This window comes from Amblyomma mixtum, chromosome 7 (assembly GCF_055824585.1).
Source record: "Amblyomma mixtum isolate Tamu chromosome 7, ASM5582458v1, whole genome shotgun sequence".
Classification (NCBI taxonomy): domain Eukaryota; kingdom Metazoa; phylum Arthropoda; class Arachnida; order Ixodida; family Ixodidae; genus Amblyomma; species Amblyomma mixtum.
The window spans coordinates 111,841,847-112,381,752 of record NC_143018.1 but is presented as its reverse complement, the minus strand read 5'-3'; the positions used below and the strand labels follow the sequence as shown (position 1 = coordinate 112,381,752).

General features: G+C 47.8%; 3 protein-coding genes, 1 long non-coding RNA gene and 1 pseudogene across 16 annotated transcripts; 2 read left to right on the top strand and 3 right to left on the bottom strand.

The window, feature by feature from the left end:
- Positions 1–121,157: 121,157 nt before the first annotated feature.
- On the bottom strand, positions 121,158–161,498 carry LOC149337232 (uncharacterized). Its single transcript, XM_089554360.1, has 12 exons — positions 161,161–161,498; positions 159,571–159,667; positions 154,858–155,184; positions 143,208–143,418; positions 140,476–140,649; positions 139,922–140,118; positions 136,532–137,020; positions 133,897–134,046; positions 131,363–131,581; positions 129,990–130,105; positions 128,120–128,383; positions 121,158–123,561 (listed from the first exon to the last, which is right to left on the bottom strand). Exons 1-12 carry the CDS (start codon positions 161,496–161,498, stop codon positions 123,351–123,353), a joined length of 2,793 nt encoding a protein of 930 aa, XP_089410486.1. The 3' UTR covers positions 121,158–123,350.
- Positions 161,499–173,049: 11,551 nt separating this feature from the next.
- Positions 173,050–249,834, bottom strand: LOC149337230 (uncharacterized; annotated as a pseudogene). Its single transcript, XR_016284388.1, has 24 exons — positions 249,488–249,834; positions 236,381–236,710; positions 235,007–235,175; positions 234,292–234,629; positions 231,794–231,981; positions 230,178–230,422; positions 228,825–228,875; positions 226,878–227,099; positions 225,793–225,995; positions 222,503–222,769; positions 221,427–221,519; positions 218,820–219,096; positions 211,876–211,995; positions 206,176–206,520; positions 200,613–200,892; positions 199,582–199,782; positions 198,493–198,634; positions 194,452–194,708; positions 193,105–193,554; positions 192,473–192,673; positions 186,139–186,265; positions 182,100–182,276; positions 181,315–181,415; positions 173,050–176,758 (listed from the first exon to the last, which is right to left on the bottom strand). The product of XR_016284388.1 is annotated as an uncharacterized LOC149337230 (transcript).
- Positions 247,589–248,829, top strand: LOC149337231 (uncharacterized). The gene is made up of 2 exons (XR_016284389.1): positions 247,589–248,388; positions 248,572–248,829. It is a non-coding gene; the product is annotated as an uncharacterized LOC149337231 (long non-coding RNA).
- Positions 249,835–251,222: 1,388 nt separating the features above from the next.
- Positions 251,223–397,570, top strand: Cadps (calcium-dependent secretion activator 1). Of its 12 annotated transcripts, none has more exons than XM_089553387.1 (31): positions 251,223–251,852; positions 251,956–252,490; positions 277,144–277,566; positions 278,347–278,427; positions 280,979–281,148; positions 288,781–288,882; positions 292,273–292,363; positions 292,920–293,360; positions 296,853–296,961; positions 298,142–298,333; positions 300,207–300,343; positions 303,823–304,010; positions 308,219–308,257; positions 314,010–314,060; positions 321,692–321,793; positions 324,167–324,230; positions 327,636–327,759; positions 328,406–328,417; positions 331,020–331,129; positions 362,541–362,697; positions 363,960–364,101; positions 368,321–368,338; positions 369,229–369,267; positions 372,702–372,857; positions 373,426–373,576; positions 376,563–376,637; positions 379,728–379,811; positions 379,878–380,003; positions 380,821–380,925; positions 385,623–385,768; positions 391,940–397,570. In XM_089553387.1, exons 2-31 carry the CDS (start codon positions 252,056–252,058, stop codon positions 392,136–392,138), a joined length of 4,269 nt encoding a protein of 1,422 aa, XP_089409513.1. In that variant the 5' UTR covers positions 251,223–251,852; positions 251,956–252,055; the 3' UTR covers positions 392,139–397,570. The 12 variants fall into 12 exon arrangements, with proteins under 12 accessions (XP_089409513.1, XP_089409523.1, XP_089409522.1 ...); XM_089553397.1 differs by adding an exon at positions 387,818–387,863 and having other exon boundaries at positions 251,223–252,490; positions 391,940–392,096; XM_089553388.1 differs by having other exon boundaries at positions 251,229–251,386.
- A 12,700-nt stretch (positions 397,571–410,270) lies between these two features.
- On the bottom strand, positions 410,271–459,030 carry LOC149337228 (F-box/LRR-repeat protein 12-like). The gene is made up of 4 exons (XM_089553386.1): positions 458,718–459,030; positions 418,908–419,316; positions 414,795–415,016; positions 410,271–413,152 (listed from the first exon to the last, which is right to left on the bottom strand). Exons 1-4 carry the CDS (start codon positions 458,909–458,911, stop codon positions 412,793–412,795), a joined length of 1,185 nt encoding a protein of 394 aa, XP_089409512.1. The 5' UTR covers positions 458,912–459,030; the 3' UTR covers positions 410,271–412,792.
- Between the last annotated feature and the right edge of the window lie 80,876 nt (positions 459,031–539,906).

Below are 539,906 nucleotides of genomic sequence, written 5' to 3'. Positions count from 1 at the left end.
ACATTTCTGCAGCGCCATGAAGGCATATTTGCAGGGGGGGAATACTTACATAAACAATCAATCGTACAGCATGTGCCAACTTTTTGTACAGTTTTGGAAGGAATGGATGACAGATGATGAAAAAGAGCGTCAATAGATCATTCACATCAGTCGATTGGTCGGGAAAGGACAAGAAGAGGAAAAGCAGGAAAACAGCAGGTGAACATGTGTGTACATCACAGTTCCGACAACAGTGCTCGGAACTTTGCCTCGGATTGGCATTCATTAATACTATGAGGCAGCTTATTCCATTCATTGATGGCGTGCGGAAAGAAAGAGTGTTTGAACACGTTAGTACGGCATTTTATTTCAGGTATTTTCCAGTCGTGCTCGCGCCTTCGGGATGCAAAATGAGGGGGCAGCGAATAAGTTTCGGGGTTAATAGCAGTTTTCTTGAAATAAATGCGGGGAAGGAATTTTAATTTTATTCGTAAACGGCGCTCCTCAAGAGAGCCCCAGTTCAGCTCCTGCTTAATACTGTTGCTTCGATAATTAAAACAATATTTATTAGTAACAAACCGCGCTGCACGATTCTGAACCCGTTCCAGCATATCACAATAGGTTCCGACGCGAGGGTCCCAGACTGCGCAGGCGTACTCCATAATTGGTCTGATGTTAGTGAAGTATAAAAGTTCCTTAACCTTCTGAGGAGCGTTCCGAAAATTCTTTTTTAAAAAAATTATCGTTCTAGATGCGTTTGCCGATATACAGTATGCTTTCTCCATATCAGGTCAGCCGAGAAATGAACCCCGAGATATTTAAAATCCGTTATTTTAGATAAAAGCTGGTTGTTTAGAACATAGTTGTTAGAACATGGTTGTTATGTCACTAAAAAACAGCAAAGCCCTTGATATTGATAACCTCCAAATTAAGCCTATCAAGTGTGTTATAGAATACCTAACACCAGTACTAACGTATATATTCAATCTTTCTCTTGAATCCGGGGAATTTCCAAATGCGATGAAAAAGTCCCGGGTGTCTGTTGTATACAAAGGAGGGGATAAAAACGTGCCAAAAAATTACCGCCCAATATCTATAATACCTACATTTGGAAAAGGGTTTGAAAAGATATTATATGACCGCTTTAACAAATTCTTTGAAAAGTTCCACCTAATTTCTAATGCACAGTTTGGCTTCAGAAAAGGACGCTCTACTGAATTAGCATTATTAGAACTTAAGGAATACATAGTGAAAAATTTTGAAAAGAAACTAATAACTGTCAGCCTTTTCATCGACTTCAGTAAAGCTTTCGATTCTCTGGACCATGATATTCTAACTCATAAGCTTTCAGCTTACGGTATCAGGGGTAAGCCTTTATCCTTATTACAGTCCTACTTAGCAAACAGGCAGCAATGCGTATATCTTGCCAACCATCAATCGTCCTTTTTACCAATCATCAGAGGTGTACCGCAGGGTAGCGTGCTGGGCCCTTTATTATTCAATGTGTATATCAACAGTATCGTAAACATTGATAAGACCTTAAAATTCATTATATATGCTGATGATTGCACAGTACTATTCTCTGGTGTAGATGTAACTAAACTAATGATCAAATGTAACCAATTGCTTGATACCCTTCAGAAGTGGTGTGGTGCTAATATACTCAAAATCAATCCTACAAAATCAAAAGTGATGGTATTTCGACCAAAAAACAAGGCTATCAGGTTTGAAGGTGTTATTACCTGTGCTGGTGAGAAAATTGAAATCGTTCATGAACACACCATACTTGGGGTAACATTTTCTTCTAACCTTACTTGGGATTCACACGTTCAAAAGTTAACTAATAGTCTCTCGTCAGTGACAGGCGCAATCTGCCGCTGCCGCACTTTTCTTCCTTGTAAAATAAAACTCCAGATATATAATGCGCTATTTGCCTCACGCATCAATTACTGTTCCTTAGTTTGGCTCACTACTACTAAAACAAACATAGAAAAAATTTCACTGCTCCAAAAGAAAGCCATTCGTCATATTGCGAATCTTGATTACTTAGGTCATACTCGACAAGCTCTCCAGGCGCATAATGTTGTAAGGATTCAAAATATGTACGAATTGCGAATTATGTTGTCATACTATTTCCCTTCCAGCTTTAGATCAATGGTAGAAGGTACCACACTGCTAAAAGAAAATAGCCATCCAGTAAACACACGCAACACAGACAAATGGCTAGTACCCTTTTTTCGAACAGACTACAGGCTACAGACACTAGAATACAATCTTCCCACAATTCTCAACAAATACAAAGACACGAATAAATCTACCAAAGCTGCACTACGTCATTATTTTGTAATGATGTAACCTGATGTTCTTTCTCTTAGCTGAAAATTTCTCTCCAATTTTCCTCAGTTTGTTTAACAAATTTCTCGTTTAAAGCGTTAATAAAGTGTGTAAGATTTGCTGTCATTTATTGAGTTGATTGTAGGCATATTTCCTTGCAGTTAGTGTTATTTGCCAAATTTATATTTTTCGTGTCCTCTTAATATAACTATATGTTCACTGCCTTTATTTGAATCCATGATACTCTTTTGTTTCCTTGTTGTAACAACTATTTGCTTCTCTATGTATATGAATATTCTTTCAATGTGTGCTGTTATGCCTTGTAACGGCTGGCTGGGGCCTCGTCAAGCTGTTTACGCACAGCTTTTAGCCCCAGTCAGCCGACCAGAACCTTCTGGAAAAATAAATTGAAATTGAAATTGAATTGAAATAGTCAGACAAAACAGGAGTACGCCTGAGCGTAAAAGAAATATAGGAACATTTTGCAGCATTCGCCATGTCCCATTTCTCGCACCAGCGCTGAATGCGGTCCAGATTTTGTTTTAGATTATTTGTGTCACATGAAGCTTTAATCGAACGATATAGCACACAGTCATCTGCGTACGGGCGCACCTGACAGGTCACATTTTCCACGATGTCACTGACATAGATTAAAAACAGTAGAGCCCCAATACCGATCCCTGCGGAACACCAGAGGTGACAGAAGCAGTATTTAAAAGCTGGCCGTTGATACGCGTTGCTTACGCCATTCAAGATGGGTTTTAATCCATTGAAGCACTTCTCTTGTTAAGCCAAGACACGATAGCTTGTGAAGTAGCAGGAGGTGGGGAACTGTGTGGAATGTCTTTCTGAAATCTAAAAATACGCAATCAATCTGCTCGTGGCGGTCGAAGGCAGAGCAGAGGTCATGATTGAATTCAGCTAGTTGAGTTACGCAAGAACGGCCAGCCCTAAAACCGTGCTCTGTGCCGGTGAAAAATTTATTGCATTCAAGATGCTTTGTCACAGAACTGTAAATGATGTGCTCTAATACTCTACAGCGTATATGCATGTAAGGGAGATGGGCCTGTAATTAGCAACATTATTCCTGGAAACACCTTTATGAATCGGCACTACGTTCGCTACTTTCCACTCGTCAGACAGAGAGCTTGTTTCAATTGACTTATTGAACAAAATAACCAAGTAGACAGCAATCATATCTGGACAGGCGCGCAGGACACACGAGGAAAGACCGTCTGGTCCGCCTGCAGAGCCAGCTTTAATATTCCGAAGAAGTTTAACGACACTGCTGTAAGTAACAACCAGGTCAGGCATAAGAGTGGTTAGGCCCTCGGAAACAGGGGGGAGGTGACCTGAGTAAGGCTGAGTAAAAGCAGATTGGAAATAAGTGTTGAATGATCAGGCCTTTCTGTAATCGTTATCTACCATACCACCATTACCGTCTACCAAGTTCGGGATTCCTGAGGTTCTCTTCCCTGAGATTTTAAGAATTTCCACATTTCCTTAGAATTTGTAGCTTAGTTCCCAAGGGATAAAAATAGTTATTCTTGGCGATCTTGTTCTTAATTTTTATTTCTTTACCAAGAGGCTTTAACGATCGAGTCATAAACATTACGATCCTTTTTTATTTTGTATCTGCTTAGGAGGCGGTGTTTGGTTTGGTTTGGTTTTTTGGGGTTTAACGTCCCGAAGCAACTCAGGCTATGAGGGACGCCGTAGTGAAGTGCTCCGGAAATTTAGGAGGCGGTGTCTTTTGTTAATAAGTAGTCTGGTGTCTCGAGTTACTTATGGCCTGTCAGCTCGACGTTTACGAGACATGCATTTACTAGGGATGTGTCGGTCAATTATTTTTTGAAGTATGTTCCTAAACATTATCCACAGCCCATTGCAGCCTAAACTTTGCCTGGCCGCAGCGAATACAGGCGGGAAGGATTCAAGCTCAGTGCAGATGGAAGTGTAGTCGCCCTTTTCATAGAAATAAACCCTTCTGGATTCCGTATGAGCTACCCTAGAATTAACAGGCGCAAGATTTGCAACAACGCAGTCGTGGTCACTTACGCCGGGATCGCGTACAACGTCCGTAATGATGGATGGTCTGTTAGTAAAAATTAATTCGAGTAAAAAAGCATTCTTACTTCCTTGTCTTGCTGGCTCCGTAACAAATTGGTACAGGTCATTAGCTAGTACAAGTTCAGAAAAGCCTGCCGACAAGGCACTGGAATCAGTTACAGTGCATTTATTATGGACCCACTGGACATTGGGCATATTAAAATCGCCACCTATGATAAAATCTTGGCTTAGTGAAGATAGAAAATTCGGCAGAAATTTAAAAACGCCAGGATTTGTACACGCGGGGGAGCGGTAAAACGAACCAACAGCTAAATGACGACCATTATCCAACTGAACGTTACACCAAACGGATTCACCGCATTCCAGGGGAGAAGGTAACGCAGAAGACCGTAGGCAAGCATCGACAAGCAGAAACACGTCCCCCCCCCCCCCCCCCCCCCCCTCTGGGAAAACTTCAGTATTTAGAATAGAGTCATGAAGCCACGATTCTGTACCTATAACAATATGTGGCCTAACGGTGGAAACCAGAGCTGCAAAGTCATCTTGTTTATTTTTTATACTTCGGCAGTTTACGACAAGAACGGTCAAGGCCATATCCACACTCTAAACTATCCCGCCGGTCTCTGCGAGACATGGTCCGCCTAGTCCTATATCTTGTTTCTAGCTAGCTTTTAGAGTCAATAGCTTGGTTGTGCTCGCGGTCAAAGAAAAAACATTTTCCATCCATTGTCAGCCTGTCATACCGTAGTTTAAAAGGCTTTGCTGAGTCACGGGCATATTGGAAAAGTTTAGAGCGCGCATGCCTCACTGCAGAAGTGAAATCCTCACGAATAGCAAACGCCGTTTCCTTTAGCCTAGGGGCGCATGGTAGTACTCGCTCCTCATCTTTGCATTTCGAGAATCTAACCGCAATCGGACGTGATCTACCAGTTTGATACTGTCCCAGTCGATGTGCGTGCTCAGTGCGACTTGGTAAAACAAACTCACCCAGATTGGACTAAAAAAAAGACCGAGCCTTTTCATCTGATTGGTGTGGTTTATTGGTGTTTAACGTCCCAAAGCGACTCAGGCTATGAGGGACGCCGTAGTGAAGTTTTCCGGAAATTTCGACCTCCTGGGATTCTTTAACGTGCACTGACATCGCACAGTACACGGGCCTCTAGAATTTCGCCTCTATCGAAATTCAGCCGCCGCGGCCGGGATCGAACCCGCGTCTTCCAGGTCAGCAGCCGAGCACCGTAACCACTGAGCCACCACGGTGGGTTTATTCTTCTGATTCGACCCAGCCCCCATCCACAGAATCAGGCAAGCAAAAAATAACCAAATTATTTCGGTGTAATTGTTTATTGCCATCCTGTAATGACGACCTCATCTGAGCAACCTCACGGGCCAGATAGTGAACTGTACCAGATTTGGAAGGCTGCTGATCAGGCCAATTTTTCACTCAGTGAGTGTTCTAGCATGTCAACTCGGCCCGCTAGTTCATTCAGTGACGCTGCCATCGTACTATGCTCTTCTTGCACAGCCCTTAGTTCACGAAGGGATTGCGTCTCAACATTTTCTAACCGTGTCAAAATTTCGTGAATGCCATTGATAGCGGTTTGCGGTGTGATCCTGCTATCAGGGCCGGGGTTTAGCTCAACATCTCCGCAATGAACAACCGGGCCGTATGTTTAAAAGGAAACCGAGTGCAAATACAGAAACGTTGCTGAACAGACAATATACACTCAAGCACAGCGTCGGGGCACAACACCGCAATGAGGAACGGATTAGACGTGCGATACGTCTCAGCGAAGGTTAAGTAACTAACCTGTACAAAGAAGGGGGTTGAGCACATGTCGGAAGCGATGTCGTGGTGTGTATGTGTACAGCCTCCACCCTTGATGATGATGATGATGATGTCCTCAGGCTGAATGGCACATACCCACGGCGGGGGATTGCTGCGCATTCCGGAATTCTTCTTCTTCTTCTTCTCCACATTAAAATGGCACATACCCACGCAGGGTGATTAGCCAAGGTACGGTAGTGAATGCCAAGGAGGTATATGTGCGGTGAAAAAAAACTAAGTAGAATAGTAGAATTATTGAAATTAGAAAATATGCAGGAATTGTTGCATCTTCTTCTTCTTCTCCACATGAAAATGGCACATACCCACGCGGGGGGATTGGCCAAAATACGGTGGTGAATGCCAAGGAGGTATATGTGCGGGAAAAAAAAAACTAAGTAGAATAGTAGTAGAATGATTGAAATTGAAAAATATGCATGAATTGTTAAAATTCTTCAATAAATAAACAAATTAGATATACCAGGAAAAAAATGAAATATGCTTTTTGGACATGCGGTGGAAATTTATACGGATTTAACAGGGTGAGCGACCAGTTGCAATGATGTAATCATGAAGGTAGCCGCCAATAGTGCTTAACGAGAATCCCGTGGCGCTCGCACCAAACGAGAGCAGAACGGGTAGAGACAAAGGGAGACCTAACCTCGAAAGAGGGACGTCCAAGTACTGTTTTCTCTGAAATACGAACCGCCGGCAGGAGAGGAGAAAATGGTCAATTGTTTCAACTTCTCCGCATGTGTTACAAAGGTTTATAGTAGCGAACCCGCATCTACATAAGTACAAGTTGAGGTGGGGAATTCTGCATCGCAAACGCGTCATGGACACTTCACACCGCCACACGGTATTCAGCAACGGATCACCCAAGCTGGCTGATATATGTTGGAACCGCTGGAAACGGGAGGTCTCCAACAGAATGGGGTGAGGTACGGGATATATTGCAGGGTCAGTGAGAGCTGACCTTCCCAGTAAATCAGCCACCTCGTTGAAATAGATACCCGAATGACCAGGTACCCAGACAAAGCGGACCTCCCTTATTGTGCGCGGAGCAAAAAATCTAAGGGAACGCATCAATAGAGAGGTGCCGGAAGTTTGGAGAGAGATTAAAGTGAAAGGCAGTCTGCAAGGATAAGTACCCGTGCTACATGCGTCGGAATTTTAAGAAGAGCCAAACCAAAAGCCAAAAACTCTGCAAAGAATACAGGAGTGTAATCCGGGATACGAACGGAATAGCTGAAAGTCAGATCCTGTGAATATATCCCAATCACCGCCTTCTCACAGCTCCCGGAAGCATCAGTGGCGAGAACAGCATGATGAGGAAAAGGCTGTAAGTGTTCAGCAAGAAGACTATTTAGGATATTTGCTTGCATGTGTTTTGCATGGGACGGAAAGATATGGTCGCAATAGAAGACGGGATCAGCCTGCGTGTCAGCAACTCGTTGCAAGGAGGTCAGATCGACCTGAAGCGGGGCCAACATAATCTGCGTGAACCTAACTTGCGGAAGCTGATGACGTGGCCAATGAGTAGAGAAAAACAGGTAGAAACAGATAGAAAAATGGGAGTATTAACACCGGGGGCCGGGTCAAAGGACCTGAGGAAAGTACACACCGTGAGTAGTTGGAAGCGGGAATATAGATCGGGAATACGGGCTTCCAGATAAAGGAGAGCATTGGAAGCCGATCTTGGGGGCCCTAGGCATAGCCGTAGGGCACGCCTTTCCAGTAAAGCTAAGGGCTGCAGCTCATAGTTTGCGCTACCAGAGAACAAGACGCAACCGAATTCCAGTATTGGTCTCATATAAGCCTTATAGAGAAACAGTAAGGTGTCGCGACGCATGCCAAAATTTTTATTGTCTACCCGTGTCAGCCGGCCTAGAGCCCGTTCGCCTTTAATAACATTATTTTTCACATGCTGGCGCCATTCCAAACTTGGGTCGTAAGTAACACCTAGGTATTTAACCGTCTCCACCTGCGGAATTCGGGTGGAACGGTAGAGTAGCGAGATGTACAAAGGGGTGTGGAGGAAATACCAGCACGCCACACTTGCTGACATTAAGTGATAAATTAATTTGGTCCAACCAATCTTCAAGAGAAGTCAGGTGTGCCTGCAAAGACTGGTAAAGAGCATGAATATTCTTTTCTGAGAAGAAAAAGCTATATCATTCTGCGTATACAAAAACTGTAATGTCGGGATGAATAGGGATGTCCCGAACCAATACGTTAAAAAGCAGCGGTGACAAAACAGATCTTTGCGGTACACCTCTGGATTGGACATAGGCATTAGAACAGAAAGATCCGTCTGTACAGAAGAACAATCTGTCTTTTAAAAATTCACAAATCCAGGCATAAATGTAGTGGTAATGCATCTTCACCCGACCTCTTTCTTTTCTTCTTTCACTCTCACCTTCTTCAATGACAGCACACGCACGCTTCTGTATCTCGCCGCCATCGAAATGCGGCCTCCGTGTCCGCGGTATCGAACCCGCGGCCTTGGAATCAGCAGCCGAGCGCCACAGCCACTGAGCAATCGTAAGGGATCCTATTTATTTAGTACCTGCTGTCTGAGAGAAAGAATGCCTCCGGAAGGAAATGTTGCACAACGTGGTTGGGTCGTTGCGCCTATACGTTTCACATATTTTGTGTACATGACACAAATAAAGGGAATCTATTATCACTCGGTGCTTTATCAATTAGAGCAGTGCTAACAGTTCCACTAAAACCTTACGAAAGGAGGAGACTCTATTGAATTCAATGTTTTGATACAATCTGGCGTACAATGTTTTAGAATTGCGGAAAGAAGATTAAAAAGCATCATTCGGTTTGTTCCTAGAGACCAGACTTCCTTCAATTTTGTTGTCGCGTAGGCGGACAACTTTCGGCGGGTAGATTTATGCATTAGCACATCTCATGTTGTCTTAGAAAAAAAAAGTATGAAGGGTTGCAAAAAAACTAAAGCTCAGTAATAGTAGAAACATTTATTTCGGAAGAAAAGACTTAGGGCATAGGGCGTGGGCATATATTTGGAGCTTCAGTGGTCGGTGTTCCCTATTCCAAGACCCCGTAGGCCTCCGCCGCCGCCTTGGCCCTCGTACCAGCTTAACCAAGTCCCGAATCGGTTCGGAGCGGTTCTTTTGAAACGTTCCGGTTCAGGTTCAGCTCCATGATGTCGAAAACAAAATATGGGTTCGGTTCGGTTCCGGCTCCGAACAAAAATACATGTTTGGTTCCGGCATCGGGTTCAGTTTCGGTTCCAGTTCGACACTCCTGTTGGAACTTCTTAACAGACGACTAGAAGACCAGTAAGGACCTGGCCAGGCAGAAGACTGACGTTAGTCGGGCCGCATACGCCACGGATCAACACCACACGAACCTTCAGATCGTGAGTGCGGTCGTGCGGTGACCCAAGGGGCATGCGTCCTCGAATTCTCTTGCAGAATAAAGTTTTTACCACCACTAAGATCGGAGGCGTGTGCTAGTGTGTACTCGCAGATGTACAGAAAATCCCAGCGATGGAAAGAAAAATAAGGCGACCCCATCAAGCGGCCGTATGACGGACATAGCAAGCCGAGAACCGCCACATCAGGCAATGCTATACATGTCGTTCGTCTATATACGGATGTTTCAGCGAAAACTGTCAAAAATTTTCAGAAATAGGCTTTTTAGGGTAAAATTATGACTTTTGCGGCATGGTATTGCCAGGCCTGGCGGACGCCAGAAAGCCGGTGAATCATCTTAACTAGTAAGCTTTCTAATTTCTTATAATTAACTTTTTAACTATTAGAGTTAAGGCGCCTGGTTTGCAATTAGAGATCTGTAGCCGGGCATTAGTAATAGCCGTATCAGTTTTTAGAATTTCGAAAACGCGATTACCTTTGGCGCCGGGGCTCGACAAAATTTGGCCTTTTCGACTAGTTACGTGCACTGGAGGGGTTGCTTTTCCAACATCCTTTCAAAAGCGCATGTATTTCCGCACCACGCAGCCAAGCTTTGTCGAGCCACAGCGGCGAGGGTAATTGCGTTTTCGAGATTCTGAAAACTGATATGGCTACTACAAACGACCACAAACGACTTCTACAAACGACCGGCTACAAATCTCTAACTGACACTAGGCGCGTAGCGCTACTAGTTACAAAGTTAATTATTAAAAATTGTCTAACTAGCTTACTACCAAATACGATTCACCGGTTTCTGGTGCCCGTTAACACTGCTAATGCTGTTGGGAATGAGGACTCCCCAGGGATCTATGAACGTAAAGTAGAGAATGACCTCCTTCAATACTTTTACCTCAAAAAGTCTATTTCTAAAAAAATTTAGAAAGTGTTCGCTGAAACACCCGGTATACCCGCCACTGGCCGACCTACACTTGACGCCAGTTTTCCCTACATTCGTACCAAATTTGTGACAAACTTTTGTCACACAGCGTTCTTGGTGGTGTCGTACAATTTCTCGTTGCATTAGGTTACGTCTGCTAGTCAAGTTGGAGGCTAGCTTGTGACAGGGATTCGAACGCAAGACATAAGCACCTTGAATTGTGCGCCTTCTCAGACTCTCTTCCTATTCCCTTAAGGCGCGGTTGAGGTGTCTAGCGATATATATGAGACATTTACTTGCAGCGTGGCCTCCTCCTTATGGAATCTGTCGAGACATCAAATACATGAATATTAACTGCATTGCCATTGCCAGTGCCATTGTGTATTCTATGCTGTAAACGAATTCCCGAACGATACGCACTGTCAATACAAGTAAAATAGTATTTTTATGTCCCAAGAATGTGGCAGGAATAACTGTGCACCGACATCGCACATACGAGCGCCCTTTGCGTTCCGCCTCCATCGAAGCACGGCCGCCACTTTCGGGTGCAAACCCGCTACACCAGAAACAGTCCTGCTATGCACGGTACATGAACCGAAGCGTCCTCAACCAAAAAATTTCATTTTCCGGCACACAGCATTGTAGAGTGTACTAGTTTACGCTGCAATGCGCTGTAATGATAACAATAATTTTATAAGCTATCTCGTGTCCGTGAACTCAGTTACTTTGCACTCCCCTGATTCCTTCAGTTTATCGTTCCAAACACAGCAAAAAACTTGCAAAACTTTCAACTTTAAAATTTAAGCTTTGAATTGCTCCTTGAAATGTATGCCTTCCCAGACTACCCTATAACCCTAAGGTGCAGTTGAGGTGTCCACCGAGATGTAAAGCAGTCATTGCACATTTCCTTTCCTCGAAAAACAGTTTTCGTATCCAAATTGTGGCGCAACCGTTCGCCGTAACGCGTTCTCGAGTACCGGGTTCGAGCCCGCCCGCGTCGGCTGCGTTTTGATGGAGTTGAAACTTGAAACCCAAAAAATCCGACCACGGCGGCCGCGTTTCGATGAGGGCGAAACGCAAAAAGGCGCCCGTCTGCTGTGTGTTAAGTGCCTGCTAAGGATCCCCAGGTGGTAGAAATAATTCCGCACCCTTATATTACGCCACCTCTTCATTTCTTCTCTCACTCCATCCTTTCTCCCTTCCGTTACGACGTAGTTCGGGTGTCCACCAAGATGTGAGATATCGCGCCATTTCCTTCCTCAGAAGCCAATTTTCAGTTCTCAATTTCCATGTGCTGTGCGATGTTAGTGCAATCATCAAATTACAACATTCTACAAACTCAGCCGCATTACACTGCCACCATCCCACAGTACCTTGTCGCCCTCATCCAGCGCCACATGGCGACAAATACAGACAGGCTGTTTTATTCCCCCCCACCGTCTCTCATGCTTTCACCCCACCTTTCCTCCTGATTGTACCACCTGTGGCGTGCCCAGATCCACACTTTTCCACTACCTTTGGGAATGTCCTTCCCCAAAGGCAGTACCCCAATCCCCAATCCAACTCATTCTTCCTGGGAGGCTGCTTTACGGACCGCTCAGCCCGCCGGCCAGAAATGGCTGGTGGATCGGGCTTTACGTGAAGCGCAAGCCCGTGGACTCCTGGACCAGTAGGGGACCAGCCTTGAAGATTTTTTTTTTTTGTGTAATAAAGTTGTTTCCATCCATCCATGTTAGTGCACGTTAAAGATACCCAGGTGGTCGAAATTATTCTGGAGCCCTCCACTGTGGCATCTTTCTTCTTTCACTCCCGCCTTCCTCCCTTCCCTTACGGCGCGGTTGAGATGCCCACCGAGCGAGTTACAGCGCCATTCCCTTTCCTCAAAAAATTATGAAAACACTGGAAATTCTAAAGTGCGCTTGGCGAAAGCCTTGTGGTCAACCAACCGCTGCTTTCCCGAACCGCTTGGCGCGTGGCGGGCTTCCCGCATGTGCGGTTTTTATTGTCTTTGGTGACTGCGGACTCTATTTTGGTTGTAGTGTTTTAGAGCGAGCTCTTTGGCGCCCGTTCGCGGCGTCGCCGTCGTTCGGCGTTCATTGCGTTCATTGGCGTTCGTGTTGACGTTTTACACTTCGATCATTTTAAGGAAAGGAAGCGCTCATAACTGGCTCCCTGGGTCAGTGGACGCCTGAATCGCGCTTTTGCGTTGTTGTTGCGGCTGCAAGAGCCGTTGCCTAGCAACCATCGCCGTGTACACCCGAACCGCACCGTACAGGAAGGGAGGCGGTGGGAGTGAGAGGAGGAAGACAAAGAGGGCCCGCAGTGAAGAAAATGAAAATTGTACTTGAGAAAAGGAGATTAGGCAGTAACTGTCTCGCATCTTTCTTTCTTTCTTTCTTTCTTTCTTTCTTTCTTTCTTTCTTTCTTTCTTTCTTTCTTTCTTTCTTTCTTTCTTTCTTTCTTTCTTTCTTTCTTTCTTTCTTTCTGTCTTTCTTTCTTTCTCTCTTTCTTTCTTTCTTTCTTTCTTTCTTTCTTTCTTTCTTTCTTTCTTTCTTTCTTTCTTTCTTTCCTTCTTTCTTTCTTTCTTTCTTTCTTTCTTCCTTTCCTTCTTTCCTTCTTTCTTTCTTTCTTTCTTTCTTTCCTTCTTTCCTTCCTTCTTTCTTTCTTTCTTTCTTTCTTTCTTTCTTTCTTTCTTCAAGACATTCCGTTACAGAAATGCCTTGGGGGACGCGACAAAAGGCAATAGACATGCCTGACAGGGCCGCGCCCCCTTGGCTGCGGCGGAAACAACATAACATAAGCACAATAATTACAAAGCAAAAGAAACATCAGCCCCGCCGCGGTGGCTCAGTGGTTACGGCGCTCGGCTGCTGACCCGAAATACGCGGGTTCGATCCCGGCCGCGGCGGCTTAATTTCGATGAAGGCGAAATTCTAGAGGCCCGTGTGCTGTGCGATGTCAGTGCACGTTAAAGGACCCCAGGTGGTCCAAAATTTTCGGAGCTCTTCACTGCGGCGTCCCATATAGCCTGAGTCGCTTCGGGACGTAAAACCCCAATAAACCAATAAAAAGAAACATCAATACTGCATGATATGAAAGGGCATGAAAAACGCAAAAATACAGGTGCATAAAAACAATAAGTTGGATCAGTAGTGTGGTGTTATGAAAAACAGTGATCTATGTGCGCACGTCTTCAATCATCACAATGAAGGTAAAGATCCGGAGTGAAAGCGAATAAAGTTATCAGCACAGCATGGTCTCTAAGAAAAAGTCTCTAAGTGTTCTTCTCAGTCGTTGCACCTTGGTGGCCGTAAACAGTATCTCAGCTAATTCAGGATGCGCATTGAGGAAATCCGAAATCAAATAACTCAGTTTTTGATCGCCGTATGTTGTACGCGAACGGGGCCTTGGTATTAAGTTTTGTCGTAGATAATAAGGATTAGGTTATGCATGATATTTCGTTTGAAATGTTATATCTGTTTGGTGAAGACGCGGAATTTCCAGGGCCAGTTTGTGTTTATGAAGTGTATGAATGGGCATTATTTTATTACGTTTAAAATGAGGTGCAGTGTCCTCCGAAAGATCTAAATTGCCTATTGCTCTCACTGGTCGCTTTTGCAAAGAGAAAAGACAATCCAAATTTGTCTTAGTCGTTGTAGCCCATACTAGGAAACAGTAACAGAAACGTGAATGTAAAAGCGCATAGTAGATTTGCCTTTTTACAGCAGACGGAACATGGTATCTTATCTTGTTTAAAATTCCCACGGCTCGCCCAAGGTCCCTACGCAGTGCGTCAACGTGAGGCGTCCATGAAAGGTTCTCCTGGAATATTACCCCCAAAAATCTAACTGTAGTCGATTGTTCGATAGTAATGTTATGAAATTTTAAGTGCAAGTTCGTGGGCGGATGGGTTCCCCTCGGTCTAAACAGTATATATTTAGTTTTGCTTGTGTTTAATTGGAGTCTGTTCGAAAGAAGTCATAAGTTCAGTCCAGTTAACCATTCGTTGGCCTGATGAAACACGTCCACAACGTCAGCGCCCGAGAAAAACTCATTCGTGTCATCTGCATATAAAATTAGCTTAGTGTTATTTATTATGTTTACAATGTCGCTAATATATAGTAAAAATAATGTGGGACCAAGTAATGACCCTTGAGGTACGTCCTGTTTTACAAGACTGCTGTCGGATTTTGCGCCATTTATACATGTGAACTGGGCTCTAGATGTTAAGTAGCTTTTTATTAAAGACAATGCGTTGCCACGAAATTCACACAATGGCAACTTCCTTAAAAGCACGTCGTGTTGGACACAGTCGGAAGCCTTTCTAAAGTCCAGAATTTCCTTTCAATGTTTTCGGGTATATGTTCTTTTACTTCAAGAAGGGCCATTTCGGATGACTTATTTTTTCTAAAGCCAAATTGTTCACTTGGTATTATATTATTTACACTCAGAAAGCTTACTAGTCTTTTATGTATAATATTTTCCACTACCTTCGCAAAGATAGGGAGCACAGAGATTGGTCTGTAATTGTTCATATCGTTAGTGGAACCGCCCTTGTGTATAACAGCCACAAGAGCTAACTTCATTGCGTCTGGGAACACTGCGGTGGAAAGAATAAGGTTCAGAATATGTGTAAGGGGACTATTAACTATTTCTGCCACGGCATTTAGTGGACCGGGTTTAATATCGTCAGCTCCAGAGGCACAATGGTTCTTTAAACCCAAAATGACGTCCAGTATTTCATATTCATCAGTTGGGGACATAAATTTTGTCACAATGTGCTTTGACGAATTCCTCGCATGGTATCGCATCGCAGTCATTTGCGGAAGCACCCACGTTAATAAAATGTTCGTTGAACAGGTTTGCAACCTGTTCGTCACTCATAGATTCGCTGTGATAAGAAACCCGCTTTGGGGAGTTTGATTTACACGTGATGTCTCTGACCGCTTGCAATACCAGACGAGGATTTGCTGGTTGTGTTGGGTTTATTGGCGCATAAGCGGCTAAGGCTATCATGCGCCAAGAACAAGGTATGAAAAAATTGGCTTGAGCAGAGTTTGAAAACAAAGTGGATAAAAACGGTGGTGTAAAGGGCCTAAAAGTTATTTTTACTACCTAGCTGATGAAAGACAACAATTTTAAAAATGTCTGATAGCAGAAACTTTTAAAGGTTGGGTTACCTCCGCAAACATCCTTGGCTCGGCAAGGATTTCGAGGCTCCCAACAACTCAGATAAAGACCTCAGCCTCCTTCTCATGATTGAGAAAGTGGCTGAGGTGTATAATTGTATGTAGTGAAGCACAGGGTGAGTAGATTAGAGTTTATGAAGAATACTGGCTTCCCTTAAAAAGCTAAAAACACAGGGTATACTGACAAGTGCATCTTCGCCTAAAATCAATGCTGGATGAAAAGGAATGTGTTCTTTGTAAAAGGCAGTAAAATGTTTTTTCCTTAGTGATTAAAGTTCCGTACATGAGAATAATATGTGGTTTACTGTTAGTTCATCTCCGCACTTTTCACAAACAGGTTTGGTTTGTCTTCTTTTGTAAGTAGGAAGTTGTGTGTGAGATGTGTGTGTCCAATACGGAGACGGCATAAAATAACTTCGATGAATCGTTTTTTGGTGTGAGCACGATTTCCATTCGCCTAGGATGGGTTTAACTAAATGTAGCTTATTATTTCTTTCAATATTCCAGTGCGACTGCCATTTATTTCTTAGCTTACACTGTACCAACTTTATACCATATTTGTAGGGAATGTTCACTTTCTTTATTTCTTTGTTCCGAGCTTTTACAGCGCATTCATCCGCTTTCTCATTGCCAGTGATTCCAATGCGGCTGGGAACCCAGCAAAATTTTGTCTTGTCCCTGTATTTTGTTATGTTGTGTATGATATCACCGATTATTGGTGTGACTGCATTTCTATGGTGAAGTGCGGTTAGTATGCTAAGAGAATCAGTGTAAATGATACTGTTCTGAATGTTGTCATTTATTATTTTCTCTACCGCCACCGAGACTGCGTTACACTCGGCGGTGAAAATGGATGCACGCTCAGGTAGCCGTACTGTTTTTTCCCAATTATTCCGAACCACAGCGCTTCCGACGTAGTGTGCTGATTTTGATCCATCCGTATAAAATGCTTCGTATTCTCCGTATTTTTCATTTAGTGCTAAATATTCTTGTAATATCTGCTCATGCGGTGTATGTTTTTTTCCGAAATTGTGTTAATGTGAAGTCGCACACAGATGGTAGGCAGTACCAAGGCGGGAGTAGATCAGGTTTGCGGGCAATATTAGGCAATGTGTCCATTATGTCTACTTCTTGGACTTTCTCTTCAAAGCGGAGAATAAGTGGCCTGATTGCGAGAGGTTTGTTGTTAAATAGTGTTCGAGATGGTCACTTTGTAACGAGTGGGTAACAGATGTGTTTAGGCTGGGAACGTATCTTTAAAATGTATGAGCATGTGAGCATTGTTCTTCTGTCTGCAAGTGGTGGTTCATTGGTTTCTACGTACAGGCTTTTTATGGGTGATGTCCTGTAAGCACCAGTTGGAAGACGCAAACCCAAATTGTGCGCAGGGTCCAGTCGCTTCAAGTACGACGGCCTTGCTGATCCATACACTATGCAACCATAATCTAAAACGCAACGTACTACAGAACGATAAATGTGTCGAAGGCATACCCGATCAGAACCCCAGTGTTTGCGTGAAAGGACTTTCAGTATGTTCAGTGATAGCGACGCTTTCTTTTTCAGTGCGTTTATGTGAGGCAGGAAAGTAAGTTTTTTTGTCGAAGGTGATGCCTAGAAAGTGATGTTCTTTTTTTAAAGGCAGTTTGGTTTGGTTTAGGTGTAATGTGGGATCTGTGTGCAAGCCTCGTTTGAGTAAAAAAAGTAAGGCCACTGTTTTCTGTGGTGAGAACTGGAAACCATTCTTGTCTGCCCATGTTGCCAGTTTGTTGATTGTAAGCTGTACTTGTCGTTCGAATGTAGATATATTGGAAGATGTGCACGCGATCTGAAGATCGTCAACATAGATTGAATACATAATGGACCTTGGGATTACTTTCTTAATTGAATTCATTTTTACAACGAAGAGAGTTGTGCTTAAAATGCACTCTTGAGGCACTCCATTTTCCTGAATAAAATTCCTCGAAAGGGTTGAGCCTAGGCGGACATTAAATGAATGGTTAGACAAAAAGTCTTTAATGGAGTTCAGCATTCTGCCACGGATGCCGAGCTCAGCTAGGTCTTGAAGAATCCCGAACCTCCAGGTAGTATCATATGCTTTCTCTAAATCAAAAAAGACGCTTGTTGTTTGTGTATAAAAGCTTCTATGACAGTATTTTCAAGGCGGACTAGGTGATCTATAGTGGAACATCCCTTTTTAAATCCACACTGATGGATATCAAGAAGTTCACAGGATTGAAGAACAAAGGTTAATCTTATATTAAGGACACTTTCAAAAGATTTGGCGAGACAACTGGTTAAGGCTATGGGTCTATAACTGCTAGGATAGGTTGGGGGCTTACTCGGTTTAAGAAACGGTACAATAATAGCTTTCTTCCAGGCTTCCGGTATTTTCCCAGATATCCAAACTGTGGTAAAGAATCTTACAAGTGCGTCCACGGCTGGCTCGGAAAGATGGGCAAGCATTTCATAATGTATTTCGTCGGGTCCTGGAGCAGTTTTTTACCGGCAGATAGTACTCTATTGATTTCTTGGAGGGTAATTAGGCTATTGTATTTTTCATTTGCACCTCCACTTGTTGGGAGCCTCTGTTTTTCAGCTGTGTTTTTGTAGTTTAAAAAGAACTGCGTATAGTGTGATGAACTTGAAACGGCAGCGAAATGTTCCCCCAATATGTCTGCCTGTTCCTCTATGTTTGTTTGTGTGCCAGGTGTTGTTAAAAAGGAATTGTGAATGGTGAAAAGCTGCCGTTCAATTTTCGAACCTGCTTCCACACTTTTTAAATGGGTTTTGACTCTTGATGGATGAAACATAATTCTCCTGCAATATTAGAAAACTTGTTCACATAGTATGATCTCCTTGCTTTTTTAATATCAGCATTCAATTTATTTCTCGCTTTCTTAAATACGCGGAGATCGCCTTCACTTCGTGTGTCTAAAAACTTTTGAAAAAGGATGTTGCGGTTTTTTATTCTGTTATACAGGTCGTGCGAGATCCAGGGCTGTGTTGCTCTCTTGTGTCTCTTAAGAGTTTTAAAAGCGAAGGATTCATTGTATGCAGATATAAAAAAAACATCAAGAATGCCTTATAAGCGTTATTAGAATCCTTTTCCTTTGTAACGCTATCCCAGTCCTGTTGCATAATGAGTTCTTTAAGCTTTAACATGTTTCTTTCCGATTAATCTCTAATCAATATTTTTTTCTCTAGAAAAGAGCGTTTTTGCTTCGAAGGTATCATACAGTAAATGGGTAAATGATCAGTAAGATCGCATATAATTGTACCTGATTTAACTTCATCGGGGCAGAAGCTTGTAATGCACAGGTCAAGTATAGTTTCAGAATTTGAAGTGACACGAGTAGGATCACTAATCACATTTATCTCGGTGGACATCTCTCGGTGGACACCCGTCATCCGTTTGCAGAGGAAGGGAGGAAGTGGGTGTGGAAAAAGGAACGCAAAGAGGGCCCCGTAGTGAAGAAAATGAATTTGAGGAAAGGAAATTACGGAGGAGGTTGCGCCGCTGCGCGGAGGAGAGGCCGCAGAGGACAGGCTACAGCGCACAGACGGACACCGCGAGCATGAGCCATTAAAGGCTTTCGCCTTAAAAAGCCACTAATACAGTGTTCTGGGTGGTGTCATACCCACGCGCGTATGTGTGTGTGGGAGGGGGGGGGGTTATCGGAAGATGTCAATGTACCCAGGGACAGTAATGCTTTCGCATGCCTTCACGTAAGCAGTCTTAAGTGTAACAAAATAAAAATTGTTTTTTTGAGGAAAGACAATGGCATAGTAACTGTCTCACGTTTCTCGGTGGAAGCGATAAAGGAGGGAGTGAAAGAAGAATGGCAGGAAGAGGTGGCGTGGTGAAGGGCTCCGGAATAATTTCGACCACCTTGAGATTTAATGTGCACTGACATCGCACAATGAAAAAAATTGAAAATTGGTTTTGGGGAAAGGAGAGAGAGAGAGAGATAGAGAGAGATAGAGAGAGAGAGAGAGAGAAAAGGTCATTACGCCATAAATAAATTGGTAAATTGGTTTTTGAGGAATAAGGAAATGGTGCAGTATCTCTCTCACATATCTCGGTGGACACCTGAACCACTCCATAAGGGAAGAGAGGAAGGTGGGAGTGAACGAAGACAAAGAAAGAGGTGCCGTAGTGGAGGTCTCCAGAATAATTTCGACTACCTGGGGATCTTTAACAAGCACTGGCATCGCAGAGCACACGGGCGCCTTTTGAATTCTGCCTCCATCGAAATGCAGCCGCCGCGGTCGGGTTCGAACCCGGGTACTCCGGCTCGGCAGCGGAGCGCCTTAACCACTGAGCCATACTGTCTCGCATATCTCGGTGGAAACATGAACCGCGCCGTAAGGGAAGGGAGGAAGGTGGGAGTGAAAGAAGAAAAGAAGAGGTGTGGTAGTGGAGGTCTCTCGAATAATTTCGACCACCTGGGGATCTTTAACGCGCACTGACATCGCACAGAACACGGGCGCCTTTTGCGTTCGGCCCCCATCGAAAAAGGGCAGCCGCGATCTGTCAGAGGTACAGACCATGAGAATACTGGGGTTGTATTTACAAACAAATGGAAAGAATACTGACACACTCACTAAGCTAAAACGCATGGTAGAAGCGACGGCGCGATTAATCCGCCGCATAGCTAACCGCAGACAAGGGGTGAGGGAAAGAGATTTATGCCGCCTAGTGCAGGCCTTTGCGCTAAGCAGGACACTCTATGCCACCCCTTATCTCAAATTTTCGAAAGCAGAAAAGGACAAATTGGATAGCATGATACAGCAGGCTTATAAAGCTGCGTTAGGACTCCCACTAAATGCCTCAACCGAAAGGCTTATGAGGTTAGGAATACATAACACCTACAATGAACTGAAAGAAGCCCGGTGCTCGGCTGCTGTCCCGAAATACGCGGGTTCGATCCCGGCCGCGGCGGCCAGAATTTCTTTGGAGGAGAAATTCTAGAGGCCCGTGTACTGTGCGATGTCAGTGCACGTTAAAGAACCCCAGGTGGTCGAAATTTCCGGAGCCCTCCACTACGGCGTCTCTCATAGCCTTAGTCGCTTTGGGACGTTAAACCCCAGAAACCAAACCAAACCAAACCGAAAGAAGCCCATTTAATGGCTCAAACAGCGCGATTAGCCAATTCCAGAACTGGCAGGAGTATTCTTACCAGGCTCGGAATTAACTTTCAACCTACGAATAACGATGCTAAAGTAGACTTACCCCGCGACTATAGGACGGCCCTACTAATCAAACCACTCCCCAAAAACATGCACCCCTTACACCATGAGGGCAGAAGACAAGCACGAGCCAAAGCCTTACATAAGAAATACAGACAGTGCGCTGATACACACAGTGCGCTGCAACACTTTATGCAGATGCGGCAGAATACAAAAATACCAATGCCTTTGCAGTTGTGGTTGTGAACGAGAATGGTGACCACATCGTCTCGGCGACAATCTAAACGAAATCCTCTGAAACGGCAGAAGAGGCGGCTATAGCCCTCGCCCTAGCACATACCCAAGGGAGCATCATCCTCAGCGATTCCAAAATGGGTATCAATAATTTCGCTAAAGGGCGAATTACAAACACCTCCTTAACGCAACCAAATTCTCACCAAATTATTCCGAATTGATATGGGTCCCAGCCCATTCGGGGAATCCGGGGAACGAGGCAGCCCACAATAAAGCCCGAGGTTTCGTCGACCGGGCAGTGGATGAGTCTGGCTCTCTGAATTTCACGAAGGACTCAATGACCACATATCATGATCTCACCAATCATTTTAAATTAGAGAGGAGAATTTTCCCCCCTCCAGACAAAAGACTTACCAAAGAACAAGAGGTTACGTGGCGTCGTCTACAGACGAGATCGATACGCACCCCATCACTCCTCGCGCACATTTATCCAGATCTTTACAACCCAAACTGCAAACACTGTGGCCAACGTGCTACCTACGATCACATCCTGTGGGACTGCAAAATAGAGCCACCTCCGGGTGATCTAGTTACAGCTCCTTCTCTCGAGCGGTGGGAGACCGTGCTGGCTAGCTGTGACCCCAGAACGCAAGTTTTGGCGGTGGAGTGGGCTGACAAAGTCGTCGAGGGCTATGTACTCTCGACCACTTAACGCGACCTCTTGCCAAGCTCTTCCCGGCGAATAAAATGTTTTACAATCAACAATCAGCCGCGGTCGAGTTCGAAACCGGGTACTCCGGCTCCGTAGACGAGTGCCTTAACCACTGAGCCATACTGCCCCACATATCTCGGTGGAAACATGAACCGCGCCGTAAGGGAAGGGAGGAAGGTGGGAGTGAAAGAAGAAAAGAAGAGGTGCGGTAGTGGAGGTCTCTGGAAGAATTTCGACCACCTGGGGATCTTTAACGTGCACTGACATCGAACAGCACACGGGTGCCGTTTGCGTAGTGCCTCCATCAAAACGGGGCAGCCGCGGTCGGGTTCGAAACCGGGTACTCCGGCTCCGTAGACGAGCGCCTTAACCACTGAGCCATACTGTCTCACATACCTCGGTGGAAAGCTGAACCACGCCGTAAGGGAAGGGAGGTAGGTGGGAGTGAAAGAAAAAGAAAAAGGAAGAGGTTCTGTAGTGGACATCTCTGGAATCATTTCGACTACCTGGGGATCTTTAACGTGCACTGACATCGCACAGCACTCGGGCGCCTTTTGCATTCTGCCTCCATCGAAACGGGGGCGCCGCGGTCGGGTTCGAACCCGGGTACTCCGGCTCGGTAGACGAGTGCCTGAACCACTGAGCGACCGCAGCGGGTGATGCACGTTCAGGATTCTTGCACATCAATTTTAGTTATGATGTAGTTATTCTATCGTACTGTTATGAGAATATTGAAGGTAATGAACCATTCTTCCGCTGTGTAGCAAAGCCTTTCTTTCGACGTGTGTACATTCCTCGTATCGACTGTTAGACTGCCAGAGAAAACCCATGGAAACGTTTTTGACGAGAGCAAAAACGGTAATAGCAAAAAAAAATGCAAAAATGCAGGAGATATGTGTATGTATTGATTGTTGTAGCTGATTGTACGATATCTGACAATATTGCGTTCATAGACCATTTCTAGTTGAAAAATTCGTGTGTCGTAATTCATGGGTTTAATAACTCCATTAGTATAACGGCATCTCGAAGTCATTCTACTACTTAGCGATCTCATCGGTTTGATTATCACTTGGGCAGCAGTATGAAGCTCAATGGAAGCCATTCTAAGCTTTGTTAGACGTATTTTGTCCTTCCAAAAAGTCGTTCAAATCCTGCATTTCGGTGCTTTCTCCATCAGTATCTTTGTCTTACTGGATAAAGAACGTCGTTCATCGGCAACGTTGTTCATTTATTGAAATACATTTCGATAATTCATACCATCGCATAAGCAATTGCTTTCATTATTTCATCATATATCAGAGCGTCTCTGTTATCAACGTTTAAATTTCCGGTTTCTGTTTTCTTTCAAAACCTTCTGTGCGGCCACTAGCCGCGGGAAATTGTGAGGGATGACGTTCTGGACTTTGCAGATGGTCTTATTGTAGACTTCGTAGGCGAGGTCGAAGAAGGCCCAGCCCACCCGCCTGAACACCTTGTCGTCCAGGGGCATCACGAAACGCCGCATCTGCAGGCAGAAGAAGAAAAGCAGGTGTGTAAGCAGAGAGCCATGTAAGTGCCGTCTTTTGTTCACCAACAAGGTCAAAGACTGCGTGCTCGCAGAAGGTTTTCTTTTTACAGCGAGACCAGTAAAAGAAAAAAAGAATGGGAGGAGAAACTTAAGCTCCGCCTTAAGCGTATGACGCGATAGCGTATGGGTTAATTCCCATATATGCAGAAGGTCATTCTTTACTTGACATTCATAGATCCCTGGGAGCCCTCATACCCCTCCTGACGCAGTGGTACAGCTGTGAAGCGATGCGCCACTGCCCTGCTAGGCAGATGCTTCCAGCGATGGGCCCTGTACAGCCCAGGTTGCACTGCCCGAGCGACCACTCATTAATTTAATGGCCACCTGCCTCGGTGGACAGGTTGTGGTGACGCCGCAAGGTCACGCGATCAAGGTGGCCCATCTGCCTCCTAGGTTGCTCTCTGGGGACGGCCGCCGCGGTGGTTCAGAGGTTATGGTGCTCGGCTGCTGACCCGAAGGACGCGGGTTCGATCGCAGCCGCGAGATCGCATTTCGATGGAGGCGAAATGCTAGAGGCCCGTGTACTGTGCGATGTCAGTGCACGTTAAAGAACCCCAGGTGGTCGACATTTCCTGAGTCCTCCACTGCGGCTTCCCTGAGTTGCTTTGGGACGTTAAACCCCATAAACCAAACCAAACATCGCCATGCCTCCGACGGTTCGGACACTGCGAAGAAGAACAGGTGTTGAGGCGCGGTTAACGAGGTAGAGCAGAACGTTGGGCCAGTTTTTGTAGCGACATATTCGGGAAAACTTTGCGCAGATTAACACAAGACTGGAGGGAGAAACACGCACACACTTTGCGCTCATGCGTGTGTGTGTTTCTCCCTCCAGTCTTGTGTTAATCTGCGCAATTTTTTCTTGAATGTGTGGTTAACGAGCGGAAGCTCCCCGGCGCACGTGTCTGGTTGAGCAGTTCCGCTCAGGTGACCAACTCGACCATTCAGAACACAGATTCTCTGTCGGAGCGCTGGCACCATAGCCAGATAGTTATTCCCCGAGCAACAGACAAGTTTCCGTCGTCATCGCTGCACCACTGACTCCATTTCAGATGTTTCATCCTTAAAGCGGGCTAAAGCAACTGGTCATGTCGCTATTCTGGCAGTGCTTGATATTAAATCAGCATTCGACAACCTTCCTCACACATCCATACTCATAGCCCTTGACCAACTTTGAATAGAAGGAAGCCTTCTGCTCTTTGTCGAGTCATTCCTGTAAGAGCGCCAAGTGAGAGTCAGAGTTGGAAATGTTCTGAGCTCACCGAGACCACTCAGCAATGGAGTACCCCAAGGCTCTGTCTTAAGGCCCTTCCTTTTTAACCTCGCCCTGGCGGGACTCATAAGAAGAATCCCGAGAGACACTCCTTTCCCAGTTTGCTGCACAATCTACGCAGACGACCTTGCCTTGTGGATTCGCGGCCCTCCTAGACGACTTGTCTCCATCCGCAAAGCCCTACATAGAGCCCTCACCGCCGTCGAGAACTATATCAACCCAATCAGACTCGACTTGCCCCCATCAAAATCAGAAGCTCTCCAGATACATTCAAAAGGTCTACGGGCAAAGGTCACCACCCTGGAACTTTCAAGAACTCCACTGCCATGGCAGGAGGTTAATACTATAGCGCCCGGCGACGCTATAAAGCGCAGGCGCTGAGATCGGCGTTACCAGCCCGCGTTAGAGGAAAATAAAGATGGACAGCGCGTGCTCGGAGCGCACGCCCGGCACGGGCTGTTCGGAACTAGAAGCCTGCCACGCTGGTAATCTTCCTCTGGTGCTCCGCTGCGACACCGCAAATCTTCAACAGTGGTGACTCCGGCCTAAGACATGACCGACCCCAGCAACCTACCACCCTCAGGCGACCTTCTGCCTGACGCTACCCTGCGCCCACGGGACGCCGCAGCTCTCCAGCTCCGCCTACCAACATTCTGGCCCAAGTGTCCGCAGATCTGGTTCGCCCAAGTGGAAGCCATCTTCCATCTGCACCACGTCACCTCGGAGGCATCTCGGTTTCGTCATTTACTTTCCAACCTGCCTCCTGAGTTGGCTCAAGAGGTAGCGGACATCATCGCTGGACCCTTGGGCGATGCCCCGTACCAGCGACTAAAGCAAGGCCTTCTGGACCGCACCACGGCGTCCGAGAGTGCGCGCCTCTAGCAGCTGCGCACCTACAAAGAGCTTGGAGACCGCCGCCCCTCCCAGCTGCTCAATAGCATGCGGCAGCTCCTGGGCGAAAGCAACGCAGACTCGAACGGCGCACTGTTGAGGCAGCTCTTCCTGCAACGCTTGCCGCAGTCCACCCGCCTCGTCTTAGCTGCTGCGGGCGACTTGACCCTTGACCGCCTCGCCCAGCTCGCTGATCGAGTCCACGACGCGACTTCTCCTTCCGTCGCCGCCCTCTCTTCTCCACCGGAGACCGCCGTCATTTCACGGTTAGAGGCCCGGATCGATCAGCTGGCCGCTTCTATCGATGCCCTTCGGACCATCGTTTATAGATCCTTTTCACTTCCGCATCTCCTCGCCGCGCCAACAGGGAGCATGCGGCCCGCCACCGCGGCGCTGCTATTGAAATTCGCGCGAAGGAATTGCGTCGTCTGCTACAGACGCGTACCGTTCCGCTGTTGTCCCGCACGGTGTTTAACCGAAAACATTGCTCATGCTTCGTGGCGTCATTATCTGCGCTTCGTAAGTTTAAATAGTTAAACTACGTGTGCGTAGACGCGACCAGTGTGTTAGAAAAAGATGGGCATCGGTGATTACGTTTCGCCTTTTGCAGAATGGTCGCTTTCGTGCGTCTGCAGAATGCGGCATTTCCATCGCATTGCGCTTGAACGGTGACCTTACCCCTCTGTATCAATCCCATTGTTCGCGAGTAATTTTTACTCTTGCTTTCCAAATGCGAAACTGAGCAAGACAAGATTTAATAATAATTGAAGTTGCAAAGCCTGAACGTCTGCCTCGATTTTCTTAAAGATTAGAAGAACCCTCCAGACTAGTCTCGAGAGGTTCGATAAAGCAACTTCTTAGTTTTCAAGGCACATATAGAGAGCTGCCCGATAGATATCATGCTGACATTTTTCTGCTGCCTCTCGTAAATACTGATAGAATAAAAAATATCACACACACGTCTTTACTTATGGAATAAAAAAATCACACACACGTCTTTAGTGGAGTTTAATTAGCATATTATAGTTTATTAAAACTCCTCACACACTCTACCTAGATTTGTTGAAAACGCTTTCTTCAGTTTTTCACAGAGTTGGCTAATTTCTTTCTTCTTTTGCTCCCGAGCTGCAGCGGCACGAATGAGCCTCTTCCTCAAAACAGGCGCTGCAAGGCACACCTTTTTCCCGAGTTTCAGTCCAGTTCTTCTTTTGAGGTCCTTCGTCATTTTCGCACACTTTATACAGACTCCTTTTTCTGCCTTAGTCAGAACTCTGCACTGCTTGTGGTATACAGTTCCTCCCCTGCTAGAGGTGCAACCATGACAGGCTTGCATAGTTTGTACAACCTGCACAATTGCCTTTACGTCTTCTAACGAAGCGATTGCCAAATCCATGAGCAGCGTCGGCACCAGTTTTCCGCGGGCAGATACAACATAACTCATGTCTTCGCGAACTACGACACTCTTGAGTACTGTATATAAATCTGCCTCCAATCCTGCCTTGTAAAAAAAGAATCTGTGATCGGTGCCCATTTTCATCTTCAAGAGCTGCCGATTTCCACTGACGAGGTAACCCCAAAGAAGCGCTCTTCTCCACCAGCTCATTAACATGCAAGCAGCTGACTTGCACGGGCTCTGGTTGCTCTCGCTCTATATCTTCTGCAGCGTGGCTCTGCGTTGCCACTGCGTTTCTTGAGACGGTTGCTCTCTTTTTCGGAGATTTTCGCCGTTTACGATTTGAGGAGAAGTACAGCGGGAGATTAGGAAATATGGTAGGAATTGCATCACTCCTTAGAGACCATACACCGCGCTCGACTTCAATCACTTCTTCGTTGACTACATGCTTAAATGACCTCACAATGTCCCCTTCTTGGAAGTGGGCGTCGCGCAGTTTGCATGTTTTCCTCGACACCGCGTCTGCACGGGATATCACTCTCGACCATTTCGCAAGGAGAATTGGATCGGTCGGCGGAGAAAAGAAGTGCCTCTTCTCCGTGTTGCGCCGGTACCCGCTGGTACATCCCGGCACGAAATACGTTGGCATTTGGTTGCCAGTCCTAGCCATTCTAAAGAAGATAAATGACGCACACCACCTACCCTCTGACAGCGAAAAAATCCAAAACCTGGCGTTCGAGAACATTCGGCAGCCCACGCTACTTGCAGGTTGGGTTCACACCATGAGCGTCCGCACCCAACCGCACACCGAAAGATGCTAAAGCGTAGTGCACAAACACTCAACTCATAACGACAGGATCACTTGATAACAAGAAAACGCGACGCAAATGGGCACGACTACCGGAGCGTCAGCCAACGTTGCTACTCCGCAGCGTGGCTAGCTAGCTTCGAGCGTGGCGCGAACTTCGACTGCAGCGCCATCTCAGTGGTTGGGCGCAAATCGCGGCCGCTTCGGGAGGAGCAGTTTCGAAACTAAAAAAGCTTTATAAACGGTGCTTCGGACGTCCTCTCATGCCCCACACGGTTTATCCTCAACACCTCGCCGCCGTTCGTCTTTGCCGAGTGGCCCACACTCGTCCAGTCCTTGCAGTCCGCGTCTATGCTGGTATCACCGAACTTTCCAGCACCACGCTCACCACTGCACTCCACCATGCAACTGGTCGGGAAATGCGCCGCGAGATCACTGACGGCGGCGTGTGACCTCGTTCTTCAACCTGGCCGCCTTTTCGTCGTCATGGATAGCATTTTTGGCCTGCGTTTCCTCGTCGACCCTGGCGCCGAAGTCAGCGTACTGCCGTCCTCCAAGGCAGAACGTGCTTCCAAGTCACATGGACCTATTCTCCGTGCGGCCAACTCAAGCTCCATCGCAACGTATGGTCTCCGATCCCTCACTCTGGACATTGGCCTGCGGCGCACGTTTCGATGGGTCTTCATCGTCGCCGATGTACATCAACCCATCCTCGGTTCCGACTTACTGACGCATTTTCATCTGGACGTCAGCATGCGTCATCATCGTCTCCTCGACAGCAAGACCCGGCTTTCCATCACTGGAGTTATATCGGCTGTCGCTTCCACTGGCATCCGAACTCTGCTTCCGTCATGCCCGTACGCCCAAGTCCTCGCAGACTTTCTCGAGGTCACGAGGCCTTGTAATCTCCATCAGCCACCCAAGCACGGTATAACCCACCACATTGTCACGCGTGGTCCACCCGTCGCAGCTCGACCGCACCGCCTCTTCGGTGAGCGTCTGGTTATTGCAAAACGGGAATTCGATCACATGCTCCAGTTGGGTATTATTCGCCCTTCATCCAGCACTTGGGCCTCACCACTCCATCTGGTGCCCAAGAAAGACCCGGGTGACTGGCGTCCGTGCGGCGACTACCGGGCTCTCAACGCTCACACGGTCCACGACAGCTATCCCCTTCCACACATCCAAGACTTCACTGGACATCTGGACGGCGCAAAATCTTCAGTAAAGTGGACCTTGTCAAAGCGTACCACCAAATCCCTGTTGAGCCGGCCGATATTCCGAAGACGGCCACCGCTACACCCTTCGAACTGTTTGAGTACGTGCGCATGCCTTTTGGGCTACGCAACGCAGCTCAAACTTTCGAAAGATTCATTGCTGAAGCGATACGGGGACTCCCGGCGGTATTTGCCTACATCGACGACATCCTCGTCGCGAATCGTACTCCACAGGACCACGAGCGTCACCTCCGGGAACTCTTTCAACGCCTCCAAGAGTTTGGCTTAGTCGTCAATGCCCAGAAATGTGTTTTCGGCTCTTCTGAGCTCGAGTTCTTGGGCCACCACATCTCGGCGCTGGGAATTCATTCATTGCCTTCTCACCTCCAGGCTGTTAAGGACTTCCCAGCAACCACTACCCTACGCAAGCTCCATGAGTTCCTGGGCCCAGTGAATTTTTCACGGCGCTTTATCCCACACTGCGCAGAGCTTCTTCACCCCCTGACCGACCTTCTCCGCACCACCAAGTCCTCATCCTCCGCGATTTCCTGGTCTCCCGATGCTCAGGACGCTTTGACGGCTGCAAAACAAGCCCTCGCCGATTCAGTCGTCCTCATACACCCTAGGACTTCCGCGCCCACTCGCATCATGGTGGATGCTTCCAGCGTGGCCATTGGCGCGATTCTCGAGCAGAAGATTGACTCCGAGTGGCACCCACTGGGTTTCTTCTCTCGGAAGCTAGACTCGCTACAGCGTATTTGGCCGTGAGCTGCTTGCCATCTACTCCACCATCCAGCACTACCGCCACTTCTTGGAGGGCTAGCCATTTTACGTTCTCACGGACCGTAAGCCTCTGGTGTATGTGTTCCGTACGAACTCTTCGAAGTACGTCGCCCATGAATTTCGTCAGCTGGCCTACATATCGGAGTTCACAACCGATATTTGACATATCAAAGGCACCGACAACGAGGCAGCTGATGCACTTTCACGCATTTCCAACATCGGCGTGTATTCACCTGCTGTGGACTGGCCGTCCCTGGCCCGGGCACAGCTTGAAGACCCTGAGCAGCACGCCCTGCGTGACCACCCCCGAGCACTCCGTTTGTGCCCGGATCGCTCTTGTGCGACATATCATCGGCTCTACCATGACCGTTCATCCCGGAAGCCTTTCGTCGTGCCATTTTCTGCCATTTTCTATTCCCTTCACGACATCTGCCATCCTAGCATTCGAGCCACGCAGCGCCTCGTTACCCAGCGGTACGTCTGGCCGAACATTAACACCGACGTTCGCCAGTGGGCCCGCTCGTGCCTTGCTTGCCAGTCCGCCGAAGTGGCACGCCATACCAAGACTCCCCCTCAGTCTTTCCCGCCGCCTGGATCGCGCTTTGACCATATTGATCTTAACCTGGTTGGACCGCTTCCCCTCTCTCAGGGCTACAAGTATATTCTGACGATGGTCGACCGCTTCACCCGTTGGCCCGAAGCCGTGCCAATTCCGGACATTACTGCGGAAACAGTTGCCAGAGCCTTCGTTTCGACGTGGGTTTCCCGCTTCGGCTGCCCCGGCATTGTTACCACGGATCGCGGCCGCCAGTTCGAATGCGCCCTTTTCTCCTCGCTCACCCAGCTACTCGGCACTAAACACTGCCGCATCACATCATACCATCCCTAGCTGTGCCAACGGCATGGTCGAGCGGCTCCATCGCCAGCTCAAGTCTGCCCTCACTGCGCGCCTGGATCGCGAGCACTGGGTAGACCACCTCCCTATGGCGCTCCTAGGCCTACGTGCCGTCCTGCGTCGTGACATTGGCAGTTCGGCGGCTGAACTCGTCTTCGGTACTTTCCTGCGGCTTCCAGGAGACTTGTTCGTACCTTCGGCTCCCTCGTCCCAACCCCTGCATTACCTTCAACGCCTACAGGACTGTCTCCAGCATCTGCGCCCAGTGCCGCCTCGCTCATCTGCCCATCAAGTCGTTGTGCACCCAGACCTTGCTTCCTCGACGCACGTTTCCTCGACGCACGCGAGCTTCCCTGAGATGGTGCCGGCCCACCTGCAGACCTGCTTGCCGCCGTGGCTACTCCATCTCTGCCCCGTCGGCGCGTACATTTCGCTGTTCCGTCTAGGCGGGGGGCCATATAGCGCCCGGCGACGCTATAAAGCGCAGGCGCTGAGATCAGCGTCACCAGCCCGCGATAGAGGAAAATAAAGATGGACAGCGCGTGCTCGGAGCGCACGCCCGGCACGGGCTGTTCGGAACTAGAAGCCTGCCACGCTGGTAACCTTGCTCTGGTGCTCCGCTGCGACCCCGCAAATCTTCAACAATACCGTGGCTTAATCACTGACTACAAACTCAGCTGGATTCCTGTTAAACAGGCGCTCCTTTCAAAAGTAACACGTGCAGGTAAACCTGTCTACAAACTCCTCGCACAAGGAAATGGCTGCAGCCCAAACTTTGTTGTGAAACTCTTTGAGGCAGCGGCAACCTCAGTTCTACTTTATGCCCTGCCACTTGTAAATCTTCGACCCTTCAGACTACAACGTCTTGAAACCATTCGAAGAAACTTTATCAGACAATACCTAGGATTCCCAATGATCTCACAAATCCCTGCCACACTTGCAGAGGCCGGAGTTTGGCCGCTCTCCCTCGTTCTCTTTCGACATGGCCTACATGTCATCGATCGCCTGCATCGTGCTCCCGATAAAATGGCCCTCCTCTCAAGGCTCAGATCTAATCAGTCTTCAAGAGCAGGGAAGCTCTGCACAATATACAGTGATATCCCTCATCAGTTCCCTCTTCGCCTCCTACCCGGCATACCTTGACCATCTACACTCATCTCGAAGGGGTCACTAAAAGACTTTCTCCTACTGCACATATCAAGCAGGCAACTTGTGCTCTAACTTAAGGATAAACTCCTTGTCTTCACAGATGGTTCTGTTCTCCCTACTACTGGGGAAGCCACTGCAGCATGCCTAACCCATCACTAGCCCTTTCGCGCACCTGTCGCAAGGACTTTCAAACCAGCTCTACCACAGCAGAAATGGCAGTCCTGCACCTTGCAGCCGATATACTCGAATACTTGCCCCCTACAACTCCCACCGCTATACTCCGAGATTCTAAAACAGCACTACTAAGCCTAACCAGGCTTAAGACCCCCCCAATGACAGTTGCTGTTTTGAGCACATGCTCCTAGCTCCAGAGAACCAGGCTCTTCAACTCTCTCTTCATTGGATTCCATCACATATGGGCATCCCAGGGAATGAAGAAGTCGACACTTAAGCGAAGACTTCCCATAAAGGAGACCCTCCCATATCACAACAAGTATTTCCCTGAGACTACTCTCGCCACATTACAAGGAAACCCCCATCACCCATCATCCAGATAAAAAGATCTCAACTAACTCTTCATTTAAGACCCTTTCCACACATGATCTCACCAGGCGCGAACGATCGCTACTACTAAGACTAAGGGTCGGTTGCTGCTGGACTGCGTACAGAAGATACTGCCGAGGCCTAGCCCCTCCCCTAACTGCTCATCCTGCGGTGAAATAGAAACTATTGGACACATCCGTATGGCCTGCCCTGCCTATGCCATAGAGAGATCTGCTCTCCTGCGCACACATCACAAATTAGGTCTCCCTACTGACACAGAAACTGAAGTACTACAGCCAAACAAGCAGCGACTTCAGGCCCTGCACAGCCTTATTGAATTCCTAAATACCACGGGCCTGTCCACAGTGCTTTAGGCCGTATACAGCCTTCATTCTTGCCACAGTTCAACTGCCACGAATTCTCATCCTTCCCTCCCTACCCCTTCTCCCAATCCCTTCCCCCGGTTGCTGTGCACTGTTCCCCTAGAGAGTAGCTAAAGAGGGTGTTCCCATGAAGGGTAGCCATAGTGGGTAGCCCATTAGGGCGTCTCACAGGTGACTGCCCGGTTGGGCGTCTGACAGGCTTGTTTTGGCGTTTTTGCTCGAGCCTAGCTCAACCGGTCTGTTTTGGTGTATGAAGGTCTCGAAGATCTCGCGCGCACGCTGGTTAGGATATTTCTTTATAATGGTGGTGGAGGCGATAAAACTTTATTGATCAAAAGAATTCGTCGTTATAATGCGCGTTTAATTGAAAGGGAAGCGCAGTCATCATAACCACCACAGTGAATAGCAAGATTAGTAACTATTGTCGCTTTGAATGAAATGGCGTGATTGATCAGAAAGTCGTTATTGCACTTTCCGGTTTGTCGCAAGTACGGCTTGCTGCAAGAGAGCGGTACTTCGTAAAAAAACATTTCTATATCATTCTGCAAAACAGTACCAATATTTCCTGCCACGCTTTATGCCTTGAGCCTCGTCAGCGTCAACAAGCTTCCTCGACCATTCTGAAAATCAGTACCAATATTTCCTGCCACGCTGTACGCCTTGAGCCGCGTCAGCGTGAAGAAGTTTATAGTGTGCGCGAGTCCAACATTCAGTTCTTGAATCCAGGCCCGACCGAGAAATATCGCGCGCGAAAGCCATGCTCTAAATTCAACACACTGTGGCGAATGAACTCCATCAGTGACAAGGCAGCCCGAGAGTTTTCCCTGCCATCGCGCTGTTGGCTGAGGCGCCCGTAAGATGTGATTCCTTGACGGGGTCTCCGACGCATTAAGAGGAGCGGTACTTTCGGCGCTCCTTCAACGCCCTCCTTCGGAACCAGGTGGCATAAAGCAGAGAACAGACCACTTACTGTCTTGAGACAGGTTGCATTTTCACAAGTTGTGCAGCTTTGTTGAGTTTGTGACGATGCTTAAGGTTCAAGATGGCTATGAACACGGCGATTGAAGGGAATAATTTTAAAATAATCAAATAGCTTCAGTACTCCTATACCGGTTACCATTATTTCTTACGCCTGTCGAGTCTCTCAGACACTTAGGAAAGGCAGCATCTAGCTAACCGTGGGTGTGTTTACTGTATTTTACAGACAAAGTATGCAAAATTATTCTTTGGTCCAAGTAAAAAATACTCTTCCGGTCGACAGTGTTATCCTAAGTTTCTGATACGTTTCTCTCTTCTTGCATAATATGGCTGTGATCTCTCCATGTCTTGGTGCACAGTGGCAGCAATACTTCTCGCTTAAAGTGAAGACGTAATTACAATAGCGCCATGCAGTTCCTACGTATACCTTACTTTCCACAAATACCCATTGTTTCAGACCTGTTATGAACCTGTAACTCCCTTCTTTAATTCAATCTAGCTTGGCTGCTCTGAACTCTTCCATTGAAGCCTAGTTTCAAAGTACCAGAAAAAAACAGCCGATTCTTCAAATGTAGAAAGCTTTAACGGCATATCCATAGTGCAGTTATTCTGGCAACGTGACTCTGTACCCTTGAAGCCTTGAGATTCTTGAAAAGAAACTGGTGACAAGTCTGCCGGACTTTTTCTGACTCTTCTGACATTCGTTACGCTGCAAAAAACGTGCTAATTGCGGATTCATTTAGAGCTGAACATGGAAAAGAGCCCAGAAGCTAGTCAAGATCATAAGAGCATTTTTTTTCTCGGGCACCATCTGCCTTGATTAACTTGATTAGATTAAATAAGAATTGACCAACACTGATGACAATGTCGAGATTATTATGGATTCCGTGATCTCCAACTGTAAATGGACGGTGCTGGGGTATATCTTCAAAAATCCACGTAGTAAAGTGGTCTGACCGCAGTTTGCTTGTGGAAACGGCCTCTGGAGGCGGTATTCGATCGTATTTAATTCCTTGAACTTGCCTATTTTATGTTGTAGTAGTAGTAGCAGTAGTAGTAGTAATAGTAGTAGTAGTAGATGTTGTAGTAGTAGTAGTCATTGAGGACAAAATTTAAAAATTGTCCCTGGCGAATAGGCTAGATGCGGTTTGCCACCTGGAGAGGCCATCTAGCGTTAACAGAAGTGGAAACGACTTACAGAATTTGATTGGGAACACTTTTAATACAATACATCCCGACTTGTAACACAATACATCGAAATCATGACAGCGAAATTGTGGATGCAATACATATTGAACCTGTATGTATAGCATATGTTTGTAACAACACACAAAACAGGAAAATACCTGCTTATGCACATCATAAACGAAAGAAGTCAATCAGATGATAAATAAATGGGAATATACCTTTAAATTCATTTTACAAATTCAATGTATTATTTGTTTTTGCGCAAAATAAAATAGAATAAATATGAGATAAGAAAGTTCCACCTATGCCTCCATAAGGCACATATGTTTCAATTTTTTTCTTGATAATGTGTTGTGATGGACTGGGCGATAGTATTTCAGCAATGGAATGATATTGATTCAGTAGGCTTGGTATCTGTGTGCATAACCTGTGACCTGATAGCTGGTACGTGACCTGGGCATTGCTATTGCGCCTTTGCTAAGTTCATATGGGACTGATCTGTTAAGGTATTTAACATCAAATATTGACCGGTTCAACATATATTGATGCATTATTTCGAGAGATAGTATATATTTTATTAGATTACTATAGTATCCAGTATACCATAAGTCTTGAAATGGGGCGAGCAATTTTTCGTTTTCGGAATGGTTCCAATAACACGTAGTCAGCGGTTTTGGAGACACTGCAGATAAGCCAGGTTTTTTTTGCGTTGCACATGACTGTACAAGGATGCAGTATATTAGGTGTGAATAGAAGAGAGCGCAATATATATTTTTACACACATGGGCAAGCAGTATCTTAGCCTATATAATATGCCAACAACGGGGGAGAGTTGAATTTGGAGATCATCTATGCATGTACTTTTCCCATGTAAGCTTTCATGGAAAAGAGCACCCAGAATGCTGGTTTGCACAACCTGGTTGATAACGTTATTGCGGGATGTTAAATTGAAGTCAGTTTTTCTTTTGCTGCCTTTGGGTTTGAAGATCAGGTATTTTGTTTCATTTCAGTATAGGTCTAACTTAATAACCATGAGCGTAAATGGTCAAGCCATTCGTGTGCTTCTCTAAAAACAGAGTTTTCATCCCAATACGAAAAGAAAATGCGAGTATCATCTGCATATAATATGATTTCAGTGCAGCCTGGGATGTGCACAATGTCGTTTATATACAGTAAAAGTAATGTTGGGTCTGGAATAGATCATTATGGATCTCCGTATTTAGTAAGATCTTGGTTAGATTTGGTAGCATTTATTTTTTATATTGTTCCCGGCAAGTTAAATAATGTAACCTCTTGTTGCCAAAGGAAGTAGCCTCTACATGGTTAAAACATGCTAATAAACATATATAGACCGGTTTGAATTTTTCCTAAGTGTTTCATTAAAGGCGTTATTAACGAGTTTCCCTTATTAACGAGTTTCCTGTACACTTTCGTGATTGGCGTTAAATGCGGCCCGGAACCACATTCCCGTCCTTCGCCTGTATATCGAAGGCTTCTCAGCCGTCGCCGCTATAAAGTCGGGCCCTGCGACAGGGGTGACGCCTTTCTGACATCCTTTGACGGAAGGCTGGAGAGAATGTCGGAAACTCGTCTGCCCTTGTCACAGGATCGAAGGGCCTCATGTGTTAGGGAGCCTATACTCCGTTTCATACATAGCAGGCAACGCTGCCAAAGCTAGCGCGCCTGTTCGTGCAGGCTAAATCCGCACGCAAAAAAGGAGTTCGCCATACAACCTTAAGCGAACACAAGCGTATTTCGTATAGTCGGATACAACTTAAGTCTGCAGTGAAGCTCCGCCCACATTCAGCCTCTGCGCGCAGAATTCCTACACGACGAAAAAGTAGGCCACTGCTTAAACATTTCTTGTTACCTAAACAAGAAGCTTATCACAATAAAAAAATTATGAGCTCTAGAATTTTGATACGTGGATTGTTTGATATAGTCAGACATTAAAAGCCTGACTTCGTTTACTGTTGCGATTAGCCAGCGGAGTAATACAGGACGCCGGGGACCGCGGCCCAGTGTTAGCAACTGCTGTTTTTTTAAGTTGTATCCTACTATAGCGACAAATCTTAAGTGCCGTGACTGGCACCTCCTGGACTTCGTTTTACCTCTTGCCACATTTTCGTCCTGCGACTCGTCGAGATTTCGAGAAGAAAAAAGTACACGTGGCGGTATGATACGTGGTTGGTAAGGGCGAATCGCTCCTACTGAATTCGCGCCCAAAAAGTAGTTCACTCTCCGTGAAAATTATGTCCAGAGAGCCCGCACACTGAGCGCCTCACAGCTTCGACCGTAATTTTCAATGCTACCACATCTTTTTGTACCACTCTTTGTATTCGTCCAAACAATGACGGGAGTTTCGAGAAGAACGAATGATACGTGGCGGAGTAATATGGTTTCGCGGACGCACTACTTCAGCAACTTACGCAGCGTTGCCTGCTCTGTATGAAACGGAGCCTACATGTCGCCTGGCCGTGAGAGGGCGCGCCATGTAGGCTCCATGCAAGTGTGTTCAAACTGCACTCGCCTTTTTCTCCACCGTCGCCGCCGTCTCGAAAGTGAACAGCATGCTGCCGTTGAAGCCCACGGCGGTCATGCTATCGCCGTGCTCCCGCTCGCCGGGCAGCTTCTCGAGGCAGTAGGCGGTGAAGAATTGCGCTTTGCGCTTCGCGCAGGGCTCCCCGAACTTCACGGGGCTCGTGACTTTCTTCTTCATCTCGTATGTCATCAGAGCCAGCGTTGAGGAGAGCGCCACTTCGAGCTGCTTCTCCCCCTTCAGGCCGAACTCCAGGAACTTGAATATATGCTCCTGCGCGCAGCATTGACGCGTGCATCAAGCTGCCTTGTAAAGGCTTAACACATGCTGGTACTTTTTCAGGCCCATAGGCTGAATGGAAAAGCAAGCTCGAAGTATTGACAGGGCGTATTGTTATGAAGACAGCTAAACACCTGAGGTTTTGAAAAAAAAATGATGTGGGCAACTATGCTATTCTAACGATGCGTAAATGCAAGTGTAACGGGCTCACTGGGTCAATGGACACCTTAATCGCGCTGTGACGGGCGGTGGCGTCCACCTACAAATCGAGCCACTTGCGCGCCTTTCCTTTTCTCAAACCCGGTGGTGGTGGTGAAGCTTTATTTCCAGCGGATATAGAGGAGCGACCCGAAGCCGCCCCCCGCTTAAACGACGGCCGCTATCCCTTGGGCAGCGGCGGCGTCTTCAGCCAGCTGGGGAAGCTTGATCTGTGTCCGCAGGTCGGGGCTGAGCATTAGAGCCTCCCAATGATCAGAGTCGGTAATGGATTGACTCGCGGGTAGGGACTGCGGGCAGTTCCAGATCATATGATTTAGATCAGTTTTGCTATCACAATTTTTGCATTTGTCTGAGTAGAATCCTTCCGAATAGAAGCGACAGAATTGGGGATTTGGATAGGTGTTAGTGTAATGTTTGGACTCCGTTGATTTTGAAAAAAGGAAAAGCGGATAACTAGCTCTTTGAGTCAGTGGACACCTCAATCGCACTTCTAGGTGCATGGCGGTGGGGACGTTGGCCGCATATTACTCCAGGAAGAGTGATGACGTCATCTGCATGCCATGTTTCGGCCACGAGTTTCTGACGACGGCGGGGTTTTCGCACGAGCCAAGTAATTCCCTCGCAAGAACTACTATATCGCGTTACCTATACACACGTAATGCTGCCTACATAGAACAGAAAAAGAAACCTTGTCTTGGACTTGAAGGCTTCTAGCCTTAAATTATTAAAGAGGAAGCGTTTTTCAAGCTTGTTTGTGACACAACACTGCGTTCTTTATCACGTTCAAAACAAAGATCGCCACGAAGTATTCTCGATGGTCCTTGATATTGTCGCCTCCTTAAAAAAGTTAATCAAGATTTTCTTGATGACTTAGCTTCCTCGTCCTTTCTCAGTTGTTTCGCGCTAAAAGTATTCATTTTACACACACCTGATTTGCTATATTGGGAATATTGGGTGAGCTCACTACGATTGTCTTGCATACTTCTCCTCGACCGTAAATGTGACATTCGATGTATTTGCTTTGTTATTTAGCAAGCTGCTGACCGCTGCCGACGGTTATTTTGGCAATTAACTATTGGGCAAAAGGTGCGAGACCTATCTATTCTGGATAGGCGCGTTCAAAGCACCAGCATTTATGACTCTGCGAAAGATGGCGGGTGAGATAATGGGCCTATTATAGACAGAGTCCTGCTTGATAACGTGGCGTTATTCACGGCAAATCAACCGAAACTGGATGTCATCGAAAATAGCGAAACTTGTATTGGAGTATTTGAGGACTTTTCGAAGGCTTCCGACCGCCTAAATCGTGCTGTTTTATTGCAGAAACTGAACTTCTACCGAGTGCGCGTAACGGCCATACACCGCACAAAAGTCTTAACATAAGCTTCATTTCCAGAAAGTCAAGTTTGGCGTCATCCGTCATCACTTCAGCAATTTCTATCGGTGCTACACTAAATGGAATAGTTGCAAGTGATGAAAAGTTGATATGTGTTATTTACGCAGATGTCAGAAGTTATTTTTTCTAAACATCTCATTTCAAGTACACTTCCAGTTATATGTAAATGTTTATGTGTATATGTTACTTGTGTATGTTATATGTAACTGCTCTGATATATTTAAAAAACTGAAGCAATTCTTTTTCATGCAAGGCAATCAACGCCTAGCCAGAATTTTGACATAAATAATGAAAACACCAACATAGAATTCAAAAATACGATTACAACACTACGAAAATTTCCGGCAATCATAGGAGTTGGGACGCTCGAGTTGAATCTGCTGTCGCTCGCTCCCAACGTGTGTTTGCATTCTTGCTCAATTCCGCTATTTCTCTGTTTCAATCAAATTAAAGATGTGCAAAACCGTGTTTTTGTCTCATTTAAAGAAGTTTATTAGGTAGGTGTACTAAAGCAGAAAGAAATACACGGCAATTCTGCGTGTTAAAAAAAAAAAAAGCTGTCCGTTCCCAAGCCAGCGTTAATTACCATGCCTTGATCGATCATCTATTTTCACACTAGCAGATACAACTTTCACGAATATTATATACTAGAAATCTCTGCAATATGATAATCGGGGGTTTCGAGACCTAACTTGCCTCACACGAACTATTCCGACTTATATCCTCTGAGTTACAGAAAAATGGTTTATTTCTTCTTGCTACACTAAGGAAATGAGATGCTGAGCTTCAAAATGCCCCACTCCCCGAATAATCTACTGTCTACGAATACTGGTAACGGAAAAAGCAGTTTGCGAGTGATTCTCTCCGCTATACCCCACGAAGCGTTGAAGCAAGTGTGCGACATTGTTTCAATGTATTTTTGTGGGCATGAATAAAATACGCTGTATGTATATATATGTGTGTGTAGAAGTGTTGAATGAAGTCATGCTAGATCTACTGATATCTGCAATTAATGCAACATGCTGTGTCCTAGTTCCTATTGTATGCCTTGTAAATGGGGCCCGGCGGCTCTTGAATTGATTTCCTATCCCTTTTCACCCGGACTAGTCCGGCATACAATCGGACCTATTCAGGTGTATTGAATACCGGCACAAAGACAGACAGGGCCGAAACTTTAAAAAAGCAAATTTCAATTTAAAGCTGTTTCCGGCCAGAGGATGCTGGAGAAATCGCCACAATTTTTGGGGCCTAGAAACCACAGTTTTAGCGGTGGATGATCCGTTAATTATCAGTAGTTCCATTAACCTAAGTAAATTTTTAAACGATAACACTGAGAGGAGAGTCAAGTCTTTGTCATTAGACATTGAAGATTTGCATTGTAACACAAATTCGAGGAGATTAGATCAACTCTAATTTTTTTTAAAGAAGTACTACTACTCCGTGTAGAAGACGCGATTGGCCATCACCGCTGCTGGCCCAAATGAGACATCGCTGAGGAGTCTGAGTAGAGAGATTTTGCCTTATCTTTTTGGACCTCTTGCTGCAAACTACTAAAATTTTGGTCGCCAGCACATGCGAGACTAAACAGAGGTCAACAGAATGTAACAGAATTGCAAAAATATTTTCAACGTATCTAAAGATCTTGCACTCGTGGGCATACACTATAGTTCCCCTAAAACGACCACACACATGGGCTCACGTTTGTGCACTCGTGAATGATTTGGAATGCACGCTGTGCTAGCCTTATACCGAGTGTTTCAGCGAACACTTTCAAAAATTTTCAAAAATAGGTTTTTTGGGATAAATATATGACTTTTGCGGCATATTATTACCAGTGCTGGCGGACACCAGAAAACCGGTGAATCATCCTAAGTGGAGTGCTGGTTAACTAATATGGAGTAATTAAAATTTTAACTATTAGAGTTCGGCGCCTAGTTGCATTTAGAGATATGTACCTGGTCGTTAGTAATAGTCATATCAGTTTTTTATAATTTTGAAAACGCGATTAGTAATAGTCATATCAGTTTTTTAGAATTTTGAAAACGCGATTACCTTTGCGCCGTGGCTCTGCAAAATTTGTCTTTTTCGACTAGTTACGGGCACTGGAGGGGTTGCTTTGGCGGCACGCTTTCGAGCGCATGTATTTTGGCACGATGCAGCCAAACTTTGTCGAACCATAGCGGCGAGAGCAATCGCGTTTTCGAAATTTTAAGAACAGATTACTAACGACCGGCTACAATTCTATAATTGCAACTAGGCGCCTAACTATAATAGTTAAAAATTTAATTATTGAAAAGTAGTTAACCAGCTTACTACTCAGGACGATTCATCGGTTTTATTGTGTCCGCCAACACTTGTATAATGATATGCCGCAGAAGCGGTATTTTTATCCCAAAAAGCCTATTGTTGAACATTTTTTAAAGTGTTCGCTGAAACACCCGGTATATATTGGCAGTGCTCTGGGGCGCTACCACGGATTGTTTACTTTGCGAGGGAGGAGTCTGTACTTTTTAAAGGCGTTTTTAGGCTTCGCTTGCGCATAGTGAACTTGGATACTTGTTGAGGCTCGCAAGTGGGCGAGTTAGAAAATTCCACTAATGTCAGAGCTGCTTTTCTCAAAAGTACGGAAGGATGAGCGCAGGTAAAAGGAGATCTGCGCTTAAGTAAGGCGGCTTAGTTGCATCTGTTTACCCTCTGTTTGACCACTGCTCTCTCTAGTCTAGCAGCAGGACGGCGGCCTAGCTTACCAGGGCGGGTTTCTTCGGGTCCTTGTAGCCCTTTGGCGACCACGAACTGACCGGTAGGGAAGTGCACGACTTGTTGAAGTCCACCACGTTGTGAGTCACGATTATGAGCAGGGTTATTCTGGGCATGAACAACACAACGAAAAGAATTCTGAAGCTGGGCCCCTTAAAAGCCAGTGCTCAAGGATGCCGTACTCGGAGCAGTCTCCCTCAAACTGCTGAAGAAAGTGCACTCCCTGTTTTTCATGCTTATTCTTGTATGTTTTCAATCTTTTCCTTTCCTTTTTGTCCTGCGATTACAGCCGCTCATGTGTAAAAGAACGGCGTAACATATAGGGAATAAAGAGTCGCCGCGGTGGCTCAGTGGTTATGGTGCTCGGCTGCTGATTCAAAAGACGCGGGTTCGATCCCGGCCACGACGATTGAATTTCTTTGGAGGAGAAATTCTAGAGACCCGTGTACTGTGCGATGTCCGTGCACGTTAAAGAACCCCAGTTGGTCGAAATTTCTGGAACCCTTCACTATGGCGTCTCTTATAGCCTGAGTCGCTTTGGAGACGTTAAAGCCCCATAAACTAAACCAAACCAACCATATAGGGGATAAAGTCAGTTGAGAGTCTGCGCTCGCAGTGTGTCTTTGTATCTCTTTGCCACGTGTGATTATGCGCTGTTTATTTCTTTATAATGGATCGCTACCAACTCGACCAATTCGATGTGATTCCTTAATGCATTCCGTCCATTTTTTAAATTGTGATTTGCTGCCTTTGTGACAAGCTGCCAGCCTAATGGGTTCTTAGGCGCGCAAAGAATGCGTGGGATCAAGCATACATGCAGGTGTGTCTGTGTGTTCTCTCTTCTTGGTCTCGTCTACTGTGCTGTTTTTAAAAAGCTCCGGTTAAAAAGCCCCGGCGGTTTTAAAAAGCCCCACATCATCTTCGTCACAGAAACGAAGGTATGCGTCAGGTTGATGGAGAAGCTTCTGAGAGCCTGTAGTTATTTTTATCTGTTTCGGCAGAAACGTACTGGTTCAGATGCGTACTGAGCGCGCGGAAGCTGCCAAGATATACCGGAGCTGCAGTGGGACTCATCATCATCATCACCCAGCCTGCCTACGCCCACTGCAGGGCAAAGGCCTCTCCCATGTCTCTCCAATTAACCCTGCCCTTCGCCAGTTGCGGCCACTGCATCCCCGCAAATTTCTTAATCTCATCCACCCACCTAATATTCTGCCGACCCCTGCTACGCTTCCCTTCTCTTGGAATCCCCTCCGCTACCCTTAAGGACCAGTGGTTATCTTGCCTTCGCATTACAGGCTCTGCCCAAGCCCATTTCTTCCTCTTGATTTCGATCACCATGGCCTATTCTGTTATGTCACAGCGAGTGGGCACACTTCGCACATTTGATGCGTAATACACCTGTAAATGCAGCAGATGAACGCGCTTGAAGTAGCCCATTTGTAGGCTACGGCGAGGATGTGGGGAGGAAAGAGCAATATTATATAATATTGCTACTGGGAGGGTGCATGAAAGATGGCAGTAGGCGGCTAAACTGCAACGCGGTTTCTGGCAGGCCATCCCTGTGATGAGGGATGCCAACATTCACAATGCTGCGGGGTGGACGGAAAATGCACACTGAAGCTCTACAGCGGACTGGCTTCGCTCAGGACCTAATGCAAACCCAATCAGTACCTTTTAACGCATACAAAGAAAATGCTAATTTGCATTATGCAAGGTGTACGCCCCAAAGAAGCGCAGATACAACGAATAATTCTGGTCAATAGCGGCAGTCGGTCTCTGCTGTGGCATTGGTAGCATGGGGTGGTGCTGGTGGTGAAGACATTTATTCAGAACGGACAGGAGGTGTTTGGATCAGCCCGTAAGGGACCGATCCTTACAAACACTAGGTGGAGGTCCCTAGTTTGGGACCCCAGTGGCGGTAGCCGCCGCCCGGGCGCGCCCGACTAAGGCTTGTTGGGCCTGTAAGTCGTGGCAGCCGAGCAGGATCGCCTCCCAGTCCTCCCGGGTAGGGTTGGGGATGGGGGGAATGGCCGGGTTGGAGGGGCAGGCCCACACCATGTGATAGGTGTCCCAAGACACCGCACTACAGTGCGGGCAGTTGCCGCTAAACGAGGGATCGAAATGTTTTAGGGCTGCCGGGCACAGCAATGTATTGGTGAAGAGGCGGAGAAGGAGCCGCTCATCCGCCTTCTTGAGGCCTTTACATGGGCTAGGGTAAAGGCAATGGCTATCTTGATAGTAGGTTGCGATATTTTTGAACGTATAGACCGGATTAAAATCGGGTTCCTGATCAGGTGGGGAGGATAAAACAGCCCGGTGAGAGAGCGCGCGGGAAGCTGCGTCTGCTGCCTCGTTTCCTGCCAGCCCCTGATGAGCAGGGGCCCATATGAGGTAACGGTGTGCGGGGTCCGTATCCCGTATGCAATTTTGGTAAATTCGATAGGCTAGGAAGGGAGTGCAGCCTTGTTCGACGTTCCGACAGGCCCCTCGCGAGTCGCTGATTATGTATTTTGAATTGGAATGTGAGGCCGCGAGAGCAATCGCGACCTCTTCTGCTTGTGTTGCACTGCGGGCTCTGAAAGTGAGGCCGTTAACTGTGTTGCTGTTGAGAACTACCGCGGCCGTGTACCATCCCCCGTGGTGAGGGCCGGAGGCGTCCACGTAGTATACACCTGTTTTGTTACCATAATATCGGGCTAGCACTTCCGCTCGTGCCAGGCGCCGACCATTATGGTTTTCATGTGACATGTTTGCTGGAAGAGGCCGCACGTGGAGGGCACGTCTCCACAGTTCCGGGATGTGAAACCTGTCTTCCATTGGAGGGGTGTGTTGGATATGGAGTCGAGCAAGAAGGCGGCGACCCGACTCCGTTAGCGACAAGCGCGTGTACTGGTTTGTAAGGTGCGCCTCCCGGAGCTCCCGGAAAGTATTCACGACCCCAAGGGCCATAAGCCGGTTGTTTGAAGTAATGATGGGGAGGTCAAGGGCACGTTTAACAATTTTGCGAAGGATTACCTCAAGGGCGTCCTCCTCTTGTTTCCGTAGGTGGAGATAAGGAGTCGAATAGAGAATTCGACTAGTTACGAAGGCGTTTGCCAGCCGCAAGGCATCCTTACTTCGTAACCCTCCGCGTTTGTTGCAAACCCGGCGGACCATGCGGCCCACCTGGTCCCCCACCTTACGGAGTTTGGCCAATGTAGTGTCTGGCCGCCTGTGTTTGTGGATGTAGAGTCCGAGTACCCGTATCTCATCACTTTCGCGTATGGGACCACTCTCAAGAGAAAGAGATATTTTAGTTGTGCACTTCTGTTAGGGGCGGAGGTGCACAAATTCCTATTTTTGAGGGGAACATTGAAGACCGCAGCGGCGGGCGTAGCGGCCTACTATCGTCGCCGCTGTTTAAAGGCTGGTTTCAATGTCTCCTGTGCTGCCCTGCGTGGCCCACAGAGTGATGTCATCGGCGTACAGGGCGTGCTGCACGCCGGCGACACCACTCAGCTGGGCCGGCAGGCGCATCATCCATGGCCAGATTGAAGAGCAGCGGGGAAAGTACCGCACCTTGAGGGGTTCCCCGCGTGCCGAGTAGGTAAGGACCATGCTCTCTATCTAGAATTCGAATGTAGGATTGACGATCCATTAAAAATTGGCTTATGCATCGGAATGTGTTGAGGCCACAGTCGGTGTGACTTAGGTTAGTGAGTATGATCTCATGTGTTACATTGTCAAATGCCCCTTTAAGATCCAAGGCGAGTGCTACCCGGTCATTGTGGGGGCATTCGAGGGGGTCAAGGACTTCCCGATTCAGTTGCAGGAGGACATCCTGTGCGGATCTGTGTGGGCGGAATCTGAACATGCATGGTGCTCGCAAAGACATATTTGTGTTCAAGATATGTAGATAACCAATCCCGCACGATCGTCTCCATTAGTTTGCCCACACATGAGGTGAGAGAGATGGGGCGGAGGTTATCTGTGTCAATTGGTTTGCCAGCTTTAGGAATAAAAGTGACCAAAGCCGTTTTCCATTCGATTGGCAGGGGGGTGTCCCCGCGCCAAATCGCATTGACGTATTCCAGGAGGGACTGGTATGCCAAGTCGGGCAGGTTCGCCAAAAGCTTCACGGTGACCTTATCCCGTCCTGGCGCAGTGCCACGTTTCATTTCGGCGAGAGCCGCCCACAGATCATGGAGCTGGAAAGGTTGATCCAGCTCCGTGTTCTCTCTGCCTGCATAAGAGTACGCAGATCCACGGTTGTCTTGGGCTGTACACAGATACTGGCCCTGAAGTTTCTGTGCCAGTTGAGTCGTGTTGCCAGGAAAAGCGTGCATGGCTCGCTGCAAATGTTTTTGTGTTTCGGGTCGTGTTTGGGTTGGGTCGATTAGGGCTCGAAAGAGACGCCACATGTTTCGGCTGGACATTTGTCGCGCGGCCGTGTTGCATCTATCTACCCGGTTGGAGTCGGCGAGTTGGGCCGCGTACTCTGCCGCTTTCTGGGTAAGCTCGGCAATTCGAGCTTTAAGCTTTCTATTGTGTTTCTGGCGTCGCCAACGGCGGACGAGGCTGCGACGGGCTTCCCAGAGGTGTAGAAGGTGGTTATCCACGTCCGTGACCGCCTCTGAGAGCTGGATGTGTGTTTCGTGCGAGGAAAGGTGTGCCAGCAGCTGTTGGGACCATGCTGTGTAGCCTTGCGCGGAAATGGGTGCATTATGAAGTGAGTTAAAATTTTGCCTGAATTTCGTCCAATCTGTATAGGGGCTTGTGTTCTGGGACGCTTGAGGGGGCGTGTGCGTAGTGTAGTGTTAATGATGCATGGGTTGACAAGGGCGTCCCAGACGAAGAAATAGTTTTGAAAAATTACGGCGCACAACTTTCAGGCTTTCATCTGGAAGAAAAAAATTGGCACTGGCTTAGCTCTGCTATGCTAGCATATACGTAGCGTGAGGTGAGGGCGAGGTTTCCACATCTCGGTGGACACTTGAACCAGAGGGAAGGCGCATAACTGCCCTCTTGGAACAGTGGACACCTCAACATTGCTTTAAGCTAAGTGGCGGTAGTGACAAATGTGCGTTGCATGCGTTGGCATTGACAACGTTGTGCCACCAACGTGGCGCTGCAGCTATAGGCCGACGGCGTTCATTGTGTTCATCGGTTGGTTGGTTGGTAAACATTTATTAAAACAGTCAAGGGGCCGAAGGCCCAGATCTAGGGGTCGGCCAAGACTCCTTGGAATCTGGCAGCCTCTAGAGCGAGACCGATGAGCGTTCGTTGGTCGTCTAGGGTAGAGCTGCGTAGACGAGCCTCCCAGGTATGTTGTGTGGGTGTTGGCATGTGTTGTCGTGGACAAGTCCAGACCATATGAAGGAGGTCTGCTGGGATATTGCAGTGTTTACACACCGGCATATGCCGTTCAGGAAATATATTATGGAATCTTTTGGGATTGGGGAAAGTGTCCGTCTGGAGTTGGCGCCATGTGACGGCCTCTGTCTTTGTAAGTTCTTGGTGCGGACCTGGATAGAGTTGGCGAGAAAGACGATAGTGCTGGAGCAGATCGCGTGAGGTGATTATGGTGTCCTTCCTGACCAAGGCGGGCATGTTGGGGGCGGGGTGATAAGCTGCTCGGAAAGTGAGCCCTCGAGCTAGCTCATGTGCTCCCTCATTACCCTTCAGACCCATGTGGGCTGGAGCCCATATCAGTAGGGTCAGGTGTTTAGGAGCATTTGATACGAGTACGCGAAACGCTTCGACTGAAATACGGCCATGAGTAAAATTAAGAATGGCGCGCTACGAGTCACTTATGACTACTCTAGCTTTAGAAGTGGACAGCGCGAGAGCAATAGCTACTTCCTCCGCTGTAGCGATATGTGAAGTGCGTACGGAGCAGGAGGCATGAAGAGTCATGTTCTCATCTGTGGCAACCGCTGTTGCAGCAGTCCGAGTAGGATGGTCTGCCGCGTCTGTGTAAAGCACGTCAAGTCGGCCAGCATATCGCTGCTGGAGTGACGCGGCCCGAGCTTCTCTGCGATCTTGATGATGAGTTGGATGCATGTTGCGGGGGAGAGGGAGAGTCTTGATGTTGGCCCTGATGGCAGGTGGGAGATTGACCACCGAGGATGGTGGACGGAAGGGAGCGATGCGAAGTCGTTCGAGGATAGAGCGGCGTGCGGAAGTTAGGGAGAGGCGTTGGCGCTGGGCCAGGAGGGCCGCCTCAATGAGCTCGTCAACCGTGTTGGAGACACCAAGGGCGAGGAGCTTGTCGTTGGGAGTAGAGAGAGGAAGACCAAGGGCTGTTTTGATGCCGCTGCGGATAAGGCAATCCAGGCGGTGCTTCTCCGTGAGCGTGAGACGTAAATATGGAGCAGTGCAAGCAATACGACTTACTACAAATGCTTGAAAGAGACGAAGGAGATTCGCCTCCTTCATGCCTGCCCGCTTGTTGGAAACGCGCCGTATGAGACGGGCTGTCTGCTGTGTGTATCGATGCAAGCGTTGTATTGTGTTGGTGTTGGCTCCGTTGGCTTGGAGGTGGAGGCCGAGAATTCGGATGGTGTCGACCGTAGGCACGGGAAGGTTGTTAACAGTGAGGCGGATATTTGGAGATGTGGGGGGTTTCCGGGTGCCGGGATAACGCACAAAGAAGAGCTCAGATTTTGCTGCTGAGCACTTAAGTCCTTTGTGCGATAAGTAGTCTTCAACTGTGTTGATCGCAGCCTGGAGAGTCTCTTCAATGTGTCCGTCACTGCCGCCAGTCATCCAGAGGGTGACGTCATCCGCGTAAATGCTATGATGAAGGCCCTCGTGGTGGGCGAGTCGAGCCGGAAGGCCCATCATAGTGATGTTGAAAAGCAGCGGAGACAGGACGGAGCCTTGCGGCGTGCTCTTGTTGCCCAGGGAGATATCCTCGAGGGAGTGTGGACCGGCAACGAGCGTGGCAGTGCGATCCGTAAGGAAAGCACGGATATAGTTGTACAGAGTTTCGCCCACCTGCAGATTCTGGAGGTTTGACAGGATAGCAGTGTGTTGAACGTTGTCGAAAGCTTTAGCGACGTCGAGGCCCAGGCTGACCTGAGTGTCTCGAGTCTTGTGGTCCAGAAGTTCATGCTTGAGCTGGAGCATAACATCACACGTGGATAGATGGGGCCGAAAGCCGACCATGCTTGGCGGGAAGAGATCACGATCCTCTATGTATGTCGAGAGCCGCGCCAATATAACGTGCTCCATGGTCTTACCTACGCAGGACGTGAGTGAGATCGGACGGAGGTTGTCGAGGCTTGGGGGCTTACCTGGCTTGGGGATAAGAATGATTTTTGCATGTTTCCATTCCTTTGGGGGAACGCCGGATTCCCAGCATTGCTGCATGTAGGCTGTGAGTGCATGAATAGAGCGGTCGTCGAGGTTACGGAGAATCTTGTTATTGATGCGGTCTGGGCCGGCTGCCGAGCCCGGACGTAACTTAGCTAGTGCAGCCCGGACCTCTGCCACTGTGATCGGGGCGCTGAGGGAAGGGTTGGCGGGACCCGCATAGTCTGAGAGCAGAGTACGGGGCTGCGGATTGATGTATTTGTCCCTCAGCTGGGCGAGTAACTCATCTGGAGAGCCTGGAAACTGATGTAGGAGGCGTTCCAATTGTTGGGCGTTCTCTGAACGAGTGCTAGAGGGGTCTATGAGGTGACGCAGGAAGCGCCACGCATCTGCTCTTGAAATGTTGCCAGCTAGTTCGTCACATAAAGCATTCCAATTTTGGCGATCCAGGGTGAGGGCGTAGCGTTCAATCTCTCTGTTCAGCGCAGCTAGTGTTTACGTGCATAACGGTCAAGCTTATCACTGCGCGTTTGGAAAGTGAGCTGCTGCTTGCGACGCCAGAGGGCGAGCAGGTGTGAGTCGTAGGGGGTAAGAGGATCTTCCGGGTAGACTGATTCCGTGGCGGCTTGTACGTCTTGAAATAGCTCAGAGGTCCAGAGACCAATATCGTCAATCTTGTGAGGCGGGGAGCGGCACTCTCGGAAGCGATGCCAGTTAGTGAAGAGTTGGGGGCGAGCAGGGCGACCTGCCGGGCCCCCTACGATAACGAGCTCTAGTAGATCGTGATCACTGCCCAGATTTACGTGCGTGTTTGTCCAGGAGGCATCAAGGCCTTCGCTGATGATGGAAAGATCTGGAGTAGTGTCACGCTGAATGCTGTTGCCGTGACGAGTAGGAAACGAAGGATCATTAAGAATGATGAGACGGTTATCATGGATAGCTTGCCACAGTGTCTTGCCCTTGAGCGTATCTGTCTGGTAGCCCCAGGCCGTGTGGTGAGCGTTAAAGTCCCCGACGATGACAATGGGACTGGAACCGGCCAAGCGTGAGACTTCCGCAATGAGAGAATGAAAAGCAGGACGCCTCGCCCGGGGGGAGCTGTACACGTTCAAGAGGAAGAGGCTATGGCCTCGTTTGCGACGGGGTAGAATTTCCAATAGAAGATGATCGATATTGGAGATGTTAGTGTCGTGACTGAGAGCGGTTACATTTCTTTTGACAAAGGTGACCACGTTGGATGAAGAGAGAGAGTTGTGAAAAGTACGATATCCCGCTAGCTTGGAGGTGGACCCCGCCTCTTGGAGGGCAATTATTTCTGGGCGATCTCGGTGTTGCAAAAGTGTTGTGTCCCCTTATTGCTTTTGTGTGTGTGCGCCCCCGCACCCTCCTCCTAACGACCACCCGCATCCTCCTCCTAACGACCACTCGCATCCTCCTCCTAACGACTACTTGCCCCTCGTCGCACGCTGTCGCCGGATGCCCCCCCACGGTGCGCCCCCGCACCCTCCTCCTGTTCTGGGAAGCCACTCCCTCCCGTGGACGCTTCTCCGCTCCCTCCTTTCTTCGGGCGGCCAGTTCGGCTCCTGCCTCGGTCGACGCTGGTCGCACCCTCATCGGCTTTAAATAAACGAAGTCTTAAAGTACCGTGTGCGTCTTTCGCTGCATTCAACACAGCGACCGGACACGACAGTGGCGACGAGAAAGTGGATTCGACCCGCGCTACGCAACGCTATTGACAAGCCATGGCTACGCGAGGGTTTCCCAATCAGATACCAGAATTCAACGGCTCATCGTGGTCATCGTGGGTTGGACGCCTTCAGTTCTACTTTGAAGCTAACAACATCACAGACCCAGCCTTGAAGAGGGCCAACCTGCTGACGCTGTGCGGGGAGCAGACCTACGATACTGTCTGCGCCCTTATTCAGCCAAGCACACCAGCGGCAGTGTCTTACGACGACATCGTAAAAGCGCTGCAAAAGCACTACGACCCAAGGCCATCCGAGGTCTACAGCCGGGCTCGCTTCCAACGACGAGATCAACTGGGAGGAGAAACTGTGAGCGCCTACGTAGCCGCGCTCAAGAAGCTCGCTGCCGACTGCAATTTTGGAACGCTGTCGACAACAGCTACCGGGCAGGAGGGAGACGCAGCTTCTTCTGCTAACACCACCATGCTTCCCTTGGACGTGATGTTACGCGACAGATTTGTGTGCGGACTGAGTGACGAGTCACTGCAGCAGCGCCTGTTCGCTGAGAAGGACCTCACATTCAGCAAAGCTTACGACATCGCCGTTCGAGCGGAGAGCGCCGGTCACCAGCAGAGAGGGATTCGCCGGAACACCGAGCCGGTACACCAGACAAGCAACCAGGTGCGCAAGCCTTCTGTTGTTGTAAAATCGGTCAAAAAGGCACAACGCTGCTGGCGGTGTGACGACCAACACAACCCCCAGGGATGTCGATTCCAGTCAGCCACGTGTAATTTTTGCCACAAGCGAGGGCATATCGAAAGAGCATGCATTACGAAACGGAGACTTGCCAAGATAAAGTCACCTTCCCAGCCTAATCACAGCGTCAACGCCTCAGAGAATACGCCGCTATCTGATCTCCATGGAACAACATCAGCAACACCATCTGTGTTGTACGACCTGAACACCATGAATCTCGGCACGCGACCGAAGATTTTTACAGAAGTAAGCGTACATCACCAGCTGATTAAGTTCGAGGTGGACTCCGGCGCAGCCTGTACTCTGATCAGTGAGGACACGTTCCGAACTTCATGGCCATCTGACGCACCCGCCCTGCAACAAGACGACACGCACCTGCGAACGTGGTCAGGACAGAATCTGCCACTATTGGGCTCTGCCAACGTCCAGGTTAACTACAACGGCCAGACCCATACGCTACCTCTGTTGTTGTGAAGGGCACAGGATCAAGCCTTCTAGGGAGAAATTGGTTTTCTCCACTAGGCGCGATGATATGCGGCATACACCAGACGCCGAGCCAGAACATGGTTGAGCAACTGCAAGAGAAATACGAAAGAGTATTCTCGGAAGAGATTCCAGGAAACGAAGGGCCCCCGTTCACACTGGAGTTGTTGGACAACGCGCAACCCAAATTTCTGAAGGCCAGGCCGGTGCCGTTTGCTCTCCGAGATTCAGTTGAAAAAGAGTTGGATAAACTGGAGCAGCAAGGTGTCATCGAGCCGACGCAGCATTCAGAATGGGCCACACCACTTGTCGTAGTTCGCAAGAAGAACGGAACCATACGCCTCTGCGGAGACTACCGGAGCACCGTCAATCTTGCGACTAAAGCGTCCTCTTACCCGCTACCGACACCTGAAGAAGTATTCAGTGTACTACGTGGCGCAAGAGTCTTCAGCACATTGGACCTCACCCAGGCGTATCAGCAGCTGAAGGTGAGCGAGTCAACTGCTGAATTATTGGCAATTAACACACTGAAAGGCTTGTACAAAGTCAAGCGACTGCCTTTTGGCGTAGCTGCAGCCCCGGCCATATTTCAAAAATTCATGGAGACAGTGCTTCAGGGCATCCCAGGAGTTTGTGTCTACCTTGACGATGTCATCATCAGTGGCACTTCCACTGAAGAGCATGCAGTGCGCCTAGAGCTCGTTCTCGAAAGGCTAGCAAACGCTAATTTGTGCATAAGCAAATCGAAGTGCTGTTTTGCGGTGCCAGAGGTGCAATTTCTGGGACACCGAATTGATGCGGAAGGCATTCACCCTACCGAGGACAAAGTGCGAGCGATCACAGAAGCACGAGCTCCAACAAACAAGCAGGAGCTACAGGCTTTTCTCGGACTCTTGACGTTCTACGACCGGTTCTTGGAACAAAGAGCTACCGTGGCCAACGACTTATACCAACTCCTTCGGAAAGATGTGACATGGACATGGTCGCCACGCCATCAGCAGTCATTCGATGCCCTGAAAGACCTGATTCGAAGATGTACAGTCCTCCGCCACTACGACGAAAGGAAGCCTCTGCTTTTGGCTTGCGACGCATCACCGTACGGAGTCGGCGCGGTTCTATCGCAAACTGACGAGCAAGGAAGGGAAGCTCCCATCGCCTTCGCCTCACGTACGTTGTCGCAAGCAGAACGCAACTACGCGCAACTTGACAAAGAAGGGCTAGCCATCGTCTACGCGGCGACACATTTTCACCAGTACATTGCCGGCCGGAAGGTGACCTTTATAACCGATCACCGACCGCTATTGGGCATTCTGGGACCACAAAGGCCTATGCCACCAACTTTGTCTCCGCGAATGACACGTTGGTGCATCAAACTCTCAGCGTACGACTACGCTCTGGTCTACCGCAATGGGAGTAAACATCAAAACGCCGATGCGCTAAGCCGTCTGCCACTAGACGCAACTGTTGACGAACCATTTCCACCAGGAGACGTTCTGATGTTCGAAGCACTGCCAGAACCTCCGCTTACAGCAGGCACAGTTGCAGCATCTACGCAGAAGTGCGCAGCTCTCCGGCTAGTTTACACAGCTGTTCAACAAGGCAACGTGCATAAACTCAAAGGGGACAACTTCGACGCTTACCGCAGGCGAGCTACAGAGTTGAGCACCCATCGCGGCTGCATCATATTTGGGTCCCGAGTTGTGATGCCGAGAGAACTACGCGCACAAGCTATGTCTCTCATCCACGCCGGACATCGGGGCATCGTTGCAATGAAAAAGTGTGCCAGAAGCTACATGTGGTGGCCTGGCATTGACAACGACATCGAAACAGTGGTGCGAGAATGCAAGCCTTGCCAGAGCAGCCGGAGCGCCCCGCCGAAAGCTCCTGTCCCAGAATGGGAAAAGCCAGACACACCATGGCACACACTGCACATTGATTTTGCAGGACCAATTGAGGGCTGCACTTTCCTTGTGGTCGTAGATGCCTACACAAAGTGGCTTGAGATAAGGCAAATGGGACAGACGACTTCGGCAGCAGTCATTGACAACCTCCGATCACTATTTGCAACGTTCGGCCTGCCGCGCAAGGTAGTGTCGGACAACGGAACACCGTTTGTGTCTGCGGAGATCCTCAAGTTTTATCGCGACAACGGGATCTCATCAGTTACATCGGCCCCCTACCACCCAGCGACAAACGGACAAGCCGAGCGCTACGTAGCCGAGCTAAAACGCGCCCTTGAAAGAGATCAGACAGGCTCGCTGCAGCGCCGCCTTGCGCGCTTTCTCTTCAAGCAGCACACGACGGTTCAGAGCACAACAGGCGAGACCCCCTCGAAAATGATGTTCGAGCGTGAAATGCGAACCCAGCTCACAGCCATCCTCCCCGAGCCAAAGGCAGAGACGTTCCGGGAAGAAAAAGCAATTCCGCGCTGCGGCACGCTTAATGAGGGGCAGCGCGTCCTCGCCCGACAGTTTCTGAAAAAGCCACGCTGGGAGGAAGCTACAATTGTCAGACGCATAGGCCTGCGCTCTTGGCTCGTCAACATACATGGCACAGTAGCACGCCGACATCTCAACCAGCTGCGTAGATTTACGACGCCGTCTGAGAGCTGTCCGCCAGCGGAGAGAACACGTGCACCATCTTCCCACATAGCCTGGCACCTCTTCCCGGAAGAAGAGACTTCGCCCAGGACAGACCTAGGAGACACAGCGAACAACAGCCAGCCTACAAGTGTTTCTCCCCCGAGCGCACAAAGCCAGCGCGCCTCCACGCGTGAGCGCCGACCCCCTGCACGATACCAGGCAACTTTCTAAGGGGGAAGGAAGTGTTGTGTCCCCTTATTGCTTTTGTGTGTGTGCGCCCCCGCACCCTCCTCCTAACGACCACCCGCATCCTCCTCCTAACGACCACTCGCATCCTCCTCCTAACGACTACTTGCCCCTCGTCGCACGCTGTCGCCGGATGCCCCCCCACGGTGCGCCCCCGCACCCTCCTCCTGTTCTGGGAAGCCACTCCCTCCCGTGGACGCTTCTCCGCTCCCTCCTTTCTTCGGGCGGCCAGTTCGGCTCCTTGTCGGTCGACGCTGGTCGCACCCTCATCGGCTTTAAATAAACGAAGTCTTAAAGTACCGTGTGCGTCTTTCGCTGCATTCAACACAGCGACCGGACACGACAAAAAGCTGTTGGAGGAGAGCTCGTTTACGGATGAACGCCCGACAGTTCCACTGCCAGAGGGTGAGACGGGTGGAAGTGTTATTGCGAGCCATGTTGGTTTAAGCGTTGCTCTAAGAGCTGTATGCGCGTTTCGACCTGCATGAAGCGGGCACCATGAGCTTCTTGTGTACGTGTCAACCTATCCATGGCCTCTGTGAGACCCTGAAGCTGCGAGAGGACTTGGGTAGAGAACTGCTGAAAAGTGTTATTGAAAGTGTCTTCAATGTTAGCCATGCGTCTGTAGTGGCGCCTGTCTAATGAAGGCGCGATTGTGCATGTTTTGCGTTTGGGTGGAGAAGGCTCTTGCATTGAACCATCCTCCTCCTCGTCGGGTGCAGTGGAAGGAAGCGGGAGTGTGGGTTGGGTAGCTGGTGCGTTGGTAGTTGTCTGTGCGGCCTGTAATGCTGATTTAAGATGTGAAATTTGTAGTGCTTGCTGTTGTATGAGAGCTTTAAGTTCAGCTATCTCACGTGAGGGAGGTGGTGGTTGTTGTGAGGGTGGTTGAGAGGCTCGATCTACCCAGCCTACCTTACTCGCCGTCTTCTTGTTCAGGGTGTCACTGCCGGGAGCCCTGGAGTGGGATGGTCGGGATCTGGACCTGGAGGGTGACTCCACGCGCCTCGTCCGGCTCCCGGCACGTCCTCGATCTTGGGAATGGCGGGAGGGCAGCCGAGGGAAGGAGCTGGATCTGCTCTTGGAGCTGCCCCGGGACTGTTTCAGATCCTGGTGCAGGTCGAGGCGGCTCTTGCGTTGCGTCCCTTGTTTAGCTTCCTCCTCGGACTTGCGAATATCCTCCCAGCGGCGTTTGTTCACAATGTATGGAGTACTTCACTTCACTTCACTTCACTTTATTACCTTAAAGGCCCCCAGGATTGGGGGTATTACATAAGGGGGTGTGCGTCCCCGCAGAGGCGGCACCGAAGTTCACATGCGTGGCCTGCAGCGGGTTTCAGCGTCCCGCACGTTCTGCAGCGTTGATTTGGTGTGTTGGCGCACACATCGGCCCGATGTACGAGCTCACCGCGTGCGCGGTAAACTTCGTAGCGTTTCTTGTAAAGATAGCACCGAAAGGGTACGCCATAGTAGTAGATCCATCTTGGGACGCGTTCGTCTTGGAAAGTGAGTAGAATAGACGCTGTCTTGCCCATTCTACGAAGTTGGAATATTGGAGGGTTGCGTGGGTCGTCAAAGTTTGCGTGGAGGTCGGCTGTTGTATACTCGAGGTCGATACCGCGCACCACTCCTCTCCCGCAGGTTTCCGGAGCCGCCGCGTACGCAGAGACTTGGTACATCTTGTTGTTGATGTTGAGAGTCTTGATACTCAGGAAGTGATGCGCACGTTCCTTACTTGCTGTGCTGACGATGATCGTGTTCTGTTTGTCGTTAACAAGGAGTTGGTCGAGGCCTTTGCCGTCGGTGTCGCGAAGTCCGGCTGCTGCCTTTACCGCGACAAAAAGCCGGGGAGCTGAGAAATTACCCGCAGCAAGACCATCACGGGGCCGAATAATGATCTTGAAATAGTCGCGCGGAAGTCGTGGTTGGTTAGAGCCGACAGACTGCTTTGCTAGGCGTCGGCCGTTGCGGAGACAGCTCTTACGTTGCGGTGAGTCATCGCCGCCAGCCGTTCACGTCGACGCCGGCAGCTGTAGAGCCGCCAGCTGCGTTCGCGTTGGAAGTCCAGGCAAGATCTTGCTTGCGCTTCTTGTCGATCTTGGTTATCCAGTCGGTTTGGCTTTGAAATTCTTCTGGGGTGATATCCGTACCTTCTACCACGTCCATGGCACGAACGGAGAGCAGGCCCTGTGCTATGAGGAACCTACAGAGAATTTCGTTTTTATGTGCGGGAATTAAAAAAATTCCTGTGAGCAAACTACTGGCCTAATCGAGAGCAAACTTCGCTCACGGGGTAGCATATTATGGTCTACGTTATTTGAGATGTAATTAAACGTCGGTACTTGCCTGCATTTCCTGAAATTAAGAAGAAACTGCTGTCAACTGCGAGTAAAGCTGTGGCAGACGAGAGCTATACGCGAGCCGAGCAGCTGGTTTGACAGGGCGCGCCCTCTGCCGGAAGACGAGGCAAACGACGTCCCGGCTCGTCTGCTCGTCGAATGTCGCCTTCCGGCAGATGGCGCGCCCTGTCAAACCAGCTGCTCGGCTCGCGTATAGCTCTCGTCTGCGACAGCTTTACTCGCAGTTGACAGCAGTTTCTTCTTAATTTCAGGAAATGCAGGCAAGCACCGATGTTTAATTACATCTCAAATAACGTAGACCATAATATGCTACCCCGTGAGCGAAGTTTGCTCTCGATTAGGCCAGTAGTTTGCTCACAGGAATTTTTTAAATTCCCGCACATAAAAACGGAATTCTCTGTATAGTCCGTGCCGGTGGCGGCGGCGGCCGCCTCGGCTGAGGTTAGGCTTAGCGAGACGGGCGGGCGAGGCTAGATGAAAAGCGCCGAGAAAGTAGAAAATACCTCAGTTCTTGCCTTGAAAGTGGTTTCGATCGATGTTGGAGCACTTGCGATGACAGTTGTGATGAGTGAAAGGTTGATCCAAGCGAAATTTTCGGTCAGCCAACGTACTTTGACAGGAGCCCATGTGAGCCACGTCTGTCTTGACTGAACGCCGCGTTCTCTCTGTGTTCATCGGCGTTGGCGGTGTCAACGTTTTACACTCCAATCATTTTAAGGAAAGGAAGGTAGGCGCACGCGGCGAGGCAGGCCAGCTGTGCGTAGTGACGTCACTTGCTCCTCGCGCATGCGCAGCACGGCTCTCCAAGAGCCACGCGAAACTGCTCAACCTCGGCCAGTGCAGCTCACGCTACAAAATAAAAGATTGTCGATTTGCGTACTTAGTCAAAATGCGAATTAGGTGCGAGAGCACTTCGCTTCTGGTGTTCAAATACAGTGTTCCCGGATGGCAGTTATTCGGGTAGCGATAATGGGTTAAGGTCTATAAACGCGGAACTGGTCATTCTCTCCATTCATAGATTCATGGAGGTCTTCCTACCACTCCTGGCGCAGCGGTGCAGCGGTCAAGTTAAGATGCGCCATTGCTCTGCTGTGGCATGGCTGCCATCGGTGGGGCTTGGGTTGGGTTGTAGCCCAGGTTGCTCTTCCCGAGCAGTATAAACGTAGACAAACGTTTGAAACGCTTTACTTGATGTTTCCACCATGGAACGGCTTTCGTCAGAATGTCCGCACGAAAAAATGGAGTGCAAATAACATGATGGAAGGAGTGGAGAAATTATATATATATATATATATATATATATATATATATATATATATATATATATATATATATAAGCCATGCCACAGTAGAGCAATGGCGCATCTCTTAACTTAACCGCTGCACCACTGCGCCAGGAGTGGTAGGAAGAACATACGAGGTCTGTTAGAAAAGTATCCGACCTTTGGCCGAAGAAAAAAATCTGGCATAACTGGAGCGTTGCAAACCTAGTCACCTTCAAAGTAGTCTCCTTGGGATTTCACACACTTATCCCAGTGGTGTTGCCATTGTTGGAAGTATTCCGAAAAGGCTCCTTTCGGAAAGGAGTTTAGCTAAGCTGTCGTTGCAGCCATAATGCCCTCTCTTGTCTGAAATCGCGCTCTTTTCAATGGCCTCTTGGTTTTGGGAAACAGCCATAAGTCGCAGGGGGCAATATCAGGAGAGTAAGGGGTCTGTTGAACTACAGGAGTCTAGTTTCTCGTCTAAAAAACTTGAATCAAGTGCGAGGAATGAGCAGGAGCATTGTCGTGATGGATGCGCCACTTTCCTGTTGACCTCAACTCCGGTTTCTTGCGCCGCACAGCATCACGTAGGCGACAGAGGACATCCCTGTAGTACTCTTTGGTCATTGTTTGACCCTGTGGGGTGCGTACTCGCGGTGTGCCTCACAGAGGGAGTCAAAGAAAGCAGTCAGCATCACTTTCACATTGCTGCGCACTTGGCGGGCCTTCTTTGGTCTTGTTGACGTGGAATGCTTCCACTGTGACGACTGGTATTTGGTTTCCGAGCCGTACCCGTTCACGCAAGGCTCGTCGCCAGTGATTATGGTGTTGATGAAGTCGGGGTCACTGTTTGTGGAATCCAACATGTCCTGTGAGACTTCAACACCAAGCTGCTTTTGCTCCACCGTCAGCAGCTTCGGCACGAATTTCGCCGCAGCTCTCTCCATGGCCAAACCTTCTGTGATAATGGAATGTGCAGAAAAATTGCTCATGTCCACCTCTTCCGCAATTTCTCAGATAGTCACACGACGGTCCCGCATCACCACAGCGTTCACTTCGGCAATGACCTGGTCATTTCGGCATGTTGATGGCCGATCGGAGCATGGCTCGCTCTCCACCAATGTGCGGCCATATTTAAACCAATTGTACCACTGCTTAACCTGTGTGCTGCTCATAGCATCGTCACCGAAAGTCGTCTAAATATTCCGAATGGTTTCCACTTGGCTGTCACCCAGTTTATGGCAAAATTTGATGCAGTAGCGCTGCTCCTGTCACTCCGCCATTTTCCTTACAATAAAAAACCGACGAGAGCACTGCGCACAGCCTCACTCAAACGCTGTGTCCCAGCGACTGACGCTATTGGCAGGCGGGAAAAAATTCGTGCATGCGCACGAAGGTTCAAGGTCGGCTGATGCAAGCGCGCTTGTTTCATATCCATCAGGTGTTCGCAAAAAAAAAAATAAAGTCGGAAGTCGGATACTTTTCTAACAGACCTCGTATATATATGTTCTGCGCACTCCATTTTTCGGTGCGGCTACCACTCCCCTTCTTCCTATGCATGTTTGTTTATTTTTACTTGCATGTTTTTGACTTCTTTCTAGTTATTTATGCACTCTCTCGCTCACCTGTTCTGTGTCCAAACCCTATAAAAGGGGGAACACCAGCGAAGAAAAATCGCTCAAAAAAGGTCGGTCCGCCGATTGAAACGTCGAGTCAAATAAGAATGTTCCCTTTGACGAAGCATATACTTCGCTATATACTCTTTTAAGTGTTTGGTTTGGTTTATGAGGGTTTAACGTCGCAAAGCAACTCAAGCTATGAGATACGTAGTAGTGAAGGGCTCCGGAAATTTCGACCACCTGGGGTTCTGTACCGTGCACTGATATCGCACAGTACACGTGCCCCTAGAATTTCACCTCCATCGAAATTCTACCGCTGCGGCCGGGATCTACCCTGCGTCTTTCGGGTCAGCACCCAAGCGCCGTAACCACTGAGCCACCGCGGTAGCTAAGGCTATAAAGGGACGCCTTAGTGGAGGGCTAAGGAAATTTCGACCACCTGGGGTTCTTTAACGTGCACCAACATCGCACAGTACACGGGCCTTTAAAGTCGTTCCTTTAAAGAAAGAGCACTTCATTGGTAGCGCGTATCTACCCCATTTTCTTGACGGCCTGAAAGAGTTCCTTTCCCAGTTTTTGCGAGGAGGCGAGGCTGCTTCCAGTGTCCATCAGCTTGAGGCCCAAGAAGAGCTTCCCATTTCCAAGTGTCTTCAAGTACGCTGCCAAAGCCTGCGCAGAACCACAGCGATAAGTTACTCGTTGATGTCAGCAACAGTTCTTAAATAAGTGACAGGATGAGCAGCGCGTGCCTAGACCAGCCCAGTGGAAAGGACAACAAGCGATACATTAGATTGTTTGTTCCTCGCACCCTGTTCCTTCCCTGCGCACTTCTTTCTGCGATACCAAGCGTGTACAGCTCGGACTTGCTGTGCGTGAATATGATAACAGAAGGTGAGTGGCGGCCCACAAAGTATGGGTCTAAACTATACAGTAAGGACAGCGGACGCGGTATATCATCGCGATCAAAATGTCACGGGACGTATGTTTTGGAAACAACTTTAATTATAGCAGGTCTACCTCGTAAACATGTGGCGTGTATTGCTACCAGCGTATACAGAGCATACATGTCCTCTCATACAGTGGCATGTTTCTGAGGGGAGGGTATTACATGACTGTGCCTAAATATTTTTATAGCCGCAGCATCGAGTCCCGTAAAGTCTTTATCGCTATAGTGCGTAATAAGGCATACTACTATGCTACTATAAAACAGACACCTGGTGCAGACCGAGACGCTCCAGGCTTCGTCAAGCTTCGCCCCCTCGAGTAGTACCTTCCACTCACAGACCGGCACCACCTTATTATGTCATTTGCTTGGTTGAGGAGTTTCCGCATGGCATGTGAGGACATAGATTATACTTGGATTAAAAAAAAAGAAACAAGAAAAATGTGTCCCAGCCACAGTGACTACATCTGTAACCGTAACAAGCCACCGTAAACCCGAAGCCGTGCAGAAGCACGGATCATAATGAGCTTGCGCGTTCTGGCTACCGTGGCGGTTCAGCGGCTATCCTATCGCGGCAGCCATCATGCAGACTACGGTGGCTGGTGACTATCGGGCACCTTCTGGATTTCGGCTCCCGTCACTATTTTCTCCTTTCCAATCCGAAACTTTGTTTTTATGAAGCGTTTATATTTCACGGTCCATTCCGTGACTGAAGGAGTGAGCTATCTGTCGTAAGCAACAAATACACACGCGCTTATCATAATCAGGCGAAGCAGTTCGGACATGTAGGGTAAGAGCGTGGGCTAGTTGGTGATCCATTACATATGAATACCAGCGCAAACCAGCAGGACACACGACGAAGAACGAGGACACACAAGCGCTTACTTCCCACTGACGTTTAATGGGTGAAAATTGTGCTTAAATACTGATTTCAAACAACAAAAAGAAAATAACTTTGCTTGTCACTTCTTCAAGAAGAGCAACTCCGCATCTCACAAGGCTATTGAAGGCGCTCCGACACAATTATCTTGCAGCCCGGCTATCTCAGCAGCCTCCTTGATCTCCCGCACTCTCTGATCCGAGTGCCTGCTGATTACTAAACAGCTGGCTAAGTCCGGAGTGCACTGCTCTTCTTTCCTTGTAGTTCGCTGTTTGATTATGCATTTTCGCCGGTGCAGCGCCAGATTGCCTGTAGCTGCCTCGAATGTCCTGTACCGATGTTCTTTCAGCCACTCATTCAGGCAACGACCCGTCTTGCCGACGTAAACCTTTCCGCATGAAAGGGGAATGGAGTACACCACACAGTCGACGAAGGGGTTCTGATGTGCCGTGTTACTCTGCCGACGCTCGCCATCTCTCTTGTTAACGTGCGCACAGAGTGCCTAATTTCATAGGGGCCGAAAAGACTTGTGTCTACGTTCTTCTTCGTGTGTCTTGCTGGTTTGCGCTGGTATTTATGTTCGGACATGAAGGCGACTAGAATGAAAAGTTTAGTTCAACTTGCCTTAGCGAGGCAAATGTATATGTGTGTTGCATCCCTGTTGCAAATTTCGCTTTCTTTTTCTTTTATTTAGATCTCGGCCCGATCCAGCTTTTAAAAATAAAATTGTATTTACACTTTTTTTTCTTACGATCCAATTATTGTACTTCACGCGGTTACTTTTTTTTTACGGCAATAGGCTACTGGAATCCTCCCCTTCTTCAGGCTCAACATGTTACGAAGGCGTGTCCATAAGCGCGGCGGTGTGAGATTATGCGCGAAAGTGAACATAACAGGCCACTCCCTCCTCGGCGAGGCCGTCCTCTACCCAGGAACTTCATGCAATGAGAGCCCTGTATAACTCAGCATCAGCTGTGTATCAGCTGTATCTTACCGTTACTCACCAATGGGGCAGAAACGTGGAGGCTAACAAAGAGGGTTCAGCTTAACTTAAGGACAACGCAGCGAGCTAGGGCAAGAAAAATGACAGGTGTAACCTTAAGAGATCGGAAGCGGGTGGAGTGGATGAGGGAACAAACGCGGGTTAACGACATCCTAGTTGAAATCAAGAGGAAGAAATGGGCTTGACCAGGGCATGCAATGCGAAGGCAACATAACCTCTGGTCCTTAAGGGCAACGCAGTGGATTCCAAGAGAAGGTAAGCGTAGCAGGGGGCGGCAGAAAGTTAGGTTGGCGAATGAGATAAAGAAGTTTGCGGGTATACGGTGGCCGCAACTGGCGAAGGACAGGGTTAACTGGAGAGACATGGGAGAAGCCTTTGTCCTGCCGTCGGAGTAGTCAGGCTAATGATGATGATGATGATGTAAACTTTAATGCGGTTCATCCTATTTAGGAACGCTAGGAGCAACGGTTTTTGGGGGCTTCTGTACGCAGCGGCATGAACTAGTTCTTGCGCTGTTCGGCAGGGCGCGTTCAGAGCGGTCGCTGCCCAACTGACGTCACGGAATATCATAGAGATGCTAAAATAAAAAGTAAATGAATAATGATGTTATCTCGGAAGATAGGGCGACAGGTCACTGACAGGCAGAATACGGCAGGTAGCCAGCGCGATACACTTCAACGTAATCACTTTCATGCGCCACCTGAGAACACCAGGTGGCAATACTCCCCCTCCCCAAAAAACAAGAATATAAAAGCAGGGCTAGAACACGAGCGATAGAATGGAAAGAAAAAGATCAGCACAAGAAGAGACAAATGAACAAGGGAGGTGGGTGAAGATGTCTCAAGCGACAACTAGACGAACACAGAGGGCACTGCACATTACCGCGTGAAGTACGATTTCATGCGAACTACGTGCACGACCTCAGAGCGGGGTGGGCGACGCTGAGGCTGCACAGTCCCGTCTTGAAGAACTTCGTAGGTAACTTATGGGACACGGCGCAAAACTCTGTAAGGTCCAGAGTAACGGCACATCAGTTTTTCAGACAAGCCTGGGCGGCGTACCGGGGTCCACACCCAAACTTGGTCCCCGGGATGGTATTCGACGTGCCGTTGACGGCGGTTGTAGCGGCGCGCATCCGTGCCCTGGTGCCGCTTAATGTTAAAACTGAAATACAAGTCGCAGACAACTCCAAGAAAACCACTCTCGTCCTCCATGCTCTCATCGGCTAACCCGACGGGTGTTTGAGAGAGTGCGTTGGCGTCTTCGCGCGTCTTGCCCGATTTATGCACAATAGTGTAGTCGAATTCTTGGAGGCGGAGGCCCCATCGGGCTAGGCGCCCCAATGGGTCGCGAAGATTGGCCAGCCAGCACAAAGAATGGTGGTCCGTAACCACTTTGAACGGGCGGCCGTAGAGGTAAGGACGAAATTTCATGGTTGCCCACACAACCGCGAGGTATTCCTTTTGTGTAATCGAATAGTTGGTTTCAGGGCTAGAGAGCATGCGGCTTGCGTACGCGATGGCACTTTCCACGCCACCTTGGTCTTAGACAAGTACAGCGCCGAGGCCGATGTTGCTAGCGTCGGCGTGGACTTCGGTGTTAGCCTCTTCATCGAAGTGCGCAAGAAGAGGGGTTGTTAGCAATCGTCTATGCAGCTCGGCAAAAGCCTCCTGTTGCTAGGTGACCCACATGAACTGTGTATCATCGCGCGTAAGGTGATACATGGGTGCGGAAATCTTTGAAAAGTCGGCGATGAAGCGGCGGTTGTACGCGCACAGACCCAAAAAGCGTTGCACACATTTCTTGGTTGTACTAAAGGGAAAATCGGCGACAGCAGCAGCTTTCTCGGGTTACGGCTTAAAGCCATCGGCACTTACAAGATGACCGAGAAACTTTTTACTCTTTTTACCCAAAGTGTCAATTCTCGGGCTTGAGAATTAAGTCAGCCGACCGGAGGGCATCTAATACTGCCCTTAGGCGCTCAAGGTGTTAGGAAAAGGTTTCAAAAATACGACAACATCATCGAGATAAACCGAACAAGTTTGCCATTTGAGTCCAGCGAGAACGGTATCCATCATGCACTGGAAAGTTGCCGGCGCTGAACATAGCCCAAAACGCTACACTTTAATTCGTACAGTCCGTCGGGGGTAACGAAAGCCGTTTTTTCGCGGTCCCGCTCGTCGACCTCTATCTGCCAGTACCCGCTCTTTAAGTCAATTGAGGAGAAGTACTGGGCGCGGCGAAGTCTGTCGAGGGAGTCGTCGATACGAGTCAGCGGGTAGACATCGTTTAGTGATGTTGCTTAGGTTTCGGTCACCAGCACGACAGATGACGACCAGAGGCTGTTGGAAGGTTGAATGATTCCATCTCAAAGCATCTCCTGCACTGCTGCTTCACGCTCCTTCGGTGAGATACGGTACGGCTGCTAGTGGATAGGGCGGGAATCGTCGGGCGTAATGATGCGGTGCTTCAGAAGAGCCGTTTGCCGGACTTTAGACGAAGAAGCGAAACAGGTAGCGTATTCGAGTAGGAGGGCACGTAGTTCTCGCTGTTGAGTCACCGAAAGGTCTAGACTGATGCCAAGAGCGCCAAAGGACGGGCGCACAGGTCCATAGCTTCGAACGCGAAACATAAAAAAATATCCGCTAAAGGGTCGGTGAATGCGATGGCAGTAGCACGAAAAAGATGCTGGGGCTCGTTAGTGAAGTTAGTCACCAGGCGGTCAGATCAGCCGTCACGGAGATGGATGAGGATTAACGCTGAGCCGATGCCGTGGGTGAGCAAAAAGGATAGGTTGCCTTCTGCGACCACGGTCCCTTCACGTAGTACGTCGCAATGAACACTCACAAAAACACTGGCGCGTGGCGAAATCCAAACGTTCTCAGCGGAAATTCGAAGGCGGGGTGGCGTCGATGATCCTCGGTGTAAACGCCAGCTTTTTTGGTCGAAAATGTGACAGCGCGCTTTCGAAGGTCGATAATAGCTACATACTCCTGGAGAAAATCAACGCCAAGGAAAAATTCAGGGCAGCAGTCGGGTAGAATTAGGCCGCCGACAACAAATGTGGAGCTGCGAACTTGGACTCTTGCCGTGCACACGCCTAAGCGGTGTTACGACATGTCCGCCAGCCGGGCGAATCTGCGTGCCAGACCATGGCGTCATGATCTTTTCAAGAAGCGCCGCTAGCTTTTTGCTTAAAATCGAGAAATCAGCGCCAGTGTCCACCAATGCGCTATAGCCGTCGAGAGGCACGGGTGTATCCAGCGAGAACCATCTCCGAGTTCAGGAACTGCAGTTGTTGCCTTTAAGTCGCGGTCGGCCGCTGTTCGCGTTGTCGGGTGGTCTTGTTCGCATCGATAGCCAGCGGCCTCGCCCCAGGAGGTCGCTGCTGTCTTTAGTTTTCGCGGGAATGGGGGGGGGGGGGCGGTTGGGGCTTGGCGACCGTCTCTGCGCCATCCAGGAGGAGCTTTGGGGATGTGGCGGACGTCAGCGCGGAGATGGAGATCGGAACTGCCGCTGGGCAATTGTCGCCATGCGCTGCTGGGCCACGTAGTCCTCGATCTCCCGGGGTCGTTGACCTAATGGTGGGCAGGGCATGTCGACGGGAAACCCCTGCAGCCCAAGCTGTCGATATGGGCACTGGCGCTACAGATGACCAGGTTCCCCGCAGTGAAACCACAGACGCCGCCGATTTGGGGCATGCTGCAGGTCTGTCCTCCGCTGGGGTGTTCGTCGATGGTCGATGTATGTGTCGGGGTTTTGCGGAAAACAGGGAGCCTTGACTTTGACGGAGGAAATGGCGCGAAAAAGGCGCAGCATGTCGCAAGGCTTCAGCATACGCTGGCCGACTGTACTACGTGGGAAAAGGCGGCGGGTGAACGGACGATAACGAAGGCCTAAATGCTTGAACCTCTTCGCGGACGAGGCTGGCGAGAGAGCCGGGCGTTGGCTTGGCAGCACCGAAAAGCGTCTGGCGCTCTTCGCACACAGCGGAGCGGATCAGGTCGCGGAGAAGATCAGGGTGAGCCCCGAAGGCAGGAAGCGGCTCTGTAAGTGAAGCGGCGAGTACCGGCCTGTCGTAGGTGGTAGACCGCCGCAGGAGCACCTTCTCCATCGTGACCGCTTCCGTAAGGAACGCAGCAACAGTCCCTGGTGGACTGCGCACGAGGCCAGCGAACAGCTGCTCTTTAAAGCCGCGCATGAGATGGCGCACCTTTTTCTCTTCGGGCATGGCCGGGTCAGCTCGTCGGAAGAGCCGGGTTACGTCCTCCACGTACATGGTTACAGTCTCATTCGGCATCTGAATACGAGACTGCAAAGCCCGTTCAGCCGTTCTCGACAATCCGTGCTGGTGTAGGTCTCCAGCAGGCGTCGACTCAACGCGCGCAATTATGTGAAGGTGTCTTCTCGGTTCTCGTACCATGTATGTGCACCATCCTCCAGATTAAAGAAGACGTTTCGAAGCTTGGCGGCGTCCTCCCACTAGTTGAACGAGGCGACCCGTTCAAATTCGACAAGCCAGTCTTCGACGTCTTCGAGCTGACTGCCGTGGAATGGTTTCGGCAAGTCGTGGATTCTGTAAGGTGTTGTAGGCCGCAGCTTGCATGACAGGTCGATGGGTGGGTGCCCTGGCAGACTCGAAAATCCCGTGCTTGGGAGGTAGGCTTTGGTTTCTCCGGCTAGCACGGTGCACAGGGGTGTCGACTAGCGAAGAACTGGAGCCCTGAGTATCCGGAGGGGTATGAGACATATGCAGAGATCTTTACCCAGCGCCTACACAAAAATACTTGTATGTCCCGGAAGATAGGGCGACAGGTCACTGACAGGCTGAATACGGCAGCTAGCCAGCGCGGTACTCTTCAACGTCGTCACTTTCATGCGCCACCTGAGAACACCAGATGGCAGTATACTGACTATCGCAAACAGCTGCCGAAGAATGCCGTGTTACACAGGTGTAGTAACCATCGGCGAGTTTTTTTTAAAGGGCTTTCTGTGATATCCAACTAGTGTTGTTAAAGGTGATACGTAACCCTTGACCTATATTTTCCACAACACGAAAGCGTCACAGAGATTGCACGTTCTGTTGGGGGATTTTTGTACGAGGTGCCAACGCTGCTTTTGTTTCGATGAGCGCACTTAGGCCTCCGTAATTTCGGTTGCATTTTAAAGCCTTCTTCGAAATTTTCTTGCGACGCATTGACCAATGAGGAGGAACTGTGTCCAAATATGGCAGCGGACAAAAAAGAATGACATTTCAGCTTATCGAATTTAGGTTTTTTTTTTACCGTACCAGAACTAAATATTGGTGGCACGAAAAAGTCGAACTTTTTACACAATAGCAACAAATGTTGACCATCATATTAGCCGCAATTTATTCCCACATCAAAATTGTTAAGAAGTATATTTTGCGCTGCGCAAGAGCATCGGCTGTTTATATTGTCACGACCAGAGGAGCCGCGAAGGTAGGCGTCGGAAAGAGAGAGAGGAAACTTTTATTGAAAATGAGGAAGGTTGCTCGAGCAACTTGGGTGGCACCCCTAGTCCAAGGCGCCACTGGCTTTCGCTGACTGACGGACTTGCTGAACCAACTTAAGTTGCTGATCCAGGGTCTCGCTGGTCAGGGCCACCTCCCACTGCTCATATGTCGGGTTGGATACAGTTAAGTGTTTTGGTTTCGTAGTGCATTCCCACGATATGTGGTAGAGCGTAGGGCAAGCTCCACACCAAGGGCATGTATTCTGATATTGAGTGGGGCTAATCTTGTGTAGGATGAACAAGTTAGGGAAAGTGTTGGTCTGAATTTTCCTCCAGTCTATGGCTGCGGAGGAGTCTAGTTTTATGTGAGGGGGTGGGTATTTTTTTCGCCGGAAAGAACCCAAGACTGGGAGCCTTCTTTTAATTATAGAGCCAGCTTCCACGACACCGAACAGAACAAGCGCGCCGCGAGAGTCCACCGCCGCTTCGTCGTCTTCTATTCAGCGCGGAGGCCGCGCGGCGCGTTAGGCGCGTGCACTTACACCGTGGGCGCGTGGCATTATTCCCCCCCCCCCCCCCCCCCCCCCCGAGAAAGCAAACATCGTCTCGATGTGGAATGGGAAATGTACAGTGAGAGGAGGAGGAGCAAGAACAAGAACAGGGGTGAGGTGAACTATACAATGTGCGCTAGATGAGATGCGGCGAGAGTGAAGTCCACACGTGGGGTAAGGGGAAAAAGGTAAGAAACAGCGTGAACACAGCGCTAAGTCACGCGAAAAGTACGGCTTTAAGCGCACCACATGCACGATTTCAGGCCGTTGACGCTGAGGGCCGACGATCACAGTTCCATGGGGGACAACCTCGTAGTTGACGCTGTTCAGGCGGCGCAGGAATCTGTACGGGCCAAAATACCTATTTATAAGCTTTTCGCACAATCCCTTGCGGCGCACGGGTGTCCACACCCACACGTGGTCGCCCGGCTCGTAGTGCACGTCCCTGTGCCGAAGGTTATAGTGTCGGGCATCGGCGGATTGCTGGTCCTTGATATGTTCGATGAGCAGACGCAGCTCGGCGTCGGCACGCTGTCTGGAAACGAGCTCAGACGTGCTGACCGCTCCAAGAAAGCTATCATCATCGGTGGTGCCTTCTGGGGGAGGTTCGACAGGAGCGCGTGACAAGCTGTCAGCGTCGGTGTGCTTCAGGGCCTGACTTGTAGGTGACGGTGAAAACGAATTCCTGCAGGCGTAATGCCCAACGTGGTAGGCGGCCGCAAGGGTCCTTTAAATTTTTCAGCCAGCACAGCGAGTGGTGGGCGGTGACGATACAGTGCGCGGCTGGCGTAGGCAATTACTTTGTCGACACCGTTTTGCCGCTGTACTAGAACGGCGCCAAGACCGACGTTGCTCGCATCCGTGTGCACCTCCGTGTCGGCATCTTCGTCGAAATGTGCCAGGATGGGCGGCGATTGGAGTCGGCGTCGTAACTCGTCGAAGGCCGTCTGCTGTTCGTTGCCCCAGGAAAATGACGTGTCATCACGGGTGAGGAGCGTCAGAGGGTTGGCGAGCTGGGCGAAGTTTTTAATGAAGCGGCGATAGTAGGAGCACAGGCCCAGAAAACGTCGGACTGCTTTTTTGTGGGCGGGAACCGGAAAGGCAGCAACGGCAGCAAGCTTCTCTGGGTCAGCGCGGATTCCGTCAGCACTAATGACGTGCCCGAGGAACTTCAGTTCGGTGAACCCAAAGAGGCATTTTTCTGGTTTGAGGGAGAGGTTGGCGGATCGAACGCCTTCGAGGACAGTCCTGAGGCGGTGTAGATGTTCCGTGAACGTTGCGGAAAAAATGATGACATCATCAAGATAAACAAGACAGGTCTGCCACTTCAAACCTGTGAGAACGGAGTCCATCATTCTTTGGAACGTGGCAGGAGCACAGCATGGCCCGAATGGGAGGACGCGAAATTCATACAGCCCGTCCGGTGTGATGAAGGCGGTTTTCTCACGGTCCCTCTCATCAACTTATATCTGCCAATAACCACTTCTGAGGTCGACCGAAGAGAAGTACTTGGCTTGGCGAAGTCGGTCGAGGGAGTCGTCGATACGCGGGAGCGGGTACACGTCTTTCTTGGTAACACTGTTAAGCTTCCTGTAGTCGACGCAGAAACGTAGTGTCCCGTCTTTCTTTTTCACGAGGACGACAGGAGACGACCACGGACTGCTTGACGGTAGGATGACGCCGTATGTGAGCATCTCTTCGACCTATGTTTGAATAGCAGCTCGCTCGCGAGGGGACACACGATAGGGCTGCTGATGGATGGGTCGGGCTCCTTCATGCGTGATAATGCGGAGTTAAACTATCGACGTTTGGCGCACTTTAGACGACGACGTGAAACATGCACCAAACTCCCGCAAGAGGTCCTGGAGTTGCCTCTTTTCAGTGGGTGGAAGGCCTGGATTTATGTCTACGTTGGTGACCGCTTCGTCGTCAGCACCAGGTGTGTTCCCCTCACAAGCAAAGCATTGGGCCACTTCCTGCACATGGTCGACGTAAGCGATGGCTGTGCCACGAAACAGATATCGATGCTCATTGCAGAAGTTGGTGACAAGGACCTCTGTACAACCGTCATGAAGGGATCCAAGGCCCCGTGCCACCGCAACCCCCTTAGTGAGTACGAGGGAGGCATTAGGCTCGACAACCCGGAGTCCCCTATGTGGCTCGTCGCAGGTAACTCTAGCGAGAATGCTGGCACGTGGTGGCACCGTAACGTTACCGTCGGCGACTCGCAGGGCGGACCGAGAACCCTGGTGCGCAGGTTCTTCTGTGGCCATTGCGGTAGAAAACGTCACCAAGCGGTTCGGGTGGTCTATGATAGCGCCGTGCTCGCGAAGAAAGTCGATGCCAAGGATGACATCGCGAGAAAATTCGCGGAGAACGAGAAAAGTGGCAACGAATGTGCAGCCTCGAACCGTAACCCGGGCCGCACACATACCGAGTGGTGCGACAAGATGTCCGCCTGCCGTACGTATGTCGGGACCGTCCCAGGGTGTCGCAAGCCGTCCGCTAAGGATAGAGTAATCTGCGCCCGTATCGACCAGCGCGCTGATCTCCTTTGTGTCGACGAGAACAGGGATATATCCAAGGAGACCCTGCCTTCAGCGCGGCCCGTCGATGGCTGTTGTGGATGACTCAGTCGGTGCGGCGGCGGAGGCTGATCGGCGACTGGGGTTGCGTTGTCGGAGCGATTCATGCGGCGCGTTGGGGGAAACTCTTCGGCGATGCGGCGTTCGGCGTCGGGGCGATTGGGTCGGTGCGGCGGCGGAAGCGGGTCGGCGATTGGGGTTGCGGCATCGCGGCGATACGAAAGACGCGGCGGGGAAAACTGTGCAGCGATGCGGCGTGCGACGTCGAGGCGATTCAGTTGCTGCGGCGGTGGAAGCTTTGCGTCGGAACGGCGTTCGGCGGCCTCGCCTCCAAAGGCCGCCGGAGCTAGTTTTCCGGACGAGGGCTCGAGGAACCACGTTGTCCTGAGGCGAAACGGGACGCAGAGGGCGAAGACCGGCGTGGAGAGGGCGATCGCGACTCGCGGCGCGGAGGAGACGGTGAACTACGCTGGCGGGTGACATACTCAGCGATGTCTTGAGGGCGCTCTCCAGGGCGTGGACGGGGGCTGCCGACAGAAAATCCTCGTAGTCCCATTGCGCGATAGGGGCACCGCCGGTAGAGATGGCCGGCCTCACCACAGTGGTAGCAGAGCGGTCGTTGATCCGGAGTGCGCCAGAGGTCAGTCTTCCGCGGTGCCTGACGCCGATCCGCCCAGTAAGGAGTCGGCTGAGCAGAGTGCACCGCGACCAATGGTGCGGTGTAAGGCGAAGGCCCAGGAGGTGGGGCCGCGCTGCGCACGACGTCCGCGTACGTGACCGGCTGGACAGGAGTCGGGTACGGCGCGGGATCGTATGGGGTCGGTTGCGGCGCCGGCACAACTGCAGCGTCTTGTGCCCTGAGTGCCTGCCAGACTTCCTCGCGGATGACGCTGGTGACGGAATTGACGCGAGGGGCAAAGGTTGCTTGAAGGTGTTGCAGCTCCTCGCGGACAAAGGAACGGATGAGTTCGCGAAGGGAGTGCGGATTCGTCCTGGGATCATGGTCGAACCGGTCCAACGTTGACAGAGTCGACGTTTGACGCAGTTGCCGGTCGTACTGATGGGATCTCTGCTGCAGCAATTTCTCCATGTGCACGGCGTCGGTCAGAAACTCCGCGAGGTGTGTTGGGCGGGTTCCGCACGAGGCCGGAAAAGAGCTGGTCTTTTACGCCGCGCATCAGGTGCCGCAGCTTTTTATCTTCAGGCGTGGCCGGATCGGCGCGATGGCAAATACGCTTCACATCCTCGACGTACATGGCAACACCCTCGTTGGGGAGCTGAATTCTAGAGGACAGGGTACGCTTTGCGCTCTCCCGGCGGTCGCTGTTGGCGTACGTACTCAGGAGCTGACGTCGAAAGTCCGACCACGTAGAGAAAGTAGTTTCATGGTTTTCGAACCACGTGCGTGCAGAGTCTTAAAGACTGGAGTACACGTTACGCAGCTTCGTAGCGTCGTCCCAGCAGTTAAAGGTTGCGACCCGTTCGTAGTGAGCCAACCAGTCTTCGGCATCTTCAAACAGGTCACCGTGAAAGGGCTTAGGCGTGCGTGGGGTCTGAAGGGTGAGATAGGTGGGGCTGGCTGCAGGGACAGTCGTAGGCAGGGCGGGCAATGGCGTCGCCATGAGTGGAGTGGTACTTGAAGGCGGGCTGACAATAGGGAGGGCCTCGGGGGACAGGCCTCGGATCCTCCGGCTGGCACGATCGACAGGGGTGGTCACAAGAGGCGGGCGCGTCGAGTCGTCCTCAGGAATAGGGAGCATCGGTCGCACCTCCACCAGTGTCACGATCAGAGGAGCCGTGAAGGTAGGCGTCGGGAAGAACCTAAGACTGGGAGCCTTCTTTTAATTATAGAGCCAGCTTCCACGACACCGAACAGAACAAGTGCGTCGCGAGAGTTCACCGCCGCTTCGTCGTCGTCTTCGATTCAGCGCGGAGGCCGCGCGGCGCGTTAGGCGCGTGGCAATATTACGGAATGAGGCATCAATTTTAGGAATACTTTTCAACAATGACGGATAGAGATAGCGGAACGAATAAAGTTTATTTCATGTTTCTTCCTCAAAGCATAGGGAGATGAAAGAAAAAGCCCCTGAACAACAGCCTGACAAGCTCCCACCCATCTTGTTTACATAGTATATATAGTAAACATTATGTATGCAGATCTCCACACACATACCAGGAAGATGTCAATGAACGTCTATGTTTCCCTACTTTTGTAGCAGCTGTTCGACTTTGTGTTCTATGCTGGTAGCTTTATGTCACTGTAACAACCCATGATGTTCGCCCAAAGTTGTTCAGTTCTCATAATCTGAGCAGGCCGGCTTGGCCGCTGGAAAATTCCACTGTCCTTTTCTTCATCCAATTTTGGCATGCGTAGAATAGTGCTTTGGGTCGTAAATCTGCTGAAACACATATGCAAATACCTGATTCTTGCGTGCCTATGAAAGTATAACATTTTCAATAATTCCCCGATAAAAGTTTTCGCTCATGGCAACTTGAATTCAGTCAAAGAGACAAACTCCACGAGCAGAGAACCAGTACAGTGGTGAGCAGCCTTGTCTAGAGCGCTTGAGCAGTGCGCACTTGGTAACAAAAACCGAAATTAGAGAGCAGCCCCTCATTACAGGCCAAAGTTTTCGTGCCTGCTTTGTTTACGAGGCTATCTGGCGCTACTTCCGTGCAAGCGTTGCAGCTGGACCCTAGAGGCTGCCACAAAATCTGGATTTGTTTGCAAGGAAGTGCACCGCCCGAGCGCTCTAGACAAGGCTGCTCACCACTGTACGTTCCCGCCTCTGTGGTTTAACATGCGAAGTTGATAACGAGGTGCATATAAATTGCATTTGAGGCTACGTATAAAAGGAACCCCATCGTTCCTGCGCGAAAAAAACTTCAGCTCTTCGAATGAAGCTGCACTTTTCAAACCGTCACTTATCTTCACGAGTTTTTTTTTTTTACATACATCCTCCTGGAAACCAAATTCTTTTCAAAGATGTGGGGGTTTTGAGCTGGGCTCCTGCCGTTGATGTCAGCGCCTTGCACCTGGCGTCTCAGAGTCGATGGAGCCGCTATAGAGCCTTATAACAGGGCCAAATGTTCGGGAATGTCGGTAACAGACGAATTTTTTTTAGGTTCGCACGAACAATGTCTTTGTGTTTGGCGCATGATAGTCATAGTTGCTTATGCGCCATAAAACCCCATATAACTAACTAACGAACAATGTCTTTCTCGACAACTTGGTTCGTAGTTCTGGCGTATCTCCTGATACGATCGAAGAACTATACCTCCACTGAACCTAATCTCTTCAAAACTTGTAAAGGCGTAGACTGAGCTACTCTGAAATCTAGTGGAAGCTGATGGTGTTTCATTCCCCAGTTGGGACCACGGAAGATTGCCATCGAGCAGAGCAGTCTTGATGACGTTATGTTAACTTCACACTGCATCCACTGCTTATCAAAATGTGTAGTAATACACGCAGAATATGCCACTTGAAAACGACGGACAGTTATTAATAATTTAGAACAGACGTAAAATGAATGCAATGAGAAGACCCTATGAAAGGAAAGAGATGAAAAACGAACTGAAGGCAAACATTAACGCCTTCAACAACTCATGGCGAAAGATGATGGCATTTTTGCATGCTAATATACTCAAAATACCTAAGTAATCTTTTATATTTTTGATATTCAGAATTTTTACAAAAATTTTAAATATCAAAGATGATTGTTCGTCTTGAGAAAAACAGCGCTTGCCGACAAAAGACCAGAACGAGAAGGACACACAACTGCGCTGACTAACAACTTTTTCCGCAGTTGTGTGTCCTTCTGGTTCTGGTCCTTTGTCTGCAAGCACTGTTTTTCTCAAGATGTACCCCAACCAACTCGCCCAGCAACACACCTTGCTGATTGTTCACTTGTGTATATCAAGTTCAGGATTATTAGACATCAGTTTTAATTGTGAGGCACGTGTGGAATATTGTAAGGTACTGTTATGGAAATATTGATGGCAATGGTCCATTCTTCCGATGCGTATGCAAAATCTTTCTTTTAAAGTTTGTACATACATCGCTCGCATCAGGTAGTTAAAGTTGCCATAGAAAACCAATAGGGAACGTTTCTTACGATATCAAGAACATTATTAGCTAAAAAAATGCGACCTCGCCGAGGGGAGATCTAGAGAAATATTGATTTCTAGTGAGAAATCTTGTGATATATTATAAAAAAAATTGTTCATGGACTACTTCCCGTTGAAAAATGTGCTCGTCCAGAATTTCTGGGTACAGAGAGCCGTACATGCTGCTTTGTTACGTTGTCCCTGATAACTCGACGGTTAAAGGGCAACTGCAACACTTTTTTTTTTTAATTTGACGATAGTCATGGATTCAAGGCTGTAGGTAAAGCATGCCAAGTGTTTTTGCACTAGCATTTAAAATAGTGACATAATCGACGATTGAATTTTGCACTTATCCTCAATGCACCCGAGGAGTGCAGGGAAACTCAGCGCGACGTCACGGAAGGAATGATTCCAAATAACCGCTGTCGTCCGCCACACCTTGCCCTGACTCGTTAAGCCTGGCCCGCATGGAGCGTTTTTCCGGGCGATTCGTCGGCGTCGACGGCACCGGAGCGTTTTTTTGCCGCCGGTGAGGACTTTTTCGCCAAATCGTCGGGTTCTGTCGAAACAGAAAAAAACGTCGACGCCGCGCCGACGCCGGGAGAGGGCAGCAACAGAGGTCCAATGAGAGCCGGAGCGGGCGTCACGTGACTCTGGACGGGGCCACGCCGGCCGAGAGAGACGCGCTCGCGAGCTCTCTCTGACCACGGCCGCTCGATGCGCGGCCGTACTCTGGCAATGTAGCTTGACCACCAAAACTGCGTCGTGCTTCCCGGAAAGACGGGCATTTAGCGCTCCGAGGGTACCGAGTTCTAGTTCACTATAGTACCGAGGCTTGGGCTTGGGGTTTCTCGGCCAAAACGGCCGAGGAGCGTGTTGTCTTTCGGAGGAGTCGCTTTTAGCTGGCCGCGCCGCGTAAACGGTAGCGCCATCTAGTGACAAGACGCCAAAGCACATCAACGCTGTGTTGAAGAAATTTTTTATCCGTAATTACTGATAACTACGATGGGTGCATTGCGAGCCTTTTTTCGTTCCAAGAAGAAAAACTGCTAATAGATGAAAATGTAGCAAGTGACTAAAAGCTAGACAACTGCTTCACCAGGTGTCGTTCTTGCGAGATAAACACACTGTATTTAGTTAGGCCTAGGAGCTTGAAAATCGCCAAATTATCTGAAAAACAAGGGCTAGTGATCGCTTATACCTCTACGCGTGGGCGAGCTGTGCGAAGTAAAAGCGAACCGCTACCAATTGAGCGAGCTATCGCGTCGAAGAATACAGCGGTGACATGTATTTATTCCGAAGTGGGCGAGCAGGGCGCAGCCATCTTGTCAACGTATCCCATAACGCGCCCGTAGCGCGCGCCGCTCGGCTGCTGATCATGCGGGAGTGAATTCGTCGACGCCGGCGCGGGCGTTGGGCGCGCGACGCGATATCGCGGGTAAAAAACGCTCCATGCGGGCCAGGCTTTAGACGCTGCCAAACAACTCTCGGCAGGGTTCGTCTTCGGTGGCGTTGATTTTTTTTCCTTCAAAGCAGGCGTTTGTGCGTTGGAAATGTACCGATACCTTCGATGACGTCTTCATGCCCCCCCCCTCCCCCCCCCCCCCCCCAACTTGGAGCTGTGCGCTGCGGAGAAGCTTGAAGGGCGTCCGGATTTTAATCGGCGATTACTTCACTATTTCACGTGCTAGCCCAAAAGGACTTCGCATGCTTTACCTGCAAGTTTCACACATTCGACCCTCTTAAGCTCGTTGACTTCTAAAACATATGCAGTTTCCCTTTAAGCGGTTATCAAATTTAGCTTCATTAGCCAGCATTTGAGCAGACTTTCATGCGTGGCACTGCACACAGTCGATGTCAACATCGTAATTAGAAAAAAGTACATAGTAACTTGCCTGAAAAACAGCGGATAGCTTGGGCGCATTCTTCATGGTGGCGACGGTTCGCTCCAGCCCCATGATCCCGAGCACCTTGACGTCCTTGACGTAGCTCCACTTCGTTGCGAAGACATAGTCATCGGCCATTTTTTTGGCACTATAATTGGACGTCGTCAGGTCTCTGTCCAGTCGTTTCGGTGAGTAGCTCACACCGTAAGTCATTGGCCTCTGTTTCTGCTGGTTTGTGGCAACCTGGGAAGGACACAGCTGGCTGACGAACATATCTGCTGCGGAAGCCACAGATAATACGAGTAACGGCAAGCAAATGGGAGAATGGAGACAAAGCTCATTTAGGAAATATAAATTGAGAAAACTGGTGTGGCAGCTGAAACGAGCAAAGTGCCGTCCGATTTGAGGGATTCCATGTTGAGAGGCACCGACATTTAGTTCCCAAATGTGATTCTTTATTTCCCTTTCAGGCCATAACATATTATTGCCTACGAGGAAAGATCCTCTATGCATCCTCTCCTGCAATGCATCCAGCAAGGGGAGCAGTTCACAAAAAGAACACTAACCACATGATTGGAACAAACCGCCAAAAACGCTTGTAGGCAGCACTGTTGAAGTAATGCGAATTCGTACACAATATATTCGGAAATTAAACAAACATTTGTACACAAATTCTTGTTCACAAGCGTTCATATGACCGTACAAGGTAGTAGGAAGTACACCTGTCATTTATAATATGCCATACATACTGCTAGGGATGGTCAAATGTTTAGGGGAATCCCCCAAGGTGTAGTAGATTTGTAATATGGGGGTAATTACTCATTGACGTCCACCCAAGCGCAGCCATACGGCTACAAAGGAAAGCCATACAGCTTTCTGAGAAAGCTGAGAAGTTTCGAGAAAGCTGTACAGCTTTCCTTTGTAGCCGTATGGCTGCACTTGGGCGGATGTCAATGAGTAATTACTCCCTTATTACAAATCTACTCCACCCTGGGGGATTACCCTAAACATTTGGCCAACACTGTGTTCCCACTTCGAGTTATTGATCAATTCGCTCTCGCCCTACCATAAGCTTGCCGTCCCGATTAGCTCAATTGGTAGAGCGACTGCTCCGGTGAAGCGGTGGTACCGGGTTCGAACCCCGGATCAGGACGAGTTTTTCATTAACTGCGAAGTTTCTGAGAAAGCTGTATAGCTTTCCTTTGTAGCCGTATGGCTGCGCTCAGGTGGATGTCAATGAGTAATTACTCCCTTAATAACTGTTAGGGAGCACGCGGGCCCCTGAGAAGATGAGCACAGGGTAACCCTCGACAGTCAGCGTTTTTTCAGCCGTCCAGAACTCGCGCTGGTACGATGACATCATCCTTGCGGCGCTGTGCAACCTCGTCGTAGTTACATATTTCCCGCATTAGCGTGGCGACATCGTTTCAGGCGAGCAAAATTGGCTAAACTAGGCAACGGCCCTGTTATTAAGCAATCGGCGTTAGCCGGCGGCTGCTTCTCGCTTACGCTTTCTACTTGGTCGCTACAGCGCGGCCCTCCTAGCACGAACCTCACCAGAGACAGAAGTTCAAGGTTAGCGCTCGACGCGTTGTCGCTGGTGCTGCTTTCGCTGCTGCGAGGCCTTTATCACGCGTCGTTCCTATATCTGGCTGTTGCGCCATCCGCGCGCTGTAGCTTTTCGGTTAGTTATTTTGTTTCCTGGCCAGCCCGCAGAGGGAATCTTGGATGAGCTCCCTCTCACCAATCGCTTCCCTTGCGAGCTGCAGCCTCTCGGCCGGAGATACACAGAGCCGATTAGACCGGCTCACTTGGCAGATAGCCTTCGCGGCTCTGGTAGTGAGAATCGAGTGGCATCCCCTATAAAACTGGTCTATAGACAGTCTATAGACTTCTTACTGACTCTATTGACATCCTATAGATATTGCTTTTTGTCTATTCGTAGTCTATTCGTAGACAAAAGTCCACTAAAAGTGTATAGCCATAAATCTATAGATTGTCTATAGACTGTCTATGGCATTTGTATTTCCAATAGACTGTTCTCTAGGATTTGTGTAAAGACAGTCTATAGACTTTATAGACAGAAGTCTATAGACGCTCTATAGACTGTCTAAAACTTTTTTTTGTAAGGGATCACTGCGCATGGATGTTTTCACAGCTAGCCCAGCAGCCTGAGATTCATATCTTTCTACCTTTCACTACACAACATTCATTGATTTTCTCCCCTTTCTAGTCTTCTTTCACCCTTGACCGCGCTTCCCGTTTTCTTATTTCTCTCTCCTTTTTTCTCTCCTGGCAAGCGTTTTTTATTATCTCTTCTGTCAGTCTTTTTGCCAGCAAAAGCTTCCCTCCATTTTCTACCCCTACTTTTCGCACAGCTGCCCCACCAGTTATGAATCTTTCTCTTCTGGCCGGACAGGTTTCTAAACAGTCAGCGCTCTGGACCCGTCACCGGACGGGTCAACAGTAGTATATCAGGCGCTAATAATACGTTAAAATTTTCGATTTTTTTTCTGAGAATTTACCGGAAACATTACCGCTTTTTGAAATATTTAATTGGGAAATTTCTGTCCGGACCTCATATATACTGACAGGGAATCAAGTCTTTGATGGTGTTAATTATATTTCTTTTCATTCACTCCTGTCCAAAAAAAAACTACAGATGAGCACATTTTATGAATTAAAAATTAGTCATGTTAGCAAGAGAAACACAACATACGCGCATCACGACTACCATAGGATACGGAAGAGTCCGCCTTACAGCTGATATTTTCTAGCGCTCATTTTGCGTGTATGGCTTGAGGTGGATCTGCGGGAGACTTTTCACATTTAAGTGCATCTTGTTGCTTGCGTCTACTGTGCAGGGCCGCCATTTCTTGTTGCAAATACGTATGAACGATCTGGACATAGTAAAAGCCATCATGATTCTACCTCCTTCAAGGTAGCTCTGCGGAATGTCTGAAACTCTTTAACTGGTTCTTATAGGTTACGAGAGCTATTTGACGCCCATGATTTCTAGTGAAGCATGGATCGCCTTTGACACTGTTATTTGTGCTTCTCAGGGATGTGACCGAACAAGGCGGTCTTGACAGCTTGTGTTTTGTGGGAGATACATGATTGATGATTGGTTATCAGGAAATGAAAGGTGCGGCAACTGTCTCACTTCTGGGTGGGCACATGAACCGCGCCGAGAGGGAAGGGAGGAAGGTGGGAATGAAAGAGAAAAGAGGGAGTGAGGTGTCGTAGTGAAGGGCTTCGCAATAATTTCTATCACCTGGGAATCTTTACTGTGCATTGACATCGCACAGTACGCGCACGCCTTTTGCGTTTCCGCTCCACCGAAACGCGGCCATCACGGTAAGGTGCGAACCCGGGTACTCCAGCTCTGTGCCCGAGCACACTAACCACTAAGCCACCGCGGCAGATGGAGATATTTATTCCTAGAACTGACTGAGTGAGTGAGTGAGTGAGTGAGTGAGTGAGTGAGTGAGTGAGTGAGTGAGTGAGTGAATGAGCGAGTGAGTGAGTGAGTGAGTGAGTGAGTGAGGTTCACTTTATTTCACAAATGTGCATACAATCTTTAGAATGAGCCACAGGCCAAAAGCTAAAGAAAATAGCTTGAAAATGCCTGTGGCTCATCTAAGAGCCATTACAAAATAATAAATAAAATAAACACATGCATACAACGGTGGCAGGTCGCATATGAGCACACTATAGAAAGAAATTATAATATTTACGGTTGAGCGGATTGCTACACAGAGAAGTAGTTTTGAAACTAGAAAAAACATTACATCTGAACAAATGCATTTGAAAGTTATTCACTGCTGGGTTGATGACAAATGGGAAAAGGACACCGATACATACACAAACTACAATATATCAATATATCCCGTTGTGGAGAGGAGCACCATGTGTTGCTCCATGATTCCCCCCCACCCACACTTTAATATATAAGGCGAACTTTTCAGAGTGGCGGGACTGGAAGGAAGTGTTCCGTACCTTGAGGAAGGTTTTGAATGCCTCTTGTCCTGTGCTAGATTCGAGCGTCCCGTTGTTCGAAATTTCGACGTGCGTGTAGACAGTGATGTCGCACAGGCCTTCCTTGACGGGGTACATGGTAGCGTCGTGTCCAGCGCGGCCGATTGTGCACACCAGGTAGCCGTAGCCGGTGGAAGCTGCGCGAGCACCCGAGGTACACTCTAAGCTGTGGTCAGCAAACGACAGTGGCGCTAGGGTAGTCGTTCAGTGACTGGCAAAACAAAAGAAACCTCAAGCCAACGCGGCCCATAGGCTGTGCTAAACCCAAACCCTGTACGCTATGTGTGTTAATAAGTGCGCCCCGGCTGTGTTCGGAACAGGTTCCGGTTTCTCGTAAGGGCACTTGTCTTCTAAAAGTAGGTTCCGGCATTTCCCCGGTGCTAAAAAACGCTTGTGAATGAGTACGTTACAAAACCGCCGAGAAAGTGTAAGGCAACGTGTTGTGGACCCGTTTTAGACAGAAACAGTGAAAAATCGAGCGCATACAGTGACGAGGACCACAAAGCCGACTGGAAGGGCGCTCGGCTTGTACCTACTTTCAAACACTTGACCCAAACGTCAGTACTAACTTGGTGTTCACGCATGCGTGCGGGATCCTACTGATTTCTTCTGAGCATCTATACACATAGGCAATGTTTTATGAAAGGGAATATAAGTGAAACTTGAACACAGCATAGGACAGATATATGCAGCCTAATTCTGAGTTTGTAAATATAGGAAAATGTCCTATTCATCCAATCTTACGCAATGTGGCCTGGATAAAAAAATTTTTTTCGTCCATGTCACTTTCTGTAATCATTCGAAGGCGGATCTCCGTGAATGGTCGCAGTCGAGCAGTGTATCGCAAAAATAGCAATACTGGCAGGGTCAAGAAAGTTTAGCTGCAACCTAGCGCTTCAGGCAAGTTTGGTGAATTTCAACGTTCCGTGGCATATTAAAACATACAGAACATATGGCCGCCAACCACATGAAAATATACTCCCACATTTGCTACATCCTCTTCGTTTCAATAAAATTGCCCTAAGGACGACCTCGTACAAAAAATAAATGTTAGGCTATTTTCTACTGACTGAGACTCCACTGCCTTTGTAAAGCAAATTAGCTTTAATCTGGTCTTGCTTGCTGCATGTATATAATTTTAGTTTTGTTACGGAATGTACCTGTCATGAACCGGTGTAATATTGTACATACAAATAAATTCTAATATATCTGACCAATTGCTAGCTGTGCCGTAAAAATTGGCGGCTGCGTGGCCATCGCTGAGTCAAGCGATCCAAGAAACAGCTATTACTATGGGCACCCTGCTATTATATACGTACATTGAGTTGGTGAAGTGACACGTATAAATGGCCCGGTAACTATACTGCATGGTTATAGACCGATAACGCCAAAGGAAGATGATACTCTCAGGAATTCTCAGAAGTTCTCGTGATGGATCCAACCGGAAAAGTTAACTCATAGCGTAAAAGGGAGTTGAAGACAGAACCTTAAATGGATGCGGGCGGAAGTCACAAATTTTGTCGGGTTGTGCACTAGACCACTGTCTGTTACTTTGGCCTTCAAAGCCATCGATTTCGCCCTGTTTTCAGAAGTTGTGCCTCAAATACAAAGTGCGATATTTATCTCGGCATGGTGAATGGTGAGCGGGTACGTGCAGACATCTGTTATTCCTAAAAGCTGAAATGCATATTTCTGTCCGGCGATATGAGTCCATTGCGATATGAGCGCGACCGGTGTCGGCTATTCGGAGATAGACCTTATGAGAATCATGCAGAGATAGCATTCTCGTATAATGCTCATTTTCAGCAGAGTGACGTGACGTAAAACTTCGGTAAAGAGCGTTGGCTGTTTCTTTTTGCTCTATTTCCTATACAGTGACAGCATACAGGCTTGCTTTCGACGGAATGTGAAATTCTTCTTATCGCCAGTGATCTTCTTTTAGCACGAAGTACTCACGTGTGCGCGTCGTTGTCGTAGTCGTGGTTGTCGTAGTCGTGGTCGTCGTAGTCGTGGTAGTCGTAGTCGTGGTGGTCGTAGTCGTGGTGGTCGTAGTCGTGGTTGTCGTAGTCGTGGTTGTCGTAGTCGTGGTCCTCCTAGTAGTTTTCGTAGTTTTCGTAGTTATCGTTTTTGAGGTCCTAGCGGTTGCCGTCGTGGTCATGTCTGCTGTCGCCGAGGTCGTAGTAGTCGGTGCCATCCCCGTATTGGGCTCCGTTGTTGTCGTCCTGTCTGTTGCTCGGGTTGTGATCTGGGTGGTCACTTCCTCTGCACGCACACGCAAAAGAAGCCAAGATTGAAAAAAGCAATACCTGTCCATAGGGCGAGGCAGATGTCGAAACACCTCCTATTTGGGCTGTTGCAAGCCGGTTTCATTGTGGCTTCCAACGAGCTAGCGCCAACTGCACACAGCAGTCCAGCGAGCAATGGAGGCGCCATGGAGTCTTTATACTCTTTACGCTTCTATATCCTGAATACGAGCAGCCATCAATACCGGAAAATTGTGCATACAAGCCTGCCTAGCACACAGAAAATCATTCTAACTTTATGTTAAGTTTCCTAAACCACACATGGACCTGAAGCGTAGAAGTATTGAAAATGCATTACGACCAGCTCCCTCGAAACCTACAATGCGACTAGATAAGTGCATTAGATGCATTAGATAAGTGCATTAGATACTGTGCAATGCATTAGATAAGTGCTTTGGCCAACTAGTCTTTTTTCGTGAACGAATCTTTCAGCATATTGTTTTCATTTAATAAAAGCAGACGACAGCAAGAATCTTCCTGTCAGCTACATTAACGGTTGTTTCTTTTAAGCGTCAGTTGAATGGAAGGCTACCAGCAGATCCGATCTGAAAAAATCTATTTACAGCGTGCACATAGCTGATAACATGGCTCGAATCGGGGAGGCCGAGACATTTTCGAAACGGTGCAACGCAGCCTGACCAACGTCTAGCGTCGCATAGGGTCTGTGTAAGGCTAGGCTGAGGGCCATCCAGTTGAAAAAAAAAATATCGGCCCACAGAACTGCGCTGATTCACAGCCATAATTCTGTTGCCACGCACAGTTTCAGGTGTGCCTTCCTTGGTGGACAGCCCTAATGAGCGCAGTGTGGCGGCTTTTTGTGCACGCACAGAGAGCAGTCTCGAACATGTTTCGATTGCTTTCATATCCATCACAAACCCAGTTTTTGGGCGGCCCGTGTAGCCATGCGGTGACCCAAGAGGGAAGGCGGCAAAACCAGCGAGAAAGTCACAAAAGGTGGATGCGTTGACTTTTGACTACCCTCTATACGGAGAAGCCGTGATGCGTTGTAGGTTTTTCGCCTGCCATGTTCGCAGCATTGAGAAGGTAAACTAGGTCAATGAACGGTCTCGCTTTGTTGTGATCAGTTTAACAGTGGATGATTTATGCAAGGCGGAAATTATCTGGACTGCAGTGGAACCGCATACTCTAAACATAAATACGCCTATATGGGAGAAAAAAGGGAACGGGAGACAGTATTTAATCCTATAGCCAGCTACATCACTGCGTCTCAGTTCTGCCCAACGCCTGCTCCTGAATCGCGACCGTTGGCCTTCAAATTTCTGCGACGGATCATACGCTGTTCCCTGTAGCACCTAGGACTCATTTAACACTGCTGGAAAGAGACCGTACACGTAAAGAAACGGCCTAATGTTTCACTAGTCTCGAAGAGAAGCATCTTACAAAAATTTCCGTTCCTCGACTCTACGAGCGAAAAACAAAGATGAACAGAACGTTCGCAGAGCGCACGATAGCTCTTAGGCGTGTCACGTTGAAATTTATGCGCTATAGTTTCTCACCACAATATGAAAACTTCCTGGTTTTTCTCAAAGCGAATAATGAGTTGTCCTAAATTAGCACTCGCAGACAATTTCGTACTGCAGGGTTGCGCGCGCAACCCTGAAATAGAGGATATCGTATCTGCAACCTGCGTAAATGCGACGTAATGCCTGCACCTGTGCTGCCACCTGTTCGTGAGAGCAGGGATTTCTTTCTTGTGAAGAACAAAAGTGTATCGAATATTCACGTACGACGACATAGCTCTTCTTTTTAGAGCAAGATCACTTCTAGCTGGCATTTCTAACTAATGAGTGAGGAACTAACACTGGAAGCGACGTTGGTACAACGTGTTGGGCTCACTAGTCGCTCGTAGTCAGCAAGACTTGAATCCTTGCCAATATGCGACAATCAAGACGTAAAACACACACACACACACACACACACACACACACACACACACACACACACACACACACACACACACACACACACACACACACACACACACACACACACACACACACACACACACACACACACACACACACACACACACACACACACACACACACACACACACACACACACACACACACGCACAAAGCATTTCATGACCTTATTTCACCACAGCAAAGCCACAACTATTAGCTTTTCTGCACGCTACCGTTTTACCACGTATCCTTGCTAAATTTAACCAAACTTTTAGAAAAAGCTAGACTGCCCTAGCCCAGTCAAGTAGGGTTGGTCATTGTTATTTATTATTGATTTGAACCTCATGCGTTTCCATGAGGGATGGGTGTTCAACAGTGGTTTGCAATGATTGTTGCTCCGTTGCGGCCGCTGTAGTGTTCAGTCACCTCGCTTTATCATAAGAGTAGACCTGCGATAGTACCCAGTTTTTAGGCTTTAAATAGCACGAACTGCAATAAAAAATGAAATTTTTTTTTGTAGTACGCTGCATTCGTAAAATATATGGACCCTAGGAAAAGTGCACAGTGGCGACCAGCAGAGCTTTTGAGGTGCTGAGTGTTTTAATGAATTAGAGACGTACCCTAAGGCACCATTTTCTTTTGCACAACCCTCACCGCTTTTTCTGAATTTACACGCATCGGTGATGGCGGAGGGGAGCGTCGGCAGCGTCTTCTCTGAAACCCGCAACAACTTCTACTATTGGCTATTGTTTCGTGAGCAACCTCCGTGCGATGAGTGAAATTTTCTGCATACCCAGAACCGGAGCCACATCGGATCGGCGGCCCTCCGCTCCACGCGCGATGTCACCGTGTAGTGTGCCACCGCGCATTATCGCTTCATGCGGCTAGCGATTAAGACCGCCAAGTCCAGCTGTTGTTTCTCACTTTGTTCACGGCTGAGCTATGAATGTTTGTCGTGAAGCCAAATTTGAAATTCAGAACAAGGAATGTCACTTAGTGCTTTGAAGAGTCAATATAGGGTGGATTGTACAGAGGGACTATTTGTTTATATATTGCACCTCAAAGGCCCACGAGGGAGCATTACATGAGAGGGTGGCTATGGTATGAGAGGTTTAACGTCTCAAGGCTATATATACACAAAGCCTATGAGAGGTGCCGTAGTGGAGGGCTCGAAATTAACCAACCCCCGTGGCTTGCTCCGTGATTTGTCGGGCGTTGTGTGATTTCGGCAGACGTACGCTTCTGACCCATTATCTTGACAGCTTTGGAGCCAAGGAATTCTCGCATGAAATGCTTGCTTGTTTCAGTAGTACGGCGCAACATGCCTTTCTACTTCCGTAATTCTATCACTTTGGCTTCTCAGCCCTCTAACTTACAAGGGCAGAATAATTCGTATTCTGCCACTCGTTTCGTTGTTTTCATTTCCTGTTAAATATGCTCTCCACGTGTTAACCGACTTTCCACCAGCTCTTAGAATCATTGCCAGTGCAAGTTCATCGGGCACACAATAAATCTATTAGCCCCTTTTACGGTACTGTTCTTTTCCTGACTCCTCGCAACCAACTTTGGCTCAACTTGCTACTGAGTAACCGGGATGAAGCAATGCGACTAACAGTGGCTGTGACAATCAGAATGAAAGGAAACGATAGGTCATTTAGACGTGGTTCAAACATACCAGTTTTGGGCTTGGGCGATGGACCACCGGAACCGCCGCCCGACTTGTACTGGGGTTGGTCTGTATTGTCCGAGTCATCGTCTTGAGGTTCGTCAACTGCGATGTCAGAGGGAGGCATGTCAGCTCATCACCAAGCAGTAGCCCTCAATCTTCTTCTTCCTCTTCTTTATTTCATTTCATTTTCACACAGCAGAGAAAAATGGAGCAGGAGCTAAAGGCTCATAGCCTGACAGAGGCTCCTGCCCCAGGTAGCACAATTCGGCATTTCAGTGGATACTTATTAAAAAGCAAAGATAAACAGAGAACAGCTCTCAATTATATAAACACATTTGAACATATAAATATAAATATTCGAACATATAAAATTGAACATATAAATATGAAATTAGACAACACTTAGTAGTATTTTAAGGGAAAAAAAGAAATCCTAAATGCACCTCTCGGCACTCTACAAAACTCATGCTCTTGCACACACACACACACACACACACACATAGATTACAGACACATAGCACACCGTACTCTGATGACATATATACAGCTTGATTACGCCGAAAATGAATGCAAACAATGTCTTCTTAAAGGAAAGAAATGGGTCTGTAACAAATATGATTTGACATATTTCTTAAACTCTGGTTTCTGGAATTTAATTTCTTGACCTACGAAATTCAGAAAATAAGAAACTTGGAAATTTAAGATCTGTCTGCCATAATTGTTACTAGTGAGCGATCATTCGTGAAGTCCCACAAAAAGTGTCTGCTTTCTGTGCGTGCGATGCTGCGTGTTTCTTACCTCTCTCCACGCATTTGCAGTGTGCAGAAATGTAGCCGGTTAGTGCGTCTAAAGCAGCTGTGCCTCCTTGCTCTTCTTAGCCTCAACATCCAAAACACCGAACATTCGAACTATGTGCATGGCCAGCATAAGCGAACACACGGTAACCTAAGCCCACAAAAAGAACACGACCATCAATCCCTTGCACTAGATTTAAGGATTAGTGTTAATGCGATAGGATTTAGGTTGTCTTGAAAAAGAAACCGGTTCCTCCGTGACAAAACTACCTGATTGGTGGAGAGGGTTGTGACGTCATCAGCACTGCAAAATTTTAAAATGCGGGGGCTAGAATATTCGATATAAAAAAAATACAGCGCGAACAGAGACGACGGAAAAAGGAGAGGTTCACACCACAAGCGCTGGTGTGCACTTATAGTACATGAGTGCCTTTGTATCCGCTATGCACCCCGGTCAATCCCTCGCCGTGGGTATGTGTCATTAAGCCTGAGGACATCATCATCATGGCGTGCTCCTCTTCTTCGTCCGTCGTCCCTGTTCACGCTGTATTTTTCTTTTAAAATGAACGTAAAACAATTAGCCCAACTTTCCATCCAAATATTTGATACATTTCATCGGATTATCATATGGGATTATACTAACCCGATCAACTCCTACACCTTTATTCGCCCTCTAATCAACCTTAGTACACATACTAATCCACATTAATCCATATTATAACCCATAAATCCCCACTAATGCACCTTAACCTTTTTTATGGGGTGGGCCTATTTCCAAATCATGAAGGGTACTTAAGACATATTTCGCACTAGGACAACTTTCAAACGTTATCGCATTTTCTTTAAGAATGTGTTTAGGAAGGCCTCAAAGTTTTTTCTTTCTCCGTCACCACCGTGATTCGTATCCTTTCTATGCCAGTATTTTGCAATCAGGGACATGTGTATTTAGAATATTGCGCAGGTAAATGTAAATCAGTTTAAACATGAGCCTTCCCTCTCACTAAGCAGATCAGAAGCCTCCAGTAACCTGGAACAATGCATTTAAGTATAGCTAATTTTCAAGAACGATAAAAGAATGGAAAGGAAGAACGGAAAGGAAGAAAGAAAGCAAGAAAGGAAAAAGAAAGAGAAAGGAAGAAAGAAAGAAAGAAAGAAAGAAAGAACAAAAGAAAGAAAGAAGGGAAGAAAGAAGGAAAGAAAGAAAGAAGGAAAGAAAGAAAGAAAGAAAGAAAGAAAGAAAGAAAGAAAGAAAGAAAGAAAGAAAGAAAGAAAGAAAGAAAGAGAGAAAGAAAGAAAGAAAGAAAGAAAGAAAGAAAGAAAGAAAGAAAGAAAGAAAGAAAGAAAGAAAGAAAGAAAGAAAGAAAGAAAGAAAGAAAGAAAGAAAGGAAAAAAGAGACTATGCCTACTCTCCGCCTAGCTCCGTTCATGCTTCGTCCTAGCTTTAGTGAATCCTGACTTATCCATGTTGTACTTCCTGTTGACCCTTGCCTTGCGGTCCTTGATTAGTTTTGATGGTATCACCGAGAGAAATCCAAGGTTTTGAAGCGGAGAAAGGCCGGCCGTTGTAGCACACCTTTGGTTTACTACTCTACTGCAACGATAGCATGTGGATGGGCAACAGAGTGGAGCATGGCTCAGAGTCTGAGTGCACTCGGTCCGTCTGTGCGATAATATGCCACGAGGGCGCTCGATTCTCAGAATCTAATGGACGCCAACCAGCTCAAGGCTCGCCTGTGAGAGGAAGCATTCTCGTTTCTGGTTTTAATGCGAAAGCACTACTATAGTCCCATTGCGAGAAAAGCCGGCGGCGTGAGTTTGTGTGCGTGTGTGTGTGCAGATGGTAGAGAAAATCCCAGCGATCGCAAGAAAAAATTCAGGGGGCACTTTGGCTCTCTAAAGTGCTGCAAGGAGAAAGCCTTTCCTGGCGCACTGTTTGGCATTGACTGCGAGACTGTTTGTGCTGCACTAGTGCTTGGTCACCCACGGGCGTCTTGCGCCCCCTGTCGGAGCGGATGACAACTATTTCATTAGTTGTGCGATTCAAAAGGGGGCGTCAGGCATGCATGGGTGACCTCATTACTGCGAATCCGCGCACTCTGACGTCACAACCATTTCGACCAACCGAAAAGCGTGACACCTCTGCTGACAACCTTCTGTCGACAACGATGAGGCATTAAAGGCTTTCGCCTTGAAAATCAGGTGACGCCATCGAGCGGCCGTATTGCCACACACAGCAGGCGTAGCACCGCCACTTCAGAGAGCCTTCTTGTCGGCTGCTGCAGCCTCCTATCACCTATGGTAAAAACATACAGCTAACTTGTTTGCACAGCACGGCGTTTTCTGTCTATACCTTGAGGGGACAAATGCGGAGAGGAAAATTTGTGTCGCGCACACACTCGCTGCACATTGCATGCTCTCTGCCGTGCTGAACCAGCAAGACGCCGTGGCGACTAGCCGTCAGAAAACATTGCTAAAGGTAAATTGCTTCTGTGATCGTAACTCTGTGCTAGTGGTAATCAAGTGCTGTTTTTTATTTCTTTTATGCAGGCTTTGCAAGAATCGTGAGATAGCTCCCTCTGTTAGGCGTTTATTTTTCGCTAAATAAATAAATAAAAGGAACGGGAGATTTCAGAGGTTTATCATGGCCCAAAGAGCACGCGTGCTCACTGACGCCTGTAAAATAACTTACGCGCTAACTCACAAACTCAACGCTGAACCACATCATTGCGGCTATCGAGAGGGGTAAGTGACGCCGAAAAATCACCTCGGTAAATTTAAAATCGTCAGTGTACTGATGCGTCGCTAGCGACTGACCATCCACATAACGACCGGGTTCTTGCTGTTCGACATTGTACAAGAACCTGGTGCAGGGCGCTTTAATAAAGAGTTTCAGAATGCCGAATACGCGTTTCTGTGCAGTGAACACAAGCATTTTGAAGGACACTACTCTGTTTGTCACATCATTCAATCACTGAGGAGGCAATAGTTTAACGTATGTAGGTGCAGCGATAACTGTGGTGATAATAGCGCCATCTGGTTTTCATTCAATAAACCATTTTTCTACAAACCAGTGTTTCTCGTTGCCTTCCGGAACCAGGGTGTTCAAGAGCCATATCCAAAATACTAAAAGATATCTACGGCGACTGCACAGCCGCCTTAGTCCTCCGTAAAGAAACTAATAAAATGCAAATAACGAAGGGTGTTAGGCAAGGAAGCCCAATCTCTCTAGCGCTGTTCACGGCTTGTTCACCGGAGGTATTCAGAGACCTGGATAATTTATAGTGAATACCTCCGTAATCTCCGTTTCGCTCGTGACATTGCTTTGCTAAGTCACTCAGGGCATGAGTTGCAAAGCATAAAATTGAAAATGTAAAGACCTCCAAAATTTGGAAGCTGGCCAACCCCAAAAATTCTTAAGCATCCCAAAAAGTTTGAAACCGGGCCTACCCCCAAAATTAAGGTGTGTATAGTATAACCTCGCATGATAAAATACTGGAAGGTTCTAGAACATTCTAGAAAAGGTATGACACATGCACACGATATAACGGTAATAGAACCGGTTCCAAACAAAATTTTCGACGGAAAATCACATGAAGAACATTAGACACCGATTGTAAACACCACAGCATTGTATCGCGTGTTGCGGAAATAAACGCGCGCCGTAAAATGCTTCTCTCAGCTAAACGGGCGCATTGTTCGAGCTAAAATTTCGCACAGAAATGGCATTTGGCCGGCAGAATTGTTTACCACGTTTGCTTGAGGTCCTTATCTGATTCGAACAGAATAAGTCAGATATTCACATCGTCTACGGCGACGACGAAGGAAATTAAGCCGCTCTGTCAACGATCGCACCAGTGGGGCCATCTCGTTTGTTGGTCGTGAAGATTCAGCAAAGAAGGGGGATTCGGAAGATTTGCAGACGCTCTTTCAACTGGTTTCTTAATGGTCAAAGAAAACTTAGCTTGGCCAAACTAAGTTTTCAGCACGTTAAGTTTTCTGCGACCATTAAAAAAACAGTTGAAAGAGCGTCTTCAAACCTCTCGAACCTCTCTCGCTTTGTTGAATCTTCACGGAAAGCAAACGAGATGGCGCCACCGGTGCGAACGTTGACAGAGCGGCTTAATTTCCTTCGTCGTCGCCGCAGACGATGTGAATATCCGACTTGTTCTGTTCGAATCAGGTAAGTACCTCAAGCAAACGTGGTATAAAACAATTCTGCCGACCAAATTCCATTTCTGTGCGAAATTTTAGCTCGAACAATGCGCCCGTTTAGATGAGAGAAGCATTCTACGGCGCGCGTTTGTTTCCGCAACACGCGATAGACACCGCCTAAATGCTATCCCATTTTCTTCGTTAAGAATGTTGTTAAGAAGGCGTCTAAGGTGTGCTTTTGTAACATCTTTTAAGGCTATTTTCTACAGGCTTACACTTCTTCCATACATGTTTTTCATGAAGTTAAGCGCTTATTCAGTGAAAATTTCGTTTGAACTCTTTGGGCTACCAGGATTGTAGGTTAAATTCTTATCTTGATTATAACTAAGTCAATGGGACTTGAGGCAGTTGTTTTAGGAACGTCGTTCTACCATTAAGGAGCTCCTCATAGGTGTCTGGAAAAAGCAACGGTACGGTTTTAACGTAATTAAACCAAGTAGGACGGGTGAAAGCAATTGAGGCAACACCGCCTCAAAGGCAACCGCACGCAAGAGCAAGGTCAAAGTTAAAGAATGCTGAGGCATCACATTTACTCCGAGTTTTTTAGTTTTGCCAGCGAAGTACTGCGTTTGCTCTAAAAAAATTATCGAAAACCTTCACACTAACGGCAGTTTAGGTTCGCCAGTACATCCAGCACGAAGAGTCTGCACTTACCGGTGCTGAAGGAGTACAATAGGCCCAGCAGTAGCAGCAGCAGCAGACAGCAGATGGCGAGGACGATTAACATTTTTTGCCTGTTCTCCTCGTCTTGGTTCCTGGAAGGAACGAGCACAAAACCTTTTGGTCATAAAAGCTGTCAGCATCCGTTGACCAACCAGCCAATTCTATTCAGCATTATGGGTCATCGCTTTGCTCACTTTTCGGCGAGCGCCCCCGTTTTGACCGCGCGCCTTTGGCGCATCACCCTGAATCCCTACCCTCTAGTTTCTGGTGGCCAACGCACGGTGCTCGCCTTTTCAGGCTTGACGCTCTTGTTACTGCGCCTCACATGTTGTTACAATTCTTAACTAATAAACCTTAATTTAATTTGGTTTCAAAAATAAAGTGAGCACCAGGGGGCTGCCTTTAATTCAGCCACCTCTGCAGCTTGGGAGGGTCGCTTCCTGCTGTTCCTTTTTCGCACAACGCTGCGCCTGCTCTTACAACCTTACGGGCTTAGAGCCGGGCTCCTTTAGCTTCTCTTAGGCCGGACATAAGGGTTTGCGTATAGAGGGTGGTAAGTTTTTCTAACAAAATGTCCCAACCTTCCACCGCCGTGGTGGCTCAGTGCTTATGGTGCTCGGCTGCTGACCCTAAAGACGCGGGTTCGATCCCGGCCGCGGCGGCTAGAATTTATTTGGAGGAGAAATTTTAGAGGCCCGTGTACTGTGCGATGTCAGTCCACGTTAAAGAACCCCAGGTGGTCGAAATTTCCGGAGCCCTTCACTACGGCGTCCCTCATAGCCTGAGTCGCTTTGGGACGTTAAAACCCATTAACCAAACCAACCAAACCTTCCTTCAACAGCTCTGCAGTTACTCGGCCTCACCTACTACTTTTCTCTCCTGCCTTGCTTGCTCGCCGACAGGCTTCCCTAAAGTATTCTTAGAGATACCAAGCTTACAGTCGTTGTCTACAAGATGTCAGATCTACGGCGACTGGTAGACGTCGCTTTTATGTCGTATTGCCCGGGCACCGCACCAATCTACAGGGCGGCTCGCGCAAAACATACCAAGCATTCTAAAAGCATGAACCGCTTCGTTCGAATGAGACCAGATGGGTATTTTTGCATCCATGTTTCGATATTTAAGGGGACTGGGCCAAGGTGCGCATTTTGCTACTTTGAAGGACACTAAGTACAAATTTAGGTTGGCTGTATCGATAGGATGCTACGTTCTTATCGTGAAGTGACTACTGCCACTGAGAACAGCTTTTATTTGCTACAAAAGGCCAAAGACAAAAATACAGGTGGCACCATCGACGGCTGATTTCGCAAGCAAAATGCATGAGTCGACATTGATTGTTGTGCGGATCCCAGAGGCTGCGCTGCAACGCCATTCACATGAAAATGTACCAATTCGTCGTTTTCGGTAAGGAAGCCTCAAGTTCAATTCAGCTGCTGGGAAGATTTAAAAAAATGTAATTTCTTCGGCGATGATTGCTGCTTTCACTGCCTATAGAAAGAGCAAGAAAATCAATTTTACTGAGGGCAGTGACTGGGTGGACTTGTCCTAAGGATCCGTTTAAAATCGCCGAAGTTTTAAACGTGCAATAAATTAGTTGTATATCTAGCTCACATGACATGTGCGCTCCAATTCAGTCTAAGGCTGGTGGGATTGTTCGCTGACAAACAGCTAAACTGTGAAGTGTGCGTTCAGGCTCAAGAAATAATTCAAACAAGAGCGAAATTCTGCACGCCACTTTTTGAGAAATGTGCTGCAAAACCCGTCAGGTACGCTGGATTACCGAATATACTTATTGCAATAAGCTATTCGTCTTGACCTATGTGAACTTGAGGCGGGTTTACTGCTTTAGGTTTTACGGTGTAATTATATCGGTAGAAGGCTACGCTTGGGCGAAATGAGGCATCGTGGTTTTCTGTGGGGTCTAAGGAAATGACTTTAGTGCTGGCGGCAAAGTTCTTCCTTTGTTTTCTCGCTCTGCGCGTAACGGTACGAGTGAACAAGCGGAAAACAGCGATCGAAGACGGCACGCAGAAATATTTGGAGTGAATCGCGCAGCTCGAGTGCCGCCAAGTGAGTTGGTGTCCCTAAAAGAGCCCACCGAAGAAAAAATAAGTGCACGAACGTGAAGGGAAGGAACGGCACGAATTTTTGTGTGATCTAAGCGGCGCATTCTTTTCCACTAGCAAGAATGGCTACTTGCAAAACCTACCAAAGCTTTCTTTGTTGTGACCTACAATCACGCCCAAGAGCGTGTTCGCATACCGGGAGTCGAGCAATACCGGAAATTCATTTGACAGAAATGAATCGCTTAGGAACAGCGGCGACAGTAAAACGGGAAAGGTTACGAAGAAGGCAGGAAATTCAAATAGCGTAGCCCGGCTGTACGCAGAGCCTGGACGTAGAACGGTGAAGAGGAACTGAAGAGCAGGTACCTTAACACAGACAAAGAGGGTTCATCTCCAGCTTACCAAGGAGCAGAGAACACACAGCTAGATGAGGATATCTCGATAGCGGAGGTATGGAGAGCAATGAGTCAACTAAGAACCACGTCGGCAGCGGGGGCAGATGGGGTAACCAACAAAATGCTAAGGAACCTAGATCTAGTCTCGGTCACGGCAGTCACAGATTACCTAAATGAGATATGGAAACGAGGTAGTCTACCTTCACAATGGAAACATGCCAAAGTAATCTTTATTCCAAAACCCGGGAAGAAACTTGAAGTGGGCAACCTCAGGCCGATATCGCTAACGTCCTGCCTGGGGAAGCTGATGGAACATGTCATATTAAACAGACTCCAGGAATACGCAGAGGAAAGGGAGGTATTTATTTGCCCATCGCCTTGGGGCTTATTCTTCAGAGAAAAAACGACCTATCATAGTTAAATTGGCTCACTTCAAAGACAAACAGCATGTACTATCATTGAGCAGCAAATTTAAAAATACTGGCTACAGCGTCTCTGAAGATTATTCCCCCAACACTCGTCTTGCGCGTAAGCACCTCTATGAATATGGTAAACGTAATAAGCTGACTTTTAAAATGCGATATGACAGGCTGATATCCGGTAATAATACATATGTATTCGACCCTACGACTAACAGCGCAATTGAGGCCAAGCCCTAGCAATTACCTCGAACCAATCGCACAGTAAAGCAGTCTGATCGCTCCCAGTTATCTTTCTTGTTCACAAATATCCGTAGTGTAATCCCAAAACGCGACTCATTATGTAACCTGGTTGAATCATGCTCCGCTAATATAGTTTTATTAACCGAAACTTGGCTTACCTCTGCAATTAATGACACGGAGATATTGCCCTCCCTTCCCAATTTTGATATATTTAGAACGGACCGTAGTGACCTGAGGGGTGGAGGAGTTCTCATTGCTACTGATCGCTTATTACGTTACTCTCGTGTGGACATTCTAACCCCGTTAGAAATGATATGGCTTTGCTGTGATGCATCATATCCACGTGTTATAGTTGGTGTATGTTATCGTCCTCCAAACTGCGAGTCTTCATTTAATTCTTCATTTCACGACGCCTTGAGCAGAATAACAACCCTCTATTCCAACACTCCAATTTTATTGTTTGGCGATTTCAATTTCCCTTCTATCATATGGTCTGATCTTGCTTCCACACTTTCGAAGTCTAACCCTGCCAGCGATTTTGTGCACACCTGTCTTACTTTCGGGCTGGATCAGTTAGTGGACCGTCCCACTCGAGTGACTGACCATTCTGCTAACATCCTGGACCTTGTGCTGACGTCGCAACCTGATAGCTTCTCACCCATCACTTATCTAGACGGTCTTAGCGATCACTTGGCCATTCATGCTACATTTTCTTGCCGCTTACAAAATAACAAAAGGATAAAGAAAACGCTTACTCTTTACGACAAAGGTGATTACATAGGTTTCAACCGCGACCTCACTGCTTTTTCTGAAAAATTTACATCTAGTTTTTCGCTCCGCTCTGTTGAAGCTAACTGGTTACTTTTCAAGTCGGAAATGCAACGCCTAATCAGCATATATATTCCCACTATCACCATAACAGAACGCCCAAATTCCCCATGGTATAACAACACACTTAAAAGACTAGGCAACAAAAAGAAGCGACTATTTCGTGCAGCTAAAGGTATAGGCACGGCCCAGGCTTGGAACAAGTATCACACTGTCGCTACTATTTATGACACCGAGGTAGCTCGAACTAAGAATATCTTCTTCTCTACCACCTTACCTAACATGCTGCACGATAATCCCAAGCGCTTCTGGAAAACAATAAGCCCCTCTACTTCTAATGTAATTTCATTGACAGATAATTCTGGAACTTCTATTCCAGAATCAGACGTTCCAAATATCCTAAACCACACTTTTTGCTCCGTATTCACAGAGGAACCTCTTGATAACCCCCCTGAAGCCCCATACCTTCTCCATCCTCCTATGGAAAACATCATCTTCGACCCTTGCGGTATTGCTAAAATCATAGGCACACTAAAGAATTCTTCATCCGCAGGTGTGGACGGCATAAATGCTAAAGTTCTCAAAAACACCAAAGACCTTTGCAGTATCATCTTATCTTTAATTTTTCAGCAGTCGCTTTCTTCGTGCTCATTACCACGCGACTGGCGGATCGGGAAGGTCATTCCAGTCTTCAAAAAAGGTAAACGATCTTCACCACTAAACTATAGGCCAATTTCATTAACCAGTGTTTGTTGTAAAATCATGGAGCACATAATTTATTCGCATACTGCCCGGTTCTTATCATCGAATAACTTCTTTCACCCTAACCAACACGGCTTCCGTAAAGGCCTCTCCTGTGACACCCCATTTGTTCTCTTTCTTCATGATATACATGCATGCCTCGATCGCAAAATTCCCACGGATTCCATATTCCTAGATTTTGAAAAAGCATTTGATAAAGTCCCCCATAGGCGCCTAACACATAAGCTCTCACGCCTAAATCTGCATCCCTCGGTTCTGGATTGGATTCGAGCTTTCTTAACTGGCCGCTATCAATTCGTCCACGCTAATTCACACTCGTCATCCCTCTCTTCTGTCTTGTCTGGCGTTCCCCAGGGCACCGTATTAGGACCACTTCTATTTCTAATCTACATAAATGATTTACCGTCTAACATCAGGTCTAATGTTCGATTATTTGCTGATGATTGTGTTCTCTACCGCCCAATTACTGATCACACTGACATCACCATCCTTCAGGAAGATCTTGTTCGTATCGAGGATTGGTGCCGCACTTGGCTTATGTCACTAAATAGTACTAAAACGTCCCTTCTTTCTTTCCATCGCCGTCGCAACCACCAGGATAATACTTACATTATTAACACTATTCCTATCATATCAGTTGACTCCTACAAGTACCTTGGCATCCACTTAAGTAAAGATTTAACCTGGTCCCATCATATTCATCATGTTACAAATTCAGCAAACCAAGTTCTCGGGTACTTACGGCGTAACTTATCATTAGCTCCCCGTTCCATAAAACTTCTTGCTTACTTAACTTTTATACGCCCTAAACTTGAGTTTGCATGTGCAGCGTATGATCCTTTCAATGCTAACCTTATCACTATGCTCGAATCTGTCCAGAACCGTGCTGTCAGATTTATTTGGTCTGACTGCTCTTATCACACTAGCGTTTCTGCATTAAAATCCCAGCTCAGTCTTCCCACACTAGCCTGCTGTCGCAAAATCGCCCGTCTTTCCTTGTATCACAAATTTTTTCACACCTTTAACCACGATGCACCCCGTATCACACGCGCTCATCGGATATCCCGTAACTCCCACCCAAACGCTGCCTACCCCGAGAAATCTCGTACTGTAACATATCAGCAGTCTTTCTTTCTTAGAACAGCCAACGACTGGAATGACCTTCCATCCGAGGTGGCGACCATCATCAATCCAGTCCTTCTCAAATCCGCCATCGAAGATCATCTGTGTCCAAAATAATAGAATTTTGTCAGCCCACCCCTCATGTAATGTCCTTCTGGACCTTTGAGGAATAATGAATAAATAAATAAACGATGCTAGGCTTCAGGAGCAAGTTGTCCACGCAGGACGTCATGCTCCAGCTCAAAGCAGACATCATAGACCCGCCCAACAAAGGGGGCGCCAAAACTATACTGGGCCTAGACCTACATAAAGCCTTCGATAACGTCAAACACGAGGTCATACTAACTAATCTGGCGGAGATTGCCCCTGGAAAGCGGACCTACGATTACGTAAGGGACTTTCTAACCGGCAGAACCGCAGAAATAAATCTAGGAGACATCCAGTCAGAAACTATTAAGCTGGGAGATAAGGGAACTCCGCAGGGCTCAGTGCTCTCTCCTTTCTTATTCAACCTGGCGTTGAAGAACCTACCGCCGCTATTGAAGACTGTCGAAAGTATAAATCATACGCTATATGCGGATGACATAACAATATGGACGCATACAGGAAACGATGGGGAAATAGAACAAAATCTCCAACACGCGATCGATATTGTCCAGGAATACGCGGAATGGGCAGGACTAAAATGTTCGCCAAGCAAATCCGAACTTCTGGTGATCCGGGGGGCTAGCAAACGCGATACCAACGCAGGAGACATTCACGTACTGGTAAATGAGACTCCGGTAGCCAGAGTTGACAAAATCAGGGTCCTAGGACTTATAATACAGGACAATAGAAAGAACACAGAGACAATAAACAGGCTTAAGTCCACAATTAACATGACAACCAGGCTCATAAGGCGAATAGCTAACAAAAGACGGGGAGTGAGAGAAAGATCTCTGCCGAATGGTTCAGGCTTTCGTGATAAGCAGAATAGTTTACGCCGTTCCCTACCTCAAGCTAGGGCTGGCGGAACAGAACAAAATAGATGGGATCATAAGGCAGGCATATAAAGCAGCACTGGGGCTGCCCCACTGCACTCCTACGAAAAGACTTCTTAAACTGGGGATCTACAACACCACCACGGAACTATGCGAGGCACATATATTTGCGCAATTAAGGAGGCTTGCGACCTCACCCCCGGGGAGAAAGATGCTGAGCAACCTAGGATTACATGATAAAATTCCGGAAAGAAACGCGCAGGCAAAATTACAGACCAAAGTTAGAAAATTACTCACTATTAAACCACTTCCAAAAAACATGCACCCTGCTTTTCACGAAGGCAGGAGGAGAGCCAGAGCAAAGGCCCTTGAAGCCAAGCTCGAAGGCTCGGAACACACAACCTATGTAGACGCGGCGGAATACGAAGGAGGCGACTTCTTTGTGGTCGTGTCCGTGAACGACTCAGGTGAAACATTAACGGCCGGTTCGGTCAAAACAAAAAACTCAGGGACAGCGGAGGAGGCGGCTATCGCCATGGCAATGGCCAGCACCAAAGCAGTCACCATAATTAGCGACTCCAAGGTGGCTATCAACAATTTTGCGCGGGGTATGATCTCCCAGGAGGCAGAACGAATATTAAGACATAAAGACTGGGACCAAAGAGAGGTGGAACTAATATGGGTGCCGGCACACTCGGGGAACAGGGGAAACGAGTTGGCTCACAGTATATAGCTCGAGGTTATGTCAGCCGAGCAGTGAGCCGGGTCGAGTCCCCAAATTTCACGAGAGATGCATTCATATCTTTTCACGAATACACCAATCAGTTTAAACTGGAAAGGAGGATCTATCCGCCACCAGACAAAAAGCTCGACAAAAGCCAGGAGGTAACGTGGCGTCGGCTCCAGACGCGAGCCTTCTTTAGCCCGTCGAGACTAGCACACATGTATCCAACACAATACAACGCTACTTGCAAACAATGCGGCGAGATAGCCGGATATGACCACATTTTATGGAGCTGCAAAAAGGCGCCGCCACCGGCGGCCCTACTACCAGTCCCTTCTCTAGAGCGGTGGGAGGCTATACTGGCCAGCTCAGACCCGTTGACGCAAGTCCGGGCCACTGAGTGGGCTCACAAGGTCGCCAAGAGCCATGGGCTCGAAGCCACCTAGTATAATGCCCACTGGGGCTCAGTGCTGACAATAAACGTTTTCCAATCCAATGTAGTGCGCGGTTGTAAAAATTATGGCAGGTCGTGTGTGTAGAGTGTTCGTATGCGAAAAAGACCATGCTGATCACGTTGGAGGCCATGCAGCCAACTTCGTAAGCATTTTTTTTTTTTCAAAACTGAGCAAAGCCTTTTTTTTTTGGAGGGTCATCTTATTTTACGTTGCGTGATCTCTCATTACGCCGAGAGGCTCGAGGCAAAATGCAACATTACGAATTTTCTAGTGGTATAAATTTTTCTTGTTCCGCTTTAGCGGGCCTTTATATATATTTACTGCCGACCGCGGTGCTTCATGGGATTTGGCCTTCAGCTGCTCAGCCCAAGGACGCGGGATCGAATCCCGGCTAGGGCGGCCGAGAAACGCCCGTGTGCTGTGCTCTGTGAGCGCATGTTAAAGAACTCCAGGCTGTCTAAATTACTCCGGAGCTCTTCACTATAGCGTCTCTCGTGGCATATATGCAGTACCTTCCCAGACGGTTGGAAATAACCCTGTACTAATCTGTTGTTCATATTTGTAAAAAGTAAATGAAAACTTACGTTTCGAAAACAACTTCTGGTGTTTTTCTCACTGTTCCTTGTTTCGCGCTACATCAACTAATTGTAAATAAGCTTTTGAGACTAAAATTAACTGTATTGCCCTCGTGCGTTTCTTCTAGAACGTTGGTTTTACGTTTGCTGTGATCAAGCGAAAATGCCTTTACTGCAGCGGGCACAGGACCAGACACCGTCTTAAATTACCAGATGCGCAAATGCTCTACGGTGATCGTGACTTGAGACCCAGTAAGGCTGAAAGCGCGCTACGCGTAGCTTTTGAAGCATGGAAGACATTCGCGTCTCGACGTATGCGATGGTAAGGTGCGGCCGTGCAGGCCTTAAATCGGTAAATTGGTTTTTGAGGAAAGGAAATGGCGCAGTATCCGTCTCACATATCTCGGCGGACACCCCAACCGTGCCGTAAGGGAAGGGAGGAAGGTGGGAGTGAAAGAAGAAATAGAGAAAGAGGTCTGCAGGCTTTTCCATCTTCGGAACAAAGTTGTCGATGGGGTTGCATCAGGCCGAACTGTGCCCGGCGTAGTGGAGGGTTCTGGGTTAACGTGGACCGTGTGTGAATCTTTAATGTGTATGATACTGTGGAGTGTCACCACATGGCAAAGAATGTCATGTGGTGGAAATTATTCCGGTGTGCTTCGACTACGGCGCCCCTTTTTCCCACCGTGCTTTCAATCTCTCCTCCGTCCCTTCTTCACGGCACTGCTTTAAATGTCTACAGGCAGAAAGCTACTGCCCCTTCAATTTCTCCATAACAAAACCACACAACACCGAATAGGAGTAAGGTTGAGCAGGCACAGAATTAGCCAACTTGTTGCTTGCTCACAGACGAAACCTTTGAAGACACGCGGGAAAACGCTGTAACCGAGATGATCAACTGCCAAAATGGCGCGTTTTTCTGCCTAATTCGCGAACTTTGTTGTAATCGTGGAAACAGAAGAGCGTTTTTATCGCTACCTACTAGATCTGAGGTTTGAACGCGCTGTTCAACTTGCCCAATCAATACAGTAAGTTTAAATCGAAAGTAAAAAAATTTCGTTATATGAGTGGAATAAAAAATAAATGCAAGAAGCCTGTACAGCATCGCACATCTGCCGACGGTATGTAGTTAGCCCGATACTTTTGCGGCGTTCCGCTTGTGCTGAGAAGCTGACTTCATGTACGCAAAACGCGCGGTCTACTAAGCCCCTATCCTTCCTTCTATCGCTCCCCCCTTTCTTTCCTTCTCCCTGTCCTTTTATTCCCGCTAGCCGCAGCTCAGGTGCTTCAGGTTTCGATGGCAGATGCCGCGGCTAGCAACATCTATTCCTTCAATTTAAATTTTTTTTATTACCAATAAATAGCCACTAACAACAACTACACTTTGGTACGCCGTGCCCGCAATTCTCCCAGAGACAGAGACTAACTAGAGAGCTTTGAATGTTTTTGAATTAGGATCTTCTCTTTAGGGCACCACATAACTTCGCGGACGAGAAATATGGCTGCCGCAGCTTAGAAAGCATAGCCGTATCGAAATAATAGATTCGCTCAGGTCCACAAAGTGCGTGGTGCGGCTCAGGCATGTAAGCGTGGAAATCACTACCCCCTGGCTAAATTATCCATCTAACTATCCATCTAAACTATCCATCTCTAAACTGTATAGCTGATCTAACGGCCTCCAGTGCGCGCCGTATATGCCACCCGCCACCGAAGAAATACAATGTCTCTTGCAGTGATTTGGATATTAAAAAAAAAAGAAATGGCCAGAAATTGTCATTATTTCCCAGTCCTGTTTATATCTCGCTTTCTGTCTAACGCCAGGCTACCTTCAATGCTTCAGTTCAAAAGTGCGCATACTCGGTTTGACGTTGCTTCATGCTGTTAACGGTCAGCGCTAACCAAAAGGACGCCTCTTAACGCACTAGCGTTAAGGAGCTCGTGCCGCATAAAATCAGGCGTCGTCGTCGGCATCGTTGACTGTGAGCCAAAAATTCGCGAAAAATCCCCAGAGAAGCAACCTAGGAGACAGGTGAGACACGTAGGTCACGTAGCATTGTGGCCCAATCACAACCTGCTCTCCGGATTGTGAGCAAACTGAGTGCCGTGGCAGGCGGCAGTTGAATCAATGAATGGCCGCTAGAGGTTGCTCGGGAAGAGCAAACTTGGTCGCACAAGCCCCCACCGGTGGCAGCACCTACCATCGCAGGGCAGTGGTGCATCGCTAAACCCTTGCACCACTGGGCCAGAAGCGGTATAAGGACGCCCAAGGATGTCATCATCATGATCCTGACTACGCCCGCTGCTGGGCAAAGTCCTTTCCCATGTCTCTCCAATTAACCCTGTGCTTCACCAGCCGCGGCCACCATATTCCCGCAAATTTCTTAATCTCATCCGCCCACCTAACTTTCTGCCGCCCCCTGCTACGCTTGCCTTCTGTTGGAATCCACTCCGTTACCCTTAAGGACCAGCGGTTATCCTGCCTTCGCATTTCATGCCCTGCCCAAGCCCACTTCTTCCTCTTGATTTCGACTAGGATGTCATTAACTCGCGTTTGTTCCCTCACCCACTCCGCCTACTTCATATCTTTTAACGTTACACCTATCATTTTTCTTTCCATAGCTCGCTCCGTTGTCCTTAACTTAAGCTGAACCCTCTGTGTTAGCCTCCACCTTTTCGCCCCATAGGTGAGTACCGGTGAGATACAGCTGTTGTATACTTTTCTCTTGAGGGATATTGGTAAACTGCCATTAATGATCTGAGAGAACCTGCCATACGCGCTCCACCCCAATCTTATTCTCTTATTCTTCTAGTTATTCCCCAGGGATGTATGAATGTTTAGTAGAGAATGACCAATTCTGCATATATGGGCATTAACCCATTAAATCTATTAACCAATTAAACTCCTAATGCGGAGCTTAAGTGAATTACCCTCCAATTTTTTTAGCAACCTCGAAAACCACGGCATGATGTAATCAAGTGCACCCTCATGAGATGTTTCCAGCTTCCCTTCTTACATATTGCCGCAACGCATTCCTGGCGCCGCCTAGTAGTCGCGCTCAGGAGGCTGGCGCGCGCTCTTCTTCGCCCGTGAGCTCGCTCGCTAGTCGGTTAGCCGGCCAGGCCATTTCCGCTGGCGCTTGGACGTTGTGGCAAATACAAACCTGCCTACCTGCTTCTGTGACAATATAAAGCGTTGTGTATCGCAGAGCGAAGGCCGTTTCGGCTGGTGTTTCTAACGCTTCAGTCGCAAGAGAGCTCGTTCGATACTTGCATGCATTGTACACAATTGTACTTACGGGCGTACTGCCGCTGATGGGAGAGAAAGTGACAGGAAGCATGAAGTTTACGCCGCCGCAACTGTTAATAAGCACAATGGACACACGTGGGACCACTGGTTATAGATAGTGAAGGAGGAGTTGGAGCCTGTTTGCACGAGCGATCTAGAGCTTAATTTCTGTCGTTCCATCAGGTAAGAGAGACTGCGATTAAGAAAGTAGGCAAGTGCGCACTTTATTTCGGCCTCCTGACAGAGCATCGAAGCCAACGGTAGAGCGCCGCACAATACTTCCTGGCTAATAGTTGGTATTCAGAAGCGATAAATGCTCTCGGAGGACCTTGATAGAAACAGTGCTTCTCTACACATGTGCCGCACGTGACATCTGTGGCACGTGACAGCTAGTGAGCTGGCAGTGCGACCAGCACACTAGCTGGCGGCTGACGCTTTTATGGAAACTCTCCATTGCTTAGCAGGGAAGCGACGCAGCGGTCGCATTTCGATGGAAACGAAATGCTAGAGGCCCGTGTTGTGATGTCAGTGCACGGTAGAGAACTCAAGTGGTCGAAATTATCCGGAGCCCTTCACTACGGCGTCCTTCATAGCCTGAGTCGCTTTGGGACTCAGGCTACGAGGGACGCCGTAGTGGAGGGCTCTGCATAATTTCGACCACCTGGGTTCTTTAACGTCCAGCTATGAGTCTATAACTAACCTAAACTAAATTTAGCAGGGAAGCATCAAATATATTTCGGCAATAAAATTCAAGCCGGCGATGTAGTCGGCCACAAAAATTTTCGAAATTCATTTTCTGCTGGCACGACCTAGCGCAGTGAGCTGTTTCCGCGTATCTGTTGCGCACATCTGTCCCACGCGGCAAGAAGTGGTTCTGAAGGCAAGCATTGACGTTTAATACGACTACTTGGCTGGCATGCGCAAGGAAGGAAGCCTATCATGTCGCAGCGCATGAGAATCGACTGATGGGCGAATCGGTTCATGACTGCTCGAAACAGAGCGCCCGGAATGGCACAAAGGAGGAAAGAGAGGGGGTGCTACTGCAACTGCAGTTTTTTGCCCGTGCATTGCCTAATATACATAGCGAGGTGCAGTAAGAAAATACACGTGGTCTTAGCCTTCAGAGCGACAATTTTGAAGGTGATGACATGAGTTTTGAATGGCATTCCTGAAGCACAAGCTGCTGATGACACTAATTTGGATTGGGCGAAGCCATTGGTGAGGAGGGGCTTATTAGCTACCAATACTACTACTACTACTACAACTACTACTACTACTACTAGTACTACTACCACTGCCGTAATACTAATACTAGTACTATCACTACCACTACTACCATTACCACTACTACTAATAATAAACTACCACTACTAATAATAAATAAAGATACTACTACTACTACTACTACCACTACTACTACTACTACTACTACCACCACCACCACCACCACCACCACCACTGCCACCACCACCACCGCCACCACCACCACCACCACTGCCACCACCACCACCACCACCACCGCCGCCGCCACCACCACCACCACCACAACCACCACCACCACTGCCATACTACTAATACTAGTACTTACGCTACCGCTACTACCACTACAACTACTACTACTACTACCAATACTATACTACCAGTACTAACACTACCGCTACCGCTGTCACTGTCACTACAACTAATACTATTACTAACACTACTACTACTGCTATTACCACTAGTCCCACTTCTACGACTGCTATAACTGCTACTACAAATACTACAACTAGAACTACTACAATTACTAAGACTACAACTACTACTACTACTAGAACAACTAATACTACAACTACTACTACTACTACAACCACTACAACTACTCAAAACCCAAGGGAACGGACCTTACAGAGCTGTAATTGAACTCACGTATCTCGACGAGAATGCGCCATGCTGATGACCGCATATCGATTACCTAGCCATGCATTTTCTGTGAACTTTGGCCGTGTTTTGCTTGCAGTACCTTGCTAGACAATAAAGTGCAATAAAATTGCAGTTGCAGTATCACCGCTTCTGTGTCTGGTTCTTTTGCCTTGTGCGCAGTTTTGTGCGCTTTGTTCTAAGAAAACATTTCGCCGTACTCAGGTTTTGGTTTCAGTGCGTCTAAATGCGTGCAGACAGAATTCACTGCTCACTTGGCCCATGAAACATATACAGCTGGGCAAAGCTTCGTAAATCGCGAACTGAACGGACACGAACCCTTCACGTTTCAAAACTAAGCTCATAAACTAAGAAAACCCCAAGAGAAGAACCAAGCGGCCTGCTTTTCGAAAGAAGAATGGTTTTTTTTTCTCAGGCAACGAGAGAAACTAACGTCCATGCTCATGAATTGCCATCACATTAGGATTGACTGTGGTAGTTAATCCCCGTCCTCCTCCACGAATAGTACCAATGAAGCGGGGAAGGGAAACGAACGAAAATAGTGAGAAGAAGTAGGAGTGCCATTTCGTATACTCACCTGCGTCGATGCTCGCTGTTAAGGAAACGATAAATCTTATCAGCTCTCACAGACAGGAATGTTCTTTTTTTTTGGCACGCGGCACACTGAACCTTTCCTCGATCAAGATGTCACGTTGTCTTTCAGTAAATGTTACCAGTGCTGTAGCTTGAAATATCGTTTATCAAGCAGTAGTGCAACAATATCGCCCACTGCATTTGTATACCAGAGAAAGGAGTTTTCTTGGACGAACTTACGTACAAGTGCACCCATGCTTCTTAGGCTACTCAAGGACAGAGTTATTGAAATTAAAGAACTTAGTGCGCACACAGCCAGAAGTGTGTTGAAATAAATCCAGTAAGGATGTTTTTCAACAATAGCGTATCAACTTTTCCTAATAAGGCTCATAGAAGTTTGTCCACACGAGCGAAAACGCATTGTTCTAAATTTACGAAGCATGGATAATAAACAACCTAATCCCCGTTATTATTACACAGACATTCGTATTATGTCGCGAAAGGAGGGTCAACGTGCAAGTCATCAATCAGGTGGCCTACCACGTGTCCACAAAACGAGGAAAGATATTGTGGGCGCCCTTGGAATGGCAAGCACAGCAAAAATTTCCGCGCAACTATTGCAACTCGGTTACTCAAAAGAAAAGACGACACAGGAAGGAAATGCTTTCGGATGTACTTACATTGCTCGATCGTACTGGCTGTTTGAAAAATGACAAATACAGCTGCTGCTGAAAGTGGCACTTCCGACCTTGTCAAGATGAACTTAGCACTACACGATGATAGAAATTAATAAATAGAAGGGGCTTAATTTTTTTACTGACACATGTACTCCGGGGGCAAGCTGTTGCCTCTGTTAACGCAGATGAAACAGCGGAGTATCATATCGAATCCACGAGACCAAATGGCCAGCGTATAGTGAAACACGTTACTACGAGAGTCACGTGTCGTAACAAACTCTCCGAGTCATGCTAAATACGCGCTGCCCCGTTTTAGCTGAGATCAACTTCGTCACGCAGTCGGTAAATGATAGGGACTCTCCCCAGTACGAGAACGAAAGATATGGCTAAAATACCGATATCTCACTTAGAGCACATCTCCTTGCGAGAGGAAAACACAAGGTAGAAGAGTATTGACGTAAACTTACGTGGACATAATTTGTAGAACGCGGAAAGGTCCAGCGAATCTTTGCCAGTTTTGTACGCGGGAATTTGTACGAGTTTTGTACGCTCGAAAATTTTCGCACTTACTGAGACCCTAGGTTACGGTCCCGAATAAAACAGAAAGGGATGTCGACATTTTAAAATTACTATTTTCATTGAGGTCGGAATCAAGATGAACGCATAATGCTAAATTGACTCTGACGAGATATCTTGCCGCCACCACTACACGCTCGTTTTTGCGCCTCTTTTTCGCACCTCGTTTAGCTTTCCTTTCATACAGAGGAATTAACGCTCTGAATTATCGACTGATGCTTGTGTGCAGTCAACTACTGCCGCAGCCTTTGTAAACATTTATTAGTGATTTTCATATCTTTTAAACGCGGTAATACCTATCGTTTTTGTGTTTTTGATTCTGCCCTTCTCTCTGGGCAGTGTGCATACCTTGGCTACTTTCGGCGCATCAGAAGCCGTCATCATCAGCCATTTTTATGCAATTTTTCTGTGCTATAGAATGAATGAATTTTCAGCATGGAACATATAAACATATTCATTGAAGCTACACTGCAGGTAGGGTAGTCGCGCCAGAAGTGAAAAGAAACTGGATGCTCGCGGACAATCCCGAGGACAAAACTGCCATATCTTCAGCAATTTCTGCATGATCAGAACTTACACATTCCGCTCGCAAGCTATACATTTGTCTGGGAAGTAAGTATTGGTTGTGGGCCAAAGAGCAACTTTTAATTCTAAATTATTGTTGCATGCTGACATTTCATTCGCAACTACTGGGAAAATGTTTTTACTTTGAAACGAATCATTTCATACATCGCTTGTTGGATGCATTGCAGGAAAACCCTTCCTTGTACTCACACCAATTTTCAGGCTATCTCCTCGAATCACGGAACAGCGTTCTTTGCACTTCTACAAAACATACCCGTATGACTCAAGAAGTTAGAGTCTGAGGGGCTTTCAGCCACAATGAACCCAGTTGAATACTGGCGTATTATTCTCTTAATTTTTATATGTGCTAAAGAGTCCGAGACTAGCGTTTTCGCTCGCATTACAAGGCACCGCCCGTCGCGTATATTTGCGAATCAGTTCAGAAGCAGGTATTGCATATAATGAGCAGCGGCAAACGAATGCTCTCTTACTTACCCTCAACAAAGGAGGTGCCTTCAAAGTCTGAAAACAGAGGAGACAGGTGTTTTGAGCCGCGCTGGTTGAAGAGATTTCAAAAACACCTTTTCCAGACAGAGCTCAAGCGTTAGAGAATAGGCGTAAGTGAGAGGATAGTATCAGCAGTCGCTATCATTTTTGAATTGGCTGGCGAGATGCAGAGCCGAGGTGATTAATATTCAAGAGCGCTGAATAGCGCTTCAAGGTTGAAGCAGACCTTTTTGGCCTGTTGTCGTCAGCACTTGGCACCTTTTGAGATGCGCTCGGCGTGCATAATTTTCCTTGTTTTCCCACCTATATCAAAAAATCATCCCCGCAATGTTTCCAGTTGATCTCGTAGCGGGATGCGTCAGGACGACCAAACAACAACACGACGATCTCCGGCGCACTCGGCTGTGGCGGTGGCGAACGGAACGACGCTTGGCAGCTGCTCGGTTCGCCTGCAGGAGGCTCACTGCTTCCGCTCGCCAGCGGCGTCTAACTCGAATACCGCACTTTAAATATATGCTTGAGCCCCGTACGGTCTCCCGCATGGCTTCATCACAACCTATACCTGCTTGTTAAGTAATAAGTCTAAAGTTCCTACTATTAAGGGACCGTGAAATGGTATTTTCTGAGGAAAGCGCATGAGCGATCGGTATTCGGTCACTTGCCACCATACCGCAAAGATTTTAAAGCTATAGCTTCATTAGCAGAGTGCGGTGAGGGGCTAGTTGGTACGACATTATGAGAACAAAAGATAACTGCGCAAAAGGACGGGACAAGAGAAAGAGAACCACACGGGACAAACGCTGACATAGGGGTATGTTCACCAAATGTTTAGGGGAATCCCCCAAGGTGGAGTAGATTTGTAATAAGGGAGTAATTACTCATTGACGTCCACCCGAGCGCAGCCATACGGCTACAAAGGAAAACTATACAGCTTTCTCAAAAACTTCGTAGTTAAAGAAAAATTCGTCCTGGTCCGGGGTTCGAACCCGGGACCACCGCTTCACCGGAGCAGTCGCTCTACCAATTGAACTAACCGGGACGGCAAGCTTATGGTAGGGCGAGAGCGAATTGATCAGCAACTCGAACATGTCCCTACGTCTACATGTTCATGTACATGTAGGGACATAGGACATGTAGGGGTATGAGTCATAGGGGTATGTTCTGTATAAGTGCTAAGAACGCTGTTACGTGATTCCAGGAGATAGCCTGTGTTTGTCCCGTGTGGTTCTCTATCTCTTGTCCCGCCCTCTTGCGCAGTTATTTTTTGTCTTCATTAGCACTAGCGATATCGGCGATTAAAATGATGCTTTTCTTTTCTCTCCTCGATTCATACTCGCCGACGTGCCAGAAAGAAAATAAAGAAAACAGGTCAGAACTGCACTCCGCCGCGCCTTATTCCGCCCAAGTGAACCGGGCAGACCATATGAAAAGGCTCGGCCAGAAGGCCCATTCATATCGTCGGGCTAAGAACTCGCAGTGAGGTGTCATCCTGATCGGTTGAGAGGAGCGATCGAAAAATATTGAAAAATGACAAAATACAAGCAGAGCTTTCAAATTGGACTCGAATACTCACAAAGAGCACCTGTGCAGATTTGTTGTACTACAATGTGACTATTAAAATAATTTACGGGTCCCTTTAAGCGTATCACTTCCGCCATTTAATTATGTGTCAAACATCACGACACGGAACGCTAAAACAGAACAATGTGCAGACACGAAGGAGAAGCCTACTCGCAGCTACGTTTTACTCTAAGCAGCATATTATGCGCACAGAGAAAAAAAAAGCACGAAAAGATCATCATGTCCACATCATCGCATGAGCAAGAAACCTAGAAATGCCTAGCGTTGAACACAAAGGCACCTCCGTGAAAGCATTAAGGTTCTTTCGCATGATGCGATTGTAGACTCATCATCCTTGCGCAATTTCCGAAGTTTTGCGACAGAGATTTGGTCGCCCTACCCAAAAATAGGTGCGATCGTTCCGAACGGCCCAGCCGTCAACCAATACGATTTCGAGGGAGACTGGCTGCTCGTAGTTGCGCATCCGTTAACGAACGCAAAAAAAAAACACTAAAATGTTTTATCGAACATAAAAATGCACGACAGCTCAACATAATTACTCACGGTTATAAAATAAACTCTTATTAAGGCATTGGATTTTTGTATTCGCCAAAGCATTTCTTGCCTATGAAAAACCCCTCGCACCACACCGACTAAAATCGTTAGCATGTGAAAAAGATACGCTGCGATTGGCGACGCAACGACAATGCGACTGGGCCTTATTTTTCTTGCGCGTCTCACCATGTGATACAGCCATCACACGATAGGAATGCCTCCGGGATAGCGCGACTATGTTGCTACAACCGAACAACGAACACAAGGTATGACACTATAATTAAACTTGGTCATGGTAGGACAGCTCAGCAAATGACTCTCTGTTCGTGACTTTCGGCAAAGAATAAAAGTCCGGACACTCTTCGTGCTAAGAAATGAAGTTATCAACTGCAGCATTTACGATTGAAGACTGTACCATGCTTAGGTAAGCCTTGTTAAATCCTCCTAATAGTCACGCATCAACTTCGTGGTCATAGTGGTTTTTTTATTATTTATTGTCATATCCTCAGTAAACGCGGTTTACAAATGTTCTCCTCGTGCACTCCGAACGCAAAGTAAGCACAGAGCAAACACTTCCTTTATTTATTTGCCGGCGCGGTGGCTAAGTGGTTATGGCGCTCGGCTGCTGACCCGAAAGAGGCTGGTTCGATCCCGGCCGCGGGGCTCGAATTTAGATGGAGGCGAAATTCTAAAGGCGATGTCAGTGCACGTTAAAGAACCCCAGGTGGTCGAAATTTCCGGAGCCCTTCACTAAGGCGTCCCTCATAGCCTGAGTCGCTTTGGGACCTTAAACCCCCATAAATCAAATCAAATCAAATCAAACTCCTTTATTTACGAAATTCCCTCTCACTGCGCTACCGGATACGATGTTCGCGAGGAGGCTTTTTGTTTTATACATAGCACTTTAGGAAAAACTGCACCGTTCCTGCAGGGCCTTCATTGGAAGGTTTCGTCTATGACTAAGTACAGTGGCAGATGATTCGGCAAAGCCAGGGGCAATTCTCAGGCTACAGTGTCAATGAGGTCAGGCCGGAGGTATTTTTCGTCACCCGTAACAAGCCAATTTCTCAACCCGAGACCGCAAGAGCAAATATAATAGCGGTACTCACCACCCATGGTGATCGTGGCAGTTTCACCGTGTTCTTTCTCTTCTTCTAGCTCAGCTTTGAGCGTGCCACTTTTGCATATCTTCTTCCTTGGTGCCGTTGTTGTTTGCCTGATAAAATGGCACATACCCACTAGGGAGTTGGCCATAACCAGGCGGTGACTACCTGTATCGCAAATTGCAAGCGGGAAACATCGAATGATCTAAAAATTTTGAACAACTCAGTTTCCGTGACACAGGTGGTTGAGTTTGGTAAGGAAGTCTAAGAAGCTTAAATTTATGCGGGGGGGTGATCAAAAGAAAGCAGAAAAAAAACATGTGGGAACAGTAAAAAGGAACGAAACAAAGTGTAAAAGGGGCTTTACGAAAGCTGATGATGACAGGCGTTTTGTTTCTAGGAAAATTTTGAACAGCAGGGCAAACATTCCCATTGGTATGTGATGTGGCTGTGCGCGTCGTCATCGTTGCTGTTGGTGCCTTAGTGACATGGCACATACCCACGATGGGGTATAGGCCAGAGGTCAGTCAGGAGGGCCAAGAGAAGAGGATAAAATGGTGCCAAGGTAATGTTTGCGCTTTTGGTAATAAGTCAGAGATTAATTAACGAGGAAAGAAAAAAAAACGGAGACAAGATCATAGAATTGGAAACATCAAAATTACTGAGAGATGCTTTAAATGCGTAAATTCTGGATACAATTAGCAACAGAATCTGCCGGTTATCGTTATGTAATCGTGGAGGTATTCGAAAAAAAGACGCAATAAAAAACATCTGGAGCTCGCACCGAAGGAGAGAAGAGGCGGGACCGACAAGGTGTGTCTCAACTCAGTAATGGGAATTTCTAGATGCGTCCTTCTCTGATGCGAAAGCCTTCGGCAAGAGTAGAAAATGCTCCGATGTTTCTACTTCTGCACAAGCTTCGCAAAGGATTGTGGGACTGAACTCGCTTCTATATAAGTAAAGGTGGGGATCCTCCACCGCATGAGTCATCGCTACCTCGCACTGCCGGGATTTACACGCACGAGCCTTCCAGTGTACATGAGATGTTGGTAGTCAGCAGTAGAAAGTAAGGGATCGTTGCATGTGGCTTGAAAGGTTAAGAGCTGATTTTGCCAAGAAGTCTGCTACATCAGTTTGAAAAATACCTCAGTGGGTGGAATCCAAAGAAGCACACCTTTTTCACCCATCCAGGAATAAAAGAGGTTAGTGAGCTGCTCAAAGAAGCTTTGCCAACTAAACAGAAAGACAATCTGAGAGGGATATAACCTGGAAAAGCATGGAGGGAATTTTGAAAGCAGCCAGCCCAAGAGCCATAAACTCCGCTAGAAATATGGGTGTGTAATCCGGGACTAGGACCGAAAACATCCAGGACTGAGACTGAAAAAATACCGACCACTGCCTTCTGGCTGGTCCCAGTCGCATCGGTAGCAATCACAGTGTGGTGGTGGGGGAAAGTGCCAAGGTGATCAGGGAGGAGACCAGTTTGTGCCCTGGCAGGCCAGTGCTTCGCATTAGGCGGGAAAATCAAAATTGAAAGTGATATCGACAGGGAATGTTGCTTAACTGACCCTACGTACAAAATTGAGATCATCACCAATGTTCGATAAAAGGGTCTGAGTAAAACCTACTTGAGGGAGGCGGAACCTTGGCCAATGTGCCTCCTCAGTGCGTGATCTTTCATTTTTTTTCACCTTTTTTGCGCACTTTGCCAGCCATCTTATCCCTTTTCTTCGCTCTTGCCTTTTTCTAGTGTAAAGCAGCAGGCCGGAGCACCGTCGATCCGTACATCAATATCTCCGTGGATCAATATTTCCGTAGATCAATATATTCGTAGATCAACATCTCCGCTGCAATTTCTTCGCGGCAGCCAGATGTGACCGACTCAGAGACACCCAGAAGCGATTTCACTGAAAGACCAGCTACTCTTAGCAACTAAGAAGTGCTCATTGTTGAGTGGATGAATATTAAAACTACAACAATATGTCATTCAAGAGAGAGAGAAGCAAAAATTTTATCCAAAAGAAAATATTCCAGGAGCTGTGTGGGTGGTGCCCCTAGTCCAGAGCTCTAGAGGCGGCAGATGACTTGCGGACTAGCTGTATTATCCAGACTTGCTGGTCCATGTCGCTGGTCAGGACCGACTCCCACTGCTCCCGTGTCGGGTATGGCATTTTAATGTTGCATCTGGTTAGTCATTGCATTTCCAAGGTGTATGATAGAGCGTGAGGCTTGCTCTGCACCAAGGACAGTATCTTGAGTATTTTCTGCGATTACTTTTATTTAAAATGTGAAGATTAGGAAATCTGTGGCGCCCAGCAGTCTGTGGCGACCAAGAAGGACATACCCCAAATTTTTCCAAAAAAGCATTTTACAACGTGAAAGAGTTTATGGGCGCAAATTTTTCGTATATTGTAAGGTTTCGCTATAACAATCAATATACCCGCAGATCAACCGTTGGCAGCCTTGAAATTTTTTGCTTAACATTAACGTTTTTGCTATCGTCAGAAACGTTCCCCATTGGTTTTGTATGGCCGTCTTAACTGCTTGATACGAGCGATAGAAACAGTTACAAATTGAAACGCTTACACTTACAGTACCTTACGGTTTTCTAATAATGAAAATTTTTGTTCAAGCTAAGGTGTTCGAGCCTGCCACCGTGCGGTCCTGTGATGGAGTGGGTTGGCGATCCGCCCGTTTTTTGAGAGCTAGGGCCAGATAGGAAACGCTACCTCGTTTCCGTCAAGGCCTTCGTGTTCGTGTCAGGTGTCCCCATATTGTGTGTAAGCATGCAAAAAAAAAAAAAACGCTGACTTAGAACGCGTGTCGCATGGTTGGTGCACATGTTATTGAGCTGCTGAGTGGACTAATAAGGGGCAAGTGGGGAAATAAGGGAAAAAAAGGAGGATGAAGCTAATCTTAACGAAAAACAAATAACGCAGAAAAAGCCTTCGCAAGAAGAAAATATCACCAGAAGGGAGACATGTGGACAGGAGTAAGCGCGTCGAACGCTTTAAACCGGCGTATATCAGAAGACCCCCGCCACGCTTCGAAGTTACGCATTGTCGCTGCCTGCATATTTCGCGAGAGATTGGGTCAACTGGTGCTGGATCAAACCACCCAGATAAAAAGAAGCGGAAAACCGGGTGTGACAAGAAAATAAGGACGACGTCAAAACGATCTAAACACGAAAAAAAACACGGTTATATTTAAAGAACAGAGGTTAAAAATATTTGGTCTTTGGAATCATCATCAGCCAACTTATGGCCACTGGTGGACAAAGGCCTCTCCTAATGCTCTGCAGTTACCCATTCGTGGCACCATGCGCTATCATTGTAATCTAACAAACGAGCAAACTAGCCTAACGCCGCCTACCCACGGGACAGCCCCGCAGAGGTAAATTTTCCCCATTGACGTCCGTTATGAAGTCATTTGGGAGTTTTACAATAGGGAAGCATATCCATTGGGGATTGGGAATAGCGGGGCGCCAGTGCGCATGCACAGGATAACACGAGGGACTCTGCTACTCCCCGTGCTACTCCCCAATTTCCTAACCGATAGGGTCCAACTACTCTAAAATTCCTATTACTTTTGAGTAATAGTAATGACGTGCACTTGCGGCATGTCTTCTGAGGATGCCAATTGAATTTTTTTTTCTCGAAGCGTATAGCGTTGTTTTCAGGAAGTCAGGGATGCCGGCTCCGTTTGAAATCCATGCTCGACAGAATGGGGGGGGGGGGGGATTTCTTGCCAGAAGATTGGAACAGATTTTATAAATCGAGAAATAGAGATGTATGTAGCCGAGCTGCACTGTCCGGCTAAGAAGTGTTGTCTGGCACTGTGACTTTTGCCTTCTCTCCCGCAGTGGAGTGTTCTATAAAGGACACTGCAGCCAATTTTTTGTTGTGGAAACAGCTTCGGATGATAAAGAAGGTAAGTAACTGGCCATAAATATATATATATATATATATATATATATATATATATATATATATATATATATATATATTTTTTTTTTTTTTGAAAAGTAAGGCTGCAATTCTGTGAGCGTACAAAAGCCCGGCATGAAAGAATTCCCAATGTTTTTTGAGCCAAGCATGTTATATTCGCGAAATAGTAGCTTCTAAGCACACAGACAATTTCTTTTTTCAGTTTTTGTCGATGGTAGAGTAGAACATAATGCACGTCTGAAGGGGTTATTCTCTGGTTCATGTCGTTCTTTTTGTCTGTCAAAGTTGCGTGCGTTGTTACTAGGCCATTGAACACTCTGTGAGGTCTTGGCCACGAACTCATAGCTCCCGATGGCACACACCACGTGAGACCATTCTTACGGCGGCACCACGGCTATGTGAATAAGGACAAAACACAGAACAGAACGTATTGCAGAGTTCCTGTTGTGTATGGGGCCGTGTCTACGGCCCGTGCCGTTTGGCTTGGCCTGGCAGCTGACGGGGCAAGGTGGTGAGTAAAAAGGACGGATGCAGAGATATTTATCTGGTGCCCTCCCGTGGTGGCAACCCTCTGTCACCTCCCTGCGGCCATGGCCGGCCCCCGCCGATTGCGCACACCGCATAACGCACGCCGCTCCAGAGCTGCCTGGTGATGCGCACTTCTGGCCGATTTTGGGAAGAGGGAGGCGCAACGCTCTCGAGCAGGCTATACTCGGGAACAACTTTTGTTGGCAATGCAGCGCAGGTTGGGCAAGCAAGTGAACGAGGCGGTCCTTTGTCCCCGTGCCGTGGGGAGGGGACTGCTCAGCCCTAGAGACCCTGTACCGTCTCTCCAAGTTCCCCCTTTCCACCCCTCCGAATCCCTAGCCCGAACAACTAAAAAACTGTCCTCCACGGCACACGGACAAAGGGTCGTCTCCTTCCCTCTTCTGCCTAGCCTCTGCTGCATTGCCAAAGAAGCACCCTGGCTGCTTGGTTACTCGCTCGTGGGGAGGGTAGAAATCGTCTTCTCCCTTCGCCTCCTTGGCGCGCCTCGTCGACGAAGAGAAAACACTGCATTCCGTGATCCATACGAGGTTAGCCTCGTTATTTTCAAGTCCATTCCAGGATGAACAGTCTTCAGGTTAATTTCAAGCCTCCGCACCGGCTTTCATATTTGGGCCTTAAAAGATGAGTACTGATAAGGTATAGCTTAACTTTATTACCTTAACGCGCCTGGTTGGATATTACTGCATAAGAGTAGGACTACAGATAAAATAAGCAGATAATAAACAGACATTTCTTTGCACGTCGGACATATGCTACAAATAGTTCTCATTGTGCGAGCCACTATTACCAGATCGAGAAGCGATGATGAACAGGCGATGGCAGCATTTTCTTTGAGAAGGCCGCTCTAATTCCAACAGGATGTTAGAAGAGAGACAAACTTCTAAGAGGTTAAGATGGTACGTTGAAGAGGCTACGTTTATTTAAGCAGAACGCTTACAATTTAGAGAAAAGCGGAAAATCAGGTACCCCCAGCCAATGGCGCCATTAGGGTGCACGGCACCTAGCGTGTATCCCCCCCCCCCCCCCACACACACACACACGCACTCTCTTCTCTCGTAACCATATCCCATTCCCTGTTTCCCCATGGAGTTCGCTCTGTACCAGACAAGTGCTATTGCAGTGTAGCTGTTGGCATCATCCTGGCGTGACGTCAAGATGTATTTGCAAAAGATGGTTTGGTTTATAGGGTTTAACGTCCCAAAGCGACTCAGGCTATGAGAGACGCCGTAGGGAGGGGCTTCGGAAATTTCGACCACCCGGGGTTTTTGAACGTGCACTGACATCGCACAGTACACAGGCCTCTAGAATTTCTCCTCCAAAGAAATTCAACCGTCGCAGCCGGGATCGAACCCGCGTCTTTCGGGTCAGCAGCCGAGCACCATAATTACTCAGCCACCGCGAGGAAATATGTAAAGTAGAAAACAAAGGGCCAGGCGTTGACGGAGTGTTAGACGGAAACAACACCTAGCCCGAGAATCGCCTATCTTTTTTTTCGCAGGTATCTTCATTACACTAGTCTGAGGTAGCAAAGCTATATTACCGGCGTGAGCTGGAAGCCGAGCACCTGCCCGTTAAGGCCTGAGCGAAACAATGCTATAATGCCGACCCGGCTTTGGTGGTAGACGTCGGAGTATCGAGCGGAGAAAGGTCGGTCACGTCGGCTGCCCTGTGGAGCACTCGCAAAAGTGCCAGTGTACGGAGTGAGGAATATTGTGTAATGCGTCGAAGTGGACACCACTACAGGATAAGTGAACCCGGAAAGGAATGGGCCTCCCGATGTCAACAGTCATAAAGCGAACTCTGATAGGATGCGAAGGGCGGAGTCAAGTTGAAGCAGCAGCTCGGCTTGCGCGATGGCAACTCGTGCCTCTCATGTGGCTCAACCGGTGGTGTTGTGGTGGGATGTACTGAAGACTTCGTTGCAGCTGTGGATGAACGTAAAATAAGCTAAAGCCATGTTCCAGTGTGACCGGCTGAGACGAGACAAGTCTCAGATATAAAAGCATATCATTTAATGTTCGCTTTAGGTGTTTAAGGCTTTGGGATATTTACGGTGTGGTAAGAAAGTGCGTGTGGAACACGAGTTGAGTATACCATCGACGACTTTTGAGACAGAAGCTGCCCCGGTCGGTGAATAATTGTCATGGAACATAATGGTCAAAGATGACGTCTTGCAGAAGAAAATTTGAAAATTTGGAGGAGTGGAGATTTGGGCTTGTTGATTTACGATCATATTGGGAACAGCGCTAACAAAGTACGGAGCGAGAATACAACACCGGCGTCGTGAGCTGAGTACGTGCCTTTTTCTTCGCCGTCTTTTCGCGCGGCAAGTTGAATCTGCTTATCTTGCGAGTATGTTTTTGCAGGCTTGTTGGTGCCTAAGCATTCTGGGTTTTTTGCGCAAAAGACACGACACATAAGAAACGAGGTAGACAGGACAAGCGCTTGTCCTGTCTACCTCGTTTCTTTTGTGTCGTGTCTTTTGCGCGAAAAACCCAGACTGCTTATCTTGTCTGCGGGATCGCGGTATGTATGTAATATATCTGCTAGCGCCTGTGCTGTGTTCTCGCTCCGTAAATAAAATTGGTAAATTTCTTTTTGAGGAAAGGAAATGGCGCAGTATGTGAATCACATATCTGGGCGGACACCTGAACCGCGCCGTAAGGGAAGGGAGGAACGTAGGAGTGAAAGAATAAAGAGAGAAAGAGGTGCCGTATTGGAGGTCTCCGGAATAATTTCGACCACCTGGGGATCTTTAACGTGCTGAAGACATAAAACTACGCAGGAGGCAGGACACAGAAAAGATGCAGACAGGACGAGCGTAGACAGGACGAGCGACTACGCTCGTCCTGTCTGCATCTTTTCTGTGTCCTGTCTCCTGCGTAGTTTTATGTCTTCAGTATATCTTACCAACTAGCCTCTCATCACACACTTCTCTAACGTGCACGGACATCGCACAGCACACGGGCGCCTCTTGTGTTTCGCCTCCATCGAAACGCGGCCGCCGCGGTCGGGTTCGAACCCGGGCACTCCGGCTCGGTAGACGGGCGTCTTACCACTGAGCCACCGCGGCGGGTTCTCGCTCCGTCCTGTGTTAGCGCTGTTCCCAATATGAATGAAAATTTGGTAGGGGAAACGCGGCCAACAGACATTTTGTAGCGTAGCTGGCGGCATAATTAGTTATGGCAATGTTGCTTGAACGAAACACCGGGAAAACCCTGCGAAAGTTGAGACGAGACCAATTTATTTATTTATTTATTTATTCAAGTCACCCCTAAAGGCCATCCAGAAGAGGGTATTACATAGGGGGGGGGGGGGGTACAATGATAAGTAATCGCGATACATTTTAACAAGTAAGTGTAACAAAAAAAAACGTTAATTAAAACTTAAGGCATCACACAAAGAAAAATTGAACACTAACAAAAACAGCAAACAGTTACACATTTCCGTCACAGCGAAGAAGCTCTTGGAATTTTTTATTGTCAGTTTCTGTGGCGATGACTGATGGCAAACTATTCCATTCACTGATAGTACGGGGAATAAATGAATTGGCATAAGACGATGAATGACAGTTTACGCGTTTAACTTTGAAAGAATGATCACGGCGTGGAAAGAGAGCATCAGGTGACTGAAACAAATCACGGCGAAGGGATGGATGGTGATAAAGCTTATGGAAAAGGGTTAAGCGAGCAAGTTTACGGCGATATGACAAATCTTTCAGTTCGGCACGTTTTTTTAATGCTGAAACGCTTGTGAAGGGTGAGTAGTCTGAAAATATGAAACGAACAGCACGGTTTTGCAAGGATTCAATGTTAAGATTCAATGTTACCAATGCGGTAGAAAGGATGGTTTAAGGGGTTTAATGTCCCAAAGTGACTCAGGCTATGAGAGACGCCGTAGTGAAGGGCTCCGGAAATTTCGAACACAGTAGAAAGGTTAGGGGAAATGTGAATATGCTGAAGGTGACTGACAGGCAACATAGGTGGCCTTTTGCTACGCCGACTGAGATTGCAGGAGGCAACACTGCGGTGTGGTAAAAACCGGGACAAAACAGCGGCACATCCAGTCGTATGCGCACGACACGCCATAATGGCAGGCGGTCCTTTCAGGTCAGCTGAACCGAGCCTTTGGGACCATAAGCAGAAACTTAGGCTTGTCAGAGTAGACAATGCGGCGATACATAGTTACATCGCTAGGAACAAGTACGAAATTTGTAGGGAGGCATTCGAGTTCGCAGAAACGAGGGATCCAATGAATGGCTTTACTGAGAGGTCGCGGCTCTGTTAGTCGGCGATGCTGAGAAAGTCGGATATGGATAAGAGGCAAGCGCCCGACGTCGGTCTTGCTCGAGTCAGGCGTCTCCACAGGTTGAGGGTAAAAGGTGTCCGCGTCGTGATGCAGACGCATGGCCTTGTAATGCGGCTGTGGCCGATCGAGTACTCTTGCAGGCACAAAGCCCAACCACCAAGTCAGGCAGTGGGGTCAGGTAACATGTACATATTCGAGGGTCGGTATAATGTTCTACTGTTTCAGATAAGAAGACTTCATCACTCTTGTTGGTGTAGGTAACATGTGCTTTTCATCTGAGGTCAAATACTTAATCGTAACGCCAATGTTGTAAAACTTTCCACTGAGGAAACACAGCGCAGGATTATGGAGTATTGAAACGATAGGAGCGTCCGTTGTCTTGTCATTGTCTTAGTTTTCTTCTCATTTACCCCCATCTGCCACGCTTAACAGCAACACTGCATTTTAGGTAGCGATAAGCTTGGAACAGCTTTCTGGTCTGGACTTTCCATTTTTTGATAGAAAGCATAACGCTAGAAAGCAGTTGTTTTAATTTGTTTATTTTACATAGTGTCATTGATAAAAAATAATCAGAAAAGTCGTCGAGCGTGGACCGGTGCGTATGCCTGACGGAACCGCGTAACGAACAATAATGGAGCTTTGATGACCGACCAAATTATGATCGCTGGCAACGTCCTAGGCCCTTAAACATCAATGTCGTGCCGCGATCGAAATTATTGCCTGTGGGCGCCACTTTCATGAAGTGGAAGCTATGTCATTGAGATGAGTACCACAAAGAAAAGGTAATAGTAAACGTTCAATACCGTCACAGCGCAAGCTGCCTTTCTGCCATAAAGTTTAGGAGCTCCACTTCGACAAACGCCGCGTTCCGACGAGACATATTTCTCTGATATGAATTGGGGATGCGGGGTTTGTACAGCATATCCATATCCTAAACACTTGTGATGCCCTGCGACCGGGATTTACATGCGACAATTGACGCATTCGCGTGGATCCGACTATTACAGATGTTGCTGCGGAAGGCACAAAGCACAGGGGGCCAAAAGCGGGTCACATAAAGGTTCCTTTGGGAGCGAAATTACACTGTGGGAGTAAACAAGTCAAGTCAACATCCCGGAAAACGCAGTCTTCTTATCTTGAGCCTCTTTTCCGTCAAAGGCCGCAGGAAGACCCACTGATATAGGGCTCCTCCGGCCAGGACGGTTCCCGCTTGTGCCTAGACGGCAATGCGGCAACGTTGCGCGGGGTTCATGGGCGACCCCGGGGGGCATCCGAAGACGCGCGCGAAGTCGGGGCTGTTCCTGAGCGGCACGTTGCACATGGCGCGTCCCCGCTCGTCCCCGCACGACAGCCAGCAGTGGAAGGCGAACAGCAGGCCCTCCTCGGAGAACGGGGGAGGAACCTCCAGCGCGGCCGACGCCTGCAGCCTGGGATGCACGCCGTGTTGAACTCGATAAGTTTAGTGCAATGTGACGTTATAAGAAAAGGGGCTGCAGTAATTCAATAAACTATTATTACCTAAACATGAATACAAACCGCAATACCTCGTCACTATATATGTAGTTTTTCTGCCAGCAAATAAATCCTTTAAAGATCCATTATGATGAAGGAGCAAAGGTAAACCTTGGTCACTAAATGCGAATAAGCTTCCTTATTTCGCCAGCCTCCGCAAGGCCATCAAAACACGAATTTATAAATTATATATGTGCCTTTAGGCAGCCATAGGCTACATAAGAATGTTGCCGACTTCCTCAGGTAGTCACTCAATCGGTTCATTCCAGACGCACTGCACGCACTGCTGCATGCACTGCTGAGCTTAATTTCAGCATTTACTCTATGCGTTTACTTTGGGATCCCTATAATGGTGTGTTTCACACTGAATTTATTTGATCGTTCTCCAGGCATTACGGCTGTACACGGCTGGAATCAAGCTGTCATGAATGCAACAGAAAATACTCGACTTTCTCAAAAAGGTGCAACCTATTAAGCAAGGGGCTCTAGCATCATTCGACTGCTGCCTCCGTCTGCCAATAAAGATTACGATGCTTTTCGGGCAGATCTAAGTGTTTCGTTTTCTTCCTTTCAATATGGGCTTGATCTTCATGTTTAGCAAGGACACGGATTATGGGATTATGTGTACTCTCTTTTGTAATTCTAGCACACAGCATAACTAAAGGACATGTTACGAAGCAAATCTCTTCCCGGAATCCTCCTTCATGTGACATCTGCATCACCAGAATGGTGTACCGACCATGCGCGAAACAGAAAACCAATGCACACCACAACTCGTATCAGCCGACCGGGTCACACCAGAGAACATAAGGTCGGATCACACCGGAGCACACCACACCGTGTCACTTGACAACCCGCGCCTGAAATTCAGGTCTGATTGCGGACACCAGAAAGGGTCACAGCAAAAAACACCATAACGAATCACACTAGAATCCGTGTCTGAAAAACTAGTGTGGTTTAAGGGGGATGGTATCTCGCGAGGTATGGGTAAGGACTTTTTGTTTCTCAGCTACTGTTGCAACAAGAAACTTGAACTTGCCTGTATATTTGATCTATAAAATCACGTGAAGCATACTAAATATTGATTATTTTTGCTCTGATTTGATTATTGTTGTTGATATGGAGGTTTAACGTCCCAAAACGACTCAATGGCTAAATGACGAATTAGTAATTAGTAGTAGTTAAAAAGTGGCATTTGGGACTGTGCACTGCGCCTGTATCTTAACTCTTTCCTTACCACGGCACTAGGCGTCGATCGCCGGTGAGTAAGCGCGAATTTTAATAATACCACTGCGCCCTGGACTTGTGGCGCCATCTCGGTGATTGTATACAAAGTAGAGTTTCCGTTTCTGCACGGTTCACATTTTTACTGCGTGGCGGCGATTTTTAAAGGGCGCGCGGGTGCGAAGGTTGACGCGCACTTGAGCGGAGTGATGGCGTCGACATCCAAAACCGCGCGCGCTCGAAAGATCGCAGTTTTGCTCGATCCCGACGACCCGGCAAGTGATCTTTTAGACTCATCGAGCACAGATGACTCGGACATCGATGTCGTGTCGTCGGAGTTCAGCTCAGTTACTCATTTAGAAAGTTTGCAGTGAATTTCATTAATTATTTGTGATTGCTAATTTTTATTACCCATTTTGTTATTACTGTATTTCTTTCGTAATGTGCTTTTGTACTGTGCATTTAACACGCGCGTTTTGGTATATAGTATTGTGCTATAAGTTAATCTTTTCCTTGAAAAAAAAAATTAAGTAGGACCAATCAAGAACTTGAATATTTCACTATGCGTCTTGTAATTTTTCCTAACTCAAAGAGTACTGAGTGTATGGGTATCATTTTACAAAGAAATGTTGCCTATTGATATACCCACAATCTGTATGTTATGGAATTACGGTAAAAAAATTTTTGCCAGAGATATTGCTCCTTACTCAGAAACTTTTTGCATTTTTTTTTGTTCATTAATATTTTTTATGTAAATCAATTTTTTTGTATTTCTTAAAAATAAATACTGCTTGAAAGCACGTTCATTTACCTTAACTTTTATGTACCGCATGGCACTGTACATTTAGTAGCTGTTGCGCAAAGAATTCGTAACTAAACCATACAAAAAACAGCCAATTTCCCCGTGGTAAGGAAAGAGTTAACTAACACTAATTAATCAGTGTACTAGTTAAGTTCAGGTTAACTATCACCAACCATAGATTAACTAGTATCACGAAATGCGCAAGTCGTACTTAACTATCATTAACCTTCATTAATAGCTAGACGTTTCATATACATTGGGTGGAACATTCTAGAGAGTTCCATCACCTGACAGGTGAGTGACAGGACATGATGGATTGCATTATAACAATGGTAAAGACCAATTAGCCTAATTAACCTTTCTAGTCAAACCACATAAATAAATGAAACTGAGTTGGAAATTGGTCGAGTTGTGGAATCGAACCAGGGTCTCCGGAGTGCGAGACGAGCACGCTAACCACTCCGCCATGCCAGCTCGATGGTTTGGAATGAACAAAGGCGCGTCTAGCTAATACGGCTTCTTCGTTCCCTCCCACCTTCCTCCCTCCCCTTACGGCGAGGTTCAGGTGTCCACCGAGATATGCGAGACAGATACATTTCCTTTCCTCAAAGACCAATTTACTGTCGAGCAAGGCGTTCAGCCGAATGGGCGATGGCGTTCTGTGGGCTCCCTGGCAGTGTTGCAAAGCGCTGTCGCGTTCCTCTCTTAGAGGCGAAGCTTAACCTCTTAACCACACATCAGTGACACAAGCAGCAACACCGCGCTTAAGGCTTTCGCCTCACCGCACTTTAGGTCAACAAAGTGCCCCCTGAATTTTTCTAACGAATTATCGCAGCAGAAGATATTTGGTTTGCTTTAGTTTTGTGTATAATGTTTAACGTCCCAATGCCACTCAAGGTCCAAAGGATGCGTAATGCAGGGCTCCGAATAATTTCGACCATGTTGAGTTCTTTAGCGTGCACTGGCACTGCACAGTACACAGGCCTCTAGCATTTCACCTCCATTGAAATGCGAATGCCGTTGCCGAGAAAAAACGCTTTCTTTCGGGTGAACAGCCGAGCATTATAACTACTCAGCCACCTCAGTGGAAGGAAGTTACTTTCCAATCATTACAAATCTTTAGGTATATTACCTGCTAGTATTGATAACTAAACCCAAGGTATCAAAGAACAGTGCACCTGTTTGTAGTCGCATGTTGTGTTGTATTTTTCCGCATACCATTACCAACCTTTTGCTCTCAGACTGGAAACTATGAAAAATAATTCTCGTTCCTAAATCTAGCAACCATACTTCATCTTTTAACTGCAGATTGGACATACTGACTTGGATTTGCTACAAGATACTCGGACATATAATCGCTTCTTCATTATACGATGATTTTGATCCGAATTATATTTTCTTCGTCACTCAGTACGAGCTTAGAAAGGGTTTGTCTTGTGATACTTACTGGGAATAAGAAGTGACCTACATTTGGATATATATAGCAAGCGACAAACTGTGCCTTGATTTTGCCAAAGCTTTTGACAAAGCAACTCAGTGCATGTGGTTAAAAATTACCTGCTATTAGATTTGACTCATGCATCGTCTACTGCATGCGCGTATAATTTTCTAACTATGCGTCCCAAGTTTACTTTAATAACAGATGTTTCGCCAAGGATGCTGCGAATGCGACTGTTTAAGCTAGCACCACGCCTATTGCACTAAAACACGCGTTGTAACCATCCAAGTTGTAAACACACTTGGGCTCAGCCCGCGAGAGCTTTGTCTCCTGATCTCGCAAGCGTGATGGGGGAGCCGCTATGCTAGCTGCTACAACGTCACACAAGAAGATCTGCCGCCGCGGTGGCTCAGTGGTTATGGTGCTCGGCTGCTGACCCAAAAGACGCGGGTTCGATCCCGGCCGCGGCGGCTAGAATTTCTTTGGAGGAGAAATTGCAGAGGACCGTGTACTGTGCGATGTGAGTGCACGTTAAAGAACCGCAGGTGGTCGAAATTTCCGGAGCCCTTCACTACGGCGTCTCTCATAGCCTGAGTTGCTTTGGGACGTTAAACCTCATAAACAAAAAATAAACAAACAAGAAGAAGATCTTTAAGCTCAAGGACGACGCCACCAAACTTTGAGTTGAAGACGACCAGCAAATAAACAACAACGCGCCCCATGTGCCATGACAGCGAGTGACAAAACCGGGGACCGATTCCAAAACTATCGTGCAGGACACGAGCCGCCGACCTTGAAGTGACTATTTTAAATTCGTACTTCCTTTTTCGCCTGATCTGACGCTCCCTGCGGCAGAGGCTATCAGCGGTCCCGCAGTCTCGCAGCTGCGACTGCGAAGCCGAGAGAGTATTGGCGGAAAAGCACGTGTAAACGTAAATGCGGTACTGGTACTGCCATGGTAGCCAGCCAAATGCTATTCCATTCTTCCCCTAGTTCCGTCCGCCTGTACCTGGGAAACGCTTTTTCTCCCGCAATGGCGCGGGTCTCGTGTTGGAAGGCGTCCCAGATGACGTGCACCGCGGCCGAGGCCGCCACCAGGTCGTCGCGATCGTCCGAGTCGCTGTCGTTGGTGCCCGGCACGAGGCAGCGCCAGTTCTGCTCGTACACGGAGTCCGCGTCGGCCCGCCGCTCGGCGTAGTCCAGGTACACCGTGCCGGCCAGCCGGCTGCCCAGACCGCCAAGCAGCACACCGAGCCGGGCGTCCGGGGCGAACCTGAGTCAAGTGGGGGCTTTTCTGCCAAACTGGTTACTCGCCAAGGCTCAGTGGCGGCTAAAAATCTGCGATGACCGCTTGACTGACTGTTTAACGCTATAACTTCAAGAGTCTCGTCGTGCTGAAAATCCGGTGCCGTCATCGTCGGTGCTGTGAGCGAAAAGTCCCTGGGGGAGGACTGGCATGAAAAGAGGTTGAAGACAAACAGTTTGAGTGTTGCTTGCCATCTAAACTACGCAGACAAGAAGATGTTCATCAGTTGCCCTCTTCTGCATTTCTTTTGAGTGAAAAAATAACTCGCCAGCAGACAGCGTTTTTTCTCCTGCCTGAGCCAGTGCGGAGAACGACAATTTTCGCGGTGCCGCTGTGGTATTTGCTCGAGGCCGGCGGCGGCAAAAAACGTAACGCAAATTACGATGCTTGGTTTATTGGTTGGTTTATTGGGGTGTAACGTTCCAAAGCAACTCAGGCTATGAGAGACGCCGTAGTGGAGGGCTCCGGAAATTTCGACCACCTGGGGTTCTTTAACGTGCACTGACATCGCACAGTACACGGGCCTCTAGAATTTCGCCTCCATCGAAATTCAGCAGCCGGGATCGAACCTGCGTATTTCGGGTCAGCAGCCGAGCGCGGTAACCTCAATGCAAATGACGAATGGCAGCAGTAGCAGTGCAAGCAGCTCTTACGCCTGTCTGCCGCACTCACAGTGTAAGTACCCAAGCAGAAAGAAGTGTAATCACGGGTCCATCCATCCCTTACGCAGTTTGTCTTTTTTTGATGTGTGTGCGTGTGTGCGTGTCTGTGTCTGTGTGTGTGTGGGGGGGGGGATTTCAGGCGCAGACTGGGAGTCGAGCTTTGGCATCAGCTGCAAACAAGCAGAATATTGGCTCATGAATATGTAAATATTCATTGCCCTTAGGAAAGAGCTGTAAATTGCATTACCTTTGAATATTTAAGGCTTCGAAACTGCTGTGGCCATATATTACATAAAGATAATTATTTAATTAATTATCGAAGTTCAGCTAATTAGTTGGATAACCCTCTAGCGCTATATCCTTCTCTTGTGTTCGCCAAACCTAACACGCATTCATTGAAGATGGCATCCACAATACTGTCAACGGATTGCTTTAAAAATCACCCTGTATATTGTAATAGCCATTTATTGAAAACAAATTCTGTATATGAGGAGCAATTATTGGACTACAATAAGATACCATATATTTTAAAAACTTCCTTGAAGTAGCCAATTTCACATCAGAACGCGCATGCTCGATCAGGTTTTAGAAAGAAATCAGCAAATGCTCTCAACAAGACCCGACAAAAAATCTCTTACAACAGCGATAGGTATGTCAAAAGGGACACAGCCCGTAGTAATAAAACGAATGGCAGTCACGCAGCGGCAAAGCTTCTCTTCAGCACTAACGAGTTACCTGGTGCAGGCTTACAAGCGGCGGTTCTCATACACAACGTTCATACTATCACCAGTGAACTAACCACGCCTCCTTTAAGGTTGCTTATTTCTGAGGGGTTCTACGCTGACTTAGAGAAATTCGCACACTCAGTCCGACCTGGACTCAAGCGCAGAAGAGTACAAGACTCAGCGTACCAGGGAAAGCTGAGGAGTTGCGGGTTGAGGCGGAATCCGTCGAACACGGTCGCATCCAAGGCCTTGTAGGTGGTCGTCACGTTCTTACGGCTGTACAGGAACGGCGCTAGAGTCATCTGTTCGGGATGAGAGAGGCGTCGCAGTTGGCAGAACCCAGCTCGTTCGGAAGAAGGGGCAGTAAAGAACGAGCAGTTTCAAACGAAAAGTCGTTTATTTATTCCGCCCTGACGTCCTCACAGTAAGAAAGGTAAGAAAGCAGAGTTTCTTTCACATTGAGAAAATATATCTATATTCGCAGTTCGGAAATTAGACATCATCTATCTTTCCCGCTGGTTATTTTGAAGTTTTTAGGATCTTCCGCATTTTTAAGCGTTCCGTTTTATTCTTCACAACTATGAAAGATTTTTCGCCTTTTTCCCATTTCTGTGCAGCAAATCTCGCAGCACTTTCGTCCCTGTGATTGTTCATCTTTCTTTAAGCAACAGCAATTTCAGTACTTAACAACTGCTTAAGATTGCGAGCCATTTTCACTAAAAGCTATCTTAACTTAAGGTTTTTAACCATCGAAATGGGATGTTGAATGTGCAGGCCTTTGCTCTGGAAGAAATGTTTCTGATTCTCCTGATTGCAGACACTGCTCGTTTGTGCTTAGCTTTTATTACAGCAACAGTTGTATATGCCACGTCCCTCGATACGCTCCTGACCGCGGGTGAGAGAAAATAGGTGAGGGTGGAAGCTTAGGGGAGAGGGGACCCTGCAGCGCCGCGCGTTCCACATAACTATCGCAGGGCGGAGGAGGGAAAGCGTGATATAAGCCGGAAAGGGAAGCCGAAGTTGTGCAACCTTCGTTCTAACAAAGATGGCGTTAGCAAACCTCATACGGATGCACAAATTGCTATACAGCGCGCATATATGGCGCTATATGTAGCACAGATCACCCTGAGTTTAGCGCATTTCGGGATGTGGAGAGCCCCTGAGATTTTTTATTCTCAACCTGCCATAACTCCATTTAAAATTGCCATGTGAAAAAACACATAAACGTTAGAAAACAATGAAAATATTAAAATTCTTACGAAGACGGCCTTGTACTGAGACCGAATGGTTAGTTTTTCCGACCAGTCAGATTTTAGGCGCTCAAATTTCTGTATTTCAGTTAACAGACTTGCCTATATCGCCTCCTGGCGCGGACTCAACAAGTGGAGAACTGAAGCTAGTAAGTGGCGGTTATAACTCTGAAAGGAGAAGCTGTACTGCCATTAGAAATCCATGACACACTTCAGTAGAGTGGTGCTATAAAAGCGGCGTGGCATCTTATGCAGAGCAGCGGTGTGCTTGCGATGGGCGCACACAACGCTCTGCCTGTGTGCCTTCACCATGTTCCGAAGTGGCTGCACGGGTAGCACGTCGGGAAAGTCGTCGTAGAGGCGGTGCACGATGACTTCTTTCGACGCGTTCAGGATGTCGAACACCCCTCGCAGTCGGACTGCGTTCGGTGGAGGCAAGGGGCTGCCCACCAAGCGGTGCTCTTTCATCACCCTGCCGAAGGAGTCGGCAACCAGGTCGACCAGCCGCCTGGCGTCTTCTATGGCCGCCTGCAGAGGGGAAGAGAACGGCACTGTGGGGAAGGACAGCAGTGGTTGCTGGTCTAGTTTGGTTTATTGGGGTTTAACGTCTCAAAGCAACTCGGGCTATATGAGGGACGCCGTAGTGGAGGGCTCCGGAAATTTCGACCACCTGGGGGTCATTAACGTGCACTGACATCGCACGGCACACGGGCCTCTAGAATTTCGCCTCCATCGAAACTCGGCCGCCGCGGCCGGGATCGAACCCGCGTCTCTCGGGCCAGTAGCCGAGCGCCGTAACTGCTGAGCCACCACGGCGGGGCAGCAGTGGTTGCATCGCAACCATATGTAATACAGCTGATAACCCCTGTTAACATCGCAGTCCGAAACAAGAGACTAGTTGCTATTTGTCGGATACGGTGCCTATTTGCAAAAGAAGGGCCATTAGCTTGAAGCCTGTCGAAAGCTGGGATTTCTGCTTTGATGATCAATGATGATCAAGATTGATGGTCAATATACGCTAAAGTTTACGGGATGAACAAAAAGGAAAAACACTGAGAGGATATAGCGCGAATTAAGCATATGCACAAAAAACTGGGCCCGTGCTCGCCCTCTTAGTCAAGTCTCCTTCGTTCAGTTATAGCAGGCCTTGCATATAGCCAGCATGTGGAGTTGTTGTTGACGCCGATTTTTTTCTCAATCATCCGGTTGAAATTTGTAGCCCCATTCCTGCTGTCTGTCAGTGAGGATTCGGTTACAAATGTAGAACGCAGATGCTACAAACGTTGCGACAATAGCTGTGATTCTCCTGTGCAAAAAAAAAAAAAAACCTCGTTGAAAACTACCAGATTTGGAGAGCTGGAAGAGCGTGCTGCCCACCAACCTCAGCTACTTTCGAATGCATTCAAGTGCGTCACTTATGCTTTGAAAAATTTGAAAAATGCGCATTTACGATACCGAGCAAATCTCCATTAAATATGTATGCTTAGTAAAATCTATTTTCGGTTCTTTCGGGCTATGTTGACGCTTGCTCGGAAGATAAAGAGGCCTTAATTGCTAAAAAAAAATCGATTAAAACTTCTTCCTCAACTTCAATCAAGTTCATGACGTCTACAACAAAACGGACTCCGAGATCACTGTTATGAAGCGATTGTTAGTGTGGCCTATAGCCTCTGGAATCCGCGGTAAAAAACCCCGCACAGTTTAACTTGCAAATTGACCCGATGATGGCCCTTCAGAGGAATGCCCCGTTGATATTGTGAAGCGAATTGCCCCACTCTGTGTATTAATCGTAAGTGAAATTTAATAGCAGCTGAGTGTAAACGCCTTCAAGTGCCTTCCTTTGTGCCCTCGAGCACGGACCTCTCCGCGGTTAGAAAGCGAAGATGCTACACCCGCGTATTGGAAGCGCAGTGGAAGACCACTCCCGCCTCTCTCCACAAACCTCTCCACTCAATTACAAGCCTTATATTCAAAGTCTGCGTGTACCTGCCAAAAGCCGTCCAACCTTATCCTATTCTTATAATTTATTCCTGGTAAGTTTACTAGACTTTAAGCCTTCCCTCCCCTTCCATTAAGGCCGCCAGCAATTCTTATTGTACCTGCGGCTTTTGTCAAAAATTGAGAGCCCAATGATTTCGCTTTTAGGCCCCGCTCAGTGAATTCAGACCACTGACGATCGTCAGTGGTCTGAATTCTTTGAAGGTGAGAAACACTCGTAGTCCTCGCCCTTCAGAATGTACAGACATGAACGGGTGGTACAGGACCCTCAGAACCCTGCTCAGAATGGCGCACCATCGGCTCTAAGTTTCACGAACGCTGTACACTCGCGTCGCCAATATGGCTCAGTGGCTGATATGTTCTGCTACTCTGCACGAGGCCACGGATGCTATTAGAAGATTGGGCGGCCGGATTTCTATGTAGAAAGAATGCAAAAAAAAAAGGGAAACGATTGTGCTCGGAGATTGCCATGGATACCGAAGAACACCAAGCGTCCGAAACTTAACCGACGTCCTCCACTACCACATCCCTCCTATGTGTTGCAGCCAAGTAGCTTTTGAAGTGCGCAGGTTAATAAAGAATATGGCGATGGGAAAAATTGACACGTGCGAGCAGGATGTGTGAAGCTGTCTGCCGATAATAAAACTGAACTAAGTCTAAAGCGCAGAAAAAAAACCCTCTCTCCCCCTCTCCATCAGATCTGCGGCATTTGCTTCCAGATTTTTTCCGATTATTCGAGCATTATAAGGCCACCTGATAGAGCAAGGTGCACGTCATTAAATATGCATGTATAGTTGTCTATCATGCAGTTAAGAACAGGCATATAATGTAAAGACAGTGCGTACGACCGCGTCGTGCACCAAGAAGTAGTCCAGGGCGAACGCGTAGGCCAGGTAGGCGGCGTTGACGCAGTCCTTGCGCTGCTCTTCGATGGCCGTTGACGCCGACATGTAGAAGCTCTCCAGGAGAGGCCGGTTGGTGTACGGAACCAGGGCCTGCACATCCGCCAGGTTGCATTAGCACGTGGGCGAGGACTAACCTTCGACGGGAGAGTCCTCCCTCGGCTACGCAGTGGAAGTGAAATTCTTGGCATAAACGTGGTATTAGTTCTATCTCTACCGTGACTCTATCCGTAAGAAAATTCTTGTCATGAAACAGCATCATGCGTAGCATCCTCTCGCATCGAAAAAAATCACTTGAATGGCGCTAGATCATGGTGCCAAATTCAGAAAGGTATCATATGGGAGCAGGTGGGTTTCTGTGCGGCTACCAGTTGCATTCTCTTGTCCCTGATGGGACGGTGAAAGCTCTCAAAGCTTTAAAGAGACACTCGAGAGAAAGCGAAGTAGGCCTCCATCGATAGATTACCATGTTCTAATCACAAAAACGATGATTTCAGCACAAATGGGGCTTTTATAAAAATTCAGGGGGGCACTTTGTTCACCTAAAGTGCGGTGAAGCGAAAGCCTTAAGCGCGGTGTTGCTGCTTGTGTCACTGATGCGTTCTTAAGGTGTTAAGCTTCGCATCTAGGAGTGAAACGCGACAATGTCTTGCAACGCTCCCAGGGAGTCCATAGAACGCCATCGCCCGTTCGGTTGTACGCCTTGCTCGTCGGTAAACTTGTTTTTGAGGTAAGGGAATGGATCTCTCTCTCTCTCTCTCTCTCTCTCTCTCTCTCTCTCGCATATCTGGGTGGACACCTAAACCTCGCCGTAACGGGAAGGGAGGAAGATGGGAGTGAACGAAGACACCGTATTCACTAGACGCGCCTTTGTTCATTCCAAACCATCGAGCTGGCATGGCAGAGTGGTTAGCATGCTCGTCTCGCACTCCGGAGACCGGGGTTCGATTCTCAAACTCGACCAATTTCCTATTCGGTTTTATTTATTTATCTGGCCTGACTAGAAGGGTTAATTAGGCTAATTGGACAATTAAGCAATTAGCTATACTTATTGCCACTTACTTGGAGCAACACTATATGATCCCTTTAATTGGTTGCATGGTTAGTAGCCAAAGTACAATTGGCCCTGTTTTAAATTCGCGCACTGTGACGTCACGACTGTTTCGACCAATTGAAAAGCGTGAAATTTCTGTCGACAATTCCTGCTTACAACGATGAGGCATTAAAGGCTTCCGCCTTAATATTCTTTGAGCTGAATATTGCCGTAGCAAGATAAGATTCATACATTGAATAAGTACAAGAACTTCTGCCCTGAAAAGAAAATAGTGTTGATATTAACAGAAAACAAGTTCGAAAACGACAACACTTAACTTTGTGCAACCAAAAGTGTTGTCACGCATAAAGTAACCAGAAAAAAATTCAACACGCAAAGTGACAAACGTGGCAAATAATTGTCCAAACCTAATGAGTAGTCTTGAAGTTCATTCATGGGAGTAAGCACAGAGGTATCATGCGGTAGTTTTGCATGACTGTAAGAAAAATTCCTGCAGACGTTCCTACAACCGAAAATAAGTGCAGTGCAACGTTTACACTTAACGCCATATATTTTCTCTGAGCGGTAATTTATGCATTCTGCCGTTTTATGAATAATTTCGAAAAGTATAGAGGACTGAATAATTTAATTCGGGAAATTTTCTTTAGCAGTCCAGCCTGTTGTGGTGACACATAGTCGAATGATCTCTTAGTCTGTAGCAATATATACAGTGTTTTTTTTAAACCTTTACAGATTTTGTTTTCAAAAGTGTGACAGATACGCAAACGCCATCTGTTGAGCCCGATCGTACATCATGTCGGGCATTATGTACCTCATATGGATAAAAAATTAGACAATTAATTAACCTGAATTCAGTGACACAATTTTTATTTGTTATTTCAGGGAGAAAGAGTATATTTCAAAACTGAAGGCCGTCAAGGCCGAAGGGGAGCCCGGTGCTTAAATTTGCAATGTTTCAATGTTTAAATCTGCAATGTTTAATTTTCTTAGTCGGCAATGCGTTTGGAAATATCGAAGGTCAAAAATCTGCATATGAAAGGTCACTGAGTTGGGTTTCCTGCATTGCGAATTTATAAACAGCGTCTCTCGCACTTTCTACGCATCAAATACTGGAGCAGTTGGTGTATTTGCTATTGCAGAAGAAGTTAACATGATTTATGAGAAAAATCCCACGCACAGCGATGCCATATTATAACTAGGTAACGCGGGAAAGCCAACTCAGCAAGGTTTAAAATGCGCATTTTTGACGTTCGATATTTTGAACCACGTGACTATTAAGAAATTTTAAAACAAGGCTCAACCACAAACGTCACATAAAAATTTCACCCACTGATTTCGTCCGCCTCATTGTGATCAGGGAACGCGCACGGGCCCCGAAGCGCTGTTTTCCATCTTGGCACTGTCAGTGACCGTAACCTTTTTTCGTGCTCTAATGGTTGACCAGACAAATCCACAATAAAAAACTATATTGCTATATCTCCAGCATTCTATTAACCATCCACCTCCATGATGCTTTGCGCTTACTTGAACGGCGAACCATCCGACAAAGTCGGCCATGTTTCCTTCCCCGTACTCCCTGTGCAGGTCGAACAGTGCCCTGAGCCGGTGAGCCTCGCCGAGGAAGACGCTGCCAAAGGAGCGCAGCGATGCGTTCAGGTAATGCCGCGCGTTGGCGTCCCAGCGGGACTCCGGCACCGAGGGCGTGAGCGTCAAGAACGACGCCGGGTCGCCCCACTGCTCGGCGGGTTTCGGATCCCTCCTGCGCATCAGTGCGTCCAGTGAGTTCTTCATCGCGGTGAACATCCCGAACAGGTGCTGCTGGCGCCTCTCGTGGTGGGCCCCTGCAGCGGCGTCCCGGAAGGCATCGTACGTGGCCCGGAAGTGGCTCCTGACGTGCACGGTAGTCACGTGCACGCTGATCTTGTCGTACACTTCGTCGAACCAGCTGTCGTTCGTGAACCAAAGCTTGCGCTGTCCGTCTTCGGTGGTAGCTCGGATGTCCAGGAACACCGCCTGGAAGAACGGGACATATATGGCGGCAGAATCGGTCCCTCTCACGGAGTTGCTTAGAGCCGCTAGTCAGCGTTGAACAGCTGACAATTGGTTGAACACAAAGCATTCCGCGGACGCCATGCACTAAAGAAGGCACACAACTTTATTGTTTTGCATTCTGAGCAGGAAGCCTATTTGTAAACAAGGTAACGCGCTTGCTCACGGTGTTCGGATCCATAGAAAAAAGATCTCCAATAATTCTTGAGGGAAAACCATTCCTCATGAATAACAGAACATGTTTTTAACTGGACAAGTGGAACCCTTCAAGAAGCTTAGAATCGCTCTCTGCTCACGTTTTTATGTAAGCCACCACCACACAATCGCCGACTGCATACAAGAGAGCCGTACGGAGCACTAAATTCAATTAATTTTATTTCTCCTTCTTTGACGTGCATGCATTTATTATTTTCGAAATATCGGATGTATGTATGGTCAGTTTTGGTTTAAACAAGTCTAATGACATGCAGATATCGTCTATATGGTCATGTTTTTAAATGTGACGGGGCGAGCAGAGGATCAACAGACATGTAAGAGACAAATATATACACAAAAGGCACCACTTCCAAATGGTTTTTATTCAGTGCAACCACACGTAATAAAAGCGTGAAGCAGTATCCCAAAGCGCACGAAAATGCAAGTAAGTTAACATGGAAACTCAAGCCTGACTGGTTTGACGCAACGCGAAGAGGACTGTCAGTTTCTTTAATTGTAAAAAAGCCAGAAGGGGAACTTTTGCATGCCTCACCAGTTTTTGTGGTCACTACACGCTGTGTACACACCGCTCTTGTCTGTCACCGCTCTTTGAAGAAGCTGTGGTTCTTCAAGCACGGCCCAATTCATCGCATTTAATTGATGACGCGGAAACCATCGCGTCACTGTTGCGCGCCCGCAGTCTTGCATTTTGGCACGGCCCAGTTTGTCCGAGGTACTAAACTTTCAAACTGCTTCTGCCGAATAGCTGAAACGATGATTTTAATGCATTCGTTTAATCACTTCTGGTTTAGCAGCGATTTCTACGAAATCGACACCAAGCTACGGCCGCACCGCTATCTAGATCGCCAGTTGCGGAACGGCGTAGTTTACTCGGTTGTCCGAGTCTCGCTGCCATACTCAGACGTTGTTGTCAGAGTTTTGCGCAAAAATATATCTTACGGACGATGGTCCTTGGATGTTTGCATGCTAAGTAGGTACCAGTGCCGCTAAGCGCCTTTCTGTGAGTTCTATGGTGCTACCAATGAGAGAACATATGGGAAGGGGATGGTTTGCCCACGGCACTGCAACGCATGCCGGATCATGTCAGCGTAGTTCTCATCAGGCACCCACCCTACATCTCTAAAAAGATGATGTGCTTGGGGCTACAAGTGTCAATGTAATTACGAGGCGCTGTTTGTTATTAAATAGCGCTGAGAAGACATGACTGTAGGGTGCACTTCATGCCGGAAGGATTCTGCTCATGAATGTCTCAGTGGCTGCTGGCATGCGTGTATAATGACACGGGTATCTGTTATTCACGGAGTACGGCAGGAGAGAGAGAATTGTTTCTTTCTAGTCCCATTTGATTTTTCATCGCACTTTAATTGCTTGCCACCTGCTCTCGCTGCCGCTGCCATCAGTGAGACAGACGGCCGGATAGAGGCTGAAGTGAGGCGCGCGTTCGTTTTCAGTCTGTCAAGAACAAAATAGACGCATCCATCATGGTTGTGTCGAGCCTGAGCTCTTTACGAAGGCTTCTAGGTAATTTTTTTTAATTTCAAATTCAAAGAAAATTATCGCAATCCATAACTTTACAGTGAAGAGTTCAAATGAGAAATAAACACGGTAGAAATAGGACGACAGGATACGAAGTGAATGAAATTCTTTAATCATAGGCGTGCAAATGCTTGACAATCTAAGTGCAGCAAAAACGGATATCAGCCAGAAACTAATACAAAAATAAATTCGCAAGGGTAGAAGCTTGGGCGAGTCGGTAACTGTGATTCATGGTATGTGAGGTCGCGCAAAACGAGAAAACGGACAGAGAAAGACGCACACAACACAGGCACCTCTGTTGTGTGCGTCTTTCTCTGTCCCTTGTCCCGTTTTGCGCTACCTCACATACCATGGATCACAAAAATAAAATTTGTTCAAGAAAATGTTATTCAAGAAATTGCTCAAGAAAATGTGCTCAATTTCATATTTCCGTGCAGTGAAGAAAAATATTTTTTAAGAATTGCGACACTGTGATGACGTATTACACGATTGGGAAGATGACTCCATAATCAGGAGCCCTTATATTGAATAAGTCTTCGACCATAAGCCCGATAAAAGTCCGATTGTTTAAATCAACTCCGCGAGGCAGCTTTTGCATGCCTCATCGGTAACCTGAACAGTGTAATGGGCAGCAAAATGATCAGCTCTTATTACTGTGCCTACAACTTTTGCTGCACTTTAGATTTTGTGAGCGCTGGTAGTGTGAATCTGAAAATATCTCAGAAGTAGCACACGATGTAAATCGCCTAAGTTTCGTGTACATTGTTTCTCCGTAGTCCCCAGTAATTAGAGTGGGTTATCTAACACTGGGAGCCACTCTTAGTAGGTACACACTAGGTGCCGGACGCAATTTCTTAGCTAGTTGTTTGTCATTTCTGTTATGGAATTTTCGGGAGTTTATTCTCGGTGTATCGTTTCTTTTATGGAATTTTAGTGAGGTATTTATTCTCACCGAAATAGGCAGCTTTACACTACAAAAATTGAAATAAGGAAATGGAGGAGCTGCTTCTGTATACGTGAAGCTGTGAAGGCCTTAACGCTCCAAAAGCTCCGAACGGCTGGGCTTTTTAACAAAGATTGGTGCGTCTTCTATAGTGCTGAAGCGATGCCTGCCTGGAACACCACCAGTGCCATGTAGAAAAGGGCGTTGATGACGTCAGGCGTGGGGCTTCTCTGCGGCCACGGGAGTCCGGCGGCCGCCAGGACATCTTTCACCTCCTGGACGTTGTCTCGTTCCAAGGGAGACAGGCAAGCTCTGATGCTCATGACGGCCTTATTTTCCGCGCGAGACCCCGCTGGTAGAATGTGTCCTGCAAAATCAAACACGCAGCACCTTAAGCCAAGACCTGTTCACTGCAGCTGTCTAGTCACAGCACAGGGAGCCGGGCGGAGCGCCGAGGCGGTATTACTCAAAGCAGGGCCAAATAGTTGGCACGCGTTTTCAAGGGACCCGATGTCAACATCTGGAGCAAAGGCAGACTGGCATTTGTTTGTCGTCGCTCTGCATTGCAGATAAGCGATCAGTCTGGACCTCCAACTCGGAGTCAGGGACACAACTAGATTGTTCATTCCCCTTGCGCAGGCGAGCGCATAGCTGAGACGTGTTTTCTGTACACGATGCACTTACAGCTGTGAAACACACGCCTCAGACACGAAGCCGTGCTCACCGTTGCCGCTCTGGAGGTCGACAGTCGCAATGCGCGTTGCCACGGCGTCCAGGAAGCGCTCCCAGTTGAGCTCGTACACCGGCCGCTGACCCGTGCGAAGCCAGGTGCCGCACACGTGCTGGTAGAAGTCGTCGCACGGCCGAGCGTCCGCGTCAAGGGTCGACAGCAGCAGACCTGCGCCCGCCGCTATTGACTATACTCACAGGCAGGAACTATAGATTGCGACTCCTGTGCGCAGTTTCTAAGCCGTGTATTTCAGTGGAGATTTGATGAAAGAAGCTTGAAATAAGGATTCAGGCTTACTTCTCTAACGAATAGGCCATCACACGACTATGAAGTTTTGTTCTACCGACAAGAGAAAAAATATACGGGTTATCAATTGAATTGATTCGGAGGAAATACGATAACATTCTTCTTTCACTCGCCGATGTATACCAACTCTGATCCTCTTCCAATTCTGAGTCCATTGCCTTTTACTCACCAATCTGTTCCAGCTCTGATTCTATTAACGCGAGAGCATTAAGGTTCCAATCCAGCAGAAAATCAGGCGTCGTCGTCATCGGTGTTGTGAGCAAGAGAAGCAAGCTAGGTGGGCCACGTAGGTCACGTGACCTCTTGGTTTCATCGCAACCTGCCCACCTGACTATGAGGAAACTGCGCACCGAGGCAGGTGGCAATTAAATTGGTGATTTTGGGTGCGAGAGGTTGCTCCGGAGAAGCAAACTGGATCGCACAAACCCCACCGCTGGGAGCACCTGCCATCGCAGGGGAATGGCGCGTCGCGCAATTAACCGCTGCAACATTGCGCCTGGGGTGGTGTGAGAACTCCCAGGGATCTATGGGTGTAAATATGAGAATACCCAATTCCGCATAAATGGCTAATAGCCCATTACCGCGATCCCGTCATACCTTTAAGGCGGAGCTTAGATGTCTTCTCCGTTTCTTCCAATTCCGACTACGCAAGTACCGTCTCTGTCAAAAGTAACCAGGCTGCATGGTTTGCTTCTGGCTTGTATAGTGGAGCCCTTGTGGCTTTCCTAAAGATCGAAAGGTGTTTGAAGGTAAGAAGACCCCCAGTCCTTACCTGTAACGACCATTTCAGCTTCAGGGAAGCTTTTAAGGGCTCCACTGTACGAGCTAGAAGCAACCCATGCAGCCTGGTTACTTTTGACAGAGATTGTACGTGAGATGTGTCACGCTGATAGACCGCGGCGAGTCCTCATACCGCTGCCGACGCAATGGCCCAGCGGTTAAGCGATGCGCCGCTGCTCCGGCAATGACCATTTCGGCTTCTGAGAACGAGGTTGCTCTTCTTGAGCAATGCAAGAAGGAATACTCCCGGAAGGTTCATTTGTGCACGATAGTTTGTAGACCTGCTGCACGTAGGCCTGCTGTCTTGTGAGGCATTTTCTTCTCAGTCTTTCGTTTTTGCTGGGTCATCCTTCGTCCGGCATCTCCAGCCTCTCTTCTACAAGTAAACAGAACAGTAGATATCAACTGCTCGAAGCTATCAATTACTAGAAACTAGATATTAATTGTTCGGTCTTCTATGGAAGCTTCCAAGGGGGAAGATCGCGTATCGGTACTGGAGGCCAGGTGAGGCATGGTAAACTGATGTAGCGCACTGTGGTGCGTTATAAGGTTACCATGTGTCACTTGGCATTCATTTTTGATACAGGATTTTGCTGTTTTTTTTTGTTTTTCCAACCTTTACTTATCTGTTCCTTAGCGAGCGAAACAGGTGATCATGTGCCTGGGTTCTCCTCTGTAGCCTATGCCTCCACTTCCATGAATAAACAGTTGGCAGACTGCGCCCGTGGTCTTGTGTTCGTTCCTTTGCCTTTTGTCCTCGCGTTTTGCGCAGTTTACTTTCTTCGGTCATGGACCAACTTGCCCGCAAGAATGTTCTCCTAAATTACATTACTTTCATCGCCATTTACCACAATCGATGCCCCATTCATTGTGCCCTTCCTCAGTGCCGTTTAAGACTGCACTGGTACATGAGCACAAAGGCAGCAGTAATAAAGGAAGCTTGTTAGGTGCAAAGTGCTCCCTCGCTAGTAAAACTATTGTGCTCCTTCCTTAACCGCGGCCAACCTCTACTCGTGCCATTGAAAGAGAATTCTTCTAACGCGATAGCATTGGCAGTGCCATGAAGGCGATAACTGCACAGCTTCCGCGGCATCTGTGTGAGACGTCCACCTGCCTACCGTTGCAGGTGGTGGGTAGGGGGATTTGCCTCACTCCACTTGAGACCTACCAGGGTTGGCAATTGCTGGGAGAGAGAGAGATCCGCCTTTTCTCTTGTAGGAAGAGGAGAGAGACCGCCGACTAAGAATGAAAAAGCAAAATGAACAGAAGCGATTACAAATAGACATGGAATAAGAATAGAACCAGGCCAGGAATAGAAACAGAACTCGAATATGATTGGAATTAAAATAGAATCACAAATGAAATAATTTGGAAAGTAAAAGACGGCGAATGAGAATTGGAAACGAATCAGAATTGGAATAGGTAGGCGAGTAAAAAACTTCTAGCGCATTTCATCTCCATCAGTTAAACTAACACTTCTATTTTTTATTTGTAGGATCTAAGGGACATACAGGAAGAACAGTAAAAGAAGACAGTGCCATTTTTGGTCGGTTGAATGTGCCAACATATATGAACCACTTCCTGTCGAAGACTGCATGCAGATTTATCAACAGACCCAGTGAGAAGTCTCTCATACGCACTGCGGTACTTGATGCAAGTCTCGCTGGTGCAGAGTATCGTTGTCGCCGCCTGTGGCCCCCGCTTCACTCCGGTGAAGAGCAGCCAAGCCACGGAGGTCGAGAGCACCACGACAGCCACCACGAGCAGCGATGTGCACAGGTCGGCCCTCACGGAACGGGCCCCGGAAACAGGGGACGTACCAGGCGGCAGGGCACCCGTCGTGGAGACGCTCTGCGCGCCCAGACGAAGCGCGCCGTCATTTTAAGAAGGTTCATTTTTAAGCACAGAGATAAGTTAAAACCCGAGACGGTAAGCCTTCTTTCCGCCTCGATTAGGAAGAACCCTGGAAGCGGCTCCACTTCTGCATACGCAGCTTATTCTTATTTATTTATTTATTTTTCCTCAAAGGTCTCTTTCGGCACATTACATGAGGGGTGGGGATAACACGGCATAAAAATAATGTTATACATTAGTAAAAAATGGACAAAAATTAAGTTGATGAATAGGCTTCCTCGATAGTGGTCTTAAACAGTCGATGATTCATTATAGTGGCCACTTCAGCAGAGAGGTCATTCCAGTCACGGGCAGTCTTTAAGAAAAATGATTGCTGGAATGTGGTGGTATGTGCACGTTCAGGGTAAACAGCGTTCGGGTGGTTATCGCGGGAAATGCTATTCACACGTGGAATTAATCGGTTGGCTTCTGGAAAGTTGTGAAAGAACTTGTGAAATAAGCAGAGACGTGCTGCGTTCCGACGGGTGACTAGCGTAGGTAACTGCAATCGGGATTTGAGACCTGAGATGCTGGTATGATAGGAGTAGTCAGATGAGATGAATCTGGCGGCACTATTCCGAACTGACTCAAAGGTATTAATTAGGTTAGTCTGTCCATTAGGCTCCGTTGCCCATTATTAATTAGGTTCCGTTGCCCAGGCCGTGCATTCAAGCTTGGTAAAGTCCACATATCCGCACTGAATTTCTCCAGAGCTCTTTTTCCCGCATAATTTCAGGACGTAACAAACTTCAAGCAGTTATTTATGGTCGGAAATGTACTGAAAAATTTCGTCTATTTCTTTTGCAGTGTGCCTGATTTCGATCTTTGTGTTTTTGTTCTTTGCAGCCTTTGTATCGCTGACTTAAGCTGGAATCAGTTTCCCCACACAAAAGTTCCTACGTGGCGCGGCACAATCCTAGAAAGATGTAATCTGCGCGCCCCAAACAATAATCGCATCGTGGTGCTGCAGGATTGTATACAGATGTAATCAGTGTGCTGCCAGCAATAATCAATACGTGGCGCTGCAGTACTGTAGATATCCGTATTTAGTGTGCCCCAGCAATAACCCCTACGTGGCGCTGCAGTATTGTAGATATCTGCATTTATGTGCCCCAGCAATAACCCTTATGTGGCGCTGCAAGACTGTAGATAGATGTAATCAGTGTGCTTTCAGCAGTAATTACTAAGTGGTGCTAGATGATTGTTGACAGATGTGATCAGTGCGACCCAACAATAACCCCTATGTGGCGCTGCAGGATTGTAGATAGATTTAATCAGTGTGGTTTAAGCAAAAATCCCTCCATCCAGTTGCAGGATTGTTGATAGATGTATTTCGTGTTCCCGGGCAGTGTTCTGTACTTTCCGCTGCGTGACTGTAGATAAATGTAATCAGTGCGCCCCATCAGTAACCCTTACATGGCGTTGCAGCACTGTAGATATATGTGTGACGACCCCACATAATGCGCAGGTCCACACGGGACGGAGAGGCAAGAAGACACCGTATGGCTCAGTTTAAACAAAATGATGTATTCAATAATTATACATTGTACATCAGAGGCTGGGGCATCCGAGCTTACGTGGCGACGCCTTCATGGGGGCGATGGAGGGGCTCCGGAGTTGCGCTCCGTCGGTGGCTGGCAGAAGCTGCGCGCCGTCGGGCTTCGGCGCTGAAGGACCCTTTTCGTGAACGATGTCGTCCTGAGCCTGCTTTTCGTCCGCACTGGCCAGCTATATGTGCTCCGCCGGCCACGCCCGATCTCCTGTCTTCCAGGCTGGATTGTTTCCTTCTTCCTCCTTTCCACGGCGGCGCCTGCGGCACCCCCGACCTCCCTCGTTGGGATGTCGTTTGTCTCCCGCCAGCAGCTTTCTTCTCTTGTCGGGTTGTCAGCCTCCCCTGCCGACCTGCCTCGTTGGGATGTCGTTTGTCTCCCGTCGGCAGCTTTCTTCTCTTGTCGGGTTGTCAGCCTCTCCTGTGTCCTTGTACGGCCAGGCAGCCTAATTGGGCTGGCTTTCCCTCCCGCCGGCGTCTTTGTACCATTGTACCCCTTCAGTGGCTTTGCCGCCGCTGGGGGCTCCGTCAACGCGGCGCCGTCGAACGCGGACCGTTTAAGGGGAGACAAGGGAGTAGGACGGAACGAGCTGCGTCCTTTGCCGGGGTGCCTCCGGGGTTCAGCACAGGGAAGATTCCGCCGAAGATATGGGCCCTCGTAGCGCACGCTCGGAACGTCACATATGTAATCAGCCTGCTTTCAGCAATAATTTCTATGTGGTGCTACGATTGTGTACAGAAGTAATCGCTATGCTTTAACAATGATTCCTATTTGGTGCCACATGATTCTAGACAGATGTAATCAGTGCGCCCCAACAATAACCCTTTGTGGCGCTGCAGGATTGTAGATAGATAGCTTTATTTGTTGTAGATAGGTATATAGCTTTAGGCAATAATCCCTATGTGGTGGTGCATGACTGTAGACAGATGTAATCAGTGTGCCCCAGCAATTATCCCTATGGGGCGTTGCAAGGTTGTTGATAAATGTAATCAGTGTGCCCCAGGAATGATACCTGCGTTGCGCTGAACGATTGCATACAAATGTAATCATCATCATCATCATCAGCCTGACTACGTCCACTGCAGTGAAAGTACATCTCGCATGTCTCTCCAGTTAACCCTCCCCTTTGCTGCGGCCACCGTATCCCTGCAAATTTCGTACTCATCCGCCCACCTAACTTTCTGCCGTCCCTGCTACGTTTGATTTCTCTTGGAATCCACTCCGTTACCCTTAAGGACCAGCGGTTATCTTGCGTTCGCATGACATGCCCTGCCCAAGCTATCTCTTCCTCTTGGTTTCGACTAGGATGTCATTAACCAAAGTTTGTTCCCTGAGTCTACCGGTACTGAAAATCTCCTTCACCTCCCAGTAGCTCTAGAATGCGATGCGGATGCTCCTAGATCAAAGTTACGGCGGCCGAGCGGTTACAGCATCCACACTGATATATCAACTACAATTTGTGTACATTTTTTTCGCTATCACAGGCCGGAAGAAGATTGAGATGAGCTCTTGTGATTGAAGGCATTGGAGGTGAACTCCAATGATCGTCGCTGCAACCGTACCGCCCAGCGACGAACCGTGCGCATAGTCCACCGGTGATAAAGCCCCTCGGGGCATCCACCGGTAAAAATGTATCTTCCACTAACAGCCCAGATCCCGCAAGTAAAGCTGTACCTTTTCGCACATACCGGTGAGAATTAAAATTGCAGCTCCCACATAGCAGCCCAGCATCATCGAGAATACGAGATGGACGCGCTAACCACTAGCCCACCGCTTCGATGCTATCTTAGTGCATCCGCTCTAATAATCCTCGACCGCTGGCACGAAGTGGCGAAGTGGATGCGGAGCTTGAGTGTAGAATAGCTATTTGAGCATTTGGAGTAGGTGGAGTGTAAATGGTAGGTTCCGAGAGTTCTTAAATGGCAGCTTGCGAATTCTGCTTAAAATAAAAGAATAAGCTATAGCGAACCTTCTGGAGTTTGTTGTTCTTCGTGTATTCAAAAATATAGAGATGGACAGGGCATGCAATGCGATGGGGACATAAATATTCCCTCAGGGTAACGTAGTGAATTATAAGTGACGGTAAACGAAGGCGGTGCTGCTGAACGGTTAACAAGGCCCCAAGTTTTGTTTTTTTGGCGTTCCAGTTGTGCATACCGCTACCCTGCGTGCTTTCGTCCTCTCGCTGAGAATTACCAATCGGTGCGCGGAATTATCATTTCTGACGCCATCCGCCGTTGATGACGAAAGCAGCTGCTTACGCTGGTCACCTTCCAGAAGGGCCGTGGTGGGCTGCTAATGTCGCTGGTGGGAGACCTGGGGTCGAGAGCGTCGCCTTCGGCGTCGCGTCCTCGGTCCTGGGGCGAGCCATGCCAGCCAGCACTCGTCGGCATTCGGCTGCGCAGACGGGAAGCGTTGCGCACTCTGTGCAAAACAACGCCATCCAACGCCTTTTACATCCAGATGCAAATATTCAGTTTCGTGATAACCTTTCGTGTGATAATCTTTCGCGTATATCCAACAAAAAAAAGAGCTCGCATAAGCCATGCGGTTGTATCTAAAAAATGTGGAGCACTAGTAAGCAGTAAAAATAGGTTGTCTTATACCGAACAAAAGCATCGATGCGTGTCACCTTAGCAATCCACCGCGTTACAACTTGAAAGAACTTCGACAGCTGCCGTCGCTGAGTCACCACAGAAAACCCCGCACAAACCGCGAGATCCGACGAGTGGCATATAACGGCAAAAATTAGTTCGAATGGGGACGTGCGATGCTCTGCTCCCACCTTTCTCTTATTTTTGCATTATAGGCGTGAGATTCGCACCCGTTCAGTCAGCAAGCAGTTTCACCAAGATCTGTTAAGATTTCAATCACCTTCCCAATTAATTACGTCATGCAGTTCTTCGTTCTATATCCTGCCATAGAATTAGTGACCTCTCTGAGAAGGCGCACGTAACCTTACATGAATTGAACTGTTCTGAGATGAAACAGTTTCAAACTCGTAGCCGCATTTACTTCACCTTTGATCGGGGAAACTTCCCCTCTGCCTGGCTTATTTGTGCGATAGCTTTACCTTATGCAACGTAGTCTCTTGCCGCCGCACAACTACTCTTAAAGGTTCGTTCAGTATGCAACGGTCACTAGTTAATTTGCCACCTTGAACACTTAGCTCAGTTTCACCTTAATCTGAAACGTCGAACAACTACGGAAATACACCTCTTGGGCGATCTGTTCCAGAAACGTCTTCTTACTTGGAAGGAATGCCGCCTTTTCATTTTGCCTTCTCATTAGACTGCTTTGAGCCGGTGCATGGAACGCACATTGATTTTCTCTCACTACAGGCGTCTAGTTTGGCTTCAAAGGAAGGCATACACCACTTCTACGAACTTCAAGGACATTTCTGAGATTTAGGTTTGCAGTCGTTCCTTGCGCGGTGCTGTACGAAGTTAGCTATAAAGGTTGTAGCGTGTCATCGTGGTCCGGCAGCCGAAGACGACGACTGTCCCAGTACGCCTGCCAAGCACGCGCAGACTGGAATTTCATGGCTGCTTAACTGCAAGGCCGGCGCAGCGCTGTTCCGTCCCAGCCTGGCTGAGCGCGTCCAGCCGAATATATTTGTGGAGCCCTGACGATGACTGGTGCCCACGATTCGTCTCCACAAATTTGGTGACCCGGGCGTGATGCGGTGCCGGCGGAACAAGGCCTCGATTGTGAGGAACCAAAGTTCCGAGTCCGATGACCAGAAGTCGGGGAGCTTGAGGGTGGAGACCGCGGACTCATGAGGTGGCAGCGTGCGAGGCGACGGAGACGGCACAGGAGTGGAGGGATCCATGGCCAGAGCTTACACGATGGAAGTTAGGCGGGGTCTCGAGCTCCGGGCAGTGGTAGGCCTAGCGAAGCGGCTGATGCAAAGCGCAGGGCAGGAGCAGAGAACGAAGACGCGAAGTCCGGAGTTGTTGCGTCGCATGACCGCCCTGGCTGGAGACTTGGCTCCTTCCCACGACAGCGCGCTCCTTCGGGAACTCTTCCTGCAGCGCCCGCCTCCGCAGGTGCGCATGATCCTGAGCGCGTCTTCGTCTCAGACCCTGGAATCCCTGGCTACGCTGGCGGATAAAATCATGGACGTCGGCTTTCCCTCCGTTGCAACTCTTCATCGCCCTCCTGCCCCTGAGCTATCGAGCCCAGCTCCTGACGATTGCTATACCCGTCTCACTTCTACTCATGAGGAGCTAGCCCGGCAGGTGGCGAAGCTTACAGCTGAAGTTGCAGCCCTTCGTGCTCGCCGGCCGCATTCGTCGTCTCCACCCCGCCGTAGCAGCCCCAGTTTTTCTGGCAATCGTTCTCCGCCCCCGACGACCCTTTGCTGGTTCCACCGCCGATACGGCTCTCGCGCACGCCACTGCCGCCAGCCCTGCTCCTTCGCGGGAAACGGTCAGGCCGAACACTGAATGCGACCGGTGTTCTCGGCCCGCGATCCAGTCGCCTTTTCCACGTCACTGACCGTGTAACCACGGTCCGCTACTTCATCGACACTGGTGCCGAGATCTGTTTTCTTCCGCCTACGTTGGCTGAGCGGCGCCGTCCTTTAGACTCTCCTCCTCTGACCGCAGTCAACGGATCCACCATACGGACATACGGCCAGAAGTCGGTAACGCTTGACCTCGGACTCCGCCGTACCTTTCGCTGGGTATTTGTTATCGCGGACGTGCGCACGCCAATCATCGGCGCCGACTTTCTATGGCACTACAGGCTCCTAGTTGACATGCGGCAAAACAGAATACTGGATTCAGAAACAAGCCTAGTCGTCCAAGGCGTCTCTTGCCGCGCTCCACAACTCCGGCTCCTCCAGGCGCACAGCACCGTTTCCGACCCTTGGTCCAGCATCCTTGCTGAGTATCCAGATGTCTTCCGACCACCCTCTCTCCAAGCGCCAGTCGCTCACGACGTGACTCATCATATTGTGACGACTGGGCCTCCCATGTTTGCTCGCGCTCGTCGCACCGGATCGCCTCGCTGTCGCCAAACAGGAATTCGAGCATATGCTAGAACTTGGCTTCATCCGCCCCTCCTCAAGTCCTTGGGCGTCGCCCCTCCACATGGTGCCCAAAAAGACCGGCGACTGGCGGCCGTGCGGCGATTACCGGGCCCTCAACAAGGCCACAGTCCCTGACCGCTATCCGATTCCCCGCATACAAGATTTTACATCGGCTCTACATGGCTGCACAGTCTTCAGCAAAGTCGATCTTGTGAACGCATATCACCAGATTCCTTGGAACTGTCGGATATCCCGAAGACCGCCATTATTACACCTTTTGGCATGTTTGAATATCTGAAGATGCCTTTCGGTCTTCGCAACGCGGCCCAGACCTTTCAGCGTTTCGTTGACCAAGTCCTACGCGGCTTGACGTGCTGCTTTGCCTATCCTGCCGACATTCTCGTCTTCAGCCCTACGGCAGAGGCCCACAAGCTCCACCTGCGTCAAGTGCCCGCAAGACTCTGCCGCTTAGGCCTTGTTGTCAACGGCCCGAAAAGCGAGTTCGGCGTTGCAGAGTTGGACTTTCTCGGCCATCGCACCAACGCCCATGGCATTCGCCCCTTGCCAGCCCGTGTCACCATCAGTCAGTTTCCCCGGCCCACCACCACCCGACAACTGCGCGAATTCCTTGGCCTCGCCAACTATTATCGGCGCTTCATTCCTCGCTGCGCTGCAATACTGCAGCCTCGACACGACCTTCTCTCGGGCCACAGCAAGTCGACCGCTCTTGTTGCTTGGACCGATGCCGCTGACCGCGCATTCAGCGGCATCAAAGCAGCCATTGCCGGCGCAACACGCTCCTGGTTCATCCTAAATGTGACGCGCCCACGTCCGTCATGGTTGACGCATCGGACACTGCTGTCGGCGCGGTCTTGCAACAGTTCGTCGCTGGTGTTTGGCAGCCAATTGCCTTCTTTTCCAAGAAGCTTGCGCCCCCTGAACACCGCTACAGCACCTTCGGCCGTGAGCTGCTAGCAATATATTCAGCCGTGAAGCACTTCCGACATTTTCTCGAGGGACGCAGCTTTCATATCCTCACTGAACACAAACCTCTGACGTCCGCGCTGGCATCCAGCAGTACCTCCTACGCTCCTCGCGAAATCAGGCAGCTCGCCTACATTTCCGAATTTACCTGCGACATTCGTCACATCAGCGGCAAGTCCAACATAGTTGCCGACGCTCTTTCTCGTGCTGAAGTCAATGCGACGGACAATGGACGGCCAATCATCGACTTCACGGCTATGGCTGCTGCTCAACGAGCCGATGCCGAGTTGCAACGGTTTCGCACGCGCGACACCTCTATGGTGTTGGAGGACGTCTTGCTCCCTGACTGCGCCGTTCCCCTCATTTGTGATACATCAACCGGTCGCCCTCGCCCCTACGTGCCTCCACCATACCGACGAACCGTCTTTGATGCCCTCCATTCTTTGGCCCTCCCTGGCATTCGCGCAACACAGTGCCTCGTCACGGCTCGCTATGTCTGGCCTCGCATCAACGTCGACGTTCGCCGCTGGTCGCGCGCGTGCCTGAGCTGTCAGAAAAGCAAAGTGCATCGACACACTGCGACGCCGCTTGGCACGTTCCCGTCCCCGGACGCCCGCTTCAGCCATCTGCATGTCGACATTGTCGGGCCCCTTCCTCCCTGCGGGAACCACCGCTACCTGTTAACCTGCATTGACAGGTTCACGAGATGGCCTGAAGCGATGCCCCTTGTGGAGATAACGGCGGAGTCGATCGCAAGAGCACTCATCGCACTGTGGATAAGCCGCTACGGTGTCTCTCGCACCATTAAGACTGATCGTGGTCGTCAATTTGACTCCACCTTATTTGCCAACCTATCTCGGCTCCTCGGCGTCAATCACATCAAGACGACCTCTTACCACCCGATTTCCAACGGTGTCATTGAGCGTTTTCACCGGCAGTTGAAAGCTTCACTTCTGGCATCCGCTTTTCCTTCGCCATGGATTGAGCGCCTACCCTTCGTCCTGCTTGGTCTCCGCACTGCACTTCGCAGTGACTCTTCTACCTGTGCAGCAGAGCTAACGTTTGGCACTACTCTCCGTGTCCCTGGCGAATTCTTCGAGCCCTCACCACCCACGCCTGCTGACGTCTCAGATTACACCTACCGCCTACGTAGCGCTATGAGCACTGTCGTTCCACCACGTCAGCGCCAGTATTCCCGTCGTGTCCACGTGCCCTCCGACCTTCAGCGGTGCACTCACGTCTTTGTTCGCCACGACGCCGTACGCCCGCCCTTACGGCCACCATACGATGGTCCGTACCAAGTGTTCCGGCGTGCTCCTAAGCACTTTCTCCTGCTCATCAACGGCCGGCAGGACCCAATCTCAGTTGACCGCCTTAAACCTGCTCATCTTGACACCGACGTCATAGCTAACTGTGCCGCTGCATTCCCTCCCGACCGGTGCCAGTCCTCGTCGCGTACGATTTGCGCCAAGCCTATCCGCTTTTCGCCATTCACACCTCGCTCATGGCTTCATCGCTAGAGGGGGGGGCCTGCAGCGTGCCATCGTGGTCCGGCAGCCGAAGACCACGACTGTCCCAGTTCGCCTGCCAAGCACGCGCAGACTGGATTTTCATGGCTGCTTAACTGCAAGGCCGGCGCAGCGCTGTTCCGTCCCAGCCTGGCTGAGCGCGTCCAGCCGAATATATTTGTGGAGACCTGACGATGACTGGTGCCCGCGATTCGTCTCCACAAGGTTATAGGCTTTTCGTACATACAGCGAGCACCTATGTGCTTTTAAACAAATGTTGCATGTGCAAAGGGAAACGAGGTGGTCGCGGGGAATTCACATTCCAGGTTGCGAACAAAATGTAGTTCGAGTAAGAAACCACACAAAGAAAGTAGTAAAAAACAGCAAGAACATGTGCTGTCCATCAAGCCATTTTATGACAAAAATCACCGCGCAATTTCCAAGATACGCAGACCGCAGACTTCCAGGCAATATTGAGTATCCGCGTTTCTGACAACGGATGGGCTATATGTAAAGTGTATGCGAATTCTTAGTTGGCACTTTTGCAGGCATCATCATCACCAACATCAGCCTGACTACACCCACTGCAGGGCAAAGGCCTCTCCCATGTCTCTCAAATTAACCCTGTCCTTCGCCAGTTGCGGCCACCGTATCCCCGAAAATTTCTTAATCTCATCCGCCCACCTAACATTCTCCCGGTCCCTGCTACGCTTGCCTTCTCTTGGAAAGGGCCACTGCCCAGGGTCCGGACATTTTTGAAAAACAAGCCCACTGCATAGATGAGGCATCGAAGATAACCTCTGCAAAATACTAGAGCCATGCGCGCCCCGAAAAGCTGCGAAAATTCAAATCAAAGCCCTTTCGTTCTTTCCTTCCTTCAAAAACGGGCCCGGCCCACTACTCTGAACCCCGTTGACGTCATGGGGGGTTACTTTCGCTGAAGGCACTCCATTGGTGCATCGTTCTGACTGACGGGAGAAGATTGGGCGTAGCCTTGGCGTCGCGTCGTCTGCACAACGCTTTCCGCAGCGCCTTCTGTTCTGCTCATGCCTACAAACCCGCATGAAGGAACAAAAAAAAAACTGCGGAGGGAGCGTGCGGCGACAGCCTTGAACCCTTGCCATAAAAAGTAAAAAATAGTAAAACTGAGGGAGTTGGTTCGCCCCCCCCCCCCCCTCCCCCCGCCGTGATCACCTCACGAGACGCTCTGCGTACGCGCTCCCTTCTCAGATTTTTTTCTTCTATGCAAGCCCCCCAAAACAAGGTTTTAATTACTAGTGCAGCAGAGCCTTTCCCTCGCTCGCCCACTTGACCGCTCCGCCCACACACCGCTTATCTTTCGTGCATCTTGCGTACGCCTTGACTCCAATGAATGACATATGCTTTGGAGCGGAGAAAAGACACAAACACACAGAACACAAACACGCATGGAGAAAAGCAAACGGGCGGTTGCCGGGTCCGCGCTTCGCCGTGTGTTTCGAACACAACCGACTTCCGCCCCTCCGCTCGTGAAACGGTGGGGAGGCCTAAAAGAAAATGAAAAGGTGGCTCGTTAACTGGGAATGGCAAACAGATGTATGAAAGGATGCGCTCGCTAACAAGTCTAGGTGGTCGAGCCGATCGCGCCTCTCGATCGTTCAGTGTGCGGAGAAAATGCAAGAACCAAGAAAAGAATTCTATTGAAGGCGGGGCCATGACGTCGCCCTGTGACGCACTCCACAGACACCACGCCTCCGGCTTACACCGGAGAAGGAAGGGGTGATTTTGCCTTGCCGAGCCTACTCGACGAGGAGCGGGAGAGAAAAATTTCGAGGAGGGAATGGAAGGAGAGGAGGCTCGCTCAAAGTGAGGTAGAGAGTGTCTGCTGGCCGCAGGTGGGCAGGGGCCCTTTAAGGACCAGCGGTTATCTTGTACCCTCAACGAAAGTTTTATAGAGCAGGGTTCCAATGTAAGCTCGATTCCTTGCGGCGCACATCACTTTCGCAGTCACCCTTAAGCGGTGGCATGAAGCACTACAGTCTGTTACAGTTGCAGGCAATCGTAGCGCATGTGTATACCCGCTGTTGAATGTTACTAGAAAGGTATACTAAGGCAAACCTTAATTTCTTCACCGTCTTTGCGCTCAGGCTGATGTAGATATTATGGCTATTAATACCGGAGCTCCAAATTACACAGTGCGCAATTAAAGCTCAAGTGACGCGTCCTTGAGAGCGAAGACGAATGCGTTCGCCAATGTCCCGTTCCATTAAGTTTTCACGGCGGGAGTACGAGTGTCACATAGATCCGCTGCGCCCTGTAAGAGCCCAGCTGCTGTGCTCACCTCGCGAGCCACTCGTACAGCGGCCTCCTTCGGGGCTTGGGAGTAACCTCGTGCGCGGGCTCCTGCTGTTCCCAGCTCACACGGCCAGAGCCGCCGCGCTTCCTGGAAGAGGCGCGGCTGCCACACCCCGGATAGTCTTCCTCCGGCCGTGGAGACATGGAGCCGCCGGTCAACGGGGAAGCGCAGTCCAGGGGGGACATCGTAGGCGACTCCTTCGGGGACTCCGTGGGAGAATCCTTGGACACTGTGGGCGACTCCATCGGCGACACCTGGGGCGAAGTCCACGCAGGATTTCTCGGCGGAGACCTTCTCGGCGGCGTCCGTTTTCTGCGAGGTTTGGGGAACATTTGTGACTGGTACTGACGAAAAAGAGCGGCTGCCAGCATAAACAGAGAAAGAATAGGAAAACAGTATCTCAAGTGGAAAGTCGAATCGGTTTGACAGACCTCCTCATAGCGATAGGTGAAAGAAGTCATCATTAAAGGTGCAGTGAAAAGGAATCTGAACTCGTCTTTTTGCCGAGGGAACACAATCTACACGTTCCGAGCATTATCAGAAACTTCGATTTATATCCCTGTGTGACCGATTTCCCTAATTAAATCGAATTAACGTCCGGCTCCCGCCTTTTCTTTTTTTTTTGAATTCTCTCCGTACGGTGGGCGGAGTCGACCAACGCGTGGAGTGCCTTTCACCCAGCCCCATGGCGGCTTTCCGCTCTGCCATAGGCGAAATAATACGTAGTAATCCGTAGAAGCAAATAGTCCGCGCGTATTTTTATTTCTTCGCGCTTATTTTGCGGCTATATTATCTGCGAATGAAACTGTTTATTCACAGAAACATAAAAACAAAATAAAGCGAAAGCAAAGCCTCCACGGTGCTGGTTGAAAGGCACTCCACGCGTTGGTCGACTCCGCCAACCGTGCGGTGAGAATTCAAACAATAAAGGCGGGAGCCGGACGTTAATTCGATTTATTTAGGGAAATCGGCCACACAGGGCAATAAGTAGAAGTTTCTAAGAATGCTTGGAACGTGTAGATGAAGTTCCCGCGGCAGAAAGACGAGTTCAGATTCCTCTTCAGTGCACCTTTAGGTAGTTCGTGAGATTGTTGTTGTAGTGGTTTTATTTTGCATTGAATATGGAAGGTAAAATAATTTTTTCTACCCCAACATCTGCTATCGCTGCTGGAAGCACCTGAGCTGGGGCAGCGGAAATAAAGGATAGCAGGCAGAGTGTAGGAGTGAAAAGAAAGAGGGGAGGGGATAGTAGAAAGGACAAAGCGAGGAGTACACTGACAACAGATCTATTTACATATATACATGATAAATATAAATATGTACAGGTCGCACGCGCGTGAAGGTTTGTTCGCGAGATCCCCAAGCGCCTTTAGGTAGCAGGAATGGCCAATTATTACTGGAAGTCATTTACGCCAGCAATCACACTGTATGAAGAAAGTCGATGGCAGCAACGTCACTGTGATGTTTTCGCCTCAAGCACTTCGGCAGACATCCTCGCAATCCGTAAAGGCAAACGAGTAGAGTGCACAAAATAAGCGCGTTGCTAATGTACGGCGGCCACTTTGTCGACCCATCTTGGGCCATCAGCGACGTAGGCTTCCTACGAAAAGGGGGCGATTTTGACTGAAACGCTAGGCGTGAACGCTCAACGCTGAATGTTGAGGAGGGCTTGCTACTTTTGGCAATGTTGGAACAGTTATCAAAGCCCAGTGGTGAAACTGATAAAAAAAAACTGTCACAAGGCAGGCACTTCATTACACCAGACTTCTGACACACAAAATGCTGCACAAACTCAGGAAAATTACGCGCATAACATAAAAGTTAACATTAGTTAACATTACAACATTTTCAATCTCGAACACATTGCAGGATGCCCCTCCTCTCTTGACAGAAAAAATAAAGTGCCTTACCTCATTTGGCAGCACATCAACTACTGACGCTATTTAAACTGTCGTCTTTAACGCAAAGTATGAAAAATCTTATGACAGATGTACCTTGTTTTGTGCTTGAGTGCTGCACAACGTAAAAAATACAAAGACACAGGTAGACAACAGTCGACGAGTGTCTGCCAGTGTCTGTGTTCTTTGCGCTGTTCTCCACTAAAGCATGTCAGCCGAATAGATGATCAGCTCTGCAATTCTCAGCGCGTCGCGCGGATGCATCAGTTTTGAACAACAATGCTTAAATTCTTACAAGTGCTGCAGGCAACAATTGGCGACATTTCTTCGAAGCATCAGGGCAGTTCAAGCACAGACGGGTGCAACGGTCCGCTACAAACTGACATAATGCAAAAGGAACGATTCAAGACAAGAGGAGGTGAGGACTCAGCAGACGCAGTGTGGATTTAAAGGTGACTTTCTTCGACCCGTCGATTAGGCCAAGGGTGCCGCGCTTTTTCCTCATGCTTATTTAATTTGCTGGCGTCAGAGTAATGTTTGCATAAACACAGCGCTAGAAGGTAGATAAATATAGTTTTGACAATTAAGCAACTCTTCGGGTCGCGTTACGAGCTCTGCAGCCAAGCCCAGCAACATTGGCCCTTTTGCGAAAAGCATATATTTTTTGCAAGAACACTGACATTTTCTTTAACTGCACGTGGAGAAAAGTTGCACTTAAATGGTTCTCAACAAATATCACCATTTTAACACGAACAGTTCAACTTTAAAAAGTGGGACGCATTTCTTGCCTTTAACTACATGGCTTTCCGCACTCGGTTAGTTCTCACTAACAGCTTCATGAAACGGCCCAAAACATGTTGCACGAAGCACAACTCAGACCGACACTTTTTTCCCCATCTTGGAACACATCGGCATCTGCGCCTGTTTTCAAATTTCACGGGGTTGTGATTTGTCGGCGATTAACCAAAATTCATCCATGTGAAGCACGTTTTGGCGATCTTTTTACTATCCTTTTTCTTGCGGAAGGGGTTCTTGTTGCTGGTGCCTCTGATTGTCTTGCTTTTGATAAGTTGGCGCCCAAGAACAAACTTTATGTAAGATATATGAAAGTTGCCGCTCGAAATTCAGTCGGTAGGCTTAGCGAAATAAACAACTATTTTCTGTAGGGTAAAAAAAAAGTGCTTCCCTTTTTTTACCTGTCTCCTCAAAATTTTTATAACTAGCCCTCATACTGATCTAGGGCAGTTCCTTTATATGAACAAAAAGCAATCAACGTATAAGTTAATTTTATTTTTTTCGAGACCGCATATAGTCAAAAACTTGCAACATCTCCGAGAAAGCGAACGAAATTTCAAGCTCTCGGTTCGCTGCCTCATTAAGGGGACATGGCTGAAACCACATTTGAACAAAATACAGAAAACTTAAAATAGGTGGCAGCACAGCATAAGTGGGACTCCTGCGTCCCATTGCCTCTAACGAGCCCTGTGGCATGGATTACGTAGTGAGACCTGTGTGTCCCACTGCCCAACAGAGGGTTCGATATAGTACGAATTGTTTAGGGAAGAAGCACGTTTCGTACGTCAGCAAAGCCAAGGACAAATATAGTTTTGAGGCATTTTAAATCATTAAAAAAAATAAGCAGCCTGGCCTGCAACACGCAGGTATAATTCCCAATTTAATATAAAAGGTGAAGCACAAGGGCAAATTGTATTTTTTCACCCGAAGGGGGAAAGAAATCAAAAGGGAAAGCTGCTCCAGGAGCCTACAGCCGGAGCAGTGGGCCTGGGGAGACTCCCCTCATCTCCCGTTTGAAAATCGGATAGGGATGGGCCATGAGGGATATAAAAGTTGGTTTTAGGGTTATGGGTTATGGGAGTTGGATATCAATGGGGTCCGCAAGTTCTTGCCACAATCCTTCCGATTCTCCCCGACTCCTTTTCAGGCCTGCCTGGCCAGGCCAGGGAGAACGTCGAGAGTGTCTCAGTTGTGAGGCCCCTATTCACGGTATGCCTGACCACCCACCAAACGAAGTGGGCTTTGACGCCGTAGGCAGAAGAAGCTATCACGGCGGTAGTGACCTAGGGCCCCTCCACGAAGCTTGATTCCACAGCCTGCATTTACCGCAGTCCAGGTGGTCGGTTCTTCCGACTCAGGGGTTTCCGTTCCTACTAGCTACTAACCGCCGAGTGCTTTTGGCGGTTTTTCAGACAGTGAAAGTATGTGTAATGTGATCCTTTCCTCAGGAGCCTTACATTCTTAGCTTAACGGCTCACCAGGACTCGGCCCTTGACCTAAGCCCTCCCACGGAGGCCACCCGTACTTCGACGAACCAACCATGCATTTCTGCTTTTCTCCCCTTGCTTCCTCCTCACCTACAAAGGAGTGAGTGTTCGGGGCAGGGCTGACCGAGCCACATACAAAGAACCTGGTAAAGGGTATGATGACCCGGCCCTACTACGCCGGTGCTCCACAACATGGACGGTGTTCGCGTTCTGATGTACTCCGACCCCCTTCCTCAGCGTCCCGCAACGGCCTTTCACGGCCACGCGGCTGGCATAAGGACACTTCCCCGAGGTGTCGTTTTAGAACCAGGCTACTATAGAACCACCGCGCGGACCTGGTTCCTCTTCAACCTGAAACAGCCGCGTCGGCAGCCGGACGTACCCACCCAAGGGTGAAGGAGGGAAGTCGCATATATTTCAAAACCTTTTCAAACTATTTGTGCCTTCCGTGCCGGATTCTGTGAGTCCAACCTGAGTATGCAACCCAGGCCTGCCTCCGCCCATGCATCAGACCTCACAGCGCAACCGGACCTCTCAGTTCCGTGGGAGTCGCTCCAGCCTTCCTTGGGGCTCGCTGCCCCAGAGGATGGGTCCTGGCCGTATCCATTCCCACCGCTGGCGTTGCACAGGAACAAAGCTTAGCAGCCGAAACCACTCTGGACCGAATCTGGTGGCGGGGGGGAGACCTCGGGAAGACCAAGGACAAAGTAGAGTTCGAGGCATGAAAAATGAATAAGAAAATAAGTCTCTCCCGCACCACTCATATATCGCGGGTATAATGCCAATGTTGATATAAAAGATTTGGCCTGTAGGCAGTTATGATTTTGCCGCCCGGAGGTGGCAAGAAATCAATAAGAAAAGGCTACTATAGCGACCCACAGCCGCGGGAGCGGGCCCGGGGAGACTTCCCTGATCTCCCCAGGGAAGTAGCGGAAATGATGGGCAAAATGGATGGGATGATGGTTGTCACGAAATGGGTAATGGGATTAAGGGTAGGTATGGGGATAGCGAGTTGTTTGCTCTGATCCTTCAGTTATCTCGACTCCGTTGCTGGCCTACCTGGCCAGGACAGGGAGAGCATCGAGATTGCCCAATGGTGCGGCCCGGTCATGGGATGCCCAACTACCCACCAAACGTAACGGGCTCCGACCGCCGGAGACAGGAGAACCTAACTCAGGGTCAGCTACCTGGGGCCCGTCCACGACTTCGAATGTTTTGCGCGGTTTTTCAGACACCCTAAGTATGTGTGATGTGATCCAGCCAGTAGAGGTTAAGGTCGTCAGCCTATCCGCCCACCGGCCCTCGGCACCATGACCCAACCGTCCGTGGGGACCAACCTGTGCTTCCAACCAACCAACCATGCGCTTATTTCTTCCCCTAGCTTGCTCCTCTCCTACGGAGGAGGGAGTGTTCAAGGCCGGGCGACCGGGCCACAAACCAAAAACGTGGCTTAGGATAGGATGGCCCGGGCCTACTCCATCGGTACTCGACAACATCGACGGTGTAGACTGTACGTTTCATGGCTGTACTACACTCTCCTTCCTCGGCATCCCGCAGTAACCATTACAGCCTCGCGGCCGGCTGCGAAGCCGCTTCCCCGAGGAATCGTCGCTTTAGAGCCTGGCCACTGTGAACCGCCGCGTGCAACTGGTTTCTCCGGAACCAGAAACCGGCGCGTCGGTATCCAGGCTTGCACGCCCCCGCGTGCGGAGGGAAGTAGCATGCATTTGAAAACCTTTGGAACTTTGGACATGCCTTTGCTTGCGGTCCCTTGAAATTTGTTCAAGCGGGATTTCACTTCACGCCCAGCTGCTCCAACGCAAGCCGTTATGTGCCCTTGAAGTGCAGTCATTATGCGAGGGCTGACTTAAAGGGAGCGTTGAATGTTTCCGTCTATTGTCTCTTCAGCCCCAGCTCTTACCAAGAACATGCACACGGCGCAGTCTCACGGGATACGCCATTAGAGAGCAGCAAACTGGCAATCCTGAGGATGTTCTCATAGGTGATCGTTTTCTCGTGTTGATTTCGGCTACAAAGTAAACCATGCTGATCTGACCTGAGCCATACTTCAGCTTTACAACCAGCGAAAGAAAAACGCGGATCCTTACCTCCCATGTGGCGGGCGGTTTTTCGGTGACACGTTTCCCCTCGGCGACACCAGTGCGTTAGGTGATGGTGGGCTCCTGGGTGATGCGTGGTGGCTAGACGCCTGGTGCTCCGTTGAGTCGCGACCCCTGGGAGACTCGCTGCCCGACGGCGATTCACTTCCCTGGGCGGGGACGCGAGGCCTCGGTGGAACGTAGCCCTTGGGAGAGATGCGGCCCTTGGGAAGGTGGCCCGGCAGCTGCTCGCTGAGGGAGCCGTGCCGTGTCCCGGAGGAGGGACTCCGAGACGTGGGTGACCGGTGCCTCGTCAGCCTCGGGGACGTCTTGCCTGCGCCGCTCATTCTTTCTCTGCGCTCACAGAATGCGTGGCGACGCGGCGACGGGACTGCTTCTTCTTCTTCAGTGTCGTTTTCCATTCAGTCCTGTTCTGGTCTCGAGAGTATCGGAAGAGGTGGAAGGCATACGTTGTCCAATACTTCATAATCAATGGTTCCGCAAATGGATCGATTACAAATTTATCGCACCAACTTTTAAACGCACAGTCTCTCATGCAAAGTATGGATATGATGAACAGACTGATGAGTATCTATCTAGACCACGGCAAGCTGTTCTATCCCCGTCCGCCAAGAGTGGGTAATCACTATACGGTGACTTTGGTAATGTACAAGGGCGTCCGCAGAATTTTTTGCAGGGGGTGCCCCGTTGGTGCCCCGGGGGGGGGGGGGGGGGGGGGGGGGGGTATGTTCGTAGCAAAAAGGCGCTATTTGCGGAGTAAGTTTATTTATTTATATATAAATAAAAATTAAACAAAATGCACTCATGAAAGAAAAATTACAAACAGCAAAGTAAAGCGCGGCTAGGAGAGGTACATTGGAGTTTATCAACGAAGAAACAACTAAAATTAATAAAAAATGCAAAAAGATGCTATATCACTTCGTGGAGAAGAGTGCTCAGTCTTCCTGCATACGGGTTCTCGACTCACCCGGATTTATGACCAGCACACAGCACAATATGTTCGCAAACACGCAACTACAGTCACTCAGTCAGTCTTCCTTGAACAGCAACTGTAGGCGCCTCGGGTTTTTCTGGGCGAATTGCGTAATTACACGTGTGATAAATTCACTTCTGTGCTTCATTACACGCTCTCGGTGCACACTCATCATACACATTGATTGGAAAAACTGTTGAACGCGTACGTTGAAAACAAAAGATGACTATATATATATACAACGAAAACTTATTTACAAGATAAATGCACGCTCGCAGCTTCATACACCTCGCTCCATCTTGCTTGCGCATCCGCACAGTCGAGCAACCCCACACACACTGCTCGCCGCTCGTCGTTTTCTCGTCCGCTGTCTTGGTTGTTCTCAGCTTCGCTGACAACCGGCCACTAAAAACACCCAAGCACAAACACAGAGGCGCGCACACGTGCGAGGGCTTACTTGCCGCAATATCCCCGAATGCGCACTTTGGGGGTGAAAGGAACGCCGCGCAACTTCCGAGGGGAAGGGACACTCGCCACTCCGGTCGGAAAATTTGTTTTTGTGTTTTTATGGGGTTCAGAGCCCCAAAACGACTCAGGCTATGAGGGATGGAGTAGTACAGAGTTCCGGGTAATGTCGACCACCTGGGTCTCTTTACCATGCACTGACACGCACAGTACATGGGCGCTGTTGTGATTTGAGGCCCAGCCAGAGGTGACAGGCGAGCCAGGCAGGCGCCATCGGGCTGCGTTGACCAAAGGCGCTGGTTTTCGCAGAAGACGCAAAGAACGCTGGTGTGGGGGCGCCTCGGGAGACTGCGTCGCCGTGAACAAAAGCAGCTAATCCCCTTTGCCGGAGATTCTGAAAGCGGCGCTTCTACCGAACTGCGCTACCCGTGGATCGGAGGAGACAGCGAGCGGCGGCGGCGCCAACTCATCGCCCGCTTGCCCCTGAGCAGCCCGACAAAGCGGGGGTGGGCACGGCTGATTTGTCTTTCCCTCCTTAAGAATTCATCGGTGACCGGCGTAACGATAGGCGAAAACAAGATGCCCCGTGCACTGTCTGCCTCCGTGTCGCTATCTCTCTAGAGATCAAAGAAACAGACACCCATCTCAAGGCGGCTCGAAACACATGCTCGCCGGTGCCGCTGTATGTCTGGAACAGGTCGCCCTTCAGTAGAGCTAACGATGGCGTGGTTTGAAAACGGCGGAACGACGCACGCCCGGACGCGGCATTTCGCAGATGTGACCATGCGGGGCTGCTTTTACCCTTTTGACTGAGCGCACCACCGCCCCTGGCGTGCGGCCATCACTCACGGTTCGAGTGAGTGATTTTCCAGGGGGGTGCAACCGCCCCCCCTTGCCCCCCCCTCCGGACGCCCATGGTAATGTATCTGTTTCTGACCTCTCCCAAATTGTAAATCGGTTACCTTCCGCAGCTCCTGGCGCTGACTGTGTCACCTCTCCGACGATTAAGCTCCTAGTTGAGGTTCTCTCTTGATCTTGTAGAGGGGAATTGGGTTCATGATTGTTGTAGGATGCTTGACGTCTTGCAGATTAGAATTTCTCAATCACATTGCTAGAGGACACTTCTGGAGAGGTTAACTTTTTATAACAATTAAAAGCACAAAGGAAGATACACGCAAGGAGAAAACATATTTACACTTGACTGACTCGACGTGACGAAACCAGCCCTCGGTCCTGCTGAAACGCTGGTTTTAAACCCTATGTCCCCGCCCTCGGTGGGGAGAATAACCAATCAGGTAGCTGCACAAACGTCCACCAAATAAATTATTGGGGTCAAGAAAACATCACCAATCAGCAATTTGGAAAGGACAACACAACCAATCAATCATTGGGGAAAGAAGGTAACTCATTGCGACAAACACTGTACACATATGTACACTTTCCACCATCACGATTTTGGAGAATTATGCTTTCCTGCTGCTAGCATCGCGAACACTCTCACTTTCCCAACGTCCGGTTGACCCAAGTTCAAGGAAAGTCACTTCAACCCATCTGTTCAGCATCGTCGCTCCTTATGCCTGCAGCTAGCGTGGCAACATCCTGTTGACCGCGCTTCAAGCTGTCAACGCACGCCGCTGCAGACATGGGACAAAAGCCGCGAACCGGATGCGGCAAAACAAAGTACAGCACCGTGAACTTCACTCTCCTCTTCGAAGGATCCCCCAATGGATCCCCCATTGGAGAACCCCATGGATTTCAAATATATAGTCTTTCAAACGTTGTCCCTGTGCTTAAAGAGCAAGGGAAGAGTTCGTCTTAGGCAACATTAGACCTGTAGCGCCACTGCTTCTGCTCGCGCGATGAAGAGCTTGGCCATCATCAGCCATCATCTTCAGCTCTTCAAGGCTTGCACAAACCGCATTCGTCCATAGAACGGCATCAGCAAAAATAAATGTGGCCGCACCACTCCTGATACCACTGTGCCCCACAGACCAATTTGTTTGACCTCGAATCTTGTGAAACTAATGCAACGTGTGCTGTATGATCGAGTCAAGCCCTTCATCACCGCAAACGGGCTGCAAAATTCCTGTCAGATTGGTTTCATTCCTGGGTGCTCCGTACGGTGTGCGCAAACCGACCATTAGAGAGTCGCGTCCGGTTAGCTCGCCAACGTCGCCAATATGCTGCGCTTGTTACTCTTGACGACAGTAAAGCGTATGCCATCGTAGAACATGGGCTCCTGCTTCGCCGAGTATTGGCCCTGGGCTCGGCAAGTTACTTTGTGGCATGGGTTTCAGCATTCCTAACCGACAGGAAACTTTATTGCTGTCAACGCGGGGTATCTTCAACCGAATTGCATCAATCTAGAGGTGCGCCCCAAGGTACTTCTCTCCACCGTGCTTTTCAACTTCTAAGTATTATTCCGACCTCTCCTGATGTGACTACATGCGTATATGCTGACGATATAGCTTGTCTTTGCTGCTGCTAGTGACTTAAATTCCCTTTACAGGTTGTTAGTCATATTAAAATGCCCTTGGCCGATGGTTAATTGATATCCACTCTTAATCTAAATAGTGTGCGCTGTTAGTTTTCCCGATTTCTGATCAGGTAAATACCTCACTTACTTACTGGCATCACGTGACTGAACAAGTATGTGCTTTGTAAAGTTTCTCGGGATTAGATATGACCTCTCTCTTGGCGGACGCATATGGATCAGGTTGCTGCGAAAGGGGTTCGGGCGGTCGGACTGTTGCTCAGGCTGAGCAACCCCCGCTGTGGTGAGCGTAGACACGCTCTTCTGACGATTTATAAAATGTATATCCGCCCTATCTTAGGATTTGGCTGCGTTAGGTACTCTAGAGCGGCGGCAAACTGCGTCCTCTTTCTGCTCTTAGAGTGAGAAGCACTGCGCGCCTCTGTTTGGGACTCCCTAAATTTGTGGCCACCGATGTTGTGTATCTTGAAGCGAGGGTACATCCTTTGTACCGCCCCGCGCCGCCGTTTCCCACTCTCAGCGGCATGCGCGGTCCCACGCGCCGGTCGCGTACTGCTCTCGTACTGCACGCTGTGCGAGTGGCGTGGTATGTATGCGGTAGCGTGGCACTGGAAATAGGCAGTGCATAGTTGTTTCTCTCGTGGCGATAATATTCTGGCACTTCTGACAGCGTTTATGCACGGTGTAATCGCTCAGACAACACGACAATCGAACAGTTATGACGGAATGCTGTGTTCCTCAGTCGCTGGCTGCACTAAAAAAGGACAGCGGTTATTTGGTCTTCCTTCGGCGTCGTAATTTAGATTACCAGGATGGCCAAATTCCGTAGAATTAAGCAGCATTTGTTGTTCGAACAGAAGTACTGTTCACAAGGCCCCAAGTTTCTCGGGTATGCCACAAGTGCGGAGAATGACGAGTAAAATATAACTATTTTTGTGTAGTTATCACCTGCTTTTCCAATATTCTCTGGGATCTCTTTGTCTTATCACTGCACCATAGGGAGGAAATTCCATGCAGTAATGATGGCAAATTTATCTTCCAAACGATCCGTCGCCACATTGCTCTGGGCTGGACAGCTGAGGACACGTCTAAAACCAAACGGTCATATTTCCTCAGCGGCTTCCCTTGGGTTGTTCCATATCAAAATCACGCAGACGGTTTAGTTTCCCTCTGAACGGTGTTGACTACGCGTAGAAAATAATAAACTGAACAAAATGCAGCGGCGAGGGCATAATACGGCTGCCTCTGCCTTGTAGAATACCCAGATGAAAAACTAATTATTCCCGTGAGGTCGGTTTTATAATGACCGTTAATAAGTTGAAAGAGGAATTTTAGTCGTGATACACGGTTTCTTTGCGTTAGTGGCAGCAGGTAAAGTAGTTCGGTTACTGATGTACTATCGCGCTCAATATGAGTTGCAACGCGCGGTCGATGAGCGACTGTTTGGAGGAGGCACACCACGGAACGAATCCCGGTCGATGACCGCGCGTTGCAACTCAGATTGAGCGCGATAGTACGTCCAAAGCTATTATATATGAAGCGAACTGCTTTTCTTTGCACCATTTCCATCTTGGTGATGTTAGTCTTGGTGAAAGGGTCCCAAATTACACATGCATAGTCTAGTATCGGCATAAGTACACTTACACAAAATCAGAATTACACAAAATCGTTTGACACCACTTCGAATGCCCTACGTCAATTAGTTGCGGCGCAATGAACGTTCAAAGTTTCAAGAAGTCACGGTTTGGGAGACCAAAAGTTGTCGGTGCTGATTCCTGTGATAAGCTACGCTCTGAATGGACTAGTAATCTTATGTTCCGTAACGCGCTGAATCAGTTGATGCCACTCCGAACATTCTACGCCAATTAGATGGTACACAATCTGTGTACCAGCGGTACCACCCACTGGTCCCACTTGAATGACCCTTGTGTTACATACCAACACGACCTTGAGAAATGGTAATATTGGAGAGAACACTCTGGAAAAGGCTCCGACGCTCTGATCGAGAGAAGAAAGGTGGCGGGTAACGGTCGAAACATGCAAAATTGTGGCGAAAGTGGGCAATTTCGCCCATTGAGCAACGCCCCTTTGCTTGATGTGAGCTTCTGTTGTGTGTGTGTGATGCAGATGTCGGAGATCAAGTAAAAAAATTGGCTGCGGCTTAGCTAAGGTTAAGCCTGGATATCTCGAAGCGAAAAGCTGCGGTAATGCTTGTGGTTTAGCTTATGGTTATGCTTTATGAGTAGTAGTAGCAAGATGATCAGCCATAAACATTGCCATTGTCTTTGCTGCGTCGTTTAGCGAGACGTTCTTCTCGTTGTTCGGGTGTCTCGGACGAAGGTTGAGCTTTCAGCCTTTCATTTCTTCGCTCCTTTTCAGACAACTCCCGTGGTAGCAGTTCTGTATCGGTTGTATCACTCTCTTCTCCTTCCATGTTGAATGCGCACGCCTATTCTCTGCCAAGCGGTTATGTAGCCGGCCTCCGCGATAAACACGCGCTTGCGGCGAACGTCAAACGATGACGCATAGCGCGCGGCAGCGTGCGCTTTTTCTGTTGTTGTTGTGACTGAGAGAAGTATGAAAAGGAAATTGCACGGGCCTGCTACTGGCTCGAGCCAAGCTACCACCGCTGCCACGTGCAGATAGAGGAGAGTTAAAAGATCAGAGGAAAGAGAAAAAGGAAAGAAAAGACGCGCGTCGCAGCAACAACTGCATCCGCCGGAGCGGACGCTGCTCAAAAAACAGATAAGCGGCCGAAGCCGCGCTCGCCGATGGGCAAGCGCGCCTTATATACCCCTCCCACGGCCGCTCAATGGAGGCGCACTGCGCATGGCTGCGGCGAAAGGTCAAACGGTGGCGAGAAGCGGCGGCGCACATGCGCAGTAGCCTCCGCCGTGCGTGGCGTCACTCGTGCTCCGACATACGCCGGCTCACGCGAAGCGCGGTGTTGACTAGCGTAGTGAAGCTTTTCGCTTCAAAACTTAGAGATCACTGCGGCACCCACATTGGAGAAATGCGTAAGCATGACCTCACACCAAGACGTCGACGTAACACTTGAACATTATTTATCTCAACTGAGACTCGTGACCAGAAGTCTAGACCCTCAGACCGGAAGTCGATCACTTATCGATACCACAATTGAATAAAGTTCCATCAACTGCCCATCTGAGTTTTCACACTTCGCGCCGCGTTTCGTTTTCAAAATTGGCACCACGCGTTGCTTTTCTCCCACACTTCTGGTCACGTGGCGCCACACCTCAGGCGCTTTCAAATTTGGCGCCACTTTTGCTCTGGCCCCGCCCACTTTTTGGACATTTTTGGCTCTAATTATTTACTTAAATAATCCACCTTAACCATTCTGTCACCCGCACATCCTCTTTCGATGCTCTCTCCGACGATACCATTCTTTTTCCGATATACCAACTAGTTCCTTCGTTATTGGACCGAGATTATCTAGTCCACGCCAAAACCGGCATACAATGCTTACGCATTAAAAGGGACTGCTTTTTGCCCGCATTAGAAAAGGACAGCGGCTCGGGATAGTGTGCGCAGAAAAAAGCAGGAATCGCATGTCGTGGCTGGAAACTAACACACAGATCCAGAGTACGCGAAACGCTTTCATTCAACAACAGTTCTTACTGGGAGCGGAGGTATAACGCACTTGTTAACTTTGCATCTTCATAATCACTGAAATTTTAGCAGCCGTCAAAGGCGACTTCTCGCACTTTATCTCATGGCAAACGAAAAGCTGTCTGAATCGCATTCTTCGGCAAATATGAAAATGCAGCTCGGAATCAATAATTGTGATTATTGCATCCGGGTGTCTTGGTACCTGAGTCAACAGATTGCACTGGGGTATGCCACGCCCCTTGCATGAAAGGTTAGCTGCGAAAGATGAGATACTTGAGCGTAACTCAGATTCAGCGTTGAAACAATCTCTGGAACTACCCTGTCTTAGCAGGAGACAAAATTTGTGGAATTTCATGCGACAGCAGCGGTTTTTTTTCTTCCAAACGGGCCGCCGCTGCATTGCGCTCAATGCAGCCGAACGGGAGAGTGGGACCCAAGATGGCGCCGTCGAGAGTGGTGTCTTCACCCTGAAAGAGGCGCTAGCCACCATGGAGGTAAAAAAACTAGGAGGGAGTGCGCTCAGCCTCTGCAAGCCATCCTCCTCTGACGCCGCTGCCGAGCGTTTCCAGCCTGCCTACCCGCAAACGCTTGTCTGCCGAGGGCCCTTTTGCGCACTGACTCATGGGAAATAAGCCCTCCTCCACAGTTACCAGACTGCCAGCCAGCGGTGCTTTTTAGTGAACGTCCGTGCTCCGAAGTAGCGCAGCGCAGCGCTTTGGCGGAATGCGTACCGAGCTCGAGGTTGTCTGAAGGCTCCGCGTCTCTGTTGATTACACTCTTGAGTTTTTGGGTGCACTGTAGAAAACTGCGGGTAAACTTTTCATCAAAGGGTGCGGCCGCGACCTCGTCACTGTTCAACTGTGGTTCATAAAGAGAATGGAGAGGAATTCCTTTCGTCGTTATACACACATACGGAGCGTTTATTTCAGCGCATGCTATGAGCGGAGAACTCGAGAGTAGGCGAAGAAACGAGCCTCTAAAAAAGGGCGCAGCGGCTTCCAGAGCGCTCACGGTGGACGGACGTGTTGAACGAGCGCTCCGGCGCGCTGCGCAAGATTCTATTTCTCGGGCAGGCGGACTTCGGCCCGCCCATGGGCCCTCCGTTCTCCGCTATTCTCAAGGCACAAGTCGTTCCGAATACGCGCGCGCACATAGGCGGTTCCGACGTGAAATTCAGCAGTGAAGTATTTCTCTCTCTCTCGCTGTCGAGAGAGAGTGCCGGCGGCTTTACGTCTGCCCCTGCGCGGGGTCTCCCGGCCACTGCGCACAATCACTTACAAAAAGAAGTAAACTGTATGTATACATAGCCGCGCGCTCGTAGCGTCCTGTCTCGGACTAATCGCGCGCGCGGCATACTGCACTAGCGGCCGGGGTGGGGCGCCCGGCCGCGTCGGAGGTAGCACCCACGGAGCGTTCGTGTCACGCGTGCACTACCTGGCGAAGAGCGAGCGGGAAGTCAAGCCCGCCTGTTCGATGAACGCCAAGGGCGTCCGCAGAATTTTTTGCAGGGGGTGCCCCGTTGGTGCCCCGGGGGGGGGGGGGGGGGGGGGGGGTATGTTCGTAGCAAAAAGGCGCTATTTGCGGAGTAAGTTTATTTATTTATATATAAATAAAAATTAAACAAAATGCACTCATGAAAGAAAAATTACAAACAGCAAAGTAAAGCGCGGCTAGGAGAGGTACATTGGAGTTTATCAACGAAGAAACAACTAAAATTAATAAAAAATGCAAAAAGATGCTATATCACTTCGTGGAGAAGAGTGCTCAGTCTTCCTGCATACGGGTTCTCGACTCACCCGGATTTATGACCAGCACACAGCACAATATGTTCGCAAACACGCAACTACAGTCACTCAGTCAGTCTTCCTTGAACAGCAACTGTAGGCGCCTCGGGTTTTTCTGGGCGAATTGCGTAATTACACGTGTGATAAATTCACTTCTGTGCTTCATTACACGCTCTCGGTGCACACTCATCATACACATTGATTGGAAAAACTGTTGAACGCGTACGTTGAAAACAAAAGATGACTATATATATATACAACGAAAACTTATTTACAAGATAAATGCACGCTCGCAGCTTCATACACCTCGCTCCATCTTGCTTGCGCATCCGCACAGTCGAGCAACCCCACACACACTGCTCGCCGCTCGTCGTTTTCTCGTCCGCTGTCTTGGTTGTTCTCAGCTTCGCTGACAACCGGCCACTAAAAACACCCAAGCACAAACACAGAGGCGCGCACACGTGCGAGGGCTTACTTGCCGCAATATCCCCGAATGCGCACTTTGGGGGTGAAAGGAACGCCGCGCAACTTCCGAGGGGAAGGGACACTCGCCACTCCGGTCGGAAAATTTGTTTTTGTGTTTTTATGGGGTTCAGAGCCCCAAAACGACTCAGGCTATGAGGGATGGAGTAGTACAGAGTTCCGGGTAATGTCGACCACCTGGGTCTCTTTACCATGCACTGACACGCACAGTACATGGGCGCTGTTGTGATTTGAGGCCCAGCCAGAGGTGACAGGCGAGCCAGGCAGGCGCCATCGGGCTGCGTTGACCAAAGGCGCTGGTTTTCGCAGAAGACGCAAAGAACGCTGGTGTGGGGGCGCCTCGGGAGACTGCGTCGCCGTGAACAAAAGCAGCTAATCCCCTTTGCCGGAGATTCTGAAAGCGGCGCTTCTACCGAACTGCGCTACCCGTGGATCGGAGGAGACAGCGAGCGGCGGCGGCGCCAACTCATCGCCCGCTTGCCCCTGAGCAGCCCGACAAAGCGGGGGTGGGCACGGCTGATTTGTCTTTCCCTCCTTAAGAATTCATCGGTGACCGGCGTAACGATAGGCGAAAACAAGATGCCCCGTGCACTGTCTGCCTCCGTGTCGCTATCTCTCTAGAGATCAAAGAAACAGACACCCATCTCAAGGCGGCTCGAAACACATGCTCGCCGGTGCCGCTGTATGTCTGGAACAGGTCGCCCTTCAGTAGAGCTAACGATGGCGTGGTTTGAAAACGGCGGAACGACGCACGCCCGGACGCGGCATTTCGCAGATGTGACCATGCGGGGCTGCTTTTACCCTTTTGACTGAGCGCACCACCGCCCCTGGCGTGCGGCCATCACTCACGGTTCGAGTGAGTGATTTTCCAGGGGGGTGCAACCGCCCCCCCTTGCCCCCCCCTCCGGACGCCCATGATGAACGCACAGAGGCTCACCACTGTTCTGTCACGGGTATAGAGGCTAGAATATCACGGGTGCGCGCAGTGCCGCGCGGCCACAGGAGCGCTTCGAGACTGTCCGGGATGATTCCCAGCGCCCTGCAGGCCGCGAGAATCTCGCGACGCGGCACTGCAGAAGCGGCACAGCGAAGGAGCATGTGCTCCAAGTGTCTCCACTGCGCCGCAGTCAGCGCACGCGTCGCTCGGGGATGGTGGCCGCTGCGGCGAGCGAGCAGTTTGCGCTCACCACGGAGCCGTCAGTGAACGCAAGCAGATGGTCACGTAGTTGCTCGTACAGCGAGAGAGCGAAACCGAAATCCAGCTAAGAGCTACCACTGCCTTGTCACGTGAGGGCCTATTTCCCATGATGCTTTCCATTATATTTTTTATGACTAGGCTTCAAGATTGTGACGTCATGGTACCTCCTAGTTTTTCTTCCTCCATGCTAGCCACAGAGTTACGCTAGTTACGCTGGCCATAGAGGCACCCTAACGTGCCCCCTCCCATCGACGTGCTAGCTGCGCACGTCGCTGGTAGGGTCAACCTGCTTTTGGAACTAGCCACAACCTATCATTCCCAATCCTTGTAGCAGTCAGTACACTATAAATAGAACAATAGTTCATTAAAATTAACACACAGCTGGCTTCCGCAGCGAAACGCGCCACGCGAGAGTCGCCGCTAGGCTTTACTTAGGTTGGTTTTACCGCATGGCAGCGATGAAAAGTTCGCCTTAGCAGATGACTTCACCAGGTTAGCGCTGTCAGCAGATGCCGCGCAGGCGACCAGCCTCTGCGCGCGTGAAGCGCCTGAACAGACCATTAGGAAAAGCGCCACTTTCAGGGGCACGGCGGGCAGTCCAATATATGGAGCGCAGCGCCAGGCGAGATTTCAGTTCGTTATACAGCGCGATTCTCCTATACTTCGACGCGGGATTTTCATGCGGATAATTTTCACGTTCGATATTACCAATAATTCGAAACATCCAAGATTTCATAAGCACATGGAGCCCACAGAAGCCCGGCAATAACCAGCGCATTGCCAAGGCCTATATATGTCATCGTACCTGGAGTTGCGGATGATGCAGCGCATTAACACCAACAGACTCGACTGAAGAAAGTAGCCTCGTTTATTTACAGCATTGGGCACACGGGGAGAAAAACGAGACACAGTGCAGCGCCTTTGCAGCAACAGCCCCAGGACTAATGTTCAGGCCAGTGAGCAAGTGGACAGAGCATGGGGCATCAGCACCAACGTCAGACTAACTTCCCATCATCAAAGGCTTTCATGTTCCCACTTCAGAAAGGAAATTCATCACACAACACTTAGAACCCCGAATTATGCAATGCGAAGAATAAAATAGCTGACTGCAAAAGTTAACATGGCTCGTGAAAGGTTTCACACAAAAGTGACCTGGACATATCTTGTTCTCAAGACAGTGCCGCTAACATCAATTCAGCTTGCATGGCAAACCGACACAGTAGCAATTTAAGGAAGCAATTTCAAGTTCCTTTAACGGGTTAGGCGAACTGCCAATGCTAATGTTGCATTGTGGGCCTGCCTGTTTTACAACGGTAGAGAGAGTTTTAAAGGGCTTCCAGTTTGGCCAGCATCGCCAACCCCTCCTAAACACTGCAGGGGGCTCCTGCTGCAAATGCACGTGACTGCTCAGAAGACGAACAGGTCTGGAGACAAAAGGTGAGCCCAGGGTATATAAAATAAGTTATCACACACTTCCCCGTCATCAATTTGATGCCCCCCCATATACAAGGTATGACAGATGGTTAAAAAAAAAAACAACAAAAAAACGGAGGGATGAGGGCAAAGATTCTCTCTTGCCCACTGCATCAATAAATCCCGACTGCAGGAAGAGGTTAAAAAACCGGGAACGCAGGGAGACACAACATCAAAAGAAGATGATAAAAGCAGGTAGACAAAGAGCCCAGCATGGCTGACATATCAATCTTTGGACGAGACCAGAGATCCTCGCGTGGATCCCTTCCCATTAGAAGAGAAGTGACGCTGAAGAGATGAGATTGCCATCCATAACGTAGTCACAGAAAATTTGAACTACACAATGTCCTCATAATTACGGCCAGCTTTAGGTAAATGCACTTTTGCTAGATTTTTCTTCCCCTGCAACGAAACAGCCCATGCGAAGAGAAAACAGCTTAGGCATGCCAAAGCAGTACAGTAATGAGCAGACCCACACTAAAAAGCATGACTTAGAAGAAAAGATACAACCCAGCAATAAAAGGCTCTTGGCACAGCATATTCCCTCACTCAAACAATCCTGATTCCCAAGAACAATTTAAAGAGGCCGGTTAGAACAGCACACAGGACAAAAATCCCAGCGAAATCCACCATGGATGACAGCACACTCAAGATGGCTCCACCACGGCGAGAAGCACCCGCTGCTGCACCCCTCTGGTCTCGTCCGATCAGTATGGCTGGCACATCAACTAAAAACACAATCATCCTGTACAAGTTTGTTGCCTGCAGACATGAGGCATTCACCTGGCCCGATGCAACACGACAGCACCACTCTAGCGCTGCCCGCACCAATGGCCGATAGACAGACCCGTCTACCATCTGAGTAACTGTGCTGGCTGTCGTGCCTGCAGGCGTGGGGCTGGAATTCGTATGTACATTATGTACACCGCTAGGCTGACGTCCACAACAGAGAGACAAGAGTAGTGTACAGGACCACCCCAAAGGTGGGCGGGGACTTGGCCAGGCTGCTCGATCCAAGGGGGCTCAAAAGAGCACCCGTGTCTAACTCTTAATAGAAACCAGCAACAAAAAATTGTGGCTACTGAAACTACAAAGCATAAGAGAAGAGCACGGCACCTTTGGCTCTGAAAAAATATTTTGGCATATAATGGGTCTGCACTGAAATTGTAAAAAGCAGCAAATATCAAGTACCAGTCAAAAAGAGGCCGGGGGCGAGCAAAATGCTGCTCCCCTCCTACACAAGAATTCGCACGAGCAAATAACTATTTCGCTCCACCAATGACAGCTTGTCTCTTGAGGTCTGTTCAATCCACCTGCACTACCCCAACCAGTGATTGGCTGTTCTCTGATAAGAACCAGTCAGGCACATTATCGTGCCTAACTCAACGGCATGCTCTCAATGCGCCCGAGAGTCGAGATGAGTCCTAAGCACTCGTTAGAGAGTACAGGTGAACTGAATGAGCTCATGATTCTCCCCACAAAAAAAAAAAAAAAAACCCCAACCTTGCAGCTCGTATATTTCCCGAGACAACTGTCAGCAGCTGATACAACCACATGTAGATGTGGTCAATGTCGCAACGACAGAATCATCCTGAAATGCAGTCTTCCAAGACTTTTTTTTTTTGTTTTTGTCTTTTTCAAACAACAGAAACAAGGAGCCAGTACTCACCAAAAACAAAGGACCCCACCCCATAACAATGTGTGCAATACTTGGATACCCCCACGATCGAGCAACACCGGCAGTCTCGGCAACAGTTTCACAACACAAAGACACGTCAGGAGAGGCTATGTATAGCTATGTACACAATGGATGTGACACCGGAGAGAGATAGAGCGAAAGGGCGACAAGTGAGCAGCCCCTGAAACAACAATTCGCTACGGGTGGCAACACACAGAAGAGAGAGATGAGCCTCGGCACGCCCGGTTCAGAACAATGATCCTGAAAGCGGTGCTCGAGAATGCCGACAGAGTTTACCTGCCTGAGCAAATTTCATCTGTCCGGGGATTCTGTGATTATGGGGAGCCAGTCTTTGGTCACCTCCTGGTGACACCGAGCAAAAATGCTGCCGCAAATGAATGGGGAAAAAAAAAAAAAATGCCAATGTTTACAATCTCTAGTGTGCAGAAAGGACAGAGGAGCCACATGTTCTCAGCACTCCTCCGAGCCGCACAAGACAACGTGGGCCAAACCAACTTGTGACCGGGCATTTCTTTACATGCACCAGTTGCGGCTCACTTGCTGCTGCTCACAGGTGGCGCTCCACCTTTCTGCACGCACCGTCAGAAAACCACAGCCACGTTACGCATAAGATCCAAGGGACGGGAGAACAAGAAGAAGAGAATGACACGCAACACTGCGAAAGCGCACCACAAGAACCGTCACCAGTGGCGACGAATGTCCACCGGATAATTGGAGTGGCCAGTTTTGCTTGACTGTGCGAGAAACACAAGGAGGCAGGATGGGTCCCCCCTGCCGGCTTCAAGGCGAGCGAAGACACGCTGCACTCCCAGAGTCACGATGTGCCAACAACCCAACACTCACCAGCAAGTGTTCCCCACACACGCAGTTCGGGCAAACTGGAGACAACACAGGGAGCTATGGTACAACACGAGAGACTCTGCAGACCACCCCCTCCTGCAGGTCCTTCCTATATACAAAGGTGAAGGAGGGTGCTCGTCAAGGGCGATCGTCCGGGCCACACCTCCCCACATGCACAAAAATGAGCACCGCTCTTTGGAAACCGGGAGAGCCAGACACGCGGCCTGCTGGTCTTGTAAAACACACAGGTCCACAGCTGATGTGGCTGCCAGAGGTTAGCACAGCACCACACACGCCCACACTCGTTCCTTCTTCGAAGATGGCACGCCACAGGGTGGTGGGGATGAGCACAGCCGGCACAACGCAGTCCACCCAAAGTTCAAAGTGGCAAGAGCAACGCTCCAGTCTCGGCCTAGCTGTGGTGGAAGTAGCCCGGTGGCTGCAGGTGCGACGAAGAAGGGGGCAGGACGGGTGCCCCACCTCCCAGGTGTGTGGCTGGCATGAGCGGAGGTCGCAGGGCTGCCAGGGCCGTTCCAAAGGGGGGGACCTGCACAGTAACCAGCCATCAATCATGCAGGAAGCTTGCTCCACCCGTGTGTGGAATACCGGCCAGCTACAAAAGGGTGTACAGTAAAACCTCGTTAATTCGAACTCGGTTTATTCGAAATCCCGCGTAATTCGAAGGTTTTCGGCGGTCCCAACAGTTTCCATGCAAAATTTGCCGGATAATTTGAACAGCCAGCGCGCCCCTCTCCGGATTAGGTTTAAACCATGGCCTCCGTGATTCGTGAAAAGCAAAATGCGTTGCCAGTCTCTGAGGCCAGTATAGTTGAGTTGCCGGAGTGGCAGCCAGGCGGCACTGTAAACCAATTTTCGGTTTCCGGTGGTTTGTTGTGCCTCAGCGATCTGCATAGTCGACTACCAGTCTCGGAGGCTAGCTTTAGTTGACAAAGCAACAACCAGGTGCCGCTAGGTCACAATTTTTCTGGCTCCGTTTCCGTTGTTTGTCTAGCTCGTGGCAGGCGCTGCTCGTAGTGTTTTGATTGTTCGGTGCCGCAATCAAACATGTTCTGTGTTCAGGCGTGTTTATACTCCGACGTAGCGCGCGCTCGCGCGGCACGGCTATGACCGCGGACGTGTCCGGCGGCTTCGGCACACTCTGACCGCACCGTGGAGCATGTCTCTATTTCGCGCCGAGCGCGCCGAAGCCGCCCACCCAGAATGCACTGCGCACTCCTCCCGCGCCACTCCTCCCCTCTACTCCCTTCGCCACTCGCCTCCTCTCCCAGGCGGCGTGTCGAACGAAGAACGTTCTGCACTCGCGTCGGAGCTCCGCTCCAAGCAGTGCCCCCAATCAAAAGGTGGCAGAAGATCGAGAGTACCCCCCCTCCCGTAGCCACAAGTAGCAGTCGCCGATCTGACGTATCCGACCACAACCGGCTCTCGCCCGCGCGCCGAGAACGTCGGAGTATGTACGCACCTCTAACTACCGCGCCAAGCAGTCGTGCATCGATGACTACTTCAAGTGACCGTTTTTCAGGCAAAATAAAGGTGCACAGTGTTGATGCAGCCATGTATCGTACGTTTATTTCTCATTTTTCGTCGATTTTTGATAATTCGAAAACCCGGTTAATTCGATGATTTTTCGCGGTCCGACGGACTTCGAATTAACGAGGTTCTACTGTATATCAAGGAAAAACCTTTAATGGCTCATACTCGCAGCCATGACTCTGTCCATCCATCCTTTACACCTGAAGTGACAGTCGTAACTAGTCATTACTAGTCCCAAGTCATGACTAACTAGTCATTAACCAGTCATAAACTAATTAGTCACGACTAGTTAGCCATTAACCAATCATGACTAGTCAGTCAACTAACGAGTCATTGACCAGCCATGACTAACTAGTCATTAACCAGTCATCAACTATTAGTCATGAACCAATCATGACTAGTTAGTTAAGTGGAAAGGCTTTTGCCTCGTGCACTCTAGACCTTCGAAGTGCCCCCTGAATTTTTTACACCATTTGGCTCAAAGTGATGCACCCATTGGGTAAACTAGGCGTCCTCACTACTGTTCCCACCTCGGCCTTTGAAAGGGAGGCTTGAGAAAGGGAAACTCAAATTATAGACATAACCCGCTTGCTTCCAAATGGAGCTCAGGTCTGCTTGATGACATTAGGGTGTTAAAGCATGCGCACAAACATTTGATTAACAGATCTGTTCGCCAAATTCAAGCACATTTCCTGTGTTATCAATGCAAGTGGTGGTATTACCGTAAAAACCCGCGTATAATACGAACCCGAATATAATACGAGGCTAAGTTTTAGAGACGCGAAATGGGAAAAAAAAGTTTCACCCGCGTATAATACGACTAACACAAGCTCATAGAAGACATTTAAGGCACGGTTATACTCTGACGTAGCGCGCGCGGCACGGCGACGTCACGTCGGCGAAACGCGACCCTCTATACTCCAGCGGCGCCAGATTGCCAGCGTGTTCGGCGGCTTCCGGTGCGGAATACAGCCGGCTGCATTTCGCGCGGGCCGCGCCGAGAGCGCGTCGAAGCCGCCCACCCAGAATGCACCGCGCGCGCCTCCCACGCCACTCCTCCCCTCTACCCCCTTCACTACTCGCCTCCTCTCCCAGCCGGTTTTCGAACGAAGAACGTTCTGCGCATGCGCTGCCTCGCGTCGGAGCGGCTGGACTGTAGAGCTCCGGAACTGCGCCTGGTGTACCGTCGCCGATCTGACATATCCGACCACAACCGGCTCTCGCCCGCGCGCCGAGAACGTCGGAGCACGTGCGTTGTCAACAGGCGCACGGCACACCGCGACCCCCTTGCGCACCCAACGGATCAACGAAGAAACGACATCGTGACGTCGTTTGTCGAGAGTAACAAAGCCAAGCCGTAGCCACGCGCTAATAGCAAAGTCAAGCCGTAGCCACGCCGCAAAAACGAAACCAAAACTTCGAGCAACTTCGAAAATTTTTGTTCGGATCCACAAATAGTGCGAGGCGGAAATTTAGGACACTAATTATGGGAAAAAAACCTCGTATTATACGCGGGTTTTTACGGTATTTGTGGCCTCCCTGTAAAAGCCCTCACTGGTGAGCTCTGGCCAGCACAATTGATAACAGACTCAGAGGCAACTCAGAGGCATTGACAGACTCAGAGGCATTGACATATTGACAATTCAATACATAAAATATAGCAGTATAAAAGCTCCTCCGTAACCTAGAAGCAAGCATGTGGCGCACTTCCTGAAGAGACACTCTGCCAGCCAGAGCACAGTAAAAGCTCATTAATAAAAAAATCCAATAATTCAAACTGTCGGTGTAGACCCAGCTAATGCCCCGTTAGTCTGCAGCATCAGATGATTATTTGGAAGCTATGAGTAACGCATTGGCTAGGTAACTCGCACGGGCTTTCGATGAGAGGACCTGTGCAGGTATGACTGGCACGGCAAGCAATCGTCCAAACAGCCCTGCTGAAACCTGAATTGCGTGCAGCACAGTAGCCCACGCACACCTGGTGTGTGTGTGTGAATGCAGGCGGGAAGAAAAAAAGGACAGCCCCATATCTCCGAGAATAATCGACTGCTTAGATCTGGTTGCATTTTTTTTTTTAAGTATTGCGCAAGCCCGCGGCGATTGCGGCTCTTGTTCGTGCATCTGCCAGGTTCCCAAGAGAGACAAAATCACCACCACCATCAAATCATGGTAGACCAAAGCACAATGATGCCAGCTGGTTTAGGCACGACGCAAAACCTTCTCGCCCCGTACCGTGCCAGTGGCATGACTCAGATCCCAACCTCCTTTCCACAGTTGGGTGCATCTTCCAGTAGCCCCTGCACACCTGCAGACCCTGATGACTTGCAGAAAGTGCACACTGACGTGAAGCAATGACACTGGTGCACACGGACACTCGCCAAGTGCACACTGAAAACCGAAAACCAAACACAGAGGTTTTCTTCAAACCCGGCTGTAGAGCCACTGAGCTTAAGCACGCCACGCAGCGGCCGAAATATATGTGTTCCCGCCGGCGAGCAAGCTTTTTGTCGACGCAGTTGACACGGTCGCGCCGACGAGTGCCCGCGCCGAAAGGCCAGCCGCGTACGCGTTACGTGATTTATGGCGCGCCGGCAGTCTCGTCTCGGTCCCTTTGGAGGATCCCGGCCGCGGGAAACCCTAAACGGCGCTTTCACCCGCACCGCTTTCCGGGGGAGCGCTCCTTTTGTTTTGCTTGTGCGTGTGTGTGCCAACTACGCGTATTCACCGTGAGGGAAACGGCGCCGCTTCTGGGCGACTCGCAGGAAGCCGGGAACACGGACTGTGTTTGGCCGGTGTCAGTGGCGCGCTTTCCGAACGCTGGCATTTAGTTTTCTTTTTCTTTAAGGCAACGGGCGGCTTCGGCGGCGGCATGCCATAGTTCTTGAGCTGCGCGGACAGATATACGCTTCAGCTACGCACATTGCCCGAACTTGCGGCCTAACGGCGGCGCCGAGACGATTTTTCTTTTAGCCGTGTGCTTCTGTTACCGCTGGCTGGCACCGCTTCGAGGAACAGGGCAAACGACGGTTCTGTTCGTGTGTTTGTGTGTATTCCTGTCTCTTTTAGTGCGCGCAGTCCGACTTCCTGAGGGGAAGATACTTGGTTATGGTTTCGTTGCGTTTTGCTTGTGATGTATCTTATATCAGTCACGTGCACTGTGGGCCCGCCTAAATACACGGCCACAGGCAGCTGTTACGTCACGAGAGGGCCGGCCCAATCAGCGATGAGCTGAGGGGTTAAGAGGAGATGTTGGCGGGAATCTGGGGGTTCTCGCCAGGAGCTTTTGACCGGGAGAGCTCTGGCGGCTCCACTCTGTTGTTGCTCTCCCTTTGTTTCGATTATGTCTTCACTGTACCATCATGCTAATCTTATATGTATAAGGTTTTGTTTGTTTCTACAACGGAAATCGTCGTCATCGTCCTTCGTGCAAATGCCGATCACAAGACCGGGCCGTAACGGCAACGAGACGGCCTGACCTCGCTACGCAACAGCAAGGGAGGAGAAGAAAAGGAAAAAAGAAAAGAACCCCAACTCCGGCACTTCCTTGCCTACCTGCAGAGGTGGCACTGGCAGGTACCCGTGCGGGGGTGGCGGGTAGGGCAGCCCCGCCACGTGGGGCGGCATCATGGGCGGCAGGGCACCACTCTCGGCACCTGCACAACGGTACGAAGAGGAAGCATGTCTCACCGCAAACTGAGCAAGAACGTCTTCTTCCTGCTGCCGGCCGCAAAGGACAGCACTGTTTTGGGCAGCTTCTACTGCCTTTAAATCCAACACGGCCACCCGTTTCCACTTTCGAATGCTTTAATATATGCCCCAAGTGCACAAGTAGAGCAGAACCTGAATTATATTCCCAGTTCATAGACTCAAAACTGTGATCAACAATGCCTCACAGAGTTTTATCGTTTTTCTTCAGGTGAGATCGTACGAAGATAATACAGCTTCATCAAATTCTAATCACATGGCATGCTCAGTAGCATCTATGATTATTAGCAGTGTTGTACGAAATCTTTAATTGAACAAAATTCAAGCAAGGATTTCTTTTATTTTTTTTTTTTTTTCCTTGGATGCTCTATGAGCCTGAGAGATTGGTCGCTGATACCAGCAACACCAGATCGCGAGGCAACGGAGAACTGCATAAATGTCGCCGTTGAAACATTCAATGCTGCAAAACCCGAAACAATTCATGGATCAGAGAAATCGTCAGCAGGTCCCATGAATTTTGCTGTGCAGGGTTCGACTGTGTGAACAAAGCGTGGCCGATGCCCCCCTCCCCAAACTTCGAATGTGAACTGCTTCCATGACCAGCTTGTGCGTGCGACCAATCAGCCACTCACCCGGTGGTGGTGGCGGTGGTGGACCAGTGGTGGCCCCTCGCTCCGTGTCGGAGTCGTCGTCGAGCAGGCCAAACTCCCGGCGCAGACGCTGGCTCAGTCGCTCCCGCTGGGGCCACGACTCGTCCTCATCGGGAGCAACGGCAGCGCTACCCCTGCTGGCCGGCAACCCTGGGTCGGCTGCCCCACCCCACAGCACAAGACGTCAATCACAACAGCTGAGCCACTCAAGATCTGAGAGCACACAGTTGTGCCCAAATTCACAGACGCGCCACAGCATGACACTCCACCTCTATCCGCTCTGCCACCGAGGGGAGGAAACAGTTGCTGCTCCACTGAAGGGCCAGATGGGACTGAAGAATGCCACTCGGCATTTCCTCCGTAAAAAAACGCAGTTGGCATAGTCTAAAAACAAATATCTCTCAATATGTGTGGAAACCTAGCGTGTGAAATGGTGTGGTTTGGTTTGGTTTATGGGGGGTTTAACATCCCAAAGTGACTCAGGCTATGAAGGACGCCGCCGTAGTGAAGGGCTCCAAAAATCTTGACCCCCTGGGGTTCTTGTAACGTGCACTGACATCACACAGCACACGGGCCTCTAGAATTTCGCCTCTATCGAAATTCGGCCGCCGCAGCCGGGATCGAACCCGTGTCTTTCAGGACAGCAGCCGAGCGCCGTAACTACTGAGTCACCGCGGTGGCTTCTAGCCTGTGAAATGGCGGCCCTGGAAGAAGGACAGTGTATTAGGTTGAAGCACCTGCTCTATCAAGGTGCTGGGACAAGACATTTTGGGAGTGTGCTATTTCCATCCAAACAGTTGCATTTCCTAAAGAACCACATGGCACGCATGCCAAGACGATTCTGCTAGCTTCCTGAAGACTGTTTCGATGTCTTTTTTTTTTTTTTTACGCGAAGCGATGAGGCAAGACCTTGTGATCTGGCAGTTTCGGACTTCTTCTCAATGCCTACATACAGTTGAACCTCGATATAACGAACCTCGATAGAACGAAGTTCGCGATGCAACAAACCTTTTTTTGTTTCAGTTTCTTGCTTCCATTGAAATGCATGTGTTTTTTCCCTCGATTTAACGAAGTGCTTTCGCGCCGCAGTTTCGATGCAACGAAGTTTTCGGGAGCACAGAAAAACTATTTTGGAAGAACTCCGCCACTTTGTAAAGTAAATTGAAATTTTATTTTGTAAAAATGTTTTTGCAGAGGAAAATGTTTCCCCACTGCGGCGCCCCTGGCGGTGCCGAGCGCACAGATAGTCTAGCCACCCTAGCACAGACGTGTGAATCTGACGTTTCCACGTCTAGAGCAACGTTGTCAATCCAATCCAATCCAAGCCTAAAGCGTCTCGCTGTCGTTGGCACGAGAAGGCACGCTGCGGCAGTCGTTTCTAGCTCTGATCGTGGTGCTCTTTTCTGCAACAATGAGTGGTGCTCCCCGGAAGAGAAAAGTGCTCTCTCTTGATCTTAAAGTGAAGATGATCAAAGAAGTCGCCGCCGGCGAGAAGAAAAAAAAAGTGGCCGACAGGTACGATGTCACGCTTTCGACCCTTTCGACCATATTAAAGGCGAAGGACAGCATAATGTGCGCTGTCAGCGACAGCGGCCTGAGTGGGACAAGGAAGAGGCTGAAAGCGGCTACTTATGGCGACGTGGAGAAAGCCACATTCACGTGGTTCTTGGAAATGCGCGCTAAAAATATGCCTCTGAGTGGCGCAATACTTCAGCAGAAAGCCCTGGACTTCGCAAGTGTGCTTGGATGCGACGAATTTAAGGCTAGCAGCGGGTGGCTGCAACGTTTTAAAGAGCGCCACAATATCGTTGGCAAAGTGATCAGTGGTGAAAGTGCGGAGGCGAATGCCATTGGAGCTGCTGATTGGCTCCGTGACCGTGTTCCAGGCATTCTCGCCCGCTATGACATCGCGGACATTTACACGCCGATGAAACGGCATTATTCTATCGGCTTTTGCCGAAGAGGACCCTGGCTCTAAAAAATGAGCGTTGCCACGGCGGCAAACAGAGTAAGCAACGACTAACCGTGTTGCTATGTGCGAACATGGACGGAACCGATAAACGCAAGCCTCTGGTTATCGGAGTTAGTGGAAAACCGCGTTGTTTCGCTGGAAGATCGATGCCCGTCAAATACGCGAGTAATACAAAGGCGTGGATGACACGAGCCCTGTTCAGCGACTGGGTTAAAGATCTGGATGAGGAAATGGGCCAGCAGAAGAGAAAAATCTGCCTTCTCCTGGACAATTGTTCAGCGCATCATGTTGACGTGGAGCTTGCAAACGTCGAGTTGGAATTTTTTCCCGCAAGTTGCACATCTCTAATCCAGCCACTGGATCAAAGTGTGATAAACAGCGTAAAGTGTGCTTACAAGAAGCGCATGATCGAGAGAATTTTGCTCAACATGCGCTTTAAACGGGACACCAAGATTGACGTGTTTATGGGCATAGAAATGCTATCTGCGTCCTGGCAGTCTACGAGCAAGGAAACTATTGTGAACTGCTTTAGAAAGGCTGGCATAAAAGCTGTGTGCGACTCTTTGGATGCGGCAGACAACGATGAAGCGAGCGAAGGAGAGGAGTTTGCACAGTCAGATTTCGCCGATTCGTGGCAGCAGCTGAGCGACGAAGGCGGCGTTCCCGAGGATGTAAGCCTTACAGACTTCATCACCAGTGATGAATATGCTGTCACAACGGAAGAAATGGACGACACGGCAATAATTGAAAGCGTTCAAGAAAAAAACGTTGTAGAGGACGGTGATGACATCGACCAAGGCACCGAGGAGGCAACGCAAGCGCCTACAGCAACAGAAGTGCTCAATGCCAGAGACATTTTGCGGAGGCATGCCGGCGTGCATGAGCATGAACAAGCATTGGTAGCGGTAGCCACCTACGAACGCCTCATTACGCCGACGCTCATGAGCAAACGTCAGGCAAAAATAACTGACTTCATGACTGCATCATGAAGTGAGTTGATGCAGTCATGAAGTCAGTTGCCTTTTGCAAAGGTTTCAATAAAGGTTCTTCGTTTCTGAACTTGCGTCAATGTCGCCCGGTCGCGGTGGTTACGGCGCTGGACAGCTGATCCAGACGCGGCGGTTGCGTTTCGACGGAGGCGAAATGCAAGGCGCCCGTGTATTGCGTGACGCAACGCAGGTTAAACCGCATGTGGTCGTAATTTTCGGAGCCCTCCGCTATGCCCTGTTCGGTCGACAGTCGCCAAACCACATCCGCTCCTCCATGCCTGCACAAAGCCAGCCCAACCAACTGCGCCATTTTGTGGGGCCTCCTACTTGCACGTCCCATTCCCATCAGCCCCCGCGAGAGCACGTGATGGATCACAGTGTTGCTTGACGCCATTAATGGATTTCCGCGCCGCTCGGTTTCGTTTTCGGTGATGCCGCACGCTTCGTGGCATGTCTTCGCAGCAACACGCGAAGTTCGCTTTAATTTTTCAATGGCGGCATTTATCTCCATCTCTCAGTCAAGATTTCGCGATGCCCGCAATTTGCTGAGAAAACAATGCAAGGTAATGGGTAACAAAATGCACGGCGCCGCGGGGAGCTGCTCGGCTCTACAGAACATTTCAACTGAAGCAATATTTTGAGATTTGTGATTTCAAGGTAACGAAGCTTGATTGAACTACTAATGTCGCTCTATTTGCTTGTCGTTTCTTCTAAAATCGGTTGTAATATCGTCAAGAATGCACGTGAGCGGAATAAAACAAAATAACAATGTTATTTGAATGCACAATTTCATTAGCGGCACTGAAGGACAAAAACCTCGATGCAACGAAGTTCGCGATATAACGAAGTTTTCCCCCGAAACGTACTGCTTCGTTATATCGAGGTTCAACTGTATTTGGGGTGACGTCACTGAACCATTTGTCCTGCGTGTGTCTCTTTCCCGCCTCCTATGCATTGCAGAAAAATCTAAACAAACAAAAAAAAAAACTTAAAGGCACTTGAATTCCTTCACGGAGCGCCCGACCTCTCGCAGTGGCAACCAGGAGAGAGAGAGACTCACCCTTGACCGGGGATGGGCTCTCTGGGGTCACCAGTGGTGTGGGCAGCGCCACCACCGATGGAACTGGCACCGTTGTGGGTGCCCGGGCCGTCTCGCGCATCCGCTGTCTGTACTCAGACAGGCTCACCTGCAAGGGGGGGGCGGGGGGGGTGACCAACCAAAAACACTTCAGACAAGTCCCCACCAAAACCACTAACTACAACGGCCTGTCTTATGGGACAGTGCTTTGCTGGACACACTGAATGACTTCCCAGTTCCCAATCAGCCACTCAACGCCAGCCTTGCAGGCCTCCCACGAAGACTGCAGAAGCCCTGAATGGCGGTTGACATTTTTTCCCTCCCTTCTTGGAACACACACTCCAGTCTCCCGACGGGTCTCACGCACTGATCTTTTAAACACGGAAATGTGGCAACAAGTGCAAGACATGAGGTGCCGCTTCTCCACAGTTGCAGTGCCATGAAAATTTTGCCACTGAGTGGACACCAGTTCTGCACTAGGAAACTAGGTTTGGTTTATTGGGGTTTAACGTCCCAAAGCGACTGAGGCTATGAGAGACGCCGTAGTGGAGGGCTCCGGAAATTTCGACCACCTGGGGTTCTTTAACGTGCACTGACATCGCACAGCACACGGGCCTCTAGAATTTCACCTCCAAAGAAATTCAGCCGCCGCGGCCGGGTTCGAACCCGCGTCTTTCGGGTCAGCAGCCAAGCGCCGTAACCACTGAGCCACTGCAGCGGGGCACACTAGGAAACTAATTAGTCATTAGGAACACTGATGAGAATTGTAGTTGTACACATGCCCTTGAACCTACACGTGCACTGTCTGTCTGCGTAAGCTGGCCACAGTACCGCATCAGATTATAGCTGATGCTAAGGCTCAAATTTATAACCCCTTACACACAGATGTCACTGTCAATGCAACAAATGACTGGGATCACTAATTACAACAGCAATGCAACCAGCACACCACTAATGAACTTTATTCATGTACTATGGCTAAGGACAACGCATGTGCGAATAGTTTTTTTGGATCAAAGTGAATAGCGATTTCCTTAGAATCATTTTGAATATTTCTACCCCATAGAAAATTAGACGACACAAAAAGCATTGTCAAAACTATGTATTTTTTGAACACGCAAGGCCATTACACGAAAAGAAATTTTAAAAATAAGGAGAAAATGCACTGAAGCTGCGTTGACTTTCTGCAAAAATGGCCATTGAGAACTGAGGGAGCTGACCTAGATGCCGTGCCGGAGGAGGTACGCTGAACCGAAACCGCGCGCAGCGAGAGTTCCAGAAACGTCATTCACTCGAGGCGAACACTTCGAGATTTTGAATACCAAACACCTGGATCAAATTGAATATCGCATGCTTTACTACTCAACCGGATATTCGAAATTACCGAATACTTGCACATGCCGACTACGGAGCAGCAACAGCAGGAAGCTGTAAGTGTTGTACATGAATGATAGGGGTGTGCAAATATTCGAAATTTTCGAATATAGGTCGAATATTATATTTTTAGTATTCGTATTCGATTCGAAATCCAAACATTCGTGTTGTTTCGAATATTCGACCCGACGCGAATATTCGTACCCAGCCGAATATTTTATTGCGAGCACCGGCGTTCATTTAGGTCCGCAAGTCCTACCGACAGAGACATAACAATATGGCGGTGCCCAGAGCAATGCGTAACGTTGGGCCATGCAATAGCTGACTGCGCTGGTGAGCTTTTTTGTGGCTATACCTGCGACGCTGGTATAACCAGAGCTGTGCACGAAATACCTCGCAGTACGTGCCAGTTCAGTGCCAAGTGAGAGGGCATTTTTGTGGCTGGAGAAGTCGCTTCAGCTAGAAGGGAACTAGCTACTTCTGCCTGACCATGTGGAGCAGCCGGTTTTCCTTCACGACAACCTTTTATGTTCACCACAGCAACGCGCTTTTGTGCTTATGGCAAGCTAGCCTTAATCAATGCTGTGTACTAGCCAACTTCTCTGATATTTCCACTCTTCTAAGAATAATGTTCGAGACTTTGATGCTTTTTGTGCAGCCAAACACATCTTTTGTGCTCATTTCATCACTGATAGTTGAACTGTGATGTTCTTGGGTGCTCAAATAATGTTTTGTAGTGGTTAAATGCGTCTGTCCTTGATTATTCGATATTCGATTCGATATTCGGAACCCAGTATTCGTATTCGATTCGTATTCGAAAATTTTGATATTCGCACACCCCTAATGAATGAGACACTTCAAAATGAAAAAGCAGAGAACGTGCAACAAACGGCGGCACACAGAGCACACAAAGCACTCGGCTGCACAAGCCCCCCTGCGACCAATACTTTCGGCCGGCCCGCTTTCCCGTTCACTTCACTGACGAAGATGTACCCGCAGTCAGTTGTACATTCACTTCAATGTCAAATTACTGCGTCTATGCGAACAGACAACTTTACACCTTTCACGATAAGCCATACTTAATTCAAATGTGCCGTTGCCGGGTGGCTTCTCTGTAGAGCATGTTAGGCCTATCGATATTGAGCAAGCAGCGCATTACCAATCCACTCTAGTCAGGTGGCGCATCGTTACACAGGTACACTGCCTGCGAACATCGCATGGTCTTTTTTCTTTCTTTCCGGTGCACCAACAGTTGCAAAACATGCTTGAAGAATCAGAGCAACTGGATTCCTGATATGCCGTCAAAAGCATAGCCGCCTGCATTTCTAATGGGCTATAGTCCAGAGCATCGATGTTCATGAGCTCCATCCGTAAGGTGTTCTAGTCGGACTTCTTGAGGCTCCAGAGAGGGTTTTGACAAAAGCGTGGAGCAGTATAACATGACATGCCTGGCATTGCAAGAAACGAACAAGGCAGTCGGCTGTCCAGTCCACGGGCAGTGAACTTCTGTTTGGGCACCAATGGAATCAGAGTGAGTACAGTAAAACCTCGTTAATTCGAACTCGGTTTATTCGAAATCCCACGTAATTCGAAGGTTTTCGGTGGTCCCAACAGTTTCCATGCAAAATTTGCCGGATAATTTGAACAGCCAGCGCGCCCCTATCCGGATAATATGTAGGTTTAAACCGTGGCCTCCGTGATTCGCGAAAAGAAAAATGCGTTGCCAGTCTCTGAGGCCAGTATAGTTGAGTTGCCGGAGTGGCAGCCAGGCGGCACTGTAAATCAATTTTCGGTTTCCGGTGGTTTGTTGTGCCTCAGCGATCTGCAGAGTCAACTACTAGTCTTGGAGGCTAGCTTTAGTTGACAAAGCAACAACCAGGTGCCACTAGGTCACAATTTTTCTGGCTCCGTTTCCGTTTGTCTAGCTCGTAGTGTTTTGATTGTTCGGCGTCGTGATCAAACGTGTTCTGTGTTCAGGCGCGTTTATACTCCGATGTAGCGCGCGCGCGGCACGGCGATGACCGCGAACGTGTCCGGCGGCTTCGGCGCACTCTGACCGCACCGTGGAGCATGCCTCTATTTCGCGCCGAAGCCGCCCACCCAGAATGCACCGCGCACGCCTCCCGCGCCACTCCTCCCCTCTACCCCCTTCGCCACTCGCCTCCTCTCCCAGGCGGCGTGTCGAACAAAGACACCCCCCTCCTGTAGCCACAAGTAGTAGTCGCGTTGGAGCGCCTGGTGTAGCATTGCCGATCTCACGTATCCGACCACAACCGGCTCTCACCCGCACGCCGAGAACGTTGGAGTATATGCGCGCCTCTAACTACCGCGCCAAGCAGTCGTGCATCGATGACTGCTTCAAGTGACCGTTTTTCAGGCAAAATAAAGGTGCAGTGTTGATGCAACCATGTTTCGTACGTTTATTTCTCATTTTTTGTCGATTTTTGATAATTCGAAAACCCGGTTAATTCGATGATTTTTCGCAGTCCGACGGACTTCGAATTAACGAGGTTCTACTGTATATGCGTGACAGCCATGTACCATTTAGCCACTTATCCCTAACTTTTCATGGTCTTGGTGACGGCACTGAGGGGGTGGGGTGAAAACGTGGCAAGAGTCAAAACGAAATGCAGGACGTTTCCACTAGTGGCACCTGAGTTTTGTCCCAATGACAGATGCTTGCCTCTACATTAGCAGCGATTTTAGGACTCGGTGGGGCCCTGAAAATGGTCTGAACGATGGATGATGCATGACATATTGATCGACGAGTGTGCCACTTGGCATAAATATGCGACAGGTTTGCCGAGCGGCTTAAAAAAAATTGGGAGAGCCTGTTCATGCTCGACAATGTGCGGCGCACCATGTGCTGGCCTTTTCCGACTGCGGTGACCATGTACAGTCTTTGTCAAAAGTAACCAGGCTGCATGGTTTGCTTCTAGCTCGTACAGTGGAGCCCTTACAGCTTCCCTGAAGCTGAACTGGTCGTTAAAGGTAAGGACTGCGGGTCTTCTTACCTTCCAATATCTTTTGATCTTTAGGAAAGCCACAAGGGCTACACTATACAAGCTAGAAGCAAACCATGCAGCCTGGTTACTTTTGACAAAGACTGTACCTTTGTCAATGAACGCAACGAGCCAGACCTGCCATGTGACAGCAGCATAACTCACCAGCTCAAGGTATTCTATCGGCGCCCCATCCCCAGTGCATACGTCTCAGTTCGGGTGAATCTGTTCCCTGCCATGGAATAACATTGCGTGGATAGAACCGACTATGGCGTGCATGAGCAGCTGCTTCTGTAATACCCCTGTCACACGGGCACTTTCGATGCTCATTGAACTCGATCTGCATCGATATTTTCGAGCACGCTCAAAACATCCGGTGCCACACAGGCATTTTCAATGCTCCTTGAGAAGTTTCCCTCATGTGTGTTAGGTGGCGCCAAACGTTCCTCCAACAGCCATAACAAGGTGATGTCCGGCAACACTGTGCAGTCGGGGGCAGCGGCAGCCAAATCCGTAGCCAGACGTGCGATGCACCTCTGTGCCTCTGCTTTTGTGCGATGGAACCCGAGGGTCCGCAACGCCTCCGCGATTTCTGCGTAGACTACGGCGTTTCTCTTCTGGTGCCGCAAATTATCTACGCGGCCTAGCCAGCAGTCGATGAGAGCGGCTGTCTCGCGCTCGCTCCACAGTTTGCGCGTCGACGAGTAGGAGGACGCCATCTTTGTTGTTTACACTGACGGCGAAGCTTGGAGCGTGGTGCCGAGATTATATATAAATATGTTTGCATATAAGCAGGCATAGTGCCTGAAAATGTTCTGTCTTGCATTTTAATCAATTACAACAACAACAGTTGTAGTTTTGTTTTGTTAACTAGTCTTTATTTTTATAGCTTCGTGAGAGCGAGAGTGCTTTCGATTGTGCTTGGAACCTCAAGCACTCTTGAGGGGCCGGCATCGAGTCAAGCAGGATCGAGCTCGATTGCGCTTGAAAGTGGCTGTGTGACAACCGTCGATCTGCATTGAGTTCGATGAGCATTGACTCAATCAGGATCGAAAGTGCCCGTGTGACAGGGGTATAAGGTAGAATTTGCGATCCAAGGCACGATGAAGGACGCAGTCGAACACCGACGTTTCATTATCAAGCGCACGTTTATTTCTGGCAACGCAACTTCAATGCGCAGCTAGCCCAACCTACAGTAAACTGAGTTGACTTTGTTGGTGTAAGTGAGGACGTTGACATCGGACAGCCATACACTGATGAAAATAATATCCCTAAAGCAGCTTGTGAGCAGTAACGCTGTCGGTGTGGGGCATGAGACTACTCTGGAGAGCTTGGAAAGTGCCGCAATAGGATCTAGTTTGAATAAACACAGGCGCATAACACGGTTAGACTAAGTGACTGTATTTCTGGCTGTAACATGGGAAGTCCACTTAGTAGGAACCTTGGATACAATGAACGCAATCCACTGAACCATCAGGTTCATTATAAGTGGGCTCAACTGTACATTTATGAACATTTCCACGAATTTGTACTGCATTTCACACCCCTACAAATAACAATGGCCAGCAGTAAAGGGTGCTTGTACATAAGGCAGTACTGCCAACTTTGCAGCAGCCCACACGTGTCATCGTTGAGTGTAGCTCTCGCTGGTTGCCCCACACCTTTCATACGTAGGTGAAGCCAGCTTCCCAGTGCACCAAGTCCATTCTTCTTGAATGTAGTCTGCGCGCACTAAGCTTCGCTTTTGCATCTTCGGTGAGAGTAAGTTAGGAGCTTAATTTTTCCAAGTTCTTTATCAAACGCTCTCTCTGAACGTTAAGAGGACCTTGACGCGTTTGCGAACGAGTCGTCGTCTTTCTTTTCTTTTTTTTCTCCTCTCCGCAAATGCGCAGCTAATCTAGGCATCGCGAGGTTCACCCGCACGAGAGGCAGGCCCCCACCTTGCGCTTTTGCACGCCGCCCCTCATGGCCGCACCGGGAGAGAGGGGAGCCGCCCCCGACGCCGTGGAGGACGAAGAGTCCGACGCGTCCGGACCCTCGGGGCGACCCCAGGGTGGTTCCGGCCGTGCTTCCGCATCCGCATCACCGGTTGCCCCTGATCTCGACGGCCGGCCTTCGGGCTCAGCTGCCGGGTGCCGCAGCTGGAACAGCAGTATGCTCTGAGCGTTTGCCCCGGAGAGGAGCTTCCAGAAGTGCGGGCGCGCTTATGTCGGCTCAACTGCTATGGGGCTTCCGCTGCCCACTTGCACGCTCATGTCACTCTACGCCCCGTGAGAGAGAGAAGACTACGTGGCAAGCATCGGAGGGCACAAGGCAAGGGGTGAGCAGCTCCACCTCTACTCCAAACTGGCAAGTCGGAATCCCAGTGGAATTACCTCAACTGCAAAATGCAACAAACACACACTCCAGAAATGTTAAGGTCATTGTGGTGTGCTTTAATGAGCAGAAATCTCCAAGCGGCTGTACCTTAGTGGATGCTAGAAGCTACAAAACGACACTGGAGACACAGACGAGGCAACGCGGACTTTACAATGCTGCATGACACATACCACCACCAACGCACTGTACCCACCGGTTTTGGGAATGCCGCAGCAGCAGGCTCGCGATGGATGTGGCCCGGTTCAAGGGCCTCCCGTTGCTCCTCTCCAGCTGGCTGCTCGTCCTCGTCTGGCTGGGGTCCTGGCAGGGGCTCGGGCAGGCGGGGCACCGTGCAGGGGGGCCGCCCCTCCAGGGCCAGGGCCAGCCTACCAGCCAGCTCCAGGGGCGAGGGCTGGCCACTGGTCAGGGGGGGCAGCAGCCGGGGGCCCAGGGCAGCGGGCGGGGAGGCCGGGGGCCCATCTTCCCAGTCAACGGACTCCTCGTCATCCAGAGGGGTGGGCGGGTCGTCCATGAGGGATGGGCTGCCCCCTCCCACACCGCCACTCACGTTGCTCGTCTCATCCACCACTGGCGGGGCCTCGGGCATCATGTCAACCGGCGGCTGGAACTCTGGCTGCTGCTGCTGCTGCTGCACGACCTGCAGCTGTAGTTGTGAAGGGCTCGCATCCACCAAGGCACAAGCACAAGGAGCAAAGTGACCAGTGACTTGGGCCAGCACCAACGACATGAGATAATGACTCTAATGTGGTTTTCTAGGTTCCTTAAGGGGGGACACTGGTCTTGAAAATAAAATTTTATTGATTTAGTCATAGTTATGAAATCTTCAGGGCACATGTATTTTTGTGTTCTGATTGTAGATATGTCATTTAATTTCATGTAAAACATTTTCTTGAGCACTTATGCACTTTTTATGCTAGTATTTTGAGGAGAGTTTTGAAGAAAATTTGCTGCAGGAAACTCGCTGAAATGTATGCCATTGGTTTCTCTTGACACCAAGGAATACAATAAGGGTAAAATTATCATCCTGTCTACCATAGAACTGGAGTTATAGGGTACTGAAGCTGCCACTTCAGGAACAGGAATACACACTTTCCTTCTCATTTCTGAAGCGACAACTTCAAAACTCTATAACTCAAGTTCTATGATAGGCAGGAAGACAATTTCACCCTTATTGTATTCCTTGGTGTCAAGAGAACCCAATGGCATACATTTCAGCGAGTTTCCCGCAGCAAATTTTCTTCAAAACTCTCTGCAAAATACTAGCATAAAAAGTGCATAAGTGCTCAAGGAATTGTTTTACATGAAATTAAATGACATATTTAGAATCAGCACACAAAAATACATGTTCCCTGAAGATTTTGTAACTGTGACTTCATTAATAAAAATTTTTTTTTGAAGACCAGTGTCCCCCCTTAAGGGGCTCTGAAAGGGGCCTCCAAAACGTCAATTTCATCCCCTCGGACTTGGCCACTGACTGCAGTCACTTGTTTCCATCATCATGAGGCCTAGCTAGACAACATTTCATCCAACTCTAGACTACCTGTGGTTGTGGTGCCAACATGGCCTGCTCGTCCTCCTCCGCGGTGTTGATGGTGGTGGTGGTGGGAGGGGGGCCCTCCTCTTCCTGCCGCAGGGGAGCCAGCTGCTGGGCCTGGGAGGCCAGCAGCAGCAGCGGAGTCTGGAAGGAGAGCAGCGTGGCAGCCGCCTCCCCGGTCGCTGGGGACAGGGCCCCCGCCGAGTCCAGGGAGCCCCGGGACTCGCGCATCAGCCGCCGCTTCTTCAGGGGCGTCACCAGGTCTGCACAAAACAAGGGGAGCTTTGCTGAGCGACACACAGCCAGCATCGGCGGCGCTACGACAACAGCACAACGTGGCTAAAGTTTTCGACAAAACAAACATGCTCACCACGAAGTCTCCGTCACATGCACACTCATCATCAGTCTGACTACGCCCACTGAAGGGCAAAGGCCTTTCCCATGTCTCTCCCATTAACCCTGTCCTTTGCCAGTTGCGGCCACCGTATCCCCGCAAACTTCTTAATCTCATCCGCCCACCTAACTTTCTGCCGTCCCCTGCTACGTTTGCCTTCTCTTGGAATCCACTCCGTTACCCTTAAGGACCAGCGGTTATCTTTCCGTCGCATTACATGCCCTGCCCAAGCCCATTTCTTCCTCTTGATTTCAACTAGGATATCATTAACCCGCGTTTGTTCCCTCACCCACTCCGCTCTCTTCCGATCTCTTAACGTTACACCTATCATTTTTCTTTCCATAGGTCGCTGTGTTGTCCTTAAGCTGAACCCTCTTTGTTAGCCTCCACGTTTCAGCCCCATATGTGAGTACCGGTAAGATACAGCTGTTGTATACTTTTCTCTTGAGGGATATTGGTAAACTGCCATTCATGATCTGAGAGAACCTGCCATATGCACTCCACCCCATTCTTATTCTTCTAGTTATTTCCCTCTCATGATCCGGATCAGCGGTCACTACCTGCCCTAAATAGACATATTCTCTAACAACTGCCAGCACCGCACCATCAATTGCAAACTGCTGTTCCCTTGCTGGACTGTTGAATATTACCTTGGTTTTCTGCATACCAAAGCATGCCAATGTTCCACACTCATTTCGAACGTCGTTGCTCTCTGAGCTGAATTCCGACGAAAGGGCAGCATCCCCGACTCGCCGTTGTTTGGGTCGTAGTGAAAAAAATCAACTGCAGATGCAGCAGAACTGAGAGATTTGAGACATTTCAGAGCACACACTGCATTTAGTCAGGCGGGCATTCTCGCGCGCAGCTTTACCAATTCCTGTACCTTCAAAGCCCGTTTAAATACAGTAAAAACCCGCGTATAATACGAACCCAAATATAATACGGGGCTAAGTTTTAGAGACGTGAAATGGCAAAAAAAGTTTCACCCGCATATAATACGAGTAACACAAGCTCATAGAAGACATTTATTCAAATCGCATCCCGCACTTCACTTCAATTACTTTGTTCTTCAGTAGCGCTTTCTTCGGACATTTCTTTGTCCGACAAATCATCCCAAATGTACTCATCTTCCGTGCCATCGAGGGCGTTCGAGATGCCGCACTTCTTAAGCCCGCTTCAGCCGCCCGGTTGGCGTCACTGCAGGCTCACCTGAGCGCATCCACTCTGCGTAGCACCGCCTGACTGCGTCCTTGAACGGTTTGTTTACACAACCATCAAACGGTCGTGAAAGCTTTGTGGCGTTCCGCTGCACGCGAAAAGGGCTTCTTTCAGTTGTGGCCATCCACGAATGCTTCCTTCGACGACACCAAACTGCCTCCCGGCCGCACCGTTGCCGATGTTTTCCGCAGCCAAAATCACTTGAAAGTAGCCGAGTACTGTTTTCAAGACCGTGACATCGTGCTCTCTAAAACAACATCCACTTCACGAAGCGTGCCTTACATGCGAGCACGTGCGTTGTCAACAGGCGCACCCAACGGATCAACAAAGAAACAACGTCGTGACGTCGTTTGTCGAGAGTAACGAAGCCAAGCCGTAGCCACGCCGCAAAAACGAAACCAAAACTTCGAGCAACTTCGAAAATTTTTGTTCGGATCCATAAATAGTACGAGGCGGAAATTTAGGACGCTAATTATGGGAAAAAAACCTCGTATTATACGCGGGTTTTTACGGTATTCCCGGTGCGCACGAGACAAACTACACCAAATCCGAAACTACCATATGCACTTGCGTAACAAACCGACTTTTTTCTCACAACAAAGTTGGCATCAATCCACCTTCTTCATAGGACCACTCTGCGCAGCTCCACTGGTTGAAAATGAGACTGCCCGCTCCTACTGCACATGTGAGTTCAGGTTAGTGGAATCGGACATCCTCACACAGCACCTCAGATCTTCCAAGTTAACCAGGCTGGTGTGCACCAGCACTTTGAATTATCCAGTCAAATGTACATTAGAAATTACCGGAGCACAGAAATTATCCTAATTATCCAAGATTTCAAACTATCCGAGTTCGAATTATCGAGGTTTTACTGTATCTCCGTCCGCCTTCCCGCCCGTCCCACTCATCAACAAAAGCCCGCGATCAGACGCATTCCGTGTCGCCGTTATTTAGTATCGTTCACTTTGAAAAGTGTTTGCTGTCTCACGGTCAGGTGCAACGGCACTGGTCAACTGCAGCAAGATATAACTGAACAAGCTGAACACCTGCCCTGAAGATTAGGTGTGTTTTTTAAGTAAGGTATTGCAGAACGTTCACGAGTGTGTAATGCGAATGTTTAAGCCTTAGCTGTGGTGAGGGGTAAGACAACGTTACAGCCAATCTTGGGCTCGCCAAATTGCTTTGGGTCTGAAGGTCCTGCTTCCTTCACAGCATTTCAGTGTCAACGATGTTTTACAGTGTTCTTCTACACTCCTTTCCCATGCCCGAGCGCTCGCCAGCTTTCTTAGCATACAGTGGCACAGCCGGGAGCAAAAGAGTGCGTTGAGCAAGCCACCATCGCCAGCGCTTCTGTCAAGGGTGCACGTTTTGGAGCTCTGCCAAGCTCACAGAGCACACCATCCCCCTAGCAGGAGCTCTCGTCAAAAGATCAATGAACACGATGTGATGTCATTGGCACACAGCATCTTGGTGCCCTGCCAAGGTCTGCACTGAGGAAGGCGTGAAAAACTGAGGAACGCACTATGAAAAGCTAACCGTCTAAAAGAAAAAATTTAATTCTCAACACAAAAAAATTAGGGCGATTGGTGCATTACGCAAGTATACACAGTAGAATTCTCCGACTAGAGGATAGATGGCGCAGCATGCCCGCTAACGATGCCCAATGGGAAGGAGCAGTAGGGAAAGAGCTAAAAGATTTGTCCCCAAAAGAGAGTAGGGAGAAGATTTGTCCCCAAACGAAACAAGCAGGGCGAAGATTTGTCCCAAAACGAGACAAGTAGGGAAATTTGTTCCCAAACGAGACAAGTAGGGAATAGATTTGTCCCCAAACAAGACAGGTAGGGAGATTTGTCCCCAAACTAGACAAGTAGGGAATAGGTTTGTCCCCAAACAAGACAAGCAGGGAGATTTGTCCCCAAATGAGACAAGTAGGGAATAGATTTGTCCCTAAACAAGACAAGTAGGGAGAAGATTTGTCCCCAAACTAGACAAGTAGGGAATAGATTTGTCCCCATACGAGACAAGTAGGGAGATGATTTGTCCCAAAACGAGACAAGGGAGAAGATTTGTCCTCAAACGAGACAAGGAATAGATTTGGTCCCAAACGAGACAAGTAGGAAGATTTGGTCCCAAACGAGACAAGTAGGAAGATTTGGTCCCAAACGAGACAAGTAGGGAGATTTGGTCCCAAACGAGACAAGTAGGGAGAAGATTTGTTCCCAAACAAGACAAGTAGGGAGGAGATTTGTCCCCAAAAAGACAAGTAGGGAGATTTGTCCCCAAACAATACAAGTAGGGAGAAGATTTGTCCCCAAACAATACAAGTAGGGAGATTTGTCCCCAAATGACAAGTAGGGAATAGATCTGTCACTAAACGAGACAAGCAGCGAAAAGATTTGTCCCCAAATGAGACAAGTGGTTCCTGAAGCACCCACCTGTGCCAGGTGGGGGCGAGATAGAGTGGCAGCTGTCCTCGGTTCCCCCCAGCATGGGGCTCGCAGGCAGCTCAGAGGACTCCAGGAGGCCCTCGTCTGGTGCCTCCTCGCTCGACTCGAACATGGCCTGCCGTAGCCAGCGCTGGAACAGAGGGGAGCACAAGGCTCAGCTTCAACTCACACAACACGCAAGGAGCACCACTGCAACAATGCCTGCTTTGAGAACATTTGTGCTGTCGCAAAGTAATGCCTCAACAGCGCACGACAGGAACCATGAGGTTGTCATAGTTTGTGCCGCGTGCAAGTCAAGTTTTCAGGAAACAGATCATACATCACCTCTTCAAGCGAGAACACAACCATACTGACCATCTGCAGGCATTATTGTCAATGAGCAAAACCTTTAATGAGCAAAATCCCTCACTCCTGCGACAGAAAATGACCACGCAGTACACACCTGTGGCCACTAGTGTCATTAGCTATTCCACAACATCTTTGCCTCTTGGCTAAACACTCCTCAGACGTGTGTGATAATTAAAATTGCGCTAGGTGCACACAATCAAGCAGAAAAATACAGTGAAAGCTCGTTAATCCGAAGATCTGCGTAACTTGTACTACCGGCGCAGTCCTGGCCAAAGCCCATTCAAGTCTAAGGCGTTGCACACTCGCTAATTGGGACAATACATCTCACACTGGTTAGCTCAAACGCGGTTTCGGTTTATGGAGGCTTAAAGTCCCAAACCGACTCAAGCTGGGATGCAGTAGTGAAGGGCTCCGGAAATTTCGACCACCTGGGGTTCTTCAACGAGCACTGACATCGCACAGTACACGGACCTCTAGAATTTCGCCTCCATCAAAATTCTAGCCGCCGCGGCCGGGATCGAACCCACGTCTTTCGGGCCAGCAGCCAAACGCCATAACCACTGAGCCACCACACGGCTCCCCAGAAGAAGGGCATGAGCAAATCGCACAGAGATTTTGTGAATGGGCCCTAAAAAAACTCGGCGACAAAGGTCGTAACTTGTGGTTTAACTTCTCAGTCCCTCTTTCAGTCCATTAGTAGAGGAGGATGTCCGAGCCTTGCAAGCTCACCTTCTTGGCGGATCCGCCTGCGTTGGGCACAGCACTGGAGCAGCTGTGGCGGCGCAGGTGGGCGGCCGAGATGCCACCCCCGTCCCGGGGGGTGCAGCGCACGTACACGGGGCACTCCCCGCCCAGGGAGGAGGATGTGGCCGCAGTGCCTCCCCCCTCTTGCTGCTCGGCCTTCTCGTGCAGCCAGCCCTGCATCAGGAACTGCACACCAGCAAGAGGAGGAGGAGGCCCCGTTACACTGAGTCCACAGAGTGTCGGACCCCAAAGAGAAAGGGACCCCTCCATTCCCTTCTCCCACTGATATCCATTCTCAGATGTTGTTTCTCTTCCAAGTGACAGTACCGCTGACCGTAGGAAAATTTTGAGATAAGCGATGTGGAAAGTTAAAACACAGTTAAGCTTGCATGTAATGAACCTCCACACAGTGAATTCCTCAATATCATGAAGTTTCTCAAAACACCGTCACCTCCATTGAAGCCCATGTAATTGAAAGCTCCATGCAATGAAGGGGTTGCGGCGGTTGACCTTGACCTAACAAACTAGCCATGCCAACTGTCTGTTAGCTAGTGCTAAGTTAATAGGGGATATTCAAAATTCCGCAAGTGCGCTTTCCCACATAACTATGTTGCCCCAAACAAGATGGCCGACTTCGCTATAAAGGAACTACCTGGGCTACTGGGCAGGTGCTAAAGGTGTGGACAGAATGTAAGAAACGTATTTTGGAAGAATCAAACAAAAAACCAGCCTTTCTTGCTTTGTTTCAGCTGGAAAGGCATGGTCAGCCATCTTGTTTGGGACAACATTGTTATGCGGGAAAGCGCACTTGCGGAATTTTGAATATCCCCTACTGAATACTGGCGTGACCACACAAAAGTATCATGATGATAAAACATGAAATGACATAAGAGGAACGTCTAGATCGCTTTCCACTCGACCACTCGCACTGCAGTCATTAAGTGTGGGATGCACGGCTCCGCGAAGTGAACAGTTAAAAACTGAAGAACGAGGGTAGAGAGGAGAGAAGCACGCACCCGCTTGGACTTGGGCAGGGCGTAGCCCCTCTGGCAGGCAGCGGCCTCCTGCTGGCAGGGGGAGCCCGGAGAGAGGGCGCCCAGCGGAGGAGGGGAGGGCAGGGCCTCGTAGGAGGAAGGGCAGGGTGGGGACGAGGGCGGTGGCGGGAAAGAGATCCCCTCGGGGCAGCCCACCACGGCCTCCAGGCCGCCCACCGTGGCGGCAGCCGCCAGCAGCAGCTCGGGGCCCCCACTGTTGCTGCGCGTGCGGCGACGGGAGAGGGTGCTGCGGCGTCTCTTCCTGCATCCAACCACAGCAGCGTCAAGTCTCTCCATTCGAACCACTCATTTTCCCACTCCTTGACCCCCCCGCTGGTCTCGCACATTCCCCCTTCAGCAATCTATTCTATATACATACTGTTGGCATCCCTTTTGAGCTCAAAGGCCACACACCACAAGAAAGGGGCCATGGCATTTCGCCCTCCTTGGGCGGCAAGAAAGTGACACCAACAGCTGTCCCACAACCACCAATCATGAGAGTGCCCATTAACTACCGATTTCCATCACAAGAGTGTAGACTTCTTACTTCATTTACCAAATGAACTCGGGTATTTATACCGTATTTACTCGCGTAATGATCGCACCCCCAAATTTTGTTCGCAAAATTCTTTTTTTTTCCCCGCGGAATGATCGCACCCTGAACTTGCCGCTGCAATTTGTCGACGATGTCGAGTCTAGCCGACGATGATCGTACTTGCTATCTGTCTGACAGATGGCACGTGCAGATGACCATCTTGCTCTGTCAGCCTTGCAGCAGCAGCCGCCTGTTGGCAGACCTGCAGTCACACGGGCAGTCTAAACGCGGAAATGCTTAATCGCGGATACCAAACTTATCTGCGGTAATCTCGAATCACGGTTCGCCGTTGTCGCAAGGCTCGCCACCGGTCTGGGTTGCTGTGCAACGAAGTGACGCGGTGATCCGGTTAAACTTTACTGTTCTCGTAAATAATGAGCCCTGGGATACAGGAACGTCAAAAATAAATCCGCCTTGAGGATCGCTGGCCTGTACAGAGTTGCTGGCAGGAGTAATAACTGCAATACAAGCTTGTTTTACGTTCGCAGCGCGAGTGACCCTATCTGCTTGCATGCCAGCTCCGCTGCTAAGCCGTCGCTGAAATCGATCGTATATATTTCTTTTAATACGAAGCAATTAGGTTGTCAGTAAGGCAGCATTATAAGTAGAACATTCATTATAGCGCTGGTCAGTTCAAAAGCGCCGTCCACTGTGGCTTCGATACGAAACAAGTTAGGGCTAAAGACGACTAGGGAGTACAGAGCGCCGTCGTCCGCCACGCTCGCGGGCGACATCATTGCGGTAAGCTTGCGGAATCTGGTGCTGCGAGCGGTCCGAATTTGTCGCCTACTTTAACGTTGCGGCAGGGACCAGGCATTTTTCGGGGTAACGGCGGTAAAATGCGTAACTTGAGTGCCACGGGACGTTGCTGTTATGCTGTAGCTGCGCCATCGGACGAGATTGAAGGCTGCATAAAAGCGCCGTCGCGCAGCACTATACACACTGCCTATTTTGATGCGTTGCTCTTGGAACGTGATTTAGTGCGAAGAAAGTACGTTCTTGAAGCGGGCCAGCTCGCGCGCTCTTCGCACTCTTATCTTACCGGTTAACGACGTAAGCCGAGATCGCCGATCTTCGGTTCGCGATACTGCGCTTGGCGGCGTCGCGGGTAGTGCACCCGAGTTACCCGAGTGAGAAGGGTAGTCTGACCTGCAACTTGTTTGCGTTTTCGGGGCTGAAAATTTTTTTTGTTAAAAATTTACCCCGCATAATGACTGCACCCCTAAATTTGCGTCAATTTTTTGAAAAAAAAGTGCGATCATTATGCGATTAAATACGGTAACTTTTTTTTTTCTCCCGATTACCAAGTCCAAAACAGGAAGCGCAGCCCTTACACGAGATTATGCAGTAGTACTACACTCATCGTCAAGTGGCATTTAAACGGGGAGTGGGACAAAAATATCCCAGTATTACAAACTAGCATTAAACTAAAAATCACGATTCTAGTCATGTCGAGATACCACTGTATATCTGAGAGAGGAACTGGCTCATGGCCCGAAAAAGTTTCTCTTCATAGCTTGGGGGTTTCATAATTCTCGCAGCTTCCTATGCTTATCTGGAAGTTTTGGTACGCAAAACTGTCTAATCTGCGCACTGCTCTAATGCCTAAAGTTGAGTTTGATAAACTATCTCCCTAGACATTAAAACCAGTAATGCGATCTCGGTACTAGCTAAAGAAACCACAAAAGAGACAGGCGATACCATGAAGTTATGTACAGTTAAACCTGGATGTAACGAACCTCTATGTAACGAATTCCTGGATTTAACGAAATTTTTGAATTCCCCAACGCTGCCCCCATTGAAGCCCATGTATTTTCGACCTCGATGTAACGAAGACGTTGCGGCAGTTAACCTTGATGTAACGAACTCGCAAAGCTGATCAGTCATTACTTTTCGCACTTTTAAGGAAAATTCGACCAAATAAATGCACTTTATTAGTGAATATAATTATTGTACGGAGCCAACAGCTACGCGAACGCCTGGGATCACCGCGACTGGCCGCGACCAAGCGAACTTAGCAATGATGATGATAGCGACGGCTAGCGCCGCCCCGTGGCTAACGTAGCAGCCTGTTCAGGCTTTGCTTGTGTAGCGTGGCACCAGGTGGCATTTGTAGCGGCGGTTGATTTCTTTTGTTGCATTTTTTATGTATGGATTTGAGGACAAGCACTTTTATTTTGTGATTTCCATTTGTTTCAATGGCTCAGATACAGTTATGTGTAAGAATTCACTTTAAAAGCAACGCTGATGGCCGGTTCTTTCATTACCAGGGCCACGGCCGGTCTCGAGGGGGGCGCGCACTCTTTAAAGAGCGAGCGCGCCCCCCTCGACACCGGCCGTGCCAGGGCAAAGGAAGGAGAGGGGGAAAGGAGGACGAGACCGACGAGACGACGCGTTGCATTCGCCATTTTGTGTTTGTCCTGCGTCTGCGCTTGTCAGCTGTGCTCTCGTGCTGGTTCGTTGACTTGTTTTGGAGGTGCTAGGCCTGCCGTCGGCGTGTAGTCGTGTGTCTCCGCTTGTAACTGCGTCGTCGGTTGGTCATGATGAGTTCTGCTGCCAGAAAACGAAAAGTTTTGTCTTTCGAAGACAAACTTGCAATTTTAAATGCAGTCGCCGCGGGCGAGAAGAAGAAGGACATTGCCGCCCGTTTCAGCATTCCAGCGAGCACCCTATCAACCATTTTGAGTGCGGAACACAGCATCAGAAACGCAATGGAGTCGGGAACAAGCTCGAAGAAAAAAAGACTGAAGACGTCGACATATGCTGATGTGGAAAAGGCAGTGTTCACGTGGTTTTTGGACACGCGAGCCAGAAATGTGCCCATTAGTGGCGCGATTTTGCAACAGAAGGCAAAGGACTTTGCGTGTATCTTGGGCCATGACGATTTCAAGGCAAGCAACGGGTGGCTGCAGGGTTTCAAGAGCCGACACGGTGTCGTCGGGAGAGTAATCAGCGGCGAATCTGCCTCCGCAGACAGCGATGCTGCTGCTTCATGGGTGGCTGACAAGCTGCCTGGAATACTTAGTCGCTTCGAGGCGGCCGAGGTCTACAATGCCGACGAGACAGCCCTATTTTATCAAATGCTTCCGGGCCGCACGCTAGCACTAAAAGGCGATGACTGCCGCGGCGGAAAGCAGAGCAAGCTCCGCATAACGATTCTGCTGTGCGCCAACCTCGACGGCACAGACAAGCGAGTCCCGCTAGTTGTCGGCAAAAGTGCCCGTCCCAGGTGTTTTAAGGGAACGAAGCGTATGCCCGTCAAGTATGTGGCGAACTCCAAGGCGTGGATGACTCGGCCAATATTTTCAGAGTGGTTAAAGGAATTTAACCAGGACGTCAAGCGGCAAGGCCGTCAAGTTTGCCTACTGCTGGATAATTGCTCGGCGCACCACGTCGAAGGCCTGCAGCTCTCGAACATCGAACTGCACTACTTCCCGGCCAACTGCACGTCCCTAATACAACCCCTTGACAAAGGGGTCATTAAGAGTTTTAAATGCTGTTACCGACGCCGACTAATCCAGAAGATTCTTCTCGACATCCGGCTGGAACGGGAGATGAAGATTGATATTTATCAAGCAGTCGAGATGCTTGCTGCCTCCTGGCAAGAGGTCAGGGCAGAGGTTATTAGGAATTGCTTTTTAAAGGCCGGAATAGCAAAAAACGCACAGGCTGGTGCCGATGACGAGGAAGACGTTTCTACTCCGTCCGATGTGGCCGAAGCGTGGAACGAGCTTCGCACTAACGGTGGTGTACCCGACGACGTTGAACTGGATGACTTTTTGTTTGCCGACAATGCCGCCGTGGCTACAGAGGAAATGACTGATGCAGCACTAGCTGAAAGCGTGCAAGATGATGGTGGTGATGGTGCTTGCGATGCAGATCCGTGCGACGTGCCTACTGCAAAGGAGGTGATGAACGCAATGGACGTTATGCGCCGTTTCGTCGGCTCGCGCGACGATGAAGGAGCTCTACACGATTTAGCTTCTTTGGAGCGGCGTGTTCTGCCTGCACTTGTGCCGAAGAAGCAGGCAGCAATTACGCAATTTTTCAGTGTAAAAAATATTTGAAGGGTGTCTTCACCGGCCGATCCCGGGCCGGCGTTGCATACGTCTCCTCGCCCAACGCCGCCTCTCCTCCTCCCGTTCTCTCAAAGCTGCTTTGGCAGCTTTTTTTTTTCAACGGTCCCTCTCGGGGCCACCAATCGCGCTTCGGCAGAGCATGCGGGCGCGATGCTTCCCGCTGCGTCTGACTCGAGTTCCTCTCTCTACACCAAGTCACCTGGGCGCAGACACATGGTGCAGTCATTTCGCGCCACGCACTTTCACGTGCGCGGCGACGTAAGAACAGTCGTGTCACGTCATAAAAACAATTGTGATAATGAGGTATAAACAGTGTTGTAGGCATAGTGTTGTGGGCTATTTGATATCGTTTCTGCATCATTCGTACGAGCCTTCACGCGAAACCTGCATGTAACGAAAACCTGCATGTAACGAAAAATCGGGAGCTTTTTTCAACTTCGTTATATCCAGGTTTAACTGTATTTGCACAGTAAATACAAAAACAAACAAAGGGCACATAGAGCATGCAACTTCCAACTGATGAAAGGCGGCTTTTCGTTTTTACACGCCAGCCTCAAATCGCGAACAATTTCGGTGCTGCCTTGAAGAAATGTACAATAACAAGCTAACACTGTCGCGGTTTTTGTTGTCATTGTATAACTCCGGTTGGCATTTTTGAGCATGTGCCAATTGCAGTTGCTTAGAACAGCACACGTGTTGTTATGATGTATGGCTTTGTGCACTTTGCCTTGTGGTTTGTCTCAGTGCCCACCCCTATCTGAGTCCAAACTAGGACCCATAGTATGAAATAAATGGCACTGTCACAGAGCAGGCTCAAATGCAGAAAGCCCACGCAAAGAGCCAAGTCTCACAAGCTCTTCCCGATACGCACCCTTTCCGGCTGGCTGCCCGGTGCTGCTGCTGGAGGGACCTGGAGTGTTCCTCCTCCGCTGCTCCCAGCTCGGCAGCCTCCGGAGGGGCGGTTGTGGTGGTGGTGGCGGCGGCCATGGGTGCATCCAGTGGGCCATCGTTGGACCGCTCGTCCAACTCCACCCTGGGCTCGTGTGGGCCCCCCTCGGACTTCAGGGGGCCGGAGGAGAGGGACCCCCGGCCCCCCCCCGTGCTGGCTGCCGCCATGCTGGGCCATGCGCTCCAGTGCCTGCTGCCGCCGCTTCTCCGTACGCTCCATCTTCTCAAAGGCACGCATGATGGCGTCGATCTTGCGCTCCTCCCGGGTCTGCGGGGGGGGGGGGGGGGGGGGGGGGCACACACACACTTACCACTCCGCTGTTCTCGGGCGCCATTTCAGAGGAGCAGTATCTCTAGGACCCTTGGTTTTTCCACTTCCAGAACTTTGTGTACCTAGAACACTACACACAGTACAACTTCGTTAATTCGAAGTCATTGGGACCACGAAAAATATTCAAGCTAACCAGATTTTTGAATACACTACCTTCATTGGACGAAATCCAAAGTAAAAAAAAAAGTTCTTATCACCTAACAGCATATTACTAATCAAGAAGCATGACTAAGGAGTTATAGAGAGAGTAAAGCGCACTTATCGCCGACAGCTCAGTGAGAAGCCTAAGGTGAGAAGCCTTTAGTTGACCCCTGTCAAGGGCACAAGTTAAGTGCACTTACAAGGAGTGCACTTCGGCATCCCGAGTGACACTTTGGGCTACGCGGTGCTAAACGGGAAAGCAAAGTGCACTCGTAGTAAAAAAAAAAAAATGGCATCGGAAAATGAGCGGAATTTTCTAGAGGTTTATAGAAAAGAAAAAGGACTCATAATAATTGATTGCTTAACGTGATAGCGCAAATAAAACGAGTCGCAACAGTTTTTAACAATGAAAAAAATATAGAAATAGAAGAAAAGCCAAGACCAGCCAAGACTATCCAGAATTGTGGCAACAAACAAGATGGCGGTGGGCAGCGATGTTCATATGATCCGATCTGATCACGTTTCCTTGCTTTGTTGCTTCGCTTGTAGCTATAACAAACAATTTTTTTTCTGAAGAGAGTGTTATAGGATGTAAAATAAAGTTGTAAGCACTTTTTATGCACTATACATATTTTGTCTTTGAAGTCGCTGCTGGCGAGAGTACGCACTCGGCCAGCAAAGTGTGGTCCGTGAACGCACTCCTAGCGGAGTGCACTCTTCCGCGAGTGACACTCCACTTGTGAGTGACGCTCTCCGTAAGTACACTTAACTTGCCTGCTTGACAGGGGTATTAGAGAGTGGAAGCACTTTTTGCCCCCGTTTCAGGGCATGAAAGAAAAGGCGCTTTTGAAAAGACTTCACAGCACCTTCGCAGGAACAGTGCTGTTAAGCAGGGAGTCGAGGTGGACCTAGACGATGCTGGAGTCCATTGTGAATGAGGTGGTCGGAATCTCACAGGACGAAAAAACAGTGCAGGCGAGACAGAGGCGTTCTCACAACTCACAAAGTGGCTGGATGTGCCGAGGCGCTTGGCGAGGGCTGCACGAGCCAAACAGGCAATCGACCCCTTATGGGCTTACGAACGGCACGCAACGCCTTTGTTGAAAGAAAAGAAAGCTACGTTCACAGAGAGCAAAAAGCTGTCCCATGCCTGCCACGCACCCATAACATGTTCTGGGGGTTTCTTCAAGGGGGGACACTGGTCTTAGACCTACAGTGGAACCTCGATTATACGACGTTCAGGGGACCGCGCGATACCGTCGTATAATCCGGGTGTCGTATAATCGAAAATCAAGCGTGATATTTTTTAACCTGTGAACTTCATCATCTTTTTTTTTTTTTTTTTTCGGAACACAATTGCAGCACATTTTTGTCGGCAGAGAGCTAGTCTTCAACAAACAAGATAAAATGGCCGTTGAGGCTGCCGTGAGCAGCCGGGCAGCGGCTCGCGCGGTTTTCTTGATAGGTGGAAAGATTAAGGCGCACCGGTTATCGACTGGCTAAAGTGTGCCTACCGTATTTACTCGATTCTAAGCACCCCCCCACCCCCCTCCCCCGGGCTCCTCTTTTCGCGGCGAAATCTCGATGAAACGGGCGCGAGAAAAAATTTAGGAAACATTCAAAAGAAAAATAGCTGCAGACAGTTCTGTGCCGCCATCTGTCTTGTAGTGTGGGAACGCAGCAACACAAAAAGCGCCGTGGACGCCGCTGTCCTCGCTTCGGCGAGCGCGGCCTCGCCCGCTTATCTGTTTTTTCATCAGCGTCCGCCGGCATTTGTTGCTGTGACGACGGACGCGCGTCTTATCTTTTCTCTTTATCTTTCCTCTGATCTTTTAACTGTCCTCTATCTGCACTTGGCAGCGGTGGTGGCTAGGCAGTTTTTTTTTCAGAAATTTTTTTCCGAAAATCGGGGGGGGGGGGGGGGGGGGGGGGGGGGGGGTGCTTAGATGCGGGGGGTGCTTAGAATCGCGAAAATACGGTACATCCCGGCCTGCGTTTGCTGACGACCTTTTTTGACGGATGGTACGAGCCAAACCAAACGTCGTACGAAGCGGGGTTCTTCTAAAATTTGCGTCGTATAACCGAGGTTTTTAATGCATTGTCTCTATGGGGGTTTTGCCGGGACCGCACAAATTCGTCGTAAAATGCGAGTCGTCGCATGACCGGGGGACGTATAATCGAGGTTCCACTGTATTTACCTTATTTTTAGTCCAACAATAATGAAACTCTACCACCTTGCTCAGTTTTTTATACTGATTTCAACAATGAAATTATCTTTCTTATAAATTAGTCGGTTCCCAAGACAGTTAATTTTAATTAGTCATTCATTAGTACCTCGGTGCAAAAAAAACTGCTCAATAAAAAATCATTTTTAATCCATGGCTGCGTAGTATGGTGAGCAAAGAGTGCAATAATCAAAGCAGTTTTCCCGTTTTACCCTTATTAGTAATTTTACAGCACTTGGAATATCAATGTTCAAGGTGTGAATTCAATGCATCGATAAACTTTGCGAAATTATAAATTTTTGAAGTGCGATTGAACAAATCTGCTTTGATTATTGCACACACTGTGCCTTCAGCTTCCCTTAGCAAATAATAGACACCTCTAGCTGTCCTAGATGTTGAGATATTGGCATACTAAGACAGCCGGATGTCCAAAATTTTCATGCCCTTAAACCGTCTGCTCCTGCATAAATTCAGCCCACACGACGATATGAATTTAATATTATGGTCAGAATGCTGATTTCTTGAAGGAAGAAATTGATACAGTTAAAAAATATTAACCGTACATTCCACAAATGTGATTTTTTGGTCATTTTTCGGTCTCAAAGACCAGTGTCCCCCCTCAACATACAGTCAAGCCCACTTATAACAATACTGGTTATAACAATATATCGGATATAACAATGGTCGGTCATGGCACCATCAGCTTTGCCATGTGTTCTATGGTAAAATAAACTGCTTATAGCAATGCTGTCAAGGCACATTATTGGTTATAACAATTAAATCTGGTAGTTGAGTGTCAACCATTATAGAAAAAAAAAACAAGGAAATGCTACAACCACGCCATCAAAACCATGCTTACAACACAAAATCGTGCCCGTGTGGGGCCGACCAATGGACTAAGCTGGCGCAGCAACGCCACGAAAGCAAAAGAGGCAGGCATCATCGCGTCAGGAGAGCTGCTGCATTGCTGCATTGGCTATGCACGCCATGCGTACCCCTAATCTGTTAGTGCAGCGTGCGTGCATGCAGCCAGCGCGGTTTTTCTCTTGTCAGCTGTCATCGCACCCTTGGTTCTGCATGCTTCTTGAATTTCCCATAAGAATAGCTTCCAAAAAGCCGGCTTGATTCCTGTGACGTGGAGGTGTGCAAAGCTCCCGGTGGCGCAGTGATGGCGGTGCTTTGGTCATTGGTGAACATTGTTCCGGTTCCCTGAAGTTCGAATTAACGAGCTTTTACAGGCATTAGAACAATCAAACCCCTCCGGGTATCTACTGTCAATAAATGCTCTGAAGTTTGACGTCTTTTCTTTTTTTCGGCACAACCCTGTTATAACAATTATTGGTTATAACAATGGTATTTCCATGGCACTTGAATATTGTTATAAGTGGGCTTGACTGTATATCGAGGTTTGACTTTATTCAATTTGTACAACAACTATGCTACTCTAAGTATTCAAAGCTCCTAAACATTAAGAAGTTATCATGTTTCCTGTTCACCTCAACTCGAAGCAAAGCAGCTAAGTATTTTCAAACGACATGCGCACTAGTTACAGCACCTCGCATTTGTCACATCAACTAGCTACATTACATGGCACTAGTGGCACATGGCAAACAGACAGGGAACACCAGCCCGCATACAGTAACTCTAGGGAGGACGTGCCAGATGCGAAATCCCAGAAGCATAGGCTGGTTTGGTTTGGTTTAAGGCGTTTAACGTCCCAAAGCGACTAAGGCTATGAAGGACGCCGTAGTGGAGGGCTCCGGAAATTTCGACCACCTGGGGTTCTTTAACGTGCACTGACATCGCACAGTACACGGGCCTCTCGAATTTCTCCTCCAAAGAAATTCTAGCCGCCGCGGCCGGGATCGAACCCGGCGGCTAGAATTTCTTTGGAGGAGAAATCCCAGAAGCATAGGCTATACCATATTCACCTGCATAGTTTATGCACTTTTTGTCTGCACATTAGGACTTCAAACTGCAGCCTATTTGTCAACCCCTTCCTCCAATTCGCACCCCTTGCTAGCCTCCCCAAAAATCTATATAATTGCAAGGCCAGCACCAGCAGCCAGGCGCAAATGGCGATGAACGGCGATAAACCAGCACTCTCGTGTGCGGCCCAGCCGATGTTTGGGCCCAGCTGAGTAGCAGCAAAACTGAACAGCTAACAGTTCGCCAGTTTCGAATTCTGGCACGCATCGGAGGTTGCCGGCAGTTCGCTCTCCCAAATGCATCAGAGAAAGTGACTGCCAGCATGAGAGGGCCAGGTAAACTGTGCACACTCCCAATTCCTGGGGGGGGGGGGAGCTGGTGTGGAGACACTCCCTCGGCCCTCGCACCTTTCATGAAAAAACAGATAAGCGGCCGAAGCCGCGCTCACTTCACCTCCTCCCCGCGCTGCTTTCGAGTGGGTAGCGCGCAGTGCCTGCGCGCCTCGCCTTTGTGTCCTGTCAGCTGACCGAGGATGAAATAACTGAAGTGACAGGCGCTGGCAACGACGATTCGTCGGAAGGTGACGACTGTGAGCAGTTGTCCCAATTGCCGAAGTGCATGGTGAAAGAAGCCTTGTCCGTGCGGGAGGACTTCTGTGAACAAATCCCAGACAGTGCGTGTGCCGCGGAGCACCTGGCAGCTGTTAGAGCTATCGCAGTCGCTCAAATTCGCTCGACAAAGCAGACGACGATAACAGATTTCTTTGCCAAATAAAGGCACGTCCTGTTGCGGCAAACACTGTTTTTTGTTGTTCATTCGATATTTCGACATTCGGATAATTCGACAATTTTTCGCAGTCCCGTCAGTGTCGAATTAACGAGTTTTTACTGTATATTATGCAAGGCACAAATTACGAGAGCAATTAAGGCACTGGCCGGAAGTTTTCAATCCACCAGAACCCTGCTGCCCCCGATCGTGGAGCAAGTCCCCTCCTCACCATCTTGCGCCTGCGGCTGCCGCCGACCGTGGGCTCGGGGGGGTCGCCATCCGGGTCGTCCCCTCCGTTGCCCTGGGTGCCTTCCTGACCCCCGGGGTCGTCCAGCTGGGGGCTCCCGTCCTGCACAGAGGGGGGGGAACCGCTCACTCGTAGTACGTCCAGGTGGACGCAGGCTCCCGCCAGTTCTTTGCTGGCCATGTGTCACTCGCACAGCATTGCACAGGCCAGGGCATTTGCACAGCGAACCCCGGATTATAAGACTCTGAGAGGGACCACGTGAAACCGTTGTATAATCCGTACGTATTATAACCCAAAAACAAAGAATACAGTCGAACCCGGATATATCGAACCCGCATATTTCGAATTATTGGCTATATCGAACACACAGATTACCCCCTTGAAAATACTATGTAAAAGTATAGGACAGTTGCGTTGTATATCGAATTCCATTTTCGCCGGACATTGGATATATCGAACGCCGCGCCGCGCCCCTGGAAGGTGCGCTTTCCCCAAAGACATTCCTGTCCGGTCCTCAGCCGCCTCAGCGGAGAACATTTCCGCAGTCAGCAGGCGCAGGGCCCTTTTTTTTTTTGTTCCCCGTTTTTGCGCCCCACCGGCGCGAGCTTTCCCGCTCCTCCTCTCCTCCTGTCCCGCCGGCGTGTGCTCCGTCAAGGTCATTGGAGATCAGCGAAGAGAGAGCGCCGCGTGGAGACGCGCGGCGACCACGCTTCTTGGGGAAAGAGAGAGAGAGAGAAAACGCTCGCTCGTGGGCACATCGTGGGTCTGGGAAAAAGAGAGCGCTCAGAAAAAAAAAAAAAAAAACGAAGCCCCGAGCGCCGATCTTTCTCCCTGCTCTTTCTTTTCCCTCTGTCGTTCCTTCTCAGCCGCGTTGACTGCCGCTCGCATAGGCTTCGCTCTTATCGCTCCATCTGCGCCTCGCGTGTTTTTTTTTGTGTGTGTGTGCCTGTGTTTCAACGCGCGACGTGAAGCAGGCCAGCCAACTGTTTTGGCAAGGCAGGCCTTGAAGTGGCCGGAGATTAATGTCCGGAAGATTTAGATGACGATGAGTGCTTGGACGACGCGTTTCGCGACTTGTCCAATTTTCTCGGCGCCGTTCCGTCCGAAGTGACTGTTGAGGACTTTAACGCTGACAGCGAAGTTCAAGCGGTAGCTGGCGTTCAAGACGCCGACTCCAGCGACGACGAGGGCAACTGTGTTGTCGAAGAAACGCGTCCGTGCGCAGCCACTGAACTGGCGTCAGCGTTAGCCTGATTCGGCGCTGTTGCGGCGAGATGGAAGGCACTGTGCTCTCGCACCTGGACAGTCTCGAGAAGATCGAGGCCAGTGTTTTGAACTTCGTTTCCCAGGGGAAAAAGCAGCCCAAAATTAGTGATCTTTTTTTCCGCGAAATAAAGCGCTTTCACATTGCGCGCCCATACTATGTGATTTGCGGCTGTTCCAAACGGTAAGCCACAATTTGTTATGATCGGGAGTGCAGTTTTAGCCTATATCTGTATATCGAATTTTCGCTATATCGAACTATTTTCCGATCCCCTTCGAATTCGATATATCCGGGTTCGACTGTACTGGCAGTAGTGTTCAGTCTAGCGAAGAACGGGGTATAGACCCGATGCGTATTGAAACTCCCTTGAACATCGTGCAGATGTTTAGGATGTCTGCAGGACATCCAAGGGAAGTTCAGTGCCCATCAGGGACCGCCTAAATATGCCTGTGGCAATAACCTACCCTGCTCCTAGGAAGGTAGATCAAATAATAAAAATTCGCTGTGGCTTAGCTTGGTTAAGCCCTGTAATTGCGAAAGCAATATCCGTACGTACGCCATGGTACAGCTGGTAGTGTAGGTGGTGCTTGTGGTTAGACTTGTGGTGATGCATCGGTTATATAATCCAAACCAATCCCATGCAATCCAATCTATTGCAATCCATTCCAATCAACTCCAATCTAATCCAATGTAATCTAATCTAATCAAATCTAATGCAATCAAGGTGAAATTAAGGTCAATGGTGGTCACCGCCGCGGCACGGCAACGGCGTGAAAGTGCAAGTAGTATTGCTTTCGCAATAAAAGAAAATGTCGACTCCCGATAATTTGAAGCCGCTTAATTGGAATTTTCGGTTAATTAGAAGAGATGTGGTGGTCCCGACTGTTTTATATGTAATTCTATGGAAATATCGCTCAATAATTCGAAGTTGAAAAGCTTAGAGTATCGTTTAATTAGAAGTTATTTTTCAATCGAGAATCACGACGACCGCCATTTTGATATTATCATGGTTGTCAGCACCGCCGCTTTGAAACGAACAAGATACACCGATGCCATCGTAAGCGCCCGCAGCGCCGCTAAACTCAAAGTGGTGAGATTAGGCTTAGCGCGTGCTGACAAGTCGCGTCGCGACAGCGTCACTAGGCTCATTTCTTTGCTGCGACCAGTCTCTCTCTCGTTCGTTTCGCGGTTGGTTCCACGCCAAGGAGGATCTCGTCGAGTGCAATTTGGACTGTTGTTTTGACTTGGCACGCAGCGGTTCTACCAGTCATGACGACTCGTGGAAATTATCGCACGCTTGACTTGGCGACGAAAGTCGAGATTTTGAGAGAAGTTGAAAAGGGAGGCACCGCCAAGCAAGATATCACTCGGAAGTATGGCATTAAGCCTAACACCCTTTCCAACTTTATCAAGAATAAACGTTCAATCCTGGATGCGTTTGAGCACGACACATTCAAGATGTCGCGGAAACGAATGCGCACAGGTGCCCATCCAGAGCTTGAGAAGGCCCTGCTGGTATGGATTAGGGAAGCGCGAAATAACAAACTTCCTCTCAGCGGTGAGATCGTCGCAGCGAAAGCCCAATCACTCGCAACGATGTTGGGGATTGAAGAGTTCGCCTCGTCTGATGAATGGCTCACACGATTTAAGGATCGCCATGACCTGGTGTTTAAGAGCGTCTGCGGTGAGAGGGCGTCTGTAAACGCGGAAACATGCTCGACCTGGAAAGAGGAGAAGCTCCCCGAGTACTACTTGGCCGAGTACGAACCGGAGAACATATTTAATGCCGACGACTGTGCCGGGGGCAAACGGAGCAAGGAGAGGGTGTCTGTGCTTCTCGCGGCCAATATGATTGGCACAGAAAAATGTCGCCTGCTTGTGGTGGGGAAGGCTGCCAAACCAAGGTGCTTCAAAGGTGTGAAGACACTTCCTGTCGACTACGCGTCGAATAGAAAGGCGTGGATGACCTCAGAGTTATTCAAAGATTGGCTGATGAAGCTGGATCGGAAATTTGCGTCGTCCAACCGGAAAGTGCTCTTTCTTGTGGACCAGTGTAGTGCACACATGAATGTGCCGACCTTGAGCGCTATACGCCTTGCTTTCTTGCCTGCGAATACAACGTCTGTCCTGCAGCCCATGGACCAGGGCATAATAAAAAATGTGAAGGTCCTCTACAGGAAGCACCTGCTTGAGCGCATGATTTTGTGCATGGACAACTCCTCACAGTACGAGGTGAGTTTGCTTAGCGCCATTCACATGCTAGCGCGAGCGTGGGATCGCGTCAGAAAAGAGACGGTTGCGAACTGCTTCAGGGTTTGCGGCTTTGTGGCAGCTGCTTCGGAAGATGCCTCTCCTTGTACTGCATCGGGGGAAGAACAAACAGGCGAGCTCGACGGCGCCGATTTTGGCGCTGCTCTGGGTGACATTCCCTTCGAAGACTTTGTCGCTGCGGACAGTGAAGTCGAAACGTGCGGAGCCCTTACGGACGGCGAAATTCTGCAGATTGTTCGGCCCAGCGAATCTCTTGACGAGAGTGACGTGGACAACGACATCGAAGATGAGCCGCAACCAAGGGCTGCCGATGCAGCTCGGTGTTGTGGAGCGCTTTTTCGCTGCAGAAAGTAACTCGGCGGAAGCATTTAAGCATATCTATAGTCTGCAAAACATGCTCTCTGCTGCACGATTCACTAAGCAGAAGCAGCGAAAGGTTACGGACTATTTCTCGTGAGCTGACGCGATTTCACTGCAAATAAAGAGAATTTTTTTGGTGCCTCCTGCTTAATTGGAAGTTTTTTGGCGCCCCCGTGAACTTTGTATTAACGGGAGTCGACTGTAACAACCAAGCACTTGTTCAGAGGAGGTGTGAGCTGCTTGCAGCACATGGGACACAAGAGCGTGGTGATCACTGTTCGTATGGCCGCTATATCTATAAAATGGCAGCCAGTCAGCACTCCGGGCCCCTGCTCATGTTGGGCGTCGCACGTTCAGAAGAATCGTCGCCGTCATCACAGTCAGAACATCAGAGTCCTCAGCAAAAGCAGTTAAGATTCCTGGTCTTGACGTGGTAGCATTGAGGCTTCGTCTAACGAAGCTGCTACACAACACAAACTTCGTAGCTGGTATTCTTCCAACAAAAAAGTATGCACGACGAAAACAGAGAAGCAGAGTGACTAGATTCAGCGCCGAATGCAATCAAACGTAGTCTGACAAAGCAAGCCCTAAAATGGAGCGAAGACATTTGAAAACATCATGTGCTTTGCGGCAATCACAGCTCAAGTTTTGGTTTGCTAGCCAATCAGGGCTCGCCGTCTTCAGATTTTTGCATTTGCTTCTTCGCCTCACTCCGCTCTCGATGGAAGCGCATGCGCTCGCTGGAAAGAGGAAGAAACGACGCTTCCTACAAGGGTACACGCTCCACACGCGTGCTTTTAAAATGGCAATTGCAGCCCTTTTGCCTCAGCCTGGAACAGCGTACAGGTGCTGCCAATCTTTCAATAAACAAGAATTTCTTCGCTTCTAGAGCACGCCAGTGAAAAATATTCAGCCGAGAGGTTCTTTATTAGTCCAGGCATTAAAAACAAGAATACTTCAAAAGCTGCTCACGGAGCCGGCTACTCTGTCTGAAAGGTTTGCACCGGTTTGTCCGCACTCACACTGGCCGCATTTGTTTTTCCAGTCCCGGACCACTTGCTGACAGGTCTCGGCTTCCGCTCTGACAGGAAACAGCGTCATGGTCACATGACCTAATTGCCATAGGCTGCTTGCGAACTCGCCGCCAGAGCCGGGCTCCCCCTCGGTTACCGTAACAGGAAGCTGTCATCTGCTAGCAGACGACGCAAGCTACGGCCACCACGACGCCGAAGCAACGCCGTGCGCTCGATCATGATACTGAGTCGATTTGAAGACCGCACTGTCAGTTTAGCGTAGGTACATTACAGAACTCAGCTTCGGAGGTATGCTCGCCGCTACTGCTTGCGGCGAAGTTCGCACAAAGTAGCCCAACTTGTTGTGGATAGGCAAATAGACGAAAGCGTCCGCGAAAATGTTGACAGCAAGTGCTACAGCTGCTCCAGTATACGAGTGGTTCACCTGCGATGCTTTCAGGTAAGCGCGCAGACAGCATGTCGCAAAACAAGCAAACAAGAACCTCTTGACGCCACAAGCAAACAATACCGTATTTACTCGCGTAATAGGCGCACTCGCATAATAGGCGCGCCCCTAGTTAGGGCGCGAAAAATCAGATTTTTTTATTTCCGCGCATAATAGGCGCACCCCGAACTTGGCACTGTGATCAATACTGTATTTATACGATTGCAAGACGACGCCTCGCCACCCCCCGCTTCCCAATCTTTATTTTAACAAAGTTTTTGCTGAACTGACTACTAGTCTTCACTAGTGCTGCTGCCGTCGCAGCTGCTGCGGACCCACAGCACGTACAACGACATCGCGTAGAACAGCCGCACACAGTTTTCAGGGATGCTCACTTTAAACGTCTGTTTGGAAAGCTTCATCTCCAGCCGGAAATCTTCCCGACTTAGGCCCACGAAAACTTCGGCGCTTTGCGTCGCGTACGAAAATTTAGGGATGCCACAGTCGCACCTGCCGCACTTCTCGGCCACGTCGTATTTTCCGACCTGCCGCACGCTTGCCGTGTTCGAGAGCAAACTCCCAGCCGTGTAGCTGTTAAGGTGCTTGCCCGTGGAGCTAAAACAGCAACGCTCCGCGGCAAAGCCATAAACCACGATGAACAATCGCGCTTAATCCCGGCACATGACAGCAACAACAACAAAAAAAAAAAAACGAGCTGGAGATGCTGATGGAGATATAGATAGCGAAAGCTCGCGGCGGAGGAAAATGATGATAATGATGATGAGCATGGCCTTGTCTGGAAGCTCCTGTGCACATGTGTGGCCACCGCGATCAAGTGCCCGTTGCGCGCAGCCGGAGCCGATCGCGGAGGCCTCGGCGCGTGCATTCCGAAGGCTATTCCCGCGTGTGTCGTGGAAAGTTTCGGTGTGGCCCTTACACGGATCATTTTTTTAACATTTTCTTCGCGAGAACGGGGTGCGGCCGTACACGAGTGGGTTTACGCGGTGTGTTCAATTTTGCGAGTAGAAAAATTTCCGGAAATTTTACCCCGCGTAATAGGCGCACCCCGAACTTTGAGCCGGATTTTCTGGAAAAAAAGTGCGCCTATTATGTGAGTAAATACGGTACGCGCTCGCTCCGAACGCGCGTCCGTGTGCGGTGGATTTCAAGAAAATAAACGAAGATGCAAGAACAAAAAGTCTCCTGATGGCTCAGAGAGCAGCTACGGAACTCATGTGAAGGTTTAACGCATGATATCGTCCTCCAGGAACACGAAGAGTACGCAGAATGCACACGGAGTCTAACACAATATGGCTGCCAGCGCGGCGATCAGCTGTCGTCTGCTGCCTTTCCGCAGCCCCAAGCAGCCCGCGGACTGCCATTGGCGAAAAACGAACGCGTTGCTATGGCGATGCAGGCAGGTGGGCGGAGCTTTCGGGCTGCCCGAGAAAAACAAATAACAGACTCGAGTCCGCAAGTAGTCCCGGACAGTCCGGGACTGAAAAACAAATGCAGCCAGTGTTTGCAAACCTGGGACATGTTTGTGCTCTTAATGGGGACGTGCCCTCCTCACCTGCTGCTCGTTGGAGGAGGTGGTGGTGGCGTCCGCCACGCCGCACACCACTGCCAGTGCCTGGCTGTCCTTGGTGTTGTCCAGGGAAGGGCCACTGCTGGTCCCCTCCTCTTCCTCCTCTTCCCCCTCCACCTCCTCCGCTGCTGGGGCCGGGGGTTCCTCCTTCACCACCTCCACCTTGGCAGGGGCCACCACCACCACCGGCTCCGACGGGGCCTCCGTGCCGTGGCTGCCACTGCTGCTGCTCATGCGGCGGCCACGGCGCTTGCGCTCCGGCCTGCATACCACACACACCGGACATCACATGACACGACATGACATCCCCCCAAGTGGGAATGTGTCCCTCCCCACTCGGCGTCACAACGGAGCTTGTGTGCCCCTCAAAAAGCTGTGTAGGACCATGGCCAAGCTGGTGTACCTCAGGCACTACAACTGTACAACCACTCACGGAACAAAGGGCAAACACAACGGCACTCTGTTACCCTGTACTCTGTTATCAGTATGCTGTTATCGGCACTCATTTACCACTCCATTAAAGGCACTGTGTTACACCTCTGTACTCTGTTATCAGTATGCTGCTACCACTCCGTTAAAGGTGCTGTATTACCTCTGCACTCTGTCATCAGTATGCTGTTATCGGCACTCTGTTACCACTCCGTTAAAGGCACTGTGTTACACCTCTGTACTCTGTTATCAGTATGCTGCTACCACTCCGTTAAAGGTGCTGTATTACCTCTGCACTCTGTCATCAGTATGCTGTTATCGGCACTCTGTTACCACTCCGTTAAAGGCACTGTGCTACCTCTGTACTCTGTTATCAGTATGCTGCTACCACTCCGTTAAAGGTGCTGTATTACCTCTGCACTCTGTCATCAGTATGCTGTTATCGGCACTCTGTTACCACTCCGTTAAAGGCACTGTGTAACCTCTGTACTCTGTTATCAGTATGCTGCTACCACTCCGTTAAAGGTGCTGTATTACCTCTGCACTCTGTCATCAGTATGCTGTTATCGGCACTCTGTTACCACTCCGTTAAAGGCACTGTGCTACCTCTGTACTCTGTTATCAGTATGCTGCTACCACTCCGTTAAAGGTGCTGTATTACCTCTGCACTCTGTCATCAGTATGCTGTTATCGGCACTCTGTTACCACTCCGTTAAAGGCACTGTGTAACCTCTGTACTCTGTTATCAGTATGCTGCTACCACTCCGTTAAAGGTGCTGTATTACCTCTGCACTCTGTCATCAGTATGCTGTTATCGGCACTCTGTTACCACTCCGTTAAAGGCACTGTGTTACACCTCTGTACTCTGTTATCAGTATGCTGCTACCACTCCGTTAAAGGTGCTGTATTACCTCTGCACTCTGTCATCAGTATGCTGTTATCGGCACTCTGTTACCACTCCGTTAAAGGCACTGTGCTACCTCTGTACTCTGTTATCAGTATGCTGCTACCACTCCGTTAAAGGTGCTGTATTACCTCTGCACTCTGTCATCAGTATGCTGTTATCGGCACTCTGTTACCACTCCGTTAAAGGCACTGTGTTACACCTCTGTACTCTGTTATCAGTATGCTGCTACCACTCCGTTAAAGGTGCTGTATTACCTCTGCACTCTGTCATCAGTATGCTGTTATCGGCACTCTGTTACCACTCCGTTAAAGGCACTGTGCTACCTCTGTACTCTGTTATCAGTATGCTGCTACCACTCCGTTAAAGGTGCTGTATTACCTCTGCACTCTGTCATCAGTATGCTGTTATCGGCACTCTGTTACCACTCCGTTAAAGGCACTGTGTAACCTCTGTACTCTGTTATCAGTATGCTGCTACCACTCCGTTAAAGGTGCTGTATTACCTCTGCACTCTGTCATCAGTATGCTGTTATCGGCACTCTGTTACCACTCCGTTAAAGGCACTGTGCTACCTCTGTACTCTGTTATCAGTATGCTGCTACCACTCCGTTAAAGGTGCTGTATTACCTCTGCACTCTGTCATCAGTATGCTGTTATCGGCACTCTGTTACCACTCCGTTAAAGGCACTGTGCTACCTCTGTACTCTGTTATCAGTATGCTGCTACCACTCCGTTAAAGGTGCTGTATTACCTCTGCACTCTGTCATCAGTATGCTGTTATCGGCACTCTGTTACCACTCCGTTAAAGGCACTGTGCTACCTCTGTACTCTGTTATCAGTATGCTGCTACCACTCCGTTAAAGGTGCTGTATTACCTCTGCACTCTGTCATCAGTATGCTGTTATCGGCACTCTGTTACCACTCCGTTAAAGGCACTGTGTAACCTCTGTTATCGATTCTCCCATTGCCCCGACGTAAAATTAAGCCATATTTAATGATAAAATTATCAGCAAAATAGCGGACACGACAGAACTCTGGCCGCCTTGAAGATGTTTACTATCAAAATTTAGCTCGATAAAAAATTAAGCACTTCGAAGCGAATGACGTGAAAACATTGCAAACAGACTGGCATGGTGAGATCTGTGAGAGAGTGTTGCGTACGGCCTTGGCCAGTATGCAATGCGCAGTATGCTATCCTTCAAGCCTTTGCAGAATGGTGCACGGAGGGAGGAGGCGAAAAGAAAGAGCGAGACTCACGGCGTGTTGGACGACGGAGTGCCGCTTGCCTTCCGTCCTTTCCGGTTGAGTCGACAATCCTCCTGGCCACACACACAGGTGACACGATGGATGCTGCGCAACACAGAGAGAGAAAAGAAACTGAAGCAAGCACACCGAGGTCTACAATCACACCATCAGCAAGACTTCCTTCCCATGGGGCCAACATATTGAATCCGCTAGTCTGGCTGGGCCAAAACTTGGGAAGGGGGTGTCAGCAGACTTTTGAGATGCCTGTGGTCAAGACCATGAACTCTGTTAAAGCAGATATAAAGAGGTGTGTGCATATCAAATTTTTGATTGAGAAACAAATAACAAAAATTTGTTGTGAATTAAATACTTTTGAATAGTTTTGAATACATGTTATCCTGGATATATCAATCTCAAAGGAGATGTCTACAAGTTCGACTATTGAGGATTTGATGTAACACGACAACAGATTACCTTATCTGTAAACTGACAACATGTAATATGGTGTACCCACAGAAGTGGTGCGCTTTCCACAATGGGAAGTGCTTCAGAACCATCCACTGCCTCTTATAACAGATCTACTCCCGTAACCAGTACACCATTAACAAATCAGTCTCACAAAAAAATTAACAGTTTATTTCCACGGTGCCCACAGCAGCTTCGCGAGCAAAACAGGCCTCGCGAGAGCCACTGCAAGCATTCGGTCATCAAAGTTGGCTTCACCGCATGACAACCAGTGCCCTGAACGCCAGCTTCCCTGCCTGCCCAACAGCGGTGTTGCGCTGAAAAGTGGTGCCACCATCTGCTAACCTAAGTGGCCATGGAGACTAATCAGGTTTTGAAACTGTGTTTCACAACTGGTCTAATCAAAGAGCTCCGATGACCCCAAACTGCAAGATGACCCGGAAATGAGTGCAGAACATGGATAATTCCCACAATCAAGATAGCACGGAAACGACGTGCTGAACATGGATAATTCCCACAATCAAGTTAAAAACTGCGCAAAGTGGTCTGCTCAAAAGGCTAACGTGGCTCCAGAATGGCCGAGAGCAACCATGCCTTGAGAGGGGGACCCCTCCAGTCCTCACCAGTGGCGGTAGTCGAAGTCGAAGGGGATGGTGAGCTCCTGGCCGGGCCCGATGTCCCGGGAGGCCACCAGGTAGAGCCGCAGCATGCCCCCCTGCAGAGTGTGCTGCACCCGTGCTGTTGGCCGGCACGAGCGGCGCACAAACCGGGCCTCGTTGCCGTAGGCACGGGCGTCAACGCACACCCAGCTGCCCTCCTCATCCTTGGGGAGGGCATCCCCCTCATCCGCGCAGCACAGGCCCTTGTAGAAGAACACAAACGGGTAGAGCCTGCACAGGGACGCCAGCACTCAGTTCCAGCACTTAATTCAGAGGCACGAAATGCCAGCACTTAATTCACACTGCATAGAAAGGGAACCAGCGAAAATAGACGCAAGACAAGAACAAAGAGGGCACACACCACAACGCTGGACTTACAACTAATTTGTTGCGATGAAGAATTGCTCATTTTAAAAGAATTTCCTGCCTGCGCACACACCCTACAGACAATACACTTCGCGCACCACATGCTGACATGGCTAATATAACGATAAAAACTTGCACTCCTTTTCGGTGATAATCACAGACGGCTCACTGACGCATTTCTGCTTATTCTTTCTGATCATGAATGGCTCCAATAGTAGCCATTATAGTAGCCATGTCACCATGTGGTGCGCGAAGTGCATTGTCTGTAGGGTGTGTGCGCAGGCAGAAAATTCTTTTAAAATGAGCAATTCTTCATCGCAACAAATCAGTTGTAAGTCCAGCGTTGTGGTGTGTGCCTTCTTTTGTTCTTGTCTTGCGTCTCTTTTTGCTGGTTCCCTTTCTATGCAGTGTGAACCAACTAGCCCAGCAGTTTGCACTCCTGAATTAATTCACACTCTTCTACTGCCACTGCCACCTCATGCACCAATTCAATGTCGCTGCTTTGGCACAAGCTTTAGAGATCTCCTTTCTTCCTGAGACACCACTCCCACAACTACTACTGTAAAATTCGCAGTCACGACCACGATTGCTACTGGACAAGACTGCTGCCCATGAACCCCATGCCTCCGCACTGAGCATACTGAAATCTGCGTACTGAAATCCGTACAGTTAAACAATGTCAGTAAGTTTAATAAAAGAAGAAAGCACATTACCGAGGAAAACGTACGATCAAAACGGCCTAAATTTCAGAAATGCAACTTTTGATTGAGGTACAAAGATATTAGGAGTGAAATGGTTCTAGCTCCCTTTGTCAGCGAAGCGCAGGTGACCCAGGTGCCAGAATGGAGAACGCTGAGCCAAACCTAGATGAACTTCGGTGATGCTTTCAGTCTGCCTGGTGCTACATAAGCCTCATAAGCAATGAGGGAAGCCACCATAGCAGTTCACCGTCACAGCGGTTGTGCTTTCTGTGCTACACTCCATGGACCAGGCACATCTGTAGTTGCAATTCTCAAATGCTTCCCCTCCTAGCACCAAAGCCCTGCAGAGAAGCCACTTTGGCGGGTGACTGCCACTGCATTCCAGCTTGCGTCGCAAGCCCCCACCTTCAACCCATTTATATGTTTCCACATGTGCAACTCGTTGCTGAACATACAGTGAAACCTCATTAAACCGTAGTTGGCCAGAACACGGAAAAAGTACGTACTAAATGGTAGTACCGCTTAACAGGAGTAGCATAAAATCGCCCACTTACCTGCCAAAAAACAAAACCAGAGATCAGTAGTAGTTGAAAGAAGGAAAAAAAAAAACATGCAGCCTTTATTTGCGCACTGAAAAAGTCGGCAATCTTCGTTTGACGCTGCGGTGTTCTGGCAGCGACAACAGCAGCCTCAAACTCATTTAGGCCGTGAGCCAGCTTCTCAGCCAGTCCCCTTTTTTCAGCGAACAGCCGCATAACGTTTACGGCGCCCGCAGCCTCTGCCACTGTTGGGCCTGAATCACCCTCACTTTCCACGAATCACCCTCACTTTCCACGTCATCCTATCACTGTCTGACTGTCTGGAGCGCAGGGTGCGCGCTACCCGCTCGAAAGTAGCGTGGGGAGGAGGTGAAGCGAGCGCGGCTTTGGCCGCTTATCTGTTCTTTCAGCCAGCCTCGGCTTCACGGGGCTTCACGGTTGTTGCTGCGACACCACACGCGTCTTATCTTTTCTCTTTATCTTTCCTCTGATCTTTTAACTCTCCTCTATCTGCACTAGGCAGCGGTGGTGGCTCGGCTGAGCCAGTAGGTAGGGTGCAATTTCCTTTCACCCTTCTCTCAGTCGCAACAAAACAGCAACAAGCAGCGCACGACTGCTGCGACACAGCAAAGCACAAAAAAAAAAAGCCGCCTGCTGCTTCGGCCCGCCGCTAACCTCGCTTCTCTCGCCCTTTCTCACGCTGCTGATGACGATGACCATACGGATCGCCTATGAGCAGTACAGTAGCGCCGCTCGTGGCAGTATTTTTTTCTTTTTGCTCTCGGCGCACCGGCTTTGCGGGCTGCGGAGTGAAGTCGAATTAACCGACGCACGACCAAATTTGTTCGAATTAACGAGAGTTTCACCCCATAGACTCTTATGTATAATTGTAGGGACCTCGCGTGCGCGTCGAGTTATCCAATTTTCCGAATTAACGGGGGTCGAATTAACGAGCTTTCACTTACCACGGTGGTAGTTTATGGCCTCCGCGATCGGCTCCGGCTCGCCGTCGCGGAGGCCACGGGTAGTTATTGCTGCCGCGGCAAAAAAACCCCCAAAGATGGCGCTAGTTGTATGATTACCAACTTTGGCGCCAATTTGTCATTAGCTGTGTGGCTTGCCGTCCCGTCGGCGGTATTTAGGGAAGATTGTTGCGCCGCTAGCCGAACCGTCCTTTGGGTCGGTGCTACCGGCGTGAATTCGTCACGCGCGAGTGCGTTGAAAAGTGAAAATGGTACGTGCTAACCGATACGACCGCGATAAGCTGGTACGGTTTATGCGGATGCAAAATGCAATATGTTCAATGGGTGCTCAGTTGGGGACTTGACTTTACTACTTTTAAAACGAAAGTACTGTTTAAGCGGGTACGTTTTAACGAGGTTTTACTGTACTATATAAGACTAGAATTTCCAGAAATTATAAACGTAGTAGCTGGGAAATCTCATGAGCCAGGAACGTATCAACGAGGTTTCACTGTAAAAACGAGAATGATGATGATGTGGGCACTCCATGAGTTTGCTGCATGAAAAGGGGCAGCGGACCCACCAGGCTGCTTGCTCAGCTTTTCTTTTTTTCTGCAGGCCTCCCCATGTCTCTAACAGGCAAGTAAACTTCTAGTTTCCTCAACCTGGGGAAGAAGAAGGCGCACCTCTTCTGGAAGACCGGGTTCTGCAGGCGGAACTGTCCGGCCGACAGGAACTTGCCCCGCACCTCCAGCAGGGGCTGGTGGGCGGCCACCGCACGGGTGGCGACCAGGCGGCGCCCACCCCGGCCACCACCCCCCTTGGGGCACTCCTCCAGCCGCCAGGCACCCTCCCAGCCAGGCCGCAACACCTCCCGCAGCAGCTCCTCCTGCCAAGGGGGTCCACAGCCAGTTGCACTACTACTACACCGATGCTACACACACACACAAGCGTCACGTTTATAAACAAAGGTGGCGCTGTAGGCGGCAGTGACATGGGGTGCAGGCAAAAACGCAGCTTGCCCACACTGCGCCAAGCGATGCTGCCTTTGAGTATGCAAACACTTTGAAGAGTACCCGTCGCTTGTTGCTAAACATGCTCATTGCTGCCCTTTTGATTGTACAAATTACCAGGAGGTTTTCAATTAACAGCGTTCGAAGTATCGAGGTTTTACTCTAATCCCAGAGCACAACTTTGGCAGCGTGGCGATACAGCCAGGAAACTTTCTTTATGAGGCTCACAGCTCTCGAATTCTCCACCTCCCGCCCTAGGGTACTCAAAGAAGCCACTGCCTCTGTCCTCTTCATGTTCTGTCCTCGCAAGGAATGGCTGCTCGTATTTAAATGCACCATGTTTTACTTTCATGCTTGGGTCCTATACACGAAGGCAGTAAAAGAGATGGCATCACGGCAGGTGACTGCCAATGCATTCCAGCCGGTTCGGTCCGCTTGTATGTTTACACAACTGCAGCTGGTTGTGAAACGTAATGTACAACAAGGCTTTGTCGAAAATATTAACACAGCTGCCACGAAATCTAGTTATCCGGAAACGAATAAACTGGGAACAAACTAATGCAACTCTGTGGGACAATTTTACTGCCTGCGATTTCGACTGACCGAACCGAGAACGCATCAACGAGCTTGTACTCTGAGAAATTTTCTGTGTAGTAGGCACATTCCCCGAAAGGCCAGCATATCTAGAAAAAAAAAAAGGCTTAACTCGTGCTGGCGTGGTAGGAGAACGCAAGGGCCCAGCAGGTAGCAGCACTCACATGTGACCCCTGGGGTGGCAGGGTGGAGGCCAGTAGCTGCACCTCGGGGCTGTACTGGTTGGTGGGGGCACGCTCGTAGCTCAGGGGGCCCTCGGGACCCACCCAGGTGGGGCCACCCCCTCGCCAGGGGTCCCCCACGGCCGACTCCTCCACCTCATCGGCCAACTCTGTGGTCAGCCGCCGGCCCCCACCTCCTCCTCGGCTCGGTGGCACCCTCTTCACCTGCACACCACCACATGGCCCACACCTTTGAGACACCAACGACCAACCGTCGTAGAAAGCTGGCACTAGACTAACATGGGTGTTGTCTGGCAGTAACTTGTTTATTTTTTCAGGTCTCAAAAAAAAAAAAGTGGACAGAGCTGCTTCGGTTTGGTGAAAACGAAAAGCGGGCAGGTGCCCTTTCAAACGGGATCAAACCAGGAGCACTATGGTGGCTGGCTTTGAGACACAACAGCATGCAAAATGAGCATTTTTAAGAGCATTAGCTCTTACTCAACAATTTTTCGAGATGTCGTGGGGTCTGCTACCACCCTGAGATCACAGCGCCATCTGTGGCAGCAACTAGAAAATAGCACATTTCACATTGAGACTTGTAGCGCCATCTACAATAGCATTGTAGAAACAATCATATCAATTCTAGTAAACCAAACAGCTAACGCTCGTTACTTCAACGTCTTCCAGACGGTGGCGCCTTTTTTTGATGCAGTCTGGTGAGTTATTATCTCGCAATAGCTCAACTAGTTAGCAACATCTTTAAAAAAAAAAAAAAGTGGACAATTGTCAGCTTGCAGCAGCTTTCAAAAATGAAAAACAAAAGAAAAAAAAGAACAGCAATCATCACAAAAAGTGCAGAACAGACTTTTGTTTTTAACACTTTCAGCTTTCAGCAGTACTGCGGCATTTGCTACAGTCTTACGAGAGACCAGACAATAAGAAAATTGACCTACCAGCTGCACTGTACACATCTTGTAATACAATGACGATTTTCTCTGCCTTCGAGTAAAATGCATCAGACAATTACTTGTTACTTGATGGGCCTGCAAAGTAGCCACTCCTTAAAGGGACCATGCAAAGAATTAAAAGCCGCTTGTAAATGTTAGGAGTGATGCTCAGAAGCATTGACACCAAGTATGAGTCTTCGGAACTGAGCCAGCACTTTATTATGAATTTTTAAAAACCGTGTTTTTTAAATTTCGCGGGCCGTTTGAAAGTGTCTTCGTAGGGAGCCATTTTGGAACCAAAATCGGGAAAACAGATGTCACTAGTCCCATGACGTCGGCAGGCCACCACACACTGTCATTCGCTCGAGCCGCGGCAGCTACGACGTCACGGGCACACTTTCGGTAGCGGTGAAAATCGTCTGCTCGAGCCGCCGCGCCCCCCCCTCGGGCAAGCGCGATCCAGGGCATTGCCTTCGCGCATGTTTTCAATTTACCTCTGCCGCCTTTTTCTGTCACGAGTTCGAGAGCCGAGAAAGCGCAGAGATCGGAGAGACGCTGCCGACGCACGCTGCTCCTCGGGAGTGCGACAACCGGAAGTCGTAAACCGAACGTCAGCGAATGACGTATTCATGGGCGGTGCCCAGTCCCGGAGCTGTTTTCTTTATTTTTTTATGGTGCCCTGCGCGTATGTGTTGAGGGGGAGAGGAGGAGCGTGATTTTTAATCGTCTATAACTTCGTTGTTATTGATGCTAGCTCAAAAATTCTTGCGCTGGGATGATGAGTGATGGATTGCCTATCTTTACGTAATCTCGATAAATTTATTTCATAGTCCCTTTAAGCATCTGCATCTCTCACGAAAGTCTCCCATAGCTCAGCATCTTTTCAGCAACTCGCCAGCCCAGCTCATACAGCCTCATGAAAACGCAATTCTCCCGTATAGAGTTGTTCACGCCAATGGACTACTGCGTGAGTGAGTCTCGTGCACATGAGAAATGCGCTCACCATGCCTTTTAACTTGACCTTCTTCCGCTCAATCTTCTCCTTCATGGATCTCTGCAACAAGGAGAAGAGAGGGAAGCAGACGCTTGGCATGGCTACAACAGGACAAAAGATGCCAGAACTAAGACGTTGCAAGTAATGATCAGATTTAAAAACTGCGAGAAGCGTTTCATGGCATAAAATATGGTGCTGGAAAAATGGGTAACGAAGGCATAGAAGAGAAAAAAAAAAGGGGGGGCAGGGGATGATCCAGAAGAGAGCAGTGCCCAGAAAGTTCGATTTAGCTAGAATGCTGCAGGCAGCGCAAATATGTGGTTGCAAATGACAAATGTGGAAAACCGTAAATGCACTGAATTCCAGTATGTTAGCACGAAGCATAATAGGCTTGTCATACAATAGAAGGCACTGGTCTAAAAAGTACAGTACCACCTCAACAATACACTTTCAGTTGATAGACTCAAAAGCGAGCACAACAAAGTCCTAGCGAGTTGCACCGTTTTTTGTTAACACAGAACCCTGCTGTCATACTTCTCACGGAACCACAAAAGGAATACGTTCCAGCTGGGAAATGTAGCAGCTGAATACAGCACATGAAAAAATTGTATATATAGCCTCGTAACGACGGATCCGGTTTCAATGGATATAACATGCCAACCTGCCACATTTGGTTAGTTTTCCCATTTCCGTCACTGAGTTAATTTCATTTACTACAAATTCGGTTACAATGCAAATTGAAGTAGAATGGACCAAATTACCGTATTTGCCCGAATGTAACGCAACCACGATTGTAGCACGAGGGTAGACTTTGTGGGCGTGAAGAGAAAAAAAAACAAACAAAAGAACAGGAATTTAAGGTGAGGAACAATGCCGCCGTGCGCGGAAACATGAGTAAAGTTTACAAACAAAAGTACAATTCACATCTGCACCACATCCACAGAGATGTGAAACAAATACTGAGCCGTTTCCTCACCTCAATGTGTTGCTTTCAAATGAACGAGCTTTCACTGAAGAGGCAAAAAAAATAAAAATATGTATAGTTATCTATGGAAACAGATTTGGGACCAAACTTTACTATACCCGAGTTTTCACTATCTAAAAGTTTACTACAGCAGGGCTCTACTGTAGCTGGTTTCAGAGTGCAAAGCTTCGAGAAAGTAAAATTCTGCACATCCAATGAATGAGATTGCAGAGTGGCCTGTCAGTACTAACACAAGCAAAAGAAGTAAGACGAGCCCAGTTCATTAGCAATAGGGCAGCTGCCATCAGGGCACTGAGTCCCTGTGAGCGGGACTGGGGTAATATCTTCAGGGGCAGCGTACTGCCACCTGGCGGACAGGGCTGGGAGACTTTGTGTACCTTTGGGTTTGTCTGCAGCTTGCGTGAGGGCGGAGGGCCGTCAGGTGAGGACTCGGAACGCCGCCGCTTCCGCCGCACCACTCGTGAGGAGGCCCCGCGTTTGGTGGGGCTGCCGTCGGTGGGCTCGGTGGTGCAATTGCCCCCTTTGCTGCGGCTGTGCGGAGTGGTGCTTGCCTTGTCGTCAGCAGTGGCTGGGGCCGAGCCACCGTCTACTTCCTGGGCCGATTCCAGCCGGCTCAGCAGCCCTGTGCGAGGGAAGCATTCACCCGGGCTCAAGCAGCACCCTCAAGCAGCACAAGTGCAGAGCTGTCGACAGTGCTGGCGTTGCACACGTGAGGGCGACGCGATCGCTTTAATGAACTCAATGCCGGGACCCCAGTCTTGCCGTCCTCAAGCTGATTCCACCGCACCATTCTGTGCAGATTGCAGAGCGGAAACAAGCTATGCGCTTCATTCGACCCCGTGGTCAGATAACAACTAAGTCTGCAGTGAAGTTCCAGCCACATTTATGGCTACACCACACATTTTTCTTCCTTGCCACGAAAATAATCTGCAGCAAAAAGAAAAGTTGTGCTAGTTACCTGAAAGAGAAACTAATTATAGGACGAAGTTATACATGCAAGAAACAAGCCTATGGCTTGTTTCAAAAGAGCGAAACACAAAAATGGTGGTTTTGTTTACTACTGCAATTCTTTAGTTGTGCCTACAGGAGCCAGTGGGTCATGGCCCATTTTTGCCCAGTGTGTGTTTGTTTCATGCCCTACTACAGTAAAAGCTTAATTGGGAAATCCAGACAATTCAAACTGCCATTAATATGGACGCTACAGGCCTCTCACTGATCAATTTGAACGAGCTCCCGAAGGGCGGCCACCTCCCAGTGTGGCAAGGGATCGTCCAACTAGCCCAATTCAAAAGTTCCATGTTGCAGAGCTGCTTGCACCCTTCTGACATCTGACATGCCTGTGCCCACCACTCATTTATGTTTCGCGTTTCTAAGCTTTGCGCCAGCCTGCAGGGACGGCAGCTCAAGCGGCCAGCAACAGCCTGCCAACCTAACCCAGGTGACCAACATTTCAGACGCCGATCGGCGCATCGCTAGTGTGTCCCCCCCCCCCCCCCCCCCCCAACGCCTTTTCTGTTTCTTTCGCTTGTTTCAGCATGGCTGTATTCTTCCATAGCACAGAAACTGTGCCCTTGTCACGTGCCACTTCTGATGGTTGTGACGCTAGTGACGTGGTAGCAGTGCAGCTCCACCCTGACAAACTGTAAGGGATGTGAGAGGCCCTCATGATTTCAACGCAGTTCTGGTTCAATGCTTACAACAGTACGCATGCAACAAAGCCCTGATGGGAACGTAAAGAATGGTAATTGCCATGCTGTTCTCATCTCAAAATCGGGCAACTATTACCCATTATTTTCATCAACTAAATTTACCATGGCTAAATTTACCATCATAGCAGCCTTTGCCAGGTTTTTCAGGGCCATTCGAAAATTCGAACTTTTGGATAATTTGGACGTCTCTTCCGGCCCTTTGAAATTCCAGTTAACGAGCTTTCACGGTGCGGGCAGAAGGGGGGGAATCGTGCACAGCCCACACCCCGAAGCCCTCTACTCACGGGCCATCTGGTGGCGCTTGCGCGTCTGCAGGGAGCGGGCGCGCTGACGGTCCACCCGGCGGGGGCAGCAGCGCTCACACAGGTACGTCTCGGGGATGCGGCTGCGGTCCAGGCCCATGCAGTCCACGTGCTGCCACACCAGGCACCGGTCACAGCAGATCATGTACTCATCATCCTGGTTGAAGCCACTGCACGGTCCCCCACGGTTGTCAGCCCACCTTCTCAGGCGTAGCCCCTTCCCTGGCCATTCAGCTAGACTGGCCACACCAGCGGCTATGTACTCACTCGCCTGCTAGGCAGGAGCAAAGCCAAGCAGCAGCTGAGCCTGACCACACTGAAACACAGCTGCATCTGTGGCAACTAGCGTAAAAACCAGAATATAGGTCGGACCGGAATATAGGTCGGACCGGGAATATAGGGCAACCCCCCCAACTAACCAATTCTAAAAATGAGAAAAATCTTTTTGAACGGCAAAAGCGCCGAGAGACACCCTTACCTTGAAACAAATGCGACTCAACCGGCTGCACAATGGTGACAGTATTCATTTTCATTTAGATGCTGCTCGTATGATAAGGTGCTGACAAACACAAGAGGCAATGGTCACGCGATACTGTTAAAGAATTGGCCGGGTGTGCAGTACAGAGAAGGGCACTAAGTGAGCAAGCGTTACTTCAAGTCATGAGTCCGAACTTGAGTTGGACGACAACTGCTTCTCGCTGCCCATGTCCCATAGAGCGTCATCCTCTGTGCCGTCTAGCGCAGTGCTTATGCTGCATTTTCTAAAAGACTTGCGCACCATCTCTGCGGGGAGAGATTTCCACGCTGATAACACCCAGCCACAAACCGAAATAACTTTGTACAACGGAAATGCAAATTGGCGGTGCCACATCGCCGTACCGCACTGCTGCTGATGACAATGGTGATGGAGGCTGTTGAGTTTAGCCACCCATTGTTGCAAGACTTCCGTAGTTTTTCCGCCAATGACCGGTAATAAGATGGGGGTCAACTTTGTGCATGTTTTTTTGAAAAAAAGTCCGACCTATACTCCGGTTTTTACAGTAGCTGCTGGCTTGCTAAGTGAAAGTTCTGAATACGGGCTAGCATTAAAAGCACACTGCTTTAATCAAACAGGAGTAACGTGGAACTGCTTGACAGTGAAGCCTTCAGTGCCTTGCGAGCACAGGTGCCCAGCAAGGGTGTGAGAAGAGCAGAGTATTGGGACAAGCAAGAACACTTCTGACGCATGCAAACTGCACAATGTTCCTAACACTACACACCTAGAGATCAATGGCCTTCTACCAGCAGTGAACATGACATGGCCGATGACGACCATACAAACACAGGCTCAAAAACCCTCCACGAGTCTGTACAAAAATGTACCAACAAAAGAACGCATATGTGTACATAAATGTGTGGCATCATTTCGTAACCAAACGAAAGTGTTTCACAACAACGAGAAATACGTCATTAGATCACAGTTCTGGGGTGCTGCTGGTTTTCCAACACACAAAACCCTGCGTGGCAACAACAAGTGCCCCAAACAGCCCTTCAGTGGCCAACTTCCTTTGCTGCACACCAGAAAACTCTTTGGTGCTTGATGCAGTCAGGGAGAAAGAAAAAAATTATTTCCAGCGCCTAGTCTGCCCTTGAGCCACATTTCTACCACTCCTCAGTAGTGATGCAAAACTCGATAGTTGAGTCACTATCGATAGTACTATCAATGGTACTATCGATAGCCGTGTCGATACTACTTGTTATATATAGTGCTATCGATTCTATAAAATCAACCACGTGTACCCACTGCATCCTAAACTTCGTTTCCCGGATGTGTGGTATGGAGGTGATGGTATGAGTAACTGACAGGACTCGCCCGTTTTTGCAGCCTACGTGTCACCGAGCTCTGCAGACGTTCCCTACGTAAAGTTGCTGGATAAAATGTTAGCAGGTGAATGTCCTAGTTGTGAAGCATGTGTGTGAAAACCAATTCTGCAGCGGTTGCGTCAGCAAACCAGCACAACCTGTGCTGTTTGTTGTTTCATCGGCCGCAGTTCCACGTATTTTTCCAAACTGTCCCACGGCACTTAAAGAACCCCGGCTGGTCGAAATTTACCCAGAGACCTCCAATCAGGTATCGTAAATGTTTTGGTTACATCGCTGGCCAACAAATGTATAATGTCAATATTGGTGCTATCAATAGTCTTACCATTGACAGTTTCACTATCGATAGTCGTGCTATCGATAGCGGTACTATTGGCAGTAGTACTATCGATAGCAACACTATCGATAGTAATACTATCGATAGCAACATTATCGATAGTAATACTATCGATAGTAGACTATTGATAATACTATCGATAGTTTAAAAAAAACTATAGCCAATTTTCTGATAGTTTTGCATTACTACTCCTCAGGCAGTAGGTAACGAACACGCTGGCAGTATGACCACTGAAAACATAGGCGAGACGTAATAAGCTTCCACAAGGTGGCCGAGCACTGACCAGATGCAGCGAGTGACGCTCTCCTCGGCCGGGAGTGCCCCCTCATCGTGGTGGGCTGCCGGCTCGGGGGGCGAGGGCCCCTTACGGTGGTGAGGGGTGGCCTCGGGGGGTGAGGGGAGGGGCCCACCCCCATTGGTCAGCGGGGGGCTGCCAACGGCCACCTCCAGCAGGGACGGGGGGGAGCCCAGGGTGCCGTTGAGGCGCGGGGTGCCCCCTCCTCCTCCTCCTCCAGCAGCAGAGCCCCCCCCACTGGCAACCACAACCGGCGAGCGGGGAGGGGGTGGTGGCGGGGGACTCTGCGGGGGTGTTGCGGGCGGTGGAGCACCATAGTTGTGGTCCTGCACACAGCCAGCAAGGCAAGCAGAGAGGAGCCAGTGAATAATAACAGGGTCCGATGTGCTGCACAAAACACTCCCGTGGAGGCACAGGTTCATTTGACATCACCGAAAAAATTCCCAGGAAATAAGCCAGCTGCACTTGAGGCACATAAGACCATGAAAGCACATCCTGAAGAGCACAGGAAACTGCGTGATTTGGTTGGGATTCATAGCAGGATATCTTCTTTAAAAGCTGTAAACTTTTCTAGTTTCCCTCGCTGCTTTCTTAAGTCAATACATTACTTCACGATGACTCAATTCCCTTCTAAAGTGTGTGCACTGTCATATTTGCATTCAACCAGCCGGCTCTGCAGTGCAAAGCAGGCCCCTGCACACACCTGGTAGGGCAGGCCAAAGCAGTTGGCGTAGCCATGGTGGTGCGAGCCACTGCGGTGGGAGCTCTTGGTGGGAGCCGGGGCGGGGGCCACCGGAGGGGGAGGCGAAGCCACTGCCTCCACAGACGATGCCTCCTCCTCGGCACCCATGGACACCGGACCGTCGTCCACCCTGCAAAAATCCCGCCAGCGCATCAGAGGCCCGGCTATTCACAGCAGACTACTCACAGCCGAGGCTCTCTGTGATGCTGAATGCGCAGTGCTACAAATGCACTGTAGCACTGTAGTATGTAGTGTGCAATGCACCGCAGTGCAAGGTGCAACTGTAGTGATTGAGACTGTATACAGAGGTAAACTTGCCAGCAGTACCTTCCTCTTAGAACCTTTGATCAAAACTGCTATTAAGCCTAACTTGTTATTAAGCCTGTTTTTAAGGTTCATGACTAGTCCCCAGTTGACTGAGAGACAGCATGAGGCCTTACAGAATCACCCAGAGGGCTAAACTCCTGCAGCCAAATTAATGTCTACGAGGGTGCACCCACCACTTCACAGCAGAGAGCTGCAAGTCTCAAAGCTAACAAGGACTTCTAGGCAGCTATAATGCAAGATGCTGCGAAGTACTCTTTACCAGGAGAGTAAGAATCCAGCCAAGATTGCAGAGCCGTGCATAATATGCCTCTGCAATGCGTGAGCTGCGCGCATCGCACACTTCGACAGGCAAACAATATGGCACTCATTAACTCAAATGTCATTCCAGATCGAATAACTAAGAGCTAACGGTGCTTTCCTGGGGCAATTGGTTCATTCTATGAAACGTGTCTCTTGAGCAAAAAAGGTGAGGACAAACAAATGAAGGGACAGAACAAAACATGCCAGTTGCAAGCTGTGCATTATGCACCGTCTTTCGTGCCCCTTAATTTGCCCGCATCTGTTTTGTGCAGCAGAAGCAACATTAGAAAAGCAAGATGCCCGGTGATGCATCCAACTGGAGGCACAGCTGAACCAGAAGAGGAGGAGGCACCCCATGAGGGTGCCAGCCAGAGTACACCAAGCTCCCGATCATGGCACAATGTGCCTCTAACTCGTGTCATATGCTCCAGTTGCTAATGCAGTGCTGCAGGTCACAGTAACTGCATGTGCAAGCGGATAGCTTAGTGGAACGTCAAGGCCAGCCCACAAACTCTGCTCCTCACATTAGGTACTGTACAAGGCTAACTGCTGCTGGCTTTGCGTGCCAGAGGAGGTGGCAGCAGAGGCTACGTAGCCAACAACTAGACTATCTACTGGCAAGCTGCAACACATGGTAACTAGTGCTCCCAAGCTGTAGAGAATCACGGCAATGGGGGGAACAGGATGACGGAAGGGAGCGCCACTCACCCGGCAAGAGTGTCGAGCAAGAAGTCTGCGCCCGGCACGGATGGGGCAGGGGGGGGAGGAGGAGGCCCCCCCAGGCCCCCCAAGCGCCGGGGGGTCTGCGTCAGGGCCAGGCTCATGCCGCCCTCCGCGGCACCTGGCCGGAGCTCCCCCGCAGCCACTGTGCTGTCGCTGCTGCTCGGGGACTCCGACACGCCTGCTGCTGCTGCTGCTCGTCCGGACGGTGGCACCACTGGGGCAGCCGCAACACGGGCCCAGCGGGCAGCCACGGGGGCTGCGCGCAGGCCGCCATCTCTCTGCTGCTGTCGCCCACCTCCTCCTCCTGCCCACTACCTGCAAGACCAACAACACCCGCTGGAACAGTGCACAACGTAAGCCTCACACCCCAGCCACCTAGACTGGGTACATAGCAGGGGTCTCCCCACCCATCCCAACAGCCGCACACCTAAGCGACATTCATTACTCTGGCCATTCCAAGTAAACAGCAGTTACGAAGCAGTCAGTGAACAGCTGCTGGAGGGAGTAAGGCGACCAGTCTATTCCAGCTTTCAGAGTGCAGGTGTCATTAAGGAAAGAGCTCAGAGACAGCAAGTGCTCTTGCTTTCTGCAGGAGCATCAGCCTGAGCCATTGCGACGGAAAAACACGGCACCACAGGGCCAAAGAGGAGGGGAGAACGGGACCAGCACAGTGGTTAGACAAGTAGGTGTGCTGACCGACAAGCCACAAAGAGTAGTTTTGCAGCGCCAAAACGGCGATGCTGTTCACCCAGCGGTCGCCTGCGGCTCGCCCGCTACTTGCATCCGGCCTTCCGGTAACCTCAACTTGGGCTGAAAATATCTACTGCGCTGATTATTACTAGACAAGCAACTGAAACAGATGCGGACTCTTTTGGCAGCAAAATGGTAAGTGTACGAGACAAGAGCTAATAACAGGCCCCATGATTTAAAAACCAGCGAGGAGTAGAGCTAAACTATCGTTGCTTTTGTGCCACGAGACCCACGTCAGCTGACTCAGTGCCACGTCTAAGCACTGGGTGGTTCCCAGAATCGCGTGAGCTTCTAATGTACTCTGACACATGCTGCCACGGGCACTACGGTTTTTCAAAACTGCACACAATCAATCTAGGCAGCTCTACACGGAAGACAGTTCTAAAACAGCATGATAAATGAACCACGCTCAGTAGCAGACATCATCATAGTCTATACACCTAGCCACCTCTGGTGACCCCGAGCACTCCCTATGTTTGTAAAAACAGTGATGATCTCTACAGCTATCCAACTGTGGGCAGCTATAGCTACCCAGCCATAGCTGACCAGAGTCCATGGTAAGAGCGAGGCTGCTACATTACTACATGTGAACAGATAAAGCAATGCAGGAAGCTGCATTAAAAATAAAGGTTATGCCACGTTGACACCTGGATGGACATCACTGTACTGATGGGACTCTGGATCAGTTGCCATCATCCAAAATAACTCGCCAACACAGTTGCTCGCAAGATTTGCTTCACTGCAAGTCATAAATGAGCTGCATGCAGGCAAAATACTGTACACAAGCGCGAGTATGTGTGCCATATTATACAGTCATCAGACTTTGTTGTGTATGCGTGCATGTGTGAGTGCATGCATGTGAGTGTCAAGCTTTATGGGACCTACAACGTTACATTTCATTTCATTACTCTTCACTTACCAAGTGCTATTTTCTTGTCAAAGTAATCACTCACTATGTGTGCCAACAGAAACTGACAGCAAAGCTCTCATTCAACTAGACAAAACTGGCATCAGATTTTGTGGCTGTGGTTGCACTGTCACTGTTACTGTGGTTGCTGCAAATGTAGTGACCACGGAAAGACCCACTTTAAGCCACTAGAACTATAAACAAATACAAACGACAAGTGCATCAAGCTTTCTAAGGCTTAGCACCCAATCACAAGCAGGCTTCCAACCTTTCCACAGCCCATGAAACGAGTTCAAAAAGGTCAGCTCATGCAAGCTAGCAGATACTGCTTCGCGAAAGCCATGCAGTCCCAATCAGCTTTCTTCATACAAGCAAATGAGCTGCTTTTGCAAGGTTTCCAGCACGAGCCTCAAAACGAAGCCACAGCAGTAGACATGGCACTGCTCTTGTCTTGTTCAAGAGATCTAAACCGAAACATTTAGAAGAAGCGGCAGGACCAGCACTGTACGTAGCCCCCCTGAAACATGACACAGCTGCGAGCGACTTGTCGACTGCAATACCATTGTGCTTTATGCGTAAATATGTCGCAGTAGCACACAGCGCAACAATGCCTGCCAGCAAAATGTAATCCATCCTGAAGGAAACAGAAAAGGCGAGACTACGAGGCTGCCGCAAAGGCCAACAAAACGTGCTGCGCCGTAGGCACCACAAGCTGCATGGAACGAAATGAAATTCAGGATGAGGCACAAAACAATGTGCACGATAAGGATCAGCTAAAAGTTATTGATTGATTGATTGATTGAATCCAAACTTTATTTTACAAATGTGCTTACAGTCTTTATAATGAGCCACAGGCCAAAAGCTAAAGAAAATAGCTTGAAAATGCCTGTGGCTCATCTAAGAGCCATTACAAAATAGTAAATAAAATAAACACATACATACAACGGTGGCAGGTCGCATATGAGCACACTATAGAAAGAATTTCTAATATTTACGATTGAACGGATGGCTACACAGAGATGTAGTTTGAAACTAGAAAAAACAATTAAAACTGAACAAATGCATTTGAAAGTTATACACTGCTGGGTTGATGACAAAGGGGAAAAGGACACCAATACATACACAAAACTACAATATATCAAAAGAAAGTTATGGAATATTATTTACAAAGTACAATTTTAAATCATTTGGTTGGAGGTTATACATGCTAAACTGGTTAGATTCGTAGCTGTTTAGAACATTAGGTATAAGGATGTACGGTAGACTCCCTTTAAGATCAACTTGAAGGGACCAGAAAATTTGTTCATCTGATAAGAAGTTAGTCTTAACAGAAGTGCCCCTAAAAAAAAAAATGTGGGCATACTGTGCATGTCCAAATATACATGTTACATGAAAATAATGAATAAAACAGCCTTGTAGAGAGAGGATAACTACTAACAGAGCATTTACTGCAGTATGCATGAAGTGAGCTGAAGACAGAGCGCGTGAAACAAGCTCATGTTCTGCTTGAAAATGGCATTGGTCTAGTTTTAATTTTTCATGTTTCTCTTTTTTTTTTCTCCCTGTAAGCAACAGTGGCTGCTATTTATATGTATTTTTTCTGGTTTTTTTGCTTTGCATCCTGCTCTGAGCACTTCGAAGGTGCCCGGCTGGTTATCTGTGCATGTGTCTCTTATCTCGCTCCTCACGTAGCACAGCTGTTACCAGCTCCACAAGAAAGCACGCCATGCGTCTTTCCGTATGCCGCAACTATATCTGCCCAACAACACACCGCGATAACTAGGGCCCAGAAATTTAGGCATTTGCCTAAACATGCCTATAAATGCCTAAACAGGGGTATTTTTGCACTTGCCTGCCTTTTTGCCGTTTTTTAGGAAATACTACCTATTTAACCGCATTTTTCGCCTATAAATGCCTAAATCTGTCACTTTGGTCCTTGGTGCCGTTTTTCAATTTTGAGACATCTGTCTATATATGGTGAAAGGCGCGCGCCGATGCACACACAGAAGGCGCGGGTCTCGCCAAACGTTTTTCTCGAATTGTAACTTGAACGCAGTGTAACAAACTGTTTATCTCGAAGTGTAGCAAGAGACGAGTTTGGAAAGAGACCTGACATACATTAGTGCAAACTTCTCAAAATTGACGGAAAGGATGACAAAGTTGGAAAAGGCTGGACTCTCAATAGATGAATAGTTGAAGGTATACTGGCAGAAGTACCAGCAGCACTTCGGGAACTGGAAGGAAAGGATGCTACTACTTCTACGAAGATGCAGCAATTGGCAGAAAAAAATGGATGCCTAGAAACAATTTCCCAAATCAGAGACTTTCTACGCGGAGACGATACGGCCACATCACCTGAAGGCCTAAGACTTTATCAACTCTCATGTTTTAGGTTCGCGCCACTAACTTCATGTGATGTCCAAAGTAGCCTTTTAAAGTACAAAGCTATGCTTAGCGAAAACCGAAGGAGCTTCAAGTTCGAAAGCCTGAGAATGCGCTTTATTGCTTCAGTTGAGGACTGCATACGCTCCGTACTTGACTTACAAATCTTGTACATATGAATAAAGAGTGTTATTCAAAGCGCCTATTTTTGTTTTATAGCGCCTATTTCGATATTTTTTAGAGCCTAGATGCCTGCCTATTTCGAGGTTCTATAGTGCCTAAATTTCCGGGCTTTAGCGATAACACATGCTGTGACACTGCGACAGTTGAAAACGTAGTCCCGGAGTTTTTAAAAACCCAAGTCGAACAGTGAGTGCACCTTGCTCATGTGCGCCTTTTAGACTGAGGGAGGCAATGTGCGTCAAGTAATGCCCGCACACGATGCCCAGATCTGACCGTGTTAGATCTCCGAACCAGCGCAGGTACGATAATGCCCTGCCTTTTCCGCACTGCCAAGAAAGCTCCCCCACCCACAAGAAGGCGCAAACATAAGATGGCTTCCCCACAGTTTTGCGCAAAGAAGCTTGGAAGCCATCTTCTGGGGGTGCACTTCATAGTGTAACAGAGTGGAAAACTAGGAAAAACGAAGAACCAGACAGCACTTTGACTGAGCCAAGGGGATGCCTCGAGAGTGCCGTTACGCAAGGGGGGGGGGGGGTCACTGTGGTACACGGTCACTGCGAAAGTTCACGTTAACCACAGGACAAGCATAACAGTTAGTCTTAAGCAGTTTGTTTGTTTTGCTTTTCTTAAGCAGAATTTTACGACGCCAGCAGACGGTATCCAAGCTGGCCGGCCGGCCAGCAGGCTCGGTCTACTTCACGTTCGCACCACAAAAGACAAAAAGCCATGCTATCAGAAAGGTTGCCTGCTATATTTGAGCAATGACAGCATGCCTGCATAAGAGCCGAGCTTTCAGCAATGAAGACATCTGCGAGAGCACTGGGCGAGGAACTGCACTACTTCCCGGCTGCCCTGGTCATCACTAAGCCCAGCATGTTTCGCATCAATGCCACAGCTGAGGGTGCTTCGGGACTAACCAGCGCCGTAATAAAGGAACCTATCTAGTCACACCTTTACTTCGAACCTGCCCCATAATAATGTAAAATTATGCTCGATTTCCACGACGCCTTCAGCAGCGGATCTAGCAGGCGCCAGGCGAGCCACACCAAGCAGCAGCACCAAGCGGCTATAGGATTAAGTTTGCCTGTATTGTAGTTATCGCTTCAACTAGCACCTGGGTACTGGCCAACGATCCTCAGAAATGATACACTTTTGACACTCATCTATCCCAGGGCTTCTTAGGAACATAAAGAAACAATAGTATAGTGGAAACGAGTTTGTGTTTGGTGGCCAATCTAGCGAAGACCTGGGTTGGCAGACCGGTTTTGTCGGCATCTCGGGCGTCAAAGCCTGTCACACTGCGAAGACATCTGGCCACCGATTGCATTGGTGTTGTTGTCGGCCTAGTGTGACAGCTTGGTCTGCCGACTGGTCAGCCGATTATCGGAGTCGTCATCGGGTCTGCGTCGGTGTCGTGTCGGGCTAGTGTGACAGGCCCTTGGGCAACCTGGCCAGGTCTGCCTGTCTGTCTCCCTCTCTCTGTGCATGCGTGTGTTCACAATCCAGGCCGCAGATATAACAAACGCTCACTAATTGTGAATGAGTGAGATGCTACCGCCAAAATATGCATTCAGGGCAATGACAATTCGCCTCGGGTGCAATGAACAATTGTGGTCGTACAACTCAGAGCAAACGAGGTGGCACAGGAGATTGAAGAAGTCTGACTTCCAAAAAGCACAGAGATCAAAGAGAGCCTCTCAGCCCAGCGACGACAACACGCCAGCCAAGAAAAGCAATAAAAAGGCTTTTAAACGACACACCAATGGCCTAAGTCAATCACTGCCTGCACATGGGCCGGCTGGGCAAAGCGTACCAGGACCGTGGTGGGGGCAGGACAGTGACAGCGTCGAAAGTGAAGCTACTGCACGTGGTCATGGATCAGATAGCAGCGTGACTTGTGAATGTCTCGTTGGACACACTGGCCATGTGGTATGCGTCGCCCGCCCATTCCGCTCCACCTTTTGTGCCGCTACGACGTGGCTAACACGTACCACGTGAAGGCAGCGCCAGATAGCAGACAGTGGAGCTGATGCATTTCGGGTGCATGAGCGCTGCGCCCCTTTACAAGGGCTGAGGAACCAAAAATGACACATGCAGATTTGTCACAACGCGTTGTTTGTACACAGTTGGCCGGATGTTGCCTCAGAGGACAATGTTGGTGCGGACGACAACACTGCAGAGCAATCTGATCAATGAGGCAGACCCTCCACCAGTTGTCGTGGACAGTTAAACCACGTTTGGTAGGTTGGTTTATGGGTTCAACGCCCCAAAGCAATTTGGGCTATGAGGGACACTGTAGTGAGGGTTCCGGATAATTTCGACCGCTCGCGGTTCTTCAGCGTGCACGAACATCGAACAGCGCATGGGCCTCTAGCATTTCGCCTCCATCGAAATGTGGCCGGCATTGAACCCGGGTCTTCCAGGTCAGCAGCCGAGCACTATAACGACTAAGCCACTGCGGTGGCACAACGCGCGTAGTTATACCCCGGCCCTACAGCAGATTGTGAGCAGTAAGGGTATTGGCGAGGAGAACATGAAAGCCGTGGACAGCCTCGAAAGTGCCATTTTAAGAAATACATGAGCGTGGCGCAATATTTATGAATAGACTCCACTTCTGCAGGGCTTGGTGTTTTTGGCAGTAATACTGGGAGCCCACTTACTACGAACATCGATAAAACGAACGCAGTCAGCGTGACCATACACACACAAACACACCTGACAAGTTGCGATGACTTCACAAGGTCATGTGACCCGGGTGGCAGGTAAAACGACAAACAGGGAAAAACAATGGCCTCACAGTGCTAGCACAATTAATTCAAATTTGGCCTAACTAAGCAAATCGACCATCACTTCTGTAATGCTGCAAAGTGGTCCCACATGATCGCTACAGTTAGTTCGTTATATTGGGTTTGATGGTGCAAAAGCAACTAGGGCTATGAAGCGCCAAAAACAGGGTTAGAGTTTTTGTTCCAAGGTGCAGCTTTTTACACTTATCAAGTTTGTTTAAAACACTGGCTTCTTTGAATGAGAAAAACAAGCATGCTAGAGAAGCAATGGTAAACAGCTGTTCATATGCACATACGGTGTGGATTCAAGAAAGGAAAACTACTCTACTTTCAATCTCTTATCACTTTTATTAAGCTGCAGCAATTGCCAGTTTCATTGTATTTTTATCCGGATAAATCGGAAAAGATGAGGATGGTTGAACTACAGAAAAAGCACTGTGCGCAACAGGGAATAATAAAAAAAACAAACAAAGGAAACAGCAATGGGTCCGTGTTTCAAAATTCCTTTGCTCAAGTTTTACTTGCAGAAACTATTCCCTATTCCCATACAGCTGCTGAAATAAGGCTCGCTTCAAGTTCTGAAAAGCACATGTCCCAAGCCATACAGATTCTAACTCCATGGACAGCTTCGATGGAGGCGAAACGCACAGGGCGCCCGTGTGCTGTGCGATGTGCATGGCAGATTAGTGATTGCCATGTTACCAACCGCGGCTTTCGCTCAAACTTTTCGCACACGCTTTAATCTGTCTGAGATTTCTCTTCACTTCCTCGCAACAAGAGCATAGTCACTCACTGCCCACAAAGCACCATACTTGGTGCTGTGCAAAACAACCTGAGACTTAAAGCGGCCTTTTGAGGCTGAAACACTCGCGAGTACACCTCAATATGCTGAAGAAATGTCACGACATCCTTCAAGCTTCAAAGCTCGGAGTTTCGACTTCTTTACACGTATGCCTGCTTGCCGAGACAAGTATTCCTGCTGTACTTATGTCAGCAGATTTTGTCTTTTTTTTTTAGAGCTGTGCGACCTTTTTTTTGGAAGAGTATAATGGCCTTGCCCAACTCTAGCTTGCAGATTACAACAGCATCAGTTGAGCCCCTGACGTATATTTGTATGCCTTGCTAAAAAAAAAATGGAAAGAAAATACGCAGACGCGTGTGCAGAACACTGGCTGTAAGTGCTGCAGAAACACAACAATTGTGCTCATGACTAGTAACCGATGAGCGTGCCATTCCTCTGTTTTTTTTTTGTTTTTTTTTAACATGGCAGCTTGTACAGAAGCCCCTGTAGTCTACTAAAGCTATCTTCTTTGCCTATTAATTTTCCAAGCTAACTGCTGGCAACCTAAAGGGGAACTGTATCGGTTTCACCGTTAATGGTGTGTTTGTAGCAGCCGATAATTTTCTCAGGCTCAACGTACATGCCTTCAACGTCTCTCGACTTATTTGGGAGCGTGAAAAAATGCTGCCGAGCAGAACGTGCATCTTTTGAAGCATAGCCCACTAAGAATCTCAAAGCATTACACGTCGGCATGTCCAAAACCTTCACTGCCAGCTCACAACGTTCTTCTGCTAGTGCACACTACATTGACATGCAGTACTGTCCATTCAAGGAACAGTTCTGTGCAAAGACAACTGAAAACTAAACCAGCAATGCGCTGCATAGTATGCCCACAATATTTTGGTACACCTCAACGGGATGCAAACGCCACCTGTTAGACGGCAACAGAATAGGACCCCTTCGTGGAACCAGTTAGCAGAATGAAGCCTATCTAGAAACACTGTTGGCAATCCATTGCTTCTTGCGCACTTAAAAGCCGCATACTAAAGAAACTGCATTCCCCAGCAGATCGTATGTGTCAGCTAGGTCTCAGCATTTCACAAGCACACACTGCAATACAGTGGTGTGCATCCTGCTGGCTGCGCCAAACAGGGACTCAGAAAGCTACCTTTCTTTGAATTACATTCTGGCCTGCTACCCACACTCTAATGTGTATCCACTGCATCTTCCTTGATACTCATCATTACCCCTACCTTACACGGTGATAAGAGTTACAGGTCACACACAACATAATAAACGCCCTCAAAAATAAAAGACTGAACAGCCACCGCCATAGCTCAGGGGGTAGATAGAGCATCGTACGCAACATATGGAGGTCGTGGCTTAAGTAGTGGAGTAAATCGTGGTGCAAAGTATGCAGCGCAAATGATGGTTTGGTTTGTAGGATTTTAACGACCCAAAGAGACTCAGGCTATGAGGGACGCCGTAGTGAAGGGCTCCGGAAATTTCGACCACCTGGGGTTCTTTAACGTGAGCTGACATCGGGCCTCTAGAATTTCGCCTTCATCGAAATTCACCCGCCGCGGTCGGGATCGAAGCAGCGCAAATGAGTAGCTATTTATATCAAAAATTGAAATAACGCTTGCAGATTCATCAGACTAAGCCCTCATGCTATTCCAGAGAATGCAGAAGAAAAAAAAAAGTGGGAATCTCACCAATATCTCTTCTGTAGTCACGTAAATGTGCATTGCACAATGACAAAGCCTCAAAAACCACTGCCCTGCACATTGCCTTGACCCGCCTGCTGAACAGGAATTCGTGATCACATCCAGACTGCAGCAAGCAGCACGAAGCGGGAGTTCCATCTTTTGCCTTCAAAAATGACTTTCATATGCACTGCAGCCCTCAGCAATGTGCTTCATCACAGCCACATTCCTTCTTAGTCCATTCTAATTCTCAGGTTACTTTAAGCGGACATGGACATGAACACGGATGAGTCCCCCACAGCTATTTTGCACTTTTATTGAATCACAGCTGAGCTGAACTATGGCTTAAGCACTTGTGATCACTACTTCACTGGCAAGGCCACTTAGCATCGCCACTGCACAGGTCCTCTGCTGACAATATTTCGTCCTGTGGAACCGGAAGTACCAATGAAGCACCAGTGAGAACAAAACGTTACACCTGCTTCACTGTAAACGCACGATGCTCGACAAACGCTTTCCAGCTCGTAACACACACTGAGTGCGTCTCTGCCGAAACCGCTCACCAGTGCCTCAGGTCACATTGACGAGGCGATTCGAGTTTCGTGCGGCTTGGAAACAACGGATCGCAGAGAAAGCGAGGGTGGACGTGTGCCACACTCGAACAGAGTTCTTTTATTCCAGTCACCGCCATTCCCAGGATTTGCGCACCGCAAAGTACGGTGGAAGGGTGAGGGTCCACACTGAGAAGCGAATCCACGCACACCCTTTCAATCGCGGCCGCCGGGGGACAGCGGTCGGCGACAACTGGAGCTGACGGTCCCCCCCACCTCCGCAACCTTTCGCTCCTCCTCCCGAATCCGCCGCAGAAGGTGCTCCCGGGCCACGCACTGCGAACGCCACCGATCAACAGGGCAGACATGCCGCCGCCCCACGTGACGGAAGAGGGGCTGGAGAGAATACGCCGCCGCCAAGACGCGTCCCCGCGTTATTATCGTCAAAGGAGCGGCGCCGAAATCAAATCAAAGAAAAAAGAAGACTCCCCGCCAACCCCACAACCTCCTTCCCGTTTTCACAGCCACCTCCTCTCAATACCAGACAAGCGCGGGGCACGACGGGATATTATCCGGGGCTCCGCAGCTTTCCTCCTCGCCCCCTCTCAGCAACATCATGGAGAGAGGGACAAAAACGAAACCAACAGCGCGCCCCAGGGAGCGGTGGAAAGAAAAGCGCTCGCCGCGTTAAATAAAAAATATATACAAAGGCGTAGAGACAGAAGGCGAGACCGAAAAATACGAAGTGAGGCACGCGGCGCCTAAGCAGCGAGACAACAAATAAAACAGGAGTGGAAAGGCCGCCTCTTGGAGCGCGTCCAAAACGCGCCGCCACAGTCCGCAGCAGCAGGGAGGGGTGCGCCGCTCACAGCATAAAACAGGCGGAGGAAAGAGGAGAGGGAAGCGACAATGGAGGAGAGAAATAAAAAAAAGAAGCGAAATAGCGAACCAACCACTGCGTTGGACTGCGCGCGCAAGCTGCCGCTGCCGCCGCCGCCGGCCGGAGCCACTTTCTCCGCCTGCATCCGCGGCAAATGGGTCGCGCTCACGGCCGCACCGGAGGGGGGGACGGCAACGCGGCCCGCCGACTGCCGTCCACCCCTCCGGCCTCCACGGCAAGGGGGGAATATGGCCGCTCGATTGCGAAACGGCGCATCTCTCGATCGCCCGTGGGCAATGCGCGGGTCGTACAGGAAAGCTTCTTAATGCGCTACCCACGCGAAGTAACAGCGCCGAACGCGGTGGTCAACGGGTTCATGCGCTGCTACCTGCCATGGGGCGCTTTGATCCTGCGAGCCGTCGCCGAATTCTTCCAACTATGCGGGAAAGCGGCGCCCGATATTTTGCGTGTCATAACTAGTCGCAGCGCAGTTTGACTTCACAGGCGCGAAACAAGACATATCCGCTCACGTACAGGTCGACATAAACGAAACAAGGCGCCATGGCGGCGCAGTCTGCTCATTGCTTTCGTCTGCTACGTTGCGCCCGGAGCGCCGCCATGTTGGGACAATCGCACCCACCGGCCCCGAACCTACAAGGCACGACACGGGCCAAAAGGTCTCGTCTTTCTCCATGTTATTACCAGCAGACACCGCTGACACATTAGTCAAATATGGGTGCGCGAATGCAGAGCGCACTGAAAAGACAGCGCCCAGCAAGTGGAAACACCAACAGTAGTCGTGGCATGGGAGAGATGGCGCCACAGGCTACGAAATTCCCACGCTAGGGTTAGGAGATGCGGAGTGTTTCTCCTCGGCTTGGCACCAGTTCGACTCTTCCGGAGAGAAGTGGGCGCACCGACTCGTTCCCTAGGACTCCCGCTGGACGTCAAATATGGCGCCACCCTGACAGAGTCCCAGATGCGAGAGGAGGGGGAAAGAAAGCGCGGAGGCGTACACAGCGTCTCAAGCGACAGTCTCGTCCATTATACGGCAACGGAGGAAACAGGTACCGTGGACACTAGTCGAAAAAACTGCAATCGTGCGACGAAAGCATACTCGACAGAAAGATCAGCGCTCCATTCTCGCACAGACAGCTGTAACGTCACTAGGGCGCTAAAGAGCGACGCAGGAGAGGGGAAAGCGAGAAATAAAGCGAGTATCTCGGACACAACAACTTCTCTGTTTACAGTGCGCTCGAGACACACACACGGCGCGATAACGGGACCGCGACCACGGAGAGCTCGAGAGGGACGCCTCCATGCGACGGCGGCACAATGGCCGTCCACCAGTGGAACGGCGGTGGGACCGATGGCCATCCGAAACTGCAACAAGGCAACTGCGCTTGCGGCAATCCGGGATTCTCCGAAGATGGAGCAAGCGCTTCTGTTTTCCTCTGCCGTGCGAGACGATGCGGGACATATCTACGCAAAACCCAAGGCACACGCTGCACCCAAATACTTTTCTCACAGGTTGCCTTCACTGCACATACGGAGTGGCTGGACTAGCGAAACTTTTTAGCCCTTTTAGGTTCAGAAAGGCGCATTCGTGGAAACATGGTGCAAACAGGGCAGTAATGCCAACGAATGCTGCCTTCCCAGCAGGCAAATTTCTCGAGATGCTAGGTGAACACAGCAAACATTTAAAGCTCGGCGAATTTGCCAGGGCACAAAGCGAGGGAACGTCTCGAGTGCGAGACTCCGGGAGTCGGTCGGTCCCCTAGGCCTAAGACATCCCTCTCGATCCTTGGCTCGCGCAGCCATCGCACACAGGGTCAGCGTGATCGCAAAACGCGTTCAGGCGCCCGACGGCCGTCGTAATCGGCCTCTCTATGTAACAGCGGCATAAACCGTTCCGGTGACAGCAAAACTCGAGCAATTGTGGGACTCCATCTTTCCCTTGCGTAGTCGCTACGACGAGCGAGGCGCGCTCTCCCCAGAGCTGCGCGATCACAAAACAGGTGCGAAAACACGGTGCTGGCGCCTGTTTCTATCGTTCGTCAACACTTTCTCTCGGCATTACTGCCGAACTGACAGGGCAAGGGTGCCTGTCGCTCCGAGCGGACGTCAAAGCTCGGAGCACAGGCACGGGCGCCCGAATTCACCCACCTGTGCTTAGATGGCCCACAGTCCGGGGTCAGTGCATGCCTTGTGCACGAGTTTTCGGGGGAAAATGCTACTTTCTCCCAGTCAATCTGTTCCGAAGATCGCAGGCACTTGGCTACATCGTAGTCACAAGCGGTGAGGTTGCTCTCGCTCGCCTATCGAGCTTTCAGGACGAGCCAAATCACCGAGACGATCTTGAAAGCTCTTCTTCAGACGCAGAATTATGATGGAGTTCTTCGTAAACACCGCTCGGACGAAACCGCCAGCGCTGTTGGCACTGGGGACGCACACATTCAAATATTCGTACGAGACAAATGGCGGCCATTCAGTGTTTGACTGCGCGGGGCTCTCTTATCTAGCAGCAAGGACGCTGCGCCTCCTAATACCGAAATCTGTACTTTTACTACACTTCTAAAAAATTCATATTTTAGCTTCTTATTCACTAGAGTAAAAATTTAGAGCATAATGCTTACTAAGGTAATTAAAATAGTTTTTCTTTTAGGAAACGAAAGTGATGTTTGTTTTTTACATTTGTTGCAACTCAGTTTCGTTTTCACAACGGCGCCAAATGTTTATTTCACGCATGTGGTACTACTACAATAGTGTCAACAAGTTAATATTTCAGACCACATCATTTGATAATTTTCAAGAATGAGTCTATGTATGTGCAGGCCGTTCTTATGTGAGTTTTGTACATGCATGGTCATGCGTGCAAAAACCGACCAAAGACAAAAGAGAAACCATTCTATGACGCCATTTGGCTGCCGTTCGATTCAGTAGAAACATTTCAGATTTGATGCGACACAAAACGACAATTGTTTTTTTTTTTTATGGGAAGGGGAAGTTAAAATGTTACTTCCCTTCTTTTCAAAAATTCAGTTGCAGTCATTTGCGAATTCTGTTAAAGGAGCATACACACTTAATTTTGGTTGCATATTTTATTCTTTGTAATGATGTGAGACGTTACTTGTATATGGATCACAAGGTGGTATTCGTCTACGACCGCTAAATAATTTACAATCAGTTTTTGTGCATGCAGTTTCGGTTTCCACAACGCATTGATGTCAAAGATGCGTAAGGTCACGTGAGACCTAAATAATTGCAATATAATCACTTTGTATTACATTATTGTCATTTTAATTTTAAACCAAGTTAATTTAGGGTTGCAATAAATTAAAATAACAAATCAACAACAAATATAATATTTTTTAAAAGCGAAACCGAAACGTTAAGAAAGTGAAATATATTTATAGTTTATTTAGTGATCTCAGGCAAAACAAAACAAATTTATTGATGTATACTAATATAGTATGCATCACTACAAAGAATAAAACATGTAAAAAAATTATATGCCTTATATACTCGTTTAATGTTCTTGTAGCGAAACCGAAACTAATACGTTCAGTGACCAATGTTGCTTCTTGTATTTCCAATTTTTATGGGGAATATTCTGCAAATTTCGGATGTTGGCGACTTGAGCATCATGGGATTCACTTTCTCGAACCAGAAGTACCCGAAGTGGAGACTAGCATTAGTGCGGTATTACGAAAACTAAGTAAGAGTATGTCGAGGCACCAGCAGTAGCGTATGTAAGCATATTAGTTTTATGTAGGCGGGTAATGATTTACGAACTCTTTTGTTTGTTTTTGCGGAAAGCGTCATTGGTTGCCAGGCTTCAGTAATGTTGTGCCTATGGCTTTGCTCAAGAGAGCACGAAATGGCACACTACTCCTGGCAACATTGCACTACAGTTTGTTTTTTGTGGTAGGATGTGCGCGTAGATGTGTGTCGATATGGTTGGCAGCGAAAGTGAAAGTGGGGCACGCGACCATTCGGGCTTATCGCTGAGCCTTGGTGCATTCGTCGTTCTGCGATGAGGGTGTCTGTCTGCTGCTTGAAAAAGTAAGGAGCCAGCGCGCCTCGCGAGGCCGAAACGCGAGCAGCTCACTGCGCCTGGCGTCCCATTCAGTTGCTTGACGCGTCGCCGGTCGTGTAGCTCTCCCAGCGCGGGCTTGCGGCGTTCGTCAGCTCGGGGCAGGGGCGCGTGTGCGCGGCAGTAGTGGTGCGTGCGTTTTTGCTCGTGCGCGCGAGCACCAATCTTGCCATAAATACATCGGGAAGGCCTCTGACGCACGGGCTGCACGCGCGACCCAGAAAGCGCACGAGCGGCGCATGCGCCGATCCGCGCGTCTGCGCGCGACGTCGTTGGCGTGCGGCGGTCAGGCGAGTGCGGCGGACTCATCGATGCAGGAACGGGCGCCTCGGGGGAGGAAAAATATAGATAAATAAATAAACGGAAGGAAGAAAAAGGGCAAAGGAGAGAGCTGCTCTCAGCGCCGATGCACCAAGGCGGCATGGCCCTGGCGAGGTAAAGGCCCGTCGAGGTGCGGAGGGTGCCGCTGACGGCTGTGCCGCGACCGAGGGGCCAAAATAAACGTCGCTAAGCCTAGTGCGGTGGCGGCGACGCGCAGGCCGTCGGCGATGACGCGGCGGGCGACGTGAGGAGGCCCCTGCGAAGCGCGCTTCCACCGCGGGCCCGGCCACTGCGGCGAAGCCCACCCCGGCAGCGGGATGCTCGAGCCGTCGTCGTCGGAGGACGAGGGCGGCAGCGACAACGAGCCGGTCGAGGATGAGGTGTCGGAGGCGGCGGCGACCGCGTCGGCGGCCTCGGTGACGGGCTCGTCACTGGAGCTGCCGCGCAGCGTGAGCGCGACCCGCAGCCTGTCGCCGGCGGCGGCCGCCGTGCCGGCCGACTGCTCGTCGACGCCGTCGCGCTCCAACAGCCTGGCGCGGCCCTCGAGCCCGAGTCCGTCGCTGGTGAGCGAGAAGGACGAGGCCGACCGGGCCGAGCGCGAGGAAGAGCAGCGCAAGAAGCGGCTCCAGCTGTACGTGTTCGTGCTGCGCTGCGTGGCCTACCCGTTCAACGCCAAGCAGCCGACGGACATGACGCGCCGCCAGACCAAGATCACCAAGCAGCAGCTGGAGACCATCCAGGCCAGGTTCCAGGTGCGTGCCTTTGCTCAACCTGACAGACAGACAACTAGCGCGGGTCCCGGAGCAGAGACGTATCCGGGTGCATACAGCCCTTTAACCAGGGTACTCGAATGTGGGATCGTTCTAATGCCGAACAACATTCATTCCTTGGGGCTTTGATAAAAGATCTTTATGAGCTTGAACATTCAGGTCAACTGCCGCAATTCCTCCCGGGCTTGAGTGTATGCGCACACACATTTTTAATGGGTATTTTTTTGGACGGGTGGCTTTGCTTTGACGTGATTTCTGCAGCCATCCTCCCTTCCAACAACGCAGCTTCTCTCTGCAGTTTGCTTTTAGATCCCTCGTTTTGCACGTGGGTAGATTCAGAGAAGTGTGCTTTTAATAGATTACAGCCATTGTAAAAGGAGTTTGGTGACTGCCGAACAGCTGCTGCTTGTGCAACGGACTCGTCACATTGGGCCTTGTTGCATTGATCTTTGCAGCTGCATCAATCTTCAGTATAAAAAAAAAATTGCCCTGTGTTGCCCTAGAACTGATTTCTTACTGTTTCCGTTAGCAGTGGGGCCTCCTTGCTTGGCCTATTGCGACACTCAGCTGCATGAAAATGGAGCAAAATGCTGAAGTTCGCATCTGTCAATCACTGAGACAGTTCGTTGTTATGATACCCATGAAAGGGTGTTTGCAAATTGTTTTCACCAGGAAGTCCCAAAGCAAAAGCTGTAGGGGACTTCCTGTCGCAAGTAAAAAAAAAAAAGTAAGTGTAAATATTAGCGAACAATGAGCAAAAAAATTGAAGGTCCGAGTAAAGGCTAGTTTGGCCATTTACATAGGGTATGGATCCATTGTGTGGCACGCTTACTATGCTTAATACTTTGCCAGAGTGGGAGCATATTCAGCATCTCACTGCCAGATTTATTTTATCTAGTTATAGAATTTCCTGGTCATGTTAAAGAGCTAAAATTAGAACCCCTGCATGTGTGGCGACAATAAGTTTCTTTAATATATCATTTCTAGGGGTTAGAATATTTTTTTATTTCTTGAAAATTTGGCAGGCCTTTTTCGGTGCTTATTTAAAAATGCATTTTGTTTGTTTTTGTGACAAACATTATATTAGACAAAGAAAGTGCTGACTGCTGAAAACCAAAGTAATGTTCAGCAGTCTTGGAACAGAAGAACGGTTCGCAATTGGTAGCGAGGCGCTGGAAATGGTAAAGGAATAGGTCTGTTTAGGGCATGTAGTGACGGCAGATCTCAATCATGAGAATGAAATAACTAGAAGAATATGAATGGGGTGGAGCGCAATTGGCAAGTTCTCTCAGATCATGAATGGCAGTTTACCAGTATCCCTCAAGAGAAAAGTATACAACAGCTGCATCTTATCGGTACTCACCTATGGGGCAGAAACGCGGAGGCTAACAAAGAGGGTTCAGCTTAAGCTAAGGACAACACAGTGAGCTATGGAAAGAAAAATGATAGGAGTAAAGTTAAGAGATGGGAAGCGGACGGAGTAGGTGACGGAACAAACGTGGATTAATGACATCCTAGTTGAAATCAAGAGGAAGAAGTGGGCTTGGGCAGGGTATGTAATGCGAAGGCGAGATAACTGCTGGTCCTCAAGGGCAATGGAGTGGATTCCAAGAGAAGGCAAGCGTAGCTGGGGGTGGCAGGAAGTTAGGTGGGCGGATGAGATAAAGAAGTTTGCGGAGACTGCAGCAGGCCCAGGACAGGGTTAATTGGAGAGACATGGGAGAGGCCTTTGCCCTGTAGTGGGCGTAGTGAGGCTGATGATGATGATGATGGAAGAGTATTGGAAAAGAATTGCTATGCTTTCGCTTTACTTGCACTTAAGTTCCTTAGGGGGGGGCTGAGGGGATCGAAGGCAACTTTTCTATTTTTTGGCTTAGAGTGATGAAATTCGGCAGACTGGCTTAAAATAGCATCAAACAATCAGATATGAAGTTTCACAATGACAGCTTCAGTAGGTTCCCTTTAATCATTGTTTATATGATGTCCTCATGTTGCTTGCTTGTGGAAAGCCTAACATGACAAAAAAACAGGCTACAGGTCTGTAAATGCTTCTAATATTTACTAAGAACTGTGGTGTAAATCAAGACTCTCTCAATTTTTTTTTTTAATTTCTCTGCTCTTTTTTTTAAAGGACACAATGTGCACCTTCTTTTATGATTAGTATGTATCATGCTCTAATTACCATGTAATGTGAGCCTAAATGGTAAATCTGAGACTGTCTTGACGCAGGCCACATTTCAGTGATCACGACAAAACAAAGGCATTGCTGTGCTATGCTTTCCACGAGCAAGGTATTAAGCTCAAAACAAACTTTCGAGAAAACAAGCCTGGAAGTTCTAAGCTAGCACACACTCTCTGTGTGTAGATGCTGACAGATATATTTATTCGAAGCGTTTAAAGTTCATTTTTGGGTGAAATATTTCAGTACAACATAGAAACAGTTTTGGAGATGCCAAAAAGTGAGCTTTTCAAAAATCGACTTTTTTTGCGATTTTTGCGATTTGATTCCCACATCCCCCCTTAAGTGCCCCCGCTAATTTTTTGTAAATATAACTTACAGCCCCCTGGCAAGCTTCATGCCAGGGGCTTTCAGAAGCTTATTACAACATGGACGCAGCTTGGAAAAATAAGTATACGCGCACAGTTCAATCAGATATTGTCAATGGATGGAAACAAAAATAAAAAAAAAATTAGAGAAAGGAAGACAAGTTCACTGCATAATAATGGGGCAACTAAGCGATCCAACAGAATGAAGTGAGCAGGTAGATGGCGGCCTAACAGGCAAAATGTGATGTTAGCAAGGCTTCTGGGTTGCAAAAAAAAAAAATGTAGTTTCAGAGAGAAATAAATGGTAAGCTGGTGGTTTTTGGTCAGCAAACTTTTGACCAGCTGCTTAACAGAATGCACCATGTTCAGACACAGTCCCTTCATCACTGCTCAGTTGGTCCTTCAAATGGGAGGACCCACCTCTGTCTGGATAAACTGGACAATCAGTACTTTTGAGGCCATGTAAGAAATGAAAAAGCGCGAGGCAGTGCTTTTTCGCAGCCTTGACAGCACAGTGCCTATGCATTCAGATTCAAGGAGTGGTTACTGTTTGGCTTTGAACATTAAATTTTTCTAAAATTTTTTTCTCGCCCGTAGTTTGATGCACTTGAGCAACTCGTCTGTAATTCTCTTGCTCTACTCGATTGCAATTTTTTTTTTGTAACTGTTTTAACTGGGTTCGCATTTGATTTTACTGATTGTATTGGTTGTCCTCATTGCTCTCATTGTATGTTTATATAGATCTGTTTTACTAGATTTTTATTGATGTTGTTGTTTCAACACCTTTGGCTTTGTTCATGTATTGTTCTATGTACATCGCCCTCCCCCCCACCTTTATGTAATACCCTGTAAAGGTTCTTAAGGGTTCAATAAATAATGATGATGATGATGATTAAAACGGGAGAGGAAAACAAGTTAATCAAATCAAATCAATTTATTCAAACATCCTGAGATGTTTAGGGGCACGGACAAAAAGCCAAAGGTGGCTTGACGAGGTCCATGCCCCTTACAAGGCGTACAGTGGAATACGCGGAATGTTTAAAATACAGGCAATGAATTTGCAGAAAACGCAGAAAACGCAGCTGCCCACTAGGCAGCTTTAGATGCCATTTTTTGTTTCCATTGGAAACAAATATTTGTTTGCCTAAATGCTGTATTCATGCCTCAAGAAAGATAACCCGTTAGCTTTGAAGCGCAAAATTTCAGGAGGTCATTTTTGACAAGGATGTTGAAAATTTCGTTCAGAGTGTTATGATTGATGGAAATGGCAAGGTTAAAATGCCAGGACTTGTCGGGTAAACAACCGAAGGATCGTAGGATCAATTTTCTGTTCCGCAGATGCATATTGCACTTAAAATAGCAAAAAAAAAATTTGTTTGTTTCTTTACCACATGCCTAAATCTTGGCATAAAAATGGCAGACAACGGGGCTACCTGCTTCACTTTTCTGCAAAGTATTTTTATAGCGCTCACTATATGACAAAACAGAGGGTTTTAGTATAGCGTATGAGCACTTACGTATGCTATACGCAAGCATTTAGCGGGAGGTTATTGTGGAAGTCGCAAGAGCACTTTTAGTTTACCGTAGAACCGCCCAAACGCAATGATAGCTAAGGCCGCAGTGGCGCCATCTGGTGTTATAATGTAAAACATTTTGTGTCGTATTTTTCACGCTTAGTCAAGGCATTGGCCAAGCTGATCCAAGTCGTATCACATAGATAGCCGGTTGCATGGTGTCCCCGATGAGTCGCGCACTGCGCAGTCGAGGCAGACCGTAGCTTTTCTTAATTTTTTTTTTAGGTAACCGAACCGAGCAAGGTTTTTTAAGAACATCATAGTACATACTAGCATTCTTTCGCACCCCTACTGCCCTACAGCCGAAACGGCTACTTTTGGCAAGGCTATGACTACCTTGGCATAAAAATCCAAATCAAGCCAACTCACAGTCGGCGGTGTTTTGTTAGGGTTAGGAATGGTGGAATCGTTGTACAGAATCCAAAATAGGGTAAGTTTATCGCTTATTCGTTCTGCTGTCGGTGAGAGTAGGCAAAGTGAATATCACACGTTCCATTTAAGGGCAATGAATGTGCCTAAAAACCCAATAACATGACATTTTCTCTCTGAAGCGGGCGACGTGGGCGCCGCCATGTTGACAACGCTATTTTTTCTGGTGTACGCAAGAGCACGCATGCTAAATTCGAGAAATAGCGTACGTAACGTGTACGTATGTAAGACATTGGTTTGAAATAGCGTTTGGCGCATGCGCAGTACGACTGACGCTATTTTATGGCGTACGCTATGCCTTTGCGTATGTCTATGTACGCTATACTAAAACTCTCTAATAAAAGCCATGTTATTTACAATATGAAGGATGTAAATTCATCTAAAACAGAGATATCACTGCTAGGTGCAATACACTCTCAGAAAAAGCTTTGAGTTTGGTTTGTACGCAGTTGCATACAAAAGTGCCTTAAAGGGTAAAGAAAGAACACTTCTGTATCAGAACACAAGAATGCAATTCAGCCTCGTTATAACGATGTTGAAGGGGCCAGGTGATTACTTCGTTACAGCCCATGCTGACCGAGCTTCCAAGGGGGATCGTCATTCCTTCGTCATACCTATTATTTTGTTATAAACTGTTTCATTATAACGAGGTCTGACTATAAATGAGAAATTCATTGACACAATCATACATATCTTGTTCCACATAGTCACCTTTCATGAGTCACCCATTCTTCGCTGGGAACTTCTTCATCATGACATTCTGCAGCAGACGACAATGGTGTCCACAGATGGTCATTGCTTAGTGCAGGTTTTGTGCACCTACACCAGGCCATGTCTGATGGTGTGGTTCAGGGTTGGATGAGACAGTGATCGTAATCCTACCTGTCTCTTTCCTTGCTCCTTGCGATTGGTTGGCTCGAGACTGTGGATTCTTTCGGATTCCGCTGTTACCCTGAGGATTCTGGATTGCCCTCTTGAAACCTAGTGAAAGTTATTTTCTTGGCCCTTTCAGGCGCCATTTTTTGTTTTGACTTAAATCAATTATTTTTTCACCTAAGTAGTATATTCAGGGCTCAAGAAAGGGAATTGGTTAGTTTTCGAATGTGAAAGACCAGCAAGTGTAAGCTTTTACAACGATGTGGAGAATTCCGTACAAAGTTAGAAATAGTAACATTGAAATGTTCTCGTGTGTCAGGTAAACATCCAAGGGATCGTGGAATCGCTTTGTGTTTCGAAGATTCACATTACGCTCGAAATTGAGCAAAAGCAATCGATGCTTTCACTCGTGACAAAATCTTCTCTGCACAAAAATGGGGGACAAAGTGCTACCTAGCTCACTCTTATGTGAAATATTACTTACTGCATTCGCTACATGATACAAAAAAGCAACTTATTTGCAACAAGAAGGGTGCTCATTTTGACTGAAGTAAGGAAATCACTGTTAAGGGCTCCAGTTTCTCAGAAAAAGCTGTAAGTTTGCTGCTTACACAATTGTGTACAAAGCGCCTGATAGGGTTAAATTTGAGCTAATTTGTGAGTACTGGGCTGGTGCATCATTCGTGGTGGGACAGGCCAAGACATCAGGGACAGTGATCAACTTGCCCCGCTTTGTCGGCGGCTTCCTCTCGGTCTTTGTTCATTCTGGGGGAGAGGCAGGACATCACCGGTCATCCATTTGGGCTCCACCGACTGGTTGTTGTAGAGTAGCAGCCTGTTTGAATGGGCCTGTCATGCTGAGTCCTGATATGCCATGGAAAAGCGGGCATCTGTTCGTTATTTAAACGTGCACTAAAGAGGATTGTGAGCTCGCCTTTTTACCGCAAGAACTCAATCTACATGCTCCTACCAATCTTATAAACTTCGAATTAGTGTCCTGTGCCGCCGATTTGTCTATTAAATCGTATTAAATGTCCCAGCTCTCGCTTTTTTTTTTTTAACTGACCTCCGAGAGTGGGAGGAGTCAGCCAACACGTGGAGTGCCTTGTAGTAATATGCAGAGTGATCTGCGAAAGTAAAAAGTTTGCGCGTGTTTTTATTTCCGTGGACCTAATTTGCGGCTGTGTTTTCTGTGACCGTGTTTATTTGCGGAAACCTAAAAAAAAACAGAATAAAAACGAAAGTGAAGCCGTCATGCGACTGGCAGAAAGGCACTCCATGCATTGGTTGACTCCTCCTACTCTCGGAGGTTAGCTTAAAAAATAGTGCTGGGAGTCAGGATGTTCATTCTGATTTAATAGGGAAATCAGCCACACAGGACAATTATTTGAAGTTTGTAAGGATGGTCGGAGCATGCAGGTTGAATTTACAAGGTAAAAAGACGGGCTCAGAATCCTCGTTAGTGCACATTTTATTGCTGTCAGATACTGCAGTCTTTCACTCAGGCCCATACAGGTGCCTTCATTTCTCAGAGGGCCTTTTCTTTTAGAGCTCATATGAAAACATGTTTTTTATTAGTTTGCAGAATTGTTCTGCCTTGTTGGCCTAATCTCTTGTGGGGATCTTTGAAAATGCAGCTAGTAGTGAGAACTACCAGATGCTACTAGTTTCTTATCTTTTTGATGTGCACTTAGATGACTTGTTTACCGTTTGGCCAGATCTGAAGTAAATGTGGTCATTTTAGTCATAATGGTGCCAATATGTTGCAATTGTGAATTTGTTAATGCTGCCTGCGTTGATCACTCCTCAGCCCTGTATGGCCAGACAGAAAATATGTCAGGTGAACTGAACTTTTTACATCATACACTTCATGGCTCCTACTGTAAAAATGTAGAAGTGATCAGGTGGATGATTAAGATAGGTGACTGAGCACAAATATCTCGGCGTTTACATGACAGCCATTCTTACATGGAATCGACATTGATTTTGCTGTAGCTAAAACCTGCAGAGCTTTAGGGTTCATTTGCAGAAACACAAGGCAGTTTCTGGTAAAACAAGATCATTATTATGCAAGACTTCTGTGAGGTCTCTACTTGAATATGGGTGCACAGTGAGGGGTCCCTGAGCATTTAATATTCGTTAAATTCGAAAGAATACAGAGTGTGGCAGCGCATTTTGTTTTTAATAACTTCTCAAAGAATTTCATTGCGACAACTGCAAAAGACAGTCTTTGGCTGGGATTCGCTTTAAAAATGGAGAGAAATGCTACTATGTTTGAAATTTTTCCACAATATCTTTAATTCGAAAACTGGTATAAAACCCGGTCAGTACATGCTTAGTCTCAATTACAGTTGTGATGCATGGATCACATAAACAAGGTGAAAGAAATGCATTGCAGAACAGCTCTCTTCAAAATGTCAATTTTTCCCCCGAACTATCACCGAATGGAATCGACTTGATAGTGCTGTCGCAACTGTGGTATCAAATGATTAATTTGTTTCTATGCTGAATTGATTCATCTAGCATATTCTGATTGTTGATGTAATCCTCCTGCATCTGTGTGTTTTTTTGCCTTGCATTTTACCCCTTTTCCCACTGTAATGCCATATTGGCACTATGGTTACACCGATAAATGAATAAATTACAGCTACTCTGCAGGAAAGCTAAATACACTCTAAATTAGCCTAACCTTTAAGGGTCCTGAAGTGCTAAAACTGCTCCCGCGTGTTCTAGTTGCAACTTTGCAGGACTGTGTAACTAACCCTAGACTTATTTGATAAGCTAGAGTTCCGGTTTCAGCTTATTGGTCCATTCTCATTGCTGAAGGCAGCGCGAAAACATGAGGGCAAACATAAAAGGCGGACAGGAGTGCTGCCTTATTCGGTAATCTGTTCATTATGTGGTACTTCAGTAGAATTTGCTCTGAGATTTATCATTTCTAATGGATCATCTTGCAGCTAGCATACATTTTATGACTACCATGTGTGATTTTGTTTGAGTAATGTGTTGCAAGATGTTGTTTGCATATTAGTGCAAATATGTCGTACTGTTTTGTACACTAGAAAAAAAAATATTGCAATACCGTCTGTGTTATACTCCATGCGCAGACATTATCGCAGTGTGTCATCGTAAGGTAGAATGGTGAGCCAAATGCAGCCAGACAGGAAAGAAAAAAATTCAGGGGGCACTTTGACTGTCTAAAGTACGTAGAGGCGAAAGCGTTTTCCGCACCACTTTCAGTGCTTCTGTGGCACTGGTGGCGTCACATGTAATTGAGTACTAATTACTAAGTGATGACAAATCACTAATTAATGGTTAATTACTGATTAATGCCTGAATACTAATTAACTGCTAATTAAGCTTAAGCTTCGCCTTTAGGAGTGGAACGCGACAGCGTGTTGTAGTGCTGCCAGGGAGTCCACGGAAGGCCACCACCCGTTCGGCGCGATGCCTTGCCGTTTCAACGCAACCGGTTTTTGAGGAAAGGAAATGGCGCAGTAAATCTCTGTCATCTCGGTGGACACCTGAACCGCACCGTAGAGGAAGGGAGGAAGTGGGAGTGAAAGAAGAAAGGCGAAGATGGAGTTGGATTGTGACAATCAATTAATGGGCCATGTTGAAACACTGGAGCTTCACAAAGCTTGAAAACGTTGGACGCACACTAATTGGGTCTGCAGCCTGTGAAGTAGCCACGTCACGTTTGTTGGGGCTTTAAAGACATTTTGTGCCCCTGCCATGTTTCAATGTGCAAGATGTGCTCTGCATGTTAGAGTACCTGTGCTATGCTAGTTCACAGCTCACAAATGGAGTTGCATCTTGCCAGCCGCTGACATCACCACACATAAACACAACCAAGGCACTCACAGCTGGCCTTTAGAGGTGGCAGGTTTTCACGCAGCCTTGGTCAGGCAACCAGTGCCGGAGAGGAACAGACTTGCACCTCTCTTGCTCAGTTATTCTCTACAATTCAACTCGAAAACGTTGTGAGCAAGCTCAGAAGATATCTAAGGAGCATTAGTGAGGCTTAATCACAGTTTATACATGAAACTGGCATGGGCAATTTTTTTTTTTTTTATGGGATTAAGGCGGGGATCTACTCCGACTAAGCGAATGCTCCATTTCAGCAAAATTTATGCAAGCATCCTGCACATTTTGTCGGCATTATTCAAAAGCTAATGTGCTCTCGGTCAATCACTGTACACCACTGTAGTGTAGCTGCATTATCAACTGCACACGAGGTGGTGTTGAGATGACGAACTTGGTAGTTTCGTTGATATTACCTGCTTGGGAGAACAATTCAAAGAAACCACTTCACTTAGGGCAGTTTCATTTTGGCCTACGTATAGAATAGATGTTTATATTATTATATACCGTATTTTCCAGTGTGTAAGACGCACCCATGTATAAAATGCACCCGCCATATATGCAGGCTGTCATTGAAAAAGTTGATATATAAGACGCACCCGTGTATAAGACGCACTCCAATTTACCCAGTTAAACTAGTGAGGCTTAATTAAACACGCTTGCTCGACCGTCATGAAATGCACCTTGTTACAACCGCGTTATTGGTAGTGATATTTTTTTGGTGAAAAAAGCTTGAACATAAACTTGAGTAATTTGTGAACTCACAAAAAGAAAACAACGAAAAATTCACGTATAAGACGCACCCTTGTATAGGACGCACCAGCAAGATTTCCGCAAAAAAGCCGCGTCTTATACACCGGAAAATACGGTAGTCTCAGAATGTGCGTTCGTTGATGTTTATTTGATCTCCAGCCTTTTAAATATAGCAAAATTTGGTTGTTTTCGGCATGAATATCTGCTGTGTATTAGGGTACACAACATGAATATTTTTATCATTCAGGGTGGACAGTACAGTAGTGTAGTGTGCAAAGTTTATTAAGCTTATCTTCGTTTGTTCGTTTTTAATTTCCTTTTCAGTTTGAAGATTTTCATATCACTGCCTCACTATCTTCAGACTGGAAAGGGAATTAAAAATGAGCTAATGAATATAATTTGATTAAACTTGACACTTATTCGAAGCTTATTTGCAAAGGAGAATAGACACCAAATTTTTGCTTGCATGTTTTCATCTGTCAAATGACACGTTGGACATGGTATACGTGGATCACTCCGTAGTATTCATCTATGACCGCTGAATAATTTATAATCAAATTTCTTTTTGATGTAGTTTTGGTTTGGTTAACCGAACGATGGTTGTGACATGTGGTTGGTGCTTAGGTCACATGACACAGGAAAAAAAAAACGGCAGTACAGTCATGCCTAGTTAATTTGGATGTTTAGGTACCCTGGAAAAACTGTCCATAAAGCGAGTCTTCATAATAAAGAATCATGAGGGGAAAAAAAAAAGAGAGTTAAGAAAAAGCGCCTTATGATTAAGATCTGTTCCTGTACATGCATGGTGGGCAGTGAAGGTGAAGTAAGACAAAATCTTTTGAGCTACAGAAGTTCGCTAGCCTAGGTGCCATTATCTTTAACCCCTTCACCGTTTTTTTATATCAACGAATTTCTTAACAAAACTGCTTATTTTTTTTATTCCTGATTTCGATTACTATTGCAATAAAAAGCATGCATTCAATCTTTCAAAAATATTTGGAGCAAACACAAAGTCAAATTAGCATATCGAAGTTTATTATTCCTTACAATACAGAAAACCAACTTCCGGCTGCTAATGAGCGATAAAAATGAAAGAATGACCACCATCAGGCTAGCTTACAGTGAACATCTTACCAGAAACTTCCAGAAAAGGAAACTGAGGGTATCGCGTTTTGGTGCTACTGGCGTTGATCTTCATCTACTGACGCGCGCCCGCAAAGTTCGCTTCTGAGCTGTCCTCTTCTTCATCGAAAAAACTGCTCAGCATAACATCATCACTGTCGTCCTCGCTCCCTGAAACATTGTACACTTCGGTGTCTAAGTCACCATCGTCTGAAGAAGATGACGACGAAGAAAAGCGTCTTTTCCGCGAAGACGGGCCAGGAATACACGCGTCGCTTCCGCCGGGTGCTATTTTTAAAACCCAGGTTGCCATACAAAAAAAACGTTTATGCGGTGGAAGAAAACGAAATAAACAGGTCAGTGCTGCCATCTACCGACCAAAATGCCATCTAAGCCACACACGAACGCTGATCGTCCGAAACACTGAAGGGAAGAACCTATTCAGCGAGGACGAGCTACAGTCGTCCAAAACAGTTTGGGGACAGCTTGGCAGGGACGAGCGCAGCTCGTCCAAAACGGTTAAGGGGTTAAGATAATGGGGTTCAGTTTGATTCACCTAGTGGTCTATGAGACCCATGATGGCGCTTCATGACGGATTGACATACCTCCTACTTTGACTGTTCTCATCCTACAAACTGCTAGTTCATAGCTCTAATCAGTTGGTTGAGAGCTGCTGATTGCAGCTAGCAAGCTGCAGAAGAGTTTTTTTTTTTTTTTCACTGCTATTCACAGTGTGTCAAATCATAGAGGCATGTTGACAGGGCCCCTTGGCACTGCAGAACATGAAGCCACAGAAAAAAAAGGCTGTCCTTGAGGCATTACCACTTTCGCACTGCCTTTTTCTAGTGTCCTGCACTTAAAATACAGGAAAGAAAAAATCTAATCGGTGCAGTCGAGGTTGTGTTCTCATTGCTGACCATTTTTATGTGGCAAAAATACATGAACGTCATTGACTTCTGTGCATTTACATCCTGTCTATTGTCCGGACAGCAAGTTTCTATATTAAAGAGACACTGAGGAGAAATTGAAGTTGACTTGCATGGACAGAATACCAGCTCCTGATTACAAAAACGCCATTCATACTGACAACAAAGCTCCTGTAACATAGAAAAGAGCAAGAACCAAAATACAGGTATCGCCGCCACAGGCCAAACTCGCAAGTACAAGCTTCATGGCGTCATAGGACAAAACAGTGTTGCTAGAACCAATAGTTCTAGCAACACTAGGACACGAGAAGCTACGAATCACTGAGGCGCAGCAAATGCATGCGCAAATCTCCTTGACGTCGCCAGATGGCGCCGCGTACCCGATAGCTACGCGCGCTCCTGCAGCGCCGGGACCAATCAGCGCTTGCTCTCAGCGGTATGGGGGCTCCCGGTATTCCGCTAACGGTAACAAGGTACACGGTATGCTAAAGGCGTCTATTTGCGAGAACTTCGTTGACGACTTCGAGAACGGGATCCATTGTAACGCTGGCAAAACGCCGGTGCAAATGTAAACGAAGCGACGGCCGCAATAGCCGATAGATGCCTTCAACGTGCGGCCGGCGGTAGCTTTCTTTTCGGCTGCTGCTGGGCCGCACTGCTGGCCGCCAGAAATCACGGAGTCTGCGTTACGTCATGTGAATGTCATGTTTCACGTCACTTAGTTCTGTGTCGTCATAGCAGAATCCCAAGTTTGAATCAGAGCGGCGGGAAAAACTATTTCAACTTCGAATCCAAATTTCTTAGAAATAAATGCATCTTTCGCTGCCGGCCAAGTGGCAACAAAGCCATGAAATGCCGAACTATCAGATTTTGCTATAAAAAAAAATATTAATAGAGCTCTCCTCAGTGTCCCTTTAATGAGGCAAAAATGCACTGAAAGATTTTGGTCCCCAGAAAACTACCCATAATTAGAGTCATCCATTTTAACAGGGGTCATAATAATGTGGCCGGACTGTAACTGCTGATACATCGTTTGTTGTCATTCCAGATCTTGAAGCAGGCTGGATTGAGTCTTGTTGTGAATTAGAACTGTGTATCACCGATTATATATTGCAGTCTTTTTCATGCTTCACTTGACCTAAACACCAACTGCACATCATAGTCATCGTTCGGTTGGTGACACCGCAGCCTAAACAGCTTCAAGAAAAAAAATTCAATTATAAATTATTTAGTGGTCGTAGGGCAATACCACATGGTGATCCCTATAGTCTAATGTCTAATGCATCATTTGAAAGAAGAAAATGTGCTACTAAAATTAGGTGTTTATAGTTCTTTAATGCCCGATTTCCCCAAATTTCATGGTTGTTGCCTGCATGAAATAAAGTGATCTTGTAGCAAGGTCATAAGACCCACAGACTGTCATTGATCATATTAACTATGACACCTCTTAAGAGTATATTGTTTATGTTCCCCAGACTGGAAGCAAACCATGCATTCTTTTTTCTTTCAAAATTGCATAGTTTTGTCCTTACTCTATTTTTTCAAATTTGTGGAAAGTTGATTCTACTTTTCGAAGAACATATTTCAGGTGCATCTCCCAGTAACAAAGTAAAAAGGCACATTTTGCAGTGTTTTTTTTTTCTCTTTTGATTCCCATAAGTGTCAGTTATGCATCTTGCCTGGTCAGTTTGATATATTTTTTTGTTTCACATGGTTCAGAGCTGTGTCACAGCTTCTGTGGACCAGGAGCCTTTTCTCTAATTCATGCTTTTCTGTCTCTCAAATCAACTCTTACTCTTTTTTTTTTTCTGGCATACTGCACTGGACTTAACTTTATCTCGAGCCTTTTTGTTAGCCTCTAGGCTTCAGCCCCACAGTTGAGTACAGGCAGGCTGCAAGGTGCTGTATACTTTACTTTCGAGGGATATGACTAAGCTGCTGTTCAAGACTTCAGAGTGCCTTCCAAATGCTGTCCGACCCATTCTTATTTGCCTGACAGTCTCTTTTCCATGGTCCACTTCTGTGCTCACTACTTGGCCTAGGAAACGGTACTTCCTTATTAGTTCGGATATCTCACTACACATCATGAACTGTTGTTCTTTTTCCAGAGTATTGGTCATTACTTTTTCCTGCTGTTATTTTTAATTTCATGGTTCTTAGCCCCACCATACTGCTTCGAATGTTTAAGTCCCTAATTGTGTCCTCCACTTTCTCCCCTGAGTTACTTAGCAGTTCAATATTACTAGCTAGTAAGGTGCCATTACGTGTTATTACATTGAGCACTTCGATAGTCCAGACCTCTGAATACCTCTTGTAAACACGCAGCAAACAAGGGCAAAGAGAATGTGTCGCAGTGCCCAGTACCCTTTCTCACTGGTGTTCTCTCGCACCTTTTTTAAGGGGTGGGGGGTTGGGGGTATGCAGGCTCGTTAACATTAAGTGGACAGAGGTGACTAGATGTTGGTACGATCCTGGCTGACGGCGGTCGAATTTCGATGGAGGCGAAATGCTAGAGGCCCGTGCCCTGTGCGATGTCAGTGCACGTTGAAGAACCCCAGGTGGTCGAAATTTCCGGAGTCCTTCGCTACGGCGTCTCTCATGGCCTGAGTCGCTTTGGGACGTTAAACCCATACATGGATGAGTTGAGTCAGAGTTGGGCTAAGCAGGGTCGTGCAGACTCAACCACAGCACATGTGCACGAACTCGTCACTTATGAGTCACACCAGCAGTGTGGCACCCTCTTAGGTTCAAAAGCATGAGCGGTAAGTGGACACCTGTACGTGCTACCTTGACAACCCATTCTCAGGCATGAAAGGAATTTAATACCATTTGTCGAGCACATCTAGTGAGTCACCACATTTCTTGCAAGTGAGTTAACTCTACTCACCCTGCTGCAAGTGAGAGCTGACCTGCCAGTGCTTAAACAAGACCAACAACGAGACCTAAAGTAATGTTCAATATTCTCCGAAGGGCACCACAGTTTATGCTAGGCAGCAAGGTGCTTGAAGTGCTAAGGAAACACACCTACTTAGAGGTGGTAGTGGCCACTGATCTGGACCATGAAGGTGAAATAACTGGAAGAGTAAGAATAGGGTGGAACGCATATGGCAGGTTCTCTCGGATCACGAATGGCAGTTTGCCAATATCCCTCAAGAGAAAAAGTATATGACAGTTGTATCTTACCGGTACTCGCCTATAAGGCAGAAACGTGGAGGCTAACAAAGAGGCTTGAAATTAAGTTGGACGGCAGCGCAGTGAGCTGTGGGAAGGAAAATGATAGCCGTGACATTAAAGGTGCACTGAAGAGGATCCTGAACATGTCTTTTTGCCGCGGGAACTCGATCCACACGTTCCTAGCATTCTTAGAAACAGTGACTTATTGCCCTGTGTGGCCGATTTCCCCAATTAAAACGAATTAACGTCCGGCTCCCGCATTTTTTTTTTTAATTCTCCCTCATATGATGGGCGGAGTCGACCTACGCGTGGAGCGCCTTTCACCCAGTCCCCTGGAGGCTTTGCTTTCGCTTTATTTTGTTTTTTAGGTTTCCATGAATAAATAGTTTCATTCGCAGATAATATAGCCGCAAAATAAGCCCGAAGAAATAAAAATAGGCGCGGACTATTTGCTACTACGGACTTTGACGTATTACTCCGCCGATGGCAGAACAGCAAGCCGCCATGGGACTGGGTGAAAGGCGCTCCACGCGTTGGTCGACTCCGCCCACCGTACGAGGCAGAATTTAAAAAAAAAAGGCGGGAGCCGGACGTTAATTCGATTTAATTGGGGAAATCGGCCACACAGGGCAGTAAATCGCAGTTTCTAAGAAAGCTCGGAACGTGTAGATCGAGTTCCCACGGCAAAAAGACAAGTTCAGATTCCTCTTCACTGCACCTTTAAGAAACTGGAAGAGAGCAGCATGTATTAGAAAACAAATGGCAGTTAATGATGTCCCAGGTTAAATCAAGAAGAAGGATTGGGTTTGGGCAGGGCATGTAATGCGAAGGCAAGATGACTGCTGGTCCTCAAGGGACCAAGGAGTGGATTCCAAGAGAAGGCAAACATAGCAGGGGATTTCAGAGAATCAGGTGGGCCATTGAGATTAAGAAGGTTGCGGGGATACGGTGGCCGCAGCTGGCAAAGGACAGGGTAGACATGCAAGAGGCCTTTGTCCGGCAGTAGGCGTAGTTAGACTGATGATGATGATGATTTCGTAGCATATTGACATGCGCTTTTTCTGACACCTGCTTATGAATGCCTCTATGGTGTATCAGTGCCTGAACTGAATAAAATGCTTTTTCATAGTTTATGATGTCTACATATTGAGATTTCTTATTATCTGTACATTTCTTTATGACTCCTTTGATGGATGGCATGAACAGGGTTAATTGTTGCATACCCTTTCTGAGCCTGCTCCCTTGTCTAAGTCTAAATGTTGCTCTGATTGTGTCAGTGATTACTTTCGTAAATATCTCAGTAAGAAGTAGACAGTAAGCTAACGGGTCTGCAATTCTTCAAGTCTTTGACACTGCCTTTCATTCATGATATTGTTCACAGCGCAACAAGAACGGGAAGAAATGAAAGACGAAAGAGTAACACAAACAGCGCTTGTTTGTGTTACTCTTTCGTCTTTCGTTTCTTCCCGTTCTTGTTGCGCTGTGAACAATATCATGAATACGTACCAACTCGCCCAAATTTCTGCCTTACTGCCTTTCATGTTGATTGGCAATATCTTAGCCGTCTACCATGCTTCTGGTATTCTGAGATGCAAGGCGTTGAGCACTGCATTGAGATATACAAGGTGGCAAGCTTCTCAAGCAAAACGTCTTTGTCACTGTTCAACAGATTTGCACTTACCTCATCCTCACCTCCCTATTTTTTCCTTTGCATTGGTTTCGAAGCTTTTATTTCATCCTCTTTTGTTATCAGCAAAATTTTCATTCCTTCTATGGGATTTTATCTGTGTCATTACTGACACGACTGTTTCAGCTACAGTACAAATCTATGGACAACTTCTATGCCATTGTCCCTCTTTCTCTCTTATTATGTGCACGTGGTTTCTGCACATGCCCAGTTTTCTCTTCCATGCACCTTCCATGCTTTAGTGCTTGTTCAGTCCTGTCTGTATCCTTATATCGCTGTACACGTGCTTGTTAGTTTCAACATTTCGCTCATATTTGTAGAGTTGAGCCCTGGAATGTTTTGTCATTTCTTGTTGGGATTCTTTGCCTCCTGGGAAGGCTTGCTAATGTGTGGCTGTATAAAACATCCTCCCCAAGGTTATATCGGTAACGTGGCCATTTTATGACAGTACCGTGCACCATGATTTTACTTTATTACTTGCAATTTCTACTTCTTTGGAGAACTTTCGACCATGTTGTCGTTGTGACTAGGTGTAGGTGCATAAGCTTTCACTGTATTAAATTTTATTATTATTGAGCCTAATTACAGTAACTACTACCTTTTTAGGGGGCACTAAGTAATTTTTTAGTGCCGCTCACTGGGGTTTTACTGATAAAGAACCTTGCACCATGTGCTTGTCTGTGCAGAAGGCTCCAGTAGCAGAAGACAGGCTTGTTCCTTCGACAGTGTGCATGCCTTACTGTTCCTCTTAATCTCACTGAGCCCTGTGATATCCCATTCAGTGCCTCATAACTCCTCAAAGAGGATAGCTTGGCTTTCCTCATTACATTGGATCTTTTGAGGGACAATATACTGACACTGTCCTTTGTGTAGATTCACAGGCACAGCCTTTTGGTGTAATCGTACTTTGTTCACGAGTTTCATACAACTGACAAGCCAGTATATTACTTACAAAAAGACCGTAGTTGTTCTTCTTTTTTAGTGCAACATTGTCAGACCTTCTGCTGTAATGTGGCGGTCCCCAAATCAATAAATGTGATGTCACACGTTGCTATGGGCTGTCCTAAAGTGACAGCCCATCTTTCCAGAACTTGACAAGCCGGTACGCCTTTGTCTATGAGGTGTCCAGTACAGTGTTTGGCTACAAACTCTGAGGAGGATTCCGAGCAGTGTCTCCTTAGCTGTCACTGTGGGCGCAGTGTTGTAGGCACAGAGTTGCCAGCAGGGGAAAACACGAGCCGCATCTGTCTGAAGGTGAGGGTTGAGTGCAGGCGTTGTCTGTTAGGGGGCTGCTCTTTCACAAAATGTGAACAAGCTGTCGCAGCTGGTCTGCAAGCGTGCTTTGCCAACAGCTGTGCAAGGCTGTTGGCCAGTCAGCTGAGAAGGGGCAGACAAAGGCACTTGGAATTCCAGCAGGCAGGCAACACCTGTGCAGCTGTTACAATGTTAAAAGCGCATGGTTGAGGGCCCTGGCCCCGCAATTGGGGGGGGGGGGGGGGGGGGGATCTCTGGGACTGGGACTTTCTTTTAGGGTTTTGTTATCTTTAAGAACGCCTTTTAGGCTGTTGTCGTGACGGCAGAAAGCATTAGCTGCAGGAATGTGTCCGGCTGATGAACTTTGCTAACAACAGATGAGATGATTAGGCTTAAGAAAAACTGAGCGACAAAACCCACCCATTGAGCTTCATTAATATGGTGGTGTTGCTAGACGGCTACTCGCAGCTGACCTGGAAAGGTCCCGTAATACGGTCTACTGGCCATGTCAGTTTTCAGTAGTTTTCATGGGGGTCCCTTGATCTGACAGCTAAGAGTTGTACTGTCGTTAAAGGCTAAGCATGGCTTGTATTCATGTAGTACTTTAGAACGAAAACAAGTCCATCTGTTACGAAATATTGATTTTTGGTCATCATTGTGTCAGTAACAGTAATATGTGCGGCATTCATATATTTCATTTCTCAATACATTGAGTCATTTTCATGGTGTTATAGGGTGGTGTACTGTAAATAAAGACAAAAATGAAAGACATCACATGTCTTGACAATGCAGATCGTGCAAGTACCAATATCAGCCTTATTTTAAAGGCTGTAGCCGAGTCAATGCCGTCAGATATGTCTGCTTCAAGCTGCTTTAACAAGGAAGGAAAGAAGGCTTGGGAACGTAAGCCTGTGGCAAGTACGGCATTAAACTGAATGATTTTATGGGACCAGCCAGCACATTGCAAGTGCAGCTGACAATCAATACGTAATTTTCATGCACTACCTAACTGATATAAACATTAATACAGACTTCTTTTAATGTGTGCCTAACTCTATGAGGTAGGCCTAATGAGGCAACTCTGTAACACACTGTGCTTGCTCATATTTTGAAAAATGGAATCTCGCAACCAGACATTGTGTTTACTCTACTTGACCATTCTAGTAGGAGTCGTGAATTGCTTTGTGTACTCAAGTGTAGTTTTCTCATTTGCAGATGTTATCATCACATTGATGGAACATTGAAAGACATACCCAGGCACTGACAATCAGATGAATTTTTATTTTGAAGCACAGAGAACATACACAACGAAGGGAAAATGGGGCGGTATATTGATTACAGGGTTGCTCGGTCACCGGAATTCAGAGAATAGTCCCATGTGTGAGTAAAACATCTATTTGTGAAAGAAGTGGCTTTCAAAGGTAGTGGCCCGTCGCGCAAAACAGATAAGCACTAGTGGAAGGTGAAGTAACAGGTGCCCAAAAGAGGCTAAATTTATAAAAATGGAAGGTTGCAAAGTGTAGGGGGCCTTAAGCAGAAAAAAACATTAAAACCTAATAGAAGGTGGAATTATAGGGGCCTGAAAAAGGGTAAAAACTTTAAAACCAGAAAGCTGCCAGGTGTAGAGGGCCTTCAAACGAAAAACATTAAAATCAGTCTGGTAATTAAAGTGGGCCAAAAGCCCAAACACCGGGAGTTAACGGTAAAATGTGCTTTCCAACTCAGATTGCCATTTTTTTTGTACTATTATGTTTGTGCTCACTTTGTGATTCAAAACTGACAGCGATTTTCTTGTTTCATGGAGTTAGAAGGGCTCTACTAGAGTTTAGGGCCCGCTAGAAGCCCTGTTGACATTTGGTTGGCAGCAAGAAATGCATCTATTGCTGAGAAATTTGCAGTTAAAAATGGAACTTGGTTAATGCTACTAAAGACTACTACTATTGATTAAAGCAACTTGTTTAAAACATGGAACATTGACAATGGCATTGAGAGAATTGTGGACTCCGTGATAAACTGGAAGGAATCGGATGGTGGTGGTTCTAACCTTGGGGATCCACATGCAGAAGCGTGCTTGATGCCTCTGCAGTTCGCCGTTCATTATTGACCAACGTTGTATTGTGATGTATCGTTTTTCATTTTATTGTATTGCATTATGTTTTGTTGTATTGACGTATTATTCTCATTTGCTTTGTCTCCCCCCCTTATATAATGCCTCAACAGAGGCCTTTAAGGGTAAAATAAATGATGATGATGATGAAAAAATGGCCTGCCTCAACGATGCTTGTGTTTAATTTTGGCCTTTTCAAGCTTATAAAAGGCCCGTTTCCAGTTAAAGCCTCTCTGTAATTGGAACATGGTAATCTGTAGACATAGGCGTGCTTTAACTATCCTCACTGTCCCTTCAACAGTCATGTTCGGTTTCTCCGGTTATTATTCAAGTTAAGTTGAGGATACAGAGTCAGTGCAGAAGATCGAAAAGATGGTCAGGGGGATCTTCAAAGAAATGTGAAAATTTGGCAGATGAATAAAGGAACTAGTGACATAAAAGCTGTTTCTCTTTAAGACCTAACCATTTTTATTACAGCTTCAGAGTATTGAAAACAAGGGGAATGCATTAAACGGTTTTTATCATTTTACAGTGAGAAACCGTGGAAAAGAAAAGTGTGGCATCTGATTGATAGTAGAGACCACCCGTAACAAATTTCATTGTTATATAATATGCATGGGCATCCCAGGAGATGGCAAACAATGTGACAAGGCTTTGTGTTCATCAAAGAAAAAGGCTGGGTTTGCAGTGGAAGCTGGCTTCAGCACCATTGACATCATCGTCCAGTTTATGAAATGCTTAGAAAACGATTCAGGGCTACAAGGTGCGAATTTTAACTGCTTCTCTATTAGAGTGAAATTTTAGAGGTGATATGTACAAGCACTATGTGTATCTCTGCTAACTTTTATTGCTTTAGAGCAGTTGTAAAGACAGCTTCAAGTGCTGGAAATGCTGGAGAGGGAAGGTGAATAATAGATTATATCTATTGTTTGCTGTCTGAAGAAGAGAACAGTTGGTGGCGAACGCCTTTGTTGCGTTGTCGGTGTCCTTACCCTCCTGTGCTGCTTTTTACAGTTAATGCACTTGTAGCTTGTAGCGATGGCCCCTGATTGTTTTCAGAATCTTGAACGGATCCTTTATGATGCGCATATTTTTTCATATTGAGAACCGCATCTTTTTCTTTTCATTGTTCTGGGCTGTCAGGCGTCGGCAGGAGTTGGCTGTGAACTGACAATGTGCCACTGTGAAGCCACACATGTGTAACCATTGTTTGGAGCTCTTTTGAAGTTTAATTTTGTTTCTTTAGAGAGAGGGTCACATACTTAAACTGCAACAGGACATGAATTTGCATATGTCAGTTTTATTGGAACAATGTACTGCTGTTTCTTGCACAGAAGTGATTGCAGTTACTTGCACATGAAAGAAGTCTAATAGCTTTGAACTTTGCGACGAAAAGACAAGGCTTGTAGGTCATCACACCTGCTGTGAGATGTTGATTGGGTGTTACATCTGCTACTTGCCTTAATATACATGACTGTGGTTATTTTTTGACACCTTCCATTTCACTTGGCTCTCACAGCGTTGGGAAACCGATTCGGGATTGAGAAATTTCTTCATATTCTGGCATAGATGGCATTAATTCAGATTTTTTTTTTCAACTCTTCAATTAGTCGCTTATCTTTTATTCATCGAAAGGGTTTATCACAAAGCAGTGCTTTGTCACAGAGTTGACAGGCATGAATGCTGGTTCCCATGCATAAATCCAGTGAGACACCCTGTTTATTTAACTACTGGTGTCGTTAATCAGTGCTCCTCGCAAACACCAGCCTGTTTAACCTACTTTGTACTTGTCGCCTGTTCCATTTCTCAACAGTTGTACATATACTAGTGCATTTTTCACTCTGTTCTAGCGAGGATTTTGACAGCCTCTCTATATGAAACATACCTTAAACTTCACCAATTACTTACTTCATGCAGTTTTAATAAGTACTTATCTTTTTAGAGGGTGCAAAATAATTTCACTCTGTTTTACATAAAGTAATTTTTAAGTGAATAGCTTGTATTTAATATAATATTCTTTCAGTGATTTAATGTTTTTTTATCGTTGGCTGCCATTTTCACTCTTTGGTTCCTCGTGTAACCTCCGATGTACCAGAAAAGTGGCTCTGGGAGCATTCGTTCTTGTTATTATTATCGAGCTTCCTGACAAAATGAACTCCCTCAATTAAATTATTTCCCAATTACTGTGCAGCTATAGCTAATCTTGATGACGGTGGTGTTCTGCAATCTGACCTTGATAATGTCTTATCATGGTTTGCCAATTGGCTGATGAACTTGGACACAAATTAATTCAAAAACATTGCATGTTTTTTGTGTTTTATTGCATTGCATGTTCTCTGTGTTTCAAGATATTTACGGGCCATCTTGTTGCGGAGAGCAGGTGTTGGCAGAAAGCAAACATGAAATGCCTCGCCGCACCGTCACAGAATATTCGAGGGTGAACAACAGGCGCTCCCAGCCGTACCCTGTGATTCTCAGCCAGGTCGTATATCTGTTAAGGTGGCATTCACCTGTTTTTCTTCTTCAGATTGAATGATACTTTCAGCTGCCTTCTTGTCACGGCGTGCGGCCATATAAGTTGCTGTCATTGATAATCAGTTGAGTACTTCTATGCTTGGTTGTGTCTGCAGACCCCTACATGTCTGTCTGCATACAACCACACATCTCTTCAAGTCGTCGAGCTGGTGGTTAGATGTTTCCCCAAAGGTGTCTAGGGGTGACAACACTGATGCCTTGAAGATACGTCGAAACATGTAGTTGTCACTTCACTCCTGAAGATTATGTGACCCATTACGTTTTTTCCCAATGCAGCTTCTAATACTGTCACATTAAAATTTTGCACCTGTAGAATATTGTTAGCACTTTGTGTTTAGCATTCCAAACTGATTGGCTTCCTTGACACCCACATTCACTGTTTATGTGAAGAATTTTTTTTTTTTTAGCAGAAATGGTGAGCATGTTCTGAAAGGGTTAATGACCTAGTTGGTAGTTGACTTGTCTTTTAATTACTATCACTGCAAAAATGAAGAGTGTAGTGGCTTTCTGGTTATGCATTGAGCACGCACCAGCAAATGAATAACAAAATTTTGTGGCTTCAGATGGAAGGCACGAGATTGGTTCATGTGCAATAGCTACATTTGTGCAAAGTTCACAGCAAAAACTTGGTGAACAAAGTTCAGAATAGCAACGCTCAAGTGTCTAAATCTTGTAGTGAGCTATTTTTTGCATCATTTTTTCTCTGGAAACAACCTTGCTTTTCGATCTGAAAATAAGACATGGATGATGGCTTTCTTTTATGTGCACAATTCCTTATTCTTTTATCAAAATTGCATTAGTTTCTAGCTATCTTAAATTAGTTGTGTGGATTTCTTTTTCCTTCACTTTAGACACCACTCTGGAAATGTCTGAGGAAGAAATACATCCTCAAGATCCCGCTTATTTTTAGCACAATAATTCTGTCTAGAAGGTGCGGCTGGGGGTTTCGATATCGGCATAGTAGGGATAGTGGTCGTCGTAAACTGAGGGATGTCGCTAATCTGGAATTGTTTGACCGCGGTTGAAACAAATGATCAACAGGCTAGCTAACCATTCTAGTGGCATTTCTGAGCCTCCCCCCCTCCATTTCTCTGTTTTGCAGCAACAGCTGTATGACTGACCTTTTAAGATATAAATGACACCTGTGTGTGGTATGCTATCGTAGGCCTTGGCCTTAACAGGCCTGGTAATTGAATTCAAGATTTTTTTTTATCCGTGGTCATGCAGCCCATCTGGTCTGGAGATGGTTCAAGAGGTAGGGTGGTGGGCAGGTATTGCTCTTTCCCTTTTCAATGTGGCTAGGGGTGGCAAGGATAGGGCTTTTCTGCATACAGTGTTCCCAGTCTTATTTCTGACCATCCTGTTGCGGCCAATGCTTAGATTTTCTTAGGGGCCGAGTGGAGCAGCAAGCACAGCCAAAGGATGAAATTGCAATGCTTTGGGGAAAGGCTGCAGTTTTTGCCACTTTTGAGAAGGTGCAGAAAACTGAGCTTGGTCTTTGGTGCATCAGGGACTCTCATCTTGTCTTTGGACGTCCCTTTCGATTGCTATGGACCTTTCCAGTAGGGCTCCTTGGGGGTGGCCATATGGCTTGCTGGACTGTTTTGTGAACTTGCCACTAGTGCAGTGGAAGTGGCAGCAGAACCGGTTTGCAACAGTCCAGAGAGGAGGTGTTTCAACATCTCCCTCACCCGATGGAAAGGTCTATAGCCATACCACCAGGACTAGTGTGGCATCGGGGTGATTAACGGTGACTGTGGGGCATCCACCTGGTGTTGGTGCTGCAGGCGTTCCTGAAGGGGGAGACGCAGATAGCGGCGGACGAGGCCTTCCAGAACGCGGTGCACAACTACGTGGAGGTGTTCCTCAGGAGCGAGCGGGTGCAGCGCATGGTGGCCAGCGGAGCCTGCTCGGCGCACGACTTCCGCGAGGTCTTCCGCGCCAACGTCGACAAGCGCGTGCGCAGCCTGCCCGAGATGGACGGCCTCTCCAAGGAGACCGTCCTCGGTTCCTGGATGACCAAGTTTGACGCCATCTTCCGCGGGGACGAGGACACCCGCAGCCGGACGCAGGGGGGGCGGGGGGGCGCCCTGCTGCCTCACGGCCTGGCCTCGGAGCTGCTGCTCTCCAAGGAGCAGCTCTACGAGATGTTCCAAGGGGTGCTCAACATCAAGAAGTTCGAACACCAGCTGCTCTACAACGCCCTCCAGGTGGGGCATCCCTCTCCTCTGGGCCGCACCGGTCAGGGTTGCCTAAAGGGTGGGACATCGAATCCTAAGTGACCCGGAGCCTTGCTTTGAAACCTTAAACTGGGCCAGCAGACAGCAGACAAAAGTAGAACTCGAAAGGACTTTCCTGTCGTCTCCACTCTTTCTCGTCTTTTGGCACAGTTTTATTTTCCAGATCATGCCGTACAAACTGGCGTCCCGCTGCATGTTGCTGGAATTCAGGGCCTTCTTTGCTGTCGCCATATCTGGTGTGCTTGCCCACAAACTCAGTAATGCATGTGCAGAATCCAACATCAATTTCTAGGCAGCACGAAAGGGCACGAGAGTGAGTGTTGAAAGTCCAGCATGACCCCTTTACCCTCCAGCTTAGAACCTCAGCATTGAGTGGCATCATTGTGTGTGGAGTCAGCATGCTGTCACAGGCTGTAGGTCATACAGGAAGTGGTCATACTGTTTTGCATAAGCATGCGTATAATGTCGTGTTGTCATTTCTTTGATTCAGCTGCGGTTAACTGTTTTTTTCATGTAGCATCAGACCAAAAGTACATGGTCCCAAATGAGGGCTTTGGGCTGGGTGCTTTCATGAATTAGAAGGAAGGGACACAGTACAGCTTTCTTTTGCTTTCTCTGGAGAGCAAAATGTGTGAGAGCTTCTCAATGACGAGGTCATTGGACAAGCACCTTTTAGAAACCGGCTACAGTTTTGACATCCAGTGTGCTGCACATCTGATGTTTTGTTCGTGGTTGGACTTGGCAATGCAGTTGGACTCGGCAGATGAACAAGCAGCCGCCATTCGGCGGGAGCTGGACGGCCGAGTGCAGAAAGTGAACGAGATGGAAAAGGTTTGATTTTTCCCCTCTCATGGCTTTCATTCTTTGCCTGTGGAGTCAGTAATTTTGTGGAAACTTGTTTGGCTGTGGAAAAGTGATAATAGTTGGTTTTTGCAAATATTCGAAATTCCCCATAGTTTACAAATACTAATTGCCATTTGGTTTGCACCACAGTTTCACTATTTTAATTACAGTAGAACCTCGCTATAATAAACTCGGCTATAGTGAAGTGAAGCTGCGGTTCCATTTCGTCTTCTATAGACGACTGTACATTTTTTTTTGTTCATAGTAAAGATGTTTTTTGAAGAAACGGCTACAGTAAAGAGCGTCTGGCTGTGGCAGTATACTTCCTGCGGAATTATGACATCGCGGCACGCGCGAAGTCCAGAATCGCGAGGTATATAGATACCGAATACGGAAACAGTGCTCTTCGAGGTGGCTTCGCCACCAAGCTAGAAAGCCGCGAGGAGAAGCCAACTTTTCGAAGATCTTGAGGTCGTGAAGCAAAGTGCGTATGTGCACGGAAATAATAAAGCTGGCTTTGAACGTAGAAAAAAGGCGGCGCTGGCTGCTGAGAAAGGAAAGCCAGTATAAGTGCAGTGAGGACTAGAAAAGGGAAGAAAAGGATGTGCGTTCGTAGCACAGCAGCACGAAGCATAGTGAAGCAGCAGCAAGAAGTGGAGGCGCGGTGGCACTGCGCAGGCGGTTCTGCTGTGCATGACTGTCGTGCGTGACTGTCGTGCGTGACTGTCACGGGTGACTGTTGCGCTTGACTGTCGCGCGCGTTTCTTAACTGCTACCTCTAAAATGACGCTTCAGCCATAGAAGATGACGCCATGATCATGGAAAGCTTTGGTTTTCACATGGAGTCAAACTCGCTTTGTTTTTGTAGCCACATTTTATTCGTCTAAATACGGTACTTCCAGGGGTACATAAACGGTACATAAATGATGTTGTAGCGCCATGGTGGCTTAGTGGTTATGTCGCTCGGCTACTGACCCGAAAGATGCGGGTTCGATCCTGGCCATGGCGGTTGCATTTCAATGTAGGCGACATGCTAGAGGGTCATGTACTGTGCGATGTCAGTGCACGTTAAAGAACCCCAGGTGGTTGAAATTTCTGGAGCCCTTCACTACGGCATCCCTCATAGCCCGAGTCACTTGGGATGTAAAACCCCCATAAACCAAACCATAAATTATGTCGTAAATGTAATAACGTGCTCGTTTAGGCATGGATTGGGGCCTGTTGGTTATCTGTGAAAAGAGCTAGCACAAGCAACGGGACGAGAAATAGGCTCATGGTGTGTCCATCTCTCATCCCGTTTCTTGCATTAGCTGTTTTCAGCGATAACATGTGATAACTGAAACAATTATTGCATAAAGGGACAACAACAGCGGGAGGTAAGGTATTTTTGAATGTTTATTTTTAGTAAGCATCCAGAGAGCATAGTTACAGCCATGCTATCACCAGCAACTGATATAGTAAAGACCCTGATATAGTAAATATTTTTGCTGGTCCGAGTTACTTTGCTTTAGAGGTGATCTACTGTATTCGATCAAACGTTCTAAGTATTAAAAAATTACGAAATTTAGTTTTCATCTCAACTTGCGTTGAAACATTGTGACATTTCCCAATGGCAGCATCTGTCAGCAGTACTCTCGTTTTCGATTCGGCGCAGCGCGCACAAAATCGGCTCGGCTTGCAAAGGTGAGGAATGGGTAAAGCTGCAGCATGCGAGCACTGTTCTGGTCGCTTTGCGGCGACCGCTGTGATACTTATTAATTTTATTCTGTTAGAATCTGGAAACTGCATATCTTAGACCACAGAGGTCAAGAAAAATTGCGTGGACACTTTGGCAGCTAAAGTGTTGAGAGGCGAAAGCTGAGGACACTATGCCGCGATGACATCCAGTAGATGTGATGTCAGACCGCTCCCGTGGCTACATCGATACCCAAATTTTACATCTTTCAGGGATCTTAAGCGTTAATTACGCCAGATAGGCCTATTAGACCTTAATTAATTAAGTCAGACTGGCCTATTAGACTTTCTTCGTTAACACAGTTATTTTATTCGAAGAAGTGTAAACTAGGTTCTAGTCTTCAAAATAAAGTTTGATGCCTCCTAGGCCTTACAGATATGGTAATTTGTGCTGATGATGGGTGCAAACAATTTGTTTACAGTACCTCTATTATTTTTCATATCTGCACTTTGTGGAAGAGCACTTTTCTTCACTTAAAGTTACCTGCAGACAAAGACCACACGACGTGCACACACTGGCAACTTTTTCGATTGTCAGTGCACGCTTGTTATGTGGTCGTTGTCTGTGTCCCCTTAACCATGTGCAAGTTTCCAGTGGTAGTGCGCTAAACCATCACAATAAACAGGATAACACTTACAAGGCATGCATGCAAATGTCCATGCATCCCACATGTTGGCGTGTCCTCGTCTTCAGGGCTGCAGTCATTTTTGGGGGTATCATTTTGGGGGTGTCATTGTCACTGCGCTAGCCGCTGCAGTCGGTGTGCGCCTGTAGCAGTGAGCAGCAGCCTGGGTGGATGCGCAGAACCGCAAGCTGATGCCCAAGTTTGTGCTGAAGGAGATGGAGAGCCTGCACATTGAGGAGCTGCGGTCGTCCATCAACCAGCTCATGCTCAACCTGGAGAGCCTGCCCGTCTCCAAGGGCAGTGCCGAGAGCAAGTACGGCCTCCAGAAGCTCAAGCGCTACAACCACAGGTGGGTGCCTCTGCCCTGACTCTTCCTTCCTTCCGGCTTTGTCGTCAGTATGTCACGTGCATTTTTGCCTCTGCAGCTTATGATGTGTTAAAAGTGACAACTGAAGTGATTACTGCATGTAATGAGGTGATTGTTACATGTAAGTGGTTACATGTATTCTCTCGATGCAGCTGCGAGATCCTCAGACAATCCTTGTACATACCTCGGCTTAAATCTTTCTTCTGGGTAGAAGTAGGCACGTGTGTTGCAAATGAAAATTGACGACGGAAAATTTATGACGGACATTTGTGACGTAAAATGACGGAAATGTGGACTGTAAAGTTAGCTGGTCGACAAAGGTGGCCCAAAGTGTTATTCGCGCTGAAAGGAAGTCCCTGGGCCTTTCTTTCTGCCTGCACTGCAGCTGGTGCATCAGCTGTGGGTGAGCTTGTCTCACTGTCGAGTATGCAATTTGCAGTGCTCACTGAGCCTGAATCCTCATTAGGGTTTTAACCTGTCCTTGTTTTTTGCTTTTTCTTTGGCTTTGCGATGATGATGATGATGCACCAGTCGGCAAAGGTAACGCCTGGATTCTCTTCTCTCGGGGCATGGTGCATGCTGTTGATTGACTGGCAGCCGCCGTTGTTCTCTCTGCGCAGTTGTGTGCGACAACATTTTCTCTGTTTACATGCATAAGCATGCTTGCTTGCCAGTGTCTCAGTTAACAGTTGTTTTCTAAGGGGCTTTATTGGTGGGAAGCTTCTGCGTTGAGCTTCCTAATGCCGACCTTGTCGTATTAGTTGATTCATAACACCTTCTTATGCTGCGAAGCCCTGCTCATTACCTGTTGGTTTAGCATGTTTGGCAGATGCAGTTTTTTAAAGGAATAGGCTTAGCTTGCTCTTCTGACCTGTGATTTTGATTATGGCCATGCGCGTATTTCTTATTGTTTTTCATTTAGGAGCTCTACCCTTCTTAACTGCAGCCTAACAGTCTGTTGCGATGCATTTGTTGTCTTTTTTGTACCGTATTTGTATTCATTTTTCTTGGACTTCGCCTGCACTGATGGATGCTACGTGGCTTCTAGAGCTCCCTGTAGCTTCCCTCTGGTGTACATTTAACAGGTAGAAACCTGAACACACGGACCTGTAGTAGTTCCCTCCAGTTCTCAAACCCCCTGCTTCCCAACTCGCTAGGAAAGGCGTAGCACTGCACCTTTATTTTGGGTTTCCTAACAAGCAAACAAATAGCGAATGACTGAGCCGTACAGGTCTCGGCTGTGTTCTTGTCTGCACTGCTGACCATTTTCTTTTCTCTCTTTTTCATTCATGTAGTGATACATGTGGCTTTAGTGCACTGACTTACGGGTACATTTCACATTGACACCCTCGGTATATGAGCTGACCTAGTAAAGACCGTTAAAGACCGTCTTCGGGATGCACGTCAGATCAGCGACACCTAAGGGTTTACTGTGGCACGTCAGGGTAGGTTTATGAGGCGAATGTTCCAACATTATTTAGGCTCGTACTGTCATGTTGTGCAGAATCGTCGGCGCCAGTGCGGAAAAATCAGCAGTGCTGAAAAAACATAAAAACTTGGTGCAGAAATTTGGCAGGTTAATACTAGGTTTGGTGTACAAACATAGAAAACATGGACCACATTGCAATAATGGAAATTCTGTCTTCATTCTTGAAGCATTGAGGCACCATGGTGTCTCATTAGCTGCTTTGCACATCACTATCAGAGTGTTTGTGAGTGAAAAATATGCTTGGAAAAAAAAAAAATACTAGAATATACTGCTTTTTGAAGTTACTAGAATATACTGCAACTAAATATTGGCTTTCTTTAGTTCGACTTTTCTTGTCGTCGGTCACAAAGGTGAAGGGCCGAAGTACGAGACAAGTGTTCAGTACGAAGATGAATCATATTTCACTTTAAGTGGGGATGCAGCTTTCAGCAAAAATTTTTTAAATTTTATTTCTTGATCTATTCATGTGAAATTGTTTTAGCATACTAGAAATTATTTTATGACTACTGTCATAAAATTTCACTGGTATACCTCCAGAAAACTGTTTTCTAATGCATATTTTCCCTCTGAATCCTGTGAAAAGGCAGCAGAGTTGAGAAAATGGGGCATAAGGCTGGTTCTAGTATTCATTCCATTCCTACTGTCATGCTGCAGGTCAGGACACTCTTAGAATTTTTTTTTTTCGCAAAGCACAAATTTGGGTTTTCGATTTTTGTGATGCGATGTCCATTGACATATCTAGGGTGAGAGGAAAATTTCGTACAAGAAATTCGAAATTCAAAAGTCTGAGAAGCAGAGACGGTCTCGACCTGCACTACGGGCCTAGGAGTGCAACAAAACAAGCAGTGTCAAAACAGATAAAGCAGTCGTGAAGAAATCTCCTCCGCAAGCTGAGTGTTTGGGCAGAAAACCATGACGGAGAAAAACTCCCATTGTTCAAGCGCTTCCCCGCAATTCAGAGCAGCCGAAGTTCGCACAACAGTTTATTTAGATTACTTCCCTGTTGATTTCAGTAATGAAACTTTGGGGGAGTATAAAAGACGAGGAATACGACCACGCCGTGACCACGAAAAGTGCAGGAGGAAGGAGTGGTCCGTGACTTGCCAGGCTTAGTCATGGTGATGATGGTAGTAGCCCCGCCCTGACGACCGCTTTGGAGCTCTGTGGTGTGGAGATTGTTACCCGGCACTCAAGATGTTACGTTGCCCGAATGCTAGTCAGGTAAAAGGACGACCAGGGAGCACCAGACAAAGCGTGCGCGTCACCCAGGCGCTTCCTCTATGTCGTCTGACGAGGGATTATCCGTTGCAATATTTTCCCTATTTTATGTGCCTCCGTATGATTTGGTACAGGTAGGCCTGATAATATAAGTTTTGGGAGTAAGGGAGTAAGGGAGTAATGGAGTTTGGGGAGTAAAGGAGTAAGTCTTTTGGGAGGAGGATATAAGTTTTGGGAGTAAGTCTCATGCAAGTTTTTTCATTTGGTAGCTGTTGTGTCACTGCAAGCTGCGTTTGTTGCATTTCAGGGTATCATGATACAGCAATTAACCAAGGTTTACTGCCCATTAGAAGCAGTGTTTTAAGTTAAGCTGTCGCCCTATTTCTTTGAATACATTTAAGACTGAATTTTAGCTCCTCGGGTGCCAACTGGCTGTGCCTTTTCATCAAGGGCGTCGGATGGCATCGAGCAAATCTCAAGTATTATCACCAGGCACACTGAGCTGTAGGCCTTCTGAAGTGCATTACAGTTTTCACATTTTCACCGTTGTAACAGTTGCAAACCCTAGCTGTGTTGTTGTACTGCTGCTCTGGCAGGAACGAGAAACTTTCACAATCAGTGCAGTGTTGACTTCAAAATGCAATTGCAGTTTAAGGTTGAGGCACTAGTCAAGCCAGCTCATTCAGTGTTGTGTGGAGATATCTTATTTGGGGAATTTGAAGGGCAGATTTGGTGAAAAACGTTTTTTTTACATACTTTCACAGGGAATTTTAACAACTGTAGTCGTCTCACTTCTTCAAATTGATGGAGTTTTTAATCTGCGACAAGAAAAAAAGGAGCTTGTAATAGGGTTTCTTGGTCTGTGTGAGGGAATTTCTGATTGTGGCACGGAACAGAACTATGTCATGGCTTCAGATTCGTGTGTACCAGCACAATAGTTTGCGATGTGCTGGGCTGTCTTGTGTACCAGAACACTTGTCTCACATTCTAGCCAGCTTTATAACATGTCTGCACTGGCACTGGCCGTCTTCAAGCCATGCACACAACTGTCGTAAAGCTGTGTCTGCTTGGACTGTGCTGTGGTCACTAGTCTCTTTTCTTTTTTTTTTGTTCCTTGCACAGTTGGACTCCCTCACCTGCTTTCTTTGTGGTGTAACCACTACTGTACACGTTTGTGTTCATTCCCTTGTTTAATTATTTTTTTTTTCACTCGTGATGTCAGATATTTTTTTTTTTGCTCTAAAAGTATTAGCGTTAGAAAGACAATTGTGGAGAACATTTTAGTGTGCGTTAGCTTCCTTGGTATGCTTCAATTTGGTTGAACGCACTGAGCATAGTAGTTTAATTTCATACCAGTTACCTGTTTGTAAGAGAAGCTGTTATATGGGACGCTTTTTAATTTCTGCCGTCTGGGCAATGTATTTTCATTTCAGTATACCTTCTTCGGTGCCCCTCAAGGCCCTGTGTCGCTTAAACTTGGCACCACTGCTTTGAGTTCAGGTTTCGTAATCCAGTGCAGCTGTGAGGTCAGGCAGTGCATTTGCCAAAGTACCACAGGTATCTGGAATGTTGTTGTTAGTTTAAATGGACACTGACGATGAGCAGAAGTTGGCATTTATTGATAGGGTACCGCATTCTAATCAGTAGTAACCGATCTCACTGATAACGTAGCTTTTATCAACTAGAAAAGACCAGAGAACGAAATATAGGTGTTCCCATCACTGGCCGATTCCACAAGTGTAAAATATGTGCATCACACCGATTGATTTTTGGCCATGAGTTCCACAGGCTATGGGTACACCGCTGTTCACCCCAAAATGGTGGAAGCCCATCCTTTTTGGCAGGGACATTGCAAGTTTTAATCAATCGGTGGGAAGATCTTTAAATACAATTTTCTCAACATAAATGATTCTCTTTTTTTTTTTTTTTTTTGCTGGACAAGTGTCTCGTAGCCAGAAAGAGCCAGAGAGTAAATTTTTATCAAGAGTTTTAATTAGATGAAGTTTTCGTCAGTGTCGCTCTAATTAAGAATGACCGGGGAGACAACATTTAGGGAATAGCTGGAAGATCAATGGATGGCCAGAGTGCATTGGTCCTAAACTCTGCTCGAACGTGTCAGAGGCAGGCTAGATTTTCTCGTTCAGCTTGAATGGCTGTATCCTGCTGATCGCTGGCTGGTCTGAGCAGTCTTAGGGCTGCCGGCAAGAATTTTTTTGTTTCCTCAGGTGTTATTGCCATAAAAATTTTTGTTTGCTTCTCTCTGTTCTTGCGACACACGATTGTAGTTGAAGTCACACTCAGCGTCGAAGCATTTCGCGTTGTAATCATGGGACGCCTTCAACGTCGTAACCCTGTGCAGTGCACGCTCACCTGACGTGCTCCTTGCTTTGAAGCGTTCAGTTTAGCTTTGTTCTGTTTGGCACCTAATGCAAATGTGGAAGTCGCACAGCAGCTGCTTCTGTTTGTGTAGCACTGTTTCGGTGTGTCTCTGTCTCCCTGTAGCAAGAAGAAATGGCCAGGCATGAGCATTTCTGCTAAGACAAGTCGAAGGGCTCAGAAAACTTCACAGCATCACACTGTAATTGCAGCCATCGGGAATTACTGCGTGGCAGTGAAGCCTCTCACATGCAAACCGACCTTGCCTGATGCAGGGAGGTTCTTTGCAGCCGCTGGTGTTAAGTACAAAGCTGCTCACAATCGCTTGAGAAAGTTCACGGGACATGCTTTAGTATTTATATATAGCCTTGACTGCTGTGATCTGTGCAACACCTCTTTTACCCACCTTAGAAACCCTGCTGCACATCGTTTTCTTGCGTACCAGGCTTTTGTTGCACATCAAATGAAAGAAGGGAAAAGAAGGAATGAAAGAAATATTGATACCTTGTCAGTGATGAATTTCTTCAGAGTTTGTAAAAGCGATGCCTCTTGGCATTTCTTCCTGCTGTGGTTATGTCGCGTACAACACGTCTCTTTTCGTACCCACTCGCATCATTTTGTTCCTGTCTCCTGGTTGTTGCAGTGTCAGTCTCTCTACACAGCGTGCTGCACATGTGCGGAACAGTGCGTGACATTACTGTACACATTCTGATACATTCTCTCTTCTCTTTTTCCTCCACGGTTGCTTTCCTTTCTTTCTTTCCCTCCTCTGTTTGTCACCCTCAAACACACACGAACAGTCGTCGAAGGTCTTCAGTCCTGAGGCAGGTAGAATCTTTCTGAGAGTTCTCTCCCACCCTCCCTCCCCGCCCCTCCCCAGTTGCATGGCCGTGTGCGGACAGACAGGACGCACCGCCACACACGTCCCGTGCGTGCGCGCGTGCGTGCTGCCCTTTGAATGCCTCGTTGGCTGTGCGTGCGCCTGCCTGACCGTGAGACGAGCCGCCGCCATCGCCACAGGAGGAGGGCTATTATGCACACCGAGCCACCACCACCACACAGACACTGTCACGCCACCCAGCACACCACCCGCTTCCCCCCCCCCTCCCCCCTCACACACACACACACGTACTACACAAGTACACTTGCGTGCAGTGGACCTGCAGTAGAGTCACCTCTCACTGTTTCCCCCGCTGGTTTGTCATCGTCGTCAGCCACAAATATGCCTGCTCTCTCTCGATGTGTGGAACCTGTCATGACTGACTGCCCCCTTACGGTGTGACTACATGCGAGACCGCCTGAACACAGCGACACCATCACACACGCAACACACGCAGTCAGGGCACGCCTGCATTGTGACTGACTCGAGGTTTGAAGCATGCCTGTCGAATACCGTGTGCGCATCTTAGCTGCCTGGGCATGGTCAGCCTGTTAGAACAGCTGCCGCCCCGGACGGACGGTCCACACGCTTGGGCTGTTGTGGCCGAGCAGATTTTTACATTGACAGCTTACATTCTCAGCATTTTTTAAGTTGTATTTGCACGTCGGGTTCTCTCTTTTAAGTGTGCTCTAACGAACTGTGCGACAACAGTGTAGTTCAGTATTGGCCGTGGCCACGAGGCAAAATCTGGAAAAGTAGACAGGTTCTGTATGCTACGAGGCCCAGCTAGCTTCAGGGAGCAGGCCAAGATCCCAATTAGCATAGCTTCAAGGGGATCAGGTATTTAGGTCCGTGGCTTGGGTGAAATGAAATGTTTGCATTTGCTTAAAATGCTTGTTTATTTATTCGGACTACCTGGTAAAGAACATTGAGGGTTATGTGACAGAACAAGTTGAAATTGTGAGAAACACAAAAAAAAGACCAGCAATTCATACGTACAAAAACAAACAAAATGTAACTTCATGCTGCATAACGCAGAAACAAGTGGTCAATGAACACTTTGTACTCTGTGATAGAATATTCTTGCAGCGAATGACTAAGCCTTCAGCTTTATTTGCGGTTTAATGCTTCTACGCTGCCACAACTGCTGTGTGCCCTTGGTGGCATATGGTGAGCTTGCAGTTTTTTTTTATCCATTTACTAAGTGATGCACAGGACCACGTATAAGCCTCAGGCGAGTCTTAATGCAGTGACTCCCAAATTGATTGCTGCTACGTCAAGCAGGTAGCTGGGGAAAAAGGCTGGACGATAATGCATGTCATCTGTGCCGATTGTTTTGGAAGCATAAGCGAGCGTCGCAGATCTCGAGAGGCAGAGGTTTGGCAGCCATTGAAGTAGACTTTCTGTGGAGAGTGTCGGCGACCAAGACCCTAAATTGCAGTAGATTTCGCTGTAAGCAAGCACATTGTAGCAGTGCTTGAATGCTGTTCTCCTCTCCTCGTAGACAGCTGTAGGCCCACTAGTGCGTCATCAGTTGCCAGCGAGTGTTTGCGTTGGTGGCTAGGCGGGGAGTCGGCTGCCGGTCGGAAGCCGACCACCCGAGACCGTCTGTGTGAATGATGCGGCAGCATGCTTGCCTGCTTGCTTGCAGCACGACCCAGGCGGAAGTGATGCGTGACTGCTTGGCCAAGTACCTCCAGGCGCCTCTGTGGATGCTCATCTATGACGCTGTGCTGCTTGCATGTGCTGCGACGTACGCATGGCCTTCCTTCTTTTTTTCTTTTTTTAACATTTGCCCCCTACCCGTCCCCCCTCTTTTTGTTAAACTCCCCCACTATGTTTTTGTTCTGCTGTGCCTCGTCTCAACCGTGGAAGTTCGGGAAGCCAGTTCCACAGCGAGTGGCAGCGGTGCCCATAGTTCTTTGTCGTTCTCAGAAAAAGGCTAAAAATAGGTTGGGTGTTATCAGCCCTGCTCTGGGCAGCGCACTCTACGAGAAGAAAGGAAGGGACCGTCCACGCATGAGCTCTGTGATTCACCCTTTGAAGGTAACCGTGAGGAAGGGGGGCTTGCCTGAACACACCCTGCAGCACTGTAGCGGTCATCAAAGTTGGGACAAATCCATAGGAACTGAAAACGACCCCTCGGGTTCAGCTGTTACTCAGGCCACGTTTTGATTGCGCAGTAAAGAGGAAGAGGATTAGCAGTCGGAGCGCGCGGCGCAAGGCGAGAGGAAGACAATCGGCAGCTGAAGCAGCAGAGCCGACGCGCGGCGCGAGACGAGAGCATCAACTGTTCTGGGACCAGACCTGTCCTTGCCCGCTCTAACCGGCCTTCACAACCAGTCTTCTCCTGCCAATAAAGGCCGTTACAGCGCTGCTTTTCTTTTAAACTTGCGTCAGGGCAAAGGGACTTATCTTGAAATGCATGCAGTCTTTTTGAAAAGAAATGCGCTCACTGTAGGGTTTTGATCTTGCATTTGGTAGCCACGCTTCGGCAGAAGCCTGGGCGCTTACTTCAAAATGTTCTTTTATGCGAAGCATATTGCTAGAGCTACTACTCACGCCGTCGCCGTGGGACCCCCATGTGACACCGTGACGTCACACCACGTGACATCGGATGAGAGAGCCGGCCTCCACCTCGCGCCGTCGCCGTGGGACCCCTAGCCGTCACGCCACGTGACACCGTGACGTCACACCACGTGACATCGGATGAGAGAGCCGGCCTCCAACTTGCGCCGTCGCCGTGGGACCCCTAGCCGTCACACCCGCGCATTTCGAACGCGCGTTCACACTCGGTGTAGGTGAAACGCTCGCTCCACCGGGCAGGCAGACGCGGCTTCCGTGGCAATCCAGGCGCTCACTCAACGCGCGTCTCGGGGTTAGTCGGCGTTCTGCTGTAGCCGTGCCGTTGTCTTCCCCCACGACAAAGGCGTCTAGTGGTTGTATTAAAATGACCAAGTATTCAACCAAGGAAAGCCATGTATTACCAAGCCTAGCCACTAATATGCTTCGCATTCCCCAGGCTTAGCCAAGCTGAGCCTCAGCAATTTTTTTTTTTTCATCTTTATGACATCAAAGTAACTTCAGGTAACTGGTGACCAAGGTTAACAGTTGGCAGGTCCTATTGTGAAAGAAAATCTGAACCAAGCTTTCTTGCCAGTGTAGTTGGGCGTGGCAGGAGTGCTCTCTTAGCATTCATTTGGCAGTCTGATTGTTCCAGGAATAAAAGAAAAAAAGTGATTTGTTGCGTTTCTCTTTACTGTGTAGACAGAGTTCCTGGTTCAGTTTCGAACAATGTAGGAGCTGGCTTTCCTGAACTACCACTGCGATTGAGATGGGAGCTCATTGCATCTTGGACTCGAGTTGGCTGCCTGTTTGCCTAGTGCTACTTGTGCCAGCTTGTTTACTGCTGTAGTGTTTTGCTCTGTAGTCAAGTAGATGAGCCACAGTTGTGAGTAGTGCATTGCAGCTTCGGTACAGATGCTGCTAGAATTGTTTGTTTTTTTGTTTTTCAAACAAGCTTGCTTTAGAATAGCCTTTTCTCAATTTCTTTATGATTTGATCCTTGTTCTTTTTTTTTTTTTCAGCAAGAGCTTGTCTTTTGTGCTTTTCTTTTTTTTTTTTGGAATTTGAATTGCTTTATTCTGATTTCTGTTGACAATAGAGGCAGGACTGCAGGCTGCTTTCTTTCTCTAGGATCTGCCGCAGGTGCCACTTGGTGTACGCGTGCATTGTTTTTCCCCGGAGCGAGTAGGCAAGAGTGGTTTCCCTTGTCAGAACAGCGCACTGAATGCAGTCGTCGGGAGTACCGCGACATTTGGTTTTAGTGCCTGAGACTGCGTAGGTTAAAATAATGGAGGTGGATGCAGCATCGCAGCATGGCCTCTCAACTTTAAAGCACTGGAGATGAGTGTGCTGCGAAAGCAGTATTATTCACATAGGTGCTGTGCCCCTCTCCAGGTCCGGGGGTGAGTGCACATCGTATAAAACTGTCACGCTTTTTAGACGCGGCATAGTGATGTAGGCTTTAATGGCATAGGGGGAGCATTTCTTCAGCTGCCACAAACAGCCCCCCTCCCCCTCTCCTAGGCGGAGAAGGGTAGAGTGAGTGGCGTTTTTTTTTTGTTTTTTTTACATGTCTGGCAATTCCACCGTTCATGCTGGGCAAGATGCCTGTAGTACCATCCCCCCCATTTTAGCCGATGGTTGTCTGGTAAAAGCGACAGCCCTCTCCGCTCCTGGCTACTCATATATGAATTTGGTGCAGGGTGGGAAGTTCCGTTGGTCTGCGATGTCACGCACACTTTTCGTACGATGTCACGCATAATCATCTACAGGATTGTTGAGCCCAAGTAGATGCACTGTGGGTGAACACGAAACCAAGTTGTCACTGGCCAGGTACTTCCAGTACTGAGAATGAACTTCGCTCCAGCAGGCCACATGAGAAGACCACGTGTTTGAGACCCCTGATGTAAGGGCTCTAAGGCCTTGGAGTTGTGCTTCTCCTTGACTTATGAAGTCCAGTAGTCAAGATTAAAGGGACGAGGGTGACGTGTCGGGTGACACGAAGCTACCGAAATCACTTCTGCACACCACTGAGTGTTGAAAACTTGCAGGTAGTCCGTCCTTCTCCTAGGTGGACAAGTGACTTTTACAGTTGTACTTCCCAAATGGTCACAAAACCTGGATCACATCACCGCGAGTAGCGCATAGTTGCCAAGCTTGACAGCAGTGCTCCATTTTCGTGGGCCAAATGGGATGCTGGAACCACTCTGTGATCGCCTTTCTCAGTGCACTCGACAACGCGTTAAGCCGTGCCAGACTTCCCCAATGTAGCTGCCACTGGGATGAGAAAGAGAGTGAAGGATGGTGTGCACCAAGTGGCACGTGTGAGCAGCTGTGCTGGCAGAGCGCGTGCGTGGTGAGGTAGCCCGAGGAGGAAGTGCTGCATCACAGCTGCTGTGCTTGGCTGGCAGCAGTGACTACAGCTGTGCATCTGCTTTTGCCCCTGCGGCATTGGGCCTGGGGAGAGGCCGTGGGTGTGTGTGTGTCTTTCTTCTTGGTGCCGTGCGCCATGTGCGTGAGCGCGGATGCCGCCCAACTTCTGCTGTCTCGGGGGTGGTCGACGCACTCTTCTCCGCAGGAGCCAGGCCTCTCTTTCCAAGGAAGGTCTCACGGAGGATACCGAGACGACCTTGTCGAAACTGGACATAGTGCTGTCTTTCACACTGGAGGTGAGCCCATGTGCTCGTAGCAGCTCAGTTGTTCCTGACTCGCTTCAGTTAACCTTGTACGTCCTTCTTGGGCGCTGGGTGCTGCAAGTGTTTTTGATACTTTATTGCGTCCACATTATGAACCTTGGGTGGGTGAAGAATGTAACTGAAGGTTCAAGTATCGTTGCATGTAGAGACCTAGGCATGCTGTGAATGTTCTGCGTTACAAAGCTTTTGGTAGGCATGTAGCACATCTGCTGGGCTGGCCGGACGCCCAAAGAATAAGAATTTCCTTGGAGCTGCAGGAGTGAGTGCTGTTTTGTCAACTAAATAGGTTGTTAAGAACATCCCGTTTATGCGTTGAAGGCACTAATAACACAGGCAGCTGTTTCTAGACTAATGTAACTATGAATGCTGCAATACTGTCTTTCAGTGGCTGTTCGGGAACAGGTTTGCCTTTTTTGTTTCTGGATCTTTTACATCGTTATGCTTCTCGGGGAGCACATCATTGGTGCTACCTCTCGAGTGCAGTTCAGGTGGAGCAGCGGCTGAGGGGAGGCATGCCTGCTGTGCGCAGGTGGTGGTGATGGAGGTGAAGGGGCTCAAGTCGCTGGCGCCCAACCGCATCGTCTACTGCACCATGGAGGTGGAGGGGGGCGAGAAGCTGCAGACGGACCATGCGGAGGCCTCCAAGCCCATGTGGGACACGCAGGGGGACTTCACGACGGCCCAGCCGCTGCCCCTGGTGAAGGTGAAGCTGTACACGGAGAGCCCCGGCCTGCTCTCGCTGGACGACAAGGAGCTGGGCAAGGTGCTGCTGCACCCCAACCCGCTCAGCTCCAAGGCCCCCGAGTGGTACCGCATGGTGGTGCCCAAGAACGCCCCGGACCAGGACCTGCGCATCAAGATCGCCCTGCGCATGGACAAGCCGCAGAACATGAAGCACTGTGGCTACCTGTACGCCCAGGGCAAGCAGGTCTGGAAGAAGTGGAAGAAGCGCTACTTCGTGCTGGTCCAGGTGGGTCCCCCCCCTGCTGCTGCCGAGAGGAAGGCCCGAGCGGGGGAAGTGTGCGACCAGGGAAATTTCAGCTCATGTTGGGCGGAGCCAAATAGGCGGAAGAAAGTCGAGTTCAGATAAATTTTGAATGGTGAAAACTGCATGTGCTGCTGATGACACTGCTGTAAGGAAGAAACTTGCACTAGTATGGATCCCCACTGTTTTCCTTCTTCAGAAGTGTGTGATGAGAGGCTAGTTGGTAAGGCATTCTGAAGACATAAAACTACGCAGGAGACAGGACACAGAAAAGATGCAGACAGGACGAGCGTAGCCTGCTCGTCCTGCTGCGCTCGTCCTGTCTGCATCTTTTCTGTGTCCTGTCTCCTGCGTAGTTTTATGTCATCCTTCTTCAGATCGTATTTGTGAGGTCAACCACTGCAGTTAGTAACGCACAGCCAAAATTATTGAAAGCAGAACAGCCGCTGTGGTGGCTCAGTGGTTATGGTGTTTGGCTGCTGACCCAAAAGACGCGGGTTCGATCCCGGCCACGGCGGCTGAATTTCGATGGAGGCGAAATTCTAGAGTCCCGTGTGCTGTGCGATGTCAGTGCACGTTAAAGAACCCCACGTGGTCGAAATTTCCAGAGCCCTCCACTACGGCGTCTCTCATAGCCTGAGTCGCTTTAGGACGTTAAACCCCACTAACCAAATCAAACCGAAAGCAGAACAGATGCCTTGAAGGAGGGAAGGCAAGGATTGAAGACCTGAACAGTCAAGGGTGAATGGTGAGGCATAAAGCTAGAACTAAAAATAAAAATAAAGTAATGTTGAGCAGCTGAGTGACAGTTTATGGTAGGCAATGAGGAGTTGGAACTGGTAAAAGAGTGCAACCATCATGACAAGGTGGCCGCGGCGGCTGGAATTTCTTTGGAGGAGAAATTCTAGAGGCCCGTGTACTGTACGATGTCAGTGCACGTTAAAGAACCCCAGGTGGTCGAAATTTCCGGAGCCCTTCACTACGGCGTCTCTCATAGCCTTAGTCGCTTTGGGACGTTAAACCCCATAAACCAAACCAAACCAAACCATCATGACAAGGTAGTGACTGCAGATCCGGACTGTAGGAGTGAAATGGCCAGGACAATGAGAGTGAGGTTGAGTGCATTTGGTAGGCTTTCTGATGTCATGAATAGCAGCTAATGAATTATGCTGTGGAGGAAAGCGCATAATAGTTGTATCTTGGTAGTATACTTACGTATTCGGCAGAAACTTACAGGCTAACAAAAAGATGAAATTAAACTGGCGACAACACAGTGATCTGTGGGAAGAAAAACGATAGGGGTAGTTAGCATTAATAGACAGGAATAGAGTAGAATGAGCTGGGAAAAAGGGTGAGTTAGATATCCTGTTTGAAATCAGAAAGAATCGGACATGACAGGGCATGTAATACAAAGAACAGACAAACGTTAGTCCCTGATAGCATCTTCGATAGACAACACCGGTGCACATTGGTGCACTATCTTATTATACTGTTGTCCCCTGTGCACTGCACTGATTTTGGGGCAACTCGAGGTGCAAGATTATTGAAGATGTCATTACGGTAACAGAATCAACATTACTCTCATTTGCTAAATTTTTCAAGAATGTGCGATGATTTCTGTCTATTTAGCTTTTGCCCGTTCTAGCAAATTATTCATCAGGATAATGGAGTGGAAAGGGCACAAAAGAGAGCTAGGTGGGTGGAGAAGACCAGAAAGTTTTGATAAGGTGGCCACAGTTGCCTCAGGGTGTTCAATGGGAGAAGTCTTTCTCACACAGTTAGACACAGCTTGGCTGTTGCTGCTGAATATCTGCAGAATATCCAGAAGGTTGATTTGGTGATATCCTATGAATGTCATAGACGTATTGTTGGGGGTATCGTTGTGGTAAGATGTGGTGAATAACATGCGTGGTTAATTACACTGTCTTGCGGTGTTTTCACAGGAGTTCACTGGATGAAAACGAGCGATCAGACATGCCTTTAGATAGAATATAATCAGCTTTGTCAGCTGTCTGTATAGCAGGTGCTTCCCAAAAGTGGCCTGGCAATGCATTCTACTGAAAACTCTTGTGGTTTGCATTCCTTTTGGTCCCAGTGGTACATTTATTGAGTGCTGTCTCCTAGATGTGGTATGGTTGTCTGGGAACATCGAAGGTGCATTTTTGTAGAGTGCAAGGAAACCATCAAGCAAAAAAATGAAACGAGTGAAGGTTTGAGTGCTAGTTTGAAAAAGCACATAGAAGAAAGAACAAGCAGGGACAAGCACTGACTCGCAACTGAAACTTTATTTGAGACAGGAGCGTGTATAAATAGGAAATGTATACTGTAGCCGACCGATTTTTCGAACGCCATTAATTTGGACTTGCGCGATATTTCGTACTTGGCTGAGGCACCATCACGCACCTCATAGGGACGTGAACATTTTCATGACCGATATTTCAGACTCTGTGGAGTCTAAAAGTGATTTTTCAGATTAAAATAGATGCTGCTAATACTGCGAAGGTTGTGGGTCCTGTTTCAGGCTCACACAGATACCGTATATTGCTGTGTAAATAGACTGTGGATGTAAGTTGACCCCTCAAACCAAAAAAAAGTTTACTCCAAAAATAAGTCATGCTAACTTTGCTCCCACGTGTGTACTGCTTGTTCCTGGAAAGCCAGCTTGAGTGAGCCAGGTAAACAGTATACAGTTCCAATTTTTATTTGCAGTTTGCAAATGAAATTAGCAACTTTTTTCAACACGTGGAGCCTCATGCATACTGCCAGGAACGGGCACTGGCATGGAGCGTGTACTTCCCGCTGTACGATTGACACTACTTTAGGCCCCACATATATGTAGGTCCATAGGTTGATCCCCAAATTTGAGACGTTTTTTTTTTTTGTCTAGAAAGATCGACTTACTGTGATAATCCTTCCCGGTCAAGAGTAGAGAACAACATGCTACTCAAGGACATACAACACATTTACCCGCCCAGTCATGCGTGCCTTTTACCTACCCATGCGGTGGTGCCCTCAAGTAAACATCACACTTATACGTGGCAATATACGGTACTTTGTCTGCTCTGTTTTTCTGGTTGTTTCCATGTAGTTTCACAATCATTGGTGTTTAAGAATCGCACCAAGATTGAAAAATAATGGGAATAGCAGTGTGACAGGTTGTGCATGTTGAACTGACATTAGAAAAAAAACTGTACTCATATCCTGGGAATCTACTCACCCTCACATCCTTCGGACGTACACCTCGTCTTTCATGTGGATATACAAAAGCGGATACTCTCTGTACGTCAGGCAAGTGTATGGATACAGATATCCGAAATCAGACTGTGTTTGTACGTCCGACGAACATCCGACCTCGACAAAAGACGTTCGGACCTAGCTCGTACGTCTGACGGATATCTGTGGTGGATATCTTGTGTGGTTCGTAAAGGACCCGGCTGGACTGACTGGACGAACGGGTGTTCCCCACGTGTGTTGCAGGTATCGCAGTACACCTTTGCCATGTGCAGCTTCAGGGAAAAGACCTCAGTGCCCACTGAACTTCTGCAGCTGGATGGCTACACAGTCGACTACACAGAGGCACTCACAGGTGGGGGTGGAGGCTCACCAGCCTGCCTGGAGGGTTGCTTGGCTCTCATTCTTTGCGCACAGTAAAAAAGAGAGCTTTGGAAGCTTCAGTACTGTGGAATCTCAGTGGTACGAATCTGACAGGGTTGCGAAAAATGTGTGTATCATCTAAAAAAACAAACTAATTCCGCATGAAGAAGCACGAGAAGTATATCGTGCAGATCTGTTTATGGCTGACGGCATTTAATTACGGCGGCACACTGCTACTTGGCGCTCGTGGAGCATACCAAACAGTTAATGGTCATGACGTCAACAAAGTGTGGGCATTGCCTAGGGAGCACTTGAGGGTGTGTCGTGGCCCACACATTCTTATCGTTCATAGTCCGCGAAAGTGTTCGGTACAGCAGAAATTCTGTGCATTGTACACAATGCACTACACTTACGGAATTTTGCAGATTCATATCGACAATGAGTGTATCATCGAGATTGTATTGTATTCACATTCATACGGTTGGTATGCGTGGTTTGTTTCTCCTGAACAAGCCTTGAGAACATTGCTGTAGGAATGGCCATGTTATAAAGGACACTAGCATTCTGTCAGTCTTAATTTTAAGCTCATACATTCCTGTAGTGGTTAAATATACTTTAAAGCATGTTTTCTTTCCAAATGCCTTGCTTGGCGTAAAGCCTGTGCTCAGTCAACTTCTGCACTCACTTTCTGCCTCTCTGTCTACTCATCCCTGATCATTCATAAGCACTAGAAAAAATAGAAGCACTAGCCGCCACATGAAATTCCTCCTTGACGAAAGAGGATACTGTTTTTAAAGCTTTTCTCTTTACTTAAACAAGAAGCTAATCGCCAGACAAAATTATATTCGCAAGAATTTTGATGCCTCTGGCTTTGGATATAGCGAAACATTAAAAAAGCTCACTTCTTTTCCTGTTGTGTTTGGTCAGTAGAGTAATGCAGGGTGCAGCGGGCTGTGGCCCACTGTTGCCAACTGCTCTTTTGTTCAAAGCTGTATTCTGCCGTAGTCAGAATTTTGGCCCCAAATTTCTCCTTAGGGAGAAATGCAGTTTCTTGGTCGTGAGGCACTTTCCTTGTAATAATGAAGTAGCCTTGTAAAAGCATGCCACCTTGACAACGTTCTTAACGCAAGCATGTGTGTTGCATGTGTCGCGCGTTGTTTCTGCCTGCGCAGACCTCGAGGGCGGTCGCTTCTTCTTCAACGCGGTGAAGGAGGGCGACAGCGTGGCCTTTGCGAGCGAGGACGAGAATGAGTGCCATCTGTGGGTGATGGCCATGTACCGGGCGACGGGCCAGTCACACAAGCCCACCCCCCTCGTGCAGCCCCTGGCCAGCAAAAACTCCACCATCTCCCGCATGCAGGGAGGCAAGTCTCCTTCTTCTCCCTCTCTCTGTCGCTTCTCTCCCTCTCGGGGATGGGTTTCCCTGTCTAACACAGTTCAACAACTCCCCCTGCTTGCTGCCTAACACATGCTGTTTGCAGGGCTGAAATTGCGGATAAGCTCATCAAGTGGGCATGTCCAAACGGACGTGGCTTAAGCTGGGCATATTCTTGTACTGCAAAGCTCCTACAGCTTTCTTCTAAATCAGGCACGGCTGCCTGTTTGTCTGTTTGTGCTCTCAAAGGATTTAGTGTAAATTGTTGATATTTGTAGCATGAGTTTTGTAATATTCGCTTTCTTAGGTCAGTTATCAGTGCAGTGGCATGTGCACTGTGCCAGCTCTGAGCAAATGTACTTGCAGAGATTCCTGCTAAACTCTGGAGGCAAGCAGAAAAGAAAAAAGCGAATTTTCCCTGCAGCAGAGTGCACTGCCATTGTAAAGCTCCCTCATGCATTTGCACGAAAATGTGCGAAAGCTTCCTTGTTGGTGCAGGGAAGGCAGGTGCCACTATCGCGCTTTCCGGCACAAGACTCAGAGATCCGACTTGGTCAGATCTCGGCATTGCGCACGCATCATGTGCCAGGCATTCCAGCCGATAAAATGGTGACTTGGGGCTCAAACAGTGGACAAGAGCCAAATTTTCAATCGATATTGGTGACTTGGGGTTCAAGCAGTTGACAAGAGCCAAATTTTCAATCGATAGAATCGGGTCTTGGGGCTGAAGCAGTTGACGAGAGCCAAATTTTCAGCCGATAGAATGGTGACTTGGGGCTGAAGCAGTTGACAAAAGCCAAATTTTCAACCGATAAAATGGTGACTTGGGGCTCAAGCACTTGATGAGAGCCAAATTTTCAGCCGACATGTGGCAACATGCGTTTTCATGGCGCAAAAATCTGACGCGGCCAGGTATCAATGCCATGTTCGTGTCACTTGCGGGGATGAAAAGGAGCTTTGTGCAGCTGCTCATGGAGTTAGAGCAGCTGTGCTGCTAAAGGAGTGAGATGAGAGAGAAAAAAATACGGTCTTATGACTTTAGAGCCTGTACTGCACAGCTGTAGCCAGCTCAGCACCTTCTACTGAACATGCATTATACTGTAATGACTTGTTTTTGATGAAAAAAGTCCCAGTGCATTGTTCACAATGTAAAGTAAGAAAACTCCTTATTTAAGGAGCAAAGGAGCTCTTGAATGGTGTCAGGTGTTTAAAATGCCTGGCATTAGTTGTGTTGCTAAGTGGCCACATAAAAGCCGATGGGGACACTTAATTAAATTACGTCAGGGCTATGCGATAGCTTTAGAATTCTCTGGGTTGCAACTTTGCCCTGAGTCGCAATCAGCAAATTTTATTAGAGACCACAATGCCTGTTTCTTTTTTCTGTCATGAGGCTTCTGTTTATGGTGGTGCAGGTGGAAAGAGGGGAGCAGGGGGAGGGATGGCACATTATGTGACCTTAGGACTTCATGAATGTCTCTGCCAATCCACAAATTTTATGACAGACCAAAAAACTAAGTTTTTTTCATTATGACACTTTACTGCCATCGCATTAAGACCAGGTAGTAAAGATGATGATCTCACTATCAACAGGTCCTGAAAGTATAGTTCGTGTTTTGCAAGTTTTGTTGAAGTATAGCCGTGATGGCATCACTTAAAACTTTGCATTTTTCTTTAGGGAAGCTGAGAAAATGAGGTTATCCTTATGGAATGTCACCCTTGAGCTGTTATAGATTTGCAGGCTGTCGGAAAGAGTTTGAAAACGTAATTTTAACTTCTGTCTGAAATATGTCTGCTTTGGTTGCATGCTGAGCCCAAAATAAAAAAACAGCAATGATGCGCCCCATGCACGTCTGACTTTGCAGACACGGAGCGTGCCCGGAAGCACGGGATGGATGAGTTCATCTCGGCTGACCCAAACCGCTTCGACCACCACATGCTGTTCCGCATGCTGCAGACACTAACCCTCGACTATCGGCTGGCCGACCCTTACTGCTCCCTGGTTGGCACTCTTTGCTACTAACACTCACTGCCTGTGTCATATGTGCTGTCTCACCACATAACCCACTTGTTCCTCTCTGTTTCTTCATTGTGTCGCTTTCTCTCCGAGAGCAACTAACCCTGGTGTCGGGAGGTGTTGCATCTGCAGTAGCGAACACTTTAGATAAGGCCTGCGCAAAGCTGAAGACACACATCCTTGTGTCCTCTTTGGAGGGGAACGTGAACACGACAATACTGCATCACACAGCAGCTTCAGAGTCATGCTGGACTTGTACAGGATTGATGAGACTTGGAGTTGCGTCAATGAGTACCATGGTGGATCACCTTCTGAACACGGCTTCCTCTTTGTCTGTGTTGCTGTCTCTGCTTCTGGCATCGGGTGCGAGCCTTACTAGCTGAGCAGCAATTGCAGCAAAACCTCGTTATTTCCAGCTCAAGTGGCCGGTAAAAATACAGTGGAACCTCGATTATACGATGTTCAGGGGACCGCGCGAAACCGTCGTATAATCCGGGTGTCGTATAATCGAAAATCATGCATAATATTTTTTAATTCATCGTCATCATTTTTTTTTTTTTTTTCGGAACACAAATGCAGCACATTTTGCCGGCAGAGGGCTAGTCTTCAACAAACAAGATAAAATGGCCGTTGAGGCTGCCGTGAGCAGCGGGGAGCGGCTCGCGCGGTTTTCTTGATAGGTGGAAAGATTAAGGCGCACCAGTTATCGACTGGCTAAAGTGTGCCTACCGTATTTACTCGATTCTAAGCACCCCCTTTTTTTCACGATCGCGATGCCCAAAGTGAGAGGGGTGCTTAGATTCGAAAAATCTCAACTGACCCCAGTTCCAGTAAATGCTTTACTGCATGCACAGTGTCAGCAGTGTCGCAGCAGAACTCCTTCGTGGCCTCTTTCACGATTGGACGTGGTAGCGGCGGTGCTTCATCAAAGTGGCGTTGTGCCGAACAGTGTGTCATGGGCACGCATTTTCAGCGCGCAGCAACAATGAAAGAACGGAGACGGAAGCGAGGCAAACATGCGTCAGCACCAGAACGGCACGACACCTTTTAGAAAGCGGTTGAAAAGACCGGTGATGTCCCGCCAGCGTCTGGAACTCTGCAGAACTGTGATCGGCTGGCTGGCTGATGCGTGGCCTGGCCGCCGTTGCTGTGTAGCCTGAGTGTAGCTGAGGAAAGTGAAACCGAAACTATGCAGGTGCGCTATTTTTCAGTGGCAGGGCCCTCCAAATGTTGTCAGTGCTGCCATCGGGCACACATCAGAGGTGCACGAGCTGCCCTGCACCGTGCAGTTCAGGCTTGTGGAGGCAATTATGGAGGATCGCTTGCTGTGCCAGTTATACCGCAGCACAGTTCTTCGTTTGGAGCCAGTCCAGATTAAATGGTATGGCCCAGCTGCTTCCGAATTAGTGAGTGTTGGGGTCCCTTCCGGCATTCCGAATCACTGAAATTTTCAGCTTTAACGGGGCTCAAATTAACAAGGTTTTGCTGCACAGTGAAAAGGGCTCAGATATAGGAAGAACACCTGACCACATATGTGCTGCTTACTAGCTGAACATTTCAAATATCTTGAAGCGTACACTTCAAGAAATGCACAGATATGAAGACGGTTTTATGAAGAGAGAGAGGCATGGAGATTAGCCACCTATATGTGCCTATTTAGCCATTGGGCTTCAGGGCACGAGGGATAAAAGAACAGAAAAGATGGAAGAAGAGAGAGCAGCACAGATCATGCACATGGACTCTAGAAATAGGACCTCGGGCTTATTGGCCTAAGGTATTGAAGCAGCAGCCAAAAGGTTTTTTTAGTCTGCATAGACTTCAGTAAAAAAATGTGTGTGTTCACAGGGTTTCACTCGTTCACTTGCATTGAGCTTGCTGTATCTGGACAGGGTGCCTCATTAAAGGGACACTGAGGAGAAATTGAAGTTGGCTTGTATCGACAGAATACCAGCTCCTGATTACAAAAACGCCCCTCGTACTGACAACAAAGCTCATGTAACGTAGAAAAGAGCAAGAACCAAAATACAGGTGTTGCCGCCACAGGCCAAACTCTCAAGTGCAAGCGTGATGATGTCATAGGGCAAAACAGTGTTGCTAGTTCTTACACTAGAACCAATGGCTCTAGAGACACTGGGACACGAGGAACCACGAACCACTGAGGCGCAGCCAATGCATGCGCAAATCTCCTTGACGTCGCCAGATGGCGCCACGTACCCGGCAGCTGCGCGCGCGCCTGCAGCATAGGGGCCAATCAGCGCCTGCTCACCGGCGGTAGGCGGGCTCCCGGTATTACGCTAACGGTAACAAGGTACATGGTATGCTAAAGGTGTCTATTTGCGAGAACTTCGTTAACGACTTCGAGAATGGGATCCATCGTAACGCTGGCAAAACGCCGGCGCAAACATAACGGAAGCAACTTTAGCGAGGGCCGCAATAGCTGATAGATGCCGTCAACGTGCGGCCGGCAGTAGCTTTCTTTTCGGCTGCTGCTAGGCCGCACTGCTGGCCGCCAGAAATCACGGAGTCTGCGTTACGTCATGTGCACGTCATGTTTCACGTCACTTAGTCCTGTGTCGTCATAAGAGAATCACAAGTTTGAATCAGAGCGGCGGGAAAAACTTTTTCAACTTCGAATCCAAATTTCTTGGAAATAAATGCATCTTTTGCTGCTGGCCAAGTGGCAACAAAGCCATGAAATGCCGAACTATCGGATTTTTCTTTAAAAAAAATATTAATACAGCTCTCCTCACTGTCCCTTTAACATGTATTGTTACAAAAGCAAGAGATACGCACGTGATGCTATTCTTGTGGATAGAAGATATCAATGTTGTCTCAAATTTGAGCTGGCTGGAATGACTAAAAAGTCACCATGCCACGAGGGGGCTCCAGTCATGGAAGAGTGTAGAAGTATCTGTTATTGCTTTTTGCCTCTCTCTTGTGTCTTAATTCTTTGCGCCTTGCTGATGCTCGGAAGCGGGCGGAGTGGGTGAGAGAACAAACGCGGGTTAATGACATCCTAGTTGAAATCAAGAGGAAGAAGTGGGCTTGGGCAGGGCTTGTAATGCGAAGGCAAGATAATTGCTGGTCCTTAAGGGCAATGGAGTGGATTCCAAGAGAAGGCAAGCATAGCAGGGGGTGGCAGAAATGGGCGAATGAGGTTAAGAAATTTGCGGGGATACGGTGGCCGCAACTGGCGAAGGACAGGGTTAATTGGATAGACATGGGAGAGGCCTTTGCCCTGCAGTGGGCATAGCCAGGCTGATGATGATGATGATGCTCTGTGATGGGGAAGGCAGACTATCTGGAATTTCTTCCTCCTTACGGAAATGGGCCTAGTCACGACATCCGTAGCCATTCTTGATTCAATTCATGCAGCAACCCATTATTTCATTCCTTGATGGGCTTCTGCCCCCCCCCCCCCCCCAGGGCCTGATTGTTGGCTGAGACTGTGTTGTTCTGTGCAGGGTTGGTTCAGCCCCGGGCAGGTGTTTGTCCTGGATGAATACGCTGCACGCTACTGCGTGCGCAGCTGCTTCCGTCACCTGTGCTACCTGCAGGACCTGCTCACCCGCGCCGAGAAGGGCCTCATGATCGACCCCACCCTCATCCACTACAGCTTCGCCTTCTGCTCCTCGCACGTCCACGGCAACAGGTGCGTCTCCACTCCCCTCCTCCTCTTCCTCTGGGTGCACATCGCGTTGCCCTCTCCACCCACGTTCGGCTCGTGCGAAGGCCTGGCTGCATTGGTGGCTGGTTTCTGGTTGCGGCCATTGGGCTTCTACTTCCTTGTTCAATCTTGGTCGCAGTCTCCGTGCTGAACTGCGCTTGAAGAGTGTCATACTGTCATTCGTTGCACCCCCTCCCCTGTGTAAAGTTAACCCGCCTTTCTTTCCTCCCCCAAGTTCAATACACGCTTGCGCAGCTGCGTGTGCAAGCGCAAAAACCCAGACGACAGCATTGATGAGTATAAGGTGCAGCTGTGAGGCGCATGCTGTGCAGGGCAGTTTGCACGCTGTGGGTGATCGTTTCAACATGTGCTACTGTTTTTGTAAACAAGGCTGAATTTAGAAAAGAGGTTTTTCTTAACGCTGCCTGCCTTCAGGCTGCCATTGAGGCTATGTGATCGATCTGTCATTGGCTTATGCAAGCTTGCACAACCCCGTTTGCTTTCTTCCGGCAGAGGGAACTAAAAAAATACAACTATTGCTTGGGACCTAAATGAGGTTTATAGTGAAAATTAAATTAAAATGATTCCAAACCCAGCTCCGATCAGCGCAAGGACTGCTTTGCTGGGAGGTTAGACTTTGAAGTTACTGCTGTTTGAAAATCTTGTGGATTCATTTTGCTGTTGTCCACAGATAACTTGATGACACGAAAAATTGGCACTGTGCAACCACAGATGGTACGAGGGTCATAAGAGTGACGGCATTGTTCAGGCTGATCTCCCTGTCTAATCGAAAGCGCCTGTTGGCCACTCCATTGGGAGTTCGCGAGTGGACCTGGCGGTTGTCAACGCAGCCATGCCTTCATACGCCACCCTACCCCTCCCCCCCCACTCCTTTTCTCTTTGGGTGCATGGTCCGCTGTGGCCAGTGGTGTTGTTTTGTGAGCCCACACTGTGCCTGGGTGTCTGGACCCCGCCCGAGCCGGGCCTCTTTTTGCTGCCACCAACCTTCTCCCGTCCGGTTTTTTGTGGACGCCTCTTTTGCAAAGCTGAGCTGCAGCACACATCTCGCACCTTCTGTCGGCCCCTCTCTTATCGGCCCCCTCCCGTGTCTCCTCGTCTTTTCTTTTTTCCCGTGCCGGTGCTCATGTTCTGCCATCCATCCGTCCCTTCTATGGCATCTGCCTCTGCGCGAGTCCTTCTTAGAGCCAGCTGGGCTGTGGTAAGAAAAGAAACCGGGGAACAGGTTCTTTCCCGCCGTAAGGTACCGACAGTAGTCGAGGGTTGGGGCTTACGGTGAAACTTCCTCGCACTGACGCAGCTCGTCTCGTCAATGCCAGTTGGGACAGGTCAGGACGGAGCCGTAGGAGCAGCTACCGTCCTTGGTTTCCTCTATTGTTTGGAAAGAGAAGCCCTCTCAGAAGAGAGCAGAGAAATGAATCAAGATTCAGTGCCAACGTTTTTCATGGTGGGCTCATAACAGTTGAGCACGAAAACCGTGTTCAGAGCATTCTTAAGATTTTTCGTAACGGATGGTTTTGTGCACTTTTTCACTGTCACATGGAGTCAAGTGTATGAACTAGTGGAACCTTTAGAACCGTGGTCCAGCATGCATTCTGTTGATGCGTAGGCCAGGTTTGTGCTACAGGCGTGCAGTTTTTGCTGCAGGAACACATCCGCCACATTGAGGCATTTCATTAGTTCTTGAACTCGGCCGTACTAATGCCGCGCATTTCGTAGCTGCGGGTAGTTGAGCCTCCATCTTGGATAGGGTGGCATTTTTCTCGCTTTTGTTCCTCACGTGAGTGCAGTTTAATCGGGAATGGCTTAGTCACTCCTTTTGTGCAGAGTACGAATGTGAGCCAAGGAAAAAAAAGAAGTAAAAATAAAAATTGCCCTGCCCGCACTGCCTAGGCCACATATGGAAGTACAGTAGAGCGCAGCGCATTTTATCACTGCTGGGATGCCTCAATCTGTACCCTGAAACTTATTGCTGAGTGCATAGGTTATCAATAATGCCTGCCGCATTGACAGACAGGTTAAGGACTTCTAGTGGGTGCGGTGGCAGTCGTGGTTGCAAGCCAAACAGATCTCAGCATTGGCGCACAATTCTGCAGTTGGGGCATGCCTGTAAAAACGAAGTCTATGCGGCAATTTTCCGTTAAGCCTTTCGGCACTGTTGCTGAAAAGCAGTTTCCATGTTGCTTAATAGCGCAACCAACTGAAGATTAACTGCATCCTTGCAGTGAGCAAGCAGCTGGTTCAAGTAGCGTCTTGAGCCTGGAAGGCTGCCTTGTGCATAGTTTCCACGCGCATGTTAGGTCAGGCTGATGAGCTGTGTTGCGCGGGCTGCTCATGCGGAAGATAGTCGGAGCTCCTTTGCTCGAGGATGTTTTCGACATAAACATGAAGGCGACTGGAAGCGTAGTGCTCTGCATTGCGGCCCCGAAGCCCTGCTTTCTTGGGAAAAATGAGTTTACAACAACTGCAGCGGAAGCGAGGGCCAGCCACTGACCACTTGAGGAGTTGTAGCTGAATGCTTGAGACTTTGAAACCTGGCACCAAGGTGTCATCAGGAGACGGCATTGACCACAGAGTGCTTGTTGCATAAAAGTAGAGACCTTTCCTTTTTGTGTTCTGCACACCTCTGCCACGATCAACTGCAAATGGGCGAGACTTCATTGCAAGCTTACCATTGAGGGGTACCGTCATGCTGGCGAGCTCAGCAGTCATCTGGCATTCCTTGGACAGGTCATGTTTAAGACGACTGAAATTCGAACGAGGTGACAGGGGCCGTTTCACCGTAAGCCCTTCTTCAGTAGCAGGCTTTTCCGATAGGACAGTATGTGATGTGTGCCAAGGTTTCGCCGCGTCTAGCGGGATCGTTGCACAAGGCAGGTTTTGTGCTAAGCTGTCTCGGGTCACCTGGGTCACGTACATCCTGAACGTTGAGCGAGACGGTGAGTGCAAACCAAGTCAGACCTGGGCTGCTGCTACTGCTGCTGCTGCTGCTAGTGGAGGTGTGCCAGGCTGCTGCCATTGTGTAGCCCAGTGTCATGTTTTCTTTTTTTCTTTTGTTTCCGTAGCTGCATTCCAGTAGATGTCTGCTTCTCTTTTCCGTTGTAGAGGTAGTGGTCGTAGGGTTGAGCTGGCCCCCCCCTTGTCACCCGCTCTCTGCTTGGTGGAGCCTCGTCACTAGTTTCATCTCATCGAGTCTGTGGTGCTTAGCTCTGGTGGCAGCTTTTTTTCACTTTTTTTTTTGTCTCTGCTAGTCCAGCAGACGTACATCCTCTGCAGGGCTCTCAAAAAAGTGCCTTCTGTAGTTCTCGTTGCGTTTCCTAACTCTGAAAAGGCAAAATGGGTGGCAGCGGTTGCCTAATGCCACCGATTAAGTGACTTTCATTCGCATGCCATAATTGCCTCTGGTGATTTTGGTGGATGCACAGATCATTATTACAACAATGCTGCCTCAGTAAACGTGCTGCGTTAAAGTCTTGCAGTGAAAGTGAATGAGTCTCATGAAAAATTGATTAGGTAAGATACAGTGAGGCACCACATGCATGTGTCAGGTGTACCTAGTGCTGTGTTCCTTAAAAATATTAGTAGTAGCAGCTTTTTAGGAATAGAAGACCTGCCGTGGTGCAGAGCACAATCCTGGGCCCTTTTCTTCTGAATTGTCAGCCACACGGATTGTCTTGTGCCATAAGTGAGAGCATAAACCCCACTTGTCATAGCCAGAGTTAAGAGAGTTTTTCTGAGAGTCTTCGTAATGTGCATTTCTGTCCAGTGGCCAAATTGAGAATTAATTGTACGGAGCGTTTAGAACTTGGCTTCACCGAATTTGGTTCCTTCGCATTGTGACATTGAGGACGGTTTGTTTTTGAGCTCCCTTCATATTATTTGGTGCAGGTCCCCAACTCAGTAGAGTTCCTGCTTATTAGGAACAGCGAAAAGTCTCAGGCTTGTCGATCATTGAAACAAGTTCCACTTTTTTTCCGGCCGCTTATGCGCGCGAAGCGTTGTCTGTAGGTCACGAAGGCTGGCCACGAATCTCAGTCGCATCAGGAGAAAAGGGCCCAGCAGGTGTTTCCGCTCGATCCGATTGGCAGAGTGTGCATGCCACCATGTAGTGCCGTGCGCGTGAATCCGAAGAGCGCGACGACTGATGTTGGCTTCACGTTGTTGCCGGTGTAAAGTATCGCCCCGCCAGCCGGCCTGGTCGTTACAGACGTGAGGTACGTTTCTCCTCCGCCATCGTTGTCACCCCCCTTGCACCTGCTGCCTTCCCCCCCCCGTTGCCTGGCATGCCCCTGTTGCCTCCGTGCATGTCGTTCGCGTCTCTGTTCCACAGACGTGCTGCACTGGCTTTGATTTTTTTGGGGCAGGCTCAGCAGACCTGCATGCTTCTTATCTTCTGGCTCCTGCGGGCAGCATGGTCCTCTAATTAACCCTTTAACCACCATTCCCGAGCTGGTGAAAATCTTTCCCAGCTCAACTGGTTTATGGAACAATTTCCAGTTGGTTCCAGTTGGAGCCAAGTGGAACCAGTTGGTTCCAACTGGAACCAACTGGAAATTGTTCCATAAACCAGTTGAGCTGGGAAAGATTTTCACCAGGTACTCATCATGGAAGATTGTACTAATATTGCCAGTGACAAGTCACACTTGTCCGGCCTGATGTTGTGCTGCTCTCACCGCAAAAGACGAGTTAACAGTCGGCGGTTGTGTTGGTTGCAAATTTCAGCACTAGAGGGCAGTAGTTGTCAAAAGACGAGTTAACAGTTGGCAGTTGCATTGGTTGCAATTTTCAACACTAGAGGGCAGGAGTCATCCATAAAAAAAAGAAAAAAAAGTGCTTCGCATCATTAGCGCACGTTTTAAGCCTGACAACAGTCATTTTGCCAAAAATTGCCAAAAGATTTGGCAATTTTGGTACGTTTTTTGGGAATTAATTTGGCGGTTAAAGGGTTACAGGGACACCGAGGACAGCTCTGTCCAACTTTTGTTTGTAACGAACATGGATTCCGCGGCTTTTCCTGACTGTGTTGACGTTTGTCTGACTGCGAAAGACGCATTTGTTGCCGAGAGAATTGCATTCTAAAATTTTCAAGCCTCTCGAATCAGACTCTTAACGAGTAAGCCGAGAAGGACTCTGTGATGATCACTATTCAGAACTGATTGGTGGTGTAGCCTATGTTCAGGAATCTACATCAGGAAATCAAGTTTTGTGTCGTCGCAGCTTTTCTGCAAAAAATTGTCGGGTGGTGATGGCACCTCGTTTATCAGTCTTTTCTAGCTCATAAAGGGTTCATTCTCAGTTAAAGTAGCCGTTATAACATGGTAATCTATCGACGCAGGCCAACTTCATTGTATCCTCGGTGTCCCTCCGGTCAGTTTCTGCGGACGTTTTCGTAAAAAAAGAGACACTGGTGCCCATCCTGCCCAAGTGGCCACTTGTTTGGCTGTGCTGTCCAGTGGCAGGACAGGTCCACCCAGAAGATGTGTGCAGTGCCTGTGGTTTTAGGTGACGAGTTCTACAGGCTGAATGTATGGACTGTCAAGTTCGGCGTATAATGCAGGCAGTCACTCTGGTTGGCAGATTTGTTCGTGGCAGGCACTCTGAAGTCCGGAAGCTTTTATTTGTATCAAACAAACAATGACGGCGTTTATTTTGCGTGGTGCAAAAAGCATTCAATCCAGGTTTGCTTTACGACGTTGAGAAGCCTCTTTATTAGCTCACTTCACCTGCAGAGCACATTTTCCTAGTAATCGTGCAAGAATTTGTTTTTTGAGGTTAACCGTAATGCACAGCCTGTATGAGTAAGTGTACCTCGCAGTGCCCGTTTCCAGCACAGTGTTGTAAACATCTCACGGGCTCACCAGTGACCGATTATCGAATGCCATGCTGTGGAGGGAAGAGGCATTTCAGAGCTGCAGTGCATTCGCCACAGCTTTCTTTGCCGTTTGCCGCAGGCTGCTGCTGCACGAGTGTGATGCACGAGGCAGCTGTGTATGTAAATTGCATGAGTGAGGGGCTCCTCCGGGCCTTCTCTGCAACCTTGGCCTGCCTTCCATTGCATTCTTTGGGACAGGACACTGGGTTTGGGAAATGTGGGGGGTGGGGGTATAACTCATGTCATTGCTTCGCGTTTTAAGTGGGGCCATTCAATGGCATCTGAAGTCCGAATGTTTGGTGTTGGTGGCACTGCCAAGACTGACTCAATTGGTACATATGTGAAAGCGTTAGTGGCTCACACTCTTTACGTTACATTTCATTTTGTATATTTGTATGGTACAGCCTAGGTTTTCGGTGTGTGAGTAAAGTGCTTTGCCTGGAGTGGCTCATTTTTAGGACCATTTGTTTCAAAGGCCTCCGTTTTCGATGGCTTTTGAGTTGAAGGAAAAAAAAATGGAAGCAATGCAGGTGAGTTCTGACCAAATCGAGGTCTGCAGAAACCGGGGTTCCCCATTCAGGAACTCTGCCTCTGCTGTTGAGCTTTCGGGAGGTGTGTCTTTGTCGGTGCTTGTAGTGCAATTACAACACTGTCGCCACCCTCTTGGGTGGTGTCTTTGAAGGCTCCGGGTGCCCCAAAGTGTTCACTGTTGTGAGCTTGCTTATGACTAATAAAACACTGGTGTGTCATCATCGATTCAAGAAAGGAGGGCAGAGGAGGGGAGGATCCACTCTCGCACCCATCTGCTTCAGGGCACTGGTCCTTGCTGCACATTGTCACCACAGTGGCTGCAACATCCTCCGTGTTTGCGGCAGCACCAGGGCTCTTTTTCCTGTTCACATTAGGAGCTGCTTTGTGCACTGGCTGAAAGTGAAATTGTTGCTTTTTATGCCACGGTACTCGGTGAAAGCATTGTGTGAGATGGGTGTTTGTAGCACTTTTAGCCGTGGGGAATTCCAGTGGCATTCAGAACATGCTGAGGGACCCCTTGTGTCTTGGCTTCTGTCCCTCCCTTGCTTAACGTGTTCTGGAAAAAAAAAAACGTGTTAACAAAAGGCCCTCCCAAAAATGCTCAAATTCAGTTTATGATGACTGACTGCACGGTGAAACAGTCGGCGTAACAAAGTGTGTAAAAGAAAGGTTGATGTTGAGGCATGCATGGATTTACATGTATGTGTGTGTTCGGGGGAACCAAAAAAAAAAGTGCTCCAAGGTGACCAACGGTTTCATAGAATCCACATCAAGAACCCCTGGTGTAATCTGTCGTTTTTTTTTTGTTTTTTTTTGGTGTTAGGCACAGTTTTGTTCAGTGTAGGATTCTTTTTCTGTATAGAAACAGCAGAAGTAAGGTCTGCTGTTGTCTACATGTCCCTGAAAAAGAGAGAAATGACAACATTATTTATGGCGCTGGTCATATTACAGTGCTTGCATTAATGGCATCACTGTGGAGCTGAATGGGTAAAATGATGATTCGATTATAATACAGCTGTATTATCAGTGGACAAGTGGGTCACCTGTGGTAGTGCTGTGTGTTCTGAGCATTCACCCTGATTCCACCTCTGAAGTGCTGCCTGTGTTGCATATCGCTTTGTACAAGACCAAGTGGATGGCATTCTTCTGCTTGGGCGTAGGTGTCACTCAAGGAACTCTTGGCAAGCAAACCATGTGTGGTTCAGAGGATGAAGCCATCAGCAAACATCATGGCAGAAGCCTGTAAAGGGGCCCTGAAACATACGCTTGTGGTGTTTCTTCCTTGCATGCATAATATTGGACATTGCGATGCCTGAACACCCGGAGAGTTTGCCGAAATTGTATTATTTAATGTTTTAGTCTTCTCTAGAAACGCCCGTCTCAAGCCGATAGTGCTGAAACGCAGCATCGATTTTCGGCGGTGGAAATGAGGTGGCAGCCAGATTGGGCTCTGCCTTTCTGATTAGTTGGGCATCCAGTATGAACTTAGTTCACTTATGCTCGGGAAATGTATTATCCAAATTACGATGTCTCTGAATGCTGTAATCTTTTCGCGTGCATCAAAAACTGAGAAGAGGAAGTGAAGGCAAGTGGTAACTGTAATAGGAGCAATGCTAGGGGTGGCACTTTCAATTCCACTTCCGAGCTTTCGGCGAAGTGAGCGCTGTTGTTCAAACCGCACTGAGAAGGCAATGAAAAGCAAAGTTGGCCATCACACCTTGGCCGAAAATGTGAAGAGGAAAGCTAAAGAGGAGGTGAGGTTGGAGGAGAGGGGGGAGTACCTATGTTAGTCATGCTATTTTACCAACAAATAAAAGTCGGGGAGCTTCATTTGTTGAATCAGTTACCCCTGCCCTATCTACAGTGTGTACAGACGCCCATAGACTTAACACGAATGACGGAATGCGTGGCCTGGACTGCCGTCAGCAACATGAAGCGATAGTCATCGGGTGCGAGATAATGCTCCCGGAATGTTTGCGGTGTCTGACGATAGGAGGTGCTAACCGTGGGAGCTTAGCGGGCAATTCCTGGTTGCCGCGATAAGAAAACTGGAAAGAGCGTTGCCGGGGCCGGGGAGGCCGAATCGGTGAGCCATAAACCGCGTAAACGCCTCTGTGACGAGCGCATTGTCCACGCGGCGATCAGGCACAAGTGGAAAAGCAGTAAAAGCGAGCTGCGCACCAGCTATCGTCAGCCACTGCAAACATACCGAGAGCATTGTCTCGCACCAATGAATATCGCTTCGTGGCGCTGATGGCAGTCCAGGCCACGCTTTCCGTCATTCATGTTAAGTCTGTGGGCGGCTGTACATGGAGATGCGATGCCGCCAGAATACACGACTGGAAGCTGCCATATAAGGAAGCAGTTGCATGCAAGCTTTCGCTGTGTGTGTCAGTCAGTCTATGATCTCACAGTGATGACTGTAGTCAGAATTTAAATAGTGGTATTTTTGGGAACGTCCGCTTAATGACAGAGGCTGAATAGGTTATTTGTGAAATGCTTGGGAAAATGGGTCGTGGACCCCACGTCATGGAGACCAAAAGAACTTCAGTCATGGCAGTGTTTGGCCAAGCTAGCCTAGTGTCATTAAAATTGAAATCATTGTCGCCATTTCTGAAAGCAGAAAACAGTTTGGTGTCCGATGAGGTAAGCATATTTAAGGGGGGACGCACATTTCAGATCGCAATAAATAATCAAAAATTGATTTTTTTTTTTAAATCATTGTATTCGTTCGTATGCCTTGTTTTCTATGTTGTCTCAAAGATCCATTTGTGAAATACGTCTCGAAGCAGCCTTAAAAAATTGTTTCTCGAACTGCGGTGGCACTGCATATCAGGGAAATGCTAAAAAATTCGCCCTTTTTTATCGTTCTAGTTTTCTGACTGGATAACTCTTGTGGAGCAGGTTTTTATAACAACTGTTTTGCCTAATTTGACCTCGTTTGTTTTTTTGTAGTCTCAGAACTCCACTGTATGCGATGACAGTCTTGGATTTTCATTTTAATGGATTGCAGATTTTTAGTGTGACATCTTGTTTACAGTTTAGACATTTCTATGCCAACTGCTTTGTAAGAAATGAAAAGAAAAAAATTTTGTTATGGAAAAAAAGAAAATCTAGAGCATTGTCATCACCTTTAGCATGCATTGAGAAATGCAGTGAATGTTGGACCAGTCTTTCGTCGCATTTGTTTGAGCCTGCAGGCTTTCCACACAGTGTAGAAGGGGTAAAAATTGTAGAAAAAGGTTCTTCAGGTATAAGTCTGCAATTTTATGGCTCTATGTTTGAAAGCGTTAATAACATGCGGAAGTGTTTTTATCCTGATCCACCAAAAAAAAATAAAGTTCACGTTGAAAGTCGCGTCCCCCCTTAATTATCGAGCACGTCTCTTATTCTTCCGTCTCGGCGTTCTGTGGTAAAGATGGTAAGCTGCCATGAAAAGCTTGGAATGTGAGATGCATCAGTCTGACTGCTTTGTAAGCTTCTTTTTCTCATAGTGGTGGGGCAGACACGTGTGGGCAGTATTAGGTCCCTGCCTTGAACCCTGTGATGTGTTGAATCCTCAGGCAGTCTTCGTTACCTCTTGAGCCAGGTGTTATTAGCCCCGAAGACTTCAAGTAAGTGCCGCTATGCTCATACACTGCAAGAGCACACGTGCATCGGTAGTCTTAGAGAGCCCGCTCCGCACCTGGGCATTCGTGCACCTTTAACGACTGCACAGTGGGGCATTTGCGCAAACGAGTTCAGTTTAAGAAGAAGCTGACTGGTTTTTTCGCAGTCGGTTTGCGCCATTGCATGGGTGGTCAGCTTGACCGGGGCACTCCTTGGTTCATGGCCCTGTGTCAGGCCATTCAAGCACAGGGATTCACAGTCACATTGGAGAGGCATTGCAAAACTGATGGGCTGGCTTTGGTCAGAGCCGACACTGTTGGGATTTGTGCCACGTTCACTCTTCATCAAAGCAGCTGACTGCCTGCCATGGGGGGCCGGTGTACACGGCAGGACGTCTCAATGCAGCCCGCACTATTGTCTTTCTGTGAAGGAACCCTTTGGGCACAGAATCGGGAAGGTGGCGGTCTCAGTCAACTTTCGCCTTATTTAGATCCTTGGCGATGCGTAAAGTGTATGCAGTTCTTTACACGAAGGCATATACTCAGATATGCATGCAGATATCTGAGTGTCTTTGAACATTATAAGCAGCTAGGCACAAAATGAGGGTAGTTAATGGGCCTTTCTAGATGTGCGCAACAGTAGTGCGTGCTTGATTGCAAGTAGCGGTGTGCACTTCGCACTGTCTTCTCCGGCAAGGGCTGCATGCATGGTTGAATGACTGCGGGTTCATTCTTTGTGCCAGTGAAGTGGGAAATGCTTTCAGGCGCTGGACACACTGTCTTCTAGCTACGAGGGTGCTAACACACTGTGCATTTAGTAAAGAGCCCCGCGCACTTTCTCTCTTAGTCTGAACATGAAAGGAAACTTTGGGGAGAAGCATGCTGCCTACCTACCGTAGAGTTTCTTACTATTACCTAGAGGGAAAGCTGGCAGCCCGTCTGTGGGAGTTTGCATGGCGACCCCTCGAGACCACTTCAGCCACCATGGGCACTCAAAGCATCATGGGGCGGTGAGCTACTTGTTGCGGAACTGCAACTTTTGGACCAAAAAATAATAGAAAAATAAAGCTGTTTGATAGCTACAAACGTCCTAACATTCAATATTTTGTCTAATGATTGCAACAAACGAGCAGAAAAGCATTTAAGTGCAAAGTTTGCCCAAAATAAGAGACGACTCGCTCTCCTATTGGCCAAGTAGTGAACACTATAAAAACTGTAAGAAGAAGAAGAGGACGTCTCCGCGGTGCCGCACTTCGTCGTCATCGCTGGTGGTTCCGGCGCGAGGCTCGTGCTGGAGTGGCTTCCTTCGGCTGGTTCTGCCGTCTTGCTACGACCTGACCGCTGCGTTCGTTGGTCGCCGTGACCCACTAATAAATCCACTGTTCACTTGGTGGAGGTGCGGGGTGGAGGTGCGGGGTCAAGAAAAAGGATGGGTCTATACGCTTCTGCGTGGATTATCGACGCCTCAACAAAATCACACGTCGGGATGTGTATCCACTCCCACGCATTGACGATGCATTGGACTGTTTGCAAGGCGCCGAATTCTTTTCTTCGCTTGACCTACGCTCCGGTTATTGGCAAGTTCCCATGGCTCCAGCTGATCGCCCAAAGACCGCTTTCATCACTCCAGATGGGCTTTACGAATTCAACGTAATGCCATTCGGCCTTTGTAACGCACCAGCAACATTTGAGCGAATGATGGACAACGTGCTGCGTGGCTTCAAATGGAAGACCTGTCTTTGTTATCTGGACGACATCGTGGTTTTCTCTCCTGATTTTCCCACCCATCTGCATCGTCTCCGCCAGGTGCTGACCTGCCTTGCTCGCGCCGGCCTTCAACTGAACCTCAAAAAATGTCACTTCGGCGCCCGCCAACTCACCATCCTCGGCCACGTCGTGTGTAAAGATGGGGTCCTCCCTGATCCTGAGAAGCTACGCGCCGTTGCTGACTTCCCGAAACCGGCCTCTCTCAAAGAGCTGCGCAGCTTCGTAGGCCTATGTTCCTACTTTCGTCGTTTTGTACGTAATTTTGCTACAATCATCGCCCCACTAACAAAGCTCATGAATGGACCCGCTAACTTGTCCTCTTGGACACCGGCCTGCGACGAGGCCTTCGCGAAGCTCCGCAAAGTTTTGACATCACCGCCCATACTTCGTCATTACGATCCCGATGCTCCAACGGAACTCCACACTGATGCCAGTGGTGTCGGCCTCGGTGCGGTACTCGCCCAGCGCAAGCATGGTTTTTCTGAATACGTCGTCGCTTATGCCAGCCGCGCCCTCACGACAGCAGAGTCAAACTACTCCGTTACCGAAAAAGAGTGTTTGGCGATCATCTGGGCGATCACCAAGTTCCGTCCTTACCTGTACGGACGCAGGTTCGACGTTGTAACAGACCACCACGCCCTCTGTTGGCTCGCTACGCTCAAAGATCCGTCGGGCCGTCTCGGACGCTGGGCCTTGCGCCTTCAGGAATATGATATCCGTGTTGTATACCGCTCGGGCCGCAAGCATTCTGACGCCGACGCTCTCTCTCGGTCGCCGGTGTCCCTGCCTGCCGTTCCCACACCAGACCCTCCCCTGACCGCTCTCACAGTCTCAGATATGCCTTCCGAGCAGCGCCGAGATCCTTGGATTTCTGCCCTGTTCAACGTCATCAATGCCCCTACCATGGCTGCATATCCGCGATCTCTCCGCCGCCAAGCTTCTCATTTCTCCGTCCGGGATGGTCTCCTTTATCGCCGAAACTACAACTCTGACGGCAGAAAATGGTTACTGGTTATCCCACGCCATCTCCGCTCCGACGTTTGTGCCCATCATCACACTGACCCGCAAAGTGCTCACGCTGGTGTCCTCAAAACATATCACCGACTTCGTCAGCGCTACTACTGGCGTGGAATGTACGATTTTGTCCGCCGCTACATTCGATCGTGTGATGCCTGTCAGCAACGAAAGGATTCACCTTGTCGCTCGGCCGGACCCCTGCAGCCTTTACCATGCCCTGCTCGCCCCTTTGACCGCATCGGCATCGACCTTTATGGCCCACTTCCCTGCACTCCGGAAGGTAACCGATGGATAATCGTCGCCGTCGATCACCTGACCCGTTATGCCGAGACAGCCGCCCTTCCCACGGCCACAGCTCGTGACGTCGCTTATTTTATTCTGCACCACTTCGTCCTCCGTCACGGCGCACCTCGGGAGCTGCTCAGTGACAGGGGCCGCGTATTTTTGTCCGAGGTAGTTCAAGAGCTCCTCTCAGCATGTCAAATCATACACCGTGCGACTACTGCCTACCATCCGCAAACAAACGGCCTCACGGAGCGTTTCAATCGCACTCTGGGCGACATGCTCGCAATGTACGTTTCGTCTGACCATTCCAACTGGGATCAGGTACTTCCGTTTGTGACTTTTGCCTATAATACCGCCCATCAAGCGACGACAGGTTTCTCCCCTTTCTTCCTCTTATACGGCCGTGAACCATCCTGTACCATCGACACCATTTTACCCTACCGACCAGATCCGTCTGAATACACAACTATCTCCGACCTTGCTGACAAGGCTGAAGAGTGCCGTCAGCTGGCCCGCACCTTTACTTCCGACACACAAGGATACCGCAAAGACGTGCACGACAATGCCAGGCCTGCTCCGACGTTCTCCACTGACTGTCTCGTTTGGCTTTGGGTTCCTGCCGACACCAAGTTCTCCATCAAGTACCATGGCCCTTATCGCGTCATTCAACGCACGTCTCCTGTCAACTACCTCATTGAGCCAGTTACACCTTCCTCGGACCACCGCCGCCGTGGTCGCGAGGTCGTCCACGTTAGTCGCCTCAAACCATATTACAACCCGCCTGTCGTTTCTTCGCCGTAAGTCGCCAGGATGGCTATTCCTTCTCGCCGGGGCCATTGTAAGAAGAAGAAGAGGACGTCTCCGCGGTGCCGCACTTCGTCGTCATCGCTGGTGGTTCCGGCGCGAGGCTCGTGCTGGAGCGGCTTCCTTCGGCTGGTTCTGCCGTCTTGCTACGACCTGACCGCTGCGTTCGTTGGTCGCCGTGACCCACTAATAAATCCACTGTTCAAAACTAATATTGCGTAATTAACAGTAGCACTTTTAAAAGTAAATATGTTTTCAAAAAAAATGTTGTTGCTTAAACACTATAAGAGGTTTTTAGTGGCATTTCATAAAAGTGAACCCTCTTATTGGCGTCGTGTGTCGTCGCGTTTTCACTACTATGGGTTTTGCACACTGCGTTCGCGCGAAAGTCGTCTGCGCACACACGGACAACGTTTTTGGAATGAAGCATCTTAGTAATGACACTCCGTGTTCCTGAAAAACTACGACTGTTCCACAACAAGTAGCTCACCGCCCCATGATGCTTTGAGCGTCCATGGTGGCTGAAGTGCAGCGCCGCCAGCTTTCCCTCTAGGTAATAGTAAGAAACTCTATGCTACCTACAACCTACTAGGGGAGGATTTACGAGGGGCGGTGGTGGGGAGGCGATTTCGGGCTCAAGTTGGTAGCCTTGTTCAGACTTTTGGTCAGGGAACTGCTTCTGAGTTTTGCGGCAAAACATGTCGATGGTAACTGCCCAACTTTTTGGTTGTCATTTTTAACTGGATGCCCTTGTTGCTATTGTGGGGGGATCTTGTGTGAGGCCCTACATTGTATCATCTTGCTGCAGTTTCCTCGTAATACATGCCAGTACAGAACAGTTCAGGTTTTACTTCACTGTGATATAAAGTGCGCATGGCACAACTTATTAGCTGAACAGTGCAGAAGTGAGGCTGAGTTCTGCTATTTGAGAACTGTTGCATCATAGCAAATGCATTTTTCTCATGCAAGAGATACAACAAGTGAAGTTGCTGTGCTTTTAAACAGCTGTGTCAGCAGTCTGATGGGGGCACTTCACTGCGTTGTGCGCAGTGATGATTCTAAATGTGTCCGATTAACTAAAATATGGCTTCTAAATAAACCATGAGCTTTTCATTTCCTCACACCACTTAGTCCATGAGTTATTCCCATTGTGATACTCCTTGCAAGTTGTTATCCGGGGGAATGCGGTTATTTTTGCCAACTCTGTCCATAACTTTTCAGAAGTATTGTCTTCTCAGATAGGTGTAGCCAATTTTCAAAATTACTGCTTGACCTTGTGATTACTGAGGACTCTGTAATTAGACCTTGTAGTCATTTTTTCCAGTTGTCAGTAATGGTGAATGCACGGCAGTTTTTTTTTTTTCTTTTTTGTACCGTCCATGAAATTAATTGGAGGCATGGTGATTTTGTACTTGGTAGGAACCCATGGACTCCTTTTTACTCTGCCATAGCCATTTTTCTTTGGGCGGGGAAAGGCTTTGAGATGCGGGCCATCTGTGTCTTCGTGTGGGTTTGGCTTGTGATGTACCGCAGCAGCAGCATTTGTTCTCTCTCTTTGTTCTAGAACGTGCTTTCCGACATGTGAGATGTTTTAAAACTTGAGAAAATTTTTTGTGTTTAGATCGTCCTGTCAGGCATCACAAAGGAAGGTTGAGTGGTATCATTTTTTTTTGTATTTTTGGAAACCAAAGCTCTTTACTGGTCAGCTGATGAGCAGTTGCTACCATTTTGCTGATAATCAAAAATAGATAAAAATTTATCATTCATGTGTATCTTCCCACATAGCTTTGAAACACAATATAGAATAGAATGAAGGGGAACAAAAAAAAAGATAACAGCTTAAATTTTCAGTAGTGTTATGCTGTTCAGGCAGTTGATGTAGTAGAGTAGCATTGCCTGGGATCCCATGGGTTCATCTGTTCTAAGCCTGGTGTTGGCCACAGATTCACGCTTTTGCATTGTGAGACGAAACTTGGTAATTCAGTTGCTACGTTTCAGCTTACACTACTCGTTCATTGGCTGGTCTGAGAAAGAAAATTTGAGTGTAAGTGCATAGTATTGAAGCAAGATTGAACAAGTAACAAGGGCTGTAAAGGCAGTGGTGGAAGCAAGAGTTTCAAGCTTATGTTCAGTTTGAATTGTCACCAAGTAAAAAAAAAAATTCATTTGTCAGTCTCGAAAGCACAGTTGCAATCATTCAGCTTCCAATAGTTCCAGTAGTTTTTTGTTCTGGCTGGGTAAGAGCTTTTGTATCAAAAGTTTATCCTGGAAGAAAGGAATGCATGAAATCAACTTGTATATGCTGTTGTGTGCTTGTTAAGGGGCAAGCTTTTCAGGAGTTGGATTTCATGCACCTTGCATGAGCTGGCATATCGTATTCAGTGTGAGGGTGCTATGGAAGTTACCAATGGGATTTCACTCCAGTAGTCTGCCGTTTTGAGGTCACACTAGTACAGAAGGCTTTGAACTGTGCTTGTTCATGAATCAGTGAGAAGCCGTGGTAATCAGCATGAACAGGAAATGCCACCAGGGTAATGGAGAATTCCAGCTGCATTACAGAGACAGGCGAGTGAGGGAAGATGAAGTCATAAATTTTTGCTGTCAGGCGTAATGGTGCTAGCATTTCATGAAATGATCTGAACAGTAAGCTAAATCACGGTGTTGGTATTCCATACGCAGTGTTCCGTGAATACAGCTATGAGAGCCTTGTTTGGGGCAGGCACCAAATGTAGATGACAAACTTCGTGCAGCGTGTAAATGGTGCAGTCTACAGCCTTATTGTGGAAGTCTGCTTCTCTTGTTTACGACATCGTAAGGCTTGCTCCACAATGAGTCTGCATCACCACGTATATACTCTGCACTCTTGGGCATTGGACGTCATGTTCAAACTGCATGCACATATGTTGCAGCTCTGGCCATCCTTGACTGTTGCATCTTCTGCATGACTTTGCTGTGCTTTTGGTGTAACAGAAATGCCAACACGTGTTTTGCGTGTCTATTTTGTCCATGGCTTGTACGTACAGCAGACTTGGTCTACGCCAGCTCAGTGAGCGTGCTTTGTCACGTACAAGTTCTGGTTTGCCAGTGCTGCGCTGCATTCATTGTCATGAGTTTCTACCGCATGGTTCTTCTGTGTGTCATATATGTAGATGCCGCATTGAAGGTTAATTAAGCTAATTGAAAGGGGGAAACCCTTGTGCATGGTTTTCTGGGACCTCCCTACAGAAAGGTTCCATATGAGCCGCTCGTATGGAATTATGGGAATAACATATGGAAATATGTACATGGAAATCTATATGTTTTCTGTATAAAGTCTACATACATTCTACATAATTTCTATGCAATTTCTATACAGTGTACATGACATCATATGGAGTCTGTAAGTTTCTATACGTGTTTCCATATAGTCTATACTGACTCCATATGCACCATACTGACTCTATAAAATTTCTCTGGAAATGTATGGAATTATAGAACTCGTCATATAGAAACTTTCAGTGGGCCTTGCTTTGAACTGAGTAATAATGCGTAACTCGAGGGTAACTCCGGAGGTTCCCGTTTGTGGGCAGCTGAGGCACAGGGCAGAATGAGCAGCTTTACCTTTTCCCAGCCCCGGCTGTGTAAAGTTTCCAGTTCGGCATAGTAAAGTAAAGTTTCCGGTTCGGCATAGTTGAGGGGGTGCTACGCCCGTGGCAGTGCTTGCCAGAGAGAGTGGTGTTGCCTGACCGGTGTGCCCTGTGGATTCCCCGCCCCTGCCTCCTCAGGCCCGATGGAATCGGCACCGTCACCGTCGAGGAGAAGGACATGTTTGCTCAGGTCAGGGAGCGCCTGCGCATTCTGCTGGAGCACCAGATTACACACTTCCGGTGAGTCGCTTCCAAGCAGCAGAGGGTGACGTGTACAGGTGCCATCAGAAGTAAATATAAGGCAATATTAACGAAAAAATTTAATCATCCCCCCCCCCAATTCATGCATCCTTGAATACATATATGCAGCCTAATTGTGATTGTGCAAAGTGCACTGGGCTCCAACAAGCACGGACCATTATGCTTTAGATTTACAGAAATTTAATTTTTTTGACAATGTTGCCTTCCATTTACTTTTGACGGCGAGGGTACGTGCATCGCTGTGAAAGTCATAGAGTCCTGTATGACTTTGTGAAAGTGCATGATTAAAGTGAAGCAGGTTTAAAATGAATGAATTATCATTTTTTATTCTTAGATGCATTGGGCTTACTGTTATTTCTATATTGCTCCATGTTTATCCCATATTAGCTTATTCTTATTCCATATTACTCGACATTGTTCGTCTGTTGACTGGGCTGCATTCTTTTCCTATTCCCTGCCTACAATGATTGGCTGAGCTTGTAAAGTGACCAACCCAGTGAGGCGGTGGTTCCGGGTTCAAGTGCTAAGACCATTGCGAATTCTTCGCCATCTGCAAAGACTGCAAAAAAGCCGCATAACTTGAATTTAAAGGAATGGTAATCGTTCGTTCATTTCTCTGGACAGCACCAAGAAGTTGATCATCGGGATGCCTTGGCACAAGGATGCTTGCAAGTGATGTCATTGTTGCCTTGTCAAATGAATGCATCTCAAGGCGTATTGGGACTTAACAGCTTGAAGCACTGATGTCAGCCAGCCGCGTACAGTTGAGAGTTGTGCAGGGCGGTGCCTCATATGCACTCCACCGGACAGGAATACGCAAAAGTAAAAACTTGATGCTGGCGAGCAAACAGTCGAGTGCATCAAGTAATAAAGGAGGTAGCTACACAGGGCATGCAGGAGAGGCTCCTGGTGTCACAGAATGTAAAGTTCTCAATTACCCGTCCAGCCCTTACGTTGTGTCACATCGAGAATAAAATTGATTTTGTACGAGAGAATTCAGTGCCAGGCAAGTTGGCGGGCTTGCATGATTTGCGAACTGCCTCCCATACCAAGACAAGTGACACATTGGGTCAGGGCTTGCACTGTCATTCTTTGCCTTCTTAATGTGGCTATCCGGTATAGCCTCACCACAATCCTGTGGTTACGTGTTTCTGTGCATGCCATTCTGTGATGCACCTTGCAAACTACGTTTGAGGGAGTTCTCTAGAATTGAAATAACGCAGCAATGACAGTAGGCGTTCAAATTATATTTGACACGATGACAAGTAGATTTGGGAGCTTCTCCGTCGTGTAGGCATTGCTGCCTTCTCCAAATTCTTCCGCTTCATTGCGTCATCTTTGTGTGTGTCAGACAACAAAGCTTGTAGATGAGGTTTTTGCATGAGCATTCATCGCTGCGCATGCATCCACATAGCAGAGGTGCGCACCTGTTCACAGTTAGGAGGAAAGGTTATGCCACGGGGTCTTGGGATCTCTGCTGTCATGCTTTTCTTCGTCACAAGCCCTTTTTATTGTGACATTTTGTACGTTATATTTATGAGGGGTACTGTCATGGATCAAGCTCCATCTTGAGCAGAACAGGCATTTTGGCCTTAAGATTTTCAGAGGCACAGGTGGAAGAAGAAAGACTAGATGAGCGCTGCACTCACAACTCAAGCTTTTAGTGAAACACGCAATGTTCAAATGCGGCTTAATGTTCTAAGAAAAAAGTATCCATGCATAGCATTCAAGACTTGTGGCAGTTATCTAAAAATGCAAGCTCGCACTCGCACAAATTCGTGAAAGCTTGGCTTGTGCTGTTGTCTTTTTCCTTATTGAATGAGAGCTCTATTGCAGAATGATGAGCTGTGATTATGAGCCCTCCTTTTGTGGTGCCCCTTGCTGAATCCACATTTTTGTTCGAAAGAAGTGTCAGTGAAAAAACTGCCAGTATGTGTGGTTCCTAGAGCACTGGGATTCCAGTGGTCAAATTGGCCACACACTTACAATGTTAAGCAAAGTGTAGCAAGCTGAACATCAGAATAAAGCTCCACTGTTCATGTCACCATTGTTTGGCCTGCACTGTGTGTGCCAACATCCCCTGTCCTTCGATTACTATTCAGCTCCGCAGTTTCAGTGGATGTGCATCAACTAACTCTTTTCTTTTGTTACTAAACCAAGCTACAGAGAACAGTGAAAGACTGCTAGTGGAAATGCTGTTTGAGAGTTTAGTTAAGGGAAAGTACCATGGTGGATGGTTTCTCGAGTGGGAGCACAGAAGCGTTGCTGTGCTGCCAGTTTTGTCTGTGCTCTTGCATGGGGTACTTCTGCGTCCCGTGGTTGACCCCTGCCTGTCCTGTTGGCTGTGCGCAGGTACTGCTTCCCTTTTGGGAGGCCCGAAGGAGCCCTCAAGGCTACCCTGTCCCTGCTGGAAAGGGTGAGGCACTCTCTCCCTCTCTCTCTCTCTCTCTCTCTCTCTCTCTCTCTCTCTCTCTCTCGAGGCTCCTGGCATTCTTCACTTCTTCACACTTCTATTTCTTTTTAACCAGAGAGAGTTGTACAAACAGAGGGGGACACTGATGAGCAGCATTTCCACGAAGGCACACATTTGCATTTTGGAGATGTATAAATTGAGCACCACACCAAGGAAAAAGCCACGTTCTTTCTTCACTATAATTGACGCTCTCACAAAGGCTTTTTTTATGTTTCTAATGGTTTTTGTGTAGGTCCTGACTAGAGACCGGATTTTAGGCAAATGCCTATTTTTTTTTCAACGCTTCGTAGGCGCACCATTTTTACTTATGAGCACGAATTAGGTGTTGACAATATGCTTAATACTCTTTTTATAGTGCCTATAAATGCCTATTTTGGGTGTCAGTGGCTATAAATGCCTATTTCCGACTTCGGTGCTTAAAAATGCTCTATTTTACAGAAAATGGGCCTGAAATACACTGTGGTTTTTCTTTCAGATTCTGTTTGCTTTCGAATCCATTTCAGTTTTGTGTAGAACACACACGTGGCAACATTAGATGACCTCGTCAGTTGGCTGTGGTGAACACTGCACCTACGCCAGCTGCGTACACAATACCAACCACGTCAGCCGAAAATATCGAAGCAACCTTTTTCCTATTTTCTGTCATTTTATCGTGGCAGTTTGTTGATGACTTTGGCTGTTAAAGTGGTAGTTGACCAGATGGCACCACATTTCGGAAAGTATACGGAGTAAGTTGTAGGTTCGTCCAAATAATTCCCAGTTGGTTCCAATTGAAACCAGATGTAAAATGTTCCATAAACCTGCTGGAAACAGTTTAACTGATTAGAATTTCCACCTGAGTAACCTGCCTTATTTTCGTTCCTTGTGCCCCAGCTGCATGCCATCTTCATCAAATGGCATTTGGCGGTAATCTTGTTTGTTGGAGCAGGCCACACTAACAGCTGGCAGTCGTGCGTGCATACAAAAACGCATTCGTGCACTCAAACCATAGAGTAAATGACTCAAACAATGTTTTAATGCTTGCATGATGGTCACTCTTCCGGCCACTCTTCAGGACAACCTCCAAGGAGACCTCGCGTACTTGTGCGCTAACTTCACTTTTCTTGCTAGCACTATAAAAAAAATGGAATGGGGGGGTGTAATGCTCACTACCAACATTGGAATAATTGAGAATGTGCAGCAACGAATTGCTGCTCTTTCTCACGGAGAAGTTGCCGAGAAAATCCGCGCAAAGTTGCAGTCCGTCTTGGACAGAAACGAGGGGTTCTCAGTCCTCAAGCAAATTTCTGGAGTACTTACCGGTGAACATTCTATGATACCGAACAGTGTAAAGCCATCAAATGTTCCTAAGTAAAAGCTCGCTCCTGTAACATCCGTTGATGTTGAGCGTTCCTTTTCAGCATACAAGCTTGTTCTTACTGATAAGAGGCATAAATTTGAGTCCATCAGCCTGGAGATGGTGCTTGTCTGCTACTGCTTCTATAGCTTTAACAGTGATTTCTAGATGGATGATGTTTATTTTACCATGGATCCTCGTGGATGTACGTAGACCCGTGCAGAACTATGATTCTTTTCGGCATATTCCGCATCAAGCAGCACTGTGTGTAACAATTTCTGGCATCTCGTATCTATGGTTTCCAGACCCTTCTGATGGCAAGCACCATTTGATAGTCGCGTGGCTTTAGACACATGAAGCCACAAGCTATAGAACACTGTTTACACATATGACAACATATTTATTAATGTTGAAGCATCGTGTATGCCTGCAATAAATAAGTTCAATTCCTGTGTGAGCGAAGACTGAACTCATTTGTCAGATGCTTTGAATTGACAATGTTTCTATCAATTTCTAAATACATGGCCTCCTGTTAAGGTGTTCATTGTTTCTACTTTTGTACACGACAAGCGAATTGTTTGTTTCGAGGTATACCAAAGTGTTTTAAAAGGATTGGTAACCGTCCCTTTTGCTCTACTGAAGCTTGTGTATTGTGCGAAAAGTTGCGTGACAGCCTTAAAAGAAACGGCTTCTAATGTTCGCACCTTGCTTAACGTCCCAAATCATTCCTGCTGTGTTTTTGTTTTATTTTACGGCAGATATTGCGCGCTAATGTTCGGAACTGTGTGCACTTTTGATAAAGCTTATAGTGCCTATTTTTCTCTGTTAGGTGCCTAAAATGAAATTTTAGCCGCCTATTTATGGCACCTCAAACGTGCTTTTTAGTGCCTAAAAATCCGGCCTCTAGTCATGACGAAGATAGTAGATTAATGAGAATAATGAGTTGAGTACGCTTATGTAGAATACTCTACAGAAAGTGTGTACAGTTATCTGTCTTGTTTTCTTTTCCCTGCATTTGTGCTAATTTAAGTTTTTAAGCCGTGTGTCAGCATTGACATTTTGCTGGTGTCCAGAGCAATTCCTTGAAACTGTGACATGTGCTTTCAGAACTGCAATCAGTAAATGGACACTGGAGCTCTCTGTGTTGGGGGTGGTGGAGAGGACAGTGGCAGTGCTTTTTTAGTGTGAAAGCATTTCTAGCCACACTCCCTGGGTTTCAGCTGCGTTTGTGTGTGTGAAGCTTCTGAGCAGCAAGTGTAACTGGATCACTGGGTCAACGGACACCTCAATTACGCTGTGAGAAGGGGTTGGTGTCCAGCCACAAATTGAGGCAGCTATGCGCCTTTCGTTTTCTCAAGAGCAGTGGAAGGTTTAGATGTTGATTTTGAGGAAAGGAAATGCGCATGACTGGCTCCCTGGGTCAGTGGACACCTCAATCGCGCTTTGAGGTATGTGGTGGTGGTGCACACATGCAGAAGACCATGCTTTCACACAATATTCTGTGCTTAGCAATGGCTAAACCGCCAGCTATTTTTTCTTTTCCACTTGCTCCACTTTACACAGTTGCGTCTGTTGGCTGTGGCATTAATTTTATGACTGTGCCTCAGCTGAACAGGACTGACACCGTTTAAGTGCGCAAGACCTGGCAAGTGGGCACTGCTCGTGAGGGTTCTGAAATACCGTGTGTGCCACTGTGGAATTGTTGCTAATTCAGTTTCATTCAGCCGATTGGAGAATGAGCGACAGCCCAAAGCAAGGTAAAGACAAGAAAGGCGGCCTGCAAAGCTGCTGGCTAAAATTCAATGACATCTGCAAAGCATTCGTGCCACGGGTAGTGTGCTTTACCAACATACAGTGGGCAGTTCTTCTGTGCTGCCATACATCAGAACATCGTCGATATACTTCGTCAATAACCCTGTCAATGAGGCAACACAAGATGATGAGCAACTGTGCCCTATGCCCTTTTAACCTTGCCGAGTGAGGAGTGGTGGTCGTTGGGTGTATGTGTGCAGGTGTTGATGAAGGACGTGATGACTCCGGCACCTCCCGAGGAGGTGCGTGCCATCATTAAAAAGTGCCTGGAGAATGCGGCCCTCGTCAACTATACCCGCATCTCGGAGCAGGCCAAGCTCCAAGGTGAGAAGGGCCAAAAGCCTCTTACACGGATGGCACTGCGCGGGGATATTTTGTCACACTAATTAAGCGGGTTACACAATAGCTACAGCTCAGTGGAAAGGAGGAAACCTGCATCGCAATAAGAGCAAAGAACATTTGTGCCATGCCAGTTGTAGTCAGGTGTTCAGATTGCAGCAGGCAGTGGAAAACCACATTAGTGCGTGTGGCATGTAGCTGGTGTAGTGACGTGCAGTTGTGGTAGCACACCTTCGTTGCATATAGTTTAATAGTTTAACTTGGTAAATCATTGCTAGTTAGCACATCTTACTACCTGCACGTCTTGCTACGTGCTAACCTGCTAGTTAGCACGTCTTAGCTATAATCTGATGTAGTACACCACTGTCAATGCTATGCCAAAAAAAGCACTTTTCTAACTCGGGAAGCCTATTTTTAAAAATTGTGTCGAGTCTTCAGTGAAACACTGTGTGCATGGCAGCTGCATATGCAGTTTCAAGATATCCCTAGAATGATTTACCAAGTGGGATCAGAGTGGCGATGCTACACAGTGCATAATGTGACATGACTGCTCGCAGCGTTGTCATTGTCATTAGCATGTATCGCCTTTTTTTTTCTCTTTTTCTCCTTCTTTTCTCGTCTCACTGAGCAGACCAGGAGTACCGTAAGTCCATTGTTTTTCTTGGGACTCTCTTGCCTGTTGTGTTGTCTCTCCCTCTTCATTTTCTCTCACTTTTCTGGTATGTTGTGAGTGCCGCAACTAATGTGGAACTCACTTCGCAGGAATCAGCTGCACCTAATGGACCGATGACACTTGTAGCTAATTGTTCATTCCAGCGTGAGCCTTGAGCAAATTGTGGCGCGCCTGTTGTTGGAGGTGTGAAACAGACACAGTGGCTGAGGCGTATTTGCACAGTTGAAGACACTCGGGGCTTAACAGGGCCAAGAAGACGACCAACAGCTTGCATAGGCACAGCCTTTTTTGTTGTCTGGCAACCCGTACCGCTGGTAGGAGCAGGTTTAGCCAAATGTACGGAACTTTTATCAGTCGCGCTGGCGCTCAGCGTGCATACCTTTTCTGTGTGTTGAGAAAACCTAAGTGGCACCTGGTCAGCACCTGTGGAAATCCTGTGTGGGTTCAGCTTGCAGATTGCCTTATGTTATGGGCCCTTCGTTTTCAGGTAAAATCCGGTTTTGCCCTATGTTTGCAACCCGCGCAAATTTCTGAAAAATCAGGTTAAACCGAATTCTTACCTGAAAGTGCACCTTGAAGGAGGTGTAATTTGCCAGAAGACGAAGCTGAGTGCATCACACGGGTGCTGGCAGCTGCCTTGTACTTATTCTTGAGCAGCGTTCCCAGTTAATTATTGATTGTTTAACTTCATCTAACACTTGTTAGCCATGGCTTTGTTTACTCTGAAGACAAGTTCAAAAAGTATGCTTTAGAAGCGAGAGGCTAGTACACAGGTGCTCTCTGGGCATCTGCTAGCAACATTATATGAGAGCTACACGCATTAACAATCCCATTCTTTAAGACTTTGTGAGAGAGCGAGAGATGACGATGAAGGGTCAACCAAGGCTTTTGCGCATTTAAGATAGCTGCTTTGATGCTGAATGAATGTTTTCGCAGTGTACAGGTGCTGTCAAAAGTAAATGGAAGGCAATATTCACGAAAAAATTTAATCATTGGCCCTCCAATTCATGCATCCTTGAATACATATGTGCAGCCTAATTGTGATTTTGCGAATTGCACTGTGCACCAACAAGCATGGACCATTATGCTTTAGATTTAAAGAAATTAAATTTTTTTGACAAAGTCGCCTTCCATTTACTTTTGACAGCGAGTGTACAATCGTCCTTGCACTTGTCTAGAGCACTGACGCAGCACATTCTGTTATGCATTTTTGACAGTGGGCACTGCCTGGCAGGCCCAATAGAGCTTTTAACGTCATAAGGAGTTAAACAGAATCTGCAGGAATGTGTATGTACGGTAAGTTCACGTTTCGAGCCCTAGACCACTTGGAAATGACACAAGCGTACTCCCCCGTGCATCCAATTCAAGCACTCTAAGACAGGTTTGTGGACGACTGTACAGAAACTACCAGGTATAGTGGAGATGGGGAGAGGCTGCGCACTGGAAGAGTCCATACAAAATGAAACCCGTGAATTGACATGCGACTGGCAACTAGAAGTAGCATGATAGGTGTGGTATGGTGGCATGTTGAGGCTATGTAAAGAAGCAAATACATTTCGAGCAGAAGCAGTTTATTTTTTTTTTCTTTATATATCCTCAACATACCACCATCCCACACCTGTCATGTTGCTTCTAGTTGCAAGACGTGTAAATTCATGAGTTTCGCTTCATTATTCATTTTGCATGTCGGCACTATAAATTGCATGCTGTTATGCTGTCTAATCAAGCAGTGTACATTTCCATGAACATCACTTTTTTTGTTTATGGTGCTAAGTCTATATGATTTTGTTTATATTGATTGCAAAAAAACACATTATTAAAAAAGATATTAAAGGCAACGTTTGTCTTTTTATCTTTTTATTATTTATTTCGTGCTGAAGAGAGATTCACTATTCAGTTTGATAATTGATATTCGTTTATATTTATATTCGATTCCTATTTGAAAACGTCCCCACTAAAGAGCTTTACTAGCTACAGTACTCACCTAGGAGTAGCTGTTGTGCCTTTAGTTTTTTTTTTTTTTTACACGTTAATGATTCCCCATAGCAGTTGTACAGTCATAGGCAAGAAGGGCGTGAATCACACAGACCGTTTGAGTTGGCTGTCATCTGTGAGGGTTGCCTTAAAAGCGCTTGCACATTGTCTGGCAATTGGAAAATACTCAAACGACAGAAGGTGGTGTAGACGATACGGCAGGTCAGACTCTGCCACAGCGTCTAGGACTTGGCTCGGACATTTTTTAGCCATTATAGAAGGACGGGGCCCGGCAAAATACTTAAACGATAGAAGGTGGTGTACGGCAGGTCAGGCTCTGCCACAGCATCTAGGACTTGGCTCGGACATTTTTTAGCCGTTATACAGGGACGGGGCCCAGCAAAATACTTAAACGATAGAACGTGGTGTACGGCAGGTCAGGCTCTGCCACAGCATCTAGGACTTGGCTCGGACATTTTTTAGCCGTTATAGAGGGACGGGGCCCAGATCAAGTCCTAGTTAAAAAAAAAAAGGGGTAGACGCAAGTTGATGCCGCGGTTGCAACCTGACCGGAGTTCCCTGCCCGGACAATGCGCAGACTCGGGACTTGAGGAGCAGCTGCCTTCCAATCGGAAGCTCAAGGAACTCATCCACCTGGCGGAACTCTGCGTGGACCTTCTTCAGCAAAACAACGAGCACTACTCCGAGGTGAGGAGCTGCGAGCCTTGTCTTGTCTCCAGACCTTGTCAACTGAGGTTTTGCAAAGGCTTTACAAAGTGTCACGCGGCCCCGTGCATTTGAACTGCAACTCTGGCACGGAAGAGCCACAGCAGTGCGCTGGCCCATCTGCAGTGTGGGGTGCATGGGGAACGGCGAGAAAATGTGCCGCAGTTCTCAGACCCACAAGTGCTGGAAAGAGGAGCACACAACAGAGGGCCTCTGTCAGTGCTTGCAGGTCGGTGTTCGTAGACACGGAGATGAGAAATCCGGTTTTTGCACAAAGCTAATTGTGTTTGGTTTTGCGGGGAGCCTGGCTTTGCTGAATTCCAAAACTCCGCAAGCTCAGAAACATGCCCAGAAAGCAAACCGAGGAAGCTTTGTCTTTTAATTCAGCGTTAGCAACTTACACAGCCTACACTGGTCCTTGACTTTAGTGACAGTACTTCCCTGCTCTTAATGCAAACGTACAGCAGGGCAGCTTATCTAGCATTTCAGTTAAGCTTTTATGATGTGCTTAGTTGAACACTTTTCATTTCCATTGGTGAGCTGCATCAATTACATAGGCTTAGAGCCTAAAGATTGGCAAGTCTTACTGGAAAATGCATTTTTACGTCGGGAGGGATGTGGTGCTTACTGACATAGCGTGGTTGTTTATCATTTGCTGATCTGAGCTCACTCTCGGTCTGGCTTCACATAGCCTGCGTAGTTCATGACAGAGGTATGCAGTTACATTTTGCTCTACCTTGGTCGCACACACGAGATTACAGTGAGGCAATGGTGGCTTTCCAGTTAAAGATCTGCATTGTAGCTCTCAACCGTTGTAAAATGAGAGCTGTCAGTTCTCTTCAAAGTCTGCAGCATTTTGCAACACTTCTAGGACCAGACTTGTGATGCTTCAAGCACTTACAAAAGGGGCGTCCCGCTGTGCTCTCATTGCTTTGAAGAAGTTGTTCGCCACCATTAATGTTTTTTTTTTTGCTTGTGGGAAACGACTGAGGTAGGGTACATCTGCGGCAGCCGCACCAAATGCGCTGGCAAGCTGCGCCCACCGAATGATTACTCCCCCGCGTGCTCTCTCAGCGGAAGCGGGGCGCTTTTGTCCGGCAGCCCTCGCCCCGTTGAATGGACTGTTTGCTGCCTGTTGACTTACGGCTCTCTCTCTTTCTCTCTCTGCGAATGCTGCCATGCATTGGAATGTTCTGCTCTCAGGGTGGACCCTTCCCCATCTAGCACTGCACCCTCTCATCCAGAGACTCGGAGGAGGCCCCCCCTCCCCCCCCAACCCTCTGGCATTGCTAGCATTGCGGGTTGATGATGGCAGGGGGCGCGCCTGCTTTGGGCAGCATGCCACGAGGCTTAGGGGCCAGCACGTGCCTGCATTTCTTCATTTTGCGCCGCAGGCGTCCAGATCCCTGCCTCAGAGAGCACACAGCCTGCATCTAAAAGGGCTGTTTGTTTGTTTAGATCAGAGCTGTGCACAAGAATTCAGGGCAGCTTTATCTCGAGAGCAGGGGTCTAACCGATGGCTGCTTTGTTCATGTAGCAAGGCGGGTGCCTGCCCACTGTATTTCTCTCATTGCTTGCATTTCAGTCCTTCGAGAAAACTTCCCTTTACAGCGCAGTAAAGTCGTGCTTGTATTCCAGTCGAGGGGATATGTACAGCAGAACTATGCTGGCAAATCTGCGCCCATCTGGAATGTGCTAAGGTATCCACCTTAGTGAAGAAAATGTAGTGTGGGGTTGGTCATTTAAGCAGTCCGGCATTCAGTATTCTTTGCCCATACAGAAGCTGTGGACCTGAAAGACGCGGGTTCAGTCCCAGCCATGGCGGCTGAATTTCGATGGAGGCGAAATTCTAGAGGCCTTTTTCTGTGCGATGTCAGTGCACGTTAAATAACCCCAGGTGGTCGAAATTTCCGGAGCCCTTCACTGCGGCGTCCCTCATAGCCTTAGCCATTTTGGGCCGTTAAACGCTAATAAACCAAACCAGAAGCTGTGCTTTGCAGAAGCTGAGCTATAATCAGTTTGTCAAAAAGTTAACTCAAGTGCAAAGAATTGGTGCAAGAAAAACTAATGCCACCTGGTCATTGACACTGCAGCAAAGAATCAGTCTAGTGTCAGTTAGCAGCATTACTAGGGGGACTTCAGCTTCAGGAAGATGTTTAGTACAAAATGTTCCTTTTTGAGGTCAGTTTGTATTTTTAGCACAGAGGGACAGAGAGGAAGAGTTGTGGTCTTTTGTTTTATGCGCTTTTATGACACAGTAGATGAATATGACTAAAGGGACAAGTCAGCCGGGACCACTCGGTAAAAGTTTTTTTTTTGTTTCTCTACACCGCTCAGTAAAAGTTTTATTTTTGTTTGGTTGTGAATTTTCTTATGTGACTAAATTGGCCGGCTGTTCATTTGATTGTTACTGTTCTGCGGCATGCAGTTTGTTGCCATGTGTGCCTGCTCTTTGCATTATGGTGGGCAGTTCTTCCCAAATAAAGTGACATTTGTCTGCAGCAGAGTGGGTAGGCAGCGCTCTCCCTTGTGCCTCTGTTGCCTGCGGAGGTCAAGCTGTCGTCGCATTTCGGACTCGGCGGCGAAGAGCCAGCTAGGCTGGTATAGCACTCCTCAGTGCAAGTTGCTCTCTGGGGCAGGGTTTTGCACCTAGTGGAATGTCCCCGGCTGATGCAGCCGTCTTCCTCTCTGGCTGCCTTCTTCTTCTTCTTCTCTTCTCTGCCTTTGCAATTAGCATCATAATGAGAGGACCAGCCGGACGAGCCTTTGGGCTGCTCCCAGTGGAAAAACTGAGTACCTTTTTATGCGGTGCATGACGGGAGGCCCGGTCGTTGGGCAGTACCGCATCACCAGACACGACGCACCTGCTTCAGGACTGTGAACGTCGGCGCCTGGTACTAAATTTCTTTCGCGGCGTTTATCACTTGCATTCTTTTTTTGTACATTCACCGTTGTGGTGGTGCAGGGATTTTTTTTTTGTATATTGACCGTTGTGGTGGTACAGGGGCCGAGGGCATTGTGCACAGGCCTACCTGAGCAGCTCGAAGTAAGGGAAGGCATGTCAGTGCAGTTCTTTGGTCAGTGTTGCAGTGCACAGGCATCTCTGACCGGCCCTTTCTTTTCATCAAAGGACCGTACCTGGAACTCGTTTTGAGTTGCGGTTACCCGAATCGTTGGTCACAAAGGCCAGGTGCGCCAGTGAGAGCTGCACTCACTTTCCTTCCATCAGTTGTGGCCTGGCAATGAAAAGGGTAAAAATGTGAGCCGTATATGTGGAGGTCTGAAGAGATGACCACACGTTCACAGTTCAGTTTGTCATGCAGCGATTGGATAGTATCGGGCACGTGCAAGCATTGTACACCAAGTTGCGTGCTGTGCACCTTTAGTGGGGCACCGGAGGTGGCTCGTAATGTGTTGGGGAGTGCTGTTAGATGAATCGTGGGCGAATGCTTTGCAGGGAGTTGAATGTGCTCAGTAAAATTGTCCCTGAGCAGTGCATGGTTTCAGAAAATAGTACCAGTGTCTGAGCTAAGACGTTCCACCGGAAGGTGTGGTTTCCATTGCACATTTTAAGCATTCCGGGAGCTATGGACCTCCAAAAAAGTGTTAAAGGGAAGTTATGTAAGGCTAGATTAGTGTTTCGAGAGAGCAAAAATATTGTTTTTAACCTGTGGCAGAACTTTGATAAAAGCTAGAAAATTACGCAGATGATGATGATAAGTGACTTGTAGCAAGGCCTCAGATGTGGGCCAGTATTTCTGCCCAGACATGCGCTATTGGTTCGTCACATTCTCAAGCAACTTGACAAGCAAGTACTGTTGAAATTCACCAGATGCTTGGTGCATGCTGCTAAAGTGCAAGAATGCAAAGTGTCCCTCACTCTGCATTCTACTGACACCGCCTTCATGGTGGCATTGCATAAGGCTTCAGACACGGAAGGTTTTTTACAGCTTCTACGGTCAGTGGGTGAAGTGTAGTTCCGTTTTCAGTTTACCTGCTGGACCGGCCAGGTTCCGTGCACTCTGAAATTGGAACATGTCGTAGCCTTTTTTCTGCCATGCTTTGTGAAGGTGGAAGGTTTATTTCTCAGAAAGGCAATTCCTCTCCAGGCCAGTAAAATGGAGTCGAAACTAGTCAGATACGCTCTAAACACGAATATGCCTTTATGGGACTAAAAAGGGAGTAAGGTGTCCTCTGGCACACTGCCTCTTGTACAAGGGAGTGCACTAGAGGACAGCTTTACTCCCTTTTTACTCCTTTCTGTTTACAGTGTACCGGGTGAACCACCACTGGAGCGTATGGAAAATTTTGGAATAGAGAGGCTGGTTGGGTGATGGTGTTGCCCAAACACACCTGAGCAACATTTTTTTTGTAGGTGTGTGTTCTGGCAGAGTCATATTCTGTGCTTGTGATGCACAGCTGCAGCTCTGTGCTGGTTTTTTTCGTCGCCACTTTTTGGCAAACTCGCGGCTGTTTGCTACGCTCAACTCGAGTTTCTTTTAATCAAGGAAACTCTTTTTGCCACAACTCTGTCAACCTTGAAAATGTGCAGTTTTGCTATAAATTTGTTTCAGCAGTGGGTATCACCAACGCTTTACGATTTAAGACGAAACTACATATTAGCTGCAGTCGGGGAGCGTGGGGGGTGTATATTCCACAGCATACGAAGAGGCGCGCTCCAGCTCTGTAGCTTTACCTGCATTGGCAAAGAAAAGTTCTCTTGGAGTGCATTAGCACAAGCCTACAGGAGCATTGCACGCTCTGTGGAGCTCAAATCGCAGAACTTTGCATTAATTAGTTTCTGCACTAAGAGTCCTGTCGTTGGGAGCAGCCGAAGGGTCATTTTGGTGAAAGAGCATTCTGGAAAGATTTTCACAAAATGTCGTTTGTTGCTCGTTGTTGTTTTCGATAGAGATATTGGTGCCTCTCGCTGCTGTTCCATTTGACAAATGCAGTGCCTCTGTTTTTGCTGATGGTGCAGGAGTATCTATGTCATATAAGCATGACACTGACTTCCCCATATAGACTGGGGGGGCAGTGAATAGAAAGGAAATCATGGACTGCATTTTCAGGTTTCTCAGCAACAGAGGCGTCCTCTATTTGAGAACAAATGTGGGTTGAATTCACAGAGCGCAGTACCAGTCTAGCATAAGTTCAATGCCCCTTTAAGGGGGCACGTGACTTTCAGCCAAAAAATTTGTATTTCTCGATGCATTTACAGGAAATGTTTCGAGCCTATTACAAGTAAGTTTTTGGCTACTCTCGTAAAAGTTTAAAGGTCCCGCCGTGGTGGCTCAGTGGTTACGGCGTTCGGCTCCTGACCCGAAAGACGCGGGTTTGATCCCTGCCGCGACGACCGAATTTCGATGGAGGCAAAATTCTAGAGGCCCGTGTGCTCTTTGATGTCAGTGCACGGTAAAGAACCCCAGGTGGTTGAAATTTCTGGAGCCTTTCGCTATGGCGTCCCTCATTGCCTGAGTTGCTTCGGGACGTTAAACACCAATAAACCAACCAAACCAAAAGTTTAAAGCTATATCACTGGAAAACTGCTTTCTAATATATTTTTCCTCTGAATCATGCGAAATGGCTGCAGAGTTAAAAGAAAATGTGATGTGAGGCTTGTTGAGAATTCATTGCATTCCTAATGGTGTGCTACAGGTCGAGATGTTCTTAGAATTTTTGTTTCGCAAGGCACAGATTTTGGTTTCGAATTTTTGCGATGCAGTGTCCGTTGACATATCTAGAGTGAGAAGAAAATTTCATACGAGAAATTTAAAATTCACAAATTCGGAAAACGAAGAGTCTCTTAACCTGCAGTATGGTCCTAGGAATGCAACAAAACAAACGGGGTTGAAATAGATTAAAAAGTCTGATGAAGAAATCTGCTTTGCATGGCGAGTGTCTAGGCAGAAAATCATAACTGAGAAAAATCCCATTGTTCAAGTGTTCCCTATGATCAGAGCCACAGCGGCTCATGAGACATTCTTTTTTAGTACTCCCTAGTCAGTTTCAGCTGTGAAACTCCAGGACAGCATGAAAAACAAGGCATGCAAGCAGATGCGACAATTTTAAAAAAAATTAATTTTTTGGGGCATTTTTAAAGGATTTTATAGCCCAGTCTTTTATAGGCCAGGATTTTATAGCCCTTAACTCTTTTGTTACCTTGGGGAAAATGGCTATTTTTTTTAGGCTTCATTTCATTTTTTCTGTAAAAACTACTGCATTTAAAAATTAATGCAAGAAACGAAAACAAAGCTAGATAAATGTACTTTCTAGGCATATAAGTAAATAACAAATTGCTCGTTTCAGCAGAAGATATTACTTGCCAAATAAGATTTTTGGAGAAACATTGAACAAAACTTTTAAGACATGCTTACTTATAAAAGGAAAAATGCTAAAAATTTTCTGAAATATTAAAAATGCTTGGCATTCAGTTGGCCGCTGTCTTTAAAAAACTCAGAAGATTTATCTTGAGTAGTATTATTGCTACAAAATAATAACTGGAAACCCTGTAGTTGTGCACCAGAGTGCGGCAGCCTGTATTACAAACTGGTTTTCGTTGCTTCCGATGTCATAGCTGAATCCCGATGAAAAGGTAGTACCTTCAGACTCACTGCTTCTCGGATCCTCGATAAAATCATTCGCAGATGAAGTGGAGTCCTGGGATTTGCGACGTTTTAGAGTGCGCATCACGCATGCGGAGGCTGCCGAGCGACTTTGATGCTACCACGTCTTCAGAGTGGATTAAAAAAATGCCACCTTGAGGGAAAAAAAGAACTGAATCGAAAACGAAACCTTAGTTGTGTAATACAACATTTTGGGCGAGTTGGTTACCTACATTCCCCTTCTTGTTCTGTGCCGTCTTTGCGCTGTAATAATTAGTTGTGTAATTGCAAGAGTGTGATGATGCAGTGTGCCCGTAAGCAATGTGGAAGGCCCCTAAGTGGAGCAACGAAGTCGTTAGCGGGTAACATGGCAGACAGTGAGCATAGTACTGCATCTTCACAGCGCATTAAAAAAGTGCCACCTCGTGGCAAAACAGAAAACTACTTCGGAAATGAGACTTCAGTTCTTTGACTAGAAGCCAGACGCACAGTGTGCGTGTGAGCAACACGGAAGGTTCTGAAATCGATGTGCAAATTGGTAGTGGGCTAACGATGATCAGTGGGCATGGTAATGAAAGAGGTAAGAACCAATGAAGGTGACAGCAAAGTCTAGTGGAACATGGTAAAGGTGCATGACTAAAAGGCTCATTTCACAGTTGTGCAAGTTTGTTAGCTGAAAGCCTGTGAGGTCTCCGCTATCAATATTAGCAGCCGGGTTTGTATACTGACCTCAGAACAGGCTATTCATTTGCAGTATGCGGCAAACGTGGCGGCTGTTTATTGATAATTATCCACTTTTTGTCTTATGGCAGGGCTTTGTGGTTGTGCATAATTTTTTTGCGCTGCCCGCCAATTGTCATTTGCTCATGCTGCATAGAAACTGAACACTTTCTGTGCCATTTTCGACCGGTGGGAAGGAATTGGATGCAGGAAAATGCACCCATTCACTTTCAAGCAGAAACATTAGTATTCTGAGTTCCTCTGTGCGTTTACATGTTGGTAAGGTCCCTCAAATGCACTGAATCAGCAGCACCGGTTGCATTGAACGTTTGTGGTGCACTGTTCCATTGGGTGGGGGGGGTATGCATAAATGGAGAACTTGCACAGCTGTTGTCTATCTGAGATCACCCTTCATCGTGTTTTATGTCGTCATCACTGGTGCATTTCTGGTGTCTCATAACACGATTAACAGCTGCACAGTCTCACTAGTGGGTGCTCACTGAAGTCCTGGACAAAGAAGTGTGCATCCACTGGTGTATGTCACCCAGGAAGGTGTACATGTGTTACCATGCACACTTGTCATTTTGTGCACCAGCCCCCCCTGTTTATTCTTGACTGTGGATAATTGTTGGTGCACTGCGTGGTACTAGCACTCACATTGGAGAGACACCCGGAGCATGCTGGATCTAGCTTCTTGCTGATTCACTACAGTATTTTCTTTTGGCACAGAACAAGGCACGGGACAATGGAAGAGGTTTGACACCTATTCACCTCTACCCAGTTGTGTGTTTTGTGCTCTGTTCTGTGCTTAAAAACAAAGGTACAGCAGATGCCAGAAGCCTGTGCTCTGTGGAGTGGCTTAGCACCGTTGCTGCACTCAAATGCAGAGGGTTGCTAATGTACTCCATCCATGCACTGTGCATTGACTGGTGGTGATGGAAGGCATGGAAGTTGACAGTGCATACCTGTCCAGCTTGTCAAATGCCGAGGCGCAAGAATGAACTGTCTCGTCGTTGCACCTGCGGTGCACTGTATGGAGGAACATACTGATGAGTAGCGCAGAAACACGTGCGAGCGTTGCTGGAAACAGTCGGCGCTCATGTAGCGTGTGAAAAGCGTCCAGTACTTTTTGCCATATTGAGACTCAGTCTAGGACATGCAGTCTTTGATGAACATCCCCGCAGCGTTCATTGGTGCGACATTCACTTCCCTTTGGGTGAGTTCAGCCCGAAAGGCTGGGAAGTTGCGACGCGTAACGAACTCTTTTCCACCACCTGTCAGTGCAGCACCTTGAGTTCGATCAGTGTCAGTGCATTGCCCCACGAGTGCCACGGTGTTCAATCCATCCACGGTTAACCTCGATGTCTGTTACCGTTTGCCTCGGCCACGTGGCCTCGGTTTGCTCTCTGTGGTCGCACCAGTCTCGTGGATGTTGTGTGCACAGCCAGCGAACAAGGTAGGTGGTGCTCTCCTCCCTCGTCCTCTGTCCACTACTTTGCGGCATGCGCCTGCTTCGTGGCTTGCCCTGGCTCTGCCTGCGGCTCGACTTGGCCCTCCACCTCTTCCTCCCACCCATGCATGGCTCATGGGTGCCACCCCCCCACCCTCTCACCAGTCTCTGCATTGTCTGCACACAAAGGGGAGTTGGGGGATGGACAGTGGTGTCTGTGCCGTGTGGTGGCTTTCTGTGCCCCGCGTTGTGTCTCGTGGACCAGTGTGTTCTCTCTTTGTAATGCGCCGTCTCTCTCTTTCTCTTTGCCCCCCCCCCCCCCCCCCCCTCCACCCTCCCTCACCATGGTGCGTGAAAAACCTCCTCCTTACCGCCCTCCCCGTCCTTGACCTGCAGGGCTTTCGGGCGGTGAGTGTGGGAGACCCCCAGCTGCTTGCTGCATGCCGGCTTTTCTCTCTCTCTCTCTCTCCTTCTCGCCTTCACTGACCAGGGGCCCACCTTGTCAAGCATTGCTGCCTCGCAAAGGAGGCCGAGAACCGTAGATGTGTGTGCTAGTCGGGGGGTGACGAGAAGACTTCCTGGCACATGGTGGTGGCGTCTTCTTCTCTGTGCCATCTGCATTGCGCCAAGAACTCTTCTCGTCAACCTCTTGCCCATGGGAGCGCAGATAGTAGCGCAGTTTTTGGCGCCTTTTTTTTTGGCAGAGGTTATCATAGAAGGAGACAGTCAGGATTTAGCTGCTGCTCCTCATGGGAGCATAGCTAGACCGTTACCTTGACCTGTCTGTCTTCCAGTGCATCCGGTGCACGAACAGTGCTGTTTTGAGATGACCATTCGTGTTCTTTGGGACCATGTTGCAACGCTACGGAACTCAAAAGCTCAGACGGACTGTATACCACTATCACATCTCCCATGGTCAAGAGCAGGATCTTGCTTGCTTTCTGTTCTTGGGGCTTTCTTGTGGGAGCAAACAAAAAAGTTGCATCTGCAACATTTGTCCATTGCTGTGGCTTTGCTCTCTTGTTTCTCCATAAGTATCTGGTGGTCTAGACAACTCTTGAATCTGAGCCCTTGTCGTTTCAAGGCCGAGTACCTATGATGAGGCTGCTCTCCTGGTTCCCACTGGGCCCACTTTGGGCTTCAAGGCTGCATATACCTGCGCAAGTTCCTTTTCACCATGAAAAGACAGCAGTCTGCCAAGTCTTTGCCGTGCTTCCACTGGCGGGAAGGGTGAAAGCAGGCAGCTGCAAGGTTGCAGAACGGAAGGATGAACAGACAAAGACCAGAAAGAGCAATGCCGCCACAGTGATTACTTCCCTGAAATAGTGTGAAGGATTTTTTTTTTCCAGGACAGTTGCACCGGGGGTTACCGAAAGCTTTCCTGTAAATCTGACCATCGATTGTTCACAAAAAGGGGTAAAGTTTTGCGTAGTTGAAGTGAGCAGACATGCGGAAGCATGTGTTTAGTCTGGTTGGCTCTTGTTTTTGCTTTGCTAGGTTGTCGGTACGTCTGGCGATGATGTTAGACTCAGTTTACGCTCTGATCGAGGTTAAGCTGATGTGATCTGTTCACGCCGCACGTGGAAGTTGATAAAGACGACAATGTGCAGTGCACGGTACGAGAGTCTACTGCAGTTTAACATGAGGCGTGATCAGCTGCAGCAGTAGCACAGTGCTCTTGTGCAATGGCCAGTGAAGCAGATTTGTTTGCACTGCTGCAGGTTTGAAACCCAGTCGCGGCAATATTTATTTTATTTCTGCACGGGCTGTTGCTATGCTAGCTTTGGCGAAGGTCATCCTCAAGGTCACCCTTCCATTGGCTACAGCTGGCGCAATGCTCTTCCGAACTTACTCGGCTTCCTCCCTTTGACTGCAGCTTGTGCAACACTCCTCCAAACTAACCCGAACTTATCCGAGTCACTCCGAGACTTCACACAACATTCTTAGTTGGGACCATTTTAAGTAGTGCTTTTGCATGATGAAGTATGACTGACAAAACAGTGATGTAATCCACTGCTTTGTATGTCTTGTAAGACCACCGCAATACAAAGACCCAGGCCGAGTCATGATCGAACTGAGCAAGCATGCATACACAACACACACACAGCCACAGAAGGGCGCTGTGCTCAGCACCTGTACACATATTTTTGCAGGGTTTTTACACCCCATATATCTGAGTTCCTGTTACAGTCAGTGGTACTTACGTGCTGAGCAAAGGTCTCCCATTAAATTATAAACCTGTAATGACACCAACGGTAAGCAGGACTACGTGCATCACACTGCACAAAAAGCATGTTCACATCTCACTGAATGCACAATCTGTGAACAGACCTGACAGAGTTCCTTCAGTCAGGCTGTTCACTGGGGCCTGTAAAGTGGGGCTATGTAGCAGCAGTCATGTGAAGGAGTACTCCTTGCATACTTCACACCCAGTTGCAAGCGTGCATACTGATGGCTATGACCGTATTTACAAAATCATAGAGAAAAGCAGCGAAAAATCAAGGGACGGGAAAAAGATGAGGTGGCAAACACAAGTGCTGCACTTGGAGCTAAGTTTATTTGAAAGAACGAAATCCGCTTAAATACATCTCGGCTAACCTGAAACTGTGCGCGCACACAAAAAGATACAGCTAAAAGCCAAGCCAAGCTGACGAAACGGCCCACAGCCATATATAAGTGCATTTTTTGTGGCGGCTTGGCCGATGCGAGTGCTGCCTGATCTAGCAATGTGAAATGCCTTTGAAAGCTCTCAAACTGCCTGGTCTCTGTACTGAGGGAGAATACATGCGTCAGCGAACAGAGGTTCACACCCACATGACAGTGGGAGGGAGTTCAGGTTAGACAAAGGACGTGCTCTTTGCGAGGAACCATACTCCTTGAAACTTGTGTTAACACAGTGGTCTGTTTGATAGCATTCATTGCTGGTAATACTGTGCGCTAGTGCTTATAAAGTGCTATATGCTCACCGGAAGTAGTCAAGCGCGAGATATATGCAAGCTGTAAAAACTGCTTGGGCTCAAAAACAAGTTATTGCCACCCGGCAGAGAGATTGGGTTGCCCTTCTGGTGCTATAAGGCTCAGCATTTTTGTTTGCACAACGGGCACACTCACATTATGAATGGACCCATTATTTTTACTACTACTAACATGCCGAACACCTGATGTTACGAGGGTTGCCCAGAAAGTAATGCCCCTCAATTTTCTCCCGAACACTGTGTATTCAAAATTTATGAAACTCTCTAATCAAGTGATGCCACTCATCTCCTGGACGTGTGTTACTTTTCTGTGTGGTCGCCAACCACTCCTACGGCTGTATGGCACTTTGATTCAACGGCACGTATGCGTTCGTTGTGCCTGTTTGTTTTCTTGTGGAGTACCGAGAATGATGCTGTCATTTTCTGAAATCTGGGTCCATGGAGTGCATCGTCCAGTTGTCCGAAGAGATGAGAAGAACTTGACGGGACAAAATCTGAACTCTATGGAGGAGGGGGAGGTCCAGTCTAGACGAATTTGGCATTCACCTCTTTTGTGCGGTGCAGAAGAATGTACCACAGGTCATTTTCCTGCTGTGTGAGGCTGTGATTCTTTTAAACTGGCATCCAATGGCCCCCGGTTGATTCGAGAACTTATATGTACACAGCGCATGATTCATCGTGAATGCGACACGCTTTTTGCTTTCGTGCAACTAGGAATTCAACTGCAGCTTGTTGTTGATAACGTGCATTAGATCATCATCATAACCATCAGCCTGACACGCCCACTGCAGGGCAAAGGCCTCTCCCATGTCTCTCCAATTAATCCTGTCCTTCGCCAGCCGCGTCCACCATATTCCCTCAAATTTCTTAATCTCATCCGCCCACCTAATTTTCTGCCGCCCCCTGCTACGTTTGCCTTCTCTTGGAATCCACTCCGTTACCCTTAAGGACCAGCGGTTGTCTTGCCTTCGCATTACATGCCCTGCCCAAGCCCACTTCTTCCTCTTGATTTCGACTAGGATATCATTAACACGCGTTTGTTCTCTCACCCACTCCGCCCGCTTCCGATCTCTTAACGTTACACCTATCATTTAATTATAATTATAATTGTTATATTATTAATTTATCATTATAATGCATGGGATGCTCCACATGCATTAGATACCAATGGCATTTTGGTGGACTGGTTTGGGGGTGTCATCTGAGCGACAGGGCTGAAAGTTCATGCAGCTACAAGAGAGGCATCATTTTAAGGTGAAAGCCTTTAATGCCTCATCGTTGTTGACAGAAGGTTGTCAGCAGAGGTGTCGCGCTTTTTCTAGTCAGACCAGAAAAAAAAGCTTTGTGCACGATGGGATTCGAACCACCATCCTTCCGTTCTGCAGCCGAGCGTGCTAATTGGCTACGCTACCTCCTGCCAATGCCTATGTAGTTCTCCTTGTCCAGGACGCTGGAGAGTGTTTGCAGAAAGGCGTCGAATCAGACGGATGCCTCCCAAACGTCCTCCAGTGCCTCCATTATCTGAGATTCACAAACAATTGCATACTTAATTAACATCTTAACCACACATCACTGACACAAGCAGCAACACCGCGCTGAAGGCTTTCACCTCACCGCTCTTTAGGTCAACAAAGTGCCCCCCTGGATTTTGTTAGTCTGTTAGATTTTATTGCAATATTTTTTTTTCTGAGAACGAGAAAAAGAAATGGGGAGCGTTACTTTCTGGGCACACCTTGTGCTTTGTGTAATCGATGCACCCCTCAGATTTTTGCTAATCTTTTGGAAAAGGAACTGCATTGAATGCTGTGCCTTGGTGTCCTCGATGCTTTTTTTTCTTATCTATGTCTTGAGATTGACTTGAGGTTTGACACTGTGGTTACATTGCGTGCTATGTCCTTGACTGATCATTCACTTCATTTACTGGGTACACTTGCAGCCTCTTGCCCAAGCTTAGATGCTCTACAGTACCCTGAAGTGCTACATGTTCTGTGTTTAGAAAATGGAAGAAAAATAATAATGGGGAAAACAGCAATGGGTGACCTAACAGCTTGGTTTGGTGGTTTGCATCAACCAGCACTGAATTCTTTGGATGGCTTCTGGTTGTGGATTAACTGTCCAGAATTCCCTGCGTGCAAATTGCACCCTCAGTGCTCTGAATCACAAAAGTTGATGAGTGCCACCACCAAACTATAAGTGCCTCTAAACTCAGTGGAAACAAAATGGCTAGGTTTGTTGGAGAGTGCCTGGGCACAGAGTTGTTAGTAAGTGGCACACCTAGAGACGTGCCAGTTGGTGCCGATGTCCCAAAGGGGTGCCTACCATGTGCCCTGGCATTTTGGACTTCTTTGTGAACATCCGTGTGCACTGGGCTATTGGTTAGGATGAGAGTGGCTGATTGGTAGTGCTTCGAATACTACTTGACTACAGCCACTGTGCCTGACTGGACCTCAAGAATACTTGGTTGAGCACAAGGATAGTTTCAACTGTGCTACGTTTTGCACACCACGATTTCACGTGTCCACTTACCTCGCTGGCCGCAGTGCCGTTTTTGTGTGATGGCAGTTACCTTCTCGCCATGATTAGGGGGGAGCATTTGTTCTCTAGTGCACCCTCCAAAGCAAAGCTTGCCTCTTTAGCGTCTGTTGCACCAGGCAGCAGCATACTGGCAAAGCGAGAAAACAACTTCTAAAGTGTAGTGCATTAGATGTGGCAGTTGAGTTTTTCTGTTAAAGTTGTGAAAGATAATCCCATGGGCTGACAGTGTGTATGAGAAGTAGCGGTCACATAAGTAGCATGTTCACCATCAGGTTGTTTCAAACTGCTCGTGTACTTCTCTTTTTAAACGTAGTCGCAGTCTTAGCAACAAAATTGCCAGCTTGTCAGGCTTTCTTGGCACTTGAATCTTTAATGCCAGATTAACAAAGTAATTGAAAACAGAAATCATAAATGCAGTGGAACCCCGCTGTAGTAAACTCGGTCATAGTAAAAACCCGGCTATAGTGAAGTGGAGCTGTGGTTCCATTTCGCCTTCCATAGACATCTAGATGTCTGTACTTTTTTTTTTGGTTATTGTAAAGACTTTTTTTTGAAGAAACAGCTACAGTAAAGTACGTCTGGTCGCGGCGATGTACTTCCCGCGACCGCGAAATGATAACATCGTAGCACGCGCAAAATCTAGGATCGCGAGGCAGATAGATACCAAATGAGCCTTTCTTTTTTCTTTTTGAAGTGGCTTCACCACTATGCTTGAGAACCGTGAGGAGAAGCAAAGTTATCGGAGCCCTTGAGGCCGTGAGGCAAAGCGTGTGGCGATTGCGGAAATAGTAAAGCTGGCTATGAATGTAGGAAGAAGGCAGTGCGGGTTGCTGAAAAAGGAAAGCCAGTAAAAGTGCAGTGAGGGGTAGAGAGCAGATTTTTAGTCTGCAAATCTTGCCTTATATTTTCCCAGAACAGTTTCCTCGAAAGAATAAATTAGAAATTAGTTGGACACTTTTGCTTCACATTTCAGAGGCACCAGGCATTTCTGTTTGAAAGTGTCAACACTGTGCCTGTTGACACTGCACTCTTAGCGAAAGGTTCACATACAAATGAATCAGCTCATCATGAATTCGAGGCACTGGCCGGTTGAAGGTACTGCACTCTTAAAGGACTGTCGGCATCGAATTTTAGTTGCATGTTTTCTTCTTTGAAATTATGTGTCAGACATTAGAATACATGGATCACCGTGTGGTATTCGCCTGTGACCACTGAGTAATTTGTAATTGCATTTCCTTTCTCACACTGTTTCGGTTTTATGAACCAAATGATGACTATGACTTGTAGTTCACCTTCAGGTCATGGAAGGCACGAAAAAACGTGTGATACAAACACCTATATGTAGTTTTAATTAAATTCAACATTTAAACCAGCCTGCTTCAACAGTTGGAATGACAACAAATGACATATGAGCAGCTGTATTGCTATTTTTTTCATGCCTCACACGGCCCTAAGTCTTACTACACATCACAGCCATCGTTCGGTTAATGAGACCGAAACGAAAGCACCGTCAAGAAGAAAGTCAATTATGAATTATTTAGCAGTCGGGGGCAAATATCAAGCGGTGGTCCATGCTGCTGATTAATATCTGACGTATCATTTTAAAAAAGAAAATACGCGAACAAAAATTTAGTGCCTGTGGTCCTATAAGTATTTTATTCCTTCAGTAGAGGCAAATAATTGGGCCTTCCACAATTATCTCAGTATTAATTAGGAGTAGAAAGCTCCTGCTCAGCCAACGGATGTGTAAATGCACTTTTCAAGATGGTCATGAAACAAGAACAATTAGGAACTTAACGCTGAAAGTTTTCCGCAGTATTTTTCGGTCTTTTCTGCTACTGCTGTCAGGGAAAACTTCTGCTTGTAGATGGGCAGGTTTATTTGTGGTTGCAAATAGAAGTCTTCCAGAGTCCACAAATTGCAGAAAATGCCCAACTTTGATTCGTACTAAAACAAAAAAATATGAACATCATCGATTTTCTTTGAAATTTTCTCGAAAGTCCCTCAGCAGGTGCTAATTTCAGTGTAGCACTAAAGTGCTGCATTTTTTTGTTTTAAATTACACAATTAGGTGCATAGTTAGATCATTTTTCATTCCTAACTATTGATGGGGGACGCAGGACAATCCATACAGTTAGTGTTCTCAGTAAAAATATTTTCTATGGCTCTTTCGGACTATGTTGATATTTGTCAGTCAGCAAAAGGCGCACTTATCGGTAAGAAACTTGTGCAGTCTTTCCTAGAAAAGACGGGTTATCATCGTTTTGAAATGAGTGCTGGTGTGGTGCTGTCTCTAGGACCCATGCCCAGAAATCTGTGTAGATTTTACAGTTTACTTGCGAAATCGGCTAGTGGTGGCGGACATCTGTATTTCATTTTTTTATCTTTTCTAGCATATGAAAGCTCCATTTTCTGTGAGAATTGCCCCTTTGTGATTATAATGCCATATTATAATACCATAATGCCTGTAAACGATCCTTAGCGCCCTCCGCTGCATCACAGGTCTGACTGACACTGGTCGGAAGAGGGCAGAGTGGGTGAGGGAACAACCGCGGGTTAATGACATCTTAGTTGAAATAAAGAGGAAGAAATGGGCTTGGGCAGGGCATGCAATGCGATGAGATTCAAAATGCGGATGAGATTCAAAAGTTTTGCGGGGATACAGTGGCCGCTGCTGGCGAAGGACAGGGTTAATTGGAGAGACATGGGAGAGGCCTTTGCCCTGCAGTGGGCATAGTCAGGCTGATGACGATGAAATAGATATAATGAAGGAATGACAATTCTCCATAGAAGATCTGTCAACACAGGCTATAATGAAGCTGTGGCTATAACAAGGTAATGGCCGGGCCCGTTCAACTTTGTTATAACGAGGTTCAACTGTGGTAATGGTCACAAGTTGGACTTCACTCTGACCACTTATGGTTTCGCTTTAGTTTCCACAATGGCAGAATTTCAGATAATAAATTGAAAGCTTCCTTTAGCTTATTGGCCCTGTTTTTAGCATGCAAGTTTTCCATTTCACTTGCAGTCTGATCTGGCTAATACGAGCAAAGAAAAAAAAAAACCCTTCCTTCCTGACATTAATATCTCAATGTTTAGTTTTTATGTCATTCAATATATATTTGTGCTTATTTAATGCTGTTTCGAATAATTTTTACATCATTAATCAATCCCTACAGAAATTATTGCTTACGCTTTTTAGAATGGCGACTTTTTTAATGGGGAGCTGCCGCAGTGGCTCAGTGGTTACGGCTCTCAGCTGCTGACCCGAAAGACGGGGTTCGATCCCGGCCGCGGCGGTCGAATTTCGATGAAGGCGAAATTCTAGAGGCCCGTGTACTGTGCGATGTCAGTGCACGTTAAAGAACCCCAGGTGGTCTAAATTTCCGGAACCTTCACTATGGTGTCCCTCATAGCCTGAGTCGCTTTGGGACGTTAATCCCCATAAACCAACCTTTTTTAATGGGAATCTTAATAACTCGATGTGAAAAAGTACTACTAGCCTGAGACGCAAGATAGGGCGTACTCTGGTACAACCAGAGAATGTAATTTTCTGGAATTTGTTTATACAGGACATTGCTTAGACTAATGCTCTCATCTCTTATGTATATAGCATTTTAGGATTATGGTGGTCCTACATGAAAAATTTTACATACAAAATATTTCTTACACAAAGGCAATCCTTTTAATTTCAATGTATTTTACATGAAGCTGCAAGTTAAGTGCGGAAGCATCTATGAGTAAAAGGCCCGTTCAGGTGCATGAGTGACTCTGTAAGCTGTGTTAGGAAATAGAGGGAGCTGTTCATGTCACCACTTCCACAGCAAACGATTCCGCATAAGGCCGTAAACTAATCCAGCACTGTTTTTACTATGAGATGGTGGTGCAGGCCTCGTAAGAAACACTGCCTACATCCTCTTGTATACAATCCTGCATACGGAGCGCTTCGGTATTGCACACTTCTTTGGCCCTTTTCCACTCTGGTATCTTTTTGCAAACATCAGCAAGTTGGCTATGCGGTAGGTCCAGAATGCTCATATGCGAAGTCACTGGCCGTCCCTGTGCCCTCCCTTCCAGAGAAAAGCAGGTTGTCCTGTGTTCCTTTACTAGCTGCCGACACGTTGGCACGCACTTTTGCCTTGCCCTGTAGTGGAAAATGTCCATTTTGTCACTTGGCTTTGCTGGTGTTAGAGCTCGTGAAGCTGATGTCTGTTCCAAAAGTGGCTGGTTGTACACATTGTGAACGCATGCCTTGATTTTCGAGAGAGCCAAGCAGGATTTGCCGGATACTGAAGCATGTGGCCTGAAATAATGGCGGAAGTCAGCATTGAGTTTCTCGACGTGGCGGCAGATGTGAAGAGATATCCTTTTTTTTCTTTCCCCGGTGGTATACTTTTTCTGCACCTGGAAACTCAACTGTTGAATACCGGGCGATGTGACAATGCTAGGTGATGTTCTATTGTCAGAGCTTTGTCTTCCTTGATGTGTAGATATTGCTGGCAAGGTTCTCTTAATAATGATGAAGATATCCGAGCTTTATAACCATCTCGTCTGATTCCCAAGTGGTCTTTAGCTCTTTGTGCTCACTGCTGAGTTTAACAATTTGCTGTAGTGAAGATTGTGTCTCTTTAACAGGGCTCAGGGCTTCCACTTCCTGAGGACACAAGCAACTATATCTTGCTGCCGTATACAGAGAACCTGCGTATTTACAGAATTAAGAGGCCACTGTGATGCTTTCTGGAGTACCACAACCATGAAGCACAGTTGCAAGTTTGCACACCTTTCATATTAGCAAAGTAAAGCAACGGTGCTGCACCCAAAGGTTGCAAAAGTTTTACCTGAGTGTTTTGTAGATCTGATCGCAAACCATGTTACATCTAGGTGCCCAAGAAGTACTCCAGAAATTCGGACTTGCATTGGTCGCGCCAGTAGTAGCTATGCAATGAAGCAAATCCATTTGTATTTTAACTTAATCATGAAGCTAACCTGCAAATAAAAGCTTGCAAAACAAATTATTAGATTTTGCCTCTACACTAACAAAAATTCAACCACAAGCACTTGATGCGAAGTTCAAATTGTAGCTGTAGCTATTTTTAACGAACAGTATTCAGTAATGGAAGAGCTGCCGCGATGGCTCAGTGGTTATGGTGCTCGGCTGCTGACCCGAAAGACGCGGGTTCGATCCCGGCCGCAGCGGTGGAATTTCTTTGGAGGAGAAATTCTAGATGCCCGTGTACTGTGCGATGTCAGTGCACGTTAAAGAACCCCAGGTGGTTGAAATTTCCGGAGCCCTTCACAACGATGTCCAACATAGCTTGAGTCGCTTTGGGATGTTAAACTCCAGGGAGTGAGTTGTGGTGTGATTCGCACATTCAATTTATAATTTAAAACAAAATAATGCCACACTTATCATCTCACTAGAATTACCACTGACTGAAGGTCATTCAAAGAAATTTTATAGAAAATTGGTAGTATATTAATATGCAAATTGAAGCTGGGCATTTTTTCACGGTGTTTGAACTCTGGAAGCTTTCAATGCACACTTAAAGAGAAACTTGCTTGTCTAGATTTCCTAACGGTAGTGGAAAGGACTGAAGATTACCGTGGCAAAGTTTCAGTCTCAAGTTCTTGATTGTTCTTGTGCCATGACTTTCCTGAAACAGGTCTCTTTTAAAATGCATAGCTTTTGAGCATGTTTGCAGTTTTTTCGCAGCCAAATTCTGGCTGCCAAAAAAGCTTTTCTCACTGATTTTAAACAGAAAAATATGCATATAATTAACGCAAAAGTTTGAGTTTGTCAAAACACGTTATGTTTTGGCCTACGTGGCTTAAAATTGCAATTTTTGCAAAGTTGCAAAAGTGAAATTTTCCACCACTTGTGGTTTACGATTTATTTCTTAGAGAACAGCAGCTTCGTTTTTTTTTTTTTTTTGCAGGACAAAGGTCTATTCTTTCGTGTCGGTAGATTCGCCCATCACATATAAAAGTTTCGTTGAATATGAAGAACGTTCATGAGACCTTGATTACTGTCTTCATCTGAACACACCCTTTTATTTATTCATGGTACCCCTAAAGGCCCTCACAGGAAGGGGGAATACATTCTGATTAATAACATATCAAACACATTAAACATTCATGGTTGAAAAACAGCGCACAAAAGACTAGAGACAAGAGTAAAGGCGACGACAGGACAAGCGCTGAACTCACAACTAAGGCTTTATTACGAAAAACCTGGGTATATAAGGAAGGCATAATCATGAAAACAAAATTAAACAAACAAAACTAGGCCAATGATAAAACTAGCGTGAGCCCGAAGCCCAAAATCTGCCAAGAAACGTGATCTCGTTATCACTTAAAGCAACCGAAGGTTTGCTAACGCAGCCCCGTTGCTCCGTTGCGATGAAGTATGCTTCTGCTACTTCCCGCGTGGTTTGGTCTCTGTGAGTATACAGCACCTTTGCTTGACTTAACAAAGCAGTGCACTTTTTCTTCTTGTTTTTCATCACTGCGCACCCCTTACAATGAGTAACAAGATAAGATTGGTCATTGCCTTTATCTAAATTGTTATTGTGTTCTTGCAAACGCTTGTTCAAGCAACGGCCGGTCTGTCCGATGTACCGGCTCCGCGGGAAAGGGGAAAGCTGAAGACGACACACGTGCGGCAGTTGACGAACGGATCCGTGTGCGCGATACCGCAACCTTTTTTTCTTTTTCGACACTTTCTTCCTTTCTATCGCAGCACAAACTTGTTTAAGCTTGACAGGAGCAGACAGCAATACATCAACGTTGAACCTTCTTCCTACGTTTTTCAGTCCATGGGAGACCTGGTGTAAATATGGCACAACTGAGGTGCTTTTCTTTTCTTTTTCCGGACTGTTGAGTGGTGCATTCAGGGCCATCTGTCGCTTGAAGCACTTAAGTAATCTTGAGCAAGCCTCGTTCACCATTGCATCTTGGTAGCCGGCATTCCTTATCCTCATGAGTTGTGATCGGACGCACGCTAGTTTTATCATTATCATAGTTTAGTTTGTTCAATTTTGTATTCATGATTATGCCTTCCTTATATACCCACGTTTTTCGCAATAAAGCCTTAGTTGTGAGTTCAGCGCTTGTCCTGTCGTCGCCTTTACTCTTGTCTCTAGTCGATTGTGCGCTGTTTTTCAACCATGAACCTATACCAACTCGCCCAGCTTAACGTTCTACTAAGACATTAAACATTAATAAACAATCAGTAGGAACTAATAAAAGAAAAAGCACTTCGAGGCAAACAAAAGGAGGAAGGGAAGGTGCACAAAATATGACAAAGCATGAACCAAACGCACTTGTGTTGCAGGTAATGATGTCTTGAAATTTTTTGTTGCATAGTAGAGAGGAATGATTGAGTTGCCACAAAGATGAGTGGCAGTTTACACATTTAACTTTGAAAAAATGGCCATGCTATGGAAAGATAACGTGGGGTGAGTGAAAGAAATCTTCTCGATGGTGGTGAAGTGTGTGGCTAATGATTTGCCAAAATGTTAAATGAGCACATTTACAATTATTTGATAAGTTTCTCAATTCGACGCATTCTTTCATAGCTGTTACTCTGGTTAAGTGAAAATAGCGTGAAAATGTGAACCGAACAGCTTGGCTCTGAGAGTATTCAACGCTAATGATGAGGCAGGCTTGATCAGAGTTCCAAATAATTGCTGCATATTCGATGTTGGGTCGAATTATAGTGGCGTAGGCAGGTCTTTTAACTTGCATTGGTATGTGTTTAAGGTTGCATTTGAGATGACTGAGTGCATGGTTAGCAGATGCTAGGGTGATATTAACAGGGTGCTGCCACGTTAGATCAAAGAGGGTGCACTTATATGCAGTCTCAAGTTCAACATTATATTTGTTAGTAATGCAAGATTGACCATGGGTTAAGAAAATATTTTTTTAGACACGTCATTTGCCAGGATGAACACCATTAGCTTATTTCACTCTTTCACAGAAAGAAAAAAGATAATGAGCTGGCAATAGAGGCAGGTGTGAAATAATAGGAATGGCAACTCTCTCTTTCACAGAAAGAAAAAAGATAATGAGCTGGCAATAGAGGCAGGTGTGAAATAATAGGAATGGCAACTCTCTCAATGTGTGTTGAGGGGCAGGCCTTAGGGGAGCTGTGTGTGAAAACTACGTACTTGGCACCTGCTGCTGTGGGCTAGGACATATATCTGGGTCGATGAATGACTTCAAAATTGAACCAATGCAACATGCCCAAACCTAGTCTAACTCTGTGCTCATGGTGAACATCGCACCTTCCTTCGTGGATCCTTGTTTGCATTGAATTGAACGCTGGGCAGGGGAACAATTTGCTGGAGACTGAATCGTTTCTTAACTGAAGCCAGAAGAACCAGCTTCAGAGTTGTGTGCATCAGTACCGGTGTAAAGTGTGCTGTGTGTTAAGCAGACAGCTGTTCCTGTTCATTTTAGTTTATTTTCTGCAGATGCTTTTTGCTTGTTAAGCAAAGTGGCAATAGATTAGTACTTCTCGCCTACTAACAGTGAAGATAGTTTTGCACGTCCACTAAAGGGGTAAGCATGCATAGCTGGGCAGGGAACTGAACAGGGAAAGCAGGCAGTTGCACCATTTACCTGTTTTTCAACTTTTGCAAGGACCACGTGTGCTCGGAGAATATTTTGCTTGAGCGTTTTGTTTCCCTTTTGTTCGGCTTTCTATCAGCAATCATCGGCACTCAGTGCTGGCAAGTCAAGGGTTAAAAAGGTAGTACCACAACTCCCTCATTGCCAGTGTTCAGTGGTGCAGTTTTGCCTGCAGCGGCTTCCGTGAGAGCACATTGTCGGAGCTAGTTCACGAGGCTGCCCAGCGGAATAACATGTTATTCAAATTTCTATCATTTCACTGAGGCCTCGATGCGCAGTTCTCAGCTTTTTGCTGTGGCTTTTGAGAGGCACAGTGAGTCTTGACCTTTCGTAATTGAGAATGCTGAAGCGTGTTTGTTTGGCTGAGCCGATCTGGCACCAGGCAGTACTGTTTTCCAGCTGGCAAGTTGTATAAGGGAGGCATCCGCTCTGATGTGCCTGTGTGCTGTGTTAAGGCTGGGCCGTCCCATTTCTTTTTCATTACCCTCCTCATTGCCTGGGCGTTAACTCTTCAGGCACGTCTGTGTGGATGTGCCTTCCCTTTAGAAAAGCTCCCGGTTGGTATCACATTTAAGGGGACCGACAATTGAGTTTAAGGATCCAATTTTTTTTGCTCCAGGGGAAATAAATATATTTATCGTAATAAATGGGCCAAGGTTCTGTTCTAGCATGCAACGAAGAGCTTACTGTCCAAGGAGATCGATCCCATGACGATTAGAGATCGATTAGAAACACAGTAGAAGATGCTTACCGAGAATTTTTATATCTGTGGATGCGCGCTCTTTTATGCGTCGTGGTGCTGGAAATCATTATCAACAAGGGCTATAGCGGTTACGTGCCGACAAAAGTGAGAAACCAGAAACTACCCTAGTTACACGAATATAACGCAAGTCCTTTTTCTTTCCCCGCAATTCGTCGGTTGCAAAATGCATCTCTTGTCATATTCGAAACCAGGGTACGAATATAACGCTCTTTTACTGTGAAAGCAACACTCCGACAGCCGAATCGAGACCTCAGGTGGCTGCCGTCACACCGTAGCTGCGCTGACCTTGAGCCGCCGCCACGCCTAGCAGATGGCGCGCTGTTGCCCAGCAACGCGACAGTGTGCACTCGCTCCGCCTCCTTGCTGTCGCCTAGCAACACGATAGAGGGCGCTAGCTCCTCCCTCTTGGGAGAGGAGGTGATGCCTCAGGGTATATTAATGGTGCGCTTCGGCTCGGCTGAACAGTCTCGCTATGGATGAGGAGAGAGCAAGAAAACAGACGGAGGCGAGGAAGAAGCAGCGTGCTTTCCCATTCCTTTAGGTCAACTAGAGTTAAACCACAGCCAATTTTTTTTTTTCTTGCTGTCCCTCAAGATAGCTTTAGCCGCCTTCACCACCAGACTCGTGAGCTGCTGCGAGAAGCCAACTTTTTTGATGACTTTGGGGCCTCGCGGCTTGCCAGCGGGCGTGCACGGAAAAGGAGAGGTAGGCTAGGAACGTGGAAAGAAGGTGGCGCAGGTCATTGAGAAAGGGAAGGCACTGAAAGAGTTTATTAGACTAGGGAATAGAAAGAAGGCCGAATGAGCACAGTACTACGCACCACGATGATGACAGTCGGCGCTGCTGCACAGAGCATTGCATGCATTAACGCATCGGAGACTTTGCCATGGCTGAAAATGTCAGAGATTTATGAAGCGTTGCCTCTCAGATAGTATTGACGTATCCATGGCTTTGTTATATCTGGGTGCTGCCTTCGTTTTTTTTCTGAGCCGTCGGAATTCTCGGCTATACCTGCGTGACTTGATCAAACTGTCCTCTTATTATAATCGTGATTTTTTTTTTCGTTTTTGTGGGGTCTCGAACTTCCTCCTTACATTATATTTGTGGTCATGTTATATATGCGTAAATATAGCAACCACCTCAGCTGCTAAGCAGCAACTGAGTGCAATGTACCTTCCACCTGCGTTTCCACACACACACAAACATCTTGTCACAGCGACGTATATCTTGTTGTTAGCAGTTTTGACGGGCTGTGGCTACCTCTTCGGCCAAGAGATGCAGAACACTGTGGTGCCACACAGTGGCAATAACTCGAAGCAATTTATCGCTAATGTGAAGGATGCTTGGCTCCTCATCGAAAGACAGATTGAAGAGAACGTCAATGACAGTAAAATATGACAAACACTTTTGAAAGAAAAAACATACTGCATACAAGCACATGCAGGTCTTACTTTACTGAGATGTGGTCATGTATTGGGTGCATTGATAATGCCAAGCTTTACAGCAAGATATTGCTTTAGCTTGTTTTATTGCTACTACAGCACTCGATTCTGTCAGTATAGAGTGGAGTCTTTTCAATTCCATCATAATCTCAAACAGATTTTTCTGAGTTGTCGGTCCCTTTAAATTGAAAGAAAAACTGTTAATGTTTTCAAGGCAGAACTGCATTAATTTAGAATGTAATGCTCTTCGGATGCTTGCATGTAATGTAACTTTGCACTCTGCACATTATTGCACAGGAAACTATTTGGCACCTTTTCTGCACATATTGATGAGCACCTGCCAGGTGAAAATGGAGTTGAAGTGGAGCCAGTTGGTCTAACTGTAAGCTGGACCCGTTTTCGTTTGGTACAAATAAGTCTCAGTGGGTAACAACTAAAACTGCTACTTGCATTGAATGAACCAGTTCAACAAGTCAGCCATTTTCATCTTGGCTTGCCTTATGCTGGCTTCCCATGATGTGTTGGTATCATGCACATTTGCTTCGTGGCAGAAACTGATTGTCTTAATTACAGTCACAACGACGTTCTTCTGTAACCATCTGTCCATTCTTCCGTTCTGTCCACTTTCTTGGGTGTGTGATAAGGTGACCACACTTAAGTAAAAGATGTTGTGAGGGAATCGTGACTCGCCGACTGTGGTGTTGAACCAAAGTGATTTATGGCCTCACCTTTTCACATTGCTTGTGTGCACTGTTACTCGTTTTGTTCACGAAGAGATTTGAACGACTCACACTTTTTTCACCGTGACGTGCGTATACGTTTCCTACTGATATTGCAAGTACATGTGCATGCTGGTCGCAGCAAGTGTCATTGTGAAACCATGGCGAACATCTTTTGCGGAGATGCCACTGGTTGTGTCGGGTGCATTTGCACTTAGCATCCTGTGGGATTGTGTTTGTCTGTGCGCTCTGGTCATCTTTCGTGCTGTGAACCGTCATGTTGAGAGCATGGCGTTTTGATTGGTGTAGCTCCCGGGCTCTCTCTCTGACGTAAGCACTGGGGAAGTCGGCAGCGAGGCCCGAAGGAAAATGCACCTCGGCTGCTGCTTTCACCACTGTCACACTGGACACACCCATGTGCACTGTTGGTCGCCCGCATCCTCCGTTGTCGTGCTTTGTGTGTCTGCATGGGTGGCTTCCCTGTCTCCTCTCCCCCTTTTATCCTGGGCGGCACCTCTGACTGTGTGTCTCTTCTCTCTCTTCTCTCTGTCTCTCCCCCCACATGGTGTGGCCTCCCGTTGATGTGTGGCTTGTGCATTTGTCTGGTGGTGATGACCTGCTTCTCTGTCCACCGCTGCCTTCCCTCCTCTCTTTCTCTCTTTCCCCCCTGTCTCCATCGTCATCTTTCGGGACACCCACTGTGGCCTGCTCCTCCTCTCCAGGATCGGGTAAGTGCTTCCCACGGTCTGGCCGGCTGCGGCCACTAAGAGGCTAGCGTGCCTGCAGACAGGGAAGGAACAGAGGGGGTTGTGCCTGCCTAAAACATTCATCCCTTTCCTGCTTTATTTTGTTGCCTCTAAGTAGACTTCTTCCTGGTTGTTGGCTGCTGTTCAGAAACATAAAAACCAAGAAGCATTTCGTGCGATCTCGTGTGTCACGATGTCAGTCGCTCATGACACGGAACAAGTGAATCTGTGCTGCGTCATTCTGTGTGAGAAGTATCCGTGCTCTGATGATGAATTTCAGTGTATTTGCCTGACTCTTTGCTTACTCTATCTCGGTCACATGCTCATTTCAGAGCCACCTGTGAAGCGAGGCATGCAAGTTGTAATTAATTTGGTGGCTGCAAAACTTCGGGGCAACACTTGCAAGTGTCGTCCCTTGATGATGGCCCAAAATGCTGATTGCTCTGTTCTAGACCTAATAAACATGTGCAGGGTGGTGGCTGCATATGCGAGACAACAGCTAGCTTCTTTCATTGTTGGCTGCCTCAAAAAAAATTAGTGGTACGATCAGTGTGATAGGTGTGACATAATGTGATAGCGTGCACTTTGTGGCTTGAGCATCGCTGTTGTTTAGTGCCACCCTGCTGTGGTGGTTTAAATCTCCCGCCATTCCGTTCCGCTCCATGTGTGTGAGATGGTGGGTGCTTCATTGCACCTTTTGGCACATTGCGTTTGGAAGTGGATGAAATTTGATGAAGACGACGACATCCAAAACACAGCATGAGAGAGTGGCAGTAACACATTGGGATGGTAGGCTGCAGCTGTGGTGTAGTGGTCCAATGTAGCCGCCAGCGAAACTGATCTGTTCACGCAGTTGCGGCTTCGTATCTCACTCGCGGCCGAATACATTATTTTTTTTTTTACACCCCAACAGTGTGAAGTCACAACTGCCTCGACCTTCTGGGGAATCTTGTGACTAGTGCAAGACGTCACCAGGTTTTTTTTTTTCCGTGGTAAAGCTTCTAATGCCGTTGTTTTAAAAGTGACCTTTTAACAGTTCAGGGTCTAAGCGTGCAGTGTGTGATCAGCGAAAACTGGCACCTCATGCTACCTTTCAGCAGTCTGGTTCATATACCTCACTAGGTGCAACGCATGCTGTTGAGCTAGTTGGTAGGCCAGACTGGTGCAAAGCTAAGTGCCCTGTGATTAGTGGTAGCATCTGCCACACTTTTTCTATGTTGTAGGCAAACCATTCATTGGGGCTAAGTACCACTTGCATGTTGACCCCGAAAGGCACATTGCAGGTACCGGTTGAAACGATGTTTATTGTGTGCCCAGAAAAAGGTGATCAGCACAATTTAGTACATGCCAAGTAGGTGCCACCTTTATGCTCCAGGTGTAAATAAAGGGTGTTCCATATTTATCTGTCCGGGTTGTAAAAATTTCGCCTGACCAAACTACTTGACTATTTCGACTGAACCACCAACCACAGAGGATATTATGGTAGTCTGTGCATTTTTATTAGTAATTTAATATTGGAACTTGCCTGGATTGTCCGGAATCGTGAGAAACTGCGGTCGTCTGTGTGCAAAATTTTCGTCGAGGCGAGCGGGATAGCCGATTTGAGCGACTGCGCCATTTGACGAACTGCGAGGCAACTAGTGTCCCTGCTTGGAGCTGGTGTAGGCCTCGCCGTACCCCAGATGGCGCACCCTGTCAATTGTGTTGCTGTGCTCACCTAGACGAAAATTCTCTGCGCAGACTGCTGAAGTTTTTCGCCGGTTCCGGACAATTCAGGCAAGCTCCGATGTTTAAATTATTTACTGAAATACGCAGACTATGATAAGCTACCCTATGGTCTGTGTTTGAGCCCAAATGGGCAAGTAATTTGCTCAGGAGAATTTTTTGCAATCCAGACAAATAAATACGGAACACCCTGTAGTTCGGGGGGAGGGAAGGAACAGTGTTTGCATTAGGAAGGGTGCCTGCAGACTGACAGCCAACTCTGCTGAAAGAGGTTATCACGGGCCTTTTGTACTCAAAAGAAACTGACGGAGACGCTATTTTGGTGCATGTTTTTAGACCAGAGGCAAGTGACGGCGTCAGATATGGAAGGCACAGCTGCACTGTACTTTCAGGACTGTGCCGGCACAACAATTTCTGTGCTCTGTGAGCACTGCACAGTGGTGTTCTCCTTGTCCAAAACAATTAAGCATCATTATCACCGTAGTTAAGTTAATGTGGTGCAGTTGCACTAAACACGGCCTGCAGTGCACTGACTCTACTAGGATGAGCGACAGAACTGCTCGGCGCTTGTTAAGTCGGTCTTGTTTCTGTCCTCATCTCTGTCTAGTTCATGGTGCCTCACTCCACCGTATGGGGACCGTGCAGGGAACCCTCTCTTTCAGGTGGCAGCTGCGGGCATAGCTTTTCAGCACAGCCAAGCTCTACTATGCTTTGTGAAACCGCCTTCAGCCACACACTGTTTGTTTGCATGTTGTATAGAGTGTTACAGGGCTGTTTGATAGATAGTCCTTTTGAAAACAGATTTCAATCGTGTGCCAAAGACAGTTTATATATCAATATGTCATTGAATGAACATTGGTGCATTTTGCTTGAAATTTTACTGGCAAAGGTCTTTTTGTACTAAAGAAAGAGCAGCGAACAGCAGCATAGAATTTTTAAACAGAGGTGTTCATACATGTAAATAGAACTGCGTAATTACCTGCTAGTATTTCTTAAAAAAAAATAGTGGATGTATGATACTTAGCACTAGGGACAGCAGTCAGACTTTATTTGATTTTAAACACTGCTGCAACTCTAGTGCTTCAAATTTGCATTGGTGAGAATGGGAGTCAGTTTTTGTGGTGCAGACTATTTTTTGCTGCACTGAGGAGTTCCTGCTCTTGAGGTACGTCATGCCAGCAGCCACAAATTTAAACAAATGCATTCCTAGCGTTGTAAAATAACCTCACTGTGGAATGCACACACGATTCCTTGTGCATGCAAGTATCTTGATGTTAAATTTTTTTACGGTGACAGCTTTGTGGCGTAAACTCTTGGGTTGGGATTTTGCACTAGGCACATCCACACTAGAGTTACTCATAGGTTCCCAGAATTTCGCATTTGTTTTCTATGCACCACTCGCCTCTATTGACCAGTCATGATCACGATTGAAAAAGCATCCATGCGTTGCAGAAATGCCAGCTACTCTACATAGGTTAGCACTAGACTGTTGCTGATCGTCCATCAGTACACCTGCTGTTTTCATGCATTGCGGCATTTCATTTTGTCCGAGCACTTATGTTCATTGAAAAGAATGTTTTCTTTTTTAAAAACATGCAGTTTTATGAGAAATGTTCATTAATTGTTATGAAAAAAAATGCTTGTGATTTGTGGCGTTTATAAGAGATGGCGCCACCCATGCCCATGGCGAGTATTTTGTTCGTAACTCATTGAGATAGGCCTTGGTGCAGACAGCGCATTACTCTCAAGCTGCGTCATTTGCTGCAGCATTAATCTAGCTAAAATAAAGCAAGTTCGGCGGCCAGAAACAAGCTGACTGAGCCTGCACTCGCTCTAACCACTGCACCAGGTCTGCCTCCTGCTTGCAAGAGTTGCGGCTTCTGCTCATATGTTGGATGCTTGGGAGACTGGTATCGTGGACCTACACACAAGTCTGGGAACCTGTACAGTAACTCTAGTCTGCACAAGACCACGACGTTCCTGCAGTCACACTGTGAAACACTGAGTGAGGTGTAGTGGAAAGGAGAAATGGGGAGTGCGGCCGGTGCGGCTGCAAGGAATGTAACCTGTGGCGCCCCTCAGTGGTGGCTTTTTGAATTACCGAGTGAGGAGAGGTGTGGAAGACCTTGCACACTTGCAGTTGCCTCCTCCTCCTCGCTTCTACATGAAGTGCGACCTATACTCTTTAGTGGCCAAGTGTCAAGTTTGCGCTTTTCGTGACTGTTTTCACGGCTGTTACCGGGCCTTTCATCCTCTCCAAACCTTCTCGTAGCAATGCTAACCACACCCCAACAGAATTGCCCAGGTGCACATTAATTATCCGGGGATGGAAATTGTGTCACTGCCCACCCTATTGTTTTCCCATAATCTCCTTCTCTGTACAGCACTAAGCTCACCCCCCTCACAGGTGTTTGAGCGTGCAGCTGAGATCTGGTGGCTGAAATTGCTCAGTTACTGGCCGCACTGTCATGGTGAAGCTACGTGAGGCATGAATTCCTTCTGGTAGAGCGGGCATTCAAAGAGGTTCCCTCAACTGTTGCTGTACAGCATCGCACATATCGCATAGGGAACCTCAAAATTTTCTATGTGATCTGCAGCTGCCCCTGATAATGGTTCTCTTTTCTTTTTCTTGTTTAGGTGCTTGAAAATAACAACATAACTTGTTTGCGCCTGTACAAGTGCTCTGTGCAGCAAGCTGTAATGCTGTATATGGATGACTGTTCAGTGTATGTTAGGGTGTTGGTTGTGGATATAGCTGAAAGTGCTGAAAAAAGTCAGGTAGTGAGATGAATTTAAAAAATGCTGGGATAGGCTGGCTGTGGCTGGTGCAGGTCACAAATAATTGGAGACAATCGAAATAGGTTTTTATTCTACAGTGCATGTAATCTGGCTGCTGCTGCTGATGATGACGATGATAGTTTGTTAGCAGCCTGCATTCATTGTCAGAAGCTACCTCTATTGCACCTGACAAGAAGAAAACATTGGGGCTAGTGGTGTGCTGGGTGTGGGCATCTGGGCACAAAGTCTCCCAAGCCAAGCTGGAACTCGGCACCAACCAATGTGTCCTCCTCCTGTGTTGCAGGCGTTTGCATGGTTCAGCGACCTGCTGGTAGAACACGCGGAGATCTTCTGGTCGCTGTTTGCAGTCGACATGGACGCGGTGCTCGCGGAGCAGCCGCCTGACACCTGGGATAGTTTCCCTCTGCTGCAAGTGCTCAACGACTATTTACGCATTGACGGTGGGTCTCTTTCACTCCCCTGCCCTTGCTTTGAAATCAAGGCGTGTAGAGAGCCCTTCGGTCCTCAGTTTGTGTCATTTTTCACGCTGTTTTTTTTTTTTTTTCCTCTTGAGATGTGCCAGCCAGCGAAACAAGGATGTTACTTTGTAATGAAGCCGTGCTGTTAAAATGAACTGATCCGGTCTACACTGACAGGGTCTGAGGTCATTCCTTCCGGCTTCCGCTGTGATACTGTTTACTGAACGCTTTCCCTGAGATTTTAACTTCAATGCCTTCATGATGCCATTTTTTTTTTGTACACGGAACAGTAAATCTGCACTGCTAACACAAAGGTGCACTTAAAGAGGATTCTGAACTTGTCTTTCTGCTGCGGGAACTCGATCTACACATTCCGAGCATTTCTTAGAAACTGCGACTTATTGCCCTGTGTGGCCGATTTCCCTAATTAAATCAAATTAACTTCTGGCTCCCGCCTTTATTTTTTGAATTCTCCCCGTACGGTGGGCGGAGTCGACCAACGCATGAAGTGCCTTTCAGCCAGCTCCGTGGAGGCTTTGCTTTCGCTTTATTTTGTTTGTTAGGTTTCCATAAATAAATAGTTTCATTCGCAGATAATATAGCCGCAAAATAAGCCCGCAGAAATAAAGATACGCGTGGACTATTTGCTAATACGGACTACTACGTATTACTCCGCCGATGGCAGAGCGGCAAGCCGCTGCGGGACTGGGTGAAAGGCACTCCACGCGTTGGTCGACTCTGCCCACCGTACGGGGGGAGAATTAAAAAAAAAAGGCGGGAGCTGGACGTTAATCCGATTTAATTAGAGAAATCGGCCACACAGGGCAATAAGTCGAAGTTTCTAAGAAAGCTGGGAACGTGTAGATCGAGTTCCCGCGGCAAAAAGACAAGTTCAGATTCCTCTTCAGTGCACCTTTAACTTGTTTGACTCATTCTGTGGCACCTAGGTCCATTTCGCATGCTAATGTATTTGTAGTAGTCATGTGAAAAAAAGAGCACTGTATGCGGAAGGAACTTGGTAGATATTAGTTGTTCATGCTTGACAACAGAGCCAGCAGGCAAAGCTCCTCCAAAGCTGTGCATCGATGTTTGCTCTCATGAAAAAGCACATATCTGCTAGGAAGCAAGGGGGATCCTTGGGTGCCTAGGTACCTGACCGGGGCGTGTTCCTTGGGAGTGACTCAGGGTGGCCCCTGAGCTGTGCAGTTCCTCATGCAAGGCTTGCTTTCTTCTCTCTGTTGCAGAAAACCTGTGCGGAGGCCGCTTCCACCAGCACCTGCGCGACACGTTTGCGCCACAGGTTGTCCGCTACGTGGACCTCATGGAGTCCTCCATTGCCCAGTCACTGCACAAGGGATTTGAGAAGGAGCACTGGGAGATCAAAGGGTGAGGAGAACACGCTGTGTTGCTGGTGTGAGTCATGGGGGGGGGGGGGGGGGTCGTTTCGGGTGCGCTTGGCCTGCGTTGTCGGCCACACGAGAGGAAGCTGGCTGCTCATGGTGATTCTGTCATGGACTGTTGGACATCGCATCTGCTGTTGTAATGCATGAACATGGGGAGTATTCGTGCACAGTGCAAGTTGTGCCAAGACGCTGTTGGTGCTACTCTCAAGGAAAAATTCAGGGGGCCTTTTGGCGATCTAAAGTGTGCGAGGCGAAAGTCTTGCCACCAACAAGACGAGGGCCATAGGCACACATGAGGCGGCTATGGGGCGACTTGGATTGGCTAGCCAGGACTAATTGGTCATGACCCATGGCTAACTAATCATGATTGGTTAATGACTAACTAGTCATCATTGGTTAATGACTAACTAGTCACGACTAGTTGATAAACAGTTAGGCATGAATAATTCATGACTAACTAGTCATGATTGGTTAATGGCTAACTAGTCATGACTGGTTAATGGCTAACCAATCATGACTAGCTAGTCATGACTGGTTAACTACTAGTTAGTCATGACTAATTAGTTTATGACTAACTAGTCATTTGTTAATTACTAACTAGTCATGACTTGTTAATGACTAGTTAGTCATGACTTGCAAGTAGTAATGACTAGCTACAATTTTGACTTCAGATGTCGGACGGACGGACAGAGTCATGGCCCTCGAGTATGAGCCATTGAAGACTTTTGCCTTATAAACAAAGGCAGACAGCCTACAGGCAGACATTAAAGGGACTATGCAATAAATTAATGGAGATTACGTAAAGATAGGCAATCCATCACTCGTCACCCCAGCGCAAGAATTTTTGAGCTAGCATCAATAACAACAAAGTTATAGACAATTGAAAATCACGTTCCTCCTCTCCCCCCTCAACTCGTACGCGCGGGGCACCATAAAAAAATAAAGAAAACAGCTCCAGGACTGGGCTTCGCCCATGAATACGTCATTCGCTGACGTTCGGTTTGCGACTTCCGGTTGTCGCACTCCCGAGGAGCAGCGTGCGTCGGCAGCGTCTCTCCGGTCTCTGCGCTTTCTTGGCTGCCGAACTCGCGACAGAAAGAGGCGGCAGAGGTAAACTGAAAACATATGCGCGAAGGCAATGCCCTGGCTCGCGCTTGCCTGAGGGGGTCGCGCGGCGGCTTGAGCAGACGATTTTCTCCGCTACCGGAAGTGTGCCCGTGACGTTGTAGCTGCCGCGGCTCGAGCAAATGACAGCGTGTGGTGGCCTGCCGATGTCATGGGACTAGTGACGTCTGCTTTCCCGATTTTGGTTTCAAAATGGCTCCCTACGAAGACACCAAACAGCCCGCGAATTTTAAAAAGCGGGATTTTTAAAAATTCATAAATTGTCGGCTCAGTTCCGAAGACTCATACTTGGTGTCAATGCTTCTGAGCATCACTTCTAACATTTACAAGTGGCTTTTAATTCTTTGCATGGTCCCTTTAACCCTTTGCATGGCCATGCTGGGAATAACTCGGGCAAATCTTTGTGGACACCTCATATCGCACTCAAGTCAACTTATGCTATCAAGATGCTGAATATGTATAGGGTTATTCGTTTTCGGGTAAAACCCGATTTTACCCGATTTTTGCACCCCGAACGTGTTTCTAAGATATCGGGTAAAACCCGATTTTTCCCGATTTCTGAAACAATTGTGCCCACGGAATTGCTGTGCCTCCAGTCTCAGACAAAGAAGAAAACCAGTTGACATTGTGGAAACTGGCAGCCGTACTCGATCCGTTCTAGAAGCGGCTGCTGAGTCAGTCGTTTGATGACTACCGACCTCTCTTTATTTCCGTGATGGACGATGTAGGCTCGCTTCACGAGGAGTTGAACCGCTACTTGCTGGAAGCAAGCCCCACAAATGAAGGTGTTTAAGTGATGGACTATTGGAACGACGCAACTGTGCGTTCCGCAAGGCTAGCAAATGCAGTGTTGTCATTGTTGTGCCTAGCTAATGGCGGCTGTGATGTTGAGCGAATGTTCCCTCAGCTAAGGTACCTGCAGAGACCAGACAGGTCTCGGATGGAAACCGACATGTTGCGCATGCAGATGATTATGTATGTTAATAAGGACGTGCAGAAGGTCGATGACCAGCCCTCGTGAATAAAATGTTTCTTTTCTCAAAACTGACCGTTGCCTCGCACTGCAAGTAATAATTAATTACCAAAGAAACGCCAAATTTTGCAATACTTTCTTGAAAGCAGCCCAAAATATAGCCCTAATGTTACTCACCGGTTAGAGCAAATGGAATAAATTATTAGTTTGGAAATTTAACCCGATAAAACCCGAATTTCGGAGATTTTCTCCAAAAAACCCGATTTCTCCCTTATTATCAAGCCGAAAAATAACGCCCGATTTTTACCCCCCGAATTTGAAAAAATATAAAACCCGAAAACGAACAACCCTAAATATGTATCATGCCATATGCATAGGAATCACCTGGACAGAACTAGCATGCAGGTTGAACATGCAACATGTAGACCACATTTATTCATCAGTTGGCACCACTCTGCACTTAGTTCTGCCAGTGCTATTTTGGTGAGTGGGTGCAGTGCAATGGAAGCAAGAACTTGGTGGCGTTGACGGTGAATCGCATGCCTGGCAGCCGTCCACCAAATGACCACAGCTCAGAAATAACAGAGGGCAATCGTAGACAATGTGTTACTCGTAGACATTGTGTTGTAACGCATGCAAGTTGTGGTGCTTTGGAAACTAGCCAGTCTAATAGAACATGAGGCTAGATGACTTGCCGCATGAAGCGACGCTGAAAACCGACGCTGTACACTTGGGGCTTTGGAGGCATGATGCAGTCCCAAAGGAATGCTAACAGAAAGGCATATAAAACACCACAGCGGTCGTACAGCTCTAGCCACATGAATTTCTGTAGGGTGTGCTGAGCGTTCCCCTCGGGCACTGAAGATGGACGAATTGCTCTTTCAGATATGCTTCGCATGCATGCGACTACTCTGAAAAAATTCACTGTGTTAACTGCGTGATCATTTTTTTTTTTTGAACAGTCATGTGTGTAAGGCGTTTAGTGCAATGCGTATCATTCCACCGCCTCTCAAGCATTTCTGGGAAAAAGGGCATGAATCATCAGTGCAGGATATGTGAGGCTGCAGTTGCAATATTATTGACAGTATCTTTAGCGTGCGAATTGAAAAGGAACAGGTGTAGCCACCTGCCGAGGGGAATATAGCCTGCAATCTGGCTCTGACACTATATCCTCTGCTTATGTGCTGATTTCGGTGAGACTGAAAGTTCATGGGAAAGATTAAGATGGGAAACAGATAATTTGTTTCTGATAAGCAACGTGCCGCATATGAGAAGGTGAAATGGCTTTTAAAAATGATTCTAGAGTCAAGTTTTTACTTTCAGTATATACCGTATTTACTCGGAAAATTTGAACACTTTTTTTCTTTAAATTAAGGCTTCAAAAAAAGAAGGTCCTAAAAGAACTCTACAAAGGGTGTATAACGTGCAAGATATACCGTACATTGGCGCTTATACATCAACCACCCCAACTCGCACCCCTCGCTGGCCAAAAAAAAGGTCGACTTACACTTGTCAACGTACGGTATATTGCGAATTGTGACTCTTCATTTCCTAAGGGAAGGATGTGGTGTGGCCATTGCTACTGTTATTTTATGTCATCGTTATCTCCTTCGTGGCTGTTTGGCTGGTGCTGAGCCTTTCGATTTATGTGTTCGCGTGTCTCGAGAAGGGGTAGGTGTTATCAAGGTGATTAGGCATGCTGGTTCCGGCCCTAGTCTCGCGCTTCCGCCCAAAAAATGGCGGTCGTGCTCGCTGCTTGTATGCATCAGGTATGACTTTGCTTAAGCTTTGCCTTGGCAGTGACATTAGTTTTTCAGAAGCCAACAACTTTGAACAAAACAGCTGGTAGTGTAGTAGTGCGAGTAGCTTATGGTACTAAGGTTTGCTCGTAACTGCTTCATGGAGGCAGCCAGGCTATTCTTTCATACAGGCCACTGCTGGTTAAATGCTCGAGGAAATTTAATTCCATATCATTTAGTGGGCACGTTATGTCGAGCATGCCGCTGCCCCTACTTCTATGCACAGCCTTTGTAGCTTAATATGTTTTGCTTGTTTTGTTTGACTGACCGCATGTGCTTACATTCAGTTGCATTTTGCCTTGCAGCGCTTCGTCTAACCAAATGTGAGTCTTGTGTGCTGAAAAACGCATGCTTTTATTTTGAAACATCCTCTGTTATTTTTTTGTGCACATTCGATGCTACAGCTGACTTCTCTGTTTCTCCGCCAACCTTGAAAAGTATTTTTTTTTTTTCAAATACCCACTTGGAGATTTTATGAAAAGTAGCTTGTCATTGTAGAACTTCTACTGTGGGACCGGTGATTGCACCGTGCAAAGCAAACATAGCTTAGAACATGCACATTTGGAGGTTTTTTATACCATGCTCGTATTAATCCGCATCGTTAGGCATATCAAATGTGCCGTGCTGTGACTGCCAGCTTTCACGAGCCACCGTCGTTGATTCACATTGCTCGTGTTGCTGTTTCCGTAAGTTAGCAACTGAAGTACCAGGTCCTTGTTCGTCAGGTTTTCTTGGATCAAGCTAACTGAGTGCGCTGCTCAAAGTGATAATGATGCCTGGAATTCAAGGAATTTCTTGGTCTATCTTGTGTGTAGCTTCATCTTTTGACATTGTCTTTGCGTATATTTTTTTTTTTTACTTCAATTAAACTTATGACAGACGTTACCTCCTAGACGCTTCATACAGAAGTACCCCCCGATTCTGTAACACAGCTCTCTTGTGCGCTGTAGCCGTCATTAGTGTTGCTGATTTTGCCATCGCAGATGTTCTTTTATTTTGCTATTAGTATTCAGCATTTAGCCTAAGCCATAGACAGCTCTTTGAGCTGTCTGAACTTGCTATACGCTCAAATGGTGGAGGCTACTTTTTGCACCATCGCCAAGCTTTCTGTGCTCAACATAACAGGCGGTCAATGCAGAATCAACTGCGCCAGCAGTGTTGTTGCTTCGTATGTAATGCTGACAGCTGTACCCTTCATTTTCTTACCTTTTAGAGATAAATCTGGCTCAGAGGGTGCCGCTCAGACACAACCGTAAGTAGCCTAACTGGGGAGGTGAAGGCAGATTTGCACTGTGTGCGCTGGGGTTGCACCTACCTGCTTTACTGCATCAAATACTGCGATGTCTCTCGCCGACAGCGCTATGTGCATCGGGCACGATGCAACTGTCGCGTCGCCGTGCACACCTTTCCGGGGGCCCATGGCCAAATCGGGGATGGGTGAGTTGCGCTGCTTTGTGAAACTGGAAAATTCTGTTTTCACTTCAGCGTTTGGGCGCAACATCTCAGTTGCATTTTGCTACACACTTCACCCTATCAAAATTCTTAAGCCTTCAGGATGCCTATTGGCTGCTTTTTTTTTTTGGGGGGGGGGGGGGGGGGGGGGACGAAAGTACTTTTGTTTTTAACCTCGCAAGGAAATAAGAAGCTTTGGCAGTGTCAGGACTGGTGAGTTCGTTAATTCCTTGCATGATTAGTGGCCAGTAGGCTCATCATTTCATGGCCTGTAGCCTCATTTTTTAGCGCATTATAGTTAGTGTGACAGGCACAAATTATGCCTGTTTTGAACTCTTTAATTAGCTTGCCATGAGTAACTTTTTAAGTTTGACAATCCACGCCCGTTCTCACTGCAATGACTTGTTTGCTTGCATGCTGTGCATGGGGTTGTGGCCTTGGTTGGTGCACTTGCAAGGCTCGGTTAAAAGGCAACAGCCATGTGTCAGCAGTAGTAAAATACGAGAGCACCTCTGTGTACAGATTTCATGTTGTGTAAAAGCAGTGGAGGTCTAATCGGAGCCCTGCATTGCATCACCTAAGTTCCCATGGTGTGGCTTTGCAGTTCACTTTCATCAGTTGTCAATGTCTCACCCTGTTGCTGTGGCTAATCCTGCCTGGGTAGGCGGTGTCGAGCTGTGCCCAGTGTCACTTTTTTTTCTGTTTTTTCTTCGCTGAGCAATTAATACTGTGCACTGTAGGAGAGGTTGTTGGGTCTCATTCAATCTGTCTTGTGGCCCAACACATCTTTGCAGATGTCATGAGAGGAGCTGTCAAATGCATGGTGCTCCCTACATGCAAGGGTTTGTAGGTCCATGTGTACGAGTTACCCACATAATGCGGGTTTGTGCCCGAGTAAAAGCTATGTTCAAGAAGAACAGCGCGAAATAGACAAGGACTAGAAGAAGGTACACGCAGACAGGTGCTGTAGAACAGCGCGAAATAGACAAGGGCTGGAAGAAGATACACACAGGCAGGCACTGTAGAAGACAGCGCCTGTCCTTCTTGAACATGGCATACCAACTCGCCCAAGCATCAGTCCTAACGAATAAAAGCAGTGCACATGTGCGCGGGTTTTACTTAACACATGCGCACATGAGCGTACATCCCTCGTGGGTCACACAGCCAGCTCAAGGGCCAAATCATATGGCACAACGCATAGGAGGATTGGGAATTCGTGGAGAACATCTGGGCTGCACAATTTGCTCGTGGATGGCTGTTCACGTGGACAGCTGTGCGGGCTGCACTTTTTCCTCAAGAGTGCGGTCACGGATCGCATGTTCAAATCATTCATGGTGGCACAGGAGTGTGTTTGGAACATCCTGAGTTCTGGAAATTGTATGCAGTGTACTTCGGCTAGGAAATTATATCAGTTCGCATCAGCCTTGATCAAATCATCGAGATTCTGCTGTATCTTCAACTGAACAATCATCATTGCCTCTTCAGCTGATCGTGTATTGAGCCAGGCAGTGTTGCTTTGTGCGCTGCTTGGTCTCATGTCAGGTCAAATTTCTCGCTACACTTAAACAAAAGCGGTTGGGTGTTTCATTTATGCTAGTGAGCACACAATTTGCCCTGCTTTTGGTTGTGTTCTTTGGAATTATGTGCAAGATGCATTAGTAAGCATTGACTTTGTGGAATTTGCCAGCATGTACTAATTAGTTTTTGATGGAATTTCTTCTCCCATGTGCTTATTTATTTATACGAATACCTGCAGCACCACAATGGCAATATGGCAGGGTAACATTAGAGTTCAACAACAGAATGACCAGAATGAGGTAGCTTGAACATAAAGCACGTGACAAACATGAGCACAGAAAGAAAAAGAAAAAGGTGAACAGAAAGAAAAAGGTGTGACAACTACAGAAGCACAGGTGCCACCGTATAATAATGGTGCTCAGTAAAAGTGAAGAGCGCTTTGTCTCTACAAGCGTATTGCTGGCCAGGAAGAAAGAAATGGGTTGATATGCAGCCACATTACATTTGACAGTAAGAAGGGCTGAAAATGGGAACGAGTACATTGAATAATTGTCTTCAAAAGCCTGTTGTATTCTTTGGGAGTGTGCATTAAAAAATTTATTGCAAAGACATTAGTGCAGCAGCATGCTTCACCAACTTTCAACTCGTGATCGCATTTTTTATCAGAAGTGAAATGTACACATTCTTCTGGACAAACCAAAGCAAATGGGTAATAGTTATAATTTTGAAGGCTAATGTGTTGCATTCTAGAGTTTTATAACCAAGTTTAGTACTGGTGTAGAAATTATGGTTATTAAACACAAACCTGGAATTGTGATTCCGGGTTAGCTTTTCTTAAGGTCAGAGGTTGAAGGGTTCATTACCACACTAGCGTACTAGTGTATTGGGCTAACATTTGTAATATAAAGCTGTCCTTTTACTCTCTCTTTGGCTTTGTGAAAATTATGTCTGGTAAGGTTAAGCACTCCAGTTTAGTTTATGGTTTCAGCAGCCAAACGGTGGCTGATGACGTCACAAGCGAAGATGCAATCATGGGAGGCGCAAAGAAATTGCAATATCATTGCTGGATTGTCATTTGAGTTTGCTCCAACTCATGCTAGCCTGCCCGAGGAGTTGGGAATGCCAGCGAATGAAGAAACAGTTCTTCTACATTTCACAGGCTAATTGCGGATGGAAATCCACGGTTACTGATACGTATCATTTGAAGGGGAAAAAAAAAACGCAACAAAATGTTTGGTTCCTCTACCTCTTCAAAGCAATAAGAAATCATGCACACATTTGTTCACAGCATTTTGCTATGCAATGCAACACAACTTGGGTGTAATGTGAAACTGTACATTTGAAACTCCGTCATGTGCTGTGGTGCTAGCTATGGCTGAAAGAGCATCATGGGCTCTTGCGTGGATTCCTGCATGATGGTTACTCTGCAGAAATTCCAGAAAGCCAGTAATGAAAATCGAGGTGCGAAATCCTTGAAACTTACCAGCTCGCTTTGCATAGAAGCCATGTTGTGATGCACACTGTTGTAAAAAAATGAAAAAAAGTTTGGGATATATAGCTGTATCGCTGCCTCCCTATCCTCTGCTCGGAGTATTGCCACGAGCTGTGATCTGTGAGTTATTTGCTGTGTGAGTTGTGGTTAGCAGTAGCTGACTGGAGCTCCCCCAGAAAGAACTCTTTGTCCCCTGACTGCGTATGTGTGTCCGCGCTGTGCAGAAATGGCTGTCCATCGTCCGAGGAGCTGTTCTGGAAGCTGGACGCCCTGCAGTGTTTCATCCGAGACTTGCACTGGCCAGACGAGGTGTTCGCCAAGCACCTCGAGCAGAGGCTCAAGCTCATGGCCTGCGACATGGTCGAGTCTTGTGTCACTAGGTGAGGAGGAGCTGCACTGCACGACTTTGGTGGATGGGGAGCTAGACAGGTCAACGTTCTGGTATCGCATTGGTGGTTAGGTCACTGGTGACATGCACAGTGTTCAGTGAAACAGTGAGCGCAGTTTTCAGTGTAACTGATATCTTGTAGTGAGTGTTCAGAAACCTGCTTTAACTGCGTTTTACTTAAGGAAAGCGTATGTTTGTGTCTTCTCTGCTGTCCGTTTTTTGCGCTGCATATACTTTACTTTAGATGATCCACCGATTAGCCTGTACCAAAATTTTGATGTATTTTACTTTTTGTTCGTGCATGTGTTTGTGTGTCCATGTACATGTGTGTACTATAGGTATTCTGTGGTGAAAGTGTAAAGGCTACCTATTGACAAGGTGAGGTTTTCACTCTGTGGGTCTGACAGTCCTGATTTCACTGACTTTGCTGCCAGTCACAGCTGGTTTTGTCCAGTTGTAGCTGGCTTTGACATGCCTCGTCAGCCAGAGTGCCAGTGTGTGTGTGTGACTGACTGGATGGGAGGGAGACCGTGGCTGACCGGGTGGGGGGCCACACGCAGGACGCTGCAGGCATTCCAGCAGTTGCAGAGGAAAAGCAAGTGGAACACGACCGACTACATTGTGCCCTCGGAGATGTGCGCCATGATCAACGTGGTACTGGAGGCACGCATCCAGTCACTCAAGCTCTGCACCGTGGATGGAGCCGACGTGGTCAGTCCCCCACTCACTCGGTCGGCCTCTGGGCCGCAGCGAATTTACGCTGACGGCATGTTGCTGTGGCGAGGGTCTTGGTGTGCCCAAATGGGCAGCTGTCTAGCATTGTTGCAACTGTGCATCGCATGTTGTTTAGCATTTCTTAATTAATGAAAAGCTTCTTCCTTTGTGGCATGATACCTCAGCAATGCGCATTGAACTAAACCATGATAACCACCGCACAGGAGATAGCACAAACACGTGCACAGAAAAGCAGAGAATCGCGGTGAAATGAGTGCAGCGGAAGGACAATTTATAGATGAAAAAGCTGCTGATGCTGATTGAAAAAGACATGCCAGCTAGAAGCAACCAAAGGTCCAGAGCTTTTCTGTGTCATTCTCAGTAGCAAAAGGTCATTGGGCACTGGTACCTGGAGCATGCATGTTTTTATTTGTTTTCACATACTGCAGCCTCACATGATAGTATGACAGGAGGAGATTAAAAGGATGCATAATTAAATGTGCTGAGGTAGCAAATTGGAAATGTTGGTTCCAGCATGCACGAAAATGACATCATAAGGGTAGATGAAGGATACAGATAAAAGATGCACAAAAACACTGAACTTCCAGTGCTTTTCATGAAGAGCAGTTTGTAAATAGGAAGGTGGTCTAAGGCCAGAGCCCTTTGGTATTACCAGTTGCGAAACTTCCCATAGAGTTCATATGTCATAGAGCGGCGGTCCGAGGTGGTCAAAATTCGGGTGTTTACAGATTGCCGCGCCACTCGCGGTCAATAGCGTTAACTGTGTTCATGTTGCAAACTTCGAGATCGTTGATAGAGACACAGTCGCCTGGCAGCAAGTCAGTGGTAGTAGTACATTAACAGAAACCCATAGATATAACAGAACGATAAATTAAGAGATAAAAAAAGGAAAAAAAATACACGCTTCACAGAATACAATGCCGGCATATGGCAACAGCTTTTATTTGCCGCTTCCAGATGGGGCCTCCATCCGTAAACGCCCGGAAAGTTGCTATTGAAACTAGTCACCTTTTGAAGTAAAATTTTGCAAGTGGTATGATTTAAGAGCCCTGGTCCAATGCATACAGATATATCAGGGACATAAGCATAAAATGCCCGTCTCTCTCCCTTCTTTTGAGATGCAGTGGAAGCTGATCTCATGCAGTCAGATGTGGGGATTTATTGAGGTTCTACAATTTGTTGTGTTGTGTGTACATTATTGCTTTCAAGTGGCAGCAGTGCACAGGACAAGCAGCACCTAACAGACGGACCTTACTGCCCCCTCTGTACTCAGCGACAACTTTTCTTGGCAGTGAAGGAAAGGCTACAGAGTCCGAGTGTCCGTAATTGCGTCATTCTACCAAATTGTTTGGCCACATGGCAGTGTGCCTGACCACCTGATGTGTTGTTCTCTGCACAGTACCTTTACACCATTGGTGGGGCAGCTGACGCCATCTGTGGAAGCTTCTTTTAACTAGACACGCCTAGCAAATTTGTTGTAATCAAGAAAACTGTTTTTTTCCTTTATACTCTCGACGTTAAAAGTTGGCAGTTTCATTAGAAATGTAGCTTAAATATTGACTGTTGACAGTATGCCATGTCTTCAGACTAAACTGATAACTGCAAACGGGGACTATATTCTGCTCCATAAGAAGAGAGGGTGTATATTGGCTCCATGGCTTCTGCTTCATTGCCAGAACAAGTTGACACAAAGTATAGTTGGATGCATTTTTGACAATGTGTGGGCCACGACAGTGCATCCCCTGGTTTGCTGCAGCTCAGTGGAATTTCGTAGGCCATGCATTATTCACTGAAAGCCTTCTTGCTTTACTCCTGTGGTTATGTCACTTTGGTGTCGCTGATTCTGCAAGACTCTTAACAACTTGTTGAGTGCAAAAAGTGTGACTCAGCTTCAGAGCATCGAGCCAGCTTTTTTTCTTAATTGTGCAGCGCCTTATGAATACGAGGCATAACGGCTACTCCTTGCCTGCTCCAAGTGGGAGCTGCGCACATTTTGCACCTGCATAATTCGGCATTCCAGGAGCCAGTGGGCTTGTCTTGCGATGCCTTGTAATGCGAATGCAAGATAACAGGGTAACGGAGGGGATTCCAAGAGAAGGCAAGCGTAGCAGGGGGCGACAGGAAGTCAGGTGGGCGGATGAGATTGAGAAGCTTGCGGGGATACGGTGGCCGCAGCTGGCAAAGCGCAGGGTCAATTGGAGAGACGTGGGAGAGGCCTCTGCCCTGCAGTGGGCGTAGTCAGGCTGATGATGATGATGATGTTAAGCCGTGCATACTCTGAGAATCTCGATTTTGTGCAAGCAGGTTAGTGCGCAGCCTAATGTGCTGCAGCATTGCATATTCCTTCCCTACATAGTGCATCCGCGGGTCCTACTTTTTTTTACCTTGTATAATTATGTGTTGTTTTTTGTAATGAGAGTGTATGAAGCTTCTTTTGCCGCTTGTTCTGAGCATTGTGTCGGGTGCTTGGGCCCCGTCAGGCAGAGTGCATCTGCCTTTTGCCCCTGTATCCGAGACCTTGTTGTCTGAAATAAAGATCTATCTATCTATCTATCTATCTATCTATCCTTTATGGTGTGCTCTGGCTGAGATGCTTGCTTAGATCATTTGGTGGAATGGGCTGCCATGTTTAGCTCACTGAACCATGGCACAGTAAAGCGTTAGCAGTGATTACAGAAGCACTGCTGGCATAAACTGAGATGGTAACCATTTGTGTGTACCAGTATGTAGCTTATTTTTCTTCACCTCTTTGCATACAGGAACGGAAAAATTGCATGATTCGGGTTTTCATTTGAAAGTTCGCGGGTGACGCACAACTGTTGAGGCCACATCACAGGCGCATGAAGTGTGTTCTCATGTTGTGCATTTTGGTTTTTGTTCATAGCAGTGGTGCATTAGCTGTACGCCAGTGTTGGTTAGCACGCGGATATACGTCAAGGCGTGTTAACCGTCTCCTGTGCAGCACCAGTACCACAGCAAAATTGATGGCCTTGTGGATGGGACGCTGCAGGAAATGCAGACAGGACTCATTGCCAAGGTGAGCGAGCTTGGGCTTGATATTGCTGCTGCTGCCTTCCGTGTTTGTTGTGTGAGAAACACTTGGCTGGCATCAGTGCACCTGCCGTTATTGAGCAGTGCGAGCATTTGCTCTCACCGCCTTCTGCAGTTGGCTATCCATTGTTATGTTTTGGTATGTGCGCTTGTTGCGGAGAAGCAGAATTTCTTCAGGGTAAGCAGAGACTTGTGATCGAACCTCATCGAAAGCTAAGATCGCTACTTGCTAGGCTTGTTTTCTGGACTCAGCTCCTTAACATTTCATTCGTTTAGTTGAGTCGAAAAGCAAGGCCCCATCTCAATTATGACCCTGTTTGTTTCTTGCATTGAAACCCACCTTTTTTGTTCTGCAGTCTTGTATCTGAATTATTGACTACTTATTTCATGTCACAGCAGGTAGGATTTGACACCAAGCACTATCACGCAATTTTAATTTCACTGGTATTAACAAAACTTTTTCCATCCTGCAACTCCGCTTCCTCCTTTAGTGCTGCCCTTGTACACTGACTCGTAACAAACGAGATATCAGGGATGCTACAGCTTGGTTACAGTTTTATAAACTGACGACTGGGGCTAGTTGGTATAACATTTTTTTGGAGTGGGTAGCGCTCGTTCTGTTCATTGTCTCTCTGTCCCTGTCCCAAGTCGTTCGTCAAGGTTAGTGCTACCCACTGCAAAAAATGCAATTTTATGTTTGCTCTACGACTCTGTCCGGTAGCATTCGGCTATTTGGTGTGCTTGTTCAAAAGGATTTTTCTTTTTTCTTTTTTACTTTGAACAGCACACTTTGTGTTCAAGGGAGTGTCGATAGTTGATGGAAGGGCGTCTGTTCCAATCGCAGCGGCACCGCCACTTGGGAGCAGCAGCGCTTCCGGGGAGTGTCGGTAGCTGATGGAAGAGCTGACGCCACTCGGGCGTAGTTTCTCTTTGGCTCTGTTTGACTCATTTGACAACTGCCCGCCACGCTTTAACAGTTTTTACAGTGATGTGATAGCTGCGCCAATTGCGCCGATGTGCGCCAAAAGGCAAAACCTGCTACATCCTGCTACATTTTTGTTATTCTGCGCCAAACGCGTATTTTCACATTCCGAAAGCGAAACTAATATCTCGAGGTTGAAACGTCCATGCGCCCCACAATTGCGAGTGACATCAATCCTCACGTCGACATCGATCTTCATCGCCACTGCACACTTCGCGTGTAGGGCAAGTCGAACTACCGGACAATGACGTGCTTGGAAGGCTGCAGCACAACAAGTGGGCAGGCCTTGCTTGCTGAAGGGAAAACAAGGCTTTCAGCTGCTGTTGACAAAATGTCACCTAAGGCAGCCAACTAGGCAGTATTTTGCAGTTCAAGACTGAATGATGTTGCTCACAGAAAAAAGGCACAGAATAGGTCCACTGCTTTTTGATAGGCCAAGAAGCCGAAAAGTTGCGCTGTCGTGTACATAATTATTATTCAGTTCGAAACGTTGATTGTGTTTTTTCATTGTTTTTCTGTAAGCTTGTGATCTGCATTCTAGTCATTTTAAATAAAAGTTCCAGTGAATTCCTTGTTGTCCATTGTTAACTGCTGTCCTATAGGGGCTTGGCGGCTATAACACAGGGCTGATCTATACTTGGTCGCATAAAAGATTACATGACACTGAAGTTCTAAAATTAGTTATTTGGGCCAACATATGATGTTTCACAATTGCCTCTAATTTAATTAAATTATTGTCAAAACCACGATCTGATTATCAGGCACGCCGTAGTGGGGGACTCCAGAATTGGACCACCTGGGGTTCTTTAATATTCACCTAAATCTGAGTACACGGGTGTTTTTGCATTTTGCTCGCATCGAAATGCTCCTAACATCCTATTGAACAGCACCTTTTTGTTCCCAAAGGTTTCCTCCTTGTTTTACTATTTTACTTCTCGCAAAGTCAATTTTTTCACTTGGCAGTGAGCCTTGAGCTGCTCCAAAAGCTTGTTTCCCTGCTCCAAAATTCGCTTTTGGCTGCTCCAAAAAGCTGCTCCAAAATGGCTTCAGCCAATCACATCACTGTTTTTAATGTAGTGCTTCATCAATTGTCATTTGTGTTTTGGGTTCGGAAAGTGTCCCATGCTCATTCACGGCTACATTCAGGATGGCTGTCATTCTTTGCGCCGAAGAAACGAACAACTGCGTGCCGGGCTGTAAGTTGGACATCTCGTAACGAGTGATTCAAGCAGGGGTGGCGGCTCAAGCGAGGCAAAATTTCCAGCTGTTCCACGCGGTGTGGTGCGGTTGTTTGCAAAGCGCAGGATTTTGTGAGATGACGACATTAGAACGATGTGCTGTAGGACCGCAGCAGCAATGACGACGGCACTGCTAGGGAGGGTGATGGTGTAAGTGTGTACTAGTAGTCCAGTGATTGATACATTTTCATTTCGGATTGTGCCTACATGCAGGCCCTTCTTTTTTTTTTGCCGACATATGATATATGGGTGGTCGATTTACATTCGAGTCAACTTACAATCATGTAAATACGGTAGAACTGTCATATTTGGTTACTTCTTGTGGCAGCCTTGAGGGCAATACACACCACGGAAAGTTCCAAAACAGTGTTTATTATGGGTACATGGTGAGGGCACTGCAAATTAGGTGCATCTGTAGTGCTAAAAGAAGAACGTATTGCAGTGAGAACCTGAGCTGGGGTCTGCAGCTTGAAACCTATGTGTTGTTAGGACAGTGTGGCGGTGGAGGGTCTAGTTCCGGGTGATGTCCCGAGAGGGCGCTAGTGGGTCGCCAAGTCATCATCATCATGAGGCGGAGCGGAGCGGCGGGAAGATGGGAGAAGTGCAATAAAGGTTGTTGGCCTGGAGTCCGTGTATTTGGGAGTTGTGCGAGTGTGTCACCGCTGAAGCGTGACAATGTGATCCCCCACCATTGCACACTGCGCGTCATGTGGCAGATGTTTAGAGCTGGCTTGGGAAAAACGTATAGGATGGCAGGATCACCTGATTGAGAGCACACTGTGGACAAAGTGTTATACCCCGGTTGGCGCGTTACGCAGTGTGAACTAGTAGTACACACCATGCCTGTTCTGTGCAGTTGACCAGCATGTTGGAGGTGACCCTGGGCAAGCTGTCCCGATACGACGAAGGCAGTCTGTTGGCGCCCATTCTCTCCCTCACGGTGGGTCTTCTCCCCCCCCCCCGTGTGGTGTTGTTGACTGTGCCCTGTTGCTGTGCGTATGTGCAGTACCGGCAGGGCATGTCCAGCTCGGGCAGGGAGGTGGGCCAGCAGTACGTCAACTCGGTGCGCAACAGCATGGAGCAGCTGCGCCAGAAGGTCAGCGACGAGCTCTGGGTCCTCGCTCTGTTCGAGGTGAGCAGAGGGGGACTCCCCCCCCACACTTTACGCAGCTTAGTCATGCCGACCGGGGGAAAGAAAAGAAAGTGTTTGTTGTTGCGACATTCATTACTGCAAGCTCACGCAGGTTGTGAGCTGTAATTGGGAAAAACAGTGGCCAGGACACTAGGCCAGGATAATCGTAGACATCTCTTTTTGGCTGGTGGTGGCGACATTGCAAAGGCATCTTTTTTCATGCATTTTGTTAGGGCCTTTGTGAGAGGTGCATAGGGTAGAGGGCAAGGAGATCGTTAGCAGGAGTAAAATTTTTTAAAATTAAAAACAAAAATTGCAAACTATGAATTTGTGATATAGTAGAATATCGACCGTACAAATCTCATGGGGTTGTGACAAATGTTCGCATCATCGGAACTTCGTATTATCCGAAACGAACAAAAACATTGTGCAGAGTTTACACAAATCTATTTTTGGCTGACGGAGTTTACTTAAGGAGGTGCCACCACTGACTCGCGACAGCAAGGCTTTGATGGTTGTGCACCACTGCTTACTGCTTGCGATGTATGCTGCACGGCTGGCAGGGCAGCTGCAGGTTACCCCCTGCAGCTACCCCCTGCAGTTACCCCGTGCAGGTTACCCCTGCAGCTACACCTGGCAGCTAAGCCACAGTTGGTAGTTGGGGCAGAAGTGTCACACTGAGCGTACCCATCAGTTATATATGTAAGTGCAACGGTAAGAAAACACCGCACAGTGCAGGTACAAAACAAGAATGAGAAATACCAATGTGCTACTACTAACTGCCCATGGCCATGATTCCCGTGCCCTTTCCTTGCAGCAATGGTATGCGGCCCAGATGAGCCTGCTGTGCTCATGGCTGTCGGAGCGACTGGACCACGGACTCCACTCGATACAGCTCTCCGCACTGCTCCACATCGCACGGGTAAGGGGGGGCCGCCTCCACTTGGGCGTTGTCCCACCCAGTCCATGTTGGACAATGCTGTTTAACACTATAAGCATTAAGGGACCTGCTCAGCGGTGGCAACCTCAGTGTTTTGCGGCTTTAGTGTTATCATGGCTCGTGTAGCAGCATCCCACCGCTGCCACCAGTTGTCATATCTCGGTTAGCGTGGCCAGTTGTTGCATCTCTGGGGGCCCGTCCGGATGAGGAAACAGTCTTAAAGGTGCACTGAAGAGGAATCTGAACTCGTCCTTTTGCCGCGGGAACTCAATCTACACGTTCCGAGCACTCTTAGAAACCTCCATTTTTTGCCCTGTGTGGCTGATTTCCCTAATTAAATCGAATTAACGCCCGGCTCCCGCCTTTTTTTTTTAATTCTCCCTCGTACGGTGGGCGGAGTCGACCAACGCGGGGAGTGCCTTTCACCCAGTCCAGTGGCGGCTTGCCGCTCTGCCATCGGCGGAATAATACGTAGTAGTCCGTAGAAGCAAATAGTCCGCACATATTTTTATTTCTGCGAGTTTATTTTGCGGCTATATTATCTGCGAATGAATTTATTCGCGGAAACCTAAAAAACAAAATGAAGCAAAAGCAAAGCCTCCACGGAGCTGGCTGAAAGGCACTCCCCGCGTTGGTCGACTCCGCCCACCGTACGAGGCAGAATTAAAAAAAAAAGGCGGGAGCCGGGTGTTAATTCGATTTAATTAGGGAAATCTGTCACACAGGGCAATAAGTCGCAGTTTCTAAGAATGCTCGGAACGTGTGGATCGAGTACCCGCGGCAAAAACACGAGTTCAGATTCCTCTTCAGTGCACCTTTAAGCTTCGAAGGTTGGGGATACGAAAACAAGCAGGCTTACTGGCACTTTTTTAAGACACTTATTTACATAATGAAGAAAAAGAGCAAAGAAACAAAAATTAAGAGTTCATGACATCGAGCGACTGGATGAGCCTGTTACCCAAGGCCCAGAGCCACTGGATGAGCCTATTGCCCAAGGCCCAGAGCGTTCGTGCTCACTTTGGGCGCAGGTTAAATAGCCCAAGGCTCCGTCCTTTCAACAGGCGGCAATTCATTGCGACACAAAGATCGGCACTACACAACACAGCAAACGAAGACACCTGTTGTAGAGTCCACCCGTGGGAACTGGCGAGGAGGAGACATAAGTCTGCAGCTCTTTCGCACTGCGGTGCAACAATACTGTTAGCAGCTCGTGTCCATCGAACACAGGTGTGGCATGATGGCACCGTGGCCGCAGGTGCGCTGGCTTCCTCTGATTCGTTCCGGGTCTTCTCAGACGAGGTACATCCTTTCTTCCCCTGTCGTCGGTCCTTCTAGAAGGGGAGGTCGTTGGCACCGAGCCGAGCGTGGGAAGAGCTCCATCGACCATTTCCCAGCTAGTCATTCCTTTTGGTGGGGTCATCTTGGGGGTCAAACGACCTTTCGAAATTTCCGCTGTTGAATCCGCCACCGTTATCATCGCGGGTCTCAAGTTGGGTCGTAACAGTGTGTTGAGAAAAGCAGATGGCTGACCTGCCACCTATGTCACGTGTCTTTGTGAGGCCGTCACAGCCTGCCTGCCGTGGCAAGTGGCCACCTGGCAACTTGGTTGTGAACAGACTGCCCGCCATGACAGGTAGCAGTTAACAATTGCTCGCAAGAGTTTGCTTCGGAAGAGCAACTGGGGTCACACAATCCCTACCGGTGGCTGTGTTTGAGACAACCACCTGCCACTGCAGTGGCGCATCGCATAACAGCTGCAACAGTGCAATAATAGGAGGGTTATGAGTACTTCCAGTGATCCATGAATGTAAAGCATAGAATGTCTGTGTCTGCGGATTGATACGCTAACAGGACCGGAGTTAGCTGCAGGGACCCATTAAGGCTATAGTATAGCTTGTAGGTGGAGCTTAGGTGCCCCCTCAAGTTTTTTATCCACCGCTGATCGTGACTGGTCAAAAGCTCGAGCATGCGTTGATACAAGGGCCACTACTCTAAGCATTTTGAGACACTCGTTACTGGTAGTAAGCATGTTCTTTCCAGCTTTTGCAATCTCTTTAAAAGGATGCTAAGGACAACGTCTCACAATTTTTGTTCTCAGTGAAAGGCGATTCCTTTTATGGCCGCATTGATGTTTGTTAGGCAGCAAAGGACAAATTAAAATGCCGAGAAAATTTGATTCGAAACAAGAAAAATTTTTTTCTTGCCATTTGATCGAAACCAGTGATGTCGAAGCCAAAACCTGCAAGCAAAGGAGACCACCGCCTGCTCTGAATGGTCATTGCAGTCCAGCTCACAAATCCACCGGTATTCTTTGCTGGTGCTTAACTTGGTTCTGAAATTACACCCAAAGCAACAAAAATCAGTATATAGCTTTGCCTTTTTGAGGGACTAGTGCAGTTCGGCAATGCAGAGGCGCTCTCTTTCATTTTGCCCGCATATGCACGTATTGATAGGTGCTCTAAAGGAGGGCAGCATGAGAAGTGCAGGGAGAAAGCATGGCAGTCCTGAATGCATGCTATGGGCCCGTGTAAACCTGCGCATGTGCTGTATATATGCGCGTAAGGGCTGCACTTTTAATGTGCCAGTTTTAGAGGCCCCATTTACAAGAAAAACCGGCACCTGTCCATCCGTGTTGCCCACCTTGGCACTTTGCATCAGCAGCTCATTGGCCATAAGGTAGACAGTCTCCCAAAGAACTATCTGTGCAAAAATGAGCTTTATAGAAGCTCAGCAAAAGCAACCTGGGTCTCGCAAGCCTCGCCAGTGGCCATGTTTGAAACAAACACCTGCCGGAGGAGTGGTGCATCACATTTCAAAAACGGAATTTTGCTGTGAAATTTTCAAGTATTAGTCTGCGGAAGCTACTTTATTGGCCTATACAGTTGGATGCTATCTCTGGCACTTACATGAGTGTGGCCTTTGATTGTATGTCTCCGGTAATCAGGACATTGCCTTAGCACAGGCACCCAAAACTTCATGTTGCGTAAGGGCACTGGGCTCAAAACAGACAGTTTGGCTAACGCTTGTGGGAAATATTTTATGAGGTTGAGCGAAAAAAATCTTTGCACAAATCTCGTAGTATTCGCAGTCAACCATTCACTTCATCATCATCATCATCATTTATTTGACCCTTAAAGGCCCCTGGGGGGGTATTACATAAGGGGGGGGGGACAGTACATTCAACATGACTCACATTGGTGGGGAAAAAAAAAGCAGACACACACAACAAAAGCATAAAGAGAAATAAAGTCACGAAAAGGAAATGAAACAATTTATACAGCAAGATAACACATCAGACGTTCTTTAAACCTTACTGGATCGCATTCAATGACAACAGATTTTGGAAACCGAATCCAGTCTTGAATAGCGGCTGGCAAAAAATATTTGTTAAAGGCATTAGTTGATCCGTGTAAACATTGGATGCTCATGGAGTTGAATAAACGGGATGATGTGCGCACAGGAGGGACTAGAAGGGACTCGCGTAGGTTAGGAAAATTGTGGTATAATTTGTGCAATAAACATAAGCGAGAAACTTTGCGTCTAAGGGCTAGTGGGCTGATAGCGATGGATGACTTGATAGCGGTAATGCTGTGGTGAAAATCGTAATCTGAAGTAATAAAGCATGCCGCACGATTCTGAATGGATTCAATGGTGTTAATTAAGTAAGCCTGGTGAGGAGACCAAATTGCTGATGCGTACCCAAGTTTAGTGCGAATGAAAGTCTCGTATGCAAGCTTACGGATTGATTGCGGAGACAGTGAAAGTGACCTTCTAAAAAAAACCCAATGTTTTTGATAGATCAGCAACGAGTTGAGTGATGTGTTTTTGCCACGTCAGTTTGCTGCTGATTGTGACACCTAAGTACTTGTATGATTCAACCTGCGAAAGGATGCTAAGGGAGCAAGAAGTTCAACAGTTAGCAAGAAGATGTGCTCCATGTCTGGCAGGTAGTCCTCATAGCTGTCATGCTTCTAAAGCTCTGGTACTGGGCTTAAAAAGCGGAGCATGCTTGTGCCATGGGAGGCAACCCAGTGTTAACATTTGCTGTTTCTCGGCTGGAAGACCCTCCGAGGCGTGATTGAAATAATGGTGTGGCACAGGTTCAAGTTATTTATTTATTTATTGATACTGCAGGCCAATAAACTGGCCCTAGCAGGAGGGGCAATACAGTAAAAAGTGTAGAAGTGTGACAATGCAAAACAACAATAAACACAATAAGTTAGACTTGAACCTGCGCACAGCAAAGTTACTCGGCCAAGTAACTTTGCTGGTTGTTGCATGCTAATTTTGAAACAGAGAAATACCCCTGCACACCCGTTATGAGTTTGACAGTCTGCTTGTAGAAACCCATTGGCTTTCTGCTACACTGCCTTTCCAAATGCAGTGCAATGCAATGCAGTAGTGCAATGCATGACTGCACTGGCACAATCGAACATTAGCACTCACGAGGTCACTCAGTGCTGTGGAAAGGCGTGGCACTGCAAGGCTTTCTCATTGTCCGAGGTGCTGCAGTTGAATTGTTCTTGTTAAGCAAACTCCTGTGTGTGATGTGTGCCCCTAGTTCTTTCAGTGGTGCTCTGCAGTAGCTTGGTGGTTGTGCCACACAACTCGTAGCAGGAGGAGAGGGAGTGGCTCACGTGCCTTTATTTCCCTCCCGTGCCTGACGGATGGATGTGCAGAAGCTGTACTCGGACTTTGAGCTGCAAGGCATTGAGGAGGAGAAACTCAACTCCAAGGTGTACCAGACCGTGTGCAGCCGGCTGCAGCTGGAAGAGGCCGCTGCCTCCGTCTCGGACGCCAACAGCCGCGAGAAGGACGACTCCGAGTGAGTGTCCGGGGCTGCTGCCGGGGGAACAGGGCATATGGGACTCGAAAGTGGGCTTGGGTGTTCGTGGAATGGGGCCAGTATGGGCTCTTGCAAGAGAATTGAACCAGAGGAGGGTGCAGTGTAGTGGTTGAACTTACCCACCACGGTGGCTCAGTGGTTACGGCGCTCAGCTGCTGGCCCCAAAGACACAAGTTCGATCCTGGCCACGGCGGCCGAATTTCAATGGAGTCGAAATTCCAGAGGCCCGTGTGCTGTGCGATGTCAGTGCACGTTAAAGAACCCCAGGTGGTCGAAATTTCCGGAGCCCTCCACTACGGTGTCCCTCATAGCCTGAGTCGCTTTGGGACGCTAAACCCCCATAAATCAAATCAGTGGTTGAACTTGTACGGGCCCCACACACTTACTTCTCGCACACATTTCCTTGTCCCGGTTAGTAAGACCACCGTGGAGGGCTCTTGTAGTGTGAGGCATCAGAAGATTGTTAGACAACAAAAGCCACTTCGAGACAAGCTGCTTATGTAAATGTATCTTGCGGAAGGCACTTACAAACTTACAGTGGGAGGGGTAGCAAAGAAACCCGAGAGTTAGATTCTGATTGAGATTCTGGGGCCACTACACACCACCAGCAAGAATAGGAGTTTGTTTCTATTGATGCAGTACATTTAGTGGCACAAGCAGTGGATTCATACCTTGCGGTGTGCAGTAGAGCTGTGTGTAGCAGGGAAGCATCATGCTCAGACATGAAATGGCTCTGTGGCTGGGTCCAAACTGCTCTTGGACTTGTCCACAGTGTGCAGATGACAGCGCACCATATGCTGGTGTGTAGATCTAGTTCTGAAAGTGGAAAGGGATTTGATCTAAGAACATCTTTAATACTTGACAGCTCTTGCTACGTTTGACTTGTCATGCTCTGATTATCTTATGTTTTAATTGTGCAGTTAACCAACAGAATTCAGTTTTCATGGCATCTTGTGGAATATTTGGTTTTTGTCTTACCCTGAGTTTTTATTGCTATTTTGGCTCTTATTCTCTACCTTTCGCCTTTTATGTTGCAAAAATATTTTTCCTTTTGATGGCAAAGCGTCGGACTTCATTGCGCGGGCATATAGAAAGAAACGCTGTACTATTGAGCTTAGATTTAGATGTCCTTCAGTTCTGTTAGCTGTGAGAATTGAGGTCTCTTGATTTCAAGAATAATGTGGGAAAAGTTTTTACAATTAAGCAATGCAGCCTGCCAAGTCTATTTATGAAGTGTGCTTACGTGCACATGTAGTCCGGCACATCTCCTCTTGAGGTTGGGCATTTTTGAAAAGTTTAACCAGAATTTGTTCATTTCTGGATCTCTGCTAATTAATTCACTGCTCAAAAAATTAATGTAATGCAGCATGCTACAAAGTGGACTCCGCCATGGGTGTCCTTTCACAAGACCAGGAGAGCAGTATTCCAATCTAGCTTTACATGAAGCGGAGGCACCGGTCAACTAGCTTTGTGTGGGGGTGCATCGGGCATGCGAATGCTGGAGGCCAGTATGACACATGTGCAGTTTCTCACTGTCATGCAAAGCCCATTATACCTAGTGAGGCGGGCGCACCTTATTTTTCAATCATTTTATTTGTCCCCAGCTTAATCTTTGTCATCTGCTCTAGCGGGCGGAGTGGGTGAGAGAACAAACGTGTATTAATGATATCCTAGTCGGGATCAAGAGGAAGAAGTGGGCTTGGGCAGGGCATGTGATGCAAAGCAAAGATAGCCAGGGTAACGGAGTGGATTCCAAGAGAAGGCAAGCATAGCAGGGGGTGGCAGAAAGTTAGGTGGCCGGATGAGGTTAAGAAGTTTGCGGGGATACAGTGGCCGCAACTGGCAAAGGGTTTATTGGCGAGACATGGGAGAGGCCTGTCAGAGGTGTAGTCAGGCTGATGATAAAGATTCTGTCGATGATGAGTGCAGCTGTGATTAGGCTTGTTGGCCCACTTTATTGATGGCCATGCTGTGTCAGTCAGCTGTGCTACAGTGTTTGTGAACGGGTGCCATTGCAATTGTTTCCAGAACTTCAAAAAGGGGCAAGTCGCTGCGCTTTAAGAGTGCCATGTCTGTGAGTAGCCTGCTTTTTACTGCATCGGGGCAACCACGTACGTCGTACCCTGATGATGGTGGTGGTGGTGGTGAAACTTCCTTCTTCTTCTCACAACTCTACGCAGCTTTGGTTCTAAGAGGATTCTGTTCCCAATCCGATCATTTTCTCTGTGAAGCAGTCTTTGAAACAAGTAGCCAAAGGTTACTACACCAGCGTAATGTGTCATTCTGCCGTAGCAGTTTGCAGTTGTGAATATATCTCTACAGTCGAGCCCACTTACCGTATATACACTCACATATTGAACCCACCTTTTTTCCAGAAAAATTGGCATCCGTTTGGGGGGAGTGTTCATTACTCGGGAAGAAAAATTTCAGCAGGATTTTTGGGGAGGGTCGAAATTTCTTACCATATGTCCGCCTGCCTGCCCACCCGACCCCACAGCATTTTATGGTTGGGACTGCGAGAATGGGGACAGAATTCTCAGGGAGGCTGGCTCCTGGCTTTCTTTTCTCTGCCTCTTTGTTGTTTTTTCCTTTGCCTTTTTGTTTGTTTGCACATTTGTAGTGCTGCGATGTTTGCAGTGCTCTAAACGGAGCTCAGCCACTGGGAACATTAAGACTGCACAAAACTACCACAGATAACTGTCGCGCTTCGAAGTATGTGCGGTGGTGATGATTTGTGGTGCGTGTAGGCACATGGGCGCCTAGTTCCAGAGAGCACCAGAGACCGACATAGTATGTGTGTGCAACAAACCAGGCGTTTTTTTTGCATTGCCAGCTACTTTAAAGGAATAGGGAGAGCAAATTTTCGGGCTGTGGTTTTTTCTTTAGAATGACAAGACTTTAGTATACGTGAATCACCACATGGAATTTAAGGAGAGGGCTGAGTCGGGCTGGTTGGTTCATGTTGAATGGTACGGCAAAACAGCGCTGACGGACAAATGTGACAAATGTGAGGCGTTTTTAGACCAAACCACTATCATCACCAAGTATAGAGATCACACCTCACGCCTGATATCGGAGGCCTTTCACATTCACACATTAGGCAACTCATGTGTAAGCCAACCATCGGTGGCTCTATTCCCACAGGAGATCGCTTTTCTTAATCATTGATGATATCCCGAATGTATGCCTTGTCATGTTTACACCGCAGTTTTTCCCTTCTATGCTTTATATTGCACCCCTCTTTCGCAATAAACCATTTGGTTGTTAGTTCAGCGCATGTGTTTGTCTCATCTTCTTCCGTCCCGTCCGTCAGCGCTGTTTTGCCGTACCATTCAACATGAAATTTGCCTGCACTAATCTATTTATTTATTTATTTGTTAGTTTGCCTACAGCTCCGCTTGTGACATTAGAGTGGGGGTACAACAGTTATACACAACACAAGAAAATTTAATTCCCTCTGTCATGTTGTTTCAGTTGTGATTTCAGCTGCTGAACACTGGCTGTAACGTGGCATTTGAGACAGTGTTGAGGTCACGAGGGGCTACAAAGGCCATTTTAATTACTCCAACTCCCATGCCAGCCTACCCCATAGGTCAGCAGGACAACAGGTGAAACGCAGCTATTACATTGCTGTTTTGGTATGCCTGCATGACTCTGTCCTAAGTCATCTGGGAAGTCGTAGCCACCATTCAGCTCTTGAAACCGAGACATGAGAGAAATTTATTTATAAGCAATTTTCTAGGCTTTGGCAAATTCAAGGTGGCAGTTATTTACTTTTACTAATGCCCTGGGAGTCATTGCAAAGAAAGAACACTAATCCAAAATTTCGTATCCCTGTACTTCATTACTAGTATAAAAAATATGTGGGCAGTGGTGAACACAGTGGCAGGTAAGACTGTTAGTAAACCACGCTCATCAGCTTGTTGTGGCCAAGGGTGTCCGCAGAACTTTTTCGAGGGGGGGGGGGGTGCACCCGATGGCCGGGTATGGGGGAGGCGGTAGGTTAGCACCAAATAGAACTATTTGTGGTCTAAACGGCGCACACGAAACAAAAATCGGAAACAGCAAATTAGTGCTAGGCTTGGAGAACAAACACTGGAATTTATTAATGAACAAAGAACTGAGCTCAATAAGCAAAATCCGATAAGTCAATATCACCTAAGCGTGCCAATCAAGCTGTGTAGTTGTTTTCTGCTAGTGCATAAAAAAATATCCGTAATTCCAGAAAGGGGGGGGGGGGGGGGGGGGGCGAAGATTGTAGATTGTAAGATTGTATTGGAAGATTGTATCTTCCAAAAAGAAAATTTAAACCAATTGGAATCCCGTTGGTTCTGGCTGGTTTTGGGTTGATCTCGGCTACTAAGTGAAAGCTCGTTAATTCGGAAAATCGGATAATTCGATGCGCACGCGAGGTCCCTACAATTATACATAGGAGTCTATGGGGAGAAACTCTCGTTAATTCGAACAAATTTTGCCGTGCGTCGGTTAATTCGACTTCACTCCACAGCCCGCCAAGCCGGTGTGCCGAGAGCAAAAAGAAAAAAAACACTCTACAAGTGGCGCTACTGTACGGCTGATAGGCCATCCGTATGGTCATAGTCGTCAGCAGCGTGAGCGAGGGCGAGGGAAGTTAGGTTAGCGGCGGCCGAAGCGACTGGTGTCTTATTTTTTTGTGCTTTGTTGTGTCTCAGCAGTCGTGTTGGTGTCGTCCGCTCAACCCTATCGACAGCAAGTCTCGTTTTGGCATGTGTCGTCGTTTCCACGTGTTCTTGCTGCTATGATCGCGGTTATTTAACCATAAGGCGGCGCCTTTTTTGGTAATTGCGCGCTTTCTCAGCGTGTTTACTGCGCTGCTTGTTGTTGCTGTTTTGTTGCGACTGAGAGAAGGGTGAAAGGAAATTGCACGGGCCTACCTACTGGCTCATCCGAGCCACCACCGCTGCCGTGTGCAGATAGAGGAGAGTTAAAAGATCAGAGGAAAGATAAAGAGAAAAGATAAGACGCGGGTCGCAGCAACAACCGCGTCCGCTTGTCCGCCGAAAAAACAGATAAGCGGCCGAAGCCGCGCTCGCTTCACCTCCTCCCCGCGCTGCTTTCGAGTGGGTAGCGTGCAGGCACTGCGCGCCTCACCTTTGTGTCCTGTCAGCTGACCGAGAATGAAATAATTGAAGTGACAGGCGCTGACAACGGCGATTCGTCGGAAGGGGACGATTGTGAGCAGTTGTCCCAAATGCCGAAGTGCACGGTAAAAGAAGCCGCAGAAGCCTTGTCCGTGCGGGAGGACGTCTGTGAATAAATCCCGGACGGTGCGTGTGCCGCGGAGCACCTGGCAGCTGTTAGAGCTATCGTAGTCGCTCAGATTCGCTCGAAAAAGCAGACGGTGATAACAGATTTCTTTGCCAAATAAAGGGTACGTCCTGTTGCGGCAAACACTGTTTTTTGTTGTTCATTCGATGATTCGACATTCGGATAATTTGACAATTTTTCGCGGTCCCGTCAGCGTCGAATTAACGAGCTTTTACTTATTTTGGAAGCTCCAATTTATTTTTCTTGACTGGGCTAATAGATGTATAAAGACTAAAACTTTGAGCCGTTCATTCAACCATTTTTGGCAGAGAAAAATTGCAGCACATTACATCGCTAGAATGTGGAACGTGAAACCAGTAACGCATAGCTGGCACAGCCATCAAGCACTGCTCAACAAGGTTCTTTGTGATTTGAGCAGCAATGCTGCAGCTGGAGTACTTAATCTTCAAGAGGCCAATGCCATATATGCTGTTGCGAAATTTGCTTCAACAGATTGCACTTTAAACACGAATAAACACAGGAATACAAGTACGCTTATAGGGGAGTAAGCTGTCCTATAGCGCACCTCCTTTTATGAAAGGGAGTGTGCTGGAGGACTGTTTACTCCTTTTCTGTTTAGAGTGTTGAGTGCACCTGCTATGTGCAGCTGTAGTGCATCACTGGCAAGTGAGGGGTTGAGGACCGAGATGCTTCATCAAGCATGCCAGTCATATGAGCCTTGTGTCAATATCGTGAACATAATGTTGCCTAATAACTGCACTGAACAGTGCATGTAACTGCAGGCAGGTGTCCTTTTTTTTCCACTGGAGCCATTTTTATGAAGAGTGGCCATGGCGTGTGCAGGGACTACCCGGAGACGGGGATTGAGAGCGAAGCCTCGCCACGGCGCAAGATCGTGGCCTCGCTGCGCGACGCCGGCGACGGGGCCGAGGGCTACGTTCGCAGCATCCAGAACGTCACACAGTCCGTCACCGAGCACCTGTCGTCGCTCAAACGCAACGTCGGCGGCATCGCCAGCAAGTTCGGCTTCTTCAACCTGTGAGCGCCCCTCGCAGGCCACTCACCACACCAACTGCACTCGCTCACTCAAGTCGGGAAGAGGCGACGCGCGCACCCGTTCGGTGGCGTTGGCCGGCGGGGGGGCTCGCAGGTCCGCGTTGGCCGGCCTTCCGCGCCGTCCGACTGCCAGCGTCGGCGAACACAACGTCTTCCAGTGTGGATGCGCGGCCGCTCCCAGGCAACGGGCCGGCCCTCGCCCACCGGCCCCGTCGACAGGAAGGGGGATTGTAGCGTGCAAGAGATTAGGCGCTCGCCGAGCACGACGTAGGTCCAGCTCTTAGAGACCGGTACACGCACATCGTTGAGTGGGCCATGCACGAACCTATGCAAGGTGAGGGCTTAACTTAGGAGAGCCACGATATGCTTCTTAGGCCTCTGCAATAGTCTGCACTGTGGCATGTAACACTGCCCCAGGGCGGTTCATATGTGCATTCTATATGTGTAGTTCCTGTACAGGCACACGAGGATGGGGTGGCAGACGCCTTTGCACGGCACCTTGTGGCCCCCGCGTTCGGTCTCTCAGAGCCCAGGGGGAAGAGGCCCCCGGCCAACACTCGTACAAGAGGGGAGTGTAACCTTGTTTGGTGTGCGTGTGTGTACATTGGGAGGGACGAGGTAAAAGACGAAATTGAAACAACGAACGTTCTTGTCTTGTTTTCACGGTAGTAGAGCAGTGGACATTTTGCTCTTTTATTGCCTGCCCCCCCAGTTAGGTTACCCTTTCTCTGCTTTCCAACAAGTGCGCGCACAGATACACACACACACATGTATATGTATGCATAATATGTGCTGCATGTTGCTACCCATTGTGTACCGTGATGCAAGCAGAGGAGCAGTGTCCCTGTTCTGTCGCCTGCAGCTGGCAGTGCTCCTCGACAGCCCTTTGAGAGTGTGAGCACAGTCCGGAATACCATTGTTGACAGGCTTGGTCTTGGTTGGTATGTGTCATTCTTTTGCTGTTACACTGTTGTTGGCACTAGAAAAGCTGCAAGAAAATGAAACTAGACAGCACATATTACGGAGACTTTTTTTTTTTTTTGCTGTTCAGCTGTTTTTGCATGTGAGCAGAGACTCCTTGTTACGCTCATTTGTCAAGATCTGGGCCATTTTTTTTTTCTTTTATAGGCGCAAGGTTTTATTTGGCTTCAACAGCGAAGTCTTTTTCTGGACACACCCTTCTGGTGCATTACTGGGTGGAAAACTAATGCCTGAGCCTAATACTGAAGATCTGCTCTTTGTGTTCGATATTTTTAGTGTTTGGTACCGGCCAGTACCTCTACTTCTTAATTCAGGAAGGCATGGGCTATGTAGCATGTGAGATTCACACGTTCTCACTTTGCGTGTGCATGTGTTCATTTTCTATTTATGCGCAGTCAAGTGCTGCATCTAAATGGGAGGATTCCGGGTCTCAGGATGGCGGAGACCTCATCCCTGCCTGTTTCGCAGTATCTCAGTATCTCATTTCCTGAGTGCTGTGCTCCTGTTCTCCACTCTCCTGCGTGAAGCCCCGTGCTGCTCAGTCACTGCGCCACATTCGTTGCACGTGTGCTGTCATTGGTGTGCGTTGTGTTATTAAGACAACACATTGTTTTAGTTTTCCCGCAACAGCTGCTTGCATCTGGCCCAGGTATGCTTGGTTGACAAGTGCTTGCTGTCTGTCGAAACTACGATGAAACCACTTATTATTTGCTTGCTGGGTCTCATTATTGCTTCCTGTTATTTCATGCGCTGCAGGAATTTCCATTTCGGAGTAAATTCTTACTGATGTATAACACCGTGCTTTCGAGTGCAGAACTGTCTTGATGACTTGTGCCGATGCGCCAACGCAGTGTAAACCACGAAAAGCCCAAGCTTCAGGCTCATTGCTGTTGAGATTGGCACGGTACTTGGAGCCAAAGTCATCAAGCTAGGCTTTGCTCTGACTAGTTTGCGAGCCCGCCTCCACTTGTAACGAACTGTGACCAGTGAAATATGGGCTCGTGAACCAGGTTAGCATATGCCAGTTCTTGGGGCAGGGGGGGAGGGGGGGGGGGGGGGGGCAACGCAACTTGACTAAAGCTTTTCGTGCATACTTGTAGTGCAGTTTCCTTCTGCCTTTGCCCTTTCCCCCAAGAGCTGAAGAATGCATGTAAGCTCCTGCCCCACTCAAAGGAAAATTTGGCAATGTTCCTAATGTCTCGACATGTTTGCAATGTGCAACAATACGTACCGGCTGTCACCTTAAATGCACCCCTCTAAAAAGTGTTTTTATTTCGGATTTTGAGTCGCGCTTTTAATACACTTGGCAAGTGTGTCGATGTGCTGTCAACATATTCCACGCTTACAAATGTGCTGACTGCTGGGCACAGGAATTGTTCACTGCGGAGCCTGACTGTCATCTGCACAGTGGCTGGGCAGACCTGCCAGCTATGTCTAGTCATCCACTTTCCACTTCTTATGCTAGAGCGCCCGAGATTCTCACCTGAAGGGAGTCAGCCCAAGCCTCATGGGTGGTTTGGCAGCACTCACTGTTAAGTTGTTGCCTTTTTTTTTTCTGTGCGTTTCTTCGGACACAAACTGTACGCTTGCATACGAGGCTGGAAGCAGCCAGCTCATGGAGCAGGTCCCACCTTCTTCTGTCCGTACGCTGCAGCAGACAGACTGCTTTTTGTACTCTAGTCAGTGTACCACACGGAAATGTGAATAGTATCTTGTTGCATGCTGACTGCATTGCTGAGGCACCGTGTCTAACCCAGCGTGTGCAGTGCACAGGCATTGACTAGCTCTCTCTCGGTCCCCCGTTTGATTCTTTGTCCCGTCTTTGAGGCACCCGAATGCAGACAGCACTGCTTTCAGTCTTGTGGGACGCTATCTCATTGTACAGCACAAACAGCTTCAAATGCGGTGGGTCCGACTAAGTGTGCTTGGCTCGCGGTAATGATGCTGCGAATGCCGATTCGAGTTCAGCAAGTTCAGAGCTCACTTGGCTTGTTGAACAGTGATGAACAAAATTTTTTTTCCTGGGCTCAGAAAAGAAAAGAAAAAAAAGAGGGACACACTGTTACTACCAGACCAAACAAGGGAAGCATGCACCTTGGAACAAAACGTGTGCATATCGTGCGTACTGCAACCTCTCGTGCAGACTTCATCAAAGCAGAAGAGGGAGAAAGGGTTGGGTTCGGTGTCATGCCTAGGTGCAGCTGTGCACCAGCACTGTTCGTGCATGAACCCGACACCTGCGCAGCATTGTTGATGTAGTGTGTAGCTTATCCTAGAGCCACCTGAATAACACTTGTACAGAGTATACTGCATCGCTGTGTCTGTTATAACCTTCTTGCTTTGTTTACTGCGTGTGAACTGCTTGGCTGCAGCTGCAATGGCCTTGCAGATCCTTTGGGGCCATTGCGTGTTGTTGCTGTAGCCTCGAGAGGCTAAGCTCGGCAAATAAACTTCAGAGAGAGTATATAGATTTATTTCTCTTAAAGCCTCTGAGCTCTTTCATCGTTACTATCTCAAGCTAAAAGAAACTTCACTGCATTTGACTTCGGTTCTCCGGGCCATCATCGTGTTTTGGTTGGCCTTCTGTGGTGTGTCAGGTGCTACTAGTGCATTGTGAGCCAAGCCTGTCATGATATCGCAAGGTGGTGCAGCCTTTCAACTGCAACTTCAGCATTCGTGTTCTTACGCATGGGAGACATAGAAGTGCTCTGAGCAGGAAAACATCTTCACCTGTTGAATTAAAGTTGCATTTCAAGTACATAGCAACCATTATGGACTGATTGGATCAGAACTTCAACTTTGGCCTTCCGTTTCTCACAAAAATCTCATATTTTTAAGAACTGCAATAATTCCTATATTAACTGTAGGTTCATAGCGGAAACAGATACCAGGATGCTGTGAGCTATACCTATGCTACATATTACGCATTACATTTTTATGACGGTTTCGTGAGAGTTGCGAGGTTCTAACTTATACAAGACCTGAGACAACATCAAGGGTACTGCGCCAGCCTCGCATTGCAATGTGTGGCTGTGCTACTCAGTGACCGCTGGTTGCTCAGCTGCTGTTCTTTGAAGGTTGCTTCTTGCATATGGTGGAGTCATAAGAAGGGTCAGTCCTTGATGATGCTCTCCTTCATTGGAACAGGTATACTGCGCTGAAAGGGGTCTCAGCTCCAGCGGTGCCTTGTTGGTGCCTCTTGCGTGTAGCTAGCCAGTCCAGTGGGCTCATATGAGTGGATTTGCTTCCCTTAATTATTTCCATAATGTCACGGCTTCTGTCAATAAGCAGGCGAGTCCAGGAGGCTCTGCGAAGGTGACCATGCAGCTGTGTAGTCCGCCATGTGTGGAAGCCATTTGGCCCAGGGACTTGCAATGTGGGCAGACAGTTTACACCTGAAGCAGGAATTTGGTCTGCCTCTTGTGAGATCATGCCAGTCAAGGTCGTTGTAACCAGGCAAAACAAAGGAATAGCTTAAGCAGTAACTTCACCCATGACGTCCTCCACCAAGACATCCTTGACCTTGAAGGTGACCTTGAACCGTAGGGCCAGCCCATGCTGTCTTCTTTGCAGATGGTGGCCTGGAGAACCAACTGCTTCTGCTTGCTCCTTGAATCTTTCGCCCATATAGGTGCCGTGCGCACTGGTGGCTTGTTGTACATACGTTGCTTGTTTTGATATATGACTGCAGTGGGAATGCCTCGGAGGTTCCTTGCTCTCTGCCTTAGACCAAATGCTGCTGCTGCTGCAAAGGCCGCGCTTGCGCCGGCAGGAAGGTTCTTGTTTCTCTGACTGTTGTCGCCTGTTCAGACCAAAGGAAAGCACGGGCGCGAAGCAGCACCAGACCCGGCCTGTGGACCCATGGATGCCCCCCCGCCTGCTTTGTCCTTTCACATCCTGAGAGACGCCGTTATAGCTTTGCTGTGCGCAAGCCTTAGTATCGAAGAACTGGAGAAAAAACGGAGTTCGTGTCCGTAATTGTATTGAGCGCTTTGTATGATTATTTCTGTATGTAATATCATGCAGCTGCTTTACTGGTACGACCGCACGTATGCTAGGAATTTGGTTTTTGCGGAGCTGCCTAATAGTTCATCTAGTAGACAGCTAAGCATGCTGAAAATCTAGTAATCCATTGAGTTCAGTATGTCTATTTAAGGCAGACGTAGTGAATTTTTTTGCCTCATTTGTGAGTGTGCCCGGCTGTGAACAGGCTCGCGCCTTTCGCGAAAGAGTTTCGCTTGATGCACGAAAGTGTTGTCGTCCTTCACTGCGAGGCTCTTACCTGGGCTTCATGTCCTGACCCGGCCTGCTGCTCTTCGCGCCCTGTGCACTTTTGCGACTCGGGACTGCGCTTATGATTGCTTGACTGCGTCTCAAGACCCGATATCGTATGTAACTTTCTAGAGGTGTGTGCACTATAAAGGTCTCAAAACAGTACACCTCGTCTCTCTCTCTTTCTGTCGACCTTCTGCATCCTCTGCTGGATGCGGCGACCCGCCACAGTGGCTGGGGCGCTGGACTACTGAGTCTGAGCACCCGGTTCAAACCCACCACAGCGCACCTGTGTGCTCTGCGATGTCAGTACACAGATTCTCAGGTTGTTGAAATTGTTCGATGTCCCGGAGTCTTCACTACGGTACCTCTTTCTTCCTTCTATATGATAAAGTTATATCACTCCCACTGTCACCAATGCACACTTTGTTGCATGCGCTCCCAGACACCTTAAGAGCATGTGGAGGCTGCTGTTCCGGTCTCTAAATGCCTGCAACTTAGCGTGGCCAATTCAGCCAGGAACAGGCTACCAAGTGACAAAGAGGGGGGGTTGGTGGTTTGGTGCCCAGCTTTTGCACCAGCTTTTGCCGGTCGCAAGCCAGTGTCAAGGGTTTACTAACAAAACAAGGATAATGTAGGGATACTAAGGAATTTATAATCGCTCATAAGAATGCTTACAAAGTGATTTGCAAAGCAATGCAACACATGCAAAGTACCACTATAGGCTATAAATAAATGTCTTGCACCTAAAGTGCACTGATACAGGAGAGAGACAGATAAAATATCACAATATGTTCACCGGGCACTGCAACGGTCCGACGACTGGCGGATCACGGCGAGGCAGTCCTGAAGACTGACACTCTCTGCTCACTGATCCATGGCTGGGTGAGTGGTGTCGACCCGGAAGTACTGCGGGTGCACTTCTCCAAAGCTTAAAGAAGCTCTGAAACACCTTCCAAGGAGAGTACATCGACTCGCTCAATCACTTCATTAATTATGTTGTCATTCACACTCGAGCCAAGTAATATACTTTTACAAGCAGCAGGGAACCTGCAATCGTGCGTGGAGGGGGCATCGCACTGCACGGTCAAGGTTACGCACTCTCCTTCAAAATCGGAATCGGTTTATTGCAGTAAAAAAAAATACCATAAGGTCAATAAGTGAAATTTTCTCCAAGGCTCTTGAATAGTCTACGGCGTGCGCAGGCTTCCTTCGTGCCTGCTTTTCAAATGTGTGCTGATTTTAGGGATACCCACACTCCTTTCCCTCATGGTGCGGTTGAGGTGTCCACCATGAAGTGAGGTAGTTACTGCGCCATTTGCTATCGGAATATTTTCGCGCACCAAAGGAGGCAGCTGTCGTTATAGTCACTAGACTAACCACAGCCTGCGCTGATGACCGCTCATGCACGCCACATGGCACCCACACGTTCTTTCTCCTGATCCTTTCCTCATTGCCCTTCCCCAGGGCTAGCTGCAATAAAACTTCGTGCCGGGCTAGTTGGTGCTTCATTTTTTGAAAATGGAGCTAACGCTATAAGGAAGACATACAGAGTGAAAGAACGACACAACAAAGAAGAAATCTACTAACCACTGGTTTATTTTTTGCTCCAGGGTTATGCTTATGGGCTTTATCACATCACATGCGCACTACGGGACGGCGCCAACCGTATAAATGCAATTGTCATGGTTCACACACTCATCTATCTTCACTGTATGGCAAAGCAAGTCGCAAGAAATGATTCTGATGCGAACAATTCAGTGACCAGTGAAACGGGGAAGGACGAGAAGCTCATTTTTGTACACTTCTCCAGAAAGCCACGTTCAGCAGAGTACAAAGCATTGCTGATACACTGTCCCCCCCTTTTTGTGTATGTGGAAGGCCTCCAGCACTAGTCTGGGTTCAGCACTTCACCTTTGCCCAGAATCTTTGCTTTTTGAAAATGTGCCCTGCACTTGCATTCTGTTGCATGCGAAACTAAATTCGCAAGTTTATCTTGTTGCATTTCGCACTTTTCAGCAGCAGTGGCGCCCCCATGTGTTTCTTTTCCGAAGTGGTCGACCGGTGATCAGTGTTCGCAGTGCAAGCATTCGTGCAATAAATGTGCCAATGCAAAAAGTGGAAAACAATTGTTTGTGTAGTGTCCCCAGTGCATAAATCAGGCAGCGAGGTGAATTGAGCCCTTAAGTACAAAAAACTGAAAGTTTGGAGCTGTGGATCAGGAATAAAGCGACTGACTCAGTCACTTTTCAGTGGTCGTATGCAGTGAGCATGCTGGAAAGATTTTTTTTCTGGCGTTATTTCGCTGAGTTAGCTGCCTTAGCATGACTGGTTAGGATTTCCTCGGTCTGGAGTCTTATGACATCAACTAAGGGTCTGAACCCTGTGTGACCACGGCTGAAGGCAGGCATCGTGTCGTCGCTGCAGATTACCGTGCACTCTCAAGACGTGGCATCAAGAATGAAAAAAAAAGCGCGAGCCAGCTAGGGAGGTTGCAGATATGCGTTTTAAAGGTGTGGTTTGAGCGTGAAGAGTTGAAGATGTTTTGACCGTGGTGCTCAGGAAACATTTAAATGTAGCGAACCTCTGTGCACAGTAATGTTTTACGAAACGTGTGTTTTGCACTTGTTACCATATTCATGAGTTTTGTTGATAGGGTGAGGTCAAAGGTGTGCATTAGTGCCGGACGTATCTAATTACTGTAATCTACGATATACAGTCTGCACCCGTCAGCAGGGCTCAGTTTTTTCCGGAAAAACTTTTTGTTCACTAGATTGTCTGCGCCAGATACATACAGCCCACAGGAGCAACGCGTGCGATTGGCACATAAAACTGTACCTGCACGCACAGCGGAAGTATAACCTCACTGTAGAATAAGCCTAGGGAATTTCACGCCATATCCGGTGATATTGAAAGGTACTGTACTGTCTGTGCCTATAGTTAGTGCGCAAAGTGCCAGATTTCAGCTTTTACATGTACAACCCAGAGACTGTATACCTGAAATTACGGTATATGGAAGCCAATTAGCTAGCCATTCATGTTAAAAAGTTGCAGCGCAAAGTAATGCAACAGAAGACCGAAAGAGGCACATGGAAGTGCTTACTTCCTCCCGTGCCTTCATTTGCATTGTATGGTTTCAATTAGTTAGTGGGTCACATGGCTGGTATTAAAAGGTATCTCATCCTCTATGACGCGCCTCTATGTTTCTTTAGTGAGCGACAGAATAGCAGGAGATGAGCTGCAAAGCATGATCATTGAGTTAGACAGGCAAAGCAGAACGGCAGGTCTTAAAATTGACATGCAGAAAACTAAAGTAATGTTCAACAATCTCGCAAGGGAACAGCAGTTCACAATTGGTAGTGACGTGCTGGAAATGATAAGGGAATACGTCTACTTAGGGCAGGTAGTGGCCGCTGATCCGAATCATGAGACGGAAATAACTAGAACAATAAGAATGGGGTGGGATGCGTATGGCAGGTCCTCTCAGATGATGAATGGCAGTTTACCTATATCCCTCGAGAAAAGTATACAACAGCTGTATCTTACCGGTACTCACATATAAGGCAGAAATGTTGAGGCTAATGAAAGGATTCAGCTTAAGTTATGGACAATGCAGCGAGCTATGGAAAGAAAAATGACAGGTGTAACCTTAAGAGACTGGAAGTGACAGAGTGGGTGAGGGAACAAACGCAAGTTAATGACATCCTAGTCAAAATCAAGAGAAAGAAATGGGCTTGGGTAGGGCATGTAATGCGAAGGAAAGATAACCGCTAGTCGTTAAGGGTGACGGGAGTGGATTCCAAGAGAAGGCAAGCGTAGCAGGGGGCGGCGAAAGTCAGATGGGTGGAGATACGATGGCCACAGCTGGCAATGGACAGGGTTAATTGGAGAGACATGGGAGCGGCCTTTGCCCTGCAGTGGGCTTAGCCAGGGTGTTGATGATGATGATGAGAATCTCCTCGACAAACGCAACAGGGCAGGGAGCTGCATGCTCCTTCATACGCGCGTGCTTCCGTGGCACGCACCTCCATCACCGCTCTGTTCTCGATGATGACGATGCCGCCATGCCACCTATAGGTGCTGAGAAGTGCGATTAGGTATTGTGCTTGCTCCCTTAAGCGGTCGTTGAGAAAATGCATTGTCTGCCCAATGTAGTACTTTCCGCAGGACGGGGATTGCGTACGCCACTCCTGAGGCACACATCTGACATAGGCTGCATATTGCTTTTTGCAACATGGAGGAGAAATAAGCGGGCCAGAGAAATATGCAGGTGGAGATTAGCGGGCCAGCTGTCTGAGACCGGTCCCTAATTTTCAGCGTTTTTTGAAAATCCGAAAGAATTCAGTCCTTTTCTAGTTTGTATCCTCGTCATGTGACGACCTGGGGGTCCCTGGCCTCTGGCAGAAAGACGTCAAGTTACTTCCTAGGCGGCCGTTGAGAAAATGCATTGTCTGCCCAATGTAGTACTTTCCGCAGGACGGGGATTGCGTACGCCACTCCTGAGGCACACATCTGACATAGGCTGCATATTGCTTTTTGCAACATGGAGGAGAAATAAGCGGGCCAGAGAAATATGCAGGTGGAGATTAGCGGGCCAGCTGTCTGAGACCGGTCCCTAATTTTAAGCGTTTTTTGAAAATCCGAAAGAATTCAGTCCTTTTCTAGTTTGTATCCTCGTCATGTGACGACCTGGGGGTCCCTGGCCTCTGGCAGAAAGACGTCAAGTTACTTCCTAGGCGCTCTGCGCCGTATGCACGCTGACACGGAGCATCACCGCCAGCTGAACTCCATGCTGCACTGATGGCGGCTGTGGCAACGGCTAGTCCAGTGGCCCCTGTAGTCACGGCTACTGACCAGGGCCCAGCGAACAAGCTAGCGACGCGCCCTCCCTTAGGTGACCATGCAGAGAACATGGCCCAGGCATCCTTCACGGTTGTGTCCTACAAGAAGAAGAGCTGCTGGTGTTCCTGCAGTCTTCAGGCCCTCCGAAGTAGGAGGAACCCTCTGGAAAGCCAACTCTAATATCGTGGCTTCGGCAGTGGTAGCGTTGGCTCAAGAGAAAGTCCTCCGCCATTGCTTTAACAATTTGATGGTTACAGTATCGACTCTGCTGGCTGCCAGCCGCCTGCTCAGAGTAACTAAGCTGGCTGGGGTGGCTGTACAGGCCAGAGTTTCATACTTTTACACAGCCAGTTATGGCAAAATTCAAGATGTACAGGGTCCGTCAAAAGTTCCCAGGCCACAGGGTCTGCTTTCAAGCGGCGTAGACTGCCACTTACGATAGCATCAAAGACATCAAGGTTCTCAGAGGTGAGAATAGTACTTCTACTATCCGCTACAGAGATTTTTGGCTCCAGGAGTGTTGTAGCTGCCTAACTATAGCGCTCTAAAGCAGACCCTGTGGCCTGGGAACTTTTGGACGACCCTGTACCTGTCATGTACTCATATAAGGATCTGCAGGAGTATCTACGGGACCAAGGAGTCCTCTCAGCAAGGGGGCTTACCTCTTACACTCCGAGAATGGTGGCAAGGTCAAAGAGAAACATCGTTGCTCTAAGTTTCTAAAAATGCACCACTGCCCAAACAAGTTACGCTTGGGTTCTGTAGTTTCCCTGTAACCGAATACGTTGGAGCAGCCACACAATGTCACAAGTGCCGGAGACACGGCACATATCAAGACCTTTTACCGGCCCCGTGCACTGCAAAGTGTATGCTGGCCCCCATTCACACAAAGAATGCACCACTAGAATGCAGCCTAAATGCACAAATTGTGGTAGCCCACACCTTGCTTCATACGGAGGGTGTCTTAAAAAGAAAGCTGCTACACTTGCTCGCAGTGGAGCAAGCACAAGGAAAACCACCCAAGCGTCATGATCCGCTACCTAACCCCGACATGGTTTTTACAGAACATCAGACCGCACCCAAAATCAGTCAACGCAACACGGAAAAACAGCTAACAATACATATGCAGCTGTGGTCAAAAATAAGTGTGAGAAGTCCGTTGGTTCTCCAAACGGCTGCAGCGGTAGCTCAGGCGCTCGGCTGCTGATCTGAAAGATGCGGGTTTGATCCCGGCCGTGGTGGTCGAATTCCGATAGAGGCGAAATTCTAGAGGCCCGTGTACTGTGAAATGTCAGTGTACGTTAAAGAACCCCAGGTGGTTGAAATTTCTGGAGCCCTCCACTACGGCGTCCCTCATAGCCTGAGTTGCTTCGGGACGCTAAACCCAAAAAAACGAAAACCAAACCAAACAAATGATTTCTGATACAGATACTTCGATACAACACTAAAATCCCAGAGTAACGCTTGTAACATGATTTGTCAAGAAATTTCTCCGTGTTTTTTTTATATAGCGCATTCCATTTGAAAGGGTTTGAATGAATCCGGCAGCACGGATTTCTTTGCGCTCTACTGTCGGCGCAGCTGGTTTCGTCAAACTTTTATAACTGGAACGAACCCATGGTGATGTTGAAACGATCACTTCCATAAGCAGCGAGACCCGCCGCGGTGGCTCAGTGGCTAGCGCGCCCGGCTGCTGAGCCGGAGTTCCCGGGTTCGAACCCGACCGCGGCGGCCGCGTTTCCATGGAAGCGAAACGCAAGTGGCGCCGGTGTGCTGTGCGATGTCAGTGCACGTTAAAGAACCCCAGGTGGTGGAAATTTACAAAGCCCTTCACTACGGCTTCCCTCATAGCCTGAGTCGCTTTGGGATGTTAAACCCAACAAACCAAAACATCTTCGCTATCAAAGCTACCGCAACACTCTGCACAAGACCCGACCAACAGCCACTCTTGCTCTCAGTCCAAGGCGCTGCAACACGACAAGACGATCAGCAAAAGGCAGCAAAAAATTCAGGGGGCACTTACGATCTAAAGTATGCGAGGCAAAAGCCTTTCCACGCAACTTTGGCTGCTACTGTTGATGCATCTGTGAATTAAAGATGAAGCATTATGGGTGACTTGGATTGGCTTAGTCATGACCCATGACTAACTAGTCATGACTATATAATGATTTGTTAGTCATGGCTAATTAGTTATGACTAACTAGTCATGACTGGTTAATGACTAGTTACATCTGAAGTGAAAGTCATAACTAGTCACAAGTCATGACTAACTCGTCATTTACCAGTCAACTAATTAGTCATGACTAGTTGGCCATCAACTAACTAGTCATTAATCAGTCATGACTAGTTAGTCGATGGCTAACTAGTCATGACTAATTAGTTGATGACTGGTTAATGACGAGTTAGCCATGACTTGTGACTAGTTATGACTTTCACTTCAGATGTAACAGACGGACAGAGTCATGGCTGCGAGTGTGTGCCATTAAAGGCTTTCGCCTTAAGACCAAAGCACTGAACAAGACATCACGTGCCTACTGATTCCGATGCTGTTTACAGCCATCAAAGCTCTTGTCCGCACCAACTCCTCCTCACGAGGTCTCCTGGAACTAGAAGCTGCCCTTGCAATGGAGCCGTTGATGTCGGCCTCCTACGCTTTGCAGGGGCATAATACCAGACATCAATAATCATGGCTTCAACAGCGACAGCTTCACCACAGCTGACCACCCACATTTTTCACACATGCACCATTCTCCAGTGCAACGCTTGCGGTTTACGATCGAAACTCTCCGATTTCCAACAGCTCGTGCGAGTGTACCACTTCCCTTTCATTGTCATCTTTGAATGACGTGTCGTGGAAAATTTTTAAGTGGTAGCTTCACTACACCATGTAAAGCCAAGGTCACCCAGCTGAGCCGAAGCCACTAAAGTGCATACGCCACGCAACAGGTTCACCGCACGTGATGTCACAGGTGTGCCGCCACCACCTAATCCGCAGCCTCGCTGTGCACATTGCGCATGCGCAGTAGCTACGGATGCACGTCATTGCTCGGCCACTTTATAAACAGAGGGTGTGAAGTGCTCGTTCTTCAAATGAGCGATCAGTGAAGAAGCGGCTAGTCCGCGTGTATACTGCGACCGACATCAACGGTGACTGCGGGAAGCCACGTCGGCGAATCCCGAAGTTGTGGCATGCTATAAGGCGAGTTGACGACGAGCCCAAGAAGCCAGGAATGCCAAGTGCGCTGAATAAAGAACTTCACCACGTGTAACCATGTGTATGAAGCTATCGCATACACACTAGGTTTAACTGGAGCTAAACTGCCAGCAAATTTTTTCGACTGCACGGATATTTTCGCCATTCGCAACAGCCAGATGATGTCACCAGATTCCTAATAGGCTTTAGAAAGGATATCCCGCCCTCCTTGGTTGATGTTCTGCCTCACAGTAAGAATGAGTACGTGTGCACTGTATCAGTAATTGGACGACGACAATACACTCTCATTGGAGTATACCTTGAGCTAGGCAGGCCATTTGACGCTCCAAGGCTTGAAAATCTGATAGCAAGGATGCCCTTTCCACATATTATTTGTGGAGACTTCAATGCTCGCAATGAAATTTCGGGCAGCTCACACACGTGCCTGAGGCGCCAAGCTTGCAGAACTTCTGTCGATACATTCAGCTGAGCCGCTAAATTATGGCAGCATAGAACCTACCTCCGAGGCCTGATGACTGCCAACAGCATCGACATGACCTTTGTAACAAGTTCAGTTGCCCACAACTTTGAATGGTGCACCAATTTGGAAACACAGGGAAGTGATCATTACCCAGTCCTAGCTCATATCAGCTGTCCATGTGCAGACGGTGCCAAAGAAATACCTTGTAAAATCTACTCATTGGGATGTATACACAGATGCTGCAAGTAGAGGAATTACTGCCACAACCCGGAATGAGGAATTAGTATTAGTATCGACAATGGCTCACTGCCTGAGAGAAGTACACGGATTACAGCTAAAAATAATAGACAACCTTCAAATGATGAGGCATTTCAAAGGCTGTCACAGGCAAGCTGAAAAGAAAAGCTCTCCGAAAAAAAAAACCTTGAAGACCTTTGTGCCTGCCGACGGGCAGAACGCCACATTCGGCGCAACCTGAATAAACTCAATCGGCAAAGATGGTGCGACTTTTGTTCTACGCTGGATGTGTGCCAACCAACCAGTATCCAACATTTGGCGAATCATTGGAGGTATGCGCACTCCACTCCAACAGCTTCACCCCTTCGCTGCGCCCTCTCTGCTTGAACGAAAGTCCCTAAAAGAAGTCCCAGAAGAATACTGCAAAACAGCTGTCAGTGGGATCAGGGCCTTCGACACTATCTGCAGATGGTCAATTAGGCATTCTACAGGCGGCAGTGCCAGCGTTGGACCGGCCTTTCACAACTGAAGAGCTATCCACAGCTACTGCGGAATCAAACAGACCCATATCTCCGGGTCACGATGAAGTGACCTATGACGCCATCGCAAATCTACCCCACAAGTTCCGTCTTCGACAAATGGAAGATTACAATTCTTCCTGGATGACTCGTGAGGTCCCCACGGAATGAAAGCTGACGAAAGTTGTGCCTCTTCTGAAACCCTATAAGCAGCCAACAAGCTACGCATCCTTCCGGCCCATCGCATCTGCAAGTGCATCATTTGGTTCCTCGAAAGCCGCAACAAGTATTCCCAAGAAATGAACGGTTTCCATCAAAATAGTTCTGCGACTGATAATGTTATAGCCCTCGTCTCATCACTCAAAGAGTACCATCATGCTGGGTGCATCCCAACAGCCATTTTCTTTGACATCGTCTGCTTTTGACTCTGTTTTTCACCATGCAATTTTTGCAGTCTTGGCTGGTCTAGGCCTCGGGGTAAAGCTATACAAGTGGATTGGATACTATTTAAAAGAACAACAAATTTTTATCAGCACTTCAAACAATCTAACAAACTTTCACACAGTGGAGAGGGGCATACCTCAGGGAGCAGTGCTTAGCCCTCTCCTTTCCAATATTACCCTTATACACATAAGAAATCTATTCAGGCTGATGATGATGATGATGAATATCCACTCCTCTTAGACGGTTGCTACCTTATGTAAGAACTCGGCGATTCCAGTGCTGTGATAGACTAACCCCTCGTGGTCACCTCAGATCAAAAAACTCTAAGAGAATCACTGCAGCATCGTAAGTTTAGGTTTATGGTGAGAACATGGTGGAGCAGCAACTGCCGATCAGTGGTTCTGCTTGAAAAAGCCTACATTGAAAGAGCCTTGCTCTACTGTCTACCAGTGCTTCCAAGATTATCTCCAACATGCAAGAAGATTCTCGAGGCCATGAGGAACATTCCGCAGTGAGACTCAGTAGGAAGAAGCAGAGGGCAGGCTGCCTCGCTTCAACCATGGGCGACAATGCTGCTGCTTCTTTCTGCCATAACTGGTATGTGCCAAACAATAGGAGCAGCCCATGCTAGCGCCACTGTACAATATTCTAGTACACTACCGTCACAAAGGCAACATCCCCGCTAAAACCAGCATTTGCTGTCAGGCTAAGGTTTTCACGCTGTACCATTGTTTACTTCTTTATGGAAGAGATTTCATTACCACCAATCAATTACAAAAAAAATTGAATTACTGGGAATGCTATCGTTTGAAAAAAATTGCAATACAAAATTAGAAAAAAATGTAATTAATTAACACATTACATACAGCACTACTCCAAGCGAATAGGAGTGTGGGAAAGAAGGAAAGCGAGTGTGCGTCATTGGCTGATCCAACGTACACTTTGTTTGAAGATGCGCGTTTTTATAATGCAACAAAATCAAAATCATTAGACATCCATAAAGCCAGCCAAAGCGAAGCGAAGTGTAAATGTAGCACATACGAAGCCAGTCACAGCAAAACAAGATTAATTGGTGCAACTTTCAGGCAATGAGATGCGGCAAATGGACAAAAAGATCAAATGGAGAAGACGCAGTTCTGTCAACTTGCAAGCATGAAATGCTTTTAGCTTCCATTGTCGGAGCGCCGCTTGTGACCTTGGCACAAGGACGGAGGGAGAACACAGAGGCAAACTTGGAACTTTGGCGAAACTTTCAGTTGGCGCCTACCCGCTGCAATGCCGCCAGAAAAGCTCGTGCGTAGCATGAAGCAACTCAACTTCTACTCTGCAGCCAGAGTGGCACGCGAAGCGAGGTTACTGCGCTGCGCAAGTTGCAGTTGTTATGTAATGCGCACGAATCCTACAGCACAGGTCCCGTGGCGCCATCCATCAGCCTTGCAAGTAACCAGTGTTTTTAATTTGTTAGCGATGACGGCGCCGTCCGGTCGAGACGGAAGCCTCAGTGTTCTGTGTAGCCCATGCTGGCACAGTTTGGCACCCACCTCCTCTTCTACGGTACAAGGCGAGCGCTGATCGCATTAAAGCGGGGCACACTCGCACTCGCGATAAAGAAAGCTAAGAAAACCGGCTGATGAGGGACGCTCCCCCAAGACTCATGTGCACTATCAGTATCTTACGAACCGTCCTAGAGTATGGTATACCTTTCCTGCAGTGCATTTTATGCTTACATCTATTGTTGACGACAAGATAGTCCGAATTTTTTTTCTGTAATATTCAATAGTGCCTAAATGACGGATCGGTTCTTTTGTAGAACCGTATTGTTTGCTAGCGATTGCATCGTTACTTGAACAAAAGACTTTATTCCATTTATACCTTTTCCGGCACGGATTATGCATCGATTTTTCACTTTCTTTCTCCAAAGATTCTAGAGCCGTTTTCACCAATTCAGTGAGGCCGGCTGCAATTGAAATCCCTGCAGGACAGAATGGCAGGGCCGTTTCTTTGCCTAGAAAAAAGGTTCACTTTTCAGAAACAAGAAATAAAGATGGCCATCACGAAATTCCAGTCCTGCGAAATTGCAGTCCTGTAACTTTCTTCTTCTCTCACGCGGTGGAATGTTTTAATAAAGGACACTGTGGCTGATTTTTTTGGTGGAGAATTAGGCATATAAGCATTTTTGAAGAATAGAGCTGCAAAATTCGAGCGTAGAAATGTGGGGCATGCACAAATTCCTTAATTTTTTGGGAACTCACATTACTTTTGTGAAGTAGGGGGTTCCAAATGTACGCAGACACATTTTCAGGTTCTTCTTGACAGTAGACCATAATGCGTGTCTAAAAGGGCTATGAAGTGCTCAGTCACAACTGAAAGCATGCATACGGGGCAGGAGTTGCCAAGACTCTTCATGGCCCCTGCCTTGTGTATCACGCAAACAAACTGGCGCACAATTCTTTGACGAGGTGAACAGCAACAGCCGCATAACCGCACAAACGAGCGTCCCTTAAGATTTTGATAAGTGCATTGCCCATCCATTCTTTCGTCTGTCTGCATGATGGGACACCGGTCGTACACGCTAGCAAGCCACGACACCGTTTACTGTGGGACAGGTCTTTTGCACAGCCAAGGCTGCAAACAGCTACCACATGGTTGGCAAAAAGGAAGGTTGATAGGTGCATATAATGACACGTGAGCAACTGCAGTAAAATCCCAGAACAAGGCAAGCACAAAAAAAAAAATCAGGCGTGGTTTAGCTCCGGCTAAGCCTGGTCAGTTGTGTTAGCTGCGACGCTATTCAAGTCGTGCAGCGCGTTCTTCTGCTGTCTCTAGAGCACGTTGTCTCTTTCTAGCTTGGTCCTGTCGCCATTGCTTCTCTTTGGCGCTCTCCATAACGACAAGATTCCAAGGCGAAGCGCGCATACACCCCCGCGAAGCGCCACTTCCTCACCCTCTACCTCGGTGGAGAGCACGCATCTGGCGGGAGCGAGCGACTACGCGCGCGGCGCCGACGACGCCATCTGGCGGAGCTCGGCTGAAACGGCTGCTAGGCAACGGCTGTTCAAGGCCATTCGTGCCTACCGGCCACCGGCTACGCAACGAGGCGAAAACCTGGCGTAGTGTTGGTAACGCAATAAAAAAAAAGCAGACACAGCATTGACTAGCAAGTACATAATTTATTACAACGAAGTGCTGTTTGTGCACCAGAATTACGAGCCAAAGCAAACGAACATGACGCACTCATGTCATCATAATGCCGGACAAAGTCGTGATGTGCGTCACACAGAAATGCAATCTCGTATTGCTGGTGCACAGCGGTGTTCAGTGTTCACTACACCGCTGTTACCAGCAGTTTTGTCCATTGTACCAGCTGCATCTGTGCCCGCTTCGAGAAAGCTCCCGGTACATCGGATCACAGTGCAGTACACCAGGACCTTTTTGGCACACAGCAGGGACGATGCCGGTCCCTCACGGTTTGGACCGCTGGAACCACAGTGACTGGCTGCCATGGCTGACCGTCAGGCAAGTTGTGCGGCGGGGAATCTTGGCAAGGCGTATTTCCGTTCTCTCAAGAGCACACTATACCCCAGCTTCCAACTTCGCTTGCCAGCTCACCTCCAAGCCTTTTATTTATTTTTATTTATTTATTTATCGCATAGTGCAGGCCGTGAGGCCCAAGCAGGAGTGGATACAGAACAGAACACAAATTGAGCAATAATACCAAAGTGCAAGCAGAAAACGAGCAGCGCGAAATGACATGGAAGAGAAAAAGAAACTAACAAAACAAACTAAAAAACAAACTAACAATGGTCACTTATCAGGTCAAGAGACCGTACACACGAAGCTGGTAAGCTGTTCCAGTCACTGATGGTTTGTGGAAAGAAAGAGTGCTGAAATAAGTTAGTCTTTGCAAAGTGCAGGGTCAGAGAAAGGGGATGGGAGTGTCGGGGTTTGTCTGGTGTTCTGTAGATTAAGATACGGCGAAGAATTAATTAAGGGGGAATGAGGGGATCGAAGGTGACTTTTCTATTTTTCGACTTAGAGTGATGAAATTTGACAGATTGGCTTAAAACAGCATCAATCAGATGTGAAGTTTCACAATGAAAGCTTCAGTAGGTCCCCTTTTATCACTGTTTGCATGTTGTCCCCATGTTGCTTGCTTGTGGAAAGCCCAGCATGACAAAAAAACAGGCTACAGGTCTGTAAATGCTTCTAATAGTATTTACTAAGAAGTGTAGTGTAAATCAAGACTCTTTTTTTTTTTAAATTTCTCTGCTCTTTTATTTTAAAGGACACAATATGCACCTTCTCTTTATGTTTAGAATGTATCATGCTCTAATTACCATGTAATAAAAACATGTGAGCCTAAATGGTAAATCTGAGACTGTCTCGATGCAGACCACATTACTGGGATCACAACAAAACAGACGGGGTGAAAAATCCATGCACTCATTGCTGTGCTACGCTTTCCACGAGCAAGTTATTAAGCTCAAAACAAACTTTCAAGAAAACAAGCCTGAAAGTTCTAAGCCAGCACACACTGTCTATGTGTAGATGTCGACAAATATATTTATTTGGAGCGCTTCACGTTTATTTCTGGCTGAAATATTTCACTACAACATAGAAACAGTGTTGGAGGTGCCAAAAAATGTACTGTTCAAAAATAAACTTTTTTGCAGTTTTTGCGATCTGATCCCCACATCCCCCCTTAAATGGCCACATTCGCTCAAAAGCTCCTCAGAACGTAATCTATGAAGTAAACATACACCAAGTGGAGATCACAAATGATCTGCGTTTGGTTAATTGAGGCACAAATGATGATGAGGGCACTATATTCTGAGCAACCAGAATCAAAGTGCTATCTTACACATTCCAGTGCTCCACAGAAACTATGGCAACAAGCACCTTTTTCAGGTGGTGCTGATGAACTGGAAGTCCACGATGCAAAGTGGGTATGGCGTAAAAGCCAGTTGAATCGTGGTAATATTTCTTAAGGTTGAAAAAGTGGGAAGATGGAGGGAAACGCAAAAGGGGCCAGTGTGGTCTGCAATGTCAGAGAATGTTAAATATCCCCAGGTGGTCGAAATTATTCCGGAGCCCTCCACTACAGCACCTCTCTCTTCTTTCACTCTCACCTTGCTCTCTTCCCTGGATGAGGTGTCCACTGTTCTCAGAAGTGAGGCAGTTACTGTGCCATTTACATTGCTCAGATACCACTAATTATGAATACATGTCGTAAAAATGAACAGAGGCACTTAAACACCTTGTGTGTTAGCAACGCGACAGCATTAGAAGCTGCTGATGTGTTTACCACTGCCCTTCAGCAATGGGCAGATTTTATGACCAACAACACATTTTTTTTTCTTTATGAAGCTTTTAATGGTACAGCTTTAAAAACGAAATACTGCGTCTGGTGGCACCTACCACCACACTGTTATAAAGTAACGTCCTTTATTTCAAAGGGGACGCTCCTTAGCGTCACCCATCCACTTTATGGTACTTACTAAGGTACTGCACCATAGAGAAAACGGAATCGCATAACATTGGCATGTATCGACCTTTCCAAGGCCTCAGAGCAACTGCTTTCATTGGCTGTGGGAAGAGCAGGCTGGAGCTTAACCCCCAACTCCTTCCTCTCATACCAGCAGGTGTCCTACATGCCAGTGCCCCACGACCTCTTAGAAAAAAGGTCTGCGGCGTGGTATCGGTGGCATCCCAAATGTGCGCCGCACAGCGCCTTCCAGGAAGTGTCCGCAAGTGTCCACCGGTTCACCGTCCTGGTGCTCGGCCACCACCAGGCGGCAGCCCTGGGACAGCAGCGACACCGTGTCCCCCGTGGCTGCCTGCGCCTCATCCACGAGCAGCACGCGCAGCTGCGGCGCCACCCTGCACACATCCCCGATCAGTGCGACGGGCAGGCCCCGCACACACAGTCGCTGCAGCGTGGGCACGACGGGCGCGTGACGTAGCGCCCTCTCGGTCAGCGACGTGCCGGCCAGGTACAGCTGCTCCAGGCTGGACGCCGAGTCCAGCACCACCTGCGAGCAGAAGGCGTCCGTATACATGTACCGTGTGGAAGCGCAAATGCGCTGACCAACCAACCTTTACAGAAGAGCAAGAAAGCCCTTGGTGTGCGTGGACGCCTTTGCAATGAGTGCGCGAGCAGAAAGAGCTATTACTACAGCCAGAAAGGATGATTTCGATCACACGCTCACCCATTCTTGCACGGAAAGTCATGATGCGGAGAGGGAAGACTCAAACAACCGCAGCCCACGAAAGAAACCAGCTCTGCCTTGAAAAACAAACTCGGTAGCTCAACTGACCCCGTTCTCGGGCTGCAACCCGAGACGATCGCCTGGTAGCACAATCACTCCGGTCAGCAGGTGGTGCAGATTAAAAGAAAGCTTCCAGACCACGAAAGAAACAGTACTGCTCGCGTCATTACAGTGGCCTCAGAGTTGGCAGGAAAATGAAGCTCTCCATGGGGAATGTCTCACTCACTGACATGCTCGCCGTCCACCAAAAGGGCCACGAAGGTGCGCTGTCGTGGGTACATGAAACACCACCTAGGGGCGGCCATCGGCCCACTCACAACACACGAGCACAGCACCGCTGCCAGTCCACATCTACCCATTCGGCTGCAGTCAGCTCAGGTCCCAGCCTGCAGTTCCGCACTAACGGCTGAAGCCACGATATACAGGCAACACGAGACCATTCACAAATAAGATCCGCATGCCACGGTCACATTTCAGGTTGAACAGTGATGAGTTTGTTGCCACACCGCAAAGTAAATGCGGAAGGGGTCGAATAAGTCAGCAGTTATACTTAATCATTTTTTCTACTCTTCCGCCCACCACTGTAACGCAACCTATGATCGCAACTGTTGCCTTTTAGTAAAAAATGGACGTGTACGAGATGGAAGTCAAGAGGCTTCCACTAGGTCGAGTTTCAATTGCCGCTGACTGTACTATCGCGCTCAATATGAGTTGCAACGCGCGGTCATCGACCGGGGCTCGTTCCGTGGTGTGCCTCCTCCAAACAGTCGCTCGGAATTCTGGGAGAAACTGCTGTTCCAGGAAACAACAGCACCCCCGCTCAGGAAAAAGTTTCTCCCAGAATTCCGAGCGACTGTTTGGAGGAGGCACACCACAGAACGAGCCCCGGTCGATGACCGCGCGTTGCAACTCATATTGAGCGCGATAGTACACTGCCGTCATGTGCGAACTGCCACACAGAGCTAAGCGTACGACCCGCTATAAGGAGAAAGATGTTATCACTTGCATACGTGGCAATAAGCTTGAACTGTTTAGCCGGAAACCTTTTATCGGCGACATGATGATGGCAAGAGGAGTCTTACACTCACATAACGACTGACATTGAAGTGCCCAGTGTGCAGCGAACCTTACACGGCCGAGCTGCCACATCTATGCCTTATTAATAGAAATCAGTGAAGAGCCAGTTGCATTCACTGCAGGTACAATACGCATACGGCGTTGGCCTGCCACGGTGGCCATGAATTTGTCGGGCCCACACTATGCCAACAACGGAAATGGCGGTGGTGGCCGGACGAAATAACTGCCGAGAGCCAATGGAATATCCGCTGCCTCTACAGGACATGAGCGTTGGCCTGGGGTAGTTGGTAACAGCTCGAATTGGACGCGTCGCAAGTAGCACGCTGACCTCGAGCGCGTTGTCGTCCAGTGGGCAGCCCTCGAGGTCGAGCACCTGCAGGCGGCCCAGCAGGGGGCTGCCCAGATTGCGCAGGTGTTCGCCATCCAGCCGCCGACAGTGCTCCAGGCCCAGGGCGCGCAGTGAGCTGGCCCGCTCGGAGATCACCGCTAGCGCCGCGCCGTCCATCTGCACGCAGTCCGCAAGGTCCAGCAGCTCCAGCCGGGACAGTACCTGCGTTCAGAAACACCCCTCCCCTGAGTTCCTCTCCATGCGCGGCCCTTTCCGCCTTTTTCACAAGATGTGGCGCCCTCTGGGGAGTGGCGAAAATTCGTCTGCTACTGGTTGAAAACAACAAACGTGGGAGACACAGGCGCCATCTGGTTCCACAAGGAGCCGGCTGTGCCTGCAAAGTGGAAAGTGTGTGCTCGACAGCTACTGCAATCTGTCGCTTGCGCGTGTCACTAACAAGAACTACGCATGCACAGTAGGAGCTGGCAGTTTAATTTTCAACCAGTGGAGCTGGAGGAGAAGAGGCGCGCAGTGTAGAGTGGCAGTGAAGTTCGCAGTGCTGTACTTTGTTTTGCCGCATCCGGTCCACGTTAGTGGAATGCCCATTACGTTCTTTCTCTGGGCCCTCCGCACAACTGCAGAGAAGGGGGTGTGTCACACTTGCTACCTAGCGGGATAAGGGAGCGCCGGATAGTGGAGGATTATGGGAAAGGTCAAACTCCCTTTAGGGACGGATTCATTAGGTCGCATCCTGTGTGCACGTGCTTGCGGCGAGGCAAATCCGCGTCACAGTGCGTGGCTTTTGTCCCATGTCTGCAGAGGCATGCGTTGACAGCTTGAAGCGCGGTCAACAGGATATTGCCACGCTAGCTGCAGGCACGAAGAGGGACGATGCTGAACAGATGGGTTGAAGTGACTTTCCTTGAACTTGGGTCAACCGGACGTTGGGAAAGGGAGAGTGTTCGCGAAGCTCGCAGCAAGAAAGCATAATTCTCCAAAATCGTGATGGTAGAAAGTGTACATATGTGTACAGTGTTTGTCGCAATGAGTTACTTTCTTTCCCCAATCATTGATTGGTTGTGTTGTCCTTTCCGAATTGTTGATTGGTGATGTTTTCCTTTCCCCAATAATTTATTGGGTGGATGTTTGTGCAGTTACGTCATTGGTTATTCTCCCCACCGAGGGCGGGGACATAGGGTTTAAAATCCCTCATGTTTTGTCGGTTTAGACTTCAGCCGAAGGATCTCACGTACAACATGCCTGGACGACGCTTGAGGAGTGTACGGAAACTGCGATATAAAAGCTGCTTGTTCATTTCCTGCGATTGCTCTAGGGGGCGGCTGACGTGACAGTTTGAGTCAATTAAAACAATGAAGCAGTGATTGGCTTTTGTATGCCTCTTGTGACCTCAACTCACTTTGTTTGTCGTGGTGGAACTGGAAATTATGGTATAGGATCTTGGAGGGTCTAATGTCCCAAAGCAACCCAGGCTATGAGAGATGAAATAGTGAAGGGCTCTGGAAATTTTGACCACCTGGGGTAACGTGCACTTACATTGCACAATACACGGGCCTCTAGAATTTCGCCTCCATCGAAATTCGACCGCCGAGGCCAGGATCGAAGCCTTGTCTGTTGGGTCAGCAGCCGAGCGCCATAACCACTGAGCCACCGCGGCGGGTGAAATGGGCATTGTTCCCTTAGTTAGACTAGCTCAGATTTCCAACACGGTGCTCCTTTATAAAAAAAAATGGCGCCCTTGTTCTTTCCTACTTATCAAAACAAACATGCAGATACGCTTACTAAATAGGAATTTCACGTCGTGCAGCGAGCTCGAAATACAGCGTGAGGAAGAGGCGCACGTGTTAAGGGAAGACGGTGGCGCGCTAGATCACATCAGCGGGTGCCACTGGCCACGTCAGGGACCATACACATCTGACTACGTCCGTGTAAAGGCTGGTTCACATGCATGCACACGACTGAAAATTGAGCTGCGCAGCGCTGCGAAAAATTTGTAACTTGTTGGAACATTGCCACTCTGACTGCTGGAGCTGCCGCGATGGCTCTAAACAGCTTTTGCACTGCAGCAACAACGCGTTTTGACCTCCATGTGAAACAGGCTTTACTCGAGTGCGCAGCGGTGTTATGCGGGCCTCCGTCAGCTGTAGAGAGAAAACAACGAAAAGCTTGTACTGTCTTCACAATTTGAGGGAGAAAAAACGTGCAAATGAAATTTTCCTAGGTTATACAAAAATTCCTTTTCCCCTAAACGACATTCCCTAGATCTAGGGAAAAATACCTAGGGTTGGCAGCACTGCACTGGCGGGCAACATTGGCATGACACAGGAAATGGGGCTCAGAAACTTAAACCTTCCAGCCTGTATACATGCAACCACCATAGTAGGCATACTATAAAGTCCCTAGATCAGACTTTAGGGATAGCGAGGTGTGGGGTGTGTGCAGGAGGGGTGGTGTCCCTATGTTACCCCCCCCCCCCCCCCACCTAACCCAGCGAGTGAAGTTACACAGAGATGATGGACGTACTGTGTTACAGGATTACTGATGGTGTGCGCAATGTTTACAATGACAAAAACTGGGTTCACAAATGCAATGTCCCTATTCTTTCGCAGCGGTAAGTAGTTTGCAGTGTGGACACAACCCTAACATGCCTGAGGGCAGATAATGAAGGTGGAAATGCTGCCCAAGCACCTTTGTTCTGGCAGGCCAAAAGAGATAACTTCAGGTCACGCAAAAACACAACATGAACATGACATTCCTGTCAGCCATTTTCTTTGAAACTGATTGCTGTGTACGAACTACACACAATGCGTTTTAAAAACTGCGCAATTAGAACAATAACAATAATTACATTATTTGCATCACGAACACATGATGCCGTAGGCCTGCAGAAAAAAAAACTGCCATATTTGACAGCTTGACAAAGCCACAGGCTGCCAACTTCATGTAGCAGTCGCAACAAAATAGGGGGAAATACGGAAAGAAACACCTCTCATAGAATAACAATGAGTATTGTGGGGACGCACTCGTCCCCTATAGTTCGCTTTCCTGCAATGCACCTTCAACTCGTTCTCTGTGGCTAGCTTCCCCGCAATGCACCCTCCTTAGTTGTGTTACCAACAGGGGACGGCGCTCGCGTAGCAGCGACACGAGCGCCCGGATGGCGTGCTTGCTGCGCGCGCGGGGGAGACGTGCTCTTCTGCTGGGCACCGGGAAAGTGTGCGGACGTATCGCGCGCCGTTCCGCTCTTCGTCGGCGGCCGCCTCGTGGTCGGAACATGCTCCCGTAAGCCCGTCCCGTCCGGCCTCGGAGTTTTCCCTTGCCCTAGCGTGGGCGAACATTCGCTCGTAACCGTGCTGGTGAGTCGGACGCCCTCGATTCCTCAGCGTATTTTGTTGCTAGCTGGCGTTATTGTTGTAGCAGCAATAAATGCCTTGTTTGTGCCAGCCAGTGTGTCTCTCCTTTGTTCCCTCAGAGCAAGGCCCGCCGTGGTCGGCGTGTGCTTGGTAGCGTACGCGACCACGGGGTGGGGTCCGGCGGTTTTGAACTGAACGGGGAGAACGTATTTATCTCCCTAATTAAACCCCCACAGTGTATAAAAAAATGGCAAGAAGGAACACATTCAAATCTCAAGATATTTTCGTAAAAAGCTTACAGCCATCATGAACACAAAAAAACTATGGGGATGTTTAAGAGTGGAAAGCAATAGCATTAAATTTCATATCTGTTGCAGCTTCTATTGCAAAGCCGAAAGTTGGGCAAGTTGGATAACATTCATGATGTAAAGATAGCGCACAGGGAACACAAGGGACCGAAAGGAAACGGCGCAGACAAGCGCTAATTCGCAACTGACGTTTATTGCTGACACGCGCAATATAAGGTAGTCACTTTAAAAACATAAAAACAAAAACAACCACACGCAGTCCCTCATCGAAAGACCAAGTCAGATTCGCTGTTTTTGTTATGGACGCCATGCCGCGTATACTTGCCCTATACGCCACAGCTTTCGCTCTATAACCAGGTTCAACAGGAGTTGAACCGCAGCTAATTTTTGCTAGCTGGTGAGCAAAACTAAAACAGGCGGGAAAAGAGCATCACCTGGCGGGAATCCCTGCTGAAGAATCCGGGTGTCTGGAAGGGGCAGCCCCTGATCGACAAGCAGCGGAGCGAGGCCGGCAGGTCGCCGATGGCGGGAAACCCGCCCGACGTGTCGAAGGCGAGCGCCATGTCAGCCAGCGTGAGCGCGACCAGGGCAGGGCACCGGCGCCGCAGCTCGGGCAGCGTGAACGAGTGCAACGACGGCGACAGGCTATGGAAACCCTCGGCGTGGGGCCCCCAACGGCTGCGGTACAGGAAGCAGCCACGCAGCCTCAACTCGCGCACGCTGGCGGTAACCTGGTGCCGTAGAAGGCGCCAGATGCGAATGCCCGACAGGGGCACCACGGACGCGTCCAACCGCCGCCGCAGCACGGGGTCGTGGCAGAGCGCGTACCAGCGCCGGCACACGCTGCACACAAGAGAGACAGCGGTTAATACTACTGCTAATTACCCCTCTACTGTGCTTCTCGGAATTCGGATGTAGATTCCGGAAGGAAGCAAATGTTTTTGAACGCAGTATGTTTGCCACGACCTGTGTCGCCACCCAGCGGCCATGAGTGTCACCCTTAGGCGGCCAGAAATTCTGCTATTAGCTGTTGCCTCCGTTTCCCCTAGAATGTGAGCATTCACGGAATTGTAATAGTAATAAGAGGCAAAAAAAAAATGTAGGGCAGTTTCCACTCTCGTGTAAGACTGACGACACGTTCCACAGTTGTCTCACAATTAAAATCGGTGTGCAAGAAAATCCTGAACTTGAGCTGTGTTCTCAGTAATGAGGCCACCCACTAGAGTTACTGTATATGCTACCAAAGGTAGCAGAGTTGCGCGTACGTCCGCCATCTTGCCTGCCAAGCAACCGAAGTTATGCGGCGAAGCCGCACTCCGTTTCTGCAGGCGACATGCCTAGCGCATCACCGATCGACCGTGAGCGCTTTTCCGAGGTTTTTAAAGCACTTTTTCGATTGATCGCAAACAAAAAGCCCCTAAAAAGCTGACTGTGTAACCCAGTAAACAAATGTGGCCAAGAAAAAACGGTGCTCTAGCGCGCGCCGTGAGCTGCGGCAGCAGGCGATTCCCGTCACCTTCCCCGAACTATTTACCTGATAACCTAAGGGCAGACTCAGTATTCTAAATACGCCGTGCAAATGCAGCATTCATTCATCTTTGCGGCAACATTTATTCACCGGACCTGCATTAAAAAAACTGTTTATAGTCTCCTTTACTAAATACGAAACCCTGCAAAATGTTATGAGCCGGAACTATAGAAAGGACTGTATAAAAATCCAAAATACAGTTTACTCGAAACTGGTTGAACGTTACCATCTGACGTAAACAATCAGATGCCTGAACATGTTTCCCTCGATAAAAAATGGTTTGCTATTCAGGTTTTATGCCAACAGGCATAAATACGCAACGCAGAGCTCTATTTTAGCGTTTCAACAATATACACGAAAAAGCGCAGAGCCGCAAGTCCAGCCTGTTTTCGGTAAAGAAACCGCAATGCAACTTTTACCAAAAAAAAACAAACAAAACGCGTGAGCTACACCCCACAGCAGCGAACGTAAACAGCCGTTGGATAGTGGATCCGCTTCGAACTTGCCCGGCTGTCAATCCAGTTCGCTGCAGCGGCGGCCGGCCTACGTCATCAGCGCACGTGTTTCTGGCCGGATGGTCAAAACATGCACCGTACCGAGGAGGCTCTCACAGGGAGAAGAAAGGCTGCAGGGCGTCTCGAATCGGGGACAGAGGCGGCGGGGGAGCACTCGACACCGGTAAAACCGGTTCAGAACCAAAAGTGAACGATTTTGCCCATCGAGCGTCGTCTTCTCCGCAGTACATGGTTGCTTGGACACCACGTGATGGCGCTCTACCAATGGAGTCGCGAGCGGCGTTGATCAAACAGACGCGCAACTCTGCTACCTTTGGTAGCATATACAGTAACTCTACCACCCACGGACGCCTGACGCCCCCTGTCGTAGCAGATAACTAATACAATAGTTGTTGTCCACTTGGACAGGGGGCGTCAGGCGTCCGTGGGTGATCTCATTACTGTGAACACAGCCACCGCTGCGCAGGACTAACGGAACCACCTCCGGCTTAAGCAGCGTCACTGCTAAAACAGTAGACGCCGGTACTGATGCGTAATAAACTTGTAATAGCCCCAAACGGGTTCATGCAGGCGACAAGTCCGACCGCTTTCCGTCGAGACTGCAGGAGAAAATCATCGGACGTTCACGCGTTCTTGGTGGAATTCGACTTTCAGCGACGACTGGTTTGGTGCGGCGCCATGGTGCTACACTCCCATTAGCGCGCTCGTAAACTAGCGAATGTTTGCTGAAAGGAGTGGAAATAGCCGGGTGCAGTAACCAGTCATGGGGTATGAGGGGGGGGGGGGGGGGGCGGTGTAGCAGTGTGAGGTGGGGGTGCGCGGACACCGACAACGATACGGCGTGATTTCGCCGAACGTGCTAGCGACAGATGCGGATCGCAACTGTGCGTCGCTTTCCTGGTGGGTAACTCCTTACTCACTCCTTGCCTTGTTTAAGAACAAAGAACTCAATACCCTTTGAAGCACGTTACACGCGAAAATCCATCTCGTTTTCTTCTTTCGACGAAAGGCAATGTTCTCCCATCAAGACACGAAGTAAATATTGCCACGCGCCTAACGCGCCGCGCGGCCTCCGCGCTGAGTCGAAGACGACGACGAAGCGGCGGTGGGCTCTCGTGGCGCGCTGTGCTGTTCTGTGTCGTGGAAGCTGGCTCCATAATTAAAAGAAGGCTCCCGGTCTTGGGTTCTTCCCGACGTCTACCTTCACGGCTCCTCTGGTCGTGACAATATAATGATAATAACAAGGCATTAAAGGGCAACTGCAGCACTTCTTTGAGAATTTCGCGACATTCAAGGATACAGATCTTTATAGGCTGCAGGTAAAGCATGCCAAGTGTTTTTTCACTAGCATTTAAAATAGTGACGTAATCGACGATTGAATTTTGCGCTTCTCCTCAATGCACCAGAGATGTGCAGGGAAACTCAGCGTGACGTCATGGAAGGTATGATTTCAAATTACCGCTGTCGTCAGCCACACCCTGCCCTGACTCGTTAGACGCTGCCAAACAACTCTCGGCAGGGTTCGCCTTCGGTGGCGTTGGTTTCTTCTTTAAAACCAGGCGTCTATGCGTTGGAAATGTACCGATACCTTCGATGACGTCATCATGCGCCCCCCCCCCCCCCCCCCCCCACTTGGCGTTGGGCGCTGCGGAGAAGCTTGAAGGGTGTCCGGATTTTAATCGGCGATTATTTCACTCTTTTAAGTGCTAGCCCAAAAAGACTTCGCATGCTTTACCTGCAGGTTTCACACATTCGACCCTCTTAAGCTCGTTGATTTCTAAAACCTATGCAGTTTCCCTTTAAGCAATAATATATAGGCTGGTTAATTTGCCACTGTATGCGGGGTGTCACGTCCTGCACCACGTCTTTATATTATTTTTTCTTAACCATATAGTTTCGCTAACAAGCTTAGGGCAACAGAAGTAAGGTGTGCAGCGAGAAGCCAGAGACTGCACAGAAGATTTAACAACAAACCAAACATCAGCATATGTGACATAAACGGGCGATGTGATGCGAAAAGGAGGAGGAGGAAATGCAGGGAGCTAAAAAAAAACGCACTACAATGTCACCTTTTCGCGCACTTGACTTTAGCGTGCACTCTCAGACACCCTTAAATAGCGTAGGGGGGGGGGGGGGGGGTGGCACTGACAGGAGAGGTGGAACTGACAGGAGGTTTATGGTAGCCGCTTTTGTAGCAGAAAAAAATTGCAACTGAGAGGTCAAAGATGTCAAGTTCAAATGAAATGTCAAGATGGATCAAGCATCTGATCAAGTGCCATCAAGAGTAGGCTTCAAACTGGACACGCGTTCCAGCTTGGGTTGGCACGTGCAAATGGCGGCGTGCTCTCATGTTTGGACTGTATCGCGCACGGATGGAAGTGGATGGAGACCGCGACTTCCAAAGCACAGCGCGAGAGGCTGGTAGTTTAAGACGCGGGGAGAAAGGCTACGGCCATGGGCGTACAAGACCCTGTAGGGTGTAGGTCCGCGGGGCAATATGCTTTAAAAAGGGTCAAGAAAATGATCATTTATCCTGCAACTAACCCCCCCCTTTATTTTCGTTTACACAACGACACTTTGGCCGTAAAAACGTGGTTACAGAAGAAGGGATTATTTGTGCCGTGGGGAGTCCACTGCTTTTTTGTGAATAGGATGAGAGTTTTAGCCTTTCTATACGCCAGTCACAGGTTGGCTGACGGTTCTTGTTTTACATATTGTAGGATTTTGTAAGCAATAAATGAAAAAAAAGAAAGAAAGCTGCGATGTGCGAGTGGTCTTAAAGCGGCGGCACGCGAATCTGATTTGTTCGCGCCGCCGCGGATTCGAATTCCACTCGAAGCCACAACTGCGTCGCTTTTTTTCCAAGCTCTGTGCGACAAACGCCGGACGCCGCTGGGGTTTTCGTTCACAACACTGTTTTAATACTAACGCACTAATACAAACTGCAGGAATGATATCCTTTAATCTACAGCAACAACGCACTTTTGTTACCGATTATAGTTTGTAAATACTGCAACAGCGGAATGACACCAGATAGGTCACTATCGAAAAGGCATGAGGTGATTTTCTGCTGGTGAAATGTAACGCACAGCTCGCGAAACGAACGAGAAATGGAAGCTCGGGCTATAATTCGAACAGCTCCATCCCCATCCACGTCCCCTCGCAACGCCCGTAGAGCAGCGCTGGCAGAGAAATTCTGCCCAAATGCGGCTTTCTCGACGAGACGCAGCGGGCTTGCTCGCGTACCGCCGCAGTCAGCTCAGCGATGGGCCCGCAAATGTCGTCGCATCTGAACGATATTAGAGTCGTGATTTCAAGAGCAATACTTTTTCTCAGCGCAACAACATCTGACTGATCTGACCCTTCATCTTTGCATGAAAATTTTACTGATGATTTAGACCGTTCGCAAAAGTGATGGCCATATCCCAAGACATTCGAAGCGCGAAGAGCTCCGGAGAACTCTCAATTTCATAAACTATAACGAAATTTGTGAAATGATGCCCGGCGTGCTTACGCGCGGCCCGAATTCTATTGCGGCTGCTGATGCAGTTGTATCGCCGCAGTAAGGCCAGCGCACGCAAGCGATAGCGCGAAAACGAAACTATAGCGCGTGTGAGAGGGCGCAGTGCTGCAAACGAGATGCACCTGCGGGGGCTGACTTGGAGTATAGACCAGATTTATAGTGAACTAGAATACTTTCTAGTGCCGCGACCGGCGGCTGCTGGGGCCAGCTCGGGTGAAGCGAATTGACACTGACGGCCGGCAGGGGCGCTGCTGCGCCTTTTCCTAGCCTCCGGCGCGCGCGTTGGCAGGACATGGCAATGCGGTGTGTGGTTTAGCTCGCTTTGCGCGCGCGCTGTTACGCAGATAATTTCACTTCAGCGTTCGTATCTTGCTGCTAAGTAGTGATAGCAGTGAGCAGGAACTTTGTTGCACCAATGACAGGAAATTTGACGAAGCTCTGGCGATAAGAAGAACTGATTCCCACTGTTTTGCGCCAGGTTGCCTCACCGGCTATCCTGGTGCGCCAAAAGCATCGTTGTTTGCCGCACCAATATATGTCGGATAGCTTCGGTTGAGTATCATTGCATTGGGTAAATTTAAGTCTTAATTAGCTGCCAATAAAAAGTTACTTGTGATTCGATATTGAACTTCATGCTGCAGTTTCAAGACATATATCGATGGATAGCTTATTTCGAGTACGATTGAAGTGCGCTAATTGCAGGTCCTAATTAAGTTCCGTTAGATAATTATGACTAAAACAAATTCGCGATACAGCAGCAACTAATATCGTTTAAAAGGTCTCAACGAGTAGAATCCAAAAACAAATGAAAACCACGCAAAACCGAGCTATCGCTCATCTATCTCGGTTGAACCATGATTAAACCACTGGCACTTTGTTGTTTAGCTAAATCTGGTATTAACGTAACACTTTTTTTTTTAATTTTTTCTTTATTTATTCTCAGAAACAGTACACAAACTATTGTTTGGACCCATAGCCTTTACGGCTAGTGAGGGGTCCAATACAAAACAAGTACAATATTACTGCAGAACGTGTAAAATAAAAAAAAAACTTCAAGATTAACACACACAATTGAATTCAATCCTACATTTCCATGGAAATTAAATAGTGTTTTAAAGATGCCGAAAAGTTATTTTTTTCTTTAACTTCATTAGGGATTTCATTCCACACATGGGCTCCGTTGTATTCTAGGAGTCTCCGGCCGTACATATGGTACATATGGTCTCCGGCCGTACATAATGGTTCTTAGCTGTACATGCATCTCATTGTAAGATTGCTCTTGCAGGACCATTCATTCATGGTGTTATTCAAGTCATGACATCACGCTTTCCAGCTGAAGCATTGCCTCCTCTGCATGAGCCGAGAAGTTGAATTCTTTTCTGTCGTTTCTGTCAGAGTGGGAACGCCACACAAATGGGCAGCGAGGCTTTCTAAGTCAGTCCGCAGTAACTGGACTGCGTGTAACACTATGCAGTACCTTATCGCTGTTGAAGTAGTCAAGTAATGACAAGCAGGGTGAGCCATGACCCCGTGGAACATCTTTTTGGCATCGTCAGGCAGTCATCAGGATGCAGTACTCATCCTACACTTCAGCAATTCATTGCTCTTGCGCTCTCTGTGTCAAGAGGAAACTGCGAGCCCGCTGTTCTAAGTTCACTCTTGAATGCAGATGCTGGTGAGCAGGACACTTGCTCTGGGAGGGAGAAACTGATTGACATATTTCTCGATGCTGGAAACTTGAACGCAGCCGACGCACTGCTCACAAAAGCTGTGCCTGACCATTCTTCCGTTGTTGTGGCATCAAGCGACAGCAGGCTAACCTTTTAAATTGCTGGTTACGTCGCGCGAAAGTTCGTTGCTTGGATGCCCTGAGCACGCTCAAACCATAGCTGCAGAAATAACTGCATTTTACCTCACAACTCGTCTGCATTTCTTCACGAAGAGCATTCACGGAGCCAGCGACAGCAGGCGTCTATGTTGTGTGCGTCCTTGTCCCGTTTTGCGCTAACTCACATACCGTGTCAAAGCGCCGCGTTGACTTAGCGCCTGTGTTGTGTGCGTCTTTCTCGGTACCTTGTCCCCCTTTTTCGCTACCTCACATACCGCGCGTCAAAGCACCTTAAATTGAATAGGTGCTGAACAAGTCAATGGCAGGGAAGTTGTGGATTTTCGCAAACAAGATTTTTTTGTTATCATTTCTGCACTGAAGTCAGTTGCAAATAAAAGTTTCATATGGTGTTCATGTGTACATACATCAATTTAATAATTATTACTAAATCAACAACACCACCAAAACTCACATCATAGCGGTAAATAGATCATATTTACAAGCGCGTTGACTTCTCTAAACCATATATGAGCTCAAAACGCAGCATCAAATTTAGCTTAAACGGTTTACTTCTGAAAGGGGGTGAGGAATAAATGACGGTGGGTACACACTCTAAATGGCATTGCTTTCGGGTCTTGATCTTCAAACCACAGTAATGATCGCGCAAATAATCTGCTCCGCATGTGATGCTGACCGCTTGGTATTCTGCGATGGCGTTTCGCGCCAGAAAATCACTCTGGAAGTTGGAGTTTAGTCAACGACGCGACAGTAGGAACGTTGTATCCTCGCTTAATTACGTGGTTTTCGGACACGCGTTTTAATCCTTAAGAAGGCTAGTCATTGTAACTAACAGGTGGAGAACAGCAAGAAAGAATAAATGAGCGATTATAATTAGTAAATGAGCTGAAAAACGCAAGATAACAGACGAACTTTTCAACACTCCGCGAATTCCCGTGCCTAGGAAAAGTTGCGGTGGCGCCATCTGGTGGCGTCTGTTGGAAAATGGCTTGCCTGCGCCTCGCCGCTCGCGCCACTAGAGAGTATTCTAGTTCACTATAACCAGATTTTTGAGCCTCTCCTGGGCGCGGCCATTTTGCACCGACTGGCGCGCCGCGGTGCGGGCGTTTCGTTGGGGACTGCGGGGCTGCGGCAGTTCCGCGGCCGCGCCTGCATATAGCCGCGCTTCGGGCGCTAAAAAAACATTGTCGAGCATACTTCCGCTGCGTCACAGCCTGCGTGGCTGTGTTGCAGGAAGTATTTACGTTATCAAAGCGATAACATTGACGCGTTTTAATGACATTTAGTTTGACATTCAAGTTAATTGTGCCGGCGCTTAGAACGCGCTCGTGCTTAATCGAATTCCGTCTTGGTGCTCCACCGCAAAGACACTTTTTATTCAATATCAAGAATTAGGTGTGCGGCTAGTATGCAGTTCCAATTCCCATGCACTCTTATTCCTTCCTGCCGGCCATAAAGCCCCCCCCCCCCCCCCTTCCACAAACGGCTTTCTTGTCGCCGCGCCAGTTTATCAACAAATTACCGCTGTGAGCTCAACTGAGTCGCAGCGCCAACAGAAAACAAATTTTGTCATGGTTTATGCAACCTGGTGCATAAAAACGTACTTCCGCTTAATTTATAAAAGCTTGAATAGATATGAGCAGCTAATCCAGCTTTCACTAATTCTGAGGTCCGAAGTCGCGTTATTTTATTCAGGAGCTCTCGCCGCGTGTGAGAGCGTTGCGTAGGCGTTTGGCTAAGTGTGGAAAATGTAATGAAATCGCGCATATTTTCCTATGAATAATGTAGATACCGCACCGCTGCGGTGGCTCAGTGGTTACGGCTCTCTGCTCTGGCCCAAAAGACGCGGGTTCGATCCCGGCCGCGGCGGCCGAATTTCGAAGGAGGCGAAATTCTAGAGGCCCGTGTACTGTGCGATGTCAGTGCACGTTAAAGAACCCCAGGTGGTCGAAATTTCCGGAGCCCTTCACTACGGCGTCCCTCATAGCCTGAGTCGCTTTGGGACGTAAAACCTTAATAAACCAAACCAAGCTAAGGTAGATACCAACAGCAGAAAGATACTATAGATAAACCTTTCCCCAGATACCTCTAACATGCGTGCGGAAAAAGCAGCTGAAATCGGTAGCGGTCGTGCTTACAATCCTCTGCATGAAATGTGTTTAATGGGAACAAGAGCAAGCTCAGCGCAAGGGTGCCGAACACGTACATGGTGATCGAAAACACGCGCTCCGTCGGGACAACCTTCAGTCTGCAGCTCGCCTATCCAGTTACTACTCCACTGACTCAAATCAATAGATCTACATTCTGATGCATAAAATTATCATAGATGATATCGCACGTAAAAGGCGACGACAAACGACACGACAGCGCAGAAATCTGCTTAGAAGTGCCGGTTTCCAGTCCGTACACTACCTGGTCGACTACACTCGGATGTCACGTTAACGAGTAACTGCGCACAAGATAACCGCAGCACTGTCTGGAAGAGGGCAAATGTGAGCAGTGACGCACAGCACACACCCTCATACGTTAGCTGATGGAGCACAAAACGGCAGAAGCGAACACGTAAACATGCGTTCTATGCGCGGCGCCGGCGCGACCCGCAATCCCTCGGGCCGCGCGCGCCGACAGATGGCGACTGGCGTCGAGAGTAGGCGCGCGTCCGCAGCCTGCGTGCGAGGGTAAAAAAATCTGGTCTTATATATACTGCGAGTATATTCTAGGCACTAGGAGGTTTTTGTTTACGCGGCAGCGCACAGCGACGCTGTAAAGCGGAGGCGCTAAGATGGGCGTACCCAGCCGGCGAAAAAAGAAAATAAGGTTGAACGGCGCGTGCTCGATGCGTAAGCAAGGCACGGACTGTACAGTTCGAGAAGCCTGCCACACTGGACCTCGTGTTCTGGTGCTCCGCTGCGACCCCGTAATTTCTCTACAGTGGTGACCCGAACGTGGTGACCGAACGTCTTGCACTTTTTCTTACCCTATATGACCTAAAAAACCATTCTGACAAAAATTAGGGTGAAAGCGGTTCCCGCGAATACATCGCTGGGCTGACGCGCGCCGCAGCTTCGCCCGCCCTGCCATCATTTGAAAGCCCTGTTTCTGTATGCCACGCGCATTGTAGAGATCGAAAACTGTATGTGCTCTGGCGCTTCTTCACATTCTTCGTTAGCGCGTTCAAGGCCAAATGTCGGCTGCGCGATGGCACGGCGCATTGACGCACCGTGTACACTTCGTTTTTCGGTCCTCAAGCGCGGAGCGGTCACGGCGACCGGCTCTCGGTGACACCTTTACCATACCGTGAATGTGCAGTGTTACGGTTACCGCCGAAGGTGCCCATTAGAGAGCTATAGCACAGCCTGATCCGCGATCCGCTTCCGCGGGGCACCACGGCGTACGCGCTGATTGGTCCCGACGCGTCAGCTGACCGGCACGTGGCGCCATCTGGCGCACTCAAGGCGGTCTGCGCATGCGCACCGACGGCGCGCGTGCTCCCTGTACTCTGGTAATGGTAACGGTAACACTATATGCTAAAGGTGTCCAGTGACTTTCTTTCACGCAAGGCTTAGCACTACCGCATGTACCGAAATCACGAGGAAACTCAATATTCTGCTGCAAGAGACAACAAGCAAATATCCTTTCAGCTTCGTTCTCGCTTTCATGTTTTCTCAGGTAAACTGCACATGGACCAATCGATTGAGGCTGCAGACATTAAGCGCGCATATAAGCCAGCTTAATTGCAGTACTAAGATTATTAACATAAAGTTCAACGTCGCACGTATGCTTATTTCATTGCGATAGGCGCTTCGCAGTGAGGTCCCGGCATTCTTCTTGCATGCTTTATAAGTGGCCGTTTTAAAACGGGCGGCGCCCTTAAGGCAATAGCGGTGGCAGACAACTGTCCAAAGGGCCATCGATAGCCTCAAAAATTGTCGAGCGGCAGTGCTCAACAGTCCGCCTCAGTTACTGGGCGGTGGCGTTGGTTGCGCTGAACGCCGCGTCCCAGTGGCGCCGTCTGGTCTGCCTATAGCACACTCGAGTACCTAACCAAGGGTGCGACCCTCGATTCCAACAGACGTGTTTGCCCTCCGTTTGGCGCATGAGAGATAGCCTCAGATCCGCACGTGCGCCACAGAACCCAACATAACAACGCAACTCGGCCAGACAGCAACACTTGGGAAAGCACCTCGCTCGTGAGCAGCACGGCCGTTACCAGCCAAACGTTCCTCCACTGAAGCTATAGTGCTACTACGTGATATTATTCCTCTACTCACCATAAATCACGTCGAATGAGAACAGTGGTAGATTATTCATAATAAATACCTTTTTCAAAGAACATCCTTAAGTGGCTGAAATGCCGAGATCTGTGGCAGCGATGTACGCATCTCGCGCAGCACCTCGAACGCACGCGAGAACACTTGCGCGCTACCGCCTGGATACTTCCTATTGGACGTAATAAGGGAGTAATTACTCATTGGCATCCACCGAAGCGCAGCCATACGGCTACAGAGTAAAGCTATACAGCTTTCTCAGAAACTTCGTAGTTAATGAAAAATTCGTCCTGGTCCGGGGTTCGAACCCGGGACCACCGCTTCACCGGAGCAGCCGCTCTACCAATTGAGCTAACCGGGACGGCAAGCTGATAGTAGGGCGAGAGCGAATTGATCAAGAACTCGAAGTGGGAACAGCGTTGGTCAAATGTTCCTATTGGACGTTACCACGACTAGTTACCACGACTACATACTGCGCGGGTCCACACGGGACGGAGAGGAAAAGGCCCTCCGAAGACCCGTAGCACACTGTGTGCAGATCGATGCCTGGAAGGTGGCAGCGGCGAGCATGCTGCGACAGGGCGAGGATCTTGGCTTCACAAATGCCCGAACCAGACAACGTTGACCACCTGTGGTGGGCGCAGGTGGTTTGGTTTGGTTTATTGGGGTTTAACGTCCCAAAGCGGCTCAGGCTATAAGGTTTGGTTTGGTTTATGGGGTTTAACGTCCCAAAGCGACTAAGGCTATGAGAGACGCCGTAGTGAAGGGCTCCGGAAATTTCGACCACCTGGGGTTCTTTAACGTGCACTGACATCGCACAGTACACGGGCCTCTAGAATTTCTCCTCCAAAGAAATTCTAGCCGCCGCAGCCGGGATCGAACCCGCGTCTTTCGGGCCAGCAGCCGAGCACCATAGCCGCTGAGCCACCGCGGCGGCTACAGGCTATAAGGGACGCCGTAGTGGAGGGCTCCGGAAATTTCGACCACCTGGGGTTCTTCAACGTGCACTGACATCGCACAGTATACACGGGCCTTTGGAATTCCGCCTCCATCGAAATGCGACTGCAGCGGCCGGGATCGAACCCGCGTCTTTCGGGTCAGCAGCCGAGCGCCGTAACCACTGAGCCACCGCGGCGGGACGTCAATCACGTTTGGCAAAGACAACTGGCCAAAAACAATTAATAAACAAATAAGGAGGGACTAAGAGGTTTCGTAGGCAAATAAAATAGCGGGAAAGCCGACGCAGGCACTTTACGCGGCATCTAAAAAAAAGAAAAAAAAAGGTGGAAAACTACTCCGAGCTTCAAGGGAATCAAGCGCTCCGGGAACCATGACGGCTAAGCCTGGGTGCGCGAAGACGGTATACACACTACACGTGCAAGCCACGAAGATAATTGCTCTTGGTTTCTGCAAGACAACAAAACCGCGGGGTACGCTCCGTTATAATGTATGGCCCGCGGGACTCGCGACGGGTCATGGAAGCTTTGTGGTTTAACAGAGCGAAGGGTAGTTAATTTGCAAAAAGTAGAAATAAGTACGCAAGATCGAGAAACTAGAACGGACAGAGAGTGCGAAGAAGTAGGCTAATAGCCGATATGATAACCAGGGGCAGAACTGGCACAGAGGAGACGTCACCGCTGTGCTAAAAAGCCATATCAAAACCGACCCTCATGACGAAGCTAACTGCGCGGAATCTGGGACGGTCGGGTCAAGTGCTGCGTTGTTAAGCACCCCTTGACACCTTGCACCTAATAAACTCTTTAAGGCAGGGCAGTCTGTAGATTACACCTGGGAGCGCACTGGAATGAGAAAATATTAGGTCTCTCGCAGCAATGTGAGAAGTCCAACGCTTCAAAGCAGAAAAGCGATTCAAAATGGAAGTTCTCTACCAGCAACATCAGTGTTCGTGGCGAAGAACTCTTGAGGCAGATAGAGAAACGAAGGGCAACGTTTTCAGAGCTGTGCCAAGCCCTTGCTCAGCAATCTGGCGTAGAGCCAGAACTTCGGTCAGGAACAAAAACACCAAGAGGAAAATTCGCTCGGGCAAATGTTGCACGCTCCGCTATCTAAATACCGGCTAAGGAAGGGATCAAGTATATCTTACGTAATTCTAAGAGCTAGGGCGTGTTGCTCGAGGCGCACGCAACTGCTGGTGGGAAAACTCCGAAGACGCTGAACATGCCAGCGGTGGGCGAATTCCCGAAGTTCTGCTTTTCCCTCCACCACCTCCCCCTCACTTGGTAAGGTTTACTGGCCCTATACGTCATTTTAGTGCGCTAGGACTTATATGGCGGCTGTTCCCCGAATTTATCCGTTTTGTGTTTGTCTGAAGCCAGTTTTGTGGCAGGCTGCTCACCTGCCCACCGAGTAAGGTCCTCATTGCCCACCGAGTAAGGCCCATTCAGTCGTGACAGGCTGCTCGGTAAGAACAACCTAGGTCGCAACCAAAGCCCCACAGATGGCAGCACCTGCCATAAAAGGGCAGTGGCGCATCTTAACTTGACCGCTGCATCACTGCGCCATGAATGGTAGGAAGGGTCCTAGTGATCTATGAATGGAGAGATTGGCCAGTTCCACATTTGTAGACATTAACCAATTATCGCTATCCTAACAACTGGCATCCCTGAACACTGGATGTGAACACCGGAACCAAAGGGAAAAACCGAACTGCTAGCGCACCTAATTCGCATTTGGCTTAAAGGGACAGTGAGGAGAGCACTATTAATATTTTTTTTTACAGCAAAATCCGATAGTTCGGCATTTCATGGCTTTGTTGCCACTTGGCCGGCAGCGAAAGATGCATTTATTTCCAAGAAATTTGGATTCGAAGTTGAAAAAGTTTTTCCCGCCGCTCTGATTCAAACTTGGGATTCTCCTATGACGACAGAGGACTAAGTGACGTGAAATATGAAGTGAACATGACGTGACGCAGACTCCGTGATTTCTGACGGCCAGCAGTGCGGCCTAGCAGCAGCCGAAAAGAAAGCTACCGCCGGCCGCACGTTGAAGGCATCTATCGGCTATTGCGGCCGTCGCTACAGTCGCTTCGCTTACGTTTGCACCGGCGTTTTGCCAGCATTACGATGGATCTCGTTCTCGAAGTCGTCAACGAAGTTCTCGCAAATAGACACCTTTAGCATACCGTGTACCTTGTTACCGCTAGCGGAGTACCGGAAGCCCGCCTAATGCCGGAGAGCAGGCGCTGATTCGTCCCGATGCTTCAGGCGCGCTTAGCTGCCGGGCACGTGGCGCCATCTGGCGACGTCAAGGAGATTTGCGCATTTTTTAAATTTTTTTTTATTCGAGCTGTTCGCCATTAGGCATAATGAAAAAGGAAAGAAAGTTATAAAAAGGAGTGCAAACAAGCCTCGCTTAAAAAGCGGCACAAGTTCGCATGCATTGGCTGCGCCTCAGTGATTTGCGGCTTCTCGTGTCCTAGCGTAGAACCGTTGGTTCTAGCAACACTGTTTTGTCCTATGACGTCATGACGCTTGTACTTGCGAGTTTGGCCTGTGGCGGCGATACCTGTATTTTGGTTCTTGCTCTTTGCTACGTTACAAGAGCTTTGTTGTCAGTATGAGTGGCGTTTTTATAATCAGGAGCTGGTATTCTGTCGATACAAGCCAACTTCAATTTCTCCTCAGTGTCCCTTTAAGTACGCAAATGGCCCATCATTTTTTTTTTCAGTTCGTTGTTCTCCTCGACCCTCCCTCACGCTCACCGTCAGATCACAAGAAATGCTTACACTTTAACGTCCTCACCCTCGCTTTCGGCAGGTTAAACGTTTAATCTTGTAACATTCTGCATTGCAAATATGATACAGAGCATAAAAATGGGAATAATTTTAGTTCCTGCCCGCATATCTACTTGAATTGCTAGCATACCTCAAGTAACGCTCTTCTCCAACATATTTACCAACGCAAGGCCACCAGAGATGCAGAGGGCCCGCGAAAAGATAAGCTCGTGCAAGAGCTAGCCCTAACGTAAAATAGGCTAAAATTTATGTGGTTCTAATGCTGCATTCAGTTTCAGTTTATTTCCCACAACAAGTACAGGGCATGCACAGTCTCTGTCAAAAGTGACCAGGCTGCATGGTTTGCTTCTAGCTCGTACAGTGGAGCCCTTACGAGCTTCCCTGAAGCTGAAGTGGTTGTTAAAGGTAAGGACTGGGGGTCTTCTAACCTTCCAGCAACTTTTGATCTTTAGGGAAGCTGTAAGGGCTCCACTGTACGAGCTAGAAGCAAACCATGCAGCCTGGTTACTTTTGACAAAGACTGTACGAGTTGTGGCGAGGGTGACGGGATAAAAGCTGCGTCAAGGGCAGCTTGACTGGCCCCGTCTCCTCGGACAACATGGCAGCAAGCACGACAGTTCTGAGGTACAGTAAATATATATGATGGGAAGAATAACAAGGAGCAATCATTTCATATTGGAAAAAATTTACAGAACAAGGTAAGTGCAAAAACAGTGAATCAGTGCGTTAGTTAAAAAATACAATCAAATCTTACAGTACGGGTTAGTTAATAATGTCGAATAATTTTTTCTTGGTTAGAACCCGCAGCTGCTCTTCCGTTAGCTTATGTTTGTTTAGTGTACTAGGCAGCCTGTTTCGAAGCATCTGGAGACCGTAGTTAGTACGTGGTCGCGGAACGTGCCAATGTTCATGGTGGCGGGTGGAGCGAGATGACATGTTAATCTGCAAGTTTGCAACGGCTCGTAATGTTGTTATATTTAATGGATTTCAGATTTCAAGGATGCCAGCAACTGGTGCTAATAAGGAGTAGAAATTTTTACAGATGATAGACACAGATGATAGGCCAGTTTTGAATTTTTGCACCTGAATTCCTACACACGTCTGGGTGTTAGCACATGGTTTTGTAGTTCCTATAGAAACTCAGACATTTAGAAAATTAGCTCACATCGACTACCATGTAATTAATCGTTCCTCAATCAATCTCCCACTTTGTTACTTGCGATCAAGGAGCCTTTAGAGATGAAGTCCTGGAAATTCATAATTTTTACCTGGCGTTTTCTGTGCGTGGGAATTAATGGGTTAAACATTTCTTCCCACGCTGCCGAAATTATACACGCAGCACAAGTACTCGACGCGCTACTCCGGCGACAAAATTTCAAGACGCCGAGCGAAGCTGTTTTGTGTTTCGATAACGGCTTATCTACGGAGGAGCAGTGGCGACCCCGACCGTATACACCGCTCTGCTCGTCCGCTCCTTGAACTACTTCGTGCAGCGCTCAGCATAAATAGAGATTAGGGTAATTCTAGAACTTGGAGTACGGCCAGCGCCCGCTTGCTTTGTAGCTCTCGCAGCGGAAATCGGCCAGCTTTTTGCCACAGCAAGAGCGAGCGAGAGATAAACAGACGAAAAGGAAAACGAAACAAAAGATACGAGCGCTTCTGCCATCGGAGGTTTCTCCAAACGCGGGGCAAAAACAAACACATTCCTTTCCTTTGAACACATTCCATAGAGCCCCAACTAACAGCCGTTCAGCAGCACAGGGAAGATTTCTGGTTCTTACATCTCGCAATGACTATGGCCAGCGCCGCTTCGAGTATCAAGGGGTAAAAACTTGGAATAAAATCCCCTGTGCAGTCTTTGCAACGTCTAATCCTTATATTTCACTGAATACCTTTTTTCTGTCACAAATAATTACCTGATTTACAATGCGAATCGCTTAGTGATTGTCTCTTATTATTCTCTGTAGTGTCAATGTTGGGTTTGCCATTCATATGTCATTGAATAATCACTTCTAAGGCAACTGCGTTTATTTTGTATAAAGAATGCTGTTTCTGCCTTCATAGGTCTGTTTTTTTGCACACTCTTTTATTTTTTTGTCATGAGCCCTCTTGTATTTCTGTAATTTGAACCATCTTGCTTGTACGCTTTGCATTTTTCCACCATTCTTATGTGTATTATTTTGGCATGCAGTAGAAAGCGTTTTTCCTCACTAATCTCTTTGCTTTTATTGCATGGATCCATAACTAGCCTTTGGCTAAGGATTCAGACAGTGATGTTATGTACTGTGCTGAAGAAATGATAATAAAAAGAATTGAATTGAATTGAAAAACACGAGGAGTCGGTGCGGCACGGGCCCGGGAAATATGCGTGGACATCCCGACGCGCAGTAACTCTGGACATCCGATTTGAGTGGTGCATAAGCAGTTTCCAACGAGCTGCCGAAACTGCACCCTCGAATACGCACCTATCATTTGGGATCCGCATACGAAAAAGAACATTCCCTCCCTTGAAATCATTCAAAGAAAAGCAGTCAGGTTTATTTTCCACAAATACAGCAGATTTGATTCTCCCACAAAGGTAGTGGCAGAAAATAATACCCCGCTCCTTTCAGACCGCCGCAAAATGAATCGAATTTCGTTCCTTCGTAAGATTCTTTCACGCGAGGTAAACATCCCAATACCTAATTGTGTTCAACCTTCTACCACCAGACGAACACGACACACTAAGGAACACACACTGCAGCCTAGCTTTGCACGAACAAATTCATTCAAGTATAGTTTCTTCCCCCGAACCATCTCCGACTGGAAGTTGCTCCCAGAATCTCTTTTTCAAAATAGTAATTTCAGCAACGCGTTGGAAGAGTATTTCCTTGGTTAAGTTGTCTTAGTAGAGCAGAATGTTGGGCCAGTTGGTGTTACGTGTTTCTAAGTGTTGTGTACGTTACGTGTTACGTGTTGTGTACGTGTCTCTCCCTCGTCTTGGGTCATTCTGCGCAAAGTTTTCTTGAATTAAAGGGCCACTGACCAGGGTCCGGACATTTTTGAAAAAACAAGCCCACTGCATAGATGAGGCATCGAACATAACATCTGCAAAATACTAGAGCCATGCGCGCCCCGAAAAGCTGCGAAAATTCAAATCAAAGCCCGCTCGTTCTTTCCTTCTACAAAAACGTCCCCGCCCCACTACTCTGAACCCCGTTGACGTCATGGGAGTTACTTTCGCTAAAGGCACTCCATTGGTGCATCGTTCTGACTGACGGGAGAAGGTTGGGCGTAGCCTTGGCGTCGCGTCGTCTGCACAGCGCTTTCCGCAGCGCCTTCTGTTTTGCCACATGCCTGCAAGCCCGCATGAAGGAACAAAAACAAAAAAAAAAAACTGCGGAGGGAGCGTAGGGCGACAGCCTTGAACCCTAGCCATAAAAAGTAAAAAATAGTAAAACTGAGTGAGTTGGTTCGCCCAATGATGCTGTGTGTTGTGTTTTCGTTTCTTTGTGTGCGATTGTTATGTTGTATGCCCCTCCTGCTTGGGCCACATAGGCCTGCAGTATTTTGAAAAAAAAAAAAAAATGAAATAAATAAATAATAAACAGAAAGGAGTAGAAATGGGGTAAGCTCTCACGTAGCCCGGTCTCTTTTATGAAATTAATTGCACTAGAGGACTCCTTACTCCCGTTTACTCCCATATAGGTGCATCTCCAAATCAACAATATACCAGGGTCATCCCGTGTACCGTTATACAAATCCTAAACAATTCCCTGAAGTCGTACTTCTCAGCTTGGGCAGCAGAGCTTTTTCCTTCGAAGGATCAGGGTCAGCGTAAGCAGTTCATGTCCTCAAATTCGCTGCGAATAATTTTACACCTGTTGAGACGGCGTTGTCGGTGGACAAGCCGCTCCCGGTCGATGCATCAGACAGCGTAGCCAGGCCGGAGAATGACGCTTTATTCTCGGATCAAGGGATATTATATAGCCAGAGGGGCGAGGCAAAGAGGGGCGAGGGAGAGAGAGAAACGAATGAAAGATCGGTGTCGGCACGGGTTCAGTTGGTGGCTTATCGCTTCTGCTATCAGCAGCATCCGTTCCTCCTAATAGCCATAGCGATCCACTGGTTTCTTCACCCGGGCTGACCGGCGCAGCGTCGTCTCCTGGGGTGCAGGGTCAACGGGTGCTGACGTGGGTGCGTTGTGTTCAGCCAGCGGATGTCCCGATGGTGCTGCTGCTTGACTGTTTGTCCCTGTGTGTGTGGAGCCCTCGTCGTAGCGTTTGCGGACTTGATCAGCATGACGACGAACCACCACCTCATCTTCCGTCTTGACAGTAACTAGTCGAGCGCCTGTTGTTGACTTCACCTTTCCGGGTGTCCACTTGTCACCCACTCCATAGTTACGGACTAGTACTGGGTCCCCCGGAGCGAAACTCCAGCTGGCGTCGTCCGAAGTTCTCTTAGCTTCCCTGCACAGCTGCGCAGCTTTGTTCCTGGGAGGAAAACACATGTCAAGTCGAGTGCGTAGTCGATAACCTAACAGTGTTTCTGAAGGTGAAAGGCCGGACTGCCGCGGGGCATTCCTGTAACGACACAAAACTCGCGCGAGTGCGGTTGAGAGATCCACGCCCGGCATCTTCTTTAGTCCATCCTTCACCGTCCTGACTGCACGTTCTGCGAGTCCATTGCTCTGAGGATGGTAGGGCGGTGTCCGAATGTGGGCAATGCCGTTTCTTTCCATGAATGTGGCGAAATCCGACCCCGTAAAGGGCGTGCCATTATCAGTTACTACAGTGCGCGGTAGTCCGAACTGGCTGAACAGCGTACGCAGCGCGTTTACCGTGCTACTTGACGTTGCACGCGCTAGTGGAATTGCCTCGATCCACTTACTGTGGGAATCTACCACGATTAGCAACATTTTATCTCTGATAGGTCCGGCAAAATCCAGGTGCAGACGGGACCACTTTTCTTCGGTTGCTGGCCAGTTCACTGGCTCACGAGCTGGTGGCATTGGTAAAGCCTGGACACAGTTTCTGCATTGAGCGGCAATTCGGCAAATATCCAGGTCAATCTCCGGCCACCAAAATTTAGACCGCGCTACCTTCTTCATGGTGCAGACGCCCTGATGGGCTTCGTGCAGCATCATCAGCATCTAGCGCGTGCCTGTTTGGGGATTACTACACGATGTCCCCACAGTAGGAGGCCATCCTGAACAGATAACTCCTGCCGCTTTTTGTAGAAAGCCATCATCTCAGAGTTACCGGTTGAACACGCGTTGGGCCAACTCTCTCGTCGTACTTCTCAGCTTGGGCAGCAGAGCTTTTTCCTTCGAAGGATCAGGGTCAGCGTAAGCAGTTCATGTCCTCAAATTCGCTGCGAATAATTTTACACCCAAAGAAAAAAACGACCGATAATTTTTGCCCAAATTCCACAAACGTGCGAAAGCAAAACTGCATGAACGCTAACAAAAGAATTCTCTGCGTCTTCACGCCATAGATGGAAGTTAATCAAGACGACGATGTGCAAAAGGACGTCTGCACCTAATCTGCCCCAGTATTTTGTCGGCAATTTTGTCGTCCGCCTGCATTGAATGGGACTACACACGTTAAGAGCAACCAGAAAATCTGCTCACAGTTCGCACAGAGGCCTATACTTTATCGCCCAGGCCTATGACACGTGTGTGGGAAATCCGTGTCTTCACTCTGGAGGAAAAACAAACGGCTGCTATATATTTGGGAACCTGCCTATCAAGTAATCCTAGCAACCTCTGCCTGTTTGACGTTGCTCGGTGACGTGCGAGCGCATCTTTCATATTGTATCTGCGTTGGGCTTACTTAGTAAGACTTCATGGTTTATCCGCGCCGCGTCATTTTCGTCTCTCATGTGCCCTTTCGTGATTTTCCAATATGCTTTGTTGTTTCTTGAAGTTACAAAGTTTAAGTTGCACAAACTCGGGTTCGCCGTCACGTTGGGCTTCAGGTTCGCCGCGCGTTCCGGGACGATGTTCGGCCGAGCTAGGAGCGAATAGGGACTCAAGACACTTCATGCTTAAAACATGCGCCGGTGGGGACATGATATATGCAGGTGGCCGTATAGAGGGATGACCCGGGCACTTCCGCCCCGCTTTCACCCCTTGCCTTCAACGCGACGTCACTGCGTGAACCCCTCACTATGATGAGGGCTCCCGCGTCTGCTCCGTACAGTACGGTCCACTTTTAAAGGGAACATGCGATCGCGTGACCTCCGCTCTTCGCGAAGGCGGCTACAATGGGCAGGATCAGACGCATGCGCTGAAAGACCAGCCGCCGTGCTTACTGTGCATGCGCCTAGTGCCGCAAGTCCTCTGTGGCAGCGCTTCGCCAAGCGCTGAGGCCATGCAATCGCATGTTCCCTTTAACAGTGGACGGTACTGTACAGGAGGAATACAACGTAGACTACTGAGCACATCCAAATCGACCGTAAGGGGCTGCAGTCTTCAACAGCTGAAAGAGCCTTCGTAAATTAAACGCAGGGGTCAGTCTGCTCGCCGAGTGAGTGTGAGTGAACAACTTTATTAAGCTCTAGATTTACTTTTCTTCTGCGGCTGTCAGGTGGCTTCGTCCATCTGCTTGTGCAAAGGTCGGCTGCCCTTAGTCCAGGGCTCCGCTGGAAGCTGCTGCCAGATGTGCTCGCCGAATCAGACCTTCTTGGTCGACTCGGCGATCGCGCTGGAGAGCACTCCCTCCCATTGCTCCGCACTCGGGTTTGTTATGACTGGTACCACGCTTATCCTCTGGCATGCCCACGTTATGTGCCCACACAATACACTGACAAATGCCCTTGGTGCTCGCCGACGCTTGACAAGCGAAGTTACGCGAGTCCTAACTCGCTGGGAACGCGGCAGGCGTCACAGTATACTGCTACGTATACGGGGAGCACGCGGCGCGCGCGTAAAATGCATCCGATGGAATCGTCAGCGTCAAAGCGGAGAAAGTGCGTACGGGAACGCCGTATAGTGAAAGGCTGCTGCGGATACAATTCGACCAGCCGGAGTTGACTGACGTAGGTAGAAACCTGCTGACAGACTCGACTTTTCCGTTAGGGCATGCGTTTCCGGTGCTGGGCTGCTGAGGACGATCTCGCGCGGACCCATATATCGGTCGCGTTTCAACATACGCGCGCGCGCGCGCGCACACACACACACACACACACACACACACACACGCACACACACACACACACACGCACACACACACGCACACGCACGCACACGCACACAAGTACATACATACATGCGTGCATACATACATACATACATACATACATACATACATACATACATACATACATAGGCCGCCCCGGTGGCGCAGTGGTTATGGTGCTCGGCTGCTGACCCGAAAGACGCGGGTTCGATCCCGGCCGCGGCGGTTGAATTTCTTTGGAGGAGAAATTCTAGAGGCCCGTGTACTGTGCGATGTCAGTGCACGTTAAAGAACCCCAGGTGGTCGAAATTTCCGGAGCCCTCCACTACGGGCGTCTCTCATAGCCTCAGTCGCTTTGGGACGTTAAACCCCATAAACCAAATCAAACCAAACCATACATACATACATACATACATACATCAGAAGTTTAGAGCCCGGGGGGTTTGCTTCCGGGCCGCACTGCTTTGTTCGTAATGCGACCTCAGCGTCCCAAATCTCCTGAAGGTAAGAAGATTTTTGGTCCTGCTCACTCCGATTCGTAGGACTTCCACAAGTGCTGCAGGAGCGCCACAATAGTGCTTTGAAGCAAACCCCCTGGGCTCTAAACTTTTGACAAAGGCTGTACATGCAGGCATACGTACGTACGTACAGCCTTTGTCAAAAGTTTGGAGCCCAGGGGGTTTTCTTTCGAGCCACACTATGTCTTTCTTAATGGATCTCTATAGCGCTCCAAATTTCCAGGACATGAGAAGATTTCTGGTACTGCCTCCCTACAATAGCTAGGACTTCCATGAATGCTCCTGGAGTCCCAATATAGAGCTTGGAAGTGAACCCCCTTGGCTCTATACTTTTGACAAAGACTGTACATTCAGGCATGCAGGAACTTGATTGAGAAATATACGTACATTACATTGCGTGTGCCTTGTGGGCGGGGCACGGCACTCACAACAACGCGCGCTCAGTACAAAGCAACCGATTGCTGAACGGGAATAGTAACACAACGAACAGAACAAAACAATGCAATACGATAACAAAGCACAAGGAAAGTTAAGGAAAATTTCTACTCAATGAACAGAATACAAAGTGGCGCGAACAGGACGCAAAATGGAGAAAGGACTCGGCAAATCCTGTCATCCCGATTCAGAACCCAAGCTTCCAGCGTAGATTTCGCAGCCCTGACAGAACAGCAACCCAACGCATCTACCGGCAGTTTGGTTAAAATAGTAAGGCGCATAAAACTGTCCCGTTCTTTTTCGCAACCTGATAACGCGAAAGTACAAAACCTCGGGGCCGCCAAGGTTGTCCTACAGCCGGCCCAGTGATTCGGGGGGAGAGGAGGAGGTGGTGGTAGTGGTTCAATTTTTTAAAAAGAAAAAAGAAAAACAAAAGGTGAAGAAAAAAAATTATAGATAGCAATTGCCGGCAGCGGCAATTGCTATCTATAATATCTTAAGCATCGGAGCTGCGGCCGGCGCAAATGAAAGGGGAAGGGAGAGCATAGCCAAGAGATGTAGAGGGGAGCGACAGCAAGAAAGGACAGAGGGGAGCTATTTACAAAATATAACACTAATGTACTACGCGCCGCTCGCGCGCAAATGTCCAACCATTGTCCGAAAATAAGCGTGCGCGAGCGGCCGCTGAGCACAATCACTTACAAAAAAGACGCAAACTGTATGTGCAGTAGTGATGCAAAACTATCGATAGTTGAGTCACTATCGAACTATCGATGGTAAACAAGACTATCGATAGTACTATCGATAGTTAGTACTATCGATACTACTTTCGATAGTTCTACAGATAGTGCTATCGATAGCCGTATCGATACTGCTTGTTATATATAGTCACGCGTATATATAGTTCCGTGTCACGGAGCTCTGCGAACGTTCTCCAGGTAAAGTTGCTGGATAAAATGTTAGCGTGCGGACTCCTGGTTGCGAAGCATGTGTGCGAAAAGCATTTCTGCCGCGGTTATGTCAATGAGACGACGTCTGCAGTGCATGATAGCGCCGTGTAGGCCAGCACAACTTGCGCTGCTTGTTGTTTCATCGGATGCCATTCCAGGTATTTTTCCGCACTGTCCCAGTGCATGTTAAAGAACCACAAATGCATAATATCAATATTGTTACTATCAATGCTCTTACCACTGACAGTTTCACTATCAATAGTCTTGTTATCAAAGCGGTACTATCGCTAGTAATACTACCGATAGCAGCACTATCGATTCTATTAATAGTAATGGTTGGTTTATGGGGTTTAACGTCCCAAAGCGACTAAGGCTATGAGAGACGCCGTAGTGGAGGGCTCCGGAAATTTCGACCACCTGGGGTTTTTTAACGTGCACTGACATCGCACAGTACACGGGCCTCTAGAATTTCTCCTCCAAAGAAATTCAACCGCCGCGGCCGGGATCGAACCCGCGTCTTTCGGGTCAGCAGCCGAGCACCATAACCACTGAGCCACCGCGGCGGCTAACAATAGTAATACTATCGATAGTAGAATCGATAGTCGAACTATCGATAGTAGCACTATCGATGGTTCTCTACACTATAGATAGTTTCGAAAAAAAACTATTGATACTACCGATAGTCAGTTTTCCGATAGTTTTGCATCACTAATGTACAGAGTTCGAAACTCATGTCTCGAACAACCGAACCGCGCATTCCGCAGATCCCAAAGCCGCTGCGACCAGGAAAGCCAAAAATGAAGATGAAATCCTCTGTGGTTAACTGCACATGCTTACATCACGATCATCTTTAACCAAATGATATTGCTAGATATCGCGTGATCGGAACGCAACACGCCCAGAACGTGTTCTAGACGAGCGTTTTGCCCTCTGTAGACAGCCCCGCGCACGTAGCGTCCTGTCTCGGACTAATCGGGCACACTGCCCTAGCGGCCTGGGTGGGGCAGAGGAGGAGGAGGAAAAGCTTTCATTTCGTCGACAGAGCGTAATTAAACGCGGGTGCAAGAGGCACGTCGACCAGACGCGGCGCTTTCCGAGAGTGCGGCCGACGTGAGGCACGTCAGGCGTGCGTGTCCGCCGCGTGTCGTCCGGCGTGTACGAGGCACTGGTGAAATGAGCCTCGGGCAATTACGCGAGCAGTGATCCCTTCTTCGCGGAGACGCACCCATGGCGCACGGGGAACGGGGTCGAGATAAGCGCACTGTCGCAAGGACGCCCCGATAACCACTGGAGGAGCGCTCTCTTTTCCGGTGTATATGCGTGGGCCTCGCCAGGGCCAAGATCGAAAGTGACGGCCGACACCGCCGCGGTCTTTGTGGTGGTAGGGGGGGGGGGGGGGGCACATAGAAAAGGGGAGTAATTACTCATTGGCATCCACCCAAGCGCAGCCATACGGCTACAAAGGAAAGCTATACAGCTTCCTCAGAAACTTCGTAGTTAAAGAAAAATTCGTCCTGGTCCGGGGTTCGAACCCGCGACCACCGCTTCACCGGAGCAGTCGCTCTACCAACTGAGCTAACCGGGACGGCAAGCTTATGGTAGGGCGAGAGCGAATTGATCAATAACTCGAAGTGGGAACACATTGTTGGTCTACCCCGGACCAGGACGAATTTTTCTTTAACTGCGAAGTTTCTGAGGAAGCTGTATAGCTTTCCTTTGTAGCCGTATGGCTGCGCTTGGGTGGATGCCAATGAGTAATTACTCCCCTATTAGAAATTTACTCCACCTTGGGGGATTCCCCTAAAAACATTTGACCATAGCTGTTCTTCCGTGACAAAAAAAAAAGACAACACAAAAATAGCCAGCTGGTAAAGCTTTTCAACAGAGCGTAGACTGAGGCTGATAGAAGGGAGCCTCACCCGCACCCATAGTGTATCGCCGGTTTGTTATGTGGAGAAAAAGACGAAACTATAAAGACCCAAAGTGCTTACTTCAAAAGAAAAAAGAAAAAATCTTAGTTTTTAGCCCATTATTGCCTGTTTTGTGGCGCATAAAGAACAAAATCTCAGATGAAAGATATGCATAGTACATGTATACTGGCTTATAATTACAGTTAGTTGAGTCTGCGCTGCACATGGACAGGTATCACTACTTTATTAAAATGAACATCACTAAATATTACAACCTGTTTCGTTGTGCTGGCTTGAGAACTATTTGGGCTACAAAAAGTACACAGTTTACATAGCTTACAAGGAATAAATAAATGCCACCAACTTACCAGTGGCGAACGACTGCTTTTACAGAAACCGGGAACGCTGACACTGAACACATTTAATAAAAGGGCTACTGAAGCGCTTTTAGAATTCGATGAGTTTAAGATTGCCGAATGTGTGAAATGTGCTGGTAAAGCCTGCGAAATCGTTTTGCTCTAGCATTTGAAATGGTGGCGTAATTACCGAATAAAGTCGTCGTCGGCGTTCAGCTTCTCTGAAGTGCACAGCGACGGGCAGAGACCCCGATAATGACGTCACGTATGACGGCGCTACGTTTCCAGCGAAGAAACGGTTATTCCATGGAAGGAAACCGACGCCATAGAAGGCGAAGCTCACGATGCATTGTTTGGCGCCATCTGACGACGCACAGCAGCATGCAGACGTAAGCAGCGGACATCTGAAATTTCGGCAACAATGACGTCACTGCCGAGTTTCCACGCACTCCTCCAACGTAGTGAGGAGAAGCCTAAACATCGTCACGGTTTTAATAGACGATTATGTAACCATTTTAAATGCTAGTGCAAAAATACTTTGCATGCTTTGTCTAGAAGCTTGATAGATTCGAATTCTTGAATAACCTTGAATTCTCAAAAAACCGTTTTTAAGTGCGTCAACGGGGGTATATACGTTAGGTTACGTGGGAAAGCGGTCAACAGTGCTGAAAGTAAGGTATTGTACAATACTTACTTTTATAACAGTCGCAAAAGAGCTGTGCGATCATTTCAGATATTAAATCATTTGACAGAGCGATATGAGGAAGACGAAGAGAACACCGGCGGGGACCGCGCCCACGACCTCCGCACGTAGCCCGCGGAGTGCTCGCTCCCCCTACTGTCTTTGAAAAAAAAAACTTGTCGAGTTCGCCAAGCAAAGTAAACTTTAGCGTTTACCGATTACCAATTTCCTGCAGTGAAATTATCTTCGATCAAAAGTAACTACTCAAGTTACTTATCCGCTATCACGAAACACAGAAGTTACATAACTTAAGTTTGCAAAACACCGGGACAAGACTTGCGCTGTTCCATCACAAATGAATAACCAACATGCCCAAGCTGCTGTCCTGGCTTCTTATTTTCAGAGAGTCGCTGCCTGCTTTGCACGCAAACGTGCACCCAGACACGCGACCCTAGTAGTGCGTTACACACACAGCTAAGCAGTCACGTAGACTGCTGTGGATTTTTTTTTTTCTGGCCAGCGGCGCGATGACGAAACAGAAAAGCAAGAAACGCCGGGCGGCCGCCTCCTCCTTTCCCGAACGAGCTTCGGCGTCTAGCGAGCAAAGCGATCTGTCTTCAAGCGAGGCCAGTGAACCAGCGTGCCGGCCTTGGTGTACGACGGCACGGTTGCCTAAGCTCTTGTTGCCGCGGGCATACACACCGCGTCAGCTTCCGCCAACGGGCTGCAGCCACGCAATGTGTATACACACGTGCACGGCTAAAGAAGCGGCCACGAATGCGGCGCAAGCTAATAATACCCCTGTCACACGGCCAGTTTCAATGGCCATCGAGTCGAGGGCCTTCGAGGATTTCGATCGCCATCGAACTCGAGGGAGTTGTGGTGCTGCTACACGGCGAATCTCAATGGACATTGAAATGGTTCTCGCGTCTTACGCCAAGCTCGTATGGCGCCACAATCGTTATTGGTTTATTGGGGCTTAACACGTCCCAAAGCAACTCAGGCTATGAGAGACGCCGTAGTGAAGAGTTCCGGAATAATTTCGACCACCTGGGGTTCTTTAACGTGCACTGTCATCCCACACTACACGGGCCTCTAGAATTTCGCCTCCATCGAAATTCAACGGCCGCAGCCGGGATCGAACCCGCGTCTTTCGGGCCGGCAGCCCAGCGCCGTAACCACTGAGCCACCGCGGCGGGGCTACAATCGTTACGTCCGGTTTCGCGCGAATAACAAAAATATTTTTATGAAACCTAACTAAATGTTGAAATACACAGGACAGCACCGTTGTGTCACGTGAGCTGTTTCCCCTGGATGAGCTCGCAGAGGCCCATAAAACAGCCCAACAAGAAAGACTATCCCGGACAGATATTGGTAGATACACACTAGAGAGGCTTGGTCTGACTCCAAGCTTCTAATCAAACCAAAGAGCAAAAATTCCGCATCGGATCAGGCCATACATCGAAATCAAACCCCTCCCCAAAAACATGCAACGAGGACGGCATGATGGTGGTAGAGTAGCAAAATGAATACCAAGGGGATCCTGCAGTGGCTCGTGTGGGTGCCGCAAAAGTAAGTGAAAATTACTACTCTGCCGCTGCGTGGCACGTGGATGGCACCTCAGGTCCCTGGACCTGGCCCCTGTGTAGGTCGACACATCTACAGTGGCAGAAGAGGTGGCAACAGAGCTTAAGTGCCATCTCTACAAAATCTATACCCACAGTCATCAGCGACTCAAAAAGAGACATATCGAATTATAACAACGGCTCCGTCAGTGCGACAGCCGCCAAAATCCTGGAAAGTTGCTATAAAAATAGCGTCGCGGGGACGGTATGGGTTCCTGCACACTCTGGAAATTCAGGCAATGAGGAGGCGGATAGGCTCGTCCGAGGCCTAACCAAACGGGCCGAGTACAAACCCCCCCCTCCCACCCCACCCCCTCAAAAAAAAAAAAAAATCTACACCGAAATCTTGAACACATTTACTGAGATAACCAAGACCTATAAGGAAGGAAGGAGAGTATTTACGTCACCTGATCCAGAGCTCAGGATCTGTCCTGAGTCCTCACAGATTGCATGCAATCTCCAAAAGGAGAATTCGATTCGAAATGCCAAAATTGCAACACACCTGAAATTGCTACACAGGAGCATATACTTCGGGCATGCAAGGGCAAACCCCCGCCCGAAGAACCCCTATTACAGCTCCCGCACGAGAATCAGGAAAAGATTTAATCGTCAACCATGACAAGAAGGCTCCAGCCCTTCTCGCAGGTTGGGCAGAGAAAATCACTCCCACATGGGAGTCAGGACTCTGCACGACTGCTCAAAACAACGCTATCAATAAACTACTACTACTGCTACTACTATAACCCGTACCAAACTGGCTACATTCTATAGAGCGCCTATATAGAGAGCGTATACCATTCGCTGCAGTATACCGAGTGTTTCAGCGAACACTTAGTTTTTTTTTTTTAAATAGGCTTTTTCGGGTAAAAATATGGATTTCGCGGCATAGAATTACCAGTGTTGATGGGCACCAGAAAACCGGTTAATCATCTTAAGTAGTAAGCTGGCTAACTACTTCTCAATAATCAACTTTTTAGCTACCAGAGTTAGGCGCTTAGTTGCAATTAGAGATCTGTATAACCGGTCGTTAGTGATGGCCATACCAGTTTTTATAATTTCGAAAACGCGATTGCCCTCAGCGCTGTGGTTCGAAAAAAATCTGGCTTTTTCGACTAGTTGCGGGCAGTGGAGGCGCTCCTTTGCCTGCATGCTTGCATGCATGCATAAAAAAAAAAGAAATTATCTTCGACGCACTTAACTTGCAAGCTCCAGCAAATATTAAAAGTGAATAACACTCCTGGTGCCCGCATTGGCTCAAAATGAGTGAGCTAGAGTGAGGGCAGAACCTCTTTTACCCTTTTATTCCCGTATACAGGTCGATTTTTTCTAACTTTTACAGATTTTCCTTTAAAAAAACTGCGAGAGGTACGTAGGTACGGTCTGTTCAGCTGGAGGCGCCACTACCTGGCGATCGGCAGGTGCTGCCCCCGGCGGGCTTTATGTGACTTAACCGCCGCCTGCCACGGTTGGCAGTTTGCAGACTATCCGATGGGCAGCCTTTGATGACGCCGAAAGACCACGTGACCTAGGTGGCCCGCCTGCATGGAGGTAAAAAAACTAGGAGGGAGTGCGCTCAGCCTCTGCAAGCCATCCTCCTCTGACGCCGCTGCCGAGGGCCCTTTTGCGCACTGACTCATGGGAAATAGGCCCTCCTCCACAGTTACCAGACTGCCAGCCAGCGGTGCTTTTTAGTGAACATCCGTGCTCCGAAGTAGCGCAGCGCAGCGCTTTGGCGGAATGCGTACCGAGCTCGAGGTTGTCTGCAGGCTCCGCGTCTCTGTTGATTACACTCTTGAGTTTTTGCGTGCACTGTAGAAAACTGCGGGTAAACTTTTCATCAAAGGGTGCGGCCGCGACCTCGTCACTGTTCAACTGTGGTTCATAAAGAGAATGGAGAGGAATTCCTTTCGTCGTTATACACGCATACGGAGCGTTTATTTCAGCGCATGCTATGAGCGGAGAACTCGAGAGTAGGCGAAGAAACGAGCCTCTAAAAAAGGGCGCAGCGGCTTCCAGAGCGCTCACGGCGGACGGACGTGTTGAACGAGCGCTCCGGCGCGCTGCGCAAGATTCTATTTCTCGGGCAGGCGGACTTCGGCCCGCCCATGGGCCCTCCGTTCTCCGCTATTCTCAAGGCACAAGTCGTGCCGAATACGCGCGCGCACATAGGCGGTTCCGACGTAAAATTCAGCAGTGAAGTATTTCTCTCTCTCTCGCTGTCGAGAGAGAGTGCCGGCGGCTTTACGTCTGCCCCTGCGCGGGGTCTCCCGGCCACTGCGCACAATCACCTACAAAAAGAAGTAATTAAACTGTATGTATACATAGCCGCGCGCTCGTAGCGTCCTGTCTCGGACTAATCGCGCGCACGGCATACTGCACTAGCGGCCGGGGTGGGGCGCCCGGCCGCGTATACCGTCGGAGGTAGCACCCACGGAGCGTTCGTGTCACGCGTGCACTACCTGGCGAAGAGCGAGCGGGAAGTCAAGCCCGCCTGTTTGATGAACGCACAGAGGCTCACCACTGTTCTGTCACGGGTATAGAGGCTAGAATATCACGGGTGCGCGCAGTGCCGCGCGGCCACAGGAGCGCTTCGAGACTGTCCGGGATGATTCCCAGCGCCCTGCAGGCCGCGAGAATCTCGCGACGCGGCACTGCAGAAGCGGCACAGCGAAGGAGCATGTGCTCCAAGTGTCTCCACTGCGCCGCAGTCAGCGCACGCGTCGCTCGGGGATGGTGGCCGCTGCGGCGAGCGAGCAGTTTGCGCTCACCACGGAGCCGTCAGTGAACGCAAGCAGATGGTCGCCTAGTTGCTTGTACAGCGAGAGAGTGAAACCGAAACCGAAATCCAGCTAAGAGCTACCACTGCTTTGTCACGTGAGGGCCTATTTCCCATGATGCTTTCCATTATATTTTTTATGACTAGGCTTCAAGATTGTGACGTCATGGTCCCTCCTAGTTTTTCTTCCTCCATGCCCGCCTGCACCACGTGATAGCGTGCGGTAAAATCTAGCCCGGCTGCGCGCGCGCATGCGCGGATTAGCGCGGCAGACTGACTGTAGATCAACCTCCTTGCTGTAGACGCCCGCGCCGCGGGTCGGGCATACGCGCGCACTAAAACACACCAGAACCAAACATAAAGGACCATGTAAAGGACTGACTCGGAGAGCGAAAAGCTGAGGGAGAAAACGACTTCAAAACACTCGGCTTGCGAACGCTGGCCGCGTGACGTCACGCTCCCTCCTTAGTTTTTTTTTTTTCCCTCCATGCCCGCCTGCTACCTAGGTTGTTTCTCTGGGGATTTTTCGCTCACGGTCAACGACTCCAACGATGCTGACGCCGGATTTGCTGGGACACGAGTTCCTCAGCGCTATCACGTTTAAAAAAAACTGACGTGGCTAAACTTTGTCGGATTTCTGTTTCGGCTCAGCGGCAACCCTGGCAATCACAGCAGAAACGCACGCCTGCACGGCTCTGGCGAGAGCGATATGTCGCCACCTTTCGTGCGAACCCCGTTCAACGACGTCAAGAGTCGGGCGCCCATCGGCGGCAAGTGCTCGTGCTCGTCTAACGGGCGAAAGACCCTTAGGGCTAATCATATACGCAGATTACGGCCGTTCCAAGACGACACCGCTGGGAACCCGCACGCCACTACCCTCGCTCTTCGGCGCCAGTTACGTGATAAGATAACGCTTTACAAAACAACTCGTTTTAGTTTTCCTTCAACCTTGCGAGAGCGACCGAGCGCAAAGGAGGAGGAAAACAAAACAAAACGCCATTCCATTAAGTCCTCTCAGTCGCAGCCCACCGACCGGTCTATACGCCACTCCCAAACGCCTGCAATTACCACGTTTCGCGACGCAAACCAGTTCGTACGTTTTAATTCCCCACAACTCGCCGAGGCAAGGACGGGAATGAGGCAGCGGTCACGTGCGCTTCAGTGTCGACAACACAGACGATCTCCTCCTCCTCCCACGAACTGCAGTTCACCAAGCAACCGCCAATGCAGCTGCATCAATTAGCTCTCGCGGCAGCGCTGTGCCCGGCGCTTGTGCAGCCCACTGTGTACGAAAAAGGACGCTATCAAAAAAATTGAAGGAAACAGTTAAGCTCCACCTTACGAGAATGGTAGCCGCCGGGGTGCCTCAGTAGTAATGGCGCTTGGCTGCTGACCGGAAAGAGGCGGGTTCGATCCCGGCCGCGGCGGTCGAATTCCGATGGAGGCGAAATTCTGGAGGCCCGTGTGCAGTGCGATGTTAGTGCAAGTTAAAGGGGCCCAGAAACACAATCTTAGTTAACTGTTTTGCCTGTTGATTGCATACAGTGAGTTATAATGGTGCTATTAGCGTCGGTAATACCGCGTATATTCCGTTCTTTAATATTTTAATGTCCTCCCAAAAACAACTTCATGGCTCTGATGGTGTCGCCACACAGTGGCGGGTTTTTAGCAGCGGATATGACATCACCTGGCGCGAGCTTGATGATCGGACAAACAGTAAATATACTGCAAATTGTGTGAATAAATAGAGACACATTTTGTCACCTGTCTCCGTTTTATATTAGATCAACAAAAACAACTTGTTTGTCTTAGATAAAAGCCCTGCAAAGCAAGTAAAATAAAAATACACCACCAGGGGCGCTCTGGCATGGAAACAACGCTGCCAGTCTCAGCAAGAACGAGGTACAGAGAGCAGGCAACCATGGAGTACAAACTTCCGCGAAGTGCTCTGGCTGGATGTTTTGATTGGTTGCGCCAGGTGCCGTCATTGGGAGAGCGAAATAGGAGTGGGAAGCCCCGCCAAAATCGAGTTGAGGGCAGCGTTTCGTTTGCTTGTATTTTGAAATTTCTTCACTGAATAACTCCCGTTCCTGTGCATCGATTCCTGTAATTCCTTTTAAGTCAGCATCTGTGTGGCATAAAGAACCCACCTGAAGTATAGCCGGTATTCCCCCAGGCAGTGTTTCGCAGCCCCTTTAATTAAGGAACCCCAGGTGGTCGAAATTTCCGGAGCCCTTCACTGCGGCGTTCCTTATAGCCTGAGTCGCTTTGGGACGTTGAACTCCAATAAACCTAAACCAAACCATCTACTTTACATTCATAGATCCCTGGGAGTCCTCGTACTCCTGGCAGGTGCTGCCATGGGTGAGACTTGGGCGACCCAGATATGCTCCTCCTGGGCAACTTCTCGCAACCAATCACTAATTTAACTGCCACGGTGGGCAGTTTGCTCACAACCCAGTGGACAGGTTATGACGACACCACATGGTCATGTGACGTATGCTGCTCACCTATAGACTGCGTCTCCAGGGGTTTTTTTTTCGATCACAACGCAGGCGACGCCAGATTTTCTGCACAACGGGTGCCTTACAACCCTATCGCGTTGAAAGCAATGTAAAACTGCGAACGTGACATGGCCACAGAAAATAAGGCCTGCCCTGCTGAATGTAAAGCAACCGATCTCCGAGACATTGGCAGAAACGTTAATCACCCCCCGCTGAAAAAATTCGTTAGGTTCCAACTGAAGTTATTGCAAGTGAATTAATGGAACCAATTAGAAGCAGTTAGGTTTCTGGACTTTCCACATACCAGTTGGAATTCCAGTCGGATTTAATGGATATTTTCAGCTGTATCAATAGTGAAAGTTTGATTTTTTCCAAGCGGAACCAGTTAGGTGTTCGGACTGTTCAAAATTGGTTCTATAGTAGGATACAACTTAAAAAAACAGCAGTTCCTAACACTGGGCCGCGGTCCGCGGCGTCCTGTATTACTCCGCTGGCCAACCGCAACTGTAAACGAAATCAGCTTTTTAATGCTTGACTATATCAAACAATCCCCATGTCAAAATCCTAGAGCTTATAATCTTTTTCTTGTGATGAGCTTCTTGTTTTGCTCACAAGAAACGTTTAAGCAGCGGACTACTTTTTCGTCGTGGAGGAATTCTGTGCGCGGAGGCTGAATGTGGGCGGAGCTTCACTGCAGACTTAAGTTGTATCCGACTATAGTTAATACCAGTTGGCATTCCATTTGGATTAAATGGGAATTCTCAGCCGGGATCATAAAAAGTGTTACGCGCTGATGAAAACTGGAAATCTTGTACGAGGCCAGATGGAATGCGTACATAATTTTTAAGGACACTTTAATCCGTGACCATCATCATCAGCCTGACTACGCCCACTGCAGGGCACAGGCCTCTCCCATGTCTCTCCAATTAACCCTGTCCTTTGCCAGCTGCGGCCACTGTAACCCCGCAAAATTCTTAATCTCATAATCCGTAACCATTCCCGCCAAAAAATCAGAGCTCACGTCTTTCTACTGAAATAAGCTCACTCAGTCGTCCCGATGACTGACGCGCACGAGAGCACGAGTCGAAATAATTACGGGTAGATCAAGTTAGGCCGGTTTCCGTAAGCCCAACACTAGCAGCACGACAGTAATCAGCGAGTGTACAGATAGATTAGATTTATGAGAGAGGCAGTGCCGTGGACGTGAGCGGGCAGAGTCGTTTCTTGGCCCCGTTCCGCGAAGCCGGTGTAGTCCCTCTCTGTGCGCTTTGCGCGGCGTCCTATCCATCACGGCGACACAGGGAACGAACCCGCAGGGCGATTCGAGAGAATCTGGGTTACCTAGCTAATTACTGTTGCACTTCGTAAGGCAAATAGTCAAGGTGACCGGAGGATAAAATAAGGGCGCATTGCGACAACGTAGGCAACGATACGTGATTAGGATAAGTCGCGAAACTTTATACATCAAAATAATAAAATTTAACCATAATTCAGTAAGGTGGGTAGTATTTGATATACTCCAGTGGGGCATTTGACCGAAAAAATACTGGCGAAATAGTCACCGTAGCCGTAATGTTAAAGGGGCCACGACATGGTCTACCAACAAATCGTGCTTTCACGCTGCAGCTACTAGGCACGACGTTATTATGAGTAATTAAAAAAGAAGACATGTTCTAGGCGCGCATTTGAGCTAGAAAGTGCAGTTTGAAGTTAGCGGTTCTGAGCCCCAGCAGCAGCGACGGCCATATTGAAACAGCCTGAGTGACGTCATAACCCGACAGCGCCGTCGTCTGCTGCAAAACTGCCGCGCGCACGGTAGGTGCGGAGCAGAGCGCGCTTACTCGAGTGCGGCCGCGGCACATTGCGGCGATGTGAGACCGGGCAGAAGATACACAGAACACGGGCCTCTGTTGCCTTTGTCCCCCTTCAACCTCACTCTTCCGCACCCCAAGCTTGAACAAAACTACGCACAGTTCAGTCATTCTGTCGCGGGCAAGCACGTGACTATCGTCAGGAATCGCGAGCGCGCCAGTGTTGCCCGACTGCCACACAGTTCTGGAGAACTTTTAAAAATTCAATAGAAAGCACTCGCTGCCCCAAATAAGCTTATAGCTTGTCCAGTTGTTCCGAGATGTGCAGCGAACATGCAATAAACAGCTTGAGTCTGAAAAAAATGGTGTCATGACCCCTTTTACATATGTGGAGATAATTATTTTAAGGGGTAGAGACAAACTTTTCTCGTTGTTTGTTTTTTGCCTTGAAAGAGGCCTACGGGCCCAGTAATAAGGAAAATTATCTCAAAACAACAGTGTGCACTGTTAATAGCTAATTACAAACAATTTTGCACCTCCAGTATCGGTCGGTGCGACAGCTGAAGTGGGCCTTGATGTTTCACTCAACGCCTGAGAACTAAACTTGCTAGAGGGCACTGCTTTACACCCATGAAACAAGCCACATTGTTTGGGTTCGAAATTTTGTGCATGTACCCTTTAAGAAAAATTAATATGAAACTATAAGTAATTAATGCTTATATAATATGCAAGTCATCATGATAATCAGTAAAAATATAGGCAGTTCATTAAGCAAGGAAAAGTGAGGAAAGAGACCACCCATAGCTGCACAGCCACAGTGGAACAGTTCTTCCCGAGAAGTGACCCAGATTTTTTGCCCTTATTTTCCTGACCAGAATGATACCACAGAGCTAGAAAAGAAAAAAAGACACTGTGTTTTGTTTCATTATTTGTCAGCCTGTTTCTCTCAAATGTAACAGAAGCGGTATGAGCTGCTTTCATTGCTTTCACAGGTTTTGCCAGCATGAAAAAACATTCACAGTAGAACCCAAACAAGCACAGTTCATGTAACCAGCTATTTCTGATGAACACAGTTTTGAAGTGCGCCACTAAGCAGCCTTTTTTCTCTCTCTCAACGGCCAATATATCAGGGGATGATGTTCCAAGCAAAAAAGTGGGAGGCTAAGCTCAAAAATCATGTAATTTACAGTCGGCTATTGCTGTACCTAGACATGAATAACAACCTCAAGGACAAACAAAAATTCAAGTCAAAAGTAGACTGGAATACTAGGTCATAAAATTCTTGGGTTAATGACTTCACTCCAGATAAATGAACTCTGCATTTTGCAATGTAAGGAGTAATGCGAAAAGGTGCTGATGAGTATTTCATTCTGTTAGAATTCAACCACTCAAATGGCTGCAAGTAAAATAGCACCAAAAATAAACAGGTTCATAGAAAAGCACTCTCTCTCTATCATTCAGACAATGTAAAAACTGAACAGAGCTGACTAGAACTAAATCGGCACACAAAATCGCACTTGTGGAGCTAAGTGAAAGCTGAGTCAAAATACGCAAATAAGTTTAGGCAGCTGGAGCTCCGATACCTAAAATAAGCTACCAAATTGTAATTATTACACGAAATCCAGATTTTCACAAAACCAGCATTCTGCCAACACTTTTTCTATCACAGTACCAGTGTGCACTTAATAAGACAAAGATATGTTGTTCCATCTGTGTTATGCAATTATCTTCCTCGGGAAAATGACTAAGAGCAAAAGACAGTGCTGAAATCAGTAATAAAATTGTCTTCAGGTGAATGGTCAAAGAGTGTCCATATGCTGCGGTAAGTTGTAGAATAATTGCACAAACATTTCAGCAGCAGCCCTCCACGTCTAGATGGGTAAACATATCTTCACATTTCTTTCCTGATGAACGCCATGCATGCTAAAAACTCCATGTCATATTACAACGCGTCTGCGAGCATCCATGGGGTAAAATTTTATCAAAGAAATAAGAAAATGCAAGAACATTCTTGCAATTCCTGAAGGCTGTTCTGTTACTACGCTTTTTAAACACACGTGTGTGCTCTTGAATGTATCCTATGTTTTCTTTATTATCACTCACACATGCACAAAAGGGCGTTACTATGGCATTTCCACTTTCGCACTGCCTTTTGCTGGTGTTCTGCAATCAAAATACAAGGGGTGATACATCTGGCAGAGACACTCTGGATTTTGCTCTGGTCACTGTCCGTATTAACGAGACAAAATGTATGAGTCCCTATGGGTTGCAAACATTTTCACCCTTTCCATTTCTCCAGACGAGTTTCCATATTAAAGAGGTGTAAATACATAAAAAAGTTTGCTTGCCAGAAACATTGTCCATGATTCGAGTCGGCCCTTTTGATGGGGTTGTATTAATGAGGCACGACTGTGTATGCTATCAGTGACTTTACCCAACAAAGAACAGTTGTTTCTCTCTAAAGGAGAACAATGCATCTTATTCTTGAACCACTTTTGTTTTAATCTGTTTTGCCACACTGCTTCCATTTCGCTCCTGTTTGTCCCTTCTTTCTTCACACCTCTGCATTTCATTGGATGTGATGCATAAGCATACATATATAAACGGCAAGGAAGCCCTTAAATAAAATTTACTTGAAAAACACTGAAGTCGACAGTATGAACTCCAACAAATTGGTAAACTTGATGACTTGGCAAAGTTTCAATGTTAAAAGGTGAAAAAAGACAAACGGACAACAAAATTACAGATAACACAAAAAAAGCAGACACACTAAAAGAAAAGACACGGAGTGTCGGAAGTAAGTACTTGTGTTGTCCACTTCTTTCCTAGTTTCGAGACCTTTTCAACTTGGTTAAACATTAAGCTGATGTTCAAGACGTGTACTTTGAAGCACGCATCTAAGAAGTGGAGTAAGTTGTGCAAGTAAGGTCATACTACAAGGGATACCGACCTAATGACTTACAAGAGCAGTTTTATACATGCATCTGCAGCCAGATAGCATACCAGCCAGAAGTATTTTCTTCGGTGCCTCATTCGAGCATGAAAAGGGCTGGGAACGAGAAGGCCTCATATAGATATGCCGCTATATAATACAAATTCGAAGTGAACCATCATCCCTAGCTTGTATTTTCCATGAGAGTGATGACAAGCATGTGTCAAAAAGGGCATTGTTTTCCCACACTCAAACTAGGCTGACTTACAATACAATATTTTCAATGCTATACAAGACAAAGGTGGAAAAAGACAAGAGCTGAACACAGGCAGAATTCACCTGCCGCCCTTCTCTTGGTTCTCATGTTGCAACACTCCTCTCACAATGGTAGTCCACTAAACAGCATCTGTAAAGGTGACTACAGTCACATGAGCTGAATACTAACTAAAACAGTAGTTGATACTTTCCTGCACAGCATTACAGACAGAAAAAAAATCCAAACTACTGACTTTATCCAGTGACGTGGAGCTTCCTATCCATGATAGGAAAGATGGGGACATATCAATAATTTCAGAAAAGGAGCTCTAATTTGGGGCAAAACGCTGTGAAGCTGACATAACAGTGGATCGACGGATGAACGTTAGTAACCGTAAGTTGCAAGGATTCACAAGCTAAACGGGCGCCCCAGCTATGTTCTGCAGCTCAGTCATACAAAACCGGCCGAACTGTAGGCTATCGAGAACTGGCGAGAAACCGGCCGAGAACTGTCGGCAGCCGGGTTTCGTCAAGCACCGGCCCGCGAGGGCAGGCTCACTGACGTCTCCACTCGGGAATATTCAAAACACTTCTATCGTTCCCACGCAATATAGCGGCGGTTGCTGAGAGGCTATAGTAGATTACAAGTTATTCGTCAGCTACGTGCCGCGTTCGTACGTTTAGAGAGATTAACAGTTGAGTATGTACCAATAATAAAGTTTTTCAGACAGAGAGAGAGACAGTCGAGTAAAGTGACAGTCCACACTGTCGTTTTGTGGCATCGGTGGAACACCTTCCCCACTTTAAACACGTCCGGGCCCTGTACGGCGGCTGAGGAAACGTGAGCAGCTGGTGCTCTGTCACACTGGTGCATCACCAGCTTTAGCACTCACCCGGCCGCGACTCCCAGTTCGAGCAGGTTGAGGTACGAGAAGATTTCGAGCAGCACACTGTCTGGAAACGCGTTGATGAAACCGTCCACATCCGAGGCAGCATGCGAGCGGTCGCTGTGGGGACTCGGCCGGGGCAGGAAAATGCACTGCGATTTGTGGAACACATCGTGTAGCACCCGCTCTACTTGGGTCATCGCGCTCGTCTGTGCCTTGACGACCACTGCCGTGTACACCGATCAGCTGAGTTGTTGGAAGTGAGCCATTTACGCCGAGCGGCAGAACGCGCATAGCGCGACGAGCGCGACAAGACGCAGCTGGCTTAGGCTTCGACTTCGTTCGGATCGCATTGGATCGCTAATTTCTGACAGTGTTAACACAATTTAGTTTCGTTTTTGTTTTTCGGTTTCGGTTGCACGAACGTGGCTGAAGTTATTCTCAGAGTGAAATGAAAAGACAGTTAAACTGAATTGGAATATTCTAGTTCACTTTAACAGGGTGGAAGAATGGAATAGTGGGATTCCAGTAGCCGTCCCCAGCGTTTACAAATGAGTTTTAAGGATAGTTGCCGGGCCAGTTGGTACGTGATATCATCGAAAAAAAGCGCGCTTACACGGGACAGAAAAAGAAGACATGCACACACACAGCGCTGACTTACAACTGCAGGTTTATTGCATTGCTCGTAATAAATACCGCAAAAAGGAAAACAACAAACAAAAGGAGACGAGGATGAGTTCCTTCTGTCACATCGTGTCGTCTTGGTTATTCCAAATAAGCAATCTCTTTTCTTGTCAATGCCATTGATGGTGTGCTAACGCAATACGCGCCTTTCCTGTCAATGATGAATGCTTCATACAGCTCGCGCTTGTGCTGATGATTATACAGCCTCAAAATCTGGCTTCGTCCAAGGTTAGAAGTGCTTTAACAGGCAGAAACGTGTTTTGCCAGTGTGCTGCCGTATCCCGTGCTGATGTTATTGGCGTGATCTCGTAAGCGGTCGTTTATGCAGCGTCCGCTTTCACCCACATAACGCTCCGCATAAGAGCGATATATCTCGGAGATTACCTCAGTGTCACAAGTGGTGAACATTTTGTCAAGCTTCGCTGGTTTTGGGGCTTCTTCGTTCGCTATTCTGCGAAGTATTTTGAGCTTTCTGGGTGCATTTAGGATCAGATTCACTCCAGCATGCCCTACTGTCTTCTTCAACGCTTGGCTGATTCCGTGCACGTACGGCATAAGAGCCATCTTCTCTGTTTCTTTCCGTGGTTTCTTCGGGAGGCTAGATTGGCGGAGATTTTTCAAGAGCTTGAAGCCGATCCCTGAAATGAGGGCATCCTGCAAGCCCGCTTCGCATAGACGTTTCAGCTGGGATTCCATGCTTCTTGCTGTCGGTGATATGGCACGATCTTTTGTGGGCATTCTTCAGGGCGCCCAAAGCCATTGCTCGTTTGACTAGCTTGGTGTGCGAGGAAGAGTATGGAAAAAGGTATTTCTTAGACCTCGGATGATGTTTTGTTTGTTTATTTATTTACAGATACCTTACAGGCCTCCAGGGAGGCATTGTGTAAGGGGGGAGCAATAAATATGTGCAACAGTAGCTAGAAAAAACCAAAAATGCGTAAAAACAAACACTGTTACGTTCTAAAAGCTGATTACAAATTATCAGGACAGTACAAAATACACGCAGAAAAACATTGGACAAAAAAATAGAATATAAATACGCCATAATATTAACGAAAAAAAAAGAACATGAGGAAATACACAGGAAGGCAAATGGGCTGATAAACAGACTTATAAACAGACTGATAAACAGATTTCTTAGACGTCGGATGACCTCGGTGATGTTTTATTTCTGTACTTCTGTATACTGTTGCGTCTTTTTGTGGTATCGCTTTTTGAGCATTTGCTAGATCGTTACTTTTCTTTTATTTTCTATTCTTCGTTTTCACTAATAGTGTTGATTTATGAATCAATTTTCCTCCATGGCCGACACACACATTGTCTGTAGGGCTAGGGCACCTCGATGGGCCAGCTAGTAGGGGCTGGCGGGGTACGCTGGACGCGCTCCCACACGTGGGCACGCATTTGCCGGCCACGCTGCCTGCTTGTCGCCTCCACAGTGCCTCAAGTTAGTGGCTGAGGTTTCGTCTTTGTGTTTTCCAGCGAAGTATGTTTCTATAGCTGCAGAGATCAGAGGTAGAGAGGGATCGGCTCTCAAAGAGAGTGGTCGCATACAAGGTTACTCTCGCATCTTCGACGCCGCGCACTGTGGCGAGCCCAGTGCGCGTGTGGGCTAAGTGCTTGTGGCAAGAGCAACGACGCCCGACTACTAAGTACAGTTCTTTGCAGTTGCTTGCTCCTCAAACTTCCCAACAGCGCATATATGCTCCATGCCCTGTGAAGCCCCGTCAAGTCAAGCCACTGTCAAATACTCGGTCATTCGTGTAGCCCAGCAACTGTGCGCCACAGAACACCGGCTATGTAAACCCGCATGTCGCGCTGCTGGTAGCAGATGAATGTCTTGCCAGTAAATTACCACGCCTATGCAGGAACCGAACCTTTCTGAGCAGCTCCTCACGAAAACAGTCTGCTGCTCGATTAAATTGCCCTTTGTGGCGCCACCGTAACCCGGTCAGTTACTGACGCTTGAGCAGACTGAACAAAAGGGGGTAAGGACAAATTTATCGTCTTCTAAGCTGCATTTGGGGATCCAGCACTTAAGCGCTCGTTTTGAAATCACTGCGACATGGCACCGAAGCTAACCATAATATGTAAGAGCATCACTTAGGCGTTTGACTACTATAGTGGGATCAAATCCTGATCGCAGCGAATCATTTCAACGGTAGCGGAACACAAAAGCATTCACGCTGTGTGCAGTGTCAGCGAACGTTAAAGAACCTCGGATGATCCAACTTAATCCGGATTCCCCCGCTACGGCATCCATCACAATCCACGTGCGGCTTGGGATGTTGCACCTGACATATATTTGCACCCCTCTTCCCTTATAAAAAACACAACAAAAAAACAACAACAAAGAACAAAGTTAACACCGAACAAAAACAAAACAAAACGAGATCGCTACCTTTTGAGAGCATTATTAGTTTTCTGAATCCAAAAGTATTGAATGTAAACATGTACACTATGAGCTTTCATGCGTCAGTAAATTTACATTTTTTGCTGCGGAGTAGCGTCACGAGTCATTCTCAGAATCGTGTACGGGTGTCATAGTGAAGCCTATGTAAGTGGAATCGAAAGGAGATCCGTATGTTGTTAATAGACACCTTTAGCATACAGTGTACCGTGTTTCCGTTACCGGTACCGGAGTACCGGGAGCCCGCGCGTAGCCAATGAGCATGCGCAAATCTCCTTGACATCGCCAGATGGCGCAACGTAACCGGCAGCTACGCGCGCGCCTGCAGCATCGGGACCAATCAGCGCCTGCTCACCGGCGGTAGGCGGGCTCCCGGTACTCCACTAACGCTAACGGTAACACGGTAAACGGTGTGCTAAAGGTGTCTAATATAAAGTAGCCGCTTAATAGAGCGCGTAGGAATGAACCAGAAGCACAGCATGCCACTGCAAAGTACATGACAGAGGTAAACAGGCAGCATAAAACGCAGACATCGCTAGCAGGCACATAGCAGCTAATGAAACTTGCTATACCAGTGTACTGCACGGTTAGGATTTTTGCACAATGTCTGACAGCGTAGCGCTGCTCATGCGTGAAACAAAACCGAGGCAGATATGGACAGAGATTGATCCCATCGCCAGAGCAGTTTCTTTTTTCACTAGTCCGTTGCGATTCACATCGAAAAGAAGGCAGAGCTCCTGAATTCCGCAAGAAGCAAAAACGGGATATACGAGTCTAAACCAGCCTCTGTGATTAATGGCATGCTTGTCCGATTATCAATTGATTCCTTAAAGCCTGCACATGGCGGCACACGCAATTACATAAAGTTTCTGCGGCAGACGCCTAAGCAAAAGGCCAGCGAAGAGGAGAGCAAGACAGCGGGAGCAGCCCCACTTCTGCTTCGCAAAAGCGACGACAGGCGGCGTAGTTGGCGCTGGGACCCATTGGTCGCACCGTTTAAGAAATGAAAAGAAGGAAAAAACCAAGCATGGTGGCAACTGGCAACATACCGTTTCATAGGGGACGTTCCTATCTTCCAACCATCCATCCATCCTTGTTCCTATGGGCTTTTCGTGTAGAGAGCTTTTTTTTTTGTCTGAAGTCATCTGATTACGCATTTCACACCCACCAGGCCCGCTGATTCCATTCGGAATCAAGCCAAAAATAAAGAAAAGGTAGAGCCCGGATTTTATCATTATTATGAATTATCCTTATTTCTATGGTCTTAATTTAGGATCTTATTTTGGCCCTGAAAAGGTTGCAACGATGGAGATGTAAAGAATTCCGAGTTAGAGAAGGTACTCCCCAGTTGATAAGGGCTTCAAAGCAGTTTTGCGTTTCCTAATTATGACGTTTTGTTCTTCAAAAGAGTCGCGCCCTCTTATATAATGACCGCAGTTATAACGAACGCTCGCTTATTACCAACGAGAACGGTGCCATACCGTCAAAATATGTATTAAGGCAATGACACTGCGTCTCAGGTGCACAAAACACTTGTGGGTGCACAACTCAGTTACAGCGAACGAGGAATTGAAATTGAAAGTTTATTTCTCTACACACATTACAGCTGAAAAGGGGGGACACTGGGCAAAAAACTGCGTAATGCAGCTTGGAGTAGCACCCAGTGCCCCATGAATACAAGGAGGCGCTGTAAACTCGGCCCCGCAGTCGAAAATTACCCCTTTTTGCAGGAGCGTCTCCTGGCCTCTGCGTCATCCTCTCCCCTTTCCTACGAAAATAACGCGGGGACCCAAAAAGTGCACAGTCATAGAAATAAATAACGACTAAGAAATACGGGACGTATGAAATGCCCACGAGACTCCTGACAATATGCGGCTGTCAAAAACGCCGACTGTGAAAGGCGACGTCTGGTGGAAAATGCAGTAAGCTTCGCGTTAGCGGATTTCTGTGTACGGACATGAACGGCAGCTACCGGCGGTCGTCGTTTGTCACCGGGAAGACTCGTAAGGAGCAGTGCTTTGGAAGCTTCGCTCTTGTACGCTACCTGCACGGTGTGAACCCCTAAATGATGCGCTACCTTTTTTGTTTTCGACGAGTGCGGCACAAGGCATAACTTTAGAGGTACCATGGGGATGACAGGAGACCTATTCGTCAAGTGGCTTGTTAAGTTTGACCATGACATGGAGAAAAAAATAGGAAGACCCCTAACGTTAACCAAGCACATGTCTGAATGTAAGTGCACTCAACATCTTCGACGATGTCAGATTCTGAGGCGATGCAGCCATCAGCACAAGCGTGAACTATATATATGAAGCCTGCGTCATCGATAAGACAGGCGCGGCTTGAATAAGCACCCCATCTATCTATGGCGTTGACAAGAAAAGAGATTCAATATGTAGCAAAGTAGTAACAACTCACAAGTGACGAAACGACGCTTCTTGCCTTTCTTGTTGTGTTATTCATTCTTCAAGTATTTACTGCGAGCACTGCAACAAGCGTTCAGTTGTTAGCTAGCGTTTGTGTCTATTTGTCGTCTTGTTGCTGTCCCGTTCTCAGCGTGCTCTTTTCGCTGCAATCATGTACCAACAGGCCTGGCTACTTTCCGTAATGGGTTTAATACATTTTATGTATTTATCCCGTTTGAATTCGCAGGACAACATGTCTAACTTAAGTACCTACATCTTAATGTATAGAACTTTTAACCGCATGTATTGTCACGGAGACCATTCAGTTACGGCTCAGAAGGTACGATCAGGTTTGAACTCTGGGTTTGTCAACGCATTGCCAAACATGAAAAAAATCGCTCAGTAATGCAAATGATCCTTGCCGTAACTAAGTTGAACTGTACCCAAAAATGACGAATTTTCACTGTCCACAATGTAGCTAATGATAAGTTGATTACAAGTTATACATCATAAGCCAGGAGCGACCACTGAGTACAACTGTACCTTAGGCCCCTTAGGACATCCTAGCACGAAATGCGTTCGCGTGTGTAGAAGCCCTGATTATGCGCACTACATATCACACGTAGGTGGTGCTAGCGCTGGATGCACAGCTATACATAACAGCTAACACGACGTGCCTCATGGCTCGACACTCGGCTCTATGCTGCCCAACATGAGTGCTTCCCTTCGTGCTGTATGGGTTCTTCGTCCAAGAATTTAACCAGAACGATGCTCAAATCCTCCCCTTTTGATATGTATACAAAGGAATGCTTCGACATCCCTCAGTGACGTGCGGCTATAGTAAGTTCCTAAAAAAAGAAATGTCTCAAATGTGATGGAATGCTCTTGGCGGAATTCAGAAATCAGTGACCATGGTAAAAAAAAAAATTGACGCTTCGGCCATGCTTCGGCAGAACGGCGGTCTGCGGCTACCTTGTTCATAATCCTTGCTTACAGTCAGCGGCCTGGGAATTTATCCAGCTATGCTTCCTGATCAGACGGTAGGCCATTGCTCCATTGACAATATTAATACTCTTGGCAACGCTTCATAATTACAGCCGCACACTCCGGGAGTCAGGCCAGCTTCTCTGCTCATTGTGAAGCTCGCTTCTTGTACCGAGCCGAAGAGAAGCACAGCAGCACACGCTTGCAATATGGACGTGCCATTTCGGGCGTTGAACAACATCGGACGCACCTACTCGGCATAATTCAACCACGGTTCGAGAATCCTAGGCACTTTTCTATAACTTTTCATGGTCAGTTAACCCGGTTCTCAGCTTGAGATCTGTTGTTGTTGTTGTTGTCCTCTAGATAATGGCGGGTACCCACTGCGGGGGATTGGCCAAGACACAGGCGGCAACTGATAGGTGCACAAAATGTTAAACAAGAAAATAATGATGGGGAAAAATAAAATAATAATGATAATAATAGCAATTAGGAAATAAATGAAAAAAACTCAGAAGTGTAATTGAAATAAGCTATACAAATACTGTGAGATCGGTGACTGAAATAAGAACGGGGCTAAATATTCCATGTTTCAGAAAGCTTTCGTTCCAGAGAAATATTGACCATGAGAAAGAGCAGAGCTTAAGACGGCAGCAGTTTAGTGTCTGTAAGGAAGTTTTGCATGGCGGAGAGCACATTCCAGTTGCTGTGCCCAAGGGAGGACGCCCCAAGAGACAGAACAACCCCAGCTGACAGACTTAGACCTAGCTGTCGTAACGGATGCTCCAGCAGGCGGCTCCGTAAAGAGGAGAAACGGCGGCAGCCACCAAAAACGGTACTGCGGCATCTTCCATCCGAGGCACGTGTAAAAAAACGCGCCCTCGCAGAATGCATGCACGAAATTATTAAAGAACAGTCAGCCAAGCTGACGAAACGGTTATCTTCAGGTATAATATTAGCGAGCAAGCAGAAGGGAAAAAATATATATTTTTTTGAAGCTGGACACGGCTGTAAAATGTTTTAGTGTTGTGATCCATGCTCACTGAATGGCTACACTATATTAAGAATTAAAACGTAATAATATGCTCACTTAACAGCCCTTTCGATTTGCTGCATGCATGCATATGGCTTTGAAAGGTCCTTGAAGAAAGAAGAAGAAGCCTGATTTCTCTGGCAGCCCTGCCTAGACAGCCTCCAGCGCCTAAAGTTCCAGCCGCCGATGGCCATGGACGGTAAGCGCATTGTACGAACAAGGGTTTGTTATGGTTGACTTCAGCTGTGCTCTCCGAAAATGCAGACTTTGGCTACTTCTGTGTAATGGCGATCTAGATCTGCGTAGACTTGTTCTGAAACCAGTGACTGCCTTGTCTTCCGCCTGGTCACCTTTGACGGCAGATAGCAGTTAGCACCGCAAAGGACGACGGAGTGCACGATGATTTTTTCCGACTGACTGTGCGCGTGGCCGACCATAGACTGAACTACAGGGCGGGTGGCAAAAAGGAGGCTTTATTGCGCGCAGTCTAGTCGGTAATATCTCCCAGAATCCCGGAGTCTGCGAACGGCCGCTCCCCTGGAAGCAGGTTTTCTTGCTCTTGGCGCGTCATAAGTATTTGGCGTCTAGAATCCAAGATTATAATAGGACACAACTGAAAAAAAAAAAACATTTGGTACGAATCAGCTATGTCTATATTCCTCCGCCGACAAATTGCAACAGAAAATTAAATCAGATTTTTAATGTTTGTCTTTATATATTTAACAAAGTAGAGTTGAGTTAAAATGCCTTTTTAATAAAGGCATTTTAACTCAACTCTGCTTTGACTTTTTGGTTTTTTTAACTCAACTTTTCCTTACTTAATGTAAGGAAGGCGCATGGTCATGGGGTGTTAACAAGGAGCACACAGAGCCTTCAATGGCTGCTCGGTCGTCAGTAACCTCGCATTGCTCTGATCAGGCCACTAAGGGCGCCGGATTTTGCAAATACGGTCTATGTCGACGCCGCCGAATACCCCGACCGCGAAGGTTTTTCGCTCGCGGTTGTAAACTACTGTGGACGGCCGCTGGTTACGTGCTCCATTCCCGTCAGATCGCCTGAAGAGGCCAGGAGGCGGCCATAGCCTTGGCGATTGTCTCCACCTCTGCAGAAACCATCTTTAGCGGCTCTAAATCTGCGATTCGTAATTTCGCCAAAGGCCGCGTCTCCCCTGTCACCCTCTCTCTCCTCCACTCCACCAACCTCCAACTCCGCCCGATCCAATTGATCTGGGTCCCTGCGCACTCATCCCATCCAGGGAACGAGGCGGCCCACAATTATGCCCGAAGATTCGTCGATAGGGATGTGGTGTCGCCCGTCCTGCGGACGACGAGAGATCGTATGGTTACATTTCATGACATAACCATGCACTACCGCTTAGGTAGACTTCTATATCCTCCCGCACATAGTTATCCCTCGACAACTGGAAACACTTTATCACCGACTTCGTCTGAATGCTGCATATACAAACGGCTTGCGATACCGTTTTGGACAAATGAACAGTCCGCATTGTGACAACTGTGCCTCGATAGAAACTGTGGAACATATCCTGCTTGAGTGTCCTGCGTATGCTAACGAGCGTGCGTACTATGAACATTGCATGCAGAAGCTGTGCCCAGTGCTCTTAACAATGGACAAAGTTTTAGGTCCTTTATCCTGCTTCAGGCAACAGAGACTTGAGATGAACTTTCTTTTTACATATTTAAAAGACATTGGACATCTCGATAAGCTCTAAATTCACTTGCACGTCACCTTCATGCATTCTTCATGCAGTGAACTTCGTCAGCCCATTTGTCGGACTATGCACTCCATCATTCCACAGGTTACATCAATACTCGCCATTGCATCCTTAGCACCCATTTCAAGGCCGCATTTCATCTTCGTTGTTTTTTCTTTTACCTCTTCCACGCTGCTCTCTTGTCTTTATCTCCCAAATTCCCCTCCCTACGCAGAGTGGCATGCCAGCGATATTGAAACGCCGGCTAAATTCTCTGTTTTTTTCATTAAAGAGTCTCTCTCTCTCTCTCGCACATAGTTATCTCACCAAACCCCAAGAGGTTGTGCGGAGGCAACTCCAAAAGAACACCTTCCCCAACCCCGCGATATATGCCCGCATATACCCTGCGCTTTACTCCCCTTCCTGTCGAATATGTGGCCAACATGCCACTCTATCCCACATACTCTGGATAGAGTAACATGCCACTCTATCTGGGCTTGCCCTAGGGACTCCCCTCCTCGAGGCTTGCAGCTCTCGAATCCAGACCAGTGGGAGGCCGCATTGCTCAGTTCCGACTCGGAAACACTGATCCAGGTTGTGACAAGAGCCCTAGAAGTCGCCGAACGCCACGGGCTCATGGCCACTTGATGGGGCTATAACCCCACACCGTCTGCTACATTTGTCGGGGGAAATAAAGTTTATCCTCCTCCTCCTCCTGCAAATGCCATCTGGACATTCGAGTCAGTAGTTCAAACGGTATAGGGTGCGATCTCGGAACCTCCGGTGACGAAGCAAGGGAGTCCCATAGGAAATGGAAATATGTCGCTGCGCGTTAGGATCTCAAAGTAAATGCATGCAATCGTTTGTTTCGTATAGCGATGCCAGCGAGCCAGAATACGGGGTGTGTAAGCCGCAAGGGCGAGGAACTTATTCAGAAAGGGCTTCTGACGTCAGGTGAGAGTGCTCTTGCGCGTGAAAGGTGGGCAGGCGTCGCCGCCTGCATGCGGCTGAGGCTACGAAGACCGGTCCGTATGTAGGGCGTCAGGGCGAGTGAACAGGTGCATTAGATTAAATGAGTATGAGACAAGGGGATGGGGAGGCAAACATGCACATCCCACCTGCCGAAGCAGCGGCCGCGCGTGTCGCCGCATTACCCCCTGACTCGTCCCTGTGACCTGGGGTCCACTGAATGACGATTGTTTTGGTCGTGCGTTTATAGCGTGGAAGGATTTGCTAGATGACAATGGCAGTTGAGTTTGCCGGACCCGGATAGCTGTCTTTTTGCAGGCTTCATGGGACTCGGTGAGGATACGAATCGAGTCAGTATCTGTGTGAGGCACCCCCACATGATAATTATATAATAGAGATCTGCTCCAGAGCTACGCGTAAATATCTCTTTGGTAAGCCATATAAACATACTTTTGGCAAGCTCAGGTGCTCTTCCACTATCCCTCCTCTACAGTACGCTGATGGCACATATACTGAAACGCATCCTGACGCCATACAGTTGCTCCTTCGTACTCACGTCGCTACAGATGATTCTTCCCGGGATCTCCCTTTTCATACTCATGTTCGGGACATTACTGCGCAGCCTTACAATAACTCAGTCCAAGATTTACCGTTCACTGATGCGGAGATCGAAGCTGTCCTCAATTCATTAGATTTGTCGTCTTCTCCAGGGCCTGATCTTATCTCTCCCCGTTTTGTTATCGCCTTGTTTAACGCTCATCCCTTGGTTTTCGTCTGCCACTTTAATTCTGCCTTGCACTTGGGTTACTTTCCGCAGACCTGGAGAATTGGCAGAGTTACTTTTATTCCAGAACCGAATAGACCAAAGCACCTTCCAAATTGGTTGGTTGGTTGGTTTATGGGGTTTAACGTCCCAAAGCGACTAAGGCTATGAGAGACGCCGTAGTGGAGGGCTCCGGAAATTTCGACCACCTGGGGTTCTTTAACGTGCACTGACATCGCACAGTACACGGGCCTCGAATTTCTCCTCCAAAGAAATTCAGCCACCGCGGCCGGGATCGAACCCGCGTCTTTCGGGCCAGCAGCCGAGCACCATAGCCACTGAGCCACCGCGGCGGCGTCCTTCCAAATTCTTACCGACCGATTTGTATTAATCCGTCTTTCGGTAAAGGGCTCGAGCGTTTACTATATGATCGGCTGTATTACTTCCTGCGCCAAAATAAATTACTTCATAGAAACCAGTATGGTTTCACGCATGGCCGCAGTTCTGTTCAGGCTCTATATCATTTGCGAAAGTTCTTACATAGTTATAAACAACAAAAAATTCCTGTGGTTCTAATTTCTCTGGACTTCAGAAGAGCATTTGATAGTGTTTGGCACTCTCTGGTTTTACATTTTTTACGAAAACATCGTTGCCCTCGAAATCTATATTCCATTCTGGAGTCTTTCCCTCATAACCGCCATTTGACCTATCAATCTCCTTCTTGTACTCTTTCTGTGCCTTCTTCCCTCGGCAGTCCGCAGGGTTCACCACTTTCGCCACTGCTTTGGAACATTTTGCTACATGATCTCCTAAACCTTCCCTCCCCTCATTCAGGCATATGCAGATGACACCATTATACTCATCCCTGGCAAAACTAGCCGCGAGTTATCAACGCTGGGCTCAAATGTTTTAACTTTAATCAAAAACTGGTCTACCACATCCCGCGTTCTATTAAACCCAAAAAGTGTTCTTATGTTTTGTTTTTTAATGGAGCCCTGGCGTTACACAAGCGTAAGCCGACTATTCGACTAGACACTTGCATTCTCAAGTGTGAACTGAGTATTAAATTATTAGGGGTTGTCTTTGACTCACACTTAAGCTTTATTCCTGATGTTCATTATTTGCAAACGAAAATTCTTGCATCTACCATCAAGCTCCATAATTGGTTCCATTTCCATTTTCGTGTTTCTTCTTCTCAAATGCGCCAAATTTATCATCAGGTTATTCTTCCTACAATTACCTATGCCGCCCAGCTTGGTGGTTTCATTGCCCCTTTCTCGGCTAAGAAATCGCGTTTTATCGCTTCAACGAACTCCCCTTCTGGCTCTTACTGGTGCCTATAATACTGCGCGAACCGCTGCTCTTCATGTTCTTGCAAGCGTTCTTTCTTTGCCTATCTATCTAGACCAGTTATGCGGAGAGTTTATGCTTTTCACGTTACGTCAGTCCGTAGTGTACGGCAATACTTTTTATGACCCCTCTCAAATTCAACCTTTATTTGATCCCTGGTCCGACCATCCCTCATTGAAATTCAAATTTTCTTTTGTTGAACTTAGTTCTCAAGAAGCTGTATTATTTTCCTGTCAACGTGCCCTGCATATTTCACTCCTCGCTCAGCTGATGCTGCATTTGTTGTTCTTAGCTCAACACAAAATATTGTACATGTTCATCGTCTCTATTTAGAACCACCCTCTAGCGCCTATGCCGCTGAGCTTGTAGCCTTTCATTCTGCTGTTGTTTATGCTATTCACAACCCTCCCTCTACGCCTGTTCATTTTTACACTGATTCTCTATCTCTGCTTTCTGCCCTGTCTTCAGTTACTTCTTACAATCCGACTATTATTGCCATTAAGAAAGATCTCTATCGTTTGTCTTCTTTAGCCCAATTTCTTCTATTTCATATCCGGGGTCACTCCGGAATTTTCGGTAACGAGTTAGCCGACCAAGCTGCTGGTAGCGCCGGCAGTTTGGAAGTTTACATACTTCTACCCTTTCACGTCGTTGCGTGCGTTCCCGTTTACATCAGTTCACTTCTTTTATGGAGCATTTTTTGGCGCGAGAATAATGGTGGCACTGAATTATTCAATTGGATCTCTGATACACTTAATATTCCCCCTATTCGTCTACCCAGGAATCCTCTAATTACTTTACTTACTGGGCATGGTAGATTTCCGTTCTATTTTAAAAGATTTGGCCTGTCTCCGTCTTCAGCTTGTTCCTGTGGATTGTTATGCGAAAACCTCCGTCATTACTTCCGGGACTGTTCCGTTACTGCTTCTTTAGTTTCTCGTTTAAAATCTCTTTGCTCATCGGACATCACACCATCTGCTTACCCCTCCCTTCTCCGAGACCCTGCTGCTTGTGCTCTTCTCCTTCAAATGGTTCACCTCATAAGTGGTACAATTCCAAATTATTCACGCTCATTCCTCTCTTTCCTCTAATCTCTCTTCCCCAAGCTTTGCACAGAGGAGCGCCCCGTGCTCCTTTATTGAGCATAGGCGGTTTCGTCGTGGCGTGACTGTGACTGCGTCCTTGACTGTGTGACTGTGACTGTGTCCTTGCGTGTGTGACTGTGACTTCGGTTTTGTCTTGTTTTGTTTTGATTATGTTTTTATTTTTCTGATTTTTATTTTTTGGTCGGCACTCAGTGCTTTCTTAGACTGTTACTGTGACCATGACTTTGCAGTGACTTGGGTTTTCTCTTTTTTTGTTATTATTTATTCCGCGGACGGCACGTTGTGCTTTGGCTGTCTGCCTGCGACAAACTTTTACTGTGATGAGCCTTTTGTTTTCTCTTCTTTTGAGTTTTTTTAATGCTCTGTTTTTCGCTTACATTTTTTTTTCTTTGGAACATTTAGTTCTTTTTCATTTATTTTGAATTGGCGTTAAGCCGGGCAAAGCACTGCTGGTCCAGGCATCCTCTCTCTTTCTTTTATGTTTTATTTACCTTTTTTTAGAAGACCAATAAAAGGGTCCAAATAAATAACAATGGTCCTCCCACGTACCACTCTCACGTTGAGCAATACCGCGACCTGCCTTTTACACAGTGCGAGAACACTGAGCGTCGTAGCGACGATATTAAAGGCTTTGAGTCAGAGTGTCGTTAGCGTGGGAGTGTGTCATAGAGTGACTCCGATAAGGCATCTTGTTGGTAACCATGTTTTAGCCTCTAGCTTCTAAATCGATCTTTCCGAACTTTTCCTCATGATGAAAATCAACATAAGGAAAATAAGTGTTAAAAGACGTTCAAGATCCCTAGTTGACCGAACACACCCCTCTGGAATAGGCACAAGATGTGCACAAATTCCTTGCTTTGTCTTCGGCTTTGTAAACTGAAAAAAAAAAACCGACATCGTCTGGAAAGGTCACATTCGTACAGAAATCGAGTTTAACTCAATTTTCAGGAGTTATGTTCAAGGTGCAAGACTTGGGTAAAGTTGTGCTCATCTTTTTATTTTTATTTATTTGTTTATTTATTAATTACATGGGCAATACATGGTACTGCCCGTGCGGCAGGACAAAATGAGGTAATTAGTCTCCTGACGAGGCCCTGGCCCCACAGGGCGCAACAGCAGCGGTTACAGAATATATGTAGACAGTGCACATACAAATGAATATAACAATCATCACCGTATAAAAAGGCACATGAAGCAACTTCAAAAAGAAAGAAACACATGTTATTGTTAACACTTTGTACACAAATATCGAAACCAGAACAGAACAACTTTACAATTAGAAATAGTTAATATCCATACGTGTTTGGCCTGCTATTTGGAGTGAACAGAAGTTGTATTATGCGTTTAAAAGTTCTCAGACTTCTACGTGATTTTGCGATCTCGAGAATTTCTGGATAATTATTACATAGTTTCATAATTTGATAATCAGTTGTCTGTTTAGCATAATTTGTCCTCGGTTTTTCTACGACAATGAAAGTCCTACGCAAATTGTGACCAGTGTCTCTACTTAGATAGTGACTAACAAATCGACTGTAAATACTTGATACTTCAGAGAATATGTACGCAGACAATTTCTGTGTGTATATTTCGTGAAAAGGTCGGATATTTTGTGTTCTCATTAAGGTTACAGGGTGTACATTTTCTTCATATAGTGTTCTAATCGCCCTTCGCGGCAGTGCAGATAGTCTATTGTTATCGGTCTTAATTCTGGTTTCCCATTATTATTTATTATTTATTTATTTATTAGTACCTCACAGGCCCCGAAGAGCATTGGGTGAGGGGGGCAAATCGAAAAAAAGGTATATACAGATGGAAAAAACAGTAATATCGGTACAAGAACGCGGTACAAGTCAAATACAAGAAAGGAACACGAAATTTATACAAAACGGAGAAAATAACATCAGACACGAAAATAGAGGGAAAAAAAAAGCGAAACACCAACATGAGAAAAAAAAAAGCAACCAGGGGTAACAGAAGTTGTAAATGGGAAAACAACGTTAAGTTAAGATTAAGTTAAGATACAGTAATTAAGGTGTGAGTGCACAAGTGAAAAATAAAGCTGCTTTTTGAGCCTGGCAGGGACAAGATTTCGAAGGCGGCATAACATTCGAATACATCTCGCTACTTTCATTCGTATATTTTCTACATGATAGGACCATGTTAGGCTCGACTGAAAAGTATATATCACCTAAAAAGGAATGACAACCTACGCGCTCAAGGAATGCATCATTAAAGTTCAGGTTTATATTGAAGGCATTGGGCTTATTTTTTGAAGAAAATATCATGTATTTTGTTTTCTTTGTATTTATTTGAAGCTGGTTTTGTTGATACCCATAAACTGACTTAGTTTCGGTTTCTGGATTTGTCTCATTTCGAAAAAAAAACTCAAATGGAAGTTGGGCTGTAATGACTACCTGGTTAATAAAGACAACGACGCTACTTTCACAGAAAGGGGGGCTTTTTTAAGGTAGTAAAGGCTCAGAAATGAAATATAGCTGTCGCCTCCACCTCAGTTTTTGCAAGCAAACTGCGGCACGTCAAGACTGTCTTTCTACTTGTGTACCTTAGGCTAGGCTACTCCGCAATTCACTTCCTTGTCGCGAAAGCGGAGTCCTTTTTCAAACTTCATGTGCCTGTTTGAGTAAGCGGTGTCAAAACTTTTGAATCCAAAGTTGTCAGCAAAAATTCTTCTGCTGCCGGACAAATACCAACGTATGCAGGAGTCGCTGCATCGGCTTTTACTAAAATAATATAGATAAGGTTTTGTTCCTTGTCCGTTTAAAAGGCGAGGGTTCTCTTTTTGCTGAGATTCATCGTTTCAGAACCGGCACTAGTGTCTGAGTGTCTGTCTACACGACTGAAAACAAACCATATGGTCTGAAGTCTTTTGTCTAAAGCTATACATGCCGCTTGATTTTGAGATGAGTTGCTGCACTCGTATTAGATGCGCTTATGTGTGGGGTTTTATTTGGGGAGATAAATACATTCGCACCAGTTAAGCGCACCTGACACAGTTCAAAACTGCTAGAACCCAACCCTGTGATCGCGCGCGCTACCGAGCGCACGCCGACCGCGGCGGGCCTTGCTCTGCGGGAACAAAGGAACGACACACCGGCTGACACAAGCAAGGCATTTATTGCTATAACAACAATAACGCCAGCATGCAACAAAATACGCTGAGGAATCGAGGACGTCTGACTCACGAGCACGGTTACGAGCGAACGTTCGCCCACGCTAGGGTGGGGAAACTCCGAGGCCGGACGGGACGAGATGTGGGAGAGTATTCCTACCGTGAGGCTCCGCCCGCCGGCGAAGAAGCGGAGCCCTTGGCGACACGTTCGTACGCGTTAAAATCCAGAGCCGAAGAGGGCCGTTCACCCCCCCCCCCCCTTCGCGCGCAGCAATCACGCTAGCGCTCGTGTCGCTTAAAGTCACTGGAATTCTGAAAGTACCGCAGCTGTTTTCGCTTCGCCGCCGCGCCGCCTATTGGCCAGTTGCAATCACGTGATTATGCGCCTCCATAGATGGTCCACTCGCTCTAGGAGCCGAGGGGCGCAGTGCTTCCGATGTGGTTGGACGGCGTATGTTACGAATTAGCACGTTCAGTATCGCGTCTGTGTGCGTGTGTCTGTATGCGTGCGTGTGTGTGTGCGCGCGCGTGTCTGTGCCTCTATCTGAGTGTGTGTCTGTGTGCGTGTCTCTGTGCGCGCTCCTGTCTCTGTGTGCGCGCATGTATGCTGCGCGCGCGCGTGTCTGTGTGCGTGCGTGTGTCTGCGTATGCGTGTCTCTCTCAGTGCGTGCGTCTGCGTGCGTATCTGTGTGTGCGCGTGTCTTTGTGCACCGCGTGTGTCTGTGTATGCGTGTGTCTGCGTGCATATCTGTGCACCGCGTTTGTCTGTGTATGCGTGTGTCTGCGTGCGTATCTGTGTGGGCGTCTTTGTGCGCCGCGTGTGTCTGTGTATGCGTGTCTCTGTCAGTGCGCGCGTGTCTTTGTGCACCGCGTGTGTCTGTGTATGCGTGTGTCTGCGTGCGTATCTGTGTGGGCGTCTTTGTGCGCCGCGTGTGTCTGTGTATGCGTGTCTCTGTCAGTGCGCGCGTGTCTTTGTGCACCGCGTTTGTCTGTGTATGCGTGTCTGCGTGCGTATCTGTGTGGGCGTCTTTGTGCGCCGCGTGTGTCTGTGTATGCGTGTCTCTGTCAGTGCGCGCGTGTCTTTGTGCACCGCGTGTGTCTGTGTATGCGTGTGTCTGCGTGCATATCTGTGCACCGCGTTTGTCTGTGTATGCGTGTGTCTGCGTGCGTATCTGTGTGGGCGTCTTTGTGCGCCGCGTGTGTCTGTGTATGCGTGTCTTTGTGCACCGCGTGTGTCTGTGTATGCGTGTCTGTCAGTGCGTGTGTCTGCGTGCGTATCTGTGTGCGCGCGTGTCTTTGTGCACCGTGTGTGTCTGTGTGCGTGCGTGTCTCTGTGCGTCGTGTGTTTGTGTGGGTGTGACCGCTATAAATGTCTTCGAAGACGTTGCTTTACGAGATTTTTTATCCCTGCTGCTCATTGATATCGGCTAATGAGGCTTAAATAAAAATAATAAATTGTGGAGTTTAACGTCCCGAAGTGACACGATAGCTATGAGGGGTGCCGAAGTGGAGCGCAGTGGGAGAATTTATGCCATCTGGAGTTATTTAACGCGTACTTACATCGCACTGCGCACGGGAGTGTTTGTATTTCGCCTATCGAAATACAGCCACAGCGCGTCCGCATGCTATCTGGCTATCTGGCCGCACAGTTAGAGCGTTGGCCCCGTCGTCGACCTTGGGGTCGCCCAACTACCTCCCACAAGCCTCCGAGCGGCGACTGACCACACGGAGGGAGGAACAGGCGGCAGGAAACAGCAAGCGCACAGGGAACGTTTTATACGCATCAGACTTCCAAGTGAACCGATTTACTAAACGTTTTGCTATATCCCACTCGTATATACGCAGCCTGCCGGCTTTAAGGTTTTCCGGGTCCCGAAAATATGCATTTGCGAACCTCTCACGGAAGCGATAGGACAAGCCTGCTTCTTGCGTTGTTAGCTCACATCCATGGGCTCAAGAATACGAGAGGCTGCGCAGCTGTCGTGGGACGCTTTCAAGGTTTTCGAAACCTTCACCTCATCTAAGCTCTCAATCATGAATATTTTCATTGATTAATTTTTGCGCAAAACTGATCAACAAGGCGGCCGCAAGGGAGACTTTCTTCGCCTAGCAGACGACGCGCTCGCCGCGCTGGACCATCTCTGGCAACAACACCCCAATGTTGCCCGCGCGCCGCCTGCTGGTTGCGGTACTTTCAGAGTTCCAGTGACTATAGTGTCGCTGCGACACCGGCGCTCTCCCTTGTTAGTTAAGCTAACTAACATGGCTAGAGAGGGTGCATCATAGGGAAACCAACCACAGGGAACCAGTAGGGAGGCTCCTCATATATGACAGATGAAAATGCCGCCGGAGAACCGTTTGTGTAGCATGAGTCGTCGTCGCTTTTTGCATCGCAACTGCTGACTGCCGCTAATAGACGATATGCGAAATTGCTTGGCGGTCTGGCAACACCGCGCCCACAACTTCCGGTTTCCATCTTGGCGCGGTCGAGCTCGTCGAGCTGGTGCATCGTTTGCTATGCGTACTTTCTTCTTGCGAGTGGAATTTCAACAGGCAAGCTTCAGCTGCTGCGTTGTTTTCACAGCTGATCTTTGACTAAATGTAGGTGCTTTCAATAAGCGCCAGCTTACTCCTACCGCGTCCTCAGCTTCGCTTGAAGTCTGGCGCTGATGATCGCAATAATCGGCACTCGAAAGTGGGTTGGAAAGTCGAACCGTGACCGTGTGCTGTTGTTTTAATGCTCGCATTAAAGCACCAGTTCAAGCATCACGCATTATCATGGCTATTTTATTCCCAGGTGGACGTGAATTCATCTGGTAGGGTAGCGAGCGGTTGTTTTGCGGTGAGTGCGCACGTGTGTTGACAAACTTCTGTGATAGTGCGAACTTTCGTTCGCGCCGACGCCAGGAGCTTCGTGCATTGCAGTATAATCACACAAGACCCTCGACCAGCTGCGTAATTCGATTCCTTTACTGTAATGTTCAATGCGCATCTGCGGTTTTCAACGTCACCGTTTCAGAGCCCGGCGTCGGTTGATTTTCGCCGCAATTCGTTGAAACCGCGTCTTGCTTAAGACGCAGTTGAAGCGAGTATTGCGATGTTGTCAATCGATATTACCAAGAGGAAAGTGGGCATATATAATTCAAAATGTAAGCAAAGACGCAGTTCTTTTTTCAGATAAGCACTGAGCTACCGCGGCGGCATGATTAGAGAAAGAGCGTACAGCTGTAGGTGCCTGCACGGACTCGATACGCTGGTCAAGTTGTGTGTGCAGGGGCGAAATTAGCATGTTCGGTTGCTTCCGAAACTTAATTAGCTTACTCCCAAACTTGGACAAATGGCTTTGTTGCGAAGCAAGCTGTTGAAGCTTGCCACAACGATAATAAAATCTGATGGCCTGAAGCGTTTTCAGAACACTGTTGCACGAACTTTCTAGCTTAGAATTGCGTCCCTCCTTCATAATAAAGTAGTTATATTATTCGCCTTTTTTTTTAGATTTTCGTCGCCGCAGATATGGAAGGTATAGGAATCCTCAAGAAATAAAGCATTCGCACCTCAGTTTTTATACGTAGGGTGTATTGCTTCACAAAGACTGCTTAACGCGCATAACATATGCGTATGGTCCAGAGAGTTTGCTCGCCCTTCTAAAACTAATTGAACGCGGGAAAAACTTAACTGAACACGTAGCAAACTAAGCAGTAATCGGCATATGGTTCTTCGAGTGAACTTATTTCGCCACGGCACGAGCGATTGGCCCGCTCAAAAAAATTACCTTCTCTATTACGTTGTTCAAGTATGCGTCTATATATATTCACGCCCGACCGGGGAGTTGATAAATGCACGAAATCGGCTTCTAATCTTGATCAGAGACAACAAAGGCTGTAGTCCTTATCTTAATTTGAACGCAAATCACCTCGAGAGATTTGTCAAAAATGAGCGCAGAAAGCGAAAGCTGCGCACTGATCCGCGTGCTGACACATGATACCTCGCATGGCGTTTTGTGTTACTAAAACGTTGGGACGGAGTAAAAAAATAGAAAAGCGAAAAGCTGGAACCCACCTAGTTCTGGCACGCATCGTAGTGTCTTTTCACAGTGGAGAGGGCAGCGCAGCACTGCATCGGCATTTTACTTTTCAAACGAAGCTCAGCCTCAGCCGTTTTAACCCAACGCTGGGCAGCGGTTTCGTTTTCTGTACCGTGCCAACATGGAGGACTTAGTTCTCGGAGCGTCGAGAGATGGCGCTGCGCATTTCGCATATCGTCTATTGAGGTTGCTTTCCTCCTTTCTTTGCAGTGAGCGGTGCAAGTGCCTCTACCACTACAGGTAAAACTCTGTTCCTGGAATGGCCGTCTTTGTTTCATTCATTCATTCATTCATTCATTCATTCATTCATTCATTCATTCATTCATTCATTCATTCATTCATTCATTCATTCATTTGTTCTCGTGTTATCGTGAAAGGGGCCAAGAAGAAAAATCGTTTCATTACGGCTTGAAAAAAATCTTGGTCTCTTTGGCATTGACAGCAAATGCAACGGAGAAAAAAAAGGATGCAGTTCTTACAAATGACATCAAGAAAAGAGTTCACTGTAAAATTCGACAACAAGTTCTCGACAAACACTGTTCTAATACAGCAGTGGCATACTGCCCCGATTGTTCTATTTATGAAGCGCGTGTTTTGTATCGGTCTCACACAGGCAAATTAATAAAACAATAATAAAACAATGCCTTCAGGTCCCACAAAATTTAGCTGTGAGACGTCTGTTTCTGCTTTCAGGTATACATCTAGCAATGAGGGCAGATTATTTCTAAGCATTTGAAAGCAGTTATTGGTACGACATGATTGTCTGGAGCTTTGTGGTCGATTCCGTCCAGAAGACCGGGACAGTGTTACATTTCTGCTGCAAGCGCTGAGCGAAGTCAGCACACGCACCCCACGTTTGTGCCGTGTGGCTGGCACCACCGCTACTGTTCTTTTAAAACAGTATGGCGTATACATGCTGCTGCCGGCGCTACTGCGCACTTTCAATGCTCGGTGCTGACCACAGCGACTTGGTTTTGTCGTCTAGGACCAGCGGCGCCATAGTAATGCCCTCGAAGCTTTCATGCAACTAGGGCAGTATTCGCCAGTAATCGCCTGTGCAGTATTTCATGCATATTTTGATGCGAATTGATCTCAGGAACACTGGCGGAAAAGCCGATGCGAGGAGTGAAGAAAAAATGGGTGAGGCTTAGCTAAGGTTAAGCCTAGTCAGATGCGAAGCATATTGATGGCTAGACTTGGTTATACATGGCTTTCCTTGGTTGACGTTCATCCCGCTCTTCATCGGTCTCTGTGGCACGCCGAAGCTTTCGCTTCTCGTTCAAATCAGCCCTGCTTCTAGGCGGCATCCCAACACCTGGCCGCCTCGTAAGTGCCCGGAGAGCGAGGCAAGCTCAGCTTTATACCGCTGCTGTAGCGTCACGTGGTCAGCTCCACCGCCGCGGCCGACCGCGCGAGCCGGCAGCCCATCTCTCCTCTGCTGTGACGTCATGTTGTCACGTGGTGTCACGTGGCAACATGACATAGGTCAATGGTAGCTCCACCGCCGCGCTCGACGGGCTGTAGTGTAGCTCTAGTAATATGCTTCGCATAAAAGATTGGACTAGGGTAAAATGAAGCATGTACTGCTGGTGCGTTCCTACATCGATTCAGTCGAAATCATGCAGCGAAATATGGTATCTCACTAAATCGAGCATGTGAGAGGGAACGCTCGAATCTGTGGAAAAAGAAGTAGGTTGCTTCGAAGAAAGCAGTGCAGTTCCTGTGGGATTAGCCGTGTTCAAAAATAGGGAGTGTGGACAAGTGGCTGCATTATTAAGTCCGAGGCGTGCAGAGCGCGAGTTGATATAAGATGACGGTTTCGCACAAGGTCTGTCACAAACATAGCGCCTGCCGTGCTGTGATTCGTTGGGAAACTCGGGAGACACGTCCTGATTAGAGTTAGGCAGTTGGGTTGGCAAAAGATTGCGTCCCCGTCAGCACCGATCAGTGGCATTAACGGTTGTACCAGTGCACGTGGTAGAGGCACAGGAGCTGCCGTCATTTGAAGCTTTTCCGGGTGACACTTTTCTAGGAAGCTTCGGAAGACTGCCATCCCCCCAAACTACCATTTTTGTTGCCCTGATGCTTTTTATTTCGGACGCATCATCATAATTCTACGGCTGCGGCCGTTGGGTTTTTGCTAACTTAACCACACTTAGGAAAAGTTGGTAACTTTTCTTGCTCCCATTAGCGCCGGTCAAAAGGATAAGAAAAATGGCTGGCTTTTTCGCATTGCTAAGGGCGAAGTAGTGTGGGAAAGCACACATTTTAGCAGATGGACACAACCGCCACGTACCCCAAAGCGCGATTGAGGTGTCCACTGAGCCAGGGAGCTAGCTATCCGAGTCTTGAACTTTTTCATCGCCAGTACCAATTTACCCGATGCACGACGGCGGCCTACGGTCCAGTGCCGCGTTTCTGGAGCAATGTTGTCAACGCCAACGCGTATTGCTGTAGCCTCGTGTTTCTGCAGAGCGTTGTACTACATGCCAACCTATGCAGTTCACATCTGTCTGTCACTGCTGCCACATAGCTCAAAGCGCAAATAATAGTTTGATAGTAGTATTAGTTGAACAACCTGATGTGCAGTGCACAGCGTGATAGTGCGCTACAGTTTAACATGTGGTGTGTTCGGCTGCGGCACGCACGCACACACACACACACACACACACACACACACACACACACACACACACACACACACACACACACACACACACACACACACACACGCACGCACACGCACGCAGGCACGCACGCACGCACACACACACACACGCACGCACGCGCACACGCACTCACGCACACACGCACACACACGCACTCGCACACACGCACGCACACACGCACTCGCACACACGCACGCACGCACGCACTCGCACACACACACACACACACACACACACACACACACACACACACACACACACACACACACACACACACACACACACACACACACACACACACACACACACACACACACACACACACACACACACACACACACCTATTTACAGAACAGCTAGGTAGGCGCTACGTGGCAGAAACATAATAGTAACACATTATAGCTAAAAGGCCGGTAAGGATATACAGCGCATCCGGAGAGGAAACCAATCCGGTACAAAGTCCAATTTTTCGTGAATGTCCATTACCTGCAGCAACATTCGGCTAAAGTGAATTCTGGGAGATACAAAACCATGTAAATAAATACCATGAAAGAAAAAAAGAACAGGGTACAGCCTGTGCTTTCGCGCAGTGGCCAGTGAAGCCGATCTGTGCGCCCCGAAGCGGGTTCGAATCCCAGTCGCTGTTACTTATTTGATTTATTTTTATTTATTTCAGCTGTAAGGCTAAAGAAGATGCGTTTGATGGTTTGCAAAGATGAAGACGAGGTGACAGTGCTCTCGAGAGCACTGTCACCTCGTCTTCATCTTTGCAAACCATCAAACGCATCTTCTTTAGCCTTACCCCGCACCTCCACCAAATGTAACGGGGGGTTTATTACGAGGTACTGGGGCGACGGGAACGGCAACGGCAGCAGTCCGGGAACAGGTCGGCGAAAAGCACACAAGCGTAGCGCTGGCCAAAAACTCTCGAGAGCACTGTCACCTCGTCTTCATCTTTGCAAACCATCAAACGCATCTTCTTTAGCCTTACACAGCGAATGATCAGCGAAGGGACAAACGCATTTTCTGATAGCTTAGGTGCTGATCCGGAGGCGTTGTTGCTAGCTGTCTACGTCCTTACGCTTGTGTGCTCTAAATGCAAGTGTTTTGCGGGAATTTACACTCTTACACCCGCACTTTTAGTTCAGCGCATGCAAACGGAGACGCAACGATAACTTGAGCCTAATGGCGCCATCTTGTTTTTAGAACAGGAACAATTTTTTGTCAGCAAATCGACACTTCTTATTTTCGTTTTTATCGTTGCGGAGTGTAAATTGCACGGGCGAAAAAAAAAACACCGAAAGGAGGGGGGAGGGATGCAGCGCTTAGAAAATTTCGGGTGGTGTTCTGATACCGAAACACCCTCCCTGGCTACGCCCTTTGGCTAGAAGCATTTCTTTATGTGCGTTACGAATGACAGGGGGTGTATGTCTGGTGATATCAGTTCACAACAGGCAGAGCACGCGGTGTTGTTGCACATTCTATCGCCATCACAGGATATAAAGACTAGCAGAGGTCCCGAAGTTGGGCTCAACGCCTGGTTCAAGCTAGTTTATCGTACTGAATCATCGCCGGTCAAAAGAGACAGCTGAGTAATGCGACATCTTTCCGAAACGCGCAGTGTAGTCTTCAGTTCAATGCGCGGATTTTCTGAAGTGCTACCGCCAACTCTAGAGACTCTTTCTGCTGTGCTGCTGAGCACGTTTCGGAAACAAGCCAAGTGGAACAGGCCAAAAAAAACCCGAACAAAGGCGATGACGTGCATGCAGTAAATGTCGCTGTTGCAGGCAGTGAGACGAGTCTCCTAAACTTTTTCTCTTCAGAAATATTTCGTTAGGAAAAGGCGATGTTGTAGGGTCCCCTGTAAACGCTTGGTTGTTAGTTTTTCGGTCTGCAGGAGATTCAGTTCGTAGCCCATTGATTAGCACCTAAACAACAGCTGAGACTGCGCTGGTTTTTCAAAGAAAGCGACAGTATAACAGTTTTTACACTAAGACGAGGCGTGATTCGCAATCTACGTATACCGACGCGGTTCTCGAAGCTCTCGCAGCAGCTTTGACCACTTAATGCACAGATATTTAAAACATTGGTTAAAAATGATGAAATTGCAAGGTGGAATGACTTATGCTCCGATAATTGCAGAAATGGAAGAACCAAAGAGATTTAACCAAGAGTTAATTGTGTTGCTAATTTTGATGATTACGAACGCCTGAGGACGATAAAAGAGCTAGGAGGTGCGCAGACGCTTACAGTAAAAAAAAATATAAAAATTAGACAAGCTTTATCTTCTGCGAATGCGTCATTACGACCAGAAAAACGTTCAGGCCAGTAGTCCATTACAGTTCATTGGAGAGGTGGATTTGTCGATATGTACAGCGACAAGCACACTCGTGGAGGACGTTAGGAGGCATTGAAATGGTTAGCTGTGATTCAAGCTCGTCACACGGTCGTTTTTTTTTTAAGGGATGGATGTTTTCTAAATGAATTATTCTTCCCCCACAGGAGCCCTCCCTTCGTTGTATGCGTTGGGCGACAAACCAGGTAAGATAGTTATCGAATCACTGACAAAAATTAAATAATTTGCATTTAGCTTCCGAATTCGATTTCAGACGAACCTCAATTGACACGGCACTTATGCCATTGTCAGCTTGCAGCCGATCAATGAGATAGCAGTTGCAGTAAGCTGGCGCCTCGCTTAATTTCGCTTAGTGACTTTTCCTGACACTTCCTGCACTTTTCTTCTGTCACATCAGTGGACGAAACGTAAGTATTTATACATTATTGTTCAGCATGAGTAGCAAGGTTTCCGCGCAAAAATGAAGCTATCGCGCCACTGTCCACGGAACCGTTGAATACAACAAAAGAAAAAATTGCAGGCTGTTAACGTAGTTAAATCATGTAGACGTGCGAAAGCATGTGTTTAGCCTGATTGGCTGATGGTTTTGCTTTGCTGGGTCGTCGGCACGTCTGGGGACGACATTAGACTCAGGTTTTGCTCTGATCTGTTCGTGCCGCGGGTGGAAGCTCATGAAGACGACGATGTGAAGTGCACAACGCGTTGCAGTTTAAAACCAAGCCTTATCGGCTGCGACGATAGCTTAGTGCTCTCACAACAAAGAAAAAAATAGCATGGTGCTCTCGAGCACTGGCCAGCGAAGCTGATGCTCGCGCCGCTGCGGATTCGAATCCTAGCCGCGGCAAAATTTTTTTCTTTATTTAAGGTCAAGCTCAAGGCCAAGGCTTCAACGGTGAATCGGCTTTTGTAGCTTTGGTCATCAGGTAGAACTTTCGCTCAAACTGTGTGCTCGAACGTCCAATGCAAGTGGCACCAGAGTCGTACGTTCGAACTTGATTTCTGTATGTTTTATTCGAAAGCTTGAGTACTTTGTTCCTCTGTTCTGCCTGTGGAAGTTTAGTGGTGACGCGTCATTCCATGCTCCGTGAACCTCGGGGAGTTTGTGGGGATTATGCCCCGAATAATCAGATCATGAATGGCAGTTTACCAATATCCCTCAAGAGAAAAGTATACAACAGCTGTATCTTACCGGTACTCACCTATGGGGCAGAAACGTGGAGGCTAACAAAGAGGGTTCAGCTTAAGTTAAAAACAACGCAGCGAGCTATGGAAAGGAAAATGATAGGTGTAACGTTAAGAGATCGGAAGCGGGCGGAGTGGGTGAGACAACAAACGCGGGTCAATGACATCCTAGTTGAAATCAAGAGGAAGAAGTGGGCTTGGGCAGGGCATGTAATGCGAAGGCAGGATAACCGCTGGTCCTTAAGGGTAACGGAGTGGATTCCAAGAGAAGGCAAGCGCAGCAGGAGGTGGCAGAAAGTTAGGTGGGCGGATGAGATTAAGAAGTTTGCGGGGATACGGTGGCCGCAACTGGCGAAGGACAGGGTTAATTGGAGAGACATGGAATAGACATTTGCTCTGCAATGGGCGTAGTCAGGCTGATGATGAATCAGAGCCACTACAAAAGAATACGCAGTTATGTTTGAAGCGAGACTCATTGGTCGAGTTGGTTTTCAATCGCATAGAGAACAGCATGGGGACGCGAGAAGACAAGACAGAACACTCTAGCGTAGCGCTGATCTCCACATGTTGATTTCTTTAGGACTGAAAGCAATTACATGCAGCTAAATTCTGCAAAGACTGAACAAAATTACGGACGATTTAGCGTGGTTAGGCGAAGTGCGAGTTAGGTGCACTAGCTATTAGGCTTTGGTTTCGGTGCACATCTCCGCTTGCAAGGTCAAGAACGCTTATTCGCACAAAGATCGGCGAAAACGGTGTGTGCGGTCCTTAGTTCTGGCGCACTAAAACTGGAGCAGACAATTAAGCTCCGCCTGAACGGTATGACGTGATAGCTTTAAAGAGTTAAAGTTCAGACAGGGTGCTTCACCTAAGATTTGAAACAATTTAAAAAATTGTGTCAAATTTTAGGTGGGCTTTTTGAGTGAGAAGAGCACTTTTTGCGGCATAGCATAGTTAGCGCTGTAGTTAATCAGAATTTAGCTAAGGCGTGCTAACTAACAGGCTGGTTAACTACTGTTGTGTAGTCAACTTTTTTACTATTACCGTTAGGCTCCTTAGCTATTGAGAAGCTTGTAGCCCACCGGAAGTAATATACGTATTAATTTTTAGAATCTCGAAAACGCGGTTACCCTTGGCGCTGTGGCCCATCAAATTTTGGCTACATTGCGTAGAAATGCAGGCGCTTTCGAGAAGCTTGCAGGCAAAGCAGCCTCTCCAGAGCACGTAAGTCGTAGAAATAGCGAAAATTTGTTAGGTCGCAATGTCGAGGGTAAACGCATTTTTTTAATTTTGAAAAGTGATATCGATATTACTTAAGGTTGGCTACACGAAGATAAATAATTAATGAGCCAAACAATAATAGTTAGAATGTTAACTATTCAATATTAGTTAACTAGCCTGCTAGTTACCACGTCTTAGCCACGTCTTAGCTTTATTCTGACGTATTACACCGCTGTTCACTGCCTGTTTACAGGAGGTATTCCGGGGCCTGAAATGGAAAAACTTGGGGATAAGAGTTAATGGAGAATACCTAAGTAATCTGCAATTCGCTGAAGACATTGCCTTGCCAAGTCACTCAGGACATGAACTGCAAAGCATGATCAATAAATTAGACAGTCAGAGCAGAACGGTGGGGCTAAAATCAACATAAAGAAAACCAAAGTCATATTAAACAGTCTAGCAAGAGCACATCAGTTCGCAATTGGTAGCCAGGTGCTGGAAGTAGTAAGAGAATATGTCAACTTAGGGCAGGTAGTGACCGCTGATCCGGATCATGAGAGGGGAATAACTAGAAGAATAAGAATGGAGTGGAGCGCATTTGGCAGGTTCTCTCAGATCATGAATGACAGTTTACCATTATCCATCATGAGAAAAGTATACAACAGCTGTTTCTTTCCAGTAATCACCTATGGGGCAGGAACGTGGAGGCTAACAAAGAAAGTTCAGCGTAAGTTAAGGACAACGCATCGAGCTATAGAAAGAAAAATGATAGGCGTAACGTTAAAAGATCGGAAGAGGGCGGAGTAGGTGAGGGAACAAACGCGGGTTAATGACATCCTAGTTGAAATCAAGAGGAAGAAGTGAGCTTGGGCAGGGCATGTTGTGCGAAGGCAAGATAACCGCTGGTCCTTAAGGGTAACGGAGTGGATTCCAAGAGAAGGCAAGCGTAGCAGGGGGCGGCAGAAAGTTATGTGAGCGGATGAGATTAAGAAGTTCGCGGGGATACGGTGGCCGGAACTGGCGAAGGACAAGGTCAATTGGAGAAACATGGGAGAGGCCTTTGCCCTACACTGGGCGTAGTCAGGCTGATGATGATGATGATGATGACTACACCGCTCACAACGCTATGTCGCAAAAAGCACCCTTCTAAGTGAAAAAGCTTGTTTTTAAAATTGTGTAAAGTGTTAGCTGAAACCCAACATGCGGAATTCGTAATTCTCTGCATTCATAGGTCCTTGGGAGTTCCTATGCCACTCCTGGAGCAGTGCTGCAGGGGTTAAGCGATGTGCCACTGCCCTACGATGGCAGGTGCTGCCGTCGGTGGGGTTTGTGAGATCAAGGTTGCTCTCCCTGACGAACCTCTCACGACCAATCCTTATTTGAGCCGTCACCTGCCATAGGGGGCAGTTTGCTCACAGTCTGGTGGGCATGTTTTGATGACGTTAGAAGGTCATTTGACCTAGGTGGCCTGCCTGCAACCTAGGCGGCCCATTACGTGGCTTCGAGGTCAAGCCAGATTGAGACAAAAATCGGCGAAATCTCTGATTGGGGGCTTAAGTGCCAACGCACCAAACAACGCTTATTCGCCGTGACAGCCATGGTATGCCGTCACCTCTTACTCATCAAAGTCACGGATGTCCTACTCATTCGCTCACTGTGCGCGGGGCACCGGTCGCTAGTTCGCTCACAGCGCGCTTGAGGGCTTCGGCAGCGGGTAGTCTTGTGGATGTCTTATAAATGTTGTGCGCTCTGATTAAAGCATCCAAAATTATGCACGCAAATTCATCTTGCCGGAAGTGATACTTTACCACGTTTCTCAATATGAATTGCAATTTTTTCATTGGAAGACCTGCGCAGAAATTATTACCTTGCTAAAAAAACATTGACCATGAGCCAGTTCGGCGCACCGCAGAATTATCATGATGAGCTCTACAGGATCTTGTTTCAAGTTGTTTCGCGATAGATGTTTTATCATTTGCTTAAAAATCTTTCTCCTATTGTGAGGAGGTGTTACTATATAACGTTTTTCCTTTGCGTCGATACGGCGCAGCCGGGGCGTAATGGGACAGCCATGGGGAACGGTGGGCGCCGGTCGCATAACCGCAGTCGGTGTTCGCGGCTCAGTCCCAGGCATCTACCTAGCTAGGGTGCTTGATTTTTGTCTCCGAAATGCTCTTTTATCGTGCGGTACAGATATCCAGTTGACTTGGCGCAAAACGGCGCACCGCTCCGAGTTGTCAATCAGCACGATCGTCATAGCCACACGGTAGTTTGTTTCCGAAACGGACAGTATAAAGAGCTTGTCTCACTCTCGCAATCGCAGGCCTGCAGCCGACAAGAGGCGCTACCTGTTGGGGCTCACCATACTTCTAATATTTCTTCTGCTACTGTGCTGTCTCTACGTCGTCTACAGGTCTTGTAAGCACAAGTCTCGCCTAAACAAGCTGTTGCGACTGCACAGTGTGGGTAACGACAAAGAGATGTATATATATACGGAAGTTCAGGAAGCTTTTACGTTTATAAAGTCTTAATTTTCCAGCATTTTTTGATGACAAAAGGAGAGGAAAATTTTGGCACCCAGATGAGTATGGTCACCCTTTTCTACAACTACTTATTAACCGTGTAATTATCCTTCCGCAAATAAACTACTGTGGAACTGTGGGAAAAACAAGCTCCGCAGGCGTGCATTCACTATGATAACATCAATAAACCCTAGTCCAGAAAAAAGCAAAGTACTCCGTTGAGCGAAGATATGTAAACAGAAAATCTTTGCCAAGCTTTGTTCAAACAAGATTTAGCCTTGAGCGCGAATATGTGTACCAGAATATTGCCCAGCAGGAGCGAAGCAATAGATGATAAAAAGGATGAGTGTAGAGTGCAATGTACAATAATTAGTATCAATCAGGTGATACAGAAATGCGGAGAATATGACCAACACCTGTTTATAGCCTTTATATACAACGAGAAAGGAATTGAGTCATTCTAAACCTCAACAGTCATGCAGACATCGCAACCAGTGTGTTGAAGAGGCATGTGTAAAAGTACTGAAAACGATCTATAGCGGCTGCAGAGCCACCATGGACCTTTTAAAAAAATAACCTCTCGATAAGAGAGGGTCTCAGGAAAGGAGACGCAATATCTCTAATGCTGTTCACAGCGTGTTTACGCGAGGTATCAAAAACCTGAATTCGGAACGGCTATAGAGAAAAAGGTTATTGGTGAATACCTTAGTTATCTGCGGTTGGCCGGTGACATTGAGTGACAAAGGCCTTGTTAGGTACACAGGGGAGAAATTGCAAAACATGATCAATGCCTTAGACATATAAAGCAGAAGTTGTGTCTAAAAATTAATATGCTGAAAACTGAAGTAATGCCACAAATCTTGGAAGGGAACATTTTATCCTTGGCAGCGAGACGCTGGACGTGATGAGGGAATACGTCTACTTAGGGCAGGTAGCGAGCGCATTTGACAGAGAGTCTCAGTTCATGCATGACTAGTTACCAGTAGCACTCAAGAGAAAAGTATATAAGAGTTGCGTCTAGCTGGTACTAACCTATGGGTCAGAAACGTGGAGGCTACCGAAAAGGGTTCAACTTAAATTGAGGGCCACGCAGCGAGCAATGGAAGGAAAATGACAGGTGTAGCGTGAAGAAAGAGGAAGAGGGCAGAGTGGGTGAGGGAACAAACGCGAGTTAATCACATCTTAGTCGAAATCAAGAGGAATAAATGGGCTTGGGCAGGGCATGTAATGCGAAGGCAGGATAACTGATGGTCGTACAAAAGGCAAGCAGCAAGCTTAGCAACGGGTGGCAGAAAGCTATATCGATGTGATTAGGAACTTTGGGGTGATAAGGTGGCCGCAACTGGCAAATGACAGGGTTAATTGGAGAGACATGGGAGAGGCCCTTGCCCTGCATTGGGTGTAGTCTGGTTGATGATGTCGAAGCCTGAGTGGCTGAATAAAGCGGTGTCTTGGCAGAACTCAGTCGCTTTCCTGCGATTTTCCTCCTCAGTTGAAAAAAGGAATACTGAAAAGAAATCACTAGCTCCGTTCATTATTCCCGCTCCTATAGAGTTTGATTTTGGTTGGGCATTCAGCTGTACAAAAACTTTATTGACGGATGCGAGCCTGACTCAGTTCTTATGAAACGGTTCTTTCGACTGAAGCTCTTGCCCGTCGCAGCGTTGTCGGCACAGCAGGAGCAAGGCAGGGAGGAGACCAACATCCCTGTGTTCATAGACAGCAAAGGGCCGGTCCTGCCATCGACCAGCACTCCCCAGGCGACAACCACGAGTGCGTAAATAATGCTCTCAGCAGCGTTCTTTGCAACTGAGAAATCTTGTAATCTTGTAATAAAACAGCGCAAGGACACAGGACGAGAACGGAGAGAAGACACACACGGCGCTGAACTTGCAATTGCGTTTATTGGAAAAACACGCTGCTTTTTAAGGCAGGGCGTCAAGAAAGCGCGCGCATGCGCTTTGTCAAAAATACACTTATCGGGTAATAAAATGTCTCGTAATCGCACGTGTGATTATCGGTGCTAACCACTGTTTAGCAACTTCATTTCCTTAGAGGACAATGCTCTGGCTGACACATCTGTTTCCTTTTCTCAAGATATGAAATGCCTCTGCTACTTCCCTCGTGCTACGATCGCTATGTATGAACAAGACTTCGGTGTCAACGAAAAACGGGGTACACTTGCACTCGAGACAATGCTTGGCCAAGTTTGTTGAACACTTTCCCAAAGAATTTTGGTGCTCCAAAATCCGTACATTAATGCAACGACCTGTCTGGCCAATATAAGTACGGCCACAGCCAGAAATCTCGCTGGCTTGCCCATCCAGAGACACCTTGTTGGTCATGGGATGCACATATATGCGACAGTCCAAGAAGCGAGTTTTCTGCTTGTATTTACTGAAATGCGATCAACAAACAACCTTTCAGATTGTTCATTCATCACGCGTGTTCAATGATAACGGTAGAATCCGCCTACCATATAAAACATGTTCAACATTTGTGGGAAAAAAATCCGAAAACTTAAAAAGTATCGTTTTTGAAGGTAATGGTCCATTCTTTTGATATGTAGGAGAATCAATACTTCCATCGCTCGCATCGAGCAGTTAAGACTTTCATAGAAAACCAATGGGGAACGCTTTTCATGATAGAAAAAATGTTAATAGCAAAAGTATGCAAGCCTGCCGACGGCAGAGCTGCGGATATAACGTCTGTTACAGTGAAAGCTTCATTCAACACCCCTTCAAAGCTTCAATCAAACATTGCTCTCATAAACTTTTTCCCGTTCCCAAATGCTTTTGTCCAGAGTTGTTCGGTATGACTCCAGTTAACCCCGACCCTCTAGCGGTTCTAGCATTTGTGTCCTCTGCTCTCTATTCGTCACTGTGGTTTAGCGCTGGTGCCATGTGTTCTCTGTATAAACACTTTTCCCCAGCTTTCTGCCTTAAGTGCCTCTGTCCCCAGCGGCACCGTGGCGAGTGACGAAGGCTGTGTTCGGACGCATGACGTAACGTAGTGTGCTAAAATTCTCCGGATCCGGACAAGCCGTCATTGGAAACTGGGCCGGCCTGGAGGCGTTTGACGACGAACCTTTTCGAGACAGGCTAGCCAAACGTTGGCGTTCGAGGAGCTCGCGGGAATTGAACGGGTCGCCACAGGGCTTAGGGAGGTTGCAAAGGATACACATATGCAGTATTGAACTGCTGGCACGTGTTCTTCTATAGCGATTAACCAGGGAAGCAAAAACTAGGTTAAGGATAGCTAATCGACAGGGATAAAGCTAGAAGCAGGACGAATTCCTCAGCATTAACGAAAGGGTGACAGTCATCGTAATTGAGCTTAACGAGAGATACACGAGGAAGAGTTTGCGCGGAAACGCAACTACATTGTCTGATGACGAGATGATTGAAAGGTTCTGTGAACATGCAGAATCGGCAAGCATTAAAGTAAAATCGCAGCACACTATACTGATGGGCTAATTCAGTGTCAAGATAGGCAAGAACTAGGCAGGTGACCAGGCAGTGGCGGTGTGTGACATAGGTTATAGGAACAGCAGTGGTGAATTCTCAGAAAAGTTCGCAGAGCGAAGTAACTACAAACTATGACCTACTCCTTCCATAAGCAAGGGAATAGCAGTGGGACTTGGAACATCCCGAACGACGAGACTAAAATAAAGTAGTCTTCATATGACGCCCATCCAGGCATAGCAGAGGATGTGGAGGTGAACGGTTGACGTAGCGACCATAGGATGGTGATATCTCGATATAGCCTAGATTGAAATAGGAAATGGAGTAAACCAGTGACGAGGAAGCACATGAATGATTTAGCGGTAAGAGGAAAAGTAGAAGAATTCAATACCTCGCTCGACATTACAGATTTCGATTTAACCGCCGACGGCGACTTTAGTGCGCGAGCAATGAACGATATATAGTGTAGAAAGTTGGGCTAGTTGGTAGTTAAGACTCACGTAATATGGCCGTGTGCTTTAATACAGTCCTGTTTTTTTTTGTGTCCCGTCTTGTAGTCCTCTGTATTACGTAATCAGCAACGAAGGATAGTTTGACCAATATAATCACAGAATCTGCAGTAGAACTCCAGGGGGCATGACAGCTATGCAGGATACTGCCAAACTCTCCAAACAGACGCAAGATCTCATTTAAAACCTCTAGAGCATGAAACATCAAATCCTGTAGAGAGAATAGAAGTAGCAGATTATCAATCCTGATCATTATTAAGCGCAAGCATGAGCGACAAAAGTATAATGTGGGAGGATCAAAGATGCTCTTTAAAACCGGTAAAAAGGAAATTACGCCTTGGCAAAAGTAGAAACATCTAAGCAGTAGAAACATGCAGAAGCATCTAAGCAGGGTAATAGCACCAGCAGTATGGATAAAATAGTTACAGTACCCGATGTATTTTACTTAGATTTCTGCAGCAGCCGAAATAAATGTGATGCCAGTGGCTGAAACTATAGCGCCGAAGTAGTCGATATCCACCGGTAACTATGTATGAAAGCCTCGCAAAAAGGAAAGAAAAAGAAAATAATAGATGAGGATTAAGTAAATATATTCCATTGAACGACAGTGGGGATGTTGTGCTAGGAAAACTTCCTAATTTGCATATTCAATGCCTGGTCCGTTTGGGCGTACCAATAGGTTGGCTGAGCGGAACATTATATTGACCCATTAGAAAAGGGATGTCAGAGACTTGAAAAATTTCAGACGGATTACCTTACAATGCTTTTTGTGCAGTGTATTTACTATGGTAAGCGCCAGTAGAATTACAGCAACCTTCGGTCAGCCAAATCACCTGGCTCTCTTTCGGAAAGAATGCTTGACAATAGACCATGTTCACACTACGAATTAGGTGACACAAAAACGCAATTTTTATTTCACGAACAGTGAGAGGTACCCCCTTTGTCAAAAGTTACCGAGCAGCAGGTTTTTGCTTCTGAACCGTACGGAGCCTTTATGGCATCCCTCAGGACCGAAAGGTGTGAGAACTTGAGGAAAAGGGCTCACCTTACTCTATACAGATTCATAGCTTAAAGGGCAACTGCATATGTTTTAGAAATCAACGAGCTTAAGAGAGTCGAATGTGTGAAACTTGAAGGTAAAGCATACGAAGTATTTTTGGGCTAGCACTTGAAATAGTAAAGTAATCGCCGATTAAAAACCGGACGCCCTTCAAGCTTCTCCGCAGCGCACAACGCCAAGTGGGGGGCGCATGATGACGTCATCAAAGGTATCGGTACATTTTCAACGCACAAACGCCTGCTTTGAAGGCAAAAACCGAAGCCACCGAAGGCAAACCTTGTCGAGAGTTGTTTGGCAGCGTTTAACAAGTCAGGGCAGGGTGTGGCTGGCGACAGGGGCAATTTGAAATCATACTCACCGGAACAGCGCGCACTAAGACACGGACACGAAGGGAGACACGACACACACGAGCGCTGACACACACGAGCGCTGACCGTGTGTGTCGTGTCTCCCTTCGTGTCCGTGTCTTAGTGCGCGCTGTTCCGGTGAAAATGAGTTACCAACTTGCCCAAGCATCTGTTTTATTGAAATCATACCTTCCGTGACGTAGTAAAACACGTTGCGGGGCTAGTTGGTTATGCATTTTCTTTCGTTAAAATTTAAGCAACGCTAACTTTTAGGACGAATACACAGAGGATATGACAGGACGGGCGCTGACTCCAACTATCTCCAGCTCGCCGTGACGTCACGTCGAATTTCTCTGCACTCCACCGGTGCATTGAGGAGAAGCGAAAAATTCAATCGTCGATTACGCCACTATTTCAAATGCCAGTGCAAAAACACTTAGCATGCTTTATCTACAGCTTATATAGATTTGAATGCTTGAATATCGCCAAATTCTAAAAAAAGTACTGCAGTTGCCCTTTAAGGGCTGCCATAAGTGCTTCGCTACGCGGCTAAGAAACAAAGCACGTGTGCCCGGTTACTTTTGACAAAGGGGGTACGTCAGTGCGCTTGATACAGTGCACAGTACAGCAGAGGGAACATTACGAAGGCGATAAAGTTTGCATAATCGACATACAATTAACTAAAACTAACTGACCAAGTTTTTACAGCGACACCTTTTAAAGATCCTTTCCTGGGTTTCGCATCTTTGTTGTAATAGTAGTTCACTCGGGAGGTGGTTGCAGTGGATGAAGGAGGGTATGACAAGGGCGGAGGAATGCATAACAGGAAGGTAGTTAGCACCAGAATGAGCCGGAGTGGACTTACTGTGGGAGGAGGATAGCATGGCGAGAGCCGAGGATACGCTACTAGAGGGTGGCTGATACGGGAACCACCCTAGAAAAACCGTGTAACCATGTTAGCAATGGAAAAAAATAGCTGTGGTTCAACCCGGCTGAATTTAGTAAGACGAGCTAAAGCTCTGTTGAGCATTGTTAGACATGGTTTAGCTTTGATTGAACTTTATTGCATATCAATGTTTCGGCTTGGTCGGACGTAACGGTATGTATAACCCGATAGCGTAATGGTTTAATTCTCATACGAGGTCTGTTAGAAAAGTATCCGACCTTTGGCTGTAGAAAAAAAAACTTGCATAACTGGAGCGTTCCAAACCTAGTCACCTTCAAAGTAGTCTACTTGGGACTCCACACACTTCTCCCAGCGGTGCTGCCATTTTGGGAAGTATTTCGAAAAGGCCCCCTTCGGAATGGAGTTTAGCTCAGCTGTCGTTGCAGCCATAATGTTCTTCATTGTCTGAAATCGCGCTCCTTTCAATGGCCTTTTGATTTTGGGAACCAGCCAGAAATCGCAGGAGCCATATCAGGAGAGTAAGGAGTGTGTTGAACTACAGGAGTCTGGTTTTTCGCCAAAAAAGTCTGAATCAAGTGCGAGGAATGTGCGGGAGCATTGTCGTGATGGATGCATCACTTTCCTGTTGACCTCAACTCCGGGTTCTTGGGCCGCACAGCATCACGTAGGCAACAAAGGACATCCCTGTAGCACTCTTTGGTCATTGTTTTACCCTGTGGAGTGCGTACTCGTGGTCTGCCACACAGAGGGTGCTAAAGAAAGCAGTCAGCATGACTTTCACATTGCTGCGCAATTGGCGGGCCTTCTGAAGTCTTGGTGACGTGGAATGCTTCCACTGTGACGACTGGGATCTGGTTTCCGGGTCGTACCTGTACACCCAAGACTCGTCACCAGTTATTATGATGTTGATTATGTCGGGGTCACTGTTTGCGGAATCCAGCACGTCCTGTGAGACTTCAACACGAAGCTGCTTTTGCTCCACCGTGAGCAGCTTCGGCACGAATTTCGCCGCAACTCTCTCCATGGCCAAATCTTCGGTGATAATGGAATGTGCGGAAATATTGCTCATGTCCACCTCTTCCTCAATTTCTCGGATAGTCACGCGACGGTCCCGCATCACCACAGCGTCCAGTTCGGCAATGACCTGGTCATTTCGGCATGTTGATGGCCGACCGGAGTGTGGCTCGCTCTCCACCGATGTGCGGCCATCTTTAAATCAATTGTACCACTGCTTAATCTGTGTGATACTCATAGCATCTTCACCGAAAGCCGTCTGAATATTCCGAATGGTTTCCACTTGGCTGTCGCTCAGTTCATGGCAAAATTTGATGCAGTAGCGCTGCTCCTGTCACTCCGCCATTTTCCTTGCAATAAAAAAACCGACGAGAGCACTGCGCACCGCCTCACTCAAATGCTGCTTCCCAGCGACAGACGCTATCGGCAGGCGGGAAAAAATTCGTGCATGCGCACGAAGGTTCAAGGTCACGTGATGCAAGCGCGCTTGTTTCATATCCATCAGGTGTTCGCAAAAAAAAAAATAAAGTCGGATACTTTTCTAACAGACCTCGTATATAAAGAATTGCTCATTCTCTACTTGACATTCGTAGATCCCTGGGAGTCCTCGTACCCCTCGTGTTCCCTTGGCGATATTTTTCATCACGAAGTACACTGTGACGTCGTCGCCATCGCTTCATCATCTGCTTTCAGAGAACGTGTAACTGTTCATCTCTAATGATAAATGATCGTCGCTGTTTCTTTTTTATTCGAGCGTAATACCACCCTTTGTGTAAAGTCTCCTGAAACGAGGTCTTTTAAGGAAATGAAACTAACTGAACTCAGGATGGTTGCCACGGGAGGGGGGTTACGGTTGAAGGAGGCAGGCACGGCGAGGGCGTAAGCATGTGCAGCCGGAAGTCAGCTATACCGTGGAAAGAGGAGGGACCTCGAGGATTGCGCAACCGCATGGTGGCTGCTGCTGGAACCACCGTCCGGGTTGGTAGGCGTAGAAAGATGGGTACGACCGGAGCTTAAGTATTCGCAGCCGGAGAAGGGATACCAAGGGAACCACCTGAAAAAATTATGAGTCACTTTGGCGACTAAAGTGGTGCAAGGCGAAAGCCTTAGTACAGCATTCTGCCACGAATGTGGTTGTGAATTTTGATTCAAGTGCTGCCAGCGAATGACGCGTCCATTGGCTGTCTGCGTGTGTTACTGATGTGTGGTTAACATATTAAGCTTCGCCTGTAAGAGTGGAACGCGACAGCGTCTTGCAACGCTGCCAGGGAGTCCACAGAACGCCATCGCCAATTCGGCTGTACGCCTTGCTGGACGGTAAATTTATTTTTTGAGGAAAGGAAATGTATCTCTCTCGCATATCTGGGTGGACACCTGCACCTCGCCGTAAGGGAAAGGGGGAAGATGGGAGTGAACGAAGACGCCGTATAGCTAGACGCGCCTTTGTTCATTCCAAACCATTCAGCTGGCATTACGGAGTGGCTAGCGTGCTCGTATCGCACTCCGGAGACCGTGGTTCGATTCCCCAACTCGACCAATTTCGTTCTCGGTTTTATTGATTTATGCGGTCTAACTAGAAAGGTTAATTAGGCCATTTCATATTTATATTATTGCATTTCTATCCATCGTGTTCTGTCATTCACCTGTCAATTGTTGGAACTGTCTAGGATGTTGGGGAAATACGTGGTGGTGGAGCGAACGCGGCTTCGTACTTATCTGTTTTTTTCAGCAGCGTCTTCTTCCGCGGACGCTGTTGTCGCTGCGGCGCGCGTCTTTCTTTTCTTTTCCTCTTTCTTCTGACCTCTTCATTCTCCTCTATCTTAATTAGGCTAATTGATTAATTAAGCAATTAACTAAACTCAGTCCAACTTAGTTGGAGCATCACTATACGATCCCTTTGATTGGTTGCATGGTTACTAGCCAAAGTACAATTGGCCCGATTTGAAATTCGCGCACTGTGACGTCACGAGCATTTCGCCCAATTGAAAAGCGTGACATTTTCTGTCGACAACTCCTGCTTACAACGATGAGGCATTAAAGGCTTCCGCCTTAAAAGTGGTTCCCGAAGGTGGAGAGAATGGTGAGTGCGGAGGAATGCGAAACCGGAGGGTGGGTGCCACGGGAACAACCAATGAACAACCCAGAGGGGCATATCTAAAGCAGACCCTCGCCACTGAAAGCTCTCAGGGGCCCTGCGAGGCAAGTCGTTTATTGCTCACCGGGCGCCTATATTAAGGCGGAAGCCTTTAATGCCTCATCGTTGTAAGCAGGAGTTGTCGACAGAAAATGTCACGCTTTTCAATTGGTCGAAATGCTCGTGACGTCACAGTGCGCGAATTTCAAATGGGGCCAATTGTACTTTGGCTAGTAACCATACAACCAATCAAAGGGATGGTATAGTGATGCTCCAATAAGTGGGACTGAGTTTAGTTAATTGCTTAATTAATCAATTAGCCTAATTAAGATAGAGGAGAATGAAGAAGTCAGAAGAAAGGAAAAGAAAAGAAAGACGCGCGTCGCAACGACAACAACGTCCGCGGAAGGAGACGCTGCTGAAAAACAGATAAGTACGAAGCCGCGTTCGCTTCACCACCACGCACTTCCCCACTCAGTTCGACGTTGCTCGTTTCATATACGTTGTGTCGAACATCCTAGACAGTTCCAACATTTGACAGGTGAATGACAGAACACGATGGATAGAAATACAATAATATAAATATAAAATAGCCTAATTAAGCTTTGTAGTTAGACCGCATAAATCAATAAAACCGAGAACGAAATTGGTCGAGTTGGGGAATCGAACCAGGGTCTCCGGAGTGCGATACGAGCACGCTAGCCACTCCGTAATGCCAGCTGAATGGTTTGGAATGAACAAAGGCGCGTCTATAACTAATACGGCGTCTTCGTTCACTCCCATCTTCCCCTTTCCCTTACGGCGAGGTGCAGGTGTCCACCCAGATATGCGAGATAGATACATTTCCTTTCCTCAAAAAATAAATTTACCGTCCAGCAAGGCGTACAGCCGAATTGGCGATGGCGTTCTGTGGACTCCCTGGGTGCGTTGCAAGACGCTGTCGCGTTCCACTCTTACAGGCGAAGCTTAACATGTTAACCACACATCAGTAACACACGCAGACAGCCAATGGGCGCGTCATTCGCTGGCAGCACTTGAATCATCATTCACAACCACATTCGTGGCAGAATGCTGTACTCAGGCTTTCGCCTTGCACCACTTTAGTCGCCAAAGTGACTCCTAATTTTTTCATTCCCTGGGCTGGGGTGTTCGCAACGCCCGCGCCTGACACTAATGTGAAGAAGCAGTGCCCATAAATGTTCCCGATCTAAGGGAAACTATGGAGCGTCTCGTCATCACATCTTTTTTTTTACCTGACATGGCACAAGTACTCCCTTTTCATCTACTCTACTTCTGTCTGCATTGTCGTGGTATATTGAGGTTTCATGTGGTTGACAATGATGGTCGTTCCATTGTGTTAAACACACTCAGTAAGTTTGTCTTCAGCAGTAGGCATTGGTGATACGCATCTGCAGTCTTTTCAGCGGCAGCAAAATGAATACTTACCTTTATTCACACCTGAGATTCCAACTAGCGGCATAGAAACCAGAGCAGGTGATTGTTTATGTACCAGATAAGCGCAGAAATGTACACATTGATAATTCAGTACCACATCTTAGACGAAATGACTAAATATGGCGTGGATAAAGGCGTAGGGAGCAATCTCAATGGAACGTATATATAATAACGGAAACCTCCTTGAGTACTACTGTTGTGCTCAGTACTAGCAGCTGGTTACTAATGCTCAGGGTCTGAGCATTACTTCACACTAACGACGAAGCTTCAGGAAGTTGTCAAAGCACTGACTGAGGAGCGCTACAAGAGTATCACGATGATGAACTTCGCTTTAAGTTTTGTTGGTTTCTATAATTTCCTTAAAAAGGTTGAGCGACCAAAAAATCCGCATTTTAAAACAATAAAAATATAAAAACCATAATACCCATGTAATAACGATCGTACGGTCAAAGTTTCGCAATGCTCTTTCCTATTACGGCCCAATCCACACCATCTAAAATTGATGTCAGAAAGCGTCTATCTTGTATGGCGTAGGCTTCACATCTCTCACATAGTCACTCCTTTCTGGCATGATCTAATTACCGTATTTCTTACGCCCTGTTTTCCAGGCTCACAGACCACTGTTTTCATGCCACAAGCTATAACATATGGTCACTATATCCCGACTGCATCGAGCGCTTTCTGCTTTCATTACTTTCGCCTCTAAGATAATTCATAACTACCGTAACTAATTCATAACTAGCATATTTATCCTGCTCTTTTTGTTTCAGCCGCTCGACCCAAGCAAAGTAAGCACTCAAGCAACGACAACTTCTTTCCCCTCTTCCTTTTCAGCGCTATTACCCAACGTTTTATTCCGTAAATAAGTGCACCTTGCAAATTCGCTACGAGAATTATTATTTATCATAATCACGTTGTATCACATTTGAAACTTGGTTTGACAGGTTAGAACAGGAAACAATCAGGCTACTGATTTCTGCCAGTGCTGCTGCCAACATGAAACGATATCCTTTTTGTTATGTGTGACTCCAATTCATAGATCAAAAACAAGCTTTAAGATTCGCGCCAGTGTAAGCTGTCATGGACCACTGAAGTGAGTAATGCAGTGTGCAAATTGTTTGCATAGGCCTAATAATGAGTACCACTTTAAGTCCATTTCGCTGCGTATGTACTAGATTTTTTGCTGCGATTACCACAGAAGGTTGGATAGATGAAGGCCCGTCAGCCATAAGAATGTTTCACCACAGGCATAAAATTGTGACCAAGTTGTGCGCAGCTTTAGCTTGGCGAGTTGAGCAAAGGTGCTGCCTTTTGCGGCGCCAGTATAACCTGCTGTGCATCGCTGCATTTCCTTCATAAGTATTCTTAGATTTGCGCTTAGTTTAGAGTTTAGAACTCACTTTCATGTGCTACAAATAAGAAAGATACGCTATGTAGGCGCGATGTAAGCAGTCTCCTCGATACTCATTCGTTCTAATGAGCAGCACGTGACCTAGAGACATTATAGACGTTAATGGCATGTGACGATAACTCCAGTAGCTGAATTAAAGAAGACACCGGTCAAATAAATATTTCGTTGTTGTGTAAGAATTCTAAACAGGCTACCTCTGTGGTATCGAACCTATATTGCGAGGACACTTTGGTAACTAAAGTGTTGAGAGGCGAAAGCCGAGGACGCTATGCCGTGACGACTTCCGGTGGATGTGACGTCACACCGTTTCCCTGGCTATATCGATGCCCAAACCATCTTTCGGGGATCTTAAGTATTAATTTCGCCTAATTACACATTTTCCCATCTAATTTGACACAAATTCGAGGTTTCTCCGACGTTTCTGTGACAATTTGGACTATGCCGTGACGACTTCCGGTGGATGTGACGTCGCACCGTTCCCGTGGCCATGTCGACGTCCGCGCCATTTGGACGCAGTTTCGACATTTCTTCCTATCATTAATTAACTAATTAATATTCAGTAATCAAACTTGGCTTCTAGGTTCATTTTTTCCTCCTCTATCTGCAGCAATAATTGGTTTTCTTCTATCTTTGTTAGTTCCCGAGTTAAACGCGTGTGACACGCTTTGCTAACGGACGACAGTATGAGCCATTAAAGGCGTTCGCCCTAATATTGCCAGCTGCCTAGCAAAGCGCGGCCTCCACGCTTAGTCGAAACGACGACGAAGTGGCCGTTGGCTCGGGAGGCGCGCTCGGGCTAGACCTGGCTCTCCCGTAAGCCTCCCGTAAGCCTACCTGCACGGCTCTCCTTGGGTCGTGGCAATATACTGAACCACAACCTGAGTAGACATGCTACTGTTTCTGGTTTCACAAAAAGAATACACAGGTTTTCGTTATTTATACAGCAAGCTTGAGGAGAGTGGCCACCATTCATAGGTGTTTACTGTCGACACGACAAAGGTTGAACACGTGCTATTATTTTTAGCGCTTGCCCCCAAATAGTACTCTGCTAGTAAGCACCTGTGAGCGCACTTGTATCGCTACAGCGTTACCGATGCGTATTCGGCTCCAGTTGAGCAAAATTTTGTATTCCTTTCTTTAAATTTCGGTTTTATGTACCATTGCTTCTTCTGTCGTGCAGTCATGCCTTCATTTTTGTTTTTGTTTTCTCCAGTATTGTTTGAAATGTCCCGCAGGCGTTTAATGTTTCTTCACGAATATAAACTCCCAAGTTCTTTTTCACTAATTTATCATGGTGTGCAGCGCCTGGGTGATCCCTCCGCGGCCACCACTGTTGCGCCTATGCACCCCACCGCTGTCAACACTGTTGTGACTGCGGTCACTTCGGTAGCGCGGCCGAGAATCTCTACGCAGGGCAGACCAGCCGAATATGAAGGCAGAGAAAACGAAGGGAGCGTTATATACAATATACTGGGCGTTTTACCTATGACTTTACGCAGTTTTCAGAATAGGGTGCTTGAGTAAGAAGGGCGTTTTTTTCGGCATAGCATTGCCGTCGGTGTAGCACATCAGAATACAGCTAAGACTTGCTAACTAGTAGGTTGGTTAACTAATGCCTAATAGTTAACTTCTTAACTATTGCTGTTAGGTTTCATAATTATTGCAAGTTGTTTAACCCACCGTAATCAGTAAGCGTATCAGTTTCAAGAATTTCGAGAACGCGGTTACCGTCGGTGCTGTGTTCCAACAAATTTGGGCTAAATAGCGACAACATACATGCGCTTTCTAGAAGCTTGCAGGCAAACCAACTTCTGCAGTACGCGTAACTCGTCGAAACAGCCAAAATTCATCCTCAGCAACCTGTTCCAGCGAGCGTCCTTCAAATGTAATGTGAATCGAGTTGCGGTCATGTTCATAAATTTGGCTAAAATTTAAGCACTTCGTTTGATTTATATCTAGACTCGAGCGATTTCTGTGAAGCCGTTTAGATAACTGTATTAAATGATCATTGCCAGTGTTGTCTAGACAGTGCGCATTTTCTCTGGCAAAAAATAAATTGCTTTCACCTGCATACATTATAAACTGGGGGATGTAGGTATGGTTGTAGTGTCGGTTATGTAAATCAGAAAAGCCAGGGGTCCCAAAATAACAGCCCTGCGGAGCATCGTGTTGCACTTCGTTTGATGTGGGACCAATTATTTACACGTACACATTGATAGCGTTCCCTTCGAAGGCAAGGGAAAAGAGGAGCTCGTTATAACAGATAACAATAACTTGCTTCGCTTTCGATTTCCTTACAGAACCACCCAAGCCTTACCCGCTTATCTGCCTTTATAGTCCGTACACTGACGTTTGTCTCACGAGATACAAAGGACGAACCTTCTCTGGCGTCTACCCCGAGGACGGAACGTGTGACTACATTTTCCTCGATGGCTTCGAAAGGGCCGGATGCCGCAGCCTCACGCTCCAGAATAATCTCCACAGAACTCGCATGCTCACTGCTTTCCACGTCGAGGCCAACTACCACCAGAAAACGGAGTTCGGCTACGCATTTGAGTACCAGTGAGTATAATTTGGTCGCCTAATTTCCACGCTTCAGCTACTCAGTAGCGCATATAGTGCACGTGAAAAAAAATCGCAGGTGAACGATGTCCGCAGCGAAGAGATTTCGATACGTGGCTCTCCGATATGACGAAAAACATCGCGGGCGGAGAATGGCAGGGCTGTTGCCACTTTTTGTAAAACACTTTGATGTGCTAGTTGGAGCATTGCATAAAGGAAAAGAACATGCATATATGAAACTGGGAAGCATACAGACAGAGGCTGGACCATCAACTGTTTACTTAAAGGGGCTCTGAAAGGACCTCTTAAAAAGGCGCAATATTCCTAGAATGATAAAGAATGCCGCTTCACGAATATCCTGTAGCAAGAATTTTGTTAATGAGTTTTCTAGAAGCTCAGTTATCTGTAGTCGAACTTCAATGTCTTCGAGCATTTCCCTCTCATCTCATCACTTTTAGTACGTTCAAAGGTCGGCGCTCCTAGCGCGGGAATTCCCTGGGGGGGGGGGGGGGGAGCCAAATGGTGGGGCTAAAAATTAACATGCAGAAATAAAAGTAATGTTCAACAGCCTTGCAAGGGAACTGCAGTTCGAAATTGGTTGCCAGGTGCTGGAACTAGTAAGAGAATATGTCTACTTACGGCTGGTAGTGACGGCTGATCCTGATCATCAGAGAGAAATAACTAGACGAATAAGAATGGGGTGGAGCGCATATGGCAGGTTCTCTCAGATCATGAATGGCAGTTTGCCAATATCCCTCAAGAGAAAAGTACACAACAGCTGTATCTTACCGGTACTCACCTATGGGGCAGAAACGTGGTGGCTAACAAAGAGGGTTCAGCTTAAGTTAAGGACAACGCAGCGAGCTATGAAAAGAAAAGTGACAGGTGTAACGTTAAGAGATCGGAAGCGGGCGGAGTGAGTGAGAGAACAAACGCGCGTTGATGATATCCTAGTTGGAATCAAGAGGAAGAAGTGGGCTTGGGCAGGGCATGTAATGCGAAGGCAAGATAACCGCTGGTCCTTAAGGGTAACGGAGTGGATTCCAAGAGTAGGCAAGCGTAGCAGGGGGCGGCAGAAAGTTAGGTGGGCGGATGAGATTAAGAAATTTGCGGGAATACGGTGGCTGCAACTGGCCAAGGACAGGAGAGACATGGAGAGACATGGGAGAGGCCTTTGCCCTGCAGGGGGCGTAGTCAGGCCGATGATGACGATGAACAAACATCCCAAAGCCACTCAGGCTATGAGGGGCGCCGTAGTAAAGGGCTCCGGAAATTTCGACCACCTGGGGTTCTTTAACGTGCACCGACATCGCACACAGTACACGGGCCTCTAGAATTTCGCCTCCATCGAAATTCAGCCGCCGCGCCCGGGATCGAACACTCGTCTTTCGGGCCAGCAGTCGAGCACCGTAAACACTGAGGCACCGCGGCGGGGTGCACTAAGATATCATTAGGTCGTGTTTGTTTGCGTAACACACTCAACTCTCTTGTCTCTTAAAATTACCGGTCTGATTTTTCTTCGCATAGCTCGTTGTGTTGTGTTCAATGCAATTTCGATCTTTCCCATCAGCGTCCAAGTTTTGGCCCCTTAGAAAAGTACTACTAAAGTATACTGAACAAGTACCTTCTAACTGAGGGAACTCGTAACTCGGGATTTGTGTTTTTTTTGAAGACATAGCGTGGAAGGCATGGTCGCAGAAATACAAGACAAGACGAGCTCTATGTGATAACAGACGGTTTTATTCCAAGATCACATTCGAATAAAAACGGTGCACAACAGTGCGCATCCCGAGCCACGCAGCAAAACAGGTACACGTTTAAATTGCGATTACAAAAGGCTGATCATAGAAAAAACCACGAAAAACAAAAAACAATCAGACACCCAGATGGGCGAAAAGATAAAACCCCGGAGCACCCTACCACACAGCGCAAAGAAAGACGAACAATTTTGTCTTCAATTAAGAAAATGAAGCTGTATTTACAGGAGAGTAAGTGACATATTACTAACGCAGGCCTCCTTTTCAAACCTATGAATAGGTGATACCTGAAGAATTTCTCTTGCCAACTTGTCTTAGCTATAGAAGTTAATACGAAATATTCACAATGACGGTACCGATCACTGCCTGTGTGTCGTCGTCTTTCGCGGTCTGCATTTTTGTTGCGCTTGAATAATTTCAGAAGGAACGCGTAATAACTTGTCCAACTATTATTATGTCTTTGGTACACATATCTTGCCGCCGTTGCCTCTCGTTGATTCTTTCCACTGGGCCTAAAAAAATTTTGAGGAAATTGTATTTGCACAACTGTACCTCCACTTATCATTCATGTTGCATGGACTGCAGTTATTCAGTTTCTTTGATAAATAACGATAATTTCTGGACAAAAACACGTTTGAACAGGAAAGCGATTACGAACGCAATTTTTTCATGCATTGTAGAATTTCACTATGACAGTCAGTATAGCCACAGATCTGCCATGAGTAGGTTGGGATTTTTTTTTGCTATTCACGTTTTTTCAGTTGTCAAAAACGTTCCCTAATTGCTTTTATGTGGCAGTCTTAACTGCTTTATGGGAGCGGTGGAAAAACTTTAAAATAAAAAATTTCGCTACGCCGCCGAAGAATGGACCATTACCTTTCATATTTCCATAGCACTAGCTTACAAAATTTAAATATGAAAAATTTTTGTCCTAGAATGCTGCGCATGTTTACCTAATTACCTTTATTTCTTTGCCTATTTTGTTCAATCTTGAGCATGCAAAACAGTGCACTTCGTAAGTTGAGGCCGCGAACAAAAGGATTCAAAAGCTATCTTATCCTACCCAGTTTGCTTGTGTTTTGGGTCGTCTTTTCTTTGTCAGATTTTATTGTGTCAAACCAGGTATTGTTGGATGAAATACACGTGGTTAGCATATACCTATAATTTGCTACAATAGAGTGTACAAGCAGCCTTTCACTGCACATGTCCTTGTTCCCTTCTTTAGAGAGCGGAATGAAATTAAAAAGCTTCTGGCCACAGATGAAGTAGTGAAGAACCTGGGCTTGGCCATAACTCGCAGAATTTTTCACTACGGTTTTCTGAACACCCCCGCAAAGGACATTGCTCTGCAGGACATAAAACAGCTCTTGGAAACCCTCAAGGTAAGCCCAGGCCTCAGTTATCACTTTGAAGCAGATCCTTAACCCATTGTGGGGAAGTGGGACATATATATACCAAGTTATTCTGTACATAAACATTTTGTGCGGTAAACCGTTTATGAACGCCATTTCCTCATATAATGTAAGATTTCACTGTAATAATAATTGTATCCTCAGATCACCCGATGACAGTCATGTATTTTTTTCTATTATTACTTTTGCTATCATCAAAAGCGTTCCCCATTGGTTTTCTATGGCAGTCTTGACTGTTCGATGGGATCGACGGAGACACTTTAAAAGAAAGGTTTTGCTACATATCAGATTTTGATTAGATTTGTGAGGTTTAACGTCCCAAAGCAACTCACGTTATGAGGGAAGACGTAGTGAAGAGCTTCCGGAAATTTCGACCACCTGAGGATCTTTAACGTGCACTGACATCGCACAAAAATTCAGGGGAGCACTTTGTTGACCTAAAGTGCGGTGAGGCGGAAGCCTTAGGCGCGGGGTTGCTGCTTGTGCCACTGATGTGTGGTTAAGATGTTAAGCTTCGCCTCTGAGTGGAACGCGACAGCTTCTTGCAACGCTGCCAGGGAGTCCACAGAACGCTTACTTGGCAGGGGAGATCTCCCCCTTAGCTGCTTGTATTCTAAGACGGACTGCCACTAATCCAACACCCAAAAGAATCATTTGGGCTCCTGGCCACCAGGGCTTACGAGGTAATGACGCCGCTGACGCGGCTGCCCGAGCGCTTATTCACCGGGCTCCTCATCCCAGCTCTTCTGGCTCGGAGACTAACCAGCCGCTGCTGCGGTTCAGGGAAATTATAACGCATTATAGCGACATCCACCGTCTTTTCCCGGCCCCTGCAAAGGGGCTGAGTAAGACGGAGGAGCGAACTTTAAGGCGCCTGCAGACAGGTACTTTACTCTGTCCTGCAATCTTAAAGCATTACGATCCAAGCACGGATGGGCGATGCCTGCACTGTGGAGAGACCTGTGATATCTTCCACATGGTGTGGGCATGTACTCAAAATCCCCACCTCCCCCCTTCCCCTACCCCTTCCAGAGAGGCACGGGAGACTGCCCTCCTCAACTGCTCCTCGCTTGAGTCCCAAAGGGCTCTGGTGAAACGGGCGAGAGACGGGGCATTGTCATGCGGTGTCCCGGACTAGGGACGCCGACCATGTAGCGGGGCCACTCTGTGGCTCCCAAAGTCTATTTCAACAATTAAAAGTTTTCACCACCACCACCACCACCACCACCACCACAGAACGCTATCGCCCGTTCGGCTGTACACCTTGCTCGTCGGTAAATTGGTTTTTGAGGAAAGGAAATGCATTTGTCTCGCGTATACCGGTGGACACCTGAACCTCGCCGTAAAGGAAGAGAGGAAGATGGGGAGTCAACGAAGACACCGTATTCACTGGACGCGCCTTTGTTCACTCTAAATTATCGAGCTGGCATGGCGGAGTGGTAGCGTGCTCGTCTCGCACTCTGGAGACCAAGGTTCGATTCCCCACCTCGACCAATTTCCTACTCGATTTTATTTATTTATCTGGTCTGACTAGAAAGGAACTAATTAACTAAACTGAGACTCATTTATTTGGAGCATCGCTATACCATCCCTTTAATTGGTTGCATGGTTACTAGCCAAAGTACAATTGGCCCCGTTTGAAATTCGCGCACTGTGACGTCATGACCATTTAGACCAATTGAAAAGCGTGACATTTCTGTCGACAACTTCTGCTTACAACGATGAGGCATTAAAGACTTCCGCCTTAATACACAGACTTCTAGAATTTCGCCTCCATTGGAATTCGACCGCCGCGGCCGGGACCGAACCTGCATCTTTCGGGTCATCATCCGAACGCCATAACCACTGAGCCACCGTGGCGTGTCAGAAGAATGAACCATTACCTTCAATATTTCCATAAAAATGTCTTACAATTTTTCAATTTCGAAATTTTTGTCCCAGAATGTTGGACATGTGTCCCAATTTTTCACTTCGGTTGGGATGGTGTTTGCGAATGCACGTGATGGCCCCAGTTTTGTTTCCTCTTGCGCACATCTGTTATACAGCGCACGAAACCTATTGTGTCTCTCCAGTAACCGACGAGAATGCCAAATAGTTTCCCTCTGTGTTTTGGTCACCATTTCTGTTGACACTGTTCTGCCCATTCGCAAAATAGGCCGTGTTAGCTTCAAGTGGCATGTCTGGTAAGAAATAAACTTCTTTCACTCACTAAATTCTTTAAAAATCACCTTGCCCAGTTGTTTTGCTGACTACGTTTCAAAACTTCAAGCATTAGGTAACATCGATTAAGCTTGGTTCAGACACCGAAAGCATTTAGTCCTAGCGCTTCCTCATTGCAGCATTTGCTCATAAGATTTACTAAGCCTGCCTCTGCGCTTGTTTCGCCCGACTTCGAAACAGGGAGCAAGGACGAATCCGACGACGACTCAGAGAAGCCTCTTTTTGGTGACGGTATTGAATGAGATGGTGAAGGGCCGTCTCACAAGACGAAGTGTTCCTAAACAAAAAAGAAAGCCGAGACAAGCATACCTTGGCACCACGAAGAAGCATCGGCACACAGGAATTGATTCGTGAAGTGCGATATGCAGCGGCGTACATAAAGCTGTGTGTGATTTCGCGGCACTAGATAAAGTCATGCCCAGTGGAGCATTTCGCGACTTTCCCATCAGAGTTGTCTCCCAGTAGCACACTGTTAGAAGGTTTCGAGCTTCGTTTTTCAGACGTGATAGCGCATGTCGCGGGTCAATCAACCTTTTCGTGCAGCAGAAGGGATCGAATCACAGGATGGTGTTTACAAACAAACAAAAGCTAAAATTGGCATGCTGCTCCTTGTGAGCGTCCACCCGTTGTATAAAGTTCATCTTTTCTAGAGGGTAGTCTCTTCAACGTGAATGAGATATCTCAGGGGATGTCATTCAAAAGATTCTAACAAATAATGAACTACTTTCACCCCTAAGACAACTCATCCATGCCAAGGAAAGGCTTCAGCGAGTATGGCCACTGCTACAAAGTTCGCCCACTCATCAATATGGGCAATGAGAAATTCTAAATTGAATACCAGAATTTTGCATATGTCGCCATGAACGAAAGCTTGATTCTCTGCAAGGGGCGCTCGAACATAGATTACATGCCACTGAAACCGCGAACCAAACGTGGCTTTGAAGTTTTGGGCCTTGCCGACTCTCAGACATGGTTTATATACAGATTATAATTTTATGAGGTAAAGAGCAAGAGCAAATAAAATGACAGATTGCTCGAGCATGCTATCTTTGTGCGAAAGAGTTGCTACCGCTAAAACCCAGGTCCTTTTCGACTTCTTTACGTCAGCATATGGCTGACCGCAGCTGCCCGATGACGGCATATTTGCATGCCGAACATTTGGGACACACCGTACAGACTTGCCAGATGAACTCAAGGCTGACAAGTTGGCCAAGGGCGAGTGTATCTGGCGCAGCAAAAATAATGTGACTGCCTGCCAATGGCGCCACACTAAGAATATCCGCATTATGTCCAACTACGACGATGGAAATGAAAGGTTTTAAGTGTGCAGAATGACAGAAACTACTCAAAAATGCCTGTAGAGTGCCCTGTGGTTGTCCGGGATTACGTATAACAGATGAATGGGTGTTTGTTTTTTTTTTCAACCTGGAGTGAATGGCATACCCCGCCGACGGGAGTTCAAAGAAGTTGTGGAACCGAATCTTTTATTCCATTCTGGAGCGGCGTTAGTGAACGCTTGTGTACAAGACAACTCTCGGTATTACTGTGGGGCGACAGCTTATTTCCCAACAGAGCTTTCTCAAAGGCACGCGCACCCCTGCCATTCACAACAAGGGAGGGAACAAAGACGGACATGCAATAAAATGAGTGTCTGCAGATAAATTTCCATGTCATTGCCCATTTCCAGTTGTTCCAGGCCGCTACCAACTCAGCACTCAGGCAAGAAAAAGGTGCCGCAGGGGGTGCACAAGCGCCAGAGAAACAGGAACAAAGCTCACGTGCGAGACATGCGGGGTGTCGCTCTGTTTTGACCTTGACATCACGGACCGAAAATGTCAAGCACATATTGCAGGCCTCAATTGCTGCTTTCAGTCATGGTTTCACGATGAATTCAGACAAAGATTCTACCAAGTTATGATCATTTAAGTAAAATTTTTAACCGTTGTTCATGCTCCTAGTCTTGCACGCGATGAGACGTGCCCTGTCCTACCTTTTAGTTCCTATTCAAACGGTTAGTGGGGCATAGCCTGTGCCACTTAAATAAAACCTACTCAAGTAGTTAGTGGGACACATCGTGTCCCACTTGTATTGAAAGAAATAAATGAAATCGTGATTTACAAATGGCTTCTCGCCTTTCCAATGGAGAGAATATATATATCAGTTTCGGCTAAGACTAATGTTACGGTGAAGTTTGCGGCGTAGCCCTTGCTGTTAAAAGTGAACGTAACGCCAACATACAGCGAATGCTTGCAAACTAAATAGGGGTCACAGTTGGCCTTGAACTATGCCAAATATGTTATAAGTTGGGAGAGCGCCATTTGTGGTAGCTGTTATGAAACTTTTTAAAACGAGATTGTAAAGCATTGTGCTAACGCTCCTCGAAGAATGTGTACAGCTGTTCATGTAAGCATGTAAGCAGCTGAGGTGGTGAGGAGTCGAAAATGCGCAAAACTTTTGGTGACGCGAGGACAGTTGCTGCTTGTAACGTGCTATTACAATGTTCTGTAGCGGTGAACCAAACGAATAAGGGAGCGGTAAGCCCTAAATACGAAGCAATTTTAACGTACACCAGGGGGTACCAATGAGGGCTCATTTTGCGTGCCAATGCGCCGCAGGGCTTGAGTTTCTTGAATCCTTTCTTAGAATTTGTTGTTACTTTAAACAAGCGGACAGTGACCGTGAGAACACAAAAACTCGGTGAACAAGGGTCGATGGGGGAGCCTCAAATTGCTAAGCCACGAGTTCGAGAAGTCCTCTTGACGAAATGTTGGCTTAGCAAACTGACGCTTCCTCCTCAACACTTGCTCACTATGTTTTGTGCTGTCAAGAATCCAATTTTCCCGCCCTCTCTTTGCTGAATAACCTAGAGAAACGTAGAAAATGTTAAACTTCTTTATTTGCGACCGGATGAGTGTACAAAAACTGTGCTCTACATATAAAATTTCTACACATCTTTAATCCTCTTCGCTCATAGTTTCTCGCTCCGGATTTTATTAATTTATCATACCTAAAATGGGCTTAAAACTGATATGTTCGAGTGCCAAGCCCTGACTTGTTTTTCTGGCTGGGTTGTACGTCCGGCTTGACCTCAACTAGCCAACTGTGATCTCGTAAAATGAAAGCTATTCTTAAGTAAGTGCGAAAGACTCGTCGCTGCCCCACGGTCATCGCTGGACTGCATCTTTCACTATCAACTTTGCAATGCTGTCTCGTTTTTATTCATCTATTCACGTATGTTTTTAGTCTCAATTTTCTGGTTTGTTTTCTTTGTCTTGCCCGCAGGTCTTCGATAGTGTTCTGGAACAGTTTCGGACTCCTGACCGTGCCATGTACACCATTCTAGCTGCTCCGATAGAGAGAGACATTGACAACTGGCCTGAAGACTGTGCTGCGACGATCAAGTAAGACAACTAAAATTATATCAGAAGTTTTTTTTCCACCTATGGAGCACGTTGGCTGTGATATATTTCCTAGTTTGATGTAAACCCTACCGCCTGTTGAGCCCCTGCTCCAATTGGTGTAGTATTCAATTCGCGACACCCCAACACTCATAACTTTTGCAGTCGGCATTCCCGAAACATCCCTTCACAATGTGTAACAACATTACTGCAAAAAGGCAAACAAATGTAGCTTATTCCTCGCGTTCGGTCCTCTCACGCCAGTGTGACTTCATATTTTAAGTCTAATACCGAAATACTATTTCAGACTTTGCTGCTAACAGGCAATGAACGCTTCCTCAATAGATATTCGGCCCATACACCAGTCTCTCTCAATAAGCTTATGTCGCCATTGTTAAAGCTACAGCTGCCATCTCTTGACTAAAGCTGTAACCAATCCACAATTATGGAAGCCACTCGAATGGCATACCACTAGGCCCTTTATTTCAATCATTGGTTCTGGCAATGTGGTTTTTGCACATTGCCCTTGATAGCTCAGAGTACAGTGAAAGCGCAGATAGAGGGAACCTTCCTCTAATAGACACGCCGAGCTCTGAGAAAGATTCGAAAATTAAGTTTGTTTTAAGTAGTATTTTGGTGCGAAAGCACTCATATCCTCACCAACACCGACCAAGAATCTTGTCGCCGTACGTACTACGTACGTTCTTTCGATCTTGTGCCGTTGCCTAGCAACACGAGTTACTACTGGAACTCGGGCAAGCTCGGGTAACTTCGGAGGAGCGTCGCGCCATCTGCGCGAGAGGTTGCTTGGGAAGGGCAGCGTGGGTCGCACAATCTCTACCGGTGGACATGTTGACAGAAATAGCCACCTGCCACTGCGCTGGTAGTGGAATGAGGACTTGCACCCATCTATGAATGTTAAGTAGAGCATGACCGTATTCTGCATATATGGCCATCAGTCCATTGCGCTATTGCGTCATACGCTTAAAGGGAAGCTGAAACGGTTTTTTGAGAATTCGAGGTTATTCAAGAATTCGAATCTATCAAGCTTCTAGATAAAGCAAGCAAAGTATTTTTGCACTAGCATTTAAAACAGTGGCATAATCGTCGATTGAAACCGCGACGATGTTTAAGCTTCTCCTCACTACTTTGGAGGAATGCGAGGAAATTAGGCAGTGACGTCATTGTTGCCGAAATTTCTGATGTCCGCTGCCTACGCCTGCATGCTTCTGTGCGTCATCAGATGGCGCCAAACAATGCACCGTGAGCTTCTCCTTCGATGGCGTCGGTTTTCTTCCGTGAAATAACCGTTTCTTCGCTGGAAACGTAGTGCCATCATACGTGACGTCATTATCAGGGCCTTTGCACGCCGTTGTGCACTGCGGAGCATCCTGGACGCCGACGACGACTTCACTCGGCGATTACGCCACCATTTCAAATGCTAGAGCAAAACGATTTCGCAGGCTGTACCTGCCCATTTCGCACGTTTGGCAACCTTAAACTCGTCTAAATCTAAAATCGCTTCAGTTGCCCTTTAAGGAGGAGCTTAAGTGTCCACTCGAATTGAGGAATGAATACCTGCATGCTTTCGCTAGTCTACTCAGTTTAACGACGTCAGACCTCTACTCCTATTTTTTGTGTAAATGCTCCTCCGTAGTTCAGACGGGCAAATTTCTCGATGTCAAACTGACATCGCACACGCGCACACACACGCACGCACGCACACGCACACACACTCACGCACACTCACGCACACGCACGCACACACACGCACACCCGCACACGCACACACACACGCACGCACACGCGCACACGCACACACGCACGCACACACACATACACACACGCACACGCCGCCGATTTTTTTCTTAATGGGAGTAGTAATGCTTTCGCACTGAAAGAGCTTACAAAACGAAAATCAATGCAGGCTTAGGGAACACTTTAATAGGCATAGAAAATAAGGCTTAGACCGTGGGATGTAGAAAGCTTTAGTTAATGTTCCTCTTTCGTGACTGCCTTAGAGAAGTTTCTCTGTGCTGCCGTGGCGGCTCACTGGTTATGGTGCTCGGCCGCTAACCCGAAAGGCATGGGTTCGATCCCGTTCGCGGCAGTCAAATTTCGATGGAGGCGAAATACCGCAGGCCCTTGTGCTGTTCGATGACAGTGCTTTGTGAAGAAACGCAGGTGGTGGAAATTTTCCCTAGCCTTCCACTACGGCGTCCCTCATCGCCTGAGTCGCTTTGTAATGTTAAACCCCTCAAACCATAAACCAAACCAAGTTTATTTGCTTTGAAACCAATGAACTGCTCGTATGTCCTGGATATTACTCTTCGTTTCCACAAATTGCGGTGAGGCTGTATTCTTAAAGAAGCTCTAAAAGGGGCTGCGATAAAATTTCGGTATGCTTGTGATGTTAAAGGCCGCCGCTCCACGAATGTCCTCCAGCAAGAATTTTTTTGATGCGCTTTGTAGAAGCTGAGTTATCTGTATGTAAAAATACGAATTTCGTCCTCGCGCTATTGCATCTCTTCTCGCCACTTTTTGTACGCTGAATTGTCGACGCTCTTCCGCCTGTTCCATCGCCGGGGGCAGGGCTTCCTGACCCCTCCGGAGCTACGCCGCTTATTTGGCCGCGCACATGGCAGCTGCCTGACGTCTGAGAGAATCTAACCAATAGCCATCTCCGAAATGGTATACGTATATAGGAGCGATGCCACGGATGATACGAGCATGAAAAAGTCGCCGGAAAGAGCTCGCCAACTTTCGCGCATGAATGTGGGTTTCCTGCTCCGTGTAAAAGCGTATCATTTGGCTCAGGTTTGAATGACAACACAGTGCAGTGATTAAGTGAGTTGATGCGCCTTTGAGGAAGGTGTTTCAAAACCCCCTTTAAACATTTTCGCACCGAAATCTTTCCTACAGGCTTTCCACACACTCCCTACTTCTTTTTTTTTCGCTTGCAGAGCCACTTTTACGCCCGACATAATTGTGGCAATCACTCATTACGAGTACGAAGACAGGTTTTTACCGGACTGCCAAATAAGGCCTCCCACCGATTCCCACAGCTCTTTTAGCAAGGATTACGACAACGGTCTGGTAAGTAAGTGGTAATAGAAGCATCCTGACGGTAGAAGTGCCATATTCGGTCAGTATCATCAGAGTCCTTCAATGAAGGACTCTGCTACTATTGGGCCAGCTACTAATATATTAGCTATGTAAGAGAGGCGTCTGTATTGCACCTTCGGAGTAATTTCGGCATCGTGATACGTCGAAAATGGATACAGAGGTGCTCACCTTGCTTTCAATTAACACATTATACGCGTGAACAGAGGATTGCGAACTTTTAGAACAACCCGAAATATTAAAATTAGCTTGTATTTGTAGATTAAAAATTGGCAGTGGCTTAGCTCTGGTTAAGCCTGGATATACAAGCGAAAAGCTGCAGTTATGCTTTGTTTGCCGTCATGGCTGTCGTAGTTCGCGCACAATGCACTGGGAGCGCCACTATAACTGTGTAGGCGAGCGCGTTATTAGCCCTCCTTCCGCATGCGTAGCAACTGTGGTAAACACGCGGCTGCAACGAAAGGGCAAACGGTGGCGAGGAGGCGAGGAGGCGAGCGCGCAGTAGCCAACTCCCTCGCTACCACTTCTGGGTCTTCTTTTCCTCCCTCCATGGCGAATGTCTGCGCCTCTTCTATGGCCGCCGCCGCCGCTCGCGCGTTCTCGCAACGCCTTGCGAAAAAACCTTCTCCTCTGGGGACGGCGGCGGCGACCGCGCGGCAGCGGCGAAGGGTAAAACGGTGCCGAGGAGGAGAAGTTGTGACATAGCGCGCGCGGCGGCGGCGCCAAGGGGTGGCTCACGTGAAGCACAGTGTTGACGAGCCTAGTGAAGCTCTTCGCTTCAATGCGTTATGATGACAATGAACTTAATTAATGCGGGGAATTGAGTGTGTTGGTTCATTAATGAAAAAGACGGCGGAAAGAGCAAAAAAGTCAACGACAGAGACGGAAGCTAGCAGCTCGGGAGTCGGTAATGTTTTGTGTCCTTGCCTTCTTGTCTCTGTACGTCCCAGTCCTTTTTGCGCTGCCGTCTTTTTCGTGATGACAAAACGGCCACTTCAAAATGAGAAATAAAAACAAGAAAGCGCGAGAACTGCAAAACAGGCATCGTTTCCGGATGCCATTTTCGCCAGTAATCTGCCGTGACATGAAACTTTTTGTGTGTGCGAATGTAGGGTTCTTGCCATTTTTTTACATGCTTTCTTTTCGGACTTGATTTCACGAGTTTGAATCAAGTGTCAGAAAGTATGTTTAATTCTAAATTCAATTTTCTCAGAACTAAAACCGTCCTCCACACTTCAGAAACATGTACACCCCGCAAATGTCTTTAGGCCACAGCATTCTCTTGTAGTGGAATGAATGTCGCTTGAATGCTTTGATACACGCAACATTAAGCAGCAAGCTTCTCTGCCGCGAGAAGAAATATCCTAACATTTCAAGGCCCTTTGGCTTTTTTGCGAGAGCAATACTACGTTCATGAACGGCTTTTCGCATAGCGGTGGCCGGTAGCCACGTTTGACCTTTAGAATGACCTCTGACGTCATACCAGGGTGAGAGATGGGCTACCAAGTCGAGTCGTCGCGCAGCCGCGGCCGGTAGCCACGAGTGACATTTAGAATGACCTCTGACGTCATGCCATGCCTAGTGACGTCGTAGCGTGACGTCATACCAGGGTGAGAGATGGGCTACCAAGTCGAGTTGTCGCACAACGGCGGCCGGTAGCCACACGTGACCTGTAGACGCGGCGCACTGCGTTCCTTCTGTTGGAGGCACGGCGCTTTAGCTTCCGCAACCTACCAGGCTTAACAAAGCTAAGCCCCCGGCAATTTTTTTAACAATGCCGGGATGATTCCATTATGCGGCTCAAACGAAAAGCCTTCTACCTGAAGACTTCTGACCCAGACTGTAGATACCAGGAATCACCCGCAACAGTCAGTTGTTATTAAAAACAAAAATCGAATGAAATAGTCAACAGAGTACCTTTGGAAGGCAGGTCATTGGTGTGGGCTGCGGTGGGCAGTATTTTATGTTGTTTCACTTAGTCAGAGCTGGCGATGGAGACTATTATAGTGCTTTCACTGCGTCAAGCTGAGATAGGGATAGAACTGTGTATATATTTCTAGCGTCCGTAATCAGCTGAATATCGTAGCTCGGGAGCCATTAATGTTTCGCGGGTAATGTAGAGGGGCTGTACGCTATTTTGCTAACGTGCAATCCGGGAAAAGAACTTCAGTCACGTCTGTTCTTAAGGACATGCCTGAAGGGCTTTGACGAAAAGCGGTGACGGCTGCATTGGGGCCTGACCAAACTGAACTTCCTCTGCCTTTCGTGTTTCAGCGGCCACTTTGGTGTCTTCAGCGCATGGCCTTGCTGGTAGTGGGGATAACTAGCACAGCTCGCCCGTCGTAGGGTTTATGTAAAGTTTGCGGCACCAGAAGCTTCAAGCGGAAGCCATCGTACATATACAATAACATAGGCTGTCGAGGTCGTTGCGTAAAGGTTGTGTGGGCGACCGGGCAGGGTCACAGTGGATTCTGGTCTTTGCCATCAGGGCAGCCGGGAAGGAAAATGTCAGCTGTGAAAGCTGGCCAGTGGCGAAAGGTGCAAAGGGAATTTGGGTCACGGTAGCTGGTAGCTATAAAGAAAATTAAACAATAAAAATAAGACCTAGCCTCCGATCACGAAAGACGAGACAAAAAGTTGACACACCAGACAACACTAATCTAGAATAATTCGTAGAAGAGGATGTCAAGAAAACATGAACAGGTATGATATTTACTTTCAACGTCACAAATCTGCTCATGAGACAGGCTGGATTCTATATTTGAGGGCCCCAGTTTATTTCCTGCCACCTGTGGTCCTTTAACATGCACAAAGATCGCACAGCAGACAAGGGTTTCTGCACTTCGCCTTCATTTAACTGTGGCCCCAGTGGCCTAAATTTTACATGTTAAGTTTCCACGCGATGTGTTAAGGCTCCTGTTAAGCGGAGAATCCGGCGCCGTGCGAGAAAATGCCAAATGGTCGAAAAGGCACTTACGTCACACATGAAGCGGCCGATTTTAAGTGATTAAAGGATCACTTAAATACTGGTTATAAGATCGCAACCTGACTCAAATGTTGTTGTTGCATTTAGGGATGTAAAGTAAACTCTTAAACAGCGTCTTAACGTCTTAGCCATTAAACAGCGTCTTAAACTGCGTTTTAAACACGCCACTTTCGCCAATAAAGGCAACAAAAGAAGAATGATATGGTGTGAACAAGAAGGTGGTTGGAGTGGTTCAGCAGTCGTTAGGAGGGAATAGAAGAAGGTGCTTGCGATGACCAACAAAAGGTGTTCGCAGTGGTTTGAAAAATAGTTATGCAGTCGTCAGTGTGATAACATGCTTGCCGGCGCCTTCAAACCTTGCTCTTGCAGAACATGACCAGTCGAATTTTTCTTGGGTCCCTTTTTTGAGTGAAAAAGTACTGAAGCGGTTACGAGACAGTAATTACTCGGCTAGTAATCTTTCCTTTGTAGCTAATACGACAAAAATCTTCCCTGACGTTACCGAAGTTTAGTTAAGAGAACGACGAGAGGCGGTTACATGTCTTTCAATTACAACACTTTTGCAATTGATGGATAAGACTACAATTGAGGTAGCCAATTTTAATTGGAAAAGTAAAAATACATCCCTCCCGATTAACTTTAATATTTGCTACTCTATTCATTTAAGAAATGTTACAATTTTTCCGAAAGCAGCGTTAAATCGCGGTTGTTGAACGCCGACCGATATTTCCATTCTTCGCACTAAATATGTGCGGGAGTACCAATCGCAATGAGGAAACAGAATTTTTCGCTACATCATCCTCTTCGCAGAAGTAATGCAAGAAGCGCCTGACGTCTAACGCAAACCTGTAGAGTTCGTTTAGTGACATAGACGACCAGTAGAAGTGCCTGTCATGTAGCGTACAAAACAGTTTATACCTCCCTGCCACGGTGGCTACATGGCTTTGGCGATCGTGTACTGATCCTAAGGTGGCAGGTTTGATCATGGCGGCGGCGGCTATGTCTCAGTACAGAAGAAATACTAGAAACGCCTGTGTGCTCCGCGATTTCAGTGCACGCGTAAGAACTTCAGATAATAGAAATTATTCCGCAGTCTTCCAATGCGGCGTGTCTCATAACCGATGTTTTGCTTCGTCACGTTAAACACTGAAAAAAAAAAATCTGAAGACACTTTGGAAATTCTAAAGTGTGCTTGGCGAAAGCCTTGTGGTCAACCCACTGCCGCTTCCCCGAACCGCTTGGCGCGGAATCACTGGGCGGCTGCGGAGCCATGCTTCTCACCCACTACTGTAACGAGACGTCTGACAAAGGAGCGGCGGTGCAGCTGCCACCGCCGACGCGCGCGCTCTCGTTCTACCGCTACTGTGTGACGTCACTGTTGCTATGCGCAGCTGCGCCCCCCACCGGGGCGCCGATTGCTAAGGAGGGGAGGAGGTTTGGCCGCTGCGCGGAGGAGAGGCCATAGTTGGCACGATTCTAGCGGAAGGAGGAAAACCGCGAGCGTGGACGGACACCGCAAGCATTAGCCATTACAGGCTGTCGCCTTAATATAGAATTTTTTTCTTTTACACCACTTAGCACTCTCTTAGAGCTGGGCGGCCATCTGTATGCATACTTGCGTGATTTCCTAATTGGGCTCGATTTTTTGCGCCTCTCTACTCATGAGTTCTCTTGGTGTTAACACGCAGTGTGGTGCCAAGGGGAGTCTGGTTACCCTTTCCCGAGCCGGAATCGACGCAGTCTTCGCAGTCTCCGTGGCCAAGTTCGGACGCTGGTACAAGCCCAAGTATAAAAAGCCGCAGAACCCGGACATACAGGGCCGCCACTCGCTGTACGAGGAGTGCGTGTGGACCGATCAGTACCAACTTGGGAGCCCTCTGGAAGTGAGCCTACCACTTACGCACTCTTTATTGCTTTGAGTACAGTCGGGGACAAAAGTCTCCGCGCCATGTGTTCCTCAAACGAAGCTTATAGCTCTACTATCAGACAGCGGCTGGAGACCGCACTTGTGGGGATGAAAGAACAAAAAATTAACTTTTACCTCCACAAGTGTGGTCTCTAGCAGCCGACTAATAGCAGAGCTATCGGCTTCGTAAGAGGAACACCTGGTCTGGAGACCTTTGTCCTCGACTGTACCTTAGCTTCTTATAATTCAGGCCGAATCGAATTTGTTCCCTAGTCTTCCCACAAGAGGCATAGTATAGGGGAGAAACTGTGTTGCTGATAACTTGAAAATAAGAACAAAAAGAGTTATGAATGAACATGACCTTTGTTAGGTTTTCACCTGAGGTAGTGTACTGAGGTGTATTTTAAGGCTGGCCAATATCACTGAAATAAATCATGACATTACCAGGTACGAACAGCTGAAGAAGTAAAAAGCTATGGTCGTAGGGAATGCACTGATGTTCTGACAGGTCTCTCGCCGACTTGAACGTTAGGTCACACAGTTACTAGTCTCACTTCTTCTGTGTTTGCTCTTTGAAATCTCGCGTGTGATATTTCGGATGACGTCGCAACATTTCTTTAAAAACTTAACACTTTACCAAGAAAGAAATGAAATAAATGAACATTTCCCGAAAAGCCTATGCATTATAAACGAATCAGTGTCATGACAATCATGGAAAGAGAGTTACAATGCCAGTACGGTGTGTTAAAAAGAAGTATTCTTGAAAACTCTGTTCTTGCACATTAAAACACTATCAACAATAACAGTGCTTGCTAAAAATATATTAAAGAGGAAGCCATGAATAATCGATAGTATATTAAATATGATCAGGGTCAAAAGATTTTTCACTTTAAAGAACGAAGAAAATTGCGCCTGTTTGGAGCGTTTAGGATAAGATATAGGGGTTGTCTCAAAAACTCATTAAAGAACTCTCAAATATAGATTGATATAAGTAGCAAAGCAAGCTTCTCAGGAAGCGACGTAATGCGCTGCGGGAGTGTGTTACTTTATAAATTATGCTGATTAACTACGTACTGAAGTAACATATCTTAAGCACCTTTTAATTAGCACAGTCTGATGGTTACTGTCAATAGAAAGTTCGTATCCAAGGGCAAGGTTATACTACGTCAGATTCCGAAAAAAAAGAAAGGCTTGTTCTTTAATGCACGGAAATAAAAGAAAATCAGGTGTTCGTTAGAGAAGAAAACCTAAAATGAACACATGAATTGCGCAGGAAGTTTAGCGCAAACACACCGTCCGCTTGTGGCGCGTTGCAACGCCTACGGCACCAAATGGGAATTCCCCTGGTAAAGGACCGCGGCATGCAACTTTCTGATCTTATTTGCTCTCATAAATGGCTGTGGCATAGTTCGCGATCCCTATCCGTTTTTTGTCGGAAAGACGAGGCAAAGCAATATGCATGGCACGCATGCTCTTAAGCTATTCTCGGGAAACTATGTTTAACGATCAAAAACAAAGTGTAAACAATTTGTACTGCGACATGTAAAGACATATAACATGTTCTCAGAAATGGTGCGGAGGAAAACAAGTGCTTCTGATTACTGGTTATTACGTGATTAAACTTTTATACTGATTAAACTCAACATATACCTCCCCAACTTCCATCCTCAAATTCCAGCGCCTCAAAACGATTATAATGAGTAGCACTTTCCTGAATACAAGTGTACTGCATGGAATTTCTTAGGTGGGTAGCCTCTGCATCGACATTTCGGGGGAAGCTCTGACGGGCTGCTCATTAGCATGAAATAGAGAAGGGCAAGCTGCTACGGTGCCAACAGATGAAGACGATGAGGGGAAGTGTCGCTGCCATTGCATTTCCCTCACTGTCGCTGTAATCCCCATGGAAAAGCGGCGTAGCTCTCGCGACTACTTTTCCCCGGTCCTAAGCTTTCCCTTATAGTAGCGTCACCAAGGATGTTTGGACCTACAAGCAATGAGACACAAGCAGTCGGCGGCGGAGCAATATTATTCTGAAACGCTGAATTTTCGCTTATCTTGATCAGGAGGTCCTCGAGTAGGTATCAAAGTCTTAGTTAAGGTGGATATTAGAATGTCAACTGTCGCACCAGATGACGCCGAGGTCTTCGTGAAACAGATTGACTTCTTCTGAGTGAAGAGTAGTTGTCGTCACGTGCATTTCATAAGAGGCATTCAAATGAGACTTAAGTATGGTGCAAAAAAAAACAAAACAAAACGTCATGCTATTCTCGCACTCCCTTCAGCTTATTTATTTTGATGGCATTTAAAGACCCCCTCTCTCAGCGATCACTGTTATCATTGCACACACCTTTTGCGTGCTGCAAAAAACAAATGCCAGCGTGACACTATTAAAGTGTTAAATTTGTCATGTCCCGGTTTTATAGCCTATCTATGCTGCGTTTTGGAGTAAACACAACGCAATGATAAAAATTCCCGCCTTACATTTCTTCGAAGGCCTTTAAGCGCTGCTCGACATTTTTCAGTGGAACTGCTGCATCGGCACTAAAGGTACCGTCTTTGTCAAAAGTAACCAGGCTGCATGGTTTGCTTCAAGCTTGTATAGTGGAGCCCTTGTGACTTTCCTAAAGAACAAAAAGTTATACATGATTTTAGTTTCGATACCTGGGCGCCGCCATGTTTGTTTTACTCGAGCGCCGCCTACCGCCGACGCCATCTTGGACTGATAATTTGCAGCCGGTGGGCTGCAGACGAAGCAGCGTGCGATCTCTGAAAGTGTCATTCGCCCGTTTTATTCCTGCCAAGCCTAGAAATTCTGGGTGGGCGTTCGCCTCGTGTCCATCCTCGTGTCCATCCTCGTGTGTGCTATGCCATTAGCTCCTGCAATAACCAACTGGGAGCAGGCGACCATTCCTCGACGCAGCGAGCGATCAGCATCGGTGAGTGCCATGCTCGCAGTTCACGCGTGCTTTTTTGTCGCCGGTTGCCTGTAGGGCGAATGCGGCACGGTGTTGCATGTTAGAAAAACGAAAGCAAAATGTGTTAAAACACAAGATCGCGGAGAGCAATGAATATCTAGTTTTTCGTGGAGCGCAGTTTTTCATGAAGACTTTCGCTGCCTGCTTGGACATGGCGAGTGTGACAGTTTAGATACTGAGCTTGCGACAGAGTACCCCGTTTACAAACTGAACATTTTGGAAACAGCGAGTACATGACCGAACCGAATCCACTTCTGATGATTAGAATGTTTGTTTGCGGAAATACGCGCGATGAAATTGAAATTCGGCCCCTCCTGCCGCTTGCGTAGGGCTGTTCGTACTACGAGCGATACAAGCCAGTTGACTGAAAGCAATTCGCATTCTCGCCTTCTCCGCTCCCGCCAGTACTCACTGGTGCACAAATACCAGAAAATGTGCAATTACATGATCTAATAGGTTGGTACGCTAATGGAACGCTATTACTACTTACTGACAGGCAGAATCGCCGCACCTGTGTTGAGAATTCCAATCTCAATCGGGTAGGCGCACTGCTCAAGTCGCTGCGTTTGTTGTATCTCTGGCACGGTTATGCATAGTGTGGATTTTTTTTACAGTGCATTCGATGCGATTTGAGTCGAATAATTTATTACAATGCGTGGCAGAGTTTACCGTCCTGTGCATGCCGTGTATGTTTTCATCTTACGTTGCCATGGCTGCATTTTTCCTCACTTTGCAGTTGGGTAAAAGTTCATGTCGCCGCTTCTATTCATGCCATGCTGTACAAATTAAATTAGTATTTTTGCACTAACGACATGTCTATTTTTTTTCAGGTGGCGATCCCCACACCCTCCCGATATTGACGATCATGTGGGGCGGCGAAATGAAGTGGCCAAATTTGTGAAGTCCTCACATAGAGTACTGCTGAATTAAAATAACTCTGCCAAGGCCGTCCAACTACTTGATCTCTTAAAATTATGCACAGATTATAGTTTGGTAACCCAGGCGCTGCGCTTCGTTCCGCGCCCGATATTGGGCACAGGCAGTGGGCTTGTTTCTGTCTGCATATTGTTCACAAAGTGCGCTAACTTTTAAGCTTTTTGTTGGCGCAAGTATTTTTTGTTCCACAACTACGCCCACTGCCAATGTAACTCGGGACCGGCGGAAAAGCTGTGAAGAAATGGACACCGCAGACATGCTGAGACCTTCACATAACATGGTGCGCGTACATACTGGCGGCGTTTGTTTTTTTCTACTTTCGTCGACTATTTCCGCAACCGACAATAAAACAATGATGTCTAGAAGACGTTGGTGTTTCGTACAACATTGCTGTTTTTGTTGTACAGACGCAAACACGCGCTTGACCGGTAGCTAAGCAGCCGCGGACGTTGCTCCGCGCGCCGGATTATCAGCCCAGGGGAGGGCGGCAACAGTGGGGTGTCGCGCAGCGCACGTGTTTGAGAGTATTTCTCCCTCTCCTGCCCGCTCTTCGTAAAATGGTGTATTGGAAGATAAGAAGGCCCTCGGTGTTTACCTTTAACGACCATTCCAACTTCAGGAAAGCTGTAAGGGCTCCACTGTAAAAGCTAGAAGCAAAACATGCAGCCTGGTTACTTTTGACAAAGACTGTACATGAATATCCCAGGGGCTCCATGAGCGGCAAACCATTGCGCACGTAGCAGAGCCTGTCGCTATGAAATCAGCCCGCGGAAGTCAGCAAAGGTGCAGCAGGAGGCGTTGCGCCATAAGTTACCTTTCATGCCATTCTCTGCCAAGGAGGGCTGCACACCAGTTTTAAAGCTGGACAGGAGGAGTAACTACAGCCGATCTTGTAGCGCATCACGCATGTTGGAGTCTGCACAGTTTTTAGTCATCGGTGCTGTCACGATCCGAATCCCCCGTCTTTATTTAGAGACTGTCAAAACTATGCAGTGCGGTCAAACAAAAAGAAATAAAAATTTAACTTTGCAGACAAAGTAAAAAAATAAAAAAGGGATATCCACCATCACCGATCCACAGCCAGTGGGGCCGGCGCTGGTTTAGCGGCATTTATTTTGAACTCATGAATAGAATGCAAAAATATTTTGCTTTTTCTTCTTGATTTCTTGACTAACAATTATTGGATGTCCATTGAAGTTCTTATACTAATAACATGGTTCTCGATTGCTTGACGCGCAGTTCTTCATTTCATGGTCCGATCTTAATCTTGCAGCTTTGTCCCTTCTGGTGACATTCTGCAATCTGCAATACTGATAAAAAAATTCAAGAAAAGGTATTTGTCTCTCATAAAGTCAAGTGTAGGAAGCGTTTTTGTTAATGCTGTAATTTTATTTTTTTTTACGTGCTGAATTGTGTTTCCTGTTCTCTTATGATGACAATGACTCATTGCGTTAATTATCCAAGGTATACAGATAATATGTAAACCGAATTATGCTGACAACCGTGTTGCGCAAATTTGCAGAGAAGTGGGAATATCGTACGTTTTTTTTTTCATTTCTTTCTGGTCATTTTCAATGTGTTCTAAAAAGGGGTTTGTTTCTTTTTTTATTACTGTGCTTATGCCACCACTTCGCGCACTTTAGCGTGCATTTTCAGACACTCTTAGAGCGTGTTGGGGAAGCGGTCTCGGACTCGAAGCAGATACCCTCGATTCAGTGTGGCATGCTCAGCGGAGACCAGCTACCATGTGACAAGAGGTTATTGGTCGTTTGGTGCCCAGCTTTCGCTGGTCGCAAGCAAGAAAATGGGTCGGAGCCAAAGGTTCACAAACAAAACAAACTTTATACAGCAACGAGATGATACAGATGATTTCACAATCACTAGTACAAGCACATACAAAGCGATTAGCGAAACAATCCAACTTGTGGAAAGTTACACTCAAGAGAGAATACAATACAAAGGAAATATTGCACCTAAAGTGCATTAACACAAGACAGGTACAAACGAAAAACAATTTGTTCACCGGGCACTGCGACAGTCAGATGACCAGAGGTTCATGACGGTACCGTCCCGCAGACTGGCGCGCCCTGCCTCGTTGGACCGTGGCTGGCCGAGTGGTGTTAACCCGGGAGTCGAGTGGGCACGCTGCTCTGAAGCTTAAACGGCGGCTCGGGCTAGTCGACAGCGGTCAACGCCCTTCTTATATAGGCCTGCTTTACGTCTGTCTGTTCTTCGCGCCAAGGCAAGCGTGCACATACGCACAGTATCGGCTGTGCGGACTCCTTCTCCTTCTCGCGCCGGGCGCGCGTTCCCATTGTTTAAAAGATATTACGGGCTTCGAGTAGCTTCCATGGCTTTCGTAGCTGGCGCCGCCGCCGACGCGCGAGTGAAGAAGGGGAGGGCCTCTCTTAGCATACGCAAGGCTACGCCCTCTCCGTCAGCTTCGAGTAGAAGCATCTCCGACATTCCAGAATATTCGACATCATGGCTGACGCAGTCTCTCGGCGCCATGTCGGCGAACGATGGTGGAGGGGGCAGCCACACACACAAGGCTAGTCGCTCTCCGGGGTTTCCTTCTTTCCTCTTTTACGACGCGCGCCGGCAAGAGGCGTCCGCGTGGCGCAGTTTTTGTTTCCTTGTTTCAAAATGGCGCCGAATTTTGTGGCAGCTTATCTTACACGCAGTGCATTGTATGTAATAAGGGGCTGTTCTCTGTGCATTAAAGAAGGAGGAGCAAGCAATATGAATACTAACAAAAATAGTAGAAGAGCAATAAATAAATCGAAATTTCCTGCCCCTGGATGATGATCATACAAGGTTAAGGTGAAATAAGGTAATATATAAATTCCAAATAATGCTCCTAACCTTGCAAGTGCTTGCCTCGGGGCACAGGAGGAAGCAAGCCGAAGATGTCACCTCGGTTTTTAACCGGCGCTCTTTTTTTCAATTTGTTTGTCAATCCAAATGAAGGTCTGTGAAGATCCCAACTACAAGATCTACCAGACTGTCGAGAACGTGACCATAGCCTACCTTGAAGGAGCGAACGAGCTTTTGGTTTACGACACAGGGGACGCTCTTCGAAACAAGGTGAGATGCCTCCTCATGACTGTGGTATGGCATTGCGCTGCGCGGATATTTTCGAAATGTGGCACCTATCAAGTTGCACGGAGAAGGAAGCAATCAAGAATTCAGTGATCAAACTACAGGTGCGTTTAAAGTAGATTTCACTACTTTACATCGTTGAGGGAAGAAATATTGATCATGCGAAGAAATTGTCACTATGGTTCCAATAACGGCAGTGCCGTGGACTAAAACCGGTAATTCCCCGTATCACAGAATGACTAAGAAAGATAAACTCTTTGAAAAAAAAGAACCAACTAACTACATACTACATTGTTCTGACGCTCGCGCAAGGGAAAAAGGGTCACTTCTGTCAAGTTCACCGCTATATTTGGAACATCATTTTATTTAGAAACAAGACAGGAAATCTTATCAGAAGAGGCGGCGCATTTGCTATAAAGAAATTTTCTTGCATAACTGAAGCACTATCTAGTGCTTACTTAATATAGAGGCAGAAAACTTTTTCATATAGTCGTTGTAATCAACCAGACTTTATCGTAGTTAACCTCTAGCCATTCATTAGGGTGTGCCTTATGAAAGACTGTTACTTCAGCTCTTAAATATAGAACAATTCAAAAAATGCATCCAGTATCTTTCATTCCAGTTCCTTTAATTCCTGTATTTTAACTGTTTTGTAGCAGCCGGTGGCAAGCACAGTGACGAGATGTGTGCCCTTTGCTTCTTTCCAGCTGTGCCGGTCGGAACACTGCTACGGTGGGAAGAAGATAAAGGTAGGAGTGGCCGTGTACGACATGGAGTTCGAAGACGTGAACAACACTTGCGGCAAGGGAGCGTTCGAAAGCGTCGACACCCTGCGCACCTTGATGGACTTCTTCACTGCAGTTTACCCAGAGACTCTTATTGACGATCAATGTGAGTGCAAATGCGTGACGGGTTTCGTTACGCTTTTCTAGAGACTTCCGCAACGTCTATGAAGCTGACATTCTTTCGACGTAAGTTTTTACAGCGCCTCCCTGGTTTTCTTGACGCTAACTTGTAACACAAAATTCTTGTTCAGTCAGCAGTGACATACCTCGATTGGTTAACACCTCTCCAGCTCTATCTTCGGATTTTCTGACTAGAGGGCGCTGTGGAGTCGCGACACAGGAAATCGAACTAACATTATAATATCGTACGTGAACTTCCACTTTGTTTTTTCCCGGGCTAGCATTTTAACGGTGCAAACAGTCGTCCAGGCAGACGGTAGGGAGCTAATGGTCTTTCAGGACAGAGCTATCTTAGTACACTAATACCCAAAAACCAGCGCTCAAGTTACACAGCAATTCAGATTTATTAAGGCGGAAGCCTTTAATGCCTCATCGTTGTAAGCAGGAGCTGTCGACAAGAAATGTCACGCTTTTCAGTTGGTCGAAACGGTCGAACGTCACAGTGCGCGAATTTCAAACCGGGCCAATTGTACTTTGGCTACTAACCATGCAACCAATTAAAGGGATCGTATAGTGATGCTCCAAGTAAGTTTGAGTTTAGTTAATTGCTTACTTAACCAATTAGTCCAATTAACCTTTCTAGTCAGGCCAGATAAATAAAACCGAGTAAGAAATTGGCCGAGCTTGGGAATCGAACCCCGGTCTCCGGAGTGCGAGTCGAGCACACTACCACTCGCCTATGCCAGCTCGATGGTTTGGAATGAACAAAGGTGCGTCTAGTGAATACGGTGTCTTCGTTCACTCCCATCTTCCTCCCTTCCCGTTACGGCGAGGTTCAGGTGTGCACCGAGATATGCGAGACAGATACATTTCCTTTCCTCAAAAAACAATTTACTGACGAGCAAGGCGTATTTGTCCGCGTTTCAGATTGGTCCAAATTGTCGTTATGTCACCACGCGCGAATTTTGACGGGTGTCCACCGAAATATGTGAGACAGTTACTGCGCAACTTTCTTTCGTCAAATACAATTTTCGACTAGTGCTACTGATATATGCGAGACAGTTAATGCGTAATTTCCTTTCCTCAAATACAATTTTCATTTTCTTCATTACGGCCCCTCTTTCTTCTTTCAATCCACTTCCTCCCTTCCTGTACAGTGCGGCTCAGGTGTCCACCGAGACGACAGAGAATTACGGCGCCATTTACTTTCCTTAAAAAGCGTTGCGTTCAAAGGGCAAGGCATCGCGCCGAACGGGTGGTGGCGTTCAATGGACTCCGTGGCAGCGCTACAACACGCTGTCGCGTTCCACTCCTAAAGGCGAAGCTTAAGCGTCATTAATTGGCAGTTAATTAATGCACCAACAAAATGTGAAGTGAACAATCGTGTAGCAGAATGCAGCACTCAGGCTTTCGCCTTTCAGCACTTTAGCCGCTAAAGTTCCTCGTAATTTTTTCTGACTTCTCAAGGAAACTCACATCTGAAATCAGTTTTCTGTCTCAGCTAATGCTTCCCAATGCATTATTGCTGTGTTATGAAGACAGGGCTTGCTAAACCTTGCTGAATCCTATCGCATCTCCCGCTGTTGAATACGGCGCGGCAATCAACCTTCATCCTCGCACAGACCGACGGCTGCAGCATGCTGCCCGGGCTAGTCAACAACAGCATCCACACTGATTGCCTTAGATAAGCAATGTGATGAACTGCAAGGAATTAGCAAGATTAAGGAGGTAAGGAACGATTTCGCAGTTTCGCGGTGGTTGAAGTGAAGTAAATAATACACCAATCGACCTTCATCATTATGTGCGGTTGAATCCCGAAGCATGCAGGCTCCTATCTTTGGCATTCGTGCGGTCCTCTTCGTTGAACATGTTGTGAATGCACTTACTTTACTCCCGCTATCTCCTTGTAAACCAAAAGGAGCGCGCCACTGAGGCTGTGGCACCAGCCAGAGAGCATGAAGTAGCCGAAGTGGCCTGAAGGACTGACGACGCGAACAGCCATTTTCAAGCACAGCGTGAACAGTGGCGTCCCAATGTTGTCATGACAACGCCGGATGAGACGTTGCAGACAATCAGCGCAACTAGCGGCCGAATGTGGCTACGTGCGCAGAAATGAAAATACGCTGCCCGGCGTCGGAGTGAAGCCTGTTTTAGTGCGAAAGCACTACTTAACATGGTCCCAACTAAGAGTCTTGTGTGAAGCCTCGCGGTAACTCGGATAAGCTCGGGTTAACTCGGAAAAGCGTCGCGCAAGGTGCAGCCTATGGGAAGAAGCTCGGGCTAAGTTCGGAGGAGCGTTGCGCCATCTGTAGCCAATGGGAGGGTGACCTTGAGGGTGACCTTATCCACACTGAGCGTAGCAACAGCCCACGGAGAAATAACTATTGCCGCGACTGGGTTTCGAACCTACAGCGGTGGTGCAAACAGATTAACTTCGCTGGCCACTGCACGAGAACACTGTGCTATTGCTGTAGCCGATCACGCCTCATGTTAAACTGCAACAGACTCGCGTGCTGTGCACTGCACATCGCCCTCTTCTTCAACTTCCATCTGCGGCACGAACAGATCAGATGAGTTTAACCTCGATCAGAACGTTAGTCTAATATCGTCGCCAGACCGGCCGACGACCCGGCAAAGCAAAACCATGAGTCAACAAGGCGAAATACATGCTTCCGCACATCTACTCCGTTTAACTACGCTGAAACCCAGCACATTTTTGAAAAAGTCGTCTTAAAAACTGCGGCGTGGCCTATTCAAACTTTGCGCTCATTATTCGAGAAATATGCCATACCTTGAGAACGCATTTGATTAGTTTTGAGTAATTTTGAACATTCACAATTAAATTCGGCCATTGAATCGAATATGAGGATATTCGTTTCGCTATTTGGAAATTCCGATTATTCCGACACACCTAGTTATTTATGACAGCTTTTTTCATAACACGTACTTCATGCAAATAAGATGCATTCTTGGTGCACGCGCACCGTTCAGTATATCAGAAGCGGCCCTTATTAGTGACCTTCAAAAGCAGCCATTATTCACGCGACTTGGTGTCCTACGGAGGCCTTAATCTAACAAGGACGCTGAATTTGTTCCTTCAGCTCCCCCGATGCTTTCCTAATATTCCTTCTATGATTTTCCCTCTCAACTTTAACTGAAAGTTCTTATTTTCTGTAACTTAAATTAAAATCCCAATCCCACCTTGTTTTCGTAAGAATAGATGAGAACTCGGCAGCGACCTTGTCTGCAGCTCCGTAGAGTGTTCAGCTTGTTAGCCGCTTTTGCTCTTGCTTAGCGACGCGTTTAGCTGCCTTGTCATATTTGTGCCTGCCTACGTTGAGGTGGCATTGGCGATATGGTCGAGCCGTTCTTTCTTTTGACTCAACTGGCTCAGTCGCACATCTACAGCTACAACACTGCTGATGCCGAAAATTCGCAAGAGCCGAAAGAACCGATAAGAGTTGAGGTGCTCGGCTGCTGACCCGAAAAACGCGGGTTCGATCCCAGCCGCGGCGGTCGAATTTCGATACAGGCGAAATTCTAGAGGCCCGTGTACTGCGCGATGTCAGTGCACGCTAAAGATCCCCAGGTGGTCGAAATTATCCGGAGCCCTCTACTGCGGCGCTCCGCGTATCTTGAGTCATCCTGGAACGGTAAACCCTTAAACCGACAGATGACAAGATTAGGACGACCACGTAAGAAGACGTTACGTGAGATGCTACTAACTTTAACATACGCCGCGACCTGTGTTGGTGTTGGTGGCCGAGTGTTGTAAGGCATCGGCTCGGCTTCGAAGCTGTTATGTTTGCGCTCGCGCTTGTTCGAATCCCACTCGGGTACAGGTTTTTTTTCTGCTGGATACCATTTTGTCCATTCGGACGAAAAATTTTGGAATTGTCCGGAAATGTTCGGCTTAATATGTGGCTTCGAGTTGAGCTTCATGCCGAATTGGGCTTCAGTTTCGATGTCCGAATTGTACGCCGAATTGGGACAATTCATGCTTAGTATATCTATCTGCAGTAGTGGCCAGCTTTCTTTTTCCCAAAACAAACTGTTAGGCCGAGCGCATCAGTAGAAGTTGTTATTTAAAAACGATTAAGAAACATACCGCCGTGTTTACATCGCACTTTTCAGGTCTTATTGGTTAGTGTGAAACGACGTAATTCCTGCGGCTTCACGAGTAAGCTCTGATATTTATTGCGTAAGAAATACTGCGCCAGGTTTCGAGCCGTCGCGTAGCTCCCGGCGGTGTCCACGGTTTACCTTCATCCGCAGCGAGGTCAAACAGATGGAGCGCCGTTGCCATAGCAACCGTTTCAGCCGCGCTCCACAAGGCTCCACGCTGCGTACGCAACTTGCCCGGTTTAACCAGAGCTAAAGCTCAGCTAATTTCTTTTTCGCTTGGCAAACCTGTGGGTTCTCTCAATGGAGCTAAAAGTCAACTTCGTTCGTTGAATGCGTTTCAGGTATAGACGGAAGCTACAACTTCATGAAAGGAATGCTGCCGAAGGTCAAACGCACACTGCGTGAAAAAGATCTGGGTGAGTGACACAGCAGCAAGAAGGCTGTATGCACATAAGTTAACACACTTATACACGTAACGTGACTAGTACGCACAACGTAGCTAGCAGCTAGTAACTAGTTTATGCAGCAGAACGCACCTCTTCCCATCGACGAATACAGTTCCGCCTCCTGCTGTTGGCGCCCAACACGCCCGTCGTGTAGTCGAAGCTTCCCATCTGTAAACGCCCAAGCGACGAATGCCTCTCCTGCATAGGGGCGGGTGGGGGCTTCAAGGACTTGAAGCAAAACATGCGCTGTGACAGTAACGAGGAAGAGCCCCGCCGCGGTGGCTCAGTGGTTATGGCGCTCGGCTGCTGGCCCGAAGGACGCGGGTTCGATTCCGGCCGTGGCGGCTGAATTTCGATGGAGGCGAAATTCTAGAGGCCCGTGTGCTGTGCGATGTCAGTGCACGTTAAAGAACCCCAGGTGGTCGAAATTTCTGGAGCCCTTCACTGCGGCGTCCCTCAGAGCCTCAGTTGCTTCGGGACGTTAAACCCCATAAAACCAAACCAAACCAGTAACGAGGAAGAACAGACACTTCGCACTCATGCGGTTGCCTCCTTGGACAGTTCGGGCGGGCGCCATGGCACGAGTGAACGCCCGCCCGCAGGGACAAGCAGCTCAATGTTGACACAATCGTGGGCGGGCGTCGTGCTCATGTACAGCTACTTTATCAATGCGAAAGTATTATCTCTAGCACAAAAGCCGTCTGCCACCGTCTATGGCACGAAATTCGGATGATTCAGTACGCCGGTGTACGACGTCACACCCCCTGTAAGCGAACATGTATAGTCGTGAATGATGAAACGTAACGTACTACGATCTATGAAAGTCATGACTCGTTGTTCGTGGTCATGACTTATCGTCAGTCTCACAAGAAATGACTCACCACTTTTCGAGTAACGCAATGTAAGGTGTATAGAATTTGCACAGAGTATGCGTGGTCATGACACGTATTCATAGTCATCACTCATGAGTAGTATTAATTCTGCAATGTAGATTGACTCAGCAGTTCACAACTAACATAATGTAAGGTGTATGAAGTTTTTACAAGTATGCATAATCTTGATGTTGCTTGATTCATGATTCAGCCTTTGATGCGTACGCATTCTTACATATAAGCATAAAAAAATAGCGCAAGGGACGGGACGAAACACGAAGGAGCAAAACACAGACACGGGCGCTGACTAACAACTGAAATTTTAGTCAGCGCCCGTGTCTGTGTTTTGCTCCTTCGTGTTTCGTCCCGTCCCTTGCGCTGTTTTTTTCATTATGCCATACCAACTAGCCCGGCATCTTGCACTTCTGAACATATAAACAGTCTGAAGTGTCTCTGCCAGATTTTTTTTATATTACGGACATTTACTGTGCCCCTAACCCTGTCCTTTCTCCCTATAGCTCCCCTGTTTCATTTAAGCTCCCTGTCTACTCGCTGTCCATCTATTTCCGCTGGCCAAAGCTAAGGTGATTCAGTATTCGATAGCAGATGTTGCGGCCGGCAGAAATAGTTTCCTTCCTTTTTGTTTTGTTTAATAAATAGCAAATTCTACTGCAATGATCTCCAACACTCTTTGGTGTTGTACCGAGACTACTTCCTTGTTTAAAGCTACCGTCCAGGCTGCTGCTTCCCTGTTGAACGGCTCATGCTCCCTACGTCTGCATGACTACGGATAACTTAATGCAATGCGAGAAACACACTAGACCACACTGAGAAACACACTGACGTGCCCTCAGCAGCGGCAAAGTGCACAATGCTGGTGCGAGACAGACTGCTCCTCATTCAGCTAAAAAGCGGGGGCGGGGGATCGTTCTGGTGTTGTTCCGTTTCCCTTCAACTTCCCATGCAGCAGTGACGAGAAGACATTCACGTGGTAGGTGGCTTCGGATGGGTTGGGCGAATCGTGGCATTTGCCATATCATTCTGACGCATCTACAGCATTCTAACCTCGGGCGACTTTTGCATGTAGTGCACATAAGTGGCACTCTCTGACTTGTGAAACCACAATCGTTATATCATTACTATGTTCTTTTTCTTCGTCTGAGACCGCTGAGTTTCGTTCTTTCCTGACATTTTGTGTTAATGAACTACGTCAGGCTACGTCACAACCGCGTACGGATCATTTGAATTTGCCGTCTTACTAACCGCTGAGGAGAAATTGCAGATAACTATAGACAACGTAGTAGCGCAAAATACAAATGAATATATCTTAAGCAAACAGAATTCATTCTCCCCATAAAGTCAACAGAACAACAGTTTATGGTAAGAAGCAAAACAGTGTCCGTTATAAGAAAGTACAGTACAGTCACACTTGCTACGAAGCAGGTCACCTGGCATTTATGCTACTAGAATAGAGAACGCAAGTACAGCTTATTTTTTTGCATGAATTTAGAACACAATGTGAGAATATAGCGGACCCTTTCGATGCCCTAATCTTGACTGCTGCTTTTATTCGAGACCCAGTGATGTGAACCATTGGAAAAATTTATTCATGTTTCGCTTACACACAAGCGATCCCCTTAATGCGATGACGAGCCCACGCACATGATGTGGGATTTTGGAATAGTTTGGACATCAAGAACGCTGTTCAGTGCATTTTTCAGGTACTCTCACGACGTAAATAACAGCTTTCCTGTACTTGTCAAACGAAAGTATACAGTAGCACATTTTCAGTACCCGCCTACAGGACAAAAATTTGAAGCCCAGCGAAAAGGCTTGAAATGAAATGAGAAAAATGTAGTGGGCGGTGAAGAATAAACGATAGGGCTAACATTTAAGGCGGGGAGGAAGGAGAGTAATTTAGACAACAATTGCGGGAACCTAACCTTGAGAGTGTTCATCAGCGCCACCCCCGTCCATAGCGGCGGACGTAGTACGTCCGGTATTACCGCGAATGTCACGCGGAACGTGATCGAACGGTGAGGGCGAACGCTGTGCGAGAACCCTCTTGTGCTCATCTTATGCTCTCCTTTTATGTTCTTTTGCGAGAACCGTCTAATGCTCTTACGGCATCAATACTGCCGGAACCGAGGCCCTCATTAAGCTATTGAGCAGGCATGGGAAGGAAAATTAGGGGCTTGTTATTGGGTGACGAGCAGAGTTATGAGTCATGACGTGCGGACTGCAGCCGCTTCTTCCGTGAAATCTTATTCATTCTTTTTGTGTTCGTCCATGCTTAGATTTGTAATGGTTTGCAGCTCGCAATAAAAAATATAGACAGGAACAGCATCCGTGGTGAGGAACGGTGGAGATGTTACAGTGTACCAGAATAGGGAAACACAGCGTTTTGGGGCCCCAAAGATATCGCTGGCCCCTGCACGGTGAACACCTGTAGGGTTCACTGTTAGATTAGCAATATGGGATGGGCCATGCACGGCCGTCTTGTTTCATCCGACCCTCAGCTTCTTCTCTGTAGGCAGTGAGGCCTCCCTCTATCTAAAATTCAATGTTTACTCTTTTTATCTTTCCACAAGCCTTCCGGTGCCCTTGAGGAAAGCGACTGCATGCATTAGAAGGAGCAAAGAATAACGGTCCCAACGAGGGCCCACGTGCTGAATTGTGTCGCGCGCACGCGCTTTGATGGTTGGGTCTGAGGATCGTTGATGCGGACCTGAATAATTGCTCCACTGTCACCGATTCTAGAATAAGCATGAATTTCACGGTTCCTAGAGTACAGATGGGAGGCAACGAAGATGCTTTGTCCGACCAAACATGAAGTGCGTCGGATAAAGAAACATCTATGGCGATACTTTGGGTAGGATGTTGTAGGTATGATTCCATAGCAGTCCCGGCTTTTTCGCGAATTCCATTGCGTTCCGGCTTGCGAATCAATACTGCGCCGTTGAAAGTGTCGAAAATTGTCGAGAAGTCGGCATAAAGATCGAAGACTAGCTTCCCTTTTTCCATTCTGCTTAGAACGTGTTCGTTTTGGGTTAGGTGTGCAAGTTCTGCGCTAAATTCCTTTCTGCGCTAAATTCCATGCGGAAACCGAACTGGGAGTCAGCTGGTAACTATTATTTTTATGCAAAAGTTATCACACGTTTGAAAATAACCTTTTATAAAGCTTTTAGAAAAAACCAACAGTATCATATCCCATAACATTTTTTCACCTTTTTTATGCAATAAATTTGTTCAAGCGACCTGCATTTTAGGAGGAAATAAGGCCTGTTCAGAACTTTAGTTAAATATATGCTCTAGACATGGAACCAGAAAATGCGCACCATGTTTGATTGGTTTAACTTGAATTCCTCCAACATATTTGGCAGTAGTATTTCTTAAATTTAAAATTATACTTGTAATCTCTGCTACACTCACTGGAGTCAGAAACACCGAGCTATTATAACGTGGAAGGTTTCTCAGGGGATTAGAAGAAGTGGAGCTGATAACCATCTTATTTGCGCAATCTGATTTCCTGATAACGCTGCCCTCACCTTCGGCGGCGACTTTTTACCCCTTTAGTTTCGAATACCTTCGTGTTATGTACATTATGTTAGTGCGACATTATGCTTCCCTGCTCCCACGCTCCGCCCACCGTCACACAGGTCGACAGCGAAATAGAAACGCACCACTCGCTAAGTGTTGCTAAGCCCAGTGGTCTTTGCGTATAAGGTGCGTTGCAGCATGCCGCCGCTTATCATAAATGGCCTACTCCTGTTACCTGTGTGCCAGCAACACGATAACGTGGCATTAAAGAACAAGGTACGATTGGTCTTCGCTACGCATGCCGTAGCTAAGAGTGACAAAAAACAGGCCAGGGAGAAACGCTTTCCACAGGCGGCCGCCGGTGACGGTGGGTCGCAAGTGCGAAGAGACGTTTCGAAACATCGACCAAACCTTTATCACGCTCGTACAAGAAAGCGGCTTGCTATACGCACAGATCCTCCGCATTAGTAATCTTTAGGAATAACCGAGAAAACTTAGGATGGTGCTTCAGCTAATAAACTGTCCCACCAGCCTGATTTATTACGGGTAGTTCCCACCGGCCATTGTATGATCCAGACTGCCACCGCATTATCTATATAAAGGGCCCACCAGACCCGCGCTAGCTCTTATTAATATACACTACGTCGCACAAAAGCAGTGCGCATAATCTGGGTACCGCTGTAGTCAGAAAAAGGCAGTGTAAAAGTGCCGCTTTCGTCTAAATGCCGCATGTCGTCAAAATGTCTCGGTAAAAATTATGGCTTTTACTAGTGCTTAGGGCGTATATTGCCGCGAATCTTCGTAGTGATTGTTGAGGTCGCTTGGAGAGATCGAGGAAAATGACAGGCTCGTGCTTCCAAAGTTTCTCATGGTGGCTGCTTCGTTGGTGAATTTTACGAAGGTATTCGGTGGATTGCGCGCCAGACCAATGAAAAGTCCCTCTTTAGCACCACGCATCAAGATCTCCACGTTCTCCTCCGCCTTGTCAGGATCGACACGCGCCGAAAAGGGCGCTTCATGTCATCTACGTATGTGGACATTGTCTCATTCGGGTGCTGGTTGCGTGACTGTAGCAGCAGCTGAGCTCTTTCTTTTCTGATGATGCTTGTGAATGCATTCAGGAACTTCCGCTTGAATGATTCGCATGTCGCCAGAGAAGCTTCATCGTTTTAGAAGCCAAATTCTGGCTGGTCCTTCGAAGGCGAAGAAAACGTGGCTTACTTTTGTCTGGTCATCTCAATTGTTCAATACTGCGACACGGTCAAACTGTTCCAGCCATTCTTCAGGATCCTCGCCCGGTGAACCATTGAACGTGGTTGGCAGTCGGGGCTGGTGCAAAATAATAGGGGCTGGTGGCGTAGCCATGGCTGACGTCGGAATTGAGGAGTCCTTTGCTCGCGTGCGGTCCGGTAGTTATCCATATTCAGGGAGACGCCTCTGGAGACGACGGCTGCTTCGCACTTCGTCTTCGGTTGGGACGGCTTTTGCGGCTGTCTCGTGATGTTCGAAACGGCTCGGGTTGCCTTGAGGGCTTCCAGGCGGTGAGGGTGACAGGGCCGTCTGTTAGCATCTCCAACAGATGTCAGATGTCGTCAGATTTCACAAACGGCTATTGCCAAGCATCGCATTATAACCGACCAGCGCGCCCGACCTCTCCGCCAGAGCCCCTACCGAGTGTCGCCACGAGAACGACAAGCCATCCGGGGACAAGTGGAAGAAATGATTAGTGAAGACGTCCTCCAGCCGGGAAAAGGCCCTGGGCAGCATCAGTTGTTCTACTGAGAAAGACGGCGCATTTCAATCCTGCGTTGAATATCGACACTCGAACAATGTAACAAAAAAGGACGCCTAATCCCCCCCCCCCCCCCATCCCCCTCAAGCCCCCTCAAGGCCCTTACAGCACATCTGCATGGACTTTCTTGGTCCTTTCCCGAAGTGAACGTCTGGAAATAAGTGGACCCTCATAGCGAAAGAACTACCTGACCTGCTACGCCGAGGCATTAGCGCTACCGAAAGGAACAGCAGCAGAAATCGCCAAATTTTGAAG

What these genes read in the sequence shown, in the direction of transcription:
- LOC149337232 (XM_089554360.1), bottom strand. Translation starts at nt 161,498, where the DNA reads ATGAGCGGCGCAGGCAAGACGTCCCCGAGGCTGACGAGGCACCGGTCA. An exon ending in CTGTACGAGTGGCTCGCGAG is followed by an intron (nt 143,419 to 154,857) that starts GTGAGCACAGCA and finishes CTGGGCGCGCAG; the next exon opens with AGCGTCTCCACGACGGGTGC. An exon ending in CAACTCCTCAGCTTTCCCTG is followed by an intron (nt 128,384 to 129,989) that starts GTACGCTGAGTC and finishes CACTTGACTCAG; the next exon opens with GTTCGCCCCGGACGCCCGGC.
- Cadps (XM_089553387.1), top strand. Translation starts at nt 252,056, where the DNA reads ATGCTCGAGCCGTCGTCGTCGGAGGACGAGGGCGGCAGCGACAACGAG. An exon ending in AAGTGAACGAGATGGAAAAG is followed by an intron (nt 278,428 to 280,978) that starts GTTTGATTTTTC and finishes GTGGATGCGCAG; the next exon opens with AACCGCAAGCTGATGCCCAA. An exon ending in CGCGAGAAGGACGACTCCGA is followed by an intron (nt 385,769 to 391,939) that starts GTGAGTGTCCGG and finishes TGGCGTGTGCAG; the next exon opens with GGACTACCCGGAGACGGGGA.
- LOC149337228 (XM_089553386.1), bottom strand. Translation starts at nt 458,911, where the DNA reads ATGACCCAAGTAGAGCGGGTGCTACACGATGTGTTCCACAAATCGCAG. An exon ending in TCAGCAGGGATTCCCGCCAG is followed by an intron (nt 415,017 to 418,907) that starts GTGATGCTCTTT and finishes TTCTGAACGCAG; the next exon opens with GTACTGTCCCGGCTGGAGCT. An exon ending in TGGACGACAACGCGCTCGAG is followed by an intron (nt 413,153 to 414,794) that starts GTCAGCGTGCTA and finishes TTCTGCTCGCAG; the next exon opens with GTGGTGCTGGACTCGGCGTC.